We start from the raw sequence: 449,711 nt of genomic DNA, 5'->3' as shown, positions 1-449,711 counted from the left end.
ATTTCAGTATACCTAAACTGGAACGGGCCCTTGTTCTATAATTAATTACATTTACAGCCAGTTGGGCTTACTGACTGATCCACGTTGGCTAGTGTGAGCCCTGGTGGCTCTCAAGAAGTATGTATCACCACCCATAGGGTCTCAGAGAAGGTCCTAGAAAAGCACAGGAAAAACAGCTAAGGGAGTAACATCTGAATCCCAACTGTGTGTTTTGCTAACTGTTGGACCCTGCACAAGTTATTGTTTCTGAGAAAGGATAGAATCAGCTCCCTGGTAGGGCTCATCTAAGGGCTAAATAAGAGACAGGTAAGAAAAACACAGGGCTCCTAATACATAGTGGCCTAGATGAGGATAGTTCTTGCTACAGATATGTGCTAAGCTTATTGGCACCCCAAGGCCACCTGCCATTGCCTGCTGTGATAGCTGGGGACATGATGCTGGTCACAGATGGAGAATCAAGTCACCTGCCTTCTCTTTGTTCTAGAACACCGGATCTGGACTCCCTCATCCCTGCTCCTTTCTCTTCTTTTCGGACTCCCCCAACCCCCAGACAGTTTAGTGCATAAAGTGGAAAAGGAACTTCCTCCTCTTCCCATTAATCAGCCTTTGGGATTACCACACAATTCTACTTCTCTTAAAGATACTTGAAAAAAAGAACACGGAAGTGCAGCTTTATGATACAAGAAATTTATCGTGCACAATTGTCTTAGCTATATTTGTAGAGCTTAACTTCTTGTTCCTCCTCTCATCTGTAATAGGTTTTAGCCCAATATAGAACTGAATTAAGGAGAGAGGAAGGTCCTGGGGACTCCCGAGGGCAGACCCACTCATTGTGGATGCCTGGCAGACAACCGCTTGGTATTAACTCTGTTTTCAAAGCTTGAGTGCCCAGCATTTGCCTCTAAGGGATTCAAACTATACTCAGGTCCCTGCTCCGCATGGAAATAATTTGTGTTGCACCAGGTTACACCCAGCTGTCTGGGGCCACATACAGGTAAGACTCACTCCACGGGGATATCCACATAAGTGTGCCAAGCTGCCCCCCTCGTGTCCTGGTGCCCTGTCCCCCCACCTCCTTACTTTTCTCTTCTGCCGATTCAAGCACCTGGGAACCTCCTGTTCTCTCCAGTACTCCTCTGCTCTCTTCCATGATCCTAACACTCATTTATGTTTCAGCACAAATGTGTTTATTACTTTGCTATTGCTTCCAAACCAATCTTCACTTTTCGCCTTCAGTCTAACTGTAGGATCAAAATTTATTATTATCCCTCATTGGATTAATGTTATACATCTACACGAAAGGGAAAGTCATAAACTGAGTGAATACATCCCTGTATGCACTCAAAATCCTACTGTGAAAGCCTTTCCAGCCTCTCCTTCAGTATGTGTTTTGAAAATGGCTCTAGCAGAAAAAGCACAATAAGGTCATGGAAAATACGGAGGTGATGGCCCTAAGCAGGCTTAAGTTCAAATCTGGGCTTTTGAAAAAAAGCTATGATCCAGATTCAGTGAATCAATGTTTTTAAAGTATTTAAATACAATCCTTGGCACATAATAGGTAGCCAATAAATGATATATATCATTATCTTCAAAAAAGTGACTCTTTTAATCACTGATTTTTTTTCTAAATTGGGGTAAGAAAGTCTGGGCTCCACTAATTCTTCAACAATAATGGTTTCAAAGCATATTCTTTCCCAGGCTCTTTCAAAGGTGCAGCGCCCAAAAAGTTTTGTTCTGTTGTTTTGTTTTGTTGTGTTGTGCTCTATTTTGCTTTTGGATATTAGGTGTGTTGGAGCCGTAAAAGCAAAGAGTCTGGTAATTTCCTAGAGAAAAACATTCCAAAGGTGGATACTTTTTAAAAGTGCTGCTCGCAGATTTAAGAGAATTGAAATTGTTTTTTACATAACCCATTAATGGCTATTCCAATTATATTCATGTTGCTGCCACCAAGTGGTGAGTTCAGTGGGCAGAAAATAAAGAAAAAGTGCCCGAGGCAGTTCTTTTTATAGAGAGTGCGCTCCTGCCATCTAGTGGTGAAGTTTACCGCCTGCCGTTAGCCCCTGAAAATGCATTCTGCCGGAGATGCTTCTCAGGTGAGGGGCTGACAGCTGCTGTGATTAGAATGAGTGTAGTCACGTGGACAGGAGCTCCTGCCTCACTTCTTGCAACCACTAATTTTGGTTCCTGCTCATCTTGCTAGAAGAGAGATATGGCTGCCCCAGAGTCATTCTCCTGAAGGCAGCGCTGGGACCCTGGACATAAACTCCTGACTACTTACTACGTAAAGCAGGCTGAAGCCAAAACGAGTGGTATTCTTGGATATTGCTCCATTACCAGCCTCCAACTGGTTAAAATTTTCGGAATATTAAATCTCCTACCGCGGTGTGGGCTAAAGGTATGGTCTGAATTTCTACACTTTTAGCTCTCAGTGCCTTTAAATATTTTTTAATTCCCCCTTTTTCCTATACCTATTGTTTATTAGTAGTTTTTAAATTCTCCCCTCATGTAACTGAAGAGGTGGTTTTATCAGCTATGAAAAAAGAATGTCAAAACTGTAATTAGAGAGGGCCATTAAATATCAAGCTGTCTGGATTTCTACTTACACATGTACAGAGTCTCACAGACTGTAGAGGAAAGATAACTTTGCTGGTTCCTTCCAAAAAATCACTTAGTCCAGGCTCTTGCCCAACTTGAGGTGAGAATATTCAACCGAAGTGAGCAATTTCAGAAACTGAACACAGCTTTCTGCCAGGGCAGTTGTTCTGCTCTCATTTTATGAACACCATGACTCACGGACCTGATCAAATTTCCTTCTTTGTGCGGCCTGCTGGAAAAATTCAGGAGCAAACTGGGCCCTCTCTCCTAGGAAGTGGGCAGGACTTCCTCCTGTGCTGTCCTGATTCCGTGCCTCTACGTTAGAATCACTCCTTTGCCTCACCCTCCTCTCTGCCACAACTATGTGGTATCTCCCCGTGCTTTTTTTTTTTCTCAGTGCCTTAGACATACTGGAAAGATCAGAGTAGGTAGACCGTTCTGTGTGTTTATTATGTGTATATAAAAACCAAAGATGAAAGGTTCTCTTTCAAAAGAAAAATTTGAAATTAAAAATATATTTTAAATAAGGAAATTAGTGGTTTCGGTATAAAATGTTCCCTGATGAAGTTTCTTTGGCCAGAAGAAATGAGATTCTAGACTCCCACAGTTTTACTTACACTATACTTACTGTTTTCAAGTTCCTGACAAAGAGAAGAAAGAAGGCATTATTCTTTTTTTTTTTTTAAGATTTTATTTATTTATTTGACACAGAGTGACATAGCGAGAGAGGGAGCACTAGCAGGGGGAGTGGGAGAGGGAAAACCAGGCTTCCTACTGAGCAGGGAGCCTGTGGGGCTCTATCCTAAGACCCTGGAACCATGACCTGAGCCAAAGGCAGCCATTTAACAGCTGAGCCACCCAGGAGCCCCAAATTCTTCTGATGCTAATTAAACTTACTAATTTGTTTCCAGATTATGAAAAAAGTGTTAAAATCCCTCACGTTGGAATTCACATCAAGTGTGGTGAAACATTGTTTGGATTATTAATTGAATAATAAAACAAGGACCAGGCTAGATTTAAAAATTTATCTGTCGGTTTAAATGAAATGGGAGTTAACGAAACTTTCTAAACATATGTTTTTTTAGAGGTTAAAACATTTATAGTCAACACTTAATAGTTAAGAGAATAATGTCACTCTACCTCTTGCCATGGTTTTGTGTTTTAATATAATGATCCCAAGACTTTCATGAATTCTAAACTTAGCTCTTCAAAAAAGTTTTCTTTTTATTTTTTTCCTCACGTTCTCATTTAAATTCCGGTCAGTCATCATGCAATGTAGTATTAGTTTCAGGTGTAGAATCCAATGATTCATCCCTTCCGTGCTCGTCACAACAAGGGCCTTCCTGTTACCCATCACCCACTGAACCATGCCCCCGCCCACATCTCCTTTGGTAACCATCAGTTCTCTGGAGGTAAGAGTTTGCTTTATGATTTGCCCCCACCGCTGCCTTGCTTATTATCATCAATACCTAAATACACAATTGTAGAGCCATTTTTTGAGTTAGATTTCCAGTGGCTACCCATGGACAGCAAGTCTCTCTCCAAACCCTACCTGCCATGTACACACACCTGACCTGTCCATCTGGCCCCCATTTGAGCTGTCTTGGGTCAATAGGAACACAACAAACATAATCATACTTCCGACATTTCAACATTTTGAAACCCTCCCACTTTTACAACCCCATTCCATCTCAGCTACAATCTTAGGAAAGAAGCATTAAAACCTGCAATGTACAAGAGAAGAGACTGAGGCACAGAGCCGTCAAAAGATGTGTCAGAATGAAAACCTCAGTGATCTAAACCTATTCTGGGTATTTTTTCCAGCCTCATTTTTATTTTCTCATAACTGGAATGTGAGTTTGGTATATTCCAGATTTGATAAAAACAGGAGTAGTTTCTTTCTTCTCCCCTCCACCCACAGCGTATTCCTGCTCAGCTCCAGTATCCCAGAGGGAATGCAGAAAATACACAGTTTAAATAAGGTCAAACACTGCTGTGTCCCCTCCCTCAGGAAACGCAAACACCATAAGCTTGTGTCAGTTTGTCCGTTTAGGTGAACGTGGCTTCTGTGTAAGAGAAGAAGTAAACCCTCAACCCCTTGATAAAGAATATTCCTGGATTAACTACTTTTTCTTGGCAAATAACGTTGACAGAATGTCTTCCCCATCACAGTGTTCCAGAGCACGGGATCTGATTTCTCCAACCTTGCCTCTGATCGTCCCTAAATAGACGTCTGCCCCAGAAAGCCCAGCTCCTCTAGAGTCCAGACAGGAGCCTGCTTCCATAGGCAGTGACCTCAAACTCAGGTGGAGGAGAACATAACCTCCAGCAGACCTTCAGGTCCAGCTCAGCAACAGGCATTACTGGAATGAAACCCTCCAATGCCCACTCTCCGATCCTGCCAGGTAAGGCACCAAGACACAATATTGCAACATCATTTTTCTAACGTAGACACGGAGCAGACACTTTCAGTTTTTCACCAAGGCAGCAGGAGATTGGGGGAGGGGGAGGGGGGCAAAGCATAGCAAGGGGGCAAGGGAAGCAGAAAGAAATCATGGCTTTTATTTCCCTGTAGCTCAGAGTTAACTTCTCACCACCAGATGGCAGGTGTGCACCAGGATGGGAAATGACTTCCCAAATAATTTTGAGGACTGTAGTTCTTTGATGTCAAAACATGGAAATCCTGACGGATGAGTGGAGAACTTGCAAAGGATAGGAGTGATTAATTGTGTTGATGAAGGCCTAGCATGGGGAGCAGGGCCCCACCGAGACCGTGGTGTGTGTTCGGTGCAGGAAGGCGATGGTAATTGAGGTCCCATACCGAGAAGTCTTCAGAGGGAGCTGTTCAAGCGGAGCGCACAGACCTCATTAACCAAGTCCTCCGTGGGGTCTCTACTCAAATTGTGGGGAATGCTTGTTAAGAAATGCAGAATCCCAGGACAGCTAGATTGGAGTCCTTACGTTTAACAAGCTCCCGGGTGATTCTTTCTCTTAAGGTTGAGAAAAGATCTTGAAGAGCGTGGACTCCTTAGCAAACTCTTTCAAAGCCAGGAATCAGGGATGAGGGGACCCATCATTATCCAGGGTTGTACCCATGGGAATGCTCCCGTGAGTGCACGGTCCACTTGGTAGCATTTCCCTCTGGGGACAAAAAGGCAGATAAGGAGGTAGAATTCATCACTCCATCCTGGCCCTATCCCTGGTCTTTTTACCGTCCTTGGGAATACAAAATTCATGAGCAGTGTAATCCTTAACATAGTTAAAAACCAAGCTTTATTCAATACATACTTGATATTTAAAATGTTATACTGAAATTGGTACTGCATTTTAAATGGAATCTTAGAATGTGTTTTGTGCTGGAAGAAATACTGGGAAAGCCTGAGCCATCACGGGTAATGCAATAGTGATTTTCTTGTGTGTCAGCAGGATTGTTATGTGAGTCAGAGGTTAGCGCTCTTGCCACATACTGTCTTTAAAGCTGGTTTCTGGGATACAAAGTGAATCCATCTGATCTCAGATATGTGTAACAGGTTTAAAATCTACAGCCAAGGGCTTGAGTGAGGAACAGAAGAGCTACTGATCTGCCTCCAGAAAAAATAGTCTCAGGAGAAATTTAGCTCAAGGAGCCATTTATCAGGATTACTAACTCAGTCTCAAATTCAAATTTTGACTCTGAATTTCCTACACCCTCTTCTGGAGGGACCCAGGTCTGGGAAGGAGAAGTCCATCTGGATAATCGTCCACACACCCACAGCAGGGAGAGTGGCATTCCTTCTCCTTTACTTATGCCATAGCATCCGTGCTCTGTGGAACTGACTCCTGCCGGTGACACCATGATTACCCATAGAGTGTGCTGGGCACACCAGCCATTAGTAGTTACCTTCTCAAGGTCCCCATAATGCACATCTCTCCAATCTGTGACTTTCTTTTAGCCAAGTGTCCTCTTAAGATGGCCATTAGCTCACTCTCCACTCATTTTCATAGCTTATCTTGGAGCCAATGGAGTGAGTATGGACCGCTTCCATGCTCTTCCCAAGCCATAGGGAATGCCGGGAAAAACTGAGATCTTGTCCAATGTACCTCTGCTCATTCCCTAGAATTCACTGTATGGGATGCATCTCTGGGGTTCCTGTTCTCAAACCACATCCAAGAAATAGTAAATTTATTTCATCTCTCAGAAACCCCATATTTTTCAAGGTGCCCACTTATATTACCTTTCATTCCCTTCTTTGCCCCCCCTTGGAAAGAAGCAAGACTCTCCTTTCCTCCCTCCATCTAAAATGATGTTCTTTCGTTAGCTGTGTCCTCCGAGATCCTGAAATTTTTGTCACTCTGAAACAAGAAGAAAATCAGTTTGATCAGGTAAACTCCTTTTGAGTCTGTCCTGTTTTGTGCCAAGGGCAGCATCTTTGAGTGATAGGATGTAGTCTCTGGGTCCTTGCCCTCCATGGAAGGCTCCTTCACTTCTGCCAGTACAGTTTGAGACAGAAGTCAGTTGTGAAGATGGCAGCAGATGTGCTGGGGAAAGAGAAAAGAAATAGTATCAATATTTAGTTAGTCCTTCCCATTTCATCCTGTCACCTGTGTTTGTGCCCATGGAGGGTAAATCATGGCATCACCTTTACCTCCTTTATCTATTTCAATGCATTTCTTCTCTGAATCTGTCCACAGGGAAATGATTAGTGTTACCCCCTTCAACCAGGCAGTCAGAGATTTCTGGGATCTTCCTAGAGCGGTAGGAACCCTTGTGGGAAACCCTGAGTAAAATGTATTTGACAAGAGTCAAAAGGAACGTCATGGAGAAAAGATTAGCTTTGGCTAAGGGTTGTGTGGTTTGAGTGTGTAACTACAAAGGGGCAGCCTGAAGTTTTGTGCGGGGAGGGGGGTGGAACTACTCTGTGTCCTAATTCTGGTGGCAAATACACAGATCTACACATTTATTATAACTTTAAAAACTATACACCAGAATTTTCAGTTTTACTGTATTCTTTCTATTTGTCTACTCTATCCTTGAATGGGAAGTGAAAACTTTTTCTCAGAAAGTTCTATATCAGATAGCTTCTACAGATACTCTTAAATGAGCTGCCTTTTAAAAAGAAGGTGAGAATTGTGATTATTTTAAAGTCTGTGTAGTGTTTATTTCCTGAGATAGCCTGGTTCTACCACCTGCAAATGAATTCATAAAGCAAATGTTCCAGCGCATTTTCATACATTCTATAAAATACTGACAAATAAACTATCACTATATCCAGCTTAGAACTTTTCATTATTGTGCACCTTCTATATTTTGAGAACTCTTTCAATTCCATTCAGTATTTCAAAATAATCTTGTTGTTTTCACTATCTTACCCAAAATTATGCTCTAAAATTGTGTCCTGTTATATTCAGTGTATGTGTTTGTTGCATCAAGTAAATCAAAGAACGTACCTGGAGGGACAGCCACTTGTTTTGCCCAAGGGGCTTGCTTGTTAATATCTTGTATTTGTTATAATATCGGAAGTATCTAGGTATAGCAGGAAGTATTTGCTCTGGCAAACACTCCTCCTTGTTTGGCCAATAAGTAATTGACTGCAATTACCAAGCAAGATTTAGGTAATTCTGTTACCTAAAAACCATCTTAGCAAGAAAACCTAGGGACTTTTGTGGTGCAGCTGTGGCCTTAACAGTAGAATCAGTAGTCACTGCCAAGGTAAGGACCCCTGTCGTCTTATGCCTTCACACAGACAAAAACCAAGTAGTGAGGGCCATCTGGGTGGCTCAGTCCATGGAGCATCTAACTCAGGTTGTGAATTCAGGGTTATGAGATCAAGCCACCTTGCACCCCACCCCTCCACCTCCTTGGGCTTTGTGCCTAGCAGGGAATCTGCATGAAGATTCTGTCTGCTTCTCCCCCAACTCCTGCACTCTGTCTCTCAAATAAATCAATGAATCTTTCCAAAAAAAAAAAAAAAAAAAAAAAAGCAAATGGAGATGAAGATCACAGTCTGTGAGCTATATACTTCAAGATCCTATCTGTTTCCGGGGAGGAAATTCCTCATCAGTTTTTTTTCAGTTGCATTGAGAAATAATTGACAGGCACCTCAATAGCAGCTTGAGGCATACAGCATGAGTTCCATCTGTTGCAAAATAATGACCATAGGTTGGGCTAACATCCATTTTCTCATATAGATACAATGGAAAGATAAAAAGGAAATAGGAAACATACATTCTCCTCCTAGTGCTAAGAACACATGGGATTTACTTTCTTAACAAGGCTCCAGGATATCATATGGCAGTGCTAGCTACAGGCATCATGATGTATCATACATCCCTGGAATGCATTTACCTTATATCACTGGAAGTCTGTACCAATTGGACCCCCTTCCCTTCTCCCAGACCCTCTACTTCTGGCGACTACAAAACTGATCTCTTTTTCTGTATACTTTGTTTAAAATTACACATGTAAGTGAGTTTGAACATTATTTGTCTTTCTCTGTTGGACCTATTTCTCAGTCCCACCAGTAGTGCATTAGGCACCAGTAGTGCACCCACACCAGCACTCATCTCGTATCTTTTTTATGATGCCCATTATCAGAAAATGCAAGTAGTGAAAAGGCAAAGGGAATAAAGCTTTCATACTGGAAATGAAGATGGCATGACATCTCATGATGGTTTTAATTTGCATTTCCCTAATGACTAGTGATCTTGAACATCTTCTATTGGACCTACCTGTTGACCTTTCATATATCTTTTTTGGAGACAGCTGCAGGTCCTTAATGCATTTTCAGCTGGGTTATTCGTTTTTTTTGCTATTGAATTGAATGAGTGCTTTGTATATGTTTGATATTAATCTCTTCTCAGATATATGGATTGCAAATATTTTTTCCCATTCTGGAGGTTGTCTTTTCAATTTGTTAATGGTTTCTTCTGTCATGCAGAAAGAAGCTCTTTAGTTTGATGTACTGTTACTTGTTTATTTTTCATTTTGATCTTGTGATTTAGGAATCATATCTAAAAATCATTACCAAGACCGATGTCAATGAACTTTTCTCCTGTTTTCTTTTAGAGTTTTATGGTTTTGTGTCTTAAATTTAAGTCTTTCATCCATTTTGAGTTAACTTTTATGAGTGGTGTAAAATATGGGCTCAGTTTTATTCATTTACATGTTAACATCCAATTACTCCAGCATTATTAATTGAAAAGCCTCTTTTTACTTCACTGAGTATTCTTGGTTCCCCTGTCAAAAATTAGTTGACCATACATGCATGGGTTTATTTCTGGGTTGTCACTTCTATCATCTGTTTTGACTACTGTACCTGTATAGTACAGCTTGAAATCCAGAAGTGTGATGCTTCCTGCTTTTTTCTTCTTTCTCAGAATTATTTGGCTATTTGAGGTCTTCTGTGATTCCATATAAATTTTAGGAGTGTGTTTTCTACCTCTGTAAAGAAATATCCTTGGAATATTAACAAGGATTACATTGACTCTATAGATGGATTTGACGTTTTAACAGTATTACCTCTTCCACAGGATGCATTTCCACTCATTTGTGTCTTTAATTTTTTTCATCAAAATCTTCTAGTTTTAGAGTAGAAATCTTTAATCTCCTTAGTTTAATTTATTCCTAAGTATTTTCTTGTTTGAGATGCTATTGTAAGTGGAATCAATTTATTTATTTCTTTTTCAGAAAATTTGTTGTTAGTATACTGAGATGCTATTGAGTTTATATGTTAATTTTTATTCCTGCAGCTTTACTAAATCTGTTGATTAGATCGAATAGTCTTTCTTTTTTTATTATTAACATATAATGTATTATTTGCCCCAGGGATACAGGTTTGTGAATCATCAGGATTACACATTTCATAGCACTCACCATAGCACATACCCTCCCTAATGTCTATAACTAGCACACTATTCCTAACCCCCTACTCCCCGCAACCCTGTTTGTTTTGTAAGATTAAGAGTCTGTTATGGTTTAATCTTCCTCCCAATCCCATTTTGTTTCCTTTTTTCCTCACCCTATCTCCCCAACCCCCCACCCTGCCTCTCAAATTCCTCATATCAGAGAGATCATATGATAATTGTCTTTCTCTGATTGACCTATTTCACTCAGAATAATACACTCTAGTTCCATCCATATCGTTGCATATGGCAAGATTTCATTTTTGATGGCTGCATAGTACAGATATATATATATCACGTCTTCTTTATCCATTCATCTGTTGATGGATATCTAGATTCTTTCCATAGTTTGACTATTGTGGACACTGCTGCTATAAACATTCAGGTGCATGTGCACCTTCAGATCACTACATTTGTATCTTTAGGGTAAATACCCAGTAGTGCAATTGCTGGGTTGTAGGGTATCTCTATTTTCGACTTTTTGAGGAATCTCCATGCTGTTTTTCAGAGTGGCTGCACCAGCTTGCATTCCCACCAGCCGTGTAGGAGAGTTTCCCTTTCTCCACATCCTCGCCAACATCTGTCATTTCCTGGCTTGTTAATTTTAGCCATTCTGACTGGTGTAAGGTGGTATCTCACTGTGGTTTTGATTTTCATTTCCCTGATGGTGAGTGATATGGAGCACTTTTTCATGTGTCTGTTGGCCATTTGGATTTTTTTTTTTTTCAGAAGTGTCTGCAAAATGTCTTCTGCCCATTTCTTGATTGGATTTCTTGATTGGATTGATTGGATTATTCTTTGGGTGTTGAGTTTGGTAAGTTCTTTATAGATTTTGGATATTAGCCCTATACCTGATATGTCATTTGTGAATATCATCTCCCATTCTGTCAATTGTCTTTTGGTTTTGTTGACTATTTCCATTGTTGTGCAAAAGCTTTTGATCTTGATGAAGTCCCAATAGTTCATTTTTACTCTTGCTTCCCTTGCTTTTGGCTATGTTTCTAGGAAGAAGTTGCTGTGGCTGAAGTCAAAGAGGTTGCTTCCTATGTTCTCCTCAAGGATTTTGATAGATTCCTGTCTCACATTTTGGTCTTTCAACCATTTGAGTCTATTTTTGTGTTTGGTGTAAGGAAATGGTCCAGTTTCCTTCTTCTGCATGTGGCTGTCCAATTTTCCCAACACCATTTTTGAAGAGACTGTATTTTCTCCATTGGACATGCTTTCCTGCTTTGTCGAAGATTAATTGACCATAGAGTTGAGGGTCCATTTCTGGACTCTATCTTCTGTTCCATTGATCTATGTGTCTGTTTTTGTGCCTGTACCATCCTGTCTTGATGATGACAGCTTTGTAATAGAGCTTGAAGTCTAGAATTGTGATACCACCAACTTTTGGTTTTCTTTTTCAACATTCCTCTGGCTATTTGGGGTCTTTTCTGGTTCCATATAAATTTTATAATATTTGTTCCATTTCTTTGGGAAAAAAATTGATGGTATTTTGATAGTAGATTGCTTTAGGTAGCATAGACATGTTCACAATATTAGTTCTTCCAATCCATGAGCATGGAACATTCTTCCATTTCTTTGTGTCTTCTTCCATTTCTTTCATGAGTACTTTATAGTTTTTTGAGTACAGATCCCTTGTCTCTGGTTAGGTTTATTCCTAGGTGTCTTGTGGTTTTGGGCGCGATTGTGAATGGGATGGACTCCTTAATTTCTCTTTTTCGCTGTTGATGTATAGAAATGCAACTGATTTCTGTGCATTGATTTTATATCCTGACACTTTACTGAATTCTTGTATGGGTTCTAGCAGTTTTGGAGTGGAGTCTTTTGGGTTTTCCACAAAAAGCAGCATATCATCTGCAAAGAGTGAGAAGTGGATTTCTTCTTTGTCTATTTGGATGCCTTTTCTTTCTTTTTGTTGTCTCATTACTGAGGCTAGGACTTCTAGTACTATGTTGAATAGCAGTGGTGATAGTGACATCCTTGCCATGTTCCTGACCTTAGCGGAAAAGCTCTCAGTTTTTCCCCATTGAGAATGATATTCACTGTGGGTTTTTCATAGATGGCTTTGATGATACTGAGGTATGTACCCTCTATCCTTTCTCTTTGAAGAGTTTTGATCGAGAAAGGATGATATACTTTGTCAAATGCTTTTTCAGCATCTATTGAGAGTATCATATGGTTCTTGTTCTTTTTTTATTAATGTATTATGTCATGTTGATTGATTTGCAGATGTTGAACCAAACTTGCAGCCCTGGAATAAATCCCACTTGGTGATGGGGAATTATTCTTTTAATGTACTGTTGGATCCTATTGGCTAGTATTTTGGTAGAATTTTTGCATCCATGTTCATCAAGGATAATGGTCTGTAATTCTCCTTTTTGATGGGGTCTTTGTCTGGTTTTGGGATCAAGGTAATGCTGGCCTCATAAAATGAGTTTGGAAGTTTTCCTTCCATTTCTATTTTTTGGAACAGCTTCAGGAGAAATTAATTCTTCTTTAAATGTTTGGTAGAATTCCCCCAGGAAGTCGTCTGGCCCTGGGCTCTTTTTTGTTGGGAGATTTTGGATGACTGCTTCAATCTTCTTACTGTTATGGGTCTGTTCAGATTTTCTATTTTTTTCCTGGTTCAGTTTTAGTAGTTTATATGTCTTTAGGAATGCATCCATTTCTTCCAGATTGTCAAATTTACTGATGTATAGTTGCTCATAATATGTTCTTATAATTGTTTGTATTTCTTTGGTGTTGGTTGTGATCTCCCCTCTTTTGTTCATGATTTTATTAATTTGGGTCCTTTATCTTTTGTTAAGTCTAGCCAGGGGCTTCACAATTTTATTACTTCTCTCAAAAAACCTGCTTCTAGTTGCATGGATTTGTTCTACTATTCTTTTGGTTTCTATTACATTGATTTCCACTCTGATCTTTATTATTTTTCTTCTCCTACTGGGTTTAGGCTTTCTTTGCTGTTCTTACTCCAACTCCTTAAATGTAGGGTTAGGTTGTGTACTTGAGACCTATCTTGTTTCTTGAGAAAGGCTTATATTACTATATACTTTCCTCTCAGGACCACCTTTGGTATATCCCAAAGATTTTGAACAAACGTGTTTTCATTTTCACTTGTTTCCATGAATTTTTAAAATTCTTCCTTAATTTTCTGGTTGACCCATTCATTCTTTAGTGGGATGCCCTTTAGCCTCCATGTATTTGAGTTCTTTCCAACTTTCCTCCTGTGATTGAGTTCTATTTTCAAAGCACTGTGGTCTGAAAATATGCAGGGAATGATCCTAATCTTTTGGTACTGGTTGAGACCTGATTTGTGACCCAGGATGTGATCTATTCTGGAGACTGTTCCAAGTGCACTAGAGAAGAATGTGTATTCTGTTGCTTTGGGATGGAATGGTTTAAATATATCTGTGAATTTACATTCAGGGAAACTATTGAAAGATGTGAATTTAGTGCCATTGTATTGCCTATAAGTTGACTGTTACAGTATATTATCTCTGTTGCTTTCTGGTCTGTGACTTTTAGGCTCTATCTTTGCTTAGAGGACCCCTTTCAATATTTTCTATAGGACTGATTTTGTGTTTGCAATTATTTTCATTTTTGTTTGTCCTGGAAGGTTTTTAATCTCTTCTTCTATTTTCAATGACAGCCTAGCTGGATATTGTATTCTTGGCTACATATATTTCTCATTTAGTGCTCTAAATATATCATGCCAGTCCTTTTTGGCCTGCCAGGTCTTTGTGGATAAGTCTGCTGCCAATCTAATATTTCTGCCATTTATGTTAAAGACTTCTTGTCCTGAGCTCTTTTCAGGATACTCTCTTTGTCACTGAGACTTGTAAGTTTTACTATTAGATGAGGGGGTGTGGACCTAATCTTATTGATTTTTGAGGGGAGTTCTCTGTGTCTCCTGGGTTTTGATGTTTGTTCCCTTCACCAAATTAGGGAAATTCTCTGCTTCAATAATTTGCTTCAATATACCTTCTGCCCCTTTCTTTTTCTTCTTCTTCTTCTGGGATCCCAATTATTCTAATATTGATTCATTTTATGGTATCACTTATATCTATAATTCTCCCCTTGTGACCCAGTAGTTGTTTGTCTCTCTTTTGCTCAGCCTCATTATTCTCTGTCATTTGGTCTTTTATACCACTAATTCTCTCTTCTGCCTCATTTATCCTAGCAGTAAGAGTCTCCATTTTTTGCACCTCATTAATAGCATTTTTTATTTCAACTTTGTTAGATTTTAGTTCTTTTATTTCTCCAGAAAGGGATTTTACTTCTCCTGAAAGGGATTCTCTAATATCTTCCATGCTTTTTTCAAGCCCAGCTAGCACCTTGAGAATTGTCATTCTGAACTCTAGTTCTGACATCTTACTAATGTCCATATTAATTAGGTCCCTAGCCATTGGTACTTGCCTCTTGTTCTTTTTTTTTTTTTTTTTTTTTTTTTTTTTTGTGAGGTTAGGGTTTCTGCCTTGTCATTTTATCCAGATAAGAATAGATGAATGAGAGAACAAAATACTAAAAGGGTAACAACAACCCCAGAAAAATATACACTAACCAAATCAGAAGAGACCTAAAACAAGGGGGAGAAGAAGAAAGGGGTGTGGGGAGATATATCTGTATCTATATCTATATATAGACATTTACCAGTCTCAAATATATACATATTTGAGAACCATACATTTGATTTGGGGTATATTTGGGTCTTTAGAAGAAACTGCCTCCTAAAATTTTAAAGGAAGAAAAACGTGTGTGTGTGTGTGTGTGTATATATATATATACACAAAAATAAGGGTAAACATGATGAAGGGTTAGAATATGATTGTAAAGATGAAAATTTAAAAAGGTCTGGCCTTTGATAATGTAAGGAATTGATAATGTAAGAAGTTGGTTGAAGAAAAAAAAGGAAAAAATGTGATTAGGCTGGAGACTAAAACAAAGCCATACACTAGATTTAGGGTATATTTTGATCTATTAGAAGAAATTGTATGTAAAATTTTAAAGGAAATAAAAACCTGTATGTATACAAAAAATAAGCCTAAATATAATGAAGGGATAAAATATGACTGTAACAATGAAAACTAAAAAAGATTTAAAAAGGTTTAAATAATCAAAAAACGTTAAAATAAGAAAGAGGAAAAATTTTAAAAATAGGATAAGAAAGAAATAAAACAATTTAATTTTGAAAGACTAAAGAATCATGGGAAATAACCCATGAATTGTGTGTGTTGCTTTCCCCTAATTCTTGAGTTCTGCAATTCTTTTTTTTTTTAATTAATTAATTTATTTATTTGACAGAGAGAGATCACAAGTAGGCAGAGAGGCAGGCAGAGAGACGGGGGAAGCAGGCTTCCCACTGAGCAGAGAGCCTGACATTGGGCTCAATTCCAGGACCCTGATATTATGACCAGAGCTGAAGGCAGAGACTTAACCCACTGAGCCACCTAGGCACCCCAAGTTCTGCAGTTCTTATTGATTGATGAACTTGGTCTTAGCTGGATGTTCTTGCTGATCTCCTGTGGGAGGGGCCTGTTGCTGTGATTCTCAAATGTCTTTGCCTGAGGCAGAATTGCCCCACCTTTGCCAGGAGCCAGGCTAAGTAATCTGCATGGTTTGGGTCTTGGGAGCTTTTGTTCCCTGAACAATTTCTGTAGAGCTTTGGAGGACAGCAATGAAGATGGTGGCCTCCCAGTCTCCAGTCGGTAGGAGCCAAGAGCTCAGGGCCCTGCTCCTCATTGCGCCCTCAGGGAAAAGCACTCAATCACTCCCATCTCCCTGCTCGCCTGTCACACTCCTTGCTCACCCAGCCTGTGACCGAGCATTTCTATCACAGGCGCATGGCCCCGTTTGTAGTCAACTGATTCCTGTAGCAGGATCCTGTGCTTTTCTGGAGGACGAAGGTGGGTCTCACTGGACCTGCTGTTTGTTGGGTCCCTTCTTAAAGAGCAACCCTGAGCTGAGAGCCCACTCCTCGGCTTCGTCTCTGGAGCCGACTTCCCCACTCTGATACCTGGGAGCTCTCCCACACTCAGGCACCCCAGTCTTTCTGTGACCTCATGGGTCCTGTGACCATGCTGTCCCTGAGAGGGCTTCAACCCCGCTTAGACTCTAGTGATGCCCCTCACTGGAGCAGACTTCTAAAAGTTCCCATTTTGTCTCCACTGCTCTCTCATTTGCTAGGAGCCTGCCCCTCTCCGCAGGTCTCTCTTTCTGAATGTTGCCTTGGATTTACTTCTCTGCACACCCTACCTTCCAGAAAGTTGTCGCTTTTCTGTTCCTGGAATTGCTGCTCTTCTTCTCTTCTATCTCCTGTTGAGTTTGTAGCTGTTCAGAATGGTTTGATAACTATCAAGCTGAACTCCTGGGACCTGATGATATTTAGATCTCCTTTACCATCTTGCTCAAGAGAGACCCAATAGTCTCTTGGTTAAATCTTTAGGATATGCTCTATATAGAATCATGTCATTTGCACATATCAACAATTTTACTTCTGCCTTTCCTCTGATTTTTTGAGTTCCTTTTTCTTGCCTGACTGCTCTAGATAGGATTTCTAGTACGATGCTGAGTGGGAGTATTGAGAGCGGGCACCCTTGTCTTGTTTTTTGAACCTTTCACTCTTGAGTATAATTTTGGTTGTGGGCTTGTTATATATGGCCTTCATTATGTTGAAATACATTCCTTTTATGCATAATTTGTTTGTTATTTTAATGAATCAAGGTCGAAATTTGTCGAATGCTTTTCTATGTCTGTTGAGATAATACAATTTCTTTCGTTCTATTAATGTGATGCATCATATTGATTAATTTGTATGTGTTGATGATTGAAGCAATGGGCTGTGCTCTCTGTTCAAGTGCCGCTGTATGTAGGGCTGCTGAATGGGCTGTGTGGCTTTCGGTGTGTTTTGGTTTCATTCTCCAGTCAAGCAGGCTGAAGGCTGTATTCAGCAATGAGGAAGAAGATTCCTGACCCAGATACAGAAGGAGAAGCAGCTTTAATGCTGGTAAAGCTTTTTTCTCTCTTAACTTGAGCCAATCCACCCACCTACACCCCAAATTCTCTGACCAAACAGGTCACTGGCTTTGCTTTGCAAACTGTCAGCTCTGTGCACCTGCTTCTGTGCTTCAGTGTCCCTGGAGTTGTTTTTTTCAGGAGTTGTACCCAGCCTTTATGGTCAGATGGAGCCTGGAGACTCTCTACACAGCAACTGGGGCTATGTCTCAGCTCCCTTACCTGGGAGGGAGGGGAAGGAGCCACTCTAGGTTACTCTCAGTTCCCAAACAGTCTTTGTAGTTGAGAGGGGTTGAGACCTGCCCTCAGTCTTGCCTGTGAATGAAACCCCTGCCTATGTATAGCCTGTGATCACTTGGTGCCTGGTACCAGGTTTGCTCTAGGGACGTCAGCTCTGCCCTCTTGCTTCTCTGCTCAAGTACCATTAAGTTTCACTGCATCCAGTTCTTTCCAGCCCTTCTGGTCTGATAGACATGGGAGATACTCTCAAAGTGGGTGGGTCTTTGATTTAGCTCTTTGTCTGGGCATAGGCAGACCAGGCTCTAGGGCTGGCAATACTCATTTGAGGATCCAAATGAGATCTATGCCCCCACTGATTTTCCTGGTCAGAATGCACCCCTGACTTGATTCTACGGATAAGCAAAACCACAAGCTGGGATTTCTACTTGGGCACTGCAGGTATGAACTCAGTTTGCCAAGATCCTTGTGCTGGTTGTTGCAAGCATGTCTCAGTACGTCAGATGCCCAGTAGCTCAATCCCACAGATCTTCCAGCAGCCCCTGTACTGTGAGATCCAAATAAGTCTTCCTACAAAGTGACCCACAATGCTGGGAGGGGGGGCAGTTTCTTGTCTGCCCAGGTTCCCTTTTTCCACTGGATAGAGTGGAAGTGCTACCGAAACCTGTCCAGGTGGTGCTGTGCTGGCCTGGCGGAGGGGCGAGGCAGTCAGCACATTGATGCATCTCTTACCTTTCTCATGTAGTCTTTCTTGGTCTCGATGGTGCAGGAATGGTGCTTCAGCCTCACCTCCAAGTTCTAGGATTCTCTCCGTGGTATCTTGTTCTTGAGCAGTTGTTAGTTTTTCTTCCTGTGAGGGGGCCTGATGTCAGGAAGAATCTATCTTGCCATCTTGATGATGTCACTCTTTCTCTGAACAATTTTAATTTTAGATTTCTAAGTGGCATGTATTTCCAAGAGTCTGGTGGAGTCCTTTTTAACTGAGAGACGTCTCTTGAATTTGGCTGCTCTCTGGGTAAGTGAGGAAAGCCTGGTATGACCCCTTCCAAATAAGTTCAAAGGCATTCTTTGTTCTTAGTGATTCCAAATCAGGAGAGTGGGAGAAAATGGAAAACATTAATTTAGAGAGTTGTTTCCAGATATGTGAGGAAATTAGAAGAATTCAGGATCCAACTCAGTTTAGAACTATATAACAAAGACTCAAAAACAATGAAGAAGACTGGAATCTGATATCCACAAAGATGTGTTATAATTTTCTACTGAAACATAGTATTTTATTCTATAATAACCCTCATTTTTTTTCAAAGATATTGAGACTAAGATCAATTTGTTTGCAAAATAAGTCCCATTAAAGTTGGCCTGATTAGTTATATAAATAAGTACAGCTTGAATAGTGATTGACCATAGGGCTCTTTTCAAATCGGCTTTGCAAGAACTATTAGTAAAGAATCTTAGTTTGGTCTTGTAAAGCTTCTCAAGTCTAAGAAACCAAGTCAAAGACTCACCATCCGTCCTCACCATACCTATAGATTTGGGGTTAAGTCTTCTCTTTTTGAGGTCCCTAAAATACCCTGAGGTTCCTGGGACTGCCTCCTTACTTACTTGGTAAAGCATCAAGGAATCCGTCAGCATGGTATCAGGCCAGTTTGTCCAAGGGCCTTTTTTATTGTCTCCATAAAGTCAACATTAGTTCCTTACATCTGTCTGGTGATACTGATTTTATGCTTATTCTCAAATATGACAGTCTAGTTAAAGCCTTGATAATAGACTAGTGTTTCTAGCTGTGTCCTTTTATAAGGAGAATAGATTCCTACTGAACTTATGTAAAGAACTATCTTGCTAAGAAAATAAGAATACCCACAAGTTCACAATTTTCTGAATTCTGGAGGGATTATTACATAGGGAGAAAAAGTAAATGTTTCCATTCTGTTTACAAAGGTACCTTTACAAAATTACTTTAAGTCATGGTATCTGAAGGAAAAAAAGAGAAAAAAAAAACTTGTTTTAAATCTAGAAAAACAGGGGCGCCTGGGTGGCTCAGTGGGTTAAGCCGCTGCCTTCGGCTCGGGTCATGATCTCGGGGTCCTGGGATCAAGTCCCACGTCGGGCTCTCTGCTCAGCAGGGAGCCTGCTTCCCTTCCTCTCTCTCTGCCTGCCTGTCTGCTACTTGTGATCTCTCTCTATCAAATAAATAAATAAATAAATCTTTAAAAAAAAAAATCTAGAAAAACAAAACAATAAGGGACCAGGAATGCTTCAAAGAAAAAGTTGTAAAAATAATTATAATCATCATTGTCATTCAATACCTTGTTATTCTTGTTTTGCTTGAATCCAGTTTTTCCATTAATTCTGGAAATTCTTACCCAGTTCAGTTTCATGATCTTAAAGCTATCAGAAACCCGTATTCTAGAGTGGTTGTCAGAGTCTTTTCCGTGAATCTCCTGAAGATAAAGCACTTTTGCAGATGCTTCAGAGTAAAACAGTAATTACAAACGACAAAAAGACTCTTCAAAAAAAGGCCATGGTTAAAGATCTAATGAGAGTTTATTTGATAAGAAAAGCAGTTATTTCCATTTTATATAATAACAGAATAATAATTGAACAATGAGATTACTGACAAATTTTTAGAGACTTCAATTTTTGGAATACCTATATTAGTGACATATAACCATACACACATGCCCTAAGAAGGTGTTATCCCTTCTTGCTTGGTAACGCTTTCCATGGAATTTAATATATCAAATTAACCACAAGAGTTTAATATCTCTCCTTTATAAGATGGAGACAAATTCTTTGAGGTTTTTATTTTGTTTTGTTTTGGTTTGGTTTGGTTTTTGGTTTTTTTTTTTTTTTTTTTTTCCAGGGACCCTCTAGGAAATCTCCAAATTATTTTGAAGTCAAATAGACTCCATTTTGATTTGGAGAAGTTGTTAAAACATCAGAAGTTTCAAACATCTGACTAAACAGGATTACACATCATTATGAAATAATAATTATCAATTTAACCAAAGTGACAGTAGAAGATTTTAAAGGCAAATACAGAAGGTTTCATAGTTTGGAAAAAAATTTGCCCTTTTAATATTGAGAAGTGTAGATTTCCTTAAGTAATGAAAAGCCTGATGATGACAGCATGAAATACAAGAAGTAGTTCTAAGACACAAGATCTTGGTTTTCTAGGGAGATTACTTAAATGATTAAAACAAACCAACAAACAAAAACAAAATAACTTCCACAGTCTCTTATCAAGAGCAGACAACAGTCCAAGGACATTTTGTCCTTTTACAGAGAAAAAAAAGTTCTAATTTTGTACCAGTGTAGTTTTGATATTAAGACTCATTCTTTTAAAATTTAAACACATTCATTCCTATCTTAACCAGCTTGACTACACATAAAATTCCTTCCCCAGGATTCCATTTCTACAACTCTCATCCTCTCTTGTTTTTCCTGAAATGAGCATTCTGAAATGAGCAGTCATTTTACTTTAGGTCAAAATTACACTCTTTTTTCTCTTTAACAGCAACAAAGCATGTCCCCCATAATTTTCCTTTTCCAAATATACTTTCAACTTTTTCTGAAACTATTTTCATGTGCAGTTGTTTCTTTTTGCCTCATTACTCCTAGTGGTTTGAATTATGCATATTGATTAGAGTTCTTAGAAAGATTCACTTCTAGTGAAATTAGATAAATTAGATCCTCAACTAAGATGGAAATCAAAGATTCTTGCATCCTAGATTGAGATCTATGTGTCTTTAGAATGTTTCAATAAATCCTTCCTTAAATAGCTTCAGGATATTTTTCTTTCCCTCTAGGTATATAGTTTCATTTTAACTTAGGGGACAAGTCCTGAAAGAAAGTTTACATCAGGTTCTGAACAGTAGTTCCCAATATGACCAACTTCTGACCATAGTGCTCCTTTAAAAAAAATCCTTTTGCAGGCACCTGGGTGGCTCAGTCAGTTAAGTGTCCAGTACTCTTGATTTTGGCTCCAGTCATGATCTCAGGGTCTTGAGATCAAGCCCCATGTTTGATTCCACACTCAGTGCAGAGTCTGCTTGAGATTCTCTCCTCCCTCTGCCCTGCTCTCTAATAAATAAATAAATAAATAAAATCTTTGAAAAAATCATTTTTAATATCTTGTCAGGTTTCAGCCTGGACAAACAATAATAATTCCTGGCCATATTAGAAAATCCCATGGGTATAACAAGTATCCCCGCAGAGGGTGCAAAAGATACTACCCTCACAAGATCCAGAGCCTTTCTAAAAAATAACCAAAAGAAACTGAAGCTTGGGCAATTCCCCTGAGAGTGAATAATAGTTAGTAGGGCCCTAGTGGCAAGTGGGGTGCATCTAACGTTTCTGTCCAGCCATACTTTGGAACCCCCAACATGAAGGTTTGAGCTGTCTGCACACAAAAGAACGTACATATCCCAGGCAGGAGAAAGCCAAGCTAAGTTCTCTGCGCACAAGACAAATAAAAAGGCAATAACTTTTTGAGAAAGGATCAATAACCAACTGGTACCCAAAAGCAAATTTATGAGTCATGGTTCAAAAATCTAATTCTTGCAAATGTTTTTCCTTACAATTTAAATTTGGAAAGGAAGGAACAAAATGAAATTTTATCTTCCTTTCTCAACCACACACCACAGAGATAAAATCTGGGAGAGCTGGTATAAAGTCTCAATAAAAATTCTTACTTTTTGCTGAGTTCTGTCAGTTTTTACCAGATCCCATCTGCATGCTGTGGAGTGAGTGGGATGTCCCTGTGAATCTCATCTTGGTCACCAGAAACTATAGAGGAAGAAAGATGATTTCTCTTCTACCCTTATAGAGAGCACTTGGCCAATACCCCTTTTTCTATAGAGTATCTCATAAGTGGATATGTTTATGTAGGTTAAAATTTCCCCACTGTGGCACCATAAATTCAGATTACCTTTGGTAAGATTAATTTACCTGTTCAGCATTCAAACACAATTTATTTACCAGAGGCTTCACACTGGACCCAAACCAGGTTAAGGCAGACCCAGTCCAGCTCTGAACCCAGTTCAAATCTGGTTGCTTTCAGACCCAGTCCAGAAAAAGAAACGCTCAAAGTCTGAAAACTCGTAATGCAAATACTGGGAGCTAGGATCTGAGAGGGGCTTCCGCAGGACCTCCAGAGGCAGTAAGAGGGCAACACAGGTACCTGTATCTGGTTGCCCCTTGCTCCTGGGCCGTCTGTGGTCTCCTTTGGTTTCCTCTTCTGATGCCAGAACTGTTAAAGATAAATTGAGGTATATTAAACATTTTGAGTTTATTTGAGCAAATACCAATTTGAATTAGGTAGTGCCAAACCGAAAGTGGTTAGGGGCATTCTGTGGACATGAACCAGGGGAAAGATTCACGTAGAGAAAGCACAGAAATAAAGGAAATGATTGATTGTAGCATAAAGCCTAGTTAACCGCTCAAGATTGGTTACCCCTAATGTTTTGCTTTTGTAACCTTGAGGCATTTCCAGGCTTAGTTTTGGTCCGCTTATGTAGGATACCATGGCACAAGAGCGCCCTCTGTGCTTACTTTAACAGCACGTAGAGAGTATTCTAAAACCGCAAATAAACACAAGGAAACTCCAATGGCAGTTCAAAAGAAGGGATCATACCTGGTGGAGGGGGGTCAGAGGTTTCATAGAAACCATGAATCTTTGAAATAGGTCTGAAAGAACTGGTAAAATTTTAGTAGGCGTAGATAAATGGAAGGAGTTTTCGTGTCCATAAAAGTGAGTCAGACCAAACTCTTCGTGCCCCATGCCTTGGAGGTTGGCAGCTGTTGACAATGCTGAACAGGTGAATGCTGATTTTCTTTTAACATTGACCTGGCTTAAGACAACAACTGAAAATGGATCTATGCCACAAATAATTAATAACTAAAGCAAAACTGAAATTCTGGCTTTGATTTATTTACAGGGCGATCTCTGTCAATTTCTTGAGCTCTCAAGCTTGAGAGCTTGCAAATAACTAGACAATTTTGTCAAATTTATCTCCTTCCCCCCAAAAATCAATGAGCCAAGACAGTGGATTGGGGGTCAGGAGGCTAGGATTCAACCTCTATCAGTCCGTCCCTACCGGTGTGAGTGACCTTGGGAAAGTCTCCCACTCAGGTGGAACTTCTTCATCCATTAAGTAATAATGAATCATTCCATGCCTTCTTCACAGCATGGAATGATCCAATAAGTGAACATTCAGCAAGAGTTGTTTGTGAGCAGTGAAGTGTTCTGCCAAAGAGAAACAGCTTTATTCTGTCATTTTCCATTGCTCACCCCCACTGCCTTCTCAGCTGCACAATGATGGCAAATGTGAAAGCACAGAAGGCTATGGTGGCATAACACTGGATTTTATTACCCAGCATTTTCACTTGTGAACATATGCAGTGACCATCAGATAAGGATATATGTTCCTGGACTTACCTGGAATCCAAAATGACATGCCTTCATGTTCCTGTGCTGTGGCAAGCTGGGATCATTTTGTATTTGCTGGGAGAGCCTTGAACTAGGGGGAAACAATTTAAAGCCAGATAGACTATCAAGAATTATGCCCCAAAATAAACGTAGCATAAGTATTCCGACATGAGCCAGGCTGTGGGTATCTAGCTAACTATGATGGAAAAAGTCATTTTGTGCTCCAAGCAAAAGAGAATTATGAAAGTAATTTCCATCAGAAAAAAAAAAAAGAACAGTTTCCATAGAACAAAAAAACTGAACTATAAATATAGTGGAACCACATAGTTGGTATAAGCAGTGAGCTAGCTCTCTTGATAGCGATCAATTTGGAGATGATATAGAATTTAACAGGTCAAAATGTCAAGTTACAAAAGAACTGTTTTGAAGAACCGAGTTAACTCACGGCATTTTAAGCCTCTGCTTTCCTATTTCTGATGACCTCTCCGAGGATTTCTACATCCTAACTGGACCAGCTGAAATGAGATTAGCAGAGGATAGTATCTAATTCTGGCCCTAAGAAAAACTGATAAATAAGGGAAGGTTTTTCGTTTGCTTTTAATTTACTCTAAAACCCACCATGAAATTCATTTCATTGCCCTTGATGCTTTTTAGCATCTATGTCCTTTCTTTCCTCTTGTCTATGGCACACCCCCTCCTTATTTATCTATTTTCTATTATGCGTGGTCACTTACATACAGGATAATCCTTCTGCTATCCTCCATATTCCATTTCCATCTCAAATCCTGTGTAGATTTCAGAGTTTACAGTGGGTTCCAGTCCCTCTGGAACTTTCCTTCTACTCATGTGGTGATGACTGATAACAAATTTGTTAATGTGCCCTTCATCTTAAGAAATAAATTTACAATATAGGGGTGCCTGGGTGGCTCAGTTGGTTAAGAGTCTGATTCTTGGTTTTGGCTCAGGTTATGATCTCAGAGTCGTGGGATGAAGCCCCACATTGGGCTCCACACTAAGCAGGCAGTGTGCTCAAGATCCTCTTTCTCCCTCTGCCCCCTGTGTACAGACTTTCCTCTCATATGTGTGTGTGTGTGTGTGTGTATACATATATATATAATATATATTTACATGTTATATATAAATATTTATATGTTTATATTTTAAATGGGCCTTCTAAAAACATAAATTTAATACACTGTCACTTCAACTAATGAGAATTTGGTTGTACAAAACCAACAAAAGGAAATTTTGCACAAACCTTGCAGAAGTGTTCCTTATAGCCCAGCTACATAAGGCTAAACTAGATGATATATGATGAAACACATTTTAAATATAAACTATATAAATAGGTTAAAAGTAAAAGAATGGAAAGAGCTATGCCATGCAAACACTAAGCACAAAGATACCTAGAATGGGTATATACTATAAGGCAAAATAGATGTCAGAAAAAGGAATATCACTGGGGATAAAGAGAGACATTATATAATGCTAAAGTAGTCAATTCTCAAACAAACAAACAAACAAACAAACAATCTGAATCAAGTATGCACCAAATAATAAATCTGCAAAGTACAAGAAGCAAAAATGATAGAATTTCCAGGAGAAATAGGCGTAACTACAATTATAGTTGAAGACTTCCATATTCCGTGCTCAGGAACAGACAGAACAAGGAGAGTAAAAGGGCTGCGTTGAGCTCCACCTTCCCCTGATCCTCTTTCAGCTACCCGAACTCTCGAACCAGGTGTGTGTCCAATTCTATGATGACAGATAAGAGCAGTAGCTTCTCTTGCACACCCTCCATGCCATCAAGGTCACAGGTCTCAAGGACTGATGTGCATTTCAATCTAGCCTTTTGGGTACTAGCTCTTGTTCAGGGTCACAGCTTGTCTTTGCTCTTCCCTACATTACATCATCTTTCCTTCTGACCGCCTGCTCTGCAGACTGTGGTTCCAGCATTAAATGCAAAGACAGTAGCCTTACAGACACTGACTCACAGGCTCCTGTAATTGTTTAAGGTCAAATCCTTGTAGCAAATCCTTTAGTGTATCCATATCTGTATCTCTGTACCTCTATCTCTATGTATCTGCATCTGTATCTAGAGCTATATTTTCATCTACATTATATGTATATCTACATAACCTCCTGGTTCTGCTGCACTCATTAAAGGCTGATTGCTACAGAATTTGGTACCAAAAGTGACTTGGGATTCTCTCTCTTTCCCTCTCCCTCTGTCCCTCTCCTCTGCTCATGCTCTCTCTCTCTCTCTCAAAAATAACAATAACAATAATAATAATCTTTATAAAAAGAAGTATAATGGAGTTGGTTGGCTATTGTGCTGCAGAATTGAGGGAAAGAAAGTAATGAGCTCAGGACTTTCAATTCCAAGCTTAAGGTCTGCCCAAGAGAAGGAAAGCTTCAATAGTTGTCCAAAGGAAACTCATCTCTTGTAGTCATAGGGAAAATATTTCTCAAAATCAAACCCAATGTCTGATCCTGGGATGGCTGAGTTATAATACCAATCAAATTCCCAATTCTATCGAATCTCTATTGTTCACATTAGATCATTGATAGAGTTCAAGTAGCATGTGAATAATTGGAAAGGGGTCATACAGGCAAATTCCAGGGAAGCTTGGTACTTGGAACCTCAAAATTCTGCCAGGCCTTCTTTGCCTAGAGGAGACTTTTAATCTCTGCCTAATGAGATTAGTGTTCCCTTGGCTGAAGAACACGGACTGGCTTCTTCACAGGTAATTATCTTATAAGGCACTACTGATCTTCCTTGGGACCTACTCTCACCATCTCTCTTTACTTGAAGACCTATAACTAAGCCCAAGACTCAGTAGGCCTCAAAGCACAAAACACGAAGTATATACCCATGAGGAGATCTAATATGCACAAAATAATGACTTTTCCAGAAAGCTGGGAAATATATATAGGAATGGATTTTCAAAGTGTAGGATCAAGATAGAAGCAATATAAAGTGATAGGGTTAACTCATCAGAGATTCTGTATTCAAAACTGAAGGCCTGGAAATGGTTCTAACAGTTTTCAAGGTTAGCCATCCAAAATGTGGACCCAAAGGTGGCCTATGCTGAATTAAGTTGCAGTGCCAGATTTTTTGGTATACCAAAGAGTAAGTTATCCAAATATTAGGGAAATTGAACTATTTCACACATATTTAGTGGCTGCTCAATATATGTATTCTCTGTTCAGCCTATATAGCTTTATTTATAGCTATTAGTTTGAGCTGCTTAATTATAATATTCAACTTTGATATTTGTGATGGTTTGTCTTCTTTACCTCTATGCTTCTGAGAAGAATGTACTAGAACTCTCTAACTACAATGGCTTGTCTCTTTCTCCTGATTGTGTCAACTTGTTTTTTTTATGAAAATATTTCTCTAATGATAAAAAAGTTATATACTTTTTTGTGCTTGGACTTTTCCTTTAGGCTCTTTCCACATAAAACTCTCTTTGCAAAGGAGCATTAATAAATAATGGTGATTTTATTAAATCTAAGACAGGTCACAAGGAAAGGGATTCTGTTTCTCAGCGTATAACATTCATTTCAAAATTTTGCATTTCATATCCCCCTCCCAAGTTTCCATTCTTGGACTCACATCCATTAGAGGTCCTCTTTCCCTTTTTTCTTTTCTGGCTCTACAGCTTTTGCCTCCATTCTGTGTTACCCCAGCCCCCTCTACTCACCACCACTACTCTCTCTCTCTCTTCGTTTATTATACATAGCAATTTAGCTCTATCCCAGATTCTTACTGCAAAGCATACTATTTAACCCATTACTTCATATAAATTCAGTGTATCTAAGGCCATTTTGATGAGGGGGACACATGCTGACTATGCTCAGAAAATGAAAGATTCCCCCACACCTATGTCCCATCTTTCTTAAGAGGCAATTTGGGCTTACACATTTAATACTGCAATATATTTCATTTCAAAATAAGACATTTTTAAATATTCCAAGAGGAGAGAGAGAAAATTGCACTTTTTCTGGTTATCTAAAGAATTATGAATAACAACCTGAATTAATGGACTGGATCTATGTTTTTAGGCCAGATTTTAATCAATTTCAATGCCGTTTCAGTGTCTCTTGTGGGCAGCCACTCTGACAACTACCGGCTTGACCCATCATTTAATCCAGTCCTATTCTAAGATCATGACAAGAGAAAATACTGATATTTCTTGGAAAACCAATGAATTTTAATGTCCTTTTTATCTCTTTGAATTATTTGTCTAATGACAGTGCTTCCTGTCCACACACAGCTATGCACAGAAAACTGTCTCATTTTGACATAAATTATATAATGTTTTTGATGATAGGACATTAGTCTATAGTCAAAATTAGTAGTTATAATTGTCTAAGACCAACTAACTCATGAGGGCAAAAAACAGGTAACTTTAATATTACATCATTCATGTTTACTTCTATTCAAGTATATACGTCCTTGCTGATATCAGGAAATAAAATCTTAGTCCTAGGTCACTTCAGTCTTTACCAGCATTAGCATTTTGTATGTATTTAAAGACTATACACACTTTCAAAGTACAGAGTTGACAAGCTGCATTTCTCATCGTCCTCACACAGCCTGAGAGGATGACATTGTATAATTCATATAAAGTACTTGAAAAGTTAAATGTACCATATAAGTAGACCTTGGTGTACAGCAATATGATGTCCAGCAATTTCTTTTATAGCCTTCAGCCAATTAAATCTGTGTTATCAATGACTGTACTCACTGCCAGCAGAGAGCATGAATTTGAACCTCAATCTGCTATTCTCCTTCATGTACTTGAGATACTAGACCCACACATATCTAACCTTTTATGTATTCCTATAACCCCCACCATTCTTCCTCCATGGGGCCAGGCAAGTAAAGTAGGGAAAACAAGAAGGTTTCCGGGCCAATGATGACTGTCTCTGTGCCTGTGTAAAGATAATGGATTTTATCCATTTTTATGGTTTAAACACTCTTAAGACATTTCAAATGAGGTGGTTCCAAAAAACATCTTTTGGTAGCAGCAGCAGTACTATATGTATGTGTGTGTGTGTGTGTGTGTGTGTGTGTATTTTTATATTTATATATATTTATACATTTATATATATTACCTCCTAAACACCTGCTTTGAAGAGTTCTACATTGTCATTGCTCATATTCATGATTTAGTAAGAGAGAGCTTGGGCTTTGGCTTTGGACAGACTAGAAATAAATCCACACTTGACTCGATTGTCTTTGTAGCCTTAAACAAGTGGCTTAGCCTCTTTGAGGTTCAATGGTACCTCTTTTTAAAAAGTTAATTTAAAAAAAGTGGTGCCTAGGTAGCTCAGTTGGTCAAACATCCAACTCTTGATTTCAGCTCAGATCATGAACTCAAGGTCCTGGGATTAAGTCCCAGGTTGGGCTCCATGTTCAGCACAGAGTCTTTTTTGTCCCTCTCCCTCTGCTCCTCCCCCTGCTCTTACACACACTCTCTCTAGGATAAATTAATAAATAATCATTAAAATGTTGATTAAAAAAGAACTGCCCAACAGAAAGGTTGTGAGGATTGGAAATTACTGTTAATAGGTGTACCAGCCATAAAGTGTTTAACACATTGTAGATCCTCAGTGCTTGGTCACTGATACCAACTGTGGAGGCTGCCCCAGTTGTGGAGAGCCCTGAGCAAATATTTTATATGGGGTCTCTGTCTCTATAAACAATTCGACTTAAAGCAATTATTATAACATTTATTGAGATAGGGTAAGGTTTGTTGACTTATTGATGAATATCTAATGAGAAGAAAAAAAGGTCCTCACATAGTTTTTTATTGTCCAGTCAGTGCACATGAAGATTCTTTATGATGTTCAGATATGATTTCTTTCTGTTTGGGTCAAAGAACCCCTTCTTGGACCCTTAACGGTCACATATACCATCCTAATTTCTTATCTCCCACTGTGAGAAAAAAGGTAGCAACACTGTTATTATAGATAATGCTGTGCTCTTCAGAATTTGTGTTTGTATTTCTTACTGAAACAAAATAGACTTCCTTCCTCTGTAATTTCATAATACTGTTTATTTACTGCTGGTTCTATCATGGCTCATGTCAGCGCGTGATCCTTCATGTGGCCCGTGAACACTGGCTTCCAGTGATCCTCTCAAAGGTTGTTACTGAGATGCACTGATAATGACTACAAATGCACATTTACCCAGAGTATGCAGGGAAATGAGACCAATAATTTATTTCCCAGTCATGTTAAATTCATCATTTCAAATTTTATAGCATAAAATGTTGATCAGTGTATCTTCCAACGATTATTCTCTAGGCTACACACAATCATGGCATTCCTGGAATGGATCTTTGTCAGTGTTGGCCACACTCCTTCCTTCCACATGTTGCTAACAATGAGAAGGATAAGGGAGGTATTCATGGGTAGGGTGAAGAAAAGAATATTGGTCCTTTCTCCAACGTGGTTTAAGAATGCTTAGTGCGCTTAGATCTGAGATGAGAGGGCTTTTATCTGAAGAGACAAGGATATTTTAGCAACAGTCTTGAAAGTCCTCAAGCCCTCAGAAGAGATCAGTGTGGCCCCTCTAGGAGTACTACCAATTCAGGGTGGTTAGCTTCCAAGCAAAGTTGGTGTGACCAGCTTTGTGGTATCTGTGGAACCCTCTCTACACAGGATAAAGAAGGACCATAATATCCCTGTTGTAGACTAGAGAAGCTATCATGGTTAAAATGCAGATGGGCGAGTCCTAGCTCACACACATGGTCCATGATTTGGAAATGGACCTTCAGTGTCCCAAACCCATTCACTTATCCCATATGCAATGTGACTGAGTATCACCCACAATCAGCATGTCAACTCCATTCTAGAGGCATAAAATTGCACAATTTCACCACGTAATTACCATATTGGCAGCAGGAATAATATACTCACCAGGCTGCCCACTAGATACTGGGACCTGGCCACTGGCACCTGAAACGATCCAGCCGGCAAAGTCCTCAGACTTCATGGCACGTCTGATCAACCTCACATAATTGGGAGGACTATAGGGTCGGAGAGCTCTTCAAAGGAGAAAAATAGAGACTTGGATCCAATAGGTCCCTAGCTGGGCATAAGGCTTCAGCCTAGATGACATTGTTGGTACAGTCTGGTTTCAAGTTCCAGAAAGGGAGTTATACATTTTGAGTCAGAAACTCTAAAGTATGGAACCCTCTGTAGAGCAGCCAGAGCAAGGGTCTTGCTTGCTTAAGTCTAAGGCAGTACTGCCAATTGCTATAATCAATCTTTAACAGAACTGACTGAAGGAACCAGTGACCTAGTGGTCTTATGAGCCATACTATGGGACAAATGTAGGACTCAGAGATGGAGTAAAATTATTGTTGATTTTGAGGACTTGAGAACAACATTGTTGCCTGTATTTGTTTAAAACTTCAACCAAAACTTTGACGTTGAACATGTGAAAATACAGGAAACTGAAAAAATAATTTAGATTACAAAATTTTGGATTTTCTCATAAGTCCTCAGCCGTTTTGTCCACTATTACATCAGGCTGCTAACAGCATGAAGCAATAAGGGGTGGCCTCAGCAAATAGGAAGACATTTAAAGGTGACAAACTTTTCTAGGGCTTGATCTCTTCTTAGTCTGTGCTTAGTGTAGGAAAACCACAGTGAGGAAAAGAAGTCACCAGACAGACATTCCTGTGAACTAGCAACATCAACAAAACAAAACAGTCACATCAAATGACCTAAACCTGCCCTTAAAAACCCTGTTGATAAGATCAGAGAACCTCTTTCAAATTCCATTACCTCAGTGTCTATAATGCTTCTCCAGGTTGCCATCCATGGCAGTAGGAGTAATAAAGAAATTATGTGATATGACATTTTATATGAAATATCATAGTAGAGTATTTGATTATCTAAGTTTATAAGATTTTGCATAGTATCTAGAATGTAGTTTAAGCCAATGTTGTTAAAATATGCTACATAGATTGCTTAGGTTAAAACCAACTGGAAAGCCCCCTCTCTCTCTCTTTCTCTCTTTTTGACAGCTTTCTGGACCCTAGAATCATGGACTTTGGGAATGGGTTCTTGAAATCTGCATTTTTAATAAACCCTTTAGCGAATACTAACCAAAAAAATCTGATAACTCTCAAATTAAGATATTAAGAAATTATTCAATTTAACCATGTCATCTGGAAGCAAGGCATTAATTTTTTTTTAATTTATTTATATGACAAACAGATCACAAGTAGGCAGAGAGGCAGGCAGAGAGAGAGAAGAGGAAGCAGGCTCCCTGCTGAGCACAGAGCCCAATGTGGGGCTTGATCCCAGGACCCCAGGACCATTACCTGAGCAGAAGGCAGAGGATTTAACCCACTGAGCCACCCAGGCGCCCCATCAATTTTGTTTTTTTCAGCATGATGTGCTGTATGCCATACAGCAAGCTATCTCTCACCATTAGCCCACCTGAACACTGAAGCCAACCATCCCTCCCTAGCACCAAATAAGAAGTATTTTCATAGACATAAAAGTCCCATCAGTGTTGTCTAGATTGGAACGCAGGCTTAGATTTTGAGGGTCTCACCATCTGAAGTTGAGAAATAATGGAAAGCACATGTGGCAAAACATCTTATAGACAGAAAACAAATTAGTGCTTTTTAATTAAAAACTAAGATTCTAGAAATTTCTAGATTTTTTTTTCTTTTTTCTTTTTCTTTTTTTTTTAGAGAGAGAGAATGCACATATCCATAAGCGGGGTGGGGGGGAGGCAGAGAGAGAGAGAGAATCTCAAGCAGACTTACTGCAGAGCCTGATGCAGGGCTTGATCTCACCACCCTGAGATCATGACCAGAGGCAAAATAAAGAGTTGGATGTTTAATTGACAGAGCAATCCAGGGAGATTTCTGATTTCTTATATTACCGTTTACATCAGTCATTCCTGAATGCATTTAAATTCTCTTTTTTAAAATTTTTTTTATTTGTTTATTTGACAGAGATTACAAGTAGGCAGAGAGAGAGAGAGAGGAGGAAGCAGGCTCCCTGCTGAGCAGAGAGCCCAGTGTGGGGCTCAATCCCAGGACCCTGGGATCAAGACCTGAGCTGAAGGCAGAGGCTTTAACCCATTGAGCCACCCAGATGCCCCTAAATGCTCTTATTATTACAATATTTCTTCTTTCTCCCTCTTTTTGTTGGATATGTATTGGTAGAAATTGTTGACTTTTCAAAACAGTTGTCTAAATATTTCCAAAACCTTTAATCTCCATTTAATAACCTTTCTGAAGGGTAGGTTGCTTTTCTTTGCAATACAATGTCTCCTAAAGAATGTGTTAAAAATAATTTAATGTTGAGTTCTCTATTTTTTTCAATGTGAAATTATCTTATGAGGATAGTCTCCTGAGGGGGAAAGTTAACACTACCTTGTTATAAATACTTTGAGATACAGGAATTGACCATTACTGGGAAGAAGAGAAGAATATGAAAAAAACAAAAAAATACTGTTGGGAATAGAAAAAGTTCTTAATTTTTTCCCTTGCTTCCCTTGCCTTTTGCATTGTTCCTAGGAAGATGTTGCTGCAGCAGAGGTCGAAGAGGTTGCTGCCCGTGTTCTCCTCAAGGATTTTGATGGATTCCTTTCACACATTGAGGTCCTTCATCCATTTTGAGTCTATTTTTGTGTGTGGTGTAAGGAAATGGTCCAATTTCATTTTTCTGCATGTGGCTGTCCAATTTTCCCAGCACCATTTATTGAAGAGGCTGTCTTTTTTCCATTGGACATTCTTTCCTGCTTTGTCGAAGATTAGTTGACCATAGATTTGAGGGTCTATTTCTGGGCTCTCTATTCTGTTCCATTGATCTATGTGTCTGTTTTTGTGCCAGTACCATGCTGTCTTGATGATGACAGCTTTGTAATAGAGCTTGAAGTCCGGAATTGTGATGCCACCAACGTTGGCTTTCTTTTTCAATATCCCTTTGGCTATTCGAGGTCTTTTCTGGTTCCATATAAATTTTAGAATTATTTGTTCCATTTCTTTGAAAAAGATGGATGGTACTTTGATAGGAATTGCATTAAATGTGTAGATTGCTTTAGGTAGCATAGACATTTTCACAATATTTATTCTTCCAATCCAGGAGCATGGAACATTTTTCCATTTCTTTGTGTCTTCCTCAATTTCTTTCATGAGTACTTTATAGTTTTCTGAGTATAGATTCTGTGTCTCTTTGGTTAGGTTTATTCCTAGGTATCTTATGGTTTTCAATGCAATTGTAAATGGGATTGACTCCTTAATATCTCTTTCTTCTGTCTTGCTGTTGGTGTAGAGAAATGCAACTGATTTCTGTGCATTGATTTTATATCCTGACACTTTACTGAATTCCTGTATAAGTTCTAGCAGTTTTGGAGTGGAGTCTTTTGGGTTTTCCACATATAGTATCATATCATCTGCGAAGAGTGATAATTTGACTTCTTCTTTGCCGATTTGGATGCCTTTAATTTCCTTTTGTTGTCTGATTGCTGAGGCTAGGACCTCTAGTACTATGTTGAATAGCAGTGGTGATAATGGACATCCCTGCCGTGTGTCTGACCTTAGCGGAAAAGCTTTCAGTTTTTCTCCATTGAGAATGATATTTGCGGTGGGTTTTTCATAGATGGCTTTGATGATATTGAGGTATGTGCCCTCTATCCCTACACTTTGAAGGGTTTTGATCAGGAAGGGATGCTGTACTTTGTCAAATGCTTTTTCAGCATCTATTGAGAATATCATATGGTTCTTGTTCTTTCTTTTATTGATGTGTTGTATCACATTGACTGATTTGCGGATGTTGAACCAACCTTGCAGCCCTGGGATAAATCCCACTTGGTCGTGGTGAATAATCTTTTTAATGTACTGTTGAATCCTATTGGCTATTTCATCAAGATCAAAAGCTTTTGCACAGCAAAGGAAACAGTTAAGAAAATCAAAAGACAACTGACAGAATGGGAGAAGATATTTGCAAACAACATATCAGATAAAGGACTAGTGTCCAGAATCTATAAAGAACTTAGCAAACTCAACACCCAAAGAACAAATAATCCAATCAAGAAATGGGCAGAGGACATGAACAGACATTTCTGCAAAGAAGACATCCAGATGGCCAACAGACACATGAAAAAGTGCTCCATATCACTCGGCATCAGGGAAATACAAATCAAAACCACAATGAGATATCACCTCACACCAGTCAGAATGGCTAAAATCAACAAGTCAGGATATGACAGATGCTGGCCAGGATGCAGAGAAAGGGGAACCCTCCTACACTGTTGGTGGGAATGCAAGCTGGTGCAGCCACTCTGGAAAACAGCATGGAGATTCCTCAAAATGTTGAAAATAGAACTTCCCTATGACCCAGCAATTGCACTATTGGGTATTTACCCTAAAGATACAAATGTAGTGATCCAAAGGGGCACATGCACCCGAATGTTTATAGCAGCAATGTCCACAATAGCCAAACTATGGAAAGAACCTAGATGTCCATCAACAGATGAATGGATCAAGAAGATGTGGTATATATACACAATGGAATACTATGCAGCCATCAAAAGAAATGAAATCTTGCCATTTGCGACAACATGGATGGAACTAGAGCGTATCATGCTTAGCGAAATAAGTCAAGCAGAGAAAGACAACTATCATATGATCTCCCTGATATGAGGAAGTGGTGATGCAACATGGAGGCTTAAGTGGGTAGGAGAAGAATAAATGAAACAAGATGGGATTGGGAGGGAGACAAACCATAAGTGACTCTTAATCTCACAAAACAAACTGAGGGTTCCTGGGGGGAGGGGGTTTGGGAGAAGGGGGTGGGATTATGGACATTGGGGAGGGTATGTGCTTTGGTGAGTGCTGTGAAGTGTGTAAACCTGGTGATTCACAGACCTGTACCCCTGGGGATAAAAATATATGTTTATAAAAAATAAAAAATTAAAAAAAAAAGAAAAACTTCTTAAAGTGAGTAAATTGAAATGGAGTAAAAATTGAAATTGAAAATGTAGACTCTCAGTCCATTTTGGAATACTCAGGTGCATAAAGCCTAGAATTATCTCAGTTTACCTAGATTGACATTTCTATCATAAGTACACAGTTAACCATAAGATACTCAGTGCTTAAAAAATGAAAGAAATAGATTAGGTATTTTATTTTCAGTCTTTAGTATTGCCTTGTTGCCTAGCCAACACATCTCTGTTCTTGGTCTCTGCTTGAGTAAGATGTCACCTTCTAGTATCTGCCCATCCCTATATTACCATGGAAAAGCAGTGCACAGCAGTCTCTCTCACTATTTGTGACCTTAGCAATGGATGTAATTGACCCCAAATTTACTTTATATGGAGTTTGATGGTGGGCTTTACAATTTAAATTTAGGAACACAGGGTGAATGTGACAAAGTGAGTAACTACAGGATTTTCTTTCAGATAAATGAAATATATTCCGTGTTCATTAGCCACACATATGCGTGGTACTTTGCTTGGAGTTTAGGTGAGCCCAAGGAGAATGCTGGCCTTTGTCCTTTTAGTATTTACAGCCTAGATTGAAAAACAAAAGCAAAAACACCCACATATGCATGTACATACATGTAGTGACTAACAGTCCCTGAATCCAATGTGCTAAGTGTTATGAAGGTTCAGAGAGATGAAGGAAAGAGAGGATTCATTTAGCATTCAGAAAAAGACAACAGCAAAAAAAAGAGTAATGTTTTCTCTTTCTATTTTTAGATTATCAGCCAGAGAGTAAACATATGTTTTCCCCATCATTTCAGTATATTTCATGTAATTTCACACTTTTTTTTAACAAGCGTGATCCATAGAATACCCTAAAATCTGCATTTTTAGTAAGTTTCATGAGTTAAATATTTTGACAAGAATAAAATATAAAACAGTGGGGAAATATTTTCCATCAATCTTATTTTGTCATTGATAAGTAAAGCTTGTTTACATTATGGAGGTAAACATGCCTTTCAGACAAAAATATATCCTTTTCCCACTTATTTCTCTTATTAGTTAATAGATGTTATGTCCAGGCTAAGGCTTCCAAAATATATTGGTAATATAAATGTTTAATGAATCAAATAATACTTTATTGGGCACAATACAAAAGACTTTAATAAGAAAACATTTTGTTCTAATTATCTTTACCATCTCTGTCCAGGAGAACAGTATTTCTGAGCTCTTCATATTGCTAAATTCTCTTTTTTAATGTGATATTATTGGTACATAGCAAATGAGAGAACTAAAAGAAAAACACCAGCTAGGGGACAGAAATTAATGAGTTAGAGGATAGAAAAACCAGAAAACTTAATTAATATAACAAAGTACTGTGTTTTGGAAAAGATTAGCAAAATAGCTCTAAATAGCAAACAAAATAGCTAGCTTGATCAAAGAAAAAAACAAAAAAAAAAAAACCACAGATATACAAAATAAAGAGTGATAAGATAGGAAATAATGTTTGAAATGGAAAAAATTTTTAAACAATTCTCAGATACTATTTTGTAGACTATTATGCAAAAACATTTGAAAACCTAGGCCAAATGGACAACTCCTTATGGAAATACGTGTGGTACCAGGCCCACGTGTTTCCTAGGTGAGTTTTGCCAAATCTTCACCATTACACGTAAGAAAGTCTCATTGTGCGGATCCATCCAGTCCTCTATTAGTGTCATTAATATAAACTGGCATTATTTTAGACCTATATTTCATATTTTTTAAGATTTTTGTCTATTTATTTGACAGTGAAAGAGGGAACTAAAGCAGGGAGAGCAGGAGAGGGAGAAGCAGGCTTTCTGCCAAGCAGGGAGCCCTATGTGGGGCTCAATCCCAGGTCCCCAGGATCATGACCTGAGCTGAAAGCAGCCGCCTAATAACTGAGCCACCCAGGTGCCCTGAGACATATTTCTGAGAGGAGCTCAGAAAATGTCACACATTCTGTTTGCTCCAACATAGGAAATTTTTCTGAAATGCTACATTTTATTTGTTTAACATTTGTTATTTGCTATTATTTTGTTTTTTGGTTGGTTTTTTTTGTTTTGTTTTGTTTTGTTTTTTGTTTTTCTTTTTTTCCTGAGGCGAAACGGGGAAAGAGAGAGAGACAAGAAAAAAAGTCCTTAATTTTATGAATGTGTAAGTGGTTTTGCATTTAAATAGGAGTATCTGGCCAAGGGTTTCACCATCAGAAATAACACCAAGACCTCTAGGGTCCCTGTTATTTCGTATTCTTCAAGACATTCAGGCATGATGTTATCAATGTGAAAGCCACACTGTAAAGGGCTGTGGTAGACTGCTATGACAAATTTCAGTCCAGAGTAGATAGTAGCATTTGTTATAAGGATAAATGAATCTGAGTCTGGATGGAGAGGGTGTACTGCTAGGTTAAAGCAAAATTGTTATGCTATTTATAAAAACAGGCAAATATATTCAGCGGACATAGTTCCCTATCATGTGCCAGGAGTTGCATTAAATTGCCTCAGTAAGAAAACCGCATCTGAAACACAAACAGCAATTCACGTCATCACCTGATTAGGTTTATAATAACCCTTTGCCATTCCCCAAGACTTTTCAGTGTTTCTAACTCCCCATCTGTGGAATTTAATGAGGATGTGATCAGACTGTAGATACCAATCTTGCTTTTCCCGGATTGAAGTGATTTTGCTTTGAATTTGCTTGTTTGGGAGGAAGAAGAGACCAAAGGACTTATTCGATGGGTAAAGGAGTCTTCCAGTTGCTCAAGATATGTATTCCACATATCCAGTGAGGGCTCTGGGAAGTAATCACAAATGATACCGAAGATTCCCTTCAGTCTACCATAAAACAAGCTTAGCATAGACATACTTTTATCCCAGGTAATGCCCATTGGAACTATGAGGCCAAACTGGCATCCTAGACCTCCAGAAAGTAAGGTACATCCCCATGTGTTAGCACGTGTCTTTCTGTCCAGAGTTTAGCTAATCTCCTCCATGTATTCCTGCCTTGGCATCCTCTTTTTTTGGCCAAGCAGCCTGCAGTGACTTAAACTGACACAATCCACCCCACCTCCATCCAAGCACATACTCTAGATAACAGCCCAGTGTCACCAGCAAGTATAAGCTCATGATCTGATTTTTCCAAAAGTCCCTGGGATGAAAAGCTGGTCCTGGGAGGCAGGACCTTTCCACTGGGTGCCCCTTAGATAAAACCCCATCACAGAGGTTACCAAAGTCCTCCTCTTTCAGTTTGAGTTGACCAATCTGGTCTTAGCCTGGGAACCCCAAAGCACTCTACCCACAGACCCTAATAAAGGCATATGCCCCAGGTCTGTCTGTACTCTGCCTTGATCTCCCATGTGGCCCCTGAGGTGTGCTGGGTACTTCCTCCAGTATCTATGAGAAGTAAAATTTTATATTTCAGTGTCTTTTGTGGTCTGTTGTTGAACCACAACAACTCATCACCTGGTATCCTGTGCTCTACTTAAGTGTTAATTCAACAAATTTCTAACACTCTCCTTAATGCTACATGACCTCTTCTTTACCCAAAGTGCTCTGAGTTTTGATCTCACTCAGGTATGAGACCTAGTTAGTGGTTGGGACTTTCTAATGTTGTGACTCAAATCAGGTCTCTGTTTACCAGATTTAGAATTTGGGGTTTTCACAATTTACATAAGACCTAACTGACTTTCTGAATATTTTATTTTGGTGGATCTCTACTGTTGTAACCATTCTAGAAAATTCTGAGTGTCAAATCATTCCTTGAGATACCACCTCTTTCCACTCTTCTCCATTTGCCACTATGTAGGCTCTGTCCTCCAGATTCCTCCCATTTGGGGAACAATCATGGAGTCCAATTTTGTCCATTTTTTTAAAAAAAGAGTTTATTTTTCTGACAGTGAGAGGGAGAACACAAGCAGAGGGTGTGGGAAAGGGAGAAGCAGGCTTTCCGCTGAGCAGGGAGCCTGACTCAGGGCTCAATCCCAGGACCCTGGTATCATGACCTGAACCAAAGTCAGACTGAGCTACCCAGGCACCCCCAATTTTGTCCAATTTGATCGCTGCCTTTTCCACTTAAATTCCTGGCCTAGAATGAACACCCATAAAGTCATTTCTAAATATTCTAGTTCTTCTCTCATCAATCTATTTATCATAAGTATGAAAATTCTAGAATGAGGTAAAAATTTTTTTTGTTTTTTGAGGTTTTGTTGTTTTTGTTTTTGTTTTTAAAGCATGGGATATTCAGTCTAGCATTTCCATCTCCCAAACTCTTTCAACTCTATCTTCTAAATTATGTCAGGATGTTTCTGATCTTTGCTACTTATGGTCTGTGCTCAGTATAAGTTGTCTTAATGAACCTGGAAAATGTTTACATCTTCATGGAGCTACCATGTTTGATACAGAAACTCTAGTAAGCTCACTCATATAAAAACGTTAGCCTAATCCAAAAATTTATATTCCTTATTCTTGGTTAGGCAAAATATTCATTTCCCCAAGTACTTTACATTTATGGATTCCTATAATAATTTTTAGTCTGATTTTTCATTTTATCACCTAAGCAAGGTTGAGATTTTTAAAATCCTGCTTACTTAGAATTAAGTGCTAGTAGAAGCTTTAGCTCTTCTTCAAGGAGGTACATTTTGTTCAGCCAAGAAACAAACAATGAAAATCATTTTATATGGATTCATTGGTCCTGGGCTTTCAAGATCTTCAAGATCATCTCTAATTTCATTGCTTCAGTTAACAAAAATTCACTCTTATTTAATCAAATCTCTAAGTTTCACTTGAAAAACTTGGCCAAAGTTATTCATCCAAAGGCTGCTATAATTCAAGAACTCAAAAAAATCAGTCTTTCAGGTTGATTTTCAGTGATCTTTAACCAACTCCTGGAGTCAATAAGGTATTTTTCTAGGACTGTCACAGGAAAACTAGTAGTTTCATGCTCTGTTTTTACTGAGAATTGTACATTATGAGTTTGTTTTCTCTAGCTTTGATCATCAGGATCAAATATTCCAACCCACTATCTGGCATTCCTTATTCCATTTAAATTAGCCTTGTGGACGAGCACGTGATCCCTGAGTGTCACTCTCAGTGGGCAGATTGGCCCAGGTGAACAGTCCTAATCAATTGATTCATCCCATTGGCATGACTGCTCATAATAAGCTATCTCCTCATCTAAAAGTCTTGCTATATTTACTCCATCTCACTGAAAAAACCAAATCCAAATAAATTACATTTTCCTGAGAGTCTATTGCTAGAATTCAATTTTTATTTCTTATTTTGTTACTTTTTTTTTTTTTTTTTGGTTGCCATCAACAGAAATCAATTATGCTTACCCTAAAGGGAGAGAAAGAATGTGATAGAAGAAAACTATATAGCTTACAAAATCAAAGGACAAGCTGAAAAACTAAATCTTGGAGCAGACTAGATTCAGAATAGTTTCAGGTATTCCAATAGTAAGGACTCAGGAATTTATCATTGGGCTTTATTGCAGGCAAAGCCCTCCAATTTCCTTCTGCTTCTGGGTGTTTCTGTGTGATAACTGAAGTCTGAGAACAGAGTCTGATTTGCTAACATGGATAATGGACCCACCTTTGTGGTGGTAAGGAGTAGACAGGGCCCCATGATTCCTCCAAATTATCCAGCTTAGGAAAGGAGTAATCCCCACTCTACTTCCCCAGAAGGGAAGCTGGGAGAGCTCTGCATGTAAATACATATGTACATATGTACAGACTTAAAAGAATGTCCCCTACACATGGAAAATGATTAAAAATTCTTACTGATTTGCATGATTATTCTGGGAAAGAAATCCAATTCCGCAAATGATGGTAAGTATGCTTCATTCAACTGCATCCCTTAGCGGCCACAGATACGGCTTTCTGTAAATTATTTCCAGTGCATGGATTCTACACTCTCTTGTTTCTGAAACTCGGCCTTCACTTATCCTAGATGAGCTCTAGGGATCTGCAAATAGAAACATTAGACAGTGATGGAATAGGCTGGTCATCAAGATTTCCTGGTTGTCTTCACACTCAACCATCTCCTCAAACTCTCCCCAAGGTGCCAGTCCCGCTAAATTTCTAATTAGGTGGTCTCTTAGCTGTGTGTATCCAGATAGAAATGACAAATTACAAAGATAACAGGTACAGATTCTAGCTAAGGCTTTGCTTTCACCACCAGCTCCTAGAGTGTTTTTTAACACAAGAAATAGATTTTCCTGCCATGGTAACTTTGTTTGGCATTGGCTGCTGAAATAACATCATGTTGTTCAATTTTGAAAGCATTTCTCTCATGTAGGGCCACAGCTTGCTCCTGTGGCATGTGGTTGCAAATTAGAAAAATACCCCCTTTCTGGGATGGAGTTAGAAAAGCCACACTCTGAGCAACAGCAACCACTCAGGTATACAACATGGCAAACAGAGCAAGGACAGGACTTCAGCTGCCCTAGGCCAGATGGCCTAGCTCTCTGTGTAATGCATGATCTGATTTGCCATTCATGGTGGCTCTGCTCTTGGAGTGATTTAGTCCCATTGGAACCACTGAAAACCTTTCATTTAGAGTCGTCTAGTTGGAAGCATCAGGGAAAAAAAGACCACAGAAAATCCTGAACTGGAGTTGTCCAGTATTTCTTTTTCTTTTTTCTTTCTTTTTTTTTTTTTTTTTTGTACATCCTGTACATCCACGCCCAGCTCCTGCACAGCCGTCTGCCCAGCCGGCTTGCCCTGCAGAACTCAGATTGCACAGAGCTAGACTCAGGCACCGTGGGCCACGAGCTCAGTGACAGGGGACCCGTGGCCTTCCTGGCCTGCCTCGGCCTTGCCGCAGCGCTGGCGCTCCTCGTCTACTGCTGCCTTCCAGACCCTAAGGTGCTGCCGGGGGCCCGGAGTGTCCTGGGCTTCTCCCCAGTCATCATCAACAGGCATGTCAGCCGCTTCCTGCTGGCCTTCCTCACAGATGACCTGGGAGGTCTCTGATGACCCCCGCCTGCCTACCACCTACCAAAGAAGTCCCACCCGCCTGCCCAAGGGCCTGCCACTTCTTTTCTAAATGCTTGTTTTTCTCTACTTATACTTTTTTAAAGAAAGTAGCCTTTGCCTGACGAAGGTGCTCAACAATATTAAACGTTGGAGTCTTGTCAAAAAAAAAAAAAAGATTTTTGTTTATTTATTTGACAGACAGAGATCAGAAGTAGGCAGACAGGCAGGCAGAGAGCGAGGAAGGGAAGCAGGCTCCCCACTGAGCAGAGAGCCCAATGCGGGTCTCAATCCCAGGACTCTGGGATCATGACCTGAGCCGAAGGCAGAGGCTTTAACCTACTGAGTCACCCAGGCACCCCAGGAGTCATCCAGTATTTCTATATCCATTCAATTACTAAAGAAAAGCACACCATCTTACTGGTTGAAAGCTTTTTGCATTGTGGTACCCAAGTCTTGAGATGCTTCTATCTTCTTCATTATTTAATGTGATACATCATATTTGAGAGGCTGGGTCCCTGCTGAATGTAGTCAAAGTTGAATAATGGGATGCCTACCCACTTTGCTGAAAAGAAGCTTCTCAGCTCCCATCATTCTTGTACTTTCTCCTCATTCCTTCTCTTGACTCTTCTTTCTATTGTCCGCACTATGTCTTGTCCCATTAACTCAAATTTGTGCAGGCTCTTACGTCTCGGTAACTATCCCGGCTATGTAATTTCCCCTCCATCTCAGCAATACCTTTATGGACATCATCAGGTCATGAGCCTTCTGTCTCAACTGGGCCCGCGGGACTCTCTCAAATATACACTTTATTCCCAGTCTGGTTTAGCCAGACTGACAGTTTCTCTCTGAATTTTATCCTTCCTTACTCAATTGGGACCAGGCTCACCCTTTCAACTCTATTCCTACCAGTACTATGTATTTATTTTGATCCTCTGTTACAATTTTCTAGCTGAGATTCTTCATGTAGGTCAACCCAGCCATTTCCTCATTGGTTTCTAGTAATACTTCACACCAGTGGTCCTCAAATGTCATCTGGCCATCCCTGAAGGTCCCTCAAACTATTTCAGGGGTCAGTGAGGTAAAGTCAATTTTATATTAATATTTATACGTCATTTTCCTTTTTAAACTTTCATTTACTTTCAGTAATGTGCTGCTGAATTTTCCAGAATGAATATAGAAGCAGATATGAGAGTCTACCTACCTTTTGTTTGACCGTATATTGTTGAGAATTGCAAAAAGTTCAAAACAATGCTACTCTTCTCACTAAACTTTTTGCTTTCCACATATAGTTATTTTTCATAAAAATGTTATATTTTAATGTGTTTATGTGTAATGGGTTTAATTTCAAATATATTTTAGAGTTTTCAAAGGCTGTGTGACAAAATTTTATAGATGTAATGTGCAAAACCTCTGTGAGGCCCAGTAGTTGTTAAGACTGAAAGCAAGCTGTCTGAAAATCGCTGTTCTGAAACATGGGCTCACCTGTGAACATCTTGGGAAAGTGAGGTGCCAGGTGCTTCTAAGTCCAGATGGCATGCTTCATAGCAGTTAGTGAGTGTGGATTTCAGGACACAGAGATGTGATGAAGGTGTGTTGGAACTTTGAACCATTGGTGTGTAAGTGATAATTTAAGTAGTAGCTATGGTTGAAATGTCCCATGGAACACACAGATAAAAGGAGAAATGGGACCAATTCCCAAGAAACAGCAACCTGAAGAGATAGACATCAATGGAAGAGTTTGCCAAGAAGGCCTCAGTGAAATGTCTAAAGACAGGAAGGAATTGAGGAGAGTGCAATGTCACAGAAAGGAAGGGGCAAGTGTTTCAATAAGAACAGAGTGGTGAGCTAAGTAATTCTAGCAAATCCTGCTAGGGGATCCAGTAAGAGGGGACTTTGGTGACCTTGGTGAGAGACGTTTCAGTGACCTCATGGGGAAGAGGTTGGCAGAAATCACGTGAAAGTGGTTTCAGGTAAAGTAGAAGATGGAAAGTTTGCCATAGCAACTCTCAAAAAAAAAAAAAAAGTTAAAAGGAGAGGAGAGAGGTAATATGATAACTGGGGAAGAGGGAACACAGGATGGATCAGGATTTTGTAACGGAATATTCATCTACCCAAGAAAGTGGCTTAAAGATCTATTTATGTCATTGTTTCCATGGGTCTTCCTTGTATAATTGCAAGTGCTTTGAGTCACGTGCTCTGATTAACACCCATTTATATGTTCTTAGCATCTGCTACCTATCTGACCAATCGCAGAAAGGTCATACTTATTGTTTAAATTAATTAATTACTTTTACTATTTTTTTAATATAAAGCAGGCTTATCATTTTTGATAAGGGAAATAAAGAGCTAGCTATCATCCCAGTTGAAAGAAGCCTTAAAATGCTTATGTTAATAGGCCATGGCAGCTATTTGATATATTTTAGGCAAAAGACTAATATATGAAAAAAGTCCTTGAGGGTGCCTGGGTAGACCAGTTGGTTGAGCAACCGACTCATGATTTCAGCTGAGGATCTGGTCTCAGGGTCCCAAGATCAAGGCTCACGTCAAGCTCCTCCCTCAACAGGGAAGTCTGCTTGAGATTCTCTCCGCTTCTCCCTGCCCCTCCCACTTATGCTCTCACTCTCTCTCTCTCTCAAATAAATAGATAAATCTTTTTAAAATTTCCTTAAAAATGCAACAAAATATAAATCATTTGTAATCTTCAGAAAATGTGTATTCCTAGATCCTCCCTGATGAGAGGATGTATTAAGGATGTTTATTTCAAGCCAGTGAAATAGGGAAAGCAGAAGAGAGTTACCAACTGTGGGAGCTCTGAGAAAGGAACTGATTTTTGACTGATGTAAGAAGGTACTCAATTCATCTATCTGTGTATCCAGTAAGTGGAACTTTGAAATCCTAAATATACACTGTAGTTATCAACAGTGATCTTTTAAAGGTCTATGAAGTATTAGTGAAGTGAAATCATCACAGAAAATCATATGTTCAGAAGAAAAATAAAATGAGCCTAATTAAAAGGGATGGCAATTAAAATTTACATGTCCAATTCATAATTCTTCAATTATTTTCATGACAGTACTCTAACATCTGTGTATAAAAAAATTCCATTACAAACACAAGACACACAGGAGCCTCTATAGGCTCAAAAATAAAACAAAATTATGCACAACTGAGAAATCAGCAGCATGCTAATGACCATTTGTTTTATTCATTTGTGAGATGGGTAATTGGTGAAGTGAATACTGTCTACCATCATTTTTCATTAAAGAAACATTTTTCTTTTAAACTAGCAGCTTGTTTTAAATAGAGCAGAGCCAATGACAGGTTCTCAAAATGTATCAGTAAATGGGATCCAGCTCTAATTACTGATACAAAACAGTCAGGGCTAGTCAACTCTTAACTCTTTCAGTATGTGGATAGAAAGAGTGGGGACAACACTTCAACCCTGTTTGTCATGAACATCTACCACCTTCTTTTTTTTTTTTTTTAAAGATTTATTTATTTGACAGAGAGAAATCACAAGTAGACAGAGAGGCAGCCAGAGAGAGAGAGAGAGGGAAGCAAGCTCCCTGCTGAGCAGAGAGCCCGATGCGGGACTCGATCCCAGGACCCTGAGATCATGACCTGAGCCGAAGGCAGCAGGTTAATCCACTGAGCCACCCAGGCGCCCCTACCACCTTCTTCATTCCCCATCATCTTTGGATGGCCTTTCTCTTTGGGAGGAAACGTCTGCAAAAGGATCATTACCTTTGCAACATGAGAGTCAGAAGTAAATTGTCAGCCTCCTTTGCAGAGAGCATGAAGACCAGGGCGCCATAGTCAGACACACCTGCTGAGACTTCCACTCAGAAAGGAGCCATGGAAATGGCCAGTTGCAGGGTGTGGGAGCAGGGCTGGTGCTGGCTGCCCACAGATGGCAGCCCTGGGTTCCTGGTGCAGAAGTATAATTAGCACAGCTCATCGTGCATGCCAGTCCCCTGAATGTCTTGTATTTGGCATCCAGCAGAGGCACCGGCCACAGTTTCCACAATCATCCAGTTCTATGTCAAATTTTGGAGGATTATGGCTGGAAGTTTAGTTTTGAGTCTCTTTTTCTCCACCCCCCCACCCCTTCTGATATTCTTAAATACATTGCTTTTCTGATTAAACAAACTAGTCAGAGCAGAATCTACTGTTTACCTCTAACTGTTAGGACTGAGACACCATGGTAGCTCATAAATCAGTGGGAAATTCAAGGTCTAGCTGGTCTTTTTTTTTGAGCTATTTGAATCTCTATTGAAAGAACTTGGGTTTCTACTCTAAAAGGGTAATGAAACTGAGCAGCAAAGTACAAGAAGAGTTGCATGACCTGCCAAGATTTGGATTTGCTTCTTAACGCCACCATTACTAGCATAAGTGATTTAACCTCTTTGATTCTGAATTGTATCATTTAAGATAGAGGATAATAATACCTAACAATTGTTAGGATTAAATGGGGTCTTATTTATAAAGTATTAGTGCAAGGCTTCATACTTCAAACTGACAAAGAGCTTTGATTCAGCTATTGCTAATGCCTCATAATATTGGCGAAATTTCAGTTACAGAGAATCTAATCCACTCAAGCTACTTTACGAAGAAAGGGATTTATTTTAGAGGATTAAATCACTTCCAGAATGTCTGAGAGGGCTGAAGAAATGGAGTCGAGCATGTGAGCTTCTAGAAAAGGCCCCAAAGCCATCATCAGAATATGCTAACAAAAAGCTGCCATCCTGGTTCTGACCAGGAAAGTGTACAATCGGAAAGCTTTTTGCTAACTAGTTAGCTTTTACCCAAGCTGCTGGATCTACCACCTGTGTTATACTCAGAAAGCTGGCTGCTGAACCAGAAAATCATTAATCAATTTCCACCGAGCTAAAAATACGCTTACTTTGGTCTATTTCTGAACTCTACATAAACAGAACCATAAATTATATCCTGTTTTGTGTCAACAATGGACCATCAGTTTGTGAGATTCATTCATTCTGCTCTGTGCAGCAGTGGGACCATCTTTTTTCATTGTCATGTAGCTGGGTAAGGTAGGCAGAATCATGTCTCCCAACTGTGTTAACATCCTGATACCTAGAACCTGTGAAAATGTTACGGCCCAAGGCAAAGGGGAAATTGATTTGCACATGCAATTAGGTGCTAATCAACTGACTTTAATGTAAGGAGATTCTTCTGATTATCCAGGTGGGCGCATGGTAATCACAAGGGTCATTAAAAGCGGAAGAGGAGGGACCGCAGGTCAGAGGAGTTATATGGGAAGGGGAAGGATTTGGCTGGTTTTGCCAGCCTTGGAGATGAAAGAGGTGGTCCAGGAGCCAAGAAATAAAAATGTATGAAATGCAGTAATGAAGAGTGAGTGTCCTCTAGAAGCTGGAAAACACAAGGAAACAGATTCTTCCTTAGAGCTTCCAGAAAGGAATACGACCCCGTCCACCCCTGATTTTAGCCCAGTACAGCCTGCACTGGACTTCTGGCCTACGAAACCATAAGAGAGAACATTTGTATGGTTTTAAGCCATTAAATTTGTGGTAGTTTGTACTAGTTTGGGGTAATTTGTGATTTTATAGAAAACTAATAAGCAAGGGTTCTTATCTTCAGTCCCCTTGAGATTTTGGACCAGATAATTGTCATTACATGCTGTGTCATGTATTAGGTGTTACGTGTTTTGTGTGTGTCAGCAGCATCCCTGAATTCTACTTGCTAAATGCCATCAGCATGTCCACTAGTTGTGGTAATCAAAATGCCTTCCTGGCATTCAAGATCACTCCCAGATGAGAACCAGCACTGCACAGTATTTTATTTTATAAATATGCCACAATTTAGCCAATCTATTACTTGCAGATTTTTTGGATTGCTTCTTTGGGTACCGTCTCTATATGTGTTTTGGTTAATATATCCTGAAAAGTAGAATCACTTGGTCACAGAGTATGCTTTTTGTACCAATCTGCAATTCTCTATGCAATGTGTGAAAATTCTCGTCACACATCGTTCCTGCTAATATTTAGCGTTGCCTGCCTTTGTAATTTTAGCCGTTCTAGTGAGTATGTACAGCATCTTCTTGTAATTTAAATTTGCATTTCCGTGATACCTAAAACAATGATGCATCTTTTAAATATGGGTGTTCCCACTAGGATAGTCTTATTTAGGAAGTGTCTAATCAAGTCTTCAGCCCAGTATTTTTCCCCCATGGGCTTTTTTTTCTTTTTTAATTTACACAGGTTGTTTTTATGTTCAGAAACATATTCTTTTTTGGGGATGAATGAATATACATTGACTGGGTGACTGACCCTAATTACCTCAGTGCCGTAAGGTTGTTATGTAATGGAATTGAAATTAAGTCTGGAATCTAGATAAAACTCCTCACAGGTGGGCTTGTGCCTTAATTTTTGTATTCTCAACACTGTGAGACTGCCCCAAATTCAGTTTTCCTTTGCAGAGGCTTCCTAATATGATAGGTTAGCCTCTGTCTCTGTGCAGCTGCCTGGAGGAGAAACGCCTTTTAGCGTCGGGCTCTCATCTCCATGCCTCCCGTCTCTTTGGCATCTTGTTCATCCCACATCTCGTTTTTGTCCCTCTGGCCCTGTGCAGTTGCCCAAAGCTCTGCCGGCATGTCTGCTTCTTCTCTGTAGTTCTCCACCTAGTTTCCCTGCCCGCCTCCCCAGTAGCCCCAACAATAATTGTCCAGCACCTTGAGGGGAAAAGCAGAATTCAGGCCGGTTTGTGATCTTGTTTCTCTTGTTCAGGTTGCCGTGGGAACTCTTTAATACCTTCACACAGACAGTTTTGTATTTTGGAGCAATTTTGCGTTTGGCTAACTCTTCTCAACAGGAGAGATGTTCTGCTGAATTCCATCCTAGCTGGATGCTCGGGCACCACCGTGGAGCTTTAAAGCCCGAGATCTCACATTCGTGATAATTATCCCAAATTTCCTCCCTTTCATTTTGCATCATTGTTCTCCACTAGTAGCGTAACCTTCCATAATACTAAACGGTTTCTGATGTAGCTTTTGTAGCCAGTGATAAGAGATTCTTTTAGGAAAATCACAGTCCTCTCAACTTCTGACTGCGCCTTGTACTGAGAACATAAAACTACGAGTTGGGTCTTTTCTTTCTTGTGTCATATGATTAGAAGCAGTGAGCCACCTGCTGTATTTTTGTCCTTCATGCTCAGTGGTTCATGGCAGAGCTATAAGGTCTCCCAAAGAGTTCATCTCATTTCATGACCATACATGAAAATTGTTTTCCCATGGTCTCCCTGGACCACTTTCCTACCAATTCATGTTCATCCAGTCCTTTCCAGGTAACATGACTTGTCAGAGAATCCCGTTTCCTGGAGCATTCTGGGAGTTACACACATGCCTGTTACTGAGAAATGCATTGTTTCACTTCAAAGGGAAAGGTTGAATCATCTTCCAGAATGGTGAAGAAAACTGAAGAAATGGAGTAGGTTCAATTTCTAGGGAAAAGAGATCAAAGCAATACCTAAGCCTCAGGCCAGTAAATTGCCTGCCACCTCTGCCAAGGTCTGGAGCCGTGGACTCTGAGTGGCTTGCCCCCTCTGTGTCTCCAGAGCTATTCCCCTCTGCCGAGTTCCCCTCTGCCACGTCCTAGACTGGCAAAACAAGGGTCAAGCCAGGCTTGTCTCCCTCTCTTCATCACTTTTTAGTCCCAAGTCTTGCAAGAGTACACCTAACTGGCAAATTCCCATTCAGTTCTGACACCCTCCCTGCAAGAGACGAGGGATGCACAGCCTTAGGTTTCCAGCCTTTGCAGTTCAGGAAAGTGTCTGAGAAGGGAGCTGGAACTAGTGACAAGCGAGTCTGCAGTGTGCACAGATCCACTCATGACCTCTTCCCTAGGGCATCACGATCGTTCTTTTTTCACGTTATGTGACCAGAATGTATTGCTTACAGACCCCTTACACTGTGTCCATACTGAAGTGATTGTGTCCTCCAGACCCACTTCTCTTCTTGTTTTCTGCTTCGGAGAGCAACACCGGACAAAACCAGAGGCCAGGTGGGTAGCCTGGGTGCTTTCCATTTCTATTTCGTCAGAGCTTTCCAATCCAATTTAAACAAGCACCGGGTACAGGGATCCTGATTCCTTAATATCATGCATTTCATCTTCTCCATTCTCTCTGCTACTTCATTCATGGGGACTTTTTCCTTTCTTTTCCTTATTATCATGGGCTTTTCATTGTCCTTCTCTCCTCCTGACTCTCTTCCTATGTACTCCTCTCCAAACACAGTGTGTCCTCCCCACTACTGGTGGAGCTCTTTGTCATTTGCCCTGTCTGTCCAGATGTGCAGCCTTCAGGGTGGGTACGCAGCCACATGGAACTACTAATAACTGAGTTCATTTTGCATTTTTCTACTTCTTTCACTTTCATTTCTAACATTCCCTCTGCCTGAAATTTCTGTTGATCTTTATTCTTTTCTTAAATCCTGCCCACTCTTTAAAACTCTGTTCAGGAGCGCCTGGGTGGGTCAGTCTGTTAAGTCTGCCTTTGGCTTAGGTCACGATCCCAGGGTCTCAGGATGGAACCCCACTTCGTCATCAGGCTCCGCAGGGAGCCTGCTTCTCCCTCTGCTCCTCCCCACCAATACTTTCTCTCACTCTCAAACAAATAAAATTTAAAAAAAAATTCTGTTCATGTGAGACTTATTTCATGAAGGCTTTCTAAACTTCTTCTATTTTAGGCGTGCATAATCTATGACTGCTTCAGACAAGTGGTTCTATCATCAAGGTTTCGGTGGTCTGTTTCTTTCCACTAGACTATCAGATCCTTGAAGGCAGGTATCTCATATATTAAACTTTGCTAACCTACAATGTAAAGTTCATAGCTGGAGTGAGTAGTCGGCATATTTGTGGAAAAAAAATAGTGATTAGAATAGAAATCTTAGTAATATCTTGCAAAGCCTATAAATGAGATTATATTTTTGAGACAATTGCAAGTTGGAACTTAATAACCTATTTTCCATAATTAGTGTGTCTCAGCATTGACAGAGAGGAACAAAGTTGACTAACCTGAGCCAGGAAGATTTTGTCTGAAAAAAAATTCTCTGTTCAAGCTAGGGTTGAAATATTTTTAGAAAATTAATGAACACCATTTCTCATAAAATTAGAATTTCACTATCTTTAACAGGACATAACCATGACTTTAAAATCTTCCAAAATATTTACATAGTGAGGGGAAAAAAAACCTATAAATACAACAAACTAATAATATTAGGATTAAATTCTCACATATGTCCCTTTTTCTAAAGTATTAGAATATTTTTTAAAAATTCTAACATTGTAAGGTGAGTTAGAAAGTTTACCTTTACTGAACATATTCTTTTTTTTCTTTTTTTAAAGATTTTATTTATTTATTTCTGAGAGAGAGAGAGCACAAAGCAGGTGGAGTGGCAGGCAGAGGCAAAGAGAGAAGCAGGCTTCATGCTGAGCAAGGAGCCCAATGCGGGACTTGATCCTAGGACCCTGGGATCATGACCTGAGCCAAAGGCAGCAGCTTAACCAACTGAGAGCCACCCAGGTTTCCCTTTACTGAGCATATTTTTAAATCAAACCACATTCCTTTAAAATTTTCTTGGGAGTAACACATCTCACTGATTTGACACACTTACTCTGAACATATTACTGTCCTTTGTATACAAAGACCACACTACTGCCCATGGACCAGTAGAGCATTTAGTTTCCCTAAAGAGATAATAAGCATCCAATTGTGAAACTGAGTTGCATCAAGCATAGTCTTGGAGGTTCAAAAAAACAGCATGTATTTTCAAAATGTCCAACTAAAATTACAGGTTTATCTCTGACTTAGAAGTAGAACAAAGCCAGGTTCTCACCAAGTTGTTTATTAAACTGCATTCAAAGGAACACTGATAAGATTTTAATAGTAGTCCTTGAAAATGGCAATATGGCAAATAAACTTGGGATGCTGGGTTAAACAAATTTGCAATGACTTGGTTTTGTCTTTTATTGTGTTTGGTTTTTATAAGACTTCTAAAAGTCTTCATATGATGATAAGAATTTTGTGGATTCTCTAAGAAAGTATTAGAGGTTGCAGTGTCCCCAAATGTACACGACCACAGAATCGTCCCCACTCTTAAATATGCACACTTTTTTCTTCTTCTCAAATAACTTGTGTATATTCTTCTGACCTCAATTAGGGAAATGTCTTCCTAAGAAATAAAAAATAACAGTTGCCAGGAAATCTTGACAACAGCATTTTACTAAAAAAAAAAAAAAATAAAAGTTCAAAACACAAAATTGGACCTGATGAATCAGAAAAAAATTTCTAGGGGGCTAGGGAGAGGGTGGTTGGGTTATAGGCATTGGGGAAGGTATGTGCTATGGTGAGGTGAGTGCTGTGAAGTGTGTTAACCTGGCGATTTACAGACTTGTACCCCTGGGGCTAATAACACATTGTATGTTAATAAAAAAATAAAAAATTATAAAAAAATAAATAAATCACAAAAAAAGAAAAAGAAAAAATTTCTACAAAAATTTCCCTTTGGAAAAAAACAAGTAATAAGAATAAGTCCTTTGAGGTGCCTGGGTGGCTCAGTGAGTTAAGCCTCTGCCTTTGGCTCAGGTCATGATCTCAGGGTCCTGAGATCAAGCCCCATGGCAGGCTCTCTGCTCAGGGGGAAGCCTGCTTCCCCAATCTCTACCTTTCTCTCTGCCTACTTGTGATCTCTTTCTCTCTCTCTCTCTGTTAAATAAATAAATAAAATTTAAAAAAAAAAAAAGGAAAGTAAAATGTCCTACTGAGTTCCTTCTCTTTCAGAGAAACAGTGGTTGGTTTGAAGAGAAGGTTTTCTTTTTTGTCTGGCAGAATCGTACCTAAATCCTCAATAACTATTGTCAGAAATGAAGTCCTCGCCTTAGAACTCATTTCTGTATTCAGTAGCTGATGCAAACAGGAATAGCTCCCTTGAAACTAAACTAGTCAGGGGCTATGCTCCTGGTATGGTAACCTCTGAGAGGTTTGCTAAGTTCAATTTGAGTCTAAAAAACTGCACTACTGAATCCAGAAATGAACCCATAAACCACTAGATGACAACTAAATACCAATTTTTGCTTACTGTAACTTGTTCCTTTTTTGTCAAGATACTTATATATTCATATTAAATATACCATTTAATGTGTAATTCTGTGATTTTTAGTATATTTATCACATTGTGCAAGTATCAACTAATTCCAGAACATTCCCATCACCATCCTGAAGAATACCTCCTACCTATTAGCAGCCACTCCCAGTTCCCTCCATTTGCTCACAGCCACTTCATGAATTTGCCTATTCTGGAATTTCAAAAGGATGAAATCCCAATAATTGACCTTTTGTGTCTGGCTTCTTTCACTTAATGTTTTCGAGGTTGATCAATCAGTACTTTATTCTTTCTTATGTTTGAATAATATCCCATTGTATAAACATAACATATTTTGTTTATCCATGAATCCTTTAAGGGGCATTTTTTTTTTTTTTTGGCCATTGTAAATAATGCTGCTATGAACAAGTTTTTATAGACTCATGTTTAATGCACAAGTACTTGTGTGAACATGTGTTTTCGGTCTTCTTGCATATGTACCTAAGAGAAATTGCTTGGTCATAGAACTCAATGTTTACTTTTTGAGGAACCGCCTGAGTCCTCTGCGTGAAGGCAGCATGGATTTTTCCTCCCATCTGCAATGTATAAAGGTTCCAATTTCTTCATTTCCTCGTCAACATTTGTTATTTTTCTAAAAATACAAATAACTCTCATAATTCAGCAATAAAAAGGCAAATAACCCAATAAAAACGGGCAAATGACTAAAATCGGCAGTTCTCCAGATAAGGCAAACACGTGACAAATGAGCTCATGAAAAGAGGCTCAACGTCTAGTCATGAAGGAAATGCAAATCGGAACCACCGGATACTGCATGTATTCCTTTAGAGCTTGAACAGGACAATACCCTGTAATTTTTTCTTGTTTTCCTTCAAGAGAACCATAGTTAGCTCCAAGGCAACTAACTTTATCAAGTACTAAAACACCTGGTGATCATTGTGCTTCTCAGCCAGAGGCAATGATACTTAGCTTGCCATCTCCTGATAAACTCTGCTCCTTTCTGTCTTCAGTAAGTTTCTACTTAATGCACACTATCAGAGATTGAGTCTATATTGTTCCCGTATGTTTCCTGAATCCATGGCAACTTTCTGTCACCATGAAGGGTTTAATTTTATATTTTTAAGAGAACACTTTACCTTTCAAGCAGTATTTGACTCCATGTTCTTTCTATTGCCAGCACACCTACACCATTGTTTGCGGGGGTCCTAGCGTATTACAGATAGTTTAATCTGTGATCCAAGAAACCTTCATTCTTAAATGGGTCATAGTTCTTTTCAAAGAGTATTCAAGAGCCTCAATTTTAAAATGCAGTTAAATATAACAATACTGCACTGGATAGAAAAATGAAAGTGATATTTTGGAGCATATCAGACAAGATATTAACATTTTATATCTAAAAATTTATGAAAATTATAAGGTCATCTTCACAATTATGGATGTTTTTGAGGAGTGGTTCTAATATATGCACAACCCTCACACACAGACATTCATGTTTCTAATGAAATACTGCCAGAAAAGCCTTTAGAATAGGAAATAGTGACCTACTTAGTTTTTTCTGAATGTTCTATCTTTGAGACCAAAACATTCACAGGTAATGTTGTCATGCAAAACATAATGGGAAGTACCTAGAAGAATCATTCTATGAGCATGTTAAAATCTTTTCTTCATGACAAGGCATAATAAGTTCATTTATATATATAAGCCTTGCTCTTTTTTGCATGCCAGTAAGAAAAATACAACATCATATAATTGCTTTAAAAGAGGTCATTAAGAGTGAGGAATATATCTTTGCACAACGTTTTCACTTCTACAAAACTGCTTTATTTCCCAGTTTAGAAGAATTTGCTGAAGCATGCACATAGATGCTGGAGAATAAATTATGAGAGGCCATACCGCAGTACTGATTTTCAAAGCTTATGTTTCTCAGTGGAATTTTGATGAATGTGTTCAATGTATATTTATGCATATTAACAACGTTTGAATTCCTTCTTGACTATAGTACTGCTTCGGAAATAGTGAGCTTTAAAGCAGACTTAAAAGGTTTCATTATGGGTGGTGTTTTTCCCTTAATCTCCGGGCATACACTTGCTGTCACTCCTCATCCTCGGTGGCTATGTATATGCTAAAGAAAATAGTGTAAACCGTAGCTCCCTACTTGAAAATATTAATAACTCTGGCAAGGTTGAAATCTATTTTCTCTTCCTCACTTGCATCTTATTTTCTTCAGTAGTCATCTGCATTACATAACCTGTCTTGTTTCAGGGACAAGAAACTTTTCACTTTCCCCTGAGAATCTTTTCGGGAGGAAGAACCTATACCTCCTTCAAAACCAAGGTGTCCCATGTGTGGTGGCCTTTGTTCTGTAATCCACTCTCGGTCCACCACAGATGGTCAATACTGGGGAGAAATATGCAAGACTAGTATCCATGACTTGAACATTCAAAGGACTTTTAAAGCAAAATTTATTTATTTCATTAGTCAGAGGCTACATTTTGCTCTTAGTATTCTAGCTCAACATGTGGTCCTCTATTAGGTATGCTGCTTTGTGATGATTTACATTTAAAAGGGCATGCAAAGTAATTTTAAAGATATTTTCATCTCCCCTCACTGCTAACAGATTTGAAAAATGAAATGTGTTTCCTCTATTACTGATTTTTATCTCTTTCCTTGTGGCAAATGCAAGTTCTTATCTCTTGACTTTTAATGCACATGTCAGCATGTTCCTTTTTCATTTGCTCTCTCATCAAGCAGAGGGCTAAAAACTGATGGGAAAATGTGCAGTGGGATTCTAGAACTATCCATGAACTTCCAGGTCCTCTTCAGCATAATCCATAAGTGTTAGACCAATTCTCCATGTTCCCATTAAGTCTGACCGTACCCTGGATCTCTAGGGCTACAACACACATGGCATCCTTAGAGCTTTCTGAAGGGCTTGTGCAGTACTAGAAAAGAAAAATTTGTAAGGACCCAGTGGCCATGGACCATTATGGGAGCTACCATTAAATTTCTTTGCAAATTTCTGAAGATGGCCACTGAACCACTAACTCTATAACACTGTGTCATTGGAGACATTGACAGGATCCAAACATCATGGCTTTCTGGGATCTGTACTTTTCTCCATACCTTCTCAACTGATATTTAAAAAGCAGGCACTTTAGGCACCTGGGTGGCTCAGTGGGTTACGTGCCTGCCTTCAACTCAAGTCATGATCCCAGGGTCCTGGGATCGAGCCCTGTATCAGGCCTCCTGCTCAGCAGAAAGCATGCTTCTCCCTCTCCCCTCTCTCACTGTCTCTCTCTGTCATATAAATAAATAAATAAATAATCCTTAAAAAATAAAAAGCACGTCCTTTCTCAAGGGAATTAAGAAATATAGGTTTAAAAAAAATAGAAATCAACATCAGAAAGTCAAAAGCATCAAAGTGAACAGATGAAAGAACACAGATTTTATGTTCTAATTCAATAGATAGTACTTACTGAACTCTCATTGTGTATAAGGCCATGTCTTAAGTGCACTAAATGAATGACCTCATTGAGTCCTTCCAACATGCTAATGGAGGTAGATAATATTATCATCCGCATTGTATAGATAAGAAAGCTGATAATGAGTAGCATGCTCAGGATGTATGTTAGGAAGTGGTACTGTGATTAAGATTAAAATCTCTCTAAATTGACAAAGCTTCAAGACAGAAGACATGGGCCTCCTTAGTTTAGCCTGTCTATAGAAAATAGATTCTAGGCTGTCTCTGTTATTTGCTGAGTAATTTATCTTCTCTGGAGGGAATGATCTCAACTATGAACTTCAGGTTGCATGTCATTTTGAAATTTTGCATAATATCTACCCCTTTAGCATAAAATATTTGTGATAACAAATGAAATAATGTGAATTGTAGAAGAACACAAAATTATTAAATTGTAAATATTCATAAAATATTATGAATATTTTTGGTAGACATAAAATGTAGGTATATTTGGATAGGCAAAAATTATAGGCAAGTGAGTGGACAGTAAGTGAAAGAAAAAGGCACTTCTTCTCACTGAGAATGGGCAATATTTATGAAAAAAACCAGTGTCTGTAAAAAGACAATGAATAAATATTTTGTATGTAGTGCATAATCTTAAATATATTGCAGCTGTAAGAATGGAGAATTATCTGAAAATAGTAACACAAGTAATAGTCATTCTTGAGCAGAACACCTTGGGACAAGAAGAGGTGGGAGAAACATAGGAGATCCAGATGACCTGATAGATTACAGAAGAGGAAATTCTCCCAGAATTCAACAAAAAGAATTATTGAAGCACTAACTTAGTATTCTAACTAAATTCTGCAAAAAAGAATGAAAAGTTTATACTAGAAATCAACTGTATATGATGAGTATGATTTAGGCATTTGTGCTAAGCTCATTGTATAAAAAAAGTGGTATAGGTATCTTCCCAAAGTTAAAGGAACCAATCCTCCAGGTTATTCTGCTATAGGTAAAACCTGGATTTTATTACAATTCCAGTAAAAAGAAGAGAAATCAAGCTTTCTGGGATGAGGACTAAAACTCTTGGAGATGCAAGACTTGAGATGACACCACTAAGGCAGTATGTGTCAGAAGTATTCTCTAGGTGGCAGGCAGATATGGACAAGAAAGACCATATTTCTGTGGCTGCCATGCTGTGCCCTGCAGGATGTAGCCTTCCTGATGCTGGGACTCGGAGTGGGTTGAGGAGAGGGTCTGACTTGCCTGCATGGGCTGCATGTGAACTGGAACACACGTTTGTTTAGGACTCTTTTTCCATCTTTCTGCAGAAAGCACTTTGGAAGCAGCTTGTTCTGAATTCCATCCTGTGTGTCCAGTTAGTACAGAAGAAACAGGCAAAGAGGTTGAGTTTAATGTCTTTTGACACACAGAAGGCAGTATATCATAGAAGAATAAAGATAATGGGTCCGCTGGACTCAAATTGAGGATCTGGAGGTCTAAGTCCCAAAGACAGATGGATCACTGATTACATGACCTTGGTACCATGCTGCTTGGAGGCGCTTCTAATCTAGAGGCATCGTGCCAGGCCTGTCCTCCAAGGAAAAACTTCAGCTGTACTATTGCCATCACTAAAGGCAGCAGCATGGAGAAGAGATATAATGTACTGCTCAAAATCTACAACGCTGGCAGGGAAAGAAGCATGCCAAAGGGATCTATGGCTCCTAATCATGTTTACCCCAGGAAGAATAAAAAATGTTGGGACGTCTCAAGACTGGTCAAAATCACAGAGCAACTGAAAAATACTCAAGATGCCTAGGGGTGCCTGGGTGGCTTAGTAGTGAAACGTCTGCCTTCCATTCAAGTCGAGCCCACATCGGGCTCCGTGCTCTTCAGGAAGCCTGTTCTCCCCCTCCCACTCCCTCTGCTTGTGTTCCCTCTCTTGCTGTGTCTCTCTCTGTCAAAATAAATAAATAAATAAAATCTTAAAAAGAAAAGAAAAATACTGAAAATGCCAATATCTCCCCAGAATCTTCTACATGAGCTCAAGTTCCAAGGAGAAAACACCAGAACACAGTAGATGAAATCTGGGGGAGCAGCAGTTCATAGGGAATGATAGATACCAATCTGGTATTCTCTGAGGCTCTCCTTCAAGAAGGAACACCAGCTTGAACACCAAATATCCTGTAGTTCCAGTGTGGAGTCAAATTTTGCTCCAAAGAAACAGGAATATTAATATTAAAACGCTAGAAAATAAGAAGAGGGTGTAATAGAAATTAATAACTGAATTTTTCCTACATGTGTATTGTTTTTCACTCAATAGGAGAAGCTTTTTTAAAAACCCTGTATGGGTGCTACCAAAAATATAAAAAGTAAATTAATAAAAAATATAAAAAACCAGGAAATAACTGAAACAGGTAAGCTTCTGTAACAATATACTATCATAATAAGATTCATTTTTATCAGGGGGTATTAGAGCAGGGGATGCTGGCATACAGAATTCTTTTTCTGGTAAATAAAGCAGACAGGGTCAGAGTCACTGCTAATCTAGAAGCATCTTTTGTGATGACAAGAAAACAATGCCCCCTCTGGGCAATATAGCTTTGTGAATCTTCAGTATGGATAGCAGGCGAAGTCTTTGGGCTAATTAAAAACTGCAACTGTCCCTATGGGTGAATGTAGTCCTGTGATGGGCTCCTATTGGCAAGAGAGCTGCAAACTGGATTGTAGCTCTTGCTTGCTACCTTGGCAGGATACTGTTGTGCAGTCAGCGTTCCATACAACCGTATGTGACATCAATGCCTATACTTTAATCACATTTTTATAAACAAAAGCACAGAAAGTACATGCATGAAAATTGGATTGTGGAATTGTGTTATTTTTATGTGTTTTTAAATTATCTGTAAGTTACAAAATATTCACAACAAAACAGTATCATTATTGAAATAAGAAAAATAATAGAAAAAACTATTGATTTGCAAATCCCCTTTCATTTGGCATCTTTTATCTTATCTTTTATCTCATCTGTTATTTTTGTCATTTGTCTTTACTTTCTGTTACTGTCTCTTGTTCAAGTTGTTATATTTTTAAATGAATTCTGATAGTTGGCATTTGCCTGGGAGTGTTTAATCAGTGGCACTAGATATTCCTTCAAGTAGTGGGGTGTGGAAGAAAGCAGACTTCGAATCTTGGGTCTAATTCTTTCTAATTTGGTCATCTTGGTCATTTATTCTAAACCTCAAATTCCTCATCTTTAAAATATTTAAGTAGTAATATTTAAGTAGTAAGATTTAAAAAAAGGATACAATTAATGTACATAATATAGCTATGCATGAGGTTTTAATAAATTATCATTACTACTACATCTGAATTTCTTCAAAACTGATTATATCCAGGGTCTCCAATGGCTCCCAGTGGTGCTAACTGGTCATTCATCTCAGGTGAACATGCACTTGAAGTAACTCCTAAAATATGTTGGTTTCAAGTCATTGATTTCATTTCTCCTGAGTATATGCAGCTGAATTTCTTAGGGTTGGGATGAGAATTAGCTGAACTACTGAAAACCAGAAAGAAGTGTTTGTCTAGAGTATTGATAAGCATGTGCTGATATTAACAGTAGGGATAGTTTTTTTTTTTTTTTTAAGATTTTATTTATTTATTTGACAGAGAGAAATCACAAGTAGTCGGAGAGACAGGCAGAGAGAGAGAGGGAAGCAGGCTCCCTGCTGAGCAGAGAGCCCGATGCGGGACTCGATCCCAGGACCCTGAGATCATGACCTGAGCTGAAGGCAGCGGCTTAACTCACTGAGCCACCCAGGCGCCGCAACAGTAGGGATAGTTTTGCTAAGTGGTGATGCTGCACAGGAAGCAGGAAGGAGAGGAGACAGCAGATGAGAAGTAGAGATACGCTGGCTGAGACTACCCCTGCTACCTACCTGAGTGAGAATAAAGAGTCAATCACCGGTCTCTAGGTTGTTAGCTCACTTAGAAAACAGCACAGAAGACAGCTGAGAAATAACCTTGTAGATAGAGTCAAAAGTCTCATTACTATAGCCAATTCCACAATTTCTGACTTCATGAACTTTGGCTAGGCGCAAACTTCCAGATTGCCAGTGTTATTTCTAAAATTTGAAAAAAAAAATTATTTGAATTGACTGAGGATCAAGAGAGACATGTTTACAAAATTGCATTTTAAATATTCTGCTTATGTGTGAGTTAGTATTACCTAGAGTCACACTGGCAGTCTTCCTCTCCCTTGACTGAGGCTTCCCAGGAGCTGTGTTAGAAGACCAAGAGGAGTATAACCAAGGCCAAAGTTGCAGGGGATGTGCTAGGATGTTTATGCATTCACTGATGAGACAAATGCTTATTCACTATTTATTGTGTGCCAGAAACACAGAGTAGGTAATGATAGAGCATAGGCCTACCGTGGTAAATAAGCCAAGATAATACTATTCCTCACCACTACAAACTATACTATGCAAATTCTAAGAAGGGAATTGTAGGCTTCTGTGAGATGGGGCACAGGATCTGGCCAGGTAGTTCTCAAGAGACAAGTGACATGAAAGCCAAATGACAAAGGGGTGTTAATGAGTCGAAGAGAAAGAGTCTTCTCACAGGGAGGAGTGTACAAAGATCCCTGAAATCAACGGAGCTTGGGCATTGCAGGAACTGGATGGTTAGTGAGGCTGAAACATGGAGGCAAAAAGAATGAGCTAAGATTGAGATGTCTGAGTCCATGCAGCCATTGCCTGGCTACACTAAGGATTTTCGTCTTGAGGCAGAATGCAATAACCATATATTCAGTTGCACAAGACTAGTGATATCGGAGTATGAAAGAAGGACATAGAAAAAGATATTTAGTTAAATCAATGAATTTGCTAAAAGTTAGAGATATATGGATGATAGAGCTGGGGGCATAGCACATATTTTCTAATTCTCTGCCTATATATTTTGGTGGATAATGGTCCCATTTACTGTGGGCCAGATTTGGGGGAAAGATCATGACTTCAATTTAGGCATGATGAGTCCAAAGTGATTTTGAGATATCTAAGGGGATGTGCTAAGTAGATTAATGGAAATTTGGGTCTGGCATTCAGAAGAATAGATCTGGGCTAAAGTGTTACTAGATGCTTATCCAAGGACACAAGGGTTAGAAGCCATGAGCACAAAGATGGAATTCCGTGAAACAAAGACTACAATTAAAAGGGAGGAACACTTGAACTAAGCATAAGACTAAACTGACTGCTATGTGAGCTATATGGTCCTTACTTAATCTGCTACATAATTTAAATGATCTCTGGGCACCTGGTGGCTCATTCATTAAGTGTCTGCCTTTGGCTTGGGTTATGATCCCAGGATCCCGGGATAGAGCCCTACATCCCTGCTCAATGGGAAGCCTGCTTCTCCCTCTTCTGCTGTCCCACCTTGTGTTCCCTCTCTCACTGTGTCTCTGTCAAATAAATTTAAAAATATCTAAATGATCTCTGAAGAATAAACGGCCATAAGTTGTCTAGTTGGATGCCAACCAGTCCCTAACTCAATTTTCAGAAGTAAATTGCATCAATGATACTTCTTTTATAGCTTGGCAATACTCACGCTATGATCATGGCATTTTTTTAGTCAATCTATTTTGTTGTTATTTGTTAGCACTTTAGATTATTAAAAAGACATGCAGCTTGTTTTAGAGAGCGGATCACTTACCAAAATTGTGCCTTGGTGCCAGAAACATAACTTAGAAAAATAAATGGGAAGGGTGCCTGGGTGGCTCGGCCATTGAATGTCTGACTTTGGCTTGGGTCATGGTCCTCGGGTCCTGGGACCCATCCCTTTTTGTGCTCCTTACTCTGCAGGAAGCCTGCTTCTCCCTTTCCCACTCCCGCTGCTTGTATTTCCTCTCTGGCTGTCTCTCTCTGTCAAATAAATGAAATAAAATGAAATGAAATGAAATGAAATGAAAGAGAAAGAAAGAAGAAAAGAAAAGAAAGAGAAAGGAAGGAAGAAAGAAAAGAAAAGAAGAAGGAGGAGGAGGAGAAGGAGAAGAAGAAGAAGAAGAAGAAGAAGAAGAAGAAGAAGAAGAAGAAGAAGAAGAAGAAGAAGAAGAAGAAGAAGAAGAAGAAGAAAGGAAGGAAGGAGAAAGAAAGAGGGAAATGGGAAAGAATGCAAGATTCTTTGATGTAAAAACCTAGAAAATAGTATACCAATTGGACAACCTTCTGAATGCTTTTCTAATGTTAAAAATGGAATCTCAGAGCAGATTACAAACTTTCTAACTGTTAGCATTGGAAACCATTACAATAAATAGGTTGCAACACTGCCTAACTCACTATCAAGGTTCCCTCCATTCATCTCACTGCCATTCTTTCAACTGCCATAAACAAAGTCATTACAAGGGTGACCATGGGAACCAGATATAGAAATGCCAATCTCAGCCTTCTTGTGTCTATGAACAACCACACCCTTTCATTGGCCCAGCCAGGACCAGTAAGATAGCAAGAAAAAAATGTCTATTAAACTGGCACACTTTAAAGTTGAGTTAACTGGTTATTGAAAAGTAATCCTACTTTAATCAAAAGGTCATTTGTTGATCTTTTCAAAGTCAATTATATAATCCTGGTGAACCATCAAAAGAGATGGCTAGTCTAGCTCAGTTCAGCCTTGTTCCAAAGAAAAGGTTATTTAAGAAACCAAAGGAGCTGAGCAGTCATTTAGATCAGCCAGTGACACAGTTGCAGTGAATTATTACACAAAAGAAAGATGTCTTTATTGTGACATTAAGGATACAGTTTTGGAACATTTTGTCAAGAAAGAGTTCATGGAAATTCTAGTAATCCAAGTGATAGCATAGCATTCATGTTACTATTATCTATCATCTCTCTATTTACCACTTTTTCTCCTGTTTTATTGATGGATTAATCAAAGATGCCCATAGAAAGTCAGGTTCTTTCCCTCCAGCTTCAGTTAGGGGAGGTTTTTGTATGATCCTAATGACAAGTACACAAATAGGAAGGGATAGAGCAAAAACCAACCTTTTAATCTATAATTGCTGACATTGATGGATACTCAATAGCTATATATCAGAAATGTAAGTATTTATAAGTTTTATCATTTTAAAAATTTGAAAAAAAATTCAAAGTGCTAAAATTGCAAAAATATGCATACTACTGAAACTAGCTGTAGAAAAAACTAGAGCTCTTAGAGATCTTAGAAGTATTGTCATGCATTTGTATGAGATGAAAATGTAACTCTACACCATGAAAACAAAGAATATTAAAGGGAGAGAACAATGGAAAGGAAAACAGTGAAATAGTATCACATGTAAATAAAAGGCACTAATTAAGTTGCAGGAGCAGAATATAATAAACAACAAAAAATTAAAAAAAAACAACAAAACCTAGACAGAGTCATGTAAAATAAATGGGAGAGAGCTAAACCCATCTAAAAATAATAGGATTTTTGAGTAACTATGAAATTGTTCTGGAGATAGATATATTTTGGTAGACATATTATGAACCAAATTATTTGGAGACCAATATTAAAAGAATACCTCAGCAGTGGAACAACAGAGAAGTTACTTGTGGATGATACCACCCTCCCTCCCCCCAAAAAAGAAGGATAATCCTATTTTTTAAAGTTTTATTTTGACAGCAATGTAATATTTGCTTTTAAAACAAATAGAATAGGAGTAAAATGCTATGGAGTTTAGAATAATAGTTAGAGAAAAGGTTGAAAGTAGAGCTACCCTACAACCCAGCAATCACACTACTGGATATTTACCCCAAAGACAAAATCCAAAGGGGCACATACGCCTGAATGTTTCTAGCAGCAATGTCCGCAATAGCCAAACTATAGAAAGAGTCCAGATGTCCATCAACAGATGAATGGATAAAGAAGATGTGGTATGTAGATATAGATATAGATATAGATACATATAGATATAGATAGATATTGCCATATATATACTGTAATGTTACTCAGTTATCAAAAAAGTGAAATTTGCCATTTACAAGGATGTGGATGGAACTAGAGGGTATTATGTTAGGTGAAATAATGCAATCAAAGAAAGACAATTATCATGTGTTCTCACTCATGTGTAGAATTTAAGAAACAAAACAGAGGATCATAAGGGAAGGGAGGGAAAACTAAAACAAAAAAATCAGAGACAAACCATAAGAGACTCTTAATCATAGGAAACAAACTGAGGGTTGTGGAGGGGAAGGGGTTGAGGGAATGGGATAACTGGGTGACAGGCATTAAGGAGGACACGTGATGTAATGAGCACTGGGTGCTATACAAGACTGATGAGTCACAGACCTGTACCTCTGAAACTAATAATACACTATATGTTAATTAAACAAATTTAACAAAAAAAGAAAACTGTAGTTGGGGAAAAAAGAGAAAAAGCAAACTCATTATTTATTCATATTAATAAAATTCTCTGACATGCACATCCTTTAAAAACTCACCTTTAGCAAAGAGTGACTTCAAAGGAGGTTGAAGTTCTCTCTGATACACAATCCAAACAAACAAGCAAGGACACATAAGGTCCAAAATATTTGTAGGCATCAATATATGTTCTTCCACCCGTTATCTGTTAAAAAGTACCTTTGACTTTTGAAAAGTAAATACAGGTTACAAAGTTAATTTGGACTTCACCTTAATGAGAAATAGAGATCTGAATGTTCCGAAGTCAGGAATTATTACAACTCTAATACTGGCTAACATTTATTAAGGGATTTGGGTCAGGCACTGTGCTAAGGAATTTACATGCTTTCGCAGAAACTGTAATTAACCAAATTTCCACAGGTGAAGCATCTGAATGTAGACATTGTAACCCAGTCACCCAAGGCTGCTCAGAAATGGAGACTGTTTGCAAACTGAACAGTCAGATGCCAGAGCCCATAGGCTTCCCCTCTGTGCTGGATTTGGTGACAAACTAGCAAGAGAGAGACCGGAAACTCAGTGTACAGCCATCCAGCACTGAACTGCTTAGGCCTATGTCAGAAAATGTCTGGTTCCAATTTTATTATATTTTGTTTTTTGAGTTTGAAATGTATATAGCAGGAAATTCAGAAGTACTAATGGAAATACTAACTCAGTAGCGTGCCTATACAGGAGAGGCAGGTTGGCACGAATACAGAAGTTAGCTGTGGTTTGCCTCCAAAGAACATGGAGCCACCATGGCCACAAGGTTTGCACCTGAGTCTCCCTCGGAGGGACCTGCTTTCCCATCACCCCCAGAAGGAACTGTCTCACAAATCATCATCCATAATATTAATACGACAATAGCAACAATGACAAAAATAACAAATCCAAGGTAGGATTTTTGTGGAACATTTTTAGGGAGACAGAGGAAGGAGCTATCATTTCATGGTTCAGAGTCCAGTTCTCACCGATGGCTGAACCATCTCTACTCTTTTTCTCTCTGAAAACCGCTGCCAGTGTTCCTACAAGCCTGAGTGTCTCTCCTTGCCTTCTCTTTCAGCTGTTTTCAAGAACCCTCTCACCTGTATTTCTTCTTCCTTGAACTCTGAGTCTTCCCCTGAGTGTTTCTCTTTGCCTTTCTTCTATAACACAATGCATCCCTCTCCAGGATTCACAATTTTCATGTTCATTTATCATCTCGCTTAACAAAAAACATCTCTGGACTGATTCATTTAAGAAGGTTCGGAGTGGTAGGCAGGATATGTCATGACTAATAACTTACCATATTTTCTCTAGTCACACTTGGGACCTCCAGGATCTGAACAGATACATGTCACCTCCTCTTACCCTGTTTCTCGTGCATTTTGTTCCATCCACACTGGCTTCTGTGCTGACCCTTGGACCTGCCAGGCACACCTTCGTTTGGTTTTCTCTCCCTGAAATGTTTCTCAGAAATGTTTCCCATGTGGTTTGCTTCCTCATCTCCTTCCTTTTTGACAAAAGTGAAGTTCCCAGGGAGACCCCAGATTTCAATCCCTGATATTTCCTCCAGGCTTTCTTTGCAGCACTTAGCACTCTCTAACATAGTGTGTGTTTTACTTACTTGTCTATTTTATATTCATTTCCCCTTTATAAAGCATAGGAAGGTGGGGTCTTTTGTCTTCTATTTTTATACTACTCTGCTTTAGAGCAAAGAATAGGCCTAACATGTAGTCAGAACTCATTATATATTTGTGGTTCATTGTATCTAAGTGCCCACATGTTGGTGATGGATGAATTTTTCAATTAATGACTGCTTGATTTCCTGAAGAAATAAATACATTTGTATGGAATCAGAAAATTGAAAGAATTTATATCAGAGAATTCAAGCGAGCAGAATTTGAGAGTTGAGAGGTCATTTTCTTCAACCTTCCAGGTTTACAGACAAGGAGATTGGGGCCCAAATCATAAGATTTTATGGATCCAGTGACTCTCACACCACAAGTGAGAAACAAAGTTGCAATAATAATCTAGTCATCTCAAACCATAAGAGACTCTTAATATCACAAAACAAGCTGAGGGTTGCTCCGGGACGGGGGAGGGAGAGGGTGGTTGGGTTATGGACATTGGGGAGGGTATGTGCTATGGTGAGTGATGTGAAGTGTGTAAACCTGGCGATTCACAGACCTGTGCCCCTGGGGCTAAAAATACATTATATGTTTGTAAAAAATTTTAAAAATTTATAGAAAAAAAATCTAGTCATCTGACCTCTAAGTCCAGTGCCCTGTCACACGTGAAGATAAATTTTAATAAAAGAATTAAATATATTTCATATTATTCTGAAGTTTACTTTACATACAGATATTGATCAGAATATTCGAATAAACCTCCCAAAATCTTAGCTTAGTGTTGCTGTCATTTTCAGGGCTTACACCTAGGTAGCTTCTGGCTTTAGTCTGGTTTATTGTCAAAGCCCCTGCAACTTGTTTTTTGGCTGCTGGATATTACTTCTCACTGAATGAGGCACAGGTGATCTTTTTAATTCCACTAAGCTGCTGAAGCTAATAAAAGTAAAGGTCTTTTTGCCTCTGTAGCACTCCTGTTGATATAGAAATGTTTTTCCTATGTTCTCTTGCACTAAATCCTCTTGTTTCTTAATTATCCAGAGGATGGAAAACCAAAAGAAAAGAGCATTTGTGTCCAGCCCCTACTGGAACAGGAGGAAATAGTTTCCAAACTATTTCTACTTGTAAAATAGATTTAATAAGTAAAAGAAAAAAAGAAGAAGAAAACAAACCAAAAAACTCTTTCACTTCAATCTTCCTACATTATTTGCCATTTAAAAGTGACTCAGAAACCATCTTTGTTTTTGGAAGAGGCAAAACAGAATTCTGGGCTTTTGTTGTTTACATTGGTGGGGGTAACAGATCATTTGTTTGTTTGTTTGTTTTTTAAATTTACTTAATAGCAGAATGGACTATGTTTTTAAAACAAAATGTAATTAATGGTTTTAGCCTAAGAGAGACATAATCATAGCTCAGTAGTCTGGCCCATTTAGAGATAAGGAACCAGGTAAAATACCTTATCTGAGAGCACATAGCTAGAAACTGGCATAATTTAGGGTTTTTTTTTTTTTAAGATTTTATTTATTTATTTGACACAGAGAGAGAGATCACAAGTAAGCAGAGAGGCAGGCGGGGGGCGGGGAACAGTTTCCCCATTGAGCAGAGAGCCCGATGTGGGGCTTGATCCCAGGACCCTGAGATCATGTCCTGAGCGGAAGGCAGAGGCCTAACCTACTGAGCCACCCAGGCTCCCCATAATTTGGGTTTTAATTCAGATCACTGTGATTCTAATATCTAAGCACTTTTGACTATGTTATGGCCCTAAAGGAGAATTGTCATTTCCCTGAAGAGTAATATCAACAGCTCCTAAACTATTTTAAAGAAATTTTATATATTTTTAAACATTTAATTGGATTTTAGATGCATAGATTCTCAAGACTGGAAATCTCTGGTGTCGTCTAACCCATCTTCCTTCCAGCAGCTTCAATCTCTTACACCATACCTGGGCAACGGAGCCTCTGGTCTTTTGCTGAACAACTCAAGGGACTTAGTAGTCACTACATCCAAAATAGGTTTCAGTATAACTTTAACTATTGGAATAGTCATTTATTTTGACATAGGTGTTATATTACTTAAACTTTTGAGTTGTGGTCTTGAGAACCAAAATTTACCTAGTTCATCAAAAGTATGTTTTCTCTCATTTATCAACATTCTTCCAGAGTATGGAATCAGAACAGAACACAATACCATAAAACTTTAGTGTCATGTATTTGGGGAGCAGCATGGTGCAAAAATTAAAATGCTGGGCTGTAATGTTACCAGGTTAAGGAAATTTTAACCATGAGGTACTTGGAGTCCAAAGGTCTGTCTCCTGGTCCAAATCTACTGTGATCCTGGCTGCGTTTTGGTGCCACCTGGTGGTGACTGCTCTCGGACAGATACTGTGATGTGGCCCTAGGTCCTCAGGGGATTAGTAAAAAGACTGATTCAAACAATGACACTAATAAACTCATGATAACAGACTGGTAATTTCAAAGAATAAGAACAATGATAAAGAGAATAGAACAAAAAAATTTCATTGGAAGTGAAAGCCTCTTTACGAAAGTGACATTTAAAACGTAAATGATTAAAGGAGTCAGTCTTACCTGCAGTTAATGGAAAGGGAAGTAGCAAGTACAAAGAGCCTGAGGAATATAGACACCACGTATTTTTAAAAACTGCAAGAAAAAAATAAAGCTGCAAGAACCTCAGTGAGGCTGACAAGTTGTTAGTAGAAGGAGCGGTTAAAAAGAGAGTCATTTTTTACTGCAGAAGTAGCCAGAAACATGAATTGAAGGATCTTGAAAAGATCAGAGGTTCTCAGACTGCAGTGGGAAGCTGTTAAGATTGGGCTTGATATTACTGAAGGGAAAGCAAGAGTAAAAGCCAGGAGACCAGTTAGGAGATTATTGAAATGGTTCAGGTGAGCAGTGCTTGTAGCTTGAACTAGAGTGGTTACAATGGATAGGAACAGACACGATGGCTCATTTGGTGGGAATTTCCTTTCTGTTGGTTTCATTTGTTTTTCTCTTTTTGCACTTAGGTGGTCTGTGAACATGCCCTGCATTTTAGAATGAAGAAAATGAGATAATTTTAAGTACAGTTTGTTGAGCTAAAAATGAAGATTTTTGGTCTTATTTTGGTTGGCTTATTTACCTAGATAGACTATCAGAGATAGGTCTCTAAATTGCAAGTGTATCCACTAAAACTCTAGCATTATTTGTGTGACGTTAGAAAGTAAGAGGAGACCGGGACACCTGGGGGAGCATCTGATTCTTGATCTCAGCTCAGGTCTTGATCTCACCATTGGGAGTTCGAGCCCCACGCTGGGCTCCGCACTGGCCATGGAGCCTACTTAAGGAAAAAATAAAAGAAGAAGAAGAGAAAACACTGCAGTCTTCTCATGTCAAACTGACCATCAGACCTCCAAGTATCTACTAAAGAAGAGAAAGGAAACAGGGGCTTAAAAAGGATCTTTTCTTCTTTCTTTCTTCCCTCAAGTTGTTCAGCTTCCTCTCAGATGTGAATAAAAATAGTAAACAGAGACACAATAGAATCTCATGAGTAAGAGCACAGACTCTGATAAAGACTGCCTAATCAGTTCTACCACGTACATGGGCAAGTTACATAACCTTTTTGTGTCTCAATTCTACATCTATAAAATGAAGATAAAAATAGAACCCATTTCATGGAGTTGCTCACATAATGAAATGAGTAATATAAGGTAGGTGTTTGGAAGAGTGTCTGGCATATTAACAGTGTTAAAAAAAATAGTAGCTTTTAAGTTTAAGGAAGATCAGTACAGGGTTATTAAATAATTTGAAAATAAAATTGTCACCAATAGGAGGGTTATATATTTAAAGTAAGAATAAAAGGACAGTGTTTCAACTGTTTCTATCTGCTACCTGGAGATGAGTCACATACTGGAAATACTTTCTTGCCAACTTGAACACCCAGAAAGTCCAACATCAGCAAAAGGATAAAACGAAAGGAACATCTAGGGCTTCCGCTTACGTCCCCTTTTCTACTAAGAATTTGAAGGGAGAGGCTCTTGGTGGATGTTTTCTATTTTTCCAAAGATGGAAATCTTTTGAAAGAACCTCTGCACTTAAGAGCCTTTGACACCTCTGATCAGTGTATTACTAATAGGAAAAGAACAAATAGGAAAATACTCTCAAGATAGGTCACAGATTTTATAGTGACTAACCTTAAATATAAAAGACATAAGCTCTTCACTACATTTTCTTTTAAAGAATTATAAGAGATGTAAAAAAAAAAAAAAGGCAGTTATGTCTGGATAACTGAGTTGGATTGTAAACAACAGTCTGCAAGAGTAATATTTCCCAAGATGGCACTCTGGGTTTTTTTTTTTTTTTCTTTTTTCTTTTTTTTTTTTTGTAAACCAGCAGACCGCTTTGGCAATAGCCAAAACATTCAGGAATAACTGTTAATGACATAGCCAGATGTGACTTAGAGAATCCACTGTCTGGCCAAACCACCAAATTCTACAGAAAGGGAGAATGAGCTCAGCAGGTAGAAAAAATTCCACCATGCATGATGTATGCTAGGAATATTGTTGCGACTCAATAGCATACTCTTTATTTCCTATTGGGTTTAAAACTCTTTCTTGAAGAAGCTGCTTTCTCCCAGTACTATTGCAAGATAGCAGATAGACCTACGTAAATCATAGCCTCTGGTGCTGAGAACATTCTAGTGTGTTCCAAGAGGGATTGATTGGTTCCCAGGGCACACAGGACTTGATGGTGATACTAGCTGATTATTCCAGAAAAGCAGCCCAACTTAGTCTTTCGGATGTATTATTACCTAGTGAGCTGTTACACTATGGTTTGTTTATTAGAAATTGATTTGTTCCAACAAATTATGATTCAAAGATAATCCTGTAAAGAAAAACTGGTTTATCCTTCTAGTAGCTGATTTCTTCACACCTCCTCATGCCTCTTCTTGAGGTTCTTGACCAGAGGAAGCTTCTTGCCTGCCTCTTTCTTGGAGGAGGAGGAGGAAGAAGAGGATTTATCTGACTAGGAAGTTCGAGAGCTCATTCAGGGCTACTTCTTTGTTCTCTGTGTATCTGTGTCTATCACTCTTTCTCCCTTGATTCCAGCTGGATGCCCACAAGAAGATGCATTCTCAGCTTCATCTTGTTCCATAAGAGCTTTTCTTCCTTCTAGGGGTTTTATAATCTCAGCTGTTTTCTGCCATGCAATAACCTTCTCAGATTAGGTTGTCTGGGGTGCAGGGGAGTGAGAAGAGAAGGTTGGACTGTTCTTTTTTGTGAGGGGAGTAAATTCAATTCAGAGGCACCTAAGAAAGGCCACTTGAGCTGTTGATGCCCGTTGAGTATCTAATGGCTAGAGGATTAGGATGGGGCTTGCAATATCTCAGGGGAAAATGAAGCAATTATAATTATAAGGGCTGTAAAGCTGGTTAGTGGCTGTTCTGTGCCCCTTATGCATCAGGGAAGAAAACAACAGTGGCAGATGGGTTAACTCTTAGGACAACATATGAACTCCAAAAGTCCTCCATGGTAGCATTTAAAGACCTCCTCAACTCCTGAAGTCACAGGACAGACTATTGTAAAGTTCAATCCCAGGACCTGGTGTTCAGATGAGCAGAATGACCAAGATGGCCGAACTAACTAGCAGCCCTCAAAAGTCGTCTTTGTTAATGCCAAAGCCCTGATAAAGAATGAGCAAGATCCTGAGATTAGGAGATGAGAATACATAGCTAAATATCCTTGAAAGCCAGGCTCTCAGGTCTACCCTGAGCCTTCCAAGCCAGCAGGACTGTCTCCTTCCTCTTGATGTCCAAAAGCCTCATCTCCTTGCTTAGAGACACTTAAACTCCTCATGTGGGATATGTGCCTGGCAAGATGATTCCGGCCTTCCTCAAAATCTGCCCTAACTTCCCTCATGGCTTCTAAACCATGAACTAGATTCAGTCTCAACATGGCCTGATGAGGAATCTATTGGGAAGAAATAGATGATTCATCAGAACATCTCAGGACCTGGCTAATGTGTACTGGCAGGGACCAAAAGAGCATGCTGGTAATGGATGAGGATATCTGTCATTTAGGGTTGAATGTCTTAGCAATTACACTTATAGCTATTCCTGACAGGCTTCTAATATAGCTCCTTAAAGTTGAAGAAGCTGGAAATGTATGGATAAATATGGACAAAAGGCTCAGAAAACCAATCATGTCAGAATGGGTTTACTATGTAACACCAGAGAAGGGTTGACTTTGTTGCCCTAAAAGTCCCAAACAAAACTCCCATTCACTCGAACCTTAGGAATCTGCTCATAAAGGAGGACCAGCATGGTACAGAAGTTCAGGTGGTTGTTCTTTTTAGGCAGGGCTGATAGTATAGATAACATAACAGTATAGATTTGGGCTCCCTGAAGGTAATGGGAGTCCAGACCAGCAAAGGCCAGGAGTACAAGAACAGAAAGAAGGCTTATTTATGTCAGCCAGAGCAAAGACTTGATCCTTTGCCAGTTTCCAGATCTGAGCCTATTCTCAGATCTGGAGCTCCTGAATTTAAGGGAAAAATCTAAGTTCTCTTGAGGAAAGATTCTTAGATGTCTGGGCAGTGTTTATACTGTGATTCTCTTAGTCTTCCTTCTTGGGAAGCCATGACAATTTTCTAGGTAACATGTATTCCAAGGGGAAAGGAGGATAATACTCAAATCTTCTAGGGGTAGTTGAATACAGGGTCTGAGAGGACTCTGTAACAGAGTACAAAAACAGCATCTTGGCTCCGCTGTAAGAGTACAGGGAGGCCAGTGATAGTGTCTTGGCTCAAAGTTTGTCTCACAGAGGGACCGCAATGTCCTTTTCCTGGTGTCTGAGTGCTCAGTTAGTATGGATATACTTGGTAGCTCACTGTACCCTCATGCTATTTCCTTGGTCTGTGGAATAACAGCCAGAAGAAGAGAAAAGGCCAAGTAGAAGCTCTTGAACTTGCTGACTCTGGCCAAGATCATAAATCAGAAGCAATACGTCATTCGATGTGGAATTACAGGGATTGGTGCTAACCTCAAAAACATAGAAGGATACAAATTACCATTATATCCCCATTTAACCTGCCCATCTGGTACCTGCAAAAGAGAAATGAATTGTGGCAGATGTTGTAAAGCCATTTATTGGTAACATGGAAAGCTTTTAGTTTTGAATGGGGCCCCTTTGTATGTTCAGGCTGCGTTACCAGCCCTGCTGCTGCTTAGGCTGTATGTCATGGCAGAGTCTACGTGCTACAGATTTCTTGACAAAGATGCTGTGTACATTTTCTGCAAGTACCAAAAGAAGAGGCTTATAGCACAGACACCTTATGTTCTGGATCAAGACAACATCATTCAGTACAGAGAACTATGTATCTTTTGAAAAGGAGCTCTTTTTGTGCTACTAGACCATAATAGAAGCTTGGTATCTGACTTCAGAGCATCAGCTGACTAAGATGGAGAGGCCCATCCATATCTGGGTTTTTTCAGACCCACCAAGTAATAAGATTGAAGGTAAAGCATAAGATGGAAAGGATACATTCAAGTTCAGGCCAAAGGGAGCCTGGAGGGGATAAGAAAGTTAAAGATAATCCAAATTCCCTCTTCTAGATGCCTTTCTATATTGCACTAATGCCAGTCCCACAGATCATACTATGTCCCTGTGGGGCAGTTCGCTGTGACCAGCTGACGAAATATGATGGGTTCCAGCTATGATGTTGATAATATTCAAAACTGTATTGCTGCTATGATCCCGCTCAAGGTTGCCCTGAAAGATGTCAGTGACAGAAACCCTCCTCGGGGCAGAGCTTTGAATGGTATATCCCCAGTCAGCAAATACCCGTGTATGGGAAGTGGTCTGAAATAAGAATATGCATGTGTCTATATCCTCGACACTCTGACTCCACCCATGGCAGCACAGTGCTGGAAAAACTGACCTTGAAATGGAGTATTCAGAACATCAAGGATAATGGTTTGCACACATATGCCAACAGCTGCCCGGGTATAATACAGTTACTCCCCGTGCTGGATTTCAACCAATCAAAAGAAAAAAATTGACTTTCAACTCCCAATGTGGCACCATTTTTCAAGAAGCCCAACAGTCCCTTAGTGGCAAGTTAAATAAATCAGACCTCTTTCAGCCTGGAGGGAGCAACAGTTTGGGTTTACAGGGATGGATACATGTTTGAGTATGTTTTTTTCCCATCCTTTCCTGTGTCAAAGAGGCAGCCTAAGTGTTTATGTCTGCACACCTAGAAAGCTTCTGCTCACTCCCACCTAGGGCTTCTCCCATGGACTCTGGTAAAGCTGAAGTAACACATCACATTGTTTGCCTGTTTCACTCACTGATGAAACTGTGGCCCATCAGCAGGGAACCGTACTCCTCTGTAATGCTTTGTGTCAGTCAGGTTAGGTTCAGAGACTAGAGTACACTTGTGGACCCAGAGGTTTGGGTCCACCATGAGTGGGGAACAAAATCCTCATCAGTTCTGTTCAGTGTTTATCTCTGCTGAGTTTTGATTTTCAGTACTGCTTCTCTACTAAGATGCACATGTAAAGAAGGTCTTGGGAGACCTACTGTGCCTTTACAGATTCATGTTGCCCAAGACTGACTTTAATTCAACTGCCCTTTTCTGCTAGAACAAATAGGTAAAACTTAATGATATTGAAAGCTTGGTGACATTTTCTCCAGCATCCCCAAACTGAAGGAGAGAGTAATTAAGTCATTTCCTGTATAATAAACACAGCAAAATATAAAAGTTATGCTAATCAGCCTGGGGAGCATTACTAAGAAGGAAGGGCAAGGAAGAAGAGGAGATAAATCACTGGTGGGTACCATCAGGAGGAAATAAGGCAAGTGAGACTTGAAGTATGTATTTGGCAATATTCTAATTACAGCTACTCACTGCAGTGCAAAGTAAATTTAATTTTTATTACCCCAACTGAGCCTTCTGTTCTCATTCTGATAAGCATTACCCTAAGAACTAGCTTATGGGACTCAAATGGATTGACTTTTGGACTTGGTGTCCTGAGGTGTCTTAAGAACTTCATCCCCACACAAGGAGAGGACAAAACAATATACGGATAGATACATTATGGATGGCAATGCAATGGCAGATTTGGGGGGGGAATAACATTTTGCTCTATTCCATTTAAAACTATATTTGTTACAATCTATTTCCTCTTTTTCCTTTTCTTCACTTTTGCTGGATTAATCAGGTCCCCACTCCCCAACTTTATTGACTTCTACAGGCAAGTTGATATTACTCATATAGAGTTTTACATTTTAAAGGCTAACTTCCTATTTCTAAATACTAACATCTCATTCTATATTTCCTAATTGATGTAACACATTTAAATAATATCATTCCAGATAATTTATTCCCTAGGCATCAAGGAGAGTGGTGATTTGAAACCCAGCTTCCCCTGATAGCAGTTACTGGAGTGAGCAGAGGGGACATGTGTCACGTGACTGTTGTTGGGTGAAAACTATCATTCATTGGTGAGAATGGCCCAAGGACAAACCCAAGAATCAGTGACTCAGACAGCCTCAATTCTTCTGCTTTTGCTATCTGCATTTTCATTCAATTCCTGTTGCCCTCTCTTACCTTGCAGTTATTGATATGTTCTGCTAAATACAACAAAACAAAAAAACCACATACACCTGAATTTTTGGATTTGTGGCTTTTTTTTTTAAAGGTCATTTATATAACCTTTTTGGAATTTCATAATTTTCTAATCTTCTAGACTTTGAGAACAACTTGTTCTTGTCCGCTTTACATTTTTCAGGAATTACCCATTTTTCTGTTCTTGCTGTGCCAGTCTTTCATGCTATCCAGGACATCTATGAATTTGACTTAATATTTCATCTGTCATTGAAGCTGCATATTATGAGGAAGACAAAACCATCACATACGTGGCTATTGTGATCTCCACACTAAAATCCAGAGGAAAGGATTGATTAAGTGAATGAGAATACCATAGGTCATTGGGGTTTATTAAATATTTTCTTTGCAAAATGCCATAGATACCTACATTTACCAAAAGTTTCTAGAGGCAATATGTTAGACATGAAATTTGAAAATCTTACAACTCACCCTCAATACCTTGCTTAATGCAAAAACAGCACAAACATTTAGGTTTTATTTTAAAACAACTCTCGCTGTAAGAATCATTCAAGGGAAAGATGTTAATCCTTGTGACTTCTTGCATTTATTACTTTTATTCCCCTAGCCACTTGCTTTTCCTTTTCTTTGGAGTAAAACGTGCAGTGTCTGTCCCCTGTGAATCTGCCTTCTTTCTGTACCTTTTCTGTTTCCCGTATTGGCATGTTCTACATAGTTCTTACTTTCCACTTTGCATTACTGTGTTGGAGGCTAGTTGTGAACAGGGAGCATGGTGCATACTCAGAATGTTTTTACCCAGAATTTCACCACCCACTGTTCCTTGTCATTAATTGAAAGAGAAAATAGAAGCTAACAGGAACCAGAGTTGATGTGGCTTACAAAGTTAATGAAGTGGAGGAAATATGAAGATTTCAGGACATGAAGGAAGATGCACCCCATGAATTACAGAAATAACTAGTCTAAATTGAACAAGTTCCCACTTTTTTTTTTTTTTTTTGATGCAAAGGCTTAAGATATCTAGGGCTATGTACAAAACCACAACATAATTAGAAATCCAGAAAAATTAACGGAAATAGATTCACTTTGCCACAGAAGGAGGAGAATCAAGGATTTGGAAAGAGTTGATTAAAAAAAGACTATTTGGAGGCAGGGGAAAAAAAGAATGTTAGGCATATGAAAGAGAATTAAGAAACCATAAAGGAAGAGAAAAATTAGTGTCTCAATAGGCTACTACGGTGTGATATAAGAGGTCATTATCTCAGTGCAATAAAATTGTATAACTAGGAGACATCAGCCAATATATTAGCCATAACCACCTATGCATATAAACCTAGACAAAGCCATCTCCACTGATGTAACACTTTAAATATGGTTTTATTTTTTGTTTTTAGTGAATAGCACAATAATTCAAGTATAGGGAAAGAGCTTTATTGAGTAAGCTGTTTTGATAAGATTGCCTGTCTTATCAGGATGCCTGTCTTATCAAGACAGGCATAAGCATTTCAGGTTAGTTTCCAGATGAAAGAAGAAGCTTCCCTGCACAATGAAATGTGGGGGAAGAGAAGTAGAGGGCTTCTCTGTCTTATCCTAAGGGTAGAGAAAATGGTTAGCATGGCTAAGAAAAAACTTCATAAGACCAGGCATATGTAATAAGAATTTACCAAATTATTTGTTAGTGATTTTTATTTAAATCTTACATTCTGGGGTGCCTGGGTGGCTCAGTGGGTTAAGCCTCTGCCTTTAGCTCAGGTCATGATCTCAGGGTCCTGGGATTGAGCCCCGCATCCGGCTCTCTGCTCAGCGGGGAGCCTGCTTCCTCCTCTCTCTCTCTGCCTGCCTCTCTGCCTACTTGTGATCTCTGTCTGACAAATAAATAAATAAAATCTTTTAAAAATAAATAAATAAACAAATACGTAAATCTTTACCTTCCATCTCACTTGGAAAGCTTTCAACAAAATCCTAATTGCTCCCTGATGCTTTTTGTTAATGGGCTGTTTTCATGGGCTATTTAAATAAAGCTTGATGTGAAGCGGGGTAATTTATGAAGATAAAATATTGTGGGAACCTCAACCAATCTGATTTTTTGAAATTTAAAAACACCACAAAAATATTTCTTTCACCATACAGTACATCATTAGTTGTTTTGTTTTTTTGTATTTATGTTTTTTTGTTCTTTGTTTATTTACTGTATGGTGACTAATGTAATATAATAAAACAAAAACAAACAAAGAAATTATTGAGATAGATAGATAGATTTATTTATTTATTTATTTATTTCAGGGCACCTGGGTGGCTCAGTTGGTTAAACATCTGCCTTCGGCTCAGGTTATAATCCCAGGGTCCTGGAATCAAGCACCACATCAGGCTCCTTGCTCAGTGAGGAGACTGATTCTCCCTCTCCCTCTACTCCTCCCCTGCTGTGCTCACTCTCTCTTTCTCAAATAAATAAATCTTTTTTAAAAATGGAGGCTATTCTCCATTTCATATATAGATATTTATTTATTTATTTATTTATTTATTTATTTCATTTTGGAAATGAAACTACCTACCTCTACTATATTACTTTTAGTCATTCAACCTTGAGTTACTGACTTTTTATCATTCATTAAGCACTTGTTGGCACAACTGAAGAATTAAGTTACCTTAAAATGGGATAGTACCAATAAGGTCTTATATAATCAAGTACTAAAGTCACTTAATGGACACTAAGTATAATGAGTACTCAGAAGTCTAGATAGCTTGACATAGAAAAATGAGAAAGGAACTCAAAAAGTAAATTAACTATGATCTGGATCTTGAAAGATGGGTGAAATTTTTTTAAACAGAGTATGGAGTAGACATGATGAACAGGAAGGGGGGAGGCATTTGAGGAGCAGAGTGGTGATGTGGGGAAAGCACAGCATGCAGGAGGGAGAGGGGAGGGAAAGAGCCAGTGGCAGGTAAGGATGTAGCAGAATAAGCCAGAAATCAGAGTCTGACCCTATAGTCACATGCCTCATCCTGCAGTCATAGAATTACCAGGCTCTCCAGGACTCATAGATGTATGAGGAAGTGTGGGAGTCGGTGGAGAAGAAGTGGCCCCTGAGGACTGTATGCAGGGTTTAGGCTGGAGTAGAATGAATCCAAGAATTCTGAACCCACAAAGCTCACATTGCTCCCTCGGCCAGCAGAAGCCACCTCTCTTGCTTCCCCCCATGAACTAGCTCTGCCTTACTGAAAGACCTGGTCCTGACCTCCTCTGAAGCAGACATGCAGGAATGGACTTTTAAAGGGCTGGATCAGAGAGGAGGGGACATGACATTACTTGGGTCATTTCATAAACATTCCCTCGATTTCTTTATACAGTTTAGCAAAATCATGCAATTCTTTTTGGGTATAAACGGTCTCCTCCTGGATCAGACTTTGTGTTGTTCCCTGATCTGATACTTTTCCACGGTTGCTCTAACAAAATGACCACAGACAGTGCTTAAAACACAAATTCTGTATATCAGAAGTCCTTAAAGGTCAGCAAGGCTGAGCTCCTTCTGGAGGCTCTAGGGAAGAAACAGTTGTCTTTTCCAGCTTTTAGAGGCTGCCTGCATTCCTTCACTCAGAGCCCCATCCTCCACTTTTAAAACCAGCAGTGCAGGGTATTTGAATCTCTCTGAATTCTACTTTCCTGCCTCCTTCTGATAAGGATCCTTGTGATCACATTGAGCTCAGGCAGATAATTCAGAATATCACCCCATTGCAAGAACCTTAATTTAATCACATCTGCAAATGCCCTCCTATAAACAAGATAACCCATTCAAAGGTCCCAAGGATTAGGATTGTTAAAGTAATTGAACAAAGAGGCCATTTGATTGAGGTGGCTCTTATGCGTTGGTAGTCTACATAAACAAACAGAAACCTAAACCAGAGTCAATTCCTATAAATGCTCTCATATCCCAGAAAACACATGTAAGAACACACAATCGCAAAGAACCAACTAAGTTTGCCCACTTAAGGCAACTGTTCAAACTATAGCCAATCGGGGTGCCTGGGTTAAAGCCTCTGCCTTCGGCTCAGATCTATGATCCCAGGGCCTGGGATCGAGCCCCACATCGGGCTCTCTGCTCAGTGGGGAGCCTGCTTCCTCCTCCCTCTCTGCCTGCTCCGCCTACTTGTGATCTCTGTCTGTCAAATAAATAAATAAATCTTAAAAAAAAAAAAAAAACTACAGCCAATCAAACAGGTTCCTTGCTTTGCTTCTGCAGCTGTTCTATCAAAGTCCTTCTCCAGGTTCTGTCCCATTCTCAAATGCTAACCACTTTTAGTTTGGTGCTGCCTGATGCAAATTCATGTTTGGTCACATGAAGTCTTAAAAGTGGGATGTCCAGCATCTTTGAGTCCTGTTCCTCAGCCTGTTATACCTGGAGCACACAGGGATTTGGTGTGAGTTGTGAGTCTAGAGAGAAGGAAATTGGAACAAGGAATGCATGAAGAGAGTTGGGATTCCATTGCAAAGTTCCTGCCTCAGTATAGCTGTCTCAAGTAGAGTGATGCGGTGACCACAACTGTCCCCAGAATTTTGAACGGCAGCAATAGTTCCTGAATTCTGGATTATAGTGTCAGGGTGTGACTTTTAATTCCAGAGTTCAGTTACAGCCTCTGCCCCTCTAGTTCATCCAATGGATTTGTAAAAACCTCCCCCTTCAAAGTCAAGACTTTGCTGCTTATAATATCTAGGTGGGTTTCTATTTCTGCACTAACTCTGATTGATAGGACTTTGAACCCAATACACATTTATCACTGATGGCAGTGAAAAGCAGTATTCTGACTGGTCTTAAGTTTGTAGTTCTAGCTCCAACACTTAATAGCTATGTGATCTTAGATGAGTTATTTCTTTTATATGCCTCCATTTTCTTGTCTGTAAATGAGAGTTATAATGTTACCTACATGTCACCCAGGGGTTTCTTACTCTTTTTTTAGTTAAATGAATTACTGTATGTAATGTCTTTAGAAGATGTCTGCAATGTATCAATACTATTATATAGAATATCACACCCCCAAAATATAGCAAATATTTCAATAAGAAAAAGAAAAATCATACATTGAAAATCATAAAAGTGTATCATTTGTATCCATCTGGTATTTTAAAAGAAAAGACTTTTATTTTAGAAGAATTCAAGTTAATATAAATAATTGTTATCAAGTTAACTGAAAAGGCAAAGAAGAATATTATAATATCATAGGAAAGCAGATATCACTCCTAGATTGAAGAAATTAAAGTGAAAAGATGCAGATTAGGGCACCTGGGTGGCTCAGTGGGTTAAGCTGCTGCCTTCGGCTCAGGTCATGATCTCAGGGTCCTGGGATCGAGTCCTGCATCGGGCTCTCTGCTCAGCAGGGAGCCTGTTTCCTCCTCTCTCTCTCTCTGCCTGCCTCTCTGCCTACTTGTGATGTCTCTCTATCAAATAAATAAATAAATAATCTTTTTTAAAAAAGATGCAGATTAATTAAAATTAGAAACTTGGAGGGCCCCCACACATTTGGAAGCATGGTCTCTGAGGAAAGTACAATTGGCTTTGTGAGAGTCTCTGATAGCAGTATGATGAGGCTGATTCTAAATAGCTGGGGAAAATATAAAATGGATGAAAACACTACTGCAAAATGGCACACAGCTTCTTTTGTTGGGAATGTTTTTAAGAGCATTGATAAAACTGGGGCGCCTGGGTGACCTAGACAGTTTAGTTTCTGCCTTCTGTTCAGGTCATGATCCTAAGGTCCTGGGATCGAGTTCTGCATTGAGCTCCCTGTTCAGCAGGGAGCCTGCTTCTCTCTCTCCCTCTGCCTGCCTGCTGCCCCTCTGCTTGTGCACTTGCTCTCTCTCTCTCTCTCTCTCTGCCAAATAAAAAAAAAATTTTTTTAATTTCTTTAAAAAAGGGGGGGGGGCATTGAAAATATGTTGTTCGTAAGACCAGGAAGCAAACACAAAGCAAACAGGATGGAACAAGTTTCTTTTCCCTCCTAAAGCTCTGAGTGGCCCTCTCTAGGGCCAGCTATCAGCAAGACAATAGGGAGCCAGTGCAAGGCAGCAATGTGATATGTAGACTTTCAGCCATACTATCTTAAAATGAATACAAAAGGATAGGTTTGGAGCTGAGAGAGAACAGCTTAATAACTAGCAAAGTATCTAAACTACTCAGTACCCATGTTAAAACTTCAGCTACAAATTTGAAATTCCCTATTTCTACCCAACACAATGCAACTATACTTCATACAGATGGAGATGTACTTCTGTTCCCTGAAATGGGAGGCAAATTTCTAATACCCATGGAGTCCATCTCTAGAAGACAGCTGTGCTGTCCCTTTCTGGGCTATGTTAATTAGTCTTCAAATTCAATCCTGGGCCCAACTGACGATTGTATAGCTGAAAGACAACTTTTATACAACACTTTTTATAAAATCATAAAAAGAAGGAGGAGATAGAACATGGGAGAATCCCCTCAAAAGAGGAAGGCAAGCTGCTCCGTGTTTTTCCCCATGAATAGCAAGAGTCATCACGTTTGGTGGGCTTTTTCATTTTTGGAGACAACATTCCTTGGCATTTGAGCATCTTCCTTGGATTTGCCTACCAAGTTAAATTTCATTTTTGATCTAGTAGTTATTTATGTTGAAAATAATGTCTTAAAAATGGGTTATATAAAGTATATTTTATCTAATACTTTCTAGATTATAGATTGTTATATTTCCAAAATTCTCAGATCATTCTAGCATCTCTCCTACATCCTTCAAATATTTTCACTGTCTTCTGTTTTAATAATACAGTTAAATTTGTATTACTTTCAACATTATTTTCCATACCATTCCATAAACCTTCATGATATCTGATGCTGTTACAGATCCTAACAATGCAATTCATTACTTCTCAATAAAGGAACTCTTGGCTTGTTCTAATGGAAAGGTAAATGATGGATTTTTAAATACATTAGTGTATTTTTATCTTTTTAAAAATTCCTTTAATGTGACTCTTCTCCCTTCATCTTGTACAGACATTATTTTTTTCATGACAGGTTTTGGTTGTTATAGGAAGGATGCCAGGAGGAAGATGGAGTCAACATGGGATTTCTGAGTCAATAACATAAAAATAAACTTGAAAGACAGGCTTTGTTAAGAAGAGGATTTCATTAACATATCAGGGGCCAAGCTTTGTTGATCAGATCATAGAATTTTATCATAAGCCAAGAATAGAACACAATCAGAATGAAGTGGGGGCAGTCCTTGTCATATAGAGAGGAGACAGAGAGACATGCCTGATTGACTTGAGTTGGAGGAATAAGGCCACAGCCATCATGGAAGTAAAGGTCTGTGTCCTGTGTTCTATGTTTTCACTTCCCCTTTTCCAGGCTATTGCTCCAGGAATCACAGGGGTATATATTCTACATGTTCTCAAGAAAGTATAGTTTTCGCTTTGTTTGCTATTTGTAACCTTGGTAGACCACACACAGCCTGAACCCTCTCCACCACAGTGGTGGTGGTGGGATGGATAACAGTATTGGTGGAGAGGAGCTGAGCGCAAAACCCTAAGGCACATTTACTGATTCTTTACGACAAAGGCTGATACAAGCACCACACAAGACTAGGGAAACTGTGCCCCATGCCTTAAGGTGAACCGAGTTCCCCCAATACCTAACTTCGGTTTCAAGAGGAAAGTGAGAGGGAGAAAGATCCCTGCAGTAGGTTTAATTGTGGATTGAGGGAGTATTAATGCAGTAGAGCTTTTTTAAATTGGAAGACATTGTGCAAAACAAAAAATAATGAGCTATTGTTTAAAATTTCCCTCCAATTCCTGTGTCTGTTTTTCCTTGTGGGTAGTTTAGAAGAGCTACAGATGATAATGGATGCTTGCATTCTTTGGACATCTGTGTAGTGTATGTGTGAATTTAATTTCACAGTAATTATCTGTTGATTTAAAAGAGCTTGGTGATAGGAGCCGTATGCACATAATTATATATAATCTAAGTCACAGGCATTTTGGAGACAGAACTCCAAATAGATAAATGTAGGGCTTATACTGTTTCAATATTTCTTTTAATTATTTGGCACTGTTAATATTATATTGTATGAAATGAGTAGTTCTAATAATAGTCAAACAGGTTCACTCATTTTATATAAATTTGTACAATTTTCAGTCTTTTGTGATACTTTGCTTTATTTCTATTCTAGAACATTTTTACTGGATTCATGTTAGAAAAAAACTAATAAAAATTATCTCATTATTCATAAAAAACCATATACACAGAAAAAGTGATTGCATTTGTATTAACAGCTAAGAAAAAAATACATTTATAGTTAAAATTTTGAGGAGTTGTTCTATTTCTTCACATTGTATTATTTTTCTTCCAACTTACATTCTAATATTTTAAGCCTAGAAGTTGACTAGCTATATTAAAAATGAGACATTTTAATAGAAATTATCATTTTAATTATTGCTGCCATATAATTTATTTTCTTATTTTAATGCAGAATAATTTTATTTTAAACTGTTATCATTTTATTTGCTTTATGCACTAATTAAAAGCCTCAGACTGGAACCACATTCTATTAAATATCTGTTACAACATGTCTGTAGAAATGTCTGCTCTATGTGCATAAAATTCTCAGGAAACTGGAAACTTAATACTCAAGTTTTATATAATTCTGTTAACACCACTCTTAGAAAAAAAATTTAAGGAAAATTTACAACCAAGGTACTGAAATAGCTAACAAAAATTCTGCCAATTTAGAATATCTGCTTGGTTTGGTGCTATCCATAGAGTTTTTGTTTTAGTGCCAGAATCAAAGACTCCATTTAAAAAATAAAATAAATAGAATGTCTGGGCCACTGGTTGGCAACTTTTGATTCATGGATTTTGTGCTGCTGGTGTCATCAAATACAAGAATTTATGTCTTCACTTTTTTTTTTTATGTTCCAATTTTTGCTGAGAATTTTCTCACCTTTCTCTGAGTGCCCTTTAATTTCAGTGTTACATTTTCTCTCCCTTTGCTTCAGTGTTCCCAATTTTTTTACTATGACTTGGTTATTTTAAAGGCATCTCTTCCTACCCAGGTAACTTGTTTTCAGTGCACATTTATTTAATGTGATAATAATAGCTTGCATTTATTGAGCACTTATCATAGGCCACACATTGTACTAGTACACACAATCTCAGTTACACTCCCCACTTAAAGAGGAGGAAGCTGAGGCCCAAAACAAGGTCCAAAAAAAGATGAAAGTGACTTGTCCAAGATCACAAACCATGGCAAGTCAAAGAGCTGAGGTTTCATTGCATGTGGTCTGACTTTAAAGCACACTTAACAGCATTCTAGTGAAAATTCTATTAGTCATGAGTGACAGAAATTTATTGGAAACTAGCTTATGAAAAATGGCATAAAATGCCTGGCATACCTGAAAAATCTATGTGTGGTTTTCCAAACATGCTGGATTCACATACTTAACTAACAGCAGGGTTTCCCTTGTCACTCTTTGGCTTCCTTCTCTTGGCTCTCAAACTGCCTCTGTGTCTCTAGAAGGATGGCTACCGGTGGCTATGGTGTCACACTGCCCTTGCAGCCAGAGATCATGGAGGTGTGAGGCATCTTTCCTGCTATCTCTAACCATAATCCCCAGGAGGGTTATGATTAGTCTTGTTTGTGTCACACACTTCAAGTTGAATTTTGATCAGGACTTATAAAGACAGCTATGGACAACAGTCAGTCCTCTCTAAACCATAAAGACTGAACAGGATTACTGGAGAAGAAGGGTTAGATGGGGACAGGAGAAGGATATTGGGCAGACCAAAAAAAAAAAAAAAATAGATTCAATGTCCATTAATGCACACTGGCCTTAGATTCTGTGAATTATAATTACTAAATAGACAAAAAAATGAACACACCACATAAAACTTTAAAAATACACTGTTGGGGGTACCTGGGTGGCTCAGTGGGTTAAGCCTCTGCCTTTGGCTCAGGTCATGATCTCAGGGTCCTGGGATCAAGCCCCACATCAGGCTCTCTGCTCAGCAGGGAGCCTGCTTCCTCACCCCCATCTGTCTCTCTGTCTACTTGTGATTCTCTGTCAAATAAATAATCTTAAAAAAATACCATTATCTCATTTTTACAGATAACATAAACAAAGACTGATACAACTTGCCTAAGTTCACAGTGTGTAAGTCAGTGTGTAAGTCATCACACCTTTCCCCACGGCGCAACCCCCCCACCTGGCCCCTGCCCCAGAGTGTGCACACAAGTGGGGAGCAGAGGAAAAGGGAAAGGGAAAGGGAGGGGCTTGATCTTACAACTTCTAGACCACGACCTGAGCCAAAATCAAGACTCAGAACCTTAACCAACTGAGTCACTCAGGAATCCCCATCAGACCTTTTAAAGATAATTATGTGTTTAAGATAATTATGTATTTAACTGCACTGCCATCAGAGGAATCATATACAGAACTCAATACCTAAACCTGAATGTCATAGTATCAATCTAAGTACCAATTTTTTAAAGATTAAATATATTTAAATGGATAAAATTAGACATTAGTCTGACATAGTCCTTCAGTGTTAGATGATAATTAATCTCTTAAAGATATTCTAATGTCCTGTGCATCCTTTTACTTGCATTCCCTGAGAGTATAAAATCTGAGTGGAAACTTTCTAGTGGATGAATGTCAGCTTTATTCACTTTCTTTAGTTGAATAAATATGATTGCTAAGAACCATACTTAATGAGGGAGGGAGACAAACCATAAGTGACTCTTAATCTCACAAAACAAATTGAGGGTTGCTGGGGGGAGGGGGGTTGGGAGAAGAGGGGTGGGGTTATGGACATTGGGGAGGGTATGTGCTATGGTGAGTGCTGTGAAGTATGTAAACCTGGCGAGTCACAGACCTGTACCCCTGGGGATAAAAATATATGTTTATTAAAAATAAAAAAATTAAAAAAAAGAAAAGCAGGAGTGTAAAAAGGAAAAAAAAAACCATACTTAATTAAATAAGTTCAGAAGTTACAAGAACTTGAAACAACAGCTAGTACTTGATTAACATTCTGTGTAAAACAGAAGAGTCATCAAGGAAGAGAACTTATCTTTTAATATTTGTTTTTGGTTTTTTTTAAAGATCTTATTTATTTATTTGACAGACAGAGATCACAAGTAGGCAGAGAGGCAGGCAAAGAGAGAGAGGGGGAAGCAAGCTCCCCGCCGAACAGAAAGCCCGACGCAGGGCTCGATCCCAGGACCCCAGGATCACGACCCAAACCGAAGGCAGAGGCTTAACCCACTGAGCCACCTAGGTGCCCCACCTTTTAATATATGTAAGGATCATTATTGCCTAAGGAAGAGGGAACTATTTTGGTATGAATCTTTATATATTGCATATACGTGCATATCACATTTCTTTATCTTTTTAAGTCATCGTAAATCCATCTCCAAGCCTCCATTTGGAGTAGATATTAAGAAATTAAATCTAAGATATTGCTAGGTTATGCCCCCGATGCATGTTTGTCTAAAATCTAAAGGTTGTGTGCAGCCTCAAGTATCTCCAATCCTAGGGAAATAATGGTTTTGCAGTGTTTTATGCCGATACAGACATCATACCTCTAAGCACAGTACTTCAGTCCAGTAGCTGCTGCTTCTTTTCTATTGGGTGCCCTCCACCCTTGTAGAGACCGAAACCACTATGTCCAGGATCCAGGCTCCCTGTAGGCTGCTACCTAGGGGGAGTCAACGGACCCACAAATATTGGTCACCTTCACACATTCTGGAAATGTCATCTCTCTGGCCTCTGGGGCCTATTCTCTATCTGTTGGGACAGCCAAAATGATCTCATCCATGAGCTAATACTTCTGTAAAAGATAAGAATGGCTGTTGTCCTTGAGATGATTCTACTTCCAGCTCTGTAAAAAGTCCAGGAGAAAAAATACAAATGGCCTTTCTACCAAGAGGGAGAGAGAACAGATAAACACAAACTCTTGTCTTAAAAATACTGTTTTGTTTTTTAGGGATTCCTTTTTTTTCTTGAAGATTTTATATATTTATCATATTTATTTGACAGAGAGAGATATCGCAAGTAGGCAAAGAGGCAGGCAGAGAGAGAGGGGGAAGCAGAGAGCCTGATGTGGGGCTTGATCCCAGGACCCTGAGATCATGACCTGAGCTGAAGGCAGAGGCTTAACCCACGGAGCCACCCAGGCGCCCCTTAAAAAATACTATTCTGTCATATGTATATCATCAGGCTCTACAGCTTGAATTGTATACAAGCTCATCAGTGTTTCACCTCTGAAATAATATGTCATATGATAAAGAAAGTCTCATTACCTCTAGCCATCTTGAAGTACAGCTAATCAAACACATCTCAGTGCCTGTGAGTTGGTGATTATGCCTGAAATGGATGCCAGCAGGATCCATAAACAGCAGCTGGATGAAGTGATGAGAAGATGCCATTGGGGGGGGGGGGTAAGCAGAATAAACATTTTAAAACTGTTGGAGAATAGTTAAAGAGGTCAGGCAAAAATACAGCTAGAAAGTGGAAGTCTACTGTCTGTTCTGAAACTGAGGGATATAGAGAATTTGGATATTGGGAATCTTTTAAACTCATCTAACTCAGAAGTTATCAGTCTAGATTCTGTGGGTCCATGGAGGAGCTTGAAGTTTTCTCAAAATATTTAATTGGTATTCCATTTAAAAATTGTAGGTGGTTTGGGGCACCTGGGTGGCTTAGTGGTTAAGCTTCTGCCTTCGGCTCAGGTCATGATTTCAGGGTCCTGGGACTGAACCCCGCATCAGGCTCTCTGCTCAGCAGGGAGCCTACTTCCCTCTCTCTCTGCCTGCCTCTCTGCCTACTTATGATCTCTCTCTGTCAAATAAATAAAATCTTAAAAAAAAAAAATGGGTAGTTTTTTGTTTGGTTTGGTTTTGGTTTTGGGAGGTTTTTTGTTTTGTTTGTTTGTTTGTTTTGCTAACTTTTAATACTATAATGAAAAACAGAAAGTAAACCTAAAAGGCTTACATTGTGAAGGGATACCAAACGGTTGTGTAAATTATAACTTAATTTGAGATCCTAACTTTCATGTAAGATGGGACTCCATGAGCCCCATCCTGGAGGAATGTGTGTTAAACTTAGGTGATAATACACTTTCTCCTGTATTCAACATCTACAGTGGCTTTCCATCCCGCTCCAGGTGAAACCCTTACATTGGCCAACAGGTACCACAGGACCCATCCCTTACCTTGATAACCTCATCTCTCACCACACTGCCTTTGCTCATACCTCAGGGTTCTTGCTGCTCCTAAAACCCTTGCTCCTATCTGCCTTCAATCTTCTTTCCACAGGCATCACTACATTGTGCTTCCTCATCTTCTGAATGAGATCCTTCCTGACCCCTGTGTTTCAAAAGTGCCTCCCTATGTCTAAGTCCTTAATCCTCTTCCCTGATTTCTGTATTCGTACATTTTCTCACCATCTTATAAACTATGCAGTTTGACGTTGTGTTCTCTTTTATTGTCTGCCACCTGTCAGCTTTCCAAGACAAGGGCAAGGGAATTGGTTTGCTTTATTATACCTAGGACATCACCACATAGAAGGGGCTTAAGAAGTCATTCTTGAATAAATGAATACAGGGCTAGATGATCTGTGGAATAAATGATCAATGCCACCTCAGAAAGACCAGAGTAAGTGATCAAATTTTCTTTATTCATTTGTGTGTGTGCATGTTGTAACACTGAATTTGTTAAGAAATATAGACATCTTTATTTCTTATTCCAAATTGTCTTTAAAGTTTCTTTTCTACAATAAATGCACCCATGCATTTATTAATCACTTTTCTTTAATCACACATATTATATATAACTTATATGATTATTCATCTTGTTTAACTCACTTGATCCGCAAAACAATCTGCAGAGTTATTAAAGTATTTCGACAGAAGTTAGACCCTGTAAACAAGGGGCATTTTAGAAGTCTCCACCTACCCTCTACTCACTGCAAGGGTTGGATAGGTTATCTTAAAGGCACAATGTCCACATATTTGAGACACCTGGGCGGCTCAGTCTGTTAAGTGTCTGCCTTTGCCTTAGGTCGTCATCCCAGGGTCCTGGGATTGAGTCCCTCATCCGGGCTCCTTGCTCAGCAGGAAGTCTCCTTCTCCTTCTGGCCCTCCTTCTACCCTTCCCCCTCCTCCTTCCCTTCCCCCTTCCCTTGTTCCTGATATCACTATAATAACTAAATAAAATCTTTTATAAAAATGTCCACATATTTGAGTAGACTCTTTTCCTTAATCTAGTTCAACATCTTCAAACTGAAATGGCATCAATACCTAACACAGGTGTATATAGTCAAGATCATGTATAATTTACTTGATAGGCAAGTAAGGCAAAATTTTTACTCAACCCAATTTTCAGCTTATTTTCTAATCTCTCAGAAATGTAACTTCAGTTTTGTGCTCCTTAACCTCACTCTGATTGCAAATTACCTGGTTTCTTTGTGCCTGAACTTCAGAATAGGGCTTCAACTGTTGTATTTGTGCACATATCTCAAGATTTTGGTAAGCAGCCCTGGAACCAGAAGGGTGTTGTTCTTCTCCACTCTCCTTAAAATTCGAACTTGCTTGTGTCCACTCACATAAAATTGCAGCAGCAAACTCATCTGTTCTGTTTCTTCACAGCACAGTTGTCGGTGGGACAAGGACACTAAAACACCACAGGTGTTAAAATATATAGACAGCTTTATCTTCTATTCTGAATTGTTGGTGCTTTTCTGTCTGATTGCTATATTTTGATTATGAGAGCATTTTTTTGGGGGGTGTTATAAGTAAAATCAAAATTTCCTACTTCTCTTTTAAGAATTTGGATCAGTTTCATTGCAGAGCGTCCTGAGTTTCCAAGGTGAACTGTTAAAAAATTGCTACTATTAATAACCACTTATCTGCTCAAAACAGGACTTTATTTTTGAAATCATCTAACAAAAAAATCACAGGAATAAATTGTAGGTTAAATGCTCTCTAAAACTAATTGCCATTTACAATCTCCAATGTCAAAATTGTTGTTCCTTCCTTTAGTCTATCATGTTCATTAAAGCAGCCTCATTTTTTCTGATTGAATTTTTCAGCAAGCAATTATTAAAAATTTTAAATTAATTTAAATAAGTATACACTTGTTTGTTTTAAGCAGAGATCTTTGGAATAAGATTTTCTCTCTCTCTCTTTTTTAAGTTCTGCAACTGAAAATAGTTGGACAATCACTGTTATAACCACAGGGTTGGTGAACTTTTCTGCAAGGGCCAAATACTAAGTATTTATGGTTTGCAAGTCAAGAGACAAAACTGAGGATATTACATCCTTACAAAATTTTTATTTTTTCATTTTATTTTTTTAAAAATATTTTATTTATTTCTTTGGCAGACAGAGATCACAAGTAGGCAGAGAGGCAGGCAGAGAGAGAGGAGGAAGCAAGCTCCCTGCTGAACAGAGAGCCTGATACGGGGCTCGATCCCAGGACGCTGGGATTATGACCTGAGCCAAAGGCAGAGGCTTACCCATTGAGCCAACCAGGCACCCCCTTAAATAATTTTTAAAATGTAAAACCATTTTTAAAATTCAAGAATCATTCTTTATTTGGAAGCCACCAGAAAACGGCAGTGGGCTGGATTTGGGCCTCTGGGCTGTAGTTGGCCAACCTCTATACGAGTTCACTATCATTCATTTTGTAGGTGAAGAAATACTTAGCAAAACTGAATTTCCTGTGGAAGGTGCATAGATATGGTGGCAACACTAAGAGAAGAGCATGAACTGCACTGTAGGGCCTCTCGGTGTCCAATATTGCTGGATAGTTAATGAAAACTTAAGAAGGGGTCCATACGTAACATCAAAAGACACCAAACTATACTGAATACAACTACATAAACACTGACTGTATAAAAGAACCACATTTAGCAAGTTTTTCCCTCCCCATATTATACCCTACTAAACTCATTTTGTACACAAAGGAAAATTGTTTTAAATTCTTGGATAATTTCTGGGGTGCCTGGGTGGCTCAGTGGGTTAAAGCCTTTGCCTTTGGCTTGGGTCATGGTCTTGGGGTCCTGTATTGGGCTCTCTGCTCCATGGGGAGCCTGCTTCCTCCTTTCGCTCTGCCTGCCTCTTTGCCTATTTGTGATCTCTGTCTGTCAAATAAATAAATAAAATATTTTTAAAAAAAATTCTTGTAAAAATAGAGCTTCCCAAGACCCTGCAATTGCACTACTGGGTATTTACCCCAAAGATACAGATGTAGTGAAAAGAAGGGCCATCTGTACCCCAATGTTTATAGCAGCAATGGCCACGGTCGCCAAACTGTGGAAAGAACCAAGATGCCCTTCAACGGATGAATGGATAAGGAAGATGTGGTCCATATACACTATGGAGTATTATGCCTCCATCAGAAAGGACGAATACCCAACTTTTGTACCAACATGGACAGGACTGGAAGAGATTATGCTGAGTGAGATAAGTTAAGCAGAGAGAGTCAATTATCATACGGTTTCACTTATTTGTGGAGCATAACAAATAACATGGAGGACATAGGGAGATGGAGAGGAGAAGGGAGTTGAGGGAAATTGGAAGGGGAGGGGAACCATGAGAGACTATAGACTCTGAAAAACAACCTGAGGGTTTTGAAGGGACGGGGTGTGGGAGGTTGGGGGAGCCTGGTGGTGGGTATTAAGGAGGGCACGTATTGCATGGAGCATTGCATGGAGCACTGGGTGTGGTATAAAAACAATGAATTCTGTTAAGCTGAAAAGAAATTTAAAAAAAAATTTCTTGGATAATTTCTGATATAGTACACCAGAAATTCTAATGGCTAGGTAATATATACATATATGTAAAAATTCAATTCCTACTTTTACCATCACAGCCTATCTGTTTCCAAATTGTAAAAGATCAATAAATGCAATTCAATGAATAAAAAAGTTTAAAAATACAATAAAAGGTAAAAACCGAAAAATAGAGTATCTTTTTCTGTTCATAGCCACAACTTTATGTCCTGATATAGAGATTAGAATATTAGTGATAATCAAAGATTAAATAGCAGAAAATAAGATTGCTTCTTGGAGGAACAAGCTTCTGTGTTTGGATTATTTTGATTAGTTTTACCAAGAAAGACTTTCTGAGGAACTGAGCATAGATATCTTTAATGTTCAACAATCTTTTGAAATCTCTGGATTATCAAAACTTGAAGATAAAAAAAGAACCATTTATGCTGTCTTTACCATGAAGATTGTACCACAAGATACATTTTCTCATAGAAGTATTGCAGTTAACAAAGGAAGAAACAATGGTGAATTAGAATTATTATTATTTGTGATTTCCAGTGAATTAACAAATCTAGGAATTCATTATCAATAGCAGCTTACATCAGAAACAGAGACAAATATTTTGGGTCTCCTACCGAAAGAGCACAATATCATCTATTGAGTCATTTTGTGACAAGAAATTGAACTTGCATCTGGAAATTCTCTAGGTCCTAATATGAATTTACCAATTGACAGGACCAATAGAAAACAGAGAATCATGTTAAATGACACTATAGGAATGGAATCTACAGAATCTAGATGGTAGGAAACCCCGTAGGGCAAATGGTCCACTTTCTTTTTTTTAAGCAAATATAATACAAGGAAAATAAAGAGATAAAGACAGAACTTATTAAATAACCTTTAGAGGCAACTTGATGGCAGATTCAGTTCAAATGTCCAGGTCAACATCTCAGGGTCCTGAGATCAAGCTACGAGTTGGATTCTGTGCTGGGAATGGAGTCTGCTCAGGATTCTCCTTCACCCTCTGCCCCTCTGGTGCTCTCTATCTAAGGGAAAAAAAAAAAAAAAAAGCAACTTGAGAGGCATATAAAACGATTTGATAATAAAAAAATAGAAGTATAAAAATGCAATTGGTGGGACATTGACAATTTGAACTATTACTTGATATTCGATAATATTAAGGGATAATTGTTTAATTTACATAAAGTGATGGCATTTTTAAAGTTTTTACTTTTAAGAACTGTATGTTAAAATATTTATGGATAGATGGTGTCTGTAGTTTGCTTTTAAAAATTCCAGCAGGTAAGTGGTAAAGGACACAGATAAAACAAGATTGGTTATGAGTTTAAAAGTGTTGAAGCTAGATGATGGGTTCAGGAGGCTCTAGTCCATGAACTTTGTATATGTTTGAAATCTTCCCTTGTGAAATATTTTTACTTATTTTTTAAAGATTTTTACTTATTTATTTGACAGATAGAGATCACAAGTATGCAGAGAAGCAGGCAGAGAGAGGGAGGAGGAAGCAGGCTCCCTGCTGAGCAGAGAGCCCAATGTGGGGCTCAATCCCAGGACCCTGAGATCATGACCTGAGCTAAAGGCAGAAGCTTAACCCACTGAGCCACCCAGGCGCCCCATGAAATGTTTTGAGAAGCCAAAGGCAATTCTCAAAACCAAGACACAGCAAAATGGTCATAGTGGCCCTCCACCAAGAATTCTAGTAATTCAACAGGGGATAATAACAGGAAAACATCATCAACTCCAATAGTCCCAGAAGAAGACTGTTTATATGACACATATTCCTCAATGAAAAGAAACCTAAATTTGCAAAACATGCTTTTTGAAAATATTACTCGGTGTATTGTTACTCACATGGTTTATGTCTATTGTAATATGGAAAGTCCAAAAGTCTGCCATGGAGAGTGAATATCACTTTAGTTTGTGGCTTAGAGCAGAGGATGCCGGGGTCCTGCCCACTTCTCTTGCTTTTACCATTCCCATGCCTGCCAATGGTCTGTCTTCCAACTATCAACCTATTTAACTCTTTCCTGAAGAGCTTTTTCAAACTGTCCAAGGGGGAGGCTGGAAGTGCTGGGGAATGTGTCCCCTGGGAGCAGCTCTTAATCAATGACTGACAGAAGTTAGTGTATAAATACACCCAGCTAGCCTCTTTGCTTTTCCCATAAGATAAGCTTGAGGCTCATGGTCTACAATGACTGCAAGAGTCAGGGTTTCATGTTTTTTTAAGGGTGGTAAATGTTGGAAAAGGATATAACAATTCTGCTCTTTATGTTAATTTGTTTAATTTATGTTCTTAGGATTTTGAATTATCCCATTTACCTATTAGAACCTACTATTAGAACAGTAGGTTACAAACTTCAGTATGTTCAAGAAATACTCACGTATCTTGTTATAAATGTGGATTCCTGGCCTCTTAGCGATTCTGATTCAGAAGAACTCCAGATTTCCTATTAATAGTTATGCACAGTAAAACATGAGATATACTTACATAGGATTCCTTAGGATCCTACTTTGAGAAACATTGACCTAAGTGCTAAAATTTTACCTGCTTGTAAAATGTCATGGCCAGTTTGGTTCTACATGCCTATAAGAAGGTTTGATCTGACTCTGATGGCTTTATCATGTCCCAGAGTCCCAATTCTGTGCTGCTAATGCTAAAACCTAAATTTTATTTTAATCTGGTTCAGATGGTACTGTGACTATTTCTGTCTGTTTTCTATAAAGGTAGATGTGGGAAGTTGAGTTCGGAAGAAAAAAACGTGGTGTCAGATGAAGGGTGTGGTAAGCAGGACTGTAGGGAAAGTCTTAAAAATGCCGCACTCCACACCTCACTTATTTCTTGGGTGTGCCTTAGCCATGCCTCCTTTTGAATCTCTTTGTGCTCATTTGGGAGATGAAAGCAGAAAGCACTGCTGGGAAATCACTTAGCTATGAGGCTAACATTTGCTCTTACTCTCCTCTTGAGACTCTTCTGGTCCTTGTTCTGCCAAATGAGTCAGAGCTAAGACCACAGGGACTCCACGAGAGAAAGTACCACCATGTCCTTAGTCTCTTCTCCTTGCCCCCTGCCCCACTCATATTTTGCATCTAGAACACTATTCTTACAGCAGTTTCCAAATAATGACCATTTATTTCATTTAGGAGAGACAATTTGCACTTTTCAGTTAGTTCATGCAGTTTTATTTAGATTTTACATTTTGTCTATTCCTAGAGCTACAATTGACTTCAAAGGGCAAATAATTGCACCTTCAGCTTTATTGGTATGGCCATGTTATCTTCCTCTTTCCTCACTAAATTTTATGACTCTGCACCTCTAGAATTAACTTACAGAAACATTTTCTTTTTGGCACAGTAACACAAAATGGTTGGAGCTTGGGAATGATATATTGTCCTGTAATCTATTCTTGTAGAATTGGAAGGTATACTCCCAAATTTGTAAAAGATACTAATTATTACTTGATACAAATGAGAATTTTAAATGTCTTAATAATTTAAATTCTGTTTGTCTTACAAGATTCATTCTTGACATTCCCTTCCAATAGTAATACATGCAAAAAAAAAAAAAAAAGTGAGGTACCATATTCCAGATGTTAGATGTAGATGTAGTTCCAGATGTAGATGTTAATCTGACCACAAGAAAGCAACAGTATACTTAGAAGCATGTCAAGGTTTCAAAAATACAAATGCAATGATACACACTCTCAGGTCATCCCAAACAATTAGAGTCAGAGTTCCATCAGGTGGAAAGCATTCTGATTCTTAATTATTCCTCCTAAAAAAATTGATGTGCTATTTCCAGGAGAAGAAAAAAATAAATGAAGGTATTACTTAGACCACTGTTCTCAAATGTTTTGTTCTTGGGAACTCTTTACAGTTTTAAAAATCAGTGAGGATCCCAAATGTTTATAGTATGAGAAACCAAAAATTAGAAAAAAATTAAATATTCACTCATACAGAGATAACAAGCCTACTATATACTAACAGGAAGAATATTTTATGAATATAACTATGTTTTTCAGAACAAAAACAACGTAAAGAGTGGCAGAAAATAAAAGCTCTGTCCTTGCATTGCTAGTATTTTATTGAAATCCATAAAATCTAACTTTCAAGACTGTTCAACAACTTGTGTCATTATTAGCTTACTATGAATTTAAATAAAAGTCAAAACAGCTGGATACAGCAGCCTTAAAATGAATTAAAATTCTGCTTCACTCTCTGAAAATGCAATGACAATGTGTTGAGAGATAGAATATCTAACCTATTTTCCATCTTAGTAAAATATCCTGAAATTGATGCATCATAGAAAAATCTCCCTAACCTCTCATGCTTATTCTGTAATGGTAGTGGCTGTAAACAAACAAACTGTTTGTTTCACAAACTATATATGTACTTTCATGCATATGTATATATTATATTCATGTATGCAAAGTATGGATGCATATATACAAATGCAAAGTATTTGTATATTGATGCTTAAGAAAGCAGCACGATATTATCAATGTTCTGAAATCCATTTGTCTCTTTGTTAATCAAAAAACTGAGCTTTAAGACTTAATAGTCAGAACTGGATATCCTGTGTAAAATAAAGTATATTATTAAGATTCATGGCACTTGTTTTTACTTTTTAGAATGTGGCTCCTAGAAAAACTTACATTACATATGTAAATTGTATTATATTTCTTTTCAACAGCATTGATCTATAGGAGAGCTAAAGATACCAAGTAATTTATGGGGTTTTTAAAAATTAGAGAAACAGGAAGGAAGGTGGCATGTGCATTATAATTTTTTGATAGATTAAAAATATTGAATTGGAATTTATTAATATTTTGGAGAGTAGTGAAAGGAGAAAATTAAAATAAAGAACCTTTTTAGAATAAATTCAGATTAGTGATTAGGAGCTCTCTGAAGATTTTATAGCTCACTGCCTAATCACAGATTACTACTACTTAAAAAGAAAAAAAGTCCTCATCATAAATAGTGCCTCTTTATTTGTTAAAGCTTGATTGGGTGTTGTGCTTATGTCTAAGAGACTGTGTTGGAGCCCAGGGGCAAGGGAAGAAATAGAAGTTTTAATTCTGATATGGTGACCTCGAATCTTTCCCAAGTGAAAGCAGCAGTCTTATTTTTCTCCTCAAAATACAGTGATGATTGGGGCAGAAGACCTATCTTACGCTCAGATAAATCTATAAGAAATGAAAGTTGTATGTGTGCAGCTTTTAAAATATTTTCTTCAAGCGTTTTATTACAGAGAATTCCAAATCTACCCAAAAGTAATCACCCAGCCCGCTTGGTCATTTAGGCTCCACTCACATTGCCATCCACTTAGTTCCTCCCTCAATCCTATATAATTTGAATTCCAGATGCCACACCAGCTCATCTACAAAGAGTTCAGTGTGTAATTCTAAAAAACTAAGCACTTTTTTGGGGAAACATAGCCACAATACCATTATCCTATCTAAAAAGGAATTAATAAAAAAATTTAAAAAGGAATTAATTCCTCGTAGCGTCAAATATCCAGTCACCGTAAAAAATAAACAAACAACCAAAAAAACTACATATCCATGTTGATTAACTAAATGTAGGTTAGAATTAGGCTGCAAAACATACATAGCTTTATAATATATTCTAAATAATTACCTTTTCGGATTTCAGTATATGAACGTCTATCATTCCCTCATGCGCTGATTTCCAAGAAAATAAACAAAAAGTTAAATGGTCATCTTCTTATGTGTCTGTTTAATTCCATATTTATTGAGATTCCTCTAGCTATTGATGGGGGCATGTCAAAAATACCATTTAACACACTCTACCCCTTAGAAACCAGCTGAATTACATTATGATTATTAGCCACTAGATGCCACAGTTGCTTCACACAAATGAAATCAACTTGGTCTTGCTATGTCAAGAAAAAATGATAACATTCTAAATATTAGAATAAAATACTAAATCAGAGTGTCAGCACCAGTCTAAACTTGCTGGTACCCGGTAGCATGAGCGTATGCTGAACCATATATTAAACTATTTATCTTTAACTTTCATACCTGAGCAAACTATGATATCTACCCTTTTAAAAGCATCTGTGTCTTTTTCTGTGATTTTGAAGTTGTTGCCAATTCTTTCCAATTAACTTCCAAATTTCCAAATAATTCCAAATAAACAAATTTCCAAATAATTCAATCACTCAGTGTGCTAACTTCAAAGAATTCTGCTGAATGGTTGTAACTGTGTCCGACTTGATTTCAGGAATTGAGAGAGGACAGGGAATCAGTTTTGCACATTGTTTTTTTTTTTTTTTTTCCTGGAAAATACCATAATTTTAAGAAGGTTTTGTTGCTCTTATTTTCCTCAAAATCTTTGGAGCTGCTTCATAGAGATTTGATCAGGCGGGTCACAAGCATGCCTACTAAAACATTCTTGTTTAGCTAATAACAGCAATCTTATCAGACAAACTTGGCCAGCAATATTAGAATTACCTATACTTCTGTATGCTTTCTTCCAACAATATATTCAGATCTGGCTCTGTTTTAGTATACATTCAATATGTTTAATTTTATTCCATGATAAAAAGTACCCATACAAATTTGTCACTTAACAACCACTCTTGTCCAAATATAGTTTTTTAAAACTTCTTCCTATAATATATTATTTTATTCTTTGTTTTAATAAAACACTTAGTGCTTGGTAGAGATTTCCCAGAAAATTATCTACCTGAAAACTCATGTATCTTCAAAATTAAAGTGAGTATGAGAAAATTACTTCACTGACCTTGGGAAATACCAGATAAATAGCTAGAGGAATCGCAATAAATATGAAATTAAACTCTTAGGAAAAAGTTTCTTAATACTTCTGCTTAATACAAATGAGAAAGAGGTGCAGACACTGGGTGGGAAGAAGTCATGGAGGTCACCTCAATAATGCTTTAAATGTTTTCCCTGATTCTACCTTTGTCCCTTGCTGACTTTTTCTTCCTACTGGAGCTAGAATGGTCCTTGTAAAACATAAATAAATAAAAACGATACCACTGCTCTACTCAACACCTTCATTGTCATTTAGAACACAAGACCAAGCCTTTGCAAATGTCTGTAAGGCTCAAAATATGTACTATCCAGTGTGGTTGACACTAGTTACATGTGTCTATTGAACATCTGAAATGCAGTCAGCTTGAACTGAAATGTGCTTCAACATGTAAAATACATAATAGATTTGAAAAACTTAGTACTGATGAATGTAAATTTTCTCAGTAATGTTATGTTATCATTATATATTATATATAGTTGCAATGATAATATTTTGGGTATGTTGAATTGAAGAAAATGTTATTTAAATTAATTTCACCTCTTTAAAAAATGTATCTATAAGAAAATAGTGAAATTACATGTCTTAACATTTTTGGCTCATATTCTAATTCTGTTGAATAGCACTAGCCGAAATGACAAGCAAGTCATTCAGCTCCCTCCCATTTCCAACCCACATTGGCCTCTTTGATGATCTTCGGTATAACCATGTATATCTCAGGCCACTAGGTTGGCTATTCTTTTCTAAAAAATCAACACTCAGATTTTTTTTTAAGACTTTATTTATTTATTTGAGAGAGAGAGAGTGCAAAAGAAAGTGTGAGAGAGCAGGAGTGGAGGAGAGGGACAAGCAGACCTCCCCTGAGCAGGGAGCCCCACACAAAGCTTGATCCCAGAACCCTGGGATCATGACCTGAGCCCAAGGCAGATGCTTAAGTGACTGCGCTACCCAGGTGCCCTTCCCTAAGATATCTTTATTGTTAGTTTCCTTACTTTGTTCTGTTCTGTGTTAAAATTGTCAGAAAGAACTTCTCTTATCAATCAAAGATGGCCCTACCCAACACTTACACATACCCACTGTCTCTATTTTTTCAAAACCTATATCACTTAGCATATTATATGTATGTGTGTGTGTGTGTGTGTGTGTGTGTAATCTCTCCTTAGTAGAATAACCCCCATGATGTCAGGGACTGTGTTTTATTTATTGCTGTTTCTCTAGAATAGTGCTTGGCTTTTGGCAGATACTAAATAAGTATGTGTTAAATAAATCAGAGGATAAATATCATTAAAAATAAGTAGAGTGTTATCTAAGGGATTTTATCATGAAGGTTTGGAAAATGAGAAGAATTAACATTTCCTGAGTGCCTACAATGAACTAGACACTGTGCTAAGCACTTATATATAATATCGTAATAAATCCTCACAGAAATATATTTGGAGATCAGAAATCTAAAGCTCAGACAATTTAGATAATTTTCCCAAGGTCACTTAGCCAGTATGGAACATCATTTCAATATTTTTCATTTTGTTTCAATGTCTCCAAGTACCTTCCCTGACTCCCAGAATAAATTAGATGCTCTTGTAAATACTTTCTAAGTATTTTCCCTTCATATCATTTGTCACCACTGTAATTCATTGTGTAATGTGATGATCAATGTCTGTCTTCCCCACTGCACTATAAACTTCATGATAACTGGCAGTGAATATCTTGTTGACATTTCCATGTTCAGAGAATTCTACCCTCATGCTTAATCTCCAATACATATTTATTGAATAAATGAATAAAGTTAACTTTATCTCAAAATATTATAATCATTGATGAATGGGTTATTTGTGGCCAATGAGAATTAATGGTTTTGTAGATCTACTAAAAGAATGGCACCCCTTAGAACGAAGCCCTGTTGGATATTGCAGGGGAGAGTATGCTAGTGTGTAGGTGTTTTTCACACTTGAGCATAGGTAGTAGTGTTCCACGTTACGAATTTCCTTTGGAAGTGTGATGTCCAACATGGCAGACACATGGGGCTACTTAAATAAAAAGTAATTAAAATGAAATAAAATTGAAAATTCAGTCCCTCAATTACATTAGCCACGCTTATAGCACAGTACTCAACAGTCATACATAGCTAGTGGCTTCCTTAATGAAGAGACCAAAAAATTTCCATTATAGGGAGAGTTGTATTGAACAGCACTATTCTAGAAAGTTAAAAAAAAAAACTTAGGAGGATATATTTTCAAATCAGAAGGGGACTGTCCAGTTTTGTATCCTAACCAAAATTAAACTTTGAGAAAGAGTCCAATAATCTGTATACCCAAGTGTTTCTGGGCAAGATGCAGACATGGAAAAGCAGCTTCATTGTCTACTGGATGAAACATTTAGTCAGACGTGCTCTTGCACAGCCAGTGGCTGGTGTGGAAAGAACCACTCCTCCAAGGGCCCTGGGCAGGCCTACTGTTCCAGGGACGCTGCCAGCCCCTGGATGGATTGAGCCCTCTGCCTAATGCTACTCAATACCATCCCTTTGCATTTGATGCACAAAACAGAAGACTGAAATTTGAAGAGGAGAGGGTTTGGAATGCCAAATGCACCTCAAACTATTAGTTAGATCCACAACTTCTAGAGAGCATTTTTTTTTTTTAAATGTCCCCTTTCTTAAGATATTACATATCTTTGGGTAATTTCTTCCTAATGTGACTTTCAGTAATTCTGGCCAATACAATTAAACTTTCTTTGAGATTCTGTCGCTGAAGATCCTTTCCCCTAATTGGACACGTAAAACACGTCCTGTCATTGCCTTAGAAAATAAAACAGTTTATAGACAAGAATAAATAGAGTTTCTATTTTGTTTTCTGATTAAGTTCACTTAGGGGGGTAGGAATTTTCTTAAATTGGATCTGCCGGGTATTGGCTCTATAACTTGTTCACATTTCTCCATCATTTGCCAGTCCTACCGAATCAGTCTTGACCAAGACTAAAAATAGTTGATGATTCTCACTTCTAGACAACAAACCAGTAGAAGAGCAGAGGCAGGGACCATCAGGCAGCCCCACACTTCCCTACTCAACAGGTGGGGAACATGGGATTTTTACGTTCTTTGGGGACTGAGCCCCCACTCACCGTGCTCTGTCAGAGGAAGTATTTCCAGGGCCTCTGAGATTTTCTTAGAAGACACCGAGTGACTTCGGTGTTCTGCGTACGCCTGGAGAGGGGTGGTGAAGGATGCAGGTGGGACCGGGAAGTTAGAAAGGTTGGGAGGTGGGGCGCTGGGATGGGACAAACGGTTTCCCGAGCTCTGAGCGGGACACGGAGCAGAGAGCCGAGGCGCGGAGTGGCAGCGGTGAGAGAAACGCGAAGAGCACCGCAAACGCGAAGAGCGGAGCGCGCACGGACCTGGGCGGGGCAGAGTGGGGAAGGGTCACGCCGGGACGTAACCGGCTGTGGGCTGGGGGAGGCGAGCGGGGCGGGAGCTGCGGGCGCCTGCCGGGGGCTCAGGGACCCGAGCTCCGCCGATGAGGTCAGTGGAGCCGACGCGCCGGGAGGAGGGCAGTGGAGCCCCCGGACGCGGGTGTTGCGAGGCCGGCAGAGGGGCGGGACAGGACGGGAAATGGGACGGAGAGCTCGGGCCGTGGGAGGAGGGACGAGGGGGCGTCGGCGCTGGGAGCCGGAGGCGGCCCGACCGGGATCGTTTCCTTCCGGAGAGGAGGCCGGCTCTGGACCGAGGCGCGGACGGGGGGCGTCCAAGGGCGGGTGACGGGGAAATAGCGCGGCTCGCGCTTCTCCCGGGCTGGTAGCGGGGCTGCTTGTGGCTCCTCCTCGGGGCCAGTCCCGAGCCGGGCGGCGGGGGGAGCGGGAGGCGGAGAGCGAGGGCGGGGGCTCGGGAAGGAGGGAGGAGGGAGGGACCAGGCGCGCCAGTGACAGGGTGGCAGCCTAGGAGCGGACGCGTTGCCGCCGCTGCCGCTCCACCTCCTCCTCCTGCAGCTCCTCTCGCTGCTGCCGCCGCCACCGCCGCCGCCGGGAGAAGTTTCACTCCCGACCCTCGCTGGGAGCCGGGACCCTGAGCAGAGCGGGGAGCTCGGCCGGCAGCAGCAACCCGCAGTCGGCCAGGCGCCCGGAGCGCTCCGACCCTGAGCCGGCGTCCGCGCCTCGGCGGCGGGCAGCGGCCCGAGCTGGGGGCGCTGACGCGGAGGAGGGGCGGGTGTGAGCCGGGAGACCCGCGCGCAGCGCCACAGCCGCTCAGCTAGCGTCCGCGCCGGGGGCAGTCGCGATGGCCGTGCGCTCCCGCCGCCCGTGGATGAGCGTGGCTCTGGGGCTGGTGCTGGGCTTCACCGCCGCGTCCTGGCTTATCGCCCCTAGAGTGGCCGAGCTGAGCGAGAGGAAGAGACGCGGCTCCAGCCTCTGCTCCTACTACGGCCGCTCGGCCGCTGGCCCCGGCGCTGGCGCGCAGCAGCCGCTCCCCCAACCTCAGCCCCGGCCGCGGCTGGAGCAGTCGCCGCCCCCCGTGCGCCAGGAGCTCCAGGGACCGCCGCTGGCAGAGGCAGCGCCCGGGGTAACCAGTTTTCGGAGCAGCCCCTGGCAACAGCCACCCCCGCTGCAGCAGCGGCGGCGAGGACGCGAGCCCGAAGGCGCAACGGGGCTGCCAGGCGCCCCCGTGGCGGAAGGGGAGCCGGAGGAGGAGGACGGGGGCGCGGCTGGACAGCGGAGAAGCGGCCGTCCGGGGAGTAGCCACAACGGCAGCGGGGACGGGGGCGCCGCCGCCCCGAGCTCCCGACCCCGGGATTTCCTGTACGTGGGAGTGATGACCGCGCAGAAGTACCTGGGCAGCCGCGCGCTAGCGGCGCAGCGGACCTGGGCGCGCTTCATCCCCGGCCGCGTGGAGTTTTTTTCCAGTCAGCAGTCCCCTAACGCCGGTATGAGCCAGCCCCCGCCACCCCTGCCTGTCATCGCGCTACCGGGCGTGGACGACTCCTACCCTCCCCAGAAAAAGTCCTTCATGATGATCAAGTACATGCACGACCACTACCTGGACAAGTATGAGTGGTTCATGCGCGCCGACGACGACGTCTACATCAAAGGTGACCTCCCAGCGCCGGCAGTCCCGCCTGCCCGCCCCTTCTCTTCCCCATCCCCTTTCTCTGCTGCCAGCCCTAATCCCTGCCCGGCCTCTTTGCTTCTCTGCCAGCACGTGCTCGGGGCTCCTGCAGCCCCCAACCCGCGGTGCCCACCCTCAGCATCCGCCCACCCTTCCCAGTGCGCTCCCCCTCTTCTCCTGAGGTCTGGACCCTCCTCACACCTGACTGGCTTTATTCGCCTTCCTCACTCGTGCTGTTCTCGTTTCCGCCCAGAGCTAGCCCCTACTCTTTGCTGTGTGGGAGCGGTGAGGAAGGGGACTTGAGGCTTAACCGAGGGCTAATCCTACTCCGTCCAGCTCTGAAAGCCCTGGGTGATAGGAGTTTCCCACAGCTATCCAGAGGGGCGTGTCCTCAGTGTAGGAAGGTAAAACCGTGGAAACAGGCAAAAGCCAGTCTGGAGCTGGGTGTTCTAGCTTTATTTCACAACCCTTTTGTTGCAATTGGATCTAACGCAGTTTCGGAACTGGTGAGATTAAGGAAACATTTTCGCTGTTCCGGACCGTTCCCTGTGGAGTACCCACCACGCACTGGGAGTCCTTGAGCACCCCCATACCGCTCCAGCGCTCACCTCCTTCCAGCCACTACAGTGCAGCACCAGATCGGCTCTTAACACAGCAACACCGCCTCCCCCGCCCCCCGCCCTCCCCGCCACACCTCTGTAAAACCCGGAGGGCATGCGTGTGTTTTTAGGAATTGATGGAGAGGGGACATCGCGGGTGAATTATCCAGACCCCAGGAGCTCCTAGCTGTAGACACTGGCGTGGATCCTTTTCAATCTGTTTTGGTGGCTGCGGCGATAAGCAAAGGCTGGAAGTCCTTCCCAAAACCACGCGCAGCCACAGTAGTAGAAAACTTTTGTCAGTTTTGAAAGAGGCGCGGTCCTTCACCCTAAGTGTGGGTGGTTCTGGCCAGAGATTTCTAAACTCAGCAGAGAGAAGTTCCTGAGAGAGGGAGTAATCCCGCCCTTGCGGAGATGGAGATGGATTGGTCAAAAGGGGGGCAACTCTTCCTGGTGTGTACCCTTGTCCTTGTAACCTCATTGCTTTCTCCTGATCCAGGTGGTCTTTCGCCTGATTCAAGGGAAAACACACAAGATCTGTCCCATTTTGGCTCAGGGAGTGAGTGTAGGGTAATAACTAGAGATTTCTTGGAGTTAGGATGGGAAGAGTGAAATAATTCCATTGATAATTCGATACAAAAATAAACGATTGCCTATTTGTTGGATACGGTGTGTTACAGATTTAAGATGTATTGATATCAGTACCTGTAAGTGATAGATCCCTTATCTTATAGTTCCATTGTCTTCTGTGTCTCATTAAAATCACAAAGGTTTCCTAGCAGAAGTTTGCCACACCTCGCAGAGAATTTTTTAAATACATTAGTAGCATCTTTTTCTGTCGTTTGTCTTAATGCTTTGAAAGATTGTCCTTCAGAACATTGAAGTGCCATAATCTTTCCATTCCTATTAAGAATGAAATGCATTTTGAATTAAGAACTCAATAATAGCCAGTCAAAACTCATTGAGATCCCAGGGGCACGGCATGGGATCAAGATCAATGACTGCAGGTGCTGTGCTCATCAAAAAATGATAGTAAAGATGCTGACTGGGAATATAAAGAAGGTGACTACCTCATTGTATCACTTTGTAGAGTGTCTAATGTACTTAGCCTGTTGTAACTGTAGAATTTTACTTTTATTTTTTAAAGACTTTATTTATTTTGACAGAGATCACAAGTAGGCAGAGAGAGAGAGAGAGAGAGAGAGGAGGCAGCAGGTTCCCTGCTGAGCAGAGAGCCAGATGTGGGGCTCCATCCAAGACCCTGGGATCATGACCTGAGCTGAAGGCAGAGGCTTTAACCCACTGAGCCACCCAGGTGCCCCTATAGAATTTTACTTTTAAATAGGTTTTCTTGATTAACTTAACGTGCTATCAGGAAACCAATTACTTAATTTTTAACAAATTTTTTTTCTGAAAAGGTGCTTTCCAAAATTAAATTCCAAGATGACTTTAATATCCTTTCTTTCTCTCCCAACTTTGGGGTTGTATATGACTGTTTAGTAATGTGAAGTTTATTAAGGACAAAACACCACTAAATCAATTAACAGTAAAAATGTTTATTGAATATCAACAGTCTGCTGCAATGCTAAATATAATTTATTATTTTCTGTAATATTATCATTACTTCAAACATGCTAATAAATTTGTCATTTTTCTTATTATCTCACCTTTTGCCAAAAAAAGTGATGATTGTTAGACTTACGAAGTCTTTTCAGTGTTCTTGACTAGAAGGTTGATAGCATTTTATTATGATATAATTAGTAACTGAAAATAAGTAGTTTTTAAATAATAGACTATTCAAAGATGTTTTTCTTCCTTTCAGTTGTGTTATGACTTTGGGGAGGAGTTTGGACACAATGTTGGAAGGTCTTTCCCTTACCTATGTTCTAAATAATTGTGATATTAGGAGAAGGAGTGACTGTTGCTTTTCTCTTTGTAGGTGATAAGTTAGAAGAGTTTCTTCGATCACTGAATAGCAGTAAGCCTCTCTACCTGGGTCAGACGGGCCTGGGGAATATTGAAGAACTTGGAAAGTTGGGGCTGGAGCCTGGAGAGAACTTCTGTATGGGAGGGCCTGGCATGATCTTCAGTCGAGAGGTTCTTAGAAGGATGGTGCCACATATTGGTGAATGCCTCAGAGAAATGTACACAACTCATGAGGACGTCGAGGTAGGAAGATGTGTTCGGCGCTTTGGTGGGACTCAGTGCGTCTGGTCTTACGAGGTAAGAGTCTGTGTTGAAAATGTTCACATATTACAAGTGTGTGCCCATTTATAGCCTGGGCAGTGATTTTGTTTATTCTCTCAGCATCTTTTTATTCACTTAAAAATTATAGAAGCAGCCGGGTATGGACACCAGAGTGATTGTGGGAGATAACTTTCTTCACAGAGCTATGGACTGTTAGAGGTTTTGGTTTTGTTTTTGTTTTAGCGTGCCTGTAGCTTTAAGCAGCAGCCTATATATACAGTCACATCTCTGGCAGATGCTATTTGCTTTATTGGTGTTTATATACAAGCTATCCATTTCCTGTTTCTAACAAGAGGACTAACTGTATTCTTTTGGGTTGTTGCTTTTAGCATTTGGTACTTGGTTGGTTGGTGCTGTTGTTGTTTTGGTTAGGTATATAATCGCTTCCCTCTGTTTCCAAATAGTTAACATCTAAAGTTCCTGGGAAGAATGTCGTGTGGAAATTTAACATTTTTTTTTAAAGCATAGGAAAAATTAACTCATAATCTATCATTTTCAAATTTAAAGGGAACTAGTTACCTGGGAAAATAGAAGTAGTTATGAAGATGATAAGTAACTGTTTAATATTATGACTGATGGCTTAAAATTGGTCTCTTTCTGCTCTTATTCAATTTCCTGAACAGCAGCCGTTACTTATATAATCTGAGTTACATGAATTTATTTGTGATAGTTTCATGAAACACTCGGGCATTTTTTTTTCTTCAGAAATTTTTTTTGAAATGAGAGACAAAATTTTATTTAAGAAAATTTTCCTAAAAGGTAGTCTTAGTAAAAAATGGATTTAACATTTAAATAGTATGTTGCACTTTTCATAAGTTTGGTTTTCAAGGGTTTGATACACTTCAGCTATCCAATGCACACATTTGTAAATTATAACTTAACTCTTTTCAAATTTTTCATGTCTCCTGGTACAAAAAAAACATGAAAATATGCTTCTTGTAAGGTCATGATACCTCAAGATTATATAGTCATAATCATTCTTTTTTTGGAAGTGCAGTCTCACTTTACTTAATTTTGCTTTATTTTTTGAACTTTGTAGTATTTTAACTTTGGGGAATATTCTTCTATGTATTGCAGAAAGTAAAAATTATCTGTAATCATTTATTTGGAATATGTACTATACGGATTTAAAATTATTCTATACCTCATTCCTTTTGATAATAAAATAGTTAATTCATCTTTTGTTAAACTATGACTACCCTATAGAGTAAAAATTTATGCAAAATAGTTGTAGTTAAAAAGAAGTATTTTAGAATAAATTAACAAAGATTTTTGTTTCTCTAATATAAAACTAACTGGAAGGCAAAAAATAGTACAGAAAACATAGTAGGTTGATTTTGTTTATATGAAGATATTATTTTGGAGGCACTGGCTCTGTGTGGGTAAGTAAACAAAATTAACCATATTTAAAAATAAAGATGGAAATTTCCTATTTTTTGGGGGGGTACTTTATTGCCTTAACATCATACAGAAAGTTTTGAAAAACTTTTGTCAATCCTTCTCTTCAAGTTTTCATTGATTCTGCTGTGAAAGTGCAGTCTTCACCTAGCTGTGTACTCATTTATGTTCCAAGAGAGTAAATATGCTCAGTAACCTACATGCAGAAGAATTGATTTAATTATCTTTACTATAGGCGTTTGTGCTGAATAATGTTGAAGGGGAATTCTCGTAGATGTGCACAGTCTGCGTTAATACAAGTTAAATCTTATATCTTACCATAAACTGATATAAAGAAACAGACAAACCAAGGGATTCCAAATCTTACAGGATTGAACTTCATGATCACAATATTTTCATTAACTTTTCAAAAAACATTTGAATTTAGACTCATACTAGGACATCACTGACTTCACAGTCCGTATGAAGAAAATCATTTCTACCCTTTTCCCCAACAATAGAACTATTTTCTGAAGTTGTGCTGTTTACTTTCTTTTGCTAAACAATTGGAATGATGGAAAATTTCATTAGCAAGGGACATATTAAACAGCATCTTTTAACAAATTCAATAAAGGTAAATATGCAATAGAGTTATAATTTAAGCATTTTAATATTAAGATGTTGTTCTCTGTTTTATGAGATACCTTGTTAGGTCAATTGGATCACAGCCAAACTAGGATTCTCCAGTTTGGATTTTAGGTTAGTTCAAATGATGTCCATTCTATACTACTGTTCATATTGTATGGAAAAAGGTAATCTATTCTACTGTACATTGTTGTCCTAAGTAAAGGTCAGAGATTTTATATCTGGTCACATAGCAAGCTATGAAACTGATCCTTAACTTTGTTTTCATACTTCTTTTAAAAGAACTATCTGTGATGGGATTATCTTAAAATCTTGAATTTCCTTTATCTATACCTTTTATGGATTTCAGGATTCTCTTTGGCTTTTCCTCCTAATAAAAATTCTAGCAGAGTTAAACGTATCGTCCACGATTTTTGAGTTTGAATATATGAAACATTCATGATGGAAAGTTATCTTTTAAATATGATGAACAGACTTGCAGATCTTTCAGAAGAGAACTGGACAAATATATTAAACTGTATAGACTAGGTGGCTCTTCTTTATTATAAATTATGTTTTATATAAAACCTAGGAATCTTCTAGAATTCTTTACTGCTCAATGAAAATGTACTTTGTATATACAATTAAGAATAATTGGGAAAGAGAGAGGGTAAACGTAAACTGGGTTTGAGTTCTGTTGTCTTTTGTAAATTACTTCTTTGAGCCTTGTTTAATTCAGCTGAAATTGGAGATTATAACTGTGTCTACCACATACTTTTTGGAGAAGATTAAGTGAAATGGTGAAATAATTTATGTAAAGTCCTTAATATAGTGTTTGGCACAGAATATATTGTCAATAGGTATTAGCTAATATTGTCATGATTGTCCCTGAATAGATCTTGTAATGTGTTGTATATAACACGGATTCATCCATATTTTACTTCATTTAGTAGCTATTAGTTGTGAGTGGTTTATATCAAGAGAAGCAAACTAAAAATAAGCTGAGTTCTTTTCAGGTAAAGAATCCAAGATTAAGGTTTTTTGGCAAAGAATGAGAAACCAATATGTTTGGGTATTATAGAAGTATGGGAAATCCATTATCAGTAGAACCTATCATAAAATATGGAATCTGTGTGTTTAAATGATCCATTACAAATATTTGCTTTAGTCTTTGAACACCATATTAATAGGTTATCTTAAGGAGCTAGTGTAAAAAAATATTATTTAACAAGTATTTATCCAATACACATATTTAAGGAATCCTAAACAGATCAGACTCTCTATTAAAGAAATGACTGTCTCTCTCTCAAGTAAATAAATAAAATCTTTAAAAAAAAAAAATAAAGAAATGACTGCATGGATTTCTAGATCAGTTGGCAGAACAATAGCCCCCTTTTCTGAGTTTCTCTGGAATTTTTAGTAGGAAAGGAGGTTAGTAATATCTCATCCTGCAATCATCTTGTATGAATACTCAGGAACTTGTCTCTCAAGTAACTGGAACCTCTTTCTAATGTTGCTCACTGTTTTGGGAAATAATGGATAGCTTTACTTTCTTCCAGGGTAAGGTCCTGATGGTCTGGGACAATATGACTTGCCTGTGAGCTTTTTGCTTTGTTTCTCTCTCTGTCATCTCCTCCCCTTGTACTTTATTCCTTCTGTATTTAATGATATATAAAATACATTACAAGTGCATTTCGATAGGCACCGCTTTTTATCAAGTTCTCGGTAAATTGACATGCTTATGACAGGCCAATCCCAAGAGGTCACAGTATGTGTATCCAGATCATTCTTAGGACCCAGGAATCTTCTAAGTTAAAAGACCTTTGGTTGCTGCTGAGCCTCGGATGGACTGGTTCTCTGTGTGCCTGAGACCACTGGACAGTCAGAATTTGGATACTCCCTTCACTACTTGGATGTAGAAACATCTAGATTCTAAGGATGTAGGCAGATGTTAATAATCAACACGCTTGATGGGTTGCTTTTGTACTCATTTATACCTCAAATTGTATAAGTGAAGATTACTAAATGAAGCATGTTCGTGAAAAATCTATTTTATTCACTCTGTGAGTGTGAGAATTTATTGGCATCTACTGACTTTTTTGGTAGAGCTCTGTCTTGGCTACTGTTTTCCTAGTTATCTGAGCTACAATCTGGCAGCTTGGGAGGCTGCATATGGCTCTTAAACATTTTGGCTCATAGAGTGTTTTAAAGTTTTCTGTTTTTGTTTTTTGTTGCCTATAGCCGAGGCCAGCAGTCTTCAGTCCCCTTCATGTCCTCTTTCAAACACCAAGCTCTCCTCGCATGTTTATTGTACCTGTCTGGCCCAGGTATACATAAGCGTCCTGAAATTTTGAGCCAGATAACCCACACATTGAAATTTTTATTAAAGTATTCTCTAGAAAATGAACTAATTTTCTAGCGAGAATGAAATGTGTATTTTATTTATTTATTTATTTATTTATTAATAAAGGATATTTTATTTTTTAAAGATTTTATTTATTTATTTGACAGAGAGAGATCATGAGTAGGCAGAGAGGCAGGCAGAGAGAGAGAGAGAGGAGGAAGCAGGCTCCTGCTGAGCAGAGAGCCCGATGCGGGACTCGATCCCAGGACCCTGAGATCATGACCTGAGCTGAAGGCAGTGGCTTAACCCACTGAGCCACCCAGGCACCCGAAATGTGTATTTTAAATGCTGTAATTTACAGAATTTTTTTTTTTTTAAACTTGGCTGTTAGAATTGTATAACACAGAATATAGTTTTACTTTCTTTGTTGTAGGTATGTTTTCAGTAACTAGAAAATCCTCATGGGTTAAAAAAAAAAAAAAAGAAAGTTTAAACAGTTCACTTTCAGCATGTGTCTTAGCAGATTTGTAAGTTTTCTTTCTTTGCTTTTTGTTTTAGTACCATCTTTTATATTCAAGCATTAAAGTAGTTTTAATTTCAATGATTCTTTTTCTCCCTGTGAGGGAGTTTTACATTTCATCGTATGAGACTCATCTTTAGAATAGTGTGTATTTATCTTCTTAATGTTTATAGTTAAATGGAGCCAGAGAATATATATATATCTTTATTTTCTTCAATTAAATGTTGTTTCAAATAAAACATAGCTCTATATTGATAAAAAATATTTCTCAATGGGCTTAAAAAGCCGTTTCTTATGACTAAACAGATTTTTTATTAGATTCCTTAAAGAGTTAATTTCAAGGCAGAATGCCTTATGTTTAATCTTGGCTCCCTAAAGGCTATAAACACCCTAGAAAATTTCATCATTTTACAAAAGGATATGTTCTGAAAGTGTTTCTCTGGGCCTGTAATACCAGAGAGCTATACCATAAAAATCTTAAGTACGTATAACTTCTTCATAACATAACCATTAAGGTTAAAATATCTGTGCCATTCTTAAAGGGCCATTGCACATCCTTCTTAGTATTGTGCTATTACTTAAGGACTTTACTCTTCTGTAATGCTAATTTTGCTCCATCATGAACATGGTTTATGCCCCTAAAGTGCATTAATTATGTATGGAAAAGCATAAGGGGGATTTTGATCTAAAATTCAGTCTTTCAAACTTCTTTTCTCGCTTCTTATTCAGTCACAGTTTAGTTTCTAACTAAAAGCAGTAGCTTCTCACACCTACTCTTGCCACCCCCATTCCGCTTGTCACACGAAATCATCATGCATTGATTTTAGGCAGTTTCTCTTCCGCCACATTGTTTTCTTCCTTGTACAAAATGAAATTTCATTCCAAGTTGGAGAAGAAACATGGTATGGTTTTTCATATTTTGTAGTGTTAGCTAGTTGATTTTTTGTTGTTAACTGAGACCTTATCACCTGAATGGTGACGACATATGATTCCAACAAGTTGTGAAAAATATTAAGTTAAGAAGATGCCCCTACACAGTTTGAAATAAGTTCCAGGATGGCATATAAATACTATTTCAGTTTAAAATTTTTAAATATTCTTTCTCCTTAATTAATCACAAGTATACTAACTTCCTGAAGAAATTCCAAGTCAGTTTTTTCCTTCCACTTGCTTTGCCTTGGTTTCCAAAGACCTATGTTTTGAAAAACATTACTTTAATCCTTTTTCTACCTGGTCAATTAGGGCTCATTGTACAAAGAAATGTGTTCAGTCATGTAACTAATACGACATTTTACTTTGATTATAGCATGTTTCTTGTTTTGCACAAAGGTGTACATTTTAATGATGGGGTATTTGAGCTAACACAGACTTCAGTAAAATAGAGAAAAATCAGTGTCTTCAGGCATCTGAGTCATTATTTGATATTAATAAGCAATAAGAAAATCTGGGGGTTTGCAATTCTTCAGAATTCTAACCTTCTGTTCATTTACTATCCTAACTATTAACTCTCTAGTTAAGGCTAAACTGTGTATAAATTATTTTGAGTTATGACATTTATTTAAGATCACCCTGTCTTGCAAAAGTGTTGGACATTTATAGTACAATAAATATATTATAAATTTCCAGATTAACTAGATCACAGCAGTACTAAAAAATCAGCATGCATTGTTTTGGAGCTAATGAATGAAGAAGTGGATTTCTTAATTCCTTGAGATTCTAAAATCTTTACTCACTATTCATAATTTTGAAAGCTGCGTCCTTCATTCTTTACTATCGTTGGCATCTGAACTTTTCATGATCTTTTTCAGTTTTATTAATTATTTTTAGATCTATTTATTTCTAGAGTACCAGTACCTTAAAGAGTTTTTTTAAATGTATACATGTTAATAAAAGTAATATACAATAAAATTAAAATGTTAAGAAGTAATGGAAAAAGAAAAATGTAGAGAAAAAGAAAAATAATCTTTAAAAATATATGTTGGGCTCCCTGTTTTGCTGGCATTAAAGAGTTCATTGACCTACCTGGATCCTGGCACCTGAAAGAAATCTTTCCCATAGAACAAGAGGGCTCTGAGGGATCACAAAATTCAGCACCAGTTCTTTGAGTATAATGGCATGGTTTGCTTCCCTGTTCCTTATGAATCCCCTCAACGTGAACCACGAATGCAACACAGAATGGCAGTTCTGCAAAGGAATTCTACTTGGAGACACTGCTGTTATGTTTAAGTGCACCATTGTTTGGTGACTTACTTGACTTTAATTTAAAATTTAGAATAGCTTTCAGAGAGCCCTTCATGGATATTACTTCTAAGATATTTTATATTTGGTTGGCCAACAGGGAGTTTGAGTTATACATGTTCTCTGGTGGGAATGCAGAGTGCCTCTGTATATGTAGTGATTTTATTTCATATCAGTATATTTCATGCCTTTTGTAGAGCACAGGTCAGTGGGATTTTGTTTTTTAATGAAATCTGGAGCTAGAATACTCAGCTTCCAATCCCAGGTCTGCCACTTGCTAGCTGTAAGGCCCTGGATAGTAATTTAACTTCCCTTTGCCTTTTGATCAATTTATCATAATCGCAGTACCACCTCATAGAACAGTTGTGAAGATTCAATGACTCAATGTATATAACAGCACTCAAAATAATGCCTGGTAGTGTTAACTATTCTGCAGCTGTTAGCTATTTTCATAGAAGCCGAATGGTATAAAATAGTGCCAACTTAACAGAGCCATTGTGAAGCATAAAAAGGTCAATGTATTAGAAGCCCTTAGAATAATGTTTGACATGTAATAAGTCCTGTATAACTCTTAACTAATATTAATGTTTTCCAGTTTACAATGTTCATATTCTTTTTTCCCTCATGGGAAAGAGATAACGTTGATTGGAAAGGCTTTATTGCAATTGCTTTTTGAAAGATGGGCTTTGCTGTAACAGGGAACGTGCTGATTCAGTACTTCCTGAGCCTGAGTACTGCATAGTTGAATCCCCTAGGGGACTTGGGAAAAAAAATCTGTTGCTGGAACCCATCCCTGACCCATTATATCAGAATCTCTCACAGGTGAGTCTTGCCGCATGGGTAATGTTTAAAACTCCCTAGGTGATTCTAATGTTCTGTAGGGTTCAGACCTCTGTATTAACTTTTTTATTACTTCTTTTGCATACAAATATCCAGTCTATTCTTTATTCCTTAAAAATACCTTTTGTTTTGTTTTACTTTGGGGAGACTTCATAGGAGAGTAATCAGCACTCTGCATATCTTTCTATGTTTATTATTCATTTGTTTCAAAGAGTTAGTGAGTAGATTTTAAGACAAATTGAAAGCCATCCCTCAGAAGTCTACATTTTCTTATAGTCTGGTTTTCATGGCTCATGTATTACTCTTTCTATAAAAGAAAACTTAAACATAGATTTTAAAACATTCTTAGAAAAAAAGTACTTTTTAACCCATACAAGGCTTGAGTTTTCATAGCTGTTTTTATGTAATATGTTTGAGTAATATATAGTAATAGAGTTCTTAAAATTGTAGGCGAAATGTTTTTAGTGACTTGATTGCTTTAACACCTGACTGTTGAATTGGAGCTCAAAAGGAAAAATAGATATCATGGTATCTGTTTGATTGCAGAAACAATAACTTATTTAAAAGTTTACATGGGTATGTTTGTTTTAAACAGTCATTTCCAACAAATATTTCCATGTCCATGCTATGGCCGACTCTTGTAATGGAGGAAAGAGGCAGGATACCCAGGAGTGTAAGGAAAGATCTCCCTAAGGAGAACAGGAAATGTGGTGCTTCTTCCAAACTGGAAGTTATGCACAGGTATATTGCCAGATAAGTCAGGATGCATGGGAAGGCAATGGTGGAAGAAGAGCATGGTGGCAAAGAGTGCATTTGCTTCCAGCCTAGCTGGAGTAGGAGAAATGAGGCTCATAAGCTGTGGGCAGAACTCAGAAAAGGCCTTGTGCAGCATCCTCAGAGGGTTAGGATTATACCTTGTTGATCACTGATTCTTGGAATCACCTGGGGAGATGTCATTGGTTTAGATACTAGAGTCGTGATGGAGCCTTTGCATAGTGTTGTTCAAAAATCTTTCTGGGCAATTCTAATGAGTAGTCAGAGTGGAAAACCAGTTCCATAAATAATGAGTAGCCTGGAAGAGTTTTTTCATTGGTCAACACTGTGATCAGATGATGCAGTTAGTGGTTATAGCATGGAAGGATGGAGTGGTGGCTTTTATCCCTAGAGATAGAGACAAAACACAGGATTAGTCTTGATGCAAGAGTCATAGTAGAAGGAGAGGTAAGGAGATGGCCTTGAGAGCTAGATGCATGATTACATACAGGGGTGGAATGGTGGAGAGTTTAAGGTAACTGCTTGGTTTTGGATGCAGATGATAATACTATTCCTAGAGACAGAATAGAGGAAGAAGACTAAATGTGGGTATTGGTGTGTTTCAGGCAAAGGGTGAGAAAGATTAAGTTCTCTTTAGGATACATTGGGTTTTGTTCATCATTCAGTGTGATTCAACAAATACTTACTGAACACTAATATTCTGGCACTTTTCTAGTGGAAAAAAAAAAAAAAACGGACAAAAGTCCTTGCCTTGTTTTCTGGGGGAGAAAGACAGTAAATCAGCAAGGGAAGATCTAAAGAATATAGGATGGTGAATGTATGATTTTAAATAGGGTGGTTAGGTGAGACTTACTGAGAAGATGATGAGTGAACCATGCTGATATCTGAGGGAGAAGCTTTCCAGTCAGAAGCAGTTGGTGGGCAAGTCAAGAACTCGCCAGAAGGCAGAAGAAAAGGTAGAGTTGAATTAGGGGCCAGGGGAGTAGTAAAATGTAAGATCAGAGAGGAAAAAGGGTAAGAGATGGGGGCAGACAGCATATTAGGCTTTGTGGTCCTCTATAAGGACTTCTTAATGGAAAAGTGAGGCCCATAATGCTCTTGCTTTCCCAGATGAGGCAGGCAGAGGTATAGCTCCATTGTAAGTATTATCAGACTATCTGATATTGAAAAAAAAATTGTTTATTTATTTGAGAAAGAGCATGAGTGGGAGGGGCAGAGGGAGGGGAAGAGAGAATCTTACGCTAATCTTGCACTGAGCACATAGCCCTACACCAGGCTTGATCTCAGGACACTGAGATCAGAGCCTGAGCTGAAACCAAGAGTAAGAGACTCAACCAGCAGTGCCACCCAGGTGCCCGAATGCATTTGTTTTAGGCAAGTTTCATTCATGGGTGGAATAGTTACTCTTTAAGATGTAAAAAGAAAAATGATACCATAGCCATAGGATTAAAAAGTTGGTTTTGGGAGGGAGACAAGCCATAAGTGACTCTTAATCTCACAAAACAAACTGAGGGTTGCTGGGGGGAGGGGGTTTGGGAGAAGGGGGTGGGATTATGGACATTGGGGAGGGTATGTGCTTTGGTGAGTGCTGTGAAGTGTGTAAACCTGGTGATTCACAGACCTGTACCCCTGGGGATAAAAATATATGTTTATAAAAAATATAAAATTAAAAATAAAAATTAAAAAAAAAAAGTTGGTTTAACACAATGAGATACCACCTCACACCAGTCAGAATGGCTAAAATCAACAAGTCAGGAAATGACAGATGCTGGTGAGGATGCGGAGAAAGGGGAACCCTCCTACACTGTTGGTGGGAATGTAAGCTGGTGCAGTCACTCTGGAAAACAGCATGGAGGTTCCTCAAAAAGTTGAATATAGAGCTACCCTATGACCCAGCAATTGCACTACTGGGTATTTACCCTAAAGATACAAACGTAGTGATCTGAAAGGGCACGTGCCCCCAAATGTTTATAGTAGCAATGTCCATAATAGCCAAACTATGGAAAGAATCTAGATGTCCATCAACAGATAAATGGATAAAGAAGAGGTGGTATATATACACAATGGAATACTATGCATCCATCAAAAGAAATGAAATCCTTCCATTTGTGACAATGTGGATGGAATTAGAGGGTATTATACTTAGCGAAATAAGTCAAGTGGAGAAAGACAACTATCATATGATCTCCCTGATATGAGGAAGTAGAGATGCAACGTGGGGGATTTTGGGGGTAGGAAAAGGTTAAATGAAACAAGATGGGATCGGGAGGGAGACAAGCCATAAGAGACCCTTAATGTCACAAAACAAACTGAGGGTGGCCGCGGGGAGTGGGTAGGGAGAGGGTGGTGGGGTTATGGACATTGGGGAGGGTATGTACTATGGTGAGTGCTGTGAAGTGTGTAAACCTGGTGATTCACAGACCTGTACCCCTGGGGATAAAAATATATGTTTATAAAAAATAAAAAGTTAAAAAAATAAATAAATAAATTACAAAAAGAAAGTTGGTTTAAAATTTAATTTATTAAGATTTTAATAATTTATTTTTTAATTATTTAAAATTTAAGCTTTATTTTATGATTGGAACCAGTAATATAAAATGGTTCAAAAACAAAGCATTAGATAGATATTGTTAAAAATCTTTCGATTTCTGTCTTCCTCCTGCCTGGAGAGGCCTTCCTCCTACCAGCTGTCCACTCTTTTTTTCCAAAGTTTCTTTTGCATGTCAGACTGTGCATGTACAGTCTGACAGTTATTCCCTAACTCCTCAGTTTGTGTTTTCCACAAGAGGTGGCATATGATAGACCTTGCTGTGAATGCTGCTTTTTTCAGTGAAGAATATTTCTTAGAGTTGCTCTTATCTCATTCTCATAAAAAATCCTCATTCTTTTAAAAATTTTTTAGAGAGGGGGAGGAAGGAGATTTGAAATTATTTTTAAAATTGATTAAATATCATACAATATTGAATTAAGTTACAAAGTTTCTATCTGATATGGCTTTTGCTTAGCATTCAAATCCCTTAAGATACAGGTCTTCCTTGTGAAACTGGAGTTTTGGATTTATGAACATACAGTATTTTTTGTATCTTAATTGAATTTTAGGTGCTTCTGCCAGAGGTAGACTTAGAGTTATAGCAGAATAGCCTTTGATGAATTACATAGCATATAGATCCATTATGCTCGATACCTACCCGTATAATTCCTTATATTAAGAGTCCTGTGTTTCCTGTATGGTTATTCAAAATTCTGCTTTTCTCATACTTAAGTTTTCTCTTCTTTTGGTTTCCCATTTCAATTAAATAACCTTAAAGACTTAGGAAATTATGGTCAGTCACATGGCAAGAATGTCTGCTGACTTTAGAAAGCCTATGGAAAGTCCCACTGTAATCAAGTAAACTTTGTTAATCAGCATTTGCTTTTGTGACAGTATATTTTATGGTAGTGTTTGTGAATGTATACTTTTATTGGTTGTAAGCATGTACCTGATGATTACTCTTGCTCTTATACACATTTGTTACAATAACATATATTCACTCCACTAAATTCTGCATATTGATAATCTAATACTTAATTGATTAATTTTAAAAATAATTTGAAAATTGAAATTGATTTGAAGAGCATTTCCAGTGTACCATAAGTTAGTTTTTTGAAATCTAAGCAATATAATGAATGATAATGTATTAATTGAAACATAAAATACATACATATTTACAAAATAATTACGATACTTTTATGACAGAGTAAATTACTTGAAGCACACCTTATAAATGTAAGTGTTTTCATCAGGTCCTTTAAAGCCCTAATTTAGATACATTTTAATTTTTGATCCTTTTTTCTAGAAAATCAACCTATTTCAAAAATGATAGCTAACAAGTACAGCCACATCAGCCTAATATTATTGAGACATTGTGAATTTTTAATTACACTTTTCTTGTAAAACTTAATTTCTGTTTTAAGAGAAAAAAATGCATCATCTTATTTCAATTTTGACACTTTTAACACAAGGCCACATTATTTTAAGTTCCTAAATGCCAGAACCAGCCTGGATGACACCTTCAAACTATCCAAAGCTTGTAAAACTTAAATCTCTTCTGGATTAGACCAAAAAATTCCATTTCTCCAAGTACGTCATTTGAAGAATTGCTTAAAACAGTGATAATGAATGAAATTGATTTTATCAACTTTGACAGATAGTTGCAAAATGTGTCTGGAAATAAGGCAAAGCAGATCTGTTCCATTGTTTTCTAGGTTTTATTTTATAGCAGTTTATTAGTTGTATAAAGTATGTAAGTAATGATGCTAATAATTACTGATTACATAAAACATTTTGTTTTTATTTATTTATTTATTTATTTATTTATTCATTTATTTTAAGATTTTATCCATCTATTTGACAGAGAGAGAGATCACAAGTAGGCAGAGAGAGAAGGTGAAGCAGGCTCCCCACTGAACAGAGAGCCCAATGTGGGGCTGCATCCCAGGACCCTGAGACCATGACGAGCCGAAGGCAGAAGCTAAACCCACTGAGCCTCCCAGGTGCCCCGGAAACATTTTGTTTTTATTTTTTAAAGAACCACTGCTTTCACCTTATTCTTTGTCCAAGACATTAGTGCCTGAAAACAGTATGTGAAAAAAATATTTTTAGGAATTTGAGTGGTAAATCCCTTTTTTGGTTTTCCATTTCTTCATACTAGTGTTAAATTTCATTTTATAGGTAAGCCTGGGTGGCTCAGTCATTAAGCATCTGCCTTCGGTTCAGGTCATGATCCCAGGGTCCTGGGATCTAGCCCTGCATGGAGCTCCCGGTTCAGCGGTAAGCCTGCTTCTCCCTCTCCCATTTCCCCTGTTTGTGTTCTCTCTCTTGCTATCTGTCTCTCTCTCTCTCTCTTTCTGTCAAATAAATAAATAAAATCTTAAAAAAAAACTTTTCATTTTACATGCATAACTCTTTTGGGACATCTAGTTTTCCGGCCAGTTTCTACAGCTCTTAGGTAGTTTGAATAAAGAGTGATGTTAGCAGTACATGATTCTCATGATCAGGGAATATACATCAATTAGTCACAGATTTTGGAATAATGGAGAATTGTGAAATAATTTTTTGTTAGTACATTTGCTGTACTTTTTTTTTCTTTTTTTTTTTTTAAGAGTAGAATTAATGTGGTGTGAACAAATTAATCTAGCTCTGGATGTAATAGATTTTCTTCTATTTAAAAAATAGGTAGGTAATGCTGGCATTTTGTAGAGATGGTTTGATCAGATAGTTTTGTTTCTGTTTTTCGGGGTTTTTTTTCTTTACAAGTTTTTATTTAAATTCTAGTTAGTTAACCTACAGCATATTATTAGTTTCAGGTATAGGATTGAATGATTTATCACTTATGTACAATACCCAATGCTCATCACAGTGCCCTCCTTCATATCATCACCTGTTTAGCCCAACCAACTCCCTCCCCTCCCCTCCAGTAACCCATAGTTTGTTCCCTGTAGTTAAAAGTCCATTTCTTGGTTCCTCTCTTTTCTCCCCAACATTCATTTTGGTTTTTAAATTCCACATATGAGTGAAATTATATGGTATTTGTTTTTCTCTCACTGATTTATTTTGCATAGCATAATACTTTCTAGCTCTATCCATGTTATTGCAAATGGCAAGATTTTTATTCTTTTAATTTTTTTATTTTTATTTTTCTATTTTTATTCTTTTTATGGTGCACACACACACACACACGCTCACATGTATGTGCGCACACCACATCTTCTTTATCCCTTTATCAATTGATGAGCATTTGGGCCGTTTCCATAAATTGGGTAGTGTTAATAACATTGCTTGGAGTGTGTATCCCTTTGAAATACTATTTTGTGTCCTTTGGGTAAATACCTAGTAGCTTAGTTGCTAGATCACAGGGTAGTTGTATTTTTAACTTTTTGAGGAACCTTTATACTGTTCTCTAGAGTTGTTGCACCAGTTTGCATTTCCACCAACAGTGTAAGAGGATTCCCCTTTCTCTGCATCTTTGCCAATACTTGTTTCCCGTGTTGTTGATTTTAGCCCTTCTGACTGGTGTAAGGTGATACCTTGTTTTAGTTTTGATTTGTATTTCTCTGATGATGAGTGATAGTGGGCCATCTTTTCATGTGTCTGTTGGCTATCTCGATGTCTTCTTTGCAAAGGTGTCTATCCATGTCTTATGCCCATGTTTTAACTGGATTATTTGTTTTTTGGGTACTGAGTTTTGAACTTCTTTATATAGTTTAGATACTAATGCTTTATCAGGTATATTATTTGGAGATATGTTCTCCCATTCCATAGGTTGTCTTTTAGTTTTGTTGATTGTTTCTTTCACTCTGCAGAAGCTTTTTATTTCGATGAAGTCCCAGCATATTTTTGCTTTTGTTTTCCTTGCCTCAGGAGAGACACCTAATAAAAAGTTGCTACAACTGATGTCAGCTGATGTTTACTGCCTGTGTTCTTCTCTAGGATTTTGATGGTTTCCTTTCACATTTAGGTCTTTTATCCATTTTGAATTTCCTTTTATGTGTGGTGTAAGAAAGTGGTCCAGTTTCATTTCAGAAAATGTTTTAATAGTTTTGAACCATAAAAAATTTTAAAGAGCCCATGAGCATGTCAAAATAATAAATAATAGAATGCTAAATTAATGCAGATTTTACCATTTCTGTTCATTCCTGGTATTTCAAGTTAACTTCAGTATCATTTCCCTTCTGTCTGAAGAACTTCTTTTACCAGTTATTTTAGAGCAGGTCAACTGTCAAGGAATTCTATTCATCTTCCTTCTGAGAATCTCTTTATTTCAACTTCACTCCTAAGGGATATTGATATTTTTATTGGCTATGGAACTGTGGGTCTATGGTTTTGGTTTTTGTTTTTTCTCCTTCAGCACCTTAAAGATGTGATTCCACTTTCTTCTGGTCTCAATAGTGAGACTTCCTTCTCTCCTTCTGATGATAAACCTGAAGTAATTTAAATGTATTACCTTATACTGGATTATTTGTTTTTTGGGTATTGAGTTTCATAAGTGCTTTCTATATTTTGGATACTAACCCTTTATCAGGTATGTCATTTGTAAATATCTTTTCCCATTCCTTAGGCTGCCTTTTAGTTTTTTTGATTCTTTCCTTCCTATGCAGAAGCTTTTTATCTTGATGATGTGCCAACTTTTGCCTTTGTTTCCCTTGCCTCCGGCAACATGTCCAGTAAGAAATTGCTACAGCTGAGCTCAGAGGGGTTGCTGCCTTTGTTCTCCTCTAGGGTTTTGATGTTTCTGTCTCATTTTTAGGTCTTTCATCCATTGTCTATGGTGTAAGAAAGTGGCCCAGTTTCACTCTTTTGCATGTTGCTGTTCAGTTTTCCCAAAACGATTGGTTGACAAGACTGTGTTTTTTCCATTGGGTATTCTTTCTTGCTTTGTCAAAGGTTAGTTGACCATATACTTGTGTCCATTTCTGGGTTTTCTGTTCCTTTGATCTATGTGTCTGTTTTTGTTCTAGTCGCATACTCTGTTAATGATTACAGCTTTGTCATATGGTTTGAAGTCTAGAATCATGATGCCTTTAGCTTTGCTTTCCTTTTTCAGATGGCTATTGATGGTCTTTTGTGCTTCCATACAAATTTTAGGATTGTTTCTTCTAGCTCTGTAAAAAATGCTAGTGGCATTTGATAGGGATTGCATTAAATGTATAGATTGCCTTGGGGAACAATATTTGTTCCAATCCATGAGCATGGAATGTACTCCCATTTTTTTGTGTCCTCTTCAGTTTTCCTCATAAAAGTTCTGTAGTTTTTAAGACAGATTTTTTTTTACCTCTGGTTAGGTTTATTCCTAGGTATCTTATGGTTTTGGGTACAATTGTTTATTACTGAAGTAAATTTAATTGAATCTCTGCATCATTTCAACAGTTAAAGTATATAGCCCATGGGAAAATGGAAGCCAGGGTAAGGATTTTGGAGTCGTGTAAAAAGCAGTGTAGACAATTTAGTCAAATGCTGATCTGTAGCTTAGTGTGGTTCTGCACATTCATCTCATGAAGAACAAAGACTATGAGGGGAAATGTCTGAATCAGTCTAGTGTTTATTATATGATGAGAAACTACCCTAAACTTTTTAAACTGAATGTATAAAATAAAAATAATAACTAAGTTGGTTTATATTGACATATAGCTATTAAAATAACTACTGATCATTAGGTACATACCAAGCACTGTATTGGATGTTTTAACATATTTTCTGGGCTGTAAGGGGGATTATGTGAGTGAAACTGTCCTTTGCCTTAGAGCACAAGTGGGCAGCATGCTCAGAGCAGTTTAGTAACCTGTCCAAGTTCACACAGCTAGAGAGCTGTTTGAGTCTTGCTTCGAGCTCTGGTTTATTTGATTCCAAAGACCATATTCTTCTTGTAACATTACATTGACATTCCGCCCAAACACTCAATGAATGACATTTCATTTTTATTTTAAAACTATGTTGTCAGATTGGAATAGACAAGTTCAAGTATATTCAGTATGGGGAAATTGGAAAGAAAAAAGTAGGCTGCAAAGGTCAGACAGTAAAGACCCAGAATGGAGAGCTGCTGTCATCAGTTTTAGCATCCCTTCCACATCTTTTCCTGCCAGAGATAAAGAGTTTCTTCATTTTTCTGGGAGAGGCCTATAAAGACTGAATGAAAAAAACCAAAAGTGTTAAAGTCCCTCTAGTCTGAAGACTGTGTGTTTACAGGAAAAAATATCTAACAATAAAGTTTTCATTTTCTGTAGAAACAGAAAATTGTGTATTTTACTCTATCTTAGAGCAAGAATAAAAATGCAGGCTGTCCATTTTATCTAACTTGTTTTTCTTTCAGCTGCTCTGTGTAGGACAAAGTATACATGGGCATATGTATCATGCTAGAATTTCACTTACTGTGATATATTCTGAGTCCTCATGATTTTATCTTAAAAATATTCTTTGTTCTGTTAATTATGTTAGAGTGAAGATTTTTCCTTTACTTCTCAGAAATGCATACACATAGAGGAGAATTTTCGGAAATAGTTCAGTATTGTTTTTTTAAAAAACTAAAGCTTTGTAGAAACTCATAGTGTTTCAGAGATTTTTAATACAACTATTTGTAATTATTAGTTCCTAGGAGTGCCTTTTGCATGGACTTATAATGTTAATAAACTCTTGTGAAAATTCCTGCAGATAAATGGGTTTATCACCATCTTCATTAAAATTGTCATAGTAAGCAGGCTTGTGTGGAGTGCCAGCCGTATGCTTAGCTCTTGATAAAATATGAAAAACAAAGATGGTGCTTTAATAGCTTTAGATTGGTACTGTTATTTCTAGAGTTTAAACAAAATGAAAAGTCATACAGTAGAAATATTGGAACAGCAGCCTCTGTCTGAACAAATGTATTTCAAGCACTTAACCAATATAAGATCACATGTATTGTTCCAAGCATGTAAACTTCTCCCAAAGAAATGAGAAGTAGCTAGGAAAAAGGATAGATAAATGAGATTATAAGTAATTAGGAAGTGAGTATGGTACTGATGAATCTTTGTCCTCACTATAGTAGTTTTTTTATTTTTTCTTTTTTTAAACATTATTTTTATTAACATATAATGTATTATTTGCTTCAGGGTACAAGTCTGTGAATCATCAGGCTTACACATTTCTTTTTTTTTTTTTTTAAGGTTTTATTTATTTATTTGACAGAGAGAAATCACATGTAGGCAGAGAGGCAGGCAGAGAGAGAGGAAGGGAAGCAGGCCCCCTGCTGAGCAGAGAACCCGATGTGGGACTCAATCCCAGGACCCTGGAATCATGACCTGAGCCGAAGGCAGCGGCTTAACCCACTGAGCCACCCAGGCGTCCCAGGCTTACACATTTCATAGCACGCACCATAGCACATACCCTCCCCAATGTCCATAACCTAATCATTCTACTACCCCCCAGCAACCCTCAGTTTGTTTTGTGAGATTAAGAGTCTCTTATGGCTTGTCTCCCTCCTGATCCCATCTTGTTTCATTTTTTCTCACTGTAGTGGTTTCAAAGGGAGCCATCTCTGGGGGTATGAAATTTGGCAGGAAAGCTTCACAGAGTAGTTGATCTTAACTTGAATAGTAGGTAGGTCAGCTTTCCAAGCATAGAGAAGAGATGAGCCAAGATGGTTCATGTCCCCTGAGAGCATGATTGTTAGGATAGCTGATTCTCCTAAGTCAGAGCTGTAGAAGAAGGAGTCACAGCACCAGGAGAGGAGATGGGACATTCTACTATCATAGGGCTGACTATGTCAGTGACTACCAAAGAGCCACACTGTTGGCAGAAAGCAGACCAAAGATACAGGCAAGAGATGACAGATGAACCCTTGGAAAGAATGAGTGAGAATCCTCTTTCATTACTGAGATTTGAGGATCTTTCTAGGCTCCCAGTTGAAATAAGGTTTTGAAATTCTAGCAACTGGGAGGCCACTAGGTTAACTTAATCTCTTTGAAAACTGCTTTATTCAACTTCGTATCCATTGTGCCTCATTCTTTTCAATCCAGTTCATTTTAAATTGCCTCTATCTCAGCCTCCCTGATCTTATCATAACCCCCTATTAGCAACATTTGTAGGCTCACATATGCTAACTGAAAAATTTTTTTTTTCATTTTGAAAAATCCACTGAAAACATCTGTTTCGTACAGCTTTATAAATAATTTTTTTAAAAGATTTTTTATTTATTTATTTGACAGAGACAGATCACAAGTAGGCAGAGAGGTAGGCAGAGAGAGAGAGAGAGAGGAGGAAGCAGGCTCCCCGCTGAGCAGAGAGCCCGATGCGGGACTCGATCCCAGGACCCTGAGATCATGACCTGAGCCGAAGGCAGCGGCCTAACCCACTGAGCCACCCAGGCGCCCCTATAAATAATTTAAAACATGTATATTTGTGGTGTGTCTGGGTGGTTCAGTCGGTCATATCTTGATTTTACCTTAGTGTCATGGTCTCAGGGTTGTGAGATTGAACCCCGTTTGGGGAGTTGGGGGTGTGGGGTGCAGGGGTGTATGCTTGAGACTCTCTCTCTCCCTCTGCCCCTCTTCGCACTAGCTCTCCCTCTCTCTCTAAAAAAAAATCTTTAAAACAAGGTATATTTCTGAGAAATGTATCTAGCCTAAAATTGTGACTGTATTCTTTTTTTTTTTTTTTTTTAATTTATTTTTTATTTTCAGCATAACAGTATTCATTATTTTTCACCACACCCAGTGCTCCATGCAATTCGTGCCCTTTATAATACCCACCACCTAGTACCCCAACCTCCCACCCCCCACCCCTTCAAAACCCTCAGATTGTTTTTCAGAGTCCATAGTCTCTCATGGTTCACCTCCCCTTCCAATTTCCCCCAACTCCCTTCTCCTCTCTAACTCCCCATGTCCTCCATGCTATTTGTTATGCTCCACAAATAAGTGAAACCATATGATAATTGACTCTCTCTGCTTGACTTATTTCACTCAGCATAATAATATGGAAAGAACCTAGATGTCCATCCACAGATGAATGGATCAAGAAGATGTGGTATATATACACAATGGAATACTATGCAGCCATCAAAAGAAATGAAATCTTGCCATTTGCGACAACATGGATGGAACTAGAGCGTATCATGCTTAGCGAAATAAGTCAAGCTGTGACTGTATTCTTATTAATGCTGTTGTACAACCATTTGTACCCATGGACAAACTGACTACCTCGGCTTGCTTTATGGGTTTCAACTGATTGGCAAAACTGATTTCTTCCAGCATAGCTGTAAATCCTGTAAATTAAGGCTCTTTAGAAAAAGACACTCATTTTTTGCTCTCCCACATTCTAAGTAAATCAGTAAGTGCTTAATAAATTACACCTGGGATTTTAATATTTGTATGTAAAAAAAATTTTTTTTAACTTTTCTATCAGGAAACAAATAATTTACCAGCTTAACGAAATAGGTATTTGGGAAGGTATGTATAAAACCATTTATGAGTTATTGGGTCAAATAAGAATGTATCTGGTAAAAAAACAAAACAACAACAAAAAAAACCCACACAGCAGAAAATTTGGACACAGTGGCTCTTGTTAGTTTTCCAAAAGTGTAGGTGAGTAGGTCATGACTAAGTAGATGCCAAATGATATCATCATGGTCCCAGGCTTTTACTGTCTTTCTTGCTCTGCCTTTGCTTAGAATGATAGCTTCTGTCCACATGCTTATAGTTTTCAGGAGCTTTTAAGGATCTAATCCTACTTCCAGATAGGAAGAGGAAAGGCTTTTTATTGGCATGAGTTTAGCCCTTTCTTCTGGAATAGAAGTCCTCCCCATGGACTTCTGCCTACATGTCCTTGGTTGAAATTGTGTCATTTAGCCATCTGTGGCTGCAAGAGGGATGGGTAAATTGGTACTTTTAGCTTCCATAGTAGGAAAAAAGCCAAGGAGAAGAGGCTTGGGAATAGGTGTTAATAAAACTAACCTACTATGTTAGAAATCTCTAGACAAACCAATAGAATGTATGGCTAGCTGCTTATCTATCTACCTACCTATCTATCTGGAGATAGAGATATTTTAAGGAATTGGTTCACATGATTGGGTGGGTGGGTGAGGGTGCTGGCAAGTCTAAAGTCTGCGGGGAAAACTGGCAGCCTGGAAATTCTGGCAGGAATTGATGTTGCTACTCAAATCTAAAAGCAGTCTGGAGGCAGAATTACTAATATTGGTTTAAACAAGGGAAAGTCCTTTTTTTTAAATTAACATATAATGTATTATTTGCTTCAGGGGTACACGTCTGTGAATCATCAATCAATCTTACAGAATTCACAGCACTCACTCTAGCACGTACCTCCCCAGTGTCCTTAACCCAGCAACCCTATCCCTACGCCCCCCACCCCCCAGCAACCCTCAGTTTGTTTCACGAGATTAAGAGTGTCTTGTGGTTTGTCTCCCTCCCAATCCTATGTTGTTTCATTTTGGGAAAGTCTCTTTTAAGAAAAAAATTTTGAGTCTTACCTCGTTCTAAGATGGCAAATGACTTTTAGCATTTTAATAAAAAAGATTACTTTTTCCATAATGAACCAGAGAATGTTAGGATGGATAGGGGAATCCTGACTGGCTGGGAAATAGGGAGGCCTAGGTTTTTATATTATTCTGGCCATCAGCTAGTTCATCACCTTGCCTTTCTGAACCATGTATGAAAGAACCACCTAGTAATAGATCCCCTACCTTTCCTACTGGATTGTGAGACTTACATGAGATGCTGGATCTAAAAAAGGCTTTATGAACCGTAGAGTGATAAAATATGTGAGGATAAACTAGAATATAAAGGTAAGTGTCTTAGGGCGCCTGGGTGGCTCAGTTGGTTGGATGACTGCCTTCAGCTCAGGTCATGATCCTGGAGTCCCGGGATCGAGTCCCACATCGGGCTCCCAGCTCCATGGGGAGTCTGCTTCTCCCTTTGACCTTCTCCTCGCTCATGCTCTCTCTCACTGTCTCTCTCTCAAATAAATAAATAAAGTCTTTAAAAAAATTTAAAAAAAAAATAAAATAAAGGTAAGTGTCTTATAATAACCTCCTCTGTGCTTGCAAGACAGCATAGCTGATGAGCTGTCAACTGACGGTTACAGCTGGAAGCAGAGTCAGAAATGATCTGGTCCTCATACGTAGAAGATAAGCTTTAGCCTAGAGGGCCTCAAAGGAACATCTGTCCCATGAAAGTGTGATTCTATGGAAAGCAATAGGAGGGCTGTTCCCTGACTGAATGAGGAATGTTTTGAAATTCACATCAGACTGTTAGGGTTGGTCAGCAGGACAGCTGTTTCCATCCTTGCTTGTTGTACCCTCTCCTTTGGATTTACAGAGCAAGTTGTTCAAGTAATAGTGGGAGAATATAGATTAAGAAATACTTCATATTAAGAATAAGCTTCTACATGTAAATAGTAACTTCAAAAAAACTAAAGAAGGAAGTAACAGGAGTTTACCTAGTTTGATATGTGTTAAGAATAGCTTTTAAATAATCCCAAGTGATTTTTTAAAAATTTTACTTGTAGGGAGAATAAGTGAGCACAACTAAAAGTCATTGATAATTTCTTAATTCATTCAGTCATCATTCCAAGCACATAAAAACCAGCTGAAATTCTACAGAGTTGATATTAAGTACACCTGTGGAATAGGATTTATATAACCCTAACTGTATTTACCATTAATTTCTGACTTCTCTGGAAAAATGATTTTGAATGTGTTTATACAGGGTGTCAACTTCTTAATTATAAAATTTAGAATGTAATCTAGTGATTTAATTCCTTTCAAAAATACTGATTTTGAAACTCAACACTAGCGATTAGTACTTTTTCTTTATGTTCATGTGAAATGGATACTTAAAATTTCAGTTTGTCTTCAAGTTTTCAATGTTGGTTACAATTATCTGTCTTTTGTCCTAGCAGTTTCACTTTCTGTCATTTACTGTAAGGAACATAGAAATCATTAGATTTGTATGTAATGTTTGGTATGTGAGATAACTTAATCAGTAGAGAAAATGGTTAAAGTACTGTGCACCCATATAACAGATTTATAGTCACTAGAAATGATTTGCTACATTTTCAATGTGAAATAAAAAATACTTAGGATGTAATGTGAAAGAATGAGATAAAAATGGAATGTAAACCATTACCTCAATTCAGTACATAAATTATATATTGCAATATAATTAGGACTTTGGGGATACCATATTGCTCTCTTTTTATTGGTAAGAATATATAAGAATATGGTAAGAATATTTAAGAATATGTGAAATACTGTGAGTCTTCTGTTTAATGAAATTGAGAATGCTTTTTTATGTGGGGGAATGAGCAAGATAGACATGGTGGGTGTATTTCCAGGAGATGGACTTGTGGTCAACATAGAATAATTTATTTGAATTTTATGTGGTAGGCACTGTTATATGTTGTTTAGTAAAGTTTCATGATTACCATAGTCTTGTAAGAAGATAACTGAAGTACCAGTGTGTGGAAATTTTTAGAGGAGAGGAGTGACCGGATTTGTAATGGAGGTGGGAAACTTTTTTTTTTTTTAAGATTTTATTTATTTATTTGACAGAGAGATCACAAGTAGACAGAGAGGCAGGCAGAGAGAGAGGGGGAAGCAGGCTCCCCACTGAGCAGAGAGCCCATTGGTGGTGGTGGGGTGCTCCATGGGGATGGGAAACTTTTAATTGTCATTCAGGATAGGTTGTGCATTAGTAGTTGGGTGTGAAAAGGGCTCAGGATTGGTTCTTAGAGAACATATAATTAAACTTAGATATCTTGATTTTATTTTCAAAATATAATAACCAACATCTTTTTATTTCCAATAGAGGTCTAATATGAGGAAGACAGGAGAGAAGAGAAGAGAAGCGTTGGGGAAACAAATTGCTCTAGAGAGGTTTAGCTTTGACAGTTGAAAGGAGCTTTACTGCTAATAGATAGCCTACCTGGGAAGATATTTGTACTCATGTTGGAGTCCTTAGTTTAAGAATTTAAACAAGGAAAGTAGAATTTCCTTGTTGCAACATGTTTCTTCTTTGCAGTTATCTTTTTTTATTATAAGAAAATTTTCAGTATGCATATTAACATTTCTTCAGCTATAGATCTCTGAAATAGTTTGTTTTGGGCAGTTCCTTAAATGTTTAATCTCTCTGATCACAATCATGAAAGAGATTGTTTTGTTAGGTATCATTTTTCCTCCTAGTGGTCATATATAGTCATGTATAAAATATGAAATCAGAAAATCAGAACATTTTTGGTAGTCTTTATCTTTTTTCTGTGTTCCTAGATTAAACTCATGACCCAGCCTTACCTCAGAGCACTTATTTTCTTGTGCCAAATAAAGGACAGATGCCACACTTGCGGCCCCTTCTCATTCATTCAATTATAAGGTTGGTTCTTGACAGTCTGTCATTTAGACAAAATATTCATCCCGTACACTCTGCATTTTCAGAGTTCATTCATCCACAAGGGTAACAATTAGCTGCCTAAAAGGAATTCTTTACATAAATTGCCTGAATAAAAAGTAGAATGGAAGGAAGAGCCAGCCTAAATTGTACTTAGAAATGAGATGGGAATACTCTTTTGATTCATTTACTTTTTCTAAATTCTAAGCCAATCACATGGAAATAGTGCATTTTTAAATAGGTGTGACAGTGCACCATTTACAGTTCTCACGCTGTAAACTAAAGTTGCCACATCCAGGTGTTAACTTAATAGCTCATAAATCACTGGCCACTGTTGAGACAGTATTCATTTGCAAAGGTGGTGCAGGAAAGTGTTCTGTTCAGTACTTTTTCAAACTAGATTATTGCAGAGCAGTTTCTTACTAGACTGATCTGGCATCTGGGAACAGGGCTGCGAACATTTCTGGGGACAACCTCTTATTCTTTGATGCAGAAGGCAATTTTTGTTGAAAGATAAAATAAATAAAATAATAACTTGATGGCTAAAAAATAAATTAGGGTTTCAAAGCTTCCACAGAGTACTAATGAAAAGATAATCTACATTCATATTGGTTTTTGTTTTGTTTTGTTTTGTGTTGGGGGGGGCTTTTTTTCCCCAAAGATTTTATTTATGTAAGAAAGAGTGAGCACCAGCACGGGGTAGGGGTTGGGTAGGGGACGAGGGAGAGGGAGAAACAGACTTCCGCTAAGTGGGGGAGCCTGACAGACACAGAGCTCCATCCAGGACAGCCCGAAGACACATGCTTACCTGACTGCACCCCCATGTGTTCATATTGCTTTTAACTATTAATTCAGTAACACATAACTGTGATATAAAATTTTGGGCAGAATGGAGCAACTTTATAAAATTCTTTCCTGGTTAAAAAGAAATAACACTTCTAAATCAAACCTACATTTGGAGGAAGTTAATTTTCCTCTAACTGACTTTTGCTTCTACATATTCTACAGAATAAAGGCTAAGCACTTTGGCATGGCGTATCATTCAGTATTCTTAGTTGAAAGCCAACGTACCACCTCTGGCTAATTTGTTTAGAGGAAATTTATGAAAGGATCTTGGGCAGTTCACAGAATTCGGCTGGAGACTGAGAAACAGGCTGAGGCTAGGCTGCCAGCGACAGGATGATGCTTGTGGTCCCTAACTGGTAAAATACCAGGTATTGTGTGTCACGTAGCAGCCGCCATTCTTACAGGAGAGAAACCTATATGGTTGGTTTCTTCATCTCTCTAGCTTCCTGGATCAAGTGAAGCTGGCGGGGAAATCCCAGGTCAGATTTCTGTACCCCACCTCTAAGGAAGGTTGTGAACATGATTGTGTTCCATTTTTCCCTTCTTTGATAAACATTAGTTGGGGGAGTGGCTTCCCCAAATTAAGAATAGGGTATAGATGATGAGAGTTTGGAAAGAAAAGTTAATGCCTATGACATGTTGTCCCATATATTCTTCATTCTGGCCGTGGATTCCTCATCATCCCTTCAGCATCCCTTGTCCTTTTCTGGCAGTGTGGTTTTGCTCCTATGATTCCCTGAGCATGAACTTCTCTCCTCTCCCATTTATGCAGGCTGTCCTTCAGTAAAGTGGCCAACTGTTCCACAAACTCTTCCTTTTTATTCCCAGGAGTAAATACCTTCTCTCATTTAGAGTTCTCTCTCTTGCTTTCTTACTCTCTTTTGGAGCTCTGTCTCTTCCCTGCCTGAATGTAGGCTCTTAAGCCTACATAAGCTGACATTTTTATTCATTTTTATGGAGCTTCAAATCATGCTGATCATTAGGCTGTATTCACTGGTACATCCTCTTGTTAGAGGAGTTTTCAATCGGACCCTCGAAGACTCTAATTCTATAATATTTGAATGAGGATTTACATTTTTACTTACTTCCTCCAAATACTATTTTGCTTATAGCTTTAGATATTATCTTTATGCATAGTTTAAAAAATAAAACAAACATGAAAGTTATATATTTTGAATTTTCTCTCCAAGGAATAAGATATAATGTTAAAACAAGTTTGCTTAGGATTAAAAACCAAACCTACCTGCTTGCCTAAATGTAGGTTCAATTATATTGGTAGACTATCATAAAAATAATTCTTTACATTAAAAATAAAAGAACATAGACCTATTATGTTGCTAAATGAAGCCTTGGGATATGAAAAGTCTTTCTGACAAGGCTTTGAATTTGTAGCAGGTAGTGGACTTCATTTCAGTGAGTCTGAGTTTACATTGGGGACCCTGCTAATCTTCACTGGTATTGGAAATGATGAGCTGAGAGTTAAGGAGCCCCTAGTTTTTTAATGCAGAGTCTCTAATGTCAGTTAACATGGGAAATCTTTTTATAAGGACTGCCTCAAGATGATAACTTGTAGCCTGAGGATATGAAGACATAAACTTATACATGTCTTAATTCTAATTACTCTATTTCATGTGATAGTGGCAGATATTATCCCCATTCACTGGGGACCATTTTCTGTTACTGGAGTTATAGAACTATTAAAGTATGATCTGGATACTTTACCTTAGATTCTAAGTAGTTTATGCTAATCAAATTATAATGGCTTCAAAAAAATTCATTAAAGGCTCGACATTAAATAGAAATGTTCTAAATTCTCTTTTCCAGTTTGGGTTACCTTGAGAATTCTCAAAGAATACGAGATTTAAATTTGTTTTCTAGATCTGAAGGAATGTGGGGGTGGCATCTTGTTTGTTTTTTTAAAAGGCAAACAGAATATTTGTTTACTACAGATGGAAGATGAATTTCTGATCATTGAATTACTGATGATGTGAGGAATCTTCTTTTGACTCTTGCTAACTGAACTCATTCTTAGCATTTGTAGTGATAATTTGTATGTAAATCAAGGATTAGTTTTTCAGAAGAGATAATTGTCAAAAGTACGTCATTAGACGTCTGTAAAAATTTTATTTTCAGGAATAAAATCTTTAGACATTATGTAAAATGCACTGAGAACAAATCCAGACATTGGTCATGTTAGGTAGATTCTTAAATATGTGAAAATATGCTTGAGGGGGAAATTACATGAAATTGATCTTGTCTTTCTTTTATAAAATGTTCTTTAAAACTTCTACTGTTACAAAAAAAATGAATTGTGTATCCCTACGTGTATATGTATTTTGGTATACTATACGTATATAGTATATATAGAGGTTCAGATTTATATGATAGTGTATTTGTGTAGATGATATATAATATTAGCTAAATTCATTTACCTAAATAAGTATAGATATATATGTGTATATATGTCTATCATTGCATACATACACACACACAGAGCTTTACATTAGACGGATTTTTTAGTCCTTGGTTATGATTTTTATGTGACTTTTCTTGGCAGAAATGAAATATACCCAAACTTCTGTATACTTCACTTTCTATATAGCAAGTGCACACACATTCTCATAATATGATTACTAGCTCATAAAAACCATCTAACCAGATATGAAGATTACCAGAGAGTAACACTCACTGAAACTATAAGAACACTGTTTTTTTAATGTAAATGAGTCTTTTATTTTCTTATATTTGCTAGTCTTTAAAATTTCTATTAAGTATTTGCAAAATGGTACTTGTCTACTTTTTTTTGCACTTGCCTACTTTTTATAATTAAAAAAAAAACTAAGTAAATTTGTGCCATATTCTTGAATATAGATTTTATTCATGTGAAATAATAAAGTCAAATAATTATTATTTAAAATTTTATTCCCAAAGAACATGGTCCCAGTTGCCTGGAATAAAAGAAGGTATTCACATTTATTAAACCACACACCATGTATAACATGATCTGTATTATCTTGTTTGGTTTTGACAGTAACACTGAGTGCATGTATTTTCATCCCATCTTATAGCATGTTAGTGCTAAAGGGGAGGTTAAATCATCTACCTAGTAATAGCTATCTGACTGCAAAGCCTATGCTCTTCACATTCTACCTCATCAGATCAGGGAGAGAGTGCACAGTCTTGTTTGAATTTCTAAAAGCATTTTTAATTTGAGGATAGATTTGGGAGGTAGAACTTATGTTTAATCTTATCTTCATTTACAGCATATTTCAAGTTGAGTGAATAACAGTGTACAAGATAAGATTTATTTGAGCCTTAGATTTATCCTGCCTCTAATGGAAACTTTCCACTGGCGTGTTTACTTGAGCCTGCAGGAATCAACAGCTGCATTTTTATCGACCTGAATTTCTTCACAGATGTTATTGTGTTTTTATTTTGATGATAATTTAAAAGTATATAATGATACATGAATAGGTTCTGAACCAATTGGACAATGTCATAACTGAATCTTGCCATGCAGAATCAGCATATTTATAATCATGTTTACTCTTTCATTGGAGCTGGATAGGACTCTTCATTATCATGAGTGAAGGGTGGCAGAAGAGAGTCAGACTTTATATGGATGTAATTCATTAGTTCCAAAGTGAGCATTAAAGTTTCATCATTGCACTCCATGAGAAAGGGTTTGCAGTAGTTCAAACAGAGAAAGTGGTTGAAAAAAGTGCTTCATGAAATGGTGGCTTTATATGCATGCTGAACTCAAAAGAACCTGGGCCATTTGTAGCCAGAACCCTAAACAAATTACAGAACAACACTTGTCACTTGAAAATATTGGTAGACTAATGTTTAGTCTAATTTTAATTGTATGTTTGTGTTTCTGTAGTTTAATTTGTGAAAGGAATTATATCTAAATAAGACTATATTATTTTGTAAGATAGAAGTCCACAGATTTTATCTTTAATGATATGGTTGGATATATTTAAGTAATATGATATTTTAGGGTTTTTTTTCTTTTAAAAGTATTTTGTCCATAAAATTAGATAAAGTTTAGAGTCGGATATTTCTTATGCCGTGAAGACAGGGACCAGGTCTCATCCAGCGCTCTAAACCATAGGTGTTTTCAATAAATTTGTGAAGAATTAAATTGTATAATACTACATATATACATCTATTAAGGTCATACACATAGAACACTGCAGTAATAAGGGGTGCCTGAGTGGCTCAGTGGGTTAAGCCTCTGCTTTCGGCTCAGGTCATGATCTCAGGGTCCTGGGATCGAATCCCCCATCAGGCTCTCTGCTCAGCAGGGAGCCTGCTTCTCCCCTCTCTGCCTGCCTCTCTGCCTACTTGTGATTTTTCTCTCTGTCAAATAAATAAATAAAATCTTAAAAAAAAAAAAGAACACTGCAGTAATGAGCATGCAAGGTTTTGGGGTTAACTATTGAGCATTGACATAAAATTTGGAAGGCATGAACTGGAAATCTCAATATTTAGTGCTATATGTCTTTTCTAATGATAGCTCTTCAGGAATTCTTATCAAAGTTAAGAGTTTCCGGTTGGAAAGTGTAGTCACAGAATGATCATTTTCCCTTGGGCTTCAGCACGGAGTCTACAATATCCCCTTCCTATGGTGCTTGGAAAAGGGCCAGCTGAAATTAATCTGAGGAAGAGTCAGCACCTCTAACATGGAGTTCTCCTTTCTTGGGCTAAGATAAGTGACCCATCGGAATACCCAAGGTGGTTTACTGGCGGAGCTGGGGAGGAGGTAGAAGCTAGTCGCTCTAGACTGGTAGTGTAACATAATGAGCTCCATTTTAATTTGCTTATGCAGAATAAAAAGCTATGTGTGGAGATGACCTTGTAAATGGTAAAGGACCTTTAGGTCATTCAGTGGGGACAATGAAATGTCTTTAGTATTTTTGATCTGTTCCCTGGAACTTATTTTTGTAACTAGTACACTATTCTTTCAGATCAGTACACTTTTGAAGTGTTACATGAAAACAAATTAATCCTGTGTATAGATGAAAATTTCAACCCCTGTAGGTTACAAAAGTAACACAGGCTTCTTATAAAGTAACAGTACACATGGATAAGGGGAAGAAAGTCGAAGTCTCCTTTCTCTGTATCCTTCATAATGTGTGTTCACATTTTAGACACAGCTTGCTTTAAATGAAACAAGATGGGATTGGGAGGGAGACAAACCATAAGTGACTCTTAATCTCACAAAACAAACTGAGGGTTGCTGGGGGGAGGGGGTTTGGGAGAAGGGGGTGGGATTATGGACATTGGGGAGGGTATGTGCTTTGGTGAGTGCTGTGAAGTGTGTAAACCTGGTGATTCACAGACCTGTACCCCTGGGGATAAAAATATAGGTTTATAAAAAATAAAAAATTAATAAAAAAAAACATTGGAAAAAAAAAAGAAATGAATGACATCGTAAGGATTAATTTGTAATTTTCTTTGCAAATGGTAATGTCAAATGACGAAGTGCACTAATATTTCAGAGTAGGAAATTTGTCATTTTCTTTTTTATTTCTTTAAATTTGTCTGCCCAAATTAACTGGATTAAAAATGACAATAAAATGAGCCCACAGGTTGGATCATTGAGATTCAGTAAAAACCAATGTCTCTTTTAATACCTTGATTGTTCTAGTATCCAAAGTTCATGAATCATTCTGAAGTTTTCTGTGAGCTGCCACCCTGGGTTTTGTAGGTCGTGATGGGCATTTGGGAACTCTGTGGGTTAGGAGGTGTGTGTAACATAGCATATGTGCCTGCTTGGAGAAAGAAAAAAAATAAATAAATAAATAAAAAGCTGCGCTCTTCTTTCTAAATTGGCCTGAGCACAACCAAGAAATGCTAAATGCTATTTGCTAAATATGGCACAATTTACAACTTTGCTTGAAGTTTTGAGGGCAAACAGTTATAATGAAATAAATAAGACTATGTTCAGGAATAAAATTAAATACCAAATATATAGGAATTTTAAAGTTTTAACATAAACAGTGAAAATTTGTTTTAAGCCTTGAGCTTATACCATTAATATCTGAGAGTAGCCAAGAATACACAATTGGGAAAGGACAGTCTTCTCAATAAACAGCACTGGGAACACTGGGCAGTCCCATACAGAAGAATGAATCTTGACTCTTATCATATGATACACAAAAAATAACTCAAAATGGATTAAAGACTTGAAGGAAGGCCTGAAACCATCAAACTCCCAGAAGGAAATATAGGCAGTAAGTTTCCTGACACAAGTATTGACAATGAATTGTTGGATCTGACTCCAAACTTATGGACATTTGTTTTTGTTTTTTTTTTAACTTTTTATTTTTTATAAACATATATTTTTATCCCCGGGGTACAGGTCTGTGAATCACCAGGTTTACACACTTCACAGCACTCACCAAAGCACATACCCTCCCCAATGTCCATAATCCCACCCCCTTCTCCCAAACCCCCTCCCCCCAGCAACCCTCAGTTTGTTTTGTGAGATTAAGAGTCACTTATGGTTTGTCTCCCTCCCAATCCCATCTTGTTTCATTTATTCTTCTCCTACCCACTTAAGCCTCCATGTTGCATCACCACTTCCTCATATCAGGGAGATCATATGATAGTTGTCTTTCTCTGCTTGACTTATTTCGCTAAGCATGATTCGCTCTAGTTCCATCCATGTTGTCGCAAATGGCAAGATTTCATTTCTTTTGATGGCTGCATAGTATTCCATTGTGTATATATACCACATCTTCTTGATCCATTCATCTGTTGATGGACATCTAGGTTCTTTCCATAGTTTGGCTATTGTGGACATTGCTGCTATAAACATTCGGGTGCATGTGCCCCTTTGGATCACTACATTTGTATCTTTAGGGTAAATACCCAATAGTGCAATTGCTGGGAGAAAGGGGAACCCTCCTACACTGTTGGTGGGAATGCAAGCTGGTGCAGCCACTCTGGAAAACAGCATGGAGGTTCCTCAGAATGTTGAAAATAGAACTGCCCTATGGACATTTGTTTTATACCCAACAAGTGATCTATCCTGGGGAATACTCTATGTGCACATTAGAAGAAGGTGTATTCTTTTGCTTTTAGGTAGAATGTTTTGTATATATTAACTTTGTTGGTCTAATATGTTAAGCTTGATGTTTCCTTATTTTTTGTGGACAATTTATCCACTGATGTGAGTGAAACAAGAAAATTCCCTGCTATCATTGCATTGCTTTCAATGTCTCCCTTAGGTCTGTTATTATTTGCTGTGTATATTGAGGTATTCCTATGTTAGATTCATAAATATTTACAATTGTTATGTTCTCTTCTTGAATTGACCCCTTTATCATTATGGAATTCCCTGTTGGTCTTTATTAAAGTTTTGTTTTAAAATCTGTTTTGTGGGCACCTGGGTGTCTCAGTTGGTTAAGCGACTGCCTTCAGCTCAGGTCATGATCCTGGAGTCCCGGGATCGAGTCCCACATTGGGCTGCCAGCTCCACGGGGAGTCTGAGTCTCCCTCTGACCTTCTCCTCATTCATGCTCTCTCTCACTGTCTCTCTCTAAAATAAATAAATAAAATGTTTTTTTAAAAATCTGTTTTGTGATAGCTCTGTTTTTATAGTCTATTTTGTATAGCTGCTTTGGCTTTCTTTTTGTTTCCATTTGCATGAAACATCTTTTCCATATCTTTACTTCCAGTTTATGTGGAAGACACTGCCCTGTCTTCCACATCCTTGATCTGCTTCATCTAGTCTGCCTTCAGACACCTGTAGTGTATTTTTCTATTCAGTGATTGTATTCTTCAGCTCTGTGACTTCAGTTTGGTATTTTGTTATTTTTTTTTTTTTAATCTCTTTGCTGAGGTTCTCACTATGTTTACCCATTCTTTCCCTGAGTAATGTGAACATCTTTGTGGTCATTATTTTGAACTCTTTTATCAGGTCAATAACTTATCTTTATTTCATTAAGGTCTTTTTCTTAAGTTTTGTGCTTTTGTTTGGAACATATTTCTCTCTTTCCTCATTTTGCTTGACTCTGTGTTTGTTTCTGTGGATTAGGTGAAGTAGCTACCTCTCCCAGTCTTGATGGAGTGGTTTTGTGTAAAAGGTGAACCTTATCATTCTTCATTGCTTTAGCTCTTGGTTATCTCTCAGACTTAGGTGATTGTCTAAGTAGCTTAATGTATTCTTGATAGGGCCCAGTTGGTTAGAGTATGACAAGGCTTGTCACTTTCCCAGAGGACAATCTCAGTTAGCACCCAGGTTCAGGCTGATTGGAAACCAGATCTTCAGGTAGCAACTTTGAAAGCATGACAATATATACAGTCCTGTGGGGCTGCAGTTGTAAATCCTGCTAACCTCCAGACCAGAAGATCTAGAGGTGTTCTCTCAGCCAATGTTGCAATAATACTTCAAATGAATAGATAAGCTCCTTTTTGGATGGTACTAGAGAATTGTGGCAAGGTCAAGAGAGGCTCCAAGATGATCTCTTCCTGCCTATCTATCCTTTGAGACGTCTGTAGGCTCTAGCTGTGACAAACCTGAAGCCTATTCCTCAGGTTGAAGCTCCAGCACAAGTAGATTGGGCTTTTTTTACAGGCAGATGGTAGGGATGTGTTTCTGTCTACTGTCTGGGCAGTGCCCTGTGTTTGGGAGTCTGGCTAGAACTCTCTGATACTGTGAGTGCCTCAAAAGGAGTATTACAAGTCCTCATGGTAACCCTTACCCCCATCCCCTTGACATAAGCCCTGTTTGGTTTCCATAGCCCGATATTTTTAGGGACTCATCTGTCCAGTGCATGTCCTTAGGGTTGGGGTTCCCCCTGTATCACACAAATCCCTCAACCTTCAGACAGAGGCTCCAGACTTGTGAGTTACCTCCTGTGAGTTGCCATGCAGGCATGGGGTTTTTCATGAAACTACATCTCAGTTAGCTCCCTGTGGCACTTTTATCCCTTGCAAAGGGAGTTGTTCAGCTACTTTTCAGTCCTTTTCCAGCAGTAATTATTCCATATGTAGCTGTAGATGGTGTGTCCTTGAGAGGAGGTAAGTTCAGGGCCTTGTTATGGTGTCATCTTAGACTTTCCCTTACCATGAAACTTATTTAAAGTCTATTGACTCTTAGCAATAATTCTTTGAGAGCATCAGAGAGGCACAGGTTAAATCTGTGAAGTTTAATGGGCATTGTGGGCTGAGTTTTTCCACATTTGTAGACATCCCTATGTTATTCTCTAGCTCTTTCTTTTGTCTTTAAATATGTGGATAGTTGAAGGAAATTTTTAAACTTTTAGAAAGTGAAAAGTATTTAAAATTTTCTTAAGAATAAATAGATATTTTTAGAAATTTTTACTTCTCATTTCATACTGCTTTCTAAAAATATTTTGAATATAGGTTAGGGATTTTTGGAAGTAAACATATTTCCAGAGAGGTATCTCCAGATGGGGAAATTATTATCCATAATTAGGTGAAGGTAAAATATAAGATTATAGGATTAAAAGTAAAAAAGTGTATCTTTTTAGACCTGACAATCCAAACATAATTATAAATGTATGTGAAATTTTTGTTTACATTGAAAATGAGTGTTGATAGATAATTTTGCATTAGTCTGTACTTTTTGTACTTTAAATTTAGAAAAGTACATGTAAGCAAAATAAAAGAATTTTTACAATGCCTTTTTCATATTTTGAGTTAATATTATTTCTCAGTATTTTGGCATATCTATAAATTGAAATGTGCAATGTCAGTGTAAGAAATCACATATAAGGTTTTCACAGTGACTAACATTTTTTGAAACATATGGAAGAGTATAAATAGAAATCAGTGAAATCTATACTGTTTAATTAAAATTCAGAAATGTTAGAGTACCATGGAAGCTTAGAAAATAATTTTTAGAACTCCATTCAAGAGTGGTGAAATTAGCACACACACACAGAGGTATTCTAATAATATTTTTTAAATTTCATTACTTTTCTTTTTACCAAATCTAATAATTTTGTGTAACTTTCAGCAGGTGATAACAGCTGGATAATTAGTCATCCTTCTCTTTGAATTCCTAGGAAACCTTTCTCTTTGTATGCATTGATGATATTTTAATATTCATTTTGGTGTTACGGTATTATTTCCATGTTAGAGCTGACTCTCTTTTGCACCCTTCACTCATATTAATGAAAAAAAGTACTACTTGGTTCCAATGGAAGAACAGTTGTGAATACAAATATGCTGATACTGCATGGCAAGACTCAATTAAAATTTGTGTAGGTATTATATTCATTTCATTATAAATACTTATGCCCCTCAAATTTGGGACTTAATCACCCTTTTATTTCTTTGATATATTCCTCTGCTCCATTTTGTGTTCACTTTTTTCCCCCTGATATTAATACTCATTAGTCATATCTTTAACCAGTTTTATTGGTTTTTCTCTCTGTTTTTCTTTTCTTTCATATTTTCTTCTTATATTTACATCCTGGGCAGTTTATTCACTTACATGTTCCAGACCTTCTGTTGATTTTTAAGTTGGCAATCTTGTAACTTTCTAAATGTTTCTAATGATCTAATGATCTAATGATTCTAAGATCATGCTTTAATTTTTATGGCTATGGCACCCTTCTTCAATATTTAAGTGTTATTAGTTTATGTGTTTTTCTTTTATGGCTTAAATTAGCACTTTTTTTCCTGTTCTTCCATGCTCATGTTGCTTTTCCTTTGAGATCTGGTAATTTTTGATTGTCTGCCCACATTTCAATGATAGCTTTAGCTGATTATTCTAAGTAGGCAATATGGATTTCTTGAATGTTGTGTAACTAGACCCATTTACTGCTGGGCCTTTCTCTGGAGTAGGGCATCTAGCTGGGAGCTCTCTGTAGGAGGAAGATGAACTGAGTGAAAAGTATTACTTAGGGTGAGGATGGGGCCAAGCAGCTGTCAAATGGATGACCACAGCCTTCGTTAGAAAGCTCTCCTACAGGTTACTTTATAATTTTTGTAACTTACATACTTTGTCGAATTATTTTAAATTTTTTGTCAGTAATCTCTGTGCTCAGTGAGGGGCTTGAACTCACAACTCCAAGATCAAGAGTTGCATGCTCTACTAACTGAGCCAGCTGGGCACCCCATTAGATTCCCTGAATTACTTTTGCTACTCATTAAATTTCACTTTACTGCTGATTCTGCATTCAGGGAAATCATATTAACAAGTGAAGGGTCAATTAATTCTAACCTGCAAAGGAGAGTTGAAAGTAAACAACAAAAAAAGGCACTGTGAGGGGTGCCTGGGTGGCTCAGTGGGTTAAAGCCTCTGCCTTCAGCTCAGGTCATGATCCTGGGGTCCTGGGATCGAGTCCCACATCGGGCTCTTTGCTCAGCAGGGAACTTGCTTTTCTCTCTCTCTCTGCCTGCCTCTCTGCCTACTTGTGATCTCTGTCTGTCAAATAAATAAATAAAATCTTAAAAAAATAATAATAATAAAAAAGGCACTGTGATTCCAAAGTTTCTGTCAGAGAAACCATAGAGAAACATCATGAACTTTATTTCTTATACTTGATATAGGACTTCACTGATTTTTACCTTTCCCTTTTTTCCTAACAAGGTTACTTTCCCTTTTCATTTCCCATAGAAAAAGAGAAGAATGAGAAAAAAGAAAAAGAGGTAAAGTTAAAAGTAGGTGGTCTGCTGGATACCAAAAGTAAATAGAAGATGGGAAAGTACAGTCTGAATAAGTCTAATAATCTCCAAGTTAAACTGTGCTCATTGTCTTCTTTTTAAAGAAATAAAGCAGTTATTTCTTAGAGGGAGATTATTTTTGAATGACCAAATAAATGTATAAAGATTAATCCTTGGGGCGCCTGGGTGGTTCAGTGGGTTAAGCTGCTGCCTTCAGCTCAGGTCATGATCTCAGAGTCCTGGGATCGAGTCCCGCATCAGGCTCTCTGCTCAGCGGGGAGCCTGCTTCCTCCTCTTCCTCTGCCTGCCTCTCTGCCTGCTTGTGATCTCTGTCAAATAAATAAATAAAATATTTTTTAAAAAAAGATTAATCCTTGGAAGTATAAAATACAGGGCTCGACATATCCCTATTAGCTTAAATGAATGAGTTGTTAGCCACATGTAACAAAATTCTGTTCATCATTGGAAGGTCATTTTGAATCTTGACCCTTTAAAGGAAGTTTTTCAAGTTAAACCCCACTTGAATGTACTGTCTCTAGTCCATTTACATACTTACATCTTTCTTTTTCTTGAGAGACTTGCCATGTTTTGTTTCATATGCTGATTTGTGTGCTCATATTATAGTTAATAATAGAAGTTAATTATGCAAAAAAGATTTTAATTTTTAATTATTTTTGTGTATTTCTTAGATGTTTATTTGTCTAGTAGACAGTACATATTATTAGTCTAATGATTGGAATGATGCCAATCTCTTAATTTTCCAATAATCACTTGTTACTTCTCAGCAAGAAATATTGTGAATGTAGTGAGAGTATTGCTACCTTTTGATGATTTTCCTTCACATCCTAAACTGTCTCTGGGATTATGGTTGGTATTTTCATTTAGGGTTTGCATATTGAAATTTTAATGTCTTCTGTTTTTTTCACATTCATATTTATTGTGACCCAGTAGTGCAAAGAAAGTCCTAGTTTGCATGAAAAAGAATGTGAGATGTGTCAGTTTCAATATTGTTAAGTAGGAAAAAAAACAATAAACATGTTTTTATGATCTGGAATAGTTGAGCTCGTTGTTATTCAATTTGAATATGCAGCTAAAATGGTAACATTATAAATATAAGTGGTTTCCATACATAGCATTTTTAGACTGATTTGCATTAAGATTTCTACATCCCTAGCATGGGAGAGATGCTGAGAACTGTAATAAATTTGGAAATTTTCTTCAGTCACATGTACATTCATAAACATTTTTGTTATAGTTTAAGATACTGTTTTTCCTATAATTGATGGGTTCTTTTAAGCTTCTTAACAACACTTTAAAACTTCCTTGATGTGTTATTGGATTATTTCATTGCCACAGAGTTGAGTGTTGAGTGTTAAAGCATTTCTGGTGCTGGTTTATATTCTTCAGACAACCCATAGAAACTTGCTAATCTTGAGAACTCTGAATACATTAAGTTGGTTTTATGATGACAGACATCCATTTGATGAAGTTAAAATGACTTTCTGAGACCCTATCAGTGTGATTTTCCCATCCTATGAACAGCAATATGGCCAAATTCTTTCTTTCCCCAAAGACTGACTACATCTTGTTAACACAGCCTACATGCTGCCTTTGTTGCCTTAATAAGCCTCTTTCTCCATTTGGCTTGGTCCACAGAAGTTTGGTTAGGCTTTGGCATTTAGCGGATACTTACTAAAACCATGAAATGAATTTTGATTTCCTTAAGGTTGAAGCCTCTTTGAAGGCTTTTGGCCAAAAAATAACATGGTAAAAAGTCCAAAATATTTATTTCCTGATACTCATCTTTTAAAAGATTTATTTTATTATTAAGATTTTTAAAAATATTTTATTTATTTATATTTGAGAGAAAGTGTGTGTAAGTGAGAGGGAAAAGGAGAGAGAATGCGAGGCAGACTCCATACTGAGCACAGAGCCCTATGTGCGGCTTGATGCCAAAACAGCAAGATCAGGACCTGAGCCAAAACCAAATGTTGGACACTTACCCAATTGAGCTACCCAGGTACCCCAAGATTTATTTATTTTAGAGAAAGGGAGCATACAAACATTGGGGAGGGACAGAGGGAGAAAATTTCTTAAGCAGGCCCCATGCCCAGGGCAGAGCTGATGTGGGGCTCAATCTCACGACCTGACATGACCCAAGCTGAAATCAGGAGTTGGGTGCTTAACTGACTAAGCCACCCAGGCTTTCCTGGCACTCTTTAAAATGACCATTGATAACGGGATTTTATATAAGATTTTTATACTTGGTTTATTTACTTAAAAACACAGAAAGTCAGGGATTGATTTTTTTTTTTAAACGGAATTGTTCAATTAAATGTATAATTTCTGTTGTCTGAGAAAGAAAACTAGTGAAATGAGCAGGGTTTTGGACATTTTACTTGAATACATGGGAAAATGGAAATAATGAAAGAAGGCCATTTAATTCCACTGGTTTTGGTTAGATTTGTTTTAATGTTTTGTAGCTCTCAATGTATTAATCTTATAATTTGTAAAATGTGAAACTTGGCATCAGCATTATTTTAGCAAATCACTTGTTTTATACATTACTTTTTAAATTATGTATTTGTTTTATTAAGAGGTACGCTAGTTTTTACTTCTCCCAAAACCTATTTTGCAGCTTTTTAAGGAACATTTTATATGCACCCTACTTCCAATGTTAGCATAGATAGGGAAAAGTGTTATAAAGAACTGCTCTCATAATAATTTTACTTTGTATCTAGTTTTCTGAGTTATCAAATTAGAATTTATTTTCTAATACACTCTAAATACCATGTCTACCAGTGGATATGTTCAAACCAGTAGAAAATCTCTGCAGCCTGTTCTGAGTTGAAATTCTTCCCAGAGTGACTTGAATTGGAATGTTGGGTTGATTGCGGCAAGTCTGACTTGCTTTTCACCATAAATGGTACAGACGTGAGTTTTCAGAAAATGGGCAGTGGAAATTACAGCTAATGCATGGAATACACCAAAAGGGGTAATTGCTTCCTTCCTTCCCTCTTTAAATTTAGTATTTTTGACATTGCTAAAGTTGCTCGAAATGCTTTCTTTCCTAATTGTAACATATAAAGTCAGTAAAAGCAGGGGAGGTGAATGAAAATGAAGAAAGGTTTTGAATTGAGAGAGAATATGTTCACATTGGCCTATTATTTCTTATGATATTTTCATGTGAAACCATAACAATATAGAGAAAATTATTCCTCAGGGTTGTCTACACTTCTCAGATCAAATCCTTTCATTTGAGAGTAAAATTTCAGGTCACTTACCCCTTTTAAAGAGCAATGGTCAATTATCATAACCTCTTCATATAAGGTCTGAGCATATAGTACACAATATACTCTTAGCCTGGATTTTTTTCCCCTGACACCAAAAGGCCCTAAAATGCTCCAGACTTTATTCATCCCTCTGTGCTCCAATTTTTTTTAAAGATTTATTAACTTATTTGAGAGAGAGGGAGCATGTGCATGCACTCGCACAAGTTGGGGAGGGGTCGGGGGAGAGAGAGTAAGAGAGTAAAACAGTCTCTCCTCTGAGGGTGGAGCCTGACATGGGGCTCATTGAATGACCCATGAGATCACGACGTGAGCTGAAGCTAAGAGTCAGATGCTTAACAAACTGAGCCATCCAGGCATTCCTGTGTTCCAGATTTTAAACACCACCTCTGACAGCTCCTTCTCTGAGCACCACTGCTCTTTTTCTTTCAGCAGAACAAGAAACTATGCCTTACTTTTCCCTCTGTTAGTCTTTTTTTTTTTTTTTTTAGAATTTATTTATTTGGCAGAGAGTTATAGAAGGAGAGAGAGCAAAAGTGGGGGGAGCAGTAGAGGGAGAGGGGGAAGCAGGCTCCCTGCCGAGTAGGGAGCCCGATGCGGGACTCGATCCCGGTATCCTGAGATCATGACCTGAGCTGAAGGCAGAGGCTTAACCAACTGAGCCACCCAGGTACCCCTCCCTCAATTAGTCTTATTCTTGCTTTTCTTTCATATATATAAGGGGGAGGTATGAGCACAATCTGATGTCAGCTTGTACCACTGTACTTTATTTCTGTGGTCTATGTACATTTTTAACTTTCAATGACTACTTCAAACTTTCTGTACTCTCAAACTCTTACAATTTTTTTTTATTTGCTTACCAGAGAGAGGGAGAGAGAGGGTGCAGGAGGAGAAACAGAGGGAGAGGGACAAGCAGACTCTGCACTGAGTGTGGACCCTGACTCAGGGCTTGATCCCACTAACCCAAATCATGACTTGAGCCAAAATCAAGAGTCTGATCCTCAACTGACTGAGTCACCCAGGCATCCCTGTACTCTCACACTTGTTTTTCATGTCATTCTCTACAGATGACCCTTTTTCTTCCATCCAAAAGGAAATAAAAGTCATCATATGTAAACAGAAGCCTTCCTTGCCAGACAGTTACCCATATCTGGAGCCATCCTTTCAACTTTTTCCTCAGTTATATAAGAGAGGTTCTGCCTGTAATATACACACCCCTTCATCTGGTCTTTCTTTTCTGCATTCCCAACTCTCGGAAAATTTCTATGATCAATTACTCCTTTCTTTCACATACCAACTGTTTCATCTCAAAGAAATCATTCCAGTCATGACTCAAATTCAACTGTTCCATGGTTGAACGCATGACCTTCATCACCATCGGCTGCTTCTGATTCTCTGATCTCAGTAAATAGCACCACTCCAAGAAATTGCACACAGAAACATGAAGCATTCATGAGATCTCTTCTCTCACTTTCTGAATTCAGTCTCTCCCTACGTCTTATTGATACTGCTCCCTAAAGGTCTCCAGTAAACCTCCTTCTTTCCAAATCCCCTCTAAACACCCTCATGTAGGCTAGCATGACCTCTGTCAGAGAGACTGCAAAAGCCTCTGAATTCATGAAGACTGTTCTCCGTTTTGAAGCTGTGTCTATCCTTTCTGATTATAAATATGACCTGTCACTCCTCTGACCTGTCACTCCTCTGCTCAAAACTCTTTAGTCATTTCCTATAATAAACAAAATAAAAACCACACTTTTTTCAGTAGCCTATGAGATCCTGCATGAATTAACGCCTGCCTGTGTTTGCAGCACCCCACCCCTCCTCCAGCTCTTCTTGCTGTTCATCTCCACTAGCCTTCTTTTGCTGGTCAAGCAAAGGAATCCTGCTTCCTCCTCTGTGGTGATGACACCAGGTCTCTGGACTTAGGCTATATTAACTCCGTCTTCAAGGACTGCATTCAAATGAAAAATTAAGCAGAAAGAAGAGTTTTCTAGAGTTATCAAAATTATCTACAAGGGTAAATTAACTCTCTGATAGTTGGTCTAATTTGCAGCCATCTTGGGTGTTGGTAGTCATTTTGGAGTCCGGTTTTTGGTGAGGTTTATGCTAACTCTTATGTTGCTGAAGTTCTGTCAAGCTTAAGGTGGTTTCTAGAAAACTTGGAGCGGCTGACAGGGTTCCAGCTTCAATAGTAAGGCCAGAATGACCAGAATTGAGTGTGCTTAACAGTCCAGCAAAACTATGGTGTGATGGAGAGACATAATCTCTGTACTGAGCATAGGGCCAGAGTCCTATTGATTACTAAAGAGAAAAAAGGACCTTATTTAATTTCTGAGGCAAGATTTGTGGATTGTAGCTACTACAAATACTTTACATCTCTGTAGCATTTTAGTGCTTGTGAAACTTTTTACAAGCCACTTTGGTTGATAATTCAGTTCTTAAGGTAGAAACAACAACCGTTTTTCAAATTCTTTTTGTGCAGGTGAGGAAGCTAAAAGAAAGATTACAACTTCACCATGACACTTGAGTTTCAAAGCCAGAGTAAACAGCTGCATCTAATTCCTGTCCTCCCCCTTATAGGGTTGGTACAAAACTCAGCCCTCTTCTGGACAGAGTGTGTACTATTAACATACTAGTGAAGTGTGATGTCCTGGGAAAATGACTAGCAGATGACATTGAGGAATCATTTTCAGCTGGTTTTCACAATGCAGCCCACTATTTAGCAGTTACATCGACCTATTTTTAGCTGTGTTTGGGATGAAGCCCAGAGCCGTTCTGAACAGAGTCTACAACCTTCTGTGTGGTGTTACTTGCCCTTAATCATCCTTTGAATATTTCTGATGTCGTCTGACTCAGAAAATACACATCTTCATTGTCTTCTACAGTATTGGTTCAGCTGATCTTGAGTTCTTTATAGTGTCAGGGATTTGTTTGTTTGTTTTTCTTTATGAGGTTGAAAAAACCCTAAGAAATGATTCTCTCTCTGCATGCAAGTGTGTGTATGCTCGTGCATGGGTGTGTATCCTGTAATTCGCTTGTGATACAGGTCTCATTCGTGGTAGGGCTTAGTTTCTCCATCCTCACTTTTCATAATGTGTGTGCCAGTTAGTGGGTAACCTCCATGTCAAGTCCACTTCGCAGCAACAGGAAAAACTATGCTGGATGGGAATAAGATAATGGTTCATCTCCTTCCTTGGGAGCTGGGCTTTCTTTATGGGTTGGCAGCTGTTCCCAAAGAAGAGAATCTGATGTGCCTGCTGCTATGTAGTCCTTGGTGACTAACTGCAGGTCTGATTTGACTCTGAATGTGTATATTTGTATAGGAGAGGGGGTATATCCTAGGATAAAGTGGAATTTCCAGTAGTGCCTCCATAGCCTATCCTGTGCCGTCAGTCAATCTGTAGTCTAGCTAGGGACGGACAAGGAAGTAGAAAGTGATAGTGGTCTAGGAAAGAGAAAATAGTGATTATGACTTTCCTGGAAGCTAGGGCCTGGCATAGTCCAAATGTAGCTTGGAGGATTCCAGTAGGTCCCAGCCTATCCCTGCCAATACTATATGGTTCTTTTCTATTTGGGATTCTCAGCTAGAAATAGTGCATGGTCTCTCTTTTTTTTTTTTTTTTTTTTGGTCTCCTTATTTTAATAGCCAACAGTCTAGGATTGAGCTATTCAGTATCTCCCCCCACCACCCCACCTGTGTATAGCAAATAGCATGTATAGAATCTTAATCACTTCAGAAATAATCTTAATTACTGACAGAAGACCACTTATTAGTAATTCTGGTTGTTTAAAATTCAAACTGATAGGAAGAGTCTTTATTCCTCCGTGTACAAACTATTGAGCTGTGAAGCTGCTCATAATGTAAGCATTTCTTTTATTTTTTTTAACTTTCAGAACTGTGACAGAAAGCACGAAAGGTTTTGATCTTTTTCACCATGAGTTTTCTATCATTCAAAATATGTATCTTTTTTGAAATAAGTTTAGTCTGCTACCAAAAAATATAGGTCGAATTATTTACAGCCTTTTACCTATTTAAACCTATTTCTACCTATTCAGACTGTGATTTTTTTTTTTAATGACAAAAACATTTTTATATGTGTTATAAGAAACCAGTCTAAACACAAGGAACTGTGGGAGCCACTGTCATCGGCATCAAGGGCTGTCAATAAGCCTCTTACTTTGCCATCAGGATAGTACCCTTTATGTATTTTCTCACCTGCAGTTTGAAAGATAAAGGTCAATGACAATGGCCATACAGTAGTAAGAGGGGAGAGAGAGGGAGAGTGTGTGTGTGTGTGTGTGTGTGTGTGTGGTGTATGCATGGACTGTGGCTGATGGGTACTAAGAACTGTTGGGTTACCAGGCCCCAAATATACCAGGAGCTACCTCTGTCAGTACTTACTTAAGTTGCAACTGTGTTTTTTCAGTTAAAGGTAATACTGCTCATCTCACTGAGGATAAAAGTGGGATTGTGGCTGTTCTTTTGACAATTCATAAAGTATAAGCTCATGACAGGAGATCTCAGCACTCAATAAGAAACTTTTGAATGAGTGAATGAACTGGTCTTTGAGGCAGCTCAGATACTCATACTCTGAATTAATCCTTTTGTAGCCAGAACACAGATTGGTCTAAGTCCTTGTTTTCCAAAATTTATTTTCATTGTGACACTTTCATAAATAGATTAAGAGCATTAATAAAAGCTTTGCATATTAAATTTATTCAAATAGTTCAGTGCTTATTATATATCAAGGGGAGTTTTAGTTGCTAGGGATTCCAAGATGAAAAAACCAGATCCCAGCCCTCTTGGAATTTTACATTTTAGTTCAGAAAAAAAGGCAACAAGCTGAAAAATAAATTATTCTGTGTTAAGTGCTGGCAAGTGCTATAAAGAAAAATCAAGAAAACCCTCTCTGAGGTAACATGGTAACAGAGATCTGAAGGGAGTTCAGTAGTATCCTGTGAACATCTAAAGCAAGAATGTTCTACTTGGAGAAAGTATATGAGTTTTGTGGTGGCAGTGTGCTTGGTGAGCTCATGGGCTTACCAAGAAGGCCAGTGAGGCAAAAGAGGGATCAGCAAAGCTAAGAAGAGTAGTGTGGGGATCAGTGAAATCCTGGGGTAGGAATTTTGTGGGCTTAGAATCCACTGTAAGGGAGTTTGATGCCAGTGGAACCTTTTTGAATGACTTGGTAGTGGAGTCATCAAGAAGACATAGCAGGACCTTCTCTATCACCTCTGTAGGTGATTGGCTGTTAGAGCTCCTCATCTCTGTGTCCATTGTGTCTATGATATTGTGATTGTTATTAACCAGGACTACATACTTTTAATCATAGCTACCAGGAGAGAGGTATAGGTAAAGCAGGCAATTCTGGCCCCTTCCTCTAACCCACTAGCACACATTTATTTAAAGACATTTTCCTTCAAATTTTTTGTTATTCTAAATTTTAAATGAGTTTGAAATCTCTGGCTATGTGTGTCAGCAAAGACTTGGATTTAGGAGGAGTTTGCATTTTAGGAATAAGAGACCAGAGACGGTGCAGTCATGTGGGTGTACATGAAGGAAGCTCTGAAATAGGTGTCCCAAATTTTGTTTTCAGGTCAACTTCTGATAGACACTGTCATTTGACCTTGGGCAAATGATGTTACTTCTTAAATACATTAGATCATCTTCAAATCAGCAGAATTTGGCTGGATGTATTCCAAAGACTTTGCTAATCAATACTTTAGTCAGTTCAAGATCAAAGTATAGGCCATTTAGGTTCTTGGTAAGAATTCCTGGCCTGGGGGTGCCTGGGTGGCTCAGTGGGTTAAAGCCTCTGCCTTCGGCTCAGGTCATGATCCCAGGACAGGGTCCTGGGATCGAGCCCCACATGGGGCTCTCTGCTCAGCAGGGAGCCTGCTTCCTCCTCTCTCTCTGCCTGCCTCTCTGCTTCCTTGTGATCTCTGTCTGTCAAATAAATAAATAAATAAAATCTTAAAAAAAAAAAAAAAAAAGAATTCCTGGCCTGTAGGCAGCCTTCTTCTACATCTGTTCCTATAATGGCACTCATTACCTTCCAAGTACCATTCAGTTGAGGCTTCAACATAGGAGCTGGGTTGGGGGTGTGGGGACACAGACTTTCAGTCCATCGTAGACAACTTGAATTTCTATGACACCATCCCATGTTCTTTCATTTTATTGAAGAATTTCCAAGTCCTGTCTCCATGGTACAGTTTGTCTGACATGGAGCTCATTGGAAGTTTGCTTTCCCTGACAGTTGAATAAATATTATATGCCTTTGTTTTGTGTATTCCTGGGTTTTAGCTCTCACACGGCTACTTTGGTGTTGCAGGAGACCTTGTGGTTGTTCCATTTAAACACACTTGATATTAATACAGTGCTTCTGAGAGTAGCTGATGAGACGTTTTCATCGTACCTTGTTTTGAAACAAGATAATTGACAGGTTTCAAAAAGAGATCTGGAGTAGTAGGGAGGTTACTAATTCTAGCATCCAATTAATAAATGGTAATTGTTTTTCCACATGTGCCAAACGTTTTCTTCTTCAGTAATTATTCTTTGCTGCTCTAAGAAAGGAGTTGTGGAGACGTCTCTTTTTGAGTCACCAGAGACTTGGTTTCCTATTATAACATTTGCTGGTAGAAAACATTTCATTTAGTAAGATCAGTGGCTTAAATTCTTGTTTTAAAAATTGTTCGATGAAGCATAGTTAACTAACTCTTCTTATATTCCAGGCATATTGATGACCTGGGAAGGACAAAGGAGTGGCCCTCACTCCTGGTCTTTTAATGTGATCAGTACGATAACCTTCGCAAACGATTTTAATGCCTTGTCCGTAAGAGGATATTATGCATGGTGAATGTCAATATCCACATTGCATTCCTTAGTGCACAGTTCAACAGGTAGGTCATTCTGTAAAACTTGGTGTAGTACCCAAGTTTGAATCCTGGCTCTCCAGCCTGCTTGCCTCATAACCCTCTATTGAACTTGAACTTCTGTATATTCATCTGAACATGGGGCAGTCAGAAGATCTATGTCATAGGGTGGTTAGGAACACTAAACTGGATAATAAGATATTAATTAAAATAACACAATTGTAATAATATTTCTGGTTTTGGCTTTGTATATTTTAGAGGAACCAAAAATGAAAAGACTCCCCAGAGAAAACCATCAAGTCATCCTGGAGTTTAGAGAGCCTGTACATTAAAAAGAGAGTTTTCACAAAATGTGAGCTTTTTCAGGTCCATAAAAATTTCCAGTTTTATCCGGCAGCTCCTTGAGGGAAAGACTCTAACCTGAAACTGAGGATCAGTTTTCTTGAAATGTGTTTGGTTCTCAAAAAGGGAAAGGAAAAAAACAAAAAAGGCAGTCGGAAATAACAATAAGGGAGCCAATGCCCGACTTTATTTTCTCTCCTGGTGACCAAGTTGCTGGTCTTACACTGGGCATACTGTAAGTAATTTTATACTTAAAGTCAAAGGACTCCTTGTGTAGGGTCTCGACACGTCTAGTGTTACTTGTGTCAAAAGCAATTTAAGAAGGTAATAAATGAATGATTCTGACCATCTTCTATTTATAAAACCAATTTAGACTGACAGGGTTGTAATGGAAAAAACACTCATCATCAAAGGACCTTGTGTTTAAAATCAGACTTCACTTCTCTTCTTCCTTCAGTGTCCTCATCTGTAAAATAAAAATAATATACCTCTCATAGATTTCTTCATTTTAATGTGCTTTGCACATAAGCAGCCCCCGTATGTTGTTATTTGAAGTTAACTTGATTTATACATGGGTTTGGAGAAACATCAAAATCTAACTTAAATGTATTTGAAGGTGTGATTGTTGGGGTGTTGGTCTGACCCACAGTATATCTCCATCTATGTAACAAATTGGTTCTTCTCTATATATGGAGATAAGAAATAGTTAAAGCTACTAGAGTCACTTATTCTAGTTTTTTTTTTATTACAGAATTCAGTATCAAATATCCCTTGTTCGAATTGTTCAAAATACTTAACATCACAGGGTCTTTGAATTTATCATCCCAATAACTTTTAAAATGCAATTTATAATAATTCTCAAAATTGGGGATTAGGTTTTAGGTAATGAGCAATTAATAAAAGATAAATGAATGAATTAAAAAAATCAGGCTTTTTTTGTACAGATGTTTTAATTAGATTTCCCCTCTTAGAATTCCCCTCATTCTTATTTCTCCAGTGTGAGTACGGTATTCCTGTGATTAACAGTGGAAGGGAGGAAAGTGGAAATATTACCTCTTTTCACATAATTATATTTGCTGAGATTGATTAAAATCACATCTCTTGCAACAAAGCTGCATGACTCAGGTGCCAGTGGCCCGGGGAGGATGAAGAAGTAACTCTGGCTTCTAAAGGTCTTTTAACATCATCAATAGGAGAACATTTGGCTGCAGGAAAGAGCTAGAAAATGGGTACTAGACATTGTAATCAAGCATTGCGACGTCTGGTTCAGGCAGGATTAATGAGCACAGAGAACATTCCGAGTAGAATTCCAAGCGAAAATGTGTCTTGTAATGTATATCGGTAGACAGGACATCCAGAGCACACTTTAGGGCATGAGGTGCAGCCTCCAAAAGGACCTCTTTAAGAAGAATGTGAGTGAACTTGTTTCACGGGACAGTATGGCAAACTTCGCAAGCCACATGTGTGTGGGGTGAAAAAGAGTTTGAAGGAAGATAGGATCCTTTAATGTGAGGGCCTTTCCACCAGTTTAAAGAGTTAACAGTTGATCCAAGAGGAATCAAGTGAATGAAGACTAGTTTTAAATGATCATAGGTGATGAAATTCAAGTTACAGATGTGCGCGTATATGTATATCTTGTTTACTTTTAAATGTCCTTTGAAGAAGATAAATTTATTTCTGTGGAAACTGAAAAATAATTTCTAACTGTTTATTTTCTGGCTAAATATGGCATTTATTTAAAGGGTCTAATATTTACCAGTCACTGCTACTGTTTGGTTCCATTAAAAACCCTCCTAATTATCTGAGAAAGCCAAATGTGATCTGGGCTTTCTTGGCAAAAGGATATTGACTTTCATTAAGACTGAATTGCAGTACAGACCTTTAAGCCTTTATCTGCATCTCATTAACTAGCATGTGATTTGGGAGAGTGGCTATTAATTATACAGAAGACGGTGAGTGAATAGAAAGGATCATTCAGAGGCAAACCATGCTTAAACCTGACTGTGTCCTCAAGCATTATACACTTCATCTGACAGGCATTCATTTGCCTAAGTGTTTAGAATCTGCCATAGTGAGAGTGTTAAAAGGACCACATCTAGAAGCAACATTAATGTCTAGGGTTTGGGTTTTGGTTTTTTTTCCTCATTTCATCTCATTTACTGCTAAGTCATTTTTGTTGAGTTTGCATGACTACTTGATTGAAGGGCAAGAAAGGAGCATATTTGATGTAATAGGTATAAATCCCGAAAAACTTCAGATCTGTTTTTACAAACCAAGCCCTTTTCCCCCTGGTATAAACTAGGATGATGTGCTCTTCTGAAATCCACTCCAAGGTAAAGTAAAATGTTCCCTTACTATAAAGATACAAGAAGAGGCAATCCTCGTACTTATTATTAAGAGGTCAACAAGTAGATTGTATCTTGTTAAATATAGACTATACTGGAAATCTGTATTCTGCTTTTGCTGGTATTAGAATGACATCTTTTCATAATATATTTTTACAAGCCCACACATAAGTATAGATTAAAATTACTTTTCAGTAAACTCTATGTGAACTCTGTTTTCAGTTTTATCTGTGTAGCTAATGCTTTTGAAATAGTGACCACATGCTCTCAAATTTGACTTCTTTTTAAATCAAACTCTTACATCTGATTTTTGTGTGTAAAATTCTTATCCTTTCCAGTATTTAAATTATCTGCCTTACTTTAATTGGGCAAACTCACATAGAGTATTGAGGGCACATGTGTTGTGCTGCATTAACCATTTTTTTTAAAGAGTTTATTTATTTATTTGAGAGAGAGAGAGAAAGAGAGAGAACATGAGAGGGGAGAAGGTCAGAGGGAGAAGCGGACTCCCCATGGAGCTGGGAGCCCAATGCGGGACAGAAGCTTGAGGTGGGACTCAATCCCAAGACTCTGGGATCATGACTTGAGCCGAAGGCAGTTGGCCAACCAACTGAGCCACCCAGGCACTGGATTAACCATTTTTGTGAGTGGTCAAAACTTGGAACTTAGCATTTGCAAAGCAAGGTGGGGAAGAGAGGATTTTCCACTCCCACTCATGGTGTAAATGGAGTGTGAATGGATCTGATCAGTTAGTTTCTCATTAATTTTCATGAGTTTGAGTGTAACTGTGCCTATAAATGACAGGTATTTCTTACACGTTGATGGATTGAAAGCTAATGGAAACTAACAATTTTGGCTGTATATTTTTATTAAATGGTAGGCATTATGTGACAATAAGATCCTGGAGTGAATAGGACATGTGTATTGAATTGTCTTCTTAATTTTTTCCAGGATGTAAAGGGCAGTGTTTCCCAAAGCTCAGGCATCAGTTGTCCACCTTTATGTGACACATATGAGTTATTTGTTAATGCAGATTTCTTGCCGTGCTCCAGACTAAACTGAGTTGGAATCTTTAGGTGTGTGAAGCCTAGGGATCTGCATTTAACCCACTCCATGGGTAATTCTTAACTACTGATTTATCTTTCTAGCATTTGGGGTAATGATTTGTTTCTGTGGAAAGTGGTTGTACTTACTGGATATTACATTATAGTGAAATCAGTGTTGGTATATATTTTATGGAATTACTGTATCTTTCAAAAGAGGTATCTTTGGGTCATTGGAAGTGAATTGATACTGATGTGATAGGTTCTTTTCCATTTTCTTATAAAGTAATACTTCAAAAACTATGCTTTGTACATTCACGCGCAGACACAGACATGAACATACATGAAGCTAAGAAGTGGCATAGCTAGGGTTAAATAAAGTGGTACAGGTTTGGGACCACATATCTGGAGTGCCTATGAATCCCACTTTATTTAAAGTAGTTGATACTAATTCCATTATCAAAGTAATGATTTACTTGTTAATGTTTAATGCTTAAACATTACTTAATGTAATTAAATGAATCATATTTTAATGATGCACATTTTCTTCAGCTAAGCATTCAGTAATTGTGCGTAAGTCATTATGTATACTGATTGCATGCTAAACACATTTTCTTGCTCTTCATAGACATTTAATTTGAAATACTGTGAGAAAAACTATCAGTTATTTTTCTTTGCCTCTGACTGAACTCAGGCCTGAATAGAAACTTTCTCATGAAATATTTTTATTCATTTCTCTTTACACAAAGGACCTGCAATTTCAAAGCATGATGTAAATGGATTTGCAAGATTCTTTGGAGTAGAAATTATATTCTCCTCCCTATTTAAATTCTTTTATCTTCTATTCAGTGGTGGAATCATTTTGGTAAGGTGTTCCTAGGTGCTATTTCTACAGTAGGTGAAAGTCAGCCAAAAATATAAGCTCAAGCAAAATGTTCCACCTTAATTAACTCATTAAAGCAATTCTTTCTGTTGAATCAAGGGGGAAAAAGAACTTAAAACCAAAGACTAGGGAAACATTATACATGTATTTATTTGTTGAATAAATTAAAGGTATGATATATTTTTCAGTTTCTGAAACATGCTCCACACTGTTTCCTGCCTGAAGGTTCTCACCAGACATTGTACCTCATACCTATAAAGAGGTTCCCCAAGTTTGTAAACCTGCTTCCTTCTTATCCTTTAGATTCCTACTGGAGGCTAACTTCTCAGATCAGTTTTGACTGCTCGATGTAGTGCAGACCTCCTCTTCAGCCTTTTATTTGCTTCTTTCTTAAGACTGAAAGACTTGTAATTGTTATCATTGTTTGGTTTGTCTGTTGATACATATCATATCTGTCTTTTCCATTGGGCTGTAAGGAACTTGAGATCAGAGAAAATATTCGTCTTATAAACACTTGTATCACCTGAGCCTAGCAGAATGACTGCCATCTAGGAGGTATTCCATATGTATTTTTGTTTGACTTCAGGGATGGATGAATGGATAGATGGTTGTGTGGGTGGATGTGGATGGATAGATGGATGCATGGGTGGATGGGTGGATGAAGGGATAAAAAATAGATGCTCTTGGGTTGAATATATTTATAGAGAGAGAAATCCTAAATGGTTTCCCAATATGAAATAATGCTTACATTTGATCAGTGGAGGGGACTGAGTAAATCTACAGGGTAATTTTATATTTACCTAAACCACTTGAGTGGAATTGGACTAGTCAAGTTGTAGCATTTTGTGGCTTGTATCATTGTTCTGAGATCCTGGTAGTTACATTGTTCTGTATGACTTGATTAAAACTATAGGTGTAATTTTCTTTATATAACTTTTTTCTCCTTGTAATTTTTTTCTCCTTTTTATAAAAAGGACTTGATCTTTGGATATAATTTGTATACCAATGCCACCAGATACTCTAGGCTGTAAAGTCTTACTGCCAGAAGTCATGCTGTGATTTAAACCTGGTGAGGTATGGACAGCATTGAAAGAAAAGTGAGTTGATACATGCAGCTCTAAATTATTATTGTTAAATATCAATGTAAATGCTTTTACTATGCCAGATAAATATAAGGTCATGGCAGCTCCTTCCCACGAAGCTAGGAAATTAAGGTTTATTGTGGTAGGTATTTATAAACTATATACTTAGCACATTTTTTGGTGTTCTCTTTAAAAATACATGAAAACATTTAGAAGAAAAAGGAGTATTGGGAATTTAAAGAGAATGTGCTGAACAGATCCTAGAGATTTAAAGTGAGTAGTTTTTTAGACTATTCTGTACTCTAATTTATAATAAGATGAAGTGCTCTGCATGTATTTTAATTTTAATAATAAGGTAGGAGACTGTGCAATTTAGATTTGGCATCATTTCTCAGAGAAAGATAGTGCATATTTAATAGATTTTTTAACTAGTCAAATATAGTAAGTTGTTTTAAGACAGATGCTGTTACAAAGATAAGCAAAAGAGTCATAAAAATATGCCATTGCTTCCTCATTTTATTTTCACATGCTTTTCCTTGCGCTTTATAAATATTTAATCATTGATTAATAAAAGACTGGCATCAGAATACCGAACACTGTAGGTTAAATTATTATTATATTACAGGCACTGAGGTAGGCAAGTTTTTGGTGTATATGTATCCACAGCAACTCTGCAAATTAGTATGATTATGTCAGTTTTACAAATAAGAAAATTGGGGCTTACAAAAGTTTTTGGTCTGAAGCCATATTGCTTAAGAATTGCTGAGTCAAGTTTATCTGCTTTGAAACCCCAAATTCTTTCTGCTGCCTCATACACATGGCTTCTAGAAAATAGCTTCAGCGATTTAAGATAATATGCAGAGGCATTATTAATCTCATTTATATTTTCCATTTAGTCAATCAACAAACATTTATAAGCAGTGATGAGGCACTGAACTGAGAATTAGAGATAGGCTAAAATTATGCGTGAAACCTGTCCCCAAGGACCTTATTTTTGTAAAGTGAGACTGTTGCTAGCAGCTGTAAATTTCTGCACATGCTTGGGTGCTACTGGGAATTCAGCTACACTATTTTACTCATCTCTTCTCTAGCTAACGCAGAAGCGTGAAAGGACTGCCTTCCCTAGAGCAACTCTGTGTGCCTTGTTTAACCAACAATGACTAAATCATTCTGGCAAGACACAGATTTTCCCTTATGAATCAGATTGGAATTTTAACTGAATTAAAGTAGGTAATTTGAACAAAAAGAACTTCAATGTTGCCTGCTACCTATGGGGTAAATTAAATTATTTAGATTGATTTTAAAAATATATCCCCAGTCTCTCAGTTTAAGAACACTCCTGGCTGTTTCCAGATTACAGCTCTGATCCTCAAATCCAAAAGGCCAGTGATCTACCTCCTTATTCCCTAAGTTTACCCTGGTGGTTATTGACACTAATCCTTTGCTGTAGGGTCTCCTGTGCCTGGAGTGTTTTTGCTGCTCTGGCAAATCTTCCTCGTATTTCATGTCTGGCTCAAGGCAACTTCCCTGGCAAAGACATTTTCAACTGTTCCCTATTAATCATCCCTTCCCAGAACTCTTTTAGCCCAAATGGTTTCACATGTCCTTGCTGCCTGAACTTCTGTATGCTCGTTCATCTCGATCCTCAATGTGTGACTCTATTTTCAAATAGGTTGTAAACCTCTGAACCTCTGATGGGAAGGATCGCATCATACCTTCATGTTGTTTGTTTTCACCGAGCTGGTACTGCATACAACTGGCATTTAATATTCTTCGGTTCAATGAATAGACCCAATTACTATGTGAGGGTTTCTAATTTCTAGAGACCACCAACTGTGGTTATTTAACTTCTTTCAAGGTGAAAGCTCATTAGACTGGACTAATTCAGCCATACGGAGTATTTCAGCAGGGAAAGATGCTACCTTGGAGAACAAGGGAGAAATTGGAAGTGGAAATACTGGCTCACATCACTGTCAGTCACCTATGAGACAAAAGGCCAAAGCCATAGAATTTTTGATGGTGAGGACTCTGCAGTGGAAGAATTTGCACTTGGTTTGATACTTAAATTTTGAATATTCACAAAAGGGTAATTGATTCTAATTAAAACAAGAACTCTCATGTTGAAATCTTTTAAAGGCTTAATTGAACACAAAGTGTGCATTATAACATCACCACCACAAACACGTGGACTGTCATACTGTTCCATTCAGTCTAATTGTCTTTCTGAGAGTGTCATCATGGGCTGTGCTTTTGTTTTTGTTTTTGCCTTAAACTAGATAATAAGGCTCAAATGCTCCTAATTTCTTGTAATAAGCCATTGTCAGGGTGCCATCTGTAAGCATGTATAAATATAGTTTCATCTTTTTCCACTCTTCTTATAATCCAAGTAACAAAATCCATATACAGTATTTATACCATAATATTTCTTTTTGTTTAACCCGATACTTAGCTTTAGGAATTACCACTAGAGGTGAGTGATGTGTGGGGGTGAGGAGAAGAGTTCCTGTGTCTGAAGTGAATAGCGTTCTCCTAACATGTGTCTTTCATACTCCTTTCCTTTTGGAGTGGCTTTTGGTCATCCATTGCCCACAACAGGGTAATTTGAACTTAAATTCCTTCACTAGAACTTTCTTCAAAGGGGTCATTGCTCCTATGTTTATATGTTTTATTTATATTTAGTATTTTAATGGATATTCACTTGGTAAAAAACAACAAGAATTCGTTTTTCATCTACATGAAGAGGGGCGCCTGGGTGGCTCAGTGGGTTAAAGCCTCGGTCTTTGGCTCCAGTCATGGTTCCGGGGTCCTGGGATTGAGCCCCGCACCGGGCTCTCTGCTCAGCAGGGAGCCTGCTTCCCCTTCTCTCTGCCTGCCTCTCTGCCTACTTGGGATCTCTGTCTGTAATAAATAAATAAAATCTTTAAAAAATATATTTTAAATGAAGAATTATTGATAGGCCCAATCATACCAATACCAAAACATTCTAAGAAAATCCCAGCATCTAAACAGATGTCAGAGTTCCAGAAGGATAAAAGGGTGAAAAATCATGCAAGAGACAGGAGATGACTTGAGGACACTTAACCCTGTCCCTGGAATGTTTCCCTTCCCACTTTCTATTTCTGGTATTCCAGGATGTGGTAGAACAAGCCCGGTTTAGTCTTTGCAGCCTCCCAGGGTATATATAGAAGGAGGTATCCTGATATTTTTTCACAACTGAACATTCTTATGGTAGTAACCCTTCTTTGCTAGGTAAAACTCGTCGTGTTTGTTTCAGGAGCTCTCTTCTGGAAGGTCTGTACTATGAAAGCAGCTATGCTTCTATTTCTGCAATCATGTGTGTGCATGTGAGTGCATATGACGTGTGTGTTTGTGTCTGTGTGATACTTGTGTGTCTGGATGAATATGGGAAAATGCCCTGCATTTGGACACTCAAAGATACTTCCCCCATCCTTTGTGCATTTAAAATCAGGCTGACGGTAGTCAAGAAATATGTAGGGAGACTCTTCTCTTTATTTCTCTCCCATTGTCCAATTCTTAGGTATTGCCAGGTTGCTTGCAGTCTGTTGCCAGTATGCAATGGTTGCTTGGGTCTTAATTTTGTGCCTTGTGTCTTCCATGGCCATCAGCTCTGTCTTGCAGGCTTGTCTTACCTACTTTGGCTTTTTTTCCATGCACTGCCTTGTCCTTTCTAGCAAGACCTTTAGGCCCCCTGACCAGATCTTGTGATGGGTCACTCCTCCTTTCTCTTATCTCATGACAAGCCTCATGCCTTCTCTTGCTCTCACATGGTGGTTCTAACTATCTCACATGATGATACTCTCTGCTTCTCGCTCCCCTTTGATGGCTCTTTCACTGAGTGCCCCTCTGGTGAGTTCATTATCCTTTAGCTGTTGTGTTTATAAAACCTTTGTGCTATAGATTCTGCCTATGCTGATGATGCCTTATCAGGAATTTAGTCCTGTAGGTTCTGGTTGTTGATACACATCATATGCAAGATCATAGATTTTCCAAAAAGAACTCCTCCCTGTTTCATTCCTTTTAATGTGATTATACTTTCTGTGAGGAATTTTAAAGAGGATTTAGTATCCTATTATAGTCCTAGCTTAGCTACCTCTAACTGCCTACTAAGGTGAACAAAGCAAATTTTGTCTGTCTTTATACATCTCTCTGAATTATATTATTGTTACATATTTCCTGAGTATTAAACTCTTGTTCCTGTTCTAATGAATATAAAAATGTTTCTTTTTGAACGGTTGCTAAATTTTCAAGATTATTTCAAATGCAGCTGAGTTTCTTTAGGATTTCAAAATGCTTATGTTCCCCCCCCCCTTTCTATTACGCATTGTTGTTTGGTATGATTTCTGTTAGAAATTGTTAGTGGTCTGTATTGCCATTTTGTAAAAATCTACTTTGCTCAGTTTTTGCAGGCAGTGCTTTGATTAAAGGCCTCATTTCCGCTCCCGGAAGAGTGATGAGCTGTACCCTCACAGTTCATCCCTCTCCAAACGATGGCTTCTACAGTAATCTTTCTAAAACATGTCATTCTGGATAAGGCATTTTTATGCTTCAGGTTTTTCAGTGTCTCTCTACTGACAAAGACCAGGCTATGCAGCAAGGTCTGCCCCTGCTTATATTCTCAATAAAAATTACCCTATTCCCTCTAAAACCCAAACTACTTGTGTTTTCTCTTATAATGATGTGCTATTTCACAACACTATGATTTTTTGTGTGCTAGAGCATCTGTCTGGAATGCTTTTATTTTGTCTGTTTGGCAAATTCCTATCTGCCCAGCATTCTTAATGGACTGACTACCTCTGAACTTTTTATACTTGTAAAAATAACTTATTATCCCAAGTAACTGGATATGAGATATTAGAATTTCATCAGATATATTTGGGAGTCAATGGGATTTTCTGGCACAGAGCTTCTTTCTAGTAGTCCTTAATAAGAAGGGATGCTTTTGAGCTGCTAAGGCCCTTGGCACTGTTCTGGTTATGACCTCCTGTCTTGTCCTCCTTACGAATCACGTCTAAGGGATGGAATGTACCAGTCTGGATGTGCAGATTATCGCCACAGGAAGGAGAAACTGACTGGCCCTTTTGTGGTCTGACTCCAAACTGGACCAATCCTAGAGACAGTAATTCCAGTTGAAATACTTAAAATGCGTCTGTGCTCACCCCTACTCCAGTGCTATGGTATAGGTCCTGTTGCCCATCTTTAAACTGGGATTTTTAAACACCAGAATCCTTTCAATTATCCCTGGTAAAATGCAAGTACCATGGTTGAGAACCAGAAGCAAAGGCCCCTCTGTGTTTACATTCCTCAGGGTTGTTAGCTGCGATTCAGGAGGCATTGTGGTTCACAGTTCTAGAGAAAGCTCATGGCATGGTTCTAAAGGGTGGCGCTGAGGACAGAAAGCTGAGCACAGGGTTCCTTAGTTGGATGCGTGGTGGGCAGCACACAAGACAGTGAAAGAATCCCAGCAGTTTTTACAGGTTTTAGGCCACTGTACAGTGTCCTTTGTTCTTTCTGTAGAAAAGATCTAAATGTATAATTGATGCTAGAAAATATGTTATTGGCATAAAATGCAGTGTAGGGAAGTCACATTAGACATAATGACATTTAAAACCTGGTCAGGGGGCGCCTGGGTGGCTCAGTGGGTTAAGCCGCTGCCTTCGGCTCGGGTCGTGATCATCAGGGTCCTGGGATCGAATCCCGCATCTTGCTCTCTGCTCAGCAGGGAGCCTGCTTCCCTTTCTCCCTCTCTGCCTGCCTCTCTGTCTACTGTGATCTCTCTCTGTCAAATAAATAAAAAATATCTCAAAATAAATAAATAAATAAATAAATAAATAAAATAAAACCTATTCAGACTGTGGCTTTCACGGTTTCTGATATAGCAGGGGTAGCATCTACTCAGAACTTTACTTTTCAAACTCTGTGTAATTATTACTTAAATATGGTTACTTCATAGTTTATGCTGTAACAAAATGACTTCTCTTTGACCCTTCATTTGTAAAGGAAGTAGCAAGTTGAAGAATATAACCAAAGCACTGATTATAAGCTGATTGTCATGATCATTAATGGTAAGATGATAGTTTAATACAATAAGGAATAATTCATATGTAACAAAATAATTTTTGAGATTTTGCCCAAGATGGTCAAATAGAAATGTTAACCAGTGCTTTCTTTAATCTGGTTATTTGGTGGGTTTATTTATTTTACAAATAATTTTTTCCCTAAGTTATTGTATGTCATTCTGTGGGTATTTGAAATACTTCCATCTGACGCTTTCCATATAGTCAGCACAGTGAACCATCAGGGAAATGAGGAAATTACTTTTATACCATCTTTCTTACGAGATTTCTCTTCAGTGATGGTGATGATGATGTTGTTGATGATGATGGTAACATTATCATTACTGTATGAGATACCTCCTTTTATGTACAAGTCTGTGTTCTAAGTATTTTGTATAGGGTTGTGTCCTAGATTTAAGGAGGTAGTTTATCGGGTAGGTGCCATGATGTTCCTCTTTATGCAAGGAGTCTGAAGCATGGAGAATTGAAGTAACTTGCCCATATGAGTAAACAGCTGCAATCAGAGTTGTATCCCAGATCCCAGATGGTCTGACCTAATTCTGTGTTCTGTGTGGGGGGGAAAAAAAGAGAAAAATGAGAGCTTCTCTGATTGAAATTAGGGGCACTAACCTATATCTATTTGCATAGCAACCCTCAGATGTCTGTAGGTTCAGTTAAATAATCTGAACTGAAAGATTTGCCCAAGCCCTTTGTTTTGTAAGGTCAGACACTGCTGAATAGAGAGACCCACTGACTGTTGTGTACCTTCTCAGGGTCACATATCAGTAGCTAGTTAGGACTGAAACCTCATGACTCAAATCAAGTGTTGTTTCTGCTATGTCATTTGTGCTCATATTTAGTTTTACTTAAATGCAACTTGTGTGTTTCAGGCATCTTTAAGTCAACATGTATCACTTATTTGTATGTTACCTATCAGACACCAGGGCATCTCTTTCTCCACCCTTAGACGTAGATGCTTATTAAAGCCGATCCATAGTTAGGGGCTTTTTAGAGGTTGAATTCACTGGCTCAGACCTGAAGCCATTATATTAACTTTCTTTAGTTTGGGCAAGAGTACACTTAAACAGAACTATGTCAGAAATGAAACAATTGGGTTGGAGTTTCATCTTGCTCAAGAGTACCAGCTTTTTTATTTACTCTCTTGGTGAAATAATTGGTTTGAAAATGTCCCTTTTTGGATCCCCCACAGGTGCTAGAGATGTACAGCAAAGGTCTCATAAAAAAGTTTGCAGCTAGAATCAGTGTTTTATGAGGTGGAAATTCTCCTGATTGGCAGAAATTTCCTGAGGAAGAAGCCTGGCACTCTGCCCCTCAGAGTACCTTCACCAGGTTGAATTATTGAGTGAACCTTTTTCTAATGCCATCAACAGATGTGGGGTCTTTGTAACTTACCTCCCTGCTGTGGATTCAGATTGTGTTCTCACTGTCAACATCATTCAGTAACTGTATCCTTTTCAGTGAACATTCCAAGTTCTTGCCCATTACATTTGGGTGTGAGCCCTCTGGATGGTCATACCTGTGTTCTGTTATACCTGTGTTCAGGTGTTCTGTTATACCTGTGTCATACCTATGTTCAGGTGTGACCACTATTAAAGTCCTCCTCCTTACCTGCTAAAATGGGGCAGATTTCATTATACATGGGTGGTACCTTTATTGTAGAAGGATGGCCATCACTTAACTTGAAATCAAAATTTTCTGTGAGATGATTCATGTGTAGATGAATTTATTGTTTGCACTAACTGGGCTAAAATATATTTTAAAATCATTAGGGATTGTTTTGCTCATTTCTGAAACATAATACTCTTTTGTAAGTAACACTGTAATACAAAAATAAACAAATTCTAAATGTTTAGGGTGACATGTTCCATTTTTTGTAACATGGAGCATGATGTTTCCCTCTGAACTATTAGAAGAACAATACGGAAAAATATTAAAATAGGTGAAGGCTTAATGTGTAACCCTGATGATTGACAGACCTGTATCCCTGGGACAAATAATACATCATATGTTAATAAAAAAAAATAGGTGAAGGCTATATAAAAAGCAAAATAAACACATATATAGTGATTTGAGCTCTATAAACCTTCCTGTCCTGGTTTTCTGTGTAACATCCCAGTGAATTTCTCAGATATTTGCTGCAACAGATGTCCACACAGGGAATTTCTTGGAGATACTTGAATTAAATGTTGTAAAGGGTTGTTATAAGAGGTTGCATATCTGAGAACCTTACCTTTTTTTGGAAATTATATACTTTTAGCTATACTTAATATTTGATCTTTCTGATTGAAAGATTTACATATACATAAAAACACACATCACATATAGATTTCTTTTTTAAGGGTGAGATTTCAAGCTATATACATAATGGTTTGTATTAGCAAATTTCTTCTTGGTGGTTTTACCTCCTGATGAAGAAAACTCTCTAGTAACATGAAAATCATTTGTTAGGGGACACCTGGGTGGCTCAGTTGGTTAAGCAGCTGCCTTCGGCTCAGGTCATGATCCCAGCGTCCTGGGATCGAGTCCCACATCAGGCTCCTTGCTCAGCAGGGAGCCTGCTTCTCCCTCTGCCTCTGCCTGCCATTCTGTCTGCCTGTGCTCGCTCTCTCCCCCCCCCCTCTCTCTGATAAATAATAAATAAAATCTTTAAAAAAAAAAAAAGAAAAACATTTGTTAGAAAGAAGAGCTACATAATTCACATTGCTTTTCTTGTGACAGTCTGTGACTAGGGGTAATTCACTTGAGCAGCTCATAAAAAATGTCTAAAAATTTGTTCTTTAAAGAAAAATTTTTGTTCTTTAATATCTTAAGAGAAAGCAACTTTCTGATTAAAATATAGATAAGCTAGATACAGGATGCTACAATATGTAAGTAAGACATTCTTATTTATTTAGTTTTTCTTTTTTTGTTTCAGATAATAGTCTAATATTTTCACTGATGTCATTTAACTGAGTAGCTGCTCTGTAAGAAATTACATCCTAGATACATTACATATAACACCTCTAATCTGTGGAAGAACTATAGGACTCTAATCCTGTTTTGACTTACAGGAAAGCAAAAACTCAAATACTTTTATGTAAAATGACATTCCAAAAGTCATGCAGGGAGTTGAATTGTTTCATTCCAAGCTTCACTCTCTTTGCACAGAGATCACACACTTTCCCTTACCACACTGGCCCCCAAGGACAAAATGAATCCAAAGAAAGTAGTTTCAAGGATAGGTTATAAATTGAACTGCTGATTAGCAGCAAAATGATAGAGTTAGGCAAGCTTTTAAGGACTGTGCTTTATCTGGGCACAGACTACTTGGAACTAACTCATTTTATGAATTCTTTCTGGTCCCTGCTATAGCCCTTCAAAACAGCCATTCTTTGTGCATAAAATGTATCTTTATTCAGTTATTGAGATACTTTATTACCTTTATTAACTTAATTAGTAAGTTAACTTAAAGTACATCTGCCTAATATCTCAAGTTAGTTTAAGTTTTCTGTAAGATAGTTTTTTTTTCTTTAAGATTTTATTTATTTATTTGACAGAGAGAGACACAGTGAGAGAGGGAACGAGGGAACACAAGCAGGGGGAGTGGGAGAGGGAGAAGCAGGCTTCCTGCCCAGCAGGGAGCCTGATCTAGGGCTAGATCCCAGGAGCCTGAGATCATGACCTGAGCTGAAGCCACAGGCTTAACCCACTGAGCCACCCAGGCACCCCAGATAGTTTTAACAACATAGGCAAACAGTAAGTAAAATATGCTGATGATTCATCAAAATGTGAAAAAAGAATACAATGAACAGCACATTACCCGGTGTCAGCATTTCCGTGGTCAGTATTTTCCTTAAAGAAGCAAAGTATTATTTCACTTTGGAAGAAAATAAAAAATTGAAAAATGTCATTTTATTATGACCATACCAATGACAAAAGATTAATGATGAGTTATCTGTTCTAGAATTTTAATTTAAGTATTTTTTTTTAACTTTTTATTTTTTATAAACATATATTTTTATCCCCAGGGGTACAGGTCTGTGAATCACCAGGTTTAAAACATACATAGAAATATTGTTGTTTCCTTGATTTTTGCTTGTTCAGTATTACCATCGTATATATAAGTAAAAAGCAAAACAAATAACTTATTTCAGGGGAAAAAAAATAAAGGAGGAGTAGATTTTTAAATAAGGATTAGAAAAGGTAATATTGAAAAAATCCATCTAATGCTTCTTGTACCAGATGTCCTCAGCCCTTTTTTCTTTGTCACTTTCTGTTGTGCTTGTTTTCCATTTCAACACAATTTTAACTTTCTAGAAAGTAAATATGTTAATTACTTATGTAGGCATTTACAGTGCTCTAAATTGGATATTAACTTCATTTATTTTTAAATATTCCACGCTTGGCTTTCTAATTACTTTGTTGGCTTTCGTTGTTGTTTTTTGCCTTTGAGGAAAGAGATGGTCAAAGTTCTGCTTCCATTGAAATGTTTTCAGTAATGTTTATAGTATATCTTTGATGCCAACGCTTATAATAATATCTTAGAGAAAAGATTTGTTTTATTCATATATAAATTATTTAATATATAGTAATTTGCCAATGGAAATTATGCTAATACGAGTTTTTTAGTAGGTTCATTAATATTTTTATCTTAAGTTAGATACATTAGGAGCTCCTTGAGCTTAAGAACCAGAGGTAATTCATCTTTATATCCCCACAGAAATTCATGCAGTTTCTTAAACATAGCTAGCTTTGAAATGTTTGTCAAATTGAACATTAATTATAAGAGTATTTTAAAACAGCTGTATATTTTTTAAAGTGTAGATGCATATGTAAATATTCTTGATATTCATGTTCTTGTGAGGATGTATGAATTCAGTTTAAAGAAGTAGAATAAATAGATTTAGGGACTCCTGGGTGGCTCTGTTGGTTATGCATCTGCCTTTGGCTCAGGTCGTGATCCCAGGGTCCTGGGATCAAGCCTCACATTGCACCAGGCTCCCTGGTCAGTGGGGAGTCTGCTTCTCCCTTTCCCTCCGTTGCTCCCCCTACTTATGCTTCCTCACTTTCTCTCTCTGTGTCAAATAAATAAATAAAATCTTTAATATTAAAAAAAAAGGTAGAATAGGTTTGATGTCACCATTTAAGTTACTCTTGTGTTCTGCTTTCAGTACTATAGTCCCTCTGTTTTACAAAAACTGAGACATTTATCTTCTCATCTGAGTGCTTCCTCTACCAGGTCCAGATTTAGAAAGAAAGATGGTAATACTCTTTTAAAATTTTCCTTTTTAAAATTAAAAAAAAAATTTTTTTTGAGTATAGTTGTATAGTATACAATGTTATGTTAGTATCAGCTGTGCAGCATGGTGATTCAACAACTCTATACTTATGCTATGATCCCCACAAGTGTAGCTCCCATCTGTCACCACAAACCCCACTATAGTATCATTGACTATATTCCCATGACTTATTCCACTCCTCTTCACTCATACTACCCATGCCCCCAACACCCTTCTCTCTGGCAACCATCAGCTTGTTCTCTTTTTATAGGTTTGATTTTGCCTAAAATGGTTATAGTTTTGAAATATGTAACAAAACTTGTTTAAATTTTGTGGTTTCTTTGTGGTTTTGATGTGGCTTCTCTGAATATTATATGACATATTTAGATAAAAGAATATATGTACATAGAAAAAATCATATAGAATTGTATCTCTGTGTTGATTGTAACACTTGTCCTCTGGTTATTTTGAATTAAATTAAAACAAAGAGGATTGTTCATTAACAGAGAAAATAAGGATACAGAAAGATGTAGGGAAAGGGTGAGTTTGCTCAAATTACAGTAAGTACTCTCTGTGGGTGTTAAAAGTTAGTAAGAGGCTTTTGAGTAAAATGTCTGTTTATGCTGTAATCCTACTCCTCAATGTTTATTTTCAGGACAAAACTAAGAAATTTAGGGGAAATGTGAAATAAGATATTTCTAAGTATTGTTTATAATAGAGGAAAAACTGGAAGCAACCTAAACATCTACTACTGGCTGTAGTTGAAAAAATCATAGTATATTGGTAAAATTTAAAATGGTGCAGGCACCAAAAAGTATTTTGTATATTGTCTATATTTATTGTCTTAGATCTTCCCAGTACCTTGGAAGAAAAAAGCAGATTGTGAAACAGCATGTTTAGAATTACTTTATTTATAGAAAACCATGTATTCACATGTACAAATCATACTGAAGGTAAGTCCATAATTTCAATGAATTTTGCCTTTGAGCTCTAAATATTTTTTTTTTTACGCTCTAGTGAATTTTGTCCAGTGACTATGTATTAGCTTATCTAAATATATAAAAATAGCTTTAATCTACCTGGAAAAAGAAAAAAAAACAGCATGTTTGATAAATTATTTTTAAGCATAAAAGTATAGGCAGCTTCCTAAATACAGCTGCATTTATTTATTTACATACTTATTTATCTATTTAAGAGTTCAGTGTTGTACTGTCATTAGAAAAATTGCTGCTAATTTGGTAGCAAGCAATATAAACCAGAAGAGAATCTAATGTGGGAAAGTATTATATTAAAAAATAAAATCATAAGTGTTAAAAATTGACTTACGAGTTAGATCTCTCTTTCTTGTATATTATGTACTCATTCACTGGGGGATATCATGTGGCATTTCATCTTTTCAGTTCTCAACAAGTGGTTTAGTTTGAATGAGATACTGGCCTGCTGCTTAATAGGATTTGAGTGCTATGTAGATTTCTAATTTTACCAACATGTTATCTTTTAGTAATCCAGTTCCATAATACAGTTTCTTTTATAAATCCACTTTTGGGTTCTTTGTTCTGTGGTCTTCATTTAATTCATTTATGTGATAGGTATTCAGTTTTCAGTGATTCTTCTCATATGCATCTCTAACTATATTCTGGGGTGAGAACAACCGCTCAGTGAACTATGTGTGCACTAGTTGGCTTGGTCTCCTTCATAATCACAAATATTTTTAAACATAGGACAAATAAAGAAGAATAGATCTTGTCATCTCTGTAATGGATGTAGATGTGAACACCTTTCTTTCATCACCATTTCTTTCCCCCTTGGAGTATAGCATAATGTCTTTAAAGCAGTTTCATCTAAATTTGTATCTCAGAGTTTCCTTCTGGGCGATTTGGAACTACTTTTTAAAAAGGAAAGAACAGTTACTATATTTAATACGGTACAATGCAGCACCTTTTATTCACTCTTTCCAATGTATTTTAGGGATTTTGACAAATTCACATGTAAATGAAACATTTCTCCTCTAGGCTTTAAAAAAATTACTTTAATTCAATTAAAGTAAAGTGTCCGGAGCAGCACTCAGTAGGTTCTATAAACATTAGTGGAGTGAAGGTTAATTAGAAGAATGTGTACTTGTAGCTTTTGATTTAGACATGAGGTTTTTTCACTTCTTAGTGTTCCCTTATGTGATAGAGGCAAAACCAATAACCATGTCACAAAGAGGTTTTGAGAATTAAATGGTTTAATGTAGATAAAGGGATAAACACAGTACCTGCCTCACAATAAAGGCTCAGGAAATAGCTTTTACTAAGGTTTACTATTCATTACAATTTTCTGGTTGGAATTAGAATTTTATTTTTATCTTTAAAATAACCAGTTAGTAACTTTCCATACTTTCTAAATAGTGAATCATGATGTTTTCTTTTTAATTAAAATGAAACCTTTAAGGTAGAGTTTTAAAAAGGACTGTAGGGGCACCTGGGTGGCTCAGTGGGTTGAGCCGCTGCCTTCGGCTCAGGTCATGATCTCAGGGTCCTGGGATCGAGTCCCGCATCGGGCTCTCTGCTCGGCAGGGAGCCTGCTTCCTCCTCTCTCTCTCTCTGCCTGCCTCTCTGCCTACTTGTGATCTCTCTCTGTCAAATAAATAAATAAAATCTTAAAAAAAATAAAATAAAAAGGACTGTAGTGTCTATCCACTGAATTAAAAAAACAAGCATCTTTCAAATATGTTAGGTTGTGTCTTTGCCTCATTTCTCTTCATTTTCTTAGTTGATCAACCCTGTACCTGTCCCCAGAATGGGAAGATGACATCTCTGGGCTTTCAGTGTCGCATTCAGTCCCCTGGTGCAGTGTTAAACTGTCGGTCTTGTAAATCTGTCCTCAAGAAACAATGCGATTAAATCTGCTTTATGCTTTGCTTACTGTTCTTTGTCTTCCTTGGGCCATATTTGTCAATATTAAAAATCTAAACAGAGTAATACATTACTTATTGTAAAATAAGTTTATGATTTGCTCCATTTTTAGAAGCACATCAACATTTTTTCTACCCTATACTCTCACGTGAAGCTTAAATATTCCTTGCTTTCTGAAGAAGATGAAGTCTTTTCATTAATATCTGATATGGGTTATAAATGATTTTGTTATATACATACTTATTGAGCACCAACTCTATACCAAGTGGTAGAATAGATGCTAGTGAAAAAACCATGAAAACTGACTTTTGGATGTACTGGTACATAAAAACTCATGTTGGGATAGTTTATTAAAACCCAATTCATGCAGAAATTGCTAGGGGAATAGAGTGGCAGAAAAATACCTAATCCAGTTTCCAGGAAATGAATTCAGTCCAAATAACTCTTCAGAAGATAGAATGATAATTATATTCAGAATTATTGCTGTGAATTATCACCAAACCCTCAGTCATCAACCGAGATTCACTTGTGATCATAATTTCCTGAATATTAAGCAAAGCATCCTAATGCATTGTAGTACAAAAAATTAAGAGTAGTAAACAAGGAGGGTTGTATGCTTGATGATTAACTGGAAGGTGCATCAGAAACCTAATTTCTTTTTTTTTTTTTATTAAAGATTTTATTTATTTATTTGACAGAGAGAAATCACAAGTAGACAGAGAGGCAGGCAGAGAGAGAGAGAGGGAAGCAGGCCCCCCGCTGAGCAGAGAGCCCGATGCGGGACTCGATCCCAGGACCCTGAGATCATGACCTGAGCCGAAGGCAGCGGCTTAACCCACTGAGCCACCCAGGCGCCCCAGAAACCTAATTTCTTGAATATTAATACTAATCAAGGATTCACACTTTATTTGGTGGAGACTATCTTAATGCTTAATGTACTACTGATTTTTATAATACTAGTGTGCTTGGTTTATTGCCATTTCTATATTTCAAAAAACGTTTTCTTTTTAATGACTTTTCTTTGGTGAAAAACAAATTGAACAAGCTAGAAAATAGATATAAAAAACTGTAGGAATATTTTTCTTTATTTTGTAATGATTTAAATCGCTAAAAATTTGCTACTATTAAAGTATGTTTTTTGCAAAGTTTAGTTATTACATCTTGATATTTAATAAAATGAAATTATTGGGGCACCTGGGTGGCTCAGTGGGTTAAGCCTCTGCCTTCGTCTCATGTCATGGTTCCAGGGTCCTGGTATCAAGCCCCACATTACGCTCTCTGCTCAGCCAGGAGCCTCCTCCCCCCCCCCCCCCCGGCCTTCCTCTCTGTCTACTTGTGATCTCTCTTTCTGTCAAATAATAAAATCTTTAAAATAAATAAATAAATAAAATGAAATTATGAAAATAAAGAATACAGAAAACAAAATGATTGCACCGCAACTTGTGATAGAAGTAATTGTGTTCATCAGTCTTTTTGTAAAATTCTCAGGGCCATAGCAGAGAATTCAACATTATGTTATCAGCAGAAATATTGGAGTTCCATAATATAAAACTTATGTTAAACACCCATCCCAGTTAATGATGTATTATTAGAAAATGTATGAAGTGGGTACAAAATGTTTTAAATATAGCACACCTTTTTTTTTTCTTTATTAATTGAACCTTAGGACAGCTTTTATATAATTAATAACAGGAGATGTTTCTTAATTTATTGTATCAGTTCCTTTGCAGTATTTTGGGAGTAATCTTTTAATTAAGATACATTGGTTGTCTGGCATAGATGTAATCCCTCACTTTAAAGAAATGACTTCTTAAGGGAAATAATTATCTAATTCAAAGATATTAGAGAGTTAGTGCTGTTCCTGTGACTTTGTTTTAGCTCCTCTCAAAAGAAGACTACCATGCTCACTAATTTTTTTTCTGTCTTGGTCACACATGTATTGGCATGTTTGTGTTACGTATTGTTTGACTATAAATAATACTTCAGCTGGCCAGTAAGAAAAATAAATATTTTGGTAAGAATACTCTTATATTTGGATGATTACTTTATGTTGTTGAACGTATTAAAGAGTTGCTGACTCTTGTAGCTGTACCTGTGGGCTTTATGTCATTTATTTTAACATCAGTAAAGATGTCCTGCCTACCTGTTTCACATCATTCTCAAAATCTTCCTCTTATATGTGCATTGTGCTGTGAGATTTATAAACAGCAGTTAAATTTTGTAGGTGGCTGGAGTTACACACACACACACACACACACACAGATATGTATTAAGTATCCGAATGAGGGCAATATAATTAATTTATGGCACACCTTCTAGATAAGAATTACATTTGTTTCAAAGTGACATCTGGGCTAAGGCTAAAAAAGAGGTTACTGTCCTTGGTCAGGAACATGCACTCTCCTGTATGGGCATATTGTTTCCTGAATTTGAATGAGTAATGGCACCAGAAGCATGTGAATGTGAGTCCAGATCACTTAGATTCTTTTAATCTGTGGACCACTCAGGAGGGGAGTACACAGAATGAAAACATTATTGATAAAAGGCATACCTTAATCATTCACCTGAAAGGTTACCATTGTTTTCCTTTACCTTATCTTCCTTATCTTGATAAGCCTTTTCAAAAGCAGATCTATTTATATACAGTGTTAAAGAATCAGACAGTGATAGACTTATCAAAAAGAAAAGAGAAAAGATCCAAGTAAATAGTTTCATGAATGAAAAAGAAGAGATCACAACCAGTACCAAGAAATACAAATAATTATAAAAACATTTTATGAGCAACTATGTGCCAAGAGATTAGGCAATCTGAAAGAAATGGATGCATTCCTAGAGACATATAAACTATCAAAACCTAAATAGGAAGAAATAGAAAACCTGAGCAGACCCATAACCAGCAAGAAAATTGAAGCAGTAATCAAAAATTTCCCAACAAACAAGAGCCCAAGGTCAGATGGTTTCCCAGGGGAATTATACCAAACATTTAAAGAATTAATACTTATTCTTCTGAAGCTGTTTCAAAAAATAGAAATGGGAGGAGAACTTACAAACTCTTTCTATGAAGACAGCATTACCTAGATCCCAAAACCAGACAAAGACCCCACCAAAAAGGAGAATTAGAGACAAATATCCCTGATGAACATGGACTCAAAAATTCTCACCAAGATAGTAGCCAAAAGGATTCAAAAGTACATTAAATAGATTATTCACCATGACCAAGTGGGATTTATTCCTGAGCTGCAAGGTGGTTCAACATGTGCAAATAAATCAATGTGATATGCCACATTAATAAAAGACAGGACAGAACCATATGATCTTCTCAATGGATATAGAAAACACATTTGACAAAATACGACATCATTTTTTTAAGATTTTTATTAATTTAAGAGCATGCAAAAGAGAGCAAGAGGAGGGTAGGGGGTGGGTGCAGAGAGATGAGGAGAAGCAGGCTCCCAACTCATGACTCAATCCTAGGACCTAGGATGATGACCCAAGCTGAAGGCAGGCACATAACCAACTGAGCCCCCTAGATGCCCCAGCATTGTTTCTTGATTAAAGTCTCAAAGTGTAAGAATAGAAGGTATGTACCTCAATATCATAAAAGCCATATACAAAAAGCCTATAGAGAATATAATTTTGAACGGAAAATCCTGAGAGCTTTTCTCCTAAGGTCAGGAACATAACAAGGATGTCCACTGTTGTTCAACATGGTATTAGAAGTCCTAACTTCAGCAATCAGACAACAAAAAGAAATAAAAGGCTTCCAAATTGTTAAGTCAAGCTTTCACTCTTCACAGATGACGTGATGCTCTATGTGGGAAATCCAAAAGACTCCACCCCAAAATTACAAGAACTCATATAGGAATTTAGCAAAGTGTCAGGATATAAAATCAATTCACAGAAATCAGTTGCTTTTCTATACACTGACAATGAGACAGAAGATAGAGAAATTAAGGAGTCGATGCCATTTACAGTTGCATCCAAAACCATTAGATACTTGAGAATAAATAAAAAAGAGGTAAAGTAATTTTCTGTACTCAGAAAATTATAGAACACTCATTAAAGAAATTGAGGAAGACACTAAGAAATGGAAAAAACATTCCATGCTCATGGATGGAAAGAACAAATATTGTTAAAATGTCTCCGTTACCTACAGCAATCTACACACTTAATGTAATCCCTATCAAAATACCATCAGCTTTTTTCACAGAGTTGGAACAAACAATCCTAAAATTTGTATGGAACCAGAAAAGACCCTAAATAGCCAAAGGGATGTTGAAAAAGGAAACCAAAACTGGTAACATAACAATCCCAGATTTCAAGCTCTATTACAAAGCTGTAATCATCAAGACTATATGGTACTGGCACAAAAACAGACACACAGATCAGTGGAACAGAATAGAGAACTCAGAAATGGGCCCTCATCTCTATGGTCAACTAATTTTCAACAAAGCAGGAAAGAATGTCCAATGGAAAAAAGATAGTCTTTTCAACAAATGGTGTTGGGAGAATTGGACAGCCACATGCAGAAGAAGGAAACTGGACCATTCCCTTACACTGTACACAAAAATAGACTCAAAAATGGATGAAAGACATCAGTGTGAGACAGGAAGTGATCCCAGTATCCTGGGATTGAGCCCTGCATCAGGCTTCTTGCTCAGCAGGAAGCTCGCTTCTCCCTCTTCCATTCCTCCTGCTTGTGTTCCCTCTCCTTCTGTCTCTGTCTCTCTCTCTCTCTCTGTCAAATAAATAAAATCTTTAAAAATAAAAAAAATGAAGAGCTTTTGCACAATAAAGGAAACAGTCAACAAAACCAAAAGACAGCCAACAGAATGGGTGAAGATATTTGCAAATGACAAATTGGAGAAGGGGCTAGTATCCAAAATCTATAAAGAATTTGTCAAACTCGACACCCAAAAAAACCCAAATAATCCAGTCAAGAAATGGTCAGAAGACATGAATGGACACTTCTCCAAAGAAAACTTCCAAATGGCCAATAGACAAGTGAAAAAATTCTCCACATCACACAGCATCGGGAATACAAATCAAAACGATAATATGATACCACCTCACACCAGTCAGAATGCCTAAAATTAATAAGTCAGGAAACAATGGATGTTAGCAAGGACATGGAGAAAGGGGAACCCTTCTACATTGTTGGTGGGAATGCAAGCTGGTGCAGCCACTCTGGAAAACAATATGGGGTTTCCTCAAAAAGTTGAAAATAGAGCTACCCTATTACCCAGCAATTGCACTACTGGTATTTACCTCAAAGATGTAAGTGTACTGATCTGAAGGGGTACCTGCACCCCAATGTTTATAGCAATAATGTGCACAATAGCCAAACTATGGAAGGAGCCTAGATGCCTGTCAACAGATGAATGGATAGAGGAAATATGGTATACACATGCACAAACACATACTGGAATACTACTTAGCCATCAAAAAAAAGAAATATTGCAGTTTGCAACGTGGATGGAGATAGAGGGTATGATGCTAAATGAAATAAGTCCATCAGAGGAAAACAATTATGATATCACTGATATGTTGAATTTAATAAATAAAACAAGTTCATAGGGGAAGAGAGGAAAAAATAGAACAAGATAAAATCAGAATGGAGAAGAGGAAGACAAACCATAAGACTCTTAATCATAGGAAACAAACTGAGGGTTGCTAGAAAGGGGGGTTTGGTGAAAATGAGGTAACTGGGTGATATACATTTTGAGGGCATGTGATGTAATGAGGTATTATATAAGACTGATGAATCACTGACCTCTGCATCAGAAACCCATAATACATTATATGTTAATTAATTGAATTTAAATTTTTAAAAATCAGGCAGTGGTAAGGATGGCTATAAAGCCCCATTAGCTTTCACAGAAAATTCTAGAACTCCCTTTCTGTGTTGGTGATGATGTTAGCTTCCACCATCTCAGAACATGTGAGTTCATATATATGTTAGAAAGCAGAAGGAGAAGGACTGCTGTGGGTTTGTTTATTCTATATCACCATGTTCCATGCTTTATCTCTTGTGTCCTCAGAGGGTGTATGTATTCTCACACACAACTCTACTTTCATGGTGCTGAGCAAAAATTATGTCATATTCTCCTTTACTCCTCCAGATCATAATTTTCACATGAAAAAGTCTTTTTTCATAAAGAAGAAAAAGATTGAATATTAGCATTTTAAAACATGCATAAAAATTCCTACATGAAAAAGCAAAAGGGGCATACAGAGAAAAATCTTATAATGTAACTGCACAAGTAACAAAACTTTTTTACTTCTCTTTATGTATTAATTTTGAAAGAGAAAAATGCACATGTATTGTATTTTTCAAATTTTTCTTTAAAATCCAGAGCAGAGCTTTTCATTTAAAGGTAATTTAAGGTATGATACACTTTAAAGTTGACTAGGCAGGACTTTTTATCGATTTTGTTCACTGTTTTATCCTTAGTACCTAGGACAGCACCTAGCACATAGTAGGTGGTCAAGAAATATTAATGAATGAATACATTATATTTATATTCTGTTAGTATTGCCACTCGTGTCATTGGTTGTTTTTTTTTAAATATTTTATTTATTTATTTGACAGAGAGAGATCACAAGTAGGCAGCGAGGCAGGCAGGGAGAGAGGAGGAAGCAGGCTCCCTGCCAAGCAGAGAGCCCGATGCGGGACTCGATCCCAGGACCCTGAGATCATGATCTGAGCCAAAGGCAGAGGCTTAACCCACTGAGCCACCCAGGCGCCCTCCACTCGTGTCATTGTGTAGGCCAGTCAAGTCAAAGATTCTGGCCATTTGCAGCCACTATCTTCTTAAGAAAAAGCTCTCATCTTTTGCAGTAATTTTATTTTAACTACTATTCAAGATTATAGAAACTGTGGAAGTATGTAAATCCATGCTGTAGAATTTAAATTGGTGAAGGACTTTAAAACCTGTACTTTTGGACCAACATAATTAAAGGGACCCATTAGCCCTCCTGGAAAGACAGTTTTCAGCATTCCTCCATGCTGTTCCACGTCTGGTCTACTTCACACGGCTGCATTTCAGTGAGGGATGCCTCCAGAATGAAAGGACGTGCACGTTAGGAGATTTTGAAGTACAGTAAAACCTACTTGAAATAATTGATAATCCTGATGCTTTCTAACAATTTGGCTCTAAAAGCTTTACCTTTTAGAAGCAAACAAAAAAAAAAAATGTCATCAGTGAAAGAAAAACATCAAGATTAAGAATTGTTTCAAACTATTTCAACAGATTTTATTTAATTTTAAAACACATAGCCTGACTCTAAAGGATACTACTCTATCATATATATATATATATATATATATATATATATATATATATATATATAACAATTTATGATATATATCTATGGAGCCATTATTAATTTTAAAACTAGGAAACTATTAAATAAAGTACATCAGGGTAACTGGAATAAAAACAACTTGCAGGAACTTTTTTCCTCTCACAACAACTTTTGTAAAATTGATGGGCTGCTGTGGAAAATAACCTGCCGTTTTTTTGTTTTTTTTTTTTTTTTCTTTTAAAAGAGAGAGAGGGGTTGGGGCTCCTGGGTGGCTCAGTGGGTTAAAGTCTCTGCCTGCAGCTCAGGTCATGATCCCAGGGTCCTGGGATCTAGCCCTGCATCAGGCTCTCTGCTCAGCAGGGAGCCTGCTTCCTCCTCTCTCTCTGCCTGCCTCTCTGCCTACTTCTGATCTCTGTCTGTCAAATAAATAAATAAAATCTTTGAAAAAAAAAAGAGAGAGAATGGGGGGAGGGGCAGAGGGAGAGGACCCAGGGAGGAGTCCAACTTGGGACTCAGTCTCATGAAGCTGAGATCAAAACCTGAGCCAAAATCAGGAGTAGGATGCTTCACTGACTGAGTCACCCTGGCACCCCTAACCTACTGATTAGACAAGAACAATGAAAAGAGATTTTTGAACAGCATTCTTTGCTTAGTTTTTTTCTGTTAAATTAGGCAGTAGTTAAGAACACAGGCTTAGTGGGGCGCCTGGGTGGCTCAGTGGGTTAAGTCGCTGCCTTCGGCTCAGGTCATGATCTCAGGGTCCTGGGATCGAGTTCCGCATCGGGCTCTCTGCTCAGCAGGGAGCCTGCTTCCTTCTCTCTCTCTCTCTGCCTGCCTCTCAGTGTGCTTGTGATTTCTCTCTGTCAAATAAATAAATAAAATCTTTGGGGAAAAAAAAAAAAAGAACACAGGCTTAGAACCAGAGTATCTGTTCTAGTTCTGCCCCTTGTTAATTTTATGATATTTGGCAAGTTATTTAGCCTCTTGGTGCTTGTGTTCATCACCCATAAAATGGTACTATTTATAGTGCTAGCTTCATGGGATTGTTTTGTGATTTAGTGATTTAATAGAGGTAAAGTACCTAGAGCAGGATTCAGCAAACTTTTTCTGTAAAGGAACAGATCATAGATACTTTGGGCCTATGCAGTTATTCAGCTCCATCGTTGTGGTGTCCAGGCAGGATAGATAATCCATTATTGAATGAGTATGGTTATAGTCCAGTAAAAAATATATTTACCAAAACAGGTAATCCTTAATAAGGAGGGCATTAACAGAGAGTAGAGATAAACGCAGTGGTGTTAGCTTCAAATATATATCATGTATGACTGGTACTCAACAAAAATTTACTGAGTAAATTTAAAAATATTGCTTAATACATAATCAGGTTTGAAAGTGATTAGATATTTTATCCCACCTTTTGAAGTTTTTCATTATTTAACCTGTCACAGACACTAGAATTCTCATTGTATTAAAAAACAGCATAATTTGAAATTCTAATCTTTTTAACAAAAATACAAAATGATTATAATGTGAAATAATGTCTGAAAATTTTCAGGAGGAAATCCTCAGATGAGTGGAAGGACATAATTTGGAATTTTTGTTTTAAATATAAATTAGATTGGCTTAGGGGCATTCAGTGATTTGGATCAAGTCAAGCAGGGATGCTGCAGGAATAGGTGTTAAAGTGCTATGAGTGTGTGTGTGTGTGTGTGTGTATTCTGCCTTCTGGTTCTGTGGTTTTTCTATCAGCCAGTCTTAAGTATGATGGGATTCAGAATGTTTATCTCTTAGCCAAACAGAAATTGAATATGAAAACAAGAAAAAAAAGAAATGAATATGAACCAATGTGCACATTTGAAGATGGGTAGGTAATATATTGTCAACTCAGACTTGCAATTTTATGATCTCAACTTCATTATCTGGTTATACCTGACTCAATGCTAGAAATACTACCCCAGTCTCATTTCTATAAAGGTTGGATTAATCCAGTCAAGCTTTATTTGCTTATGCAGTAGTGATTTTCACTTATCTTCATTTATTTCTAGACTCATTTTTTCATTCATTAATTCATTTGGTAACAATTTGTTGAGCATCTTTTCTAGGATAGGATCTGAGGACAATAAAATGAAAAAAAAAAAAAAAAAAAGAAAAGAAAAGAAGAAAAGAACAGTCCCAGCAATCAAGCTGTTTATAGTAGAATAGTAACAGTAGAGAAGCAGTAAGGTGATTACATCATAGCTGACAGAGGTTCCATAGAAGGAATCCCAGAGGGCTGTGAATGTGTAAAGGAAGAACACATAATCAAGTCTTCCCAAGGAGATGACACCTATGCTAAGAGCTAGTCGGGAGGTTTTAGATTTTAGGATGCCTGAAAGGGCATTTCAGACAGATGGAGCATCAAGACAAGAGATCATAGGGGGACATCAAATAGATCATTAGGGATGAGTAACGGGACAGGGAGCTGGAGAGGTTGTTGGTCTCTGTGGGTGTAATTACAGGGATAGTGACCAGAGCATTCAAGTTGAAGGATAGCATGATTGCATTTGCCCTTCAGAACATCTGGAGACAGCGGGGAAGTTCATTGGAGGTAGATGAGTCTGGAGTTTGGAACAAATTAAGAGTCTCATAGTAGCGATCCAGGTGAAAGATGATGCCAGTTTGGACTTCTGAAGAGAAATTTAGGAGGCAGAGTTAAAAGATTTGAAGATAGATTCAGAGTGGGAAGTCAACGTATAGACAGCATCAGGGTAATTTTGAGATTTCTGGTTGTCCTATTAATTTATGTTTGGTACCCTTAGTGTGAAATTTCATCATATATTAATGATTCTTTCTGTTCTTTTACAAAGTAATGATAGCATTGATGAGTTTTGAGATTTTGTTCCTGGGGTAGTATAATAGTAATAAAGTTAAATAATAGATGAGGTTTGAGATCTGATCGACAGGTGAGTTTTTTCTAAAAGTTGTATTGTCATCATTTCCTACCATAATCACATAAATTTCTTCTCTTGACTTTGTTAGAGTTGTGAAATACAGATGTTGTAAGTAATGTAACTGAGAAGCAGCCGTAGGTAATACATTTCTAATAGCAGTGGCAGTCTGGCAGTGAATGAAGAGGTAAGAAGAGGAGAAAAAAGAGAAGAAAGCAGAGGAGGGGGAAAAGGAGGAAGAGGAGGATCCTTGTTTCAGATTGAGAATCAGGGGAGCAGGTTACTCTTTGCCCTTGGATTAAAAAAGATGCAAGGAGTAATGTTGTTCCAGGGAATTTAGGGGAAGTGAAATTACTTCTTGCAAACGTCAAGGTGATTTGCCTTTTAGTGAGTGCCCTCCCTGTGATAGACTCATCCTACAATACAAACTGCTCATTGTTACTCCAGTTAATACTGTCTAAGCAGCCCTAGAAATAGACAATCAAGGATAAAAAATGGATCTTTTAATTAATTAAAGTTGTTTTGTAGCTTTCCTTTGAAGTTTTCTTTCCTGGCACACTTTCAGCAGTTCAGACCTGCCATGTGACCATGTAAGCCAGCTTGCTACAATTGAAGACTTGCAACCATTCTCTTCCAGGATGTTAAACACAGTGGTGAAGGCACACATTTTCTTTACCTTTCAATCACATACAACAATAAAAGTAAATTAAAATCAACTAGAGTTCAATAGTACATTACCTTGGCATCCTAACAAATGATTTCCTTGATTAAGCCAATATGGTTTTTCATAAGCATAGGAATATCTCCCCTACTCTTGTTTACTTTTCAATAACATTTGATTTTACATACACTTTTTAGGTAGAAACCAGAAATCACTGCGTTATTGCTTTTTTTTACTTGTAAAATGATGTTGAAGTAAACAAGAAGAGGGTATGTATGGATTGGAAAGAACTGGAATTTTCTGTGGTACTTAAAGAATTTGTCTTTTAAGTTCTTGAACACATTTCATGTACTTCAGATTTTCAAATGGGATAGGTCTCTATATCATCCCAGTGAAGCAGGGAAATCTTTGCTGTCTGTTATTGACAGTATTATAAGTAGAGCTGGTGGATTGTGAACTGTAGTGACCCATCAGTACTTCCCGGGTCTTATGGCTGCCACAGTCATTTGTAGTTTCTGTCCTCTTCTGTGGCTTTGGCTTTTAAATCTCTGATTGGCCTCAATGTTTTGCTTGAAAGAACTAAGCCATTTCTAATTGTAACATGTTGTTCTATTTGAGGCAGTTTCCTAGTAAATCCCAAATCATATCATGTTATATCAAATCTATATGAACTCTAAAGCAGTAGTTCTGCATTTAAATTCTCATACATGTTCATTATTATTATTATTATTATTATAAAATAATAAATTTTATTCTGTGTTTTGAGTGTTGGGGAGTTTTGTATTTTCACTGTTAGGAATATCAGACAGTGATATAGCACTCAAAACACTGTTCTGAATGTTTTATAAAGGTTGTCACATAATTTTCATCCTTATCCTTAGAAGCAGGTACTATTTATTATGTGCTGTTTCAGATGGGATAAATAAACTCAGAACGTTTAAGTGACTTGCCCACGTTCAGATGGCAAATTAATATGTGTTAGAATCAGCATTCTGGTACTAATCACTCATTCTGACTTTACCATGTAATACCATGTTATTGTCTTTTTTTTTTTTTTTAAGATTTTTCTTATTTATGAGAGAGAGAGAGCACACGCACACACGCATGTGAGTGGGGGGAGGGGCACAGGGAGAGGGAGAAGCAGACTTCCTGCTGAGTGTGGAGCCAGATGTGGGCCTTGAGGACATGGGGCTCCTGGTGGGGCTCAATCCCAGAACCCTGAGACTGTGACCTGAGCCAAAGTCAGATGCTTCGCTGACTGAGCCACCCAGGTGTCCCCCATCACTGTCTTTTAAGAATGATCTGGTACCAAAGTACCTGTGTACAGGAAAGAAAGAAAGAGAGGGAGGGAGGGAGAGACGGAGGGAGAAGGAAAGAAAAGAAAAGAAAAGAAGGAAAGGGGGGCCCATTCATAGAGGTTGTGTTTATTCCTTTTAGACAAAGAGTGTACACTAAAAGTAAATAGCCCCTTCTCAGGGCTGTAGCTCACAGGTTGGGAAACCCTGGATTTGTGTGTTTAAGAATTGTTTTTATCTTTTTATTTTCTTTTTCTACCCTCCCTCCCTTCCCCCTTCCCTTCCTCTCTCTCTCTCTCTTCCCATTCCTCCCCTAACCCCAGCTTTTTCTCTCTCTCGAATTCTAGCGATCGAGCATGGGACTTAAGACCAAATAGATCGTGTCCATGCCTGGTTCTCTTCTGCTAACTCACTTATTTTGAGAAAGTTACTGAACTTCCCTGAGACTCAGTTTTTCCATCTTAGAAAGGGATAATAATACCCTTGTAACAGTCATTTCAGTTTAAATGATTTTATGCCTGGGAAGAGCCTAACCACAGTAGCTGTTGTTACTATGAATAATTTTGTTATTATTGTTCATATTATTACTTTAGGTCACAGTGGAGACTCACTTTCTGGGCTGCTGCCAGGGATACACTTCAACCATGGTAGCCCACTTGCCTTGTCATTGTTTTATGTTTCAGTGCTGATGGAATCATTTGCTCATAAGGTGTTTGAGAAACTGTGTCATTTCATACCCTGTAAATCTCCTAACAAACTACAAAAGTTTCCCAGTGGAATATGGTGGCATTTTTGACTGTCAGAACGCTGGAGTTGTTTGGAGTTGTGGATATGTTTATTTTTCCATCTTTCTACAACATTTTTAAATGCTGTAGAACTTAATGCCAGCAACAGTTAATGCCAGCAACAGTTTCTGTCTTCTAATCAATACAGTGGATTTCTTGATTCATTGCTTAGTTCATTACTGGACAGAACTTGTATTAAAAGGCACAGTCAAGTTTCATAGATAAGTTTCCTGAGGCCTTCTAAATCAGACTGGGTCTTCCAAAGTATTCCTTATTATTTTAATAACAAATACATACCACTTCTAAGATCTGCTACCACCAGACCTTACTTTCTTTTCTTTCCTTTATAGCTTTATCATTCTATGTAACAGTCTCACTTGTAGACTTATTTATGGTGTGTCTTTCTTGTCATAGTCAAAAATAACCATAAAATAAGTGATATTATCAGACTTGTTTTCAGTATCCCTACTGCAAAGCACATTTCCTGAATTTAAATGAGTTGGGTTTTGTTTGTTTGTTTGTTTGTTTGTTTGTTTTTTTAAGTAACTAATGAAACCATGTAAAGTTCTACTGTCTGGCTCATAATATGTCTTCTGTAAATGTTTTTTTAGTTTCCTTTCTTTCTTTTTTCTTTTTTTTGGGGGGGATTGTTTTAAGACAAAATGAGCATATATGTGTGCAAGTTGATGGGAGGGAGGGGAGAAGAAAAGAAAGAGAAGGAATCTTAAGTAGGCTCCACACAGAGCCCAATGCAGGGCTCGATCCCACAACCCTGAGATCATGACTTGAGCTGAAATCAAGAGTCAGCACTAAACTTATTGAGCCGCCCAAGTGTCCTTCTTCCTCTTTCTTGAATAATCTTTTAATGAACTTGTGATGGTCGAAATCCATCTGTAGACACAACTCAGATGACTTGATGCATTTTTAAAAACTTCTAGCTCTTTTACATTTTTTCACAGAACTAGAGTAAACAGCTCTAAAATTTGTATGGAACTACAAAAGACCTTAAATAGCCATAGAAATCTTGAAGAAGAAAAAAACAAAAGTAGAGGTATTAGAATGCCAGACTTAAAGTTATATTACAAAGCTGTAGTAATCAAAACAGTATGGTACTGGCACAAGAATAGACACATAGATTGATGGGACAGAACAGGAAACTTAGAAATAAATCCATAATTATATGGCCGATTAGTCTTTGACAAAAGAGCCAAGCATATGCAATGGGAAAAAGACAGGCTCTTCAACAGATGGTGTTGGTAAAAATAGGCAGCAACATGCAAAAGACTGAAACTAGACCACTTTCTTACACCATACACAAAAATAAATTCAAAATGGATGAAAGACCTAAATCTGAGACCTGAAACCATAAAAATCCTGGAAGAAAACATAGGCAGTAATTTCTCTGACATAGGTTGTAGCATTAACTTCCTAGATATGTTTCCCGAGGCAAGAGAAACAAAAGCAAAAATAAACAGTTGGAACTACATCAAAATAATAACCTTCTTCACAGCAAAGGAAGTAACCTACAAAACTAAAAGATACCCAAAAAACATATAATCCAATTAAAAAATGGGCAAAAGACATAAACGACTTTTTTCCAGAGAAAACATCCAGATGTCCAACAGACAGAAGAAAAGATGCTCAACAACACTCATCATCAGAGAAATACAAATCAAAACCACAGTGAGATCTCACCTTATACCTGTCAGAATTGCTAAAATCAAAAACTCAAAAAACAAGTGTTGGCAAGGGGCACCCTGTGCACTGTTCATGGACAAACTGGTGTAGCCACTGTGGAAGACATTATGGAGATTCCTCATGAAATTAAAAATAGAACTACCTTATGATCCAGTAATCATCCTACTGGTTATTCACCCAAAAAGTATGAACACACTAATGGGAAGAGATACATGCACCTCTGTGTTTATTGCAGCATTATTGACAATAGTCAAATTATGGAAGCAGCTCAAATGTCCATCAATAGATGAATGGATAAAGAAGATGTGGTGTATATACATGATGGAATATTTGCCATAAAAAGGAGTGAAATCTTGCCATTTCCATTAACATAGATGGAGCTAGAGAGTATAGTGCTAAGCAAAATAAGTCAGTGAGAGAAAGATAGATACCGGATGATTTCACTCATATGTGGAATTTAAGGAACAAAACAAATGAACAGAGAGAGAGATCAAAAAGCAGACTCTCAACTATGAAGACAAAGAGATGGTTGTCAGAGGGGAGATGGGTGAAATAGCTGAACAGGGGTTAGAGGACACTCAAGAGCACCAAGTAAAATATAGAACTGTTGAATCTCTATAGTGTGTACCTGGAAGTAGTACTGTATGTTGACTTCGCTGGAATTAAAATTTTTAAAAAATTTAAGACTTAATTGATGTACAGTTTACATACAACAAAATATAACAGTCTTAAGCATTAAAAAAACTTCTTGTTCCTTTGTTTCATTCTCAAGCATGTCTTTTTTGAACAAGTTAAAGAAAAGCAGACTAGTTCACTGTCTGCTTACTTTGTCAAAACCAGCATATGATAATATGAGTTGCATATATGAGCAATGCATGGTGCCTACCTCATTGTCTCTCAGACAGCAAAGGTCCAACAGCAATGATAACCATTGTATAATCAGACTTTTCTTAAGTTTGGTTTTCTTTCATTGAAAAAGCTATCCACGGACGCCAGCGTGGCTTCAGTCAGTTAAGTGTTTGCCTTCAGCTAGGTTGTGATCCCAGGGTCCTGGGGTGGAGTCCCACATCAGGTTCCTTGCTCAGTGGGGAGCTTGCTTCTCCCTCTGCCTGCTATTCCCCCTGCTGGTATGCTCACTCGTGTGCACTCACTCTCTCTCTCTCTCTCTTTCTGACAAATAAATAAAATCTTTAAAAAAAGAAAAAAAAAGAAAAAGAAAAGAGAAAAGCTATCCATGAATAGTTTCTAAAAATTAAACAAAAACTGTATAGTGACATAAATATGTCTTGCTGCCTCAGACCCTTGACTTCGACTTCATGCCCAGAAGCAATCAATTATCTAATTTGCAGTAATTTAACAGTAAAATATTTAAAAATAGTTTACTGATAAGCTATCATCTATATGTATGTATATAATTTAATGAATACTACATTTGCTGTTAACCCCTTGGTAATTTTTCCTCACTCAGGGAATTTTATTTATTTATTTGCGGGGATGGGGCAATTTGAGTGAATGTGAATGGGTGGGGAGGGGCCAAGGGAAAGGGAAAGAGAATCTCAAGCAGACTCCTTGCTGAGAAATGGAGCCTAACTCAGGACTCCATCCCACAACCCTGAGATCATGACCTGAGCCGAAACCAAGAGTCAGACACTTAACTAGCTGAGCCATCCAGGTGCCCCTGAGTATGTCTTTTTAAGATCTTTCTTTATTAGTCCATGAGGATCTGATTTTTTTTTAAACAACTGCATGGTATTTCTTTGTGTGCATATGATTCTATTTATTGAATAGTCTTTTGGCAGACATTTAGAGAGTTATTAGCCTTTAGCATTTAAAAACAATGCTACAATAAATATTAACATAAATACTTTCTATATATATACACACATAGATATATATGTTTATATATATGTTTATATATGTGTGTGTGTGTATATATATATGTATATACATATATATATATATATATTTTTTTTTTTTTTTAATATATCCATAGCATGAATCCTTGAAGTAAAATCTTAGGTCCAAAGGGTTTGGTCTTTCTAAGTGATAATAGATATTGCCAAATTTTGCTCTAAGTCATTTGCCACAATGTATACTTCTACCAAGAATCTATAAAAGTGCCTTTCCTGCCAGGTGTTTAACAATATTGTTTATGATCAATCTTCTCACATTTTATTAATATTATTAGTGACAAATGTCCATTTTAAGCTGTTAACTTGCATTTTTTAATTACATAGAAAGCTCAGGATCTTTTTATGTATTTGAAATCCATTTATATCCCTTTTTTGATTGCCCATTTTTCTTTCGTGTTTTTGCTTTTTCTGACTGATTTGTTGGAACACTTAAATCAGTATGGAAATTGGCTCTCTCTCTCTGCCATACATGGCAAAATTATATTATCAGTTTGTTGTTTGGCCTTTTAAAACAACTTTACCATATTTTTTCATGTGAAATTTAAAAAATGCAATTGTTACTTAGCTCTCTAAGGTTTTTTCTTGATGTCCCATGATACATGGTTTCTTAGGTCACCCATTAGTAGCACTTAGTACAATATAATTCCATCTTTGTGTGCATTTACTCATCCGATTTCTGTCTTATTTTCTAGACTGTAAATTCTGTAAGGTCGGACATTATCTTCCCATAACTCTCTGAGTTATGCTCAACACAATACATATCACCTGCCTGTTCTAAAGTGCCTCTTAGGAAATGTGTGTGGAGTGAGTAAGGGAAGGAAGTAATATGTGTTATGATGTAATTCATTCACCTTAAATACATGACTGTTGGTAATCAAATGTGTGTTTATCACAGTCTGTAGTCCCAATGGCATGTAACTATATCTTCAAAAAAGAAAAAAATGATCCTCAACCCATTTTATGTCAGTACAAATCATTGAAGAATCTATTTGAAATGATTTTCCTATTTGTTCTAAGAACACTGATTTTTGTAAGGCTGTGCTTACTTGAATGTCATTTCCCCCTTACGCAGAATCACTTTGTTCATTCAGAAAACTGAAATCTCTGGCTTGCCAAAAAACTGGTGATGAAATTCAACATTATGTCTCAGAAACAGCTACCTTCAGTGGTGAAAAAATATTCTTTAAAGATGATCATTGTTTTTAAAGAACTCATAACTTTTTAGAAGAATAGATACTTAGTTTTCAAAGATAATGATTAAGAATAACTTATATTTTACCTTCTGTTGCTTTTTATTAGAGATATGGGCACGTTAAGAATGTTTTTCCACATCTTAGTTTAAAAGCATCTTAGGATTTTTAGAGTAACATTTTGGAAAGCTGCACTATGAAAGTAGCCACAGGTATAAATAACGAGGTAAATAGAATGAAGGTGCATAATTTTTATTTGACTGTCAGTAATGAAAGAGTTAATGACAAGAAACACCTCCAATTCCAAATTTCAAGTCAACCCAGATTTATACTTTATTTAAAAATCTACATCTTATGGCTCAGTGGGTTAAAGCCTCTGCCTTTGGCTCAGGTCATGATCCCAGGGTCATGGGATCAAGCCCCACATCGGGCTCTCTGCTCAGCAGGGAGCCTGCTTTCTCCTCTCTCTGCCTGCCTCTCTGCCTCCTTGTGATCTCTGTCTGTCGAATAAATAAATAAAATCTTTAAAAAAATATGTCTTTTCTGTAAGTCTCTAATACTTTTAAAAAATACTTTTAGAGGCACCTGGGTGGCTCAGTGGGTTAAAGCCTCTGCCTTCAGCTCAGGTCATTATCCCAGTTCTGGGATAGAGCCCCACATCAGGTCTCTGCTCAGCGGGGAGCCTGCTTCCCTTCCTCTCTCTTTGACAGCCTCTCTGCCTACTTGTGATCGCTGTCTGTCAAATAAATAAATAAATAAAATCTTAAAAAAAAACTTTTAAAAGATAAAAGGATACTTTTCTGTAAGTATCTCTAACAAGATTCTTGTTAGCAATAATCTTGCTAACGTATTTATATGCAGATATAGATATCAACTACCTTTTAATTATTTGTTATGTATTCATTCTGTCTGTCCTCTCTCTTGCTCTCCCCTCTTCCCCCACCCCATCTAGGTAACCTAGAACTTGATAATTATTTCACTGACTTCAGTAAAAGCCTGGTTGGTATACTTCCTGGGTTCTCTTTTACGTGTACGCTCAAAAATTTCAGCAAAGGGCTCCACCTCTCAGCCCTCAGGTGCCTTGGTGTTTGAATTTTTTCTCGCAGGAAGGAAAAAATTATCTGAGAAAGAAGTCATAATTCAAAAAGTTTGAGGCATTGGTTCTCTGTGGAACTTATTCTTTAAAATTCTCCTTTTTATTGAGGACACTGGAGTAAATAGGCCACTAAAGAAATTACCAGATGGTGGCGGTGTCAGTAACATATTAGGCATTGATTTTGTGTGCCTGTGGCAGGGCTTGGTACCAGCATCCAGTAAAGGGTCTGGCACGGGAACCATGCAGGACCTCACTGAGATTTTCTTTCTTCATTTATTCCACAGAGTGATACTCAATGAGCATTTGTGAGAAGTTATTTATTGTTGCTTCTTAAGTAGGGGATAGAGTAATATATGTAATTTAAAGCCTACATATTAGCTATTCTTCATGGTTATTTCACTGAACATTATAGAATATCCTTTTTTATATATATAGAATGTTCTTTTTAAAAGATTCTTATGCTCATAAAAAATGGCATCCCTTATTCTGAACATTTCTTCAGCAATCAACAGTTTTCTGTATTTTCAGTTAGGGGAATACAAAATGTCCACACACCTGCAATTGACATTCAGAGATTTAACTCACAACCCAAATCCCATGGAAGCCAAAACAGGAGAGGAAAAAAAGTAGCAAGACAAGTTAATTATAATTCTGCCCAGTTTCCTTTGGGTTATTGATATGTAAGCCAGTGTTTATATTTAAATTTGAATTATTCTTTATGCCCTTGTTCTATTCTTTTTAATCCATGACTTTAGCAATAGAAGATGATATTCTTTTGCCTATATATGAAGGTAGTACAAAGTGGCTTTCTTCTGTGTCTCATTTTGTTGTCTAAGAACTCTGTCTCTTGTCTTTTATGGCTCAGTGTTCAGGACAAATTCTACAAAGTCTACATAGTTAAGGAATTGTCTTTCCTGGGAAAACGTACATAGCCAAGAATCAAAAAGAGAAGGTGTGGGCATCTCTCTTCCTTCTGTTTCATAGAAAAACATGTCATGGTTAGGGTACTTCTAGGGCCATGCTCACAGAGGGGGAGACATAGTCTAATGGGTGTCTTAAAGCCTGAATTTAGGATGCCAGATGTTTAAAGCCTGGAAATGCTAAAGCCAGTGCTTGCAGACCTTAGAAACCTTGGGATATTATATATATTTCCCTTTGAGGGTAGATGCAAGTCAGGGGAGCCTGAGCCTTCATGGCCTCTCCTGTCAGTAGACAAGGGAGCTCCTAGCTTGCTTAATATCTAGACATCCAGAATATTCCTACATTCATTTTCAAACAGTCCTGATCCTTGTTAAAGGAATTGGTGAGAGCACATCAGAATCCAAAGAGGCAGAAGTAACTGTTATTAGTTGAAACTCGATAGGCATATGAACTATGTTTTTCTTTTTGTCTTCTTTTTGGGGGGCAGCGCTTATTATTTTAATTCACATTGCCACATTTTCAGCCTCATTCTTGTGCTTCCAGCTTTATAAATGCTTTCAATTTTTTTGTTTGTTTGTTTTTGAATTACTGTTTCTGTTTGCCTTGCCTTTAAATTTCCTGAGTGCAGTACCCCCCTGCCTGGTGTCACTTGGCACAGGAATGTTATCGGGCCTTCTCAGGTAAGTTTCTACCCAAACTGATTTGTTCTAAGCTGTCCTTCAACAACTGAAGATCAGCTGTGCGTGTCGTCAGAAACTTTGGCCTGTTTTTCGATGTTGCTGATAGGGTTGTTGCTAATTAAATTGTTAGGACTCCGGGCAGGGTATCGATGACAGCTCAGGTTCTTGCTTTCAAAACTGTAATGTGGTCGGGAGCATTATGATTCAGGTAATGAGTTTTTCATGAGGTACACTGCTCTCTCGTCGTTGACTTTGCTCGTGTGTGAGAATATTTGTCTTTGTTTTCTTTGGACAGGAAGCTTTCAAGGATCAGTTTTTTATAGTTCTTTATGGGGTTTGTTGTGTCAGAATGCCCTTTCAGATTTGTAGCTGATAGATGATTAACTTAAATGGTAAGCTGATTGGGGAGAGGGGGATGACCTGAAGTGGAGGCTTCTTGGCTCACGTCAGACTTGGTGAAGGGCACAGCAGCACTAGGCAGTGCTGGAAGATTCCGTGTGCGTGGTATCCTTCCTTGCTCGTGCTTCTGAGCGAAGGAGGCAGGGCACGGAGGGGTCAGTAACCATAGGATAAATAATATTTATTTTTTTAAAAACTAAGAAAGCAGAACAAAAAAATCATCTCAAAGAAATAAAGGAGAAAAATTATAAAGTTCTTCCCTAGACGATTTGAGACTTTGAGGTCCAGTTTTATCTGAATTTTCTAGAATGAGGAAAATGAAACGACTGTTACAGAGCTGGCTAACATACCTACAACCCTTCGAAGGTTAATTCTGATGCAGACACATTTTTTTTGAAAAAAAAAAAAAATCATCCTTTGAGATATCATAAATCAATTTGTATCGTATCTTTATTTACATTTTAAGAGTGATTTTTTATTTGTTGGAAGACAGATATTAAAGCATTAGTATTTTTGATGACTTATTATAAAACCCCATAGTTATCACATGCTTAAATGAAAGTAGCACCAATGCAGGAGTTTCACCAAGAGTCAGTTTTGAATGCCCATTGTTTGAAAAGTGGCCATTTTTTTGGTGATGCTGACACTGACCATAGTCATTTTGGTGCCGAAATTTGAAAATTTAAGAAAATAGTTTCTTTTAATGAAATTGGTATGTGGGAAATTCAGTGAGGTTTTTTTTTTTTTAAATTTTTTATTTTTTATAAACATATATTTTTATCCCCCGGGGTACAGGTCTGTGAATCGTCAGGTTTACACACTTCACAGCACTCACCAAAGCACATACCCTCCCTAATGTCCATAACCCCACCCCCCTTCTCCCAACCCCTCTCCCCCCAGGAACCCTCAGTTTGTTTTGTGAGATTAAGAGTCACTTATGGTTTGTCTCCCTCCCAATCCCATCTTGTTTCATTGATTCTTCTCCTACCCACTTAAGCCCCCATGTTACATCACACTTCCTCATATCAGGGAGATCATATGATAGTTCTCTTTCTCTGCTTGACTTATTTCGCTAAGCATGATACGCTCTAGTTCCATCCATGTTGTCGCAAATGGCAAGATTTCATTTCTTTTGATGGCTGCATAGTATTCCATTGCGTATATATACCACATCTTCTTTATCCACTCATCTGTTGATGGACATCTAGGTTCTTGAAAAAGGCATGGAAGATATTAGAGAAACCCTCTCAGGAGATATAAAAGCCCTTTCAGTGAGTTTTTATTTAAGCTGATTAGGACAGTTTATAAGCATTTTATTTTGGGTCCACATTGCATGAGAAAGTCGTTGTGTGAATGAGAGCTGTTCACTTTCTTTTATTTTTCAGCTTTATAAGATCTAATTGACAAAATTGTAAGATTTCGTGTATATATATATTCTGATAGGCTTCTCTCCAACTAGTTAACCAACACATCCATCCCCTCACTTATTTATTCGTTTGTCTATTTATTTAATTATATATTTATTGGTGAGAACATCTAAGTTGAACTCTAAGCCGACTTTAGGTATTCATTACAATGTTACTATCTACAGTCACCATGTTATACATTAGGTCCTCTGACCTTTATTCATCTTAGTGCTCAAAGTCTGTACCCTTTTACCAACCTCTCCTTATTTTTGCCCCGGCCCTTCCAGATCCCTGGCAGTAAATTTTCTACTCTCTATTTCTGTGAGTTTGACTTTTTTTAGATACCACAAGTAAGTGATAGCATGCAGTATTTGTCTCACTTACTCGCTTAGCCAACTGCTTTCAAGTTTCATCCGTGTTGTCACAAAAAGCAAGATGTCCTTTTTTTTTAAAGAGTATTCGTATTTATGACTGAATAATATTCCACTTTTTATATACCACATTTCCTTTATCCACTCATTTCAACAGTGGACACTTGGGTTGTTTTCATGTCTTCGTCATTGTGAATAATACTTCAGTGAACATGGGGAGGCAGATTGCTTTTTGAGTCAGGGTTTTCATTTCTTTCCAATAAATACCCAGACATGGAGTTGATAGATTGTATGGTAGGTCTATTTTTAATTTTTTGAGGTCTGCACCAATTTACATTCTCACCCACAGAGAACAGCATTCTCTGTGTCCTTGCCAACACTTGTTATCTCTTGTCTTTTTTATTATAGCCATTCTAACAGATGTAAGGTTTTGTCTCATTGTGGTTTCAGTTTGCATTTCCCTGATGATTAGTGATTAGTGATATTGAGCATCTTTTTGTGTACCTATTGGCTATATGTGTGTTTTCATTGCAAAAACATCTGTTTAGATCCTCTATTTTTAAATAGGATTGTTTGGTTTTTTGCTGTTGACTTTTATTAATTAATTCTTTTTTTAAAAAAAGATTTATTTATATATTATTTGACAGAGAGAGGAATCACAAATAGGCAGAGAGACAAGGCGGGAGGGGCGACAGGGGGAGGGGCGGGGGAGCAGCCTCCCTGCTGAGCAGAGGGGCCCATGTGGGCCTCAATCCTAGGACTCTGAGACCATGACCTGAGCCAAAGGCAGAGGCTTAACTGACTGAACCACCCAGGAGCCCAGGTTTTATGAATTCTTTATATATTTTGGATCTTGACCCCTCATCATATATATGATTGCAACTGTTTTCACCCATTTTGTAAGTTTGCTTTCCATTTTGTGGAAATGCAGAAGCCTTTTCATTGGATGTCGTGCCACTTAATTTTTCTTAATATTTCCAAGACTGATGTCAAGGAGCTTACTATGTTTCCTTCATAAATTTAAGTCGTTCATCCATTTTGACTGATTTGGGGTATGATATGAGATAGGGGTCCAGTTTTCCCTACACTACCGAAGTTTTAGAATTGTCTGTCCTGGGCGCTTGGGTGGCTCAGTGCGTTAAAGCCTCTGCCTTCGGCTCAGGTCATGATCTCAGGGTCCTGGAATCGAGTCCCACATCGGGCTCTCTGCTCTGCAGAGAGGCTGCTTCCTCCTCTCTCTCTCTGCTTGCCTCTCTTCCTCCTTATGATCTCTGTCAAATAAATAAGTTAAAAAAAATTTTTCAAAAAAAAAAAAAAAGAATTGTCTGTCCTCAGTATCTCATATAACATGGATATTCGTCCGTTTAAAGACTGGTTTGATGGGATAGCCATTTTTTGTTTTGTTTTTGTTTTTCCTTTTAAAACATCTTTTGAAAACTTATTTGAGGTCTCTACCTGAATGTGTTCTAAAACACGTGATGCCTTTGACAAAATGAATGTTCTCTGGATTTATGGAATCTTTATGCTCATTTTAATTTACTTCACATTGTAACTCTTCAAATGCTAAAATGTAGGAAAAATTTTGTTTCTTGTTTGTTTCTGCATTCTACATATAGTGATCATTCAACCTATTTTTCTTAAACTGTATTTTTTTCTTACCTCAACTATACAACATGCACTTGACTATAGACTGGCAAATAATGAGTAATGCAATATCTTTCATTCAATAAGCTTGTATTTTGCAATGTTTAAGGTTTTTGTATATTTGAATATCAGTGATACCGTTCTACTTGAAAATTTTAAATCCTCTAAAGTAGAAATTCAAATTAGAGCTTGCTTTTTCTTGATGATGACTTAATGTAAAAAAGTAAGTAAATCCATAGAAGTTACCCAGCTACTTGCCTGGTTGTCCCTTTTTTTTTCTTTTTCTTTTTTCTTTTTTTTTTTAATTGTTTAGTAATACCTACTTGAGCAAAGACAGGTTGAGACAAAAAAAGACAGGTTTGGTTAGGATAAGAATGAGAAGGCCTAAAAATTGTGTAGTTTTAAAACTTGATATTTAAGGATTGAGGTAGCTCTAAGTTATTTCTTTGCTGTATATCTCTAAAAAAGGATCACTTCTAAAGTGAGTGTTTCAAAGTGATTTGCATATTATTCAGGAGACTTGGAAATAATATTTACAAGACTAGAAGGAAATGCAGTAGGGCTTGAACAGACTTGTCAATTTAAAATTATATTTAGTAATGTTTTAATTGTTTCTTATCAGTTAATCTCATACAATCTCAACATTATTTGTATGTAGTAGTTTTTATAATACATAAATAGCCTTTTATTATTATATCAAGTTAGGTGATCGACTAAATGAGTATTATTTGAGCATTATTTGAAGATGATGGTTTTGCATATTTAATATTACATGATTTGAGAATTCCATCTCAACAACACATATTTAAACACAATATATTAAATTTTTAAAAGATATTATAGAATCTAGTTTTGCAAAATTCACCTCTGTTTAAATAAGAAATCAGATGAAATGTTAAAAAGTCACCCATTAAATAAACTAATTATGTATAATAGAAATAAAATTTAATTTTTTAATTTTTTAAAGTCACTTTGCTGGTATACATTGTTCTACATGAGTTAACACACTGTTGAATTTCAACTTAAATTCACATTAACTTTCTGAAGATATTATGGAACTTTCAGAACCTGTGATGCTTAGGAATCACATTCCTTTTTTCCCCTCTTAAAGATTTATTTATTTATTTTATTTTGGAGAGAGAGCATGTGAGTAGGGGGAGAGACAGGGAGAGAGGAAGAGACGCAAACTCCCTGCTGATCACATAGCCCTACAGGGGGTTCAGTCACCGGACCCTGAGACCATGACCTGAGTTAAAATCAGTAGTCAAATGCGTAACCGAAGGAGCTAAGCCATAAGTTGAAATCAGTAGTCAGATGCCTGTCAGTCAAACATCAGATGTCAGTCAGACACCTTTCAGTTGTTTCTTTTTCATTCTATTTTCAACCTATATGTATTTCCAGTAATGTTTGTAACTCAAGTACTTGAAAAAGATTGTTACATTCTTTATTTTTGATGTTGATATCTGTACCAACACAATAATGAATAACTTCTGTCCCAGGCACTCCATCACTTTTTATTACAAATTTGAAATATGGTCCACTCTAAAGTATTCTATTGAAAGAGGGGGGTTTTTATACATATAGTCTCCAAATAATTTATGTTTGGCTGAAGAATACATTAGCTCTCATCTTTTTGTGTTTAGTTGAATTTCATTGTTGTGTGAATGACAAAATACTTATTGCCTCACTGTCTGGTTAGAGTGTTGCTAAAGATAATGAGAATCCTAGGACACAAGTTATGGAACTTAATCTACCAGGCAAATCGTATATGAAAAAATCAACACACAGCAGCAAATGTCACTGTTGAATATTTGTGCCCACAGCATATAAGCAGTACAGGAAGATAGAGCACTGTTTGGGTCATTGGGGTCTAAGGGAAGTCATTGAATTTGATGTTCTTGGATTATACTTGGATATATATAAATAAGCAGAAAAGTAGGAGGAACATTTTCAAGTAGTGGAAATGTGGGGTAAGATGTGGGGTAGGACTGTCCCTGGAATGCATGTCTGGAAGAGGATAGATCCTGTAGTGTGACACAAGGTAATACGGATGAAAAAGTGTTAGGCTAAAGAGTTTGCTCTCAGTAGCTCCCGAAGATCTTTGAGCTGAGAGGTGACAAATACTACGGAATCAGTTGTTTCAGATAGATCAGAGCGGGGTGAGCTTTACAGGAGTCTGGAGGGAGCAATGTGTCTGAAAATGTTTTCTAAAACAGCCATATGCTATGGATTTTGATTTCTACAATTCACACTATTACAATTTTTAATTAAATTTTGCATTTTCTAAATATTGCATTGAATTACCCCAAAAGGTAGAGGAAGCATGGGAGCAGTGTATCATCAAAATAGTCCCAGATGTATCTTGTGAAAGAATTTGATATTTTTAAGAAAGCCATTCAAGTGTTCATTAATGAAAAAAATCAGCATTCCATAATTTTCAGTTTTTAATACTGTTGTTTTCACTTACATGTAGAGAGGGGTTTTCAGTACATGGGGCTTGTGAGGAATTTCTGAAATCCTGAGTAAGGTTTAATTGGTTATGAGAAGGCCCTTTGCCTACAGTGCTGGGTGACCAAAAAACCAGTCAACTCTTTGAAGAAACTGTAGACCAGTGGCTTTCACATGTTCAGTTTATAATCATTTGGGAATGTTGCTAAAAAATGAAGGTGCTAAGGGAGGAGCTCGTGGTTGACACAGTTACTAGGACATGTAACTCTTGATCTCGAGGTTGTAAGTCTGAACCCCACATTGAGTGTAGAGTTTACTCTAAAGTAAAAAACAGACCAAAATCTTTAAAACACAAACAAAAAAGATTGTCACTTAGTAGGCTGGAGTGGAGCCAGTGATTCTCTATTTCTAACAAGCTCCCAGATGATACTGGTGTTGTATGTCCTTGGACCCACACTTTTGAGAAATAAAATGGAATTTTTAACACAAATTATAAAACAAATTTTAATACAATGGAATAAGTTGGTCTCTTAACTTGTAAGTTAACGTGCACAGTAACTTCTACCACACTGTTAAGTATTGATTTGCATTTGAAATGCTGTTCTGATCATTCTTTCATTTTTTTTCCTGCATTTTATTTTAATTATCTTTTCAGTTACTGATTTGCTCTGAAGGAAAAAATGTTGTCAAACATGTTATCATCACATTGAAGATTAATTAGACACGAGGGTAAAGTGGTATAGCAGATGTAGAATGTCTGCTTGCATTTTATTTAGTGAGTAATGGGTAGGCACCATCCAGTGAATGCTTTTGGGGTAACAGAGGTGATTGGGGAGGACAGGCTGGTAAAAGGAGTGTGATGAATAAGTATATGAGTATCTCACTGTGAGGCATACTTGTGGTGACCCTGATGAAGGTCTGAATATAATTGGGTCTTCTTGGAGACTACTACAGCCATCTAGTCATGATAAGGACAGGATAAAGGCAATAGCCATGAATTTGAAAGACACTGATATAAACCAGATTGATAGAGTTTTTACTTGTTTACTGTTTTCCTTATGGTGGTTGGAGGTATTTTGAGAAAAAGGGTAATGTGGGCAGTTTGTTTGTGTGTCTTATATTACTGCTGGGCCGGTGTATAGGTAAGGATGTATAAGGTCTGTGTTTAGGAAACGCCTGCCTCCGGGTATTTTGGAGCTTAGCGGCTGTACCACTTTTAGGTTCCTGCTGCTTTTTTCCCCACTCTGAGCTGGAGATCCCCTAACAAGTTAATCTCTCCACTTCCCCAGGCTTTTTTCAGTTATTAATGTTCCTACTGCCTCTCCAGCAGATCTTTTACTGTCTGCAGGCACTGGGTTGGGGGCAACTTTGTAATCTTGACAATAGTGGAAAGCAAATAAAGAGAACGTTATTTGACTAAACCAATCTCTTGAGACGCCCTTATTATCCTATTATCTCCAATAAGAGAGTTTGACAGATTTTTAAAAAGTCTCTTAAAGGAAGTCTTAGTTCATAGTCCTTTCTCTTGAACTGTGTTTATATCTTCTTACTTAAGACAAGTTGAATGCTAATGCTCTGAACTAATTTTTAAAAAAATGTTCTGTGAGCCATCTTCTGTTGTAGGATAGCAGAGCTTTGGAACACACTTAAAACATAATAAAGTATTAAGCTGTGATATTAAGTGGATTTAACACAGAAGCTCCAAGAAGTACAAAAACATTGCTTGCTTTTATGATAGCATTAGGGGTTGAGAAAACCAACCCTGACGCTCTTCAAACCACTTAGAACAAGGAAGCTTACTGTTGGGAGGGTGGGTTTGAAGGACACATGGTTTCTTTGTAGTAAATACTGTATTTCTTTTAAAGTGTCTTGGGGGATCATAGCTGGGTGCCCACTGCCTGGTAATCTTCTGTGGGAATTACCACTGTAGAGTATCAGAGTAGGTTGCTTAAATAGACCTTTAGATCCTTTAATTTTTAAAGGGAGAATATAATTTTATATTTCTTTAAAATTCATATTTACTTAGTGGAAATATAGGAAGTTTTTATTTGCCAAGTAAATCTCTGTGCCTCTTGCCTGGATAACCGTCTCCTAGTATTTTAACAAGTATACAGAAATGTTATTGTTTACGTTAAAAGTATCTCTGCATCAACAACCTTTTCACATACTTAATGAATAACTATGAAATGGTCCCAGTAATTGGGATAATAAATAGTTTTACAGTAATTTCCTTCTGGTTCAACCTATTCTTTGAGTATTCTACTTCAGTTTTGTGCCTTTGAACATTCTCTTGTTATGAAAGGCTGTGGAATGATTATATTAGATCAAGGAGGTTTCTTGGAGTTTTGTTATTTATAAGATGATTTGATTCCTTAACTGCTGCGAGCCTTGTTGATCTTTTGTGGGTCTAGCCTAATATATCTTGTAGAGTATATAATTCTAAATAGGTAATGTTCCCATTTCAATAACTCTTGTTATATCTGTTTGAAAAGTAATGGGTCTTATCGTTACCATTCAACATGGCAGTATTATTAGGGCTTAACATATATACTGTTTTGCCCTTCTCTTTCTTTTTCCTTCTTTCTGTGTGTGTTTTTTATCTTCATGAATGGTGGTATCACCTACCCAGAAGCCAGGAACCTGGTCTTCCTTTGCCTTCCAGTACTCTTTGATTCCATCTGTTACCTAATTGACCCTCTTAATATCTCTTAATTCTCTTACCTCCTTTTTGCTTTTATCTCCCCAGTTGGCTTCCCTCCTCCTTAATTCAGACTTTTACTTTTTCTTACCTGGGTTGTTACAATTTCCACCTAAATAATATTTGTCCAAGCTGGCTGCTCCTGTTATATGCTTAACCTACCGATTAACAACCTTATTCTTGTTTCCTTGGTAGAACTTCTTTTGTTTTTCACAATTAGAACTTCATAAAATGTTTTCATTTGATATTTGTATGGGGAAAATTTGGCTGTCAGATTTTCTTTATCACGTGCTTAAGAGGATGGGTTTACTTAAAAGAATTTTGTCCTGATTTTGAATTCTAAGAAATATATATTAGCATTATCTATATAATGTTAGGTGAGGCATTATAGCTAAATGCTGACTAAGAAATTCCGTTTCTGTACCTACACTTGTGGTTGTAATGCTGCCCTTACCACTACCACCAATAATTTGCCCCATTGAGTAATAATACTTAACTAGCAATATTGAAATTTTTTATTACTATTATTTTCAGGCATAATTGAATTTTTGTTCTGACTACATCAATGCAACCTGATTTTTTTCTTCATCTCCTGAGAGCTATGAGGAGAGAATAAATGAAAAAAAAAATTGCTTTCTTTTCAGTTTCCATGGTAATGGAGGCTTCAGTGTGTTTAGCCAGGAAAGAATGCTAGCAGAACTCTGTCTCTTATCCCCTCCTCTCTCTTACACACACACACACACACACACACACACAGATACATGCATACACACACACACATAACAAACACATACCACACAAGGTTATTTTAGCAAATCTTACAAAACTGGAATAAATTGATTACTTCTTTCTGCTTCAGTTGTCTTTTTATTTATTTATTTATTTATTTGACAGAGAGACGGAGATCACAAGTAGGCAGAGAGGCCCCGCAGAGAGAGAGGGGAAGCAGGCTCCCTGCTGAGCAGAGAGCTGGATGGAGGGCTCGATCCCAGGACCCTGAGATCATGACCTGAGCAGAAAGGCAGAGGTTTAACCCACTGAGCCACCCAGGCACCCCTGCTTCAGTTAAGTTGTCCTACCCAGTCTTGTTTCCCTTATCAGAAAAGGGTAAAAAAAAAAAAGAGAAAGAAAAGGGTAAACACTATCTAAATTTATGTATATGATAAGTATTTAGAAAATGAGAAAGAAGCATATATGTCACACTTTCAAAATATACTATATGTCTCAGGGTTATGAAGACTTTTACTTCTCTAATTACTGGGGTTTCAATAAAAATTAGGAAGTAGGTAATTTTCATTCCTATTGTTTAATCATTTTCTTGCGAGTATACATTTTATGTAATTGGAAGGGTCCACATAACTGGATAGACTCATGGAACACAAACATAATTAACTTCATTATTATTTATTAAATGAGTGAGGTCATTTGTTGAAAAAGTAGATTAAATTTCTTCTGTTCTCTGAAAGGTTGAATTTGCTTTTTGTGAATATCCTGCCTCCCTACTTTCCAATGAGAGCTAAATAGATGTGACTTGATTTATAGTGTAAGTATAGAAAATAATTTAATTCTGTATCTATGAAATTACTGAATATCTTTCCACCTGTACCAGCTTGTTATTATCAATAATTTAAGCTTACTGTAGCATTAGTCACTTTGATTTTCATGTGTGTGTGAGTCACACCACTCTGCAGTATATTTACATTCTTAGTATACATTAGCATTATCTATGTAATCTTATTCCGTGGTTGTAACTATGAACTGTGCTAAGTAACTGTCTGGCTTTATGTGTACACTTGTATGTGAATTGCTACTGTCAGTACCACTGCTTATAGTAATATAGTGAATTAAATATCAGTTTGTGTTTGATTGTAGGAAAGGAGAAAATTTAGGAGTCTTTGAGAGCAATACTAACTCTCCTGTTTATCCTCTCCATCATTGACATCTTGCCTGATTTGTGTCCCCCTTTTCAGTCAAGTATAATGTGTAATTTATTTTTAAAAAATGCATTGGAACAGGAAATGAAGTGATAAACTTAGTAACATTCTCTGTATAGAATTTAATCATTTTATATTCAGTGCATAGTGCTTTGTTTGGAGGGGCTTTCATGAAATAACCTTGTTTAAATGCGGTGTCCTTAACTTGTATGTAACTTTAGAACGTACATCAAAGTGAATGGTAAATATATTACATAGAATGTAAGCAGAGAATAGTGATTTCTCTTCTTGTTTGCATGTTTTCAGTTTTGCAGAAAGATTCTATGAAACTTCTAAGAACTGTGAAATTTAATTCACTTGTAACTTAAAGTATAAAAGTAAGTCCTGTAGTTGCATATGGGAAAGGATAGTTTTGAAGTCAAATAATAATAGACTTAGAAACTTAAGATATTAGAAGCCATAAACAATGACTAGAATGTGCCTGAATATTCTTAGAGAGGATCTCTCAAAATTCTTCAAAGACCTTGCAGTACCTTCTAGAACGCTTCAGGTTAGTGATTTCTGTGATACATTCTTTGATAATGTGACCCTTAACTCCCTGTTTAGAAATGGGAAAGTTTCTACATATGAATTGCATAGTCTTTGAGTTTTTGTTTTCTGAATTTTATTTTCCCTGACGATTGCAGAAAAAAAAGAGATTATAGGTGTTACTGATGCTAATGAACTCAACTGTAGGGAATTTAGTAAATAAGAAGAGGGTTTTAGTGTACATTTCTTCTACGGAAATTACACAGGGTAGAGGGGACCATCATCTGGCCTGCCATTCTGATTACGCTGCATTTAACTTCTCTAGAGGTCTCTACCTATTTGCCTTATGGTAATTATTGTGAGGTTAAATATAATGCAATAACAATAAATATAAGTAAAACATAATGGAAAGTAAATTTTTGAAGTGAATAAAGAGTGTTTATGAGAATTTCATCACCTCTTTCAAACCAGTGTGTTTAACGTGTAAAGGAGAAGATCCTGACCAAGGTTAAGTGAGCAAAAATAACCGTGGTGCCTTATGCCTTCACATTTACCTATTTTCAGTAAAAGGTATGTAAGCAGTGAGTAAAGGAGAGTGAGGTCTAAAACTATCATCACAGGTATTAAGACCATCCTGAGCACACTGTTGTGAGAAGAACATCCAGGCCTTAACATAACAATCTCAACTTTTTTCTCTGTTTTTTGGTCTCCTGTGTTAATAAAGTGTGCAGAGGAGGCAAATGAGTCAAACAATTTAAACTAAATAGCAGGAAACACTCTCTAAATCTGCAGAATTAAACTACACATTATTTAAATACAGCACACCAAAGTCTTTATTTTTTTTAACAAAATAGCTGTTTGAAGGAAATGCAGTTTGTACAGCGTGAACTACTATAATGATTCATAGTATCACATTTTCTTAATACCAGGTATTGTAAGTCCCTGTCAATGTTTTTGAACAACTTAGTCCATATGAAATACATAATCAGTATAGAAGCTTTTTCTGAGTCCTACTTACAGCTCCTGTGTACTAATCAAGCATTACCCCCATCTTTCTCTGTGTTACACAGCCAGAAGATAGCTAAAAACAGCTCCTGTTTCATGTAGGGCTATCTTCCTTCCTGTCTCCTAATTTTGTAATTGTGTAACCCCCACCCTTGGGGGGCGGGGGCCGGGATCTAAATTCTTTCCTCATTAGGAATAAAGTGATTTCACTTTTTACCTCAGCTTTTCTTGTAGATGGAGAACATAATTTAAATGAATTTGAGAAGATTTCAAAATAACAATAGTTCATGTAAATCTTTTAAATGTGAAAGCCCATTGCAGAGGTCTCTATTTTTTTGAACCTTTACATAGTTAATAATAAAAAAAAATGCCTCGGGTGCTTTGAATTTACAAGCAGTTAGTTTGGGGAGGGTTTATTTGTGGGAATGAAAATAATGTACAGACTCTGAAGCTGGTTTCCTGCCTTGTACAGTGGTCTCCCAAGAACCTAGCTAATCAAGTTGAATACTAATGCTCTGAACTTCGTTTAAGGATACAGTATAAGGGGGTGCCAGGGTAGCTCAGTTATTAAGCATCTACCTTCAGCTCATGTCATGATCCCAGGGTCCTGGGATGGAGCCCCATGTTGGGCTCCCTGCTCAGTGAGAAGCCTGCTTCTCCTTCTCCCACTCCCCCTGCTTGTGTTCCTGCTCTCGCTGTGTCGTTCTTTGTCAAATAAATAAATAAAATCTTACAAAAAAAAAAAAAAGATACCATATAAGAGAGTTTTAATCCAGTTATGTCTTACAAAATGTTCTTTGCTGATTTCTTATGGACAGTATGGGGACTTAATTTTCTTCCACGTCTCTAGGGAAGTGGCAAGATTAGAAGTTCTTTGTAACCATGGATAGCATGAGGAAAAAGAAAAAAAAAAAACATTGAGGCAGCATCCATGGAAAGTCCGAAGCTTGAGGTAGGCAAATTCTGACTTTGCTTTGTAATGTAGAGAGAGTGAGCAGGAGAGGAATTCAGAAGGTAACTGATATTCCTGAGCCCAGAAATAGTTCTCCATCTCCAGCTTCAATCCTCTCTGCCAAAAGAAATCAAAGAGTCTTTGGTAGGACTTTGGGTGAGTTATGATGTTGACAAATATTAACAAGTGTTTTTACAGAGTCCAAATGTTTCACATTTACCATCTCATTTAATCCTTTGAAAAATAGCACAAAATAGTCTGAATAGCTATTATTTTAATTTCAGTTTTACAAATAAGTTATCTGAGTTTCATAGTTGCACAGGATCAAAACTGATTGTGGCCAACAGTAGGATTGAATTCTCCTTTATGATTCTATGGTATTCATTAATTGATTCAGCAAATGTTTGATTAATGATTAATTTATGGTCTGGAGGAGGTTATACAGTGAAAATTAAAGAGTTCTTCCCTTGAGAAGAACTTTGGCAAATATGCATTTTCTTCCCTATTTCTAGTGTTATATTAGGGAACTTTATGGGTTAGTGCTCTAATCTTCCTCATTGGCAGGCCCCTTAATTTGACTCTGTATGAGAGAAAAAATAAATAAATAACAGGAGGGTTCTAATTTGGATTTCATAGGGGCATCAGTGAAATTCTTCCTAAAAAAATAACCTTTAGGTTAAGAACTGGTGAAGTTAGCTGTATGAAAAATGCAGGGAAGAGTGTTGTAGGCAAAAGGAAAAAACAGGAGAGGTTTATTACTGGCCCCCAGCTATGAAAGGTGGTCATTGTGGCCATTGTGAAGGAAGCAAGGAAGAGGGGGGCTTGAGACAAGCCCCTCCTCCAAAAGGAGCTAGATAATACAGGCCCTTGTTGGGTGGGTGGAAGATTTTTCTTTTAACAAAATAAGAGGAGGAATTATTTAAAGAAGAAAAGTGTTACCATCTGATGTATATGTAAATAGATCATTTTGGCTACCATGTTGAACATGGACAAGAGTCCAAGAAGGAAGCAGGCAGGGATCCATTTCACTACTTTCCATAGTTCCTTATAGGCATCCAGGTGAGGGATGATCGTGTCTCCAAGGCACAGGATAGTGAAGAAGAAAAGTGAATGGATATGAAGGAAATCTTCTATGGGGCCATGTTGCCTTAAACCAAGTGGGGTCACTCTTCATCTTCTTATCTGACATCTCTAATCTATGTGACCCAAACTCTTCTTTTTTTTTGAAAGTTCTGCATTACAATAGGCTCCTTAGCAGTTTCTTATGGCATCCATACATAGGAATTACTGTTTATCCATAGTATCTCCTCTTAATTACCAATCCAACATTTTGAAAAATATCACATCTTATTTGGCAAAGTATTAAAATGAGAGTTATGAAGTGATTAAAATATAAACTGCTTTCACTATAATTAAATACTATAATAAAGGAAGATAATCATTTTTTAAATAAACTGACTGCCTGCTAAAAACATGGGTAAGCAGGATTTCCTTCAGTAGAATTCATTGCTTCACATCAGCAAAAAAATCACACTGTTGACTATCAATGGGATCTATAAATAGCAGTTATATTTTATTAAATTTTATTAAATAGCAGATATATTTTAGTGATATTGATGTAAGTTGATTTATGCCTTATAATTTCTGAACCTAATTTACCAATTTGCATTCTTACGGGAAAACCCTGTGTAATAGCCATTGTCCCGAAACAATTCTCTGAAAATGAGGTTTTGCTCTGCTTAAAATTATATGTAAATTTTTGGCATTTTATATTAAGGTTGTGTTTTTAAAATCAAGTTATTATGAACAAATTACAATAAAACTGTCTTTCTTATGAAAGTTGGGCAGATTAGTCTGCTTAAATTTTATTTAAATAGCAATATACAGTAAACCAAAATACTTAAAACATTTATTCTAACATTTAGAAAATACTAGCTAGTTCACTTTTTTGTAATTTTTGAGAAGAAAATTTTATTTTCCCCAGAGCTGTATGTGTCCGTGTTTAAATGTGTGTATATGTATGTGTGTGTGTCTCTATGTGTAAATCTTATTTAAAATAAGAGACATTGGGGTGTTTGATGCTCTTTTTTCCTGTATTTATGGCCCCCGTCATTGAGGAGTCACTGCCTCATGAGACTTACCCTGGCAGCCCCTTAGGACTTAGACTACATAGGTGTCCCAAGACTCTGTGGGAAATTCAGCCTTTGGGGTTCTCTGGCACCTTGGTCCTTTCTGAAACAGGGGAAAGGAGTTTTACACTAGGATTGAAAATATCTGCTCTGTCATCGAACTTAGCAAATTTTATTGTAAGAGTCTAATGAATCTACAGCAGTTAAAGGATCTAGTCTTTTCATCTGACAGCTAGAAAAGTTGAAACTACAGTCAGCTTTATGAAAGGAAAATATAATTATAAAGGAGCATAGTCATGGCTGTGCTGGTTGTTAGCTGGTCATTAAAAAGAGTGTGATTCTGGGATAACTCCTGAAAAAATGTCATAATGGGATTATTGTACAGAGGAAATTAGACAAGATACAGGATACTATACTAGGTGCATAATAATTTTTAGTAATTATGAGTAATTATTATTATGTCAAGCATCCACCTTGTTGTCTAATACATAATAGCTGCTTAATAATGATTTGGGTTGAAGTGAAATCCAGTTTAAATCGCTACAGTGAAAATGCGAACTTACTGTCTTACATAGCTGCAAAGTCCTGCTGTCACATTCATCCAGAGAGGGTGCTGGGAAAATCCAATCAGTCCTCTCCCTCTCTCCCTCTCTTTCTCTCTCTTTCTGGCATTCTTTCTGTATTTTTCTGTTACTTTCTGGTTTTTCTTTCTATATCTGTCTCTGCCTTTCTGTTTCCATCTTGTTTCTTTCTGTCCCTTTCTAAAACTGCCTCCCTTCATCTTTTCTCTATCATTGTTTCTTCCTGCTTGTCTCTCCACCTGTCTTTCTCTCTTCTTTTTAGCTCTTTGCATTCTTTTTTATGTCTTTCCTTTCATTCTCGTTCTCCCATCCTGCCTCTGGCCCCATGTCTCTTTTATTTTCCGTCTCTCTTTCTCTGGGTCAGTCTCTTTGGTTTTGTCTCTTCACCTGTTCTGTCTCCCTCCCTGCTACTTTCCTTTCCTGCTTTCCTATAATTCTCTGCAGACTCCAGTGTCAGGATGACTTCTGACCATTTATATGGAAATCGGTGCTGATGACTCCAAAGAAAAGAGAATACCACTTCTTAGATAGCTCCAGCAAAAGCCCAGATCTGGAACAAGGAGCTTTGAATCACCAAAATCTGTTGAAATGAATTGTATGTAACAATAATAAACACTGTAGCTTATTAGGTATATAATATGTAGCAGGCCCTGCTCTCCTTGTTCTTTATATATAATCTTACTACATCCTCATAACATCTTTGAATATGAAGAAGTATACTTATCCCCATGCAACAAAAAGGAAATTGAAGTTTAGAAAAATGAAGTGTGTTACCTAGGTGGCTCACATATACAACTGAGCTGGCATTAGGAAATGAATGGGCCAAAGCCTTCTGCTCTTAGTTTCCATACGCACGAATATCTCCCCAGAAATTTCAGTTCTTTGGATCTCCATTTTTTCACCAGTGAAATGAGATGTTTCATTTAGGTATTTATACTGCTGGGTCCTTATAATACTAATTTTGCAATTGATCTTCGGTAAATTACAAATGCATTTAAGAGTCTTCTGCCCCTTCCACGAGATCTCAGCACTCTTTTGTGTTTTGATAACAGCACATGGGATTTTATTTAACACATTGTTTCAGATCTACCAGAGCTCCTAGGAACTTAGGTTCTTCTTACCATCAAAGAGAAAATCAGCCTTGTTTGTACGCATTCAGAGAATGTATTGGCTCCCTTAACCGGCCCCCAGCCCCATTCCTCTTTTTCTTCAGAAATAAGGATTGGAGTCCAAGGACTTCTTGTCCTCAACCACATGCCAAATCATATCCTTGTAATACAGCTAAAGATGCAAGAAGAGGTGAGTTAGCTCTATTTCCTTTGGGTATTATAAATGACAGTTACTATAGGCACAAGTAATTGCATCTGTTTTGTAATTTTTTTTTCCCTAATTGGCTTTCTGACATTTTTTTTTTATTTCTCATTTTTCTATTTTCTTTCAAGAGATCCTTTAATTTACTCTCTAGATTATTCTGTATTTTTTATGATTTTGTATATTTTAACCAAAATTGGATTTTCTCTCTTCAAATATCATTATTATCACTGATATTTCGTTCTAATGAATTGAAAAAGGAAGCTTTAAATGTCATGGTTCTTTAGCTGTCTGACATTTAGCCCATTTTGTGCAGTGTAGGTTTAGAAGAAGGGTTTTCTTTTTTTTAAAGACTTTACTTTTTTAAAGCAGTTTTAAGATTTTATACTTAGACAGCCTCTCTCATTATCAACATCCCACACCAGGATGATGGTACATTTGTTACAATTGATGAACTTAAGTGAACACATCCTAATCAGGCAACACCATAGCTTACATTAGGGTTCTTTTTTGGTCTTGTACATACTGGACAAGTATCTAATGGCATGTATCCACCATTAAGGTATCATGCAAAGCAGATTTGCTACCCTCAAAAACTGTACGGCACATACTTCTCCTCCCCTTACTCTCACAAATTCCTGGCAGGTACTTTAAACTGTCTTCGTAGTTTTTAGAAGAGCTTCCCCCCCTCCCCAAGTTGGTATTTTAAAAATTTCTTCTAGCAATGTATGCAGCAGGGTTTAAAATAAATTGAATAAAGTTGCTTCTATTGTTTAAACTCCACTTAAGGGGTTATTTCCCCTAAAGGACTGTATGTCACAGCTCTGATATAAGTGCTGATATTTAGCTCTTTGTTCAAAAATAGAAAAATTCTAGTATTACTCTTAAGGTATTATCTTGTTGTCTGAAAATAAACCATTAATTGTGTTTTTTATATACTCTTTCTGTAAAGTGTTGTATTAGTATAGACTTTAAATTCTAAAATCTGCTTATGAGACATACTGTTAGGCTCTTATCTGAGACCTGAGCCCACAGCGCCCTCTGGGTGAGCTTGTTACTGAGTCTGGGTGATCTTGGGTATTTTGGGGGACTTAGTGTTATCCTTTGGAAATGTTTTCTTAGATGGCTTCTGAGCACTGAGCTTTTTGGCTTCTGAACCTTCCTTTGAAGGTGTAAAGGTAGTCTGAAGAATGGTAGTTAAGTCTTGCTAGCATATTAGTTTCATATAGAACATTTTGCTGTAAGAAAAACAAAGGAAGGTTTTTAGACGACACTGCAGAAGCAGAACTGGGACTAATTTTTACTTGCTTATTTTTAAGTGCTAGAATATCACAGAAGTGGTAGGCATGTTCTGGCATAATGCAATCTCAGGTCATTATTTTTCTTTGAAAAATATGAATATTACTTATTGAAGATAGAAGGCAGATCCTGTAATAAAAAGAAGACCTGGACTCAGCTGCTTCTTATGTGTATCTGGGTGGGTCCTTAACTTTTCTGCCCCTTTACTGACACATGAGGCGGCTGAATGTCTAGTCAAGGATGGATTGGGGCGCCTGGGTGGCTCAGTGGGTTAAAGCCTCTGCCTTCGGCTCAGGTCATAGTCTCAGGGTCCTGGGATCTAGCCCCACATCAGGCTCTCTGCTCAGTGGGGAGCCTCCTTCCCTTCCTTTCTCTCTCTGCCTGTCTCTCTGCCTGCTTGTGATCTCTGTCTGTCAAATAAATAAATAAAATCTTAAAAAAAAAAAAAGATGGATATTTATCTGAGGTATAGTTATTTGTTGACTGTCTCATCCTTTCATGTAAATTTAAAAAATGTAAATTTGAAATATTATCATCTACAACAGTGTTGTCTCACTGTGTGTACAAAATTTATAATAACATGATATCCCACATTAACTTTTTACTTATTAAAATATTGCAAAATTTCAAATATAGGTTATTAGGTTATTTATATACTTTATAATAGTCCATGTGGGAACATTTCTTTGACTAATAAACCAGTAAAATTGTCACTGGTCATCAGGATTCATATGAATTGAGAGTTTCAAATTGGTTGAAGTCTGCATGAGTACATACCTTTCATAAAATGTGAAAACAATGTGTATTGTTCTATGAGATATTTTTAATACCATGAATGGTTTGGTAAAATTTAGCTTATTCATTCAACAATGTACCTGAATTATATAAGATACTGGGATGCATCAATGAGCTAACAAGATTAGATAGTTTCCCTCATAAAGCAAGCATGGTGGTGTCCCAAAGTAACATTTGGGTGAATATGTAAGGATCAGCTGTTTTTAATTTTAAAAATAAATTATCCCTGTTGAAGTAAACTTGTTTTAACAGAAATATGCCCAACCCAAACAGTTCAGTATCTCACAGAGGAAGGCCAGAAACTGAAGTGGAAGAAATTATCTTCAGCTCATATACTTCATTTGATAAAATTGCAACTTGGTAAATTGGAGATTGTCAGCATTCAATTAAACATTAAGCAAATTCCAAGTAAAATCAAACTTGCATTTCACTTAAGGTTGATCCATGGTCTTATACTACTTATGGTCATGCAATCCAGCAATTTAATCACCTGTTGGTGGGTTTGGAATGTATCTGTTGCTTCTCTCTGTAAGTATGATCTATTCTCTGTAGTTAGGCCTCTTATGGGAACTATTTGCAGATTTTTTTTTTATTAACATGTATTATTTGTTTCAGGGATATAGGCTTGTGATTCATCAGTCTTACACAATTCACAGCACTCACAATAGCACATACCATCCCCAGTGTCCATCACTCAGCCTCCCCATCCCTCCCACCCCCTCTCCACTGCAGCAACCCTCACATTGTTTCCGGAGATTAAGAATCTCTTATACTTTGTTTCCCTTTCTGGTTTCATCTTGTTTCATTTTTCCCTCCCTTCCCATATGGTCCTCTGTTATTGTTTCTCAAATTCTTAGTATCAGTGAGATCATATGGAATTGTCTTTCTCTGATTGACTTCTTTCTTTGCAGATCATTTCCCCCCACACACACATATTAAGAATGCAAGGCAACTTGAAATAATAAAAGAAATTTCCCTCCTGAAATAGTTATTGTTTATAAGATAGTATTCATAGCACCTAAATTATACACATTGTATTTTTTTTTTAAGATTTTATTTATTTCAGAGAGAGAGTGAGAGAGAGCATGAGGGGAAAGGCCAGCTCCTGTGGAGCTGGGAGCCCGATTGGGAACTCGATCCTGGGACTCCGGGATCATGATCAGAACCCAAGGCAATGGCTTAACCAACTGAGCCATTCAGGCACCCCTGTTTTGTATTTTTAATAACATAAAAATATTTTGTTAGACTGTGCTTATTTTTGTTTTCTTTCAGTTTTTTAAGATTTATTTTCCATCATTTGACATACACATATCTTGCCAGTCAAGAATATTTGCTACTTTTCAAAACTACAATGTTGTTCAAGTCCTATGTCCTTGCTTATCTTCTCTCTTGTTGTTATACCCATTGTTGAAAATGCCCTATTGAAGTTTCCTTATATTATTTGTCTTTCTACCTCTCCCTTCAGTTCTGTCAAATTCTGTATCATATATTTAGGAGCTTTCATGTTTGGTGCATAAATATTTAAAATTGTTACCTGTTCTTGATAAATTAATCCTTTTAATTAAAAAAGTTCCTTATCTCTGTAACTTTTTTTGAACTTAAAGTGTTTGCCTGATATTATTAGTATGATGACCCTGCTCTTTTCTAGTAATGATTTGCATGAAAAATGTTCTTATCCTTTGATTTTCAGCCTATGTGTGTCATTAGATCTAAAGGGAGTCCTTGTACGTGGTGCATAGTGTTAGATTTCGTGTTTTTGATCTATTCAGCTAAATGAGATCTTTTGATTGAGAAGTTTATTCCAGTTATATTTAAAGTAATTACTGATATGAAAGGATTATTTCCAGTTAATTCATTCTTTTCTGTATGTCTTGCAGCTGTTTGTCCTTCTCCTCCTCTCTTTCTTAAATTTAAAATTTTTTAAGTTTTTATTTAAATTCCAGTTAGTTAACATACCATGCAGTATTAATTTCAGGTACAAAATAGTGATTCAACCCTTCCAACTTAATATTTTATTAGACTGTTTATTTTTTTAGTAGAGTGTTCAAATGGAGGCTTGGCCTGCGATGCATTATGAAGGTAGATCTTGTCTAGGCTTCCCTCCCACAGAACCCTGCTGTGACTCAATACTCACCCTATTTTTTAAAGGAAAAGAATTAGTCTTTCATCTCCTACTGCAGGCCTAGTGACTTCAAAAAGGTTTATTGGACAGACCTCAGCTGCGCATTCTGATCCCCACCTTCCATCGAGGGTTTCCCTTTTCACCTCAGGTTAGGAAAGAGAGGATTTAGGGAGTCTACTCTGAGGGCATAAAATGAGTCGCTGAAGTTTAGATATAGTGGATCCCTGTCTAAAGCATACCTGGGAAATCAAAATTGGATGCAAATGAAGAGTCTTGTCACAGATTGGATTTTCCAGAAAGCAGGCACGGAGATGGAGTTAGCGCAAAAGGTTTATTGCAAAGTTAGCACTGTGAAAGGAAGAGTGGGGAGGCAGGACTCGTTGAGCTGGGGGAGCCGTCAGACAGCCATGCAGACCACACAATGTCTCTGCCAGCCCGATAGGGAGCTCTGAGCAGAGTGCACTTCAGCAGAGTCTAGTGGACATGGCCAGGTCTTTGTACCAGAGTCTTGCTTAGTTATGTTCTAGGGGCCACCCTGAGAAGACTGTCTTTGTCATAAAAGCTGAGGCAGACCCTGATGAAGCTGACAGCTGGAGGCTGTCCACTCACCACATTCCTCACAGATGGGTACCAAGTGCTTTCTTGGAGGCGAATCTGGGTGGGCATCTCCATTTGTAACAAATCCTCTAGCGCTATTTTCTGTTTCTACTCATAAAAATAAAAGTCTTTGTACTTTTAGTCATGAAACAGTCTCCCATGTAAGTAATTAAAATTTTGCAGTTGAGTGTAATAATTCAAAATATTAAGTTTTCTTCAAAGGTTTTCTTTTCCCTCCAACCCCCCAGCACATATGTGACTACTCTCTTCCTTCCCTTTTCTCTTTAACTTCCTTTCTCCTACTTACCAGAGGTACTTTCTTATCTTTCCAGTTTGGACCCACAGGGGCAGTCATTAGTGGAAAGAAGAGATACTGTTGGGGTCTCTCTGACCCATAAATGGGCAATTATTGCTTCTCTCTCATGAAATATTTTGTAATAAAAGGTACCTTATTGAAAGATGAAAGTATTAGATGCTTTTGATGTGTTTTCATTAATTATAGTAACTACTACTGATTTGATAGGCACTTCTACCAAGAACTTTATTGAAAGATCCTTACAAATTTTATTCTTCATTATATGTGAGAAATGACCCCCATTAGAAAATGGAGGAGGTAGAATCTTGGTGTCTGAGGATCCCAGAGTTCTTGCTCCTAGATGGCCTAACTGTGGGGTAGATTATTCTTATGTTTTCTACATTCTATACTTCATATTTACTTTCTTATTTTCACCCCACTAAAATTCTTGATTTTTCATTATATTTATCAATTCTGATCTTACTATTAGTACAAATTAATTGGTAAATACAGTATAATTAACTGTCTTAAATCCAAGTTCAACTTGCAATGACCTGTAAGTTAGGAAGGTAGTTTTCAATGTGAAGATATATTTTTTACTTTAGGAGAATACATTTTAGCAAGTTGAAAAAGAGTGACTTTATTAGAAAGGAAGGTGCTGAGAATAGCAGATCTAATTCACTAAATTTTGGTCTCCCAGATGTTTATTTGCAAATTATTTTAATGTTTATTGCTTGAAATAGAATATACATTAATTGTAGCTAGTTTTATTTTTTTTAATGTTAGGATAATGCAGACATCAAGATTTGTGGGGGTGGTATTATTGTTTACAAAGAACAAAAATGAAATGGAAGCAAATTTTACTTCCTTTTACAGTGAGTATTCTGATAGTTTTTAGCTTTTAATCTTGTGATATTTCTCTTGTGGAAGACTCTATCATTATTAACTTCCTAAGTTATTCAGAATTCATCTCTTCCATATTTATAAGAGGTACAACTTTACATTTTTAAAAGAATGGTTCATTTCTCCAAATAGAAATCTGAGCACTGACAATTTTAGCAACATTTTATTATGAGCATTTGTTACCATTCTCATCATTGACATTTAATTGGTTTCTTTTCAAAACCAAGAAAATATCCATCCAGTAGATATTTATGGTATAGGCACAGTTCTAGGGGCTCTGGATAAAACCATGAACCAACCAAAGAGAAAAAGCCCTTCACTTCATAGGGCTCATATTCTAGAGGGGTGAGATAAACAATTAAAAATAAAAACCTTTAGCATACATGATCATAATAAGTGCTATGGTAAAAAAAAAAAAAAAAAAGAAAAAGAAGAAGCAAGATGTCAGGACAGAGAGTGCTGATGGATTGGGAGGGGCAGAATGTTATAATTTTAAGCAGGAAATGGTCACTGAGAAAATGACATTTGTGTAAAGACTTGATGGAGGTCAGGGATGGAGTCAGACCAATATCTAGGGAATGCACATCTCAGGCAGAGAGAACAGCAAGTATAGAGGTCTTGAGACAAGAACTTGCTTGGCATATTGAAGAAGGAGCAGAGATGTCAGTGTGGAGGCCACAGAGCAGTGAACAGAGCACAAGAGGCTCAGGAAGTAATAGGGACACAGCAGATAAGGCCCTGTAGAACCATTTTCAGAACTCGGACTTTTTTTTTTCCCCAAAGTAGGCACTTTGCCTGGGGTAGAATCCAACAGGGGTCCTGAACTCAGGACCCTGAGATCAAGACCCGAGCTGAGATCAAGAGTAGAATGCTCAACCAACTGAGCTACCCAGGCACCCCTAGAATAGGACTTTGATGCTGAATGCGTTGGTAGTGCATAGAAGTATTTTGATTGTAGGAGGGACAGTGGTCTGACTTCCACTTCGACATTGATATTGAAAATATACTCTTGCAAAGGAAAAAGCAGACAGATTAAGTAAAAGACTGTGGTGATAATCCAAGTGAGAGACGGTGGTGACCTGGACCAGCCATTGTAATGCGGGGTTGGGGAGGAGAGGGAGTTTTTGAAATATGTTTTGAAAATAGAGTCAGAGGGACTTCCTGAAGGATTGGCAGTGAAAATGGAACAAAGAATCCATATTGCCTTCAAAATTTCTGGTATTGAACAACCAAAAGACGGATTTGCCAAAATATGTGGATATCTCCCATCTATTCGTAATCATGTATGCATTTGGTGTTTACTAGGCACAATACAAGGTGTTGCTAGACAAAAGAGAGAAAAACAAACTAAATTGGCTATAGTTAAAGTAAAGCAACATGAACCCTGTGGACAATCTTAGGCTGTATACAGTCCTAGGAAAGTAAGAAATAAATGATATGACACATATACCTCAAGATACAGAAAGCAGAAAATGAGCTGAGGTCAGTCACAGTGGGTAAAAATTACTATGTGAAGGGGGTAATCAGTTCTGCTCATGAAAATTCTTATAGTTAGATCAGATCTGCAGGCACTTTGAAAACAACTGCTTCTAACTACATTCCTTTCTTTTCAAATTCAAATGACATCTTAAAATCTGTGTGGCTAATTACTATAACATTGAAATTAAGAACAAGGTATACGGTTGATGAGAATACTGGCGATCCCCAGGGTAATTCTAGAGTACCTTCCTAAATCTAATCATTGATTTTGCTTTTCATTTAGTATTGCTTTAGCAAGGAGTTCACAAACATCCCTGAGTCAGGCATGATCATCCTGAATTTAAATGGTGTACACAGTAAAAGTGTTGCAAAGCACTTTACTTCATCCTAGCCAGTGAAGAGAATAGCTTTGGTTCCAGATGTACTGGCTGCCTTAACAAAGTAGAGGAGGATGGGTTTAGCATCTCAGCATTGTCTCACACTAATGTAACATGACAGTAATTTGTGAACACTTTTCTTACATTGTCTCCAAGACATTATGGAAAATTAATTAAACAATACCCATAAAGCATGCACTCTTTAGGGAATGTACTGAGTAAAAACAGTAGCAATAGCCTTCCTACATCCTCCATTAATTGTATCTTCTTGTTTTGTCTATTTGAGATTATTGCACTTAAATTTATGTGCATGCTTAGGTTCTCTAGATATTGTTTTCCTAATGTATCTCTTCCATTTATTTGCGAACATATCATAACTTATCCAGAGTACCACACTTAAAAAATATCTAAAATGCACAAATATTGCTTTTGAAATGGGTGCTATTTACAATGACTTTGGGCTGGTATGATGTAGACGCCCTACCTTTTTCTTTTTGCTATGTCAGCTGTTTTGCTCATTTTTTTCCAGTTTCACTGAGATGTTATTGATATAACATGGTGCAGATTCAAGATGTACAATATAATGATATATGTCAAATATATATATCTCATATATATATGAAATTGATTACCACAGTAAATTTATATAACAACTATCACCTCACTTATTATTGTCTTGTGATGAGAACTTTTTAAGATCTACTTTTAGCCACTGTGAATACAGTAGTTAACTGTAGTCCCCCTGTTGTACATTACATCCCCAGAGCTATTTATCTTATAACTAGAAATTTGTACTTTTGACCGTCTTCACCCATTTCCCCCCTTCCACCTCTCGGAGTCACTCATCTGTCCTCTGAATCTGTAAGTCAGGTTTTTTAGATTCTACATATAGATGAGATCATACAGCATTTGTCTTTCTCTGTCTGACTTATTTTACTTAGCTTAATGTCCTCAGGGTTCATTTATGTTGTCACAAATGTCAGGACTTACTTTGTAGGGGAGGAAAAATTATTTCCTTCTACCCTTTAAGGTCTGCTAGCTGGTCTACAAATTAAATTGACATGAGACAGATTAATAGAAGAAAATAACCGAAGTTTAATTATGTGTGAATGGAGGTCCGCTATTAAAACTGAGACCCAAAGAAATGACCGAGGTGGGCAGTTTTTATACTTTTTAGACAAAGAGACAATGAATCTGTGAGAAAGTGGCAGAACAGAGAAAATTTAACTTTTGGAAACTTCAGGTAGTAAAAAACTCCAAAGAGAATTTGGATTGCAGCTGTAAATAAATAAAAAGTGACAAGGGTTATTAATACAGCCTTCTCAGCCCTAAATTTCCTATCTCTGGTAATAATAAGTAATGAATTTAGTAATAATAATAAAGTAATTATATTTAATAATAATAATAAAATAATAATATTAATAAAATAATAAAGATTCCTCTTTACCTGCTGGTATGGGCATGATACTGTTATTTATTTCCTGCTTTCAGAGGAACGGAAAAGAGTGTGAATATCCTCCTTGTACAGGTTGTCTCTGAAGTAATTTTTTTTAAGATTTTACTTATTTATTTGACAGACAGAGATCACAAGTCGGCAGGGAGGCAGGTAGGGGTGGGGAGAAGCAAGCTCCCCACTGACTAGAGAGCCTGATGCGGGGCTCGATCCCAGGACTCCAGGTTCATGACCAGAGCTGAAGGCAGAGGCTTTAACCCACTGAGCCACCCAGGCGCCCCTCTGAAGTAATTTTTATTTAAAATAACTAATATGCCAAAGTGGCAAATTTTAGGAAGACCTGCCCTTGGCCACTATGCCTTCTTTTTATAGATGGATAATATTCTATTTTACATATACCATGTGTTCTTTATCCATTTATCTGTCGCTGGACAGGTTTCCATGTCTTAGCTATTACAAATAATAGCTAGGGTGGGTCTGCACATATCACTTTGGGATGATTACTTCATTTCCTTTGGAGATGTACCCAAAAGTGAAATTGCTGGATCATACAGTAGTTCTCTTTTTCATTTTCAGAGGAGCCTCCTTACTTTTTTTCAGTAGTAGCTGCATCAGTTTACATTTCCACCTACAGTACACATGGGTTCACTTCTCTCCGCACCCTCACTGATACTTATTATCTCCTCTCATTTTGGTGCATCCATGCTAACAAAATCACATCTCATTGTGATTTTGATTTTCATTTCCTTGATGACTGGGGATGTGGAGTAGCACCTTTTTGTATACCTGTTGTCCTTTCGACTATCTTCTTTGGAGAAGTATCTGTTCCAGTCATTTGCCCTTTTTTTAAATTGAATTCTTCAGTTTTTACTTTTGAGTTGTATAAATCCCTTATATATTTTAGATATTTACTCTTTATGAGATAAATGGTTTGCAACTATTTTTAATTCCATAGGTTGCCTTTTTATTTTGTTGATGATTTCCTTTGTTTTGCAGAGTTGATATTAAAGTGTTTACCAAAATCTGTCTATAGATTCAATGCAGTCCCTATAAAGATTTCAGTGGCATTTTTTCAGAAGTAGATTAAACAATCCTAAAATCCATATGGAACTTCAAAAGACTCCATATAGCCAAAATAATTCTGAGAAAGAGCAGAGCAGGAGGCATCACACTTCCTGATTTCAGGCTACTCCAAAGCCATAGTCATCAGAACAGTATGGCAGTGGCATACAAATACACACATAGACCAATGGAAGAGAATGGACAGCTCAGAAATAAACCCATGCAGAAACGGTCAGCTAATATTTGACAAGACAACCAACAATATTCAGTGTAAAAAGGACAGTCTCGTCAACAAACAGTGCAGGGGCAATTGGATATTCACATGCAAAAGAATAATACTAGACCCGTATCTTACCTCACTCATAAAAATTAACTTGACATGTAGTAAAGACTTAAATGTAAGACTTAAAACTATGAAACTCCTAGTGGAGAATGCTTAAAAGCACAAGCAACAGAAAGCAAACTGAAGCACATGCTCTCTTTTTTTAAATAAGAAGTCGATTTGTTCATTGCTTAAAAAGTGTATTCTTTGTTGAGCTGCCAAAAAATTGCTGCAAAGTTGAAAAAAGTGTGAACACGCTGTTGAGGAGAACCCTGACCCCCAGAGTCCTGTGCTCCTTCCAACCTCACCCCCTTCTCCCAAGGAAGGGGCAAGAAGGTATTAGGTTGTGCCCCCAGGGCACAGGCTGCTAGATTTGGTAAAATAAAAAGAAAAGGACAAATTAGAAACCTTATTTGTAAAACATAAAAAAAGCAAAAGGCTCACTTACTTCAAACAAACAACAAGCTTTTAAATCAACAAGAAAAACTCTGGTAGTGTTTCTTATTTTCTTTGGCCTAGCAGCTTCACATCTATGATATTATATATCATAAAACCTTAATAGTGACTACTTTTCATGAGGGTGGTGGAGAAGGGGCTTTTCCTTTTCACTCCATAATTTCTTATTTCATTTAAATTTGTTATCAGGAATATGATTTACTCTCTTTTATAACTTAAAGGGGTTTTGTTTTGTTTTAAATTGTGTATTTGTGCATTCCTTCTTTTTTTTTTTTTTTAAGATTTTATTTATTTATTTATTTGACAGAGATCACAAGTTGGTAGAGAGGCAGAGAGAGAGGGAGAAGCCGACTTCCCACTGAGCAGAGAGCTTGATGTGGGGCTGGATCCCAGGACCCTGGGATCGTGACCTGAGCCAAAGGCAGAGGTTTTAACCCACTGAGCCACCAAGGCACCCACTGAGCCACCGAGGCACCCCTTTGTTTTGTTTTTTAATGAAGGAGAAAAGGCTAGTTTCTCTCAAGTCCCAGCACCATGCTTGGTTTTATAGGAGGCAGCAGATAGTATTCCAGAGCCTGACCTTCTAGGAGAGATAGTGTTCCCCTAAGGATTTTATTAGTGAAGTTTTTAAAATCCTACCTTCACTTAAAAGCAGTCATTTGATCATGCATAGAGAAAAGAATGCAGATTGTTTTTAATCCAAGGGTCATTAGTATTGGTAATGAGATATTTATTTTTAGAATCACTTATCCTCTTGACCCTGAATCTGTGGTGCTATTTGACTGTTAAAAAATGGCTATGAGAGGATATTAAGTGGGATAAATACTATTAACCTGAACTTGATTTTTCATTAGCCCCTGTGATATGCAGTGCTACTGAACTCAGGAGACACCTGTTTTAGTAGGTTAATTTCTGCCACAGAGGGAGTTGCTGAAATTTACATTTGCTTTGTTTTTAACTATCTGTAGGAAATGACTTTAGGTACTTCTGTCCAGGAAAAGGGCAGAGTATTAATATTGTGTAATTATCTTTTCTTTCCTAACCCCAGAATGTTTGTCCAGGAAAAGCATTCAATGGTAGTAAAAAAAGCACCTCTTTGTGTTTCTCTCCTCAGAAAGTTAAAAGGCAGTATTGCTCTATCAACTTCTAGTAATGAAGCAACCGATTGTTATTAAATTTGAAAATACTTTTTTAAAAAGATTTTATTTATTTATTTGATAGAGAAAGAGTGAGAGAGAGAGCATGAGAGGGGGGAGGGTCAGAGAGAGAGGCGAACTCCCCGCTGAGCAGGGAGCCCGATGTGGGTCTCAATCCCAAGACCCCATGATCATGACCTGAGCCGAAGGCAGTCACTTAACCAACTGAGCCACCCAGGTGCCCCTTGGAAATCCTTCTTAAAACACAGGAATACTATGCTGTTGTGGGGAAGAAAAAATTTTTTCTCTATCCTTAAAGGTTTTCCACCTGGACTAAGAATTAAATTTACACAAGACAGGTAAACAAGAGGAAAACAAACAAACAAACAGGTTTATTTCATGCCCAAAGAGGCCCAGTATTGAAATTGAGACCTAAGTAAATGATCAAAGCAGGCAGCTTTTATCATTTTAGACAAAGAGACAAATTTGTGAGGCATCCACGGGATAAAGAAAATGGGTGTTTAGGAACTTTAATTAGTAGGGAATCCTGAGCAAAATTTAGGCTGAGGTAGTAGATGGGAAAAAAGTAACTGAGTTTGTTTCTATAGTTTTTTCTCCCTTAAAGTCCCTATTGCTGATGATAAGAATATTTTTTTACTTCTCATTATAGGGAGGGTATTTTTCATATGGGAATTTTGTTTCCTACTTTTGAGGGGACGGAGGAGGGTGTGAGTGTCCTTGCTGTGGGTGTTTCTTAAATAACTTTAAAATGATCAGTATGCCAAAGCAGCACATTTTGGGACAACCTGCCCTTGGCCTCTACACTATTCTTGGTTGTAATTGACTGAAAAAAAGAAAAAAAAAAAAAACCTCTGATAAACTTTTTCTTATATACGACCATGAGTTTGTATTTAATGAAAAAGAGCAAGTAATGTAGAGATTTTGCAGGCATGGGTTTGTAACCAGCTACAGAGCTTGGGAAAGACTAAAGTATGTCAAAGCCTTAGTGGTGCTTGTGAAGCAGCTAATTCTTTTGTAAGGGCTCTGTACCTTCCTTCTCTTAGAGCATTGTTTGACCATTTCCGTCTTTTATTCCATTGCCAAAGAACTAGTTCCCTCTCCATCTGCCAGAGAAGACAATGAATGGGCTGCATGCTGGATAGGGAATGTTTATCTGCAGTGCACCATACAGTATGTGCACCATGACAGTGGGTAAAAATGAATGCAGCATTTTAGTAAAGCCTTGGGACAGAAGTCATTGGGAAGGGAGAAGCAAGCATAGTTACTAGATTATCTTTACTTCCCAGTCTTTTCTCCTTTTCCATTATACTTCAATCTACTTGAACTTATCAGAAGAAAAAATAAAAGAAGCTCCCCTAAAGAAATACTGAAATTTTGATAAATGCTTCTACAACACACTGGTTCCTAAAAATTATTAGAGACGGAAGGATAAAAAGGAAAAATTAAGAGGTGAGAGTTAAAATATTTTCAAACACTTTCTGATTTTACTCTCTGTAGTTAAAGATTCATGAAGAAGCCGGTGGCCTTGGGGTGCCTGGGTGGCACAGTTAAGCATCTCCCTTTGACTCAGGTCCTGGTTTGTCTCAGGGTCTTGGGTTTCAAGCTTTGGTTTAGGCTCCTGCTCAGTGGGGAGTCTGCTTTTCCTTCTCCCCTGGCCTCCTCTTAGTGCTGTGTTTCTCTCCCTCTCTCTCTCATACAAATAAAGTAAATCTTAAAAAAAAAAAAAAAAAGGAAAAGAAGATGATTCTTGGCAGGTTACCTTTGTAGAGCCTTGCATGTATTTAGAGCATCTTCTAGGGTAGAAGCCCAACACCACAGTTCACAGAAAAAAACAAAAACCAGATGATAGGTTAGTATGTATGTGTAGGGGTGGGGTTGGGGGGAGTAACTGCTTTGTAATTGTTCCTAATGTTCCTGGAGTTATGCTTTTGAATGCTGAAACATTTTACAAGATTATTTCATATATTGGAATTTTGTTACAGTCTGGGTCCCAGAATTTCTCTCCTTAGCATAAACATTTTTTAATCTTAAACAGTGGTGTGGCAAAGGGTTTTTGTCCTGTAAGAACAGATTTCTTGTGCCCTCATCTTTTTACAATCTTGATTTTTCAGGGTTCCCATTTGAAAGATTCTGGATATTAGTCTTAAATTGTTCAATTTTTAACATTGACACTGTAGTTTTGGGGAAGCTGGTTATGGGGAAATCAATCCATTTCTTCTGTGTGGAAAGTGAAAGTGGCCATGTAAATATTTTGAACTACAGACCAGAGTTTTGTGCTCTACTGACCACAGCACTGATTGATAAGCATCTCCATACTTGGAAACCCTGGCACAGGAACTTTAAAAAAAGCCTTTGGGTGTCTTTCCATTAAATCTGAAATAAAGCTGCTTTCAAAATAAATTGAGTTTCAACCACTAATCAGTGACCATTTTCATGGAAACATTGAGTAATTGTCTCTCATTTAGAGTATATCCTGTGAAATCAAGTCACAGGGAAAGCGCTCTTTGTCCAGCTGTCAACAATACATTGTCATCAGACTTCCAGAGTACCAATTTCCATATTGTGTAACAAAATATTCATTCCACAATTTATTCCTCCAGATTGTTCAGACATATAATAATATATATTTGAGACGAGGAAAAGGTTTGAACTGTCAAAACCGCCTTTCTTTGCCCATATTTAATTTTGAGGAGATGGGGAAGTCTCAAACCAGCAGGAAATTTACTCAAATGTTCTATGATAAATTCTCTGTGGCTCTAATGTTTTTTAATATTGTATCTTGGAAAGCTGTAGATCATAATATGCTATTAAAATGATGGAAATTAAGAAGGCAAACAATTTGAAACTTCATGGTCACTCAAAATGAGCAAATGGTTAGGTTTCAGAGAAACTGATTCTCACACCAAATACCCAAATGAATAGTTTTCAGCCTGTGTTGATAGTATTTCTTGCAGAAGGAGAAAAAGTGGTTCTTTCAAGAATCTTCCTCAACACTCTCAGTGTGTAGTCCATACAGATCTCTTTCGGATGCCACTACATAAAGTGGTCTATTTATTTTCAGAAGGGAAAATAGTATTTATTAATCTCAAGCAGAAAAACTGGCGGTTTCTTTAATAGATGCACATTAGTATTGATGACTGATGAAGATCCTGGCTGTCTCAGCTGTGGAGATGCAGCTCAGATCCCCACCTGGACTGTCATCAAGCCCATCCTCAAGCTCCTATAAGTGTCAACCTCCAACAACTCAAGCTGTGTTATTCTCTGGAGAATTGAACTTGTCACCATAGGAGTTTTTTTACCCCTCTCAGACGTTATGCTCCCCCTCCCAACCCAACCAGTGACTGATCCCAGGATATAAAAGGTGGCCCTTTGCTTCAAGGTAGACTGTACTCTGCTGTGCAGTTCACATCCACAGCTTCCCCAAGCAGTCACCCTAAAGCTAGAGTCTAGTTAGACTACACCAAGCTTAGGTCCTTCTGCTCTGTTTCTCTTCCTTCTTCTTCCCCAAGAATGTTCCCCCAGTAAGACCTGTGCACTTGAACTTGCCTCTGGGCAAGGCAAGCCAAGACAAAGGTGAATGCTGCATTTCTTCAACTATACAACTATGTGGCCAATATCAGATGTAAGAGACACCAGATGTGAGCGAAAAGCCATCCATCCTTTACTTAGCTCTAATCATCATGCTTAATAGAAGGAGAGGAATTAGTGTTCTCTCAAAAAGTTTATCCTAATTCTCTTAAGACTCAATGAAAGAGAAAGGCACAAATAGTGACTTTAAAATATAGGGGTATGGGTCATTAAATTTTCCTTTTCTGTCATGTTTTAATTTGAGAGTCATGAAGCTGTGTTTTAATATAGGTATAGATAAACAATGCAGTGATAGAAATTAAATGCATGGTGATTGCATTCTAAACTAAGAAATGTAAAAAATATTTTAACACATTCTTTTGGGATGCCTATTTCTCTAAAAGCTACCAGTTGGGAAAAAGCACAGAAAGAAAGAGTAACAGCAGTAGAAATGATGAAAGCATCCTATGAAATTTTAAGGAAGTTTGGAATTAAGATTCAAAATCTCCTTTGTTACCAGATATCATTTCTACTGTCTAGATTTTAATTTGCATATAAATTTATTGTAGCACACCATCTAACTAATATGCATTTCCCCCAAGACAGTAATTATTCAGGCAAATCTTTAATTAGATCAAGGCAAATAAATATTCTTACACTCTAATTTTGAATTATTTTCATCTCCTATTATAATTTTAAAATGATAAATTCTCATAGTATCAGTTCTTTCTGTCTAATCTTTATAACAAACATAGCTCATTATTTTGTTTGATCCACACCCTACACATACAAGACTGGGTTTCAATAGTTACTTATTTTTTGTTGAGATATATAGTGTTTATGTTCTAAGTTTGCAAAGTTGCTTTTTAATATTTTGTTCTTAATTTTTTAAATGATGATGCTTTACAGATATAATCAATCACTTTCTTACCATGTAGGGAAATATATAATGGCTACAGTTAGCAGGACAGAGTTATTATGGGACAGAGTGGTACACTCCTGTCTTTAATTTTCCTCCCTCTTCATATAGCCAATAAACATTAATATAATATTTTTTTCCCAGGATGGAGGACCATAGAGGAGTTTTCTTGTTTTAATGGCAGATGTTACATAACTCTTATTAGTAGAAATACAAAAATGTATTCAGAAAAGGAGTTTGATTTCCTGGTTTCTCAGCAGAATCATGAAAGTAACCTCCAGAATTCTACCTCAAGAACTGACATACCCAACTTTGATTTTTAGGGAGTTAAATAGCTGACCTCAGGTAGTCATCCTAAAACCTGAAATTTCGGTAGAACTTCTGCTGACCCAGTAAGCAGGGTGGGGTGTTTTCCTGAATGTTGATATAAACTAACATCATATAAACTTTATGTTAACGAACATTCCTCCTGCCTTCAAGACTGCCTCCACTATCTGGGTCAGAAAAGCAAAAATCTCCCATGTTAAAGATTACTTTTTGGGTTTTTGAGTGTGTGTGTGTTTTGTTTTGTTTTTTAAAGTAGGCTCCATACCCAGCATGGAGCCAGGTGTGGGAACTGAACTCAGGATCCTGAGATCCTGAGCTGAGAGCAAGAGTTGGGCATTCAACCAACTGAACCCACCCAGGCGCCCCTACTTTTTGTTTGTTTGGTTTTTTTTTTTTTTTTAGTTTGTTTTGTTTGCTGTGCTGAAATGGAATTTTATTTTCTGTTGTTCAGATTATGTTAAATGCTCAAATGGCTTATCCTATAATTTGTAATACCAGGTAGATGATTGATTCATTAGAACTTTTCCCAAAGATGAATTTTAATAAAGGTGTAGAGATGGAAAGGAGGGTTTTTGCATGGATTTGGATGTCTGAAACGTACAGGACCCAGGAAGCAAGTTACTTGAGCTGTTCTCCCTATTTTACAATTTTACTTACATAGGTCTATTTGCATATGTGTTCTGGTAGACAGGAGTATTACACACAGTGTCCAAATCACATGCTACAACACCAACCATCTATAGTCCTAAATGGAGGGCCTTGACAGTGCAGTTATCATTGGCTTGACCACTACGTTGTGTTTTGCCTTCTAGCATGGAAGTAAGTCACTCATAACTTTTGTTATTTGTTTATTGTATTTGATGTCATGGAGCAAAAAGAGTTTGAGGTATCTTTGGGACCTGATGTTTGTACAAATTTTACAGTGTTTATGGTTGTGCTAAAGATTGTGGATAAAAGAGCAGACTTTAGAACTTACGCGGAGAAAAATACTGGCTGATGCATTTAATTATAGTTTAGTTCTAGATTCAAGATCAGTGTATTTTTATGTTGAAAACCCCCATTTGCTTCTTCCACATGGATGCTTTTGTCAGCTTTGTGCTTCTGTAACAAACAAGTGTACTCTAAAGGAGAGCTTGGAACAGGAATTCGGTGATCTCATACATTTTTTCATTCATTTTCTTCATTAAGCTTGTATTTATTGAGCACCGACTCTGTGCTCCTCACCCTGCTAAATGCTGGGATCACTGACGTTTACAGGAGAGCAGATCCCTGCCCCTGAGAATCTCAAGGCCTATTGGGGGAGTCAGATAAACAGGAAAACAAACAAAAGTAAATCTTAAAAATGCAGTGAAGGGGGTTTAAGCGACGACATGACAGAAGGTAGGGGAAAGAGGCTCCTTGAAGTGAGCTGGGGAGTGAGGAACCTGCTGTGGCTAGGGGTGATGGTTGGTATATTCGATGACAGGTAAGAAGGCCAGGGTCACTGATGCCCATTGAGCAGTCCTGACACATTAGGACATGAGGCCAGACAAGTGCAGGTCCCACATCTTGCAAGGTATTGTAGATAATTGTGAGGGTTTCGTTGTCAGAAGATTGAATGTCATTCGTAATTTTTTAAGTAGGGAAGCACTGTAATCTAATTAATGTTTTTAAGAGATTTCTTTGGCCTTCTCTGGAGGATTAGAATAGGGGAACAAGGGTTGAACCTGATTGATGAGTTAGGCTGCTGAGCACCATGCTGATGAATGTGGTAACAGTGGAAATAAATGAAAATTGAAGGTCTACTGATAAATTTTGGAGATAAAACCAGTGAGACTTGCTACATTAGAAAGTGGAGAAAAAAATAAGGATATCTTATTTTTGTTTTATTTGTTTTTAGCAAACCAGGTATATGGTGGTGTCCTGTATTGAGGTATTGAGGTAGTGGAGGCTAGAGAGAGGTTGGACTAAGGAGGCGGTATCAGGGCGGGAGTGAAGACTTGGATTTGGCCACACTGAGGTTAAAATTCACATTAGGTAATCAGTGTAGAGCTGTCACAAGCACAGCTGACCTGAGACTATAGCTTAAAGAATAGATCGGAATTGGAGATACATATACTAAAATATACGTGTATACAGATGCATCTGTGTAGAGTGTATATAGATGGCAATTATAGGCCCAGGATCAGTTAAGTTTACTTTAAGAAGACAGCATGGAATGAGCAAATCTGAAAGGTCCAGGACTGGTTATTGGAGAACTTCATCATTTGGAGGTCAAGTAGAGGAGAAAGGACAGGGAAAAATACCAAGGGATCTCTAAGAAGGTAGGATAAAAATCCGCACAGGGTAGTGTCATGGAGAACAACAGAATAGAATGTTTGAGAAGGGAGAGAAGGTCTGCTGTGTCAGCTCTGGCTAAAAAGTGAAGTGAGAGACAATGTCATTGAGTTTAGCAACATGACCTTTCAGGTGACCTTGATGAGCATTTTCAGAAGCATGGTAGACAGACATCAGATTGGAGTGTACTGAGACATGATTAGTAGGAGAAAAAAAGGACAGAAAGAAAGTTAAGCCAAACCTTTTAAAGGCTTTTGTTTGAAACAGGGAGAAGAAAAATGGGTACTGGAGAGAATACGAGGTCAAAGGAGATATATATATATATTGGAGAACTTCATCATTTAGAGGTCAAGTAGAGGAGAAAGGACAGGGAAAAATACCTTTCTATATATATATATATATATATATATATATATATATATATATAGAAAGGTAAAAAATTCTTCACCAATTTTTTGCATACTGATTAGATGACCTAATAGAAAGGGAAAAGTTCATGATACAAGGCAAAAATATTATTTTATAAGAGTGAAATCCCAGAGGAAGCAAGGGAAGGTGGGATCCAGAGCACAACCAGAGAAATTGGCCTTTAGTAAAAGAAGAACTCCTTTTTCTCCTTGTGATGGGAAAGAGGGAAGGCAGAGAGGACAGGCACAGATAGAGGAAGATTTATAAATTCAATAATGGGAAGATGGAAAATCCTCACCTGATACTATCTTTTGTCTCAGGGAAATAAAAGATATAATCATGAGATAAGAGTGAGTAGGGGAAGGAACTGGGGTAGTTTAGAGAAGAAAATGTGTTAAATAATAATTTTGGAGAGTAGGAAATGGAATTTATTAGGAAACATAAAATAATTTCCTAGCAAAGTGGAGTGTTGTGTGACGTTTGTTTTTGTGAATCTCATGTGATATCATCGTGCAATTTCTTCCAGAAATGTTAGATGCTCAGATGCAGATAATGGCAGAAAACTCTGTTGAAACTAGGCCTGGATTTTTCTTGGGGGCCAAGATACTGGAAATATTTATGAGGCAGTGACTATAATGATGGACATGGAATTAAAGCCATGGAAGGAAACAAGTGAAGCTCAGAGGGTGGTAATAGGCAGTGAAGATGTGGATGGGCCAGTGAAAATCATTATGAGATAGTAGAATTTTAAAATTATATATTCGAGCTAGTGAAAAGTTGAGGAGGATGTAGTCAAAATAAGATTCCTGTATGCCTGGGGCGCCTGGGTGGCTCAGTGGGTTAAGCTGCTGCCTTCGGCTCAGGTCATGATCTCAGGGTCCTGGGATCGAGTCCCGCATCGGGCTCTCTGCTCGGCAGGGAGCCTGCTTCCTCCTCTCTCTCTCTCTGCCTGCCTCTCTGCCTACTTGTGATTTCTCTCTGTCAAATAAATAAATAAAATCTTTAAAAAAAAAAAAAAAAGATTCCTGTATGCCAGATGAAGGAAGTAGCCTCTTCCCAGATGGAAACCAGAACTGGGACATTATTATGAGAGTGGAAGCCTGAGAAGGGGAATAGGAAAAGGTGATGGGAGGTGATGCAGTCAAGGCATTAAGACATTGTGGTATTGGGGGGATATTCACATGACGTTGATGTCACCCATGGGGCACCTGAGTGGCTCAGTCAGTTAAATGTCTACCTTCTGCTCAGGTCATGATCCTAGAGTCCTGGGATCGAGCCCTGCAGAGGGTTCCCTGCTCAGCAGAGAGTCTGCTTCTCCCTCTGCCAGCACTTCCCCTGTTTGTGCTCTCTCACTCTCTCTGTATGTCAGATAAACATAAAATCTTTTTTTTTTTAAATGATGGCAGAAAAGAAGATACCTGTGTTGTCAATGAATGACCCAAGTTTGATAAATAACCCTTGTAGGAAGGTTTAATGGGCAGCATATTTGGGTGGCAAAATGAATGAAGGTTTTTAATGGAACTCACTGAATTACAAACAGGAAAACAAGACATTCATTACCATTTCCTGGTCCTGAGACACATAGGGTATAAAAAGAAAATTAAAAAGCATTCACTAGGTTACTAGAATTAAAAAGGTAAGAAATAGTAAGTGTTGGTGAAAAAAGAAGCTCTAGTGCACTGTTGGTAGGAATGTAAGTTGGTACAGCCACTAGGGAAACACTATAGAGGTTTCTCAAAAAATTCCCAATTCTCCAGTAATTCCCCTAGTGGCTATTTACCCAAAGAAAATTAAAGCACTAATTTGAAGAGGTATATGCACTCCTATGTTTCTTGTGGAATTATTGATAGTAGCCAAGATTTGGAAGCAACCCAAGTGTATTTGGGTGTAAATACCCATGAATCCCCAAGTATTCATCAAAAAATGAAGAGATAAAGATTTCTCTTTCTCACATACACAGACCTATACACACAGTGGAATATTATATAGACCTATAAAAGGATGAGGTTTTGTCATTTGTGACAACATGGATGGACCTCGAGGGTGTTACGGTAGGTGAAATAAGTCAGAGAGAGACAAATGCCATATGATTTCACATATTATGGAATCTAAAAAGTGAAATGCATGAATAAACTAAAAGCAAAATCTAACCTGTAAATACAGAACAAACTGATGGTTGCCAGAGGAGAGAGGGCTGAGGGGATGGGAAAAATGGGCAAAGGCAAGTGGGAGATGCAGGCTTCAGGTTATTGCATGAATAAATTATGGGAATAAAGGGCACAGCATATGAAATATAGTCAGTGATATTGCAGACACGTTGTATAGTGACATGTGGTAAGTACACTTGCGGTGAGCACAGCATATCACAAAGACACATTGAATTGCTATGTGGTACACCTGAAACTAATGTAACATTGTGTGTGGGCTATACTCAAATAAAAAAAATATATATATTTAAAGCTTTTCCTAGGGCAGGCTGCTTAAAATAGAAAACAAAAACAATGTGTTTGGGATACATTGAAATTTAGCTATGGCTAGGTGAAAGAAATATTTAAAGAAGAGATTGGGAGTAGAGGAAAGTTTAGATTATAGATACGAGGTCTTACAGGTTGCATTCAAGCATTAAGGAAAGAGTAAAGGAGTGGAGATTTGGCAAATGTACAAAGAACACACTGAGGTTGAAAATTGGAGTGATATGATCTGGGAGGTTTGCTTTTTTTGCTGGTGGCCAAGGATGTGGGGCAAGATGAAATTTGTCCTGAGATCATCAGAGGGGAAGGAAGGTTAATCCTTTCTGTCTATGTCCCTGAAAATTTATCTGCTGTGGCAGGTTTGGTACTCTCCACAGTAGTATTTGGCGAGGCCCTGATGCCCAGACTTTGGGATTGCTGTTACTGGCAAGGGATATGGAAGCCTCTGCATTCCTCTCTTAATTAGCATCAGTCTGGGTCATGCTAAATCTGGTGAGTTCTCCGAAACAGAAAATATGTCACTCTTATGTCAGCAAATCTGCATACCCTGTGCACATACTTAGAGTGGGTACATGTTCCCAGCCCTGCCAAGGTGTGCTTCCTAATTGCTTATGGAAAATTCCCTGAGCTCGGTGGCAGGGCCAGGAGTGAAAGGAATGAACTTTCACGAGTGTCTAGCTCTGCTGAGCTCTTGACAACCTTGTCTTATTTATTGTTACTTCAGTCTTCTTTACAGCCCATTTTGTAAAAGTAACAGTCTCAACTCTACTAAGGCTTAAAAGGCTAGAGCAGGAAACAACTATTACAACTCATGTCATGATACTAATATCTTTAAAACTACCTCGTCATAGGGAAAAATAGTACTGGCCCAGGGAGACCACTTTGTTATTATCACATTAATTTAAGTAGAAATGGCACTGCATTTGGAACTTAGATTTCTTATATCCTAATCTCTTTGAAGGTGAGGAAGCAATGTAGCGTAGAAATGAAGGTGAACTGTGCTATACATGACAAAAATTAAACTGGTTAATAACTAAATGCCACAACTGCTATGCTGTTCTTTTAGTGTATGCTACAGTAACTGGTTGAAGTTTAAAGAGGTGCTGAGTGGGAATTCATCATGGGGAAAAAAAAAACCCAAAAACCTAGTTCATTATTAAGGTGCTTTAAAACTTGTTATTTTTACCGTGACCTTAAACTTACAGGCTATTTGAGTTGGTCTTGTGATTATTCCAAATACCTGTTGAATAACTAATTTGAGGAAAGCTGGATCTGCAGATACAATATTGAATATGACATGTATCTTGACTTGAATGAGCTTCCCATCTAAAAGATATAATCATTTGGCAATTATAATACTGTAACCACCTACACTGGAAGAATAAGGAACCTAAACTTGGCGTCAAAGTGTCTGAGCAGACCTCACAAACGAGAAACCTAAGCATAAATAAATATGCTTCAGAGACTTCTGTATGAAATCAGAATTTTAATTTTTAAATTTACTATTAGAATGTCTGTCTAAAAACTCAGATTTTTTGTGACCTCTTAGTTGCAAATTAATTGTAAATAAGTTCATTGTATTTGCTTATTATCTGTTTGGAAGCAATTAGATTTTTAAATCAATTATTGAAGTAATTATAAGATCTACTAAAATAAATTAGTTAAAAATTTAAAACATGGTATTGCTCTCTTATTCTGTTTCAGTGGGTACATGTATTCCCATATCTTCTGTAAATATAAGAAAAATAAATAAGTCAAATTTAAAAGTACCTTTGAGAAGTTGCAAAACTGGTTCTGCGAAAACTTTGGGATAATGAAAATAAGAAAGGAAATATTTTTGGTTGTGGCTTTGACCAATGTAAACGTGCATATTCACATGAACTGACTTTAGCTCATTTCACCTTTTATCTGCTATTACTCCCTAAGGTTTAACTGCTTTCAGGAATGGTGATGAGTCATTCATCCAACAAATGCTTTTTTTTCTACAGTGTATAAACTACCATGTGAGCTCTGAGTGTGGTATCAAGACCAAACAGACAGGGGCATCCTGGATCTTACAGATACAAGGATCTGATCAATTAGAAGTAAAATAGTTGATACCGGAAAAAAGTTTTTTCTAAAATATTTGTGATGAGAGAATTCATTGATCACCTGCAGACCGTCATAATTCTTTGTTCATCTTCCAAGTTTTTTCTGGACTAGATCGCACTTTTGTGTAAGAGGAAAATTCCTGTTGGTCTCACTTCACTAGCTGAGGTGAATAAAGTTCAAAGATAACATACTTCTTACATAATATATTCTAAAAACCCTCAGTAGCAACATACTGAAGTCTCACTAATAGCAAAGCAACAGTGATATCTAATTCCATTTGAACTGCAGAAACCAGGGAATAACGACTGGCGTGCTACATTTTCAGCACTTTTCCCTTTTGTCATCTAATCAAATCAAACAGAGTGCGGCTATTGTGTCAAACACATGTATAGTGGTATTGGTGTTTTAACTGCTTTTGTAAATTTATATTTTAGTATAAAATTTCACTTTTTTGTGCTTATGGAACAGACTATGTTGTCATGTTTTTGTTTTAACATTAGGAGTATCCATTCTTTTTCTTCCATTTTTAAGTAAAAATAAAGTATAACCTTATCTCCTTGCAAACATATGGCTTTAAAAAGAAGGAAACATAACAAGAAAGAAAGAGGAAAAGGTTAAAAAAAAAGTTGTTTTTTAATGTGAAGTTAAATACATAGCTACTCCCTATATTTCTATGTATTTTATAATTTGTCATCCTTATTTTTCTTACAGATTATGATATTCAATTTGTATCCCTGAAAAGTGATTACTCTGTGCATATAATTAATTCAGCAGATGTAATTCTTTTCGTTTTGTGTCCCCTCAAATATATGGAGCACAGCTTGTGGTTGAGGCAGAACTGGGCAGACAGAGCCTTGTCTCTGCGGGTCTCTAAGTGTGCTCCTGTCTTCAATTAAGGAACACACCATGTCCAGATCTGGGCGAATTACCCTGGCACATTTCTCCTTTTTTCTCCCCTCTGTCTCTTTCTTCTCCTGTTTTGATTTTCTTCTCTTTCTCCTCCTTCTTCTTTTCTCTTATTATTTATCTTTTCTTCAAGTTCTTCTCTTCCCTAAGCCTTTCTCAGTGTTGAAGTAAGAAGATGAGGATAGATACGAACATTTGGATGGTGAGCCAAAACTACTCTTCAGCCCTAGTTTTTCCCTTCACAGAATTGCAGGAAGAGAGATGGGATCGTGGTTATATAATTGACAGCATCTATAATCTGGCCCTAAGTCTTGAGATATATTAATAAATCTGAACTCTCACCTTAGAATTTGATGTAGAGTTTCTAAATAAAAGATAAAATACGACATTTATCTGGCCAGAATTGAGAATTTTGGTTTTCATGGCTGGGAAGAAATTATCATGCCAAGAAGTTTGCTTTTGTTTTTGTTTTTTAATGCTTTCATTGATAGAGACGGGAGTTCTCTTGTTGTCAGCTGGGAGCTTGCTTGCATTGTACAAAGCTCTCTTATGAAAGAAAATAATTTGTTAAAGATGTGGCTGCTTACATTTTGCCTACAGATAGCTGGCACATGCCATGAAAAAGAACAAGAAATCATTCTCAGATGTTCCCTTACAAGCTGTCCAGAATCAAAGGCTACCATGTAGCAGCTCCTCAAACATTAGGAAGTCTAACTAGACTTCTGGGAAAAACCTTTTGAGGTATTTTATGTGACACTGAATATGTATATATATTTTTAATTGAAAGAGGGGCTGTCCAAGTACTCTAGTTAGAGAATAAGCCTACTTAACTAATAAAGAGTGAAGATAAACTTCTCCACTAGGATTTGCTTTGTAAATGTCAGGGTAAAATGCTATTTGATGCATTTACTAATTAGTGCATAATCATGTGGTTCTCTTCAACAGCCGGCAATCCATCAAAGATAGAACATTTCCTACATATATCCCATGTCTGTCATTGAGACGATCCATTACCATGCCTCTTCCTTAAGAGTTCACAGATGAAAAGAAAGAAAGTTCTTCTGCTCCATAAAGTTAGCAAGGTGGGAGAGTAAGCTAGTTTCCTTGAGCTCTCTTGGTTGGCTAGTCTAGGTTCTCTATGGTTTGTATTTATTTGAAAGCCTTGTCAGAGGAGTTTAAAGTAGAAGCTTATGTCTTTAGACTGTTGCTTCAGGGGCGCCTGGGTGGCTCAGTGGGTTAAGGCTCTGCCTTCGGCTCAGGTCGTGGTCCCAGGGTTCTGAGATTGAGGCCCAAATTGGGCTCCCTGCTCCGCGGAGGCCTACCTTCCCTCCTCTCTCTGCCTGCCTCTCTGCCTACTTGTGATTTCAGTTTGTCAAATAAATAAATAAAATCTTTAAAAAAAAAAAAAAGACTTTCTTCAATCATTTAAAGGTACCAAAGAGAACCTTTTGTGGATATGGTCTGTAAACTGTGTCTCCTTAGTATTTGAACACTCAGAATGAAAGTATTACTACGAAGCCCCCTGATGTTGTTGAACTTTGTTTAGCTCTCCCACAGTCATGAATACATATGCAGCTCTAGCAGGATTGTGTTTAAGCTTTGCTTTTTGGCCAATGCCTTCCTTTCTTGTCTTATATAAGGGGTACCAGCTGTCTGTCAGTGGTCTTCTATTATGTCTTGTTACAAAATTAGTGAGAATAATTCAAATCAGCTTTTGTTTGTTAAGTTCTCCTGTTTTAAATAATTTATATTTCACTTGTGGTATCCTCAGATAATCTGTTATAGTTAAAAGGAGCATTTATAAGTGACTCCATATGCCAAGAAGAGGAAAGTGTAATGCTGTCTACACCAAGAATACCAATTTATTGTTATGTGAAAGTCTTGATTAGCGACTCGCTTTCTTGAAACACCAACAGTCTCTAAAGTAATAACTTTTGTTTTTTGTTTTTCTAAAGATTTTATTTATTTATTTGACAGATCACAATTAGTCAGAGAGGCAGGTAGAGGGGAAGATTACACAATAGCTAGTACAGTTTTACTCTTTATGAAGATTTAATAAACACTAACATTTAGGAACAAAAAATGTGTTATAATAAAACCGGAAACCTGATAAAATGAAAGGAACATGAACACTGGAATCACATACATTTTGGTTCAAATTCTGCATAGGAACCTGTCTTCACAGTAAAGAGAATGAGAATTTGGCCTTGGCCTTTGTAAATAGGCTCATTTCTGATATTGACACTCATCTGTAGTTACAGACAGGCAAGGAAGAGTCATCAAGGCTTGAAGAAAACCAGCTGGTAGTGTTGTCACCAAATTCAGCTGACATGAAATCACCACAATATATTTATCTTTTTATGTTCATCAATAAGTTCATAGTTTGCATTAATTGTTATACACCTATCAAGATAATTATAATTCCTTAAAAATATGGTATATTTATATGTATTATCATAGAAAGATAATGTATATGTTTTTATTGAAGTATAGTTGAGACACAATGTTAAATTAGTTTCAGGTGTAAACATAATGGTTTGCCAATTTTCTAGACAGTCCTATATGTTATATTATGATATGCTCACAACACGTAGAATCACCATCTGTAATAGGGCCAATGACTAGAATCCCTATGCTGTACCTTTCATTATGTGTAAGCATCTTATTGACTATTCCTCCCATTTATATTCCCTTCATCCATTTTGCCTATCTCACTCCCAGCAACCACTAGTTTTTTCTCTGTATTTGTGGATCTGTTTCTGCTTTTTTCTCTGTTTACTTTATTTTTTCGATCTCACATTTATTTATCTTTCTCTGTCTTATTTCACTTAGCATAATACCCTCCAGGCCAGTCATGTTGTTGTCATAAATGGCAATTTCTCATCCTTTTTGTGACTAATATTTCATTACACACACATGCGCGCATGCACACACACACACACACACACTCACACAAACACACACACACCCTGCACATCTTCTTTATCCATTCCTCTATCAGTGGACACTTGGGTTCCTTCCATATCTTGGCTATTGTAAATAATGCTGCAGTAAACATAAGGTTACATATATCTTTTTCAAATTAGTGTTTTCATTTTCTTTGAGTAAATACTGAACAATATATTCTTAAACAGAAAAAAAAGAAATTTTAGAATACTGTAGAGTAAGGTTTTTGTTAACATAATAAAAACAAATTCATGTATTCAAGTAAACTCTCAGTAAACATCTGATACAGTGTCAATCAAACTCCTAACAGTGGTGACCTCTGTGGAGAGGAGTAGATGGGGAAGGGCGCTGGCGTGCTGCATGATGGGAGGCCTCATGTTATATTTTGTGCACTTCTGTGTCATTTGGATTTGTTTTTAGGGTATGGTTATATTCACATGTTAATTTTGTAAGTAAAATACAAGGAATATTATTGACAATCACCAAAAACAGTAAGTTTAATTTTGAAATCACTTTAGAACTTTTTAAAAAGCAGCTAAAGTTCTTAAATGCTATACTTCTATCTACAGGATTGCACTAAATTTTGATTCTTTCTAGGCTACTTTACTTTCCTAATCACAGAAAAACATGTTTTTGAGAAGGAAGGGAACATATCTTACTGAATCCACTGATTGGGCTCCCACAGTGAGCCCTCAGTGTTTACAGTGCAATCAAGTTATTACATACTAGGGAAGAAAACCGACACCACGTGGATTTATGTAATAGGAACCAAAAGAATTATCTAGAAAACTATCCTAGTTTGTCATAAATACCTGGGTGGGGGGGACAAGGTTATTTCCTATGAGAAGGGCAAGCCTGACTAGTTGGGGGCGATAAGCCAGAATGAAGCATTTGAAGAAAGGGACAAACATAGGGGCAGAGATGGAGAAGATAATATTTAAGGCACGTTCAGGGGACCGAGATCAAGAGAGGTGCAGTGCACAATTAGTGAAACATTTTAGGGTATCTAAGGGGACAGAGGCAAGTTGTGGTAAATTGTGAATGGACTTAAAAACTAGATGTAGACTTAGAGTTGCCAGAGTTGATGACAAGTGGTATAAATGACAATGTAGAGAGAGAGAGCATGCAAACTCTTTGCTGTCTCTGCTTATAAGAGTACTAATCCCAGCATGAGGGTCCTAACCTCATGATCTCACCTATTTTCCTCCAAAGGCCCCATCTCCAAAAGATCATCCAGCTGAAGGTTAGAGGTTTTCCATTTAAATTTGTGGGGGTTTATAATTCAGTCAATAGCAGTCAGAAAAAAAATTAAAGAAGGCATTGTATTTGGAGACTGAGTGATTGGAAGAATATTAATGTTGGTGACAGAAATAGGGAAATTAACATGAGTCTGTTCAGATTAGATGAACTCAGTTCTAGATACATATTTTAGTTATTTTAACTTTGAGGTGGGGAAAAGCAGTGAAGTACAAACATTAAGTAAATCTGGAAAGTTTCAAGATGTGTTCATTTTACTCATTTTACCCAGCATTCACTGGGACTTCTAAATCTTAGAATCTAAAACTTTCCTCAGTTTTGGAACATTTTGTTTTATTTACATGTTCTCGTTTTAGTCTCTTATTGTCTCTTTCTTGGAAGACCTATTGTCAAATATTGGAATTAGTTCTCGATGTCCTTCAGCTTTCCTTTAATTCTTCCTATGTCTTTGTATTTTTAACTGCTTCTGTGAGGATCCCTTGGTTCATTCTAGTTTGTTCCTCAGCTGTGCCCATTTTCTTCTGGAGCTCTTCCATTGGGATTTAAATGTCAATGATCATTCTTGTCATTTCTCTGAAAACCCTTCTGTTCTTTGTTATGGATGTGATAGCCTCCTATTTCCCTAATGACATTAATTATACTTAATCTAAATTCTTGAGCAGATTTTTCTGTTAATTTTGTTTCCATATATATTAATATTTATTACCTGTTTTTTCATGGTGTTGGTTTGCCTGTGTGCTCATCTTTGTAATTGAGATTTTTTTGTTAGCTCAAGAAAAGATCTAGTGAAGTGGTTAAGAGCGTGAAGGCCAGAGCCCCACGGCTTTTCCCTGCCTCAGTTTTGTCCTGTATAAAAGGAAGGCTGTTCTGTCCCTACCTCACAAGGCTTTTGTGAGAATTAGATGATGAATATATACAAAGCTTTTGGAAGGCAGCCTACCACCTTATCCGTCCCTACCACTCACTCAGTATTCACTTCTAATGTTAAGAGCGTAATTAAATGCTTAATATCAATAAATAGTTGGTGCTAATTTTAATGTGACTACTGAAGCATTTTTTTATAGCCAGACTCCAGCGATTGTATGAAATGTTAGGTTGTGCTGGTGGGCTAGTTTGTCTTCTGGGTGTAGGGACGTACTCTGATCTTCCTGAATGCAGTCAGCCACCACAGGAATTTACTGCTCCAGGGGTGTGGGTAGAGTCTGAAGGTGAGTGTGCGAGAACATCATAGTTTCTTCTCTAGCCAAGTGTGTGTGTGTGTGTGTGTGGACTTAAAGATGACCCAGCTACTCCGATCTGGTTGTCATGACTTCCCACCTTGCTGGGAGTGTGTCTGCTGTGGTTCTCTATATTCTGTTGGTTATAGGGCTTTATGATGAGAAAGTGAAGTATGGCTTGTGGTCTGACCCTCACCTATGAGATCTTCAGTGAGTGTTCTGAATGTGAGCCACATACTACTATTTGACAAACAATTGTGTATTTTTAACGTGTACTCTTCTCTCCCAATAGGTCTTTGGTATTTGCCCCCATGTCAAAAATGGTCATTTTTAGCTGTGGATACAGCAGTATCCAAAAGTGTTATCAAGATAAGATCTTTGTTTCCATTTTCTAGCTTATGTATGTAGTTCTAGTGTCTAAATATATCCATTAATACCACAGAGTATAGATTTTCCCTTGTGAGCTGAAGTTTTCACTCATAGATTTAGAAATAAAAGCTGGGAGCAACTGGAAAACATCCTGAGCCCTTGACTCTTTTGTACTAATGAAATGTTGGAAGAGACATGAGAGTTTCTTCAATTGCTACTTTGCTGAGCTCTTTTGTTTTCATGGAAACAAATGATGTCTTTATTAAGGGAAGATGGTAAGCATGAGCAAATGAGAAAATGTAGGCACCTAAACGTTTCTGCATGCTACCTGAACATTTCAGAAGAGAGTTCGCCCAAGAGCTTGGGAACACAGTGGCAATAGCCAGAAGCTCTGTAGACCCAGTTTTCCAAGTGGGGTGCCAGTGAGGCCTAGACGTTTTGAAGCAATGATGTATTCAGTGTCTGAGCTCACAAAGGGCGATGGCAGTGACACTTGTCATCCATCCCCTGCAGAGCTGTCATTCTGGGAACTGGTCACCAACACTAAGAAATGACTTGTGATAAGAACGATACCGGTAGAAAGATGTGGAAAAGTGAAGAGAATTGATGTTGATTTTCTTTCCCTTTTGAGCTCCTCAGCATGAAAGTTGCCTCAAATTTGATGCTTATTAAGATTCTCCTTAGCAGAGGAGAGGAACGCCTATTATGCCCTAAGTATTGAGATTTGTGTGACATGTCTTGAAAACCTCATACTGTAATTTCTTTCTTTTGCACATCCTAATTTCTCTGGGTTGGATGCAATTCATTGACCCAGAAAGTATCTGATGGCATTGATTTGGCTCTTAAACAAACTCTCTGACTCAGCCAGTTAAAGAAAGTTCTGGCTCATCAGAAACAAAAGTTTAAAAAAAAAAAAAAACACCAAAACCTGAAAAACTTGAGCTATTCATTTGACAGCTTTGAGTATTAAGTTAGATTTAAAATGTTTTGCCCTTTTGTTAAATAACAGCATTCCATTTATTGTGGCTCCCATCTTTGGGCTTTTTTCTTTTGGTTAAAGAGCTTTGATAGAGTTGGGTTATAGCACTATGTAAGAAAAAAGGAAATTTCAAAATTCTCTTTGAAAGAAAGGGAGTTTCAAAAGGAACCAGAGGTGAATCTTCACTGATCTCAGAGGAAAAGCAAAAGATAAATGGAAGCCTGGCTTTCATAATTGGTATTTTTGTTTTACAGCTGGTTTCCACTTCAATAAAGTTTTTTTTTAAAGGAATCTAAGCTCACATACCTATTACATTCTGCTAAAGTGAATATCAGCCTTTGGATACAGCAAGCATCGCATAGAATAATATAATGTAGTGATTTGGATCATGAGTGAAATCCTGGCTTAAACCCTGACTAGCTGTGTGGTCTTCAGCAAGATCCTTAACTGCATTGTGGCTCAATGTCCTCATGTATAAACTAGGAATAAAAATTTTATCTGTTTGATATGATTGGTAAAGAGGACCACCTGAGTCAGTACACCAAAAGCACTATATATATGTTTGTTATTAGTATTTCCTTTAAAGGAGATCACCTGAAATTTGGGGAAAGCTGAAGTTCTTCAAATATATGAAATGAAATTACTTCTGAAGCCCTTTGTAAAATATATTTTATGGTTATGACATCATGTACCTTAAGTGATTATTGAATAACTTCCCCCAGTTCCTATTAGGAAGCACAGCACTTAAAACAATGATTCTTCTTACTAGCATCATTGTTTTCCAAAATTAGAATATTTTCCTTCCTTTGGATGGCTCAATATAAAAAGTACCAAATACATGATGTGCTCCTTTTGGAATGAAAATCTTATCCATAATCCCATAACAATAATATTTGTCATTAATAGTGTAGCTCAGTAATGCTATTTGGAATATTTTGGTTCATTTTCAGAGCCAATAGCAAAAAAAAAAAAATTACATTAAACTTTTATATTCATTCGATTACAATGCCCCTTAATGTAAATATAAAAAGACTGACAGTGGAATTGTCTGTAATTCTTGGCTTGCTTTCATTTTGTGTCTTCTTCAGTGTTAACTCTCTGTTGATGAAAATATTCATACCAAAATGTTTATCCATCCCCTCAAATTGCACATACTGTAAACTTAAATCCGCATTTATGTTTATTTCCCTCCACCTCTCATCTCCATGAATATTCCCCTTACTCTGCCTGCTTGAGCACAGATATCCACATAGCACCTCTGCTCAGCTTCCTTGTTAGATGTTCCTTTGTTTTCCTCATCACCCAATCCCAAGAATTTAGTCATGCTTGACTCACAATTTCTCTTCACCCCATTCATTCAATAAGCAACTAAATCCTAGTGAATCTTCCTTTAAGTAGGTCTTGTTTATATTCCTTCTCTTCTACCACCATGGAATACTCTTGTTCATATTCCTTCTTTTCCATACCTGTTATGACTCAAGATGAAATCCTTAATTTCTGATTTCTTTTTCCATACAAACACTGTATTTAACAATCTGGGTTTATTGATCAAATTACTTTATATTATCAGATCTAGATGCAAGACGCCCATTGCTTTAAAAAAATGTACTGGTTAATTATCCTTTAGGTGTGGGGAGATATAAAATGGACAAGGGATGAGGAAAATCATATCATCATATCATAAAATTACATGAGAAGTTTAGATTAAATGGCTGAAAGTACTTTTCTGAAATGAGGTGGATATTAATTTTCTATTTATATCTACTGAATTAGTTTTCTGTGGCTGTAATAATATATTCCATAAACCAGGTGCCTTAAAGCAACAGAAGGTTGTTCTTAACAGCTCTAGAGGCCAGGCTTCTAAAATCAAAAGGTGTCCTTCTGTAGAGCACTCCCTCTGGGACTCTAGAACTGAATCTCTTCTTCACCTGATTCTGATTATTGCTAGCTTCCCTGGCTCTTGACTTCTGCTTTCTGCTTTCTCTTCACAGGGACTTCTCTCTCTTCTTTTTTGTGTGTCTTTAAGGACACTTGGGTTAATTTTATGTGTCAACCTGGCTAGGCTATGATGATCAGTTGTGTGGTCAAATGCTAGTCTAGATTTATCTGTACAGGTGTTTTGTATATGTGGTTCACATTTGTGATCAGTTGACTTCAGGATTAGCCTCAGTAATGTGGGTGGGACTCATGCAAGTAGTTGAAGGGGGCTCAAGGGCAAAAGCTGAGGTTTCCTGCAGAAAGAATTCTGCTTCAAGACAGTAACATAAAAAACCTCCCTGAGTTTCCAGCATGTTAGCCTGCCTTCTGAGATTCAAGACTGTGTTAACTCCTACCTGAATTTCCAGCCTACTGTATAGATTCAGATTTGCCAGCCCCTACAATTGCATGAGTCAATTCCTTAAAATCTCATTCTCTCTTTTTTTCTATTTATATATATTATATTGGTTTTATTTTACTGGAGAACCCTGACTTATGACTAATACAGGACCCAACCAGATAATTCAGGATGATGTCATTTCCCAATGCTTAATTTAGTTCATCTGTAAAGACCCTTTATCCAAATAAGGTAACATTCATAAGTTTCAGGAACTTGACGTGAATATGTTTTGGGACCATTTTTCTGCCTAGTGCAGCTAATCTGTAAATTAGGAATTCCTGCTCAATTTTAAAAATATCACAGAATGTTACCAAGTTTTTTAAAGGTGAAACAATTTTCAAAACAGTTATCAATACAGAATTAATTTTATTCACATCAAAGAATGAATATGTATGCCAGAGGGAAGAAAACTGTAATGTGTAGTGAATTGTAGCTTTAATATTCATGTATGTAGCTGTATTTATTATTAAATCTAGAACCTGAGCCACACTTATAGGAAAAAAAAAAATGAAAGTACTTTACAAAGACATCCATCTTTCTACAAACTAGAAACCCAATTTTTAAATATTAGGCCTAGAGGTTAGCACAATATGATATTTGTTTTGATAATTTGCATATTTGCCAGAGTTTTTGAAGGGTTTTTTTCCCCAGTGACTAAGTTGTTCAAGCTCTTTATAAATCAGACTGAAATAAATAATAACCATATTTTAAGGTATGTATTAATTCCTCTCTTACTGTCCAATTTTTTAAAGCCTGTTGAAAAAATACAGATTTTTTTCAGATGGGAGTCAGTGCCTAAATAAAAAACAGATTTCTACTTAAAAATAATTTTGCATTCAGTGGATAATAAACAGCTCCTGGGTTTTGTTGAGTGTGGTTCCTTTTAGCATTCTTTTCTTTCTTGCAGGATTAGTTAAGATTCAATAATAGAACTTGGTCTGTATTAAATGACTACATCTATTTGTGTGTGTGTGTGTGTGTGTGTGTGTGTGTGATGAGGATGTTTAAGGTCCACTTTCTTAGCAGCTTTCAAGTATGCAATACAGAATTATTAACTACAGTTACCATGCCTATAAATTATATCCCATGACTTACTTATGTTATAACTAGGAGTTTGTATTTTCTTTATGTTTAAATTTTTCTTACCTTTTTGAAACAGTATAATTTTAAAAGATTATTATACTCAAATAATAAATCTGACCAAAAATTTAGTGAATTGTCTTCTGGCCTGGAACTCATCAGATATTTGATTTGGGGTGTGGGGAAAGAGCTGGAAAGCCAGTAACAAAGAACTCTCAGCATAAATAAATGAGCTGTGTGATTCTAAAATAGCCTTTGGAGCTCTACTTTCATTAATACTTACACACTAATTGTACAAAGATCCATAATCTTGGATGTGTTTCGGTAGTACAATTTCCACTGTACTGAAACATTTTGCATCTGGTTTATTATAGTTGAGAAGTCTCAAACATATATTTGTGTAGTTTTCTATCTCTCTTCCCTCTTTTTCTCCTAAACTCCCCCCCTCTTTATTCCTTTTAGGAAACCGTCATTGTTATTGTTGTATTAAATACCTGAAGGAGGGTATCCAGTCTTTTTTTCTAAAGTTAGTATTTTTATTCCCTGGATAATTAGGGAAGTGAATGCTGACTAGGAACAGTTTCTAACAATAGGTTACTTGAAGGTGACTTTAGAAGAAATCACCCTGTGTCTTTCTGTTCAGTCTATAGAAAGAGGAGTTAGAGGAGGCTTAGCAAATTAACACAGAGGCATGCTAACGAAGACTTAGGAAAAACTGACTTGTCATTTGGACTGGAGACAGTTTTACATTTAAAAGCATTTCCAGGGCACCTGGGTGGCTCAGTGGGTTAAGCCGCTGATCTCAGGGTCCTGGGATCGAGTCCCATATTGGGCTCTCTGCTCAGCGGGGAGCCTGCTTCCCTCTCTCTCTCTGCCTGCCTCTCTGCCTACTTGTGATCTGTCTCTCTGTCAAATAAATAAATAAAATCTTAAAAAAAAAAATAAGAACTTAGTATTCATTATTTTTAAAAGAATAAATTCACTCTGAAGGAAGAACTCCATTGCTGGCTAATAACAACTTTGACATTTAGAACTGGCTTGTAAAGTCCTTTTTTTAACTATGTTTAAATATTCATTGAAGAATTATTAGTAGCTCTCAGCTCTCTAATACTAATAAAAACAAACAAACAAAAACAAGCTCTGTAAGTCAGTGAGCCTTCGTCTCTTTATTTTCCTAGAAAATTCTGAGTGCAGGAATTTTAAGGCACTTCATGAGGTTGCTTGGTGGTGGTTGTGTGGAGTTCACTAAGGTCCATCCTTTATTTGACACCTTGGTCAGCTTCTTGCTCTTGGGTGCTTCTAAGAAACTGATAAAAATTATAGACTTCCAAAGACTGTCCCTGAAAACCTTGCTGATTAACTTTGTAAGTGGAGAAAATCTGGTTAAGGGTAGGATACCCAAGCTATCACTAGTGATAAACCACGGTGTGAAAGAATCAAAGAGAGATGTACTTCTAGACTGACATTTGATCCAGTTTGTTAATATGCATCTGAATTTATTATCTGACATCATTGTTTAATCACAGCTGTTCTTTGGCTTCCAGTTTGGTGAGGTGCCATCTTACTAAACTGAAATGTCTCGTTCACACAGAGTACCCTCCCTTGTCACATGGGCTCATGGCCCACATTTTTCCTAATTGTAAACAATTTCCTTGTTCATGCTACTTTATATTATACTGAGATCTCTCAAATGTTTTTTCAGTTGTATTGCATTAACTCAAAGACACACTGGCCTCTACCATGGAAAATAAACCCCAAATTGGACATGCCATGCCCTAAGATGCACCAGCTGAAAAACTCATGAGTCTTTTCCCTCATTTCTCTTTACTTCCTGAAACCAGCCTTTTCTGTGCTTTTGTCAGAGGTTTCTTCTAATCATTACTTCCTTTTTAATATCCTTATGTTTCTTTCTTGTGTGATATATTATAAAATACTTAAGTAATTATTGAGATCCTGACCAAAATTTTCTATTTCTATTGATTTTGTATATACCTATGGTGGGTATTGTTTCAGAATACTCTGAGTATAATCTTTTGCTGCTCCCCAAAGTCACAGAGCATGGTGGGGCCATAGAAACCTCTTGGTCAGCCCATCTCCCTTTGAAAAAGAGAACTAATTGATCCTAAAAGTTAAGTGACTTGTCCAAAGATCCACAATTAATTAGCAACAGAGATGAAATCTGAACTCAGGACCCCTTCCTGTACAATCTGATACTATTTCTGGGCCGCTCCCTCTACACTCAAAACAAAATGGAACTTGGGTGTTTGGTCAGCTGGGTTTGACCACCCAAGAAAGAATGTGGGGAAAACCCAAAGCATACCTTCCTTGACACTCCAGGAACTTCACCCAATCCTCAGGTAGTTAAAGCCTTACCTAGTCTACTTTTTGTTCTTTTCCTTTGTATTTAACTTGCATAAGCACTTTGACGTTTTTAAGTGACTTTCATTGTATAATCTAACTTTTCCCTGAATAAGGAGTCATCTCTGCATATGCAGGCTTACTTTCAGGACAGGAAAATGCCTAAAATGCAGGGCTAGACACCCTTCATGGTCCTGACCCTTCTCCACCCCATTCAGGATCCAGGGTCTTGTCATAGGTCTATGGTGGTTGCATCCAGGAGGGTGTGGTCTCATCTTGTGCCTGGGTTATTGCCCGTCAGACCAGGGTGCTAGATTCCTTTTCAGTGACCTACCAATCAAAGAAATGTGTTTCATCACAGCACATGAGAATTTTGTGAGTTAGCACTTAGGTTTCTCGTCCTGCTTTCATTTTATTTTTAATATGCATTTTGTACAACCCAGGTTGTAGTGGCCGTGAGTAGCAAATGGTTCCTTACTAAAGTGGTTACATTGTCATTTACTAAAACTCACAAATAGGGCTTTCCTAAAGGCTTCTCTGATTCTGTTGGCAAAACAGCTGTCTTCCTTGTAAGTATCATAGTTTTACTGTATTCTGTAAATTTCTCTATGAATCTACTACTATGTTTTTATTAGAAATGTCTCTATATTTCTGTTTTATAGTATGACGAGTGCAGAGACCATTTGAAAAATTGGCATATCTTTTACAAATGTAGTAGAATGGTTTGCACGCAGTAGGTACTCAAATATTTTCTAATTGTGTGGGGCTTCAAAGTATTGAAATTTTGCTTTCTTTCCCACTTTTTCCAATACCTATGAATAAAAGCAGGAATCTAGAATATTTCTATAAAACAAACTTTTGGGGGTAGAAATGTGCATTTAGAAGAATCCAAGTAGTTCATATTATATATAACCAGGAGGGAGATGGGAAGGAAACCAATGTCTTTGAGTAACTAGATGAAATAATGTAGTTTTTAGGTATATATTTAGAATTACTTATGTTCTTTAGATTTAACCTCCACCTCAACCCTTTTGCCTTCCATGCAAAAAACTATGAGACTCTAAGACCAAACATATTTGGTCTTTGATTATTTTCTGCTGAAGTAAACAATAAATTCAGTAGAGTATGTGCCAACTTGAAATCCCATGATGAGTGTAGAAATTTTTTCTTAAGATTTTCTTCACATTCATTGTCATTTTGAAATGGAAACACCATCGTGGTGAGTGGTAAGGCAGAAGACACTAAAGGGGACCTCTATACACAAGACCCTACAAAGGGGCTTTTACTTTGGGCCTTGCTTTGACTGGACCACGTTTTGGCAGTAAACGCCAACATTAAGTCAATATATTGATATCGATAAGCAGTCTTTTCTTGGAACAAAATAAACTCACTGAGGCTGATGCCAAAATGACCATTTATTAATTGGAAATACTATATACAATAAGGGCTCCTGGATGACTCAGTTGTTTAAGCATCCAACTCTTGATTTCAGTGCAGGTCATGATCTCTGGGTTGTGAGGTCAAGCTCCACATCCGACTCTGTACTCAGCAGGGAGTCTGCTTCTCTTCCTCTCCCTCTGCTCCTCCCACCCTCTCTCTCAATAAATAAATCTTTTAAAAATAATATTATGTACAGTATCCAGCCCAATGTATATACATTAATGATCACTATATTCTTTGCCTGTAAGCCAGTGCTTGAGATGCTAAGTTGTAACAATAGTGGTGACTTACTCAAACAATGAGTAAAAAGAACACTTAGTAGAGGGGCATTAACATTAAAGTGAGTAGTCCATCCAGTATTGGAATGGAAAGATACATGAAAATCCAAGCTATTAGGTATTTTTATAGAAAACATGAAATATGAAGGTGGTCAGTTGTGTGAATGAAATACTTAATACCATTAAGGTCAGACTGTTATACCCCCCTGGATCCATGTATATTTTTAAGGATATGTCTGCCAATTAGAGAGATCCTTACTGAGCAATGTGGGACATTAGCTTCTATATTTGATTCTTTTGGCCTTAGTTTTCACACCTCCTAACTTAGCACTGACCATATTCATGTTCTTGCCATTTTTTCTCTAAACAGTTTATTGAGTACCTTTTTCCATCTTATAATACTGTAAATGTGGTCCACCCTGAGAATGTGAGCCATATGGCTCTGGGGCAGGGACATTCCAGTCTGAGGGAAAAGTCAGGGCAAAGGCCCTGGCTTGTGGCTGGGTTATTCTGAGAATAACAAAAAGGTTAGTATGACTAGTAGGTAGTGAGCAAGGAGGGAAATAGTAGGAGATGATGTGTTGAAAATACACTACTGAGGTGATGTGAGAAGCTGGAATCCATTAATCCAGGAGATGATGATAGGTTGGGTTAGGGTGGCAGTAGGACAAGAGGCAAGAAGTGTAGATCTCCCATTTATTCAACTGTGCATGTAGGAAGTACAGAGTCAGATGTATTTATAGATATATTTTTAAAAAACAAATGACTCAAGAAAGTGGCAGTCATTTAGACTTAGTAGTTAGGCTTATTATGATAAATCTTATAATGGACCATGGATTTTAAGCTAAGTAAAAAGAGAATTAAGAGCATAAGCACAGTAATCAGCAGGTTGATCAATTCTTGGTCCTACAGGAGTTGAAAGACTGTGGTTGTGCCAGAGTGAATTGGAATGATGGAACATGATGGTAATAGACTAGGTTTATGGAAATTGAGATTGTGGGTAGGTTGCATTTATGGTTAATAAGAGTGAGCTTGGGCGTGAAGGGCTGAGGTAAGTGGTGATAAGATCACCATATTGTTAGAAGTGAAGAAGGATTCGGGTGGCCAACTCCTGAGGGTTTAATTTTTTGGATGTTGCTATTATGAAAGAATTCAGACAGCTTTGAGCATATTTATAGGAATCCAAATGCTAAAATTTTCAAGGATTGAGTAACAGTCATCTGGAGTTGCCATTGTTGACAACTATGACGAGGAGATAGAATAGATATGATCTGATGACAGTAAATTCACAACTGGATGGTTTTTGGGGGGAAAGGGGAAATATGAGCAGTGGCAGTTATGACACCTACCAGACTTCTGTACTCGATGGAACTGAGCTTTTAGGAAAGAGAAGAGTCATTCCTAAACAAGGTTCCAGGAGGTGCCCTTGTGGGAGAGGTATTTAGACAAGGACATGAAAGAAATGTTCAGGATGGAGGTTGAGAATATATGCGATTAGGGATGTTGATGTATCTGCCTTTTTTTTTTTTTTATCTCAATTGTGGTATCAGAGACATAGGATGTATTTTGTTTGTATCTGGGTTCCAAGCATCTGTCACAATAAAGCATGGTTGAATGATTTAATGTTGTACAGTTTCCCCCAAAATAATCGAGCGCATTTTTAGAAAATAAATCTCAGCCATAGTTTAGGTTTGTGAAAATTTAATGTTTCTCAGACTATAAATTAATGTCCCAATGAATAACTGGGTACTTAGCTCATAAATGTCCAGGCAACTGTAAATGTATATTCTGTGTAATTGTTTAATATTTAAGTGGCTAGCTACTCTTCTTGCCCCTTCTTCAATATGGCCTGTTTTCATATTGAATTTAATTTCATTTGTAATTCTTTATTGGTTTTCCAGCCCACAACTAAGTGCCATTATCATACACAGAGCACCACCAATTCCTGTTAATTAGCCCTATAATTGCAAGTGAAGGAATTGAATGCACTTGAGTTTCCCATGAAAATTAAAAAATAAAATGGAAATCCACTAATTGCCTATTTCACTTTCACAAGATTTCATAATTACTGAAGCATCTCTCTGCTGCTTTGAATTGATGCTTCTGACTATAAATTATGGTCCAGGTGCTCACAGGGTGGGCGGTCTTCGGTTATGCCAATTTCTGATTTGTTAGTAACAAATAGGAAAACACTGTGAGAAAAATACTTCTCCTCTAATGTGGGGGAAAAAAACAACTCTGAACAGAATTTCTCTTCTTTGATGTAAAAAATCTCTGTCACTTAACATCCATTGGTGTTCATTGGCAGGGACATAAGCAGGGAGAAAGGGATGCCCAGCACAAAAGTCTCATTGGAAATTAGGAAGCAGGATCACACCATACTAGATATCTTATGAAGAACATAGTCTTGAATAGTATAATTCTATAAAAATGTTTTCTAAAAGCATTCATCAGTTATGGTGGTATATAATGTTTGCAGTCAATTTATTTAGAGTCTGCCACTAGGAAGGTCTACCTCAAAAAGCTGATCTCTATTACTTTAGGTGAGCTGATAGAATGTATCACTTTAGGTGAGCTGATAGCATGTATTAAAAACACCGGGGGAGGCGGGTGCCTGGGTAGCTCAGTGGGTTAAGCCTCTGCTTTCGGCTCAGGTCCTGGGATCGAGCCCCACATTGGGCTCTCTGCTCAGCAGGGAGTCTGCTTCCCTTCCTTTCGCTCTGCTTGCCTCTCTGCCTACTTGTGATCTCTGTCAAATAAATAAATAAAATCTTTAAAAAAAAATTGGGGAGGGTATGTGCTATGGTGAGTGCTGTGAAATGTGTAAGCCAGATGATTCACAGACCTGTGCCCCTGGGGCAAATAATACATTATGTTAATAAAAATAATTTAAAAAATGAAAAACTGTATTTCCAATAAATAGCTGTATTTCAAATAAAAAGCTATATTTTCAAGCAATGTGAATAATATTTTAAAATAAATATGACTATATATATATAAAAAAAATAAGTAGCACTTATTGACCACCATCTAAATGCTAGATACTGTGTTAAGCACTTTCCATGTATTATTTCATTGAATCTTTCTTTTTGAAAGATTTTATTTATTTATTTATTTATTTATTTGACAAAGAGAGACTGAGAGAGAGAGGAGTACAAGCGGGGGGAGTGGGAGAGGGAGAAGCAGGTTTCCCGCTGAGCCTGCTGCTGCACTTGATTCTAGAAGCCTTGGGATCATGACCTGAGCCAGAGGCAGATGGTTAATGACTGAGCCACCCAGGAGCCCCTATTTCATTGAATCCTTACAAAAACACCATTAAATCCATTTCACAGATAAAGAAACAGAATGCAGAAGTAACTTGCCTAAGATCACAAAGCTAGTTAGTGTCAGAGTGGCAGAACAGCCTTAGTGAGCCAAGAGACCATGCTGAATTGCCCCCCAAAGATGTAGTTCCATAAACAAGCTGTTTAAGAAGTAAGGCTGTGGCTAAGTGAGTTTAATGATTTGCTGAAGATTGTTCTAATAATCTTACATACATTCATTCATTGATTCATTTACTGACAAGATATTTTGAGTGCTAAAAAATAATTTAAAAAAATAAAATATTTTGGGGCGCCTGGGTGGCTCAGTGGGTTAAAGCCTCTGCCTTCAGCTCAGGTCATGATCCCAGGACAGAGCCCCGCATCAGGCTCTCTGCTCAGCAGGGAGCCTGCTTCCCTTCCTCTCTCTTTGCCTGCCTCTCTGCCTACTTGTGATCTCTGTCTGTCAAATAAATACATAAAATCTTTTAAAAAAAATTAAAATTAAAATTAAAAAATAAAATATTTTGAGTGCTTATTATGTCAATACCAGAAATGACCTTGAAGATCAAGTATCTTGACTGTCCTTGCACCCCCTTGCCAGGCTGTACTCCTAATACACTCGAAGGTATGCTAAATGGATTATCCACAAAGATTTTTATTACAGGAAATTGGGTACAAATCTTGTCAGGCAGATTTATCCTAGGAATGCACATTTCAAATTCATAGTGGCTCTTGTTTCCAGTAGAAACTCATTGAAAATACATGTTAAATCAATGAAATGGTGATAGTTCAGGTTAATAAAAATGCTCAAATGCCTAAAAGTACTTATTGGCAAAACTGGAACCCAAACCAGTACTGTATACTCACAAGTGAGGCTTCCCAGAAATCTTCAGCACAAAAATGGAAAAACTACCACTTTGGTTTGCGGTGTCCTCTAGGAAAAATGAGACCACATATATTCTAAGTGACCTGGTGCATAGTATGCATATATGATAAGGAGCAGTCCTATAAGAATGCCTCAAGGGGCATCTGATCAGCTTAGTGGGTAGAGCATGAAACTCTTGATCTTGGTGTTGTGAGTTTGAGCCCCACACTGAGTGTAGAGATTACTTAAAAATAAAATCTTAAAAAAAAATTAAAATGAAGAAAAGAATACATCTATTCTTAAAGCCTCTAAATTTTAGTAAGCATTAAATAGAACAGAAAATACATATTAATTTTGGAGCAGGTTTTTTTTAAAATAAGGTATAATTAGATACATATCTCAGCAGTATTTAATTTTTCAGTCTTTACACCTTACTGTGAATTCTACCTTAAAATTGTTTCCTGTGATTTGTTCTCAATTTTCTTCTTAGTGTCACAAACTCCAGGGATAACTATTTTTCTGCAGGTCATTGAACACCCATTTGTCTCTGTGGCGTGACAGACTGTTCAAGTGAGCCTTTTCAACCAACCTAATTTCTGTCTTTCCCCACAAGTGATGATGGTGGTAGGAAGAAGAAAAGTTAGAGGTCAGACAGTGTAAAACCCTGGAACTTTTTCTCTTATTCATAAGATACTTTTCCCCTTTTTTAGTGCTCTCTCGTGCTTTGAGTTGGAATATTCTCTTACTACAATCCAGTGTACATTGTTTCATATATATCATTTATTTTTCTCTACTATAATCTATTGCTACTTGCTTTTTTTAAAAAAGGCTAAAAGTATGGCTTAAATCAGAAAGATTCTTTTAAATATTCAAGTACTGTCTACATAAAATTTATACAATGATTTTGTATAGGAATGGTATGTTCTTGTATGTCACAATCTAAACTTTTAAGTCTGAAATATTTGGAGCACCTGGGTGGCTCAGTCGTTAAGTGTCTGCCTTTGGCTCAGAGTCATGATCCCAGGGTTCTGGGAGATCGAGCCCTGCATCGGGCTGCCTGCTTAGAGCGAAGTCTGCTTCTCCTTCTCCCATTCCCTATTCTTTTGTTCCCTCTCTCTGTGTGTGTCTCTCTCTGTCAAATAAATAAAATATTTTTTTAAAAGTCCAAAATATTCATAAATGCAAAAATTTACTAGAGTGAGTTTTCTTTAACATTAAGGTTTTAGGTTTGTTAGACTGAGAATTACTTTATTTTTTGTAAAATTAAAAAAAAAAAAGGCAAGAGAAGCTTTGTACCTTGCTTCTTTTTTTATATTAGTGCTATCAACCCTGTTAACATTTTCCTATTTTCTGAACAGCTAGGCTCTTTAAAAAGGTCTTTGTCATCTCACATTTGGTAATACCATCTCTCCTGAACACAAGACTAGAGGCTCAATAAGTTTATTTTATTCCTTCGTCCCTCCCCATCCCATTACTTATATATTATTTAGTTAAATATTTTGCAAATGTTATAAATTGACCCCAGCTCACTTCGGCATTAGGGGATTTGATGAGAAGAGACTGGTTTGTTTAGTTGAAGGAATTTCTGGACAACATAGGTAAATAAAGCAAGAACAAGAATAATTCTGGATGCTACAGAAATAGGAGTTGCTGTCCATTGACAATAGTGGACTGACAATGACTTACAATTTTAAAATTCCTAGGAGAGAGAATCTGAATGCTGTAGCTTGAATCAGGGTATTTATCCTGGGTAGTAAGCTCTAGTCAGGGAGCATGGTTTTAGAGCACTTATACCGTTAGACATGAGGGGCCATTTCTGTAGGAGGAGGAGTGGTGGTAAGTGGGCAGCCATTTTTAAGATTGTTTGTAATAATTGTCCATATGGGCTTCCCTAAAAGGGAAATGAGAAATTCCATTCAATTTAAAGCATTTACACACATATGCACACACACAGAGCTTGGGAACATGTTTACTCTACTCGGGATAATTTATAGTGTAAGCCTTTGTTAAAATTTCATAATAGTTGCATTCTACAATGATTTCTGCATTGTGTTGATTTTGTTAATCTAGAATCTTAAATTTTCACTTTTCACAAAAAAAAGGGTTTGTGAAACTTTTTGATATTTTGTATAATCAGTTCATGCTTATATTTTCTGAAAGAAAAATCACGGTTCATAGTTGGGGGGGAAAGTGATTTATTATATAAGTAGTCCAGTAATCACTATAAAACACATTTGTTGAGGAAAGGGATTTACTTTTATTCACTTTAGCATCTACAGAATCTAGTACCAGAGTCCATTACCTGTCTTGATAGAGTCAATAATCTCTGAATGAATAAATTAATCGGTTACATACCCAAAAGATAGGCATACATTTTATTCTATTTGTAAGCATGTTGTCATAAAAAGTCCATATTCTCTGTTAAGCTCTCCAGAGGATCACCTTTAATCACCTTTAAATCAAATTAGCAGAGATTGAAAAGATAAGTACTGGTTAGCTCATTGGATGGAGAATGTTATCAAAGTGACAGAAATGACCCAAGTACTGGCTTAACTGCCTAGAGACTGTGTAATAACACATGGACACACAGCCTATGTATCATCTTCCCAGACTTGGGAGATAAATGGATTTGAAGATAGAAAACTGCGTGAGATAATTATCATTAATACTTATTTTTAACCAAAAGAATGATCAGGAATAAAAATACACATTTCAGTTTCATTAATTATATTCAACAAAGGTATAAGAAGAGTATACATGGAGCACTTTCTCTTCTTTTTTTCCTTTTTGGTGTGCCAAGTCCTTTTTGGCAAGTGCATACATAGGACTTTTTTTTGACTTGGCAATTTAACATTTGTGTAATTGCATGGCTGTATTCTTACAATGTATCATTTATCATTTGACTTTTTACTATTAATAGGTTGTATTTTGCAATTATTGCAAACAATGTTTTTACTATCAATAGGTGGAAGTTTCAGGATCACAACATATTGTTGACTGTGTTCTAGTTGTAGCTAATGGTTAGAAATCTTATAGTTTGGAAAACGAAAATTATCTACTGCCTACATCTGTTTCCCCTTCTTCTCACCAGTCTTTTCTCTTCTAAATGAAGATTCTGGTTGACAGTTCCTCTGCCATGAAAAAAAAAATACTGAATTACCTTTGATATTTTTTATATTTCAATAAAAGTTCACTTTATTACCATTATTCCTATAGTATTTGCATTTAGCATTTGGCATTTATCTTAAACTTTTAGAGAAACACTAATGTTTTTGTTTATGAAATGTTTGTTTCTATAAGTACATGCACATACATATTTGTGTGTATATTATCTATTGTATGGTTATAGAATCAGAAACACAGAGAAGACCACAAGTCTAAGAAAAAAATTATCAATAATAGACATATTGAAAAACTGGATTCTATAGTTTATGGGCTGTATTACAAATGTAGCACATTCTTCAGAAACCTCTTTTCATTCAGTATGAACCTGTGGCAGTACTCTGTATGCAAATGTTTCTCTTCATGAAAATCATATTACATATATATATGGTAAATGAAATGTTTATATGGTTTTCATGAACATGCATATTTGTTTTTATCATTTCATTGGGATTGTTGTTATGTACTCATTGTCATATATGTTAAAAGAAAATATAGCTACTGATATAAGTAAGTTGAGTTGTTCCTGGAATTGATTATATTGATTGAATTTTCAGGGTGCTTGTTAATGAAGGCAGTGGGATATCTGGTTTTTAACCAAGATTAGGGCACAGTGATTGAAAAACAAAGACAAGTGAATGAATCCTCCAAACCCAGATCTCCTTACTTCATCATAGTATGTTTTTTATTTATTTTGCTGTCTTAAAGTCATCAATTAAAAAAATATTCTAGATACAAACTTGCAATTAATATCAAAGTCATAATGCAGCTTTGAAATGATTAAGTGCAATTGATTTTATTGAGGTTGAAACTGGAAAATAATTTTAAGGTCACTACTCATTTATTTGGCTAAAGGCTGTACTCTTGACTTATTTATTACAGTCTTAGAAAAATAAATTCAGCTTTTACTACTTTTTAAAATATACAGCTCTTCAATACTGTTGAAATGTTAATAAAAGTAAGATAAATTTCAGTAGAGTTAAAGCTATCTTCAGTAGCCAAAATAAAACTGATCAGGAATAAACACAGTAAAAACAGTCAGATTTTGACTGCTTTCAAACTCAGATCTGGTTTTTTGGTGCCTTAGTAAAGACTGGAAGTCACTTATATTTGATTCATTTTCATTTATAAGGGAAAGGGTTCTGAGGTTTCATAGACCTTTGCCATAGTTTACTGTGTTCATACAACTATATATCTCTGCCTTTTAACTATATATATATATTTTTTTCAAGGTGACATCAGCTTAATAGTTTGGAATTCACTCTGATACCCAGTGTTGTCAATAAATCGATGCAGTGTTCTCTTAGTAATAACACTATTAAGATACAGAGAGCCCCAAAAGCACATCTTTTGTTTTTTAACTACTTGGGAAATCATTAAAGGCACATTTATAACTGTGTAACAGAGGTAGCACGTGTTAAGTGAAGTTATTAACTAGTGAAGACTTGTTTCTTCCCTTCATTAGAACTAGGTTTTGTTTTTTTGGTGTCCTAATCTTTTAAATTTAGATGTTTGCGTAGAAATGAATGAAGGTTTTCGGTGAAAATTAATTTTCAAATTTGATACTTGCATAGTGTCAGGAAGAGAGTTGAGTCCATCCTCTGAACAGTCTGGACATGAATGAAATGAGTGAAAACACCTACCATGTCTGTGTGAGAAAACTAAGCAGTTCAGTGTCACCCCATACTACAAGACAAAGGTATAAATGTAGGATGAATTAAAAAATATTACCACTAACAAAATTATATTGAAATAAAATGTTATAGGATCCCCCCTCCAACATTCATGTTAGGACATTGTGTTCAAAGCATATTCACATTTATTTTTTTATTCTTATAATAAACTTACAGGAGAAATGAGACATAGAGATTTGAAGTAACAGATTCAAGTTTTACAAAACTCCTGTGTAAAATGCAACATTCTCCAAGTGAGGAATTAGATTGTTTTAGTTCACTTGACTTTTTGTTTCCCTGTCTGTGTCCTGGTAAAATGATATCACACAGGACAGTCTAACAGTTCTTCAGCTAGAATTCAGCCATCATCTCTTTTCTGTAATGGTGCACTATCTAATAGCAGATGTGGTCCACATTTCTAGAAGATATAACAACATAGTAGAATAAAACTGTTCTAATAAGGGGAAATGAGAGGATAGATTAGGAAATAATGAAATTAGCTTATTTAAAATCTAAAACCTTGGGTGCCTGGGTGGCTCAGTGGGTTAAGCTGCTGCCTTCGGCTCAGGTCATGATCTTGGGGTCCTGGGATCGAGTCCCACATCGGGCTCTCTGCTCAGCGGGGAGCCTGCTTCCTCCTCTCTCTCTCTCTGCCTACCTCTCTGCCTACTTGTGATCTCTCTCTGTCAAATAAATAAATAAAATCTTTAAAAAAAATAAAATAAAATCTAAAACCTGCTAAAATAAAATCTTGATAGAATATAGAGTTTCTACATAATTCACTTAAAGGTCTATATAAATGATTCAATTATATATGTGTAGAAAATATTGGTAATACTCCTGTTTTTTGGCTCTGAGACTAGAAAACAATTTTCTCTAGTAAATGCTTGGGAGAAGAAATGATTTTTTAAAGGTTGTATGACTGTTCATTCCTTCAATTTTTACATTAACCTAGCAGTGTCATCAATGTTCAGTACTGCTCCACAAAAATATTGCTTCTATGTTTAGGATTCAGTAGTTAATAAAAGCAGTTGGAAGATTTGCTTTTATACTAAATGAGGAGGAAAGCTGAATTTTAGAGAATAACCAGTTGGAGTTAAATAAATATATAAAATAGTAACCATAATAATAAGAAAAAAATCCAAAGATGGGGATTACTTATCAGGCTTTTTGATTTCGTAGCCTCAAAACTTCAGGCAAGTTAACATGAGCTTCAATGTTATCATTTGTAAATGAATTAAGAATTCCTTTTTTATCACCACTTCCTCATATCAGGGAGATCATATGATAGTTGTCTTTCTCTGCTTGACTTATTTCGCTAACCCCTGGGGATAAAAATATATGTTTATAAAAAATTAAAAATTAAAAAAAAAAAGAATTCCTTTTTTAGGGGTATTTGGGTGGCTCAGTGGGTTAAGTCTCTGTCTTCAGCTCAGGTCATGATCTCAGGGCCCTGGGATCAAGCCAGGCATCAGGCTCTCTGCTCAGCAGGGAGCCTGCTTCCTCCTCTCTCTCTCTGCCTACTTGTGATCTCTCCCTCAAATAAATTTTAAAAAGCCTAAAAAAAGAAACGAATTCCTCTTTTACTGGAATGTGGTCAGGATGAAATGGAATCAAGGACTTTTGAGGCTATAAAGTCTAGTGCTCATAGAGATGCTATACCATTTGTTTTAAAAGTACTGTTATGTATTTTTTTTTTTTAAGAAAGAGGCCTTTCTTTCTTTCTTTCTTTCTTTTTTTTTAAGATTTTATTTATTTATTTGACAGAGAGAGTTCACAGTAGACAGATAGGCAGGCAGAGAGAGAGAGAGGGAAGCAGGCTCCCCGCTGAGCAGAGATCCCGATGCGGGACTCGATCCCAGGATCCTGAGATCATGACCTGAGCCGAAGGCAGCGGCTTAACCCACTGAGCCACCCAGGCGCCCACTGTTATGTATTTTTAACAACAGGAAAAGGATAGTAAAGTATATCTACCTTACATGTGCGTAAAATATTTCAGGCCCAGTGATAGAACCAACACTTTGTTTTCTCCTTGCTTTATAAGAAAAAATTGAACTATATATATAAACTATAACATATATATATATACACACACATATATATATGTGTGTGTATATATATATCCTAAAATTTTAAAAAAAGGCAGGAAAAAAAGAAGTCAAACACTCTGCTTTTTTAAAAATACTGGTGCTCAGAATACTTTAAAACTATATTGAAATGCAGTGATAATACAAAAAGCAGTATAAAATTCAAAGAGATAGGTTGTATTTATATATCATATATTTCAGTGACTTGAGTTTGTGTAGTAGTCTTCTTTCACTCAGTGGAAAAACTCATTTTTGAATATGCTGTAGTTGTTCTTGGTTCTTTTGATTTGTTTTAGGCTCCTGAGGTAGACTTGTTTCTTCCCTTCATTAGAACTTCTGTTTTCCAAGTGGCTGTTACATGGAGAAGACCTCTTGCTAATAAGCATCATAAGGAATATCGTGACCACACGTATAAACGTTTATCTCAAACGGCTTAGCATGTAGGAGGGTAAAAGGTTAATCAGTCAGCGATACAAATTAAAATTCAAAGTCCAGAGAATACAGGAGTGTCTTGGGGAAAATGGAACAGGGTTTCCAATTCTGAGGAAAAGAACGTCAGTGGTCTGAGACTAAGTAAGTAAGGTGTGTCCCCAGTTTAGGTCCTTTTCAGATAGGCCAGCATAATTTATTCATATTACTTGGGATGGTTTCTTTTGCTATCCCAGTACTTCAAATTCATTGATATACAACCTAAAATTGTCATGTTTCAAAAAAAAAAAAAACCCACAAAACTATTTCTATTTAACCTGATTTTAGTGTTTGTTTTAAGGGCATCATGTCGACCTTGCCTGTGGAAGCTTCAGATCTTTGTAATCTTTAACTCTTGCCTTTCTCCACATCCGGACTCCGTAGGACTAGGAATCATGCCTTTTTTTGTAACTGCTTTGTCTGCTGTCTTTGAATTAACTACTTCCCACTTTATGAACACCCCAGTCCCATTGCTCTTCTGCACCCTTGCATATCTTTCTTCCTCCACCTGGAATGCCCTTCCTCTATAATTTCTTACTGAAGTCTGTAAACCGCTGACTCAGGTGCAACCTTATTCTGTCCTTTTTTTTCACCCTGTCCCTTTGCATCTGGCTGCAGGCATCCCACCCTCCCAGCTAAAAGTGAATCCTTTTTTCAAAATTCCATAGCCCTCAGTTTCTATTTGGTGGCTGTCTTCCATGTTATACAATATTATAACTATTTAAGAACATTCTTTATTCCTTAACTAACTTTGAAGGCACTAAAGCAAAAGGACTCTTTCTCTTCATTTGGGTATCCTGAGTCTTGTGGAGTAAGATAGAAATATACGTTTGTGCATGAATGAATGAATATATGAATGCATAACCATAGATAATTTCACACTTAAATGGTTTAACATTTTCTCGAGATTAATATTTTTGGAAATATTTCTACATACGCACTTACGCACTTTACAAGTATTCTGGAGAAATGTATGTATATTTAGATACACACACACACACACACACACACACACACACACAGGATTTTCCTTTTTTTCCCTCTCGATATAAAAAGCTTGTCTTCTTCCTAAGGAGGCTACGTTATTCCTGCTCGGATTTAAATGTAACACAGTTGGGGGTGGAGTGTAATCTTTCCTTGGAGTTAAAGATTTTAAACTAGGAAAAATAGTGACAAATATAGTTAGAAGAGATACATCTTGCTGGAAGAGACTTAAGGCCTGCTTTACAATTTTTTAAAATTCTACCCATCCTCCGTATCCCCAGTGATGCTGGAATTTGTTTTAATTGCAATCAGTTATATAGTAGGAAAGTATACTAGCAGCATCTCTACCTTCTAATTTGAAGTAGCTATATGCCATAACACAGCTGGAGTACAGCAAAAGCCAAAATAAGAATTGTAAAGAAAGTTAGTAGAATAAACATGCCAATTCTCATCACAGAGATGTTGGTCCAGCAACATCTGTATATGCTGTAGTTAAAAGATATATGAAATAGAATTAATTTTCTCTACTATTCAGGATGGTATGTTTAGGTCAAGATAGGCAAGAGGAAAAGTTGGAAAATTCTTAATATTTTTTTTTTTTGTTTATGAGTAGGTATGCTATACTGGTAAATGAAATTTGAAATTATCAGAGACGTCTGAATATCAACAGAGATAATTCACATGTACCCATATTGCCCACTAAAAGATCCTATAATCTTGAAATTCATGATGCCTAATTATTCTAACTTTTTAATTAACCTGGTAGTTTTAACATATATGTGTATATGTATAATCATGTGCTTATATATGCATGTAAGTCCTTTTTAAGTTAGAAATTAAATTGAAGAACAGTTTCCTCTGTTTTATTGTAAAAACGAAATAGAAACCTTCCAGTAAGACAATTTCTAAGGAAAATTTAAGATGAATATATAGTCATAACAGCTAACATTGAGTGTCCAGTCACTGTGCTAAGTAACTTATGTTCATTTTCTTTAACTGCACTATAACATTTTGAAGTTTTGAAGTGTTATTTCCATTTCATAGATGAGGAAGCTGAGATACAGAGAAATAATTCATCCAAGGTGAAGTATCTTATGAATGATTGCAGTCAGATTTTAAATCTGGCCATCTGACTCCAGTACCTGCCTGCGTCCAACATGGAAGGCAGTCCATGCGACTTTACCTGTTCTGTCCCTTTTTCCTGAATCCTAAGTGCCTCCTTGCCAGCCTACCAGCTGGGGCTTTAGAAACACAAAATACCATTTCCATTAATTTTATATGCTCCTCATGCTGTGATGCTGGTAGAGCTGCCGCATAAAGAAACACAGGTTGTGGTCCCTCCAGAACTGCCCCATCTCCGTAATAAATCACTCTGGGATTAAACAGGGATTCAGTTCTGAGATCGTTTTTAAAGATTCACACATCAGCTTTGTCACCAATGGGAGCTGACACCTCACTTTTTTTTTTTTTTAATCAGATATTCAGAAACCGTACATATGGCTTCAACTTGTTGCTCTAAGCCAAACTGCTCCGTAGCTATGATTATAGGAATAGGAACAATGTGTTAAAGACCATTCAGAAAAGAGGATGATGCATACCTGGACCTTTAAAAAAAAAAAACAAAATGCAGAACCCCAAAGTAAAGTCCTCTTGACTTCATCAAAGCAGGCCTGATTGATTGTTTTTGCTCAGTGCTTGAACCTTTCTTGATGCCCAGCTAGCATCCAGAGGACAGGGAGGAAGACAGGCATCAGTCTGGAGAACTGCCATGCCTATCAGGGCGGCCACCTAGACTTTGAAGGATAAGGCGCATCCCTGGTACCAGACCCCAACCTTGTCTTTTCCTGGTCAGCCTCTTGAATCACTCACCCCTTTGGGCTCACTTATCCAATATATTGTAGTTATCAAAGCAGGACATTAACTACTGAGACCCCTTTTCCTCCAAATGTTATTTTGAGGACTGATGAGATTACATTTGTAAAAGATTGTAGCAAATTATCAAATGATAAACACCGCCTGCGTAGCAAGAGCTTCTCTATTTGAACCATTCTTTTTTGCTTTTTTCTCTTATTTTCCTCGGAGACCCATAACAACATTCATCCTTCCGTTTTCCCCAGCTGGGATGCTGATGGTAAAGGGGACAAGCTCAAAGTTGAGGCAAGAGCTGCTTTCCTTAGACATTTTTGTCTGACTTGTATTGCTGTCATCTTTTCTCAGAAGTGTATTTCCTTTCAAATACATGTTATGCATCTATAGATGTGCTGCAACAAATGGAAGTTTCTTTTTTTAAAAGACTTGAAGTCACATCTCACAAAGAACACTTGTTCCCGGCTGTGGTATTTTTAATTTTTGGCATTGTGGTAAATTTCAGACTGTATGTGGAAAACAGAATGTTGTTTTGTTAGGTTTAAAAGCAAATATTTTTGCTCCTTGCATTTATGATTTCTATGATGTTCTCATAAGTAGAATGAAGTCCTGCTCCAGGTCCTGTAGAAAAGGGTTTAGAGAGAAGAAGAGGATCACAGTTAGAAACATAGATATCAATCTTTCAGACTTGGATCCAAAAACCGGATCTGACACTTACTAGCTGCCTGACTTGAGGCAAATGCTCAATCTTTGTATATCTTCATCTTTTATTCTGTAAAAATAGATAGTAATCCTACTTATTGAATAGAGATGTTATGAGGAGATCAAATAGTCATATGAAATACTTGGCACAACTTTTAATGAACAGTCTTTATTGATGATGCTTATGTGCTTTTAAAATACATATCAAAAGCAGAGAAGCCTGTGGGTACAGCATCACTACATGAATTAGAAGGCTAGCATTTCTCTTGCTGGCTTCCTTCTCATGATCCAAGTGGTGTTATGAAGCCATTAAATTATGTTCTTGGTTGTTTTTGGCAAGATTATGGTTGGCCATCCTTAGGGAAATATTTTCAGGCCTAAAGAAATCCACCTGAATGTTTAGACACATACAATACTCTTAAACATATGCATAAAAACATATACTTGTCTTTCTGTCTTATTTCTCTATCTGTATATCATAAGGCTATGTGAAAAGGTACAAAGAATTCAATCCATTTAATGGCTCTGGGACCAAGATGAGTTGATTGGCCCTCAGTTTATTCATCTGTAAAATGCTTACAGTAAATCAACTCCCAATTTTAAATCTTTAAAATGTTTAAATGTATCCTTTCTTTTTGCCTCCAAATATAGTTATATATAATTTAATATTGTTCTGTAATATTAGCCACTTCACTAATACAACCTTTCCTTACCCTCTCACTAGATCAGACCTCTATTACACACTCTCATTGTGCTGTGTACACATCCCTCTGTATAACCAGGGCGTCTCCACTAGAATGTAATTGCAAAGCTATTCTGCCCACCACCAGAACGGTGCCTGTATATAGTAGGGAACTTCATCCATGTTACTATGGGACTATTTTATACCTGGGCCAATTTCAATGGCCAACTGCCAACTGCAGCGTGCTAGAATCAGTTTCTTCTCAGAGTTTATTTCTGCAAGTGAGGTACTTGGTAATAAACATTATTTTGTTGATAATGTGTGGGCCCTGTTCTTAGGATATTAGGTAAAGTCTGGGAAAGTAAAAAAAAAATTTCAGCAATTATTTAATGTAATTCTTGGAAAATAATCAAGACAAGGAATCAGCCTGTGCTGAGCTGAACAGATTGGCTTCTTTAAAAAGGACCATCTGTATTGTTTCATTCCATTAATACCTAAAAATTATGGGCAGCACTCAGGCAGAAAGAAGCTGAGAGCGTCCAAGATGCTTCACTTACTGTGTGATCTTAGTCAATCTTTCAGATTCTCTAAGCTTCTGTTTTTGAATTGAACATTATATACCCCAAGGTCATAGCATGAAGGTTAAAATATGTGCCTGTATATAGCATAACATCTCATACAGCACCTTGTACCCAATCTATATTCTTTTTCTCTCTTTTTACATATTTGCCACAATTTAACAGAAGAATTAAGGAAAGAAATTCCAAGTTATTGCTAAAACTTGAGGTTCTCGGTTCTCTCTACTTATGTGTGTGTGTAATCCTGCAGACATTCTACACAGAACCTCATTTTTCTCCTATAAATGCCCACAGACTGGTGGTGCACATTCTCAGAATATATGGAAAATTGTATTTCTCACCTGAGTCCAGGCTAATGGAAACCCAAGTCATCTCTGTTGGAAGTTCATGGAGTTAAGATGATGATGGTCACTTTTCAAAAGGCCAGCAGAAATGGCATTTAGAGTAGATTGCTGAATTTTTACTTTTATGTGGAAAAGAGCTTTGACTTTTTTAATAAGAAGTTATTGATCACTACAGTATGATTAATTACATTTTTAAAAACATGCATTCTCTGTAGAAAAATCAATACAAGGGATTTGGGATACGGCAAATTTGAGAAGCATTTGCTAGTATGTGTTATTCAGAGATAGATCCAAATCACAGTGGAGTTTATTTCAAATCATATGTTTGATCTAATAAAACATTTTCTTATAATGCTTTATCTTTGGTACTGAACACTGTAAAAGGAATCTCTCCTCTTCTACTGTTATGAAAGCTTATAAATAAATCTTATTAGTGCTACTCTCTAAGCTTAAGAATCTCACCAAAATCCTTGTCTACTGATTAAAAAAAAAAAAAAAAGTTTGTTTCCCTATTGAGTACATTGTGTTTTATTCCCCCAAATCATGGATGGTTGAGTAGGGGGTGAGCAAGAGTGAGAACAAATGTTTTCATGTTTGGGGGTAGCTTACAAAAATTCTTCAACAGGGGCTCCTGTGGGGCTCAGTCAGTTAAGCATCGGACTCTTGATTTTGGCTCACATTATGATCTCAGGATCATGAGATCTAGTCCTGTGTCAGGCCCAGATATTATCATTAAGTAGGCGTGGAACCTGCTTAAGATTCTCTCTCCCTCTCCCTCTGCCCCACCCCTCCTTAAAAACAAAACAAAACCTTCAACAAACATGATAAATAGTTTTTCACTTATAGAAGTGAGGTATATTTAATTACTCTCATAGGCTTGGGTTACAGTACTTCTTCTGAGATACTGGACAAATTCTAAGACTTTATTTTTTGAAAGAAGTTTTAGGTGCACAGCAAAATTGAGATGAAGGTAGAGAGACGTCTCCTATATCCTCTGCCCCTCCATCAGCACAGTCTCCCCCATCCACATCCTCCACAGAGGGCCACTTCTGTTACAACTGATGGGCCTACACTGACACACTGTAATTACTTCAAAGTTGAGAGTTTCCATTACAGTTCACTCTTCATGTTGTGTATGCTATGGGTTTAGACAAATTATAATGACATATATCCATCACGATAGTATTGTACTGCTCTAAAATAACCCTCTTGTGTTCTGTATGATCATTCCACACTCCAGCTCTGGGCAATTGCTGATCTTTGAGAACCTTTGTCTTTAAAGAAGGAATTGTACTCGTCATAGAAACAAAGGTGACAGAAATAAGGAGCTTCAGTTATTTTCAGTGTTGCAAATTCGCACTGAAGGCAGTGTGGAAACATAACTCACCCAAGACCTGAATATTTATGTCTCTCTTTCATAATATAACAAATGATTAGTTTATTCAAGAGCACTACCTTGTTTCCTTCGAGCTATTTTATTTTGTAGATGGGGGTTGTACCTTTGATCATCAGTAAAAATAATTCATTTCTCTATTCCTCATCTTCCTACATATGTACTTATATGAGAACAAGCAAATACTGGGCTGACAAGTCATCTTTTTTTTTTTTCCACTGGATCCTGTTCTATTATTTTTAAAATGTGTCTCTGCTCTGTTAGCATTTTATGGAAATTATATGCATAGGAATATATATCCTATCTTTCTCTTTTCTTGAAACTCATTTCTCCTGCCCTAAGGTTACCAATTCCATGTTATAAACAGATATTATCATTTAGTCATAAATATGGCAAGAAAAAGTAGTAATATTGTTTTGGATCATCACATGTAGTAACATCTAGTTTTTCTGGCATTATTAAGAAATTAGGTGATGAATATAAATGAGTGTTTTGGATGATAAGTATTACTTCCTTAAAAGTGTCCTTTTTTATTTTAGTAATTTTTCCACAATACATGTTTCTAGAGTGCATTTATAATTGTATGAATTCTTGAAACACATTTTTGTGAATACCAGCAAACATTTTTATGATGAACAAAGATCATTGTCAGGAAAAATATTTTTCTTGTTTTAAATTTTTTCTGTATTAAAATACCTTAGAAGCCATTAGGACGTGTACATTTTTTGGCATTTTTATCAGCATTTCTTTATACATTTTTCTTTTTCCATTTGGAGATTGTGTTCAAGTGTTTTTGTTTCTCTGAATATGAAAAATGCATTTGTATTAATCAAATAGCCTTACTGCCCACCCCTCATATCTACCTCTCTTCCCTTTGATCTAACCAGAAAAACCACTTGTGTTAAGCCAGTTAATATAATTTAGTGAACTGAAGTTTTTTGTAGTCCCAAAATTTTTATAGTCTCCTGAACATAGTTTATTTAACTCTGTGATACCCTACAAGATACCCTTTCTCCAATTCTGGGCTTATGATTGTGTTTCAGACACCTGAAATTGCTGAAAACTTACCCTCTTTAACAAGTGGGAAATTCCTAGATCAGGAAAAGGAAGATATAACACATATTTTTAATCAAATAATGATGTGGGTATGTGGTATGTAAGGCAGCCTTGAAAATTTCACAGACAAGTTAAAATGAGTCTGCTTCATGTCAGAAAATTTGTATAATTATGATGATTTTTAACTCAGGACAATTTTTTTTTTTTGTCTTGGGATGATATGGCATTATTTTATTCATCAACAGAGAATTCATTTTTTAATAGATTAAACATCAAATGACCAAAAGAAAAAATATTGCCTTCCAATGGGTATTAGAATTTTGCTTATTGATAGTTTCAGCGTGCAGATGGTACAAATTGTGTTCAGGTGCATAACCTTGACTTTCCAGTATCTCTGATCTGTTTGTGACAGTGGAGACCCGAGTATTGATTGAAGGATATTTGTGGAATTGATGTTAGAAGAACAGGCATTACCTGATTTGACTGTGTCTGTTTGATTTCTTCTCATTTGTTTTTCAAGAACTGGATTCTGTTATTTGTTTGGGCATAACCCTATACATTTCTCTCTGTGTGGATATGTGTAAGCAGATCAGTAAAGGAAATACTGAGCCCTGTAAATTGGCAGCCACAAAGTCCTGATGATAAAGGAAATGGAAGCTTATTATTGTCAGCATGTGTTCAGATAAAAACCATGGACTAACAAGATTGTTCATCCAATATTTACACTTCCATGTGAAAATGCAGTTGTAAGTGATTTATTGAACTAGCTGAACGCAGCAGGGGACACGCATCTTTATTCTTTCATGCCACCATCTTTCCTGCAGGCTCCCAGCTAAAATCCCTTACTGTTCCCACTGCCTGTGCACGGACTCCAGGCATGAAGGAGAGGTTTTGTTTCTCAGGCAGTAAGAGGTCCTTACCGGCTTAATGTCAAAGTTTCAGTCTCTTACTAGCTTGCAAGTTCTTGTCATGCCCTGCTCGGGCTCCCCCTAACTTCTTCATTGTTTGCTTCCTTTTATACTCACCAGCCTGCCTGTGATTTTTTGAGTTAGGTGAGGGGGCAGAGGAGAGGAAGAGAGTAGATAAGGTATGGTGTCAGTGCGCTCTGAGACAGTTGGATATCCAAGTGCCATTTTTTTTCTTCTGTGGTGCTTTTGTGGATTTCAACAAGAACCCCTCACTGGGGTCTTCCAAGACTCTGCCATGGCGAAGCCCCTTCAGTCATCCCCGTACATCTAACTCCCCCCACAGTGCCTGGCTGCCAGTGCTTTCCATCTGGCGACTTCTCCCATCCACGTGTCCAGAGTTACTTTCAGGTAAATGCAAGGTTGGATCACTTCCTCAAGGGCCACCTTTGGTCTCCCTCTCACCATTAATACTCTCTCTTCAACCTGCAGGCTCTAGCAGGTCTATTGAGCATTTAAGCAAATTCAACTGCGTGCTTGTAGCAATTCCCGCATCCTCCAAACTCTGAAGAACATGTATCACATTGCATTCTCCATCATTTTCTCTGCCCAGTGCTTGCATTTACTGCCTCTGGATTTGAATAAGCAAGATTGATGTATTCAGGGTGCACAGATATGGCGTTGTTTCCACTTACTAGTGCCATGCTTCTCCAATGTGGGATCACCAGTAGGAGAGAAGGTGAATGAAAACATGCCTCATCTCAGATTTGCTTTCCAAATGGAAACTTTAAAGTTTTCGTTTGAGGTTAAAGGGAGACTGGCTTTGCTTTGGCCTGTGAAGCAAGTGAATGAATTCACAGCTGAAGCATGTTGTTAGTGTAGCCTTCTAGAAGCTATCTGTCTGACATGCATGCAGGTGCTTTCTTCCCTTTCAGACCTGTTTCTTTTTCCTTTTTTTTTTTTTTTTTGTTCTTTTCCATTTGGGATGTTCTATTTATGAAGTATTTTTAATTCCTGTTTACCAGAAATGAATTGAAACCATTGCCAAAAGCACCAGGTCTGCTGTTTCTGAACTTAAAAAAAAAAAAAAAAAATTCTTTGCTTTTGTTCTGTTTAATTATGTAGGCTTTTGCTTTCCTCTTATCAGGACCATGATTCAGTCCTTTTAGTGTGTAATTATCTCAAGTGTCCCTGATTTGCTAAAGTGAGAATCTCTTTTTGTCGGAAAGCAGAATGTTGTTCTGCTTTGGAAATTTTTTGCAGCATTTTGTTTTCGGTTGTACCTTTGTGATCCTGGATGTAAACACATGAGGTTGAATTCTTACTTGGTAAAAGAATTAATCTTGAAATAGCAAAAAAAAAAAAAAAAAAAAAAAAGGAAAGTTGTAAGCATCCATTGTCTTATTTGCAAAACATCTCTAATGGTGGGAATAGGCCAAATGATCTTTTGAAGATCCTTCTAGGTCTGTCCTGTAATTTAGGATAACATAAAATGCTGAAAAAATATTTCACTTCTTTAATTTCTACATTCTTTATCTGTAAGATAAGCTTATATACTTCATAAAGTTCATGGGAACGTCATATGTTAATAACAGTACCTGAAACAGGAGACATGAAATAAATTATTGTTCTCTTTAATAATGTATTACATTTGTTAAAATATTACTTCTAAATTGCAGTTGAAGAAAGGGAACTTTTTTAAAATTTTTACTTTATTGCCCTCTTTGCAAAGTTAATTGATATTTCCAGGTCCCCAGAATGTATAAGTTTAACTAGCCCAGGTTGTACATGGGATCCCATTAATAGTGACAATCCGTACCTTGCTGACTCCTGTCCATGTCAGGTCACCTGCAACTGTACTTGGGAATCCCCTGAGAGGGAAGGGTCTCATTTGTTCTCATAAACAAACCCAGTCAGTAAAAATCTAGGACCCCTCACTTGCTCCTTTTCTGCTCCTACCACCTTGAGTAAGGTTTGTGGCTGACTGGTGGGAAAGCCCCTCAGTGCTTTGGATCCTTGCCCAGCCCCAGTGTGGCTGGGCTCCCCTGCTCCAGACACCTCAGGGAGGCAGAGGGATCTCTACCCTTTGAAATGCTCAAAACATTGTATCCCACTCTGGGAGAATGTTTTCTTTCCATCCTGCTACATTGTATCACACAGTAGAGAAGAAGGTAGTTTGGAGGGGAGGTATAAATCTGAATTCTCTGAGTTACAAATGCCTGGTAGAGTAAGTGCTGCCGTTCTACTTTACTGGTAAGCCAAACTTACATAAGTTGATTGCCGTGTTCCATAGGTCTCTTAAGTTATTGCAGCACAGTCTTTTATTTTTTTTCAGTGTTCCAAGATTCATTGTTTATGCACTACACCCAGTGCTCCATGCAGTGTGTGCCCTCCTTAATACCCACCACCAGGCTCGCCCATCTCCCCATCCACCTCCCCGCCAAAACCCTCAGTTTGTTTCTCAGAGTCCACAGTCTCTCATGATTTGTCTCCCCCTCCGATTTCCCCCAACTCACCTCTCCTCTCCATCTTCCAATGTCCTCCGTGTTATTCCTTATGCTCTGCAAGTAAGTGAAACCATGTGATAATTGACTCTCTCTGCTTGACTTATATCACTCAGCATCATCTCTTCCAGTCCCATTCATGTTGATACAAAAGTTGGGTATTCGTCCTTTCTGATGGAGGCATAATACTCCATTGTATATGTGGACCATATCTTCTTTATCCATTTGTCCGTTGAAGGGCATCTTGGCTCTTTCCACAGTTTGGTGACTGTGGCCATTGTGCAGTGTAGTCTTAAGGTGGGAACTGTAATATGCTGTAGTTTAGTTTGTTCCTCTCTGTAAAAAATACTTAGATCTTTATTCATTGTAAAAGTAAGCCTGTACTAGAGAGAAAAGGTCCCCCAAACATCTGGCTTTGGAAACTAACAGGGCTTATGTCCAGAGGACTATAGGAGCCTGTAGGGATGAAAGATACTCCTTTGGAGGAGCTCACATGCAGACTCACTCATACTGGGACCCAGCACAAAAGCACCAGTCAAGCATCAGGCAAACACAATTTACACAGGCATGCCCTTGATCATCTGGCACCTGTGTCCAGAGAGGCTTGTGTTTCTGAGCCCCACAGGACTGTAACAATCAGAAAGACTGTTCTGGGCAAGCTACCACAGCTAGGGCACCACACAGAGAGCAGACTCCAATATACCACCAGTCTGCTTGTGAAAAAGAGCCGATGTACCTTCATGGGCTTGTAACTTGTCCTGGCACTTCAATCTGAGGGACAGACTTCAGGTTTGCCACACGTCTAGAGGTTAAAGAAGAGCTCTCAGGGAACATAGGCAGGGAAATATCATCTTTAAGCCCTCACTTTGCATTACCACAGCTTGCTACTAATTCCCAGAAAGGAGTGTATATATTCATCTAAAGCATATTTTTTTTGCAAAAATCAAACAGTGAACTCTCCAGATATTCTGGTCTGGAGTTCAGGAAGATTTGCAGTTGCAGCCCCACAGGGCATATGTATTGTCATGCTTTAAAAGCTGTTGCTTGAGAATCTGGCTCCCAATCAACCTGAAACTATGTGCTGACTGAGATTATCCCTTTAGGACACTGACAAGCATAGTCATGTCCTCAACAATGGGGAGCCTCTGTATCAGACTGCTTAGACAATCACATAGGTTCAAGAGACAACTAAGAGCTAGGGCAAGGTTGGACAATGAGGCTTGTTTCCTGCATAGGTCGCTCCTTCAAGACTGGAAAAGGTAGCTGTTTTAATACACAGAAATGAATAGAGAGTCAAGCAAAACGAGGAAATGGGAATATGTTCCAAATAAAAGTACAAGAAAACCTCAGAGAAAGACCTTAATGAAACACATATAAGCAATCTACCTGATAAAGAGTTCACAGTAATGGTCATAAAGATGTTCACTGAACTTGGGAAGCAAAAGGACGAACACAGTGAAAACGTCAACAAAGTCATAGAAAATATAACAGAGTACCAAAGACAAGTCACAGAGCTGAAGAATACAATATTTGAACTGAAAAAGACACCAGAGGGGTTCAACAGCAGACTAGATGGTACAGAACGGATCAGTAACCTGGAAGAGAGGGCAGTGGAACCCATCCAAACAGACCAGCAAAAAGAAAAAAAAGAAGAATTTTAAAAATTAATGATAACTTAAGGGTCCTATGGAACCATCATCAAGCAAAATAACATTCACATTATTGGGGTCCCAAAAGGAGAAGAGAGAGAGAAAGGGGCAGAAAACTTACTCAAAGATATAATGGCTGGAAACTTCTCTAACCTGCAGAAGGACACAAACATCCAAGTTGAGGAAGCCCTGAGAGTTCCATGTAGGATGAACTCAAAGAAATCCACAGTAAGACACGTTAAAATTAAAATGTCAAAAGTTAAAGATGAAGACAGAATCTTAGAGGAAGCTCAAGAAAAACAACTTTTTGCTTTCAAGGTATGCCCATAAGCTATCAGCTAATTTTTCAGCCAAAACCTTGCAGGCTCGAGGGGAGTGGCATGAAATATTATAAGTGCTTAAAGGAAAAACTTGTAACCAAGAATACTCAATTCAACAAGGTTGTCATTCATAACTGAAGGAGAAAGAGTTTTCCAGGGAAGCAAAAGCTAAAGGAATTCATCACCACTAACCTGGCCTTACAACAAGTGTGAAAAGGAATTCATTAAGCTGAGAAGAGAAGGCACTAAATAATAATAAGAAAATATATGGAAATAAAAATCTCACTGATAATGTTAAATGTAGAAGTGGTAGAATAACTACTTAAGAAGCTAACATGAAGGTTAAATCAAAGGTAGTAAAATTAACTGTAATTACAATAACCAGTTAAGATATACAAAAAGTAAAAAGATGTGGATAGGACATCAAAAACAATGTGGAGGGAACAGAAGTGTAAAAGTTCATAGTGCATTCAAACTGAAGGTGCTATTAACTTCAAATAGGCTGTTTTCTCCATATAGGATGTTATATGTGAACCTCATGGTAACTGTAAAACAAATACTTATAGGAAATATACAAAACATAATGAGAAAAAAATCTAAACATAACACTAAAACAAGTCACCAAAACACAAAGGAAGGTAGCGATAGGAGAAGAAAAGAACAGAGAGTAACTACAGCTACAGCCAGAAAACAATGAGCAAAATGGCCATAAATAAATACCTATAAATAATTATATGTAAATGGACTAAATTCTCCAAAACACATAAGGTGGCTAAGTGGATAAATATATGGACATCCATATATTGCCTACAAGATGCTCACTTCAGAGCTAAGGGCACAGAGACTGAAAATTTGTGGAAGAAGATATTCCAAACAAATGAAAATGAAAAGAAAGCTGGCATAGCTATATTTATATCAGACAAGTAGACTTCAAAACAAAGACTATAATAAAAGACCAAAAAGGACATTACATAATGATAAAGGAGTTAATTCTCTAAGTCTATAAGAAGATACAACATTGGGGACCTGGATGGCTCAGTGGGATAAGCCTCTACCTTCAGTTCAGGTCATGATCTCAGGGTCCTGGGATCGAGCCCTGCATCGGGCTCTCTGCTCAGTGGGGGACCTACTTCTCTCTCTCTCTGCCTGCCTCTCTGCCTAGTTGCGATCCCTCTCCCTCTCTGTCAAATAAATAAATATCTTTTTAAAAAGGATACATTTATAAATATTTATATTAACAAATATAAATATTTATAAATATTTATAGACCTAAAGGGAGAGATTGACAGTGATACAATAATAATAAGGGATTTTAATACCTTGCTTTCATTAGTGGGTAGATCATCTACACAGAAAATCAATGAGGAAACATTGCTCTTAATGACACATTATACTGATGGACTTGATAAATACAGCACATTCCATCCAAAAGCAGCAAAATACACATTCTTCTCAGGTGCATCTAGAACATTCTCAAGGGTAAATCACATGTTAGCCTATAAAACAAGACTCAGTAAATTTAAGAAGGTTAAAATCAGCCATCTTCTCTGGCCACAATGGTGTAAAACCAGAAATCAATTATAAGAGGAAAACTAGAAAAACCACAAATTTGTGGAAATTAAATAGTATGCTGTTGAACAATCAGGGAATCAATGAAAAAATCAAAGAGGAAATTAAAACATAACTAGAGACAAATGAAAATGAAAATACAACAATCCGAAATCTATAGAATACAGCATAAGCAGTTCCAAGAGGGTAGTTTATAGTGATACAAGATATCTCAAGAAATAAGAAAAATCTCAGTTTATACGTGGATAAACTAGAAAAGGAAGAATAAATAAAGCTCAATGTTAGTAGAAGAAAGAAAATAATAAACATCAGAAGAAAAATAAATGAAATACAGACTAAAAAAATCAATAAAACAGCTATTTCTCTGAAAAGATAAAGCAAAATTGACAAAACTTTAGCTAGAACTCACCAAGAAAAGAGAGAAAAAGATCAAATGAGTAAATAGAAATGAAAGATAAGAAGTTAAAGCTGATACCACAAAAATACAAAGGATCTTAAGAGACTTCTGTGAATAATTATACACCAACATATTGAACAAAACAGAAGAAATGGATAATCTCCTAAGACTCAATCATGAAAAAAAAAAGAAAAAAGAAAATCTGAATATATTACTATAAAGAAGACCAAATCAGTAATTAAAAACCTCCCAGTAGACACAGGTCCAAGACCAGATGGCTTCACTAGTGAATTCTACCAAACATTCAAAGAAGTTTTAATACCTTTCCTTCTCAAACTGTTCTAACAATTTGAAGAGGAAGGGGTGCTCCCAAACTCTTTTTATGAAGCCAGTGTTATGCAGATACCAAAACCAGACAGGGACACCATTAAAAAAGAAAATTATAGTTCAGTATCCCTGATCTACATAGATATAAAAATCCCCAACAAAATGCAGTAAGCCAAATTCAGTAATACATTAAGTTTCATTCACTTTGATCAAGTAGGATGTATATTTAGGGATGCAAGATGATTTTCAACGTCAATAAATCAATCAACATGATATACTGCATGAAGGATAAAAAACATATGATTATCTCAATAGATGTAAAAAAAAAAAAAGCATTTGACAAAATTCAGTATTAGTTAAGAGTAAAACTCTGAAAAAAGTGGGTAGAAAGGGAATGTACTTAAAGGCCATACATGACAAGCCCACAGCTTATATGATACTCTTAGTGAAAAGCTGAAAACATTTTCTCAAGTTCAGGCAGAAGACAAGGATGCCCCCTCTTGCCACTTTTGTTCAACATAGTGTTGGACGTTCTAGCCAGAGCAATTGGGCAAGAAAAAGAAATAAAATCATCTAAATTAGGAAGGAAGAATAAAACTGTCACTATTTGCAGATGATATGATAGTACATACAAGAAAATCCTGAAGACTTCACCAAAAAACTTTTAGAGCTAATAAATGAAGCCAGAGAAGTTGTAGGATACAAAATGAATATATAGAAGTCTATTGTATTTCCATACACTGATTTTGAACTATCAAAAAAAGAAACTCAGAAAATAGTCCCATTTACAATTGTATCAAAAGGAATAAAATACTTAGGAATAAATTTAACCAAGCAAGTGAAAGGACTAGACACTGAAAACTGTAAGACATTGATGAAAGAAATAAATGAAAACACACACACAAAAAATGTAAAGATACTCTGTGCTGGTGGATTGGAAGAATTAATATTGCTATGTCCCTACTGCCCCGTCGGTACTTCTATATGGTACTTCTATATGGAACTGTGAGAGACCCTAAATAGCAGAGACAATCTTGAGGAAAAAAGAACAAGCTGGAGATAACCATGCTTCTCAATTTCAAGATATGCTTAAAAGCTATAGTAATCAAAACAGTATGGTTTTGGTATAAAAACAGACATATATATCAATAGAACAGAATGGAGAGCTCAGAAATAAGCCTAAACCTGTTTGGTCAATTACTTTATCATGAAGGAATCAAGAACACAGAATGGGGGAAGAAAACAGCCTCTTCAATAAATGGTGTTGGGAAACTGGACAACCACATACAAAAGAATGAAACTAGATCGTTATTGTACATAAGTCAAAATGGTTTAAGAATTGAAAATAAGACCTGTAACCAAAAAACTTCTAGCAGAAAACTTGGGCAGTAAGCTTCTTAACATCATTCTTAGCATTGAAATTTTGGATCTGACTCCAAAAGCATAGACAACAGTAGCAAAAATAAACAAGTAGGACTACCTCAAACTAAAAAGCCTCTGAACAGCAAAGGAAGTCAACAAAATGAAAAAGCAGCCTACTGAATGGGAGAAATATTTGCAAATTATATATTTGATAAGGTGATAATACCCAGGCTATGAAAAGAATTCAACTCAACAGCAAGAAAATAAATCCAGTTTAAAAATGGGCAGAGGATCTAAATAGACATTTTTCCAAAGAAGACATACAGATGGCCAACAATCACATGAGAAAATGTTCAACATCACTAATTATCAGGAAAATGCAAATCAGAATCACAATGTGATATTGTCTCACACCTGTTAGAATAGCTATTATCAAAAAGACAAGAAATAACAAGCATTGGCAAGGATGTGGAGAAAAGGGAACTCTTGTGCTCTGTGTTGGTGGGAATGTAAATTGGTACAGCCATTTTGGAAAACAATATCAGTGTTCTTCAAAAAATTAAAAATAGAACTACCATCTGATTCAGCAATTCCACTTTTAGGTATTTATGCAAATAAAACAAAAGCACTGGCTTGAAATGATATATGCACCCTTATGTTCATTGCAAAATTATTTACAAGAGCTAAGATATGGAAACAACCTCAGTGTCTATTGATAGATGAATGGTTGAAGATGTGAAATGCACACACACACACACACACGCACACACACACACACACACATTCACATACGGTGAAATACTAATCAGTCATAATAAAAGAAGGATTTCTTGCCATTTGCAGCAACATGCATGGATCTGAAGGCCATTATGTTAAGTGGAGTAAGTCAGGAAAGACAAATACTGTATGATTTTACTTATATGTGGAATCTAAAAAACAAAACAAAAATTAGAGATCCAGGAAGCAAACTGAGAGTTTTGGAAGGGAGGGGATGGAGGGATGGGTGAGCCTGGTGATGGGTATTAAGGAGGGCATGGATTGCATGGAGCACTGTGTGATATATGTAAACAATGATCATGGAACACTACATTAAAAACTAACAATGTACTGTATGGTGAATAACATAACAATAAAAAAGAGAGAGAGAGATACAGAGAAAAGATAGATGGGAAAGGAGTCGGAGTATGGACAGAATGGGTGAGGGGAGTCAGTTTTATGGTCACAGATGTTAACGAAACGATTGTGATTATTTTGTGGTATATACACTTCTCTATTATGTTGCACACTAAAATTAATATACTAATTTTACCCTTTAAAAAGTATAGACTCAAAAGAACTATAATATTGCTATTCCTAAGGTGGAGTGTTACTCTAATTCCTAAAAGAACTAACATGTGGACATTTTTAATGTGTCAAGGATATTTTCTGACCATCTTTCACTTGGTATACTGGCCTTTACTATGATCTGAACAGTTATTATTCATTGGAATTTGAAGTTTTTTTGTCTGCCTATCGTTGGAAAGCCTGTAGAGATAAACCTGGAAAAGGCCTGGGACAGTCTTCTTGGAATTTGCACAGTCTATAAGACAACAACCACAGAGAACAATGTGGACATATCAGTGCATGGTATCTCATCATTTTTGAAGCATGGAACTATTAAATTTATCTGAATTCCTTGATTCCTGCACTGAAATTCCTTAGAATCAGGGTTATTTAATAAAAATATGTTTGGATATAAATATTAAACATTCCTACTGTCCTATAATTAGATTTCCTTATCACCTAATAAATTATGCACACTCAGTAGATGCTGCAAATGCTCGAACTTGCTTAATTATTACAACTGCCTTGATAGGTTCGTATTCGGTGGCTTATTTTATGAAGGACACTCAGTGGGAGACAGTAGTTTGCACAGAATCACAACAGCTGTCCCAAGCAACTGTAATATCTGTGCTTCAGACGTTACGTCCTCTTCTTGAAGGAGGCAGGATCTTCTCAAAGGGTAGGTTTGTTTTCATTCACCATTTCACTCATTGTTCATTATTTCATGTATATTTTTGTAGCCACAGGTAGTAACCACCAGGAAGCACACTTCGAGAAATTGTTTTGAGAAAAAGGCCACACCATGATAATCACATAATGATAAGGATAATTATAAGTGGTTTGTAATTTTTTTTTTTTTGCTGATTAAAAATTACCGCATAGCCCTTTTATTTCCTTTTCTGAATACACTGCCAACCACTTGCTTTTCCTTTCACCTCGCCATGACCCACTATTACCCACAGTAATAACAAAATCATATCTTCTACATAAAATGCACTAGCACGCTGTGCATGAGCCATTTGCTGTCAGCATTCTCTTGAGAGTGGCTCAGTGAGAGTACCTGTGGCAGACTTTCTAGTGATCTTTGGCAAATACCCAATTGCTTTCCAAAGATGGTTGTCTACCATGTGGAACAATAAGACAGCAAGCAGGTATTTCCATCCTTCTCTGTAAATGGTGATGCAGAACTATAGACTACTTAGAAGATTCCAAATGTACACGATCAAAGGAAGAAAAACTAACAATGACAGAAAAATCCATGGTGTAATTTTTTGAGCTATTTATATCCAATTAAAGGCCAAATCTCAGCATAAATGTTGTTTAGAACAACAGCAGCTTATAGCTTTACAGATTAAGCTTTGTCTCTTTTGACTTTGAGTTGCATTATTATTATAACATGGTTGAAATGCTCTATTTAATTCTAATTAATTCCAAACCATATGCTAGGATAATTGAAGCACAAGTCTGTTTTGGTCAGGGTTTGGGGGAAAGGGTTGTTTGTACAAAGGTAGTTCAGAGAAATTTGCAGAATAAAGAAACTGTTAGGTATGAGCTGTGGAGATAGAAACTCAGTTCTGTGCATTAGTCAAAATCTGAAGGACTGTTTGCTACAAAAAGTAAATTTTACTCTGTAATTTTAAAAAAATCAATTGAAGATGAAGGAAAAGATATAATGCAGACTGTGACAGATGAATCTAACCACATTACAAATGAACCACATAACCACTTTGAAGGGGACATGACTACCTTTGGAAAGCAGAGCTTGGGCTGGTTACTATAAGCTAAAGACCAAAAGAACTAAGTATAAGCCCTAGAAGCTAGTTAATAAATTTGTTTCTCATTGGGGTATTACTTAGGAATTTTAGAACTAATTTATTTGTACACTAGAGTTGAACAAATAAGCAAATAGATCATAAATAATAAAGGCCAGGTTTCCCAAGATCTAGTAAGAAGTTATAAAAAAAAAAAAAAAAAAAGAATGGTGAGGCTATAGTGGCCTTGTGTTACTGGGTTGTGGGCAAAAATAGCAATATGGATGCATAAAATACACATACACAAGAACAGATACAGAAATATAGAGGCTTGTGTAAGCATGAGTTAGTACAAATGCATACATTTCCCAGCTCTTTTCCCTAAGGGGTTAGAATCAATGATTCCCCAGTAGCAATGAGCAGTTAGTGCCTGTATCTCTCTTAATAAATCCTGTTCTGTATTAAAAAGAACTAGGAGTCCTTGGAGAACTGATTGGTTCCAGGGCTGGCACAGGCAAAATATGAGTATAGAGCTTCTTGTGATGCTACAAGGTGATGTGCTAAAAACAGGGGCTGGGAGATGAGGACTATTCAGACCAGCCCAGGAACCAACCTGGAAGAGCTTGAGCAACAAAAATGTTAATATAATATGATGTTATAATCCAAAGAAAACAGTAAATAGCCATGAGCCTGTATGGTTATAAATTAATAATTGAATAAGTAAATACGGGGTTTGGGGTTCAACAACTCTTTCTTGCTGAAGAGTTCCACTTATAAATATAGAAGGGAGGACTACATTGGAAATAATCAAATTAGAAATAGAAAATCTCCATTAGAATACCACAGTCATAATTGCTGCAGGCAAGATCCACCAGTGGGTGTTAAAGTTCGTAGGCAAAAGTGTAAGTGAAAATGGGAGATTTGGATAGTCTCAAAGTATGTCCTCCAAAATACTTAATAATTACAAGTGGAAAAACAGTACCTTTATGGTAGACCATCTCCACAGCCACCATCCTAGCCACAGTTAACACCACTATCATTTAGGTCATAGTGAACAACCTGATTGGACAAGAAGAAAGGCGCATCCATGTGGTACCACTCCAGATAATACACAGTCTCCATTTCATCATGAGGAAACATCAGAGAAAGCTAAATTGAGGAACAATCTACAAAAAACTGACCATACCCTTCCAAAGGTCTGAAGGTCATGAAAGACAAGGAAGCTTGAGGAACAGTTCAGACTTGAGGTGACCAGTCAGGCATGACAACTAAATGCAATAGAAGATCCTGAATTAGATCCTGAAATAGAGAAATTACAGTACTGGAAAAACTGGAGAACTCTGAAAAAGTTCTGTTCTATACTTGAGTTGATAGGATTGTATCAAAGCTCCTAGTTTTTCTAAGTTTTCCATGGTTACATAAGATGCTAACAGAAGGGAAGCCGGGTGAAGGGTATATGGGTATTCTCTCTGTTGTTTTTGCACCCCTTCCCTAAGGTATCTTATATATATGTAAAGGTATCTGGAAATAGAAAGTTAACGATTTTTGATTGATTTTTTCTACCAACTGCTCTTCCTATAATGTAAAACCTTTGCCAGCTACTTTTTGAGTGTCTTTTTTTTTTTTTTTAAGATTTTATTTACTTATTTGACAGAGAGACACAGTGAGATAGGGAACGCAAACAAAGAGAAGGAGAACAGGCTCCCCACAGAGCAGGGAGCCCGATGCAGGGCTTTATCCCAGAACCTTGGGATCATGACTTGAACTGAAGGCACACACTTAATGACTGAGCCACGCAGGTGCCCCTTGAGTGTCTTTTTAAATGAATGACCACTACCCCCAGTTACAAGCAGTTGTGACATCTCTCATTTGTAGCAGAATTCAGCCTCTTCATCCCAAGTATGGTGCTGGTTATTGCCAGATGGTCTTAATGGGGAGAAGTGCTTGGAAGAAGTGCCTTGACTAAGACTCTGAATTGTCCACAAGTTATGATTTTCATTCTTTTGTCATTGCAGTGCCAGCATTTTTATTGCTACTTCTCTTTCCCCTATTGTAATTTGTGGTCTATATTATTTTTATATTTATACAGTATTTTAGTGTACTCCTTTCAAGAGCCTAGTTTTTTTGGAGTTCTGTGGGGTTTTTTGTTTTTATTTGTTTGCTTTTGGTTTTCTGGTGTTCCAGTGTTCTGGTGTTTGGGCACATATGCACATACATATAAAGTAGAGTTTTCTTCAATAACTTTGTAACTTAGCTATAGATTGCTAAGAAATTTGCAATTATTGGTTATCCAAAGAATAGTAGGTGGCTAGACAGTATGTGAATCAGTATAGCAGACAGTACACTCTTCTCTGCTTATAGGGTGGCGCCTTCAGAGGCCCTTGTGACCAACTATAGTGTCATTTTCTGAGTGGCCCTTCTTAATAACCCTGACACAAGCTACTAAGTATATCTAATATTAGGCTCCCCCAGAACAGCCAGTTAGCCAGTTGGGCCAGACAAGACTTGGAGAAAGACTCCTACCTCCCTTTCTGTCTCTCTCCTGACCTTGGACAACTTGGGAGACTTCTCTAAGACAAAGTTTTCATACCTGGAGGGGTGGAGGGAACAAGAGGACAACAGTGATATGTACCTTAAATTGCTGGAGAGAGAATGATGTGAGATGATTTAAGTAAATTACTCACCATAGCAACTGGTATATACTAATCCTTCTGGAGCTGTATCACACGGTAGAGGTGATTCTGGAGGAGCTGAGAAAGCAAAGACAAGACAAGTGATATCTGAACCCAAATCTTTAACTCTACTTTTGCAAATCAGGAGGAAAAAAAAAAAATCAAACAAGATTTTCACCACAAGGAATCATTATTAAGTGTTCAGAAAGCAAGAACTCACCCCTGCATGCACCATGTGTACTGACCATAGAGTTCTGTAAAAATTAGAAACGGATACTTGATCAATATTTTAACTTTGATTAACTAAAAGCAGAGACGTTCACTTTTCATTTTCCATTAGCATCTTTGAAGTTTTTGACAATACTAAATTTTCTCCTTCAAAAAAGTGCCTTTTATTGTACAGTATGGGTTTGACTTTACCTGGCCACACAGCCCTACATGTGCACCTGGACAGATTTAAATTAATTCTCTCCTCAGCCTGCAGATCTCAAAGTAAATATGGGCAGAGTACTGTCTGTAATTGATAGAACATATTGATAAATCAACACATTTATTTACACGCCCCCTGGTGAGTCATGCAGCTGTATACATCTAAAATAAACCTTAATTCTGCCTCCCACAAATTAGTTAGAAGACTTTCTGCTAATGTTTCTTTACCACATGATAAAAATTGAATAATTAAATTGAATCGTGTTTTTTGTTTTTTGTTTTTTCCTTCTGGCATTTCCAGTGCTCCTTTTTGAACAGGTCTCCTTGAGAAAGTATTTATCTGAAAGGCACTGCTGTCCTTTCTCCATCCCTTCTTTGGCATGCTGGTAACCATACAGAGGCAAATAGATGTGTCCTTTGGCTGTAATATTTATTTTAACTAACACTAGACCACATTTTACAACAGTTGCCAGGGATATAGTGGTTGTATGAAGTCCTAAGTAATTCTCAAAATTATAAGGTTCAACAATGACAATAAAATAAGAATTTCTCTGCCCTTATAAGTGAATAAGTACACTGGTTTCACACATAAGTATGTGACAATGATTCTATTTTGAATGTAACTTACTCTTTTATATGCAAGTCATTACCTGTAAAAGTGACATTGGGCATTCCATCTTTTGATTTTTTTTTTATACCTGCATGAAGAGATGTCTGCTATAAATTGTATTTGTAAACCTGGAATTGGGTCAGAGCCAAATGATGAAACATTTCCAGGGGAATCCTCCTTGCACAGATTCTCAGGCTAAATCATGATGTAAGCTGTGGCACATGTCAATCTCTTAAAGCAAATCTCTGCCAGATTTTTGGATCTGACTGGTAAACATAGCAGAATCTCTGGTGCGGGCTAAATCAGGCTCAGTCACAGACTGGGCAGAGTCTAGTGGGTTATGTCTCGCCTGTATTAAGTCCAGGGCATCTGCCATCTATTCTCCACTTTATTTGAAACATGAGCACAAGAAATAGACAAAGTTTTGCAGGGAGAAATGTAGAAACGACACACTGTATTTGGGAAAGCATCAACGATTGATGGGAGAATGTTTTTATGAGCACAAGGACAAGGGATGGGCATATTCATAGGACAGAAATAAAAAAGCCTTTTAGTATACTCTTTTTGAAGATTTAGAGTTCCAATGATTTATATGTTTTATACTTATTTGTACCTTATTATCAAATTGTCTAATTGCAAGTTAAACACTGATTTTTCTCTAGATTCCACCTGAAGCTTGAATAGAAGACTCACATTTAAGTCCCTTACAGATAATAGCTAGATAAAGCAGCTGCCATTATTTGGTACTTGTTTTGCTCCAAACACAGGGACAAGTGCTTTGCATGAATTAAATCATTTAAACCTCCAACTAACCTATAAAGTTGATATCTCATTATAAATGCGATAGTAAAATAAACTGAGGCTTAAGATAAATAACATGCGGTCATAAATATTTGGGAAATGGATACCTTGTAAATTTGTAATTACTATCTCTATACTTTTAAATAAATCTTAGAAAAGGTGCAATTTGTTGATTAATTGATGTAATCAAACATCAGCTGTCTCAGTAATGAAAAAACTAACCTCAATTTTGCCTCAAAATATAAATGTCTCACTTACCTGATCTGAACTCCAGTTGGGGGGGCGCCTAGATGGCTCAGTGGGTTAAGCCTCTGCCTTTGGCTCAGGTCATGATCCCAGGGTCCTGGGATTGAGCCCTGCATCAGGCTCTCTGCTCAGCAGGGAACCTGCTTCTCCTTCTCTCTGTCTGCCTCTCTGCCTACTTGTGATCCCTCTCTGTGTGTCAAATAAATAAAATCGTAAAAAAAAAAAAAAAAAACCACAACTCCAGTTGGGTTGCCCCAGAGTATAAACTATGTCTTTGCATCTAAATGTATTCAACAGTCCTTGAAGTGCTCTTTAATTGAAAACTAAGACTGCAAGTGATTGTTTGAAAGGTAAAGTATTTTTGATACTTCAGCAGGCATTCAGTGAACAGTTGTTTTTTTTTTTTAAGATTTTATTTGTTTATTTGACAGACAGAGATTACAAGTAGACAGAGAGGCAGGCAGAGAGAGAGAGAGAGAGGGAAGCAGGCTCCCTGCTGAGCAGAGAGCCCGACGCGGGACTCGATCCCAGGACTCTGGGATCATGACCCGAGCCGAAGGCAGCGGCTTAACCCACTGAGCCACCCAGGCGCCCCTTCAGTGAACAGTTTTTATATTTCCATTTTCTCAGTAGTGATCACACTGCTGCAAACCCATAAAAAAGCTTATCCATGGATTTGTTTTGTCAATTTAATGTCATCAAAGGGTAATTCAAGCCAGACCCAGTAAGTCGCCATCTTCTACTTTATCACTTCCCCCATAGAATGATATGGTATATATTACTCATCATTACCATCAATGCAGTAGTTATTTCAAGTTTCTGAGAAATACTGTATAGCCCAAAAGTTTTTCCTGGAAAAAAATAATTACCAAAAAGACATGACCATCAATCAAGTCTACATAGTATTATTCCTATTATATCATTCTTAAAGGAGATACTGGGTAAAGATCTCAAGTAAGATAGATCAAATGAGTTCTTACACTTAGAAATTCACATATAGGTAGATAATTCAGTTGTTATATGACAAAATTCACATTGGAGAATCAATCACAACTGATTTCTTTCAGTATTTTGATTTAGGAAGGAAATAAAACTTTCCATTGCCTGAAAAGTAAACTGTATTAATTCTGTGTCATTCTTCAGGGTTTTTGTTTTTTTTTTTAAGATTTTATTTATTTATCAGAGAGAGAGGGGGGAGAGAGCGAGCACAGGCAGACAGAATGGCAGGCAGAGGCAGAGAGAGAAGCAGGGTCCCTGCTGAGCAAGGAGCCCGATGTGGGACTCAATCCCAGGACGCTGGGATCATGACCTGAGCCGAAGGCAGGTGCTTAACCAACTGAGCCACCCAGGCGTCCCTCATTCTTCAGTTTTTAATGAGATTTCTTGAGCTCGGTTGCTCCCTCTGCATTAGTTTTAAAGGAACAGAATATTTCTAAGCATCATTTTGCTTTTGTATTTTATAGCTTGCAGTAGATGTTGAAAAAAAGACTCAAAGAAACAGCATCATTCGTGGTATTATTACATAGAAGTGTTTTCTTCTGGAAGGTGTCAGTGATATTTTTTTCCGCCAAGATGTTGATCAAAGGGTCGAACCTCCAGGTATAATATGAATAAGTACTGGGGGTCTAATGTACAGCATGATGACTGTAGCTAACGACACTATGGTATATATTTGAAATTTGCTGAAAATAAGATCTTGAAAGTTATATACAGGTACTTAGGTGTTGGAGGTGTTAATTAAGCTCCTTGTGGGAATCATTTTGCAATATATAGGTATATCAAATCATCACATCGTACGTCTTAAAAGTACACAATTTTATACATAAGTAAGTTATATCTCAATAAAGCTGAAAACAAAAATAAAAACACATCCATCCATCCATCCATCCATACATACATACACAGAAAGAATTGAGCTCAGTATCTATCACAAGTTTGAATTCCAGTATATATTTCTTGTGTCTTATCATTAGTATATTGACTTTAAATCTTTCAATATTACTTTTTTTATCATCTAATCACACAACAGTAAAATGTTCACTTCTTATAAACAACATCATTTGAAATCCTCTAATAAATCAATATAGTTGAAAACTTCACTAGGAGTTAACTGTTAAGAAAGATTGTCTCTTTGTTTTTTAACCACTGTCCCTCTACCAAAAAAGAACAACAAATTGCAACTAGTGAGCAATAATATTTTTCCGTGTTTTATAAGTAACCATGTTTACTTTATAGTCTAGAGCAAGAACAAGATGATGATTTCAGTCTTTAAGAGGCTAGTGTCCTTGCTGGTATTTAAACACATGCCTGATATTTTATCCGCTAGATGTAAAAGCATGATTAATAGGATGAGATGATGTTATTGACCATGATTAATCCTTGGAACTAAAGCTGAAGCACAAATTACGAATATGGTTTCATGGGAATTTAAGCTCCTACATATTGGCCTGGTTATGTAGAAAGAATGTGGGAATCGGGTACTGGGAATCTTCTGGCTCACGTTACTTCAAAAATTTATTCTTCTCCCTTTTGGTATGAGCCTTCTTACCTACGTGTTTTCCTAGCAGCTTGTTTCTAAGCCAAGACTGTAAGATGACTTGAACATAGAGTTTCACATAAAGATGAAAGTGTTTACCAAGTAACATGAAGGGCAACAAAAGGGTTATTTATTTGCCTAACAAAAATGAATCACACGCCCTCCTGGAAAATTAGGACTGCTTAGCTTTCTTGTGCCTAGATGCACCTATGGATTTAGCCAGATGAACATATGGCAGAGACTAATTAAGAGACTCCTACTGGGAACAAGCCATGCACTTTCAGAGCCATTTCTAGAATGTTGAAAATTTCTAGCAACAGCATACTCTATGGTCTTGTTTAGCCTGCTGGCCACATTTGCAAGTTGTGTGACAAACCTCCTTATGCAGGAGATGAGTTGTACACAATCCAGAGATGAAGGGATCTGGGGAATTCTATAATTAATATGTTATGAAGATTATATTAGAATTACTCCTGTGGAGTATTTTGCTTTATGGTACTGTACCACACTGAGAGCAGAAAGTAAGATAAATGTATGAAGAATAAGTATGTCCTATAAAACTTACATAAATCCTCCCTTTATATGCTGCAATATCATTATTATTATATTAGTCTTCTTTTTGTGTTTTGCTCTACTCAAGCTCCACCTTTTTGCCAAGCATACTCCAGACCTAGAAAATTGTGTAGCTTTGTGTAGTCATTATATTGAGAGAAAAATCTCACTGTTGAAAGAAAAACATAGATATGTCTGTGTGTGTGTGTGTGTGTGTGTGTAAAAAGTTTTCTATCTGAACATGAAATATGTTCCTGTGTGAAGAATCTTAAAACTACAAAAACATTTACTACTACAAATAAGGAATTCTTAAGGTTATGCATAAGTTTACCTGAGGGAATTGGCTTCTTACATACAGGCAAGCCTTGTTTTTTATATTTGCATTTTACTGTCTTTATATAATAACTATCCTCATTCTGGCTATCCCTGGCTTTGTACATGCCACCACACACATTTCTGGAGCTGGTAAAGATACATGATTTGCTCTGTGATAATACATTAATAATGAGGTTGCCAGGAGTCTTTTATATCTTAAAAATGGCTTATATCTGAAAAGTAGCAGGTTGTCCTAGGGAAAGAGTAAATATATGTTGATGGACTTTAAATTTAAGCATTCCTTTTCTGTAGATTACCAAATGCATCTGCTGTATTGGTAGTAAAAATTGAAATCACATTTTTAATTTTAGTGGTTGGCTTTTTTTTTAAGTTGATTTTTGTTTTAGAGGTTTACCTTTTATTGTTTATATCACCAGCCCATAAAACGCAGCAGAGGTCTGATAGCTTGATTATTGAAATTAATTAAAAACAAACAAACAAACAAACAAATGCTTCCATGATATTTGCCAACAGATTAAAATTGAAGCTGTTGATTAAACACATATTTCAGTTCATCTCCATTGTGGTGTTTTCTTATGGGAATCCTTTCTCACTAAAGAGCTCTCTCACACATATATACATGGCTTGGGGAATGAATTAGCACTCTTGATCAAATTAACTAAATGTGTTTTCAAATACCACCTTCCATCATGGTAATGTGCTTTGTTAGTGAGACACAGTGAAACTCAAAAAGAAAAAATTGGAACCTTGCAGGCTATGGGAAGAGATATCCTCTTTTCAGGAGAGATTTCATACCAAAAGCCACAGCAGGAAATCAGAGGTCCTAGTCTCCCAGCATTATTGGTTAAGTAAACAGAGAGAAGAAAGAACATCAGGAGAATAGTGCCATAAGCAAAGACACGGGGTGGAGATTGAGCATTGGGTTTTCCAGGATATCTTTTTTAGGATGCTATCATGGTGCTAATGTGAGACAACTAAGAGAAGCCCAAGCTGTGAAATGCCCCCAGTCGTTGGGGGAGTTTTGGTGAGAAACATCAGGTGTAAGAAACTATTCTTGCTGTTTGAGCAGGGAAGAGTTCTCAGGGATGATTAAGTGACAACAATGTGGTGATCAATTGGAAGTGGAAAATGAATATGAAATTAAGGGAAACAAAGTGTGAGCTCTTTCAGCAATATAAGCCAGTGCACGTCCTTCCCTGTTGGTCTTGGGTTGGTTGGTTGGTTGGTTTTTTCACTCTCTTTTTTCTCTTTTCTTAAAAATAATATCTATTTTGTTTCTTAAATTCCACATGAGTGAAATCATATATTTGTCTTTCTCTGACTAACTTATTTCTCTTAGCATAATACTTTCTAGTTCCATCCATGTCATTGCAAATGGCAAGATTTAATTCTTTTTGATGGCTGAGTAATACTCCATTGTGTGTATGTATGACATATTCTTTATCCATTCAACTGTCCCTGGACATCTGTGCTCTTTCCAAGTTTTGGCTATTGTGCACATTGCTGCTAAAAGCATTGGGGTGCAGGTGCCCCTTCGAATGGGGCAAACTATGCTTGTATCCTTTGGATAAATACCTAAAGGTTAGAGGAATGTGGTAACTGGGTGATGGGCATTAACAAGGGCACTTGATAAAATGAGAAGGGTGTTCTATGAAACTGATGAATCACTAAGTTACCTCTGAAACTAATAATACACTGTATGTTAATTAAATTGAATTTGAAGTTTTAAAAAATGGAAAAAATTTGAATAATTCTATTCAAATTATTTTTTGAAAACAAATTCTGAAACTTCAAGGTACTTATTTATTTCAGATATCTCATGTTTGACAAAATAATTCAGCCTCACCACCAGAGTAGTTCATTGTGGTAGAAATGGTCTGTGGGTACATGGAGTTGGCCATTCATTTAATGCCTCATGTTGACATTTGTACTGTGGCATAGTTTATAATTCTCAGAGTCAGTCCAAATCCACCTATACACCAAGATGACAGATTGATCTATTACCAACATCAAGAGAGGACTGCGTGAAATAACACATTTTCAGAAAAAAGTGGCTTAGAATTAAACGTAACTTTTAATCATATGCACTGTTTCATTCTGAAAATAGGTTATGGTTATGCTTTCATATTATGCACGTTCCTCTACAGTAACTGCTAACTAGATATTTAAAAATTATATTTACACTTACAACCTCCTGCCTGGTGGAAATTCTGTCAGAGTTCACAAAATACCATCCTCAGTCTTTATTTTCCAGGTGTCTTCATGCCATTGTCATGAGCATTGAATTATCTCTAGATTATCTTATGGAAACATCAAACATCAAACAAGGTGATTAGAACAAAGGTGGAAATCAAATTATCCTTGATTTGTATGTAGCAATTCAAGATTTCTCTTCTGAAAGTCCCAGGGATTGGTACTTATGTCCATTTATGAATGTGTCCAAATGTCTTTCCCTACCATTCCCCAGAAGTTATGATATTGTTTCTTTTTTTCTTTTTATTGAGCAGAGTTTGGGGGGGTTAATTTTGGTTTTAGACAGTTTTCATTGTGAATATGTGAACATGTTTCACACTGATTGAGACTCTTACTTAGCCTCTCAAACCCAAAAGGCTTTATATATGCAAGTAAGAGTCTCAGGTTGAAAAGTAACTACCAATCATGTTATTTTACTGTACACATGATGCATTTAATCTGCCATATTAATTGTTAGGAATTTTTTTCTGTTAGTCATATGAAGAGACATTGCTTAGTTTTGCAGTGACTTAAGGAAGTGTATTGTAACTGTCACGCACTTAAACCTTTTTCATTAAGTCACCCATTTTTAGTGCATTTGTATAGTGTAAGCGATCAACCTTATCAACAAAATCCTTCACTTTGTGTTTAGGGCCTATTGCTTCCAGCAATACCAGAGGAGATCCCCACCCCATGGGCCAATCAGTTACTTGGAACACTTCCCAGACACTGTTCCAAGCTCTGGAGATACAGCAGGAAGTAAAACAGATTGAGTCTCTGCCTTCGGGCAACTTCTATTCCATTGCAGGGATACAGATAGTAAACTCATAAATAAGTGGTGGTATTAGGTGGTAATAAAGGTTTTTTTTTTAAAGATTTTATTTATTTATTTGACACACAGAGAGAGAAATCACAAGTACACAGAGAGGCAGGCAAAGAGAGAGGAAACAGGCTCTCCGCGAAGCAGAGAGCCCAATGTGGGACTCAATCCCAGGACCCTGAGGTCATGACCTGACCCGAAGGCAGAGGCTTAACCCACTGAGCCACCCAAGTACCCCTAGGTGGTAATAAAGTTTTATGAAGGAAATTAAAGTGGCATGGGAATGAGAAGGGATTGTTGGCAGGATGATATTAAACACAGTTTAACCTATACTTGATATGACTTGGGATCATCTACTATAAATATTCACACTTGTATGACACGTTGATGTAGTTATGTTTGTCTCTAAAGACAGATTTATAATCTTAGCTGTCACTGTTCTGGGAGTAATGAGAACTACCTCAAACTGCACCACTTACTCTATTTATTACTTGCATGGGCATGAAAGCCTGGGAATTAGCCTGGTTGGAAAAATTACAGTAAGAGAATCAATCCACTCTGTATAACTACTAAGGAGGGTTGATAATTTTAGTCCAAGTGGTGTTTATATAACATATGCTCTTGAATCTCAGTGACCTTTTTTGTTTATGCTCTGATTATGCTTTGAAGAGTTGAGATTAGATGAAATTTAATTAATTATTGTCATTTTGTGCGCATATGGATCTGTTTCTGGGTTTACCTTTGAAGGGTCCTAAATCTTACTACTAAAATATGAGTAACTAAGGTTATTAACATGGTTATTAATGTTACAAAAGGTATTTTATAGCATAACATTGATAAAAGTTGCTTTAGTTGATTTTTCTTTTTCCGAGAAAAATGGTTTTTATTTTTATAACTTGCATTATTTGGATCAGAGCCTTAATTCTTTCTCTTTGTCCGTAAAAACAGATAAAAGTGATCTGAACTGCAGTTTTACCATCCAAGCCTTATATAAAGGGTAACTTCTCCTGACCTTCTTTAGAATGTTACCATAGCTAATGTTCATAATAGTAATGGAGAATTCCCACTAGCTCAGCAAAACGAGTAGTATATATTTAAAAATCAAGGTGACTTGCTCTGAGTGCCTCTTACTGAATAATTAAGCATTCCATAGAGGGCTGTTATATATCTCTATAAAGGAAATGATACTGCTATGAAAACAAATTTGCAAATAAGTTGGTTTCCTACTGCTTTATGCATACATATACCACTACTGCAAATGTGCTGTCCACTTAACTAGCCCTGACTTCACTCTTAGACTGTCACATATTTATTGTCAAAATATGTTTTGCCAATATATGCAACAGACCCTGGAAGGTCTCAGGTCTCAGAAATCATAGACTAGACTGGAATAGATATAGTGGGGAGCTGAGTGATATTTGATCAATAAGTTCATTTAATAAGTAGGTCTAATGATTGGTATCATGTATGCATATCAGCCTCTAGCCTCTCCACCTCTCCCCACAATTACCCACATCAACTGATTACTTAGTTCTCTCTCTTCTTATGCCTCCGTTTTGCCAGGAGCAGAAGAGCCAAGGAGTTATGTCTGTTTTGGTTGTTTGGCACACTCTTCCATAAGTCTTCCTTAAGATTCCTTTGATACTCATAATGAGAAGTGCTTTGATTATCAAAACAGTTCATCTGACTGCAGACATAACAACACTTGACAATTTTATAATTCTTTATAGTGTATGAAAAATTTTCAGAAAGGATTTTCACATACTTTTTTTTTTTAATTTTGGTGTTCCAAACAACCTTGCAAATTAGATGGGGCAAGAACTAATATTCCTGCCTAATTTTATAATTTATGCAATCAAGTTGTTGGATATTTCATTTTAAAGTGTAAAAACTTTTTGCCTAATGAAAATACGTACAGGCACATACATATTTAAATTTGTTAGTGATCTGTTTGTAAGTATCTGCAAAAAAATCATGCTCACATTGCAATTTCTATTAATAATTCCAGAGAATCCTTTTTTAAAGTTATCCTCTTGTGCTAATGTTTTATATTATATACTTATGTTAATGCATTTATTATATATTACACATTTTATAGGGCAATGCAGAGTCTATGTAGCATACCTTAATACAAATAAATAACTTTTCTATTGGCCAATTTGTTTTAAGTGGTAATTTCCCATTTACCTAAGATGGAGTTTTATTCTTTCAAGAATAATACCTGTAATCAAAATTCTATAGAATGACAGAAAAAAAATAAAACTAACACTTAATCTCAGTTGTAATGGATTGTCAAAGTTATAGTCAAAACACAGTCATATGTATATGAAGCTGCAACTTGTACTTGTGAAGTTTGATCAACAATGAGATTGAATTTATTGGTTTTGTTCTGTAGCTGTGATAATCCTTTCACAGCATTTGAAAGAACAACCACATTGACACGGAGGTGCTTTCCATTAGGACATTCAGATGCTTTACTATTAACCAAAAGTGAATTCCTATACAGAGATGTTAATAAAGCATTTATATCTAGAAATATTTTTGAAGGTTTATAAGTGAATATAACATCTGTCAAGCACCCAGAATAGTCCTGGTATAGCTCATCCATTCAGTGTAAGTAAATATTAAGTTTATATTTTTTGGACTCTTTCCTCTAAAATGGGCCCCAGTAACCTAAAGCATGGGTATTATATTACTCATTTGACTATGCCTTAACCCTCAAGCAGAGCAAAGATTGTAATCTACCACAGTTATATTTTCTACCTTACATTAATAGTTATACCATCCTTTGAAAATTAAATGAAAAAAATAAAAGAAAATTTCTAATGGAAATAGGCACTGTTTGTGGATTTGGATGCAAGTCTCTGAGACTTTAAAACTACCAGTTAATTTATTGTTTTATGCAAATACAGGCTCACTACAATGAGAAATCTGTTTTTCTTATAAACAGTCCCTCTTCAGTTTTTGTGTAGGGGTTTGAACATCATTTTAAGTGTTATGGATTTTCTTTAAATTTTCACCAGAACAGCAGACATAGCATATTATATACAGCATTTCCAGTAGGGGGTGATCTACTATTGAAAGTAATAAGAAGAGATGCTTTGAAAACACTGGCCCTACCAATGAGAATGGCAATTCTTGGTACAAACTGTCAAATAAAATGTTTTAAGTAAAAAGAAGAGAAAATAAAATTAATACCTATGAAGTTGGCTCCAGGAAGAACTCTAAAATCTTCATTACACATATATAAAACACCTAGTTTTGAAACTTAAAGGTAAATAGTTTAGTCAGGCTTTTTTTTCCCTTCATTTCCAAGTATCACTTCAAATTTTGTTCTCATCAATGCAGAATATGAGTAGAATTTCTTTCAAAGAGCCCTTCTACTTTGCTTTATTCTTTAAAGAACAAAGTTTCTTGCTCTAGAGAGAATAATTTATTCTTTTATTCTTTTTTCAAAAGCGAATTTTTGCACATAATACTTTGTAAAACAATGTACAGATAAATATTTGGAGAATACTGGGGTGGACATTTGAGAAAGAGGTTAGAATCCGACGATTATTATGCTCTTCTCAGAGTTAGATGCTGTGGAAAGTAGGTTTCCTTCATTATCTCATCTTGTTTGACCCATAAATGACTTGGGCTAAAGATTAGCTATTAGGGCAGTAGAAGAAGGTGGGATAGAGAATGAGAGGTTCACAATTGTTTAGAGTACCATCAGTTATCATTTCCTAAAGAAAAGACTTTATTTTTAAGATTTTATTTATTTATTTGACAGACAGAGATCACAAGCAGGCAGAGAGGCAGGCAGAGAGAGAGAGAGGAGGAAGCAGGCTCCCCGCGGAGCAGAGAGCCCGACGTGGGGCTCTATCCCAGGACCCCGGGATCATGACCCTAGCCGAAGGCAGAGGCTTTAACCACTGAGCCACCCAGGCACCCCAAGAAAAGACTTTTAAGTAATGGAGCTAAAGATTCCAAACATGGGGTTGCCCTAATAAAAAAACATTGAGAGACTGAGTATCAATAGCAAACCTTCCTGCTTCTAAGGAATTTCTCTGGAAGAAATGTCCCAAAACTTTGTTGTTGTAGTGACTTGGAATACTAGCTTTGGCTTCTAGTGAACATGAGTTAGATCTGGTCACTATTGTTTAGTTTAATTCAGCTAAATGCCATTTAGTTTCCTGAAAAAAATTTGACTCAGTTTTACCTTTGGTCAAAACTTCCACCATAAAGCCTTGTGTTTTAAACGCAATGGATACCGAATTTAGTATTAAGAAAAAAAATGTATCTCCGTCTGATCTGCTTCATCTTGCTGCCGTTACCCATAATAACACACAGAGAGGGAACATTTCTCAATAGTGAACTACTGCTTCTTTAGCGTTTGTAATTCATAAAAAATATGTTCTAACATTTCTCAAGAGAGTGCCCAGGTAAACCACAATTTAATCTGTGGCTTTCATTTGGCCTGGAGGGTTTTATGCTGACATAAATGAGTATGTGAAGCTTAGTTCTCATAAGATCTGTCTTGAGGCATAGAAAGATAATCTTTATAGTGGAGGGACACTTACAAGCAGTTGTTGTTGTTTTTTTTAACTTAGATGTAAAATGCATTCAGCTTATTTTCTACTTCATGGAAGAAGCATTGCTTTTTTAGATTTAACTATTTTGGGGATTAATCAAATCTAAGTAAAATACATAGTGTCATAGGAGGTCTTCAGACTCTGTGTACAGTATATCCTTGGTGTCTTCAGAAGGAGTATTTGTAGGGTCTTTAGAAATATCCAGGCTTGGATGTTTGGAGAGTCTTCTGCTTTTGTTAAGTATTGAAATTTTGCGATGGATAGCTGTTTATAGCTTACTTGTGAACTTCCAGTGACATTTTATTTCTTACATGTTTCCTGTTATCCATACACAAGATCTCTACATTTTTATCAGTGGAAACATGATGTGTGACTGTGGGGAAGTATGCTGCCCAGTGGGCAAGGCTCACTCACTGGCACGATGGCTCCATTCAAGCGTCCAGCCCCAAGGCGTGCATTCTTCAAATCTGTGTTTCAGTTAGTACATATCCCCATAGCTGTGGACCTTCAGAATGAAAAACTGATAACGTTAGACCTTCAAATGCCAAGAATCTGCTCTACTTTGTTTTCACTAGTGCTTCCAAGATTGAAGGATTGCCTCTTCAATCAGACAGGTGTTTAATATTCTGTACGCAACAAAGTGGAGTGTCTGAAAAGATACCTTTTATAACCCTGAATAGATAAGCTTTATTTTATCTTAAGTCCTCAGATACATCAAGTTCCAGATGTTATTAAGTTCGTGAGCATCTTCTGTAATCAGCCTGCTTTCAAACAGCTCTGTATGACAGTAGAGCTTTGCTGTCCTCTGGAGAATGTTCTGTATGTTGATTAACAAAGGAACCCAATATAACCATTGTATTCTAGAACCATACCGGTTTTTTCCACTGTTAAGCCAATAGTTTCCAATTGTGACTGAAAACTAGAATGTCTTGGGAAAATTAAAGTATTCTAATACATAGCCTTCAGCCCAGAGCAAATAAGTCAATAAATTTTAGGAAGCTTACCAGGTGATGCTAATAGTCCAGCGGGAACTGGAACCACTGGGTTAAACTGATTTCTTTGCACTATCTGGAAATGAAAGCTGGCAAAGTATACACAGGTAAAATGAGTTGACTGTATGGGTAAAATATAACAGATGCAATTGATTTCACGTGTTTTATCGTTTGTTTTTTTTTTTTAACAGATGTGCAGGACTTACTAGATGTCAGGCATAATTTAACTGGTTGACTCAATTAATGCTAGTAATTCCATGAGGTATGCACTAGCTCATCCCTGTTTACTTATGAGAAAAGTGAGATAAATAACTTCCTAAGTTTATTTACCTGGTGAGGGGCTAAACCTAGCTTCAGAGTCTGTGTTTCAATTCATTGATTCTCTAAGTGTGGTCCCTAAATTAGCTGCATTAGTCTCAGTTGGAATCTTGTTAGAAACACAAGTTCTCAGACCTCATCACTGGAGTTTCTTAAACCTGCTATGGAGCCTGAGAATTTATACTTCTAATATTCAAGGTGCTGCTGCTGATCTGGTTATCTCCTGGAGAACCATTGCATTACATTGCACTGTCCCTGTAGATTGCCCAGCTCCGCTCCAGTATGGAATACTCTTCTTTTTTTTTTTTTAAAGATTTTATTTTATTTATTTATTTGACAGAGAGAGATCACAAGCAGGCAGAGAGGCAGGCAGAGAGAGAGGAGGAAGCAGGTACCCCGCCAAGCAGAGAGCCGATGAGGGGCTTGATCCCAGGACCCTGGGATCATGACCAGAGCCGAGGGCAGAGGCTTTAACCCACTGAGCCACCCAGGTGACCCTAGAATACTCTTTTTAATTACAGAACAATGTAAGTGTAAAAGTCCAAGTCTCATGACCGTGAAGTATTTTTGCTACTCAGTCAACTTTATTTATTTGGAGAGGCATGGCTTGACATTATTTGGAGTTGATAAATCAGTGTGTAAATTGCACAAGCTGCCATTGAGTTCTTGATTAGAGACCAGAAAAGTGAGATTAAGTAAACAAGAGACACAGAAAGAAAAATGACGTGGATACAGGGTGTCCTCATTTTAATAACTTTTTGGCCAGAGTCCAACTCTTTCCCCTTTTCGGTATTTTGTTTCATGCCATCCTTACTTCATTTTTCCTTTGGCTAAATAATTCACTGGTTAGCAATATAATGCAGAAAATTACTATTATGGCTTCATTTGTAGCTGATACTTAGAGGCAATTAGAAGTCACATTCTAAGCTAGTAGTGTTACTCTTTTGTTTTGCACAGCTGTGCTGGGGTGAGAGGTCTATTATATTTGGAATTCTATATTTTTAGTCCTGCTGTAAAAGTGATATAATATGTGATATATATATATATATATAATGATATAATAAATATATATTGTAAGTCATATAAGTATATATGACATATATATACATATATATATATGAGAGAAGAGAGGGAGAGGGACAAGGGCAGAAGAAGAGAAAGAGAAGTTTTCTATAAAGAACCTGAAACAGAATATCAGCTAATATTCATAGCAGGGAAGAGAACACATGATGAATTCATAGATTGTGTCTCTGGTAATATTTCATCTCCAGAATATTAGTTTGTGTAAACCATTCATAATATCCCAAAATATTTTTGTCAGAGCTTGGATCATTCCTAGGCTCTTGTCAAATACAAGTGGTTTCATCTCTGTAAGAATATGTTTTCAGTACAAGTCTGTGTACTTCATTATCTCTCAATTGATAAATGTCACAATATGTGTTTCAACTCAGAAACAAAATAGAGCTATTAAAAGAAATTTTTAATTCATTCAACAAAATTTTGTTTTCTACTAGTAATCCAGAATTTAAGAAAAAAAAAATACAGACCTCGCAGTTGAAAAAGTGCATACCCTTTTATTCTTTGACTTGGCACAAAGTAGGCACCCAGTGTCTTACATGATACCTTTTTCTGGCATATGGCTCAGTCTCTCCATTTTAATCTTCAGTCTGAGGCATCCCAGGTGTTGCAGGAGTGATAGACCTGCAGGCGAGACCACGCCATCCGGAGCTGTTTTACCAACCAGAGCTCCCAGCAAATGGAATGACTTCTGTAAAGCTTTTTTTTCACAGGTACATAAAAATCAACTATTTTCTACAAAAATGGCTCTATCCAAAAAAATACCATTACCAAGCATGAAAGTATTAAAAATTCTATTAGTGGAATCACTAAGAATTAGATACATCATTCCAGAAATCATATTCCCCTTTGCCATTGCCACCCCAAGAGCCTCATTACCATTTTTGAATGTGGCAATATGATGCTACCCCTATGGTTTTATATCATTTGCATAATATTTGTGAGACTCTATTCCTTTTCTATATCCTCATTGTTGCTATAAATGATGTGTGTGAGACTTAAGAAAACATTGTTGTAGGTCTGAAAATCTCAAATGATGGTTTATCCCAAATTCAGTTATTATCAACCTTACTTTTGATGTTTTCATTGTGGTTCTTGATATTGGCTTATAAAGACAGCAGAACAGAAGCCTGGGGAGTTTTCCAGCTGGAGAATTATGAACCGAGTTCTTCCTATGATGGCTGCTGCTTTGGAAGAGAAGGCCTGGGAAGCATGTATAATAAATGAGTAATACTGTGAAGGCCTATTGGACATTGCTATTCTTCCAGCTTCTTAAGACCCCAGAGACCTGAAGTGAGATTAGAAATGTAAAAACATGTCATACTTTCTCATCTCTGCATACTGACAATAATTTTAGCATCCACTTTATAGAGGCATCGTGTTAAACACATGGAGCCGTGCAAGTGTTTGATAAATGCAAAGATGAATTAGTCAGAAACAGATTCATTGAAAACTTCTCTGTGTGGTGCTTCTGAAGCACAAAGCTTTGTCCTTTAAATTGCCCTTGCCGTTTTCAGAATATCTGCCATTACTCTTCAGATTTTGCTCCCTTCTAGCTGTCCTTTAGGATATCATCCTGCAGCACCCGGCTGAGTGACGTGAGCCTCTGCTCCCTTTCCTTCTACCTGTTTCCCTTCCTGTCTGTTGCCTGCAGGAATATCTGTCCTTAGCTGACTCCTGAAGATGCCATGCTAGGCAGGAACGGTTCTCTCTCAATTAGTCCCAGATCTCTCAGCTCTCAATGGGGTCTGTAGCTATCATTTTGGAATGTGCAACTGACCCACTAAAACCCAAACAAAGATAACAGCATAGTGTGTTGTAGAGTATGATCACAACTATGTAAAAGTACAAACACATATATGTGCAAGAAAAATTAAGCAAATATTACATAAGGATTTGTTGACTTGTAGGTGACTTTGTTGCTTTCCTTGACTTTTTTACAAATCTTACACGAGGGAAGATTGTAATGTAAATGATTACAGAGAGGATTTTTTTGTTCAAATCTCATCTCCCACTGCTCCCCTGTCCCCCACAACAGAAAGAAAGGTTTTAGGTCTTTCTTTTTCCTTCCATGTCTTTACTTACATAAATACAGGTAACAGAATCATTTTGTGAGCAAATACCCAAGTTTAATGTTTTGGTGGCAATGCGTTTATATTTCTAAATTGCAATATTAGATCTAAAAAAGTCACTTCAGAGCAATGGATGATTTTCATAGTGTCCCAATTTCCATCAAGTGTTTTTCCATGTTACCATTTTCTAACATTTTCCCTTACATTTTATATCTCCAGAGTCCCGTGGATTACAAAACCAAATTCTTTCCTACTTAGGAACCTGCTTGGGCTCGAAGGCCCTGATCTTTCTACCTGAGCTAGAATTTGATACTTTATGGTCTTTCTTTCCTCATATTTCTTAAACCAGTGATTCATCTTTTGACCTTGTTCCTGCAGTATCTTTTACTTCCACAAAGTCTTCTGTGCTGATCTGTTGAAGCTTTTTAAATTTAGGGCCAATGATCCATTTCTTACTTGGGTTATTGTAACATTCTGATTACTTCTTGTCTATGCCCAGGTATGTTTGTGAGTTTTGAACAACTAAGAACAAAGAGTGCCTGTGATTGTTAGTGCTAAAGAACATTTGGACTGAGCTTAGTCAGGTTGCATGCAGAGCTGCTCTTTGGAAAGGCAGTGTCCTGGATCCTTGCTCCGGACAAGCAACCTTGGGAAGCCCAGCACCGTCTCGTGTCAATGTCCTGTTACGGTAGGCTCAAAGGTGCCCTCCTCTTCTTTCCAAGTTGTCTCCCCTTGCTGATGGTACAAGAGATCCTCATTTCTCATCTAGTGGAGGCTTTTAGTCCTCAATTCATTAACTATCCCAAAGTGACCCAGCCTAAGTGCATCAGTGCTCTTTTCTTCTCCACCATCTCCCTGGTGATTCCTCCCTTTGCCTCCCGGAACTCTTTTTGGGGAAAAAAAAAAACCTTTCTGGGAACTTGTAAGATATTTGACCCAAATAGCAACAACAACATTTCCAGCAGTGAAAAGAGGAGGGTTATACTCCCACAGCCTTAAGCAATCATACTAATTATCCTAGAGGACTTCACAAAAATGTGACAAGGGCAGAGTACTAATTGTAATGTTCACACTCTGACACAGTCAGGCTATAAATACTGTATTCTCGATCTGAACAAGCACCATGCTTTTAAATATGTTCTTGAAATAAGTTTGTCACTTTTTATATCCAACATTTAAATCTTCTGGCGTGTTTGTTCCTATGGACTAAACAAGAGTTCATATTAATCAAAGAAAGGGAAGATGGATGGGCAGAATTAATCCTGTAACTGCCAGCCTGGGCAGGAAGCTTAATTGACACATGCTTTTCTTTATTGCTGAAGTTATGGTCAGTGTACTTGGCTGTGATGAATTGTTCCACCTCTGTGGGCACTTGGCCCCTGCCAAGTGAGGTGATTCTTCCTGATTTCTTTAGTCCCCTGCTTCTCCTGAAGTGGAGAGTTCACTACCTGGTTGGATCGCCTGAGATCACAGAGGGCCTATATTGTTCATAGGAATGACAGCCTGAAGCAGCACTAGCAAGGGAAGATCAGATGAGCCACTTCTTTGGAATTGATTCTCCTGAGAGCTCAGTCAGCAGTATAAGGGACCTGACTGACTTCTCCCAAGGGGAAATCACCTTTGGGCTTTAGCTTAAATCATTTGCCTAAAGAAAGTTATTGCTGCAAAAACAGAATCATTGATTGAGTCGTAAGGGTTCTATTTTTGGAGCTTTAGAAGAAATTTGGCATCATTTCAGAGGGAGACAGGCTACCTTCTAAAGGACAGAGGAGAGGGGTGAAAAAGGAACAGAGAGCATTTGGAATGTTAAGTGTGTTCCCCCTTTACCTAGCAACCTCTTGTTACTCGGGTGGAGCTGTACGGGAGCATGTCAGGGATAACTTAAAACCCCACACAGAGGCTGGTAGAGAGCAGCGAGGTGCCTGTGTGCTGCCCCCCCTCCCAGCACAAGGAAATGGTAGGCATGGAAGAACAATGGTGTTGGCATGCCTTCAAAATGCACAGGAGCCATAACCCTATTCCCCTTCTCCTAACCCCCCTCCCCCAGCAACCCTCAGTTTGTTTTGTGAGATTAAGAGTCACTTATGGTCTGTCTCCCTCCCAATCCCATCTTGTTTCGAGTGCTGTGAAGTGTGTAAACCTGGCGATTCACAGACCTGTACCCCTGGGTATAAAAATATATGTTTATAAAAAATAAAAAAATTTAAAATAAAAAAAAAATGCACAGGAGCCCGGAAGATGTGTCAGATCTTAATAGTGTCTGCACTAAGGAAGCATGCAGTCATGGAACTTGGGTGATGGAAGTATTGATAGACAGAAAGCCTTCCAAACCATTTAAATTATAGCCAATGAAAACTGAAGCCTAAAGATGTCCCCTTGGGGTCTCATGGCTAGAGAGTGGCAGCTAAGAATAAACAGCCCATCTTCTGTAGCACATACCATATATCTGTTGAGCAATGATGTTTCCAGATCATTTTTCTTGGTACTCAGAGTGATACTGCTGCATTTCCACAACATTCTCAGCATTAATAATTAATATTTTAGCTTTGTTTTCAACATACATAAATCAGGGCATTCATCGTGTTTTAAATGCAAGTAGACTTATTACAACAATTAGAATTTGCTAAGTTGTTTTAATCAATAAACCAGGTTATTCTACACAGACCCTTTGCAGCACATCTAGGATTACTACACTTATTAAATAATAGTGATCAACATTGACTTTAGGCTATTTCAATGCGGAGAAGATAACATGGGAACATGTGCTGCAGAGCTGGATACTTTTCAGCAGTATTTTTGTAAATTACCATCAATTTCTTTTCTCAACATGTAACCTAAAAATGAAGAATGGTGCTTTTCTTCTAATGGAGGTAAAATTTTCCTCCCTAAATTACCTTGGGTAAAGCACTTTCCTAAGTGATTCTTTCACTAAGCATCCATGAAATAGGAGCGTGTGTAGCTTTTGTATTCCAGGTGTGTCCTTAAGTGAGGCCGCGGTGATGAAGATTCTGCCGAATTTCCCTTCTTTCTTCTGCAGATAGGAGGAAGGAGAATGATGACTAAAATCCCAGATTGTGTCATTTAATGTCTCAATCACTAGAAGTGAGCATACAATTTTCTTTCGAACCGGACACATCTTAGAATGAAAGGGAACATTATTAATAACTACTCAGAGGCAATAGGTATCAACAAAGACGATTCTGAGGACACTAGGAAATTATTTGACCCCTAGAAAGATAAGAACATTAGACCCTCCCATTGTACAGGTGGGAAACTAGGATTTGGAAAGGTGAGATAATTTGCCCCAGCGTCATATTTAGCAAGTGAACTATCCAAGAGTCCAACTCCAGTCTGTCTTCTGACTGCAGAGCAGATACTATTTCCTCTGTACTTTCTTTCTTTGCAGTTCATTAAATCCCAGATCTTTTACACAAATATGCCATTTGGTGGCCATGACTGCAGGAATAAGGGTTGAATACTTGAGGAGAATGGAGCTCTGCTAAACACCCTAGCTATTGTTCTGCATGGTTGGTTCCTGACATGGGTTTGTGGTATGTGAAATGCCTTTGAAGGACCTCAGACCTCATGGACCAGCTCCCTCATGCCCGCTCATATTCCTTCTCCTACCTGGAGCAGCACTGGCTCCTGGCTTTCCATCTTTCTTGCAGGCTTCCGCTTGACATATTCAGCCTGATACTTCCAACAGTAAGAATTCTCCTTCTCTGATGGAGGTTCATTGCTTCTGTTCTTGACACATCATCTGTGCCATTTCCTCACTTAGAAACCATGACACTGGCCCTTCCTGCCCGCACCTGCTCATGGATATAGAGAGTCTTCCAGGCTTGCTCCTTGGTGACCTTCACCTTCTCCAGGGCCTCCTTACGTCTTGCCTAGATAATTTTAGGGACTTCCCTCAAATATCTCCCGTTTTTTTTTTTTTTTTTTTTTTTCTTACTTTGCTCACCAGGGTCATCATCCTGAAAACCAGACCTGATCATAGTGCAGTTTGGCTCCATTCCTATGGTGTTCTCTGTTGTCTTGAGGTAACATACAGTCTTCGCAGAATAATATATGACCCATTCCATAGGGAGGGGTGAAAGAGAGACAGTGAGGGCACCTGGGTGGCTCAGTCAGTTAAGCATCTGCCTTCAGCTCAAGTCATGATCCTGGGATCCTAGGATTGAGTCCCGCATCAGACTCCCTGCTCAGTGAGGACCCTGCTTCTCCTTCTCCCTCTCCCCCCTGCTTATGCTTTCTCTTTCTCCTTCTCTCTTTCGTGTTCTCTCTCATGCTATTTCTCTCTCTCTCAAATAAATAAGCAAAATTTTTTAAAAAGAGAGAGAGGGAGGGAGGGACAGAAGAAAAACAAAAAGTCTGTCTCCAGGACATACCGTACAGCCCTCCTGGTTAGCACAGGTCACCCAGTTGCTTGGCCCTGGCCTGCCTGCAGCTTCCTAAAGCCCCATATCTAGGCACATGGATGAGACTGCCTAGAAGCAGATACACCTTTTTTTTTTTTTTTTTTTTTTTTTTATTTGACAGAGAGAGAGATCACAAGTAGGCAGAGAGACAGGCAAAGAGAGAGAGGGGAACAGGCTCCCTGCTGAGCAGAGAGCCCGATGTGGGGCTCCATCCCAGGACCCTGAGATCATGACCTGGGCCAAAGGCAGAAGCTTTAACTCACTGAGCCACCCAGGTGCCTCCAGATACACCTTTTAATTTGCACAAAAACTCCTCCACTTGCCAGACCTGTGCCCTTAGGGCTTTATCTACCTGGAGAATCAGCACCTTTTTAAAAAATGTGCCCAGCAGCTCTACTTGGGTGGTTATAGCCCTGGCTGTTTCCTCTGAGAGACTTGGTACACTTCAGCTGGGGGGCACTCTGTCTTCCCCAACATTAATGTGCATATGAGCTACCCAGCATCTTGTTACAGTGTAGGTTCTGACCCAGGGGCTCTGGGGGTGCTGCTGCTGCTGACCCACACTTCGCATAGCAAGATCCCAAACTCTAGTCATGTTCTTAACATCCAATAGGAGCTCAGTGAAGAGTTCTGGACTAGATGGGAAAATGGAAGGGAGGAAGAGAAGGATGAAGGGATGAAGCCATATTTCATACACAGCGGAGACCTAAAGTACCATTTTTTCTAACTTAGGGAAAAGATGCCAAGTAAAGATAAAATTACAGAGGAGAATTGTGGACTTCTATTCCTTAGGCAAACTTTTTTTTTTTCCCCTAATTTAGGACCAGACTATAAATCCATTAGAGGAGTTCTCTGTTTTTGCTCAGAGCTCCCCTATAGCCATAATCCTAAAGCTTCACTTCCACAGTAGGATAGCCACATATAAGGGGGCACATCCCGGTTTAAATAACTGCTGTGAAATATTTGTTTGTGACAGCGTTTATGTAATTTTTGAGGAATTTAGGGCAGCAATCTTGTTGAATAGACTTGAAACCATTCATTTCAATGTTTACTTGTTTTCTCTTAAAGAAAAACGGAAAGCACATACTTTGTCATCAGTGATAGACAAGCAAATAATAAGAGCAAATACACTTTGATAAGAGCAAATACACTTTGTTTTGTTAGGCCGCATACATCTCCCAATTGCTTGTCTCATTTTTGAAATGGGGAGCCAGGGGGCCGCTGAAAAGGATGAGTCTGGGCCTCACAGAGCCAGCAGCAAGCCCCAATTCAGAGCCCAGTTCAGGACTGGATCCCATGACCCTGAAATCATGACCTGAGCCAAAATCAAGAGTAGGACGCTTAACTGACTGAGGTACCCATGTACCCCCACCCCCAAGCTCCTTTTTCAGTCCTCCAGTCAGTAATATATGCAACTTGCCATGATCCACATACGTGAATGAATGAATAAGTAATTGAATGAATGAATGAATGAATACATATAAACATACATGCATAAAATCAGTTTGTGATAACAGCAAATGTAGACATTAATCAATGTATTGCTATTTTTGTTGTTTCCCCCCAGTCTCTTTAATTATTAGACTATATTTCTTCTTGGAGTTGAATTAGAACTTCTTTCGGGTTTTAAGATAAGATTGGGCAACAAAAGATTGGTCTAATCTGAGCAAAACTATTGCTTTGTGCAGCTCTTTACTTAATGATGAGTATCATTCCACACATGATGCCTCTCTGGAAAGAAAACAATAGAGATGTATGCATGTTTCTCCAGCGGCCTGGGGCAAGTAGCACAACAGCAGCCCTCCGTTTTCTGACAACACTGTTTTTAAGCATGGATTTGTCTTGGTTTTTAAAGAGAGGCATTCCAACGGTTCCACAGTCACAGATAAGCTAGAGCCAGCATTGCTCAGAGGTTGAGGGTACTGGTGCTTCTGTGGCTTCCAAAACTGAACAGTGTCTTCGGAAGAAACTGATAAATATTTTGGCATACCTAAATATCTAACAGTCAAAAGGCGGGGGAGGGAAGGTTGTTGCCAGCCAGGAATAAGTTTATGAAAGCATGGTGTGCTTCCTTTCATGTCATTTATAAATGTTCTTTCATACCAACACATATTAGAAGCAGTATAGAATGCGAGAAAATTACCCACATGAGCAATGCATTTTTGGCGTCTATTTGCTCTCATTACGGTGGTCGAGAGAGGTGATAATGATGGACCACGCCGCAATATTTCTGTGAAATTAGGTGCAGTCCCAATTTCATGTAATTGGAATGAATATTCTGGGATCCATACTACATCTTCTCTTGCATTGGTGGGTGTGATCCCTACCCCATAAAGTGAGGGGAAAAAAAGGTTAGTTGAAAAGCTTCATCATAGCAGAGAGCCATCCACTAAAAACATTTTCATCAGATATTTATAAATAAATGTTTAATTTTATAGAGTCGCCACTGTGTCAAAAATAAAATTACAGTCTTTTGAAAACATTCCTTTTGAGCCTCGAAGTAGGGAGACTGAGAAAAAGAGTAGGTTTTCACTCACCATTTTCAAACTAATGGATATGCTAGTTTTTCAAATGAGCTTATTAGAGCACGTTAGCTGCCATTCTTTCTCTCAAATTCTCTGGTGCCAGAGCATGAAGACACAGTTAGTGCCCGAAAATAATTCTTAACAGTGGTAAAAAAATTAATGTAAGGTGTCAGGATAAACAGTTCTAAGAGCAGTGGAGGAAAAGCATAGAACAGATTAAAAAATATAAGATTCTGAAACGTCACACCGTAAAAGAGAAGACAGAACTTGCCAGATAGCATGCCTTCAACAGGATGTGTGCCCTAGCAGCAAGACAGTGTCTCAAGGGGCTGAAATAGCCTCTCCGAGCTCAGCCTCACTCAGCCTGCATGCTTCAGCTTGGATCCTCTATTTCCCTGCCATGTTCTCTGCCCCTGAATCCTCTCCATGGGAACACCTTACTGAAAATGAACCAACAGTAGTAATCCTTATAAGCCCTCTACAAAGTAATAAGGCATATTACTATAAAGTAATAAAAGGCAAAACAATGTCTGTGTCTTGCCAATGTATCCTTGCTTCGATTTGCTAGAAAGTTATTTCAGTAAGAATACCAAAAACATGCCTGTTGAACACTTCTTTAAAAATGCAGCTCTTAAAAAAAAAAAAAAAAATGAAGCTCTTTAAGGTTGGCTGTGTGTGTGATTTATCTCTCTCTTTATTCTTAAGGCTTCTCTCTCACATTTTGCTGTCAATGTCAGCAAAAATGCTAGCCGAGAAAATGTTTATTAAAAAATAAATGGATTAAATATCAGTCATGCTGCATTTTTTTTCTTTCTCACTTTATCCCTGGAGAATAAAAGAGTAGGGGTTATAAATGAAATGGTGAGCTATAAATAAGAAAACTGCAATATAGAAATGGTGATGAACTCCAAGTAAATATCTAATTTAAGATGAGAATGGGGAGGGTGGGGACGCCTGGGTGGCTCAGTCGGTTGGGCCACTGCCTTTGGCTCAAATCATGATCCTGGGGTCCTGGGATCGAGTCCTACATCGGGCTCCTTGCTCAGCAGTGAGCCTGCTTCTCTCTCTGCCTCTGCCTGCTTGTGCACTCGCTCTCTCTCTTTCTCTCTCTCTATCTCTATCTCTCTGACAAATAAATAAATAAAATCTTAAAAAAAAAAAAAACAAATGGAGATAAAATCCCCATTCCAGTCCCAAAGCTGTACAGGACCGTGATGATCACTTGGCAACAGGTTTGTTTGTCTTTGACTATGTTGAATCAATGGTGGCAGAACCAAAAGCAAGGAGATAAGTGATCCCAGAGAGCTGCTCTTTTAAGAGTGTGCTACTGTCTAAGGTTTCTTTGGATAGCAAGCCTGAATTTTACGTTATATGAATCTGTCTCTTATGATTGTGCAGACTGGCCCCAGGAATGTCATCCCTCCCACTGTATAGCTAATAAAATGAGCATAGTTAATTAGAACTTTTAAGCTGACAATAGCCTCCCAGCATTGAAGGTGCCTCCCTCACATGCCTTTTTGATATATTTGATATTGGTCATTATGATACCTTCGGTTTAGTTTTCTCACTGTTCTTTGTCAAATGCTATTCTAATTAATAATGACCTTTTGAGGCTGCATGAGAATTGATTTCATGTCTGCCTCTTGTATGGTTTTCTTATCAATACAGAGTCCCTAACACACTGTGGGTGCCTGGTAAGTATGTGTCTATTGATTTCCTGCTGAGTGGCCTCTCTTGGGCTCATTAACCTTACCTGAGAAAGAAAGACCAATGGTTATTGCTTATATAGGTTGAATGAAGAACATTGGATATTAGGCTGTAGTAGGAGATAACCTTGATGCTGTCCTTCCAAATTCTTATGTAGTTTGTTGAGATTGTATTTATAGTTATTAAGGTACAAACTCTGAATCAATGAGGACACAACTATGCTTGTGGTATTAAGAACATCCTAGTAAGAATGGTGTTCATCTGTTTTTTCTTCCCCTGTAGTTACAAGATTGGCTTGTTTTATTATAAGGGAGAGAGCAGGAAATAGATGCTGCTCTGTGCGTAAACTGAAGGATGCACGTTCATCTTTTGATTTTATGGTTTTGTTCTGGTAGTCTAAAACTTGAATGGTTAGATCATTAATATTTCATTTCTTTGCTTTTTTTTTTTTTGGTCATAAAATCCAGTGGTGACATGATCATACAAACAAGGACACTTGGCTAATAAAAGGGGCACTTTTATAATTATCTAGGACTTAAAAAAGTACAGCAGGGCAGTGTAAGGTTACCTTGTCATTGCTGGGTGTTTTTTGTTTTGTTTTGTTTTGTTTTTCTCCTTAAGCTGTTATTTCACTTGTGAGCCACCCTTGTCTGGCTTCAACAGATGCCCAAAAGGGCCTTGCCGTGGTTCCGTTGCTCATGGCTGTGTGGCTCTGCTAATGCTTTCTGGCTTTGCATCAACTGGAACATCTTTCAAAGAGACATAAAAGATGTTAGCATCTCCCAGCAAAGGCTGTACCTATTTTTCTCTGATACATATATGGACACTTTCAGGGAATCTCATTCTGAATTGAGCATCAGCTTTGTTTTCTAGGTATCTATTACCGGCTACTGTGCCATAGCATGAATAAAGGTAACTCACATTTTTAATTTTCACGTTTTTCTCTGGAGCCAAGTATCATGAGCTTAACCTTTTTCTAAATTTCAATCTATGCATAATTAATTATATTAATATTTCCAAAGCAAGCTTCTGTTTCACACCACACACTGTGTCACACACGTCCCTACATTATCTCTAATCATGAAAACAACCCTGCAAGTTAAGTGTTCTATCCCCATGTGAAATCTGAAGGAAAAAAAAGAAGAGCAGAGAGATTAAGAAATGTGCCTTGTCAGGTAAACTGCAGATTCTCTGTCCAGCTATATGCCCCTGTTCTTCTACTAAACCCTGTTATCTCTTGGGATGCCTGGGTGGCTCAGTGGGTTAAAGCCTCTGCCTTTGGCTCGGGTCATGATCCCAGGGTCCTGGGATCGAGCCCCGCATCAGGCTCTCTGCTCCTCGGGGAGCCTGCTTCCTCCTCTCTCTCTGTCTGCCTCCCTGCCTAGTTTCTCTCTGTCGAATAAATAAAATAAAGTAAAATTATTTTAAAAAATAATAAAAATAATAAACGCTGTTGTCTCTTTAATTAGTAATTACCATCAAGTTTCTAAAACTTAATTCTATTTTGCTCTCAACTATGTGATAGCAGTCATTTTGTATATCTCAATGTAAAGGACTTTAATATTAATTATACCACTGTTAAATCATAAATTAGGAAAATTAGTCATAAAATTAACAAGTACTCAAATTGAGGTAAATAAGGAAAAGGTGTTGCTAAAATTGTTAACACAGTATTAGCTGCTTAAGGGTTAACCTGTTTCTTGTGCTTTTTTCTCCATGAAGATGAACTAACAAGGTTTTGTTCTATTCTGAAGATTATTTCAGAGTGTGGGATGCTTTATTATGATTTTACATTATTAGTGTTCTCAATTCTATAAATACATGCTTTGAAATATAACAGTGAGGTGCAATTCCAGCACCTTATCAACCAAGAAAGGAAGTATGTACCTAAATTATTACTGCTGAACTGAAAATTGGCAACTTCATATTATTCACAAAGTTTGAAAGAAATATATCCCAACTTCATCTTTATGGAGCATTTAATACTGTTTTTAGCTTTTTCCAAGGAACTGTTTCTAGTTCTAATAATGAACACATACTGAGGAATGAAAATACCAAAATCCCACAAAGTGTAAAAAAAAAAAGGTCTCTTTCAAAAATTTTGCTCTCAGAATTTAGCAAGATTGAGTTTCCCTAACAACCTTTATTTCTCATCATTTCTCATCAAAGGAAGGCAGGGGCACGTGTGTGTTGATGAAACTATGAGATTTTCTTTTTCTTTTTTTAACCCCTCCGCCCAGAGAATACTCAGGCAAAGCCATGGCTATTCCAGCTGACCACTATTCTAGAGAGATAAGTACAGACATACACTTACCTACTCTCTTCGCGTGAAGCATATCTTGACTGGCCAGATACAGAAAGTCCCATGTGTCAAGTTTCCTCAAGATTATCAATGCCAGGAATGCCTGAGTGGCTCAGTTGGTTAAGCTTCTGCCTTTGGCTTACGTCATGATCCCAGGGTCCTGGAATCGAGCCTCGCATTGGGCTCTCTGCTTAGCAGGGAGCCTGCTTCCCCCACCCCGCCCCGCCCTCGCCTGCTTGTGACTTCTGTCTGTCAAAAAAATAAAATCTGTCTCGCAGACAGGCTCTGTTCTCCTGGTTCTCTATACTCTCTGTATTTCCTGACTGTTCATGGAAGGTTTCTCAGACCTTGTTCTTCACCCTCCTTCCTATTTTTTTAAGGTTTATTTATTTATTTACTTACTTATTTGAGCAAGAGAGAGAGAGAGATAGCAAGAGAGAGCACAAGCAGAGAGGAGAAGGAGAGGCAGGCTTCCCTGAAGCAGGGAGCTTAGTGTAGGACCTGATCCCAGGACCCCAGGATCATGAGCTAAGCCAAAGGCTGATGCTTAACTAACTGAGCCTACGCACATCTCCCTAAGTAAAACCATTTATTCTCAGTGTGTGTACTACCCATTGCCTGCTCATCATCTACTCAGACATTCTTAGACAAGGCCCAGCACAGTTAAGATAACATTCTGTAATATCCCTCTCAAATCCTAATTACTCATGGTCTTCTCCACCATAGGAAATCATAGAATGGGTCAAGGTGATGAAACTCCAGAATATTCTTGGATTCCTCCCTTTCTCTTACTCAGCATCCCTAACATATCCTCATTTGGTGCATTTTTCTATGCCTCTGCACCAGTCTTGCCTCTTACCTCGGATGTGTATGGTAACTTTCTACCTAATTTCAGCTTTCTCTACTTGGCTCTCTGCACAGCTACAAAGAAGCCCCTCTGCAGTTATAAATTGGAACATGCCACTTGCCTACTTAAAACCAAGAATAGTTTAAATTACCACTTGGAAAAAAAAGAAAAAACAAGTGTCTTTACCAAGCCTGAGATAACAACCAATATTTAAATGTATCTTTTTATTTAATTACTACAACTATCCCATGAGGTAAATACTATTAATAACCTAATTGAATAGAGAAGGAACCCAAAGCTCAGAGAAGACAAGAAACCTTTCCAGCATCACCAATAATAACTGGTGAATCCAGGATTAAAACCTAGGCTGCTTCCTCCAGAGTCTCTATTATGCCTGCACATTGCTACTCAAAAGGAGTGGCCATTGTCCACCCATTTAGCCTGACTGTATCTACTGGACCATAAGTTTCATAGGATGAAGATGTTCATCAGCTTGATTAATTGCTGTGTCCCCAGACCCTGGAACAACATATATACCTAGGAAGCAAGGTCTAGTCACCTGTGGACTTTGCATATCATGGTCCCTCCTGGACCCAATTCTAAATCATACCATGGAAACAGCCTCTTGTCTTTAAGATCTTACCTAAACTGTGATTCCCTTTCCCCAAACCTCCCCCACGAAAAGGGCCCTCCTGGCCACTGTCTTTAAAGTAAATCCTATCTGACTGTTCTTACCTCATCATTCAACTAATTTCCTTCATATTATGTAAGCCAATTTGAATTTACTGTTAATTAATTCATTCTTTTACTTTTTTTACTTACCTGCCAGAATGTCAACTCCACAAGGGCATAAACATTTTTATTATTGCAAATCTAGCACCCCCCATAGCAGACATTTAAGAAATATTTGTTGAATGAATCAACTTTCCATTTTCAATTTTTTAGCTCTGTTTATCCTTAGAGACCTCAAATAAGCAGACTTGTTCCTGGTACATTCATAAATTCCAAAGATATTAAGTCACTTATTGTGAGGCTAATTCTGAGCTGGGAACTAAAGATATACCACACTTGATAAGTTTAAACATGGTCCTGAATCTCAGAGCTCATAGTCTATAACAAGGAGAAATATTAAAAATAACATACCAACAAATGATTATAATGTAGTGTAAGATGATAAGTTATTATAAGTAACCCATTATTCTCGGTATGCTAAGCCACAGTGCCAAAATCCAAGTTGATATAAGTAGCTAACTAGACATTTCATTTTCTGACAGGCCTGCAATAGCTCTACATAATAATACATAATATATAGCATATATCCTAGATAGATACTTCAGAAAGGAAGCAGTCCTCTTTATTGACCTTGCTGGATCTGGACTATAGTCTCCCCTAAATCTTTCAACAAGAAGCTGCCCTTTGCTTTCATTCTGACCTTCTTCACAGGATAAGTAGCAGTTTGCTTTGCAAACTGTATTGTTTGGTGATTCCTGCTGTTGTGAGTTCTTTCTCAAGCTCTGGCTTCTGCCACAGCAGAAATGGCTTCACAACTGTCTAGACTTTTCTAGAAGTTATGCATTCTCTGATGTCTGTTGTTCCCCTGCTTTGTTCTTTTTCTCCACTCTTTTTTCTAACTCTGTGTCTAGTTCTATTCTATTCATTCAACATTGGTCCCCAATTCCCCCAAAGATCTAGTTTCACCCTCTGTCTATAGCATCTCATACTCCCACTGTAAAGAACTTATCTTTATCTTTTTATTTTTGTTGAATTCTTCAATAATCTCTCTTAAAAATTGAGCACCAAATCTGTATTAAGGGATGGCTGCAGATATCAGCCACACAAGATCCTGACCCCACAGCTAATGCCACATGCTGTCTACCTCCAGTCTGTATCAAATGCTTCCACATGGATGTGTGTGTGTCTGTGTGTCTGTGTGTCTGTGTGCCTGTGTATATGAGGGAATATGTCAACCATGTGTGTATCTCCCCATGGAAATATCAAAACAGCCAAAATAGCAGGTAAGATTTACAATGGACTTATATCCACAATGGGAAACTAAACATGAAGGGGAATTGTTATTATCATTATTATTATTATTATTATTATAACTAAGACATTGTCCTTGTTATTTATACTGAAGAGAGTAGGAAATTAAAGCAACAAAACCAAACCCCAAAAACTTCATTAAAGTTTTCATCCTTCTCTTTTTTAAACATTTTTTATTTATTTGTAATAGAGAAAGGGAGCATGTGCATGCCTGTATGTGGGGGGAGGAGTAGAGGGAGAGGGAGAAGCAGACTCTCTGCCGAGCGCAGAGCCTGATGCAGAGCTCCATCCCAGGACCTGAAGATTGTGACCTGAGCCAAACTCAGACACTTAACCAGCTGAGCCACCCAGAAAACCCAAACTGTCATCCTTCTAACATACCAGGGGGCAACATAGGTTCATAAATACCACCAAAGTGCTTCTAAAGTAGTGTCTATGGCTACTGACATTTATTCAGAAGTAGAATAAATAAACTGATGAGGGTACAATAATATTACTTAACAGTTTTAAAGGCTGGGACTTCTGCCTTCCCTACCCATGAAATAAATTAAGTATTTAATATGTACACTTTTATAGAAAATGAATAGGCTTAGGATAGCAAGAATGGAGTTGCTTGATACAAATATTCCAGTGGTTTTCAACTGCGGGCAACTTTACCTCCCGCCCCAGGAGACATTTACCAATGAGACATTTACAACTGTCACACTTGCAGAGATGCATCTAGTCAGTAGAAGCCAGGATGCTGGTGAACATCCTACATTGTATAGAATACCCTCCATGCATGTGCACACACACACACACACACACACAATACAGGATACTGTACAAACACACATATGCACATACTGTACAGGATACCCTCCTTCACACACATACATGCTTGCTATACAGGATACCTTCCTTCACATACACACATGCACACACTGTACAGGCTACCCTCCACACACACACGCACACACTGTACAGGATACCCTCCTTCACACACACAGGCACACACTTTGTTCAAGATACCCTCCTTCACACACACCCTTCAAATAATTTTTTAACCCCCAAACCCAGTATTACCCAGATTAGAAAACCTAATACAGGCCACGGAATCAGACTTCTTTAGTCTTTCCCCCAAATACATAATAAACATTACAGTTAATATTTTCTAAGCACCTTTACTAGGTATAATTGACTCAGAAAATCTTTATTAGAAATTACTATGAGAGTATGAACTGTGCCCCGTATTGACTCTTTCCATATATAGGGCATGTTGAAGAGAGGTGGTATTAGCACTGTGTCCTGGGATTTTTATGTAAAACATTATATAGTCATTTCCCAATTTACTAAAAGTTCCTGTTGGCAAATATAAGAGAGACTCATAATCTCAGCACTGTGTCAAGGGCAAGAGTCAGAAAGTTTTAATAATTTTGCTTCCATTAAACTCTCAATCGTCTGTGAGATCATTGTGCAGATTACTTGTAATATGATTTTTCTCCTCTCAGTCAATCTTGGAATTGACCCCTTGCTGTGCATAGATATGCATGACTGTTGTGTGGCCTTGGGTGTCCTCTGGGACATAATTTATAATTTCAGCTGTCAGGAGCTTGGAATAATGGAATACAAAGATTTTCACTGTATTTCACAAAATAGGTTTTCATAAGAGGTTAAACATAGAGATAAGTTTATAATGTAAGAAGACAGTAAAATGTCTCTTATTATAGGCTGCCAACCTGAAGAAGAGAAGCTGTGGAGAAGGTTGGTTTAGGTTTGCTCCAAAATCTATCCTCTCTTTATTCTGATTGCCTACGTTCTATCTCATGCTAAATTCTAGTTCTTGATTTCCAGGTGTTTCATAAAAGGAATATCAGAGTCTTATGATTAACAGCTCTTATTAGACATTAGTGTTGATGACATTTGAGCATCTACTTAATGCTGTTTACTTAATGTTTTATTTAAGTTTCCCACTAATCTTTTTACTGAAGTGTAATTGACATACAGTGTTAATATATATTACCTTCAGGTGTACGCCATATTGATTCTCTGGTTCTATACCTTACTTAGTGCTCACCACAAGTGTAGTCACCATCTGTCACCATAAACATTATTACAGTACTATCGGTTGTACTCCCTATGTTGTACTTTACATCTCTGTGACTTAATTGATGTTGTAGCTGAAGTTTGTACCTCTTAATGCCACTAATCTTTTAAACACCCCAGTGAGATATGTTTCTTTGTTTTTGAAGAGGGCGTTGAGGTTTATAGAAGCTATACTGCTTTCCTGGGGTCACAGAACTTGTAAGGGGCAGATTGGGATTCAAACACAGGTTTGTCTGATTGCATACACGGACTATGGTCCTCCTCTCCAAGTTAGTATTATACTGGCATGCATGGTGATGTATTTTAACATTTAAACAATTTAATTTGCTTTATTTTTTGCTTCCTGTGGGAAAGTCGTAAGTTTTGAGATAATTTTCTAAAGGGAGCCTTAGAAATTGAAATACATAATACACAATTTTGGTAAGCCACAAAAGGGTTAGGATTATTACTTTGACATTGGCAGGTAACAGCCAAGAATATAGCCTTGTTCTGAATCTTGTTGATATTTGCCAATTGTAAACTATAACAATGAGCTTATGTGACATTCTCTTTATGTATGTTAAAGATATTTACTTTCTGGAAGAAGGCCTTCACCTACTAAGGAGAAACTTAGCTGAGTTTTAGAATGCTTTTCCTAAAAATCATGATATCACCTTGAAATCACAAATTACTATTGAAACTACTATACTGATTTATTTAAGACCTTCTGATGGAAGGTTTTACCTTAAAAAAAAGAAAGAAACAAAAGAAAAGAAAAAACAGTAATTCCAGTTTTCCTTGCAACATTTGTCTAAACTCAGAGTATCAGATATCATTGTTATAGTGGTAAGGATAACTGCAGCACAAAGCTTCCTTAAAACATTGTGGTGCCTGGGTGGCTCAGGTCTTGATGTTAGGGTCCTGAGATGGAGCCACCTTGGGCTCTCTGCTTAGCAGGGAAGCCTGCTTCCCCCTCCCTCTCTTTGCATGCCTCTTTGCCTACTTGTGATCTCTCTGTCAAATAAATAAAAATTTTTTTTAAATGTAAATAATTAAATTGCATGATCATCGCTGGTTTTATTTACTTAAGGGTTCTTTAACATTTTGTGAATTTTTAAAAATTATTATGGGGCATGAAATTTACATATGTGGCTAAAAATTCATAAGCTAAAGAAGGGTAAATAAAAAGTATGTTTCTAATATCAGACCCTTAAAGCCCATTCCCCAGAGTCACCTCTTGGTGAATTTTAACTTTGAAAAAAAATTATTAGCATATAGATAGAGATAGATAGGTATAGACACAGATACACATTTATATTTATATATAGATACACACATATGTATTTATATATATGTACACACAGACACACACACATATATATACATGTACTTATCATTGTGGCCTCTTCTTTCTGACTCTAAATATAAAGATATTATATGAAATTATTAAATAAATAGTTTACTTTTACTCAGCAATCTCTTAAAAGTTAAATTCTTCTGAATGTCTGGATGGCTCAGTTGGTTAAGCCTCTGACCCTTGATTTCGTCTCAGGTATGCTCTTAGGATCCTGGGATCGAGCCTCATGTCAGGTTCACGCATCATGGACGCATGCTCAGCACAGAGCCTGCTCCTGATTCTCTCTCTCTACTCTTCCCCCGAATTCTCAGTAGAACATGCGTATAAATGAATAAATAATCTTTAAAAACATACAAACGAACAAACTTAAATTTCTCTTAAAACTTAACTCCGCACTAACAAATACAAATTTGACATCACTCTTTTCAAGGACTACAAAATGAATTGGTGTAGAAATGTTGAGGTTTGTCTTTGGAGAATCAGGGTAAGAAGCATTTTAGCTGCCTGAAATAAACTTTTGGTTCTTTCTTTTTTTTTCCACTTATTTTCATTTTTTTAATTTAACATTGTAGTTCATGCGAGTCGTGTCTTTCACGATTTTTCACACTTTCAAATTCAATTATGTTTGTTGTTTGTTACCATCGTTTTTCTCCACCTCCTCATATCACAATGAATGGGTTTCCCTGCATGTCAGAACTGTCACTGAAATACTGTTCAGAAAGCTCTCAGGCTTTGCAAGTATTACTGAACTTGTTACTCATTTCTCTGGAAATAAGGTAGTATTTCTCAAGGGGGACCATGACTTGATTATGCATTTCATAATAAAGGCAAAAGAGACAGAATTATCTTGCTACCCTCATTGATCTTCAGACTTAGAAGAAATAAAATTTATTACTATTTTGCTTTATTTCTTTTTTTTATAATTTTTTTAAATTTTTTATTTTTTATAAACATATATTTTTATCCCCAGGGGTACAGGTCTGTGAATCACAAGGACTACACACTTCACAGCACTCACCAAAGCACATACCCTCCCCAATGTCCATAATCCCACCCCCTTCTCCAAAACCCCCTCCCCCCAGCAACCCTCAGTTTGTTTTGTAAGATTAAGAGTCACTTATGATTTGTCTCCCTCCCAATCCCATCTTGTTTCATTGATTCTTCTCCTACCCACTTAAGCCCCCATGTTGCATCACCACTTCCTCATATAAGGGAGATCATATGATAGTTGTCTTTCTCTGCTTGACTTATTTTGCTAAGCATGATACGCTCTAGTTCCATCCATGTTGTCGCAAATGGCAAGATTTCATTTCTTTTGATGGCTGCATAGTATTCCATTGTGTATATATACCACATCTTCTTGATCCATTCATCTGTTGATGGACATCTAGGTTCTTTCCATAGTTTGGCTATTGCGGACATTGCTGCTATAAACATTCGGGTGCACGTGACCCTTTGGATCACTATGTTTGTATCTTTAGGGTAAATACCCAATAGTGCAATTGCTGGGTCATAGGGCAGTTCTATTTTCAACATTTTGAGGAACCTCCATGCTGTTTTCCAGAGTGGCTGCACCAGCTTGCATTCCCACCAACAGTGTAGGAGGGTTCCCCATTCTCCGAATCCTCACCAGCATCTGTCATTTCCTGACTTGTTGATTTTAGCCATTCTGACTGGTGTGAGGTGATATCTCATTGTGGTTTTGATTTGTATTTCCCTGATGCCGAGTGATATGGAGCACTTTTTCATGTGTCTGTTGGCCATCTGGATGTCTTCTTTGCAGAAATGTCTGTTCATGTCCTCTGCCCATTTCTTGATTGGATTATTTGTTCTTTGGGTGTTGAGTTTGCTAAGTTATTTATAGATTTTGGACACTAGTCCTATATCTGATATGTCGTTTGCAAATATCTTCTCCCATTCTGTCAGTTGTCTTTTGATTTTGTTAACTGTATCCTTTGCTGTGCAAAAGCTTTTGATCTTGATGAAATCCCAATAGTTCATTTTTTCCCTTGCTTCCCTTGCCTTTGGCATTGTTCCTAGGAAGATGTTGCTGCGGCAGAGGTCGAAGAGGTTGCTGCCTGTGTTCTCCTCAAGGATTTTGATGGATTCCTTTCGCACGTTGAGGTCCTTCATCCATTTTGAGTCTATTTTTGTGTGTGGTGTAAGGAAATGGTCCAATTTCATTTTTCTGCATGTGGCTGTCCCATTTTCCCAGCACCATTTATTGAAGAGGCTGTCTTTTTTCCATTGGACATTCTTTCCTGCTTTGTCGAAGATTAGTTGACTGTAGAGTTGAGGGTCTATTTATGGGCTCTCTACTCTGTTCCATTGATCTATGTGTCTGTTTTTGTGCCAGTACCATGATGTCTTGATGATGACAGCTTTGTAATAGAGCTTGAAGTACGGAATTGTGATGCCACCAACTTTGGCTTTCTTTTTCAAAATCCCTTTGGCTATTCGAGGTCTTTTTGGTTCCATATAAATTTTAGAATTATTTGTTCCATTTCTTTGAAAAAGATGGATGGTACTTTGATAGGAATTGCATTAAATGTGTAGATTGCTTTAGGTAGCATAGACATTTTCACAATATTTATTCTTCCAATCCAGGAGCATGGAACATTTTTCCATTTCTTTGTGTCTTCCTCAATTTCTTTCATGAGTACTTTATAGTTTTCTGAGTATAGATTCTGTGCCTCTTTGGTTAGGTTTATTCCTAGGTATCTTATGGTTTTGAGTGCAATTGGAAATGGGATTGACTCCTTAATTTCTCTTCTTCTGTCTTGCTGTTGGTGTAGAGAAATGCAACTGATTTCTGTGCATTGATTTTATATCCTGACACTTTACTGAGTTCCTGTATAAGTTCTAGCGGTTTTGGAGTGGAGTCTTTGGGGTTTTCCACATATAGTATCATATCATCTGCAAAGAGTGATAATTTGACTTCTTCTTTGCCGATTTGGATGCCTTTAATTTCCTTTTGTTGTCTGATTGCTGAGGCTAGAACCTCTAGTACTATGTTGAATAGCAGTGGTGATAATGGACATCCCTGCCGTGTTCCTGACCTTAGCGGAAAAGCTTTCAGTTTTTCTCCATTGAGAATGATATTTGTGGTGGGTTTTTCATAGATGGCTTTGATGATATTGAGGTATGTGCCCTCTATCCCTACACTTTGAAGAGTTTTGATCAGGAAGGGATGCTGTACTTTGTCAAATGCTTTTTCAGCATCTATTGAGAGTATCATATGGTTCTTGTTCTTTCTTTTATTGATGTGTTGTATCACACTGACTGATTTGCAGATGTTGAACCAACCTTGCAGCCCTGGAATAAATCCCACTTGGTCGTGGTGCATAATCCTTTTAATGTACTGTTGAATCCTATTGGCTAGTATTTTGTTGAGAATTTTAGCATCTGTGTACATCAAGGATATTGGTCTATAGCTCTCTTTTTTGATGGGATCTTTGTCTGGTTTGGGGATCAAGGTGATGCTGGCCTCATAAAATGAGTTTGGAAGTTTTCCTTCCATTTCTATTTTTTGGAACAGTTTCAGGAGAATAGGAACTAGTTCTTCTTTAAAAGTTTGGTAGAATTCCCCTGGGAAGCCCTCTGGCCCTGGGCTTTTGTTTGTTTGGAGATTTTTAATGACTGTTTCAATCTCCTTACTGGTTATGGGTCTGTTCAGGCTTTGTATTTCTTCCTGGTTCAGTTGTGGTAGTTTATATGTTTCTAGGAATGCATCCATTTCTTCCAGATTGTCAAGTTTGTTGGCGTAGAGTTGCTCATAGTATGTTCTTATAATAGTTTGTATTTCTTTGGTGTTAGTTGTGATCTCTCCTCTTTCATTCATGATTTTATTAATTTGGGTCCTTTCTCTTTTCTTTTTGATAAGTCGAGCCAGGGGTTTTTCAATTTTATTAATTCTTTCAAAGAACCAGCTCCTAGTTTCGTTGATTTGTTCTATTGTTTTTTTGGTTTCTATTTCATTGATTTCTGCTCTGATCTTTATGATTTCTCTTCTCCTGCTGGCCTTAGGGTTTCTTTCTTGTTCTTTCTCCAGCTCCTTTAGGTGTAGGGTTAGGTTGTGTACCTGAGACCTTTCTTGTTTCTTGAGAAAGGCTTGTACCGCTATATATTTTCCTCTCAGGACTGCCTTTGTTGTGTCCCACAGATTTTGAACCATTGTATTTTCATTATCATTTGTTTCCATGATTTTTTTCAATTCTTCTTTAATTACCTGGTTGACCCATTCATTCTTTAGAAGGATGCTGTTTAGTCTCCATGTATTTGGGTTCTTTCCAAACTTCCTCTTGTGGTTGAGTTCTAGCTTTAGAGCATTGTGGTCTGAAAATATGCAGGGAATGATCCCAATCTTTTGATACCGGTTGAGTCCTGATTTAGGACCGAGGATGTGATCTATTCTGGAGAATGTTCCATGTGCACTAGAGAAGAATGTGTATTCTGTTGCTTTGGGATGAAATGTTCTGAATATATTTGTGATGTCCATCTGGTCCAGTGTGTCGTTTAAGGCCTTTATTTCCTTGCTGATCTTTTGCTTGGATGATCTGTCCATTTCAGTGAGGGGAGTGTTAAAGTTCCCTACTATTATTGTATTATTGTTGATGTGTTTCCTTGATTTTGTTATTAATTGGTTTATATAGTTGGCTGCTCCCACGTTGGGGGCATAGATATTTAAAATTGTTAAATCTTCTTGTTGAACAGACCCTTTGAGTATGATATAGTGTCCTTCCTCATCTCTTATTATAGTCTTTGGCTTAAAATCTAATTGATCTGATATAAGGATTGCCACTCCTGCTTTCTTCTGATGTCCATTAGCATGGTAAATTCTTTTCCACCCCCTCACTTTAAATCTGGAGGTGTCTTCGGGCTTAAAATGAGTTTCTTGGAGGCAACATATAGATGCGTTTTGTTTTTTTATCCATTATGATACCCTGTATCTTTTGACAGGGGAATTTAGCCCATTAACATTCAGGGTAACTATTGAGAGATATGAATTTAGTGCCATTGTATTGCCTGTAAGGTGACTGTTACTGTATATGGTCTCTCTTCCCTTCTGCTCTACCACTTGTAGGCTCTCTCTTTGCTTAGAGGACCCCTTTCAATATTTCCTGTAGAGCTGGTTTGGTGTTTGCAAATTCTTTCAGTTTTTGTTTGTCCTGGAAGCTTTTAATCTCTCCTTCTATTTTCAATGATTGCCTAGCTGGATATAGTATTCTTGGCTGCATGTTTTTCTCGTTTACTGCTCTGAAAATATCAAGCCAGCTCTTTCTGGCCTGCCAGGTCTCTGTGGATAAGTCAGCTGCCAATCTAATATTTTTACCATTGTATGTTACAGACTTCTTTTCCCGGGCTGCTTTCAGGATTTTCTCTTTGTCACTGAGACTTGTAAATTTTACTCTTAGGTGACGGGGTGTGGGCCTATTCTTATTATTTTGAGGGGCGTTCTCTGAACCTCCTCAATTTTGATGCTCGTTCCCTTGGCCATATTGGGGCAAATCTCCCCAATAATTCTCTCCAGTATACCTTCTGCTGCCCTCTCTCTTTCTTCTTCTTCTGGAATCCCAATTATTCTACTGTTGTTTCATCTTATGGTGTCACTTATCTCTCGAATTCTCCCCTCGTGGTCCAGTAGCTGTTTGTCCCTCTTTTGCTCAGCTTCTTTATTCTCTGTCATTTGGTCTTCTATATCACTAATTCTTTCTTCTGCCTCATTTATCCTAGCAGTGAGAGCCTCCATTTTTTATTGCACCTCATTAATAGCTTTTTTGATTTCAACTTGGTTAGATTTTAGTTCTTTTATTTCTCCAGAAAGGGCTTTTATATCTCTCGAGAGGGTTTCTCTAATATCTTCCATGCCTTTTTCGAGCCCGGCTAGAACCTTGAGAATTGTCATTCTGAACTCTAGGTCTGACATATTACCAATGTCTGTATTGATTAGGTCCCTAGCCTTCGGTACTGCCTCTTGTTCTTTTTTGTGTGTTGAATTTTTCCGTCTTGTCATTTTGTCCAGATAAGAGTATATGAAGGAGCAAGTAAAATACTAAAAGGGTGGCAACAACCCCAGGAAAATATGCTTTAACCAAATTAGAAGAGATCCCAAATCATGAGGAGGGAGAAAGGGGATAAAAAGAGGTTCAAAAAGGAAAAAAGCAAAAAAAAAGAAAAGAGTTAAAAAAATAAAGAAAACAAGTAAGAAAAATATAAAAAAGAAAAATATATATATTAGATAAACTGGTTAAAAAACGTTAAAAAAGAAAAAAGTAAAAGTTAAAAAGAAGTTTACCAGAAGGCGAGAAAAAAAACAAAAAATGAAAAAGAAAAAAATTAAATTAACTGCAAGACTAAAAAAAATCACAGGGAAAAAGCCATGAGTTCCGTGCTTTGCTTTCTCCTCCTCTGGAATTCCGCTGTTCTCCTTGGTATTGAAACCGCACTCCTCGGTAGGTGAACTTGGTCTCAACTGGATTTCTTGTTGATCTTCTGGGGGAGGGGCCTGTTGTAGTGATTCTCAAGTGTCTTTGCCCCAGGCGAATTGCACCGCCCTTAGCAGGGGCTGGGGTGAGTAATCCGCTCGGGTTTGCTTTCAGGAGCTTTTGTTCCCTTCGCGCTATCTGTAGAGTTCCGGAGGACGGGGAATACAAATGGTGGCCTCCTGGTCTCCGGCCCGGAGGAGCCGAGAGCCGGGGCCCCACTCCTCAGTGCGCCCTCAGAGAACAGCGTCCAGTAACTCCCATCTGCCTGACCTCCGGCCGCGCTCCGAGCTCACCGAGCCTGGGACCGGTTCAAGGTAACACCGAGCTGTGAGCTTACTGTCCTCTCTGTCTCTGTAGCCGGCTTTCCCATTCCAATACCCACAAGCTCTGCGACACTCAGACACCCCCGATCCTTTTGTGACCCTGCGGGACCTGAGGCCACGCTGACCCCGCGTGGGCTTCGCCCCGGTTTAGCCTCTGGAGCGATGTCCCTCAGCGGAACAGACTTTTACATGTTCCGATTTTGTGCGCCGTTGCTCCCCGCTTGCCGGGAACTGGCCCCTACCCCCTGGGTCTATCTTCCCGTCGCTTTGGATTCACTTCTCCGCCGGTCCTACCTTTCAGAAAGTGGTTGTTTTTCTGTTTCCAGAATTGCTGTTCTTCTTCTCTTCGATCTGCTGATGGATTTTCAGGTGTTTGCAATTTTTAGATAAGCTATCTAGCTGATCTCTTGCTAGCTGAAGCAGTCTCAGCTTGCTACTTCTCCGCCATCTTGACTCCTCCCCCTATTTTGCTTTATTTCTATAACTACTTAGAGACTATGACCAATATGTTAAAATTAAGAATGTCAGGGGTTTTTTTTTGTTTTGTTTTTTCAAACATTTATTTAAGGGTTTTGATTTCCTAGGTATTATGCCATGTCTTCAGGATTCACTAAGAAAAGTTCCAGACCCCTCCCCCTGGTAAAGCTAATAAAGAGGATAAACAAGTGGGTAGAAATAATTCTCTGTGGTGTTGAACAATCAATGTGTGCATGGTTCTTGTGGGAATCAGAAGCCATTATCTAAGGTAACCAGGTAGGGGTCAGTGGAGGGCTTCACTGAAAAAGCAATGCTTGTTTTCAGTCTTAATGGCTGAGGAGATGAAGCCACAGAGAGAAGGATATGGGAAGGCTTGTGTGAGAGGCAGAGAGGAAGGGAAGGATCCAGGCAGAAGGAATTAACTCACTCTGAGGCAAGGACCAGCATAAAGTATTTGGGAGACTGTACGTAGTTTGATATAACTGGAATGTACTGCATATGTATTGGCTGCAGAGAAATCCCAGGACAGTCATGGAGCCTCCTGCCAAGGAGCTATGAGCAACTGAAAATTTGAAGGAGCAAAAGCAGTGGATTTTAACTCTGGCAGCTGTGTGGCAGATGGAGTTGAGAAAGATGAGAGTGGGCCATTTCAGAAGCTACTGAAATAGTCCAGGCAAGAATTGATGAGACACAGACCTAAGTACTGGCAGGGATGATGGGGGAAAAAAAAAAGTTTGAGATTTATCTAGAAATTAAGCAGACAGGGCTTAATTTACTCCTGAGTCATTCAGTAAGAAGCTACTCAGGATCTACTGACCAGTAGTAGGCTTTACCTTAAATACCAAGGACCCAGGGAACATATGAAATAAATAGGCAAAACCAGAGCAATGATCTTCTCCATGCTGCTGCAGGAGTTTATACCTGGTGCCATGAGGACCAGGGGAGAGAGTCTTCGCTTCCATCTAGGAATCACCAGTCTCAGTCCTACTAGAGTCCTGCCTGTGAATGGGAAGGAAAGAAGTCAGGAAACAGATCCCAGAGGCCTCACGTGCCTCATTAAGAGTTTGAATTTTGTCCATGAGGCATGGAAAGCATTTGGCAGGTTTTAAGCCAGATATGCCTTTTTTAAAAGTTTACCATGAAATCTTGTGGAAGACAGCTTGGAGGTGGGACAAGACCTGAGGTAGGAGGAATAGTAAAAAGGCAAGCTGAATAATTTAGGTAAGGTGACAGTGCTAAATCAATGATCAGAAGAAGGGTAGGACACAAATAAGACTGATATTATGGGTAGAATCAGTGATAGCCAGTTATAAATTAGATGGTTTGAGGATAACTCCCAAATTCTGGAATGGCCAACTAGGCTTACAAGGACAGGAGCACTACCAGAAGGGTTGCATTAGTGAGGAAGATAATATGTTAGGTTTTGGTTCTGTTGGGTTTTAGGACCCCGTGGAAACACCAAGTAGAAAAGTCCAGTTGGTGGGTGAATATATGAAGATGAATCAGTGTGTAGGAAGAATGTGCTAATTGATTCCTAAAGAAATTGATGGACAGACTTCTGAGAAACTTTCAGTGATGGACAGGACTATATGTTCTCCCCATGGGACCTCTCCATGGCTTCAGTTTTATAGAACTTGTTCTGTTTTGCTAATAGTCCAAAACTTCATTCCCGTTTAGGGCCATTAAACTAGAACATTTTTTTACTACAGAAAATGGTTCCTTGATGGTTGCTTCCTCAGAGAGGACATCTGTGACCAGCCTGTATTAGACAACCCCCATTCACATCCCTGTCCTCTCGATCACATTCCCCATTTAATTTCTTCACAGCACATAGCACTAGGATTTTGATTGAGTGCTTACTTAGCATTGCATTGCCTCTCCTAAATCCTTCCATCTTGAAACACATTGAAATAAGATCTTGCCTATCAGTTTTGCCACTATACTTCCCCAGATTCGTGCCCAAGATAAACTAGGTGCTTGAGAAATATATGAACTATGAAAGAATGCCAAATTCCTTATACCAGATGTGTTTTTATTTATATACATGGGATATATAATTGTTGGCTTTATTCCTGTTTCAATTATTTGTGCATTTGTAGAAAGATCATGACAATTGTTTATGTTCATATATTTTATATATGTTCTTATCTTACCATATATTCCTACAATACTGAACTTCAAATATTTTATAGTTAGCTATCATAACCTAAGTGGAGATTTTCATTATCTTTAGATTTGAGGCAGAATCTCATTATTTGTAACACTTAAGCCACAAAATTTTTGACAGTTCTTTTCTAAAAGAGAATGAATTTTATTTGGAATATTTTAAAAATGTTTATGTTATTTGATGCACCAAAATATACATGACCTGTATTTAAAATATAATGCACTGGGGCACTTGGGTGGCTCAGTCAGCCAAGCATCTGCCTTCTGCTTGGGTCATGATCTCAGGGTCCTGAGAACGAGCCCCTCATGGGGCTCCCTACTCAACGGGGGTCTACTTTTCCCTCTCTCTCTGTGCTCTCTCAAGTAAATAAATAAGATCTTTTTAAAAAAATTAAATATAATGCATCTTAATACAAAAAAATGTTTTTAACCCATCATCCAACTCAAGAACCATACCACCATCAGTAAGTGTGTCTATTTATTTGTTCCCTATACTTATTCCCCTACTTCAGAATAATATCAGAGCTTATCTTTTTCCTGCTTTAAAAAAGTAATTCTAGGGCGCCTGGGTGGCTCAGTGGGTTAAGCTGCTGCCTTCACCTTGGGTCATGATCTCAGGGTCCTGGGATGGAGTCCCACATGGGGCTCTCTGCTCAGCAGGGAGCCTGCTTCCTCCTCTCTCTCTCTGCCTGCCTCTCTGCCTACTTGTGATCTCTCTGTGTCAAATAAATAAATAAAATCTTTAAAAAAAAAAAGTAATTCTATCATGAGTATGTATGCCTAAAAACTGTTTTAATTAGTTAATTGATAAATTAATTATGTTTTGGAGCTTTATAAAATGGTAGCATACTGTATAGAGCCTTTTGGGACTTGCTTTTATCACTAATACTTTTCTAAAGATTCATTCATGTTATTTTTGCATCATTATAGCTCATTAATTTTTACTATTACATAATCATTATATGAGTATACCATAACTTACTTATCTTTTTTTTTTTAATTTTTTAATTTTTTTATTTTTATTTTTATTTATTTATTTATTTATTTATTTTTTAACTTTTTATTTTTTATAAACATATATTTTTATCCCCAGGGGTACAGGTCTGTGAATCACCAGGTTTACACACTTCACAGCACTCACCAAAGCACATACCCTCCCCAATGTCCATAATCCCACCCCCTTCTCCAAAACCCCCTCCCCCCAGCAACCCTCAGTTTGTTTTGTGAGATTAAGAGTCACTTATGGTTTGTCTCCCTCCCAATCCCATCTTGTTTCATTTATTCTTCTCCTACCCACTTAAGCCTCCATGTTGCATCACCACTTCCTCATATCAGGGAGATCATATGATAGTTGTCTTTCTCTGCATGACTTATTTCGCTAAGCATGATACGCTCTAGTTCCATCCACGTTGTCGCAAATGGCAAGATTTCATTTCTTTTGATGGCTGCATAGTATTCCATTGTGTATATATACCACATCTTCTTGATCCATTCATCTGTGGATGGACATCTAGGTTCTTTCCATAGTTTGGCTATTGTGGACATTGCTGCTATAAACATTCGGGTGCATGTGCCCCTTTGGATCACTATGTTTGTATTTTTAGGGTAAATACCCAATAGTGCAATTGCTGGGTCATAGGGCAGTTCTATTTTCAACATTCTGAGGAACCTCCATGCTGTTTTCCAGAGTGGCTGCACCAGCTTGCATTCCCACCAACAGTGTAGGAGGGTTCCCCTTTCTCCACATCCTCGCCAGCATCTGTCATTTCCTGACTTGTTGATTTTAGCCATTCTGACTGGTGTGAGGTGATATCTCATTGTGGTTTTGATTTGTATTTCCCTGATGCCGAGTGATATGGAGCACTTTTTCATGTGTCTGTTGGCCATCTGGATGTCTTCTTTGCAGAAATGTCTGTTCATGTCCTCTGCCCATTTCTTGATTGGATTATTTGTTCTTTGGGTGTTGAGTTTGCTAAGTTCTTTATAGATTCTGGACACTAGTCCTTTATCTGATATGTCGTTTGCAAATATCTTCTCCCATTCTGTCAGTTGTCTTTTGATTTTGTTAACTGTTTCCTTTGCTGTGCAAAAGCTTTTGATCTTGATGAAATCCCAATAGTTCATTTTTTCCCTTGCTTCCCTTGCCTTTTGCGTTGTTCCTAGGAAGATGTTGCTGCGGCAGAGGTCGAAGAGGTTGCTGCCTGTGTTCTCCTCAAGGATTTTGATGGATTCCTTTCGCACATTGAGGTCCTTCATCCATTTTGAGTCTATTTTTGTGTGTGGTGTAAGGAAATGGTCCAATTTCATTTTTCTACATGTGGCTGTCCAATTTTCCCAGCACCATTTATTGAAGAGGCTGTCTTTTTTCCATTGGACATTCTTTCCTGCTTTGTCGAAGATGAGTTGACCATAGATTTGAGGGTCTATGCTGGGCTCTCTATTCTGTTCCATTGATCTATGTGTCTGTTTTTGTGCCAGTACCATGCTGTCTTGATGATGACAGCTTTGTAATAGAGCTTGAAGTCCGGAATTGTGATGCCACCAACGTTGGCTTTCTTTTTCAATATCCCTTTGGCTATTCGAGGTCTTTTCTGGTTCCATATAAATTTTAGCATTATTTGTTCCATTTCTTTGAAAAAGATGGATGGTACTTTGATAGGAATTGCATTAAATGTGTAGATTGCTTTAGGTAGCATAGACATTTTCACAATATTTATTCTTCCAATCCAGGAGCATGGAACATTTTTCCATTTCTTTGTGTCTTCCTCAATTTCTTTCATGAGTACTTTATAGTTTTCTGAGTATAGATTCTGTGTCTCTTTGGTTAGGTTTATTCCTAGGTATCTTATGGTTTTGGATGCAATTGTAAATGGGATTGACTCCTTAATATCTCTTTCTTCTGTCTTGCTGTTGGTGTAGAGAAATGCAACTGATTTCTGTGCATTGATTTTATATCCTGACACTTTACTGAATTCCTGTATAAGTTCTAGCAGTTTTGGAGTGGAGTCTTTTGGGTTTTCCACATATAGTATCATATCATCTGCGAAGAGTGATAATTTGACTTCTTCTTTGCCGATTTGGATGCCTTTAATTTCCTTTTGTTGTCTGATTGCTGAGGCTAGGACCTCTAGTACTATGTTGAATAGCAGTGGTGATAATGGACATCCCTGCCGTGTTCCTGACCTTAGCGGAAAAGCTTTCAGTTTTTCTCCATTGAGAATGATATTTGCGGTGGGTTTTTCATAGATGGCTTTGATGATATTGAGGTATGTGCCCTCTATCCCTACACTTTGAAGAGTTTTGATCAGGAAGGGATGCTGTACTTTGTCAAATGCTTTTTCAGCATCTATTGAAAGTATCATATGGTTCTTGTTCTTTCTTTTATTGATGTGTTGTATCACATTGACTGATTTGCGGATGTTGAACCAACCTTGCAGCCCTGGAATAAATCCCACTTGGTCGTGGTGAATAATCTTTTTAATATACTGTTGAATCCTATTGGCTAGTATTTTGTTGAGTATTTTCGCATCTGTGTTCATCAAGGATATCGGTCTATAGCTCTCTTTTTTGGTGGGATCCTTGTCTGGTTTTGGGATCAAGGCGATGCTGGCCTCATAAAATGAGTTTGGAAGTTTTCCTTCCATTTCCATTTTTTGGAACAGTTTCAGGAGAATAGGAATTAGTTCTTCTTTAAATGTTTGGTAGAATTCCCCCGGGAAGCCATCTGGCCCTGGGCTTTTGTTTGTTTGGAGATTTTTAATGACTGTTTCAATCTCCTTACTGGTTATGGGTCTGTTCAGGCTTTGTATTTCTTCCTGGTTCAGTTGTGGTAGTTTATATGTTTCTAGGAATGCATCCATTTCTTCCAGATTGTCAAATTTATTGGCGTAGAGTTGCTCATAGTATGTTCTTATAATAGTTTGTATTTCTTTGGTGTTAGTTGTGATCTCTCCTCTTTCATTCATGATTTTATTTATTTGGGTCCTTTCTCTTTTCTTTTTGATAAGTCGGGCCAGGGGTTTATCAATTTTATTAATTCTTTCAAAGAACCAGCTCCTACTTTCGTTGATTTTTTCTATTGTTTTTTTGGTTTCTATTTCATTGATTTCTGCTCTGATCTTTATCATTTCTCTTCTCCTGCTGGGCTTAGGGTTTCTTTCTTGTTCTTTCTCCAGCTCCTTTAGGTGTAGGGTTAGGTTGTGTACCTGAGACTTTTCTTGTTTCTTGAGAAAGACTTGTACCGCTATATATTTTCCTCTCAGGACTGCCTTTATTGTGTCCCATAGATTTTGAACTGTTGTATTTTCATTATCATTTGTTTCCATGATTTTTTTCAATTCTTCTTTAATTTCCCGGTTGACCCATTCATTCTTTATAAGGATACTGTTTAGTCTCCATGTATTTGGGTTCTTTCCAAACTTCCTTTTGTGGTTGAGTTCTAGCTTTAGAGCATTGTGGTCTGAAAATATGCAGGGAATGATCCCAATCTTTTGATACCGGTTGAGTCCTGATTTAGGACCGAGGATGTGATCTATTCTGGAGAATGTTCCATGTGCACTAGAGAAGAATGTGTATTCTGTTGCTTTGGGATGAAATGTTCTGAATATATCTGTGATGTCTATCTGGTCCAGTGTGTCGTTTAAGGCATTTATTTCCTTGCTGATCTTTTGCTTGGATGATCTGTCCATTTCAGTGAGGGGAGTGTTAAAGTTCCCTACTATTATTGTATTATTGTTGATGTGTTTCTTTGATTTTGTTATTAATTTGTTTATATAGTTGGCTGCTCCCACGTTGGGGGCATAGATATTTAAAATTGTTAAATCTTCTTGTTGGACAGACCCTTTGAGTATGATATAGTGTCCTTCCTCATCTCTTATTATAGTCTTTGGCTTAAAATCTAATTGATCTGATATAAGGATTGCCACTCCTGCTTTCTTCTGATGTCCATTAGCATGGTAAATTCTTTTCCACCCCCTCACTTTAAATCTGGAGGTGTCTTCGGGCTTAAAATGAGTTTCTTGGAGGCAACATATAGATGGGTTTTGTTTTTTTATCCATTCTGATACCCTGTGTCTTTTGACAGGGGCATTTAGTCCATTCACATTCAGGGTAACTATTGAGAGATATGAATTTAGTGCCATTGTATTGCCTGTAAGGTGACTGTTATTGTATATGGTCTCTGTTCCTTTCTGATCTACCACTTGTAGGCTCTCTCTTTGCTTAGAGGACCCCTTTCAATATTTCCTGTAGAGCTGGTTTGGTATTTGCAAATTCTTTCAGTTGCTGTTTGTCCTGGAAGCTTTTAATCTCTCCTTCTATTTTCAATGATAGCCTAGCTGGATATAGTATTCTGGGCTGCATGTTTTTCTCGTTTAGTGCTCTAAAAATATCATGCCAGCTCTTTCTGGCCTGCCAGGTCTCTGTGGATAAGTCAGCTGCCAATCTAATATTTTTACCATTGTATGTTACAGACTTCTTTTCCCGGGCTGCTTTCAGGATTTTCTCTTTGTCACTGAGACTTGTAAATTTTACTATTAGGTGACGGAGTGTGGGCCTATTCTTATTGATGTTGAGGGGCGTTCTCTGAACCTCCTGAATTTTGATGCTCGTTCCCTTTGCCATATTGGGGAAATTCTCCCCAATAATTCTCTCCAGTATACCTTCTGCTCCCCTCTCTCTTTCTTCTTCTTCTGGAATCCCAATTATTCTAATGTTGTTTCGTCTTATGGTGTCACTTAATTCTCGAATTCTCCCCTCGTGGTCCAGTAGCTGTTTGTCCCTCTTTTGCTCAGTTTCTTTATTCTCTGTCATTTGGTCTTCTATATCACTAATTCTTTCTTCTGCCTCATTTATCCTAGCAGTTAGAGCCTCCATTTTTGATTGCACCTCATTAATAGCTTTTTTGATTTCAACTTGGTTAGATTTTAGTTCTTTTATTTCTCCAGAAAGGGCTTTTATATCTCTCGAGAGGGTTTCTCTAATATCTTCCATGCCTTTTTCGAGCCCGGCTAGAACCTTGAGAATTGTCATTCTGAACTCTAGATCTGACATATTACCGATGTCTGTATTGATTAGGTCCCTAGCCTTCGGTACTGCCTCTTGTTCTTTTTTTTGCGTTGAATTTTTACGTCTTGTCATTTTGGCCAGATAAGAGTAAATGAAGGGGCAAGTAAAATACTAAAAGGGTGGCAACAACCCCAGAAAAATATGCTTTAACTAAATTAGAAGAGATCCAAAATTGTGAGTGGGGAGAAAGGGGATAAAAAGAGGTTCAAAAAGAAAGAAAGAAAAAAAAAAAAAAGAAAAGAAAAAAAAATTTTTTAAAAAAAGAAAACACCTGAGAAAAATGTAAAAAAGAAAAAATATATATATTAGATAAACTAGTAAAAAATCGTTAAAAAAGAAAAAGGTAACAGTTAAAAAAAAAAAAAATTTTACCCGAAGGCGAGAAGAAAAAGAAAAAAAAAAAAATGAAAAAGAAAAAATTAAATTAACTGCAAGACTAAAAAAAAATCACAGGAAAAAAGCCATGAGTTCCGTGCTTGGCTTTCTCCTCCTCTGGAATTCTGCTGCTCTCCTTGGTATTGAAACCGCACTCCTTGGTAGGTGAACTTGGTCTCGGCTGGATTTCTTGTTGATCTTCTGGGGGAGGGGCCTGTTGTAGTGATTCTCAAGTGTCTTTGCCCCAGGCGGAATTACACCTCCCTTACCCGGGGCCGGGGTGAGTAATCCGCTCGGGTTTGCTTTCAGGAGCTTTTGTTCCCTGAGCGCTTTCCGTAGAGTTCCGGAGGACGGGAACACAAATGGCGGCCTCCTGGTCTCTGGCCCGGAGGAGCCGAGAGCCCAGGGCCCCACTCCTCAGTGCGCCCTCAGAGAACAGCGCCCAGTTATTCCCGTCTGCCTGACCTCCGGCCGCGATCCGAGCTCACCGAGCCTGCGATCGGTTCAAGGTAACACCGAGCTGTGAGCTTACTGTCGGCTCTGTTTCTGTAGCCGGCTTTTCCGTTCCAATACCCGCAAGCTCTGCGACACTCAGACACCCCCGATCCTTCTGTGACCCTGTGGGACCTGAGGCCACGCTGACCCCGCGTGGGCTTCGCCCCGGTTTAGCCTCTGGAGCGATGTCCCTCAGCGGAACAGACTTTTAAAAGTCCTGATTTTGTGCGCGGTTGCTCCGCTGCTTGCCGGGAGCCGGCCCCTCCCCCCGGGGTCTATCTTCCCGTCGCTTTGGATTCACTTCTCCGCCGGTCCTACCTTTCATAAAGCGGTTGTTTTTCTGTTTCCAGAATTGCTGTTCTTCTTCTCTTCGGTCTGCCGATGGATTTTCAGGTGTTTGCAATCTTTAGATAAGCTATCTAGCTGATCTCCGGCTAGCTGAAGCAGTCTCAGCTTGCTACTTCTCCGCCATCTTGACTCCTCCTCCCATAACTTACTTATCTTTAAGTCTCCTATAAATGGACCTTTCTTTTCTCCTTTCTTTCTTTCTTTTTTTTTTTTTTTGTTTGTTTGTTTGTTTGTTTGTTTCAGTTTTGGTTTCAAGTTTTTTCTTGCGGTTGTTTTCCTGTTGCAAACAGTTCTGAAATGAATATTCTTGACAGCCTGCTAAGAGTTCTCTAGGGTAGTGCTTCCCAAACTGTCCCTGCTAAATAATCAGTTGCTTTTTCTTCTTTCTTTGTCTTATTTTGAATAGATTTAAAATATCCTGTGTAAAAGACAGAAAAGATAACAAAAATTAATTTGTAAAAAAGAAAGAAAGAAAAATGCATAGAAGCCATGCCTCATTTTTTGTTCAGATTTAACAGAGGTAAATTACTTTGTCTCATTGCTTTCAGTTTCAACTTCTGTGCCTCTCTCTCTGTCTTTTTTTTTTTTTCTCCTCTTGATAAGTGTACTCTTTAACCCCTATCCTGTTTCTCCCCAATCTCCTCTACCTTTCCTATGGTAATCCTATGGTAATCCTCTACCTTTCCTTGTTTTCTACAGTAAGGGTCTCTTTCTTGGTTTATCCCCCTTTCTCTCTCTCTTTTTTTTTCCTTTGCTCATTTGTTTTATTTCCTAAATTCCACATCTGAATGAAATCATATAGTATTGGTCTTTATCTAACTTATTTCACTTAGTATTATACTCTTGCTCCATTTCTGTCATTGCAAATGGCAAGATTTCACTTTTATATGGCTGAATATATTCCCTTATGTATGTGTACCTCTTCTTTATCCATTCATCTATTAACAGACAATTAGTTTTGTCCATTATCAATAATGCTGCAATAAACATAGGGGTACACGTATCCTTTTGAACATGCTTTTGTATTTTGGGAGTGAATATCCAGTAGTGCTGTTCCTGGATCATAGGGTAGTTCTATTTTTAATTTTTTGAGGAAATTCCATACTGTTTTCCACAGTGGGTACACCAGCTTGCATTCCCACCAACAGTGCGGGAGGGTTCCCCTTTTCCACATCCTCACCAACACTGTTGTTTCCTGTGGTTTTGATTTTAGCTATTCTGACAGGTATGAGGTGATATCTCATTGTTTTGCTTTGCATTGCCCTGATAATGAGTGATGTTGAGCATCTTTTCATGTGTCTGTTAGAAATCCTGATGTCTTCTCTGGAGAAATGTCTTCATGTCTTCTACCCATTTCATAATTGGATTATTCATTTTTTGGCTGTTGGGCTTAATAGGTTCTTTATATGTTTTGTATACTAACTCTTTACCAGATATGTCATTTGCATTATCTTCCAGTTCAGTATGTTGTCTTTAGTTGTATTGACAGTTTTCTTTCCACTGCAGAAACTTTTTATTTTGACCAAGTCCCAATAGTTTTTGTTTTTGTTTCCCTTGCCTCAGGAGTCATATGTAGAAAAATGTTGCTATAGCCAATGTGAAAGAGATTACTGCCTTTGCTCTCTTCAAGAATTTTTATGGTGTCAGGTCTTACATTTAGTTCTTTCATCCATTTTGAGTTTGTTTTTGTGTATGGTGAAATAAAGTGGTCCAATTTCATTTTTTTTTAATGTGGCCATCCAGTCTTCCCAATATTATTTGTTGGAGAGACTTTTTCCCATTGGATATTCATTCCTTCTTTGTTGAAGATTAATAGACCACATAACGGTGGGTTTATTTCCGAGTTTTCTGTTCTGTTCTACTGATCCATGCGTCTGTTTTTATGCCAGAACCATACTGATTTAATTAATACTGCTTTATAATATAACTTGAAATCTGGAATTGTGATATCTCCAGTTTTGTTTTTCAAGATTGCTTTGGCTATTTGAGGTCTTTCGTGGTTTTACACAAATTTTAGGCTTGTTTAGCTTATTCTAATTCTTTGAAAAATACTGTTGGTGTTTTGATAGGGATTGGATTAAATCTTTAGTTTGCTTTGCATAGTGTAGACTGTAGACATTTTAACAATTTTTGTTTTTCCTATCCATGAGCATGGAATGTCTTTCCATTTCTTTGTGTCATCTTGAATATCTTTCATCAGCATTTTATAGTTTTCAGAGTACAAGTTTGTTACTTCCTTGGTTAAGTTTATTCCTAGATATTTCATTGTTTTGGTGCAGTTGTACACGAGATTGTTTTCTTAATTTCACTTTCTGTTCCTTCATTATTAGTGTATAGGAATGCAACAGATTTCTGTACGTTGATTTTATATCCTGTGACTTTACTGAATTCGTATATTAGTTCCAGTAATTTTTCGGTGGACTCTTTAGATTTTCTGTATATAATATCATGTCATCTACATATAGGAAGAGTTTTACTTATTCCTTACCAATTGAGATGCATTTTATTTCTTTATGTTGTCTAATTGCTGTGGCTAGTACTTCAAGTACTATGTTAAATAAAAGCAGTGAGAGTGGACATCCTTCTCTTATTCCTGACCTTAGGGGAAAAGCTATCAGCTTTTCATCATTGAGTATGATGTTGTCTATGGATTTTCATATAAGTACTTTATTAGGTTGAGCTATGTTCCCTCTAGGCCTACCTTGAAGAGGGTTTATATCATGATGGGTGTTGTACTTTGTCAGATGCTTTTTTTCCCATCTTCTAAAATGCTCATATGGTTTTTATCCTTTTATTCATGTGACATATCACATTTTAAAATTTACTGGCCATTTTTCTTCTTGCATGAAATATCTATTTTTTGCCTATTTTTCTGTTGATTTAGTTATAATCTTTATGGGTACTGTATGCTAAACTGTATCAACTGTGTGCACTGTAAATATCTTCTCCCAGTTTGTGACTTGCCTTTTATCTTTAAAGGCAATTTTCATTTCATCAAAAAATATTCATTCCCATATTTACTCACATTTTATGAGAAAACATAAGGTATATATAGCCTTGTAGCGATGTCTATGTAGTCCAATAAATGGAAGTTTGGGACATATTTAAAGAATATTAAGGTAAGCATAATAGTATATTTTTTCTGTTACAAATGAGGAAGCTTAGGTTCAAAGACTGAACAACGGCAGAATTAAATGGGTCCTTGGTATATATAGATAGGTAGATCGATCAACTGATTATATAGGTCATATATAATCATACATACATACATGTACATATATATCTTTTTAATTCCTTTAGTAGTTGCAAATTCAAAATCCCAAGGAAATGGATAATCCCATGTGTCAGATAATAGTGTACAGATATACCACAAAATCATAAATAAGGATCAGTGAGTGCATTGTATAAATAAAAAACAAAATGTTGGAATTCCCATGGAGTCATCAAGTCTTCATGACTTAGATTTGAAAGAAGATAGAAGAGGAGGCTGTAAAATCAGTAATGCAGTGGGTTTTTTTTTTCTTTTGTCTTTGATGAAACTCTTCCTTTCCAATTGACAGGTTATTTTTTTCCTTTCTAAATATTCTTAACATTTCCTTCTCAAAAATAAGAAGATTGATCAGGGAAAAAAAAAAAAATCCCACAGAGAATGTAAAATCTAGTCTCTGAAAGACAGTAATAAGAGAGTATCATTAGAATCGTTCATTAAAAAACCTTTTAATATGGATATCTTTTTGAAGAGTCTTGCTAATCACCCTGAGTGCAAGTTTGCTGTTTTCCTGGGAGAGTAACTCCCTTTCATTGGCCATGATAAAGCAGTCACCACACGTGGCTTGTGCATTCTACACATGCTAAAGCACTTCCATGTTTTGCTGGAGAGACTTAGATTTGTATAGCCACATTTTTTTAAGATTAAATTTATTTTTCCTTGATACTCCTCTTCCTCACATTTAGAAAATACATTAATTGCTTACATTTAAGCTTCATCTTAACAACTGATGAGTTGTATAATATATAGCATTATGTGGGAAGGAAATAAACTTTGAGATTGTAAAGTAATCCAAAATTACATGTGAAGTTTGAGGCAAAACTGGGCTGAACAACTGAAATTACATGGGGGCCACATGTAAAAATGTGAGGGTAGTTAGTATAGATATCTATAAAAAATGTGTTCAGTCTTAAGCAGTGTTTATTAAACCATCCCTGTATACAGGGCTTTGGATTATGTCTATAGATACAAAAGAGACCTTAATTCATCAAAATATAACTCATATATGAGGAACAAAAAATAACAGAAACTATCATTGTTTTGATTTTTTACTTCTTTCACTGAAGAAAAAGTCCTCTAGAGTAAAAGAGTTAATTGATATGCACAGAGTGTTTTCTAGGGATTATTTTCAAAAAGAAGAATAAAGTTTTACTAAAAAAGTTGCTCTTATTAAAAAGGGTATTTTATTTTGCTACTCCTTACATATGCCTAAAGCACATGTGAAATGGCCTCGGTTGGCACTTGTACCTAAATGGTGGGTACCTTCATGACTAATCACCAAAGAGTATTCCTTTCTCCAAAGGAAAGGAAAAAATAGAGATCAAATGTATTGTCTCTAAATTAAAGAGTTTATTTCAGTGCCAAAAATCTAATAAGCCTGAAAAGAACTTGTATATTTTCAAAATTCTTAAGATTTTTTTAGTCTTCCGCTGGCTCCAAACAATACTTAATATTTAAAACTATTACCTGCCTTCTTTCCTTCTTCATTATCCCTTAAACATGCCCTCTATCCAGCCTCTCCTCTTCAGATGAAACTGATTTTAAAAAATCACCATTCTTAATATAGTGTCTCTTTCTGTTTGAAAATCATAGACATTTGGGTCTGAAAGCAAAATGAGTGTCTTGTAGGTCTTGCTGTAGACATACAAGCAGGGATGGAGAACTTGGAGCATCCCTTCATTTTCCTTATTATTTAATCCACCCACAATAATGTCTCCCTGCAACTCTTCCCCATCATCAGTCCTATGAAACCACACAGAAAAAGTTAATTCTTCTAACAACTCTTCAGATACGTGAATGTTATCATGATGTGCTAAGTTTTCTCTTTTTCTTTTTTTTTTTTTAAAGATTTTATTTATTTGACAGAGAGAGAGAAATCACAAGTAGGCAGAGAGGCAGGCAGAGAGAGAGAGGGGAGGAAGCAGGCTCCCTGCGGAGCAGAGAGCACAATGTGGGGCTCTATCCCAGGACCCTGGGATCATGACCTGAGCGGAAGGCAGAGGCTTTAACCCACTGAGCCACCCAGGCGCCCCTCTTTTTCTTTTTTTTCAAAGATTTTATTTATTTATTTGCCAGATAGAGAGAAAAAGAGAGCATGCATAAGCAGGGGGAGGGGCAGGCAGAGGGAGGAGCAGACTCCCTGCAGAGCAGGAACCCTGACACAGGGTTTGATCCCAGGGATCATGACCTGAGCAGAAGACAGACCCTTAGCCACTCAGCCACTCGGGCATTCCAGATTTTCTCCTTTCCAACCAAATATTTCAGTATTCTCAGTATTTCTGCTTGGTCTTGAATCATTTTGCCATCCTCACCCTTTACCCCAAATCGCTCTAGTACATAGATGAAAAACTTAAATGCCAACAAGAATCCGCTGATAGGGGTATCTGGGTGGCTCAGTCCTTAAGCATCTGCCTTCCGCTCAGGTCATGAGCCCAGCATCCTGGTATCAAGCCCCACATCAGCTCCCTGCTCGGGTGGAAGCCTGCTTTCCCTCTCTCACTCCCCCTGTTTGTGTTTCCTCCCACACTGTGTCTCTCTCTGTCAAATAAATAAATAAAATCTAAAAAAAAAAAAAAATAAGAATTGGGCTGATAATGTGAATGTGTGAATTTGACTAGAAGGATATGAGAAATTTTGTACATTGAACATTTAGGAATGCTTCCATCCCATTAAGAAATATTCTCTCTTCTTTTGTATTAATATGTGTCTGGATCAGTTATTTGTTTTCCCTCTTTTTGTAGAGACTAAGGTAGAAAAATATATCAACATAAACTTTCCATGTAAATCCTCCATAGGAAAAAAATGCAACAGCCTAGACATGATAACCAGGGTCACCGACATTTGGTTACAGTTGAGGGAGATAATAGGTGATGCAGCAACTATAACATCTGGAGAGAGAAATCACACACCACCTGAGGAATCCAAGACTGTTCATTTCCGGTAGAGGCGCTCCCCATGGGAACAGGGATCCAGCAAATTATAGCCTCAACCTTCAAGTCAGCCTGGAAATTCAGTTTCTGTTTCTTGTTTGTTTGCTTTTTTATGAGAAATTTTCTAATTTCTAAAAGTTAGTCGTGAACTTAACAAAAAGAAAGAAAAAAAAATCTCTGCGTAGCCACACTGTGCTAGCCAAACAAAATACATAAATACATCTGTAGACCAGACATGGTAGGTTTGTAACTCCTGCTTACCAATCACTGCTACAGATGTTGTTTTTAGAACTGAAGCTCATTTGGCAGAAGTGTGGAGCCCAAGAGGCACAGCTGGCCTGAGGAGGCTGTGCACGGGCTGAGCCAGTACCTGGTGCCAGGATGGCATGCCTAGATGAGCCATGGGCAGCATCGCTTTGGGGGTCTGGCTGCAGGCTAGGGCCAGAGGTGATACAGGCTGTCGGCAGCAGTGAAGAGATCTCACAACGACCTAAACCTAGACAGGCTTTACCTGAAAGGCTGTGGAGGAGCAAGGCAGAAAGGCCGCACAGAAGCTCTGGTCGTGGGACGCCTGGGTGGCTCAGTGGGTTAAGCCTCTGCCTTCAGCTCAGGTCATGATCTCAGTGTCCTAGGATCAAGTCCCACATCGGGCGAGATCTCTGCTCAGCAGGGAGCCTGCTTCCTCCTCTCTCTCTCTCTCTGCCTGCTTCTCTGCCTACTTGTGATCTCTCTCTGTCCATGAATAAATTTAAAAAATCTTAAAAAAAAAAAAAAAGAAGCAGCACTGGTCATGGGCATGGCTTAGGCAGAGGGAATTCGGAGGCAGCGGGCCAGGCAGAAAGTCTGAAAGTAGCCCCAGTTTACCGGGCACAGGTAGGTTATAGGAAAGGTAAGACAGAGAGCAGATAATAGAACAAGAGCAGGCAGCAAGGCTGACTTGATGCTGAACTCTTAGCCCAGAGTCCCTTACAGCCCCTATACCTAGAAATAGGATTGGTTCCAGAGCTGAGAGTGAGGCTGACTGTGTGGTAGGTGGAAGGTGAGGGAGGGGATACAAGTGACAGAGTGGAGGACAGGGTAAACAGGAATGTGGTCAAAAATTTAAAATAACAGGTATCCTGTCACAGGAACAGTTTTCTTCTTTATTTTAAAACCCTAGTTTTAAAGATTTTTTTAAAAATATGCAAATAGGTATATTTTTCCCTTTTGTTAAATTAGAGCAATGATGAAGGAAAAGGAAACATCTAAAAAATTGAACCAAGGCTAGATATTTTACATATTTAGAAGGTATATAAGATATGTATAAGATATATGTTATATATATGTTATATATAAGATATATGTTATAACATATATATCTCCCTTATATATATCAGGGAGATATATAATCTCCCTGGCCTTTATATGGTATATATTTAATTTATATGTCATACACATAAATTTAAAGACTACATATGTGTATTTACATTCTTAAAACAGAATTTCTTTTTTTTTTTTTTTTAAGATTTTATTTATTTATTTGAGAGACAGTGAGAGAGAACATGAGCGAGGAGAAGGTCAGAGAGAGAAGCAGACTCCCTGCAGAGCTGGGAGCCCAATGCAGGACTCGATCCCGGGACTCCGGGATCATGACCTGAGCCGAAGGCCGTCGTCCAACCATCTGAGCCACCCAGGCGTCCCATTTTTTTTTTAAGATTTTATTTGTTTATTTGACAGAGAGAGATCACAAGTAGACAGAGAGGCAGGCAGAGAGAGAGGGAAGCAGGCTCCCTGCTGAGCAGAGAGCCTGACGAGGGACTTGATCCCAGGACCCTGAGATCATGACCTGAGTCGAAGGCAGCAGCTCAATCCACTGGGCCACCCAGGCGCCCCAACTAAAACAGAATTTCTTGAAAAGAAATCTTTCTGTACAAAATCTCTAGTATGGCTGCTTGTTCATTCTCTCTTGACTAAGCTTTAAAAAAATTACAGATGAGGTTTACATAAGGAAATCGGAGAGCCTGGGAAGAGATGGGTATTTAGGGAAAGGAATCCTGAATCAAAGATCTCTGTTGCTGCTGTAATTCCAAAGTTTTTCCTGTTTAACTGTTGATCTTTTCCTTAGGAAGTCAAAAGAGGAGGGCTATCACACTCTAGCTGTTTTTAAATGGATTCTGTTTCAAAAATTATCCAGAGTTAATTATATGCAGTTGTCTATTCTCCAGAGATAGGTAGGAAGGTGGTTCTAGGAAATTCTACAACAATTAGTAATCACTTTCATCCACCCATGTAGGAAAGAACCAAAATATAATAATCTAAAGTTAGCTGATTTTATAATTGCAGTATTTATAATCCTCATAAGATTCTGAAATCAACTGTATGAAAAGAAAAAGAAAATAGCCTCCTGAAAAGTCTGGAGGGCAGTACTGCATCACCGGGCTTGCTTCTGCGTAGCTAGCGTGGTATGGTGCATGGTGTATATTGGTGCTTAATTAATATTTGTTGAGTGAAGGAATGTTTCACAGTATGGACCGTGGTTTAAGATCTTCTAAGAGAAAGATAAATGAAAGTTCCCTCTTAATCTGTCCTCTCGTGGGAGATACATTTTTTATGGATGATGATTAATAATAGGATTAGAAGATTTTGTTTTATCATGAAAAAACCTTCTTAGGTGAACATTTGTTTATGTTATTTTTACTTGCATATCCAAAAAGGCTAGACTAAAACATATTAAAATATGAACTGTTATATCATAGTCATACATTTTTAAGGAACTATCTTTGGGGGAGTAATCATATTTAATATATATAAAAGGGATCACTGTAGCCAATTTGGCTCCGTTTCATAATCATGGGCACAGATAATATAGAGAAAAAAGAGGCCACATAGGAAATAATCCTTTCATCTGATTTAGCAGTCAGCAAGAGATTGCTAAAACAGTGATGAATTTTGAGATAGGGTTATATTAACCCAAGAGCTCATTCAGTTCCTGTAGGTTGAACCCGAATCCCTTTTGTTCAACTAGGGCAATGATGAGACTATCAAAAGAAATCTATCCAAAATAGTGACTCAGCCAAGACTAGTAACTGATTCGATCAAGAAGTTCCCTTGGGCAAGACACGTAGGAAATAACCTTGAAGAGAGAAGTGGAGATAAGATTAGGTGATGATTTTTCCCATTTTACCAGGTTCGGAAGCTCAGAGCAAGCTGTGTGGGCTCTGTCATACTTGAGCAGGGCACTGAATTCTTAGGGTGAGTGCCAGGTGAGAAGCAATGCGATAACCTTTTATCTTGAAACTGAAGCCTCAGTTGCAGCTATACCAAAAAGCTGTTAATCATAAGAGATGAGAGTTAACACTTTGTTACAAGATCTCAACAAAAGCAATTTTTTAAAAATAAGTGCTGCCTTATGTTCAAGAGGTTTTCTTCTGACGTGCTATTGGGAATGTGTGGCTGCCCTCTGAATTATTACAACAGAATATCAAAACCACGCAGTTGCACTCTGATTATTCTCTGTTTGTAATATGGCAAAGAAAATTCACAGTACCCATTATAGGTACTATTTCTAATAGATGGTGAATATTGTGGAAAAACTGGAGCAAAAGCTAATATTTTTAAGGTTTCTGTCCTACTAGATTGTTTTACTAGTGTGGTTTTAAAACAAACTTATAGTCATTGATTCTGTTGACAGTAAACCTTACCTCAAAAGTACAACTAGCTTTCATAAAATTTAGCTATAAGGTCAGGGGCAGTGACAGGTGTTATCAAAGCATTTTTTAAAAATTACAGCTGGGGGCGCCTGGGTGGCTCAGTGGGTTAAGCCGCTGCCTTCGGCTCAGGTCATGATCTCAGGGTCCTGGGATCGAGTCCCGCATCGGGCTCTCTGCTCAGCAGGGAGCCTGCTTCCTCCTCTCTCTCTCTGCCTGCCTCTCTGCCTACTTGTAATCTCTCTCTGTCAAATAAATAAATAAATCTTTAAAAAAAATAAAATAAAATAAAAAAATAAAAATAAAAATTACAGCTGTGATGTAGTTTTCACATCACTAGACTAGCAATCAGTATTTTCTGAGTTGTATTTAGACTCTGGTTCGTATGGCTAAGACGTAAAGCCACAGATAGAAAAGATTGGTATCTTAGAGTAGTTTAATATTACATACACACAAAATTATTTCATTTATTTAAAATAAGTCTGAGTACATTTGATAGCTATGATTTCACTTGGTGACTCTTATTCATTCTATAATGTGAGGATCTTGGCCTTTTGTTTATAATTTTTAACTCGAAAATTGAAACCTTGTTTTTCTAAAAGTTGTTTTTAGCTAAAGAAGAAGTCAAATATTCTGATATGATTAGGTTTGAGAAAATTATTTTGAAGTATGACATCAAAGCCAATCTATTTTTTGTTTAAGATATATTCATTAATTTGGGAGGGGGAAAGGGAAGAGGGAGAGAATCTTTCAAGCAGACTCCCTTCTGAGCGCAGAGTCTGACACAGGACTCAATGACAGGATCCATGAGATCATGACCTGAGCGGAAACCAAGAGTCAGACACTCAACCCACTGACCCACCCAGGTGCCCCCAAATCAATGTGTTTTTTAAAGAACTATTCGTGGTAGTAATGCTATTGTATTAATTGCATGATATCATGAGATAAATCATCAAAACCTTTCTTTTGAGGCTGTTTCTCAGCAAAAATTACTATTCAATATGTAGGGAGCTCCTAGGACATCTGGTCATCTCCCAAATTTTCCAATGATGGAAAATTGGTATCCCTCACCTTAATAGCTGCACTGTTAATTGTACTTGGAAGGACCAAACTCCAGCAAACAAGGCAAAATCAGATACACCTTTGTGTACGGAGTTTAAGATTTCCCATCATCAGAATGCAGAAGATGGCAGAAAGAAACCAGGGAGCCACAGTTACGAGACAGAAATAGTGTAACTGGAACTGGTAGTCCTGCCTTCTTTCTTCTCTAAAATTATGGAAATGTGTTAAGGCTTTAACACATTTATTTTGTCATTAATGTGTATTGCTAAGACTTCAATGTGTCTGTCTGGGAAAAAAAAAAAAAAACAACCTTAATTATGACAAAGAAAATCTTTGTAGATAAAAGTGTAGTGATTTCTTAATATGAAGAGCTAGCATTGGGTATTTACCCTAAAGATACAAACGTAATGATCCAAAGGGGCAAGTGCACCCGAATGTTTATAGCAGCAATGTCCACAATAGCCAAACTATGGAAAGAACCTAGATGTCCATCAACAGATGAATGGATCAAGAATATGTGGTATATATACACAATGGAATACTGTGCAGCCATCAAAAGAAATGAAATCTTGCCATTTGCGACAACATGGATGGAACTAGAGTGTATCATGCTTAGCAAAATAAGTCAAGCAGAGAAAGACAACTATCATATGATCTCCCTGATATGAGGATGCAACATGGGGGCTTAAGTGGGTAGGAGAAGAAGAAATGAAACAAGATGAGATTGGGAGGGAGACAAACCATAAGTGACTCTTAATCTCACAAAACAAACTGAGGGTTGCTGGGGGAAGGGGATTTGGGAGAAGGGGGTGGGATTATGGACATTGGGGAGGGTATGTGCTTTGGTGGGTGCTGTGAAGTGTGTAAACCTGGTGATTCACAGACCTGTACCCCTGGGGATAAAAACATGTTTATAAAAAATAAAAAATTTAAAAAAAAAAAAAAAGAAAGAAACATTGTCACCCAACACTGAAGATTCAAAGATTAAAAAAAAAAAAAAAAAAAAGAAGAGCTAGCTACTTTCTTCAGATTATTTCTTTCCTCTGATCATGGTCACAGCTTGTCTGATGGCAGTAGTCTGAGTTTATCAGTTGAAACAAAAATGGAACCCTCCTCTAGAGTTAGGTAAATATGAGAATGGTTATAATAGCAAGGCATAATACTAAATTTACTAGGAAAGATAAGTAGAACATGAAACAAGAAAATCTTAAAAGACTGGCTAGCTAAGGTACCAGAGTTCTAAGACAGGTCAAATAATTATATACTGTTTCAACTTCAAAAATATGAATTCACATAGTATGTGCTCTTTCGTATCTAGTTTCTGTCAACTCAGCATTATGAGAGTCACCTTTGCTGACTCTCCTAAAAGATATCACACAGTATTTGTCTTTCTCTCTGATTTAAATGGACTTATGGTTTGTCCATTCATTCGTTCTACTGGTTGGTTCATATCTGTATTCAGTTTGGGGCTATTGCTACTTATGGGGGCTATTACATACTATTACTATGAAAATATTTATACTTGCCTTTTGACAAACATATATACGTATTTTACATACCAAAGAGCAGAATTAACGTTCATGAAGTATACAAGTATTTAGCTGTATTGGATATTCCCAATTTCACAAAATGGTTGAACCAATTTTATATTCCACCAATAGTGTACAAAAGTATTACTTTGATATTCAGGAAAACTCGTGTCACAAAATAAACATCAGAGGAGCACTTTAAGTAGCTGTCTTCTGTTTCTAGGTCTTTCAATCTAAGGGGATAGAGACATTGAAAGGATTGATTTGTAGGTTATCTTTAGGTCACTATGCTTAAAAGATTCAAGATGTGTTTATTCCATAGAAGTATTCTGCAAGCTGAAAATTATTCAGAAGTACTTCCATATTTACTGATGGCAAACCTTTTAATAACTTTGATATAAATAATGGTACTTTATATGTATGTTCCAATAATGGAACACAGAAATACCTTTCTAAAACCTCTAAGGGTTTTCACATATTGTTTTCTCATGACAGTGCTGTCTGCCCCATTTTCACATGACGCAACTGAGACCCTGAGCAACTAAAAAGTGAACACCTTTGTTTAGAGAGCATCTCTCCACAAATCTTGGCCTGAGATTCAGATATTCCAAGGTCAGGCTCCTTCCTCCCAGACACAGACACAGGTCTGTTAGCCAGTCTTTGAAGTATATATGAATTATGATTGTATTAGCTGAGCTCTATTGATTTCTGATATTCAGTACCACTGCTAATTTGCATGACTACTTTATCTTAATTTACATATTAGTATCCTTCTTGAAAAAATAGTTGGAAATCAAGACAGAAAAAGTAAGTGTTTTGCTTAATAGTACTAGAAGATATTCCATTTCAAAAGATTCAGTTAAAATGTCTTTGACTTCCACAACATTGAAGATTTTAACTGCACATGTAATGGTCCCTTCATTACAAGTTTATTACATTAAATGGGACCAACTGAGCATGCATAGACTAAGACCTGCATTTTGGACAGAAAGCTTGGTATCCTAAGGGTCAGATCTATTTCCACGAATTGGCCAGAGTTGCTGCTATGTATTTATTGGTAAAAACACCATGCTGTGTCTGAATTTTTTTTAATGAAGTGGGATGTTACAGTAGTTTTTAAATATAAATTATGATTGGAATTTTTATGCAATCATTAATGATACTTAAGAACTTTTGGAAATAACTAGCTTTAAAAGTAGGTTATGAAATTACACATGCCATATGATCACAACTATGTACAAATATGTAGAAAAAGATTGAAATTAAGTATATAAAAATATAATAGTGACTCATGTGATTTTGGAAACAAGGATATTTTTTGCTAACTTTTTTATAGTTCCCAAATTTTATAAATAAGTATTTTTTCAATTTTACTCAATCTATTTAAACTAAAAACAAAAAACAAAATAAAACAACCCAGCAGTTCACCCATTTCTTCCACTCCTTACCCAGTGCTTCTTAAAACCATTAATATGTTCTGTAGATCTGTGAGCTTGGTTTAGGGGGTTTTGTTTGTTTTTTGTTCATTTTAGGGTTCCACATATAAAAGAGATTATACAATATATGCCGTGTCTTTCTCTGATTTATTTCACTTAGCATAATGCCCTCAAGGTTCATCCATGTTGTCACAGATGGCAAGATTTAATTTTTTTATTACTGAATAATATTCCATTGTATGTATATACCACATCTTCTTTATCCATTTATTTGTCGATGGGCACTTAGGTTGTTTCCATATCTTGGGTATTGTAAGTAACACTGCAGTGAATATGGGGGTGAATATATCTTTTCAAGTTAGAATTTTTGCTTTCTCTAGTAGATAATCCAAAGTAGAATTGCTGCATCATATGATACACTATTTTTAACTTTATGAAGAACCTTCATACTGTTTTCCAAAATGGCTGCACCAATTCGCTTTCCCATCAGTCGTGCTCGAGGGTTCCTTTTCATCTGCATCCTTGCCAATACTTGTTGTTTCTTGTCTTTTTGATAACAACCATTCTAACAGGTGTGAGGTGAGATCTCATTGTGTTTCTGATTTGCATTTCCCTGGTGATTAATGATGCCGAGCATCTTTTCATATGCTGTTTTGTCATCTGTATGTCTTCTTCGGAAAAACGTCTATCCAGATCTTCCCATTTTTTAATTGGAGTGCTTGATTGTTTTGCGGTCGTCTTGTATGAGTGCTTTGTTTTTTGTAATGTTAGCCACTTATCAGATATATGATTTACAATTATTTTCTCCCATGCAGCAAGTTGTGTTTTTGCTTTGTTCATCATTTCCTTTGCTGTGTAGAAGCTTTTTAGTTTGATGCAGTCCCACTTGCTTATTTTTACTTTTGTTACTTTTGCTTTGGGTTTCATACTCAAAAAAATCATTGCCAAGACCTATAACAAGGAACTTACTGCCTGTGTTTTCTTCTAGGAAGTTTATGGTTTCAGGTCTTACATTCATAACTTTAATCCATTTTGAGTTAGCTTTTGTGTATGGTGCCAGTGGTCCAGTTTCATTCTATGGCATGTGGCTGTCCAGTGTTCTCAATGTCATTTATTGAAGAGACTGTCCTTTCCCCGTTGTATATTCTTGCCTCCAAATCATCTATATGTTTTTGAGCTTTCTATTCTGTTCCATTGATCTATGTATCTGTTTTTATGCCGATATCACACTGTTTTAGTTAATGTAGCATTGTAATATACTTTGAAATCAGGGAGCATGCCTCCAGCTTAGTTCTTTCTCAAGATTGCTTTGGCTATTTGGGATCTTTTGAAATTCCATACAAATTTTAGGACTATTTTCTTTTGTTCTGTGAAAAAATGCCATTGGAATTTTGACAGGCATTGCATTGAATCTTTCTGTTGTTTTGGGTAGTATGGACATTTTAACAATATCAGTTCTTTCAATATGTAAGTATAGAAAATCTATCCATTTGTTTGTGTCTTCCTTAATTTCTTTTATTAATGTCTTATTTTCAATGTACAGAATTCCCATCTCCTTAGTTAAATTTATTCTTGGGTGTTTTATTCTTTTTCATGTAATTGTAAATGGGATTCATTTTCTTAATTTCTCTTTATGATAGATGGTTATTAGTGAAACACAATAAAAGAAACACAGTAAATTCTGTATATTGATTGTTTGCCCTGCAACTTTATTAAAATCATTTATTTTATTTATTTTTTTAAAAGATTTTATTTATTTATTTGACAGACCGAGATCACAAGTACGCAGAGAGGCAGGCAGAGAGAGAGAGAAGGAAGCAGGCTCCCTGTCAAGCAGAGAGCCTGATGCGGGACTTGACCCCAGGACCCTGAGATCATGACCTGAGCCGAAGGCTGAGGCTTAACCCACTGAGCCACCCAGGTGCCCACTCTGATAGTTTATTAATTTTAACAGTTTTTTGATAAGGTCCTTAGTTCTTAGGTAGATTATACCATGTCATCTGCAAATAGTGACAGTTTTACTTTTTCTTTTCCAATTTTCTTGCCTGGCTAGGTCTCCCAGTGCTACCTGAACAAAAGAGAAAGAGAGGGTATCCTTGTCTTGTTCACGATCATAAATAAAAAGCTTTCAGCTTTAGTATGATGTTAGCTCTGGGTTTGTCGTATACGACCTTTGTTATACTGAGGTATGCTCCCTCTATTCCCACTTCATAGAGATATTTGTCATAAAAGGATGTTGAATCATCTTGCATCCCTGGAATAAATCCTACTTGATCATGATGAATTAATCTTTTAATATATTGTTGAATTTCGTTTGCTAATATTTTGTTGAGGATTTTTGCATCTGTTTAGATCAGGGGCACTGATCTGTAATTTTCTTATTTTGTGGCATCTTTTTTTGGTTCTGGTATCAGAGCAATGCAGGCCTCTAAAATGTATTTTTTGGTTCTGGTATCAGAGCAATGCAGGCCTCTAAAATGTATTTGGAAAAGTAACCCTCTCTTCTATTTTTAGAAAAGTTTGAGGATTGGTATTAATTTCTTGAATACTTACTAGAACTCCCCTGTGAAGCCATCCAGTCTCAGAATTTTGTTATTAGAAGGTTATTGGTTACCAACTCCACTGCTCCAGTTATTCCACAACTCCGTTACTCCTTCCTAGAATCAGTCTGTTCAGATTTTCTGTCTTTTCATGATTCAGTCTTGGTAGGTTGCGTGTTTATGGGAATCTATCCATTTCTTCTAGGATATCCAACTTACTGACATATAATTATTCATAGTAGTCTCCTGATCCTTTCTGAGGTATCAGTTATAATAATTCCTCTTTCATTTCTGACTTTATTTATTTGAGTCCTCTCTCTTTTTTTCTTGGTGAGTCTAGATAAAGTTTTGTCAGTTTTGTTTAAATTTTCAAAAAATCAACTTGTAGTTTCTTTGATTTTTTTCTGTTGTCTTTTTAGTCCCTATTTCATTTATTTCAGTTTTTGAGGTATGCATTGATAGCCATGAACTTCCCTCTGAGAACTACTTTTGCTGCATCCATAAATTTTAGTATATTACATTTCCTCTTCATTTGTCTCAGATATTTTTTTAATTTTCCCTTTTCATTTCTTCTTTGACCTACTGGCATTTGTTTAATCTCTATGTATGTGAACTTTCCAGTTTTCTTCAGTAATTAATTTCTGATTATATTCCATTATGGTCAGAAAAGATACTTTATATGATTTTAATCTTCCTAAATGTAGTAAGAATCATTTTGTGACCTACCAGAAGATCTTAGAAAATGTCCCATGCACACTTGGAAAAAAAAATGTGACTCTTTGACTTTAGATATAACGTTCTGTAAATATCTGTTAAGTATACCTCTTCTAACTTATTGTTTAAGGCCAGTATTTCTTTATTAATTTTTTTGTCTGGATGATCTATCCATTGAAGTAGGGAGGGTATTAAAATCCCTTACTATTTATTATTGTGTTTCTATTTTTCCTTTTCGGTCTATTAGTAGTAGCTTTATATATTTACTTGTTCTTATGTTGGGTGTGTAAATATTTACAAATGTCATATACTCTTGTTAGATTGATTCCTATATCATTCTTTCTGTCTTCTTACAGTTTGTTTTAAAGTGTATTTTGTCTGATATGAGTGTAGCTACTCCAGCTTTCTTTTGGCTTAAGAATGTACTGCCTTAAAGTAAAACAAACAAACGAAGGCCTATAGAAATTATGATGTGCTAGAGAAACTTGAAAATACTATTGATAAGAAGAGAAGTGTTTAGTTAGTTGATAAGAAGAGAAGTGATTAATAACAGTCAATACTTGATATACTATCAATAGAATTCTAAGGATCACATGATATTTAGAGCTAAAGCAGTCTCAGAAGGATTACTTTTAGCCATAGTGTTAAGAACATGGTGACCTTTCACGCTAAGTGTGCTCACTTACAGGATAAATTAGGACCTCAGTCAGAACTATAAACTGCCTTAGCACTTATGTTCTTACTAATGAAAAACACATTTGAGGTAGCACTGGATCTGCTCCAGTGATTAATACCATGGATTTTCCATCTCTTCTCAATCTCTAAGGAGGAATAAAACTTGCAGCTATATTGGTTTCTCCCTCTGTGTTTTATGTAACTTTAAGTCTCCATAAAAATATTTCCATGTACCCTAGAGAAATAATAAGAGACTTTTTAAAAAGAAATCATGTGTTTTTGTCAGTCTACCCTTCCCCCAGTCACCTCTAGATCCAGTTGCAACACCACACCAAATTGGTTTCAGAGCTTGACAGCTAATACAGAGACATTTCACAGGCTCGCAGTGTCTGGAAAAAAGAAAAAGAGTAGTTCATTGTCATTCAGACCCACAAATTTTCCTGGGACTATGGGTGCTATATTTTGTGTGATAGGTTAAAGAATGCATGTGGAATGTGGACGCTGATTCATCATGACCCACCAAGGATTTGCAGCTCGTTCATGCACGTTCTCAGTTTTATAGTTGGTCAGAGAGGAAAGCTCTAATCAACACGATAATTTCAAGACTGTGAATGGCTTTGCAGTATGTCATCTTTCCGAGCCTGCAGATACCTCTTTTGATGAACAATTTTGATAGTCCTTTATCAGACTGATGGTTAGTGTGAGACAGAAGACCAAGTTAAGGTCATGAAGTTCAAAAAACAAGTGTTGATATGCTCAATTCATTCTTCTTGTATTCACTCAACAAATGGTTATGGAGTGCTCCCCCTACCCCCACCCCGTGTCAAGTGCTGATCTCAGAGCTGGGGACATGGGTGCATACAAAAAAGTGAAATCCATCCCCTCACAAAGCTTGTATTTGCTTGCATTATTACTGTGGATACATCTCAGAAGTTTTTAATTCCATGAAGACTTGGTTGGGCCACATACTTAGTGCATGATTAACCAAGCATCTTTGAAAAAAATAATTTTGGAACCATTTGCATCAGAATCACTTAGGACACCTTTTTAAAAAACTAGAATCAGACTTTCTTCACATAAGGCCTGAAGTCTGCATTTTAACAAGCACCTTCCCAACCCTGCTGCTTCTTCACACTGCTGTTTAAAAACCACTGATCCAAGAGGATAGATCTTATGTTAAGTGTTCTTAATACATGCACACACAAATAATAATAAATAATAATAATAATTCTATGATAATAATCATAATGGTGAGGTGATGGGAGGAAATTCTAAGAGGTAATAGATAGTCCGTCTGTGGCCTTGATGGTGGTGATGATTTCATGGGTGTGTATTTATCCCCAAACTCCTCAAGGTCTATACATTAAATATATACAACTTTTTATCTGTTGGTCATACCCCAATTTAGTGGTTCCAATTTTTTTAATTTAAAATTCTTTTTAAATAAAAATAAAAACCATTGGTCCAGACACTTATTTCTAACATTTTTTGTCAAGAAATAAAGAGGGCAAAATATTTGAGGCTGGAGTAATTTGCAAACCTTGTGACCATAACCAAAATTGTTGACTTGCCATGAAAGGTGTGGTCTTCCCATTCTAACACTCTGTATTTGGAAAGAAGCAGCTGCACACTGACTATATTAATGATTTCCAGAGCAATATTAAAAATTAAATAAAATATGCTTAATAGCATATTTTAATACTCTAATAAATTTCATCATTTTTCTCCTTCCTGTAATTTTTGTGGATCTTTTTGTGTTGTTTTTTTTCTTTGCCAAAGAGCATTTTAAATTTTTCCTATCAGTTCTATGATGGTGAGCAAGAGGGGGAGAGTTATTTAAGTTCCTAATCAATGCTCTTTCGCTAACAGTGAAGGTAAATAAATAATTAAAAATCACAGATGGGATACTTACAATTAAAATTACAGATATAGCAATAGACATAAAAGTTTCCTTTAAAAGCAGCAAATAAAAGAATCACAGCTGTTGTTTAAAGCTGTTTTGGGAAGAAATATGAAGTCAGCTTGATTGATAATGTTTAATGCCCTTTGAACATCTGTTAAAGGCTCTTCTTTCATTTTTGGTAATGTAGGGGAGAAAAAATAATTTCCTACCACCCTTCCAGGTTCTTGACAAAGACCTCCCCCCCAAAAAATAAAAGACAGATTCATAGAAGAAAAACAAATAAAAGTTTAATAACATGTATACCTCCTATATACATTGGAGATACCCTGGAAAACTCACTCCCCAAAATGGACCCAGCCACCACCTTAAATGCTGTCTCCAACTGCAGACAAAATAAGATGTTTGGAGTTAGAGGAAGACCAGTTATGGGAAGTTACTAAGAAAAACACAAAAGAAGGTAAAGTTGTTAGGAGCTTTAAGTCATTGCCTTCCCCATTGTTGAGTTTCCAGAGATTTAATCATGCTTTTTTTCCTAGAACAGAGGGAGACATCCATACAAATGGAGATTTCCCTTATAAATGTAAATTTCTCTTACCCGCCCCCCAAAAAGGGGTAAATTCTAGTTGGTTTTCAGAGCTTCTCCCAAGTCTGCTTTGTCTTAAGAATACCCAGCTCAAGATAACCCTTATGCCAAAGAGGTATTTTGAGGGGTGACAAATTCTGCTCTCATTCAATAATTTCTAACAATCAAAAGAATAACTAAAAACTTTTTGGTGTAGCATAAGCAATGAGTTTATATTCAGTGATATATCATAAAATCCTTGTATGTGCATTTTCTCTGTATTTTCAATGAAATCAAAGGTACATCATTTAAAGAAACTACTCATAAAAGTAAGTTCTCTACTTTTTTTGCCCCATCTTGGAGAATGATCATTTTTTTTTTTTTTAAAGATTTTATTTATTTATTTGACAGAGAGAGATCACAGTAGACAGAGAGGCAGGCAGAGAGAGAAAGAGAGGGAAGCAGGCTCCCTGCCGAGCAGAGAGCCCGATGCGGGACTTGATCCCAGGACCCTGAGATCATGACCTGAGCCGAAGGCAGCGGCTTAACCCACTGAGCCACCCAGGTGCCCGGAGAATGATCATTTTTAAAAAGAAATCCTGTGATGTTATTCACCAGCTGTTTAAAGTTAAGCCTGTTTGTAGCCTGTGTGTACTCTCCTCCTAGTCATTCTGAACTCTGCTATTTCATCAAAACATCATTCTCTCTCAAGCCTTTAAGTTCTCCAAGTTTGTTTTTCTGACCTGGAATATTTTCTGCCATTGTCTCTTTTCTCTTTTACTCCGTGGTTTACTTTTCTGACCTGGAATATTATCTGCCATTATCTCTTTTACTCCGTACATGTTGATCCTCGAGACCTCAGCTCTTAATCCCCAGTTTGGAAAGCCTCTCCTCATTGCTCTGGAAAGTTAGTCCCCTTTTCACCCACAGCACCTTGCATGCAGGCTTCTGCTTCAACACACATCACTTTGTACTTCCTCACACTGTCCGCCCCTGGAAAAGTCACTACCAGTCTTATTCATCATGGAAACCCCACTGTGAGGCTCCTGTCCAGCATCTGATGGGTCAGTGTACCCTGGAGTTCTAAGTAGAGGTTTAGCCCTTAGAGGTGTTTTGTTTGGTTCATTCATGGTTGGTTGGTTGGTTGGTTGGTGATTGACTGATTGTCTGATTGATTGTACCTAGTATTTGAACATTAGATGATTGCACATGCCATACAAATCTGGCTTTCTGGCTATTTCTAAAAGAAGATCTGGCAACATCAGGCCAGATTGGAGCTTAAGCAATAGTTGCCCTTTAAAGGAGGACAAATACCTTTTCACTTAATCCCCTAAATCCATTTGGTCCTAATGCTAAAGGAATTTGTGTCTCAGGCCCAATTTAAATCCCAAATGCCTTAGAATGGAGTGTAAAACATTAAATATCTAATTCAAGAGTATCTCTATAGCTCAATAAACCCTCATATGCTCTTACTTTCACCCTTCAGAATGTCTCAGACCTTTTTTTTTCTTTAAGATTTATTTATTTGAGGGGTGCCTGGGTGGCTCAGTGGGTTAAAGCCTCTGCCTTCGGCTCAGGTCATGATCTCAGGGTCCTGGGATCAAGCCCCGCATCGGGCTCTTTGCTCAGCAGGGAGCCTGCTTCCTCCCCTCTCTCTCTGTCTGCCTCTCTGCCTACTTGTAATCTCTGTCTGTCAAATAAAATAAATAAAATCTTAAAAAAAAAAAAAAAGATTTATTTATTTGAGAGAGAGAGAGCGGGGGAGGGGCAGTGGGAGAGGGAGAGAAATGTTCAAGCAGACTCCCCACTGAGTGCAGAACGCCCCACATGGGGCTCAATCTCAGGACCCTGAATTCATGACCTGAGTCGAAATCCAGAGGCAGATGCTTAACCGATGGGGCCACCCAGGTTCCCCTATCTCAGAGCTTTCTTAAACGCCATGTTTCTCTGCGTCTATCTAGGCAGCCTTACAAACAAAAACAAACTCAAGGGGTTCACCACTTGGAGTGTATTAAATTGAATACAACTCAAGGAAGGGTTGAAAGCAAAGAACTTTCATTACTTACGACAAGTAAGGAGATAGGGAAATAGCACCGGGGATAGTGCAGAAGGTTTTATTCAGTGTCTAGGGAGGAGGGCAGGGAGTCTCTAAACATTTAAGGAATGTACACATCTGTTAGGCACTTGAGTTCAATTGCACATGCCTAACATGTCAGTATGTTAGCACATATATTGTACATATGTTTTTAAAAGGGCAGGAAACCCCACCCATAGGAAGAGATCTTTGTATTATAATGACCTGAAAGTGTTTTCAGAGTAACCCTGGGGGCTTTCTGCTGAGGTCCTCAGCTCCATACCAATTCAAATTGGCTGATACAAGGGGCTTTCAGGTGAAAAAGGTAGCTAGCTGGGCATCTACTTAGTGGCACCTGCAGCTTCTGCTAAACAAAACACATTTCTTCCTTGCTCTTGTCCCTTCCTTCTCCACCTTCTGACTAATAGTTTTCAGTTCTCTGATTTGAGTAACTTCTTGCATCCTAGCTGACAGTTTTGTGATCATTCTTACATATCCACACAGCGTTCGCTCTTTGGGTTGAGAGTATGTCTTTCTCATTTCTGAATGTTATCTAGCACCTCGATGTTCAAAAATAGTAAAGCAATGTCTCATTTTATTGTACTTTGCATATACTGCATTTTTTTTTACAGATTGAAGTGTGGCAACCCTATGTCACGCAAACCTATCAGCACCAGTTGTCCAATAGCATTTGCTTGCTTTGTGTCTCTATGTCAATAAAGTATTTTTAAATTTGGTGTGTACTTGTTTTCATAGACATATTTCTATATGTCTATTATATAGACATGTTTTCATGGAAATACTTACTGCACACTTAACAGACTCCAGTATAAAGTAAACGTAAGTTTTATAAGCACTGGAAAACCAAAAAGTTAATTTGACTTGCTTTATTGCGATATGTGCTCTACTGCAGTGGCCCAGAACTGAGCCTGCCATTTTGGAATGCCTAAAATGTGTTAATTAAGTAACTTTGACATGAAGTGTCTCTGTGGTAATTGTGGTAAAATTCTCAGATTAAATTCTTTCCTATTCAGTATTGTATGGTAGCAGAAGGAATTAAAGTTATTGTTATGAGAGTGAGATAAGATGATAGAACTACTCAGGGAGCTGGAGATCTTCCTGAGGAGACAGACTTGCATAGAAACTGACTAACCCTCTCTACTAAAACTCTAACTTGCATAGGGATCATTCAGGAATTCTTGTTCAGTCCCTGGTCCAGGGTGGGACCTGAGAATCTGGATTTCTAACAAGCAACACGGTGATGCGCAGGCTGATCTCTTGAACAGCAATTCCAGCATAATCTGGTTCTGCAGTAGAGAATCTGAGGTTGGGTAAGCAGTAGACTGCTTCTGTGGGACACACTGTAATCTGAAGAAAGGGCTGTGGGAGACCTTTCCATGAGTTTACTTAACTTTGGCTTTAACTATTCATTGTGCCAAGAGAACGGAGTCCTGGACTCTGGATTAAGAGTTTGTAGATGGCCAGCATATTCCCTTTGTATAGTAAATATGGGACCTTTACATATTTAGGAATCCCTTACTCTGAGAGGAAAAAAAGAAGGCCCTTTGATTTCAGTTCAAGGGTAAGCCATCTGGCCCTTCCTTGCGTAGTAATCAGGCTAATAGTGCCAGTGGCTTCATTGGAGAAAGCATAGAATGGCACTTGAAAATCTGTTCAGGGACCTATTTTTAGACTCTGGCAGAACAGGAAGGAGTGTTTATTTCATGTTTAATGCAACCTCTACTTCAAACTAAAAATGTTTCTTTTCCTCTACTGAGTTTCTATCAAGTCTCCCAAGAAACATTGCCAGCTTTGCATATCCCTATCCACTAAGATGATTAACTGTTTAAAATTGAAAAGCCCTAAAAATGCAAATCCTGCCACAGGCCCCTGTTGGGGTAAAAAGACAACTCAAATAAAATGTTTCCAGATGGTTTAGGCATTATGTTCTTTATATTCTCAAAGCAAGGGAGGAATCCTAAGCTGGACGAGTTAGTAAAAAGTCATTTTGAAGAATATTTAGCAGCTTTTTTTTTTTTTTCCAGAAGCCTGTAAAGGCCGCTGCATAGTTCCTGGGGTACCATGCATTTGTGACATTCTGCTAAACAGCTGTTCATCTTGGGTAGGAGCTGCCTTAGCAGAAGGCTGGGATGGCTCCTGTAGTCTCTTGTTTTTGAATCATTTACACTCCTAATCTATTTTGCAGTCACAAAATGTTTCCTTGACCTGACAGTTTAGAATTTGAGAGCAAGCTGTGTCTGTTAATCCTAATCAATAGCTCTATTGCATTAGAAGAGTGCAGTTATACCTTTATTAGTAATACTGAGTTTTTACAAAAAAGAGACTTGAGCTATCAGATGTCTAACTATAGACTACCTAGAATCGCTTTTCGCCCCTGAGCAATTTAATCATGTCTCCTTCTGACATTCCCATAAAGTATATCCTCTACCTTTTGAAAAGAGAGACATTCAAGCTACTGCTTATTTGTATCTTTCAGTCACAAAATCTATAAAAATTATGTTGCTTCAAAATAGAATATGAGTATGAACAAGTAATGTATTTTGAGCAGGTGTAAGGTTGTTTATTTCATTTCCCACTTTGAGCAAGGCGAAGCCATTTTAGCATCTAGGACATGTTAATCCCAAGGTACGTTTGTCTTCTGTTGAATACACATATTTAGCATTTAAATAGCAACTTGCATTTTCAGAGTGTTCTGTGAACACTAATTAACATTTCTTCACAGGATGCCTGTGAGATGGGTCAGTATCATTACTGCCATTTTACAGATCAGAAAAATGGGATAGCAGATGCTGAGCTATTTGCATGAGGCAATACAGCGGATCAAAGGCAGTCACGAACAGATGCGTTGCACTCCCTTGAGTATGAGAGGCCCTCCACCCCGTGCTCAGAGGGTACTTCTTGTTAGTAAAGGCAGAGATAGTTTTGCTTAAGCAGCAAAAGGACAGATTATGAGAGAGTTTAATTGTTTACTGCATGAACTAACTCTCTTATGTAGAAGCAAGCCGTGTCATGTGGAGAGCTACTGCCTAAAACCACAGAACAGACTTTGTGACACCCGTCTCTCTGACATCATGGACGTTGTTTTTAACTGCAAGGAAAGACTTTTTATTTTGCAGCTACTCTGCATGCATATGATCTTAGAATGTACAAACGTCATTGCTCTGACCCCTGTCAAGAGGTATCACCGGTTGCAGCCTGTAGATTTCAAAAACTAAGGTGTATAGGTTCAATGTCCAGATCACTTAGCTGATTCAAGGGGAGGCTTAAATTCAAACACAAGTTCATGAATGGTTTGCTTGTGGTCCTCAGAAGAGCAGGTGATGAGGTTAAGTGTCAGTCTGGAGAGAGACTTTTATTGGCAAGCAACCCAGCACTGACTTCTTTCTCTTGTTCTAATTGGTGGCTCAGGTTAAGGCAAAAATAACAAGCATACCATGTTTAAGAACCCTGTGTAGGTTAATGGCATGACTATTAGTTAAGAGAATGAGGATACACTAAATTTTCCAAAGGCCAAGAGGATGAGGAGATTGAATGTAGATCTGATTGGCTTTATTAAATGATTTATTAGCCAGGCAGCACTCTGTCTAGCAAGTAGAGAAGCATGCTGAGAAGTTACACAAAATAGGTTTTTATAGACAGAGGATTATGGCAAGAAAGTCATTAGTGAAAGAAAATAATTGTTCCAGAGATCCTGCTTATCGTGCAGATTACCTCATCTTTCTTGGGGGGATGGTGAAGACCTGGGTAACAGACTCATAGGTGCTGATGGAAAGAAAAATTATCCTGACTTGACCAGTTAAGGCGACATTTCTGGGGTAGAGTTGAAGCTGCAATTAATTGGGGATTAAGCCTGGGTTTGGTACCTCAGTCTAAATGACACCATTTTAATCATGTGGCTTTCTTTTTCTTGGTCAGTGCTAGAACACTCCGTGTTAGAATTAACACCAATGATTAAGAGTTAAAGAGCCAAAGACTTTAGCAGAGAAAATTTTCCCAATGGTCAGCTACATCCAAGCAATAAATCAATTAACCAACAAAGTTCCAAATCCCAATCTGAAGTCCTCTGACTGGTACAGTGAGTGGCAGGGGAGCATGCCTTTGGAGCCTGATGTACCAGAGTGTGAATCTCAACTTTCCTGTTTGCTCTGATGCTATCTTGTTCTTACAGAATCAAGTAACAGCAAGGTCTACCTTAACATTAAATTTCTTAGAGTACTTCATAGCCAGCCAGAGCACCTGGTAAATATTCAAGGTCAGTTTCTTAGTTTAAAGGGATCCAGTGGAATGCATTTGACATCAAATGGAGGTTTAGCTAAAATGTACTTTAAAGAGCTCAACATTATGCCCTAGATAGCTTTTGATTTCTTAATCAGGGGAAGCCATTAATCAGGGAAATAAATTTTTTAAGTGGTGATATTTCATAAAGGAAAATACAAATGAGTTGTAACTTTGTCCCAGAGTTTCTGCACCATGTCTCTGAATGTATTACTGAAGTGTAAAGAGAAGAAGAAAATTGTGGTTAGGAAGGTTTTCAGTATATTTTTTAAAATGTACTCCATTGTATATTGAGATGTTTTAAAGCATGTTTCACACAGAAGTTGTACCTGAGAGACTATAAATTTAGTTACAAGTATTTTTCTTTTACATAATTTACATATTGTATCTTCTCTTCTGTATCTTTTCAACCCTTTCAATTGAGGCATCATGAATAAATGAAATAAAATCTTGAATGCACTATCTTAATTATGTAATGTGAATTTTCTTGGTAGGAATATAAATTAAGTCTAATAACTTTGAGCAACCAAATTAATATGTCAGTTATACTTAGCAATTTGGTACACTTGAACAGAGGTATGAGTGGCGAGATTTAGGATATTGGTGGTGTATGAAAGAAAGGGCAAGCAAAGGCAGAGATGGGCATTAGTGGTTGTACTAGGTCAGCCAAGAAATGCATCCAACGTAATTGGTTACTGGCAATGCTTACCATGGAACAGCTTCTGGGTAAAAGTGCAGACCTAATGTGACATGGAACACTTCCAACCAAAAAATACTTAATCATGTTTTTTTTTTTTTTAATTTTGTTTTTCAAAACTCATAGGCAGCATAGTGGTTTGAAGAGTTTGAAAGTGTCACCCTGGTTACAGAAAAAGGAGGCATATGTGTTTGAAGATAATCTATTTTGAGACTCATTAGCACCATTTAAAGACAATTCCATCTTAGAACATGATTTCTGTCATATCTTGCATTCCAGTTTGGATCTAAATCTGGAACAGATTGAGTTTTTGCATTCTATTTTTATTCATGGAAAGATTATGTAAATTAGAACCACAGATTTACTCATTTCAACCAAGCAGAGTTAAATTGACAGCAAGCAAGTTCCCTGACCGTCTTATTCCCAATATTTGCCTTACTTCAGAGTAGTTCCTAAGAAGTCACATTATAGACAGCCCCTCCTCTCCCCACCACCAGTCCTCAGTCCTGCCTGTGGTTGTACCCTATTCTCTTCGTTGTCTCTCACTGTAATACAGCAAGTCCCCTATCAAAGGCCTGTCCATCTCTGCTGCTTGGGGCCTCATTTCTTCCCCAGATGCCTGTCTACTTCCCTTTCTAAGTGCCTCCCTTTTCCCCCTTCCTTCTTTCCTTTCAAATTCCATTAAACAGTTCGCTAAGCACCTACTCTGTGCTTTTCTGGTATCTCCTGCATTTGGAGTTACTTCCTGTCTCCGAGCTAAAGAGTTTTGATTCTTTTATTATCACAGAGGGAAGATTCACAGAGACCTTCTTTTTGTCTCTCATTGGCCACAACACCCTATCAGTAGCTAGAAGAGACCTATACTGGTTTCAACTCTGTGCCTCCAGAAAGGAATCTTCAGTTGTTAGGAAGGTTCTAAGGGTGTTACTCACTTGGCAAATGAGGGTAAAGGTAGAAGATGAAAGGGTGGTCAAGAGACAGCTTTCATCACAGCTGCTACTAAACCTTTGAAGGGAATACCAGGGGACAACTCCAGAATCTGGAGCTAAGTTTTCTGGTCCTTTTTATTACTTTCCCAGGTGGGGGATAGCTGTGGGCTCCCAGCGACATTCAATTACTACTTCTCTTCACAGTGAAACACTTGTTTATTGCGTGCTTACTGTATGCCAGACATTCTTCTGAACATGTATATACTGATTAATTTAGCCTTCATGATCACCATAATAGTTTCTGCCTTTTATTGGTAGGAAAAAAATCAGGACAAAGAAATATTAGGGATGCCTGGATGGCTCCAACAGTTGGTCTGACTCTTGGTTTCAGCTCAAGTCATGATCTGAGGGTCCTGGGTTAGGGGCTCACCTGTGGCTCCATGCTCAGTGGGGAGCCTGCTTTAGATTCTCTCTCTCCCTCGCCCCCTCTCTCTTTCCCCCACAACTTAGGTGCAAGCTCTCTCTCAAATAAGTTAATCTTTAAAAAAAAAAAGAAAGAAAGAAAGAGAGAAAGAAATAGTAAATGATTTATGCTAGATCATATCAAGTAGAGCAGGATTCAAGCCCATTTCAGGTAAAGCAGGTATTCCACTATCATAGTAAATCCTCTCAACCCTGCTATAAGATTCTCAGTAATCTGTTCAGAAAGACAACATAAAGAAGTCTCAAAAAAAGTTTCCTGCGTTCGCACAAACATCCATACTCATTGCCTTAGGTATGCTTTACTTAAAAGGACACAAGTAGGATGTATTAATCAAAGTCTTTTCCTATAAAAGTCAAGTACCAAAAGAGCAGAAACAGAATTCATGGGATCCACTGCGAGCTTTTTCCTGTGTTGATTCTATAATGTGGAGTCTTTTCCCCTATGAAAATCCCATCTCATCCCTGGGTGACGTAGTCAGTTAAGTGTCCCACTCTGATTTTGACTGAGGTCTGAGGTCCCACTCTGATTTCAACTCCGGTCCGATCTCTGAGTCCTAAGATCCAGCCCCACCTCAGGCTTTGCACTCTGCGGGATGTCTGCTTGATTTTTCTCTCCCTCTCCTTCTGCCGCTCCTCCTCACTCTCTCTTCCTCTCTAAAATAAATAAACAAATCTTTAAAAAAATAAAGTTTCCCATCTTAGAGAAAGAGAGAAAGAAAGAGTGAGGGGGAAGGTGATTTTCTCCTAATACTTATTTTTGGTATCAGTTTTTTATTTACATTCTAGTTAGTTAACATACAGTGTAATATTGGTTTCTGGAGTAAAATGTAATAATTCAGCACTTAAATATAACACCCAGTGCTCATCACTGTCCTTAATCCCTTTCACTCATCTAGCCCATCCCCCATCCGCTGCCCCCGCCCAGCAATCCTCAGTTTGTTCTCTATCCTTTACAGTCTATTATGGCTTGCCTCTCTGTCTTTTTTTTTTTTTACATCACCTGTGTTCATCTGTTTGTTTCTTAAATTCCACATGAGTGAAATCATATGGTATTTGTCTTGCTCTTACTGACTTATTTTGCTTAGTGTGATACACTTTAGCCCCATTCGTGCTGTTGGGAATGGGAAGATTTCATTCTTTTTGATGATTTAGTAATATTCCATTGTATATATAATTTTGTGTTTTTACATATAGATTATTAAAAATCTAAAATGTTTATTTGTGAGTGTGTTCAAAATTAGGAATCAAATTTATTTTTCCTGTATTATAGATAATTGTCCTAACAGCATCTGTTGAATAATTTATGCTTTACCTACATATTAGAAATACTGCCTTCTAATTTATTAGATTTTTGTACATATGTAGGATTCTTTCTTAATTGTTCATTCTATTCTATTGACCTGTTTATCTATTCTTATAGTATTACCGCACTATTTAAATTACACAAAGAAATGTGATGTCCTTCTTTTCAAAGAAAAGATTTTTTGATTGATATCATTCAACTAACATAGATATTTTAGGATAAGCTTATCAATTCCAATTTTTTAAAAATTGATATATTTTCTGGAATTACATTGCATTTAAAAAGACATTTTAATAATTTCTAATTAATTTCTAACTAATAGGGCTTCTTCATTCAGGACTTTGGTACATTTTTTAATTTATTCAGAGTTTGTGTTCATAACTTCTCTTTAGTAGCTGTTACAGATTTCTTATTAGGATTTTTGAAGGTACGTTATAATGTGTCTTATAAAGTTGGCATGGTTATTTTGCGGAGGCTGTCAGTCAGTTACATAAGCATTACAAACTTGTTACAAAAGAGAATACTCATTGCATCTTCTCACACTTCCAATTTAACATAATGCTTCTGATTTGGAATTGAGTGATTTTAATTCCCTAACATGTAGTTTGACTATTTTGTCTTACAAAAAGACTCAAACAAATTATTTCAGGAACTCAGATAGCATCTAATTTGAAAGCATCCTTAATTTTCATTAGAAAGAAGAGTCATAAGAAATCCAGAGTTCTAAAGTAATTTATTGAAAATTGAATTTTCTGGTCTGTGTTAACTAACTTACTAATCTCATGTCCTTCACTGCTGTTATTTAAAACTTTAAATTAGATTAAGAAAACATGGTTAAAAAATATAAAAGCTGTGATAATTTTAGAATGTGGTTTGTTCCCACTATAGTATCTATGTACCGTATCTGAGATTGTCATACACCATTATTACCCCACTGAGAATTACCAATCTCAGTTGAATAACATTTGATTTTTTTTACTTGAAAAATTAAAAGTATCCTTAGGTAGTGTTTCAAACTTATACCAGAATGGATTTTTATTTAATAATCATTTTCTCAATTCTTCAGTAGAGCTTTTATCTTTAAATATGTCTCTGTACAATAAATGTCATTCCTTGGTTTGTTGGAACATTTGTAAAACATTAGCATTTAAGCAGAGATACATATTTTCTATATCTCTTCTTTTAAACCGCTAATTTAAATAATGTATCATATATGTAATATATTTTATTTTATTTATTTTTTCAAAGATTTTATTTATTCACTGAGAGAGAGTAAAAGACAGAGTTAAATGGGAAAAGCAGCAGAGGGAGAGGGTTTTGTAGACTCTCTGCTGAGGAGGGAGCCCAACACAGGGCTCAGTCTTTGACCCTGAGATCATGACCTGAGCTGAGATCAAGAATCAAATGCTTCACCAACTGAGCCACCCATGTGTCCATATATAAGTAGATTGTAATGCTTTCACATAACTTTCTTCTTTGCCTTTCACATCAACATTGTATGTTTGAATGGGCAATGGTTTATTCTCCCCAATTAATAGGCCAGAAGACTGACACAGACAAATAATGTGGTTTTCTCACTGTCACATAGCTGATTCCTAGACTTTCAATCCAGTAGTCTTCCTTGTAAAATTAACTCTTCTTAAATTCCTTTTATAAAGCCATTAAACCAACTATGAAGATTCCTATCCTTGATTTGTTTTTGTTTGTATGTTATTTCTCATTATGCTTTCTGCAAGTGGCTGTTCTCAGGCAGAGTTATGAGGACACCCTAACAAGGGAATCTTGGGAGGTGATAGAGAAGCTATATACAAATTGTAGTGTGGATCTCACAGTAATACACAGAGAATAAATTACAATGCCCCAATCAACGTGGATCTAAACTCAGGTGATGTGAATATAGCAATATTGTGCCTTCTCTATGTAATTGCAATTACTTTCAAGTTTATTTTGTCATCAAACAAGCAATTTTTCAATCAGTGCAGCCTTTGCAAATCAGCACTCTGGTATATGAATTATTTAATTCATTTATCATGCACTCTTAATGCCCAGCCCTACCTTCCTGAAAAAAAAAAAAAAATCAAGAAGTTTAAGGAAAAAGATTACATAGAAAGCAAATATAAAAGTAACATCTGAGTTGGTTCTCATTCTCAAAACAAAATTTACGTGTGGGAAGAGTAGAATAGACCTATTAATGATATATATGATTTTATTTTATAGAGAAATGGGAAATATTTCAGAAATGCACATGAAGTAGATTTTGTACTTGGTTAATTTTTCCTTCTTTTCAGATAACATATAAATATACATTAGAAATCTTTGTTTTGACACAGAAGACATTTAAGCAAAGAAAGGGTAGCCTCACGTTTTATTTCCTTCCACAAATGACAAATGCTAATCCTGTGGGAGTCACTCCCAGTTGATCATGGCACTTTTTCCCTTCAACTTCTGGATCTTTCTCAACTTGGCATCCCAGAAAGCTGCTTTCATTTGTTATAAATTCTACTCTAAGAATATTTTTTTCCTAAAACAATATATTTCTTTTTCTTTCTCATTAAAATCATTATCAATTAATCAGACTTTGCCACAGTCATCCCAACACTAGTCATAGAGGTAAGTGAAAAAACTGTTAAATAGTACCTTTGCCAAAATACACCTACAATCTAACTGTGGATGGGGAGGACTGAAAATAACTAAATAACTAATTAGCTAAATAAATAAGTAGATAGATCAGTCTCTAATTGACAAAAGAAAAAATTAGAAAGCCAATACATGATATAGTGAGCTCTGTGATACCTTGCAAATAGGTTTAGCCTGTCCTGCAATTGACAGAAGATGCATCTGTGTAGTAGGAGTTTAACTGGAATTAGAGGAGAATGAGTAGCATTTGAATTGACAGGGCTATGCAGAAAAGGCAACCTCAGGTGATTGAGAACAGTGATTTTCAAACATTTTTTCCTTTCTGCAGAAACTTGAGTCAAGTAAAGTATTACTTAAAACCTAATACATAACAGCTCAAAGCCCAGCTGCTTGGAATGGAGAGACCAGAGTTCTGTTAATATGACCTGGTTTTTCCAGAGCTTCTTATTTAGCAAGTTCAAAATTATCATTTATATTTCATTTGTATCTGTATCTTCTTTGACTTCTTTTAAAGATTTATTTATTTATTTTAGAGAGAGAAAGAGAGCCTGTAAACAAGGGAAGGGGCAGAGAGAGAGAGAGAATCTCAAGCAGACTCCCCGCTGAGTGCAGAGCCCAATTCAGAGCTTGATCACATGACCTTGAGATCATGACCTGAGCTGAAACCAAGAGTCGGACACTCAACTGACTGAGCCACCTAGGCACCCCAGTCTTCTTTGACTTTTTGATATCTGAGTCCCAAGATAGGGACATTTGTAGTAATCCAGACCTGAATCATGGTCCAAGCAGTGGAAGAGGAAGAAAAAGAAAGGATAATTTGGATGCATTTATAAAAAAGAAATATAATGTTTTGAAAGGGCTGGTGGAAGTAGAAAACGGTAGTCTGAGATGTTGCTGAAGTAATGAGCTTACACATCAGTAAGAAAAAAATTGTATTAGGTAGAGAACTGGGAAAGCAGCAGAAGAAAATATATTTGTTTCTTTGTTTTACTATGTGTATGTTTTATTTTTTTCCCTTTCATTATCACTGTGCTGAGATGGATTTTAAAGCCAGTACTTAAGGACCAAATTTATACTAGTTGGATCTTTAAGTGTTTGACTTTTCTGAAAATCTGGAACCTACTCAGAGACGTGTGATGTTCATCAAAGCTCCCATCTCCAGACAGCCCTGGTCCTGCATCATTTACAGCATATCACGCACTGGAGATAGAGTGAGAAGAAGGCCCAGTCCTAGGCTTCAGAAAACTCCCAAATGTATTTTCAGATGAATAAACAAATATAAAATTAAAACTAAGCTAAGTAAGTGGGACAGAATGGTACCTAGTGCCAGAAGAACATATGCCAATCCTTAGCTAGTCAGAGAAAGGATCCATGAGGCAGTGATATTTAAGCTAAGTAATTGCTAAATAGAAGAAGAAGCAGAATTGAGAGATAGGAGAACATTCCAAGGGAAGGCAAAAGTGTGGGCAAAGATGGAGAGGAAGCCAACATGGCTGAAGCATAGAGGGCAAGAGGTAACAGAGAAAGCCGGATAGGAATGCATTTTTCTAAGAGGATTATTATTCTAAGTGCATGATATCATTGATAGGGAAAAGAAGAATCACATGATCAAATCTGGGATTTGGAAAGAAAACTAGTGTTGCATCATGGCGAACTATTTAGAGAATGTCCAGATGAGATGTAGTCAGAAAGGTGACAGTTGCAGAAACAAAAAGAGTTCTTGGTATATTGGACCAGAGAAGCTGTCCTGAAGATATAAAGTCAAGAATCAAGATTATAGAGACACTTAGGAGGTAAAACAGATTGGAATTGGTGATGAGGGTTAAAGGAAAGCAATGATAGATTATTGATGTATTGAAGATAGTTAATCAACATGGCATCTTTATTGCGCAAATCTTTCTGCATTTCATGCTTATTTGTTTTTGTTTTTTAAAGATTTTATTTATTTATTTGACAGACAGAGATCACAAGTAGTCAAAGAGCAGGCAGAGAGAGAGGCGGAAGAAGACTCCCTGCTGAGCAGAGAGCCCGATGCAGGGCTCGATCCCAGGACCATGAGATCATGAACTGAGCCGAAGGCAGAGGCTTTAACCCACTGAGCCACTCAGATGCCCCTCATGTTTGTTTTTTAATTTTATTATAGTGCTTTTGACATGGGAATATTTTACAGATTTTTTTTAAGATTTTATTTATTTGTTTGACAGAGAGGTAGAGAGAGAGCACAAGTGAGCAGAGTTGCAGGCAGAGAGAAAAGGAGAAGCAGACTCTTCATTGAGCAGGGAGCCCAATGTGGGGCTCGATCCCAGAACCCAGGGATCATGACCTGAGCTGAAGGCAGCGGCTTAACCAACTGAGCCAGCCAGGCACCCTGATGTGGGGATGAAAATTTGATGTACTATTAAAACCTATTATTTTCCATTTATATTTTTTGTTTATACTTTTGTTTTTCCTTAAAAAGGACTTCCCTACATGCTTAGAAAATGTACACGCTTATCTACATTTTCTTTCCCTTCTTTTATAGTATTTTTTTTCTTTATGTAGGGATGGTTCTAATAGGATTTAGGTCTTTAATACATCTGAAATACGCATCTATCTATCTATCTATATATATACACACATACACACATATATATACACATATATATACATGTATATGTATATAATGTATTCAGTACAAGATCTGAGATAGGGAAGGAACTAAGGACCTATTTTTTTCTTGTATAGTTAATTGCCCTATAACTTATATATAAAATTGTGATTTCAAGTCATTTGCCTTTTTGTGAACTATTTTCACAATGAGTGTTCCACTGAAATTAGCCCTACAAAATATAAATATATAAAAAATTAGACATGTTAGTCACATGAAAATTTTGAGTGATCTGTTTTTTAAAAATAACACTGTAAGCATATGTAAAACAAATCTGAAATTCTTCCCAGTATTGGGAGAAGTAGTGATGAAAACAATCATGAAAACAAATCCAAAAGCTAGTGAGATTTGGGAGTGTATATTTCTGCTTATTTAAAAAATACAGCTTTTTAACTCATTGATTATGCTAATCATAGTTATAGCCCTGTGCTCTTGTTCAATTTCTCTTTGTAATTATACCTTTGCCTTTCAGGATTAAAAATAAGTCAATTTATTGTATTTTATCATCTCAAGGAGAAAAAAAATTTTTAAGTCCTCTTAACCCATTTTGAAAGATAACCATGCAGACGTGAAACCCAAAGTATCCTTTACTATTTTCCTAAAGCTAATGAGTGCACTGTGAAATTTACTGGGTCTCATGGGATGATTTTATTAATATTTAATATAAAACACCCCTTCCTGTTATAACAACTATATATATGAGAAACAGGTGAGCTATACCCAGTCTGGAGTAAGGAAATGTCATTGTGATTAGCAAAATTAGCAAGGTCAAAATGACTCAAGTCATTATGTTTTCATTTCCAGAAAACTTCATTTTTAAAAGATTAGGCTTTACTTATTCTTAGTTAGCTCTGTCTTGGAAACACTTACCTCCTAATTAGAGCTGTGATTCCCAGCCATTCCCACAGCAATGCTGTGCCCATGCAGAAGTCTACAGCACTATAATTAGGAATTTTCTTCTAAGAAAAACATTATAATAGACATCCTGCCATGCTTATGTTATTTTAATGGGGTGTTTAGCTCTAGGGATCATCATAATTTATCATAAAACTTTAATGTTAATAAAATCAGCTGTAAGGAAGCACTACTTATCTCCTTGATTACACCATAAGGAGTGGGATCTTAATTTGAGCATTTCTTTTCTTCTTCTTTTTTTTTAAGCTATCAGAACAGAGTTGCAAGTGGATCAGAGAATCTACGTGCTTCACCAAGTATTTTCTATGATCCATGTGAAAGAAAAATTACACAGAATGGAGTTAAACCAACAAGGAAGATTTTATTCAAAGCTATTGCAGTATGAAAGAGGGATTGAACACATGTACTGCTGAAATAGAAGGCGGGAGAGGTTTTTAAAAAGATTTTATTTGTTCTCCCTGCAGAGGGAGAAGCAGGCTCCCCACCAAACAAGGAGCCTGATGCGGTACTCAATCCCAGGTCCTGAGATCATGAACTGAGCCAAAGACAGGGACTCAATCTCAGGACCTGGGATCATGAACTGAACAGAAGGCAGATGCTTAATCAACTGAGCCACCCAGGCATCCCAAGGCTGGAGAGTTTTTAAGCACTTAGGACAAGCTAATGAAAAAGTACAAAAGGACTTTAGCAGGGATACTGGTCCGTGTTACTAGGCTATCTGTCTGTTAGTGGGTGCTTATGGACTTGGGCTCCTACCCTCCCACGAAGACTGGGAAATAGGGGCTCTTAATGATTACATTTCAAACATTTCAAAACGATGGTTTCCAAGACATTCCTGGGTTGTAAAGCTAGCAAGAGGTTGCAAGAAGATTTCCTTCTCAAAGGAAAAGAGAAAGAATGTATAATCACAAGTTTTCTGAAGTAGATGTTCTAAGAAAAGGGAGATCAGGGGCCTACAGTCAGAAAGAAACCTATCAAAGGTATAGTCAAATTGAAGGGACTATTAAGGCCATCTTGTTCACCCAATGATGGGCTTCTAGATTTTACCTGATGATCTGGAACTGATCTAAAAGTTTGAGTCTCATTCTACAGGCAAATGATACACAATCTAACAATTTTTAAACTCTATGTATAGCTAAAATTTGCTCACTAGTAGCCTACCAAATTAGATATAATGGGGATATCTTTGCAGTCTGCTTTAGAATGCAAGAAATTTCACCATCTGAAGTTTACTAAGCAGTGATAATTGAAGCATGTATTGCATACTTACTCTATTCCAGGCAGTGTTTTAACTGTGTTTTATATAATGTAGAAAATAGTCCAGCAGCTTCTCTTTTCCCAGAAGTTGTCACCTGTCCTCTAGGTTACCCTGGGAATAGAAGAGCAGATCTCAGAACCAGCCCTGTAATGGCCAAGCCAGGACATTAGCCCCAAGTAGACATGCATGATCACAAGCTGAAAGAATGGCAGAGAAACAGCAGAATTTCCTTTTTCTTCTTTTTTTCCTTTCAGTGATTGAAATGTCCTCAAAAACCAGGCCCAACTCCTCAGCACTTCAACAATGCTTACATAAACTGTAGTTCTGTTCTGTTTCTTGAATGGAAGATTGTCTTGTCTCCATACAGGTGGAAAGGCCTTCTTTTGGCATTGCTTTCATTCTCACTTACTGTGGTCTCCCTGCAGCACTTCATTTATTTGTGCAGAAATTATTAATGTGACAGAATGTAGCGTGATTTAGAATCCGTTTAGACTCCTACAATCATTTCACATTCCGGTAGCACAAAGCAGAAATGATGATGGGTGTCCTCGACCTTTCTCCCTGCTTGGATGACTGCATCAATTACGGAAATAGTAAAGAGATGTACGACCACCATCAGTCATGGTACGATAATACTGGACTGTGAGTCACTATTTAAGTAAGATATAAAAGCTTTAAGATATGTGCCAAGTCTTCTACTACATAGATATTTAGTCTTGTGTTACATTTTTCTTTTTATCTCGAAGAAACATTTAGAAGCCGAGGAAATACTGAGAAATGCTGAGAATTTTCTATGAGAGAATTGAAGTTCTTACAGTAAATGTTGTGATCCTTCTTTAGGTTACCAACTTGTTTGGGGGCAAATATGTTAACTTATTAAAAAATACCAAGTATTAGGCCCAGGCTACCCTTTGGGAATGGGCCATCTAGAAAGATATATAGTCGAGTAAAGCAGCAAATTACACATGGTATAATTGGCTCAGTGAGCCCCTTTCATAATTATACAACTCTTTATGGATCTAAATATTTAGTGTTTGTCTCCTTCATTAGGCAGTTAACTCCATGAGGCCAGGGACCTTGTTTCTTTTGTTGTTCTCTCCATAGCAACTGACACACTTCAGAAGCTCCATGAATATTTTTAAATGAATGAAAGAGTCATTTATTCTGCATGTAAGAGAGGTAGCCAGAAGGTTGGAGAGGATTAGATCACGAATGGTTTTGTTGGGGAAAATTACTTAAATTGTTGTATTGTCAGAGAATCTCTTATGTTATCTTTTTCATGTTTTCCATGTTTGTATTCATTGGATTCCACTAGTTTCCTTGAGCACCTGTTGTACAAATGGCCATGCATTGTGCTATCTAATCCACTTGGTCCAGTGAGACTGTCCTCTGTACTGACAGCTAAAGTCACTTTTATACATAAGGAATATGAAATTTTTACTCTTAAATTGTAACGATATAATGTCTTATTTTCATTTCAGACTCTAGGGGAACATATACCTTCTACTGACCTAAGAAACTGTGTTTAAACTAGTTAGCATTGAACACTGTATAATGGCCTTCCTTCTATTTGTTGGAAAGTCATCAAGTTTTAGCTTCGTACAAACAGCACTCCACATTGCCCTGGAGGCTGCTAGAGGAATATTAATGGTTATCACTAAAAATCATCATGTAGCCAAAGTCCATAATTACAGAAGTATACATCATCCTTTAAACAAAATACTGTGAGTTTGCCCTATCCAAAGTTCAGCGATAACACAAGTAAAACCAGTGAATCACCAAAAGTAGAAATGAATGAAACTTTCATTGTGCACACACCAAAAAGACAGTTTGAAAACTGGGAGCACTCAAGCCAAAACATAGGAAGAGGCTCCGGAGTAGATTTTTATAAATCTGCTTAGAGAGTGGGAAGGCAGTGACTGTTTATTTTTCAGTGATTGATTATTACATTAGGACTTTTTGTTTGTTTGTTTTAAGTGATAGGGAATTGCTCAATGGTTATCTCATTTCAACCTTGGGAAACAATTCAAGTGTTGCTTATGATGTACAGAGGTGTAAGTAAAAAACAACCTAGATCAAGTTAATCTTGCCCAATAAGCTAAATTAAATTTTGTATGTATGCCTAACTGGTTTTGTTGGCTCAGGGAATTTTCAGGGCTTGTCACTATTCATATTTTTTTATTTTAACAGCCCCAATCTTCATCTGCCCCATTCTTCTACCTTCTTTATTAGGGGATGGCATGATATTCATGCAGAATTAAGAGTTGTGATAAATCTTTCATGAGGTTAAATGACTGGTTGCTTGAGTTTGGAAAAATGGAAATAAAAAATCAGCAAAAACAAGATCTTTGACCTTAACTTCATCACCTTTAGTTAAGTAGGACTCTCCTTGGAGTTTAAAAGCTTTCCTAACTGTAATAAAACCCATGAATTAAAAAGTAGATCTTTTTCTCTTTTCTTGTTTGGAAAGTGAGGTATAATTTTATGCATTGTCAGTGCCGTCATGAAGTCAGTATATTTCCTCCAGTGGATACAATACATTCATTAATTGTGTTTATGTCTTTCAAAATCGTATGGAAACTACTATCTTGACATTTTGTTTTATAAAGGTCTTCGAAGCCTAATTTGGGAGCTATAGCCTCCCTCCTTCCCATTGTCTGTTATTGGTTATGATGTGACAATTAAATCACCAGTGAAGGGAGTAGTTAACTTATGTTGATGTTACATGAATGAAGGTTGTATGCATGTTTGCAAAACGGCAACTCGAAAACCCCTTGAAATTCCTCTTTGCCTCCTCTGTCTAACAAATTGTGAGCAGAACAAATTGTTTAAGGAAAGAGTAAATACAAAACATTTATTTGGCAGTTTATACCAAAACTTTAAAAATATCTATAGGGGAAGTGAATGAAGTTTCAACAGTTGTCCACTATTATCTTAACTATATATGATTCCTACCTCAATGTGGAAACATCAGTCTGAGTCAGGCAAATTTATGAGCAGTCAAGTTTAATTATCATTAGTTTAGTTTTGTGTTTTTGATTGTAGTAGTTTTTTATTTATAACAACGTAATTTAACTAAGATCTATGGATTTATTTAAACTAACAAATGAGGGGCGCCTGGGTGACTCAGAGGGTTAAAGCCTCTGCCTTCGGCTCAGGTCATGATCCCAGGGTCCTGGGATCGAGCCCCACATCGGGCTCTCTGCTCAGCAGGGAGCCTGCTTCCTCCTCTCTCTCTCTGCCTGCCTCTCTGCCTACTTGTGATCTCTGTCAAATAAACAAATAAAATCTTAAAAAAATAAATAAATAAAAAATAAACTAACAAATGATTGGCATGCCTGGCTGGCTAAGTCGGTAAAGCAAGTGACTCTTGATCTTGGGGTCATGAGTTTGAGCCCCACGTTACGCATGGAGTTTATTTAAGAAAAATGAATAAAATTTTAAAAAAATGATAAACTAAGAAATGGTTACTGCCATTATAAACTGACATCTCATTACCTTAGTGATTTCTTTCTGAATTTAAATCTCCTTGATATTTGTCTTAGAAAGCATGTGTTCAGAATTTCCCTGCTGGGGAATCTATATCCCATGGTTATTTTCAGTGTTTCCTGAAGTATTTTTAAACTGTAGAGAATATATACCGCTGAGAAAACTTCATCACATATAAGAGTTAGTATCTGGAAGCTATTTTCTCTGTTGCCTGACAGGTTTGTTGTTGTTGTTGTTGTTGTTTTAACTAAAATAGCTAACAAAATGAAATGTAACAGGAAGAGAAGTTCCAGTTTTAATGATACAGACTGTCCATAGGATTTCAGTGACAATTCCACTAGCTAATTAAACAGAGGCAAAGCATATACAGCATTAGTATGAGCTGAAATTAAAAGGGTACAGACTTATCAGATCATTTATGACAGGATCCTTTGGGTTGCAAGTTAAGCTAAACTACCTGAAACAGGAGAGGAAACACTGTCCTTGGAAACTGGGAAATCTGAGAGTGATCTGGCCTTAGGTACAGCTCAGTGCTGTGTTCTTTGCTATCTACAGCATTCAGTGTTTCTTATATCATCACTTCTCTGCCCTTGTGTGGGTGTCAAGGTCCACTTTTCTTTCTGTAGAATTGTAATTGTGCCAGATGTGTACCTATGGCCAAAGGGAATCATTGTTTGCTGTCAGGAGAACGTTCTTGCCCATGAGTAAAGCTAATCCAGAGTAAACCATTTATAATGAAGTATATTAATTGGCTACCCTGTTACTTGCATTCCTGTTTAGGAAAGGTGAAGCTCATGTGAAATAAAAGAAAAAGCAAAGTTGTTGGGTTTTTTGTTTTGTTTTGTTTTTTTGTTTTGTTTTGTTTTACCATTTTTTATTATGTTTAAGTATATAGTTCAGTATAGTCAACTATATTCACATTGTTTTACATCAAATCTCTAGAACTTTTCTTCTTGCAAAAACGAAACTCCATACCCATTACACAACTCTCCATTCACCATCTCCCCAGCCCCTGGAAACTATCATTCTTCTTTCTGTTTCTATGAGTCTGACTTCTTTAAGGACTTCATATAAGTGGACTCATAAACTTACACTTGCCTTTTTGTGACTAGCTAATTTCACTTAATATAATGTCCTCAAGGTTCACCGATGTTGTTGCATTTGACAGGATTTCAAAAGGAAAAGACGTGTTAAGGGTTTTTAAGTTACTTTAGAGGCTATCCAAGAACACAGATACCCTCAGGCAACTGAAATTCATGAAATAAACATAAAGTCTATGAGACTGACGATAGCAATTTTTTAAAAATTCAGATTCATTGAGAACATTGGGATTACCAAGGAAAAAAGGCAACATCATACCTGTGTCCTTTGGACTCCAAGTTTTCATTACTTGCTGCTTTTAGTTCTTTGGGATGGGGATGCCTGGGTGGCTCAGTCAGTTAAGCATCTCCCTTTGGCTCAGATCATGACGCCAGGGTGCTAGGATCTAGTTCCTCATGGGGCTTCTTGCTCAATGGGAAGCCTGCTTCTCCCTCTCCCTTTGCCTGCCACTCCCCCTGCTTGTGCTGTCTCTCTTTCTCTTTCTCACTCTTTGTCTCAAATAAATATTTTTTTTAAAAAGTATTCTTTGGGGGTGAGTTCTTTAAAAAAAAGAGAGATGAGACAAAATATTTTAAATTTTTTGCTTGTCATTTTTTTTTAAGATTTATGTATTTTAGAGATGTAGAAGAGTCCTGAGCAGAATTCTGCACTGAGCCTGTCAAGGGGCTCAATCCCATGACCCCAAGATCATGGCCTGAGCCCAAACTGAGAGTCAGACATTCAACTGACTGCACCATCCAGGCATCCCTGTATGTTATTTTTTTTTTTAAAGATTTTATTTTTTTATTTATTTATTTGACAGAGAGAAATCACAAGCAGATGGAGAGGCAGGCAGAGAGAGAGAGGGAAGCAGGCTCCCTGCTGAGCAGAGAGCCCGATGTGGGACTCGATCCTAGGACCCTGAGATCATGACCTGAGCCGAAGGCAGCGGCTTAACCCACTGAGCCACCCAGGCGCCCCCCTGTATGTTATTTTTAATTAAACTTTTTATTTTGAGACAATTACTGATTTGTGTTCTTATATTAAAAAGGGGGGGGGCGACACTTGGGTGGCTCAGTCAGTTAAGCAACTGCCTTCCGCTCAGGTCATGATCCCAGAGTCCTGGGATCAAGTCCCACGTCAGGCTCCCAGCTCCATGGGGCGTCTGCTTCTCCCTCTGACCTCCCCTCTCATGCCCTCTCACTCTGTCCCTCTCTCTCTCTCAAATAAGTAAATAAAATCTTTAAAAAAAAAAAAAAAGTATTGCAAAGAAATCCCATGAACCCCTTAACCTGTTTGCCTAGTGGCAAAATCTTACAAAAGTGTAGTTAAACAACACTACCAGGATATTGACTTTGATATAGTCCACTTACCTTATTCTGATTGCCCCAGTTTTCCTTGTATTTATTTTTGTGTGTGGGTATATGTGGGTAGGTGCATACACGTGCACTTAGTTCCATGCAATTTTATCACATGTTGGACATAGAAATTTTAGAGTTTGTGGATTAGATGTGGCTATTTCCAAGGTGCTATTATTTTTATAAATCTTAGTAGCAATAAGAGTTTATTTTACGGGGACGTCTGGGTGGCTCAGTTGGTTAAGCGGCTGCCTTCGGCTCAGGTCATGATCCCAGCGTTCTGGGATCGAGTCCCACATCGGGCTCCTTGCTTGGCAGGGAGCCTGCTTCTCCCTCTGCCTCTGCCTGCCATTCTATCTGCCTGTGCATGCTCTCTCTCCCTCTCTCTGACAAATAAATAAAATCTTTAAAAAAAAAAAAGTTTATTTTACGATCTCAATTCTATGTGATAAACATATATAGATGATATGAGGAAGGGGATCTCTTACCATACTTAAACTAGATCTTTGCATTCAACAACTTATTCAAACTGCTTTAACATTTTTCTCATTCACTTTATAAACTATTAGATCAATATTTTTTCCCAAACTCATTTCTTCTCTTTAATATTTAGAATTAGGTAGTTTTATTTTGTTTTGTTTTGTTTTTTAAGATTTTATTTTTAAGTAACAACTACACACAGCATAGGGCTCCTACTCACAACCCCAAGAGAAGAATAACATGCTCCACCAGCCGAGCCAGCCAGGCGCCCCAGGTACAGTTTTTCATTATGGCATTTTCACTAGAGAAGTAGGAAATACTTAAGAACTTAACTATTAACATTTGAAGATAATAATGAACTATTAATATTCGAAGATAATAATGGAGGGAAAATAATAGTGTTAATTTGAAAATTCACTCTTGTGCCTATACCTTCATATTACTGGTTTTATAGAATAAAAGAAAGATCATTAGGCATTTGCTTTATGGGTAATAAGACTCCCCGTTTAGTTACGTAGTACTGTATAGCTAAATCATAGAGAATAAAATGAGCTTAAATATTTGCAAAGCAAATTACCCAACCGTTAGGTACCCATTTACCATTATATTTTACAGTACTTTAATGATTTATTATTTTTTGTTCACATTCATAAATTATTCTAATTTGCAGGGTGTACTTCCTAGAATAGAAACATCTTTTTTTTTCTGTAAATCCTCCTTTATCCCATATATAGAAAAGATTCAAAGAGAATTTTCTAAGTTAGAAGATCCTTTCTTTTAACAATAAATGAAGTAGTGTAAGGAGAACAAAAGAACCTGCACTAAATTGAAATAGCTTCTTTACACAAAGTAAGGACATTTTCTCTTTAATAGAGAATAATTGATGCAATTGTTTTCTTGATAGAGAACATGAAAGCTGTTTATGAACAGGTTTCCAGTAATGGCATGGCCTCTCATTTGTCCTTCATTTCAACAGAGTCATCATAAAGACAATTAAGCTTTTTAGTTTTAGATCATAATCTGAGGTCATATGATGGCTACCCTGAGTATATTTTGAATTTTTTTTAAGGAAGGCTTAAGGCCATCCTCAATTGCTCACTTATTCAATACTAATAATAGTAAAAACTAAGTACAGTAATAACAATACGTATTATTATGACCCTTATTAGTAGTAGTTACTATATATCCGGTACTCTTCTAATTACTCTAATTTCTGTAATCCTTTGTGACTCTTTATTTCTATAACATTTTTTAAAATATTTATTTATTTGAGAGAAGGAGAGGGAGAGGAGAATGAGAGTGCAAGCAGGGGGAGGGGCTGAGGGAGGAGCAAGAGAGAGAGAGAGAGAGAATCTCAGGCAGACACCAAGCTGAGCACAGAGCCCCACACAGGACTCCATCCCAAGACCCTGAAAATCATGACCTGAGCTGAAATCAAGAGTCAGATGTTTAACTGACTGAGCCGTCAAGGCCTCCCTCTATTCTACTTCTTTAAGCTTTCCTACTGTTTTTTGTTTTTTTTTTTTTGAGATTTTTTTTTTTTTTTAAGTCATCTCTTGACCCAATGTGGATCTCAAACTCAGAACCCTGAGACCAAGAGTTGCATGCTTCAGTGACTGAACCAGCTAGGTGCCCCTAAGCTTTCCTACTTTACATCTTGTCTGTCCCCTTACTGAGCTTTCCATGTCTCTTCTTTTCCTTTCATTCTGATTTTGTTCTCATGTCTGTGATAGTTTATTTGTTAAGCTTTCTTTATTTCTTAGTTTTGTGAACTGACATTTCATCTCCCCATTACATCTTTGAGATATTTTGTTTCTACTTTGTTGTTTTCAAAGAAAGAGGACAGTGCTTCTTGTGTTTTTAAAACACTTGCTTAAATGTTACCCTCAGTTCCATGGCTTCTATTTTTCTCTGGGGCCAGAACGGGAGGGCAGAAGCTAGTTTTTCATGTGGTCTTTTTTTCTTATAGAAACTTTGTGTTAATATGTACTGTGTTCCTTTTTTTTAGAAAACTTACTTATTCCTGGAAAAGTACTTTTCCCCTGGACAAGCTCTTCAACATGGACACATTCTGGCAGAGATATTTGTCACAGTTCTAGGCTTGTTGTTTTCAACAAAGAAAAGGCTTTGTTCCTTTCTACTGCCTCAGGTTAAACCCGATTTATGAAAAAATGGCCTAGCTACTTAATTCTTTGAGTTCTGTAGCTCTGCCTCTTCTTCTCTGAAACAAAACATTTCCATCACGGGTTTATTTAGCCCTCCAAGACCACCTCAGCTCCTGTATCCATAGTTGTATACACAGAATAGGTTTTATACCCTACATGGTCAGGCCCTGTATTCTTCCTGGTAATTTCTGAGATCTGCTGTCCCTTGGGCCCTTTTGCCCCTGACATTGCTCTGCTTGGCCTTTTGTCCCCACTTGCTTCCAGATGACCCTGCTCAACCTCATCAGCTTTTGGAAAACATACACATATTTGGTGACTAAGTATTATTCTGGCCTTTTTGTTTTTAAGGATGGAGTTTGCTCTATATTATTTTTAGCATTTCCTTTGTATTTTAAAAAGAGTCCTGGTGCACCTGGGTAGCTCAGAGGGTTAAGCCTCTGCCTTTGGCTTGGGTCATGATCCCAGGGTCCTGGGATCGAGCCCCGAGTTGGGCTCTCCGCTCAGCAAGGAGCCTGCTTCCCCCTCTCTCTCTGCCTGTCTCTCTGCCTGCTTGTGATCTCTGTCTATCAAAAAATAAATAAATAAGAAGAGTCTTACATTGAGGTATATTTTACATTATACCAAAGTATCCCCTGTAAATATACAGTTTAGTAATACTGAGTAGATTTATACAGTTGTACAACAATTAACAAACCAGTTTTCAGAATTTTACATTGCCCTACAGGTTACTTTGTGATTGTTTGCAGTCAACCCCTTACTGTTTCTTTGGAGATTTAATTGCTGAAATGGAAGTCCTTTATTGACATGGCTATGATCATTCCAAAAGTTATCTGTGTTTTATTTTCATTACTAATAAATCTAAGGGGGAAATGGAAGTTTAATATAGTAGAAGACTAATAATAATGTATTTCTTGGCATCTGTTCTGCTCTCTGATTTTTGTAATAGATTTTTCTGTAGCTTCTTAGGGAATTTTCTTATCAGAGAGTGAGATTTGGGTGGAAACAGTTGAAGCACTGCGGTCTGTCAGGACATACTGATATTAATTGTTGCCGTGATTTTGTTGGTGTGAAATGATTTTTCCCCTTCTGCTATAAATCTCTTGAAGGAGCATGAAACCAATTGAAAGTTCTGTAAAGAAGAAGTCCACCTATATTAGAGGTCCTGGATTATTTCAAACAAGCTAATATAATTTTGAAAGTAAATTTTATACCTTTTCTTAAAACAATTTTGCTACCTTCAAAACTTAGTGTGACAAGTCTCAAAAACTGGCTACTTAGTCTAGTTGTTGTTGTTGTTGTTGTGATCGCTTATATCTCACCTGACCCCTAGTTAAATCACTTAATCTTCATTAACCCCAGTTTCCTGAAATTTCCATAATAATTTATCTTCCTTTTAGTAAAATATTGTGCTCTCTTGGTAGGAGAAGATGCCTCAATGGCATGTTTGATACATTAAAGCACTTGAGTGGATATAGTCAAATTGTAACTTTTTCCAAGCATTTCCAGAGATAAGCAAAAATGAAGCAAGCCAAGGGAAGGGTGCCATTCTCCTTCTCTAAAAACTCCAAGCTAAAAAGAACAGCCTCAGGGAGAGATTGGCAAATCTTGGAACTGTTAACTTATATATGCCGTTATCATTTACTGAGTGTTTTCTATGTGCCAGACACAATGTTTAGCATTGTATATATATTTTTCTTGTAGAACAACATTTTAATATTCATATATACATTGTGGTAGCTGACATTTTTCCTTTTATAGATAAGGAGACTGAGATTTAGACAGATTGGCTATGAAATGGCTTGGAAATGGTAAACTGGTACTCAAATCCAGATCTGGCTGACTTTATACCCAGGCTCTTAAACATTCTCACATTTATGCTATATGGTTTGGACCTCCCTACATTTAAAAATAGGAAATTTGGATATGTTCTATGTTTCTTCATAGAAAACATGGCATAAATTCAAGACGTTTTCATCATTACTATCATTACTATACTTCCTGGAATGTGTATGAATACACTGTTTTCAAGGATTGCCCCATGACTATTTGTAATATTAAGTTTACCAAATTTTGCAGTATTCATCATTTTAATAGCATTTAAAGAACAGTTTCTTCTGAGCTTTGTTTCTAGTACTGCCCCCTTTTTCTTAGTACTGTAAAGCATGCCTAAAGAAAAAATAGTTTTGGGACACCTGGATTGCTCAGTCAGTTAAGTGTCTGCCTTCGACTCAGGTCATGATGCCAGGATCCTGGAATCAAGCTGCAGGTTGGGCTTTCCAGCTTAGCAGGGAATCTGCTTCTCCTCCCCTGTTTGTGCTTTCTCTCTCTCTCTCTGTCTATCTCTCAAGTAAAATTTTTTTTCATTTTTTATTTATTTTTTATAAACATATATTTTTATCCCCGGGGTACAGGTCTGTGAATCGCCAGGTTTACACACTTCAAAGCACTCACCATAGCACATACCCTCCCCAATGTCCATAACACCACCCTCCTTCTCCCAACCCCCCCCCCAGCAACCCTCAGTTTGTTTTATGAGATTAAGAGTCATTTATGGTTTGTCTCCCTCCCAATCCCATCTTGTTTCATTTATTCTTCTCCTACCCCCTTAAGCCCCCATGTTGCAACTCCACTTCCTCATTTCAGGGAGATCATATGACAGTTGTCTTTCTCTGATTCACTTATTTCGCTAAGCATGATACCCTCTAGTTCCATCCATGTTGTCATAAATGGCAAGATTTCTTTTGATGGCTGCATAGTATTCCATTGTGTAAAATCTTCTTTATCCATTCATCTGTTGATGGACATCTAGGTTCTTTCCATAGTTTGGCTATTGTAGACATTGCTGCTATAAACATTCAGGTGCACGTGCCCCGATAGCTTCCCAGGGGAATTCAAACATTTAAAAAAGAACGAATTCCTATTCTCCTGAAACTGTTCCAAAAAATAGAAATGGAAGGAAAACTTCCAAACTCATTTTATGAGGCCAGCATCACCTTGATCCCAAAACCAGACGAAGATCCCATCCAAAAAAAAAAAAAAGTAAATTTTTTTTAAAGGTTTTATTTATTTATTTGACAGAGATCACAAGCAGGCAGAGAGGCAGGTGGAGAGAGAAGGGAAGGCAGGCTTCCCATTGAGCAGAGAACCAGATGTGGGGCTCGATCCTAGGACCCTGGGATCATGACCTGAGCTGAAAGCAGAGGATTTAACCCACTGAGCCACCCAGATGCCTCAATAATTTTTTTTTTTAAAGAAAGGTTATTTTCATTTACCCAATACTTTTTACAGGTGATATAATTAGTAATTATATGTAATCAGATATCTATTTTTTTACCTTCTTGCATAAGAAGAAATAAAAATTTGTGGAAAATTATATAAAGTAAAATATTGAAAGCAATTTTAGTAAAAAATAATAATACCACAAAAATGGAGATATACCAGCTCACTGCAGATTGTGGATTTAATTAGATTTATCATTAAACAGAATTTTAAATAAAAATAAGCATACATTTTGAGAAAAAAAATATTGGATGCATTTGAACTACTGTGCTTTGAATCAAGTCCAGAATCTTTCTCTAAATATCTATTGTTATATTCTTCTGATAGTAATTTGAAAATCAGTATCTCAGTTGAAAAACCAGAGATAAAGAATCTGCTGTAGTACTGGTCTTACTCCTTTTAGGTCACCTTCTCTGGGAAAACTTCTGTGATTCTCCCTCCCTCTCTGTCTCTTTCTGTCTGTCTCCCTCATCCCTCCTCCTCCGACTCCTCCACCCACAAATCCATACATATCTCTGTACATACATATCAGGAAAACCTACCTGACTCTACATACATATTTATCACAATTTCAAAAGAAAACCTTCTACTAATTGGAGTATAACACACAAACATATCTGAAGCAATAGTTCAATGAATGTTCATAAACCAAATGTGTAGATGTCACCATGATCTCCATCAACAAATAGAACATTAGCAGCACTCTAGATCTCCCCACCTACCTTCTTGAATTTTTATTACTATTCTAACAGTGAATAACATAGGTTAGCTTCATTTGTTTCTGAATTCCTCGTAAATAGAATCAAACAAAATGTATTCTTTTGTATATGTCTTGTTTCATTGTGAGATTTCTCCACGTTGTTATAGTAGTCATTTATTTTAACTGATGTGTTATTTGTTATTGTATGAATATGGGACATTTGTTTATCTATGCTACTCTTGATACACACTTGGGTTGCTTTTAGTCAGGTGTATTTTGAATAATGCTGCTTTGAAAACTCTTATATATATACTTGAGGTGTATGTATGGATATTTTTATGTTGGGTATATGTCTAAGAGTAGAAATCCTGAGTCATAGGGAATGTATTGGTCATTTTAGTTATAAATTTACCAAAGTGCTTGAACCAAGCAGTGTATTATCAATGTGTTTAGCTTTGACATTCTTATAGGTCTGAAATGTTATCACATTATGACTACAAATCGCATTACCCTGATAATGAATGACCTACAGAATGCTTTTGTGTGTTTATTGGGAATTTGCATAATCTCTTTTGTGAAGTGCCCATTCAGGTTTTTTGGTTTGTTTTGGTTTTTTTCCCCCATTTTCAGCTGGGTTTGTCCTTCTTCCTCACTAATTTGTATAGGTTCATTGCATATTCTAGTTATTAGTCCTTTTTGGTATGATCTAATAAAAATATCTTCTCCCACTCTGTAGTTTACCTTTTATAATCTTCTAGTGGTGTTTTTGAGGAACCGTTATTAATTTTAATATAGTTCATCAGTCTGTTTTTATGGTTGGTATCTTGTGTCATGTTTAAGAATTCTATACCTAATGAAAAGTCATGCAGGTATTTTCTTATGTTAACTTTTAGAAAGCTTATTTTATTTTTGTACCTTTGATATTTATCAAAAATCCATCTGGAATTGATTTGGTGGGGGGGGGGCGTAGAGGGTCAGTTTTGACTTTTTTCCACATGAATATCCTTACTGACCTTGCATTGTTGATGGAAAAGACCTACCCTTTCTCCACTCCCCAATGTCTTATGTGTCATAAATCAAGTGATGTCTAAGTTGTGTGTGGGTCTATTTATGGATTATTTTGGCCCTTTGGGTTTTGTTGTTGTTGTTGTTGTTTTGTTTATCCTTATACCAATATTATACTGTCTAAATTTCTATAACTTTTTAATCTGTGGTGTAACTTTTTTTAACATTGTCTTGAATGTCCTTGACTTTTCATTTCTATATAAATTTTAGAATCAGCCTGTTAATATCAAGAGCAACTTACTCTTTTATATAAGGATGAGATTTGTATTGAATTATACTGAACCTGTACATCAAATTGAGAAGAATTATTTTTTCATAGTATATTTTAGACAAACATTTGCAAATATATTCCAGCCATATATAAAGAGAATAAAATAACAGGATCATGATGTGTTTAGTCAGGAAATACAATGGTTGTGGTTGTTTAATATTGGAAATTCAGTTGGTAATTCACCGTAACAGAAATAAAAAGGTATCACATAAGCTTCTCACGGATGCAGAAAAAAAAAAAAAACAGAAACAAAAAACCTTTGACCAACTTGAAATGCCATTCATGATAAAAGTTCTTAGCAAATTAGAAATAGAAAGGAATTTATTGTCCTAAAGAGAGATTGACAACTACTTCACTGAGTCTGAGGTTGGAACAAGGTTGTGCTATACCACATTTTCCTGAAGATCCTGGCCCAGAATAAGGAAATTAACTCAATTATTACTTCCCAGCTGCCTTCTGTAGAGTGGGTGTTCCAAAGACAAGAAGTGGAAGCTCTCAGTATGGAAACTGGCACAGTGTTATTTCTAGTATGGTCTCTTAGTTGAAGTAGTGACAGAATCACTCAGATTCAAGAGAAAGGGGCATAGATTCCACCTCTCGATGGGAGGACTGACAGAGAATTTATCACCACTATTCTTAACTAGAAGCTAGTTAATTTTTATAATAAAACTTGAGCTCTAGCCTGGTTAGAATCAACGTAGGCTCTTGCTTCATTGAATATAAAATAATTAGGCATTGATTTTCTTTCTGGGGTCTTCCTAAGCTGTGTTCCACTGTTTTTCAGCATTGATGTTGCTATGGAATATATTGTAACATGATTCATTCTTTTCCTACTTACAGCAAAAGTGGGTTTTATTTATTTATTTTGATCTTTTTTCTCTTGGCCACATTGCACATAGATAAATATCTGTCTTTATCATAAGGAAAATATGGTCCTCAGATGTGTTTTACATATGTGATTTTACCTTCTTTAATATATATCCATGTGTACTGAATATATATTCAAGCTTTTGGATGCATATCAAGATATGTATTTATGTGTATATTTAATTTGTGTGTATACACACATAGACACACAAAGATTTATATCTGCAAACTATTTTTTAAAAAGATTTATTTATTAGAGAGAGCACAGAGGGGAGGAGCAGAGAGAGAGGGAGAGAGAGAATCTCACGCAGACTCCCCACTGAGTGGGGAGCCCAGCACAGGTCTTTATCTCACAACCCTGAGATCATGGCCTGAGCCAAAGTCAAGATTCAGATGCTTAACTGACTGAGCCACCCAGGCACCTCTATATCTCCCAACTTTTAACCTCTCTTTTATGTTTCCATTATTTTGCTAAATTTTCTCAAGTCTCTTCCTCCTGTGTTTTCCACAAATCTATTTCTTGGTTCCTGTAATGTGACCATCTTTGGTTTTATTTCTCCCTAAGCTCATGTATATATTCCTTGAGTTCTTATAGAGATTCTATTTTATTTGATTTGTCTATCATTTTTACTTGCTTTGGATATATATTCTTAAATTTGCAATATTCTTTTCCTCCTTATCAGTATACTTTCAGATATTTCATGTTGCTACTGATGCTGGTAGTTCTCCTTTTCTTCTTCCTCCTCCTTTTCCACTGGTACTTCTCTTGAATGGGTGTGATGCAGGTTTCTTTACTGACAGAGAAGGAATAGTCAGCTGGCAGTTTGTAGTGTGATCTCATAGCTTTACATTTTTTCTTCATTTTCTTTCTACCTGAAGTAGTGAACTTGTTCTGGACTAGTAGCCAAACCTTCTGGCTCCTAAGAATGTTAAGCATGTCTAATTTAGGACATGATCCTTTAGTTCAGTAATGTAGATCAATATAATTTCTGTTATACCTTACATTGACAAGAACTTACTCTGTATAGATGATATATCAGAATGCTCAATAAAACTTACATCTTCTCTGGGTCTTGTATTGCCATTCCAAGCAACAGGGCATGGGGTTTACTCCTTAGGATGAACCTTCTATTTTGGGAAACCTGTGCTGTATCCACCCTGCCTCTCCCTCACAATGATTCCTTATGGGGTTTTGGGTATATTCAATTTTTACTTTTGTTGATATTTTGAATTGATTTCAAAAGGAATAGAGGAATAAAGTTCTAAACTTCAAAATACACAGCTGGTGGTTAGTATACAGCATTTGTTTATAACAGAAGGTTGATTTGCAGTATTTGAGCATATGAACCTGACATTTTAAAACTATTTTCGGGGACGCCTGGGTGGCTCAGTTGATTAAGCATATGCCTTTGGCTCAGGTCATGATCCCGGGGTCCTCAGATCTGGCCCCACATTGGGCTCTCTGCTCAGTGGGGAGCCTGCTTCTCCCTCTCCCTCTGCCTGCTGCTCTGCCTGCTCATGTTCACTTGCTCGCTCTCTCTCTGTCAAATAATAAACAAACAAAATCTTTAAAAAATGATTTTAATGTCATTTAAATATAAATTTTACAAGTCACTTTTGTTAGGAAATACCACATAACTAATTTCTATTAAATATTTTGATTTAAATGTTTTCACTTATTGCTTTCTTTCTTCTTAAATTTATTCTAACATCTTGATTCCCTTTCCTTTTCAGATGCAACAACTGTTCCATGAGAATTATGAACATAATCGGAAGGGTTATATCCAAGACCTTCACAATAGCAAAATCCATGCAGCCATAACACTTCACCCCAACAAAAGGCCTGCCTACCAATACAGGCTTCATAATTATATGCTCAGCCGCAAGATTTCTGAACTCCGCTACCGCACCATCCAGCTCCACCGGGAGAGTGCTTTGATGAGCAAGCTCAGTAACAGTGAGGTGAGTAAAGAGGACCAGCAGCTGGGAGTGATGCCGTCTTTCAACCACTTCCAGCCCCGGGAGAGAGATGAAGTGATAGAATGGGAGTTCCTGACAGGCAAACTCCTTTACTCAGCATCTGAGAACCAGCCTCCTCGACAGAACATCAACAGCATCCTAAGAACAGCCCTGGACGACACGGTCCTGCAGGTGATGGAGATGATCAATGAAAATGCCAAGAGCAGGGGACGGCTCATTGACTTCAAGGAAATTCAATATGGCTACCGCAGGGTTGATCCCATGCATGGGGTAGAGTACATTTTGGATTTACTCCTCTTATATAAAAGACACAAGGGGAGGAAACTAACTGTGCCAGTGAGACGTCATGCTTATCTTCAGCAGTTGTTCAGCAGGCCTTTCTTCAGAGAAACCGAAGAGCTAGATGTCAATAGTCTTGTGGAGAGTATTAACAGTGACACTCAGTCATTCTCCTTTATATCTAATTCTTTAAAGATACTATCTTCTTTTCAAGGTCCCAAAGAAATGGGAGGGCACAATGAAAAGAAAATACACATTCTTGTTCCTCTCATTGGAAGGTATGACATTTTCTTAAGGTTCATGGACAACTTTGAAAAAACTTGTCTTATTCCAAAGCAGAATGTAAAGCTGGTCATCACCCTTTTCAGTAGGGATTCTGGCCAAGATTCCAGCAAGCATATCGAGCTGATAAAAGAATATCAGAACAACTACCCTAAAGCAGAAATTACTTTGATCCCCATGAAGGGAGAGTTTTCCAGAGGTCTCGGTCTTGAAATGGCTTCTTCCCAGTTTGACAATGATACTTTGCTGCTATTTTGTGATGTTGACTTGATCTTCAGAGGAGACTTTCTCCAACGGTGTAGAGATAATACAATTCAGGGACAACAGGTATACTACCCTATCATCTTTAGCCAGTATGACCCAAAGGTAACCAATGGAGGAAATCCTCCCACTGATGATGACTTTGTCTTCTCAAAGAAGACTGGATTTTGGAGAGACTATGGGTATGGAATTACCTGTATTTATAAAAGTGATCTTCTGGGTGCAGGTGGATTTGATACCTCAATACAAGGCTGGGGACTGGAAGATGTCGATCTCTACAATAAAGTCATTCTATCTGGCTTAAGGCCTTTCAGAAGCCAAGAAGTGGGAGTGGTGCATATTTTCCATCCAGTTCATTGTGACCCTAACTTGGATCCTAAGCAGTATAAGATGTGCTTAGGATCTAAGGCAAGTACTTTTGCGTCCACCATGCAACTGGCTGAACTCTGGTTGGAAAAACATTTGGGTGTCAGGTACAATCGAACTCTCTCCTGACAGTCCAGGCAACACATATTGCCTTTTTCAAGGGGAGTTTACCTCATTGTTGGTTGTTGTTATTTTTATTTTATTATTGTTATTTTTATTATTATAATTATTATTGTTATAATTTTATTTTGTTATCCTGGTCTTAAACTACTCTTGGTTGTCTTCCAAAGGGTGTTTGTTGACCTCAAGCAAGAAAGTCTGCAGTTCACTGATATTTCAGATTTCTACTGAAGTCAATTCTCTTTTACTTTTATATATCTTTATTTGAGATTGAGTTAAATTGTGGCAATCAAATGACTTTTGAAGTTCATTCCACATGAGAGACAGCTTAGAAGAATGTTCTCTTGGGGCTTAAAGATGCAATATCGACTTTTATTTTGTTTGTTAAATTCAATGTGATACAAATATTTACTGGTGAAAGGTACCACAAAAGTGCTTTATGCTTCCTATGGGGAAGGGACTCTGTAACATAAACTTGAGTTTTGTAATTTATACAAGGACTTAAATATATAGACAATAATTTTCTTCATCTTTAGAATTTTTAAAGTAAATGAACACTTATGATTGTATGTTTATTTTTTAAAAAAAAGTTTTAAAAATTGAGGAGTTTTGTTCCACAAGCAACCGGTACTGGCTACCCTGGTCTTCTGACAATTATGTACTCCTCACAACTGTCTGCTATAAATGCGAATGAACTTTATTTTCTCAAGGAAATATGATTTAATTAAATATTCATGTACATTTTAGAAGCTTTATGAAACGATGTCCTTCATTTGCTGGCAAGAAGATAAAATATGACAGAACCTGGTTATTTATAATAAAACACAGGTATAACAGTAATCTTTTCCAAAAACCCTGAAGAGGTTGTGTTGTTTCCTTTCAGTCATATCTGATGTATTTCTTAGCAGTCTTACTCACCAAATGTGCTTGCTACATAGACTGGAGAAGTTAATAAGGGATTATGGGCATACTGTTTGTATTATTATGCTTTAAATCCTGGCCTTTCACAACTGATTAAAATGAGTGGTTTCTTTATTCAATAATTTACATTCCAGGAGAAGCATTCTTCCTCAATCTCTTCAGCTTTGTGATCAAACTGAAGCAAGAACAGGACAGAAACTGCCTTTAATTTGGGTTAAGTTGGGTTTTCCCAAAATGTAGCAGATTGTACATATTGTTCTGCACTTTGATTTTCTTTTTTCACACAATAGGACTAAAATTTGCTTCAAATTTTATTTGAAAGTTGTTGTAAATTGCTACCATTATTTGGAACTGATTGCCAGGAAACCATACAGCATTTGCCTTCGTGATGGTTTTATACAAGGTAATGGTCTCCTTTAGTGAGGACATTTGGGGAGCCTCAAAAAAAAAAGAAAAAAAATTGCTTAATGTTGTGACAAATGTGATGGCACTCTCCTTGACTATAACATATAATCTTAATAATGTCAAACTCATTAGAAAGGAATTGATGGCACTTTAGACGTTAAAAATCTTGACAGGGCCAACAATTCAGAATTGATCTCTGCTCTAATATTTTCTTGGCCTTCATAAACCTTTGCTTTTTTCCTACATTATGTGGCTTACCTCTCTTAACAGTTTTTTTTCCCCCTGAACAGTAAATATATTAACATGCAGTAAAAATAGTCATTTGGGAAGAGCTACTGCAAAGTAATAATTATTAATGATTTCATTAACAAAGTAAAGAAATCAGGGGCTGCTCTTTCCTTTAACTTATGACAGCTGAAAAACAGCCCAAGTCTTGAGGCAACCACCTGGGGATGAAGTGGCATTCTCTAATACTTGTGAAATTATACTAATGAAACAAGGAAATGCAGAAAGCTCCTCTGAACTTAATTACTTACCTGCATACTGTCCTAAAATTAATGAAAGTTCATTTAAATTGTATTTTGTAATTTTGTATTAAGTTTTCCTATCATTTTGTTTCAGGCACTGCAATATCTCCTGACTGAAACTTTATTGGAATTATACTAGTGAAATTAAGAGTGTTTTCCTATCTGTTCAGTGTCTATTATTTAAAATCCCTGTAAGGCTGAAGGGTAATACAACACAAATGCAACCTGAAGCCATCTAGATGTATGTTCCTGCCATTACCTTATTTGGAAACCTGTGGGTGTTCTGTTTAAGTGTTACTCCAGTAATAATTCCATCTTACTGATCATGCTTCTCTCTGCTCACTACCATCCTGTGCATTTTACTTGCATTGTCCTTTTAAATGTAATCCTCACAACAGCTCTCAGAATATTGATATTATTTTCTTTGTTCCACAGACGTGGAAACTGAGGCCATGAATGATGAAATCACATGTCCCAAGTTCACACTCTTGGCACAAGATTTCAGTTAACTGTTACCGAATTGGAAGCACCTGCGTTTCCACCCTAGCCTAAGGCCTCTCTGTTGTTGGGGTGTTGTAGTAGACAATGGGCAAAGGTCTAGCTGACCCCATGAACTTGTATGATCCACCGTTCAGCTTACTTCTGCTGTATGCTTGTTCTGGGCTGTGCTCAGTTTGCTGATGTTTTGCTCAGTAAAAACGTCTTCAGCCTTTTAATTTCAGTCTTCCATCCCTTTGCTAGCAGTGTTGTTGGGGAAAGGTTTCTTCTATCTGCTTGCTCACCAGTTGCTGGACATCTGCTATCAGAAAATACACTCAGCATTCCTGATGTCAGCAGCAGTCCTTACCTTTGTGCTTTCAGCCAGCCGAGAACAGAAGCTGTCCACAATTGCTTGACTATGTCATTTGACCCATACAGACTTGGCATAAAGCAACTTTGTCAGCGCTGGGATATTTCTGAATCTAAGAGTTGAAACCATAGTTGCCTATAGATGGGCAACTATAGGAATAAAATACACAAGTGTGTGGACTGAGAGAATAACTTCTCACTGGAAAGGTGAACTATAAAGTTCCACTGTTTTTAACAGAAGAAAGCTGGAGTCCATCTCCAGTCAGCAGTTCCCGTTTCTGGGATGCTCTGGTTTCCTCTGGTTGCATTTTCAGATTTGGCCTGGGCACTTCCTTCTTCCAGGAGGAGGACTCAGAAGATGAGGATCCTTTCTAATGACTCAGATTGCCCAGATGAGAAGCTATCATGCCACCAGGCCCAGGGAGCCCTCACCTGGTACTGCCTTGTCCTGGAGGTGACGGCCTAAGCTAGACTGGGACCTACAGAGAGAATGGTGTCTGCCCTCTTTCCCTCTCTCCACCCAACAGAGAATATTTTTAAGCAAGTAAAATGTACCAAGCTGAGTCTCAAAGAGCAAGTAAAATAGTGATAGCTCTATCTTGGCCATGGGGATGAGATTTCTATAGGAGAAGGAAGGCATCCATGTGCTTGAATTCTGGGGCTGAGCTACCTTTCTTCCCTTATCACATGCTGCTTTCTGAGTCGCAGCAAGTCTCCTGCCTGTCATGGGAACCTGTGTTCCTACCCTAGCGATATCCCTAAAAGGGGACTGCTCATCATATGGGGACCGGTGCACTGGAGCTCTCATTTGCGCCTGCTCATCAAAGGCGCATGTCTTCAGGAAGTAGCCTGTGATTGAGGCAAATGGCAAACACAGTGTCCTAAGGGACAGTAAAGGTATCTGTTACCACTTCGTAGTGCTGCTGACTATGGAGTCCTCATGGTTAGGATGATTAGCATCCTAATCACTGTCAAGCATACAGTGTGTGCTGAGTCCAGAAGCCTTCTAGATTGGAAGATCGGAAGGTTCCGAGCAGCAGTAGCAGTAGAAGCGGGAACAGATGCCAGTGCAGCTCTGCCTCTGTGTGCCCCCCAGGCTTGCTCCAGCACCAGCTGCACTGCCGACCTTGCTTTGACAGATGGTGGGGATGATGACACTTCCTTCAGCCGTAATTCGTGCCCCCAGGTGGCGACAGAGTCACATCTGCAGAGAGTAGCAAACCACCTGGCGCTGCAGTAGAGATGCCAGGATTTGCTGGTATAGTTGCCTTCAATTTGACATCCTGTTGTCTGTTTCACTCTTCCTTTCTCATGTCAGAAGCTGCCAAGGGCTGTGCCGTATGTAGAGTTCTGTTCCATGAGGGATTTTATTTCGCTCAAATTAAAGTGATCTGCAGTAGTCTTTAGGTCGATTTAGAAAGCTGAGAGATTTAGTTTTTCTTCGTCATGCACAGGTGTACATTTTTGCTACTCTGTTACCAACTTCAGTCGTGATATAATCAGTTCTGATGGGATAGATAGGTGAGTATAGGATTGGGAGGATAAAATATTACTTAAAATGGACCTATTATATAAAAAGAGAGTCTTCAACAGAAAAAAAAAAAAAAAAACCACTTTTTTCTTTTTGCTCACATGTAATGTAATGTTAACCAGTTAGCAAGTGTTTATTCAGAACCTCTTGGGAACAGTTCTCACAAGTAGAAACTCTAAGACTGAGATTAGGCATCACTGGAAAGCAGCCCTGTCCCTAGCTCAGGCCTCCTATGGAGTTGTTGTTCAATTCCTGACCAGGTCTTCCCTAACTCCCATCCCCTCGATTCCCACAAACATCACATTTCCGTATTTTATCCATGTGGGGAGCAGCAAGTGTACATGCCAAATAGAATCTAAGGTCTGTAGGTGAATTGCAAATACAGAAATAGGAATATTCCCTGATTCTTGTGTCTTTTTTTTTTTAAGGTTTTATTTATTTATTTGACAGAGAGAGATCACAAGCAGGCAGAGAGGCAGGCAGAGAGGGGGAAGCAGGCTCCCTGCTGAGTGGAGAGCATGATGTGGGGCTTGATCCCAGGAGCCTGAGATCATGACCTGAGCCGAAGGCAGAGGTTTAACCCACTGAGCCACCCAGGTGCCCTTGATTCTTGTGTCTTGATTCTAGCATCAGCCAGATGAGGTCAACTTGACATTAGCCAAAAACAGCTCAAGGCCAGAAGTTCATATACAAGTGAAAGTAAATACCACAACATACTAACTTTCTGTATCTAATCTGTCAGCTCTTCTGTCACCACAATCAGCTTCCTGTATATTTCACCTTCCCTCCTATACCCACCAAAGTGGCCCCATCACCTATTTTTAAAAAGAGAATCTTGGTAGGTGGTAAGTAAAATTCTAGAGGCATAATACCAGGAAAATGAGGGGTGAGGGGGTGGGAAAGCAGTGCATTGTGTAGCCATTGAATTATTTTCTTTCTCACTTGCCTCCTAGTTTTCATGCCATTCTAACTAACATACTAATAACCTGCTTTTCTTTTTAATATTTTTCTTTACTTTCTGGATCAGTGGGTTCTTCCTTATCTCCCCAACTTAGGGACAACTTGATACAATATATAATCTTTAAACCACAAATTCCTAGTATTGGTTTTGAGAAGTTACATTGTATAAATCAAGAACTTGAAGGCTGAAGTTAACACAAATTTTTCAACTCTTCTTCAATAGCAGCCCTGGTGTATTTAAAGTCTGCTGGAATTCATTTCTCCTCCTTTTTAGCCAATTGGAATCTCAGGGGCAAGAATTTTACAAAGCCCCTTGCACATTTGGACTAGAAAATGAAAGAAGAGAACTTTGAAATGCTTTGATCCCCTCCACGTGCTTCTCATTTCTCAATTAATCTGTTCAACATTAAATTCAGGTTTGTGCTTTAATGGAAACAATATAGTATCAAAATATTTACTGAGCTAATTACTCAGTTAAAAGAAGAGAGATTTTGTGAATAAATCTTAATGTGTATTTTAAGAAAATATTTTGCTTTTGCCAACTACTTTTACAATGAATATATCAATTTGAATATTCTATAGTATTTTTCTGGTAATTCATTATTATATAGAAATTAAGAATATGAATGATTATATGATTGCTAGCTATCAGTATGCTTCCCCACTATCAATAATGTTCATATTTTCATATTCTATGTAAGACCAGCAGAATTCTTTTAAGAAGGCTAAGACATAGAGAGAACTCAGAAGGGAAGGAATTACTGCTCACACTCACCCATCCTTTCTTTTACCCCTGCTCCGTAGGCAATGTGCAGTTGATTTAAAAAAGGGTCCCTTTGCCTCCAAACACCTCTGCATTTATCACTTCATACAGGAAGTCATTTTAATAAGAAAGGGAGAAGTCAAAGTGATTTGTCTGTGTTATTTTACTCATTATTATGACAGCAGCATAGTCCTATTCATTACTCTGCACTGTTACCTGGGAAACTGTATCTCCTTTGGGCTTCACCATCTCTGAAGTGGGTACCATTACCCCCATTTTACAGGTGCACAAAATGGCTTCAGAGAGATTCACTGTGTACACATAGTTTTTGGAAAACTAGAAATTGCTTTAGAAATGTCCAGATTCACCTTTGTTTTAAAATAATATCTAAGGCTATTTAGTCTCCATTTGGATAAGATTCTGCACTGACTTTTGAAGACCCAAGTTGTGGCTTTTTGAGTTAGTATATCATAAACTCAAAAAATAAGCAGAATTTTGCTTATGTATTCGCTTCGTTGTTACTTCTCTTCTTAAAACTCCCAAGTTTTCTAAGCTTGTTTAGAGTAAAACCTACACTCCATACTTTGGAGCACGACAGCTGGCTGCCGCTGACCTGCCTCTTGCCAGCCCCCTCTCTCCTCACTCACACCCTACTACATTCTGTTCCCATCAGGCTGGCCTCTGCTCAGTTCTTTAAGCCTGCCAAACTCGCTCCCACACTAAGGACTCTTTCCTGCTTGTCCCCCTGCCCTTGGGAAACTTGTCTTCATCTTCTCATGGTTGCCTCCCTTCTCATACTTCAGGTCTCACCACAGAGGTCCTCTCTGGAAGTTTCCTAGCCACCAGTCTTAAATAGCAACCTCTGCCATCCCCTCCGTGTTATGTTCCTTGACCTGTTTATCATCATCATCATCATCATCACTCTGATAAAGCCTTTCGTATACCTTTGTCCGATATATTCTGTTTTTGTGAATCTGGTATTTTCATGATTTACTTTTGTATCAACCTCTCTCCTTGTCCCCTTCCTCTCTAAATAATACACTCCAGAAGAGCAAGGGCCATCACTGTCTTGCTCAGTGCTCTACAAGAGTGCCTGGCTGAAGTCCTGCTCTGGCTCAGGGATCTCAGTGCTGGGAGCAGGACCCTGACTTAGAGAATATCTCTTCCATTGACTGCTCAGGCTCCTCTCCATTCCCATCTTCTCCACACCTCTAGTTCCTCTTCTTCCCTATTGCACCTTTTTCACTTATTTTAGCTCTTCGGATTTCTAGCTTCATTGTATTCAATGTCATGCATCATTTTATCTCTTTTACTCCTCTACCCATCCAGCAGTAACTTTTTCATTTTTTAGCATAAACTGAGTATTTGTTAAATACTAAGCAATATGTGGGGAGGGAGATACCTCCCTCCTCATCATAGCAAAATATAAAAAACAAACAAACAAACAAAAACAAAAAAACAAGTTTAAAAGGGTTCTTCAGGATATCGGCAAGGGTCCCGCTGCTTATTTCTTTCTTCCACTTCTGCACAGCTGTGACTATGCTTTCCATTAAAGGTTGTTTTTATTTCTAGGTGATGGAAGTAAACCCTGTGTCTGGGTTACACTGTGCTATCACCTAATCCGTGCTCTCAAATCTTTCCTATGTCTGAAGTTTCAGATCAAAGACTTTAAGAGAATATACACTTCTGAGGAATCTGAACAACTCTGTGGTCCATCAGTGACCCTTGTGAACTCAGCACTCTACCTTATCAAGGGGTTTTGAGCAGATTTTGAGATCAATTGATCTGTGTTAACAAATCCTACTAGGCACAGAATTCCAGTGACTCCTCAAACAAAGAAAACAGTGCTGCATAATTTACAAAGGCATATTGGCTGGCCTCATATTTTCTCAATATCCAAAACCTTTCTAGAAGCAAAATTCAGGAAAAAGAGGTGTCTGGTAAGCACAGGTTCGGAGTTAATGAAAACAGATGATGACTTTAAGCCATATCGCCATCAAGCTCTGGGGTCTGAGAGTCAAAGGAATAAAGCAAGAGCCTCCCTCGACCACAAGCCTTTAGCCTAGGCAGCTGAACTCACCCTTCCACTGGTACAGGAAATTGCAGGCCATTCATGCAATGCACGTTCCGATATTCCTGCTTCAGTAGTGGTACTGTTAGAATAAACTATCTAGTATCAGAGTATGTGTATGGCCGTTTTTTAGAGAGAAAAATATTTTGGACTCTTCCACCTTCAGTACTTATTAAATTTTATTTTATAAAATATCAACTAGGTCAAACTAAAATCTTGCATTTTATGCAAAAGCATTTATTTTAAAAACCTGCATTCATGAATGTGCATCAGTGACTACTGATCAGGCTAAAAAGATAGAAGAGAATAAAAATAATCAGAAGTTTGCAGTGCCCTGAACTCACTCCAGTTACACAGGCATTTTATTTTAACTCGATGATTTGAGTTAAAATAAAATTTGGCAGTCGTAATGGCAGTCACACCATTCATTATGTGTGTGCTTTGCAACTAAAGTAGAGAGGCAGTACACGAAGGCAGCAGCTTTGACATGATTGGGAAAGTGGCTAGCCCCAGCTAATAACTAATGGTTAATTTATATGTTCTATCCATCACACATGTAAGTATAAATGAAAGAGAATTGGGTTTACAAAAAGCAAACTATTTTGAGATATGACTTTCACTTTGACCTTCCGTAACTCCAGACCAGCTCTGGCGTCTTAAGTGTCAGCAAGTAATTACCAAGCCGCTCAGAAAACTCCAGTCCGCCAGTCTCTCTGAAATGATGGAAGTACTGTAAAAAATGCCTCTTATTCTTCCTCCTATTCTAGCCACTGTGGAGATCATTATTCTTCTATCTCGACAACATGGCTTTGTGATGGATGTGTAAATATGGTTAGATTACAAGTTATTTTATTTTGACTTCATCATCACATTGCATCTATGAGGTTTGGGGATTGGTGCATAGTCCCAGAAACCATGCAAATTCAAACTATGTCTTAGGACAAACTACTCCTATGATTTACCTCTATTCAACTGTATTAAAACTAGCTAACCCAAGGCTCTCTGCCAAGATTAGAGATGTGAAATTGGCAAAACCTGCATCTCATCCCCAGTGATCTTAACTGTTTCATGATCTTAGCCATTTCATGTAAAGGAGAGGAATAATTTTCTACTTCACTGGTGCCCATTTCTGCCCTTGCGATCAAATTCTAATCCTGCACAGAGCATGGACGGTCTAGCTAAAATTTTTATGCAATTCTATTAAAAGTGCTTAATTTTTATCTTTAATAACATTTTCCAACAAATACCACTGCCCTTAACATATTTTACTTTCCAGAAATTATAGAAAAAGAATAAGAATAGACACCTGCTTAAGCAGACCCAGGGAGCTTCAAGCCCCAAACAACATAGCTTTCACCACAGGCTGGGGGATTGTACCCCATAGACGCCAGTCCCATAAAGTTTTTACACCTACATTTATTTTGTGCTGACAGAAGGAGGTCTCTGGCTTAGAGAAGAGTCTGATTATTTACTTACAGAACACCTTCCATTGGTTTCCTGTACCCGAAACCCCTACTGGGTGATGCCATGAAAGCCAGATGTACCCAGTGTATGCAAAGGGCGGAGGTTAGTATCACAGGAGAGGAACTCTGAAATTATGAATCCCGGAGCTTTCATAGAATGCCTGGCAGAGTTATCCATCCTCCACTCAGAAGGAAAGAGCTTATCTTTCTAATAGGCACAAATTCTCCCTAAGGAGAGAAGGGCAAGGCCCTTATAACATAGACTCATATCAGGGGTGATAAATCTGTCAATCTTTCTCTCTGAGGTACCTCAATTTAACTTCCATGGTTTGTGTGCTATTCTTTCATCCTTTTGCCCCTGGATGCTGGCATGTCCACTCAGAAAGCTCTGACATGGCAATATTCATGGAACAATGTCTCCTGAAACTCCACTGTGCTCGCTTGTAAGATCACCTGTTATCTTAGTGAGGTGGCAGTGTATAACATGACATGGCAGTGTCGGAAGCCATAAACTGCTTTTCTGTTGAGGTCTGGAAGTAACCATACTTCCCCTCATTTCCTGTTTCAAAATGCTTCATCTTCTTTTAGTCCTTGGTGATCAGAATGAGTGAGCCTCTCCTCTTCTTCTCATTCTTTTACCTGTCAATAACTAATGAAATTCAATTTTTTGAACCCCCACTTTTATATTGATCAAGAAGACTGAAAGAAGCAATAAAATGCTTCTTTAAAGAGGTAAAAATCAAAGGTGACTTAATGTTGTTGTCTAGAAAACTTAAGAAACTTCCTCCAGAAGAAAATAATGCTCTCTTAAAACAGATATTCCTTCTCTTTACTTTGCATTCACTGGGAATTTTATTGTTTAGGCAGAAATGTGACTTTTTTATGTTAAATGTCTACACTTATGAGTAAAACAGAACAAAACAATCTCATCCCAAATGAACACTGAGATATTAAAGGCTTATTTTCAATTGAAATAGAATTTCAGCATCAGAATTTCATTTAACTTATCTTTCAAAGGAAAAGTTTTATCCTGACAGAGATTAATGCATCTGCTAATGACAGAAGCATTTGTCTTTTTTATAAACTTGACATCCTCTTCTCTCATCAATTCTAAACCAGGTCAAAAAGGCACAAACTGTTCTGCAGAAATTTTTAGATAGTTAGAAATGCTGACACTTTATCATTGCTTGGGTGAAAATTAAAGGCAAGTGTGAAGAATATAAATTTTTAGTTACTGCTATTATTTCTGTAATTGAAAGGTGTATTTTAGTTTAACACCCTCTGGTTGAGCTTATTACATGCAAATTTCTGGCCTTTATAAATTAATAATTATTTTATTATTTATCCCAATGTTCCACTGAAGCTCAAATAGAGGGCAAGATTGATCTTGGTATCTTAAAAGTTTTCAGTAGATTCCCATCTGTTCCGATTAACTATTGCTACATAACCAAGTACTCCCAAAAGCTTTAGTGGCTTAAAGGAAACATTTTTTATTGTTCATGACTTTGTTGGTCAGGAATACAGCAAGGGCTCAGCAGATTCCCATGGTATCTTCTGGGATGGCTGGGGCTGGAGGGTCCATGTTCATGGTGGTGTCTTCATTGACGTGTCTGGAGCTGTGCTGCTCTTGGTTGCCACTCTCCACATGGTGTCCCATCCTCCAGAGTCCTCTTCATGTGGCCATGGCTTCTTAGAGCATGGTTTCCCCAGGAATATTTAGCTTTTTATGAGGCAGTTCAGGGATCCAAGAACAAGTGTTCCAAGAGACCAAGGCAGATTCCTATAACCTAGCTTTAGAAGTCATTTTCTTTAATTTAAATTCAACATATAGTACGTAATTGGGTTTTGATGTAGTGTTCAGTGATTCACAAGTTGTGTATAACACCCAGTGCTCATCACTTCAAGTGCCCACAATGCCATCACCCATTTACCCCATCCCTCCACCCCTCCCTTAGCTTTAGAAGTCTGCCACATTCTGTTCGTTCATCACACAAGTCACTTAGGAAGGGGAATTCTGCTCTCCTTCTCACTGGAAATAATTATGAAGAACATGTGGCCCTTTTAAATTTACAATACACTCAGTATGCTTAGAAATTGACTTCATCTTCTTCCTCTACTAAAAATTGGAGAGTAGAGCTTGGGGAAGAAACATGGACTCTTTCAAAGCTCAACATTTTAAGCTCAATATCAGACAAATTGAAACAAACAAAATGATGTACCGAGCCATTAAGAAAAGGATCAAGAGTTGAACTTTTTTTTTCTCAAGAAAAAAGTGTATTCACTGAAATACACTGAAATACACAGGTGTATTCCCTGTAAGTAAGTTTCAAAAGCGCTTCATAGAACACCTTTTATAAAGTTGCCTGTCAGTCTCTCACAGAAACAAAGGATTTCTAGCAGGCTGCGAATGCCATGATAGGAAGATGTGTCAGTCTGCAGTTTTAATTAGATAGAAGTCTTCGGCATTGGAAATTTAAATCTCAGAAGAGGATGTTTACTTGCTTGCTTCACTTCTCCAGCAATTTTCTACTACTCTGAGGAACCTGGCGCTTTCATACAGGTAAATCCAGCATTTTTGTTTACCAGTGGTTCATAAGAGAATCTAAAAACTGAAAAGAAAATCTTTTTTATATTAAAGAATCATAGATATGATACATGTTTAAAATGGTCCAGCAACTGAACAATATCACTTACACTCCAGTAGATGATCCATACATGTTTTTTAGCAATTTTTCACCATGTCATTGTTTTCTTGTAATCTGTCACCCTCTTCTGTGCCCTGTGGGGTTTTATTTGTTTGTTTATCATACAGAACAGTTCTGATTTACATGTATTTCAATATCCATGGATATTTTCAACTTCCAATAATGGGGTTTTAGAAATTATTTACCGTTTTTTTTCCATTGTAGTAAATCATTATCATCATCATCTTTTTTTTTCTTTTAACATATAATGTATTATTTGCCCCAGGAGTATAGGTCTATGAATCGTCATGCTTACACACTTCACAGCACTCACCATAGCACATACCTTCCCCAATGTCCATAACCCAACCACCCTCTCCATACTCCCTCTCCCGGCAACCCTCAGTTTGTTTTGTGAGATTAAGAGTCTCTTATGGTTTATCTCCCTCCTGATCCCATCTTGTTTCATATTTTCCTTCCCTACCCCACAAACCCCCCACTTTGCCTCTCAAATTCCTCATATCAGGGAGATCATATGATAATTGTCTTTCTCTGATTGACTTATTTCCCTCAGCATAATATCCTCTAGTTCCATCCACGTCATTGCAAAAGACAAGATTTCATTTCTTTTGATGGCTGAATAGTATTTCATTATATATATCTATATATCTATATATATGTGTGTGTGTGTGTGTGTGTGTGTGTGTGTGTGTGTGTGTGTATACCACCTCCTCTTTATCCATTCATCTGTTGATGGACATCTAGGTTCTTTCCAAAGTTTGCCTACTGTGGACATTTTGGCTATAAACATTTGGGTGCATGTGCCCCTTCGGATCACTACATTTGTGTCTTTAGGGTAAATAATCGGTAGTGCTATTGCTAGGTCATAGGGTAGCTCTATTTCCAACTTTCTGAGGAACCTCCATGCTGTTTTCCAGAGTGACTGCACCAGCTTGCATTCCCACCAACAGTGTAGGATGGTTCCCCTTTCTCTGCATCCTCGCCAGCATCTGTCATTTCCTGACTTGTTAATTTTAGCCATCCTGACTGGTGTGAGGTGGTATCTCACTGTGGTTTCGATTTTTATTTCCCCGATGCCAAGTGATATTGAGCACTTTTTCATGTGTCTGTTGGCCATCTGGATGTCTTCTTTGCAGAAACGTCTGTTTATATCTTCTGCCCATTTCTTGATTGGATTATTTATTCTTTGGGTGTTGAGTTTGATAAGTTCTTTATAGATTTTGGATACTAGTCCTTGATCTGATATGTCATTTGCAAAATCTTCTCCCATTCTGTCGGTTGTCTTTTGGTTTTGTTAACTGTTTCCTTTGTTGTGCAAAAGCTTTTGATCTTGATGAAGTCCTAATAGTTCATTTTTGCCCTTGCTTCCCTTGCCTTTGGTGATGTTCCTAGGAAGAAGTTGCTGCAGCTGAGGTCGAAGAGGTTGCTGCCTGTGCAGCAAGGACTTTAATGGATTCCTGTCTCACATTGAGGTCTTTCATCCATTTTGAGTCTTTTTTTTGTGGGTGTTGTAAGAAAATGGTCCAGTTTCCTTCTTCTGCATGTGGCTGTTGAATTTTCCCAACACCATTTGTTGAAGAGACTGTTTTATTTCCATTGAGCATGCTTTCCTGCTTTGTCAAATATTTGTTGACTATAGAGTTGAGGGTCTATTTCTGGGCTCTCTATTCTGTTCCATTAATCTATGTGTCTCTTTTGGTGTCAGGACCATCCTGTCTTGATGATTACAACTTTGTAACAGAGCTTGAAGTCTGGAATTGTGATGCCACCAACTTTGGTTTTCTTTTCAACATTCCTCTGGCTATTCAGGGTCTTTTCTGGTTCCATATAAATTTTAGGATTATTTGTTACATTTCTTTGAAAAAAATTGATGGTATTTTGATAGGGATTGCATTAAATATGTAGATTGCTTTAGGTAGCATGGACATTTTCACAATGTTTGTTCTTCCAATCCATGAGCATGGAACATTTTTCCATTTCTTTGTGTCTTCCTCAATTTCTTTCAGGAGTACCTCATAGTTTTCTGAGTACAGATTCTTTGCGTCTTTGGTTAGGTTTATTCCTAGGTGTCTTATGGTTTTTGGTGCAGTTGTAAATGGGATAGACTCCTTAATTTCTCCTTCTTCTGTCTCACTGTTGGTGTATAGAAATGTCACTGATTTCTGTGCATTGATTTTATATCCTGACACTTTACTGAATTCCTGTTTGAGTTCTAGCAGTTTTGGAGTAGAGTCTTTTGGGTTTTCCACATAAACTATCATATTATCTGCAAAGAGTGATAGCTTGACTTCTTCTTTGTGGATTCAGATGACTCATTTCTTTTTTTTGTCTGATTGCTGAGGCTAGGACTTTTAGTCCTGTGTTGAATAGTGGTAGTGATAGTGGACATCCCTGCCATGTTTCTGACCTTAGGGAAAAAATTCTCAGTTTTTCCCCATTGAGAATGATATTCGCTGTGGGTTTTTCATAGATGGCTTTGATGATATTGAGGCATGTAACTTCTATCCCTACACTTTGAAGAGTTTTGATCAGGAAAGGATGCTGTACTTTGTCAAATGCTTTTTCAGCATCTATTGAGAGTATCATATGGTTCTTGTTCTTTCTTTTATTAATGTGCTGTATCACATTGATTGATTTGAGGATGTTGAACCAACCTTGCAGCCCAGGAATAAATACCACTTGGTCATGGTGAATAATCCTTTTAATGTACTGTTGGATCCTATTGGCTAGTATTTTGGTGAAAATTTTCACGTCTGTTCTCATCAAGGATGTTGGTCTGTAATTCTCTTTTTTGGTGGGGTCTTTGTCTGGTTTTGGGATCAAGGTAATGGTGACCTCATAAAATGAGTTTGGAAGTTTTCCTTCCATTTCTATTTTTTGGAATAGTTTCAGGAGAATAGGTATTAATTCTTCTTTAAATGTTTGGTAAAATTCCCCTGGGAACCCATCTGGCCCTGTGCTCTTGTTTGTTGGAGTATTTTGATGACTCCTTCAATCTCCTTACTGGTTAAGGGTCTGGGTTTTCTATTTCTTCCTGGTTCAGTTGTGGTAGTTTATATGTCTCTAGGAATGCATCCATTTCTTCCAGATTGTCAAATTTGTTGGCGTAGAATTGCTCATAATATGTTTTTATAATTGCTTGTATTTCTTTGGTGTTGGTTGTGATCTCTCCTCTTCTGTTCGTAATTTTATTTATTTGGGTCCTTTCTCTTTTCTTTTTAATATGTCTGGCCAGGGGTCTATCAATATTATTAGTTCTTTCAAAGAACCAATTCCTAGTTTCATGAATTTGTTCTACTGTTATTTTGGTTTCTATTTCATTGATTTATGCTCTGATCTTTATTATTTCTCTTCTCTGGCTGGGCTTAGGCTTGCTTTTTTTTTTTTTTTTTTTTTTTCCTGTTGTTTCTCCAGCTCCTTTAAATGTTGGGGTAGGCTGTGTACTTGAGATCTTTCTTGTTTCTTGAGAAAGGCTTGTATCGCTATATACTTTCCTCTCAGAACCACCTTTGCTGTGTCCCAAAGATTTTGTACAGTTGTGTTTACATTTTCATTGGTTTTCAGGAATTTTAAAAATTCTTCTTTAATTTTCTGGTTGACCCATTCATTTTTTAGTAGAATGCCCTTTAGCCTCCATGGATCTGAGTTCTTCCCAACGTTCCTCTTGTGATTGAGTTCTAGCTTCAGAGCATTGTGTTCTGAAAAAATGCAGGGAATGATCCCAATCTTTGGTACCAGTTGAGACCTGATTTGTGATTCAGATGTGATTATTGTGGAGAATGTTCCATGTGCATTAGAGAAGAATGTGTATTCTGTTCCTTTGGGAGGAATGTTCTGAATATATCTGTGATGTCCATCTGGTCCAATGTGTCATTTAAGTCCCTTATTTCCTTGTTGATCTTTTGCTTGGATGATCTGTCCATTTCTGTGAGGGGGATGTTAAAGTACCTACAATTATTGTATTATTGTTGATGTGTTTCTTTGATTTTGTTTTTAATTGGTTTATGTAGTTGGCTGCTCCCATGTTAGGGGCATAAATATTTAAAATTGTTAGATCTTCTTGTTGGACAGAGCCTTTGAGTACCATATAGTGTCCTTCCTCATCCCTTATTATAGTCTTTGGCTTAAAATCTAATTGATCTGATGTAAGGATTGCCACCCCAGCTTTCTTTTGATGTCCATTAGCATGGTAAATTGTTTTCCAGCCTCTCACTTTAAATCTAGAGGTATCTTCTGGTCTAAAATGAGTTTCTTGTAGATAGCATATTGATGGGTTGTGTTTTTGTATCCATTCTGATACCCTGTGTCTTTTGATTGGGGCATTTAGCCCATTAACATTCAGGGTAACTATTAAGAGATACGAATTTAGTGCCATTGTAATGCCTGTAAGGTGACTGTTACTGTATATTGTCTCTGTTCCTTTCTGATCTACTACTTTCAGGCTCTCTCTTTGTTTAGAGGATCCCTTTCAATATTTCCTGTAGAGCTGATTTGGTGTTTACAAATTCTTCTAGTTTTTGTTTGTCCTGGAAGCTTTTTATCTCTCCTTCTATTTTCAATGATAGCCTAGCTAAATATAGTATTCTTGGCTGCATGTTTTTCTCATTTAGTGCTCTGAATATGTCATGTCAGTTCTTTCTGGCCTGCCAGGTTTCTGTGGATAAGTCTGCTGCCAATCTAATATTTTTACCATTGTATGTTACAGACTTCTTGTCCCGGGCTGCTTTCAGGATTTTCTCTTTGTCACTAGGACTTGCAAGTTCTACCATTAGATGACGGGGTGTGGATCTATTCTTAATGATTTTGAGGGGCGTTCTCTGGGCCTCCTGGATTTGATATTTGTTCCCTTGCCATATTAAGGAAATTATCAACAATTATTTGTTCCAGTATACCTTCTGCCCCCCTATTTCTTCCTTCTTCTTCTGGAATCCCAGTTATTCTAATATTGTTTCATCTTATGGTATCACTTACCTCTCAAATTCTCCCTTCATGGTCCAGTAGTTTTTGTCCTTCTTTTGCTCAGCTTCTTTATTCTCTGTCATTTGGTCCTCTATATCAGTAATTCTCTCTTCTGACTCATTTATCCGAGAAGTAAGAGCCTTCATTTTTTATTGCACCTCATTAATAGCTTTTTTGATTTCAGCTTGGTTAGATTTTAGTTCTTTTAGTTCTCCAGAAAGGGCTTTTATTTCTCCAGACAGAGTTTCCCTAATATCTTCCATGCCTTTTTTAAGCCCAGTTAGCACATTGAGAATCATCATTCTGAACTCTAGATCTGACATATTACCAATGTCAGTATTGATTAGGTCCCTAGCCTTTGGTACTGCCTCTTGTTCTTTTTTTTTGTGGTGAGTTTTTCCACCTTGTCATTTTATCCAGGTAAGAATATATGAAGGAGTGAATAAAAAACTAAAAGTGTGGCAAAGTCCTCAGAAAAATGTTTGTTAACCAAATCAGAAGAGACCCCAAATAGTGGGGAAAGGAAAGGGGGTAAAAAGAAGTTAAAAAAAATTTTTAATTAAATATATATATATATATATGTATATATATATATATATACATATATATATATATACACACACACACACGTACACACACACATACATACATACATACTAGACTGGTGAATAAAACAGAGCCACCCACTTGATTTTGGGTGTACTTTGGTCTCTTAGAACAAACTACCTCCCAAAATTTTAAAGAAAGAAGAAAATATACATACAAAAATAAGGGTAAACATGATGAAGGGATGGAATATGACTGTAAAGATGAAAATTTTAAGAAAAATTCTAAAAAAGCAGTTGATAAGTTGGTTGGGAAAAGAAAATGGAAAAAATTTGCTCAGGCTGGAAACTAGAACAATGTCCTGTGCTAGATTAATGTTATATTTTGATCTATTAGAAGAAGTTGTACCCCAAAAATTTTTAGAAGAAAAAACTCTATATGTATACAAAAAATAAAGTTAGATACAATGAAGTATAAAATATGACTATAATAATGCAGGTTCAAAAATATTTTTTTAAAGAAAGGTATTGTTAAGATAAACTAGTTAAAAAACATTAAAAGAGGAAAGAGTAGAAGTTAAAAAAATTAGAATAAGAAAAAAACAAAATAAAAAAATTTTATTTAACTGTGTAAGACTAAAGAATCACGGGGAGAAAGCCATGAATCCCTTGTTTTGCTTTCCCCTCCTCTGGAATTCTGCTGTTCTCCTTGTTCAGTGAGCTTGGTCTTGGCTGGATGTTCTTGCTGATCTTCTGGAGGAGGGACCTGTTGTAGTGATTCTCAAGTCTTTGCCCGCGGTGAAATTTCACTGCCCTTGCCATGGATGGGCTAAGTAATCTGCTCGGGTTTGCTCTTAGGAGGTTTTGTTCCCTGAACACTTTTCATAGAGCTCTGGAAGATGGGAATGAAAATGGCAGCCTCCCAATCTCCAGCCCAGAGGAACTGAGAGCCTGGGGCCCCACTCTTCAGTGCACCCTCAGGGAAAAGCACTCAATCATTCCTGTCTGCCTGGTCTCCAGCTGAGCTCTGAGCTCACCTGGCCTGTGACCAAGCAGTTCTGTCTCTGACACACAGCCCCATTTGAAGTCTCCAAACCCAGCATATTCCTGTGTCGAGAGAAGGAAGGTGAGTCTCCCAGATCTGCCACTTGTGGGGTCCCTGCTCAAAGAGCAGTGGTCTGACTGTGCTGCAGATTACAATTTAACATGACCCCGAGCTGAGAGCTCATTCCTCGGCTCTGTCTCTGTAGCTGACATCCCCGCTCTAATACCTGCATGCTCTGCTACACTCCAACACCCCTGATCATTCTATGACCCTGCAGGACCTGAGATCATGCTGTCCCCATGAGGGTTCCACTTCCGCTTAGCCTCTGGAGTGATGTCTCTCAGTGGGGCAGACTTTTAAAAGTTCTGATTTTGTGCTCCATTGCCCTGCAGCTTGCTGGGAGCCGGCCCCTGCCCCCATGGACTATCTTCCTGTTGCTTCAGATTTACTTCTCCGCAGGTCCTACCTTTCAGAAAGTTGTCAATTTTCTGTTTCTAGAATTGCTGCTCTTCTTCTCTTTGATCTCCTGTTGGGTTTGTAGGTATTCAAAATGGTTTGATAACTATCTAGCTGAACTCCTTTGACCTGATGTCATCTCAGTCTGCTAGTACTCCACCATCATCTTCTTCTTTTTTTTTTTTTTTAAGTCACCACTGATGAGTGGCTCTAAATAGCTGTTTGTTGCTCTGAAAATGATAAGCAAAGAACTGTTGCTATCTCTTTATTTCTTGGCATTCTCCCCTTAGGCAGATGCTGGCTCTCCTGCTCTTAATATTATATATTGATTTAAAGAAGAAATGTTTCTGATAATTTCAGATAGCTGCATAAGTTCTCTGACTCCCCCCCACTTTCTCTTATTGATTCTGAACTATTAAATAGTTATTCATGCTATAAATAGTTTTGGTGTGCCTACTATATTCCTCTCACTAAGGCACTAATTTCTGATCATAAAAAGTTGATGAAAATAGAGCTCTTTTCCTTAAGGAAGTCATAGTCTAGCGAAAAAGGAAGAAGAGCAAAGATCCATTGAAAACCACATAAAATGCCATGGTAAAGGAATGCATTGGAGATTCATCAGAGTCTGCAAATTTTTCTTGTGGACAAAAGAGAGCAGGCAGGGTTCATCTTCTCTAAAAAATCCAAATAAAGACTTTTACTGTCATACTAAGGACTTTGGAATTTATTCTGTAAACAAGGGTCAGATGATGACAAGAACAAACATGCATTTAGAATTTTTTTCATAACCGAATGTTAAAGTCTATGACCTTATCTTCAATTTTGTGAAAATTTTCAACATATTGTTTATAGAATTGTCTATCTAGCCATGCATGCATACATATATATAAAGTGCTCTCCCTTCCCCAAACCTTTCCATCTGAATGAGTTTGCCTCTCTACGTATCTTTTTTGACTTTTTAGAATAAATCCTCAGAAGTACTTTATTATGAAGGAATTCTTTATTTGTAATTTATGACCTCCTTGGAAACAGATACATGGTCTATTTTTAACCAATATTTATATCTGAAAAGGATACAGGTTTAGATAACACTACAAATAATAATAATAAAAATAATATATTGGTATCTATCACTTTCTAGCACACTACTAATTATACTTTCTCATTTTGTTCCATAATAATCTTATAAGGTATGTATTATGATTATTTCTATTTTACAAAGAAGCGCACAGAAACACAGAGATTAAGTAACTGAGTGTAGGTCCCATGGCCAGGACCTACAGTAATAGATCCTCAAGGATTCTATTACAGACACTAAGATTTTATAGTGTATAAACTGGCTCCAATAAGAGACACCCCCCCCCCAAATTATGGTGTACACAGCTGCTTAACAGATGTTATCCTATATTCTGGTCATTTCTAAGCAGATCATACTTACTATTTTGTTATTATTTTTATGGTTTTATTTAGCTGTATAATCCTGAAAATTTTGAAACATCTCATTTTGTTCTAATAGCTGATGCTAAAGTGTGCCTTCCTTTTATTTATTGCAATATAATTTGAATTCAGCAAAATGCACAAATCTTAGTGTACAGCTTGATGAATTTTTACATATGTGTACCCATAGTAATTCCACCTAGATCAAAACATACCACAAGATTCCCCCTAATGTTTTCTAATAAATAACTAACCATGCACTCTGTCACATAAATTAGTTTTGTTCCCATTCAGAATTCCATATAAACACAATCATACAGTAGTACATTTTTGAGTCCTCTATCCATCACTCAATGTATTGTTTTTGTGATTTATCCATGTCGTTACATGGGGTGGTAGTTCTTTTCCCCCACTCTATAATATCCTATTGTCTGATTATATCATAACTTTTAATGATTTATACTGTGGGTGAATGTTTGAACTGTTTTCAGTTTGGGGCTATCATGGATAAAACTTTTTTGTGTATACATGCCCTTTTATCCCTTGGCCATGTAAGACAAAGAGTAAAATTGATAGAACATAGACTAGGTATATGTTTAATCTTAGTATGTGCAAAGGGTTGTTCAGAGTGATAAACTATTTCATTTACACTCCTACCAGTTATGTGTGAGAATTTTTATTCCTTACAGCATCTCCAGTAGATATAAGTCTAATTTTAGCTTTTCTGGTATTTTATTTTGATTTTAACTTCATTTTACTGAGCTATCACTGGATTGTGAGATAAAGAGAAGATTGGGCATTGCAAGAAAAAACAATCCATTAGAATTTTTATTCCAGTTGTTGAAGATCTAAAATGTCTATTTTAGATCTTAGTTCTATTTAGAATTTCTGTTTTTTCTCATGAAGTGTCCCATTTCTTCACAAATTATATCCATCTTTTCCTTTAAATTATTTAATATATTGTTAATAATTATATTAATATCTTTGCCTGCTAATGGCAGTAACTTGTCTATTTGCAAGTCTTCTTCTATTGACTCCCTTGGTTCTGAGCCACACATTCCTCTTGTTTCATGTTTGTAATGTATTTTATTATATTCTGAGATTTCTATATAGAAGAATATTGGATATTGAATATGATTTGTTTTGTTTTGTTTTGTTTTTTATTTCTCAGAGAGGCAAACCCTTTTTTCTGTCTGGCAGCTTGTTTCAGGGCTGTTCATTCAGATTTGTCCCAGCATATGCTGGGCTGGAACTAGGTTGAAGCTGTAAATAGATTGAAATCACCGTGATTAACTCAAGCCCCAATTCCCTGAGGTGACATCGCTTTGATATATTCATTATTTGTGTAGGGACAGGATTGGAGGAAATTTTAGATATTTTAAATTCACCTTTAGATTCAACTCTAGATGGGCTGCAGAACCCAATTACCTTGATGATGCAGTATGTGATTTCTTTCTGTTCATCAGTCCCTCCTTTAATGTTGTTTTCTGAGCAAAACTATAGGATGGAGGAGAATTAATGACCCAGTTGTTCGTCCTTATATTGGACTGTCTTGCAGATACAGTCCATCCTGTTCTCAAAAACCCAAATGATTTCCCTTTCCTCATGCAAAGTTTCTCTAATGTCCATTGTATCCCCACCAGTACCAGGCACCTTTCTCTAAGTATGAATACTAATATGGTTCTATTTACCTGTAAAGGGCTTGCTTTATACTCTGGAATTCTGGCCATCACTACCTCTTTCCCATTTACATCAGTTTGCTGGTGGTAGAAAAATATGCCAATTCAAGTAACTCAGTCATGTCTGTTTTAGAATTCAATCACTTTGGGTAACTACCCAATTTAATTCAGGTCCCCACTGCCTCTTTCTCATTTTTACTTCTTGGTTATATACCTAGCATCTAATGTGCCATTTGCCTTCATGGCACTGGGAGATAGTTATCATATCCTCAAACCCTTTGTTTTGGCTTCTGTTGATGAGCAGCAGCTTAAGTGGTTCCTATCGTCTCAAGTTACCATTGGTAATGTTAATGATTTGCAAACATTAGATCCTTGCAATTTCTATCTTCTTTGCCATCTTTATTCTCTCTTGGACATTTTTCTTTTCCCTTTGGGGCTCTTGTCTCATGCTTCCCATCACCACCTTGGGGTATAAAGGGCTCCAGGAATCTCCCCTCTAGACGATCTGCTTAGATCACTCACTCAGCCATTGCCTGGATACTGTTTGGAAGCACATGCCTCTGAGGATAAAAAACCTTCTTAGAGACACAAAGTGAAGAATAACTCTATTGGTTCTCGGATTCACCCAAACCTATGTGGAATTTCTTTTAGCGTGACCCTAGGGATCTCAGTATAATGAAGAGCAGATGGGCAGGTTTTCACACTTGCATTTATGCTTTTTGTTGTTGTTGTTGTTGTTGTTGTTGTTGTTTTCTTTTTTTCAGGTCTTTCCCTCCAAAACGCCACCTTCTCCTTCTATAATTCAACAAAAGTCTCCCTGCTCCACATTGGCAAAAAAATGTTCTCATAGTATTATTTGGAATCTTTTCCTATTTTATGGTTTATGTTATTAACCCATATTTATAGTTTTCTTGACTCTCAAGATGAGTCAGTCATGTGGAAATCAAGAAAATCTTTTCGTTAGCTCTTGAAATTAAGAGTTGTGGTTTTTAAAATGAAATAAAATGATCATTTCTGTTAAGAGCTTAATTACCTTCTTTTCTCTACCTATATTTGCCTTTCACATTAGTGAGTAGATATATGAAGCTATTCTGCTACCCAGATCCTGGGGTCAGTTAATGGTGTAAAGAAACATGAAAACGTGATTCATAAAACTTCACCGTAGGGGCACCTGAGTGGCTCAATCAGATGACTAACTCTTGATTTGGGCTCTGGTCATGATCTCATGGGTCTACAGATTGAGCCCTGCATAGGGCTCTGCACTTAGCGGGGCATCTGCTTGGAGATTCTCCCCCTCTGCTCCTCTCCCCCCCACCACATGTATATGCTCGCTCTCCCAAATAAATAAATAAATAAATCTTTAAGAAAAATAAAACTTAATTGTATTACCTCTATTGGTGAGGTTTCTGACAGGAAAGACATGGCATAGTCAAAATGCAGAAATGAAATTTTTTTTTTTTTTTTTTGAGAGAGAGAGAGAGACAGTGCACAAGCACTAGTGTAGGAAGAGCAGAGGGAGAGGGAGAGTCCTAAGCAAGCTCCATGCCCAGCATGGAGCCCTACGTGAGGCTTGATCTCACAATGCTGTGATCATGGCCCAAGCTGAAATCACGAGTCAGACACTTAACCAACTGAGACACCCAGGAGCCCCAGAAATGAAAAAACTTTAAGAAAGGAACTATTTACTAGATATGGACATGGTTGAAGGAAGCCTCTAGAGGCGAAGGAAACAGGAATTACCCTCTTTAGGTAAAAGTTGAAGTAACTGGTTTTAGAGAAAATAGAGCAACTATGCCCTTTTATATAGCTCCAGGAAAGACATGATCATTTTCATAAACCATTAGTACTTAATAGAGGTAGAAAGCAGTCTTCAAGCTACAGGTGTCATATTAAGACTTTAAAATAATATGAACCTATGGTAAATATTAAGGGATTTATTTCAAGATGCTCAAGTTCTCCAAATCTGATGTGCCTGAGAAAGTGCTTTCCTTAAGGAGGATAGGGATTCAAAGTAACAGGAATGTTGGAATATTCTAAATTGCAACATATTGTGTAGTGGAACAAAGCAAGTGATGCCAGTTTTCATTTAAAGAACTTTTCCCAACTTTCCCAACTTCCTTCCCAATTATTTTTCATGTGAATTTAAGGGCAGTGTAATTCTTGCTTTATTGTGTATGTAATTTCCCCTTTCCATAATTTTTTCCTCACACAATTCCTGTTTGTTTGTTTGTTTGTTTTGTTTTAGGAAGTGAGGCGGGACTGAACTCAGTCTACATATTATTCTAGCTATATACCAAGTGACTGTATTATCTTCACACTTTTTTCTTTCTTTCTTTGTCTTCCTAAGCATTCAGTATTCATTGTTGGAGATGCTATCTGGTATTATTGTATGAGATTATTAATATTGAATGAATGAATAAATGAGTGGGGACAATAAGCTCAGTCAGTCTTGCTAGGTCAACCACATTTCCTTCCTTTATAGTCTTCCTTTATTCTTTTAAAGAACCATGTTTTTACGTCTACAAGCACTTATCCCTTTGCATTATAATTGTTGCTTTTCTTGTCTTTCCCAGGCTATACTTTGAACTCTGGAAATCAGGGCCAGTGCTTTATTTATCTCTTGGGATTTAGCAGAGGACCTAGCACACAGTAGGTGTTCAGTAAAAGTTTCCTGAAGTAATTAATTTGTTCCTGTCCTCATGAGGTATGTTTCATTCCTAATCATTTTTTATATCTGTTCCAATGATCAACACCCAATTTGTTAACCACACATCATATCCAACTATTCGCTTGGCCATTCCCAGTACCCCAACTTTCAACTGAATGTAGACACAACCTATTCTTTCTCACGCTTTAAACTGTTGTCTGAATTCTCCTGTTTCTTTTTCATCCCTCTTACTTTCTTGAGTGTTTTCTCTTTCTATTAAAGTTATCATGGTGGGGCCCCTGGGTCGCTTAGTGGGTTAAGCCTCTGCCTTCAGCTCAGGTCATGATCTCAGGGTCCTGGGATCAAGCCCCGCATCGGGCTCTCTGCTCAGCAGGGAGCCTTCTTTCTCTCCTCTCTCTCTGCCTGCCTCTCTGGCTACTTGTGATCTCTTTCTCTGTCAAATAAATAAAATCTTGTAAAAGTTATCATGGGGTGCCTGGGTGGCTCAGTTGGCTAAGTGACTGCCTTCGGCTCAGGTCCTGGTCTCGTCTTGGGCTCCCTGTTCAGCAGGGAATCTGTTTCTTTCTCTCCCTCTGCCTGTCCCCCTGACTTGTGCTTTTAAAATCTTAAAAAAAAAAAAAAAAGTTATTGCCATTTTGTGCTTTCCCTCCATTAAGCTTTTGAGATGCCATTCCCTTCTTTCACACACTTTTCCACCTTCTTTTGCTGTCCTCCAGTGAGATTCTCTCTCATCTGGAGCCTGTTCTTCCTTCCATAGAAATTCTTTTTTTTTTTTTTTTAAGATTTTATTTATTTATTTGACAGAGATCACAAGTAGGCAGAGAGGCAGGCAGAGAGAGAGGAGGAAGCAGGCTCACTGCTGAGCAGAGAGCCTGATGCAGGGCTCGATCCCAGGACCCTGGGATCGTGGCCCCAACAGAAGGCAGAGGCTTTAACCCACTGAGCCACCCAGGTGCCCCGTTCTATATGAACTCTTAAATAATTTTTATATAGCTTATCGTATAGCTTGTTCAACCTTACAATTATATCAGCTTCCTCCAGATCATCTTCATCCCAGATTCTTTTTATAATCTAAGTCATGATTGCTAACATTTCTCCACTCTTTCATGTGCTTGTGTGTGTGTATATATATACACACATACATAACAGCATATAGCTATATCTATCTCTCTCTATATATGTCTCTCTCTATATATATATGGTGTCACTTATCCTCAGTGCAAACTTATAAGGTTTATATCATGAATATTCTCATTTTTATGGTTAAATGTGAGGTCTAAAAAACATAGCGGACCCATCATTCATTTATTAAGTAGCTGAGCTGGTATTCTGTCTCGGGAGCTCATAATCTTAACCACTATGTGACACTAGAGACCTCCTGTATTTTCTTGTCACTCTGTAGGCACACGTAGTCACATGGACAAATGTCACCAGCCTAGGTATTTTTCTCCCATTTTATAGCCCTGTTGTCTCAGATGCTTGTACCTGTGTCTTATTTTATAACTTTTGTGTAGTTTGCATAAAGGTTCCACCGAAGACTGATTGTTGCCACATTTGTAGTCGCCATTTCAGACCGTATTGCAGGGGGGCCCCTCCACCCAGGACAATATCCAGAAGGTTTGAACATCCCAAAGCCCAACCGGCCTGGACAGCCCCAAAGCCACCGCCTGCTGGAAAGGTCTGTTCTGCGCATACCCATGCCTTGAGGTTCAGGGAAGCTGCAATCTGAAAGCTGTTGAAGGATAGTGAGGAGCTAGATCACTGAAGTGGATTCATGAGTCACCCAAGGCATCTAATTCCAATATCCACCCTACCTAATGTCAACTGTTCTCAAAGTAGGCAGAGCTGGAGAGAACTGAAAAGTCTTGCTAGGGTAAGGACAGAAGGGGCGAACCAGAAACCTCTATTAAGAAACCTTTGGTGGGGCACCTGGGTAGCTCAGTGGGTTAAAGCCTCTGCCTTCGGCTCAGGTCATGATCCCAGGTTCCTCGGATCGAGCCCCGCATCGGGCTCTCCGCTCAGGGGGGACTCTGCTTCCCTTCCTCTCTCTCTGCCTGCCTCTCTGCCTACTTGTGATCTCTCTCTGTCAAATAAATAAATAAAATTAAATTAAAAAAAAAAAAAAGAAAAAGAAACCTTTGGGAATCCTGATTGCTGGTCTGGTTGCTAGGGGGCGGGGCCATCGGAACGTGGTGGCGCATGCTAATATACATGCATTCCCTCGCGCTCGCAGGCAGGGAGCAGGTCTGTGCACAGACCCAGTTGCTTGATCCACTTCCAAAGAGGCAGAATTCCGATTCCCCTCAGGAGTTTTGGGGGGCTAACCAGGCATCTGCCGTGGTCTCCACCCGCACCAGCACTGGGGCTTTTATTCATCTTGAAGCCAGATCCTGGAACACTGCGGCCTTAATTGGTGAGGCCTGCAGAGTAACAAGGAGAGACACCTGGGAGTTGGGCTTCAAGGAGAAGCCAGTGACTGGAGCAGCCTCATGATCAAGTGGGGATTAACTGCCCTCTCATTTGCAGTCCCAGTATCAGATGATATTGCGTGGGGGACCCCTCATCCAGAAAAGTAGTCAGGTGGTTTGGACAGACTCTGGCCTCCCAATCCTGGCGCTCCCGTAGGCGCAGGTCTGCTGAAAGTTTGCATATGCCTCATGTACCTGCGGTTGGACCATTAGTGCATCTACCATTGTTGCACTGCCCTCTCTTCCTCAGCATACATCTCTGGCTAGATGTCAAGATCCCTGAGATAGAGATGACTGAGCAAATAAAAAGTTAAGCCTGATTTGCAGGTAAGTAGGCACAATATGATGATACTACCCAGAAATGAACTTTGCAGTAACTCAGGGGTGTCCTTGGACTGTAGTAAGGAAGCAATAATATCCTATTGGCTATGTCTTCAGATGCTGTATCTGGAGGGCCAGGAAAAAGAGATAGCAAGAAGTGTGGATGTACACTGTTTCGTGGCTAAAGTTTGGACGGAATGGTTGGATAATTGGAAGGAGCAGTATTTGAGGAGTAGGAACAAGATTTGAGTCCATTTTAAGTATGGTGGTCTCAGAAGGGGCTCCAAGGATAAGAATACAAGTGTTCTATCTGAATAGACATCAAGGGCACTTTGAAGAACAGTCTTTAATTAATTAGGTGGACAGTATGACACATTTTTTTGATGTTTGTGTGATTCGTTCCAGTTACCTTAGTGCTTTGTTTGCTCAGTGTATTGATGAGATAAGTGGCAAAGTGACAAAGGTGGGATTTCTATGTATTTTCAGCAACTTTGGCTTTCCCTCAGCTAAGTTCAGCTAACCCCATTGCTAAGTGCCCTATATAACCAGAGACAAAAACTGACCCTTTTCCCACAAATTAGGGAGGGTAGGGTCCAACAGGCAAACATGTCTGCATGACAAGGGGAGAAATTCCCCTCTCCTGGAATAAATATTTATTCTGGATAGAGATTTGTCTTTTTTAGATGGTCCTGAATACCTTACTTCCCATCATTATATCCCTTATACATTTTTTTTTTCGTTTTGTTTTTGTTTTTTTTTTCCCTTATACATTGCTTTGAACAAAGAAACTATTTTATGGTAAAAAAGTGAGAGAACAGGCTGATGCTTAAAGAATTCATTGCAAAGTGGTACAGTGGGTGATATAATAACTGGGTGACAACAACTTTTAAATTTGAGGTATTATCCCACAGGATGCTCTGTATGCTCTGAATCAGTAACCAGTATCCAATTCTTCCCCACCCACCACCCCACCCCGTAGCCAGAATATAGTCATTAAGGGCATGGTACTTTTCATTATTTCTCTTAATGGCCTTCTTGCAAAGATTTTGCTTTCATTCTCTCTGTCTATACTTTTGATGATTTAAGATTTTTGGTTTCCAAGGCTGGAATGCTTTCACAAGGTTGCATAATAATGGTTCAGTTGACCTCACTGCTGAAGCCCTCAGTTGACTATTGGGGCATCTCCTCCCTTGAAGCAAAAAGAAGGGAGTTGCTAGATGTGGTGACTGACCCTAGAGTGATTATGATTGATGATATTACACAATAGAAGGAAGGAAAAGTAAGTCTGAAACTCGGGGTAATCTCAGGATGCCTCTTAGCATGGTAGTTTCATGGGAGTTTCAAATAAACCAATGACAACAAAATAATAGTAATAGTAACAATAACTACCAAAGCTCAGCTCCCACAGGGAGAAAGATTTGGATCATTCAGTTCTACCATCTGAGGATGGAAGTTGTAAATACCAACTATGACCTCAGTACCAGTTGAAGAATCAGCTGTAACAGTGTTCCTTGATATTTTTGTTTGCTTGTTTTCATTTTTGCTATTTGTTTATTACATTAATCAATTTCCTCCCTCACCCTTTTTTACTTTTTCCTACTACTTCATGTACTGGTGGTGGTTTAGTGTAAAATTTATTTCTGGGGGCATCTGGGTGACTCAGTGGGTTGGGCCGCCGACTTTGGCTCGGGTCATGATCTCAGGGTCCTGGGATTGAGCCCCGCATTGGGCTCTCTGCTCAGCGGGGAGCCTGCTTCCTCCTCTCTCTCTGCCTGCCTCTCTGCTTACTTGTGATATCTCTCTCTGTCAAATAAATAAATAAATAAAGATCTTTAAAAAAATAATAAAATAAAAAATAAAATAAAATTTATTTCTGGGTTTTCAGTATATCAGGGTAACACTATAACTAAATTAAGAAGTATTAGAAAAATACCCAGATAGGGAAATAACGGAATGAAAGCTGTATTTGGATACTGAACTTGGTGAATGCGTTTAATTAAAACCAAATATTGAATAAGAAAAGGAGGGCCCCTTAAATGATGAAGCATGCAGTCCACAATAAGGCTATAAGTTTCAAGCATCTTGATTCACCACCTCTCACACCAAAGATACATAAGGCAAAAATGCTAGTGGAAATTCATAATAGTTGTAGATGAATTCACATAAACTCCATCAGTTCATGATTGAAAAAGTAGGCCAATGTACGTACGCGTGCATTATATGATTAATGCTATCAATATGTCTCAAACTCAATACCTGACAACAGAGAATACTTTTTCTTTGTGTAGTCCCATGAAACTTGTACAACTACTGGTTATTTAATAGGCCACCAAAAAATAAATTCATGAAAGTGGAAATCATAAAAATCATATTGATTTACTTTTAACCTAAATAATCTAAATATTCTCTTTTGTTTTATATTCATGTAACTCCCCTGTTTCTTTTAGTGAACATTTTGCTGTTAAAATACTTAATAGAGGACTTGGAAAAAAAGAATGGAAATGCTTATGAAGAAATTGCTTCTGGCGGCTGCATTGGAAAGAGTAGAATCAAGTTGCTGCATATTTTCCCTCTAGGGAATAAAATAATCCATTCTTACTTTTTACTTAAAACAAACAGAACCATTTACAAATCTTTCATTTTCTCTTAATAAGCCTTCATATCAACCCAGGCTGGTACTAACAAACAGAACTTTCCTTGAGGAAAGATATTTGGAGAAATTACTACTTCATCCTATTTTGCTTCTAAATTATTTTATTCATTATAAACCAAGTCTCACAGTATTCTGGACCAAATTAAACAGGACTCAATTATAAAGATGGAGCATACTGGCTACTTAGTAAAATGAATCACAGAAAAGAAAGAAGGGTCTACTCAGGTTCCCTGTATTTCAGTATATTTTAAAAGTTATTGATCACTCTCAACATTCTGGACAGAAGATATCTCTGTATATGTTTAATTTCTTTAGAATGTTTCTCTTTTATTCCTCTAACTATATTCTTTCTTATCTAGAAACATATCTTGTTTCTCAGCAACAATATGCATTTGTTTATCCATTCAATTCTTATGTGCTCATATTGGGGTTTTGCATAATCTCATTACTCAGAGATCTGGCAATGTAATATACAAAACAAACCAGGTGTGAATGTGAATTGCAGTGCAAATCTGAATATAATGAGTAACAAAGAAATAGTATCAAATGCTTTAGGAATTCAGTCTTCCAGTGAATATTTCATAAGGGCCTAGTAAGTGGCAAATACTATTCCAGGTACTTGAGATAAAACAATGGACAAAACAAAGTACCCATGCCCACTTTCCGCTGAAGGAAACAGAAAACAAAAACAAAAAAAGAGGCAAATATGTCAGAGTATATTATGTGCTATGAAGAAAAGTAAAGCAGGGTAAGGAAGGCAGCACCAGAGTTGCTGTCTTGGGGGAAGCAGGCTCCCTGCTGTCTAGCCTGGGAAGGTGTCCCTAATAAGATGACAATTGAGCAGAGAGTTGAACTAAGGATACACTGATACCTGATATAAAAGTTTTCTTAGCAAAGGGAATAGTAAGTGAATGTCTTAAGATGGGACTGTATTTGAGTTTGAAAGAAGAGCAAAGAAGCACGTGGTTATAAGGCATCAGTGGGGGTGGAACGTGGTAAGTGATGGGACCTTAGAGCTTATAAGAGGCACTGTGAGACGTAACAACTTTGGCTTTAGCTTAAGAGATGGAAAGCCTTAGGATGTTATAAACAGGAATGATGTGATCTTACTTGGGTTGTACAAGATTTCAGGGGAGCTCAAATAAAGGGAGGAGGGTGGACAGATACTTTTGCCTAAAACCTGTCATCGTGAATGGAAACATGTATAATGGACAGAAAAAGCAGTGTCTTTAATGAAAATCACGTACAGTTAATAGCTGTTGGATGATGCTAATAAGAAAGGATAAAAAGTGGGGCCAGTAGCCAAGTCTTGGTTCTAGGGCTGAAAATCAGAATTGGGGAAATAGAGTTTGTGGTACTTGTTGGATTATAGGCAGCTCCAGCTTACGTTTCCTCGAGTGGGCAGTCAACCCGGGTTCACCTTTCTAATTCTTCCAATAAAGAGACAACCAGTTTTCACCAACATGCGTGAGCAGATGGAGGACTATTTTAAAAACAAAACTGGGCAGGTCTTGGAACCAAATATCAGTGAAATGATTACCTGCAGCTTAGGTGATCCAGGAAAATAAAGGAGCCTTATTCTATTAAAGGTGCCAACCAGTGTCTTGCTAAGGATATCTTTTCTCTTTATCTCTCTCCAACATCAGACACCACATAGAGCTTGTGGGAATAATTTTTTTTTTTCTCTTTGCATTCTAACAACAGTTCCTTTTATCTCTTTTTTCTGTATATGTTGCCACATTGCATTACTGTTATTTAGTGATATGTCAGTCTTCCTTCACCAAGTTTTGAGCAGTTAGAAGCTAAGAACCATGGACCATGCCTTATTCATCTTTGCATTTCATGTCACTATCGTAGTGTCTGGTATACAGATTTACTAAAGGAATAGTAATTTAATAATAATTTAAATATATTTCTAGGTACATGGAAGCAAATAAGTATAACATTTTCTGGCTAGCTCTAATTTTTTAAAAAATCATCCTCTAAAACTAGTTATCTACCTTTAACTGGGTAAAAACTTATAGATTGGCTGTTCATTATTGTCATTATGGAGGGTTTATAAGTTTTTTAAAAGATTTTATTTTTATTTATTAATTTGACAGAGAAAGTTCACAAGTAGGCAGAGAGGCAGGCACAGAGAGAGGGGGAAGCAGGCTCCCTGCTGAGCAGAGAACCCAGTGTGGGGCTCCATCCCAGGACCCTGGGATCATGACCTGAGCCAAAGGCAGAGGCTTAACCCACTGAGCCACCCAGGTGCCCCTGGGTTTATAAGTTTTATTTCCCTCAAAATTTGGAATAGGATAATTATGATTTTTCCATTAAGAGTTAAGCATTCAAAGGACAAAAAAACCCCAAACGTGTCTGTGTGTATGTATAGTTATACATGTGATTATATTGAATAGATAATTGTAAAAAATAAATAGCACATTTGATTAGTAATTACATTGTAATTTTGATTGAGTAGGTACTCTATGACAGGGCGCTTCTAAGTGCTTTGTGTACTTTTCATTATTTAAACCACTTCATAGCACTTCTCAACTTTGTATGTCAATAAATTTGCAAATATAGTAGCAGATAATTTTCTGCCAAAATCAACATAAAATATCTAGATTGTCTGCATTGATAAATATGGCGTGAGAATTTGGAAAGCTAGTCAAAGATCTATCGCCCAACTTTTAACTAGACCCCAAGGAGTGTGTTTTATTCAATTTGTTAAAAAAAAAAAAAAGATTATCCCTGATTCAGATAGTTCTAAGAAAGAAAACAGCTGAAATATATCCAAATCCTTTTATGAGGGCACTCAAATTAGGCAAGGATGTCACACAACCTGAAACTGTCATTTTAATTTTTGGTATGAAAACAATTGCATATATCCTAGATTCAAGCAAGTAAAATGCATGTGAGAAGCAGATAAGTTTTTTTTTTTTTTTTTTAAGATTTTATTTATTTATTTGACAGACAGAACACAAGTAGGCAGAGAGGCAGGCAGAGGAAGAGGGAGAAGCAGGCTCTCTACTGAGCAGGGAACCTGATGTGGGACTTGATACCAGAACTTTGGGATCATGAGCTGAGCTGAAGGCAGCCGCTTAACCGATTGAGCCACCCAGGCGCCCCGAGAAGCTAATAAGGCTTAATGTAGAAACCCAAAGATGGCTCAGCATTAGTAAATTTGCTAATATAATTGTCTATATTATCAATGTAAAATTGGATTGTACAGTGTGCAATATCATTATAACTTGATTATCTGAATAGATTAATAAACACTGATATAAGGTAGTCATTCCTAATTTGATGAATGAATGAAAAACTCTTAGCAGTCTGAAAGTAGAAGGACATTGGAGTGCTGGGTGGTGCAGTCAGTTAAGTGACTGACTCTTGGTATCAGGCCTGATATCAGGGGCCTGAGATTGAGCCCTCTTTCCAGGTCCACACTCAGCAATGGCGTCTTCTTGGGTTTCTCACTCCTTCTTTGGCCTCTTCCCCCTGCTCCCTCTTCTGTCTCTCAATCTCAAAATAAAGTTTTTTAAAAAGTAGAAAGACTCTGCCTTTATAAATGGTGTTCTGTGAAATGTCTACAACAAACATCATAATTGGAATGGCAGATGAAAAATTAAGAACTTTCCTCTCAAAGTGAGGTATAAGTAGTGAGTCCTACTGTTAGCACCCTGTTGCCTTGGGACCACTGCAGCAAGGGGGCAGAAAATGATGACATAAAAATACTGGTAAGAGGGGCACCTGGGTCGCTCAGTGGGTTAAGCCGCTGCCTTCGGCTCAGGTCATGGTCTCGGGGTCCTCGGATCGAGTCCCACATCGGGCTCTCTGCTCAGCAGGGAACCTGCTTCCCTCTCTCTCTCTCTCTCTGCCAGCCTCTCTACCCACCTGTGATCTCTCTCTGTCAAATAAATAAATAAAATATTTAAAAAAAAAATACTGGTAAGAAAGGTTTTTTAGTGTCCAATTCCCATTTCCCCCAAAGGTAAGATATGGAAAATATGGATATTAATACCACCTTTATACTGTTTTTAGGTGTACTTGAGTGTATTTTCCCCCTAAAGGATTTAGCAGAATGTCTTACACAGAGCACTTGAAGACCTGTCATGACCTGAGCCTGCAGGGTTAAAGGCCCAATCAAAACTCCTTTCTTGATTTAAGAGGGTTGGTCTACCACGCCAAGTTAAAGGTAGAGATTAAACATACCCATTTTTAGTAAGCATCGTAGAAGGAGTAAAATAATTCAGGAGGGAATTTAAAACAAGAAAAAAAGATGATTATATAAGCATCTAGATGGGGAAAATGTTACAAAGGAGTAAGAAATCCAATAGCTTTTCAATTTTGAACTCTGAAGGATAACTTAATGTGCTTTGAGACATTGAGAAAATTTGGGAAGGGATGCCTATGTGACTCAGTTGGTTAAACATCTGCCTTGGTTTCAGGTCATGATCCCAGGGTGTTGGGGTAGAGTCCCACATCAGGTTCCTTGCTCACCAGGAAGCTTGCTTCTTCCTTTGACTGCTGCTCTACCTGCTTGTGCTTTCTCTCTCTCTGACAAATAAGTAGAAAAGAAAACTTGGGGCAGCTTTGAGGGTGAGTTGGTTTTAAGTAAACAAAAAACTAAACAAAACAAAAACATAAATTCAAGGGGGAATGCGAAACTATATAAGAAGGGAAACATGCTTATAGTATAATAAATAGGGTTCAGCTATTAATAGCATTTATATATTTTTAATAATTCAAATATTCCAACATTCTAACTATATTGTAAGAATGGGAGAAAGAAAAATATGTGTGTGCAAGTATATGCTTGCAAGAATGCAATTGTGTAGGGGATAATTGACTTCCATAGTAACATGTCAGTAAATGAAGCCAAGAACTGAAAATTCAAGAGATAATATTAATAACTGTGTTGTTTGGATACATAATTCAGAAGGTAAATACCAAAAGAGTGGCTAAACTAACCAAAAGTATATCCTATAAGTAGCGAGAAATGGGGTGGTGTGGGAGAGAGGACTACATACTATTTTTGGCTTTTTTGAAAGTTTTAATTTAAATTCCATTAACAGGGGTACCATAGTTAATACATCAGTTAAGCATCTGCCTTCAGCTCAGGTCTTGATCTCCAGGTCCTGGGATTGAGCCCCACATCAAGCTCCCTGCTCAGCAGGAGCCTGCTTCTCCTTCTCCCTCTGCCTCCCCAACCCTACTCATTCTCCCTCTCTTTCTCTGCCAAATGAATAAATAAAATCTTTTAAGAAAAATAAAAATAAAAAAATATCCCAGTCAAGTTAGAGTGTAATCTTACTTTCATGTATATAATTTAGTGATTCATCACTTACATGCACTACCCAGTGCTCATCATAAGTGCTCTCCTTAATACCCATCATCCATTTAACCCATCCCCCCTCCCCACCTGCCCTCAAGCAACCCTCAGTTTGTCCTCTGCAGTGAAGAGACTTTTCTCTGCTTTGTCTCTCTTATTTTCCCTCCTATGTTCATCTATTTTGTTTCTTAAATTCCATCCAGGAGTGAAATGATATGGAAGTTGTCTTTCTCTGATTGACTTACTTCACTTTGCACAGTACTCCCTAGCTCCATCCACATCATAGCAAATGGCAAGATTTCATTCTTTTAAGTAAGCTGAGTAATATTCCATTGTGTATATTGTGTTGATGAACATTTGGGCTCTTTCCATAATTTGGGTATTGTTGATAATGCTGCTGTAAATATCAGCATGTATCTTTTCAAATTAGTATTTTTGTATCCTTTGGGTAAATACCTAGGGGTGCAATTGCTGGATTATAGGATAGTTCTATTTTTAATTTTTTGAGGAAACTCTATACTGTTTTCCAGAGTAGCTGCTCCAGTTTGCATTCCTACTGGCAGCGTAGGAGGGTTCCCCTTTCTCTGTATCCTCGCCAACACCTCGTTTCCTGTGTTGTTAATATTAGCCATTCTGAGACGTGCGAGGTGGTACATCATTATGGTTTTGATTTGTATCACCCTGCTGATGAGTAATGTTGCACATCTTTTCTTATGTCTGTTAGCCATCTGGATGTCTTCTTTGGAAAAATGTCTGTTCATGTCTTATGCCCATTTTTAAACTGGATTATTTGTTTTTTGGGGGTGAGTTTGATAAGTTCCTTATATATTTTGGGTACTATTCCTTTATCAGATATGTCATTTGCAAATGTCTTCTTCCATTCCATAGGCTGCCTCCTACTTTTGTTGATTGTTTCCTTTGTTGTGCAGAAGCTTTTTATTTTGATGCAGTCCCAATAGTTTATTTTTGCTTTTGTTTCCCTTGCCTCAGCAGATACATCTAGTGAGAATTTGCTATAGCCGATGTCAGAGAGGTTACTGCCTTGTTCTTCTCTAGGCTTTTAAAGGTTTCCTGTCTCTCATTTAAGTCTTTCATCTATTTTGAATGTATTTCTGTGTATGATATAAGTAAGTGGCCCAGTTTCATTATTCTGCATGTTGCTGTCCTGTATTCCCAATACCATTTGTTGAAGAGACTTTCTTTTATCATTAGATATTCTTTCCTGCTTTGTTGAAGATTAGTTAGCCATATAGTTGTGGGTTCATTTCTAGGTTTTCTCTTCTGTTCTTCTGATCCATGTATCTGTTTTTGTGCCAATACCATACAGTCTTGATGATTGCAGCTTTGTAATATAAGTCCAGAATTGTGATACCTCTAGCTTTGCTTTTCTTTTTCAAGATTGCTTTGACCATTCAGTTTCTTTTGTGGTTCCATGCAGATTATGGGATTGTTTATTCTAACTCTATGAAAAGTGCTGGTGGTATTTTGATAGGGATTGCATTGAATATATATAAATATATTCAATATATAAATATATAATAATATAAATATAATATAAATAATATAAATATAATTTATATAATATAAATAATATAAATATAATTTATATTAAATAATATAAATATATTGAATATATAAATATATTCGATATATATATTATATATAAATATATATTCAAAAGATAAATATATTGAAATGTGTATGTGTATGTGTATACACATGGGTGTGGAATGTCTTTCCATTTCTTTGTGATCATCTTGAATTTCTTCCATCAGTATTTTATGGTTTTCAGAGTACAGGACTTTGCCTCTTCAGTTAGGTTTATTCCTAGGTACCTTATGGATTTTGGTGAAGCTGTAATTAAGATTAATTCCTTGATTTCTTTTTCTGCTGCTTCATTATTGGTTTATAGAAATGCAACAGATTTATTATACTTAGATTTTTTATCCTGTGACTTCACTGATTTCATCCATCAATTCTAGCAACCCTTTGGTAGAGTCTTTTGGGTTTCCTATATATAGCATTATGTTATGTGCACATAATGAAAGTTTTACTTCTTTCTTAAAAATTTGATTGCCTTATATTTCTTTCTGTTTGATTTCTGAGGCCAGGCCTTCCAGTACTGTGTTAAGTAATAGTAGTGAGAGTGGACATCCCTGTTTTGCTCCTGACCATAGAGGAAAAGCTCTTATTTGTTCCCCATCAAGGATGATAGTAGCTGTGGGTTTTACATATACAACCTTTATGATGTTGAGGTATTTTACCTTTAAACCTACTTTGTTGAGGGATGCCTGGGTGGCTCAGTTGGTTAAGCAGCTGCCTTCAGCTCAGGTCATGATCCCAGTGTCCTGGGATTGAGTCCCACATCCGGCTCCTTGCTCAGCAGGAAGCCTGCTTCTCCCTCTGCCTGCCACTCTGTCTGCCTGTGCTCACTCACTCTGACAAAAAAAAAAAAAAAAAAAAAAAAAAAAACGACAAAAAAACCACCAACCTACTTTGTTGAGTGTTGGCTTTTTTTCAAAGATTTTATTTATTTATTTGACAGACAGAGATCACAAGTAGGCAGAGAGGTAGGCAGAGAGAGAGGGAAGGGAAGCCGGCTCCTCGGCAAGCAGAGAGCCCGATGTGGGGCTCAATCCCAGGACCCTGAGATCATGACCTGAGCTGAAGGCAGAGGCTTAACCCACTGAGCCACCCAGGCGCCCCATTGAGTGTTTTTATCATGAGTGGGTGTTGTGCTTTGTCAAATGCTTTTGCTGCATCTATTGAGAGGATCATAGTTCTCACCCTTTCTTTTATTAACGTGGCATATCACATTGATTGATTTGCGAAAATTGAACTACGCTTGCAGCTCAGGAATAAATCCCAGTTGATCATGGTGAATGATTTTTTTTTTTTTTTACTACACTATTGGGTTTGATTGGGTAGTATTTTGTTGAGAATTTTTACATCCAAATTTTTAAGGAATATTGGCCTATCGTTCTCTTTTTTAGTGGAGTCTTTGGTTTTGGAATCAGGGTAATGCTGGCCTCATAGAATGAGTTTGGAAGTTTTCCTTCTATTTATTTATTTATTTTTTTGAAATAAGAACAATAGGTATTAACTCTTCTTCAAATATTGGTAGAATTCCTCCGTGAGGTCATCTGGCCCTTGATTTTTGTTCATTGGGAGACATTTGATTACTGATTCAATTTCTTTGCTTGTTCTTGATCTGTTCAAGTTTTCTATTTCTTCTTGTTTCAGTTTTGGTAGTTTATATGTTTTTAGGAATTTATCCATTTCTTCCACATTGTCCAATATATTGGTATATAGTTTTTCATAGTATTCTCTTATTATTGTTTGTATTTCTGTGATGTTGGTCATTATTTCTTCTCTCTCACTTGTGATTTTATTTATTTGGGTCCTTTCTCTTTTCTTTTTGATAAGTCTGGTAGGGGGTTATCAATTTTATTGCTTCTTTCAAAGAACTGGCTCCTGGTTTCATTGATCTGTTCTACTGTGTTTTGTTTTTTTTTTTTCTCTTTCTGGTCTCCATATTATTTATTTCTGCTCTAATCAATATTATTTCCCTTCTTCTGCAGGCTTTCAGCTTCAAGTTTTTTCTAGCTTCCTTAGGTATAAGGTTAGGGTATTTATTTGAGATTTTTCTTACTTCTTGAGGTAAACTTGTATTGTATATCTCCCCCTTATGAATGCTTTGTCTGCATTCCAAAGATTTTGGACCATCATGTTTTTATTTCCATGTACTTTTAAATTTTTAAATTTTTAAATTTCCTGGTTGACCTGTTCATTGTTTACTGACATGTTCTTTAATCTCCATGTGGTCTTTCCAAATTTTTTCTTGTGGTTGACTCCATGTTTCATAGTTTTGTGGCCAGAAAATATGCGTGGTATAATCTCAATCTTTTTGTACTTATTGAGGCCTAATTTGTGACCTAGTACATGATTTATTCTGGAGAATATCCCATGTGCATGTGAAAATAATCTGTATTCTGCTGCTTTAAGATGAAGTATTTACAATATATCTGTTAAGCCCATCTGGTCCAGTATATCATGCAAAACCATTGTTTTCTTGTTGAGCTTTTGCATTGATGTACATGGGGTATTAAGGTCCCCTGCTAATTCTGTGTTGTTATCAATGAGTTCGTTTGTACTTGTTATTAGTTGTTTTATATATTTGGGTACTCCTGAGTTGGGGGCATAAATATTTATAGCGGTTAGATCTTTTTGTTAGATAGTCCTCTTTATTATGATAAACAGCTCTTTGTCATCTCTTGTTACAGTCTTTGGTTTAAAATCTAGTTTGACTGATGTTAGTATGGCTACCCTGGCTTTCTTTTGATGGAGGATTGCTATTTCTCAGAGTAAACCTTTTGTTACCATTTTGCCTTTCAAACTGTCCATGAATATCTTTTAGAAAATTAAAAGGTAAGTTTACTTTTTTAAAGATTTATTTGTTTATTTTAGAGAGGGAGAGCACGCATGTGTGGTAGGGAGGGACGGAGGGAGAGAGAAACTTGAGCAGACTGTCCTGAGCCCAGAGCCCAATATGGGATTCACTCTCATGACCCTGAGATCACAACATGAGCCAAAACCATGAGTCTGACGCTTAACCATCTGAGCCACCCAGGCACCCCTAAGTTTACATTTTAAAGAGAGGCCCTAGTTTTGAATCTTCTCAGCTCATAACTTGGTGATTCCCTGGTGACAGCTCCCTGATCATTCTTTTCTTCTCTTCTCTTCTCTTCTCTTCTCTTCTCTTCTCTTCTCTTCTCTTCTTCCTTCCTTCATCTCTCCCTTCCCTCCTTCCCTTCTTTCTTGTTTTCCTTTCTATCTCTCTCTCTCTTTCTCCCTCCCTCCCTTACTCCCCCTTTCTTGTATAATGAACATACAGTGTTATATTCCTTTCAGGTGTACAATACAGTGATGCAACAATTCTCTCTGTTAATCAGTGCTAATCATGATAAGTATACTCCTAACCCCCTTCACCTATTCCTCCCATCCTCCCACCCCCACCTTTCCTCGGGTAACACCAGTTTATTCTCTGTATTTAAGCGTCTGTTTTTCTTATTGTTGTGGTTTCTTTTTTTGTTATTCATTTGTTTCTTAAATTCCACATATGAGTGAATTCATATTGCATTTGTTTTTCTCTGATTTATTCACTTAGCATTATACCCTCTGGAGTCATCCATGTTGTTGCAAATGGCAAGATTTCATTCTTTCTTAAGACTGAGTAGTATTTTGTTATATACATTACATCTTTACCCACTCATCTATCAGTAGACACTTGAGTTTCTTCTGTATTCTTAGCTGTTATAAATAATGCTGCGTTGGGCATAGTGGTGCATGTATCTTTTCCATTAGTGTTTTCATCTTCTTTGGGTAAATTCCTTGTAGTGGAATTATTGGATCATATGATAATTCTGCTTTTAATTTCTTGAGCAATCTCGATACCATTTTCCACAGTGAGTGTACCAGTTTGCATTTCCAACAGTGCATGAAGGTTCCTTTTTCTCCACATTTTCACTAATACCTGTTGTTTCTTGTGTTTTTGATTTTAGCCATTCTGACAGGTATGAGGGGGTATTTTGATTGTGGATTTGATGTTGAGCACCTTTTCATATGTCTGTTGGCCATTTGTATTTCTCTAAGGAGAAATATCTATTCATGTCTCCTGCCCATTTTTAAATGAGTTACTTGGGTTTTTTTTGTTGTTGTTGTTGTTGAATTCTGTAAGTTCTTGATATATTTCTAATCCTTTTTTGGGTTATATAACTAACCCTTTTTTGGATACTCCATAGTGAATTTTTATATTTACTTATTAACATTTAGACCAGTGATTTCATACTCATAGCTCAAAGTTTATACCTGGTCTACGGATCTGTTTTTATGGTTTGCACAATGTTGGTTCAAAGAGGGCTTTTCAAGCGTAAATTGGTTGCCGTCATCTAAAATTATTGGATTCGCACACAAAAAATGTGATTTCCAGTTTCTGTTGGAAACTCTGGCAACACTTGGGTCACCTTCCAGTGTAGCAGAAATTAGCTGGAGCTGAGTAGCCACAGCCCATTTCATAGGGGTCATGCCCTCTTAGTTCTCTACAGTCTCCACAAGGTTCCTGTTTTTTCTTTGACGATGAAACAAAGTGTCAATTGCCATTTATCACTGTGCTTGTGCTCTTGCTTTTTTATAGTGGAGTTATGAGAGATGTTTCTCTCTCAAGGAAATAAAAATGAGAGGGCCATATGTTTTTTAAAGAAAAATGGGAATCACATATTTCTTACTAGAATTGAAGAGGACGCTACTTATTCAACATGCAAACCAAGTGTGTCTGTGTTAGAACAATGCCGACTAAGATATTATTTTTTTAAAAGATTTGTTTATTTATTTGAGAAAGAGGGAAAGAGAGAGAAAGTGGGGGGAGGAGCAGAGACAGGGGAGAGAGGAAATGCTCCAGCAGGCTCCTAGCTGAGCATGAACCCCCACACCGGGCTCCATCTCAGGACCCCAAGATCTGAGCTGAAATTAAGAGTCAGCTACTCAACTGACTAAGCCACACAGGCTCTCCCAGACTATGACATTATATGAAACATGATTCTTTGGTCAGAATTATGGTTTAAGTGTTTGTAAGTTAAAAAGAAAAAAAATTTCTTAGTCCCCAGAGTATAAAAGACTATATTTTTAACAAGTTTTACTTTGTTTCCTATATGTGAAGAAATAACTAGTACTATGTGAAATGCAGTTATATCATAAGTAAGTAAGAATATTATCTAGATTTTTAAAATATTGTCTGGCAGATGAGAATATTTATTATTGCAACAAAATGGTGAACCTAAAACCACTAATAATACTTTCTAAATTGATTCTCACCAGAAGTACTGCTCATCAGCATGTTGAAGATTTAGCTGATCATTCCCAGAACAGTTGCATGAAAAATGTTAAATTGTTTGTGGTATTCTATGGCAGGTGTTGAGAATACAGATGTAAATAATTCCACCTGGATAATATTTTGACAGAACTCTTGCATGATCAAAAAGATTGGACATGGTACCCATGACAAGCACTGCATAAAGAACTGATTAAATTTTATTTTGAAAAGCATCTTATAAATTTTAACATAGACTGGTCAAAATTGTTAAGAGTACCTACACAGGGGCACCTGGGTGGCTCAGTGGGTTAAAGCCTCTGCCTTCAGCTCAGGTCATGGTCCCAGGGTCCTGGGATGGAGCCCCACATTGCTCGGCAGGGAGCCTGCTTCCTCCTCTTTCTCTGCCTGCCTCTCTGCCTCCTTGTGATCTCTGTCTGTCAAATAAATAAGTAAATAAAATCTTAAAAAAAAAAAAAAGAGTACCTATACATTGTTCAGCTGAGGAATGGCCTTCTTTTTTTTTTTTAATTTTTAATTTTTTATAAACATATATTTTTATCCCCAGGGGTACAGGTCTGTGAATCACCAGGTTTACACACTTCAGCACTCACCAAAGCACATACCCTCCCCAATGTCCATAACCCCACCCCCCTTCTCCCAACCCCCCTCCCCCCAGCAACCCTCAGTTTGTTTTGTGAGATTAAGAGTCACTTATGGTTTGTCTCCCTCCCAATCCCATCTTGTTTCATTGATTCTTCTCCTACCCACTTAAGCCCCCATGTTGCATCACCACTTCCTCATATCAGGGAGATCATATGATAGTTGTCTTTCTCCACTTGACTTATTTCTCTAAGCATGATACGCTCTAGTTCCACCCATGTTGTCGCAAATGGCAAGATTTCATTTCTTTTGATGGCTGCATAGTATTCCATTGCATATATATACCACCTCTTCTTTATCCACTCATCTGTTGATGGACATCTAGGTTCTTTCCATAGTTTGGCTATTGTGGACATTGCTGCTGTAAACATTCGGGTTCACATGCCCCTTTGGATCACCACGTTTGTATCTTTAGGGTAAATACCCAGTAGTGCAATTGCTTGGTCATAGGGCAGTTCTATTTTCAACATTTTGAGGAACCTCCAAGCTGTTTTCCAGAGTGGTTGCACCAGCTTGCAAGGAATGGCCCTTCTGATAGTGGATCTGTTAGAGAAAAGTGAAAAGAGACAACATTTTGTGATGTTGGGTGAACTTAAGTTCATTACCTCATTCAACAGGATGGAATTGTATTCAGAGGTTCCAAGTGGGGGTGCCTGGCTGGCTCAGTCAGTGGGGCATATGACTCGATATCAGGGTCATGATTTCATAGAACTTATGTAAAAAAGAAAGTTTAAAGTGAAAACCTTCATGTATCATATAAGATCTATCAGTTCAAGGAGTAAGAAATTCCAACTCAAGTTGGCTTAAAAATGGGAAAATTAATAATTTCATAAGCAAAACTTCCAGAGAAAGGGAAGGTTTTAGGATTGACCGATTCAAAATTTCAGTGTCATTAAAGGCCATATGCATGCTCAATGTCAATTTTATACTCAGGCTTTAGCAAAATGCCTGATGGAGAAGGCGCTGAATACATTTTTTTCTTCTTCTTTTTTTTTAATGATAATATCTAAAAGAAGAAAGAACCAATCACTGGAAAGAGGAATTTTATGTAGACCAGTGAAGCCTGTCCTGGATCACTTTCCCCTGACATACAAGAACACTTAGATTTTCTAGGAAAAAATCAGGACTCTATTAGGATGGAAGAAAATGGATATACATGTTAGGTTAGAACAGACAGTGTTGTCTTAGACGTGTTTTCCTTGCTTGAACTGGAGACAGTTTAGTTTTGACTGATGAACTGCAATCACAGTATGGTGGTTGTCTCTCTCTCTCTTTTTTTTTAATATTTTATTTATTTATTTGACAGACAGAGAGGCAGGCAGAGAGAGAGGACGAAGCAGGGTCCCCGCTGAGCAGAGAGCCTGATGTGGGGCTCGATGTGGGGCTTGATCCTAGGACTTTGGGATCGTGACCTGAGCTGAAGGCAGAGGCTTTAACCCACTGAGCTACCCAGGCGCCCCGGTGGTCGGCTCTCTTAAACTGAGGCTAGGTGGTTCTCTTATGATGTGGTGCTGAATCCTTCTATGGAAATTTTTAAGATCGCTAACCAATGAAGACTGGATCAAAACCTTTTGGATAAATACTGGTTGGCTCAGTGGGTTGGGCCTCTGCCTTCGGCTCAGTCATGATCTCAGGGTCCTGGGATCAAGCCCCACATCGAGCTCTCTGCTCAGCGGGGAGCCTGCTTCCCCCTCTCTCTCTGCCTGCCTCTCTGCCTACTTGTGATCTCTTTGTCTGTCAAATAAATAAATAAAATTTAAAAAAAAAAGGATTTACACCATGGCATGTTTTGATTTGCTTATTTGTTGTGAAATTATGATCCTGGGAAATTCTTTACAGAGCACAAACAGGTCTGCCTAGATTAGGAGAAAGTTGGTTTCCCAAAATTTAAGTAAGGGCCTAAATTACATTCCAAAAATTGGGGGATGAAAGACCAATTTTCTAAAACATTATCTTTGGTTACAAACTTTACAAAAAATAAACTATAAATTTCCAGTTTACTGTTCCATCATAAATTTGAAAATGTAACTGCAAAACTACTAATGGGTATTACTGAATTACAGGACTCCACACTACTGAAACTAAATGGGATAATATTAGAAACCAGAATTCTATAAATTTCTTAGAACTTGTAGCCCTAAAAATACAAATCATGCTACAAAATATTATCCATTCTCATAGATACCTATTTTTGTGTACCACTCTTTAAATTTTTTTTAAAAGATTTTATTTATTTATTTATTTTATAGAGAGAGTGCATGCACAAGCAGAGGGAGTGACAGAAGAAGAGGGAAAAGGAGAAGCAGACTCCCTGCTGAGCAGGGAGCCCAATTCAAGGGCTTGATCCCAGGACTCTGGGGTCATGACCTGAGCCAAAGGTGGGTGCTTAACTGACTGAGCCACCCAGGCACCCCTGTACCACTCTTTTAAAATAGGAAACTACTTAAATATAGGTACGGTGCCATATTAAATGTTTAAAAACTGAACTAGTTCCTGATTTTTATAGTTTGGTGCCATAGAAATGTGTCTGGTTTCAGACTGCAAATCAAAGTAGTAACATGTCAAGAAAGAAAACTTTTAAGAATTAAGTATTTCTCATGTGTTCTCTCCATTTCTTGACATTTCTGCAAAGAAGGCATCCAAATGACCAACAGACACATGAAAAAGATCTCAAAATCTCTTGGCATTAGGGAAATACATATCAAAACCTCAGTGAGATACCACCTCACACCAGTCAGAATGGCTAAAATTAACAAGTCAGGAAACGACAGAGGCTGGCGAGGATGTGGAGAAAAGGGAACCCTCCTACACTGTTGGTGGGAATGCAAGCTGGTGCAGCCACTCTGGAAAACAGCATGGAAGTTCCTCAAAAAAGTTGAAAATAGAGCTACCCTACCACCCAGCAATCGCAGTACTGGGTATTTACCCTAGAGATATAAATGTAGTGATCCAAAGGGGAACATGGACACCAATGTTTATAGCAGCAGTGTCCACAATACCCAAACTATGAAAAAAGCCCACATGTCCATCGACAGATGAATGGATAAAGATGTATATATACACAATGTATATATACACAATGGACTGTTACACAGCCATCAAAAAAGTAATCTTGTCATCTGCAACTACGTGGATGGAACTAGAGGGTATTATGTTAAGTGAAATAAATCAATCAGGGAAAGACAATTATCATATGATCTTATGGATATGTGGAATTTGAGAAACAAGGCAGAGGATCATGGGGGGAAAGAGGAAAAAATGAAATGAGATGAAACCAGAGAGGGAGGCAAATCATAAGAGACTCTTAATCTTAGGAAACAAATGAGTTGCTAGAGGGGAGAGTGGGTGGGAGAGACAAGGTGGCTGGTGATGGACATTGGGGAGGATATGTGCTGTGAATTGTGTAAGACTGATGAATCACAGACCTGCACCACTGAAACAAATAATAAATTATCTGTTAATAAAAAAAATAAAAGTACAGCCACAAAATTTAAAAAAAGAAAGAATTAAGTATTGCTATATTTATAACAGTAATATCAAATATTATATTCATTTTATTTTGTTAAATGCTTGCACTGAGATTATATTTCTGGTAGTTGGATTTTTTTTTATACATGCTCTGCTTTTTTCATTTGAATTTCCTTCCTATAGGCATTTGATTTGGAATCTGTTTTAAATCTGAATGTTATTTTTCTTTAAAACTCCCTGAAAATTATATCGAAGACTGGGAAATGATTCTACTTTGACCCTGTGAGGACTACTTTCTTAATTCCAGATCTGTGTTGAGGCTATTTCTTCAGTGATTCACAGTTATCCCTTTGTGGTGGTGCTACTGTCATTTAGTTCTAGACTCTACCACATGTTTTGTTTAATTTTATATGTCAGTTTTCTGTGCCCTGTCCCAGAGTGCTCAGATATTTGGTCAATTCTGGGTGTATCTGTGACTTTGTTTCTGGATAAAATTAACATTTGAGTTGGTAGACTGAGTAAAGCAGTTCACCTTCTCTTATGTGGGTGGGCCTCATCCAATCCTTTGAAGGCCTGAATAGAGAAATAGGCCTAGTTAAGAGGAAATTTTCTCCCATTTGACTGACAGTGCAGGGTGTGTTGCTGTTTTCTGGCCTTCATACTTGAACTAAAACATCAGGTATTCCTGGGCTTGAGCTTGTGGGCTTTCGGCCTGGAGCTATACCATTGCGTCTCCTGGGTTTCCAAATGCAGATCTTGCAACTCCTCAGCCTCCAAATGTCTTTTACTCATGTATTTGTAATATAGGTATACTATTTCCATATATAGAGAGAGAGATAGATCTACAGATAGATGTTATATAGAGAGATATATACATCCACATATGTATACATATATGTGTATATGTATATATACATATATATTTGGAGAGACAGGAATATACATATGAAGCAGTAAGTGTTTATGATATATATATGTGTGTGTGTGTGTGTGTGTATAATATAGATGCCTATCCGACTGATGCTCTTTCTCTAGAGAACTCTCACTAGAAACCAGTTTTTCATATCCTCTTGCTTTCAGTAAAAGTTAAATTGGATAGTTTATTGGTTTTATGCTTCTCTTGATTGTAGCTGATCCCAACCTTTCCATATAGTGTATTAGGGCCTTACTTCTCAAATGTGGGGACCTTGTTAAATGCACTTGTAGTATACTAGGTCTGGAGTCAGTCATTGATTTTTACATTTCCAGCATGCTTTCAGCTGATAGCTATCCTGCTCCTAGGACCATTCTTTGAATAGTATATTTTTGGAAAATTATAATTTCACAAATATTGGACTTAAACTTTAGCAGTATAGGAAGGCTCACTTTTTGTAGTCTTTGTCTTTAGATTTGTGTCTTGCCATTGCAGCACAGAAATTACTTTAAATGAGACCAGTTTTCAGAATCATTTATTGCCACCTAATGATAGCTTAGAAAAACCTTGAAGGCTTATTATGAAAACATACCATATTCTGAGTAGCTATTATACTTTAAGGAAAATTATCAAGTCTGATCTTTTACAATGTTTCCATAAACATTTGTGATTTCTCTGATGGAGCTAACTTAGATATGAGAAAATTTTCTTTTTTATATAATTTTTTAAAAAGAATTTTTATTTATTTATTTGACAGAGAGAGAGCACAGGCAGGTGGAGTAGCAGGGAGAGGGAGAGGGAAAAGCAGGCTCCCCACTGAGTAAGGAGCCAAAAATGGGGCTCTGTCCCAGGACCCTGAGATCATGACTTGAGCAAAAGGCAGTCACTTAACCAATGGCGTCACCCAGGTACCCCAGATATTAGAAAATTTTCATTCATACCCATCATTTTAAACTTACTACCTACTATGTATTTTATAAGGCAATGAAGAAAGGCTTCAGAGTTAGACACAATTTAGGGAAATAATCTAACTTCTTTAGACTTCAGTTTACTTACCTGTCAAGGGAAGCATACCCTTTACTACCATATAACTCCTCTTTTTTTTTTTTTTAAAGATTTTATTTATTTATTTGACAGACAGAGATCACAAGTAGGCAGAGAGGCAGGAAGAGAGAGAGGGAGAAGCAGGCTTCCCGCAGAGCAGAGACCACACCCCAACGTGGGGCTCAATCCCAGGACCTTGAGAACACAACCCAAGCCAAAGGCAGACGCTTTAACCCACTGAGCCCAGGTGTTCCTAGCATAATTAATATTTAATTCAATAGTAGTTTCTCTTGAAATTTCAGAATATCAGAAATATTTTAATTTTTAAGGAAAACAATTTCAAGTAACAGACATATTTATGCAAAGATACAATATGTTTTTCCTATTGCTACCAAACCCCAATTACATGTATAATTTTAATTATATATATATAAATATATATATTTATATATGTATAAAATCTTTGTTATAAAGAAACACTACTGCCTTTCCCTAAGTCTTCTGGAAATTAGAGCTGGAGACAAGGATTATGTTGGTAATAATTTGGGGGTACAAGCCCAAGGCATGGAAAGTGAGGGAAAATGGAAATAAAGCAAGAGATATAATGTGATGAGGACAACTTGTTTATTGGGGTAAGTACAGGGTTTCTCAGGAGGGAATACACAGGAATTGAATTTGGAGTAACCTTAAAGGAGAGAGAAAAAAAGACATTGACCTGACTAGCTCTTTCTATTTCCCATTTTCCTATTTTTCAATATTTATTCCAGGATTCTGGAATGCATCATTTGGACTTCCAGCGATTAGTCAAGTAATGATATCCTGTATTCTGAGGTGTGGTATTTAATCCAAATCTTTGGAAAAACAGGATTAACTGGCCCATGGGACCAGAGGATAACAAGAAAGGGGCAGTTATAGGAATCCTACTGAAAAATGATGTTAGAATATATTGTTACAATACATTCTGTTTTGCACAATAATGTGTGTGGCAGTTTAGTGACTTATCTAGTGTTTTATCTAAAATCAGACTCATAACTAACTCGTAGTGTCATTTGTTTATCCAGCCTTTAAGAAATATTTTTATTGGTACCAATGCTTTATTAGAGTATCTGCAAGATTTCTGGGGTAGTTTTACTTAAAACATGATTCTGCAGAAAAGTGTGGAAATACGCTTTTGGCCAGCACTATCTCGCAAATAAAAGAATTTTTTGAATCCTTTATGTAAGAATGATGAAAGTTCTTTCAAAAAGAAACTAATTATTTGCTGGGTAGATACATCACAGAAGTTTTACACATCAATGTGGGTAGTAAAGAATGCAGACACTGACCTTGAAGTTGTATTTGATAAGTAAATGACGTGTGTAGCATAAAGAGCCACACTAATAATGCATTCAAACTATGTAATGCCTATGTCATTTTAATCTCTATAAAGACATCTGAAAAAAAAAAGACATCTGACTGAGCATATTTTTTATATACTCTGTTAGTTCTTAGTGAACTAGCCTCACAATTTTATAGGTAACCTCTTTATGATTCAAAGGATTTTTAGATTTTAGTTTTTCATTGTGCTTCTGTAGTATTTTAGACTGTGATAACCGTTCATAAGAGAGCCCTGAAAAATAAAATAAATGATGTAATGCAGTAAGGCAAACAACAAACCTCTATTTCCTGATTATAGAATGTAGCAGCAATTTTGAGAACAAATCAGAACTTTTGAAAAAGATCTATGAAACAGAAACATGAACTTCCATAAAATAAAATACTATACGGAATTAGAAGTGCTGATGGTACTGTCTCGTATACCAGCTGGGAGAATATTTCTGCCAACTTTGGAATTGGCTTAAAAAAATGAATAGTTACAACTTGAGAAGAAAACTCAACTCTGAATTTAGTGTTCATCCTGGGTAGAGCAAATATATAAGCTTTATTCTATCAAGATATTTTAAAAATTAATCACATGATATTTTGCTTTTGCCAGAATGGCAGACTTGCTTATCTGAGGAGATTTTCACAATGAAACAATGTACTTCTAAGGGAAAGGAAAATCTGAAATATAAAGGAACTGGTGATAAATGAAGTGGGAAATGTATGTAAACATAAACCACGCACATGCGTGTGTGTGTGTTTAGTGTTTTATTAAAGTGTTTTAAGAGTGTATATCATTCTGGAGAGGTGTTAGTTATTCAATATTAGATTTTTGGGGGTAATGTTCAAGGATAAAAGCTAGAATAAATATAGGATACATTTTTAAGACAGTAAAGAGAAAAAACAAAACAACACAAGCAGAACAAACAAAAAGTTAAGAAAGTACAAATAAGTGGGGCGCCTGGGCGCCTGGGTGGCTCAGTGGTTAAGCCGCTGCCTTCGGCTCAGGTCATGATCCCAGGGTCCTGGGATCGAGCCCCGTATCGGTCTCTCTGCTCAGCAGGGAGCCTGCTTCCTCCTCTCTCTCTCTGCCTGCCTCTCTGCCTACTTACGATCTCTGTCTGTCAAATAAATAAATAAAATATTAAAAAAAAAAAGAAAGTACAAATAAGCTTGAAGAAATTAACACACATAGTAAAAATGAATGGACTATAAATAAATCAGAAAAAACAAATGGAAATTAATTAGAATTTAGAAATATAATTAGGAATAATACCACTTGTATTAGATGACAGTAATAATAAAACAAAATTGTTAGTACCCAGATGAATAAGACTTGTCAAAAACATATTTTGAAAGATATTAAAGAAGCTTTAAGTAAACAGATATGTATTCCATATTTATAGAAAAAAAACACAAAATCATAAATAGATAAATTGTCATCCCCAATTTTTACATTTAAGATGATTCTATCAGAATTCTAGCAGGTTTTATATGGAACTTGAAAATCTCTTTTAAAATCTACATGGGGGGGCGCCTGGGTGGCTCAGTGGGTTAAGCCGCTGCCTTCGGCTCAGGTCATGATCTCAGGGTTCTGGGATCGAGTCCCGCATCGGGCTCTCTGCTCAGCAGGGAGCCTGCTTCCCCCTCTCTCTCTCTGCCTGCCTCTCCGTCTACTTGTGATTTCTCTCTGTCAAATAAATAAATAAAATCTTTAAAAAATAAAAATAAAATAAAATAAAATCTACATGGGAATGCAAAGTCTAAAGAGTGACTAAGACCTCTTGAAGAAGGAGACTAATTCAAAAACTTACCCTATGTGTTATCATATCAGTCTTAAATTGTAATAATCAAGATAATGTATATTGATTCAGGCTCAGAGAACATATAAAATATTTTAATGAAGCATGAAATACTGATGTTAATAATCAGAATAGACTTTTAGCCAATCAGAATAAAGTTCTGACAAGTCAGACCAAATAAAATAGACATGTTGTAGCAATTCTGGACAAAAGGATAAACAAATGGCAAGAGAATAGAATGGATAAACTAAAAAAAAGACATAGTCTTATATAGAAAGTATGTATGGTAGAGGTGTCCTCTCATCACTGAAAAACGAATAATGAGATGGAAATGAGTGGTTTTTTTTTTTATGTTGAAAGAATTGCTAAATTCAGTTTCAGCTGATTGAGTACATAAAGGCAAAAGAGAATGAATATTTTAAAAGAATATATTTAATAATATTTTTCTGTCATTAAAATAGACAAGACCATAAAAAAGAGATGAATTGACTGTATTAAAAGAAATTATGTTCATCAAAATACAGAATTAAAAAGTCAAAAGGCAAGTCATAAACTTGGAGAACTTATTTTCAAGGCATAAAACTTATAAAGAATAGTGTCCAGAATATATAATGAAAGGTTAAAAATCAATATGACAGATAATTGTGTAGGAAAATGGGTATAAATATAGACAGATAAATGATAAATAAATATTGTGGAGTTTTTAAAAAAAGATTTATTTATTTATTTTGGGGGGGAGGGGCAGTAGGAAAAGGGAGAGCCAGAATCTGAAGCCATCTCTGCACTGAGCATGGAGCTGATGGGGGCTCAATTTCACAACCCTGAGATCATGACCTAAGCAGAAACAGGAGTCAGATGCTTAACAAACTGAGCCACCCAGGCCCACCGAATGGTGAATAAACATTGTAAAACTTTGCTAAACCCCACACTAATATCTACTGAATGGAGAGTAACAGGTGGTAGAGAGTATATCCATTAAGGGAAACTCCTACATAACTCCTGCAGAGCTGATCAATACAACCACATGGGAGAAATTTTAACATTATTGTGTCTTTGAATGTTTGCATTACTTAAAATCCAGCAATTCTACTCTTAGGCATATACCATAAACGAAGGGGAACCACTACACCTATACAAGAATGTAGCACCATTTATACTAGTAGCAAACCACAAACATCCCAAATGCCCATTGTCAGGAAAATGAATAAATACATTGTAGTATAGGTATGTATAGAGAAGGGCTATAGGAAATTACATACAAACTTAATTTGGTGCTAAAAAAAGCAAGTCCTTGTGGGCACATGGCTGTCTTACTCAGCTAAGCATCTGACTCTTGGTCTTGGCTCAGGTAACGATCTCAAGGTCATGAGATCGAGCCCCACCCACATCCATTGTGAAGTCTGCTTGAGAGTCTCTTTCTCCTTCTCCCTCTGCCCTCCCCCCACCTCTGCTGCTTGCTTGCTCACTAAAGGAAGGTAGGGAGGGAGGAAGAAAATTGTTTAAAAAGACAAAGAAGGGAAAGCAAGTCCTTAAGGAGGTTCATCACATAAAATCTCAGGAACAAACAAAACCAAACAACATTTTTTTTTTTGGAATACATATACGTGTGATAAAACTTATGGAGAAGAAGCAAGAGATTAATAAATGTAGGATGTTGTTGAGGGGATAGAGGGATGAGATGAACTAGGAGAAGAATGCACAGAGAGATGCAAAGTACTGGTCATGTTCTTAGACCTTAAATCAGTTAGTGGCATAAGGATGTCCTTTTTATTTTGTTTTCTGACTTACTTATGTGTTATATACATTCTTTTTTTATTTCTGAAGTGTTATTGTTTTTTACAATCTATAGAAAAACAGAAAGTAAAATTACATATGTAGATTTTATTGTATTTCAAATTCTAGATACACAAATATCAAGTATATTATAATCATTAATTGAGATCACACTAATTCACTACGTAGGATAATACAACTTTAAGCATACCAAAGTTCACATGTATACTTTAAGTTATGAAATCATGTGTTTAACTATAGCACAATATATAGCAGATTGAAGAATTTAACAGTTTAATAACAAATTGTTTCAGGGACCTTAGCAGAATTGTTTCTAAGTTTAATAATGCTATGAACTCAGACAAATCTAATTAGAGGTATCCTCACAAGTAATTGAGACCCTATGCTGGTGAAAGAAGGTAACAATCTCAGGTATTGAAAGAGCAGCTTGAGGGGAGCCTGAGGGCCCAGACGGTTAAGCTTCCTGCTCTTGATGTCGGCTCAAGATCATGACCTCAGGGTGGTGAGATTGAGCCCTGTGTTGGGCTCTGTGCTAAGCGTGGAACCTGCTTAAGATAATCTCTCTCCCTCTCCCTCTGCCTCTCCTCCCCCTCTCCCTCCCTTTCTCTCTCAAAAAAAGAGTAGCTTGAAAATATCAAACACTTAGAGGGCACACGCCAGGGAGAGAAGATAGGGAAAGGGTATCCCACTTATGTCATCTGTCAGGATGGTTTCAAAGCTGAGGCAGAGGCTCCAGTAGGTATCACTGTCAAACAATCTGTGATGCCTACTGGCCAAAAGGAATGGGATACAACTTCTGTGTCAAAGGGAACATGAGGGGCCTTGGGGACTGTCATAGGACTCAGGTCAAAAAGAGCTGGGTGATTAGCAGACGTTTTTCTTATGAGAAGAACACACTGAAAGATTGACAGTGAGTGTCTATATTCATTTTCTCAAACTTCTGATCTGATCTTTTCAAATACCATAATGTTTTACAAAGGCCTTCTTTCTTAATTTAAACTTCACAATTTAGTTATACTCTTACTTGGCCTATAATAGTTCTATAAATGGCTTTTTTTTTTTTTAAGACTTTGCAGCCTGAAGAACCATGTGATTTTTGGCAAATGGTAACTTCTTTATTTATTTACACAGGTAGAAATTGATACAGTTTTCTAACAGCAAGAGATGCTCCTCTCCTCATCTCATACCTGCTTTGCTGGTGTTCCTACCAGTTATTGTCTTGTCTCAGGAAACAGTGATTGATATATTAGAAAATAACTTTGACAATTGCCTACAGTGGAGCGTGTGAAATTGAATTGCTTCTGTAA

At 37.5% G+C, this 449,711-nt stretch overlaps 1 protein-coding gene across 1 annotated transcript; it reads left to right on the top strand.

The window, feature by feature from the left end:
• Nucleotides 1–105,124: 105,124 nt before the first annotated feature.
• CHSY3 (chondroitin sulfate synthase 3) lies at nt 105,125–395,764 on the top strand. Its single transcript, XM_082725819.1, has 3 exons — nt 105,125–106,032; nt 108,588–108,871; nt 393,197–395,764. Exons 1-3 carry the CDS (start codon nt 105,225–105,227, stop codon nt 394,757–394,759), a joined length of 2,655 nt encoding a protein of 884 aa, XP_082581945.1. The 5' UTR covers nt 105,125–105,224; the 3' UTR covers nt 394,760–395,764.
• The last annotated feature ends 53,947 nt before the right edge of the window (nt 395,765–449,711 follow it).

The sequence above is a fragment of the Mustela nivalis genome (assembly GCF_964662115.1).
Source record: "Mustela nivalis genome assembly, chromosome: 3".
In the NCBI taxonomy this organism is placed as follows: Eukaryota; Metazoa; Chordata; class Mammalia; order Carnivora; family Mustelidae; genus Mustela; species Mustela nivalis.
The sequence above is the reverse complement of the archived record's forward strand: the minus strand, read 5'-3'. Positions and strand labels throughout refer to the sequence as shown.

What these genes read in the sequence shown, in the direction of transcription:
- CHSY3 (XM_082725819.1), top strand. Translation starts at nt 105,225, where the DNA reads ATGGCCGTGCGCTCCCGCCGCCCGTGGATGAGCGTGGCTCTGGGGCTG. An exon ending in CGACGACGTCTACATCAAAG is followed by an intron (nt 106,033 to 108,587) that starts GTGACCTCCCAG and finishes TTCTCTTTGTAG; the next exon opens with GTGATAAGTTAGAAGAGTTT. An exon ending in AGTGCGTCTGGTCTTACGAG is followed by an intron (nt 108,872 to 393,196) that starts GTAAGAGTCTGT and finishes TTTCCTTTTCAG; the next exon opens with ATGCAACAACTGTTCCATGA.